The sequence below is a fragment of the Cryptomeria japonica genome, chromosome 6 (assembly GCF_030272615.1).
Source record: "Cryptomeria japonica chromosome 6, Sugi_1.0, whole genome shotgun sequence".
NCBI lineage: Eukaryota > Viridiplantae > Streptophyta > Pinopsida > Cupressales > Cupressaceae > Cryptomeria > Cryptomeria japonica.
In genome coordinates, this window is record NC_081410.1 from 569,139,375 (window position 1) to 569,716,090 (window position 576,716).

The window sequence follows — 576,716 nt, forward strand, 5'->3', positions numbered from 1 at the left end:
TGTTTAGTTGTGCTACACTCAACAAATTGTATTTCAAACCTTCAACCCAATAAACATCATTGCATCTTGCATTATCAAGAAGTGTTATAGATCCTTTACCTCTTACTGGACATGGTGCATCATTACCAAATCTAACATAGCCTCCATCATAATCTTCTAACATAACAAACTTGTGTTTATCTCCTGTCATATGATGTGAGCATCCACTATCTATAATCCAAGAATCATTAGTGTTTATGTGAGATATTAGGGCTTTTTCTTCATACCTTTCTTCATCTGAGCCATCCTTGATAGCCACATAAACTACTTCCTCTATATCAGTCTCATCTGATTTATCATCGTTAGATTCATCATCGGCTATTAAGCATGTCTTTCTATCTCTTCTTCTAAAGTCTCGGTGTCCTCTGTAATGGTTATCATTCTGTCTGTCATCTCGCTAATCTCTCTTTTCAGTAAAATATTTGTTAGGATAGTTAGAAGCCATATGTCCTATCTTATCACAATTGAAACATTTCAAAGGTAGTTTTCCTTTATACTTACCTTTGCCTCTCGGTAACCTTTTGGCTAATAGTGCTTCAAACTCTTCTTGCTTTCTGATTTCTTCATATAGTTTGTGTACTTCTTCCATGTTCTTCCAAAATCTTTCACTTGCTCCACTGTGATCTCCTTCAAAGTACTTATACTTTCTTTCACTGTAATCATTAGATTCATCAAGATGAAAAGAACTAAATGCAGATTCAACTTTATTTACTGAAGATCCACTGTTATCAAAATTACTTAACTCAAATGCATGTAGCTTACCAATAGTAGCATCCAAAGAAACTGGCATATTAGGTACAGACCTCAATTCATCGATTGCAGAGACTCAAATTGCATAAGCTGGTAGAAGGGATCTTAACAACTTACTTGTTATATCCTTTTCTTCAATAGTTCCACCTGCTCCTTTGATTTGATTGACAATCTCCTTTAGTCTTGTACTATACTGAGTTATGTTCTCACCTTCATTCATCCTCATAAATTCAAGTTGTCCTCTCAGACTGTCTACTTTTTCTCTTTGAACATGTTCATCTCCTCCATATACTGATATGAGCTTATCCCACATTGCCTTTGCATCATTGCAGCCTTCTAGATCATTAAACTCTGAATCGGTCAATGCAGATGTTATTTAAATCATTGCTTGAATATGTTCTTGCTTCACCTTTATCTCTTCCATAGTTAATGGATAGGTGCTCGATGTAACAAAATCATTCTCCAGATAGTATACAACATATTCTCCAACTCTTGATAGATGTAACTTCATCCTTTTCTGCCATGTAGAGAAACTTGACTTGTTCAGCTTCGGTGCATCCTTCTTATACATCTTTGGATCTTTAACTCAAGTGCCTTTAAACTTTCCTTTTGGAGTCCAAAGCTCTGATACCAATTAATAGTTTTGATACTTAATATAAGTATAGATCCAATAGCCAACAAGATGAGAGGGGTGGGCGAATCATACAAACTTAATCATCCATAAAAACATCAGATTCAACCTCAGTAACATATATATCAGTAATATAACCAAAATTGTTAAACATGCAAACTCAAAAGCATATGAACAATATAAACCTCATAACACCAGATTTAATGTGGAAACCCAAATAGGGAAAAACCACTGTGGGATTTCGGACCCACTAAGAAATATACTCTTCTACAGTATGCTCGGTTAAAAGCAAATCCTATTAAAGATTACAAACACATTGCTAGATGTGACCCGGTTAAGGGATTTCCCTCAGATCTGTTAGGATCTTCACTTTGTTAGAAGTGACCTTGTTAAAGGATTTCAAACACTCAATCAGAATGTCACCTTGCTAGAGGGTTTACATATAAGACTGTTAAGTCCACTTGGTTAAGAGATTTTCTGTCACTTTCACAAAATAACAGTAATAAAAATCTATCTGCAACTTCACATATAAAATGCTAAAGCAGATTCCTATTTGTTCAATACAATCTAGACATTAAACTAATCTTGTCTATCTGCTGGGCTTCTATACTCTATTATTCTAACAGGTCTTCAAGCTTCTATGCTCGGTAATCACTATGTAGCATCCCTGTGCATACACTTGCCCACATACATTGTTTATCAACAGTTTCCTATTTATAAACAATTAGGTAACCGCTTAATCTCCTTGATCACATTTCCCATGGTCAATGATAGCCATTAGATCTTCAATCTTGTCCAGGTTCAATGCATCTTTCGATCTGAAAATGTTTTACCCCACCTTGGAACTTGCATAATAGTCTTGGAACTTGTGCCAGGGTATTGTGGTTCAATTTGAGTTGTAGATCTTCATGCTGACTTTCCATTGCCTTAGATTTGTTAACAAACTTCTTCCACGGCTCACCAATTATTTAATCTGCTCCAGCTCATCAGCTTCCTTCATTAAATACTGTATGTAAACATTTAATGCATTATGTTATAGCTTGGTTACAACTTGGTAACAACTCAGTGAATACTAAACTCCACTCGGTAGACATTCCGCCTTCATTAACCGATAGCAATAACCTTAGGGTTTACTGACTAGGTTCCTTAGGGTTTACCGACTAGGTTCTTTGCTTGATAACATAGTATAGTATTAACCTTTACAATTTACAACATATGTATGATGTTAAAACAATCTAAAATATCATGATCTCATCATTGTCTGACTTGGTAGTAGTTTCCCATTGAATACCTTAATCATCATATTCTTTCCTGTGTCTTTTACCGACATCTTTATAATCTTCATATCATACTTCTCAAGATATGGCAACATCATACTGAATTAGAAAATCAATTTCTTGACATCAATGACAAAATAATAATATCAATATAGTAAAACATCTTTAATTAGTTATATCCATAATCATCAACAACCTTCTCAATATCCTTAAGAAATGCCAACAATCTTTCATTGTCTGTTATAATGCAATATTGCCAACACAAAGTTTATTGTTGAGGCCAGGGTAGTTATAGATGCCAGATGGACAGATTCAGTTGCAAAGTTAGAATAGGTAAAGGCATTTAGTTGGCCAACAGACAAAGAGGTGGACAGGTGGCAAGCCATGCTAAAGAAAAAGAAAAAATGTCAGGTTGCTACCCAAGATTCCTCAGAGTAATTCTAAGCTTGTTGAATCCTCATCTTATAAAAGGATTCCAAGATTAATTTGAGAGGGATGGCCACTTTTTCTTTTTGATCAGTAGAGAGGGATGGCCGGTTGGCCACTTTTATTGATGTTGAAAAATCTGATATAGTTATAATAGTTCAATTGTTTAATAATTTGATAAGTGCATAGTTGAATCGCATTTTGAATTTACTTTTTGATATCATTATGAATATAATATCAATATCATTTGCAGTTTGAGATCTTCACATAATTGTCTTTGTGTTGAATTTATGTTTTCACTGTGAATTGAATGGTCAAGGGTTTTTTAGTTTACGTATGAATCTGGGTTGTGTATGTAATGGCATATTCATTCCTATTTATCTATAAATAAATCTTATTGAAGTTTATTATCAGGTTGTCTTTGAATTGTATGTAATTCTATGCCCTAGGATAAGGCACTGGTCTTTTGTCTTGATATTGACTTGGTGAAGTGACCTTCCAATTATAATAGTTGATTCATTGTGGGTGAATATGTTTTCTTGTTTGCCTTTGATTATAAAATTGTGATTTTCATATAACATCTATCATGGTATTGGATCCTCAAAATATATTCCCTTTAATTGAGTTGCATGAATGTTTTACTAATTATGTTGTATTCCTATCTATTGTGGTGTTTGATACTTTCATTCTTAATACTCTTATGATTTTATATGCTATGGATGTTTATGTAATATATATGGAGGTGTTCTATGACTATCATGTACATGTTTTCCTCCTCCATAAAGTTGGCATTTACTCATACCTATAATCTGCCCACCAATTACAATGAGGTGAATCCTTAATATGATTCCAGACTAACAAAAATTTTGCATTCTTGGGCATAATAGGAAGCATTAAATGAAAAGTTACATACACCATAACAATGCAACAAATGAAAAAGTTAAAACTCATGATTCTAATCATTTGAAAGAGATAGAATTATACACCGGAGACAAATAGATCAGAATTTAATTTCTATTGAATAAAATTACTACTTCTATTGATCATCACAAAATAAATTTATATATAACTCCTTCAAGAACCTGCACAAATCTTGACACTAAATGCTTTTCATTTTCTCTATAGATGACTATACAACTTTCTCCCTTCACCTAGAGTCTAGAATCACTACTGGAACTAGAAAAGGAATCCCAATGACTATACAACTTGAAAACCTACTTGAGCCATGCCATTCTCACCCTGATGCCTTCGAATGGAATGTGAGATGTTACATTCTGTCTAACAGATCATTTCCAAATAGAGGAGAGTCTTCCATTTCATCACAAAGATGATTGGCTGCCACTCCCCACCCAAACAAATCCTTCTTTCATTCCTTTGCAGGCTCCTTCTTCAAACTCCCTACCATCCTGTGGCAGAGTAGAAGCAAAGGATGTGCCATGCTTGGCCTTTCTTGATAAGAAAAGGCTTTCACACCCCCTCTAGTAATCGTTCTCACTTTCACAACCCCTCTGACAATAAATAAACTCACATAGGAGAAAACAAAAAAACACCCATCTGGTATCACAAAGCACACAACAACTCCATGCACGACCCTGCTCAAACTTCATCTTCCTTTCTTAGGAAAAAACCACTCTCCGAAAATGAAAAAAGGTTTCTTTTTTCTTCTACCAATTAAGTCACCACTTCATTGTATTTATAACCTTTTAACACTTCATTTGGTGATGCTAATTCATGTGAAAAATCATCATTTTGGTATTTTTCAACATGATTGTAGACTATAGAAGTCATGCCTATCAAATCCACTGCATCCTACTAAGGCTCATCTATTGTGAATGATTTTGTTTTGATTTTATTTCTCCTTGATTGGACAAATTCTGCTTCAGAATCCCTGACAACAAGCAACCTAAGCTCTGATTTTGCAAAGAAGTCTGTGATATCCCATCTCTAACTCAGAAGCTATCCAATCCTTTTATGCCTCTGAAACCGTCGTCCTCGCTTGTCTAATCAACCTTGACTCGGGAGAAACCTTCAAAATAGTCCCTCAGGAATGAGTCGGCATCCAAGCCTTAAAAATTCCTCGTACATATTATCTTGCCACCACAGTTGTCGCTAGCTCTCATGTTTGTTTAATGTTAGCATTTTTTAGGTTGTGAGCTAGCGACCAAATAGTTTGTGATTAATTTTTATGGTTATTGCTAGCTCATGAGGTAAAATGTCTAAAGACGTGATCAAGCCACGAGCTGGTGACAAGTTGGTTTGGTTTTACATCACAAGGTCTGTAGATTTTTGGGTGTTAGCATTTTATGTTATCAAGTTGGGTATTGTTAATGAAAATGCTTTGGTTGCGAGGTCTCGAGGTGGTCTGATGTCAAACATTATAGCCGCGAGAGTTAGTGAGTAACTCATTTCATACAGTTGTCACTACATCTCAAGTTTGTTTAATGTTATCATTTTTAGGTCGTGAGCTAGTGACTAGACAATTTGTTGTTAAGTTTTATGGTTATCGCTAGCTCATGAAGTTAAATGTTTCAAGACCTGATCAAGTCGTGAGCTTGCGAGTGAAGTGCTAGCAGTTAAGAGATAAATAGTTTTATGTTGGCGAGTACACGACAAGGGTTAAAGTTACCACTATCTCCAAGTCCATGTGGTGACGAGGACTTAACATTTTGTGGTCGAGAATTGGCGAGTGACAGTTCAATTTCCCTCAGTCGCTAGATCTCAAGGTTATGAAGGAATAGCATTTTCAGCTTGCAAGTTGGAGATAGAGTCATAAGGGCTTGTCGCTAGGTCGCAAGGTTTTTTAATGGGTTGTCTTTCAGGTAGAGAGTTGATGACTGTGTGCCATGTATTTTAATGACTTAATATCTTGAAATCGCCAATATATTTTTTTTATGGTTTGAAAATAGCTTGAAATTGCCAATATTTTATTTTTATGGTTTGAAAAATAGGTTGAAATCACCAATATTATTTTTTAATGGTTTGAAAATAGGTTGAAATCGCCAATGCAAATATTTTTCTGGTTTTGAAAACATTACAATTCGCCCATACAAATATTTTTTTGGTTTTAAAAACATTACAATTTGCTAAGATTTTTCACAAACTTTGAGCGATCACGGCTAATTCACTAATGGAGATTATTATTTTTTCTCCGTAAACTGCAAAAATTCGCCAGTAAAATTAAAATTTTCCTTGGGAATTATACAACTTTCGCTAAGTTTTTACACCTTGTCCAAGGAGGGGGTTTCTTAAAGTTTTCCCTGCTTCTAAGACTTTGGCTAAGTGAATAAGGAAAAAGGCAGATGGGATAAAACTTACAAAGGAAGCTAACGCAACATTAACTCCACTACTTCCCATGTTCATGCCCTTCCTGCCCTGAATGTTTCTATTTAGACCTCCTCTGAGGATGCCACTAGTGTTGGAGAGTCGAGTGGTGAGGAATCTGACTCGGATTTTGAAACCAAGTCAAGTCCCCCTCTTAAAAAAGCAAGGACTGAAAAGACCCCAATGACCAAGTCTCCTATGGGAAAAGTTGTGATTTATTCTTCCTCTACTTCAACAGCTAAGGATACCCCTATTTCTAGTGGCCATAAAGGTAACCTTGAGGTTTTTTTGGGTGAGGAGAGTAGTATGGGTTGAAACCCCTAGTATCCCCCTCCGCCACCCCTAGGTACTACTACCGCTAATATTGGTGTTATAGTTCATGAGGATCTTCATCCTAAATGTGTTGAGCTCAATGATAAGAAGGAGGAATGTAAGGATGTGCTAGGGATGGCAAGGGAACATGCCATTGATACCTTTAGTATGTTTAAGTGGTTGATTCATGAGTTGAAATTGTAGACACCTAAAATTGTCCAGTCTAATTAAATAAATATTTTTATTTATTTAATTATTTTAGCCTAGTTCATCTATTAATTAAATAAATCTTTATTTATTTAATTCATTCATTTATCCTCTTCTAGCCTTATTTCTCATTTAAATAAATACATTTATTTATTTAAATTATCCTTTTCCTAAATTAAATAAATATCTTATTTATTTAATTGATCCCACTTCTTCTATTAATTAAATAAATCTTAATTTATTTAATTAATTCATTAGCCTTTTCTACCCATGACACATGTCATTCATCTCTTAATTCCTACACTACCTACCCTCTTATTATTTTATTATTTCTTTTACCTACCCTCTAATCATAGCCGACCATTTATCTTTTACACCTCTTAATCTTATCCGTCCATTTCTTATAGTGTCTACTATATAAGGAGATGCTTCCTTCATTATCAACCCTAATTAATCTATGCATCCTAATCAATTGATTACCCTAACTATGCATTCAGCCCCGACTATTCTTTCGCACTTGCATATGTAATCAAGCCTACTTGCAACCACATTTCTGTTTTTTGTTGAGCTCTTGTGCACATAAAATCTGAGAGCAAATATATCAAGCAAGATCAATGGAGATAGGAAGAATGGAGATACAAACCCTATTGGACATGTGATGGTATAATCTTTGTGATTTCATTTGATTTGCATTGTCTTAGGTAATCTTCATATGTTATGGTGGATCTTTGTTGTTGTTAGGCTAGGGTTTTGTGGTTGAATTCATTTAGTCTTTTCAACTATTGTTTTATCCACTTTTCACCATATACATTTTGGCACGCCCCGTGGGACATGGATTTTTGTTAAATCTTTTTTTTTTTGTAGATTTTTCTAACCCTATATTGCTGTTTTGTAAAACAATTTGGAGAATAACCTTGTGCAGCTAGAGTTTTGGACACAAAATCAAGATCTTGGAGAGATTTGATCATATCTCAGAAATGGCTTGGAAATTTTGCACCAAATTTGTTTTGAAGGTTGAAGAAAGTATCAGGAGCTCTCAATCCAAAATTCAGATTTTTTGGAGCACATTTTCATTTTCTACGAATTTTTTATGATTTTTCATAAAAAAAATAATTTTGAGAGCAAATGAGAGAATTTTTCGGATTTTCTTACATTTTTGGAAATCTCTCATAATTATACATAGGATCTATTATTTGTGATTTTAATTTTGATGCAAAATGTTTCCCTAAAAATTGGATCTTTAAAAATTAGGGTTTTTACTTATTTTGATCAGATCTCACAAACGGCTTCGAATTTTGGCATCAAATTTTTTGTGCAGGTCACGAAATGTATCGGAAGGATTTAGTAAAAATTTTAGATTTTTTGGATCAAATGTTCATTTTATATGAATTTTTTATGATTTTTCATAAAAAATTAATTTTGAGAGCAAATTAGTGAATTTTTCTAATTTTCTTACATTTTTGGAAATCTCTCAAAATTATACATAGGATCTGTTCTTTGTGATTTTAAATTTGATGCAAAATCATTCCTCAAAATCAGATGTTTGAAAATTAAAGTTTTGCATTATTTTACTCATATCTCACAAACTACTTGGATTTGTTGCAGGAATTGTTTTATGCAGGTTTGGAAGACCATTAGGACTCTCCAGTAAAAATTTTAGATTTTGTGGATCGTATTTTCATTTTATATGAATTTTTTAGATTTTTCATAAAAAATTAAATTTTGGAGCAAATTAGCAAATTTTTTGGATTTTCTTACATTTTTGGAAATCTCTTAAAATTTTACAGGAGGTCTTTTTTTTATGATGAATCAAATCTTTTAATTGGTCAATAAAATGCATTATTGAAGACCCCTATTTCACAAAGTCTTTTGGATCTAAAATTTACCTAACTTGTGTGCTTGCAGGAAGAGGTGATCATTTGAAACAATCCAAACAACTAATAAATCTTTGTTGCAGGACCTTGGTAGGGGTTTTTTATCTTTATTGTGTGCCTTGTTCTCATAGATTATCAAACACTTCAATTGGTGCACTAAAATTGAACCATTGTCTTTTGTGTCTTGGGCAATAGGCTCTTTTTGTTTCATCTTTAGAGGGTCTGTCTCCCCGTGTGGTCATTAGGACTACTAGTGAGGAGAGAATGACCCAAGTGGTAGCAAGGAAAACCCACCTCTTTCGAACCACTATAAACAACTGTATTCATGGTGAAAACTATGGATAATGTGTGTTGATTAGTTCATACCGACACTATGTCTCCCCATAAACCCGTTTGATCAAATTTATTTGATCAGTTGTAGGGCGTAACCCCTACTAGCTGGGAACCTTCTATATTTATAGAGCTGAAAGTGCTGCATGTATGGCCACATAAGTGGATGCCCTTACTAGCACCTTTTTGTTTTAGAAGCCAAAATCCTTCTAGTTGTTGGGGCAGGAGGTCAGACCTCTTGTAGCAGCCCACACACATACGATTCTTAGTAGAGACACAAAGTTTGCCATGAGGAGTTTCTCATGGGGACTGATGCTTGGCTACCTTGAGAAGTGAGTGTCGAGGGTGGAGCTAGTGGGGTCAAGCATCTAAGTATCTACTCTGAATAACGTAGCCTCAGGGGAAACTCCATGTGGGATCAACAACTATTGTCTTGGCCAGCCATAAGAATTGTGCATGTCTTATTTTGAACAATCAAACATTCAAGACCAAACATCAAAACATTGTGTCTTTTGTGTCTTCAAGTGTATGCAAAACAATTTTACATCAAACAAAACACTTATCTTGGAGTCATTTTGAGTCTAAACACTTGCAAACATTGAGTCCTCATCAACATTGTGTCCTCTTGTCATGAAAAACAGTCAAAAATTCAGATTTGGTCACAACAACTTCACAAATTGGAAAAATTTACAGTCCAACAAACAAGAGCAATAAATTTCAGAATTCTTGAGCTTCCTAAGCTATCTCTTTAGGTTTTCATCTAGCATTCAACCTATCTTTGGGTCTCACAAAGTCCATCATTACTTTACACCTTACATTACATTCACATTTGTCTAAACTTGAGTCAAAAGGTCACTTGCTTGTCCTCATCATACTTTGTCAACACACTACATACAACAACATTTTGCTAAGTGGTCCCTCATCAAGGTCTATCACCTTTTGGTCTAATTTGGTTTTACTTAGAGCCAAGGTCAACTTACCTCATCAAGAGAAACTATCATCTCTTTGGAAGTCACACCTACTCTACTACATACATACTTGGTCTTACACTTTGGATATTGCAAGTACACCTCAGATTCATTTACATTCCATCCAACTCTTAGTCTTCCATACTCTTTCCATTTTCATCTAGTCTCACACATCTTGGTCAAGACCTAGTTCATGGTTGAAACCCGTTCCCAAAAATCTAGGAGAGAAACTAAAGAGGCTCAAGAGTCCGCAAACATGAGTGTCTATGAGTATGACAATGATGTCTTTTTCAATTATGATCATATCACATTACCTGACATGGATGCCTATAGAAACATTCCAAATGTTGAGAACATGGACACTATAAACAATAATGATACACACAATGACAATATGGACAACATTTCAATACATTCAGCAGAAGTGGAAGACACCATTATGGATCCCCATTTCAATCGATTGGTTGAGGAAATAATGAGAAGAGATAGACAATATTTCTTACAAGTGATGGCACAAAGTGGAGCTAAGATACCTCATGATTTTGACATGTCTCAAATAACGGAAAATCAACCTTTGCAACAAACTCACTCCAAAATGGATCAAAGGAGGCCTAATAGTGGAGGCAATAGAGGACCACATCTTGTGCCTGAATCACCATCATCTTTGTTTCAAAAACCAGAGGTCCCATACACACATGGTCAATCATATGATACTCATCTTCGCAGACCATTATGGAAGTCTTATGCAGAAAAATATACTCAATCACATGCTAATGCTAAAGACCTACCACCAAAGCAATTGGATATCCAAAGGCATGCTCAAAATTTGGACACAAGGAAACCCCATGTCAAATTTGGGGGCAACACACTAGAACAAACTCATGGCATGCCTGTAGAGTATGGTATACATGGACAAAATAGATATTCTATTCCTCATCATGACTCTATACCAAGTGGTCCATATACGCAACACCATTATAGACCTCCTTCATATGAACATGTGTATGATCAATATCATCCATATATGCAACATGCTCCTCCTCCACCCGGTGCTTTAGGCATGGGGTATGGTCCAAGAAGTCGATCTCCACCTAAGAACAATTTGGAACAGCAAATCAAGGACTTACAAAAGAAAATGGAGGACATAAATACACCGAAGTCAACTTACACAATGAGAGACATATGTCCCTATCCATTTGACAAGAGAATTTCAATGCCTCCATTTCCTACACACTTTGTGACACCTAAGTTTGAAAAGTATAAAGGAAAAGGGGATCCTAAGGCACATATAAGACAGTTTTTCATAGCTTGCATTGAGGTAGCAGCAGAAGAGACATATTTGATGAGATTATTCCCACAAAGCTTAGGTGATCAAGCTATGGAATGGTTCTCCCAACTTCCACCTAGTATTAAGTCATGGGGTGACTTAGCTGAGACATTTATCCAACATTTCTCCTACAACATAGAGACAGACATATCAGTCACTACTTTGTGCAACACCAAACAAAGGGATGGAGAATCTTTTTCATCATTTTTACAAAGATGGAGGAATCTAGCCAGCAGATGCTCTTGTGAAATTCCACAAAAACAAATGGTAGAAATGTTCACCCAAAATGTTAACAAAGACATTGGCTATGATCTAAGGAAAGCTTGTTTGTCCACCTTCAAGGACGTCATTGAAAAAGGCTTAGCAACAGAGAAGGTCCTAATTGAACAAGGAGTCATTAAGATATTCAAGGAAAACAAAGTTGACTTTAAAGGAAAAGATAAGCCAAGATTTTGGAATAAAAACAAGAACACAGTCAATGATGGTGTTGTTGATGCCAATACAATGCGACCCAAAATCATTTTTTCTAGATCAAGCTCTGCAAACAATCAAGTGAATACTCAAACAACTTCAAAGTCACAAAGGAAGTACACCCCATTGGGAGAACCACTTGAGTCATTTTTCAAGAAGCTAGTGGCAAACAAAGTAATCACAGTTCTAGATTTTCCTCCATATGAACCAAAGGTCAAACCAAATTGGTGGAATGATGATGAGTACTATGAATTTCATAAGAGCAAAGGTCATAAGACGAGAAATTGTCATCGACTGAAGAACATCATACAAGATCTCATTGATAGAGGTGACATTAAGATTGAAGGACACTCATCCAATCAAGAACATGAGATGTTTAAGGAACCATTCCCAAAGCATGACAAGGGAAAACCTGTAGCCACAGATGACCAAACCAACTATACCAGAGCATCTTATAACTATGATTCAACTATCAATCACATTTCGATGGACAATTATGTCTCTAACATTATCATCAAGGATAAAATGCCTGAAAATTCTACCCAAAGACCCAAGATTTTCCTAAAAAAGGCATTGGATCTTCTTCTGAACCTGCCTCTGAATGTAATGTTATAACTCATCGAGGTAAATTCACTTTGCAAGGTGCTCCAACTAAAAACACCACTTCCGTATCAACCAAACCTGAGTATGACCTTGTAGAACAATTAGGGAAGACACCCGCACTCATCTCCATCCTTGAGTTCTTACGCATATCCCCCGCACATAAAGCCATTCTTGACAAAATCTTGAGAGACACTGCTGTCCCCACTGATCTGAACGTGGACCAATTTCAAGCCATGGTGGGATAACTTTCTGTTCCACACTCCCTTACATTCACAGAAGCCAATGGCGCCTCCGTAAGTCAGCCACATAATGCACCTTTACACATTGAAGCCTTCATACAGAAACATCGAATAAAACGAGTCCTGATAGATGGAAGAGCAGGTCTGAATATATGTACTTTGAACACAATAATACAATTGGGATATTCTGACAAAGTTGTAAATTCTACAAACAAAATTACCATAAAAGCATATGATGATGAAGAGCGTTCATCCAAAGGCACAGTCACCTTACCTCTCAGAGTTGGGCTAGTTACCAATGATGTGGTTTGTCAAGTCCTAGACCTGGATCTCACATACAATATATTGCTAGGATGTCCATGGATTCATGAGATGAACACAATACCATCTACTATCATCGATGGATCAAGTTTCCACACAATGGAGTTGAAGTGACTATCAAAGCTAACCCAAATCCATTCATATATTGCAACAATCTATGACCTAGATCATAAATAACAATTCCAATCAATAGAGAAGTAATTCCATCATCAGCATATGTGGATCCAGAATCCTTGAAAGCTTCTACATCAAAGCAAGCAGAGCTCAAAGAAAAGTTCAATTTTAAAGACCTGGGATGTGGTGAGTATATTTTTCATGTTGATCAACTCCCACTATCTCCTAAGGTATTTAGTCTATAGGAACATTTATTGTGCCAAAGTACAAGGAGGTTTTGTGGTACTCACTGGCTCTCCTACATCTGCTGGCCTATGAAATCAGCGAATGCGATCAAATCTGTGAACCAATGCCATTGCTGTTGATTGCTGCTACTCTATTCTCTCTCTGCACTCTGATCTCTTGGATTTGTTGATGACAATGAGGATGTATTCCCCTTGTGGTCTATCTTATAGACTGCCCTAGCCCTAGACCTAGCCCTAGCCCTCGTCTGCCGAGTCAGTCTTCTTTATCTTCTTTATCTCGTGACTCTGTTACTCTACCCAGTCAATCCTTTCTAGCCTTTCTTTCTTATTGAGAGATTGTCTGTGATCTTTTCACACATTTTCATCCAATCTCTCAAGGGGGAATATCATTCCCATCTTGGGGCAACATTGTATTAGTTCATCTTATCTTCTTTGAAACAACGCGACAAGCTGCATTGTCTCAAAGAGGGGCAAAATGTAGACACCTAAAATTGTTCAGTCTAATTAAATAAATATTTTTATTTATTTAATTATTTTAGCCTAATTCATCTATTAATTAAATAAATCTTTATTTATTTAATTCATTCATTTATCCTCTTCTAGCCTTATTTCTCATTTAAATAAATACATTTATTTATTTAAATTATCCTTTTCCTAAATTAAATAAATATCTTATTTATTTAATTGATCCCACTTCCTCTATTAACTAAATAAATCTTAATTTATTTAATTAATTCATTAGCCTTTTCTACCCATGACACATGTCATCCATCTCTTAATTCCTACACTACCTACCCTCTTATTATTTTATTATTTCTTTTACCTACCCTCTAATCATAGCTGACCATTTATGTTTTACACCTCTTAATCTTATCCGTCCATTTCTTATAGTGTCTTCTATATAAGGAGATGCTTCCTTCATTATCAACCCTAATCAATCTATGCATCCTAATCAATTGATTACCCTAACTATGCATTTAGCCCCAACTACGCTTTCGAACTTGCATATGCAATCAATCCTACTTGCAACCACATTTTCGTTCTTTATTGAGCTCTTGTGCACATAAAATCTGAGAGCAAATATATTAAGCAAGATCAATGGAGATAGGAAGAATGGAGATCCAAACCCTATTGGACATGTGATGGTATAATCTTTGTGATTTCATTTGATTTGCATTGTCTTAGGTAATCTTCATATGTTATGGTGGATCTTTGTTGTTGTTAGGCTAGGGTTTTGTGGTTGAATTCATTTAGTCTTTTCAATTATTGTTGTATCCATTTTCACCATATACAGAAATAAGTCAAACTTAATCGGAGGGCACTGAGAAGCAAAATGGAGGTAATTCCTATGGGTAATATTCAAGGAAATAAGAAAGAGGCTGGGTAGTAGTCAAAGGAGGAGAAAAATCGGTGTTGGAGTGCATTCAAAGGGCTAGAGAAGGAATTGACCAAATGAAAAAAGGGTTTGAGGACAAAATCTCCAAGATGGAAGTTGGATATGAGAAAATCCAGGCTACCCTTAACACTATTATGTCTAGCACCCATAAGAGTGTCAAGCAAACTGCTAATGCCATGAATGTAATGGTAAACAACTTTGATAAAATGCAATAGGATGGAACTATTGTTACCATTAGAGATGATATTGATGTGATCCAGGATGATGAAGGACCCAATAAGAGGACGTGAGGCAATATGAAGAAGAAAGCAACCACTCAAAATGAGGACTACAAAGAAATTAAGGCTGTAGCTAAAAAGATGAGTACCCTAGAGGCGGAGGTGGCTGAAACCCTCAAGAGCCTCATGTAGTTGGTTTGGTGGTTATATTTGTTTGTGTGTTTGGTCTTTCTGTTGGCTTTTTCCTTCCCATCTAGGCTTTTTCTATCTTTTTGGCTGCTATTTGTAATGTTCTATACTTCGCAGCTTATCTTGTTTTGGATACTTTTTTTTCTTTGATTCTAAATCTTTTAGAATCCATTTTGTAAAAGGTTTTAGGCCCCCTTCAAAATCTTTTTTTTCATAATCCAAAACATTAACTCCACTGCTCATTTATACCAGTTACCACCTAATTCATGTCATTGATAACACCAGAACACCAAAAGATCCACCCACTTGACTTTAATTCGAATACCCTAGCTCAGAAAAGCTTTCCTCTGCTAAAAAATAGCAAGAATTTAGGCAAAAGAAAGACAACTTTGCTAAACCCACACCAAAATTGATAAGACTTAATCCCAAAGAAAATTCTGTTAGGGTTCCCACAGATACTGAGAGGGGGGGTGAATTAGTATCTGACCGGTAATGAAATTTTCTTAAAATTGAATATGCAGAATATACAGTAACAGTATACCGGTATGCAAGAATTAATGCAAATAACACAATCAAAAGCATCCACATGAAAAGAACACCATAACACAAGATGTTTAACGAGGAAACCTGGTGTCGGAAAAACCTCAGTGGGATTTGTGACCCACAATATTCACTTACTGGCCAATAAGAGAATATTACTTACAATAGGGGCCTGCACATGCAGGAAGGCCAACTGCCTAGAGCTCACTACTCAGTAAGAAGTCACACTGACTTACAATGAGGATTTACACAAATCCAATATTCTATACTGCTTTACAATAGCATCTTTAATGCCAGATTCAGTACCGGTTCTTGCTTTGTTCTTTACATATACCCTTGACCTACAATTCGCACATTAGGTCTACCTTATAATTTATTTATTGCATTCTATCCATATCCTACAAATGCCTACAATGATCTCTTTTATATACAAGAGTCAGTTTACAATTTGTCAAGTCGGCTTACAATGATAAACAAAATATTACATATCAAAAGTCCTGTCAGCTTTTGTGCCAGTATACATATTTCCTTCTGTGTCGGTGTACATCTTTTGTGCCGGTGCCGGTGCAGATTGATTTTGTTGATGTCGGTGCATTGTTTTGTTTGAGTAATGCTTTGCCGGTATAATGTCTTGTCGGTGCCATAGGATTGCAAGGTTGCCTATGTAATGCTTTGCTGGTATAATGTCTTGTCGGTGCCATAGGATTGCAAGGTTGCCATCAATGACAAAACCTTCAATCACACACAATGTCTCATTGGAGTGTCCATATGCCAACAAATTCTTGGAGGAAAACTCGATCTCTGACATTCCATGCTTAGTAATTTCTCATCATTGATACAGCTTAAAAAATCCTTGGGAGTCCCACTACCTAAGGAAAACAACATAGATATCATGAATGAAAAGAATGATGTCCTTCACCTTGCTCACAACTCTCACCGATCCTCTTATATGCATTTAATGAGATTATACTAATCTCTTTTACCTTTTCAATGCCAAAAGTGGGTTTCGAAGTAAAGGTTATTCAATTTTAGTTTTTCTTTATTTAAAAATGAAGGTAGCTGATATGAATCCCCATGTAAAATGATCATCTATTATCCACTTTCTTAGGAGAATCTCCTCCAAAATATCGCCTATTATAATGATCTAACAGAGTTAGAATTTTTACCCTTTTTTTCCTTTTAGCCTATGATAAAATTCTGAACAATACCAAGAAATTATGACATAATTTAATAATGACATAATTTAATAAAGATAATTTAAATCCCTACCTAAGAATAAACACAAACCTCCCATTTGGAGTTTCTCCATTTCTGATAGCATTAATGATAACTGTTGAATCCCCAAGTTCAATTTCCACCTTTATTAATCCTAATTCTCTACAAATAACCAACTCTTCAATAGCTACTTTAATTTTTTTCTATGTTGTTAGTATCTGGTTCTAAATATTTGGATTGGTTTGCTATTGCCACACCACCCCAAGAATGAATAATACAACATGCTCCTGAGACACTAGAGTTTCCACAAGAGGCCCCATCAAAATTCATTTTACATCGTCCAAATTCAAGAGGAATCCAAACACTTTAGCTTATAGCTTTCTTAGAAGATTCTCCCCCTTGCCCAACAAATGAAGGAGTCATCAATGTAAACCAATTATCCTTCATCTTTTTATCCCAACTAGTGAACTAGGATTTATTGGACCCCATTGTGGAAATTTTACTAATTACTACTTTCACAATTGCAACTTCAATCTTATTCAAAAGAGCTTCCCAAAACATTTTTTCCCCTTGAAAATCCTTCTAGTTATTTCCTTCCAAAGTTCTCATATAATTATAGCAGCAAAAATCCATATTGAGCCAAATAAGCTTGGGGAGAATAGAGTAGGCCAACTTATAAGCATACTCACAATATTATTTGGGAGAGAAGAAATTCAGCCCAATCTAGCACATAACCATTTCCAACATCTATTAGCATATGGGTAAGACAATTAAATATGGTCTATAAATTCTTCATTATGCTCGCATAAGAAACAAATAGAAGCACCTGCAAAGCCTAACTTCTTGAACCACTCAGCTCTTAGGATTCTACTTTAAAGGGCTATCTAAGCAAAAAAAACCTACTTTGGGAAGACACATTTTGTCCCAACACAATTTAATTGGAATCTTTGTTTTCTAAATATTCTATTTCTCAATTATTGATCTATATCCATCTTTTGAATTGTAGTTTCCTGAATTTCCTCCTATCCAAATCACTAAATCTAATCCATCACTGAATGAAATAGATCATTTTTGTAGGATCTCCATTAACATCATTAATTCTTCTCTTCTAAAAAGGAGATCCTCAAATTGTTTTCCAATTCCAGCCCAAAGAAGGATCCCCACCTAAAAATTTAATTATTATTTTTAGTATTTTATATTTTTTTATCTATTTTTTTATCAAAGTATAATAAATACTACATATTAATATGCAACTTATTATTTTATTTATAAAATAAATAAAAAATTAGTTTATACTATGTCTTAAACTATATTTAAATTTTTAGATACTATTTCCTTTCTACTTAAATATAACATTTTATTTAATATATAATTTTAAAATTTTGAAATATAAAATAAAAAATAAATTATTCACTACATATTTAACTATATAATTACTTTTAGAATATTATTATTGTTAGATATCTATTATTTTATTAAATAATAGGTGGCATTTTCAATCACTATTTTTGCCATTTCCAAGGTGCTTTAAATTATTCCTATTAGGGTGTTTGAAATAGAATTTGAGGAATACAAAAATGGCACACTAATCAACATATTTTTCATGAGGGAAAATGGCACATTTAAACAACACCAAACAATATTTTCTCACATTGAATCTCATCACATTAAATTTAAATTTACAAGCTTCAAAGTTTTAAAGAAGAAAATGTGAAACAATACTTCCAATTGAGAATTGACCATCATGTTGATCATATTATATGAAATAACTTTGCAGAAGAGCATCACTAAGAAGTTGTTCATGAATGTATTTTCTATAGAGCACCCAAAGAAGATGGAAATACTGAAGTATTCCAATAGCATTTGAAAGGAATCTTGAGCCCACTTCTATTTGCAAGGAGTGCTAAGATTTACTAAGAATCTCATCTTTGGTGACAACATAGATAACATTTTTTACTTAAAACACAATCAAACTTAAATGATTTTTAAATTTATCTAGAACAAAAGGATATAGAATAGGGGGATCATTTAGATGCCTAAATACAAACATATAGATTGAGCATGGTAGAGAAAGAGGAATGAGAGAAGGCATGGGAAAGGAAGGAACCCAAAAAAGTTGAACAAATGGAAAGAGACAAGAGAGAAATGAAAAGAAAGGGACATAGGAAGTAATAAAACCATAGGATGAGCTAGCCATGTTATTAAGGAGCCAAGGGGGTAGGTCATTAAGTGATAATTTCAAATCATACACCAGAACAAATATGGAAGGCTCAGAAAAGGATAGATAAGATAGAGATGAGAAAAGGATTTATGTAGCATACACTTGAAAGAAAATACATCAAAATCTTACAAAACACATTTTAGAAATATCAGCATTTTGTTGGCAAATAGATTTTCAACTTGAAAAGATAAACAAACTATGACTTATCTAATGAAAAAATGGTAACAAAAACATAAACAATAGTTCAAAAGATCACTAATGGAATGTGATATTCCTCAGTATTTGAGGAGGGCAGCTCCCTCATATGATATAATTTTATTTTTTGGGGTATGTTTTTTACCCAAAAGTAGGAAAGGCAACAAAGATAGAAATCCCTAATGGAAACAATACAAAACCACTTAAGATACTTAAAAGAAAACTAAGAATAAGAAGCAGAAAAACAAATGATGCATACATTATTATTCCATTCCTATAAATGACAATTATGAGATTGAGCAACAATCCTTTCTAAATATATATTCATAACTCATAGGTCCTATAATAAATTTAACCACAACCACATATGATTAAAAAAAGCATCAAAGAACAATTACAAATTCACATGGGAAAGATTACAATCAAAAGAAAGAAAAATAAACACAAAGATCAAAATATCTCCTTATCGCCTCCTCTTTGCCTTTCTAGAGAAAAAACAACCTCCTAAGGGACTTTTCAGTTTTGTAACTCCTTGAAAATCTATCTAGTGTAGTGTGTAGGTGTGGATGAGTGTATGTGCACTGAATGTATACATCTTTTGAAGGTCAAGAAGAAGTGTGAAGAAGAAAGTTGTTTTGTTCTTCAATAAAACTGAACCAAGCATTAAGGAGATGTTATTTCCCAAGTCACAATTTCCAGATGTGATCTAAGATTGATTGTACAAGCAGTGAGTCTTCCCTTGGTAGGGAGCCCCTTTTATTTTGAGTAGTGAGCTCTAGGAAGTGTGCCTGAATGCATGTGCATTACCCATTGTAATAATTCTAACAAAGTATACCTATTTTGTGGATTCATCCCCATTGTGGTTTTTCCCTTAACTGAGTTTTCACGTCAAAAATTTTGGTGTTGTGTGTTTATGATGTGCTGCTAATTTTTGCGTTCATGTTTAATTACCAGATCTGAAAATAAGTCTAAGTTGCTTGAGTTTTTGTGACAACTAATTCACCCCCTCCTCTCAATTGTCTTCCTTATTTCATCAATTTGTATCAAAGCAGGTTCCTTCGAAGAAACTTAATTGCTTGAGGTGATCTGGGATGGTAACTTACAAGAAGGACAGTCCAAGATTTCATGGTACCAACTACTATTTGGAAGAGTCGTATGGAGTATCATTTGAGACAAATTAGTGAACCTTACTAGGATATTACTAAAAGCAAGTATACCTTTCCTGTAAATGGCCCTTCAACTCCAAATGAGATCAAAAGTGTTGAATACAATATTAGGGCTAAGGAAGAATTGTTGAGTGCTTTGGTTGACCCTAAGATGACAAATGTTATGAAATTACAGACTGCTTGTGAGATCTAGAAGAGGTTGGAAACCTTGTATGTAGTTGATAGTTATGTGAAGATTGCCAAGATGCAGAGCCTAAAGAAAAAATATGAGATGTTGAGGATGAGTGCAGATGAGAACATTACTTCTTACATGCAGAAGGTGAATGAACTTATGTGCAATATCAGATGTGCCAATGGAAAGTGGAAGAATCAGATATTTTTGCTAAAGTGCTTATATCTTTACCTACATCCTACAAAAAATAAGTTTCTTCTATTAAGGAGATCAGAACTGTGACAAATGTAACTAGGGACATGTTGATTGGTAAGCTTTTAGCCTTTGAGATGAGTGAGTTTGGTGATTCTCTTCCTAAAGTAGAATATGAACTCAAGCCTACTATCTCTAGAAAGGATAAGTAGGGATATGATCCAGGACAAAATTATTCAAGAGGGATCTCCAGATATGAGGAGAGGAAGGAAATTTAAGAATAAGAGTGAGAGCTTGAGGAGCTTGAAGCCCTTATTGCAAAGAGATTACTCAAAGGAGCCAATAAGTATGAAGGAAAATTGCCTCTTAAATGTTTTTCTTGCAATAAGATAGGTCATTTTGCCTCAAGGTGTCTAGAAAGAGTTCCTAAGCCAAGACCTAACAAACCTATATTTCAGAAGAGATGTTATTATGCTACTGATTTAAGTGTGATAGATGATTAATCTGATAAAGGAAGTATAAGTGATAATGAATGGGTATTTATTGCTATCAAGGAAGATGATCCAATACTTACTGATTTTGCTAGCTGCATGAATGTGGAAAGAGTTTTGGCTACACAAGTTGAAGCGAAAGATGAATTGGTGATTGACAGTGGATGCTCTCACCATATGACTATTGGACATTTTTGCTCCTAGGATATGTTGTCATTGATCTCAACATATTCCTAGTCCGATGATTGTAGATTGGTTCATTGGGATTATGGTTTGGTTTATGGAGTATCTCTAGTATCATTATATTCTTTTGTATTGATTTTGGTGATCTGAGAATCTTAATTCATCATATCATATGATCCAATTTTGCAATTTTTTATTTTTATCAGTGCTTTGTAGAGTTCAATATTTCCTCCATTATATTCCAATGTGATGAGATCTTGAGCTGATATTTTGGGAGATTGTTTGGGATGCTCTTTTGTAGCTTATTTTCAGATGGTTCATGATTTGGTGCTCCGCAAGTTATCTTTCTTCGTAACAATTGTTGTTGTTTGAGTGTTCTTGAGGTTCAATTGTTGATCGATGAAGATTTGATAAGTGGTGTTGGTGCAACTCTTTCTAATTATTCTAATGTGCTTGATGGTGTTTCCTAATTGTGTCCTATTTTTTTTATGACCTGCATTGATCGTTGTGTGAGTTCTTGGTAATTTTTTTGAATCGGAGATGTTCTTCATGTTATGTGGTTTTCTTGGTGGTGTAGCATGTTGCAGTTGATCTTGGCATGGTTTACAGTAGTGTTGCATTTTTGGTGATTTGAATTAGGACCATGCTATGTCATGTATATCATTATATTGGTCTAGTGGTCGATCTTTGTATTGTGTGATGTAATTTTGTAATTATGAGTTGAGGGTTTAGCCGACCTTGTTGTCAATGTTGATGAATTGTGTAAATAAGTGGTATTGTCATTTAATTTAGGTACCAAGGTTATGTCTACCTTATCAGAGAGGAGTGCATATGTGAACAAGAATTCATCTTTTTGTTGGCAATATGATGGATTTGGTCAAGTGTTGTCATTGATGTCAACATTGTATTACAATAGGATATGGTTCTACTATCACGATTGGACCTATCCTGGTTGGACTTGGTGTTTATCTTGTTTTTGGCTATGATTCTAATTCGGTATGATCAAATCCCTGGTTTCAGGTTTGGATGGTTATTAAGGATGGTTATATGCTTGTCATATTTAGTTGGTTCATGATTTGGTTCTCTGGAAGTTGTCGCTTATGTTCCTGGTTGGTATTTCCTGGTACTAGTTAGCTCTGTAGGTTAGTGATATTTGATGATATGGTTTAGTGATTTTGGTCTAGCTTATGGAAATGGTTTCTAACATGCTAAAGGTGTTTCTTGATCGTGTCCAATTGTTTGGTGGCTTTACATTGGATAGCATGGTGATATGGTGGTCCTATTTGGACCCGGTTAGATATTTTGTGCTAATGGACTGAGGGTTTCTACCAATTGGTATTGGTCCCAACCGATGCTAAGAGGGGAAGGCTGAATCAACACTATACCGATTTTTTACAGATTTAACCTTAATCAAAACTTCTATTCAAACTTAACACTTATCAGAATAAGCACCATTGATAAGAAACATTCACACAAAAATGAAACACACATGACTACCAAGATTTATCACGTGGAAACCCAAATGGGAGAAAACCATGGTGTGAGTAGAAACTCACAAAATCTGTACTCTTCTGGAGTATGCCCAGTGAGGAGCCATCCCTATTAGGAGATTACAAAGACATTGTTAGGTGCCACTTGGTTAAGAAGTTTTATTTAAAGCCTGTTAGAACCTTTACCCTGTTAGAGTTAGCCTTGTTAAAGGACTTAGGATCATCATTTAAGATGTCACCCAGTTAAGGGATTTTACAAAGGGACATATTAAGTCCTCTCGGTTAAGGGATTTTACTGTCATAGTTATTAGAAAACAACAAAGAGAATGATTTGTTGTAATATCTACTCTTAGCTTAATTAGATCCAGATGAAGCTCTTTGGTTTGACCATTGGTTACACTTGCTCTGCACTCTACCAGTGCTCTGCATCACACTTGCTCTACATTCTACCGGTGCTCAACAATCTTTCTCTCCTCTTCATGCTATCCAAGCTCTGGACACTCTCTTCACCACTCTGCTATTCACTTAGTAGTTCTGCCCTCTTCTCACCTTGTTGGATCACTTCTCCTCAGACTTGCACTTTGCAATTTTTACGATCAATCATTTTGGTTTTTGCCAAAAAACCTTTATACAAGACTTAGTAGATTTGAAATTTAAAACTTTCCAAATCTTCCTGCACTCTCTCTGTGCACTCTCCATCAATCTCACCAATGACTCATCCTTAACTACCTCTACAACTCATAATTTCACCAACCTCTGGGTCATGTTCTGTCTTTTTAATGCAAACCAAAAAATCCACACAGTTCTCACCTTAACTAGTTGTTAAATACTGTAGACTTCACTATCTATTTTTTTGATGATATCTCACCATGACTGACTCACATCTAATCATTGCAACCAGCTTACTGATCACTTCTCTGAGATTCCTGGTGGATATTATCCTTCAACCTGTATCATCAATTCACCGTTGTAACTCTTCACCTTTTACCACTAGTCACTGATCATCAATCAGACTGATCACCTATCTGTCCAGAGTGTTCCAGTCATGCATAAGACTACTAAACTGCAATCTGAGTCACCTCTTGTGATTGCATCCTCATTTTAACTATTAGTTTAAGAAACTAATCTCAACATCTATCGGATGCTTGACTGACTGGTCAGCTGCTTTGATTATCCTTCAACCGATTAGTCTTCTACCACTCATATTGCTTAGGTGTGTCAATATTGCATATTTGGGAAGCACTGAATCCTCCATACTATTTGTAGCCATGAGTAAACAATTGAGGTTTACGACACCTCCTTTTCTAAGAGATTGGTCTTATTCATCGATAAGTGTTAGGCATCAATGACAATACTAATCAAATGAATCGGTTGTGCCAACACCATTAATTATGTCAACAGTTGGTGAAACGTGTTGGAGATTGGTCTTAGTATGATTTTTGATGGATATAATTGTTTAGGAATTTGATTTAGGTCCATGCTATGTAATGTAAAACATAATATTGGTCTCGTGATATCGTGTGATGTACGTTTTATAATTATGTGTTTAGGGTTTAGTCGACCTTATCATAAGGTGGATGATCTATATTTATAGGTGAATTATTCATGCAATTTTGAGATCGATGGCATGGGATGGTATCAATGGTTATGTCTACATTATGAAAGGAAGGTTTATTTGTGAACAAGTGATATATAATTTGGCAAAAGGTTTTTGGTGTTGCAGAGAAGACATATATGCTTAACCGAAACTGTATCAAGCATTAGGAGATGCTATTTTCATAATTCATTCTTTCCGTATTGTAGTCTGATGCTTTTGTAAGTCAGTGAGACTTCTCTTTTGTGATGAGTAGTGAGCTCTAGACAGTTGGCCTAATTTCAAGTGTAAACCCCATTGTAATTAATTCACATATTGTTGTAGAAGTATTATCTTATTGTGGGTGGGGTTTACCACCATGGTTTTTCCCTTTACCAGGTTTTCCACATCAAATTTTTTGGTGTTGTGTGTGCTGTGTTTTCAAGTTTTATCTTTTGTTGTGTTCGTTTCCTTGTGCTCCGATATAAAGGTTATAATCTACAATAGTTCTGATTGTTGATAGAAAACCGATTCACCCCCCTCTCAGTTTTCTCCCGGTATTAGACCAGTCTAACTATTCGTATCAGAGGAAGGTCCTCTCTGTAGAATCTTAACTGCTTGATGAGATCTAATGGTATCAGCATCTAGTTCTAAATTTAATCCCTACCAGAAGGAGAGTCCTAGATTTCATGGTACAAATTATAAAATATGGAAGACGCGAATGAAGATTCATATGAGATGTCTTGGAGCTGAAGTTTGGGAGATAGTGGAGAAAGTGTATATACCTCATGATCCTAATTCTGGAACATCAACACCTACTGATGAATAGAAGAGAGCTGAAAATGATGTTAGAGAGAAAGAAGTATTGTTAAGTGCCCTATCTGATGAAAAGTTATTGAATGTCGTAGAGTTGGAGAATGCAAAGCAGATCTGGACAAAGCTCAAAACTCTTTATTAAGGCAACCAAGTAGTTAAGATTGCAAAACTTGAAGGTTTTCGGGTTAGATATGAAACTTTGAAGATGGAAGAAGATGAGAAGATAAGTTCTTTCATGGATAGAGTGAATGAGATTCTCATGGGAATCAAATGTTGTGGCAGATCAATTAGTGAGGATGAGGTAGTGTCAAAGATTCTGAGAGTTCTACCTTTGGCTTACAAAATGAAGGCTACTACAATTAATGAACTTCGGACAATGTCAAGTAACCCTATTGCTAGGGATACATTACTTGGGAAATTGAGTGATTTTGAGCTTGAGGAACTTGGAGATCAAAGTGCTACTAAAACAAAGACTACATTTAAAGCATCTACCTTTGGTAAGCAGAAGATAGATTGGAAGGAGTTATATGCTAAAGATTTAGAATACATTGAGAGAGAAGATAGAGAACGTGAAGAGTTGGAAGCCCTAATTGCTAGAAGAATCCCTAAAGGACTGGCTAGAAGTAAGTATGAAGGAAAAGTACATTTTAAATGTTTTTCATGCAATAAGATTGGTCATTTTGCTTCTAGATATCCTGAGAGAGCTTCTAGGAGTCAAGAAAGATTTATGAGGAATTATAAGCCTAATCTGGAATATTAGAACATACCTAGATGATGATGATGATGATGATGATGATGATGATGATGATGATGACGATGACGATGAACTTATAAGTGGATCCGGTAATAGAAGCTCTAGTAAAGATTGGGTCTTTATTGCTATCAAGGATGATTCTTCAGAACCTATCATTAAAGCAACTCGTACTGAGGAGAAGGCTTTGGCTGCTAAAATTGAAGAAAAGGATGAATGGTTTATAAACACTAGATGCTCACATCACATGACCGGTGCAAAGAGGAAGTTCTTAACTCTACAAGAATTTGATGGCAGACTAGTCAGATTTGGAGACAACAAGGCATGTAGGATCAAAGGAAAAGGAACAATATCCTTGGATGGTAAGAATAATACTGATAATGTTTATTATGTTGAAGGATTGGAGCATAATCTTTTGAGTGTAGGTCAGATGGTAGATAAAGGATTTCATTTGCAATTTAAGGATGGAAAATGCAAGATTATCAATAGATCTGGATTGGAGATTGCATCCAGAACTCAAACCAAAGGAAACATCTTTCATCTAAACTTTGGTGAGAAGTCTTTCCTGATTCCTCAGATTGATGAAAGTTGGTTATGGCATAAGAGGATATGTTATGTAAACTTTGATTGCATAGTCAAGATCAGTTAAATGCAGTTGTTAGAGATTTGCCCAAGATTGTTCAACCTCGCAATCCAATATGTAGAGAATGTCAAATGGGTAAGAAAATTAGAACTTATTTCAGAAGCATACATCATAGATCTAATGAAATTCTTGATCTTATTCATACTGATTTGTGTGGACCAGAAAGGTCTAAAAGTTTTCAAGGTGATAGATATTTTATGTTGCTTATTGATGACTATTCTAGAATGATGTGGGTTGCATTTTTGAAAGAAAAATCTGAATCTCTTGAGATATTCAACATTTTCAAAGCTATGGATGAGACACAAACATGATTGAAGATAAAATGTTTAAGATCAGATCAACGCGGTGAGTTTACATTCGGTAAGTTCAACATTTGTTGTGAGAAACATGGAATCAAAAGGCAAGTTTCTACACCTTCAACCCCACAGTAGAATGGAATAGTGGAAAGGAAGGACCAAACTATCTTAGATGCTGCAAGGACAATGATGATGAAGCTAAATTGCCTAATCTCTATTGGAGAGAAGTTGTCAATACCATTGTATATAATTTCAATAGAGTACACATAAAAGGTGATACCGGTAAGACTCCTTATGAATTATGGTCTGGTCATACTCCTATTGTCATATATTTTAGAATTTTTTAAGTAAATGCTATATTAGAAGAGGTGAAGGAATATTTTTGGGTTGTTCCACTAAAAGAAAAGCATATAGATGTTATTAAAAAATATTGAATAGGATAATGGAGAGCATAAATGTCATGGTGGGTGAGCAGGATAACAATTAGATCAGATTAGATCATATGACTATGGACCGGAAGATGAATTTGTCAAATCAAAACTACCAGTGCAATAATTACTTCAAAACATAGATCCAATTGCTCTGGTAACATCAGACAATTATGTTGGCATAACTGATGAAGATAATGATGGGGAGATTGTTGGCATATAGAGTTGTTAATAAGATGAACATGACCAGTAAAGTTGATGGAGATTATTGGCTATATAATGATGATATAGTTGTAAGTTGTTTGATAACTTTATTTGTGTTTTCATTGATGGCAACCATGTTTTCTTAGTCATCCAAGTCATCTAGCCTAACTAGTAGTGGAATTGGTTGATAGAAAGGTAAACAAGAATAGAGCGATGATCAAGAGAACGACATGGATGATTGGTGAAGAGTTAGACATTACAGTTTTGCAGGAGTGTTAAAGACAGGAACATGTACCTATGTTCCAAACTGCATCAATAGATTCAGTGTATTGAGTGAGTAATGATTCTGTCATGAACTCTATGAAGAAGAATGTATACCGGTAACAAATCTTTAACCAATAATGATTTAAGGTATGGTTGTGGATCTTATCATGTTCATAACTTAGTGATCATGTTCATAACTTAGTGATTACATGTCAAAATCCATGTGTAATAATAAGATGGTGTTTGAGTGCATACAAGGATCGAATTTCTTGGCAAACAACAAAGCGCGTAGTAGAATGTGACAAGGGTTTGACTTCTTATCAAAATGATGTGCGGTGATCATTCAATGGTGGAAATTGTCTAGAAATTTGTTGGAATAATCTGTAATGATCTGTAATATAAATTCATTGTATTTTGAATGTAGTTAGGGTTATGTAGCTGACCTAACTGAAAAGTGTATTTAGGGTTAGTTGGACAAGATATTTTGTGTCGGTGATTTAAGAGAAGGTGTTTCCAAACCAAATTGAAGTGTCTACGTGTGTAGAAGAGGTATTGAAAAGGATTTGTACTAGCAAGCAAGGAAGTGTTGTAATCAGATCATTTTCCTTGTTGTTCCCTAACAGTTACAACAATTTGAAATCCTTAACCGGGTAGATCCTAACATGTCTTACATTGTAAATCCCTTCACCAGGTGGCTCATTAACTTGAGTTTGAAATCCTCTAACAAGGTTACTCCTAACAGGGCTGAGGCAAATCCCTTAGGCAAGTGACCGCTAACAGGGTCTACTCTTAACCAAGCATATTGTAAGCTCTTAACTGGGCTAAGCATTTAACCAAGCACATTCCAAAAGAGTGCAAATATTTTGTGGGTGCTAATTCCCACCATGGTTTTTCCCAATTGGGTTTCCATGTGAAAAAAATTGTGTTCATATAGTGGTTTCATTATTGATTTGTGCATTTGATATCTTTTCTTTGTTTTCATAATGATAAACACTTGAGTGAATGGTTTGGTAAATCTATTTATGAAGATTGTTTGAGTAGTTACTAGTACAGTTTTTTTAAGTATTGCAAAATTGTTTAACTATTGATTCACCCCCCCCTCTCATTAGTAACTAGATCCTCATAATAACAATTAATGTCAGAGCCTAATTCCCTTAAAATCTTAATGCTTGGGAAGGATCTCTAAGGCTAACATGGGGGAAGGTTTAATGAGTTACAAAGAGGTTTCACACAAGCTTGCAGAATCTAAAGAAGCCCTTGGTGAACTGAAGGTCAAATACAAAGCTTCTTTGTCTAAGAGAAGAGAGTTGGCTGAGAAGTTGTTGGAACTTACTGAAAATAGTTCATCAAAGGAAGCAAACACTGATGCCTTGGTTAATGAGGTGGAAAAGTTGAATGATGATAAGACAAATCTGAGGAGAGAGTTGGAAGCCCTTACCATCAGGATGAGCCAAGAGTTGGAAGCCAGCAGGATAGCTTTAGACACAATAAGAGATAAGGAGCGTGAGATCATTAAGATGAACTGGGAGATTGGTACATTGCATGCACATATTCGTGAGGAAAAAGAGGAAATACAAGTTGATATAGACATCGCTATGCCTTTTAGAGAAAGTCTCACAAAGAAGAATGAGGAACTTACCAAGGAGTTGGCTAATGTAAATGAGTTACTAGCTAAATTCAACAAGAGCACTATTATGCTTGATGAGCAGATTCAGACACAAAGGCAGAATGAAGATACACATGGCTTGGGATACACAAACTTTGAACAAGGAGATCAACCCAGTACCAAGGACACCTCGCATGAAGCCAAATCTACACCAAAGACCAAGAAGAACAGTGGTAAGAGAACCTACAAGCTAGTATGTTTTAACTCTCATAAGGTAGGTCATACTGCAAATGTTTGTAGAAGTAGATCCAATACTTTTGATGGATATAGACCTAATGCATATGAAGGATATAAGCCTAGCACTTTTCATGGATATTGCTTCAATTGCAACAAGTATGGGCATAGAGTTGTTGAGTGTACATCAAGAGTGAACAATCAGATATCTTACATGGATCAGAGGTCTAATGGTGAATGGAAAAAATCTTACAACGACTGGAGTGTTGGGACTGATTAAAATTGAATCAAGTTTGTAGGCCTATTTCAAATTTTTGCTCTGTATGTCAGAAAGGCACCCAAATAAGTCAGTTTGAATGGCCTAGTTGGCAAGGGGGTAAAATGGAGCCGGTTGATTTTCAGAGGGTAAGGCTCAGGTTTCATGTCCCACACCTTTCATTTGGCCTATTTAGTGTGTTGCAACTTTCAGAATTCAGTTTGGAGAAGTTTATCAAGTACCCGTTTTGAGGGGTGAGCTGAAAGTGCATTCTAGGCACAAGTGCAAATTTTATTAAGTAGCCTACTTTGGGTGTTTATATCTTTTTCCATGTTTATTATCATGAAAAATTTCAAAATGGATTGAATTTTATGCATAAATGTGAGTCAACATGCAAAATTTCAAGTCCTTATGAATCCGTTTGCTCAATTTTCAAAGCTCAATCCATTTGTAGTTTGTGATGTTTGCACAAGTGTAAAAATGTCCCGGTGAGCGTCATGTAAAAATGTTTGTTCCGGGCTAATGTTGGTATAAATGGTGAGATACATTTCAAATTTCAAGCTTTTCTCAATCCGTTTGATCGGTTTTCAAAAGGACTCATTTTGCCATCAAATTCAGTTATCCACACTTCCAGTGTTAGATCAGTTAATGTAGCCATTTTGGTGAGTGCACCATTTGCATCCTATCAGTCTGGTGATCGAACTAAGAATTCAAAGATTTAATATGTATTTAAAGGTACCTATGTTCCGAATTTGAGGACCCATGGAGGTCGTTTGATATTTTTGAGAAAGGCATCATGTGTTGCCAGGACATTGACTTTATCAGGTCCGCAGTGTGAACAAAGCCAGTTGGGCATTTTCGGAAATTAATATCTCTTTTCTTGGGACTCGTCTTGAGAAATCATTTGGTAGAAGTCATCCTTGTATATCAGAGTACACACCTATCAGATAGTGAGCTCCAGAAAGGTGTTTTGACCACATTGAAAATTACGTCTTCGCGATTAAATGCGAAAATTATGGCGTAATTGCCTGAAGGTTGTAAAATGTGGATTAATGATCCGAAAACGATGCCGATCATTTCCAGAGGTATGTTTGAGGTCTGTGAATCATTTCAAAGGCCAGTTTCTTGAAATCGAAAATGTTTTTAGTCGGACCCACTTTGGGGCCCGACCTGGCTCATGGTTGTGCATTAATTTTATGGTGAAATAGTTCTAATGAAAAAGTATGTATCTTCCAAAACCAAGTTGGGTATAGATGTAGTGCATATTTTTGCTTCCTTTTGGAGAGAATATAATAGGTTTTATCATATCAATGTAACAAATCTTATACTTTATGCAATCAGTAGTAGCATGGGCGAATGTGATTATAAACTGCAGAAGTGTAAAACCCCCTCTTTCAGCATGGATGAGAAAAACATAAGTGAAAACATCATTGTAAATGATAGATTGAGGTAAAGAAGAGTTTTCATTATTTTGACAAGAGTACAAAAGGATTGTCCATCATGACAACCTCTGCCATTAAGCATTGTGCAAGATCAAATGATCAAGACAATGAGAAATCAATTCTTGAAGAGTATTGATCAAGAATGTAGGGATAAGTGTGTCAATACTTCAAGAGCAACCAAGAGAGGAGCAACATCTTTGGCATCACAAACATTGATCTGTTTTTAGAAACCAAATGATATTGCCAGCAACTCCTTGCCTGTGGCACATGATGGCTGGAGAAGGGCAGCTAAAAACTTAATAATGCAAAGCAAATACTAGCACTCCCCCTCCTTTGCATAGAACATGGAAATGATGGAAATTGGCAAGCCTGAAGCAGTAAAGTTCTCCCTCTTGCATGGCTTTATCAGAGTTTTTCAGACTTCAATGATCCCCACGTGACTGGTGAAAGGGGGAGTTTTGAAATCAAATGCAAATTGCAAGTGCAGCGTGGGTTTATGTCTCCAGCAAGTGCAAAGCATTGAAGTTGCAGCAAAAACAATTTAATAGAGCTTCCCTCCTCCCTCACGTGGCATTCTAAAAGCATGGGAACTTTTAAGCAACTGCAATCAACAACTAAAGCTTCTCCCACGCAGCAAGTAAGAGACAAGTCCTTCAGCAAAATGCATATTGGCAGGTTGAGTGCCCATCTCCAATGGCACGTGATAGCTTTGAATGGGCATGGAGTGGTTTAAAACAAATGCCAACAGCAAATACAAATTTCTTAGCAAATACAATAATGCAAAAATGTAATAGCATTCCCCCTTGCGTTAGTCTTTAGCATTCTTCCAAGCAAAATCTGGAAATCACCATGAAAACCCAGGAGAAAAGCTTTAAAAATGCAGTCCCAGGCAAATAGCAATATCCCACATTGGCTGGGAATTGGACTTTTTTGATGTTTATAAACAAAAACGCACTATAGTAATATGTCTAAGCCATAAAGGCTTTTGACAGATGGTGCCTATGGGTGCCCAAGGCGGGCCCACGCGTGAGCACGCTTCTCGAGGCAATGGAGGAGGTGATTGAGTGGCGACCAAGTGGACCCCATGCATGCACGCTTATCGAGGCAGATAGGTGAAATTTTGCAGAGGAAGGTCGGCTTAACAAGTGAGAAAGTTCGAGATGGATCGATGGTGCACGCTATTTCGCGAAGGGAAGATGCACGTGAGTTACACCCTGCGAAATAGCAAAAGTGAACGAGAGTCATCCATGTGGCATAGTTGGCGCATAGGTGGCGATCCAGTGGCGATGACATGGTGATGAAGTGGCGGATGAGCAAACGAACATGTGGCGGTGATGAGGTGTCGTCCTAGGTGGCACCCAATGGACCCCATCAGCCAATCAGAGGCTGCCATGTGGCAAGGCGTCAGAGCACAAATGGAGGCAAAAATCAAAATTAAAATGAATAAATGATATAGTTCTGACTATAATAAAATTCGAAATATTTAAATGACTGAGCACAAATGGGAATTAATTCGCCCAGGGTCTAAATTTTGGCCAAAATATAAAGTATTATATATCGTCGGAAAGCTCTCGGAGTGAGGAATCTGATTATGAGATTAATTTTGACAAATGTGGGATATTTTGGAGGCAATTTCCACGGGAACAAAATTCAGTTAGAGAGGAGACACTTGGCAATTCAGTTGCAGATTTGATTTGGTTCCCTCTCCCTTTTATTCCCAATTCTTCTCAGTTGTAAGGGTTCCAAAAATTTGGAAAATGCTCCAGATTTGATGGCTTCCATTTTCTGAAGATCTTGACCCAAGTTTGTAAATGCTTCTATTTGGTTTCAGGGTATAGAGATTGTAGTGCAGTGTTGTAAATATGGTTTTAATTGCAGGTCTTATTGGTGTCAGGCATGAGTAATTTCTCACAAGATTGTCTCTGTGATATTTTTTTTATTATTATGAATTCAATCCTCAAGGAGGATGAAATTTGTCATCTCAAGGAGATTGTATGATTGTTTGTAGGCATTCTTCAATGAAGAGTTTAAATTCTATAGTCAGTCATAAATAATGAAATATGTATCCAGATCTGATGAATTTGTGAATGAATCAAATAGTGCATTAGTATAAGGTATTGATGCATGAATATCTTGTTTAAGGAAAACAAACTTGCATCTATGATTCATATTTGTAGTTCTGTGAGTGACTCTGCTGCCCAATGAACAAGGCACTAGTCTTTGACAGATTTGGGAATGGTCTCAGATATACATTCTAAAAGATAAATCTATTTCCCTTTATGTTTAGGGGTTAATATTCTATCCTTCCAAAGCTCTATTTCACCTATTATTTGTATAAGATCCAGCCCATCTGTACCTGTTACCTAATTTGGTGAGCTTGTGGAATGGTTTGTCTGCTCATTGTTGATGCAGTCTTATGTTTGTGATTATTGTATTCAATGCATCAAAAGGGTGTCCCCCCGTAGGTCTAGCAGAACCCAAAGTGCAGGAGGATCATTAGGATCCTATGTTATGTTGTCCAAGCCCTGAGGTGTTTCATTGATTAAGATTGGCTATCTCATAGATAGATTTATAGGTGTCCTGGGTTATCACTTTTGGTGAACAACACGGAGGAACCCTACTTGGCAGAGATCTTACAATGACTGGAGGAACCCTACTTGGTAGAGACCTTATGTGAATCAATCTAGTCCATATGAAATGGAGAATAGATGGAACATGACATGTTCAATCTGTCACAACTATGGTCATTTTACTATGAATTGTCAGAGAAGAACTAGTAGAGGCAATGTTGGACCCTAGAGAGCATTTGGAATGGCATGTTTCCACTATCACAAACTAGGACACATTGCAAGATTTCGTAGAGCTAGAATGAAGCAACCAGTTAATCGATCTGTTGACCAAAAATGGAAGAAGAAGGTAGATGTGGAAGAAACCAGAAGTGAAATGAATAAGATATAAAAGAAGAAAAGTTAGGAGATTCCATTGGAGGACTCCAATTCTTCACCTAGTGTGGAGAATCCCTCACCAGAAAACTAAGCTATGTATGAAGCTTAGGGGGAGCATATTGTCAAATCCATTTCCGGACCCCCTAAATGGTATGTAGCAAGTCAAATCTATATATTTTGATGCAATATGATGTTACGAAGTGATTTTGAACTGGTTACATTTCAAATCGATAAATTGGATGTGATATGTGAACTGGTAGCAATTTCTATGGTTGAAGGATGATTAGGGTATGTTCAATTAGTTTAGAAAAAGGAAAATAAAAAAGTGTTTGATAGTCTCATGTTTCACTTAGCATTTTTGAGAGCACATATAGAGAGAAACAAAAACATTGAAGAGCTTTTGATTTCTACTTTGGAAAAGTTGATAGCGGACCAAGAAGATTGTGGAAAGTGTTAATGTGAAAGTTGATGAGTATTCTGACAAATCTGATGATACCAGCAAGTCTCATGTAGTAGATGAATAGAAGATAGTGACTATTGTACCAAGAGTTCAAAAGGATGCTAAGAAGAACACTATGGAGGATACTACCCAATAAGAAGATGAAGATGAAGAACAAGAACAAGAAGAAACTTCTATACCAGAATTGGTTATGCCTAGATATATAAAGTTGAATCACTCAGTAGATCAAATAATTGGAGACAGGACTGCTGGAGTACAAACAAGAAGAAAGATCAGAGAAAGTGCTTGTTTGATTTTCATAATTAAACCTAAGATAGTGAGGGAAGCTCTCAAGGATGATGATTGGTTAAAGGCTATGAATGAAGAACTTGATCAAATAGAGAAAAACAACACTTGGTCACTTGTCCCCAAACCATCTGATAAAAATTTGATTGGTACTGAGTGGGTGCTTAGGAACAAATTGAATGAAGATGGTGAAGTGGTTAAGAAAAAGGCTAGACTAGTTTGCAAAGGATATGAACAAGAAGAAGGTGAAGAATATGGAGAAACCTTTGCACTGATTGCTAGACTTCATGGAGTAAGAATGCTACTTGTATACACCTAAACATGGTTTGAAGATAATTAATTAAATAAGCAATTATTTAATTAATCCCCCTTCCTAGTTTAATTGAATTCACTAAGCAATTTGATTAAATTCCCCCTTTCATCTACTTACTAATAAATTTAAGGATTTATTTAATAAGTTCATTTCATAATCCCCTTTAATTAATTAATTCCCCCATCAAATTCATTTCTTCTAAATCCCATAATTAATTAAAATAAATCAATTTATGAGTTGTTGAGAATTAATGTCTTTTCCTATTATTTGAATTTTTAAATTCAAATTCTCCTAACTTCTAACCACTTAACCTAACCCCTTCTAAACCTAACTCATTCCATCTAACCCTGGATTTTAATTAACCAGCCTAGCTTGCACATCCTAACCACCATGTCCCCTTTCCTTAGACACTTGCCCTCTCATGAGCAAAGCTTTGTGACACTTGTCACTAAGTGTTCCCTTTAATCCAACCCCTTTGCCAACCTCCTCCAATTTAACCATTGATATCTTCAGACTTAATCTTGACCATTGATTCTTGCCACCTCACCCCTAGCCATGGAAATCTTATAAATAGACCCCATTTTGGAGAAATAATCATCCCATCTCATTTGAATTCAAGAATTGTTACTATAAGCATATAGCTCTTAGAAAATCACTCTTAGCATTGTTATCATGTTCAATTTTAGCTTAATTGCATCTTCATTTTAGCTTATTTTGTAGAATAATCATGAAATAATGTAGCTTAATCATGCCATCATAGCTAGATTATGCATCTTCATCATTTAAATCCTCCATTTAAGTGTAGTCGAGTCACTAGAATTTGCATAACCAGATCTGAGAGAAAAACTCATACTCGCATTTACTAGGAGGTGATAAATCGCTTAGCTATGGTTTGTCTTTCTTTGCTTTATTTGTTAACCATGCTTATAATGATCTATTGAGTGTTTTGTGTTGCAGGAACATGTATACACTTCACAAGCACGACATTTTGACACCCACCGTGGGGCCAAAATTATCATTTTTGGCCTCCCACGATTCATCAACATTCATCTCTACCAGGTCTAAATTAGAATGTCATACAAACTCATTTCTGGCCTAGTACGACATGGTTTGTGAGCTGGAACGACAAGAGATCCTAACTCGTACGAGCATGTAGGAAAATTTTAATGTCATACTATCTCTCGTCCTGACTCGTATGAGCTCTCATATTGACTCGTATGGTCTCAGAAAGATACTCACATGAGTGGGTAAGGTGTGTCGTATGACACTCTGCTTCTGTGGTTTTTTTTAAATTGACTGCATGTTAAGGGTTTGATGCTTTAATTGATTACCACTAATGCTAACTCTGTTTTATTTATGAGATTTTTGGTAGCCTAGCTCTTTTCTGTAGGACAATTGTCAAAGATACGCTAGTCAAAGACCAAATTCAAAACACATCAATCACTACTAACGGATTTATTTTGCAGGTTGCCTAAAAGAATTCAACAAATCTTTGTGTATTCCTTAAAGTTTTTTAAGGCACATTTATCCTTTGCTAAAGGAATGATCAATCATGTATTTTGTGTCTTTGATGATAGGCGAGTATGCTCTCACCTTTCTTAGGTGATCAGAAAGTTAGATTCATCTTCTGCTTTCATTAGTGCATTTCTTTAGCAGACTTGCCCTCCTGAGGAGTTAATAACTCTTAAAGCCATTACAACCAGTGTGACGGGAATGACCTAAGTGGGAATGGCTAAGGCCAAGTAATCCAACCCACTATAAAATAAATGTGATTTGATGAAAATCAAGTCAACAGCAATGCTTGGGAATAGCTCTCCTTCGTACCTTCAATTATATCAAACCTTGGTTTTCAAGGCTGGGAGACCTCTTAATTGAGTATTATACCCCAACACACAGAACGAATCCCTTACTAGTTCTGGTTAAATTAGTAGCTACCTGATTCACCTCCGAAAGGGTGATAATCTTTGTGAAAGAGAGATAGTAACTCTCCCAAGATACTTTCCATATCATGCCCCCATTACCGTTTGGAGTCGGATAATACGATGTTGAGAATCCATTGTGTGAGACTCAGCGGTCGTATTCTAATTAGCTATTGGGTGTGTACCTAAGCTTGCAAGCAAAGGTTTTCTCTCCTCAGCCATCTTTCTTAGGGTTTAGCATGATTGGAGTCACTTATCACATCATGTGTTTGTTGTGTGTTCATCCCTAAACTAAAAAATCAGACATCTAAAACTAGAAAACATAAGCAAAACATCAAAATTCACTAATCCAAATTCGGAAAAACAAACATTTTTTATCTCTGTCTTGTTCCCTGTCGTACGAGTCAGGTGATCTGTCATATGAGATATGTGTTTTGTCGTATGGTTCATAAATTTTTGTTGTATGAGTCTCTTCTCTTTCAAAGGAAATTTCTGATTTGTCATCTGGTCTTGTATCTTTTGTTGTATGGTTCATGAAGTATTATCATACGAGTCTCTCTTTTTATCTGTTCAGAGCTACCACTTTGTATGAATTTTTTAGGTTTGTCATTTTTCTTGATCAGTTTGCAGTAATCATAAACATATGTTATCTATTGCTTTTTGCTTGGATTGTCTCCTTTGTTTTCTTGGTCAAGTTATCATCCATCAAAATCAGACTTTAGAACATAAACACCTCAAGATTTTCAAGTGCTCACCCTCAACAATTTCAAGATCTAAACATCTCAAAGTGCATTATCACCCTATTTGGTAAACCGATCACTCAAACATAGTTCTCATCAGGATCTATCATCCTTTATCACAAAACTGAAACGTTTGGTTAGGATAATCTTGTCCCACATCGTAGAATATATCGTTCCTATTGGACTTCATTTTTACTAAATCATCATCATTGCACTTAAACTGAAGATCGAAAAACTTGCAAACTTTTAAACACTTGAATCATCTTTTCATGTCATATCACGCTATCACATTTACATTGATAGTTGATCACTTATCAAAACAAATTTTGGACAATCGAATCCCTAAAACAGAAATAGAAACATTTGAAATAGCTAAAAATCATATCACCATGACATACCAAAGAAAAATACAAGTGACAAACCAACATATCAGAGCAATCAAACAAGTTCAAAATCAAAATCCAACTATGTTAAAACCTCACAAGGATTCAAATACATCTCAAAATAAAGGTAGTTCTTTTATGCAACTCTTAAAGATATCCCTAAAGGATTTGGCTGAGAAAGATCAAAATCGTGCACCTATATCTAGCAATGGCTCATCCCCCCATAAGAAAATTGACTCTCCAAAGGCATCTATTCTTACACCCCTTAAAAGCTTGCAAAAACCTTCCATAGCATCCTCACCAAACAATACACCCAAAGCTGAAGTTCCCCAAGGGATGTCCATAATTGCCATCAAACCTATTTTAGAGGATCCTATTCAAAGATCATCTCCTTCATATCCAAGCATTAATTCATTATAGCATCCCCATAACGCACTCTTGCAAAATTGAAGTCCTCATTCATAGAATGCTTGTTAAATGAGTCCTAATAGATGGGGGACCTTGCTTGAACATTTTCTCTTTGAGTCTTGTCCATGCTCTAGGATATTTAGAAGATGCAGTTGATCCCAGGAAAAAGATAAAATCAAAGCCTATGGTGAAGAAGAGCATTCCTCTAAAGGAATTGTGGTATTATCCCTCAAAGTGGGATCTTTGCAGAAAGACACAACATGCCAAGTTCTAGATGTGGACCTACCATACAACATACTCTTGGGGAGACCATGGATACATGACATACAAGCTATTGCATCAACATATCATCAATGCTTAAAATTTCCATACAATGGACATGAAATCACAATATTAGCAGACTCAAATCCATTGCAATGTTGTAATAATATGAAATCAGCTCAAGAGGTCATTGTTTCACATAACAAAGAGGCAACATATTCAAGCACACAATCCAAGGAATAATCATTTGCATCAATTCTATCAAACATGAAGAAAAAAATGTAGCTAAGAGATCAAGGGACCGAAGAATATTTTCTATCATGGATAAACAAACAAGAGCAACTTGAAAGGGAAAGAGAAAAAACATATATAGATGTCAATGTAGTTCATGCGTATGCAAGACAAACATTAGGAACTAGCTTACTTGAATCAGAATCACAATTAGTTGACATGGACTTAATTGAGGACAATCAGGAGTTTCTTATGCGAGGTCATTCTGATGAGAGTATCATTCTAGACATGGAAATACATATTGAAAGCTCTGATATCTCTATCATGACCCCAAATATCTTTGACATAATTCAACATGAAGACACTTTATCCTTAATTCATCCTAAACCTATGGACTGGGAAAATGAAGGACATACTGTTATTGATACCTTTCCTAATGACCAGGCCATATCCTTATATCTTAATGAAATCAAACCCACAACAACTCTCACCAAGAATTTCAGCAACGTATCTTCAAGTCAAATGGGTGTCAAATCTCCTAGTCACAAAAGTGAACATAAAGAAAACAATACCAAGTCTAATGTTGAAAACCATTTACTGCCAACATTAGATCTAGAAAAAGTAAAAAGAAAGTAAGCATCTAAAGGTGACAACCTCCTTGAGGCACCAGAAGATGGGAGATTTGACACCTTACCTGAATTCTATCAAAAGAGGTCATTTATCCTAATGGAAACAATAGAGGTAGTTATCATGGGCACACCTGATCTATATCCAACAACTTCTCTATCAAAACATGAAGTACAAAAATATTGGGAACTCTTCAAAAGAAGGCAAATCAATTTTACCTAGTCATATACAGACATTCCAGGGTTTGATCCATATATTACAATGCATCACCCAAATATCAATCCAGGAGCAAGAATCAATAATAGACCACAACACAGATCAAGAGTAGGTATTCTATTCATCACACCACAAGGTCATACAATCCCAAAAGCATACAAAATAAGCTTTCCATGTACCAATAACATAGTAGAGTATGAAGCTTTGGTTATAGGTATCAAAATGGCTATAGAATGGAACATTACACAACTTCAAGTCTTTGGAGACTCTCATCTCGTCATTAATCAAATTAATGATGACTATCAAACAAAGGATGAAAACTTAATGCCTTATAAAAATATGGTTGATGATATCAAGAAATAATTTATAGAAATAAATTTCCAACAGATTCCAAGGAACGACAAAAAAGAAGCAGATGCCATGGCTACACTTGCTTCTCTACTTCAGACATAGGAAAATCAACATCTTTATGAATTCCTAGTTGAAAAGTTGTTTTATCCTGCCCATAATTGTCCTAATTCCCAAACCATCTGTCAACTTATTGGACATGATTCCTCTCGCTATGGTTAAAATTACACATACCTGAAAGATAACATCTTACCTCCCGACTTATTGAAGAACCAAAAGAGAAACTTTATTCACCAATCCTCCCATTTTACTCTTGTCGCGGATACCCTATTTAAACAAGGTCTAGACCATACTATTTTAAGATGTCTCGAACAAGAAGAATCTGAGAAGGCCTTACATGAAGTCCATAATGACATTTGTGGCACTCATTCAAGTGGTCTTACCCTTTCAAAAAAGCTCATATGCTTGGGCTATTATTGGCCGACCATGGAATGAGATTCTTTTTAGATAGCTAGAACATGCAAACAATGTTAGGTCCATGGGAATTTGATTCATGCACCAGCACAAGAACTTCATGCTTTGGCAACATCTTGGCCTTTCTGCCAATGGGGTCTTGATCTAGTAGGAAAAATAAATCCTTCTTCATCTAATGGTTACAAATTCATCCTTGTAGCTACAGAATATTTTACAAAATGGATTGAGGTAGTACCTCTCATAAATATCACAAGAAAACAAATTGCTGCATTTATCTTGAATTACATCATCTATTGCTATGGAATACCAATGAACACTATCACTAATAATGGGTGATCATTCAAGAATCAAGACGTACAAGAGTTATGTGAGAAGTTCAAGATCCAACATAGATTCTCCACACCCTACTATCCACAAGGGAATGGGCAAGCAGAAGCATCAAACAAAACTATTTTGAAAATTCTCAAAAAGATAGTGAATGATGCTGGAGGAGATTGGCATATTCAATTAAACCTCTCTCTATGGGCCTACCATACTAGTATCCGCACACCAATAGGTGCCACACCTTTCTCTCTTGTTTATGGATCAGAAGTAATACTACCAATAGAAGTAGAGATACCTTCTCTATGAGTATCATTAAAAGGTCTCATCCCAGATGAAGAACAACGAGTATCTAGACTGCAAGAGTTAGAATTGATCCATGAACAAAGACAAAATGCCTTTGATCATTTAAAGGTATATTAGAAAAGAATGTGTCAGAGCTATAATCACAGGGTCAAACCATGAATCTTTCAAGTAGGAGAACTAGTAATAAAGGAAAATCCACGCAACCAGGCAGATCGAGACAAGAATGGAAAGTTTGAACCAAACTAGCTAGGTCCATTTGTGATCACAACAGTATTTGGATCAAGAGCATATCAACTATCAACATAGGATGGAGATCAGCTCAAGGAACGTATCAATAGCATGCATCTGAAGAAGTTTTATGTCTGAAAAAAACAAAATAACCAAAAGTAGTGGAAAAAGCAAAAAAATCAAAAACAGTGAAAAAGCAGAAAATCCAAAAAAAAAATCAAATATGAGAAAAAGTGCAATAAAAATAGATGGTGAAAACCTGGCAAACATGTGCTATCTATCGGCTAGCTCTTCCATCTATTAGTTCATGCATCTTTCCTCTTGCTTGCATTCATTTTCCATCAGCATTGTTCATATCCATAATAAGGCTTTTGTACATACACAGGCATCGTAGCTGCTCTCTCACCATTGTTTGGATCATTGAGTATATCATAACGAATTTGTTTCTAGGCTTGGGCAGAACCCTGCACTTAGCTAGGGGAAAACTTTTGATCATTTTGAGCTTAATCAAACAGGTAGAACAAATAGTTAGACAACTCTTATCAAGCGAAAACTGAGACATGTCCAACATTGAACACGAGATCAAATTATCAACCATCACACTATCACAAAGTTAGTCTAAACGCATGGATGATATCTTTTGGATAATGATTTTAACATGATTGTTCAACTTTTATTTGCTGTATTGATTTTTGCTATCATGATTTCTGAGTAACTCCAAGATATCTTTGACTAGAGGAACAATGAAGGAACATGATATTTTTCTAGTCTGCTATATGAAAATTGATCATTAATATGTGCAAATTTGTCTCAGGACATGATCATTGGAGTATCATCGAAGATATTTCCAATTTTTGTATTGAAATGATTAATACTACCTATTTCATGCAAGGAACACTCAGGTTATCTCGCTTCAATTATACCTCGATGCTTGTGCTAACTTTCCATATCAAAATTCAGGAAAATAGTGCTCAGGTTATCATGGTTTAATTATACCATCAATGTTTGCACTCACTTCCCACATTTTAAAAAGCTCAATAATGACAAAAATGCAACAATCCAGTGACTGGTCCGATCATAGCATTGCTCCTTTTATCCAAGGTTAAATCTATCATAGGAATCATCACAAGTGTATACGCAATCAGAATGATGATCATATCTCTCCAAATATTGTCAACCAAGCAAAAATCTTATGCTACCCTCTCATCAGATCCAACATCAACATATCTAAATCTTACTAGAAATTGATATCAACAAACTGATAGTTCTTTATCGAATCAATCTTATCAATTCTATCAATCAATCACATCTAAATAAATTTTCTCATGTCTTATACAGGATGTATCTTTCCTGAAACTAGATGTTTTGATCATGTCTTATACAGGATATATTGTTCCTGAAACCAGATGCTTTGATCATCTTTGTCTTATACAAGAGGTGTCATTCCTTAAACCAAACTGAATCTCAATCTTATCAATCAAATCAAGCTTTATCAATAATGAAGAACCACATTACTGTAATTGTAGAACTCGCATTTTCATCAACCATAGTTGTAGACATCAAATCATTTCTCATCAGGACATCAATTTTGCAATCATCCAACCAAACTCCAAAAATCAATTATCTCAATTGATCTCCCAAGGGGGCATCATCATATCACAATTTATCAATCAAGAGCTGGGGCATCCTATTGAATCAATATCATCATCAAAACAAGATTATGCTTTTAATCAAAGTGTCATCACACCTCACTTCAAAGAGGGGAATAATGCATACACCAAGATAATCAATCAAATAAGCAATTATTTAATTAATCCCCCTTTCTAATTTAATTGAATTCACTAAGCAATTTGATTAAATTCCCCCTTTCATCTACTTATTAATAAATCTAAGGATTTATTTAATAAGTTCGTTTCATAATTCCCTTTAATTAATTAATTCAAATTAATTAGTTCTGCCCATTAAATTCATTTCTTCTAAATCAGTGGGCCAAATGGGGAGATTGTTGGCAATATGTTGGATTTGGTCAAGTGTTATCATTTATGTCAACACTCTATCTTAGGTGGACTTGGTGTTTATCTTGGTTTTGGCTATGATTCTAATCTGGTATGATCAGATCCTTGGTTTTGGTTTTGGATGGTTATATGCTTGTCATATTCAGTTGGTTCATGATTTGGTGCTATAGAAGCTATTGCTTATGTTCCTGGTTGGTATTTCTTGGTACCAGTTAGCTCTACCGGTTAGCGATATTTGATGATATGGTTTAGTGATTTTGGTCCAACTTATGGAAATGGTTTCTAACGTGTTGAAGTTGTATCTTGATTGTGTCCCAATTTTTTGGTGGCTTTGCATTGGTTGACGTACTGAAATGGTGGTCCTATTTGGACCCAGTTAGATATTTTGTGTTATTAGACTGAGGGTTTCTACCGGTTGGTGAAACGTGTTGGAGATTGGTCTTAGCGTGATTTCCGGTGGATATAATTGTTTGGGAATTTGATTTAGGTCCATGCTATGTAATGTAAAACATTATATTGGTCCAGTGATATCATGTGATGTAAGTTTTGTAATTATGGGTTTAGAGTTTAGCCGACCTTATCATAAGGTTGATGATTTGTATTTATAGGTGAATTATTCATGTAATTTTGAGATCAATGGTATGGGATGTTATCAATGGTTATGTTTGCATTATTAGAGGAAGGTTTATTTGGGAAAAAGTGATATATCATTCGGCATAAGGTTTTTGGTGTTGCAGGGAAAACATCTGTGCTTAATCGGAACTGTATCAAGCATTCAGAGATGTTATTTTCTTAGTTCATTCTTTCTAGATTGTAGTCCAATGCTTTTGTAAGTTAGTGAGACTTCTCTTTTGTAATGATAAGTGAGCTCTAGGCAGTTGGCCTGATTTCAAGTGCAATCCCCATTGTAATTAATTCACATACTACTGCAGAAGTATTATCTGATTGTGGGTAGGGTTTCCCACCATGGTTTTTCCCTTTATTAGGTTTTCCATGTCAAAATTTTTGGTGTTGTGTGTGTTGTGCTTTCATGTTTTATCTTTCATTATGTTGGTTTCCTTGTGCTCTGGTATAAAGGTTATAATTTGCAATAGTTCTGATTGTTGATAGAAAACGGATTCATCCCCCCTCTCAGTTTTCTCCTGGTATCAAATCTATCTAACAATTTTGGCATTGTGATTGAGCAGAGAATTGCGTTTAACCGAAACTATCATCAGGCACTTGGAGATGCTATTCTTTCAATTCATTCCTTTTGGATTGTAGTCTGAATCTTATTGTAAGTCAGTGAGACTTCCCTGAGGTTTGTATCCTTCTGGGTCATTATCTTTTGAGCAGTGAGCTCTAGGAAGTGTGCCTGAATGCATGTGCATTCCCCATTGTAACATTTTCACATACTACTGTAGAGTATCTTACTGTGGGTAGATTCCCACCATGGTTTTTCCCTTAACCAGTTTTTCCACATTAAAATCTTGGTGTTATGTGTTGTGCTATCAAAACTAATTCACCCCCCTCTCTCAGTTTTCCTTCATTGTTGTTGCCAACAATTGGTATTAGAGCCAAATCCTTTGGAAAAAGCTTAACCACTTGGGGAGATCCGGGATGGTAATTAGAACTGGAAGTGTTATTTTTAAGAAGGAGAGTCTGAGATTTGATGGAAGTAATTATGCTATATGGAAGAACCGAATGGAAGTTCACTTGAGATGTCTTGGAAAATATTACTAGAAGATTACAAAGAATGCCTATTCTGCTCATCCGAAGTGATTTGTTACTGCTAATGAGATCAAGGAAACTAAACATAACATTACAGCGAAGGAAGCATTGTTGAGTGCCTTGATTGATTCATAGATGACAAATGTAATGGGATTTTAGACCGCACATGAGATATGGGAGAAGCTTGAGGCCCTGTATGAAGGAGATAAACAAGTCAATGTTGCTAAGTTGCAGAGTTTGAAAGGGAAATATGAGATGCTGAATATGGGCGAAGATGAGAACATAAATACCTTTATGGCTAAAGTGAATGATCTTGTCCTAGGTATCAGATGTGTCAGTGGAACCCTTGAAGAAGATGAAATTGTTGCTAAGGTGCCGATATCATCATCTCCTTCTTACAAACATAAGGTAGCATCTATGGATGATATCTGGAGTGTGACTACAGTAACAAAAGATATGAAATAATTTTGCATTTGAGCTAAGAGAATTTGGTGAATCACATGGAAAGTCTAAGACAACATTTAGAGCATCTCTATCCAGAAAGTAGAAGTATGATCTTGAAGAATGCAAAATATCTAGCTATGAAAGAGAGAAGAGAGATGGAAGATAAATAAAGAGAACTAGATGAGATTGAAGCATTGATTGCCTAGAGATTGCCTAAGGGAGTCATTAAGTATGATGGAAAATTGCCCTTGAAATGTTTCTCTTGCAATAAGGTAGAACATTTTGCTTCTAGGTGCCTGGAGAGAATGGATAAGTATGATAGGCATGATAAATTTGACAAGCATGACATAAATGATAGATGTGAGAAGCATGTGAACTATGATAAGCCATACAAGTCTAACTAGAAGTATAGGAATCAGATTAACTGCTATTATGTTGTTGATGAAGGTATTACAGATGAAGAATTAGAAAGAGATGAAGTTGTGTTTCTTTCCATTAAAGAAGATGGATCGGTGCCTGTTGATTCAACTAGTTGCACTATTAAGGAGAAAGATTTGGTTGCTAAAGTTGAGGAAAAAGATGAATGGGTGATTGACAGTGATTGTTCACATCATATGACTGGTGATAAAAGCAAATTTGTGAGTATGGAAAGGTATGATGGTGGAATTTGGTGAGATTTGGAGATGACAAAGTCTATGTGATCTATGGTACAGGTTCTATTTCCTTTGATGGTAAGCGTAATATTGATGATGTTCTGTATGTTGAAGGTTTGAAGCATAATCTTTTAAGAGTTGGATAGCTGGTTGACAAAGGTTATGATTTACAATTCTAGAATGGTAAATGCAAGATCCTAAATGCCTCTAGTATAAAGATTACATCTAGAACTAAGACTGAATATAATATTTCTCATTTGAATGCTCGTGAGAAAAGTTACTTGATTGCTCAGATTGATGAAAGTTGGTTGTGGTATAGTAGAATGTGTCATGTTAATTTTGATTCAATGATTAAGATCAGTTCTACTCAAGCTGATAGAGATCTACCTAAGATTGTTAAGCCTTCTCATCTGGTATGTAAGGAATGTTAATTAGGTAAGCAAACAAGAATTTCTTTCAAGAGAAAACAATATACATCTGATGGATTGCTAGATCTTGTGCATACTGACCTATGTAGACCTACAAATATTAGAAGTGTGTAGGGAGACAAATATTTTATGTTGCTAATCAATGATTATTCTAGGATGATGTGGTTTGTCTTTTTGAAGGAGAAATATAAAGCATTAGACAAATTCAATATATTCAAAGCAAATAATGAGACTGACTCTGGATTAAGGGTGAAATGTTTGAAATTTGACAAGGGAGGAGAATTTTTGTTTTGGTGAGTTTGATTCATTATGTGAGAAGTATGGGATTAGAAGACAATTATCTACTCCCGGAACCCCTCAGCAGAATGGAGTTATTGAAAGTAAGAAGAGGATTGTTTTTATGGTGCAAGGACTATGTTGATTGAAGGAAATGTTCTGAAGATCTATTGGAGAGAAGCTACTAGGACTGTTGTTTACACATTTAACTGAGTTCATATTAAAGGTGATACCTGTAATACTCTTTATGAGCTATGGTTTGGTCATGTTCCTATTATGAAATATTTCAAAATATTTGGTAGTAAATGTTATATCAAGAGAGATGACGACATGGGAAAGTTTGACACAAGAAGTGATGAAGGAATTTTCTTGGGATATTCAACAAAGAGTAAAGCCTAGCGGTCCTACAATAAGAGATTGAGAAAGATAGTGGAAAGTGCAAATGTGAAGGTGGATGAGAACCTTGGAAAAGAAATCGGAGCTTACAGATATGATGATGATCAACATGTTGTTCTTGTTGGCATTTTGATGTTGTTTAGTTGTGATTGTCATTGATGGACACACACTTATTTTTTATATGAGTTATTCTCAACCCATACTATGTGATGTATTGTTGAAACCGATATTGTATGCCATTGTATGCATAGTCTTTGTTCATTAAAGACTATCGGTGTTTGGAGAAGGAGCTTACCGGTCAAAGCAGTATGAGGACTTCAAGCGGTACAAGGACCCCAAGCGGCACCCAATATTTTTAAGATCGAAATACTATGTTCCAATTTACCAGTCTTTGTTTGCAAACCGGTAATCCGTATACTATGTTTTATTAACCGAGAAACTTATAAAGTGTGATGAGTTATCATCCACCAACACCATTGTGTTGATTTTGTGTTGTGTTACACATTGTGTCTAGATGTACTATACCTAGGAAATTGTAGTCTAATCTCATTGGACTCACATGAAATCATATCCCTATATGAGGACATCATGTCTAGGGTTTTATGTGTGTGTGAAGGGTTGGGTAAGGAGATTAGGTTTTCAGAAAAAGGTATCTTGCAACAGAGATTGATAAAAAGATTGATGTAATGTTGCAATATGTTAACAGAGAGAAATCAAGGATCTAACTAAGTATTTTGTGCTACTTTCTAGATTACTTACTTGTTGATTACTAATCTCTTCAACAAGTCAGAAACCCTTAACTAGGTAGGCTTAGTTAGGCTTTTTCTAAATCCTCTAGCAAGGTGGTTCACAGTTGTGGATGTAAAATCCTTTAACAGGGTAGTCTTTAACAGGACTTATCTCCTAACATAGATCAGGATTCCTTGTTAGGATTAATTACAGTCCCAAAGATAGTGAGGGGGGGGGGGGGGGTGAATCAGTATCTAATCGGTTAACAAAATATTTAACCTTATTAAGTATTTTGCATTCCAAAATAGTGTATCGGTAAACAAGAACTAATGCAGTAAATAGGAACAATAAAGACAGCATAGAAAACACACCATAACACAAGATGTTTAACAAGAAAACTCAGTGTGGGAAAAACCTCGGTGGGATTTGTGACCCACAATATTCACTCACTGGCCAATGAATGGATATTACTTACAAGAGGGGCCTACACATGCAGGAAGGCCAACTACCTAGAGCTCACTACTCAATCTCTGAAAAGGAAGTCTCACGGACTTACAAAATGGATTATGAAAATCCAATATAATGTACTGCTATAATTCAGCATCCGCTATGCCATGTTCAGTACTGGTTTAATCTCATACTATAATCATAAACCTTATACAAAATCTTCCTTAATATTCACTCATCACTTCGACCATCATATGTCCATCCATCATCTATCATGTTAAAATGATTTACAAGAACTCATACATATATGATTCTATTACAATATGCCATGTCAGCTTTACAAAAGATATTTACAATTAAATACAATAAACAAAAGTTTATTCCTGTTGGCTGGAGTGTCAATATACATTGTTGTCGCTGTCGGTGAAGTGTCTGTCGGTGTCGATGCCTGCTAGTGTCAGTTCCTGAAGGTATCCACAAGGTTGTCGGTTAGTTGCCATCAATGACAACACCATCATTTCTCATTAGAGTCTAGAATGCCAACAATCTCCCCCTTTGGCATTGATGGCAACACTCATGAGAAAAATCCAAAAATCTGTTTCCAAACATGAAGTCCAAAAAGTTACCAAAAATGTGTGCTCCCCCTGAGCAGATGATCTCTTCTGGATAGTCATTTTTCTCTATCTACTACTCCCCCTTTGACATCAATGACAAAGGTTGTCAAAAATTGTCAAATAAGTGCAAAATTTTACCTTGAAGTTTGTAACTAGTTGGTTACAATCTGAAATAGGTCAGCCAAAACCAAGTTTAAACTTTGTATGAATCTGTTGATGTCCTTTCTTGGTTGCCTCAACTCTTTGGATTGTACCATTGAGATGATTCATATGCTCCTCCAGTGACTTTTTCCTTTGAATTAATGCCTCAGAGATCTCTTTCCTCAAAGAGATAAGGTTGTCTAGTTTAGGACTGAGTTTTTGCTTAAGCTCTCTGGCATTTGCCTAGATCCTTTCTTTCTCTTTCTCTAATTTATCCATCTTCTCCTCAAATCCTTCTATCTATTGCTCAATAACTGATATAGGTTTAGATGAACCAATGATATTATCAGCTATATCATCTATCTCCTTTTGTACTATGCTTATTTTCTTTTCAATATCTTGTGTTAACAGATCTGGCTTGCATGTGTCCCTATATAGTTCCTTGTATTCCAAAGTTGTTTTATTCAGTGCCTGTAAAAGTGTGTTAATGTGTTCCATGCACTTCTTTATTGTTTCCTCAAAGAATTTTTCTTTTTCCTTTTCCATTTTCTCTTTGAATGTTTCCTAAAATATTTCTAGAAATGAATTTAGACAATGTGTCTAACTGTCTTAAAGAATCCTTTATTTGATCTAAATTGCATTTTGGTGCAATGATCTTAAGAATAGGAATAGTGTCATCAATTGCCTTATAGGACAATGCATTACAATCCGTTATCTTCTTTATTGAGTCCAGAATTACTTCAGTCACATTTATAGTTCGCTCAGTGAACTACCAGATGTCTAACCAACTGCTTTTACTATCTGAGTGCTTGCAGTACTAGTAGCCAATTTGCTTGAATCAACCTCCGGTGGATCAGTCTAAGTTTGGATTTCAACTAGCAATGGTTTAGGCTTCTCAGTGATTACCATTTGTACTCTCTCAATGTGTACCCATGTATCTAACAATTTCTCTGATGGTTTCTTTGTATTATCTACTCTTGGTATCTCGGTGTTATCCACTGTCGGTATCTTTGTCTCTGTTAGTTTTATTGTGCCAACATCTATATTACCAGTAATTGTTCTGTTGTCCAAAGGTTTCTCTATATGTATTGTTTCCTCTGTTTTCTCTACTTGTATCCAACCTCAATATTTTTTGTCGATTTCTCAATGTTTTTAGTGTTAGCAATATTGTTTTTTACCTTAGTGCTATCCTTGTCCACTACTATGTTCACTTCCTGAGTATCAATTTTCATGGTGAACAAAATTTCTAACTCGAGGTTAGTATCCTCATGTGTTGTGTTAGCATTTTCAGTAGTCGGTATGTTATCAGTCTGTACCGGTGAAGTAACCAAAGGTGGTGGTAGGTTGTCAGTTACTTTTATATTTGGTAATCCACCAACTTTACCTTTTCCTTTGTCTCTGTCCTTTTGATAAACCTTGAAAGTTTTCTTAGGTATGTTCAACTCTTCCTATTTTTCCTTCTTTACAAAAAAGATATCCCACTTGTCTGTTGTTTCCTCTGCAATTTCATTGACTCTACTAGCCATTAGGCTCACATGTCGGTGTCCACTTGCAAAAACTGATCTTTTAGCTTGACTAATTAGTTCATCAATTTCCTCTACAGAGTTAACCGAATGTACAACTAGTAGTTTTTCAATTTTAAGTTTCTTATCTAGCTCCATAACTGCAATCCTCTTAGCATCTAACCTTTTTTACAATTCATTAGGTAAATTATCTACAACTTCTATTAACACTTTCTTGTAAATGTCAAGATGTAGAATAATGTTGTTCTCAATAATTTCCTTTTCTGGATTAGTGAATGTATTATACAGTTTGCTAACATTTGATAGATTCTCGTCATCAGTGATTTCACTCAATACGTTATCAAGAGGTGGTATAACCTATTGTTGTTTCTTCTTAGGTGTCAACTTCTTTGTTGGTGATCTCACTGCCTATTGCTTCTACCTTGGTGTCCTTGTTTTCTTGGGTGGAGGAGAGGGTACTAGTGAAGTTTTTCTCTTCCTATCAACTCCCTTAAACTCTATAGGTATCTCACTATCAGATGATGTACCTACCAGTGAGATATGTGCCTCTGGTTGTATCCTTCTAGATCACTTTCCTTTATTCCAATTATGTTCATGATGTTTTCTTTTATTTCCTTTACTTGTTTAGATGCACTCCTTATGTACTTTTCTCTTCTCTTTCTTTGTTTCAATGCTTGTACACCACTTTCTATTATTTCTGCACTACCAAACAACCTTTTCTTCTGGTTCTCTAGGTGCCTCTAATAGGTTTTTAGCATAAGTTTCAATAATGTTTGCATTTGCCTCATACCCCATTTCAATTACCCATACAATTCTAGGAAGAACTGCCTGCATCCAAATTTCATCCCTTTTAATCACAAAACATATTTCCTCATTGTACTTATCCACTACACTCTGTTGGCATTTTTTATGTTTATGTTGTGATTGTCATTGATGGACACACACTTGCATTGAGATCCCCTTTATATGTATGAGTTAGAGCACAACCGATATTTGTTCCAACCGAAATTTTGTATTATAGTCTTTAGACTATTGGTGTTTTGCAGAATGTGTTTCCCGGTCTGAAATGGCATGTTGACCCCAAACGGTTCGTGGATCCCAAGCAGTACGAGGAATTAAAGTGACATAACACATTTTTACCAGTCTTCACTTTTAACAAATTGGCAACTGGTATATTGTATGAACCAGTAATACTTTGTGATGAGTTACCAACCGACATTTTGTGATGAGTTACCATCCACCGATTGTTTGATGGTGCCGACACTTTAACGGTGCTTTTTGTGTCATGTTACCAAGTATGTCCAGGTTCATTGAACCTAGGAAATTGTAATGTAATCCTATTGGACTGACATGAAACCAGATTCCTTTATAAGGACATCATGTCTAGGGTTTTAGGTTGTTGTTGTGGCTATATCAAAAGTTTATATTGTTGCTAGGGTTTAAGGTGGTTGAGGAGTTGGAGAGAATATGAATGTGTAGAAGACTAAAGTAATGCTGGAATGCATTAGTAACGAGCTATCAAGGATCTAACCGAGTAGTCTGTGCTGTTAGCTAGATCAAAGACTTGTTGATTACTCACATCTTTGACAAGTCTGTAGCCCTTAACCAGGTAGGCCCAAAAGCCTTTTGTAAATCCTCTAACAAGTTGGTTCACATCTGTGGATCTAAAATCCTCTAGCAAGGTAGTCTTTAATCGGACTTATCTCCTAACAGAGATTGAGATTCCTAACAAGATCTATTCTGGTAAAGAACATTGTAGGACCTTAACTGGTCTGACCTTAACCAGTCTGGTTCCTATTCTACAGATAGTTATTTATGAGTTCCATCTCACCGTGGTTTTTCCCATTTGGGTTTCCACATCAAAATCTCTTGTGTTATGGTGTTTTTGCTTCTATGGGTGAATGCATTATTAGCTATTTGGTTTGCATGTGTGTTAATCGGTTTGTCTGCTAAACTATTTTATTCGTTTACTGTTAGTCTTGCAAAGTGTTTAAGTGCAGATATTTTTGGCATACTAATTCACCCCCCCCTCTTAGTATTCATCAATTGTTATTAGAGCCTACCTTTCTATAAGTTTAACCACTTGGAAAGAGATATGGCGGAATACTCTATAAGGGAACTTACTCATCGGATCACTCAGTCTGAGCAAGCCTTTGATGATCTTATGGTCAAATACAAGGCATCTCAAGCAAGAAGGAGAGAACATGCAGAAAAGATGATGGAGCTATCTGAAAATAGTTCTTTAGATGAAGCAGACATGGAAGCCCTAATTGTAGAAGTAAATAAGTTGAATGAATCAAACTCCAACATGAGAAAGGAGTTGGAAGGATTGGCTATCCGGATGTGTCAAGAGCTTGAGAACCGGAGGAAAGCTGAAGATCTGGTGAAGGAAAGAGATCATGAGATCTCCAAGCTGAAACAAGAGATCAATGCCCTAACTGCTCAACTCCATGCAAGCAAAATGGAAAAGGAAGACATACAAGGTGAACTAAATTGTGCAATCTCTAAGAATGAAAACCTGATGGAAACAAATGCTTCTATTTCCAAAGAACTCTCTGAGTTAAAGGAAATACTTGCTAAGTTAAACAAGAGCACTGTCAAGCTAGAGCAAAAGCTTGAATCTGCCAAACCAGTCAAGAATACTGATGGACTTGGCTATTTCAGTCATGAGGAAGGTGAGACCTCTGGTACAAATGCTGGAGCATCAAAGAAACAACCAGCATCAAAGGGTAAAGGTAAGTAAAAGTTTAAACTTGTTTGCTTTAACTGTCTTAAAGAAGGACATACTGCCAATGTGTGTAGGAGTAAGGCTTACAATAATTTTCCTTATTTTCTAAATGATAAGCCTAGATCCTATAGATTCAATGGTAACTGTTATGCATGCAACAAGTATGGGCATAGAGCATCTAAATGTAGGTCTATTACAACACTGGAAGATATCCTTAGAGGACCCAAGGAGTTGGTCCTAAACCTTTTGTGAACTGGAATCACAACTGGTTTAATGCCTTCAATCATCAGCCAAGAAATGGTGACTATCAAGTGGCAACTAGATGGAGAGAAAACTATATGGTCTGTCATGGTCATGGTCACACTACTGCAACATGCAGAAGGAAGAATGGAAACATGAACAATGGACCTTGGGGAGCACCTGGATTGGTCTACTATCACTTCAACAAACCGGGTCACGTTGCCAGATTCTGTAGATCAAGAAAGAACATATTTTATGATATACCGGTCACTCTGAAAGGAAACATTGATGTTGACACTATTCAAGTAGATATGAACAAAATCTAGAAGAAGAAACCAGTAGTGTTACTAGAGGAACCAGTTTCTGCACCTAGTGTGGAAATTACGGAACCGACAAACTAAGCTTCAGAAAAGCTTAGGGGGAGCAAACGACGAAATGTTTTGAACCCCTGGTTGACACCGGTAGAAGACCTTAACTAGTATGCGATACTTGTCATTTGGTGGAAGACTGGAAACGGTAAAAGGCAAATTAGGGTTTATGCCCTAATAGTGGATCATTTATTGTAGTAGGTGAGGAATATGTTTAAAACAATTTTTCAAATCATTTCTCACTATCAATTTTCAAACGAAGAAATTTTTTCAAAAGAGCAGAGCGAAGAAAAGGTGATTTGTGCTGAGATTTTGAGAAATTGAGAAACCATGAAGGAGATTCAAATTCAAATTGCAAACGGTCAAGTGAAGAACATAAAGCAGTGATTCTGCAACCGACGGAGTGTGAAGTGAAGGAGAATCTGAAAGCCCTAAATTCATGTGTTTCAAAAGGTATTTCTTGAGTTTTTAAGTTTCTATCATGGCTTCCACATCTCAGACCAATTATAGTGCATCTATCGAGTTTGCAAGTTTTATTCAATGCAAGTCTAAGTATAATGCCCTACCACAAGTTCCGGCTGGTGTTATAGTAGAAGAAGGGATTTCTGATTACATAGATTGCAAGATTAAAGACCTAGGGTCTCTAGTTATCCACTCCTAGCTAAGTTTGTTCTGTGGACAAGATAAAAAGATCAAACCGGAGTATAGTATCTTTGAGAAGAAGAAGCTCCACAATGTTGTTTATTTCCTGGAGGATTTCACAGATGATCGCATTAAGATCATTTTGAGCAGAGTTCATGGTGACAAGATGTACCTGGAAAGAATGTATGATATAACACCACAAGCAATTCATGCCATCACTAGTTTCTGCAATATAGGGGATGTGCCAGCCCTAAGGACAGTAAGCAAAACTGAAATGTCCAAACTCACCGGTTTAGTGAGTGACTCACGAGGTATGACCATCAATTCTATTAAGGATGATCTGGTGAAGTATGCATGTATGGTGATTGGATGCTGGACATTCTCAGCTAGCAGAATTAACTCTGTATCTATTGCAGCGGTAAATGCCACTTACCAGATGATCAAGGAGGATGCATCATTTGACCTATACACCGGTATACAAAGTTCAACATCCGCATTGAGGTTCAAGTTTGGACAACTATTGGTTGGACTGTTCTTTTACTTTCAAGGATACTTCCCAAGAGTGGGAGACATTCAGTGGTTGGCGGACCAACCGGTTACCAAATAAATAAAGGAAAGTTTGCAAGTAGTGGGAATCGGTTACCCTAAAGTTCTGAATAAGTATTTTGATGAGTTCAGATAGAAAATGAGCCAAAGAATGAGAATATCAGGTGACATCATCAAGAAATATGAAGACGATATCTGTTTCACCATCAAGGTGGATCAATGCATAATGGAGGCGGTTGAGCCTAGAGTGGAAGAATTGGAGCCAATGGGCTATGAGGTGATGTATGATATGTTGGAAGGGTATGCCTCTTCCCTTATTGCCTCACCGCTTGATCCTAAGGCAAAGAGAACTGACACCTACCTAGAGAGGATAACACCAGTTGAGGAACCACCAGCAAAGAAAGGAAAAGAGCCTTCAGTGAAGAAGGGAAAAGAAGTACCATCTGCATCTGCACTAGTTATAACAACAAGTCCAAAAGTGACAAAACGGTCACCGGCCAAGAAGAAACTGGAAGCGGCATCAGCTAAAGTCTTCGAGAGGAAAAGGAAGATAAAAAGAAATACACCAGACTCAGAGGAAACTGTGTTTGAGGAGCAGCCCAAGAAGGGGAGATAGACAAGAAAGAAGACAAAGAATGAACTGACATCATCTGCACCGGTAAATATAGATATCTCTTCCTATAAACCTTTGACACATTGTCAAAGAACAATAAAGAATATTAGGAGAAAATTGCTACATGATTTAATTGAGTATTTTGATGACTTTAATGATGATGAAAAGGAAGTGATTGAAAAGGAAATAATTCAGTATTTATGTGTTAATGACTAGTCGCCTTCAGAAATTAGATCTAAAACACCGGATTCTTTGTATAAGTCCTTAGATAATAAATGGCACAGTGCCATAGAGAAGGAATAGGAAATGAGAGAAAAAAATTTTGCTGAACATTTTCCTGATGTATCAAATTCAGAACTATTTGATGTAATGAACAAATACAAAGGTCTTTTCTTCATGAGAAGAAGAAGACTCCTATTACTAGAAGGGAAGGGTAAAGAAGTACTCAAGGATACACACACCCGTGCTCTAGAAGCTCTAAAGATGCATCGAGTGGCTAAAGCCAACCGACAAGCTGAGAAAGAACCTATTATATCCAAACCAGATGAAGTACTTGATGATGAAGGAAATTAGGTTGATGAACCGATCGACACTATTGATGTCGATGCCCTGGACATAGAAGATGTTACTTAGGAAACACCATCTGAGGCAACAAGATAGGAGCAACCAGTTGAATAGGTTGATAAGCAAGCTAAGGACAGACAACAAGCGACAAAGGAACAGGTAGAGTAGAGGAAAAAGGATGAAGAAGAGAAGAAGAAGAAGGATGAAGAAGAGAAGAAGAAAAAGGATGAAGAAGAGAAGAAGAAGAAAGATGAAGAGGAGAAGAAGAAGAAGGATGAAGAAGAGAAAAAGAAACAAGAAGATGAAAGTAAGAAGAAAGAGGAAGAGGATGAGAAGAAGAGAAAGGAAGAGGAGAAGCGAAAGGAAGCGGAAAAGAAAAAGGCAGATGAAGATAAGGCAGATGAGAAGAGGAAGGAAGCTGAGAAAAACAAGAAGGAAGAGGAAGACAAGGAATAGGAAAAGAAGAAGGGAGCATAGAAAAAGAAGAAGGGAGAAGAAGAAAAGGAAGAGGAGAAGAGGAGAGAAGCGGAGAAGAAAAAGGCTGAGGAGGACAAAGAAGAGGAGAAGAAAAGAGAAGCAAAGAAGAAAAAAGTAGAAGAGGATAAGGAAAGAGAAGCGACAAAGAGTGCCCAGATGGAGACTCCAAAGGCAACTAGTAGTCAAGCCAAACCGACTGACCTCACTAGTCTTATTGACTTCCAGTCTGCAAGTGAAACGGAGCAAATGCAAAGCATCAAAGTTGCCCAAGAACGGCTTGAAAAAATTCAGAGGAAGAAGGAGAAGGATGTAATTCAAGTGGCTATGGACACTCTTACCAGTTTGATACTCGGTACTAACCTTCCATGCACTGAATCATCATTGGCCAAACTAAAGCTCCTATGCATAGTAGTGGATGATCAAGTGCAGAGCTTAGAAGAGGCAGTAGAGGCAAATGTCAAGAAGGAGCATCAAAAAGCTCTTAATATAGCTCTGGTGAAGAAGTTGAATGAGCTCTGGTCTAAACTGAAAAAAGAACAAAAGGATATAAGGGATGCTCTGGATGAAGAGAATCTGCTACTCAGTAAGATCTACCAACCCCATCTGTTCTATGACGATGTGCTAGCTCAGAAGCAAAAGCTTCAAATGGACTTACAGTCTTACATGAGCACATTCAAGCCACCTTATGATTCCTTTACAACTTATGGGCAAACCGTTCACCGGTTTCACATCCAGTCAGCAAAAATGGAGCAAGAGATCAACACTTGGTCTAGAGATTTGCAGGAGCTACAACTAGTTCTACTCCCACATCTGCAAATTCTTCAGAAGTGCTATCTGAATCTGGATGCCTTAACAGTGACACAGGAGATGAACACAATTGATGCCATGGAAGAATAGGTCTCCCAAATGTAGACAGAGAAAGAAGTAGCCACCTCCCTACTTGAGTCCTAGTCTTTATCGATGAAACAATTCTTGCAGGACTTTAAATCTGTTTTTGACAAGTATTATTCCTTATTGTCATAAACTTTTATTATTTTAATATAAAATGAAAATAGGGTTGTTCAGCTATACTTTGTCATTGTTGGCAAAAGGGGGAGAAGAATTCTATTTGAGAGAAGTATTTGGTAATCAAAATTTTGATATATGCTCTGAATATCTCAATGTTTATGCTCTATATGCAAAATTATTATACATTATATTGTCAAAGGGATAGTGTATATGCTTAGGGGGAGCAATTTTGCTAATGGCATGATTTTGTTGTAAAACACTTAGATGTCAAATTTTCATTTTCCTAAGTGTTGCCATCAATGCCAAAGGGGGAGATTGTTGGCATTTTTTTATGTTTTTGTTGTGATTGTCATTGATGGACACACACTTGCATTGAGATCCCCTTTATATGTATGAGTTAGAGCACAACTGGTATTTGTTCCAACCGGAATGTTGTATTATAGTCTTTAGACTATTGGTGTTTTGCAGAATGTGTTTCCCGGTCTGAAGCGGCATGTTGACCCCAAGCGATATGAGGAATTAAAGTGGCATAACACATTTTTACCAGTCTTCATTTTTGACAAACCGACAACCGGTATATTGTATGAACTAGTAATACTCTGTGATGAGTTACCAACCAACATTTTGTGATGAGTTACCATCCACCGATTGTTTGATGGTGCCGACACTTTAACGGTACTTTTTGTGTCATGTTACCAAGTATGTCCAGGTTCATTGAACCTAGGAAATTGTAATGTAATCCTATTGGACCGACATGAAACCAGATTCCTTTATAAGGACATCATGTATAGGATTTTAGGTTGTTGTTGTGGCTGTATCAAAAGTTTATATTGTTGCTAGGGTTTAAGGTGGTTGAGGAGTTGGAGAGAATATGAATGTGTAGAAGACTGAAGTAATACTGGAATGCATTAGTAACAAGCTATCAAGGATCTAACCGAGCAGTCTGTGCTATTAGCTAGATCAAACACTTGTTGATTACTCACATCTTTGACAAGTCTATAGCCCTTAACCAGGTAGGCCCAAAAGCCTTTTGTAAGTCCTCTAACAAGTTGGTTCACATCTGTGGATCTAAAATCCTCTAGCAAGGTAGTCTTTAATCAAACTTATCTCCTAACAGAGATTGAGATTCCTAACAGGATCTATTCTAGTAAAGAACATTGTAAGACCTTAACCGGTTTGGTTCCTATTCTGCAAATAGTTACTTGTGAGTTCCATCTCACCGTGGTTTTTCCCATTTGGGTTTCCACATCAAAATCTCTTGTGTTATGGTGTTTTTGCTTCTGTGGGTGAATGCATTATTAGCTATTTGGTTTGCATGTGTGTTAACCGGTTTGTCTGCTAAATTATTTTACTGGTTTACTATTAGTCTTGCAAAGTGTTTAAGTGCAGAGATTTTTGGCATACTAATTCACCCCCCACTCTTAGTATTCATCACACTCTATGGTAGTCTCACTTTGGTTTTCATTTTTGCTTTGAAGGTTTTGAAGTACTCTTTTATATTGTTTTCCTTGTCAGTGCCCATATCGGTGAAGATTTCTAGCAATTGTTTTCCTACCGGTATATCATATCCAAAATATTTCTTTACAATACTGGGAACTTCTTTTGTGAAATATAACATAAGACATACCAAAAGAGTGCCAAACCAAAATGTTCCTTTCTTATCTCCTTTTATCTTTTTTAGGTTGTCTATCAGTTCATCCTTTAGCCACTCACATACATCTATTTTTGCATCATTATTGACCATATCATAAGCACTTTTAATTCAAACACTAGATACTAAGTTAAGTCGGTTTGCATGTGTGGTCTTGTAGCCTAAGATCATGCTTATGAATCTAACATTTTCATCTTTGATATCATTTACTCTCAAGGATCTGCTATCATATGTTGCTCCCATTAATGTCATGACAATGTTATTAGGAACCTTCTTAGTCTTATTTGACCTGCTACCGGTGGAGGGTAAACCTGTTACTGCCCTAATTGCTTCTTTGGTGATTTTGCAAACTGAATCTAGCCAAAGAAATTCTCCATGAACTCTGCTAAGGACAATTCTCACTACCTCCTTAGGAAAATTAGGGATGTCCAAGATTTCCACAAAACCTAAAGTTTCAATTACCTTGTGCTTGGGTTTTACATTTCCATTTTCATCATAGATAATAGATTTAAACATTTTCAATATTTCCTCAGAACCTAATTCCTCAACATTGCAATGAATATAGATTCTAGGGTCTTCAGCATAAGAAACACCTTTTGGAATTTTAGAAAAAGCACCTATGGAATCATCTTGTTTCATTATCTTGGGAATGATCTTAAAAATGGGCCTAGGGCGTTTCACAACTTCCACAATAGTAGGGTTTGCAATAAATTCTGGAGCAGAGGAGGAAGCCATTGAAAAAATACCTTAAGCCGCCTAATAATGGTTGAGTGCTTGAGAGAAATTGCTTCACTTCTTCGCCTTGGATACCTTTTCTCGGATTTTGTGCTCTTTGAAATTTTGAATGCTTGGTGAATTGAAAAAGAGGGATAACAGATTCTTTATAATGTCTTTTCTTCCAACAACCGCATTAAATGCTCATCGGTTAAGTGAAACTTAACACATCTACTCGTAAACAATAAATCTATCTTCTCACCATCTACTGAGGGTAATTTGCATGATATTCAACTTGCTACAATACCCCCAAAGGGTTAGTTCTCAATTGGATGAAGAATCTCCTACTAGTGGAGAAATACTCTATTCTATCGGTGAAGGAATAGTCTCATCAACATTTTGATCTGTCTTTCTAATCCATTGTCTTGAAAATTCTTGCTTTACCTCATCAACCTTCTCTTTGCCTTTCAAACTGGGTCCTTTATTGTTTGTCGGTGAACTCTTGCTTCTACAAAATTTTGCAATCTGTCTAATCTTGTTACAAGCATAACAAGTCACATTATTCTTCTAAATAACCTTTCCATATCCTATGCCAGTTTGTGTTCTGCATTGATTAGATAAGTGCCCAAATCTTCCACAAACATAACATCTTACATTCATTCTATAGTTTTCTAAATTGTGACCAATTTTGTTGCATTTGGAACATTGACTGGTGGGTGCATTAATGTTCTGATTGTTTCTTGATCTACATTGATTTTCTTTGTGACCAAACTTGTTACAGTTAAAGCATTTCCCATTAAATTTGTAAGAATTAGGTTGTCTTACAGGTTTACTATGATCATGATTATTTGCAGTACTGGAACTTTCTCCAACTTCAAATCCAAGTCCATTAGTATCTCCATTACGTTCCTGACTTTTTAGCATATCATCAAGTTCTTTTGAATTTTTCTTGAATTTCTCTTTATGTTGATTTGCAGTAGCCAACTCATTTTCTAGAATTCCCTTTTGTCTCATAAGTCTAGTTTTATCATGTTCCATATGAATCAAATCTATCTTCAACATATCATTTTCATGACTAAGTCTTAGATTTTCATTTCCAGCATCATTGAGTCTCCTAGTCAAGTCATCTTCATTCTTCTTTATTTCTTCAATGTCTTTACAAAATCTCATAGTCATGTCTTAAATTTCATTCCTCATGGTCATTTTTTCTTGTCTCATCTTGTTTACAAGCTCATTAAGAGTTTCCTTTTCATCATCATCACTTTGCATCTTCTCATGAAGTTCTTTTCTCTTATTTCTAGCAATAGTAAGATTCTCCCAAAGTCCTTGAATGAATTCTTGTGCAGTCCTCAGATCATCTTCAAGTTTGATAATCTTCAACTTCTTTGAATAATATTCCACAAGAGGTCCTTCTAATTTCTATCTTAACTTCTCCATCTGTACCAGTGTCTGAATCTTCCTCAAGCTGTTAGACTTTTAAAATAGAGGACCAGGCTCTGATACCAATTGTTAGGATTAATGATAGTCCCAAAGATACCGAGAGGGGGGGTGAGTCAGTATCTAACCGGTTAACAAAATATTTAACCTTATTAAGTATTTTGCATTCCAAAACAATGTACTGGTAAACAAGAATTAATGCAGTAAATAGGAACAATAAAGACAACATAGAAAGCACACCATAACACAAGATGTTTAACAAGAAAACCCGGTGTGAGAAAAATCTCAGTGGGATTTGTGACCCACAATATTCACTCACTAGCCAATGAATGGATATTACTTACAAGAGGGGCCCGCACATGCAAAAAGGCCAACTACCTAGAGCTCACTGCTCAATCTACAAAAAGGAAGTCTCATTGAATTACAAAATAGATTATGAAAATCCAATATAATGTACTGCTATAATTTAGCATCTACTATGCCAGGTTCAATACTGGTTTAAGGTCATACTATGACCATAAACCTTATACAAAATCTAGCTTAATATTTGCTCATCACTTCTACCATCATATATCAATCCATCATCTATCATGTTAAAATTATTTAGAAGATCTCATACATATATGAGTCTATTACAATATGCCATGTTGGCTTTACAAAATATATTTACAATTAAATATAATAAACAAAATTTTATTCCTGTCGGCTGGAGTGTCGGTATACATTGTTGTCACTATCGGTGAATTGTCTATCAATGCCAATGCCTGAAGGTATCCACAAGGTTGTTGAGAAGTTGCCATCAATGAAAACACCATCATTTCTCACTAGAGTGTATAATGTCAATATGCCTAACATGGTCTGTTCTGGTGGAGAACATTGTATGGCCTTAACCGGTCTAGTTGCTATTCTGCAGATAGTAGACTTGTGAGTTTTACTCACCGTGGTTTTTCTCATTTGGGTTTCCATGTCAAAATATCTTATTTTTTGGTGATTGTATTATTGTGGGTGAATGCTTTATTTTCTATTTGGCTTTTTTGTGTATTAATCAGTTTATTGTTTAAAGGGCTATATCGTTTTGCAGTAAAATTGCTTAAGTGTTTGGTAATGTTTTTGGGTATACTAATTCATCCCCCCTCTTAGTATTCATCAATTCTGAATCCTATTCAAACTAAAGAATTTAAGCAAAATTGTCTGGCAGAAACAATTAATCTGGATGTTGCTACTACCTATGGAGAAGTGTAGGAACCAAAAAATCAAAATAATGAGAAGACTCTAATTTATGTTAGATTGAATCATTCGGAAAATTAGATTATTGGTGATAAAAATAAAGGTGTGATGGCTAGAACAAGGCAATATAATGAAGTGGTATGCTTGATTTCTAAATTTGAACCTAAATATGTTGTTGAGGCTTGCAAAGATGAAAATTGAATGAGAGCTATGGAGGAATAATTAGATTAGATTGAAAACAATAATACATGGGAGCTTGTGCCTAGACCTAAAGATAAGAATGTGATTATTACTAAATGGGTATTCAAGAATAAATTGAATGAAGTCAGTGAAGTTGTCAGAAATAAAGCGAGATTGGTATGCAAAAGATATTCAAAGTAAGAAGGAATTGACTATGAGGATACTTTTGCTTTGGTGGCCAGACTTGAAGCTATTAGACTATTGCTTGCATATGCTTCTTATAAAGATTTCAAGGTATATCAAATGGATGTCAAATCTGCCTTTTTGAATGGTGATATTGAGGAAGAAGTCTACATTGAGCAACCTGATGGATTTCTATTATCAGATGATAGAGACATGGTATGCAAACTGAAGAAAGCTGTTTATGGATTGAAACAAGGGACTGAAATTAGGATTTCATAAAGGGACTAATGATTAGATAAGTATTTACTGAAATTAGGAATTAATAAAGGCACTATGGATAGTAATCTATATTTTAAGATTGAGAATGATAACATTTTGATTGTTGAAGTGTTTGTTGATGATATTATCTTTGGAGGAGATGATGACTTGAGCATGAAGTCTATCAATGATATGCAAAACTAATTTGAGATGGCTATGATAAGAGAGATGAATTTTTTCTTAGGTTTGTAGATTTCACATACTGGAAAAGGTATTTTTATATCTCAAACTAAATATGTGAAGGAATTGCTAAAGACGTTTGGGTTAGATGACTACAAACCGGTTGGAAATCCTATGGTGATTGGCTACCAATTGTCTAAGAGTGATGAATATTCAAAAGATCATCCGAGTTATACAAATATATGATTGGTGGATTGCTATATGTTACTCACACTAAGTCAGACATTATGCATGCTGTGTGCATGGTTGCTAGATATCAAGCTGATCCGAAAGAGAGTCATGTCACTGTTGTAAAGAGGATATTCAGATACTTGAAAGGGACTCTGGATTATGGTTTGTGGTATTTGAGGAATGATGATTTCATGGTATGTGCTTACACTAATGCTGATTGGGCTGGTGATGTTGATGACTGGAAGAGCACCTCTAGTGGTGCTTTCTTTTTAGGTAAGAAATTGGTTTCATGGGCTAGTAAGAAGTAAGATTTAGTATCCTTATCTATTGTTGAAGTTGAGTACATTGTTGTTGCTAGTAATTGCACTCATGTGGTTTAGATGAAGCAAATGTTGAAGGATATCAGAGTTATCTATGACGAGCCTACTTGTTGGCAATTGACACTCAATTGGTTGGTTTCACTATGTTGTCATTGATGGCAACATGGTAATTTATTTTGGCTTCATATTTTTTGGTTAATTGTGTACCAGCAGGCACTTAATATAAACTTCACCAGCACCGACATTGGCACTGGTAGGTTGAAATGAATTCTTTGGTTACCAACAATGCAGGTCAACATGGTTTACAATCATGTTATAGGTATTAGAGGCCGACATCTTTTTGGATCCGATATCGACAATGGTTTTGATATTCATGTATTTATGTTATCTAGCTGACATGTATATTGACATTATAAATATCTTTGTAAGTCAACATAAGGCATGATAAATTGTGAAGGGTATATAGGTCAGTTGGTTAGATCATTTTCATATATGATAGGGATGTGAATATGGATTCATAGAAGAATAGGATGATGTTATGTAATGCAAAACATATGAGAGAGATCATGTATGTGAGGATATTTATGTAAGTGGTATTTTGGTAAAGGCTTTAGGGTTTCAAACCAAAACAAACAAAGCTTAACCGGAACTGTATTCAGGCATAGAGGATGATATCTTTGTAGTTCAATCATTTCTCAATCATAAAAGGAGCCTGCTCCTTTTATGATTGAGAAATGTGCTCTAGGCTGTAAGCCTTCCTGCAAGTGTAGGCCCCTATATTTTATAATATCTTTTCATATGGATAGTGAATTGATATTGTGGGTCACAAATCCCACTGTGGTTTTTCCTCTTTGAGGTTTTCCATGTATAATTTTGTGTGTTATGGTATTCATTTATGTGATTGGCTTATTGGTTTCTTTACTTCTTTCAATTATATATGTATCGGTATACCAGTTCATGTATGCATGTTTTAATAAGGTTAAAATTGATCTTTCTCATAGAACACTAATTCACGCCCCCCCCCCCCCCTCTCAGTGTTCTTGGATTCCAACAATTGGTATCAAAGCCTTGTACCTCGAAGGAATATTAACAGCTTGAGGAAGATCCTGAATTCAGAATCGATGGATATGAGTTTGGAGAAGCAACTTGAGGTAGCACTTGAGGATTATGATGTTGAAAGGATGAAGAACTTAAATATACAAGATGAATTTAATTCTACTAAGGAATTCATTCTTGTCCTACAGGAGAGGCTATCATCTATTCAAGCTAGGAGGAAGGAACTTTTGCAAAATTGGGATGATGAAGAGAAAGGTGCACTTAATGAACAGTGTCAGAAGCTGAGTTAGGAGAACATGGTCATGAGAAATGAAATGCAAGCTATAACTATGAGAATGACTAAGGAGATTGAAGACCAGAAGAAAAAGGAAGAAAAACTTATTGTATCTCTGAAGAATAAATTTGAAGAATGTGGTAGGTTGGTTCATGAGAATGATATGTTGAGAACTGATTTAGTACAATATCGGAGTAGTGAACAAGATCTTAAGAGACAAATGATAATTCTAAGAGATGATCTAACTATTGCAAGTGACTTTAAAGAAAAAATCAAGATTAGTTCAGCACAACTAGATGTGTTATTGAAGAGACAAAGGCAGAATGGTGATTCCAGTGGACTTGGATTTGAACAAGGATAGAGTTTCAGTACTGCAAATCAAGATCAACACCATAAGGCACCAGTAAGGTATTTTAATACTTATAAATTTAATGGTAGATGTTTTGTTTATAATAAATTTGGTCACATGGCTAAGCAATGTAGAAATAGAGCAAATCAGAACCCTGATTCTGCTCCCAGTCAATGTTCTAAATGTAATAAGTGTGGACATAAGACATAAGATTGTAGAATGAATGTTAAGTGTTATGCATGTGGAAATTTTAGACATATGGCTAATTAGTGCAAGTCAAGCAATTACACCGGTTTTAGTAGATAAATCCAAAAGAACAATGTTACATGTTATGCATGTAATGAGGTTGGACATATTGCTAAATTATGTAGAAGTAGAAATCCACTGGTTGGTAACAGAGGATCAAATGAGAAAGGGAAATAAAAGGTTAATTAAATCCAGCCAGATCATATCCAGAGATGGTTCAGGAAGTTTGAAGATCAATCTATAAAATGGTAATGCACTGGTTATCCAGCAGAGGAGGTTGCTCCTGTACAAGCAGGAAGCTCAACTGGTAACTAAGGAAGATGCCTTAGGGGTAGGCAAAATTCATGAAGATGCTACATATACCCCGAGAAGAGGTTTTGGAAGATGTTCCAGACATTGGAGATGCCTATCCGGCATGGAAATGTTTGTTCAAGATCTGGTATCTTTCATCGGAAGTCATTGATGTCAATGAAAGATTAGGGTTTTTTTGGAGGATAAAAGGTTGAATCTACTTCATTTTTCATCACCTTGCATTCAGAGCGATTAAGAGTGATTCAAAGCGATTAAGGGTGATTCAGTGCGATCAAATATCTTCTTGCGCGATTTCACCAACGATTCAAAGAGGTCTTTGGGGTTTTTCACTAGCGATGATTCACAAGTATTTATCTTCAATCATGGAAGTAAGATCATCATTTGTACCTATCTTTGTTGCAAATCCAATTGTAGTTAAGGTCAAGGACCTTCCCAAACCTATTTTCAAATGATATCCACGTGTGGCTACCCTGGACGATTTTGTTGGTGCATTTTCTTGTATCTCGAAAGGAGTTGTGTATGTTGAAGATGTAAGAGCTTACATCCACTATCATATTGATGATTTGGAAATGGCTGATATCAAGAGCATGTACATGAATGAGCTAGTGGGAGATTTTAGAAAGATTAAACCTGAATACCAGCATATTGTTGTTCTAGTGTTTACCAACATTTTGGATATTCCAAAATTCAAAGATGAAATTGTTAGGTATGTTTTGAGCAGAGTACATGGAGAGTTTATCTAGTTAGATAGATCATATAAGATTACAAAGGAGGCAATTAGGGCAATCACCGCTTTACCACAGGTTGGACAACATCCGGAGAAATTTTTTTCAAATGATGAGGTTAGCAAGATTATTGGGGCAACGTCAAATTGGCAGTCAATGAGAATCAGTACTATCACCAACACAGACATCAGATTCGGTAGCATGGTCATTGGTTACAATGTAACACAATCAAACTGACTCAATTTTCTTTCTAGCTCCTGCATTTATGCAACTTATAAAATGATGAGAGAGAATGAGAAGATATATCTATGTGGTTGGATGTTAGATGAACTATTAATTAACCTAGGAACAATTAAAGGAGAAAAGAAGGGGACTTTTCAGTATGGTAACCTAATTGTCTCAATGCTATTTTTCATCAATGAGACTCCCGGTTTTGGGAAGAGACAATGGGCATTTGATATCCCGGTAGGGAGGCAACTAAAACAGTCTATTGCTACATTGTGTAGTCAAAGAGATGACAAAGTATGGGGATATTTTAAAGCATTTCAAAAAGGGTATGAATTTTAGGATGAGGGTTCCTAAGCAAATTATTGAGAAATAATCAATTGACATATGCTTCATGGTTAAGAAAGATTAAACACTCATGGAAGTGGTCAAACACCAGAATATATGGATTGAGGAGACGAGTTATGAAGTTGATGCTTAGACTCTTGATGCTTATGCACAAATGTTAATTGATGCATCGGTAGATGAAACTGTAAAAACCTTTGGCACTACTAAGAAGAAGACACAAGAGGTTGAAACTGATTTAAACCAGAAGAAGAGAAAGAAGCAGGAAGGAAAGGCAAGTAAGTTTGTTGAAAAGGTTTCTTGGGACATAAAATCATTGATTGAAGCTATCCTGAAGAAAGGCGGGAAGAGAAAAGAACCAAAAGTATTCATTGAGCCTATTGTAGTAGAATCTGCATCTGAAGATGACACACCCCTAGCATTCAAAAGGGTAATAAGGAAGAAAATTGAAGAAACTAAAGTAGAGGCTAAGAAGCAACCAGTTAGGAAAGTTACTAATAGGGTACCGACATAGAAGAAAGCACCAAAAGAAACATCTTCAGCCCCATCCGGTACTAGAAGGAGAAAGAAGAAGGATGACATTGATCTGAAAATTGAATTTGGTAATGTAACTATCATTCCACCAGAGAACTGTGTAGAGTTAGTTGATGAGATTAATAAAGATGGTATGTTTAAGAATGTACAGTTTTATTATGAACATTTAGAAAATGACTAAAAAAGAGTAGTAGAGGAAGCAGTTTAGTTATATTTGGATATTTATAAGAAAACCTTGATAGAAATTGAAAACCAAATACCGAAAGAGTTGTATGATATGTTAGATGCTAGAATACTATCAGCAATGCAAGAGGACAAGCATATAAAGATACATGAGTTGTTATCTATTTGTGTTTCTATTTCTCTAGAGGAGATGGATAAGACACTTGAAGTTGCAGATAGGAAAATCTTTAACAACAAACATAGAATAATTAGTCTTACGTTAGGAAGAGTAAATGAGATAATCAAGGAGACCCATAAGGCATGGGTTAAGTTCTTTGAAGAGAATCGTGGTTGTTATAATTCACCAGAAACTAAGACAGATACTGCAAACATCCTAGTTGAAGGGAAATGAAAGGGTATTATGGGTACTTCACCCTCAATTTTGATAAACATTAAGATAGTGGAAATAAAACCCCCGGTAGATACAAATGTACAGACAAATGTTGAGATACCGGAAAATAAAGAGAGTGTAAAGGTTGATAATGTACACGATACTAATGTTGAGGACAACAGTCCTCCAGATACATATGTATAGGATGAGGTTATAGTTCCTAGGGAGGAACCGATAGTTACTAAGACTGCACGAAGTGGTAAAGCCACCGATGCAAGTGAGGAAATTATAAAGGTTAAATCATCAGAGGAGAAGAAAGAGGAATCTGACAGTGAGTCCATCATTATTGTCAATTGATACCTCACAGGTTGAAAAGAAAAGCATAACCGAGATGAGTTATGCTGAACTCATGATGATGGTTGCATAGAAAATGATGGAGGTATTTATGGATAAAGGTGTTATTGATCAATCTATCATTTTTTTGCATGGACTAGTCCTAGAATACAAGTTTGGCAATGAAGCAAGCCCATCCGGAAAGCTTAAGATAATCATTGAACATATTGCAAAGGATTTTCAGTCCTTGTAGCAGATTTCAAACCGGTAAGTACTAGAGAGGTTCAGACAGGGAAAGAGAGCTACATTTGATCAAATGATTGAGTCTAAAAGAAAGGAAATTAATGATAAGTTGAAATTGATAGATAATTATTTAAAGAAGTATACAAATATTTATAGAGTATGTTGTAACATAGATTTTCTTACAATTAATTTGCATAAGAAGATTAAGGAATTTTAGGAGAAAATTTCAGGTATAGCCAATTATTTTGATGATTGATTTCATTGACTACATCCATTGATGGCCAGATTTTGGTTTTGGAAGCCCAAGTTTCTTCTCTTGAGAAATAAAAAGATAAAATCATAAGAAGAGCCAGAAGTCTTAGACGTTTGGTGAGTCCCAGTTGGATTCACTTAGTGTACATAAGGAGTGTATAGATATGGTTGGTAAGCCCATACCAATAGAGTTAAGTGAGAAAGAGTCATTTGCCCATATGCTAAATGGACTTGTATCTATTTCTAACAGTTTTAAATCTGGTTGAGATACTTATCTAGAGATTTTGGAGAAGACATATCCAGAAATTTTCAAATATATTAAGCTTCGATAAGGTATTTTTGGGATATTCATTGTATAGTATCTTTCATTCTTCGTCCTGATTTTGGATTTTTGGTATTCTTTTTGGAAATTTTGATGGCATTGATGTCGAAAGGGGAGTGATATAGACGTGAAAAAAGAAAAAAAAGAAAAAAAGGAGTTGTATATATTAAGGGGACATATGGAGATATGGAGTATTTTTTATGATCATAGATGAATATTCAGCTCAGGGGGAGCAAGTTCAGGATGAAACCGACAAATGAAACCATGATCATTTTTCACATGAGTGTTGGCAGCAATGCCAAAGGGGGAGATTGTTGGCAATTGACACTCAATCGGTTGGTTTCACTATGTTGTCATTGATGGCAACATGGTAATTTATTCAGGCTTCATATTTCGGGTTAATTGTGTATCGACAGGCACTTCACAGACACTTCACCACCGGCATTGACACTGACACAAGAAGGGTGAAAGGAATTCTTTGGTTGTCGGCAATGCAGGCTAACATGGTTTAGAATTAGGTTATCAGTATTGGAGGTCAACATCTTTTTGGATTTGGCATCGACAATGGTTTTGATATTCAGGTATTTATGTTATCTAGCCGACATGTATATTGACATTGTAAATATCTTTGTAAGCCAATATAAGGCATGATAAATTGTGAAGGGTATATAGGTCAGTTGGTTAGATCATTTTGATATATGATAGGGATGCGAATATGGATTGATAGGAGAATTGGATGATGTTATGTAATGTGAAACATATGAGAGAGATCTTGTATGTGAGGATATTTATGTAAGGGGTATTCTGGTAAAGGGTTTAGGGTTTTAGACCGGAACAGATAGAGCTTAACTAGAATTGTATTCAAGCATAGAAGATGCTATCTTTATAGTTCAATCATTTCTCTGGATTGTAGTATGGATTTGTATGTAGTCAGTGAGACTCCTTTTGTGATTGAGCAGTGCTCTAGGCTATAAGCCTTCCTACAAGTACAGGCCCCTATATTTTGTAATATCTCTTCATATGGATAGTGAATTGATATTGTGGGTCACAAATCCTACCATGTTTTTTCCTTTTTGAGGTTTTCCACTTATAATTCTTTGTGTTATGGTATTCATTTATTTGATTGACTTATTGGTTTCTTTACTTCTTTCAATTCTATATCAACACCCTTTATCAACACCCTTTTGGTCCTGGTAGGTTGAGTGGTTTTTGGTTAACTTGGATCCGACATGATCCAATAGAATCAAGTATAATATGGTGATGGAATTAGCTTGTTCATGATACTCTTACTCATATTTGGTCAGTTGGTTTCGGTCTAGTGATTGGATGCTATCCTACTTACTTAGAAGCGTGGAATTTGGTTCCGGCGAGGGTTTCACCAACAGAGCTTTTGGTGGAGATCTTTGATGAATTGCATAATTGGTGTTGGTGTGTCTTGTGATGGAGTTTTAGGATGCTATTGGTGATCATGTTCAAGACTTGGCATTTCAAGATCATTGCTAAAGCGTGTGGACCTATACTTGGTCCCAGTGGATTTAGGTTATGGATCGACATTAATGAAATGTATGGATACAACCTATTGTTGTATTTCTAGGATGTCTTATGTGTGGATATTATTTGTTTGGTCTAAGGCCTACATGGTTTGTAATTATGTAATTGGTTTATTGTTTGGTGGCCGACCTGATTTTTTATGGTCAAGGGTTTGTATAAATAGTTGTAAGATCTCATTGTAGATCACCATGGTTATTGTAAGAGGTCATCGTCAAGGAATGTAATATGTGAATAATGTAATATCATTCAGGTAGAGGAGTTGGTCGATCATTGGAGATCTAATTGGATTTTTATAAGAGGATTTAGTCCTCTGGTATTGAGCTTAACCAGAATTGTACTCAGGCATATGAGATGCTATCTCTTGTAATTCAACACTTTTTTGGATTGTAGTTTGGATTTAAATGTAGTCAGTGAGGCTCCTTTTGTGATGAGAAGTGTGCTATAGGTTTTTGGCCTTCCTGCAAGTGCAAGCCCCTTCATTGTAATTCATATACTTACTACAGAAGTATTATCTAACTATGGGTAGGCTTCCCACCATGATTTTTCCCTTTACTAGGTTTTCCACGTACAAATATTGGTGTCATGTGGATGGTATTTATTCTATGATTATTGTTTATGATTAATTGGAATAACTGATATTTCGGTATTAAAGTTGAAATTTCTAATGCTTCCAATAATTTGTGACAATTGATTCACCCCCCCTCTCAGTTATCTTCTGGTTATCTGAACTATCTAACATTGATAAGTGGTGTTGGTGCAACTATTTCTGATGATTCTAATGTTCTTCCTGGTGTTTCCTAATTGTGTCCTATTTTCTTTGATGATCCGCATTGATCATTGTGCAAGTTCTTGGTGATTTTGTTGAATTAGTGATGTTCTGAATGTTATGTGGTTTTCTTGGTGGTGTAGTGTGTTGTGGTTGATCTTGACATGATTTACGGTGGTATTGTGTATTTGGTTATTTGAATTAGGACCATGTTATGTCATGTATATCATTATATTGGTCCGATGGTCGATCTTTGTATTGTGTGATGTAATTTTGTAATAGTGAGTTGACGGTTTAGCCAACCTTGTTGTCAAGGTTGATGAATTGTATAAATAGGTGGTATTGTTGTGTAATTTAGGTACCAAGGTTGTGTCTTCCTTATTAGAGAGTAGTGTATGTGAGAACAAGGATTCATCTTTTGGAATTGTGATTGAGTAGAGATTGGTGTTGTAGAGAAGACAATTGTGCTTAACCAGAACTATCATCAGGAATTTGGACATGTTATTCTTTCAGTTTATTCCTTCCAGATTCTAGTCTGAAACTTATTGTAAGTTAGTTAGACTTTCCTAAGGGTTGTAGCCTTCTGGGTCATTATCTTTTGAGCAGTGACCTCTAGGTGGTGTGCTTGAATGCATGTGCAATCCCCATTGTAACATTTTCACATACTACTGTAGAGTATCATCTTATTGTGGGTAGGTTACCACTATGGTTTTTGTTGGCAAAATGGATGAATTGATTATGTGTTGTATTGATGTTTTGTCATTGATGTCAACACTAGCTATTATGGTTGGTTATCGATAGACGGGTTTTGGTTACCTGCAAAATGGAATATCTATTGGACACTTCTAACATGTTTGGATCTATGGAGTATGTTTGGTTTTATGTGTTACATGCTTCTAGAGCATGCTTTGATCATTTGGTATTGACTTGGTGATTGATGCTATCATACACTCTTGTAAACCCTTATTAGTATGGGTTTAAGGTTTAATCGATAGAGCTTTCACTAAGAATCTTTGACAGAATGCATAAGTGGTGTTGGTGTGTCTTCTAGATGGATTTCAGGATGCTAAAGATGTTCTTTGATCATTCCTCAACTAATTGAAGGCATCTCTTTGGCGTGGTGGACCCAGATTAGGTCTGATTCCTATCTAGGTTATGGATCGGTATCATGTTAACATGTTCTCTACATGTTATTGGGATGATTTATGGATTGGTTATTGTTATTTTGGTCTTAAGACAACATGGCATATCATTGTAATATGGATGTATGTAATTATCTTATTGTAATATCTTTTAGGTGGCCAACCTAATTGGTTTAGGTTTTAGGATTTGTATAAATGGATGTAAGATCTCATTGTAGATCATGGTATGGGATTGTATGGCAATAGAAATGTAATATCACATGCAAATGAGATTTGGTCAATCATAGGTGATATAATTGGGTTTAAAGAAGAGGTCAAAGGCCTCCAGTATTGAGCTTAACCAGAAATGTAATCAGGCATAGTAGATTTTATCTCTAGCAGTTCATTATTTTGGATTGTTGTCCATTTATCTTGAGGTGGTTATAACCTCTTTGTAGTCAATGAGACTCTTTTCTAATGAGAAATATGCTCTAGGTAGTGTGCCTTCCTGCATATGCAGGCCCCTTATTGTATCACATAGTTTTTGTAGAAGTATCATCAGACTGTGGGTAGGCTTCCCACTGTGGTTTTTCCTTTTTCATGTTTTCCACATACAAATCATGGTGTTATATGGTATGGTTGCATTGTGCTACTTCTTTGTTTCATTCTTAAGTTTTATTTCTTACCGATATCCATTTCTTCTATTCTGGTACTTAATGTTTATATGCTCCATTTAAAAGTTATTAAGTGGTTTGCTTGATATAATTTGTTAACAACTGATTCACCCCCCCCCCCCCCTCTCATTTGTTCACCGGTTATCCTAACAATTGGTAATAGAGCCTTGATCCTCTTTTGTAGAAGCTTAACCACTTGAGGTAGATCCTATGGCAGCTAATACTTCTAACCCTCCAGCAACTATTTTCAGAAGAGAAATCCCTAAGCTTGATCGAACAAATTATGGGATATGGAAAATCAGAATGGAGACTCATCTTAGATGTCTTGGCAAGGATATTTGGGAGATCACTGAGAATGGATTTACACCTTATGATCTGGCATCTGGCAATCCTGCTCCTGCAGATCTGGACAATAATATTGAAAATGATTATAGAGCTAGAGAAGCCCTCCTGTGTGCACTTACTGATTAGCAAATCATGGGAATGACTGATAAATCATCGAAAAAGGTTATGTGGGATAAATTGAAAACTTTGAATGAAGGTGATCCTACTGTCAAAATTGCTAAACTTGATGGTTATTGGGTAAGGTGTGAAAACTTGAAGATGAAAGATAATGAAATAATTGTTGTATTTATGAAAAGAGTATATGAGATTATTATGGGAATTCAATGTTGTGGAGGATCTCTGAGTGAAGATGAAATAGTTTCCAAAGTCTTGAGAGCCCTTCCATGGGCTTATAAGATGAAGGCAAGTACAATTAATGAACTAAGAACAATGGTAAACACTTCAGTGACCAAAGACATTCTAATTGGGGAATTATCTTCTTTTGAGCTTGAAGAATTTGGACCTTCTGGAGCTGCAAAGTCTGAACCTACTTTTCATGCATCATCATCATCTAATGGAAAAAGTGATTGGAAAGCCTTATATGCAAAAGAATTGGAAGATATGAGGAAAGAGGATAAATAATTTGAGCAACTTGAAGCCTTATTTGCTAGAAAATTACCTAAAGGACTGACGGGAAGTAAGTATGAAGGAAAAGAACCTTTTAAATGTTTTGCATGTAATAAGATTGGTCATTTTGAATCTAGATGTTTTGAAAGGAATGCAAGATTTGAAGAGAGTTAAGAAATCATTTAAGCCTAACCAGAACATATATAGATTCAAGAAAAGTAAACAATGCTATATAGCGGATGAGAAAGGAGTAAGTGATGACTCTGAGGATGAACCAACAACAGACTCTACTACTAGATCCAAAAATGGAAAAGAATGGGTGTTCTATGCTTTAAAGGAAGATGAACTGGAACTGGCTATCATGAATGAAGAAAAGACCTTGGCAGAAAAAGTTGAAGACAATGATGAATGGGTAATTGATAGTGGATGATTGCATCATATGACTGGAGATAAAAGAAAATTTCTATCCCTACAAGAATACAGTGGTGGTCAAGTCAGATTTGGAGATGACAAAGCATGTATGATCAAAGATAGAGGTACTATTTCTCTAGATGGTAAGAATAATACTAATAATTTCTATTATGTAAAAGGTTTAAAGCATAATCTTTTGAGTATTGGTCAATTGGTGGACAAGGGTTTCCAACTTCAGTTTAAAGATACAAAATGCAAAATCATGAACAAAATTGGTTTGGAGATTGCAACCGGTATTCAGACTAGAGGTAATATCTTTCACTTGAACACTGGTAATAAGACATGTTTGATTTCTCATGTTAATGAGAGTTGGCTATGGCATAAGAGGTTGTGTCATGTTAATTTTGATTGTATTGTTAAGATCGGTTCAACTAAGGTAGTTAGAGATATACCTAAGATTATGAAGCCTCATAACCCAGTATGTAAGGAATGTCAACTGGGAAAGCAAGTTAGAACTTCTTTTAAGAGAATACATAATAAATCTAATGATGTGCTTGATTTGATTCACACTAACCTACGTGGTATAGCAATGACCAGAATATTTCAAGGTGATAGGTATTTCATGCTGATAATTGATGATTATTCTAGGATGATGTGGGTGACTTTTCTAAGGGAGAAGTCTAAAGCCTTTCAGAAATTCAAGATCTTTAAAGAAAAGATAGAAATAAAAACTAGATTGAAAATCAAATGTCTGAGATCAGATCAAGGTGATGAGTTCACTTCTCATGAATTTAATAGTTATTATGAGACAAATGGAATTAAGAGACAGTTATCTGCACCTCAGACTCCTCAGCAGAATGGAGTAGTGGAAAGGAAGAACAAAACTATTTTGGATGCAGCAAGATCTATGATGATGGAAGCCAAATTGCCTCACATCTACTTGAGAGAATCAGTGAGTACAATAGTCTACACATTCAATAGAGTTCACATCAAAGGTGAAATCGGTAAGACCCCTTATGAAATATGGTTTTGACGTACACCTAATGTTAAATATTTCAAAATTTTTGAAAGTAAATGTTATATCAAAAGGGATGACTTAATTGGAAAGTTTGATCCTAGATGTGATGAAGGGATATTTCTTAGATATTCAATTCAAAGCAAAGCATATAGTGGTTATAACAAAAGATTGCAGAAAATAATGGAGAACGTAAATGTGAAAGTGGATGAGCAATAAAAAAATCAATTTATATCATATGATAGGGAATCAATAGTGGAAATGATCATAACTGAACTGGCAATGCCTCAACTGGTACAAGAAACTGAGACAGTTACATTGGCACAATTAGAAAATTCAACTGTGACTGATGATTAGAGAAGTGAACCTAAAGTTTAGAAGACACCAAGGTATGTAAGGTTAAATCATTCTAAAGATCAAATCATTGGAGATAGGAACAAGGGAGTTATGACAAGAAGAAGACTGTAAAATGAAGAGGTGACTTATTTTTCAAATTGAATCAACATATGTTATTGAAGCTTGTAAATATAAACAATGGTTAAAGGCTATGGAAGATGAATTAGATCAGATAGAGAAGAATGAGACTTGTACTTTAGTTCCTTGACCTAAAAATAAGAATTTTATTGGAACTAAATGGGTTTTTAGGAATAAACTGAATGAGGATGGTCAAGTTGTAAGAAACAAGGCTATATTGGTTTGTAAAGGATATTCTCAAATGGAAGGAATTGATTATTGTGAGACATTTGCACCTGTAGCTAGAATTGAAGTTGTTAGACTATTTCTTGCCTGTGCAAATTATAAGAACTATGAGGTCTATCAAATGGATGTTAAATGTGCATTTTTGAATGGTGAACTTGAGGAAGAGGTATACATTGAACAACTTGATGGATTTTAACTAACAAATGATAAAGATATGGTTTACAGATTGAGGAAAGCTTTATATGGATTGAAACAAGCTCCTAGAGCTTGGTATGCAAGGTTGGATAAATATCTTTTGAAGCTTGGTTTTACTAAAGGCGGTGCTGATAGTAATTTATATTATAAGATCACTAATGATGATATTCTGATTATTGAAGTATTTGTTGATGATATCATTTTTGGAGGAGAAGATAAAATGTGCATGGAATTCTCTAATAATATGAAGAATAAATTTGAAATGTCCATGATTGGTGAGATGAGATTTTTCTTAGGTTTGTAGATTACTCAAACTGACAAAGGCATTTTCATCTATCAAACTAAGTATCTAAGGGAGTTGTTGAAGAATTTTAGTATGGATAATTCCAAACTAGTAAGTACTCCTATGGTGACAAGTGAGAAATTATCTATCAAGGATACATGTACACTGTTAAATCTGACAAGGTATAAATCTATGATTGGTGGTTTGTTATATCTAACTTAGACTAGACCAAATATTATGAATGCAATAAGTATTGTTTCAAGATATCAAAGTAATCCTAAAGAAAATCATGAATGTGCAGTAAAGAGGATATTCCAATATTTGCAAGGAACAACAGAATATGGGTCATGGTATTCTAGAGATGATAACTTTACTTTATGTGCATATACAGATTCAGATTGGGTAGTAGATACTGATGAAAGGATGAGCACTTTTGGTGGAGCTTTCTTTCTTGGAAAGAAATTGGTTTCATGGATCAGCAAAAAATAGTCATGCATTTCTTTATCTAGTGCAGAAGCTAAGTATGTTGCAGCAACAACTAATTGCACTCATTTCTTGTGGATGAAGAAAATGTTGAAGGATATCAAGGTAAATTGTAGTGAACCGGTAGTTACCTATTGTATTGTGATAACTCTGGAGCTATTGACATGTCTAATAATCTGGTATTTCACTCTAAGACTAAGTACATATCAAATTTTTGAAGGACAAGGTAAAAGAAAAAGAAGTCAAAATGGTTTATGTGAACACTAAAGAACATATTGCAGATATATTCACTAAACTGATGTCTAAGGAATCATTTGAATATTTGAGAGATAGGCTAGGGGTTTCTGCCCCTCCGGCAGAGACTTGGTTGATGCAGTTTGTCATCAATCTGGCATGCATTATCAGATATACTATTCATTCCGGTACTGATGAGTGGTGCTACTACTCAGGGGGAGTAGTTAGCTTTTAGATTCAAAGGTTTATATTCTTTCTTTGATATTTTTGTTAGATTTTTGGCATTGAAGTCAAAGGGGGAGAGATAGTGATGTGAAAAATAAATTCAAAAATTTATAGAGATATTATTCACAGGGGGAGAGTTATTGATATTCAAAAGATTGTTGGTTGTCTTCCATACGGGGATACTTGTTTGGCATTTCTTGGTACTTAGATGTTTTTCACCTCCAGTGTTGCCATAAATGCCAAAGGGGGAGATTGTTAGCAAAATGGATGAATTGATTATGTGTTGCATTGATGTTTTAGAATTGATGTCAACACTAGCAATTATGGTTGGTTACCAACAGATAGGTTTTGGTTACCGGTAGAAGATCTAGTGTTACCGACAGAAGGAACTATCAGTTGGACACTTCCGACATGTTTGGATCTATGGAGTATGTTTGGTTTTATGTGTTACATTCTTTTGGAGCATGTTTTGATCAGTTGGTATTGACTTCATGATCAATGCTATCATACACTTTGGTAAATGTTGGCATATGTCCAGAGTATGATGACATGATGATATTGTATGTTGTCATTGATGTCAATATGCTGAAGAGTGAACCGATATATTAAATTTTGCAACAGGCAAGAGAATCGGTATGATACCGAGAACCGGTATATGTGAGAACTAGTATAACGTTGTGAACCGGTATATGTGAAAAGGTGAAGCGGTATGTTTATTTGAGGTAAACCAGTATCTTGGTATGAGAACTGGTATATCACAGTTTTGCATGACTACTAGTTGGTAGTCTCAACTTCAAGGTTTCTGGTTGAAGTGTTCAAAGTGTTGAACAATATATTTGAAATAAAAAATCTTCCCAAAGGCGTGAGAGCTAAAGGATAATCGGCCAAAATATCATGTCGATTATCTCAGAAAGAGTTTCACCGACAGAATAGTTTCATCAAAATAAAGCATAAAGTGTAAAACAATAAGTTAAGATGACTTTGGCAAAATATCTCTTTCGGTAAATGAATGTGACAACTCATCAATATTTTAGTTTCATCGAAAAAGTGAAAGGCAAACAAAAAAGGTGAAGTCAAGGAAATACAATTGCCGAAGAGACTTAAAAAACATTCATCGAAAAGCAAATCTTATCAATAACATTATATTGATAAAAACAGAGGGGTTTCATCAATAAAAGAAGGACATCGAAGAAAAAAGGTTTTCGGAGGGCTTGCATGAACTTTCACTGAAGAACAGAACTCATCGAAATATGATTTCGATGAAACTCGTGAATGACTCATCGAAAGAAATTTCATCGAAGAAAGGATGATTTCGAGGAGACTAGAAGATGGTTTTTCGACAAGGGCTATTCATCGATAAGGTGATATCGAGGAAAATGAACTTTCGATGAAAGATCAAAGTATTCAGCCGAAGACAAGGGTTTCATCGAAAACTCGATTCACGATCATTTCAGTTGAACAGTACTTCCCGCGAAGGAATTAAAAGCTCGAGTGGAGGATGTCACATCTGCAGTTAAGTTTAAACATTTGAATAACTATTATAAACACAGAGACATTAACTATTGCACAAGTTGCCCATACAATTATAGCTGAATTGATTGAATTTTCATAAGAACTAGATTGTTGCCAAAAGATAGAAAGTTGCAAGGAGTTTGCTGAAGTTCGTAAACTACAGTCAGAAGAGATCGACAATTCTCCAAGTAAGTGTGATTTCTCACATTGATTGAAATTATGGAACCTTCTTCTTCTTCTAAAAAGAGTAGAAAAGGAAAGGAATTGAACCCTCAAGAGAAGCCCAAATGATAGAAAAAGGAGGGTAGAGCTTTAACTCAGGATTTGCTAGACCAGTGCCCGACATCCAGTGTGAGGTCCAAAACAATCAAGAGTGAAGAGGAAGGGTTGGAAGATAGATTTGAACATCTAGGAGACATATGGACTGAAATCAGAGGACATGGGTTGTTCTTATTTGGTTACAAGAGAAGGGATGCTCCTGAGCCCGTAAGTAACCTGTGGAAGAAAAATTTAGGGAAATTGGTAGTTCTGAATGTATTTGTGGATGTCAAATTAATGAAAGCTCTAGTAGATTGTTATGATCCAAAAACCAAAACCATATGTGACTACCGAGGGAATCCTATGGTGGTGATTAACAAATAGACTATTGATATGGTGTTTGATCTAGACTAGGAAGTAGAACAGAAAATTGATATACAGAAACTGTCGCGAGAATTCTTTAACTTGGAGGACATCTATAGGAAATGGAGACTACCCATTCACCAGCCAAAAGTAGGAAAGTCCTTTGTTCCATTCAGTAAAGATGACAAGGTGCCATTTGATGTCAACAAATTCCATCCGTATTTTAAGTATACATACTATGTTGTAGCCCAAGTATTAGGCTTAGAGGCTCATCCTCTCATGGATATTGGGGTTATGGTTCTATGTGCTGATCTACAATCAAAAGACCCTAGGTCGTTTGACTATGCCACTTATGTTGCAGAAGCCCTAAATCATGGGTTGGAAAAGTTAAAAGGAGACCTTGTAGATGTTCATTTCTCATTGTATTCCTTATTAATGCACATCATTCTTTATTGTGGACAAGAAATCAATTTCTGGTCAGATGATTTTAGCATCAGAGCTTATGATAAAAATGGTTTGAAGAAACTAGTCCAGTTGTGGGTTTCTGCATGGGATCAAAGATTTATAAACAACCAATATTGGCACTTTTAGGAATATTTTGTGAAACCTCTTAGTGTAGCCTTTGGACAACATAGAGATTATACTTTGTCTCCTGAAATTAAAAGATTCCTCAGGCCAAAAGACTTCTCTCTAGAGTCTCAGATTGATCATAACTGGGGTGACTGGTATTGCCACCTTAATCATACAGAAATCAGGGTATTTGGGTATGAAGGAAAGCCATACATGCTTCCAATTACAGTGCCAAACAGGGTGGCTAGCCTAGAGATTGTAAGACAATTATCTGTTGTCAATGCCAAACATCTTACAGATTTTGGTAAACAATCCATTGTGCCAAGGTTATTGGTGTTTTCTGATTTTATTGTTAAAAGTTCCAAAAGTTATCATTTACTTCAAACTAAATTAGATTATTATGGCATGACTCTGGGTGATCCTAGAGAGAACTTTGATCCTGAGGGATATATAAGAGCTAGAAGGGCATCACAGAAACTAAAAGCCGGAATACATGTGGCTCAAATGCTAGATGATTTAATCAAGAACCTTGAAAGGGAAGAGGCCGAGGTTTTGAGAGAAAGAAGCGAGATGACTTGGCAAGCCTTCAAGTGGAAAAGAGAAAGGGGGATGGTGGATGGAGACCTACTTGGAAACCTCCAAGATCCTTCGGAGATAGCCAAAAAACTACTTCAGCATGAGGTAGAGACTATGCATAGAGTACCCCCACAGTTCCTCCATTTTTTCAACACTGAAAAAGATAGTAAACCATTGGCTCACATGTCACCGAAATCAACTACTAGTAGCATCCCTGCTAACTCCCCTAGAGAAGATTATCCCCCTGGTTTTGAAGAAAAGGTAGATGTGGACATTGGTGAGTTTAATATTAGAGATGTAGTTGATATAAGGATGACAAAACATGAAGACTTTATTGCGGATGATGGATTTGCTTCTTCTAGAGAATTCCTTTCATTCCTATACCAGTACAAAGGGGCTCATGTGAAACAAAGTATGGCTGGAAGATCAGAAGAAGAAGAGATGAGAAGGCTACAAGATGAGATAGATGCCCTCATGAAAGACATGACCCCTGAGAAAGGGAGGAAAATATTAAAGGAGGCTGGTGTTATCATATTTTCAGGTTGGGATATAAATTCAGCACTTCTGTTTGATGGATTCTTGAAAAAGCAAGACCTGAATCAACAGGTATTGCCTCAAGAGAGAGATAAATTGTTCATGGGCTCAGGATATGATACCAATCAAAAGGCTCTCTTACAATGGGCACTATATCCGAGAGGAAAAAGACCAATTATTGTGGATGTTGAAGAAACTTTTGGACACCTTATGATCCATCAGGTAGGAAAGACTGACCCTAGGGTCACTGCAAAATTAAACTTGGATGTAGCCAAATTAAATTTGGATCAGATAGAGTTTTCGGTCAGGGAAAACATTACCTATAAGGGTTTATATGAAAGATCTAAAGAGGAGAATCAAAAGCTACAAGCAAAGATATTACAACTTGAGACAGGAACTCCTTTAAGTGAATATGCTTCATATCGCACAGGACAGAGCTTGGATGATGTCTCTGATGTTCTGTATTAGAAGTATCAGGCAGATAAGGCTACCAAATAGGTAAATAATATTCAAAAAAAGATGGATAAATTGGTTAATGATATCATTGAACACCGATTCAACACCATGCTTATACATGTTGAACATTATTGGAGGGTGTACACTGGAACCATAAAGGCATTAAGAGAGCATGAAATGTTAAAAGCACGATTGAATGAAGTAATAAGCAATGTAGATGTAATGACAATAGAGGAGAAAATAGAAGGAACTTCGTATATGGAAAATCATGTTAAATACGAGGGTGCGCTAAAAAGAGATCTTCAAGAATTGGATGATGGGAGCCCTATTGGAATGCCCTCGATTTATAAAGAAGGAGACGTAATATCTATGGACGATTGACAGAATGAACTTATAAGGGTCAAGGATCGGGCTCTGTCAAAATTGGATCGAAGAAAAGACATGGCCCCTACCGTCAACTAGATGATATTCGGATACCTTTTGCAGGGAGAAGAATTAAAGAAACAGAGCATCAAGATCAAGACTTTTAAAGAACATGATTATATTCATCATTTAGGGATTCTTAATCTCTTTTTACTTAAGTTTGTTAGAAATGTTCAAATTGACAATTAGTATTTTGAAAAGACACGTCTTTTCATAAATAACATTTTCTCTCATATATATATGAGAGAGGTTTCTTGTAATATTTTTTAAGAGATATCCTAGGAACAAGACAGTAATGTATGATAGCCTGTAAGCTTTCTGTTATACAAATTTTGATGGAATACATAATATGATCAGTCATTTTTTCTTTGCATATGTGTTGTGGATTATTTCATTTTGTTATTGGCAGTCCCTTGTGATATTATCTAAAGGAGATAAGGTTATTCATATTCTTTGAGTGAGATTTATGTTGTATGTCATAAGGTTGAAATAAAAGTTCTACTTGCGAATTGCAATTTTTCTTTGCAGTGCTTACCTGGATGGTCCCTTAAAGGTAGGGTTAAATTCATTCAAGCAACTTATGATATAGGCATTCAATTGATCTCATAAGAAATAGTAACTGACAGATCCATAAAGGGGTGGGTTTAAAAACTGTCTCACAAGTTCACATAGTAAGTCCTAAGAGAATATAAAGACTCTATAGCCTAGATAGCAAAGAAGGCACTGGCCATTTATAAATTACACTTATCACCATATTCATCATATGTTATTTTAAAGCAATTGGAGTAATTGAGTAGGAAATATAGAATAAGTTGGTAGTAGTGTATTCAAAGATCGAATAGCTTCTACAATAACAATCTTGGACTCATCTGCTATATCTCCATCTTAGGAACTTATGCCATTCTGAGATAGGAGGAAACCAGATCAAGATACTTAATCTACTATAAAAGGCACTGGTCATTGAAAACAACTAGTGAATAGGTATACCCGCCTAGGTCCTGCAGAGCCTAAAGTGAGAGAGTTAGTAACCAAATAGGTTCACTCTATAAGTTGGCGAAGTCAATTGGAGGGTTTGATCATAGGAGTTGGCATTTCCTTAGAACCTATCCAATCTATTGATTTGAGACCCAACAGATTGGTGACTCTGCTGGGGAGGAATTATTAAGACTCTGCTATGGGAGAGAACTCAGAAGAAAGAAAAAATTTTCCTCTTAAGAAGAGAGGTGGCGACTCTGAATTAAAAAAAAGTGAGAGGAATATCTATGCACGGAACGAGATCAGTCACAAAAGGATGACCTTTATCCCAGTTAGATTTCTCTCAATGAAAGTACAAAAACAAAGAAGAATCCATGAATGAATTCGTGAGAGAAAGGTACAATCAGTATAAGCATGAAAACAACCAACATTCACCTTTAAGAGAACAGGATAAAGCAACTACTTCAAGCCCGGTAAACGAGGATTTGGTTGCAACATATAAAGCCCAAAAGGGCTGATATCAAATTCCCCCTGGTTTTGAATATCACGAAGCACGATCCAGACAAAACACATCACCTTCATCGGGATCAGGTATGTCAGATCCTGCAGATAGATTTATAGATTTAACTAGACAAATGATGGAGGCAGCTGCTGAAATGAGAGATTCAGGAAGGACTCAGGAATGTTTGGAGCTATGTACTAAATTAGGCATAAATGTTGGTGAGGATGACTTTAATCAAGATGTAAACAATTACATAAAAAAATGTGCTCAGGGAGTGAGTAAAACAAAGAGTAATGATTTTAAGGCTTATGAGAACCCCTTGTTTGGTAACAAAAGGGATGATCATGTGCAATTGAGTGCACCACCAGTCCAGCCAAATTTACATAAAAACTTTGCTGCTCATAACCAGTTTCTGCCTCCAGGTCAATTTTATAACCAACGTCCACCCCCTGATCAATTTCAATATCAATACCAGAATCAATACCCTTTTCCTTATCAAAATCACATGCCCTTATATGATAACATGAACCAAAACTTTAGGAATCCTCATGGGGGACATGGGCTAATGAATATGGAACAAATGAGGCAGTTTAATTTCTCAAGAATGATGGTATACCCATATCCTATCCCGAATGAAATCAGGACTGCAATACCAAGATTCACTGGAAGTAATGCAATTACAGGGGAAGCTCATTGTAAGGCCTTTGATGCAGTAATAGAGGATTTTGGTTTACCACATGAAGATGTTAAGATCAGGTTATTTATGCAGTCATTAACAGAAGATGCAAGAGATTGGTTTAGGGCATTGCCTGATGCATCCATTAGAAGTCTTGCAGAATTCAAAAGCTTATTCCTTGAATAGTATGGAGACCATAACAGCCCTAAATTTGCTTTGCATGAGATCATTAGCATAAAAAAGAAGCAAAATGAATCAGTGGTAGATTTTAACAAAAGATTTAATAGGGTTCTAAACAAAATTCCCAATAGGATGAAACCAGTACCTAAGGTAAGCATTCTATATTACATCAATTCTTATGATAGTAAAACAAACTATGAGCTGAGAACCAGAAATCCTAGAGACCTTCGGGATGTTATAAAAGATGCCATTGTTATAGAAAATAACAGGAAGGCCGCTGGTAAAGTGGGAAAAAGAGAAGATGCAAGGTTGTAAAATCCTAAAGCACCCAAAGCTAATAAAGATGAGGATAAGCTCGACAAAGTTTTGAATGCTCTAAAAGATTTATCTGTGAGGGTAAACAAAATAGAGAAGCAGCAATATTATTGTCCTGAGAGGCCCAGATTGCATGACATGCCCTATAACACTACATGGAAAGATGGAAAACCAGTAGACAGGAGCCACAAAGATAACCAGCAAATTCCAGATCCCTTGAAAAGAAAAGTGAACTACGCTCAAGATGATGACATGTGGTGTTATGCTTGCAATATGCCACATGCTCCCTCTTTGTGCACTGTAGTAAAAGGATTGTAGGAGGAAGAGAATGGCTATGAAGAGAAAATAGGCGACCCGAATATTAATATGATATCCTTTACAGAGGAAGGAGGATCAAATTCCATTGATCAGTGCTCTGTGTTGCCTGTAATCACCAACATAGGTAAAGGTGTTAAGCTCAGAATCCCCATTGAAGAAGAAAAAAGATGAATTACAGCTTCTACCGTTGCACAAGCAAAAAGGACTTATGATTTGAGGAATAGAGTTGTGAATCTAGAGCAAGGTAAACTTGCTAGTCTTTTTATAAAAGAAATTGATGAGACACCCAAGCAAACAAATAAAGCAGCTAAGACTAAGGAAGTTGTACCAAAGAATAATATGAGGGGTCTTGATGTTCAAAAGGAAGAAATAGCAAAATTTCCTTTAGCACAACACTCCACTTCATTTGATATTTCAAATGCATTAACATAATTAAAAGTTTATGTTCCATTGATGGAAATAATGAAGTTTCCTGAATACAGAGAAAAGACTCTGGAGATGATTTTTGGTGTCCAAAAAGAAAAGGTAAATGAATAGAAACAAGAGGTTCCAAAAAGTGACAATAATGAACAAATGGCCCCAGTTATATATTTAGGGTCCACCATAACCAAAAACCCGACACAGGTAGACCCATTTTATCTCACTTTGGTGGTGAACAATAAGAAAGTAAAGAATTGTATGATCGACTTAGGAGCAGCCATAAATGTTATGTCTATTGGAGTGATGAAAGAGCTTGGATTGGCAGTTGATACTACCTCTGGAAAATGTTATGCCATGGACAACAGGTCAGTCCCAGTGGTTGGCATCATGAAGGATGTAGAATTCAAATTGGCAGCTTGTCCAGAAGAATTGTACAAAATAGATATTACAGTGGTGGATGTCCCTCCAAACTATGGGATGTTGCTATCTAGGAAATGGTTGAACATGATTGGTGGGTATGTGCAGTTAGATTTGTCATATGCTACGATTCCAATCAATGGACAGGAGGTAAAAATTGATAGGGAACCCCAGTCCACATATATCATAGAAGACATGGAAGAATCAACAAATCAGATATGCTTTTTGCAAACTGATATAGACAATTTCTGAGTGCAGTTGACAAAACCTAAGGTTGACGAGTGGATCCCCATTGAATCAGGTCTAGCTAGAAAGGATGATCAAGTGTGGAAAATGTTCTTTGATGGGTCTTGTAGCAAGGAAGGGAGTGGGGCTGGAATCCTATCTATTTCACCCACAGGGGAAACCTACAAATATTCTTTCAAATTGTTATTTGAGTGCACAAATAACATTGCAGAGTATGAAGCCTTACTCATTGGTATTAATATAGCAGTTAAACATGGAATTAGATTACTCAGTGTGTTTGGTGACTCAGAGTTAATAGTCTCACAAGTAAAGGAGAAGTATACTTCAAAGCATTTAAGATTGAAACAGTATAGAAATGCTGTCTGTGATACTATAGAACTTTTTGATGCTTTTCAAATAAACTGGATAGACAGATCAAAGAACATTATGGCAGACTTTTTGGCCAGTATTGCATTGAAGGATAATGATATAACACTAACTGGGATATCTGAAGTAGAGATGAAAGTAAGACCATCTGTTCCTGACAACCTATATAATTGGCAAGTGTTTCAAGATGATGCGGACCTGCTGAAATTCTTACAGTGTGTTGATCACTATCAGACTCAGGCGATAAATTTCAATGACTTTGTGGAAAAAATTGAAGGTAAAGAAACTTTATTTGGACATGAAATCATACAACTGAAGTCAAAAAAATTACCAAAAGGCCTAGTAGCATTGGAAAGGGCTTTCAATACTCAGGATGTGATTGAGACTAAAGGATCAACTGTTAAAGAAAATGATGTGGAACAAGTCAATTTAGGAAGTGAAGATACTCCTAGAAATGTTTTCATTGGGAAAAGGCTAACTCCTGCCATGAGGCAACAACTGATAACATTGCTAAGGAGATATATACATGTGTTCGCATGGTCTTATGAAGATCTCAAAGCTTATAGGGAAGATCTTTTTTAGCATGAGATACCACTTAAGCCAGAAGCTAAACCATTCAGACAAAAGCAGAGACCTATTAATCCAACACTGTTACCAAAAATGAGGGAAGAGATCATAAAAATGAAAGACGCAGGAATTATTGAACCCTGCAGATATTCCACATGGGTCTCTAATTTGGTGCCAGTCAGAAAGAAGAATGGGGATATTAGATTGTGTGTGGACTTTAGAAACTTAAACATATCATCTCTAAAGGACAATTATCCATTGCCAAATATGGATAACATGCTGCAGAAGGTGAGAGGGTGTGAGTTATTGTTTATGATGGATGGGTTTTCAGGTTATAATCAGGTGAAAGTTAAAGAAACTAAAAAATATAAGACAGCCTTTACAACTCCATGGGGCACTTATGTCTATGCACGAATGCCATTCGGATTGACTAATGCTGGTGCTACATTTCAGAGGGCAATGGATGTGGCTTTTGCAGAATTGATTGATGTAATCATGGTAGTATACCAAGATGACTTAACTGCATACTCAAAGAAAGCTGATGATCATTGTGAGCACCTTGAAAAGATATTCAAGAAAGCCTTAGAGTATGGGATTTCCTTGAATCCTAAAAAATGCCACTTTGGTGTTGAAGAAGGAAAGTTACTTGGACACATAGTATCCAAGGAAGGAGTAAGAATTGACCCTGAAAGGGTGGCAGTTATCAATGAGATTCCCATTCCCTGAACCATCAAGGCCATCCAATCATTCTTGGGACAAATAAATTTTGTAAGAAGGTTTATTTTAAATTTTGCAGACATAATAAAACCTATAGTAAGGATGTTAAAGAAAGGAGCCCAAATAGATTGGACTGAGGAAGCAATCGACTCCTTTATAGAAATCAAAAGAGCAATTTCTGAAGCACCAGTACTAATCTCTCCAGATTTTAGCAAGCCTTTTAGAATATTCTCATTCACCTCCTATCACACAATAGCGGCAGTATTGTTGTAGAAGAATCCAGAAGGGTATGAGCAGCCCATTGCATATTTTAGCAAGTCTTTAAGCCCTTCAGAAATAAAATATGAGTTGAATGAAAAGCAAGCTTATGCCTTGGTCAAATCAGTGAAACAGTTTAGACCATACTTAGTAGGGGCTGAAGTTATAGCATATGTTCCCAATGCAGCAGTGAAAGATATCTTCAGACAAACTGAGGTACGGGTAGAAGATGTAAATGGATCAACCAAATACAAGAATTCAACATTGAACTCAAAATTTCACAAGTTATCAAAGGACAAGGATTGGCCAAACTCATGACAGGAACTGAGATTGAGGAGTCTTGTGTAAATCAAGTAGGGTTGGAAGAAGCCAACTTCAGCATTGAGAATACAACATGGTACACTGATATCATGTATTACCTTAAGCACTTAAAATGTCCGGATGGTATGACTGATAATCAGAAAAGAACTTTAAAGTTGAAATCTGCAAAATATGTGATTGTCAATGGGGACTTGTATTGGAAAAACAGAGATGGGATATTATTATTATGTCTAGATAACTACCAAGCAGAGAAAGTTCTTCAAGAGATGCATGATGGGTTTTGTGGTGGCTATTTTTCGGCTAAGACTACTGCACATAAGATATTGAGAGTTGGATACTTTTGGCCATGTGTTTTCAATGACTCTTATAGATATGTTAGAAAGTGTGAAGCTTGTCAAAAATTTTCAGGCAAAATGATATATCAAGGGTCACTCCCATTAAGACCAATGCTTGCTGAGGAACCATTTCAGCAATGGGGAATAGATTTCATAGGAGAGATATCAGAAAAATCCAGCGGAGGACACAGATGGATATTGGTCACTACAGACTATTTTACCAAGTGGGTAGAGGCAATACCCACTAGACAAGCTACTAGTAAAGTGGTAATAAAATTCATAATGGAAAACATTATCACTAGATTCGGTGTTCCTGCAAAGATCATCTCAAACAATGGTATGTCCTTTAGGTCTGAGGAATTCAATACTTTTTGTGAAGAATATGGCATCAAAATATCTCATTCTTCTCCTTACTACCCTCAAGGAAATGGGCATGTTGAATCAAGCAACAAGAACATCCTAAAGATCATTAAAAAGATGCTAGGACACAACAAGAAGGCATGGGATTCAAAGTTGAGTTTTGCATTATGGGCAGATAGAATAACAGTGAAGAAATCTATGGGAAAGTCTCCATTTGAGTTGGTTTATGGCAAAAGAGCCAGATTGCCTTTGGACAATCTTTTGCCTGTACATAAATTCATGACTCAAGAAGGGATAGATGTTGAAGATCCCTCACAAGAGAGGATGATGCAGTTAGTAGAGCTTGATGAAGTTAGAGTAGAGGCTCAGAAGAAGAATGTCAAAATTCAAAATCAGATGAAGAGGTCGTATGACAAGAGGACAACAGATAGGAAATTTTATGTGGGTGATTGGGTTTTAATGTGGAATTCCAGGAGTCAAGACAAAGGCAAGCATGGCAAATTTGAGGCTTTATGGATCGGACCATATGTGATTATGGATAAAAAAGGAGAAGATTCCTACCTGCTCCAAAATACAACAGGGGAAGTCCAAGAATTGCCAGTACATGGACAATTCTTGAAAAACTTCTTTTCTTGATATATTCTATTATATGTACAATAGATTAGGATCCACTTCCATTGTAAATACCATGACTTGTCAAAATGTATCCTCACTAACCAGAGATTCTGAATTCTTGAACACATACACAATATGCCTCCATCCTCAGTTAGAGCCACTATTGAACAATATATTTGAAATCAAAAATCTTCCCAAAGGCGTGAGAGCTAAAGGATCATCGGCCAAAATATCATATCGATTATCTTAGAAAGAGTTTCACCGACAGAATAGTTTCATCAAAATAAAGCATAAAGTGTAAAACAATAAGTTAAGATGACTTTGGCAAAATATCTCTTTCGGTAAATGAATGAGACCACTCATCGATATTTCAGTTTCATCAAAAAATCGAAAGGCAAACAAAAAAGGTGAAGTCGAGGAAATACAATTGCCGAAGAGACTTAAAAAACATTCATCGAAAAGAAAATCTTATCTATAACATTATATCGATAAAAATAGAGGGGTTTCATCGATAAAAGAAGGACATCAAAGAAAAAAGGTTTTCGGAGGGCTTGCATGAACTTTCACCGAAGAACAGAACTCATCGAAATATGATTTCGATGAAACTCGCGAATGACTCATCGAAAGAAATTTCATTGAAGAAAGGATGATTTCGAGGAGACTAGAAGATGGTTTTTCGACAAGGGCTATTCATCGATAAGGTGATATCGAGGAAAATGAAGTTTCAATGAAAGATCAAAGTATTCAGCCGAAGACAAGGTTTTCATCGAAAACTCGATTCATGATCATTTCAGTTGAACAGTACTTCCCGCGAAGGAATTAAAAGCTCGAGTGGAGGATGTCACATCTGTAGTTAAGTTTAAACATTTGAATAACCATTATAAACACAGAGACATTAACTATTGCACAAGTTGCCCATACAATTATAGCTGAATTGATTGAATTTTCATAAGAACCAAATTGTTGCCAAAAGACAGAAAGTTGCAAGGAGTTTGATGAAGTTCATAAATGACAGTCAGAAGAGCTCGACAATTCTCCAAGTAAGTGTGATTTCTCACATTGATTGAAATTATGGAACCTTCTTGTTCTTCTAAAAAGAGTAGAAAAGGAAAGGAATTGAACCCTGAAGAGAAGCCCAAATGACAAAAAAAGGAGGGTAGAGCTTTAACTCAGGATTTGCTAGACGAGTGCCCGACATCCAATGTGAGGTCCAAAAAAAATCAAGAGTGAAGACGAAGGGTTGAAAGATAGATTTGAACATTTAGGAGACATATGGACTGAAATCAGAGGACATGAGTTGTTCTTATTTGGTTACAAAAGAAGGGATGCTCCTGAGCCCGTAAGTAACCTGTGGAAGAAAAATATAGGGAAATTGGTAGTTTCGAATGTATTTGTGGATGTCAAATTAATGAAAGCTCTAGTAGATTGTTATGATCCAAAAATGAAAACCATATGTGACTACCGAGGGAATCCTATGGTGGTGATTAACAAACAGACTATTGATATGGTGTTTGATCTAGACTGGGAAGTAGAAGAGAAAATTGATATACAAAAACTGTCGCGAGAATTCTTTAACTTGGAGGACATCTATAGGACATGGAGACTACCCATTCACCAGCCAAAAGTAGGAAAGTCCTTTGTTCCATTCAGTAAAGATGACAAGGTGCCATTTGATGTCAACCAATTCCATCCATATTTTAAGTATGCATACTATGCTGCAACCAAAGTATTAGGCTTAGAGGCTCATCCTCTCATGGATATTGGGGTTATGGTTCTATGTGCTGATCTACAATCAAAAGACCCTAGGTCATTTGACTATGCCACTTATGTTGCAGAAGCCCTAAATCATGGGTTGGAAAAGTTAAAAGGAGACCTTGTAAATGTTCATTTCTCATTGTATTCCCTATTAATGCACATCATTCTTTATTGTGGACAAGAAATCAATTTCTAGTCAGATGATTTTAGCATCAGAGCTTATGATAAAAATGGTTTGAAGAAACCAGTCCAGTTGTGGGTTTCTGCATGGGATCAAAGATTTATAAAGAACCAATATTGGCACTTTCAGAAATATTTTGTGAAACCTCTTAGTGCAGCCTTTGGACAACATAGAGATTATACTTTGTCTCCTGAAATTAAGAGATTCCTTAGGCCAAAAGACTTCTCTCCAGAGTCTCAGATTGATCATAACTAGGGTGACTAGTATTGCCACCTTAATCATACAGAAATCAGGGTATTTGGGTATGAAGGAAAGCCATACATGCTTCCAATTACAGTGCCAAACAGGGTGGCTAGCCTAGAGATTGTAAGACAATTATATGGTGTCAATGCCAAACATCTTACAGATTTTCATAAACAATCCATTGTGCCAGGGTTATTAGTGTTTTTTGATTTTATTGTTAAAAGTTCCAAAAGTTATCATTTACTTCAAAATAAATTAGATTATTATGGCATGACTTTGGGTGATCCGAGAGAGAACTTTGATCCTGAGGGATATATAAGAGCTGGAAGGTCATCACAGAAACCAAAAGCCAGAATACATGTGGCTCAAATGCCAGATGATCTAATCAAGAACCTTGAAAGGGAAGAGGCCAAGGTTTTGAGAGAAAGAAGCGAGATGACTTGGGAAGCCTTCAAGTGGAAAAGAGCAAGGGGGATGGTGGATGGAGACCTACTTGGAAACCTGCAAGATCCTTTGGAGATAGCCAAAAAACTACTTCAGCATGAGGTAGAGATTATGCATAGAGTACCCCCACAGTTCCTCCATTTTGTCAACATTGAAAAAGATAGTAAACCATTAGCTCACATGTCACCGAAATCAACTGCTAGTAGCATCCTTGTTGACTCCCCTAGAGAAGATTATCCCCCTGGTTTTGAAGCAGAGGTAGATGTGGACACTAGTGAGTTTAATATTAGAGATGTAGCTGATATAAGGATGACAGAACATGAAGACTTTGTTGCGGATGATGGATTTGCTTCTTCTAGAGAATTCCTTTCATTCCTATACCAGTACAAAGGGGCTATTTTGAAATGAAGTATGGCTAGAAGATCAGAAGAAGAACAAATGAGAAGGCTACAAGATGAGATAGATGCCCTCATGAAAGACATGACCCCTGAGAAAGGGAGGAAAATATTAAAGGAGGCTGGTGTTATCATATTTTCAGGTTGGGATATAAATTCAGCACTTCTGTTTGATGGATTCTTGAAAAAGCAAAACCTGAATCAACAGGTATTGCCTCAAGAGAGAGATAAATTGTTCATGGGCTTAGGATATGATCCCAATCAAAATGCTCTCTTACAATGGGCACTATATCCGAGAGGAAAAAGACCAATTATTGTGGATGTTGAAGAAACTTTTGGACACCTTATGATCCATCAGGTAGGAAAGACTGACCCTAGGGTCACTGCAAAATTAAACTTGGATGTAGCCAAATTAAATTTGGATCAGATAGAGTTTTTGGTCAGGGAAAACATTACCTATAAGGGTTTATATGAAAGATCTAAAGAGGAGAATCAGAAGCTACAAGCAAAGATATTACAACTTGAGAAAGGAACTCCTTTAAGTGAATATGCTTCATATCCCACAGGACAGAGCTTGGATGATGTCTCTGATGTTCTGTATTGGAAGTATCAAGTGGATAAGGCTACCAAATAGGTAAATAATATTCAGCAAAAGATGGATAAATTGGTTAATGATATCATTGAACACAGATTCAACACCATGCTTATACATGTTGAACATTATTGGAGGGTGTACATTGGAACCATAAAGGCATTAAGAGAGAATGAAAGGTTAAAAGCACGATTGAATGAAGTAATAAGAAATGTTGATGTAATGACAATAGAGGAGAAAATAGAAGGAACTTCGTATATGGAAAATCATGTTAAATACGAGGGTGTGCTAAAAAGAGATCTTCAAGAATTGGATGATGGGAGCCCTATTGGAATGCCCTCGATTTATAAAGAAGGAGAAGTAATATCTATGGAAGATTGGCGGAATGAACTTATAAGTGTCAAGGATCGGGCTCTATCAAAATTGGATCGAAGCAAAGACATGGCCCCTACTGTCAACCAGATGATATTCGGATACCTTTTGCAGGGAGAAGAATTAAAGAAACAGAGCATCAAGATCAAGACTTTTAAAGAAGATGATTATATTCATGATTTAGGTATTCTTAATCTCTTTTTACTTAAGTTTGTTAGAAATGTTCAAATTGACAATTAGTATTTCGAAAAGACACGTCTTTTCATAAATAACATTTGCTCTCATATATATATGAGAGAGGTTTCTTGTAATAATTTTTAAGAGATATCGTAGGAACAAGATAGTAATGTATGACAGCCTGTAAGCTTTCTGTTATACAAATTTTGATGGAATACATAATATGATCAGTCATTTTTTCTTTGCATATGTGCTGTGGATTATTTCATTTTGTTATTGGCAGTCACTTGTCATATTATCTAAAGGAGATAAGGTTATTCATATTCTTTGAGTGAGATTTATGTTGTATGTCATAAGGTTGAAATAAAAGTTCTGCTTGCGAATGTTAATTGTTCTTTGCAGTGCTTACCTAGATGGTCCCTTAAAGGTAGGGTTAAATTCATTCAAGCAACTTATGATATAGGCATTCAGTTGATCTCATAAGAAATAGTAACTGACAGATCCATAAAGGGGTGGGTTTAAAAACTGTCTCACAAGTTCACATAGTAAGTCCTAAGAGAATATAAAGACTCTATAGCCTAGACAGCAAAGAAGGCACTAGCCATTTATAAATTACACTTATCACCATATTTATCATATGTTGTTTTAAAGCAATTGGAGTAATTGAGTAGGAAATATAGAATAAGTTGGTAGTAGTGTATTCAAAGATCGAATAGCTTCTACAATAACAATCTTGAACTCATCTACTATATCTCCATCCTAGGAACTTATGCCATTCTGAGATAGGAGGATACCAGATCAAGATACTTAATCTGCTATAAAAGGCACTGGTCATGGAAAACAACTAGTGAATAGGTATACCCGCCTAGGTCCAGCAGAGCCTAAAGTGAGAGAGTTAGTAACCAAATAGGTTCACTCTATAAGTTGGCGAAGTCAATTGGAGGGTTTGATCATAGGAGTTGGCATTTCTTTAGAACCTATCCAATCTGTTGATTTGAGACCCAACACAAAGCTTGTGTGATGAGTTAGCATTGTAATGAAGATCAGATCATGTTGCCACCTCAGCTTGAGCATGTGAAGGATCTTGCATGAAGGAGATTGATCCTATCCACCTCGGGAATGTGAGAAGTCTCTGTAAATGGTGGAGAGGGCGTGATGGGTTATCAACTTCCCAAAGCAGCGAAGAATGAACAATGAAGAATGTCTTGAGATATGTTCAAGACCATTGTATTCAATGAAATGTGATTAATGGTCAAGATTGAACCGACTATATTGGTAAACCCAAATGTTTAGGGTTTAGGGTTTATGTTGTTGACCTATCTATTTTCTATAAGGTCAATGTTGTGTTTCATGTTTAGGTTATTGGCAAATGTTGTGTGTGTATCTAAGTGCAGAGATACATGATTCTTGCTAGACCAGATAAGAGGATTGATGTTTGCATAGTGTGTGTGCAGAAGGAAGGAACTAAAATAGATCTGCATTGGCATTGAGTGCTGTTACCAGATCATTGTAGTACCTATTGATCTCTAACCACTTCAACAGTTGGAAAATCCCTTAACCGGGTAGCTTTAACCAGCTTGTTGTAAATCCTTTAACAGGGTGACTCAAAGCCATTGAGTTCATAAAATCCTCTAACAAGGTAACCTCTAATAGGTTTTAACCCTTAACCAAGTATTCTAGCCATCCCTTAACTGGGTGATCCCTAACAAGATCGGTTCCTAACAAAACCTATTGTAATAGTCTTTAACTAGACTAGGCTCCTAATAGAGCAGACTTCTAAAGAGTTCAAAAACAGCTTGTGGGTATTCATCCCCACCATGGTTTTTCCTAGTTGGGTTTCCACATGGTAAATATGTCTGTCATGTGTGATGCTTTTCATGTGATTATTTAGTGTCTTGTGTCAAGTGGTAAATCATGTTGATCTAGCTGTTTATATATTTCTGATGATAGATTAGTTGTTCATGTATTAGGGTGAAATGGAAATGAGGTATTAGATTGTCTGAAAAGATAAGTGTCAACCGGTTTATGCTTGTCTCAGTTATTCTTGGTTTTACCGATTGTACTTTGTTTAAGACCAATGTTACTGCTTGTTTTCCAAAGCACAGTGTCTACAGACAAACTAGTTCAGAGAAAGTTTTATTGCTTGTACTAATTCACCCTCCCCTCTTAGTACTAGTTTGGTACTCACCGTTCATCATTGAGTTATCTATTGGTATCAGAGCACCCTCTAGGTCCTCTATGTTGTAAGCTTAACTAGTTGAGGGAAAGATCCTATTGGAATGATGAAGAGGGAAGGTCCAAAGCTCAACAGAGATAATTTCAAAATATGGAAGGATAAAATGAAGATATACATCAGAAGAATGGGTGCTCAACATTGGAGCTATGTTGAGAATGCTTATGTTATTCCTACCTGTACTCTCACCGATGATCAAAAGAGAGAGATCCAGGAGAATGGGAAAGTCATGGAAGCCCTAATCAGCAGCTTATCTGACATTAATTTTATTGATGTTCAGGATAAAGATAGTCACAAAGAAGTATGGGATACTCTTGAGAATATCTATGGTGGTGATGAGCATGTAAAACAAGCTAAGGAAGAAATCCTTAGAGGAAAGTTTTAAGACATGTGGATGGTTGAAGGTGAGACCATTCAAAAATATGGAATAAGAATCAAAACTATTGTTGGAGATATCAAGAGTGTAGGTGGTCAAATGGAAGATTCCACTGTTGTTAGCAAAGTTTTGAGATCCTTATTATCGGTCTATGCAATAAGGGTTGCTACTATTCAGGAGTTGAGATCAATAGACAAGACTAAGGTATCCCTAGACTCCATCATTGCAAAATTAACAACCTATGAGCTAAATAGTTTTGATGGCAGTATTCAGAAGACTGAATCATCTTTTAGAGCATCTACTACACCATCCAGAAAAGGAAAAGAAGCAAGCACCAGTGGTGAACCAAGAGAGACCAGAGAAAAGGATGACGAGGAGATTCTGATGGAATTTGAAGCTCTTCTTGCCAAGAGACTTCCTAAGGGAGCCGGCAAATACAGAGGTAAGCTTCCTTTGAAATGCTTTTCTTGTAACCGGATTGGACATATTGCTATAAATTGTCCTAATGGTGACAACAAGGACAAACCGGAAAAGTTCAAGAAGTTTAAAGGAGGAAACCGAAGAAACTGTTTTGTAGCAGTTGATGAAGGTGTCACAGATGAGGAATCAGAAGATGAAGAAAATGAAGATATTGTGTTTGTTGCAGTAAAGGAAAATGTGTCAGACAAGAAGGCTCTTGTCTCCCACTTTGATAATTAAAATGAGTGGATTATTGACAGTGGTTGTTCTCACCATATGACTGGTGACCGGAGTAAGTTCATATCTTTAGAAGAGTATGATGGTGGTGTGGTTCATTTTGGTAATGATGCACCATGTATGGTAAAAGGTAGAGGGTCCATCTCTCTAAATGGAAAGAGAAGTGCTGACAATGTGTATTGGGTGGAAGGTCTCAAACACAACTTATTGAGTGTTGCCCAGTTGAATGATAGTGGACTCACTCTGGAATTCAGAAATAGAGTGTGCAAAATCAAAGGAAAGAATGGTGATTTGATGGCCACCGGTATGCAGACCAAAGGTAACTTATTTCAGCTAAATGAAAATGTAAGTACATGTCTTATGGATAAGTTTGATGATAGTTGGATATGGCATAGGAGACTCTGCCATGTAAACTTTGATAACATTGTGAAGGCCTCTAAGACCAAGACAATTAGAGGATTGCCTGTGCTAAGAAAACCAGAAAATCCTTTGTGCAGAGAGTGTTAATTGGGGAAAATGTCTTCCTCAACCTTCAAAGGTAAATCTTTCACTGCAGACAATTTACTTGATCTTGTGCATACTGATTTGTGTGGTCTTATGAAAATTAGGATTGTGCAGGGAGATAGGTATTTCATGATTCTGACTGATGATTGCTCAAGAATGATGTGGGTCACATTCTTGAAAGATAAGTCTGAAGCTTTCGAAAAGTTCAAAGCTTTCAGAGCATTGGTAGAAAAGGAAAGTGGTAGAAGAATCAAATACCTTAGAACTGATCAAGGAGGGGAATTCACTTCCGATGAATTCAATAAGTACTGTGAAAATGGCATCAAGAGGCAACTATCTAGCCCTCAGACTCCACAATAGAATGGCCTAGCAGAGAGGAACAATCGGAATATGGTTGAAGTAGCTAGAACTATGTTGATTCAAGGAAAGGTTGCTCACACCTTTTGGAGAGAAGCGGTGAGCACTGTAGTCTACATAATGAACTAGCTACTCATTAAAAAGGGTAAGGATAAGACTCCTTATGAGTATTGGACCGGTAAGAAACCTATGGTAAGCTACTATAGAGTGTTTGGTAGAAAATGTTACATCAAGAGGAGTGAACATCTGAACAATTTTGATGCTAAATGTGATGAGGGAACATTCCTAAGATATTCCACCAAGAGAAAATCTCTCAAATGTTTCAACAATAGGACTCAAAGAATTGTTGAAAGCATCAATGTTAGAGTTGATGAAACCTCTAAGAAGCCTGAGGAAACCAGCAGTGAGGAAGCGGTAAATGAACCAGTTGTAACCTTCTGGGAACTGGTTGCTAATCAGCCAAGTACCGATAACAGTGTTCCTACACCAGTAAATGCTGATGTTGATGAAGATGAGGATGAAGAAGAAAAGCAAGATGAATCAGTCAAGAGCATTCCTCAATATGTAAAACTAAATCATGATCCAAAGCAGATCATAGGAGATAAGGATGCAGGAATCCTTACAAGAAGAAAGGTTAGAGAGAATTCTTGTATGATCTTTGAATTTGAGCCTAAATCATTTAAAGAGGCACATAAAGATGAAGACTGGATCAAGGAAATGGAAGAAGAACTTGACCAGATAGGGAAGAATGGTACATGGTCTTTGGTACCCAGACCGGAGCATAAAAATGTCATTGGAACCAAATGGGTTTTCAGAAACAAGCTGAATGAGGATGGCACAGTGGTAAGTAACAAAGCCAAACTAGTATGTAAAGGATATGCCCAAGAAGAAGGAGAGGACTATGGAGAAACCTTTTCTCCAGTAGCAAGATTGGAAGGAGTACATATGCTTCTTGCATATGCAGCTTTTAAAGGATTCAAGGTATACCAAATGGATGTAAAATCTGCATTCCTAAATGGAATACTTGAAGAGGAGGTGTATTTAGAGCAACCAGATGGGTTTTCCCTATCTGGAGATAGTGACATGGTGTGTAGGCTACATAAAGCCTTGTATGGACTGAAGCAGGCACCTAGAGCATGGTATGAACACTTGCACTCCCATCTTGTGAAGATTGGATTTGAAAGATCAATTGAAGATAGCAATATCTACTAGAAATTAGAAGGAGACCATATTCTGATCTGTGAAGTATTTGTTGATGACATCATCTTTGGAGGAGATGACAAGATGAGTCATGATTTTGCAGATGAGATGAAGAAGGAATTTGAGATGTCACTCATAGGGGAGATTAAGTTCTTCATTGGATTGCAGATTCAACAAATGAAAGATGGAATCTTTGTTACTCAGTCCAAGTATGCCAAAGAGGTGTTGAAGACCTTTGGCATGGAAGATAATAAATCGGTTGGTACACCAATGGTGACCGGTTGTAAGCTATCAAAAGAGGATGGCTCGACATTGGTAAATGAGAAGGAATACCGATCAATTATTGTTTAGTTGCATTATGTAGTGCATAGTAGACCAAACATTGCACATGTAGTAGGTATTACCGCTCGGTTTCAGCAAAGCCCAAGAGAATCCCACTTGGTAGCAGTCAAGCGGATTCTTAGATATCTAAAGGGAACTATTGACTATGGATTATGGTATCCATATAGTGATGAGTTAAACCTAAAAGTGTTCACAGATGTTGATTGGGCTGGTAATGTAGATGGTCGAAAGAGCACAATCTGTGGTGCATTCTTTCTCGGTGGTAGAATGGTCCCATGGATGAGTAAAAAATAGAGTCGTATCTCTCACTCTACAATAGAAGTGGAGTATGTTGTAGCTTTTATGTACTGCACCCAAACTATTTGGATGATGCATGTATTGAATGGCTTCAAAGTTCCTATATCTGAACCAGTAAGCATATTTTGTGACAATACAAGTGCAATTAACATTTCCAAGAATCCGGTTTTACATGCTAGAACCAAGCACTTTGAACTCAAGTATCATTTCTTGAGGGAAAAGTTTCAGAACAAAGAGGTTATATTGGAACATGTCTCTAGTAAGGAGCAGTTAGCAGACATATTCACCAAGCCTCTACCAAAGGCTACATTTACCTATTTGAGAGGTGAATTAGGCATGCTACCCCTTCAAGAAATGAACTAAATTTATGTGCTCCACATCAGTCAAGTATTGCATTGTCAAATATTTTCAAGATTGATGTGTTGAAGGATGCTACTCCTCAGGGGGAGCAACATAGTGGAACATGGTAAAATTGTGCCTCCACTTTGGCATTGTTGTCAAAAGGGGAGAAGATGTGAAGCAGAGAAGATATCTGCAAATTTGGGGGAGAAGATGTGAAGCAAAGAGATATCTTTGTATATTGCCATCAATGCCAAAGGGGGAGATTATTGGCATATGTGCAGAGTATGATGACATGATGATATTGTATTTTGTCATTGATGTCAATATGCTAAAGAGTGAACCAGTATATTGAAGTTTGCAACAGGCAAGAGAACCAATATATGTGAGAACCGGTATAACATTGTGAACCGGTATATGTGAAAAGGTGAAGTGGTATGTTTGTTTGAGGTAACCCAGTATGTTGGTATGAGAACTGGTATATGAAGGTTTTGCATGACTACCGATTGGTAGTCTCAACTTCAGGGTTTTCAGTTGAAGTGTTCAAAGCTTGTGTGATGAGTTATCATTGTAATGAAGATCAGATCATGCTGCCATGTAAGCTTGAGTGCGTGAAGGATCTTGCATGAAGGAGATCAATCCTATCCACCTCGGGAATGTGCGAAGTCTCTGTAAAAGGTGGAGAGCGTGTGATGGGTCATCAGCTTCTTGAAGCAGAAAAGAATGAATGATGGAGAATGTCTTGAGATATGTTCAAGACCATTATATTCAATGAAATGTGATTAATGGTCAGGATTGAACCGACTGTATTGGTAAGCCCAAATGTTTAGGGTTTAGGATTTATGTTGCCGACCTATTTGTTTTCTATAAGGTCAATTTTGTGTTTCATGTTTAGGTTGTTGGCAAATGTTGTGTGTGTATATAAGTGCAGAGATACGTAATTCTTACCAGATCAAATAAGAGAATTGATGCCTGCATAGTGTGTGTGCAGAAGGAAGGAACTCAAGCAGATCTACATTAGCATTGAGTGTTGTTACCAAATCATTATAGTACCTATTGGTCTCTAACCACTTCAACAATTGGAAAATCCCTTAACCGGGTAGCTTTAACCAGCTTGCTATAAATCCTTTAATAAGGTGACTCAAAGCCATTGAGTTCATAAAATCCTCTAACAAGGTAACCTCCAACAAGGTTTAACCCTTAACCAGGCATTCTAGCCATCCCTTAACCGGGTGATCCCTAACAGGATTAGTTCCTAACACAACCTATTGTAACAGTCTTTAACCAGACTAGGCTCCTAATAGAGCGGACTTCTAAAGAATTCAAAAATAGCTTGTGGGTATTCTTCCCCACCATGGTTTTTCGCAGTTGGGTTTCCACATGAAAAATCTGTGTGTCATATGTGATGCTTTTCATGTGATTATTTAGTGTCTTGTGTCAAGTAGTAAATCATGTTGATCTAGTTGTTTATATACTTCTGATGATAGATTACATGTCCATGTATGAGGGTGAAATCGAAATGAGGTATTAGATTGTATGAAAAGATAAGTGTCAACCGGTTTATGCTTGTCTCATTTATTCTTAGTTTTACTAGTTGTACTCTATTTAAAACTGGTGTTACTGTTTGTTTGCCAAAGCGCAGTGTTTGTAGACAAACCAGTTCAGAGAAAGTTTTATTGCCTATACTGATTCACCCCCCCTCCCAGTACCAGTTTGGTACTCACCATTCATCATTGAGTTATTAGTAAACCCTTACCGACATGGGTTTAAGGTTTAACGGGTAGAGCTTTCACTGAGAATCTTTGACAGAATGTATAAGTGGTGTTGATGCAGCTTCTAGATTGATTTCAAGATGCTGAAGATGTTCTTTGATTATGCCTCAACTGATTGAAGACATTGCTTTGGCATGGTGGACCCAGATTAGGTCTGGTGCCAATATAGGTTATGGACTGGTATCATGTTAATGTGTTCTCTACATGTTAATGGGATGATTTATGCATTGGTTATTGTTATTTTGGTCTTAATACGACATGGCATATCATTGTAATATGGATGTGTGTAATGATCTTATTGTAATATCTTTTTGGTGGCCAACCTATTTGGTTTAGGTTTTAGGGTTTGTATAAATTGATGTAAGATCTCATTGTAGATCATGGTATGGGATTGAATGGGAATGAAAATGTAATATCATATGTGAAGGAGATTTGGTCGATCATAGGTGATCGAATTGGGTTTAAAGAAGAGGTCAAAGGCCTTTGGTATTGAGCTTAACCAAAACTATAATTAGGCATGGTAGATGCTTTCTCTGACAGTTCATTATTCTGGATTGTTGTCCATTTATCTTGATATGGTTATAACCTCTCTATATTCAGTGAGACTCTTTTGTAATGAGAAGTACACTCTAGACAGTGTGCCTACCTACATGTGCAGGCCCCTTATTGTATCACATACTTTCTACAGAAGTATCATCTGACTGTGAGTAGGCTTCCCATGGTGGTTTTTCCCTTTCTGGGTTTTCCACGTACAAATCATGGTGTTATGTGGTATGGCTGCATTGTGTTAATTCTTTGTTTCATTCTTACATTTTATTGCTTACCGGTATCTATTTCTGCTATTCCAGTACTTAATGTTTATATGCTCGAGTTAAAGGTTATTAAGTGGTTTTATTGATATAATTTGTTAACAATTGATTCACCCCCCCCTCTCAGTTGTTCATTGGTTATCCTAACATTTTTTCTGTTAATCGGGTTTTCCAAGTGAAAATGTTGGTGCTGTGTGTTGTGCTATCAATTTTCTTATCTTTGTTATTGTTGTAGTTTATCAAATCTGTGTTTGTGCTTAAGTTTGTAGATCTGGTGAAAATTGATTCAGCCCCCCCTCTTAGTTTTGTTGGCATTGTGTTGTCATTGATGTCAACCGGTATAGCATGGCAACCTATATGGGAGTTTGATGAGAAGTGTTGTCATTGATGTCGACTAGCATAGAAGGTCACCAGTAAGGAAGAGTGTGTCATCCTGCATTATGTTCAATGGAGTCATCGGTATATAAGTTAGTACTAGCTTGTGTTGAAGACATAATGAATAGAGATGGGTATGATATAGAAACCAATAAATGTTTACCTCTGTAAGAGAGAAAGATGTTGGGATGTTGATTGTGATGAAAAAGCGGGATGTTACAAAATCACATCAACACTGTAGGTGAAGTATGTGCAAGCCACCAATATGTTGTTCGATGTCAATCTACACGACTCCCATTAGATGAAGAGAATAAGCATAGTGAGTATGCCCAAATAGAACACAAGTGCTTATTTGAAGATATGCTTGCTCAAACAAGGAAGCCACATTGGTGCATAATCAGATGCAGATGATAAGGATCCACTCCCACTTGTAAGTGGAGCTTATCTCCTATTATGCATGGAATGTTGTTGGCATATGTGTAGAGTATGATGACATGATGATATTGTATGTTGAAATTGATGTCAATATGCTGAAGAGTGAACCGGTATATTGGAGTAAGAAACTGGAAAGAGAACCGGTATGATGTTGTGAATCAGTATATGTAAAAAAGTGAAGCGGTATGCTTGTCCATGTGAACCAATATATGGAATGTTTTGTATCAAGGTTTCATATGGTATGACTACTGGTTGGTAGTCTCAGCTTCAGGATTTCTAGTTGAAGTGTTCCATGCTTGTGTGATTCAATCGATGACATCATGTGATGAGTTAGCATTGTAATGAAGAACATATTGTGTTGCCATGTTAGCCTTGTGCACGTGAAGGATCTTGCATGAAGGAGATTGATCCTATCTATCTCAAAAATGTGAGAAGTCTCTGTAAACGGTGGAGAACACATGATGGGTTATCAGCCTCCAAGAAGCGGTGAAGAACGAACATTGGAGAACATCTTGAGATCTATTCAAGACTATTGTAATCAATGCAATATGTTCATTGGTTAGGATTGAACTGACTGAATTGCTTAACCTAAATGTTTAGGGTTTAGGGTTTATGCTACCGACCTATCTGTTTCCTATAAGGTCGATGTTGTTTTTCATGTTGAGGTTGTTGGCAAATGTTGTCTGTGTATCTAAGTGCAGAGATACGTGATTCTTGCCAAACCAGATAAAAGAATAGATACCTACAGAGTGTGATTACAAAAGGAAGGAACTAAAGCGGATCTACATTGGCATTGAGTGTTGTTACCAGATCATTGTAATACCTATTGACCTCTAACCATTTCAATAGTTGGAAAATCCCTTAACAGGATAGCTTTAACCGGCTTGTTGTAAATCCTTTAACAGGGTGACTCAAAATCATTGAGTTCTTAAAATCCTCTAACAAGGTAACCTTTAATAGGGTTTAACCCTTAACCAACTATTTTAGCCGTCCCTTAACCGGGTGATCCATAGCAGGATCGGTTCCTAACAGAACCTATTGTAATAGTCTTTAACCAGACTAGGCTCCTAACAAAGTGGACTTCAAAAGGGTTCAAAGAACAACTTGTGGGTATTCATCCCCACTGTGGTTTTTCCCAGTTGGGTTTCGAAGTGAAAAATATGCGTGTCATATGTGATGCCTTTTCATGTGATGCTTTGTTATTTTCTGTCAAGTGGTAAATCATGTTGAACTAGGAAGCTATTATATTTCTGATGGTAGAGTACTTATTTATGTGTAAGGGTGAAGTGGAAATAAGATGTTAGATTGTGCTGAAAGCTAAGAGCTACCGGTTTATGTCTTTCACATTATTATTGTGTTTAATTGGTAGTAATCAGGTTTAGACTGGTGATATTGCTTGCCAGTAAAGTGCAGTGTTTTCAGTCAAACCAGTTTAAGGAAAAGTGTTTTTGTCTGCACTGATTCACCTAGCCCACTATCACTACTGGTTTGGTACTAACTATGCATCATTGATTCATCAATTGGTATCAAAGCGTCCTCCAAGTCCTCTATGTTGTAAGCTTAACCGCTTGAGGGAAAGATCCTATTCTAATGATAAAGAGGGAAGGTCCAAAGTTCAATAGAGATAACTTTAAAATATGTAAGGACAGAATGAAGATATACATCAGAAGCATGGGTGCTCAACACTAGAGGTATGTTGAGAATGCTTATGTTGTCCCTACCAGAACTCTCACCAATGATCAAAAGAGACAAATTCAGGAGAATGGGAAAGTCATGGAAGCCCTAATCAACAGTTTATCTGACATTGAGTTTATTAATGTTTAGGATAAAGAGAATCCCAAAGAAGTATGGGATGCGCTTGAGAATATCTATGGTGGTGATGAGCATATAAAACAAGCTAAGGAATAAAGCCTTAAAGGAAAGTTTGAAGACATGAGGATGGTTGAAGGAGAGACCATTCAATTATATGGAATAAGAATCAAAACTATTGTTGGAGATATCAAGAGTGCAGGTGGTAAAATAGAAGATTCCACTATTGTTAGCAAAGTTTTGAGATCCTTATTACTAGTCTATGCAATAAGGGTTGATGCTATTCAGGAGTTGAGGTCTGCAGACAAGACAAAGGTATCCCTACACTCCATCATTGCTAAGTTGATAGCTTATGAGCTAAATAATTATGATAGCAGTATTTAGAAAACTGAATCAACCTTTAGAGCATCTGCAGCACCATCTAGAAAGGGCAAAGAAGCTAGTTCCATTGGTGAACCAAGACAAAGTAGAGAAATGGATGATGAGGAGGTCCTGATAGAATTTGAAGCTCTTCTTGCCAAGAGAATTCCTAAGGGAACCAGTAAATACAAAGGTAAGCTCCCTTTGAAATCCTTTTCTTGCAATAGGATAGGACACATTTTTGTAAACTATCCTAATGGTGATAATAAGGACAAACCGGAAAAGTTCAAGAAGTTCAAAGGAGGAAACCAGAGACACTGTTTTGTAGCAGTTGATGAAGGTTTGAGTGATGAGGAATTAGAAGATGAAGAAAGTGAAGACATTGTGTTTGTAGCAGTTAAGGAAGATGTGTCAGACAAGAAGGCTTTTGTCTCCCACTATGATAATTCCAATAAGTGGATTATTGATAGTGGTTGTTCTCACCATATGACTGGTGACCAGAGTAAGTTTCTATCTCTGGAAGAATATGATGGTGGTGTGGTTCATTTTAGTAATGATGCACCATGAATGGTAAAAGGCAAAGGGTCCATCTCTCTGAATGGAAAAAGTAGTGCTGATAATGTGTATTGGGTAGAATGTCTCAGACACAACCTTTTGAGTGTTTCTCAGGTGAATGATAATGGACTCACTCTGAAATTCAAAAAGGGAGTGTCCAAAATCAAAGGAAAGAATGGTGAACTGATGGCCACCTGTAAGTAGACCAAATGTAACCTATTTTAGCTGAATGCAAATATCGGTACATGTCTTATGGCTAAGTTTGATGTTAGCTGGATATGGCATAGGAGACTCTGCCATGTAAATTTTGACAACATTGTGTAAGCCAGTAAGATCAAGGCAGTTAGATAATTGCCTATGCTGAGAAAACAAGAAAATCCTTAATGGAGAGAGTGTCAATTGGGGAAAATGCCTTCCTCAACCTTCAAAGGTAAATCTTTCACTGCAGACAATTTACTTTATCTTGTACATACTGATTTGTGTGGTCCTATGAAAACTAGGAGTGTTCTGGGAGATAGGTATTTTATGATTCTTACTGATGATTACTTAAGAATGATGTGGGTCACATTCTTGAAGTATAAGTCTAAAGCCTTTGGAAAGTTCAAAGCCTTCAGAGCACTGGTAGAAAGAGAAAGTGGTAAGAGAATCAAATGCCTTAGAACTGATCAAGGAGGAGAATTCACGTCCGGTGAATTCAACAAATACTGTGAAGAGAATGGCATCAAGAGGCAACTGTCTACCCTTCGGACTCCACAACAGAGTGCCCTAGTAGAGAGGAACAACTGGACTGTGGTTGAAGCAGCTAGAACTATGTTGATCTAAGGAAAAGTTTCTCACACCTTTTGGAGAGAAGTGGTGAGCGCTGCAGTCTACATAATGAATCGGGTACACATCAAAAAGGGTAAGGATAAAACACCTTATGAGTATTGGACCGGTAAGACACCAGTGGTAAGCTACTTTATAGTGTTTGGTAGCAAATGTTATATCAAGTGGAGTGAACATCAGAGCAAGTTTTATGCTAAATGTGATGAGGGAATATTCCTAGGGTATTCCACTAAGAGTAAAGCTCTCAAATGTTTCAATAATAGGACTCTGAGAATTGTTGAAAGCATTAATGTTAGAGTTGATGAAACCTCTAAGAAACCTGAGGAAATTGGTAGTGAGAAAGTAGGAGATGAACTGGTAGTAACCTTCTAGGAACCGGTTGCAAAACAACCCAATACCAGTAATTGTGCTCCTATACTAGTAGATGTTGATGAAGATGAGGATGAAGAAGAAAAGAAAGAGTAATCTATTAAGATCATCCCTAGGTATGTTAAGTTGAATCATGATCCAAAGTAGATCATAGAAGATAAGAATGCATAAATTCTTACAAGAAGAAAGGTCAGAGAAAACTCTTGTATGATCTCTGAATTTGAGCCTAAATAGTTTAAAGAGGCACATAAAGATGAAGACTAGATCAAGGCAATGGAAGAGGAACTTGACTATATAGAAAAGAATGGTACATGGCCTTTGGTACCCAGACCGGAGAATAAAAATATCATTGGCACCAAATGGGTTTTCAAAAATAAGATGAATGAAGATGGCTCAGTGGCTAGAAAAAAAGTGAGATTGGTGTATAAAGGATATGCCCAAGAAGAAGGAGAAGACTATGGAGAAACCTTTGCTCCTATAGCCAGATTGGAAAGAGTTCGTATGCTTCTTGCATATGCAGATATTAAGGGATTCAAAGTATATCAAATGGATGTAAAATCTGCATTCCTGAATGAAATACTTGAAGAAGAGGTGTATATAGAGCAACTAGATGGGTTTTCCCTATCAAACGAGAGTAACATGGTGTGTAGGCTACATAAAGCCTTGTATGGACTAAAGAAGGCACCTAGAGCATGGTATGAATGCCTACAATCCCATCTTGTGAAAATTGTATTTGAAAGAACAAGTGAAGATAGCAATATCTACTTGAAATTAGATGGAGATCAGATTCTGATCTGTGAAGTATTTGTTCATGACATAATCTTTGGTGGAGATGACAAGATGAGTCATGACTTTGCAGATGAGATGAAGAAGGAATTTGAGATATCACATATAGGGGAGATTAAGTTTTTCATTAGACTACGGATTCAACAAATGAAAGATGGCATCTTTATCACTCAGTCCAAGTATGTCAAAGAGGTGTTGAAGACCTTTGGCATGGAAGACAACAAATCAGTTAGTACACCAATGGTGACAGGTTGTAAATTATCAAAAGAGGATGACTCGACATTGGTAAACGAGAAGGAATACTGATCAATGAATGGTAAGTTGCACTATGTAGTACATAGCAGACTGAACATTACACATGCAGTGGGCATTGTTGCACAGTTCTAGAAAAGACCAAGAGAATCCCACTTGGTAGAAGTCAAGTAGATTCTTAGATATTTGAAGGCAACTATTGACTATGGATTGTGGTATCCATATAGTAATGATTTCAACTTGAAAGTGTTTATAGATGCTGATTGGGCTGGTAATGTGGATGACCAGAAGAGCACAACCGATGGTGCATTCTTTCTTGGTGGTAGACTAGTCTCATGGATGAGTAAAAAGCAAATTTATATCTCTCAGTCTATAGCAGAAGTAGTGTATGTTGCAGCTTTTATGAATTGCACTCAGATAATTTGGATGAAGCATGTATTAAATGGCTTCAAAGTTCATGTATTTGAACTGGTAAGTATATTTTGTCACGATACAAATGCAATTAACATCTCCAAGAATCCAGTTTTACATTCTAGAACCAAGCACTTTGAGCTCAAATATCATTTCTTGAGAGAAAAGGTTCAGAACAAAGAGGTTGTTTTGGAACATGTTTCTAGTAAGGAGCAGTTAGCAAACATATTCACCAAGCCTCTACCAAACGCTACATTTATCTATCTAAGAGGTGAATTAGGGGTGCTGCCTCTACAAGAGGTGAACTAAAGGTGTGTGCTCCACATCAGTCAGGACTTACATTGATATATCTTTTTTAGGATTGGTGTGTTGAAGGATGCTACTCCTTAGAGGGAGCAGCATAGTGGAACATAGATGTCTATGCCTCCACTTTGGCAATGTTGTCAAAGGGGGAGAAGATGTGAAGCAGAGAAGATATCTACAGTATTGGGGGAGAAGATGTGAAGTGGAGAGATATTTTTGTATATTGCCATCAATACCAAAGGGGGAGATTGTTGGCATATGTGTAGAGTATGATGACATGATGATATTGTATGTTGTCATTGATGTCAATATGTTGAAGAGTGAACCAGTATATTGAAGTAAGCAACTGGCAAGGGTATGATGTTGTGAACCAGTATATGTGAAAATGTCAAGCAGTATGCTTGTCCATGTGAACCGATATATGGAATGTTTTGTATCAAGGTTTCATATGGTATGACTACTGGTTGGTAGTCTCAGCTTTAGGGTTTCCAGTTAAGTGTTCCATGCCTGTTTCATTCAATTGATGACATCATGTGATGAGCTAGCATAGTAATGAAGAACATATTGTGTTGCCACATGAACCTTGTGCGCGTGAAGGATCTTGCATGAAGTAGATTGATCCTATCTACCTCAGGAATGTGCGAAGTCTTTGTAAATGGTGGAGAATGTGTGATGGGTTATCAACTTCCAAGAAGCAGTGAAGAATGAACGTTGGAGAATGTCTTGAGATCTATTCAAGACTGTTGTAATCAATGTAATATGTTCATCGGTTAGGATTGAACCAAGTAAATTTCTTAACCTAAATGTTTAGGGTTAAGGGTTTATGCTACTGACCTATCTATTTCCTATAAGGTCAATGTTGTTTTTCATGTTGAGGTTGTTGGAAAATGTTGCCTATGTATCTAAGTGCAGAGATACGTGATTCTTGCCAGACCAGATAAAAGAATAGATACCTGCAGAGTGTGATTGCAAAAGGAAGGAACTAAAGCGTATCTACATTGGCATTGAGTGTTGTTACCAGATTATTGTAATACCTATTGACCTCTAACCACTTCAACAGTCAAAAAATCCCTTAGCAGGGTAGCTTTAACTGGCTTGTTGTAAATCCTTTAACATGGTGACTCAAAATCATTGAGTTCTTAAAATCCTCTAACAAGGTAACCTTTAACAAGGTTTAACTCTTAACTGGGTATTTTAGCCATCCCTTAACCAGGTGATCCCTAGTAGGATCGGTTCCTAACAGAACCTATTGTAATAGTCTTTAACCGGACTAGGCTGCTAATAGAGTAGACTTAAAAAGGGTTGAAAGAACAACTTGTGGGTATTCATCCCCAGCGTGGTATTTTCTATCAAGTGTTAAATCATGTTGAACTAGCAAGCTATTATATTTCTCATGGTAGAGTACTTGTTTATGTGTAAGGATGAAGTGGAAATAAGATGTTAGATTGTGTGGAAAGCTAAGAGCTACCGGTTTATGTCTTTCACATTTTTACTATGTTTAACATGTAGTAATCTAGTTTAGACTGGTGTTATTGCTTGTCGGTAAAGTGCAGTGTTTTCAGTCAAACTGGCTCAAGGAAAAGTGTTTTTGTCTACACTGATTCCACCCCCCCCCTCTCAGTACCAGTTTGGTACTAACTGTTCATCGTTGATTCATCAATTGGTATTAGAGAATCCTCCAGGTCCTCAGTGTTGTAAGCTTAACCACTTGAGGGAAAGCTCCTATTCTAATAATGAAGAGGGAAGTTCAAAAGTTCAACATAGATAAATTTAAAATATGGAAGGATAAAATGAAGATATACATTAGAATCATGGGTGGTCAACACTAGAGATATGTTGAGAATGCTTATGTTATCCCTACCGGTACTCTCACTGATGATCAAAAGAAGAGAGATTCAGGAGAATGGAAAGTCATGGAAGCCCTAATCAGTAGTTTATCTGGCATTGAGTTTATTGATGTTCAGGATAAAGAGAATCCCAAAGAAGTATGGGATGCGCTTGAGAATATCTATTGGCAGTGATGAGCATGTAAAAAAAGCTAAGAAAGAAAGCCTTAGGGGAAAGTTTGAAGACATATGGATGGTTGAAGGAGAGACCATTCAACAATATGGAATAAGAATCAAAACTATTATTGGAGATATCAAGAGTGCAGGTGGTAAAATAGAAGATTCCACTATTGTTAGCAAATTTTTGAGATCCTTATTACTGGTCTATGCAATAAGGGTTGCTTCTATTCAGGAGTTGAGGTCTGTGAATAAGACAAAGGTATCCCTAGACTCCATCATTGATAAGTTGGTAGCTTATGAGCTAAATAATTATGATGGAAGCATTTAGAAAACTAAATCAGCCTCTAGAGCATTTGCTGCACCATCTAGAAAGGGCAAAGAAGCTAGTTCCAGTGGTGAACCAAGACAAAGTAGAGAAATGGATGATGAGGAGATCCTGATGGAATTTGAAGCTCTTCTTGCCAAGAGACTTCCTAAGGGAACCAGTTAATACAAAGGTAAGCTCCCTTTGAAATGATTTTCTTGCAATAGGATAGGACACATTGTTGTAAACTATCCTAATGGTGATAATAAGGACAAATTGGAAAAGTTCAAAAAGTTCAAAGGAGGAAACCGGAGAAACTATTTTGTAGTAGTTGATGAAGGTGTCACTGATGAGGAATCATAAGATGAAGAAAGTGAAGACATTGTGTTTGTAGCAGTTAAGGAAGATGTGTCAGATAAGAAGGCTCTTGTCTCCCACTTTGATAATTCCAATAAGTAGATTATTGACAGTGGTTGTTCTCACCATATGATTGGTGACTAGAGTAAGTTTCTATCTTTGGAAGAATATGATGGTGGTGTGTTTTGTTTTGGTAATGATGCACCATATATGGTAAAAGGTAGAGGGTGCATCTCTCTGAATGGAAAAAGCGGTGCTAATAATGTGTATTGGGTAGAAGGTCCTAGATATAACCTTTTGAGTGTTGTTCAACTGAATCATAATGGACTCACTCTGAAATTCAAAATGGAGTGTGAAAAATCAAAGGAAAGAAAGGTGAATTGATGGAAACTGATATGTAGACCAAAGGTAACCAATTTTAGCTGAATGTAAATATCAGTACATGTCTTATGGCTAAGTTTGATGTTAGCTGGATATGGCATAGGAGACTCTGCCATGTAAATTTTGACAACATTGTGAAAGCCAGTAAGATCAAGGCAGTTAGAGGATTGCCTATGCTAAGAAAACTGGAAAATCCTTTGTGCAGAGAGTGTCAATTAGGGAAAATGTCTTCCTCGACCTTCGAAGGTAAATCTTTCACCCCAAACAATTTACATGATCTTGTGCATACTGATTTCTGCGGTCCTATGTAAACTAGGAGTGTGCAGGGACATAGGTATTTTATGATTCTTACTATTGATTTCTCAAGAATGATGTGGGTCACATTCTTTAAGGATAAGTCTGAAGCCTTTGGAGAGTTCAAAGCCTCTAGAGAACTGGTAGAAAGAGAAAGCAGTAAGAGAATCAAATGCCTTCTAGAACTAATCAAGGAGGAGAATTCACGTCCGGTGAATTCAACAAATACTGTGAAGAAAATGGCATCAAGAGGCAACTATCTACCACCCAGACTCCACAATAGAATGGCCTAGCAGAGAGGAAGAACCGAACAATGGTTGAAGCAGCTAGAACTACATTGATCCAAGGAAAAGTTGCTCACAACTTTTGGAGGGAAGCTGTGAGCAATACAGTCTTCACACTGTAACAGGTACTCATCAAAAATGGTAAGGATAAAACACATTATAAGCATTGGATCAGTAAGACACCAATGGTAAGCTGCTTTAGAGTGTTTAGTAGCAAATTTTATATCAAGAGGAGTGAACATCAGACCAAGTTTGATGCTAAATGTGATGAGGGAATATTCCTAGGGTATTCCACCAAGAGTAAAGCTCTCAAATTTTTCAATAATAGGACTCGAAGAATTGTTGAAAGCATCAATGTTAAAGTTGATGAAACCTCTGAGAAACTTGAGGAAACCGGTAGTTAGAAAGTAGGAGATGAACCGGTAGTAACCTTCTTTGAATTGGTTGTAAAATAGCCCAGTACTAGTAATTGTGCTCCAATACCAGAAGATGTTGATGAAGATGAGGATGAAGAAGAAAAGCAAGAGGAATCTATTAAGATCATCCCTAGGTATGTTAAGTTGAATCATGATCCAAAGTAGATCATAGGAGATAAGGATGTAGGAATTCTTATAAGAAGAAAGCTCAAAGAAAAATCTTGTATGATCTCTGAATTTGAGCCTAAATAGTTTAAAGAGGCACATAAAGATGAAGACTGGATCAATGCAATGGAAGAGGAACTTGACTAGATAGAAAAGAATGGTACATGGTCTTTGGTACCTAGACCGGAGCATAAAAATGTCATTGGCACCAAATGGGTTTTCAAAAATAAGATGAATGAAGATGGCTTAGTGGTTAGAAAAAAAGCGAGATTGGTGTGTAAAGGATATGCCCAAGAAGAAGGAGAAGACTATGGATAAACCTTTGCTCCTATAGCCAGATTGGAAGGAGTTTGTATGCTTCTTGCATATGCAACTTTTAAGTGATTCAAAGTATATCAAATGGATACAAAATCTGTATTCATGAATGGAATACTTGAAGAAGAGGTGTATATAGAGCAACTAGATGGGTTTGCCCTATTAGAGGATAGTAACATGGTGTGTAGGCTACATAAAGCGTTGTATGGACTAAAGCAGGCACCTAGAGCATGGTATGAATGCCTGCACTCCCATCTTGAAAAAATTAGATTTGAAAGAACAAGTGAAGATAGCAATATCTTCTTGAAATCAGAAGGGGATCAGATTCTGATCTATGAAGTATTTGTTGATGACATACTCTTTGGTGGACATGACAAGATGAGTCATGACTTTGCAGATGAGATGAAGAAGGAATTTGAGATGTCACTCATAGGGAAGATTAAGTTCTTCATTGGACTACAGATTCAACAAATGAAACATGGAATCTTTATCACTCAGTCCAAGTATGTCAAAGAGGTGTTGAAGACCTTTGGCATGGAAGACAATAAACTAGTTAGTACACCAATGGTGACCGGTTGTAAATTATCAAAAGAGGATGACTCAACTTTGGTAAATGAGAAGGAATACCGATCAATAATTGGTAAGTTGCACTATGTAGTACATAGCAGACCGGACATTGCACATGCAGTGGTCATTACTGCACGGTTCTAGAAAATCCCAAGAGAATCCAACTTGGTAGCCATCAAGCGGATTCTTAGATATTTGAAGGGAACTATTGACTATGGATTGTGGTATCCATATAGTAATGATTTCAACTTAAAAGTGTTTACAGATGTTGATTGGGCTGGTAATGTGGACGACTGGAAGAGGACAACCAATGGTGCATTCTTTCTTGGTGGTAGACTAGTCTCGTGGATGAGTAAAAAGTAGAGTTGTATCTGTCAGTCTATAGAAGAAGCAGAGTATGTTGTAGCTTTTATGAATTGCACTCTAACAATTTGGATGAAGCATGTATTAAATAGCTTCAAAGTTCCTGTATCTAAACTAGTAAGTATATTTTGTGACAATACAAGTGTGATTAACATTTCCAAGTATCCGGTTTTACATTCTAGAACCAAGCACTTTGAGCTCAAATATCATTTCTTGAGAGAAAAGATTCAGACCAAAGAGGTTGTATTGGAACATGTTTCCAGTAAGGAGCAGTTAGCAGACATATTCACCAAGCCTCTACCGAAGGCTACATTTAGCTATCTAAGAGGTGAATTAGGGGTGCTTCCCCTTCAAGAGGTGAACTAAAGGTGTGTGCTCCACATCAGTCAAGACTTACATTGATATATATTTTTAAGGATTGGTGTGTTGAAGGATGCTACTCCTTAGGGGGAGTAGCATAGTGGAACATAGATGTCCATGCCTCCACTTTGGCATTGTTGTCAAAGGGGAAGAAGATTTGAAGCAGAGAAGATATCTGCAGTATTGGGGGAGAAGATGTGAAGCAGAGAGATATCTTTGTATATTGTCATCTATGCCAAAGGGGGAGATTGTTGGCATATATGTAGAGTATGATGAGATGATGATATTGTATGTTATCATTGATGTCAATATGCTGAAGAGTGAACCGATATATTGAAGTAAGAAACTGACAAGTGAACCAATATGATGTTGTGAACCGGTATATGTGAAAAAGTGAAGCGGTATACTTGTCCATGTGAACCAGTATATGGAATGTTTTGTATCAAGGTTTCATATGGTATGACTACCAGTTGGTAGTCTCGACTTCAGGGTTTTCGGTTGAAGTGTTCCATGCCTGTGTGATTCAACTGATGACATCATGTGATGAGTTAGCATAGTAATGAAGAATAGATTGTGTTGCCATGTTAGCCTTATGCGCGTGAAGGATATTGCATGAAGGAGATTGATCCTATCTACCTTGAGAATGTGTGAAGTCTCTGTAAATGGTGGAGAACGCGTGATGGGTTATCAGCCTCCAAGAAGCAGTGAAGAATGAACATTAGAGAACATCTTGAGATCTATTCAAGACTATTGTAATCAATGCAATATGTTCAATGGTTAGGATTGAACTGACTGAATTGCTTAACCTAAATGTTTAGGGTTTATGCTACTGACCTATCTGTTTCCTATAAGGTCGATGTTGTTTTTCATGTTGAGGTTGTTGGCAAATGTTTTGTGTGTATCTAAGTGTAGAGATACATGATTCTTGCCAGAGCAGATAAAAGAAAAGATGCCTGTCAAATGTGATTGCAGAAGGAAGGAACTAAAGTAGATCTACATTGGCATTGAGTGTTGTTACCAAATCATTGTAATACCTGTTGACCTCTAACCACTTCAACAATTGGAAAATCCCTTAACAGGGTAGCTTTAACCAGCTTGCTATAAATCCTTTAACAGGGTGACTCAAAATACTCTAACAAGGTAACCTTTAACAAGGTTTAACTATTAACCGGGTATTTTAGCCATCCATTAACCTGGTGATCCCTAGCAGGATCGGTTCCTAACAAAACCTATTGTAATAGTCTTTAACCGGACTAGGCTCCTAACAGAGGGGACTTCAAAAGGGTTCAAAGAAGAGCTTGTGGGTATTCATCCCCACCGTGGTTTTTCTGAGTTGGGTTTCCATGTGAAAAATATGTGTGTCATGTGTGATGCCTTTTCATATGATGTTTTGTTATTTTCTATCAAGTGGTAAATCATGTTGAACTAGCAAGCTATCATATTTCTGATGGTAGAGTACTTGTTTATGTGTAAGGGTGAAGTGGAAATAAGATGTTAGATTATGTGGAAAGCTAAGAGCTACCAGTTTATGTCTTTCGCATTCTTACTATGTTTAATCGGTAGTAATCTAGTTTAGACTGATGTTATTGCTTGCCAGTAAAGTGCAATGTTTTCAATCAATCTGTTTCAAGGAAAAGTGTTTTCATCTACACTGATTCACCCCCCTCCTCTCAGTACCAGTTTGGTACTAACTGTTCATCATTGATTCATCAAATGCATCATAGTCTTCTGAGATAAGACAAAAGAATAGAAGGTAGGTGATTGAAGGCTCACACCAGATCAACCAGTGAAACACTAAGTTGTCTGAGGTGCATGTGATTAGTGATATACACCGAATCGGTCGGGTAGACATGATGAGTTACCGGTACAGAGATTGAAGGATATGTTTGTTACTTTGATAAACCAATTGATAGGTGAATCGGTCTATTAATGAAGAAGACAAGTTGGAACAGCTACAAAAAAAGAATGTTGTCAAAATGAAGATGAAGTTTGGTGCCACCGATATGCATGGTATCTTACTAGTATACATGTAGAAGATACTACTGATACAAATGTCAATCGATAAGCTGACAAAGTGCAGATGCAGAAGGCTCCCATCTATTGATATATATGAGTGTTGACCAATTTAGGTGTTCCATCAGAAGAGAAGCAAAGTGTCAAGGAGAAGGCAAACTAATTAGGTTATAACCAGCAAGGTGTGTGAACTGGTAGATGAACCAAGTTGTATGCTACTAGTCAGTGACCAAGTCAGACCGACATAGTGAGCCAAGGTGGATGTCGATAAAGGTGCCACATGAAGGTGAAGTGACATGCATGCACAAGTCAGTGTGGTGTGTCAGTAAGGTTGTTGGAAGTTGGTCCAACATTAGATGGTGACTATGAAGCTCGAGGTAGGATGATAGAGGATTATGGCTCAAGATCAAGAAAACAATAGAGATCCATGATAGATTGATCTTTATATCAAAGTGGGTAAAGAAGACTACATCATGCATGTGATTGACCAGACACAGGATTAAAAATCATGCTACAGAAAGGTAAAGATAGAAGACGTGAATTGTAAGGTGAACATTATGGTGATTCTCATTGATGGAGTGTTGGTATTTGATCAAGGACATAAGATCTGATTTGATATGATGTGCCATGATGATCAGAAATCAAATGGGATGCAAATTCAGTGCATGGAAAAAGCCCTAGCATGCCAATATTCAAACTCATGTTTAGGTGGGAAAATCTAGATATAAGAGTGAAAGTCAAAGAAGTAGGTGTTGATGCTGCATAAGAGAGTGAGGTTAGTGAAGAGAGCCAATCAATCAAGTTCTTAATGTCAATCAGAGAAGAGATTGAGTGTGTGAGAGAGAACTGATTAGAAGAGTTCAACCAGCAAGAGTGAGGCAACTCATAGCATGCCATTAAGTTTGATAGAGGAGTCTACCAGTGATGACTGAACTGGCAGAAAAGAGCCACAAAAGATTGTAGAGAAGAACCAGTAAGCTGAGAACTAGCAACATTCAGATAGAAGACAACTAACCAAGCGAGGAAGATCGGTGGTGGCTATCAGTAGTGTGACAAAGAGAAAGAGAGAACTGATAGAGAGTAGAACCAACAAAGAAGAAGAAAAGGTTGGACCGGTAAGGTTGCAGCAGTGAGAAGGTGAGTAGAGAACCGATAGATAAATGGAGAGAGGAGAACCAGTGAAGAGATTTGCATAAGTGTTACAAATTTATTTTGTAACAAGGATATTACTTTTGTAATTGATTATGATCTAGTAATCACTGAGTTAGAGCTCGGTGTAGGGGTTGGTTCTCCTTGGGTTGGTGCCCAAAATAAGGGTTTGGTGACCTAAAGTAGGAGTGGTACTCCTTGGGTTGGTGCCCTAAATGTTGTAACCAAGGTTTTGATTCTAAGGCTGGATTGGAGCAGTAGTCTCCAACAACATTTCTCACTGAGGTTTTTCCCATCTTGGGTTTTCCTTATACATCTGGTGTTATCAGATGTCCCTTTTATGTGTTATTGCATTTGTGTTATATTCTCATCTAACTGGTATGTCTACTTTATTTTAGATCAATTAACCGGTTCATACACATTGGATAGAAAAGGGAAAAGATTTGGAAACCACTGATTCACCCCCCCCCCCCCCCCTCTCAGTCACATCTTGTGTTCAACAATTGGTATCAGAGAAATTCTTAAGAACAAGTTTTCCTTCATTGTTGTTGCCAAAAATGACAGGTGATAAGAGTAAGTTTGTGAGTTTGGAAAATAATGAAGATGGTGTTGTGAAGTTTGGTGATGATAAAGCTGGTATAATCTACAGTAGAGGATCCATTTCTCTTGATGGTAAGAAAAATACTGATGATGTCTTATATGTAGAAGGTATAAAGCATAATCTCTTGAGTGTTCAACAGATGGTTGACAAGGGATATTATCTTCAATTAAATAATGGAAAGTGTAGAATCTTGGGTAGTTGTAGAATTGAGATTGCATCAGGTACAAAGACTAAAGGTAATATCTATCATTTAAATAGTGTTGGTATAATATGTTTTATTACTCAGGTTGATGAAAGTTGGTTGTGGCATAGAAGAATGTGTCATGTGAATTTTAATTACATTTTAAGATAAGTTCAATTTAGGCCATGAGAGATCTTCCTAGGTTGATGAAACGTGCTAACACTATGTGCACATAATGTCAGTTAGGGAAACAAACCACAGTTACTTTCAGGAGTAAGAAGCATTGTTCAAGTCGATTATTTGATCTTGTGCATACTAATTTGTATGGTCCTTATATAGTCAATTTTTTGCAAGGAGACAAATATTTTATGTTGCTAATTGATGATTATTCTAGGATGATGTGGGTTACTTTCTTGAGAGAGAAGTCTGAAGCTCTAGATAAGTTCAAGATTTTCAAGGCTATGGTTGAGACAAAGACAAGTTTGAAGCTAAAGTGTCTGAGATCCGAGAGAGGTGGTGAATTCACTTCTAGTGATTTCAATGCATTATGTGAAGAACAAGGGATAAGAAGATAGTTGTCTTCTCTAATAACCCATCAACAAAATGGAGTTGTGGCACGGAAGAACATAACCATTCAAGAAACTGCCAGGACAATTATGTTGGAGTGAAATTTTATACATGTCTATTGGAGATAAGTTGTGCGTATTGTTGTTTAAACTCTTAATTGGGTGCATACTAGAGGTGATACCAGTAAGGCTCCTTATGAATTATGGCTTGGTCATGCTCCTACTGTTAAATTTTTTATAATTTTTGAAAGTAAATATTATATGAAGAAAGATGAAGATATAGGAAAGTTTGATGCTAGATGTGATGAAGGAATATTTCTTGGTTATTCTACCAAAAGAAAGGCCTACCGATGTTATAATAAGATACTAAGGAAGATGGTTGAAACTAAAAAATGTCAGAGTTGATGATGTTGGGATCCAAGAACACTATGAGGGGGGGGGGGGGTGAATCAGTGTTCTGTCAGAATGAATAGTTTTTAACTTTCTAGGCCATGCATATATAAACTAGTAAATAAATAAACATATAACAAGAAGCAAATAAACCATCCACATAAGTGAACACCATAATACACAGAGTTTATATGTGGAAAACCTTGATGAGGAAAAACCATGGTGGGATTTGTGACCCACAATATCAGTTCACTGGCCATATGAAAATATATTACATATAATAGGAGCCTGCACTTGCAGGAAGGCACACTACCTAGAGAATACTACTCGTCACTAAAGAGCCTCACTGACTATAGGCTTTCTGCCAAAGTAAATTACTAAAAATGAACTCAAGAATGCATCTACTATGCCAAATACAATTCCAATTTTGGTTCTACTTTGTACTGATTCATAAACCCTGAACTACTACCGGTATCACTTCTCCTCCAAGAATGCTTTCCAAGCTATCAACAGATCATTGCATGATATAAAATTCACATAAAAAATGATCTTCATACATATATTTTGCATCACATAGTTTTGCTATATTCTTGTTCATCCACACATTTCATATGTCTTTCTATCTTACTAAAATAACCTAGCAGAATGGCCTATATACCTATTACAAATAATATGCATTATGTTGGCTTACAATAGTAATTAAAAAATGATTTAAGTAAATCCTCCTTGATGTCATCTTCCAAAGAAGTATTGATGCCATTTCCGGTGTAGCCCTAAATGCTCCAAAGTTGGTATATGCCAGTATATGCCTCCAAGTATCAGTTTATGACTTCCATCATATCTTGTTGCCATAAACGACAACAAAATAAATCCAATGAGTGTTAATTGCCAACAATCTCCCCCTTTGGCATTGATGGCAACACTCATGTGAAAAATGGATTCCCTACCAGTGTGCTCCCCCTAAGCAATACACTCCATCTTATATGCTTGATATTTTTCACATATGTACATACTCCCCCTTTGACATTAATTCCCAAGACCAGTGAAAGAATTAAAAGAATAAAAAAATAATGTTAGATTCATTGGAGCTTATTCATCTTCAAGATTTTCGAGTATGCCTCTTGGAATAACTGGAGATATGTATCCCAGTCAGATTTAAAAGTATCAGAAATAGATGCAAGTCCACTTAGTAAGTGGGAAAGTGTTTCCTTCTCTTGGATATCTACTAGTGTGGGTTTAGCTAACATATACATGCACTCTCTTTTGTGAACACCTAATGAATCTAGTCTAGGACTTACCAATCCTCTTAGATTTCTTGCTCTTCTCATGATTTTATCTCTCTCCTTCTCAAAAGAAAATATTTGGTTCTCCAAGGAAAAAATTTGTCCATCAACAGATGTGGTTAGTGCAGTTAATCCATCAAAAGTGTTAGAAATTTTAGCCATCTTATCATATAACTCCTTCAATCTTTTATCTACATTAGCTGTACGACTTTCTATGTTACAACACACTCTATAGATATTAGTACATTGTTTTAAACAAACCTAAATAGGAATAAGTTTGTCCTCAATTTTCTTCTTCCCTATTTGTATAAGCTGATCAAAAGCTATTCTTTTTGCTATTGTGAAATTGTCCAAAGCCTGTCAATTTGCTATCTAGCTCAGAGATTGAAAATTGTTGGATATGTGCTCTGTTAGAGTTTTGAGCTTACCAGAAGGGCTTGCTCCATCTTCAATCTAATAGTCAAGTATTGGTCTATGAAATACAAAGATTGATTGATCAATTAATCCTTTATATGTAGTACCTTCCTTCAGTAATTTTTGAGTAGCCATCATCATCAATTCAATTGGACTCAACTCAGAGACTGATTTCTTCTCAACCTAAGAAGTGTCAATTGCCAAAAATTTTGTCAGGGAATTTGTTTTACCTACTGGTATGGACTCAGTTGCTTTTTACTTGTCCATCTCAACCTCTTTTGCACTGGTGGCTTTGCCACTTGGTGCAGTGTCGGTTACAGCTAGTGGAGTATTATCCACAAAATTTCCACTGTCGTGTACATTGCCTTGCTCAAAAATGGTCTGTGCGGGGTGAACCTTCATCTATGGTGAACATAATTATCCAGATCTCTTTTGAGATCTCCTTAGATCTCTTCTGGGGTAATATGCAAAATTTAGCAATGGCTTTGCCAACCCCTAAGGCTTATGCCTCAGTTACCGATGGAATATCCTTCCAGTGGAGGAATACCATGTTCTACCGATGGAGTTTCCAGTATAGATCCATCTCCACTTGGTTCTTCATATTTTCTAACCCATCTCTTGGTTTGATCTTGTTATATTTCATCTACCTTCTACTTTCCTTTGTCATTATTAACCAGTTCAGTCTCGCTTCTACAATATTTAGTAATATGACCTATTTTGTTGCATGCATAACATGTAACATTGTTCTTCTAAATTTATTTGACATATTCGGTATTATGTCTTGACCTACAATGATTAGTAAAGTCTTCAAACTTTCCACATGCATGAAATCTAACATTTATTCTGCAATCTTTTGATCTATGACCATATTTCTTGTAGTTTGTCCATTGACCGGGAACTGAATTGAAGTTTTGATTTGCCTTATTTCTACATTGTTTATCCATATGCCCAAATTTATTGCAAACATAACATCTACCATTGAATTTATAAGAATTAGATTTCCTTACTAGTTTCCTCTATTCTAATGGGTTATGCATACCAGTTGTTTGATCTTCATTTGCAGTACCAGAGCTTTCACCTTGTACAAATCCAAGTCCTCTAGAATTATCAATTTGTCTTTCTCTTTTCAATAAGTCATCCAACTATGCAGTACTGATCCTAAAATTTTCTTTATACTCACTTGCAGTAGTCAGATCATCTCTTAGAGTAGTTACTTTTCTTTCAAGTTCTTGTTCATTGTTTTGGGAGTGTGCCAAAACAGTTTTCAATAGATTATTCTCATGAGTCAATCTACCACATTCATCAATTTTTTTCTTCAGAGATATAACAAGATTATCTTCCTTCTTCTTTCTATCCTCAATATCTTTTGATAACCTCATAGTCACATCTTGCATTTTATTCTTCATGAGCATGTTTTCTTGACTTAGTTTCTAATATTATTCCTTAAGAGCATTATTCTCCTCATAATCCAGTTGTTGCAAAAGTTCTTTTCTCTTGGCTTGAGCAGATGATAACCTTTCTTGTAGGATAAGAATGAATTCATTTGCAGAATTCAATTCTTCTTGCAATTTCAAGTTCTTGATCCTTTCAATATCATAATCCTCAAGAGCCACCTCAAGTTGCTTCTCCATAGCCATGTTCAAATATTCCAATTTCAGGATCTTCCTCAAGCTGTTAAACTTTTCCTAAGGTACCAGACTCTGATACGAGTTGTTGGGATCCAAGAACATTGAGAGGGGGAGTGAATCAGTGTTCTGCCAAAATGAACAATTTTTAATTTTCTAGAACATGCATATATAAACCTGTAAACAAATAAACATATAACAAGAAGCAAATAAACCATCCACATAAATGAACACCATAATACATAGAGTTTATACGTGGAAAAACTCAATGATGAAAAACCACAGTGGGGTTTGTGACCCACAATATCATTTCACTAGCCATACGAAAAGATATTGTTGACATTTTTGATGATTATGTTGTGATTGCCATTGATGGACACACACTTGCATTGAGATCACTTTTATATGTATGAGTCATGCTCAACCAACAATTGTTCCCAACTGGTATCATGGATTATAGTTCTTAGACTATTAGTGTTTTGCAGAAAGTGTTTACCGATCTGAAGCGATATGTTGACCCCAAGCAGTTCGAGGATCTCAAGGTGTACAAAGGATCAAAGCGACAAAACACATATTTCCCAGTCTTCATTCTATCAAACCAGCAACCGGTATTTTTCTTAAACGAGTATTTTGTATGAACCGGTAATACTTTGTGATGAGTTACCAACCAACATTTTGTGATGAGTTACCATCCACTGATTGTTTGACGATGGTGACACTTTAACGGTGCTTTTTGTGTCATGTTATAGAATATGTCTAGATGCATTGAACCTAGTAAATTGTATTGTAATCCTATTGGACCAACATGAAATTAGATTCCTGTATAAGGACATCATGTCTAGGGTTTTAGGTTGTTGCTAGAGTTTAAGGTGGTTGATGAGTTAGACAGAGTGTGAATGTGTAGAAGACTGAAGTAATGCTGGAATGCATTAGGAAATAGCTATGAAGGATCTAACCAAGCAATCTGTGCTATTAGCTAGATCACTCACTTGTTGATTACTCACATCTTCAACAAGTCTGAAGCCCTTAACTGGGTAGGCCCAAAAGCCTTTTGTAAATCCTCTAACAAGGTGGTTCATATCTATGGATCTAAAATCCTCTAGCAAGGTAGTCTTTAATCAAACTTATCTCCTAATAGAGATTGAGATTCCTAATAGGATATGTTCTGGTAAAGAACATTGTATGACCTTAACCGGTCTAGTTCCCATTCTGTAGATAGTTACTTGTCAGTTCCATCTCACCGTGGTTTTTCCCATTTGGGTTTCCACATCAAAATCTCTTGTGTTATGGTGTTTGTGCTTCTATGGGTGAATGCATTATTTTCTATTTGGTTTGCATGTGTGCTAACCGGTTTATCTGCTAAACTATTTTACCGGTTTACTATTAGTCTAGAAAAGTGTTTAAGTACATTGATTTTTGGCATACTTATTCACCCCCACTCTTAGTATTCATCAATTGGTATCAGAGCCAACATTTCTATAAGTTTAACCACTTGGAAAGAGATATGAGGGAATACACATTTAGGGAGCGTACTCATCGGCTCACTCAGTCTGAGCAAGCCTATGATGATCTTATGGTCAAATATAAGGCATCTCAAGCAAAAGGGAGAGAACATGCTGAAAAGCTGATGGAACTATTTGAAAATAGTTCTTCTGATGAAGTGAACATGGAAGCCCTGATCCAAGCAGTAGAAAAGCTGAATGAATCCAATTCCAACCTGAGAAAAGAATTGGAAGGACTGACTATTTGAATGTGCCAAGAGCTTGAGAACCGGAGGAAAGATGTAGATATGGTCAAAGACAAAGATCATGAAAACTCCAAACTGAAGCAAGAGATCAGTGCCCTAACTGCTCAACTTCATGCGAGCAAACTGGAAAAGGAAGACATGCGAGGAGAACTGAGCATTGCCATCTCTGAAAATGAAAACCTAATGGAAACAAATGTTGCTATTTCCAAATAACTCTCTGAGTCAAAGGAAATACTTGCTAAGTTCAACAAGAGTACTGTCAAGCTAGAGAAAACGCTTGAATCGTCCAAACCTGTCAAGAATACAAATGGGCTTGGTTATTCCGGTCATGAGGAAGGTGATAACTTTAGTACAAATGTTGGAGCATCGAAGAAAGAACTAGCATCAAAGGATAAAGGTAAGAAAAAGTTTAAACCTGTTTGCTTTAACTGTCTCATAGAAGGACACATTGTCAATGTGTGTAGGAGTAAGCCTTACAATAATTTTCCTTATTTTCTAAATGATAAGCCTAGATCCTATAGATTCAATGGTAACTGTTATGCATGCAACAAGTTTGGGGATAGAGCATCTGAATGCAAGTTTTTTATGAACAACGTTGGAAGATATCCTCAGAGGACTCAAGGAGTTGGTCCGGAACCTTTTGTGAACCGAAATCACAATCGGTTTAATACCTTTAATCATCAGTTAGGAAGCAGTGGCTATCAAGTGACAACTGAATGGAGAGAAAACTATTTGATCTGTCATGGTCATGGTCACACTGTTGCAACATGCAGAAGGAAGAACTCTAACATGAATAATGGACCTTGGAGAGCACCTGGAATGGTTTGCTATCCTTGCAACAAACCAGGTCACATTGCAAGATTTTGCAAAAGTAGAAAGAGTATATCAGATGTTATATCGGTCACTCCAGAGGAAAGATTGATATTGACACTATTCAAGTGGATATGAACAATTCCTGGAAGAAGAAACCAGCAGTGTTGCAAGAAGAACTGGTTTCTACACCAAGTGTGGAAATAACGGAACCGACAAACTAAGCATCAGAAAAGCTTAGGGGGAGCAAATGGTGAAACACTACAAACCCCAAGTTTACACCAGTAAAAGACCTTAACCGATATGTGATACCTATTATTTGGCAGAAGACCGGAAATGGTAATAGGCAAATTAGGGTTTATGCCCTAATAGTGGAGCATTTATTATGGTAGGTGAGGAATATGTTTAAAAGGAATTTTCAAATCATTTCTCACTATCATTTTTTGAGCGAAGAATTTTTCAAGTACAGAGCGAAGAAAAAGTGATTTGTGTTGCGATTCAAAGAAATCTCCAAACCCTGAAGAAGATTCAGAAGCAAATATCAAATGGTTAAGAGAAGAACTCAAAGCAGTGATTCAGCAACCGACGAAGTGGAAGGCAAAGTGGAATTTGCAAGCCCCAAATTCTCAATTTCTGAAAGGTATTTCTTGAGTTTTTTGTTTTATCATGGCTTTTGCATCTCATGATAGTTCTAGTGCAACTGTCGATTCTATGGATTTCATACAATGGAAGTCGAAATATAATGCCTTGTCTCAAGTACCAACTGGTGTGATAGTGGAAGAAGGCATTTTTGATTATATAGACTGCAAGATCGAAGACCTAGGGTCTCTTGTGATCCATTCTCAGCTAGGTCTATTCCTTGGGAAGGATAAAAAGATCAAACCAAAGTATAGCATTTTGGATAAGAAGAAACTTCACAATGCGGTTTACTTCCTAGAGGATTTCACAGATGACCACATTAGGATCATTCTAAGCAGAGTTCATGGTGATAAGATGTACCTAGAGCGGACGCATGATATCACACCATAATCTATTCATGTCGTCACCAGTTTCTGCAATATAGGGGAAGTGCCATCCCTAAGGAAGGTCAACAAGACGAAAATGTCCAAGCTCACCGGTTTAGTGAGTGACTCACATGGCATGATCGTCAACTCAATCAAGGATGATCTGGTCAAGTATGTATGCATGGTGATAGGCTACCAAATGTTCTCTACCAGCAGAATTAATTTTGTCTTTGTTGCAGCAGTAAATGCCACTTATTGGATGATCAAAGAAGATGCATTATTTGATCTATGCACCTACATGCAAAGACAACTTATGTTGAATCTTAAGTCAATAAAAAGGGATAATGCACTAAGATTCAAGTTTGGACAACTACTGGTAGGGTTATTCTTCTACTTCCAAGGTTATTTCCCAGGAGTTGGAGATATTCAGTGGTCTTCTGACCAACCAGTTACCAAGTAGATCAAAGAGAGCCTGCATGTAGTTGGAACCGGTTACCCTGAAGTTCTGAACAAGTACTTTGATGAGTTTAGGCACAAGATGAGCCAAAGGATAAGGATATTCAGTGACATTGTCAAGAAATATGAAGATGATATCTTCTTTATCATCAATGTGGATGAATGCATAATGGAGGCCGTTGAGCCCAGACAGGAAGAAGTAGAGCCTATGGGCTATGAGGTGATGTATGATATGTTGGATGGGTATGCTTCTACCCTAATTGCCTCACCTCTTGATCCTAAGGAAAAGAGAATCGACACCTATCTGGAAAGGGTTGCACCGATTGTAGAACCTCCTGAAAAGAAAGGAAAGGCAGTGCCTTCGGCATCGACACCTATTACTACAGCCAGTCTTAAAGTGACCAAGCGGTCACCTACAAAGAAGAAACCAAGCAGAACCTGCCAAAGTCTTCGAGAGGAAGAGGAAGACAAGGAATAACTCACTAGACTCAGAAAAAACTTTGTCTAAGGAAAAAACCAAGAAGACAAGACAAGCAAAGAAAAAGACAAAGAATGAACCGACATCATCGGCACCGATAAATATTGAAATTTCTTCCTACAAACCTTTGACACATTGTCAAAGAACTATAAAAAATATTAGGAGAAAAGTGTTGAATGATTTGATTGATTGTTTTGATGATTTCAATGATGATGAAAGGGAAGCAGTTGAACATGAAATCATTAAGTATTTATGTGCTAATGACCGATTGCCTTTAGAAATTAGATCTAAGATGTCAGATTATTTGTATAATTCTTTAGACAATAAATGGCACATTGCCATAGAAAAGGAATAGGAAATAAGAGAGAAATTTTTTGCTCAACATTTTCTTGATGTATCAAGTTCAGAAATTTTTGAAGTTATGAATAAATACAAAGGCCTCTTCTTCATGAGAAGAAGAAGACTCTTGTTAGTAGAAGGAAAGGGTCAAGAAGTGATCAAGAATACACACACTCTTGCTCAAGAAGCTCTTAAGATGCATCAAGTGGCTGAAGCCAATAGGAAGGCTGAGCAAGAACCGACAATAACAAAATCGGATGAAGTGTTTGATAATGAAGGAAACTCGGTTACTGAACCTACAGACACTATTGATGTCAATGCTCTATATGTAGAGGATGTTGCTCAGGATACACCATTAGAAGCAACAAGACAGGAGAAGCAGGCAGAATAGGTAAATAAGGAGAAGAAAGGGGAGGAGGACAAAGAAGAGGAGAAGAGAAAGGAAGCGGAGAAGGAAAAGAAGAAGGATGAAGAGGAGAAAAGAAAGAAGGAAGAGGAAAAGAAGGATGAAGAGGAGAAAAGAAAGAAGGAAGAGGAATAGAAGGAAGATGAAGAGGAGAAAAGAAAGAAGGAAGAGGAAAAGAAGAAGGATGAAGAGGAGGAAAGAAAGAAGGAAGAAGAAAAGAATAAGGATGAAGAGGAGAAAAGAAAAAAGGAAGAGGAATAGAAGAAGAATGAAGAGGAGAAAAGAAAGAAGGAAGAGAAAAAGAAGAAGAATGAAGAGGAGAAAAGAAAGAAGGAAGAGGAAAAGAAGAAGGATGAAGAGAAGAAGAGGAAGAAGGAAGAGGAGAAGAAGAAGAATGAAGAAGAAAAGAAGCGAAAAGATGAAGAAAAGAAAAGGGAAGAGGAGAAGAAGAAGCAGGAAGAGGAGCAGAATAAAAAGGATGAAGAAGAAGAGAAGTAGAGGAAAGAAGAGAAAAGGAAAATAGAAGAAGAGGGAAAGAAAAATACAGAAGAGGAAAAGTTAAGAGCTACAGAGAAAGAAGAAGCGGAAAAAAGCACTCAAATGGAGACTCCAAAGGCAACTGGTAGTCAAGCCAAACTGGCTGACCTCACCAGTCCAATTGACCTCCAGTCTACAAATGAAATGGAGCTGCTACAGAGAATTAAGGTTTCTCAAGAATGCCTTGAAATGTTAAGGAGGAAGAAGGAGCAAGATGTGATCCAATCTACGATGGACACTCTTATCAATTTGTTACCTGGCACAAACCTCCCTAGTACTGATTCATGATTGGCACAATTGAAGCTCCTATGCACCATAGTGGATGATCAGGTGCAGAGCCTAGAAGAGGTAGCAGAGTCAAATGCCAAGAAAGAGCATCAAAAGGCTCTCAACATTGCCCTGGTAAAGAAGCTAAATGAGCTCCGATCCGATCTGCAAAAAGCACAAAAAGACATAAGGAATGCTCTAGATGAGGGGAATCTAATACTGAGTAAGATTTGCCAACCCCATCTCTTTTGTGATGATGTGCTTGTATAGAAGCAAAAGCTACAAACTAACTTGCAGTTATATATGAGCACCTTCAAGCTGTCGTATGACTCTTTTACAACTTATGGGCAAACCGTTCATCGGTTTCATATCCATTCTTCCAAAACAGAGTTGGAAATCAACAAACGGACTTGAGATTGATGAATACTAAGAGGGGGGGTGAATTAGTATGCCAAAAACTACTTCACTAAAACACTTACACAGTCTAAAGATAAACTGGTAAAGCAGTCTGATAGTCAAACTGGTTACCACACATGCAAACCAAAATGCGAATAAAGCATTCACCCACAAAAGCAATACAACCATAACACAGGATATTTGACGTGGAAACCCAACTGGGAAAAACTACGGTGAGATGGAACTCACAAGTCACTATCTGCAGAATAGAAACTAGACCAGTTAAGGTCAGACCGGTTAAGGTCTTACAATGTTCTTCACCAGAATAGATCCTGTTAGGAATCTCAATCTTTGTTAGGAGATAAGTCCGATTAAAGACTACCTTGTTTGAGGATTTTAGATTCACATGTGTGAACCACCTTGTTAGAGGATTTTACAAAGGCTTTGAGGCCTACCCGGTTAAGGGCTACAAACTTGTCAAAGATGTGAGTAATCAACAAGTGTTTGATCTATCTAATAGCACAAACTACTTGGTTAGATCTAGTATTGCTCACAGCTAATGCATTCCAGCATTACTTTAGTCTTCTCTCTCTCTCATAGTTACAACTTGATCTTCTCTAATAAGATCATTCCTGACTTCCACCTCAAACCCTAGCTCAACATTAACCTTTTTCAGCAACAACTTGAAAACCCTAGACATGATGTCCTTTTAAAGGAATCTAATTTCATGTTGGTCCAATAGGATTACATTACAATTTCCTAGGTTCAATGAATCTAGACATACTCAGTAACACGACACAAGAATCACCATCAATGTGTCGACACTGTCAAACAATCGGTGGATTGGTAACTCATCACAAAATGCCAGTTGGTAACTCATCACAGAGTATTACTGGTTCATACAAAATACCGGTTCTCGGTTTGTCACAAATGAAGACTGGTAAGAATGTGTTGTGCCACTTTTCTCCCTCATACCACTTGTGATCTACAAACCACTTGGGGTTGACATGCCGCTTCAGACCGGGAAACACATTTTGCAAAATCACTAGTCTAGAGACTAGTATGCAATATACTAATTGCAACAAATACCGGTTGAGCATGAGCTCATACATATAAAGGGGATCTCAATACAAGTGTGTGTCCATCAATGACAATAACAACATAAACATAAAAAATGCCAACAATCTCCCCCTTTGGCATTGATGGCAACACTTAGGAAAATAAAATTTTGACATCTAAGAGTTTTACAACCAAAAACTTGCCATTAACAAAATTGCTCCCCCTAAGCATATACACTATCCCAAATTAATAGAGTGTATAGAAATTTTGCATTCAAAGCATAATCATCAAAGCATATAACATATATCACAGCATATATCAAAATTTCAAAACAAAATCTTCTCCCCCTGATATACTTCTCCCCTGATATATCAAAATTTCAAAATTGTGAAAACAAAAACCAGATATACTTGTCCCCCTTTGCCAACAATGACAAAGTACCGCTGAAAAACCTATTTCCATATATAAAAGAGTTTATGACAATAATGAATAATACTTGTCAAAAAATGCTTTATAGTCCTGCAAAAATTATTTCATGGAGAGGGACCAGGACTCAAGTAAGGAGGTTGCCACTTCATTCTTTGTCTGCATCTATGATACCTGTTCCTCCATGGCATCTATTATGCTCAGTTCCTGTGTGACTGTCAGGGCCTCTAGGTTTAGATAACACTTCTGAAGAATTTGCAGTCGTGGGAGTAATACCAGTTGAAGCTCCTTCAAATCCCTAGACCATGTGCTGATCTCTTGCTCTAGCTTGGTTGACTGGATCTGGAACCGGTGAACGGTTTGCCCATATGCTGCAAAGGAGTCATAAGGAGTCTTGAATGTGCCCAAGTAGGACTATAAGTCTGTTTGAAGCTGTTGCTTCTTGGCTAGCACATCATCACATAACAGATGAGGTTGATAGATTTTGGTGAGTAGCAAGTTTCCCTCATCCAAGGCATTCCTTATGTCCTTTTGATCCTTTAGTAGTTCAGTCCTAAGCTCATTCAACTTCTTCACTAGAGTAACATTAAGAGCCTTTTGGTGCTCTTTCTTTACATTGGCCTCTACTACTTCTTCTAGACTCTACACCTGATCATCCACTACAGTACATAGAAGTTTGAGTTGTGCTAGTGATGAATTAGTGTCAGGAAGATTAGTACCAGGGATTAAACCGGTAAGTGTGTCTATAGCTGCCTAAATAATATCTTGTTCTCTTTTCCTTCGAATGCATTCAAGGCGCTCTTGGGCAACCTTGATGCTCTGCATAAGCTCAGACTCACTTGCAGATTGGAGATCAATGGGGCTCAAGATAGCAGCTGGTTTGGCTTGGCTACCGGCTGCCTTAGGACTATCCATCTATGTGGTCTTCATTGCTTCAATGGTCTTGTCTGCTTCTTCCTTCTTTTTCTTCTCCTTCTCTTCCTTTTCTTTCTCTCTCTTTTTCTTCTCTTCCTCTTCCATCTTCTTCTTGTCTTCTTCTTCTTTCTGCTTCTGCTCAGCTTCTACTTTCTTCTTTGCTTCTTCTTCCTTCTTCTTCTATGCTTCCTCTTCCTTCTTCTTCTTCTCTTCTGCTTCCTTCTTCTTCTATTCTTCCTCTTCCTTCTTCTTCTTCTCCTCCACTTCCTTCTTCTTCTTTTCTTCCTCTTCCTTCTTTTTCTTCTCCTCTTCTTCCTTCTTTCTCTTTTCTTCCTTATCCTCTTCTTCTTTCTTTTTCCTTTAATCCTCTTGCTTCTTCTTTTCTTCATCTTTCCATTTCTCCTCTTCCTCTTTCTTCTGTTTCTCATCTTCATCCTTCTTCTTTTTCTCTTCCTAGTCTTTTGCCACTTGTTGTGTGTCCACAACTTCTTCACCACCCTGATTGGCATGTTGCCCCTGTTCAGTGCCCTCAAAAGGTATGTCCTGAGTGACATCATCTACATCTAGGGCATCGACATTGATGGTGTCGAGTGGTTCTTCCCCCAGGTTTCCTTCCTCATCAAAGACCTCATCTGGTTTGGAAGTAACCGGTTCCTTTTCCACTTGGAGGTTGGCCATTCGTGCTTTGTGAGAGCTAATAGCATGGGCCATGTGCTGATGTGTATCTTTTTCTACATCATCAACTCTCCCCTCCAGCAACTAGAGTCTTCTTCTCCTTGTGAAGAAGAGACCTTTATTTTGATCCAAGGCATCAAACAATTCTGAATTTGAGAGTTCAGGGAAGTACTGTGCAAAAACTTTCTCCCTAATCTCCTATTCCTTTTCAATGGCAATGCGCCATTTGTTATCCAATGCTTTAAATAATGAATCCAGTTTCTGAGATTTAATCTCTGATGGTGACTGGTCATTTTTACATAAATAAGAATGATTTCCTGTAGTACTTCATCTTTTTCCTCACTATTGAATTCATCATAATAATCTATTAAATCATGAAGTAACATTCTCCTAATATTCTTTACTATTCTTTGACAATGTGTCAAATGTTTGTAAGAGGACATATCTATATTTACCAGTGCAGATGCTGCCAGTTCATTCTTCTTCATCTTCTTGGTCTATCTAGCCTTCTTTGGCTGTTCATCAGACTCAGTTTCTTTGGAGTTCAATTCATTTTCCTTAGTCTTCCTCTTTCTTTCAAAGACTTTTGCCTGTGTTACCTCCAGTTTCTTCTTTGCCGGTGACCTCTTGGTCACTCTTGGAGGCGCAGTGGTAGCCAGTGCCGATGCTGCAGGTACTGCCTTAGCTTTCTTAGTTGCCGATTCTTTTCCCTTCTTCACCAATGGTTTTTCAACCGGTGCAATCCTCTCCAAGTAGGTTCCAATTCTCTTAGCCTTTGGATCAAGAGGCAAGGCAATAAGGGTTGAAGCATACCCTTCTAGCATGTCAAACATGACCTCATAGCCCATAGGCTCCACTTCCTCCATTCTAGGCTCAACAGCCTCCATTAGACATTTGTCCACCTAAATAGTGAAACAGATATCATCTTCGTATTTATTCACTATGTCACTTGAGATTCTTACCCTCTGACTCATCTTTCTTCTGAACTCATCAAAGTATTTGTTCAGTACCTCTGGGTAGCTGGTTCCAATGGCTTGCATGCTTTCCTTTATCTGCTTGGTTACTGGTTGGTTAGGTGACCACTGGACATCTCCTACACCTGGAAAGTAGCCTTGGAAATAAAAGAACAACCCTACCAGTAGTTGTCCAAACTTAAACCTTAGTGAGTTGTCCTGCTTGATTGACTTAAGATTTAGCAGGAGTTGCCTCTGCATGCCAGTGCATAAATCAAAAGATGCATCCTCTTTTATCATTCGATAAGCAGTATTTACCACTGTAGTAGATACAGAATTAATCCTACTAGCTGAGAATGTTCTGTATCTAATCACCATGCATGCATATTTCACAAGATCATCCTTGATAGGATTGACTATCATGCCCCATGAATCACTTGTTGAACCGGTGAGCTTGGTCATTTCCATTTTGCCCACTTTTCTTAGAGCTGGCACTTCCCCTGTGTTGCAGAAACTGGTGACTGCATGAATTTCCTAAGGCCTGATATCATGCATCCTCTCCAGGTACATCTTGTCACCATGGACTCAGCTCAAGATGATCCTAATGTGATCCTCTGTGAAGTCTTCTAGGAAATATACTGCGTTGTGGAATTTCTTCTTCTCTATGACACTAAATTTTGGTTTGATCCTTTTGTCCTTTCCGCAAAATAGACCTAACTAAGTATGAATGGCTAAAGACCCTAGGTCTTCTATTTTGCAATCAATATAATCAAAAATTCCTTCTTCAACTATGACTCCAATTGGAACTTGTGACAAAGCATTATACTTGGATTTCCTCTGAATGAAACTTTCTGACTCAATGGATGTACTTGAACTAGTATGAGATGCGGAAGCCATTGAAGAGTATTTCAAGAACATGAAAAATACCTTTTAAACGCGAATTTAGGGCTTCCTGATTCTGCTTGACTTCACTCTCCGTCGGATGCCAAATCACCGCTTTGTGTTCTCCACTACCGCTTGCAAACTAGATTTGAATCTCTTTCAAGGTTATCCAATTTCTTGAAATCTAAGCTCAAATCGCCTTTTCTTCGCTCTACACTTGAAAACTTTTCTTCGCTCGAAAACCGATAGTGAGAAATGATTTGAAAAATGCATTTATACATGTCTCTCACCTACCGTCACTACTACTCCTCTATTAGTGCGTAAACCCTAATTTGCCTTTTTACCATTTCCGGTCTTTTGCCAAACGATAGGTATAACATACCGGTTAAGGTCTTTTACCAGTGTCAACTAGGGGTTCGAAAGCATTTCGTCGTTTGCTCCCCCTAAGCCTTTGAGGCTTAGTTTGCCAGTTCCGATATTTCCACACTAGGTGCAGAAATCGGTTCCTCTTCCGACAATATTGGTTTCTTCTTCCATGTTTTCTTCATGTCTCCTTGAACTTTTTCAACATCTATTACTCCTTCCGGAGTGACCAGTATATCATTAGATATACTTTTCTTGCTTCTGCAGAATCTTGCAATGTGGCCTGGTTTGTTGTAGTGATAGCAAACAAGTCTAGGTGCTCTCCAAGGTCCATTGTACATGTTTCCATTCTTCCTTTTGTATGTTGCAGCAGTGTGACCATGACCATGATAGATCATACAACTTCCTCTCCATCCGGTTGCCGCTTGATGACCACCACTTCTTGACTGATGATTGAAGACATTAAACTGGTTGTGGTTCCAGTTCATAAAAGGTTCAGGACCAGTTCCTTGGGTCCTCTAAGGATATCTTCTAGTGTTATCCATTACAGACCTGCATTCAAATGCTCTATGCCCAAACTTGTTGCATGCATAACAATGACCATTGAACTTATTGGATCTAGGTACATTGTTGATAAAATAAGGAAAATTATTGTAGGCTTTTCTCCTACATACATTGGCAGTGTGTCCTTCTTTAAGACAGTTAAAGCAAACAGGTTTGAATTTTTGCTTACCTTTTCCTTTGAGTGTCGGTTGCTTCTTTGATGCTTCAACATTTGTTCCTAAGGATTCTCCTTCCTCATGTCCAGAAAAACCAAGACCATTGGTATTCTTTGCTGGTCTAGATGACTCAAGCTTTTTCTCTAGCTTGACTATACTTTTGCCAAACTTAGCAAGTATTTCCTTTGACTCAAAGAGTTCTTTAGAAATAGCAGTGTTTGTCTCCATAAGACTTGTATTTTTAGAGATGGCAATGTTCAGTTCTCCTTGCATGTCTTCTTTTTCCATTGTGCTCTCATGAAGGTGAGCAGTTAGTGCACTAATCTCATGTTTCAACTTGGAGATCTCATGATCTCTATCCTTTACCAGATCTTCCACTTTTCTCTAGTTCTCAAGCTCTTGACTAAACTGAATAGTCAGTCCTTCCAACTCCTTTCTCAGATTGAAGTTTGAATCATTCAGCTTATTCACTTCAGCAATCATGGCTTCCATGTTAGCTTCATCTTCAGAACTACTTTCAGATAGTTCCATCAGCCTCTCTGCATGTTCTCTTCTTTTTGCTTGAGATGCCTTGTATTTGACCATAAGATCATCATAGGCTTGCTCAGACTTAGTGAGCCATTGAGTAAGTTCCCTCAAGGTGTATTCCCCCATATCTCTTTCCAAGTGGTTAAACTTATAGAAAGGTAGGCTTTGATACCAATTGATGAATACTAAGAGGGGGGGTGAATTAGTATACCAAAAACTACTGCGCTAAAACACTTACACAGTCTAAAGATAAACCGATAAAGCAGTCTGATAGTCAAACCGGTTACCACACATGCAAACCAAAATGCAAATAAAACATTCACCCACAAAAGCAATACAACCATAACACATGATATTTGATGTGGAAACCCAACTAGAAAAAACCATGATGAGATGGAACTCACAAGTCACTTTCTGCAGAATAGAAACCAGGCTAGTTAAGGTCAGACCGGTTAAGGTCTTACAATGTTCTTCACCAGAACAGATCCTATTAGGAATCTCAATCTCTATTAGGAGATAAGTCCGATTAAAGACTACCTTGTTAGAGGATTTTAGATTCACATGTGTGAACCACCTTTTTAGAGGATTTTACAAAGGCTTTGAGGCCTACCCGGTTAAGGGCTACAAACTTGTCAAAGATGTGAGTAATCAACAAGTGTTTGATCTATCTAATAGCACAAACTGCTTGGTTAGATCCAGTATTGCTCACAGCTAATGCATTGCAGCATTACTTCAGTCTACTCTCTCTCTCTCTCAGTTACAACTTGATCTTCTCTAATAAGATTGTTCTTGACTTCCACCTCAAACCCTAGCTCAACATTAACCTTTTTCAATAACAACTTGAAAACCCTAGACATGATGTCCTTTTAAAGGAATCTAATTTCATGTCGGTCCAATAGGATTACATTACAGTTTCCTAGGTTCAATGAATTTAGACATACTCAGTAACACGACACAAGAATCACTGTCAATGTGTTGGCACCATCAAACAATCGGTGGATTGGTAACTCATCACAAAATGCCGGTTGGTAACTCACCATAGAGTATTACCGGTTCATACAAAATACCGGTTGCCAGTTTGTCACAAATGAAGACTGGTAAGAATGTGTTGTTCCACTTTTCTCCCTTGTACTGCTTGTGATCTGTGAACCGCTTGGGGTTGACATGCCGCTTCAGACCGGGAAACACACTTTACAAAATCACTAGTCTAGAGACTAGTATGCAATATACCGGTTGCAACAAATAGTGGTTGAGCATGAGCTCATACATATAAAGGGGATCTCAATACAAGTGTCTGTCCATCAATGACAATCACAACATAAACATCAAAAATGCCAATAGAGATTTGCAGGAACTCCAACTGGTTCTACTCCCATGCCTATAGATACTTTAGAAATGTTATCTCAATCTGGATGCCTTAATGATGACTCAAGAGATAAGCACAATTGACGCTATGGAAGAGCAGGTCTCCCAGATGTAGACAGAGAAAGAAGTGGCTACCTCCCTACTTGAGTCCTAGTCCTTATCTATGAAACAATTTTTGCAGGACTTCAAATCAGTTTTTGACAAGTTTTATTCCTTATTGTCATTAACTCTTATTGTTGTCATTGTTGGCAAAGGGGGAGAAGTATAAATTTTGAATGTTTTGATGTATACTTTCATGTTATTTCTGTTAAGAAGTAGTATACATTGTATTTTCTACAAAAGAGATAGTGTATATTCTTAGGGGGAGTAATTTTGATTATGGCATATTTTTGTTGTAAAACACTTAGATGTCAAAATTTCCAAAGTGTTGCCATCAATGCCAAAGGAGGAGATTGTTGGCATTTTTGATGATTATGTTGTGATTGCCATTCATGGACACACACTTGCATTGATATCACTTTTATATGTATGAGTCATTCTCAACTGGCAATTGTTCCCAACCAGTATGATGCATTATAGTTCTTAGACTATTGGTGTTTTGCAGAAAGTGTTTACTGATCTGAAGCGGTATGTTGACCCCAAGTAGTTTGAGGATGCCAAATGATACAAAGGATCAAAGTGGTAGAACACATATTTCCCAGTCTTCATTTTGTCAAACTAGCAACTGGTATTTTGCTTAAACTGGTATTTTATATGAATTAGTAATACTCTGTGATGAGTTACCAACCGACATTTTGTGATGAGTTACCATACATTGATTGTTTGATGGTTCTGACACTTTAACGGTGCTTTTTGGGCCATGTTATAGAATATGTCTAGATGCATTGAACCTAGGCAATTGTATTGTAATTCAATTGGACCGACATGAAATCAGATTCCCTTATAAGGACATCATGTCTAGGGTTTTAGGTTGTTGCTAGGGTTTAAGGTGGTTGATGAGTTAGAGAGAGTGTGAATGTGCAGAAGACTAAAGTAATTCTAGAATACATTAGGAATGAGCTATCAAGGATCTAACCAAGCAATCTATGCTATCAGCTAGATCACTCACTTGTTGATTACTCACATCTTCGACAAGTCTGAAGCCCTTAACCGGGTAGGCCCAAAAGCCTTTTGTAAATCCTCTAACAAGGTGGTTCATATCTGTTGATCTAAAATCCTCTAGCAAGGTAGTCTTTAATCAGACTTATCTCCTAACAGAGATTGAGATTCCTAACAGGATCTATTCTGATAAAGAGCATTGTATGACCTTAACCAGTCTAGTTCCTATTCTGCAGGTAGTTACTTATGAGTTCTATCTCACTATGTTTTTTACCATTTGGGTTTCCACATCAAAATCTCTTTTGTTATGGTGTTTGTGCTTCTGTGGGTGAATGCATTATTTTCTATTTGGTTTGCATGTGTGCTAACCGGTTTGTTTGCTAAACTGTTTTACCAGTTTATTGTTAGTCTAGCAAAGCATTTAAGTACATTGTTTTTTGGCATACTAATTCACCCCCCCCTCTTAATATTCATCAGATATTATTGTCGTGCTCTGTGAAGTGTACCTGTATGTGCAAATACAATGCACTCAATAAATCATTACAAGCATGGTTAGTGAATTAAAACAATGAAATATAAAACCATAGCTAATCGACTTATTGCCTCCTAGTAAATGCGAGTATGAAAATGCTCTCAGATCTGATTATGCATATTCTAGTGACTTCACTACACTTAGATGGAGGATTTGAATGATGAAAATGCATGATCTAGCAAGAATGGCATGATTAAGCTATATGATTTCATGATTGATCTAGAAAATGAACTAAGATTAAGATGCAATTAAGCTAAAATTGAGCATGATAACATTGCTAAGGATGATAAACTAGAAGCTAGATGCCTATAGTAACAATGTATAAGATGAAAATGAGATGGGATCAATCAGTATGCAAAAAATGATATGAAATTGGGACCCATATTGCTCCAAAATGAGGTCTATTTATAGGATTTCCAAGGCTAGGGGTGAGGTGGCAAGAATAAACGGTAAAGATTGATCTGAAGATATCAATGGTTAAATTGGAGGAGGATGGCAAAGGGGTTGGATTAAAGGGAACAACTGTCATCTCTATGGTGACAAGTGTCAAAAGGCTTCTAGAAGGGGTTGGATGAAAGGGAACACTTAGTGATAAGTGTCACAAAGTTTCTAGAAGATGTTGGATGACAGGGGACATGGTGGTAGGTAGAATGGGTTAGGTATAGGAATGGTTAGGTTTAGGAGTGGTAGAAGTTAGGAGAATTTTAATTTAAAAATTCAAATAATAGGAAAAGGCTAATTAAATTCAACAACTCATAGATTTGATTTGCTTTAATTAATTAGGATTTAGAAGAAATGATTTTGCTGGAGGGAATTAATTAATCAAACGGGTGAAATGAACCTATTAAATAAATCCTGAGATTTATTAATAAGTAGATGAAAGGGAGGATTTAATCAAATTGTGTAGTGAATTGAATTAAATTAGGAATGAGGATTAATTAGATAATTGTTTATTCAATTAATTATCTTTAGACCATTTTTAGGTGTATACATTTTGCCCCTCTTTGAAGCGAGGTATGATGACGCATTGATTCAAAGAATAATCTCATTTTGATGGTGATATTGGTTCGATAGGATGCCCCAGCTCTTGATTGCTAAATTTTGGTATGATGATGCCCCCTTGGGAGATCAATTGAGATAATTGATCTTTGGAGTTTTTTGCGAAATTGATATGCCGATAGATTTGATTTGAATTTTGCAACTGTAGTTTTATGAAAATGCGAGTTCTTTGATTATCTTGATTGATTAGATTGATAAGATTGAAAAATCTTGATTGATTAGATTCAATCTGGTTTTAGGAAGGATTCATCCTATATAAGACAATGATGATCAAAGCATCTGGTTTTAGGAAGGATTCATCCTGTATAAGACATGATCAAAATGTCCGGTTTAAGGAAGGATACATCCTGTATAAGACATGATAGGAAGCCAATTAGGTTTGATTGATTGATTTGATTTGATAAGGTTGATTAGATAAAGAACTAAAATTTTGTTGATATTAAGTTGCAGAAATTTTTGGATATGTTGATTGTTGATTCTGTTGAGAGAGATAGCATAAGATTTGGGCTAGGTTGATAATATCATGAGAGAGATTAGTTCATCATTCTGATTGCGTATACACTTGTGATGATGCTTTGATTATTCTTGTGATAGATTTAACCTTGGATAAAAGGAGCTTTTATGATCCCATGCAAGAGTAAAATGCAAGCTAAAATGCAAATGAAATGCAAAGCTATGACCGAATGAGTCATTGGATTATTTTGCGTTTTTGTCTTCATTGAGATTTTTGAAATGTGAGAAGTGAGTGCAAACATCGATGGTATAATTAAACTATGATGACCTGAGCACTACTTTCCTGGATTTTGATATAACAAGTTAGCACAAGCATTGAGTTATAATTGAACCGAGATGACCTGAGTGTTGCTTGCGTAAAATAGGCATTATTAATCATTTCAATATGCAAATCGGAAATGTCTTCAATGATATTCTGATGATCATGTCCCGAGAAAAATTTGCACATATTAATGATTAATTTTCAGACAACAGACAAGAAAAATATCATGTTCCTTCCTTGTTCCTCTAGTCAATGACATCTTAGAGTCACTCAGAAATCATGATAGCGATAAAGCAATATAGAAAGTTTGAACAATCATGTTAAATCATTATCCAAAAATATATTATCCATTGAAAAGTGTGTGATGTGCTTAGATTGATTTTGTGATAGCTTGATAGTTGATAGTTTGATCTCATGTTCAATGTTGGATGTGTCTTAGTTTTCGCTTAATAAGAGTTGTCTAACTGTTGTTCTACTTGTTTGGTTTAGCTCAAAATGATCAAGAGTTTGCCCCCAGCTAAGTGTAGGATTTTGCCCCAAGGCTAGAAACAAAATCGTTATGATATATCCAATGATCCAAACCATGGTGAGAGAGTAGCTGCAATGCCTGTGTATGTACAAAGGCTTCATGATGGTTAGCACTGATGGAAAATGAATGCAAGCATAAAAATGCATGAACTAGTAAACAAAAGAGCTAGTGGACAAATAGCGCCTGTTTGCCAGGTTTTCACCATCTGTTTTTATTGCACTTTTTCTGATGTTTGATTGTTTTTTAAATTTTTTTTCTTTTTTACTGTTTGTGATTTTTTTGATTTTTCATTGTTTTTGGTTTTTTCTAATTTTTCACTATTTTTTATTTTTCTGATTTTTCACTATTTTTGATTTTTCTGTTTTTTTCAAACATAGAATTTCTTCAGGTGCATGCTATTGATAGGTTCCTCGAGTTGATCTCCATCCTGTGTTGATAGCTAATATGCTCTTGACCCAAATACTGTTGTGACAACAAATGGACCTAACCAGTTTGGTTCAAACTTTCCTTTCTTTTCTCGATCTGCCTGGTTGCGTGGATTTTATTTTAGCACTAGTTCTCCCACTTGAAAGATTCATGGTTTAACCTTATGATTATAGCTCCGACACATTATTTGCTGATATACATTTAGATGATCAAAGGCATTTTTTCTTCGTTCATGGATCAGTTCTAACTCTTGTAGTCTAGATACTCTTTGTTCTTCATCTGGGATGAGACCTTTTAGTGATACACATAGAGAGGGTATCTCTACTTTGATTGGCAATATGGCTTCTGATCCATATACAAGAGGGAAACGTGTGGCACTTGTCAGTGTGCAGATACTGGTACAGTAGGCCTAGAGAGCAGGGTTTAGTTGAATATGCCAATCTTTCCCAACATCATTCACTATCTTTTTGAGGATTTTCAAAATAGTTTTGTTAGATGCTTCTGCCTGCCCATTTCCCTGTGGATAATATGGTGTGGAGAATCTGTGCTAGATTTTGAACTTCTCACATAGCTCTTGTACATCCTGGTTCTTGAATGGTCACCCATTATCAATGATAGTGGTCACTGGTATTCCATAGAGACAAATGATATAGTTCAAGATAAATGCAACAATTTGTTTTTCGGTGATATTTATGAGAGGTACTGCTTCAATCCATTGTGTAAAATATTCTGTAGCTACCAAGATGAATTTGTGACCATTAGATGAGGAAGGATTTATCTTTCCTACTAGATCAAGACCCCATTGAAAAAAAGGCCAAGATGTTGCTAAGGCATGAAGTTCTTGTGTTGGTGCATGGATCAAGTTCCCATGGATCTGACATTGTTTTCATGTTCTTGCTATTTTAAAAGAATTTCGTTCCATGGTTGGCCAATAATAGCCCAAGCATATGAGTTTTTTCAGAAGGGTAAGACCACTTGAATGAGTACCACAAATGTCATTATGGACTTCATGTAAGGCCTTCTCAGATTCTTCTTGTTCAAGACATCGTAAGAGAGTATCGTCTAGACCTCGTTTAAATAGGGTATCTGCGACAAGAGTAAAATGAGAGGATTGGTGAATAAAGCTTCTCTTTTGGTTCTTCAATAAATCAGGAGGTAGGATATTGTCTTTTAGGTATGTGTAAGTTTGGCCATAGCGGGAGGAATTGTGTCCAATAAGTTGACAGATGATTTGGGAATCAGGACAATTATAGGCGGGATGAAACAACTCTTCTACCAGGAATTCATAATGCTATTGATTTTCCTGTGTCTGCAATAGAGAAGCAAGTGTAGCCATGGTATTTGTTTCTTTATTATCATTTCTTGGAATCTGTTCAAAAATTATTTCTACAAAGTACTTTTTGAAATCATACACCATCTTTTTGTAAGGCATGGGTTTGTCATCTTTTATTTGATAGTCATCATTGATTTGATTAATGACGAGCTGAGAGTCTCCAAAGACCTGAAGTTGTTTAATGTTCCATTCTATAGTTATTTTGATACCTATTACTAAAGCTTCATATTCTGCTATATTGCTTGTGTATGAGAAGCTTAATTTTTATGCTTTTAGGATTGTATGCCCTTGTGGTGTGATGAAAAGAATTCCTACTCGTGATCTGTGTTGTGTATATGAACCATCAAAGTATAGTTGCCATGCTTTTGTTGTGACTATTAGGATATCAGCATCAGGATATTTAATCTGTAGAGGATGATCATCTTAAAGTGGTGTTTCTGCTAGTTGATCTGTGATGACTTGTCCTTTGATAAATTTGCTATCAACATATTTGATATCAAATTCGCTTAGAATCATGATCCATTTTGCTAATCGTCCTGTCAATGTGGCTTTGCTGAGAAAATACTTCAGAGGATCGATTTTAGCTATTAACTTGATGGACTAAGATAGTAGATAGTGTCATAGTTTTTGAGAATCAAAAACTACTCCCAAGCATGCTTTTTTTGTTGATGAATAGTTAACCTCGTATCCCACTAGTGTTCTGCTAATGTAGTAGATGGCTCATTTTTTCCTTTCTTATCCTCTTGTGCAAGAAAAGCTCCCAATGATGCTTTGGTAGTTGATACATAGAGTAATAATGGCTTTCCTAGAATTGGTGACATTAGAATAGGTGGTTGCATGAGATATGCCTTGATCTTGTTGAATGCTTCTTCACATTGATGGTCCCATTTGAAATTAACATGTTTGTGCAATAGGTGAGTAAATGATTGACATTTATCTGCTAATTGAGCAACAAATCTTCTGATTGACTGGAGTCTTCCTTGTAGTGATCTTAGTTGACTGATCTTCTTAGGAGATGCCATTTCCATGATTGCTTTTACCTTAGCTAGATCTACTTCTATACCTCTTGTTGAAACAATGTATCCCAATAGCTTTCCTAAAGTAACACCAAAGGCACATTTCTTAGGGTTTAGCCTTAGTTTGTATTGTTCTAACTTGTCAAAGATCTTTTTTAGTATCTCTATATATTCTTCTCTATTGTATTATTTAGCCAAGATGTCATCTACATAGTCTTCCATGAATGTATGCATCATGTCATGAAATATAGTTGTCATAGCTCTTTGATATGTAGCACCTACGTTCTTTAATCCAAAAGGAATGACATTCCAGCAAAAAGTACCCCATGGACATGTGAAAGCTGTCTTTTCTTGATATTCGAGTGCTATTTTGATCTGATTGTATCCAGAGAAACTATCCATTAGAGAAAACATGGAGTGTCCAGTAGTTAAATCTACAATGATGTCGATGTTAGGCAAAGGAAAGTCATCCTTTGGACATACGTTATTAAGATCTCTGAAGTCTATATATATTCTGATGCTTTTATCTAGTTTTGAAATAGGAACAATGTTGGATACCCATTGAGGATATGCTACAGGTCTGATGAATCGGACATCTAGTAATTTCTTTAGTTCTGTCTTGACTAGGAGAGCGATATGAGGATGCATTTTCCTTAACTTCTGTTTGATTGGTTTGGCTCCTGGACTAACATTCAAGTGATGCATAATAAGCTCTGGATCTAACCCTGGCATGTTTGCATATGACTAGGTGAAATTGATTTACCGTCATTTGAAGAATTCCATATACTATTGCATTTCTACCTCTGATAAAGATGTTGCTAGATGAAGAATCTTTGGTTTCTCTATTGTACCAATGTTAACTGCCTATGTTGGTTCAATCAAAATGGATGATCTTTCTTGATATTTCTTGGGTAAAGTGTCAAATCTCCCATCTTCTGGCACCTCAAGTAGGTTTTCACCATTAGATGTGTCCTTTGTTTTTACTTTTTCCTAGTCTAATGTTGCCAATAAATGGTTTTCAGCATTAGACTTGATATTCTTTTCTTTATTTTCACTTTTGCGACTAGGAGATTTGGCACCCACTTGGCTGGAAGATGTGTTGTTGACATTCCTAGTGAGAGTTGTTACAGGTTTGATTGTGTTAAGATATATAGATATGACATGGTCATTTGGAAAGGTATCAATAGTAGTATGTCCTTCATTTTCCCAATCAATAAGCTCAGGGTGGATTAGAGGTAGGGGATCTTCAGGTTGGGATGTTTCAAGGGTTTGAAGGGTCATGATGGATGTATCAAAGTTTTCAATATGTGTATCGATGTCTAGAATTCTACTCTCATTAAAATGATCTCGCATAAGAAGTTCCTAATCATCCTCGATTAAGTCCAAGTTAGCCAAATGTGATTCTAATTCAAGTGAACTAGTTCCTGACGTTTGTCTTGCATACGTGTGAACTATATCGACTTCTATATCTCCTTCAAAGCATTTTTGTTTAGCCAATTCTTTAGAGTGATATGAATCCCATTCCCATTCATTAGAACCTATATCACTTGTAGCTTGTAGTCTATATATTTGGTCATATAACATTTCTTCCGCTTTTCTGGCTATACTTTTCCTTCTTTCATATTCAACCTCTTCTGGACTGAGATTGAGATCTGTCAACTTTTCTATGAGTTCTCCTGGACTTATATTAGCTTCTTCTTGTTTTGATTGAGATTTAATGTTGCTTGAGAGATTCTTTTAGTCTATTTCTCTTGTTGATTTGAAGCTTGCATCTTTTGCGATTTTGTGTTTGCTTTTTCTTGTTGCTTAGCTGATTTTTCTTCCCTTTTAATTGCCAGTTGTTCTTGTCTGTTTTCATATTCCTCTTGTTGTTGACTAAAAGATGTATCTTTTGATACAGTAACTTGTCCATATCCTAAGCCTATTTTGTCATTGGTGTGCTGAGTTTTAGGCTAAATAGGTTCTAAGATACCTTATTTTCTTTTTCCTATAGGGCCTGTTCCGGTATATCCCATTCTTATGAGAATGTTAAGTCCTTTTCCATATTTTTCTGTAGGTATTCTGATATTGTTGACCTTTTGTTGAACTTCTTCATCTTTGTATAGCCACTGTAGCACATCTTTGTCTTCTATCTCCTCTAATAAGGTTCCAACACTAATAAATGCTCCATCAAATATCGAAAGATGTTTCACAATTGGTTGTTGTTTAGAGCTTGATGGTTTTCTCAAGGATTTAGGAGAAAGTGGTAATTCTGATATTGAGTATTCTTTGTTTCCTCAATCTGTTAGCTACATTTTTTTCCATACTTGATAAAATAGATGCAAATGATTGTTCCTTGGATTGTGTGTTCAAAGATGTTGCTTCCCTATTATGAGGAACAATTACTTTTTGAGCCATTTTTAGATTGCTACAATATTGAAATGGATTTGCATCTACAGATATTGTGATTTCTTGTCCTTCGTAGGGAAATTTGACACATTGATGATAGGTTGATGGGACAACTTGCAAGTCATGTATCCATGGTCTCCCTAGGAGCACATTATATGATATGTCCAAGTCTAGAACTTGGCATGTTGTGTCTTTTTGTAGAGGTCCCACTCTGATTGGTAGTATCACAATTCCCTTGGAGGAACATTCTTCTTCATCATAGGCTTTTATAGTGATCCTTTTTCAGACATCAATTGCATCTTCTGAATATCCTAAGGCATGAACAAGACTCAATGAAGAAATATTTAAGCCAGCTCCACCATCTATTAGAACACACTTGACTTGCATTTTGTGAATAAGGACTTCAATATGCAAAGGAGCGTTGTGAGGATGTTGCAAGGAAATGTCATCTTCGTCAGTGAATGATAAGTAATGAGAGGTTGTGAGGTGTCCCACCATGGTTTGGAATTGATCGATAACAAGATCTTTGGATACGGTTGTATCTACTAATGCTCATTCAAGAATTTATTTATGTGTGGGCAAAAGCTTTAAAAGTTCCAAGATGGATATTTGTGCAGGTGTTTTCTGCAATTGTTCTACTAGATTGTATTGTTTTGTTGTAGTGGATGATGTGTTTGTTGTAGGACCCAGCAAAATAACTTTGGCTTTGATTCTTGTGATAGCTTGAGCATGTTCTTGATTTTGTTTTTCTTTAACTACAATCACATTCACCACATTGTCATATGTATGGGCATAGTTTACCTTTGCTTTACCCTTACCATTGTTTGTTGTTGATGAATCACCTTTCTCATAGTTTGGAAGTGGAGTTTTAAAGGCGGTATTAGATTCATTTGTTGTATGTCCATCCATAGTTATTACTCCATTATCAATTAAGTATTGTATGACATGTTTCAACTTTTGACAATTATCTATGAGATGTCCCTTGTTTCGATGGAAATTGCAATACTGATTATCATTCCACCAAGGTGGTTTGATTTGAGGTTCATTGTTCCTTTCTTCTGGTAAAGTGATCAATTTGTTTGAGAGAAGTGTTTTTAATGATGATCCAAGGGGTTCACCAATGTTTGTGAATTGTATTCGAAATAAAGTTTTGATAGTTGCTCTTTGGTGATTGTTGTTTTGTTGTGCCGCTATCGAGTGAGTAGATAAATTGAAAACCAGTTGCTTTGGTTTCACATATTTGTTATCTACTATTCCATCGTTGATGACATTTCGATTTCTATTTCAAAACTTTGGCTTATCATTGTGATTGTTGTTATTATTGTTGTTAGGAGGATGGACTCCTTCTTTGTATATTTTTAACTCACCCTTCTTTATCATGGCTTCTTCCATTCTGATTCCATTATCAACCATTTTTCCAAAGCTTTGATTTCCTTTCATTTTTAAATAATAACTCATTTGATCATTTAAGTTATCTATGAATATGTCCATTTTTTGTACTCTGGCAATGTACGAGGATATTGTGATGCTAGGCATCTCCATCGTTGTAAGAATGTCATGAAGGGTTGTCCACTTTTTTGTTTAGTGTTACATAAGTCTAGTATTGTTACTTCATGTTGTATGTTGTAGGAGTATTGTGAAACAAACTTATCCACCAACTCTGAAAATGATCTGATTCCAGGTGTAAGTTTGGAGAACCATTCCATAGCTCTAGTCTAGTTAAGCTTTTCGGAAATAGTCTCATTAAGTAGGTATCCTCATGTGCAAACTCCATACTCATTGTACAAAATTGTCATATATGATCTTGAGGGTCAGTGCTTCTATCATATTTTTTCGTATCTCAAAGTTTCAAAACCTATAGGAAATGGTATCATGTTTAGATTTTTTGTCAAAAGCATAAGGACAATTTTTTTGAAGTGAGTATTGTCTAACATTTCCTCTTTGCATATCTTGGATTTGTGTTTGCATTGCTTGCAGTTGTTGTGTGAGAGTCATGATAAGATTATCAACATGATTTGTTCTTGCATGACCATGATTTTGCATTCTAGGAGGATTGGGATCTATTCTTGTTTTATCTCTAGCTCTTCTTGTATCCTCATTGAATTGAATGTTATTTAGGATTTCTACTTCATCTCTTCTAGGTATGTCGGTTTCTTCATTGGTTATGGTGTTATTGGGAATTGGTGTGTCATTCATGTGGAGACCAAAGATGTCTTCATATTGTTGTTTTCATTATAATAGACAAAGGGAGATTGTTGGCATTCCAATTACAATAAGAGATTGTTGGCATTTCAATAAGGATATTGAGAAGGTTGTTGATGATTATGGATATAATTGATTAAGGATGTTTACTATCTTAATATTATTATTTTGTCATTGATGTCAAGAAATTGATTTTCTAATTTAGTATGGTGTTGCCATATCTTAAGAAGTATGATTTGGTGAGTATAAAGATGTCGATAAAAGACACAGAAAGAATGTGATGAATAAGGGGAGGAATAAGTTATTCAGTGGGCAACTATTACCGAGTTAGACAATGATGAGATCATTATGTTTAGATTATTTTGATATCCTACATATGTTGTTGATTGTAAGGTTAATACTATACTATGTTACCGAGCAAAGAACCTAGTCGATAAACCCTAAGGTTATCGCTATCGGTTAATGAAGGCAAAATGTCTACCGAGTGAAGTTTAGTATTTACCGAGTTACAACCGAGTAATAGCAAAATGCATTGAATGAATAAAAGCATTATTTAATGAAGGAAGTTGATGAGTTGCTTATGATTAAATGATTGTTACAATGTGTATAAAGGTTTTTAAGGATCTATGGCAAAGGAAAATCAGCAGGAAGATCTACAGCTCAAATTGAACCACAATACCCTAGCACAAGTTCCAAGGTGGGGTAAAACATTTTCAGATCGAAGGATACATTGAACCTAGTCAAGTTTGAAGATCTGATGGCTATGATTGATCATGGGATATGTGATCAAGGAGATTAAGTGGTTGGCAAATTGTTTATAAATAAGGAACTGTTGATAAACAATGTATGTGGGCAAATGTAAGCACAGGGATGCTACATAGTGATTACCAAGCACAAAAGCTTGAAGACTTGTTTTGAATAACAGAGTATAGAGCCCAACAGATGGACAAGATAAGTCCTATGACTAGATTGTGTTGAGAAAATAAGAATCTGCTTTAGCATTTTTAGATGTGAAGTTGCAGATAGATTTTTATTACTGTTATTTTATAAAGTGACAGAAAATGTCTTAATCAAGTGGACTTAACAGTCTTATTTGTAAAACCCTCTAGCAAGGTGGCATTCTGATTGAGTGTTTGAAATCCTTTAACAAGGTCACTTCTAACAAGGTGAAGATCCTAACAGATCTGAGGGAAATCCCTTAATTGGGTCACATCTAGTAATGTGTTTGTAATCTTTAACAAGTTTTGCTTTTAACTGAGCATACTCTAGAAGAGTATATTTCTTAGTGGGTCCGAAATCTCACAGTGGTTTTTCCCTATTTGGGTTTCCACGTTAAATCTAGTGTTATGAGTGTTATGATGTTTATATGCTTATGAGTTTGCATGTTTATCAATTTTGGTTATATTATTGAACTATATGCTACCGAGGTTGAATCTGTTGTTTTTATGGAAGATTAAGTTTGTATGATTCACCCCCCCTCTCATCTTGTTAGCTTGGCATCTGTACTTAACATTAAGTATCAGAACTATCAATTGGTATCAGAAAAACTAATAAGTTGGCTTGGCTTTCTTTTTAGGAGAAAGACTAGTAAGTTGGCTTAACAAGAAAAAAGGATGTGTTTCATAGTCAACAACAAAAGCTGAATACGTTGTTGCAACATTGAATTATACCAATATAGCATGGATCAAACAACTATTGGATGGTATAAATGAGAAAGTTACCAAGCTAGTAACTATATTCTGTGACAATACTAGTGCCATTAACATTTCAAAGAATCCTATTATGCACTCTAAGACAAAGCACATCTCTATCAAATATCATTATCTTAGAGAAGAAGTTCAAGAGAAGAAAGTGGTGTTGGAGTATGTTAGCACAAAGGAACAAATAGTAGATATCTTCACCAAGCCACTACCAAGGGACACTTTTGAGTATCTCAAAAGTCAATTAGAGGTCCTACCCCTATCTTCCATTCACTGATCGAGTTCGGTGAAAGCATCAATTCGATGACTTTAAAGAATATCTTTTAGGAGTTGATGCTGATTTACACACTTTAGGATGTTTTCTAAAGGTGTGCAGGAAACAATAACAGGGAACAGGTATTGAAGTCAAAATGCTCTGACCGAGACTAAGTTGACACATAACAACAGGAAATCACTTCATATAGGAAGAAATTATGTTTTAGTTCTTTACTTTTTGGCATTGTTGTCAAAGGCGGAGAAGACTGAAGAAAAGGGGAGAAGACTAATGTATGGGGGAGAAGACTGATGGCAGGGGGAGAGCATTTCAAAATCTCACAGCAATCCAAATCAATTAGGTCATATCAATTGGTTTTGCCATCAATGCCAAAGGGGGATATTGTTGGCATTATAACAGACAAAGGGAGATTGTTGGCATTCCAATTACAATAAGAGATTGTTGGCATTCCAATTACAATAAGAGATTGTTGGCATTTCAATAAGGATATTGAGAAGGTTGTTGATGATTATGGATATAATTGATTAAGGATGTTTACTATCTTAATATTATTATTTTGTTATTGATGTCAAGAAATTGATTTTCTAATTCAGTATGATGTTGCCATATCTTAAGAAGTATGATTTGGTGAGTATAAAGATGTCGGTAAAAGACATAGAAAGAATGTGATGAATAAGGGGAGGAATAAGTTATTCACTGGACAATTATTACCGAGTTAGAAAATGATGAGATCATGATGTTTAGATTATTTTGATATCCTACATATGTTGTTGATTGTAAGGTTAATACTATACTATGTTACTGAGCAAAGAACCTAGTCGGTAAACCTTAAGGTTATCACTATCGGTTAATGAAAGAAGAATGTCTACCAAGTGAAGTTTAGTATTTACCGAGTTGCAACCGAGTAATAACAGAATGCATTGAATGAATAAAAGCATTATTTAATGAAGGAAGCTGATGAGCTAGTTATGATTAAATGATTGTTACAATTTGTATAAAGGTTGTTAAGGATCTATGACAAAGGAAAATTGGCAGAAAGATCTACAACTTAGATTGAACCACAATCTAGCACAAGTTCCAAGAAATGCATGCAAGTTCCAAGGTGGGTAAAACATTTTCAGATCGAAGGATACATTGAACCTGGTCAAGTTTGAAGATCTGATGGCTATGATTGATCATGGGATATGTGATCAAGGAGATTAAGTAGTTGGCAAACTGTTTATAAATAAGGAACTGTTGATAAACAATGTATACAGGCAAGTGTAAGCACAAGGATGCTACATAGTGATTACCAAGCATAGAAGCTTGAAGACCTATTTTGAATAATAGAGTATAGAGCCCAGCAGATGCACAAGATAAGTCCTATGACTAGATTGTATTGAGCAAATAAGAATTTTCTTTAGCATTTTTAGATGTGAAGTTGCAGATAGATTTTTATTACTATTATTTTGTAAAGTGACAGAAAATCTCTTAACCGAGTGTACTTAATAGTCTTATTTGTAAAACCCTCTAGCAAGGTGACATTCTTATTGAGTGTTTGAAATCTTTTAACAAGGTCACTTCTAACAAGGTGAAGATCCTAACAGATCTGTGTTAGGAATCCCACAGATACTGAGAGAGGGGGGTGAATCAGTATCTGACCGGTGAGCAGAATTTCTTGAATTAAAACATGCAGAACATAATATAACAGTGTACCAGTATGCAATAAATAATGCAATAAACAGAATTAAGAACATCCACATGAAAAGCACACCATAACACAAGGTTTTAATGAGGAAACCCGGTGTGGGAAAAACCTTGGTGGGATTTGTAACCCACAATATTCACTCACTGGCCAATAAGAGAATATTACTTACAATAGGGGTCTGCACATGCAGGAAGGCCAACTGCCTAGAGCTCACTGCTCAATGAGAAGTCTCACTGACTTACAATGAGGATTATACAAATCCAATATCTTGTACTACTTTACAATAGCATCTATAATGCCTAATCCAGTATCGGTCGCTGTTCTGCTTCTTACATAAACTCTTAGCCTATATTTCGCATAATAGGTCTGCCTAATATTTTTCCTTAAATGGTTCCTTACTCATTACCAAATGTCTACAATGATCTCTTTTATATATAAGAGTCATTTTACAATTTGCCAAGTTGGCTTACAAAGTTTTTACAATAATAAACAAAATATAATATAACAAAATCCTGTCGGCCTCTATACCGGTATACTTCTTTTCTTTGTGTCAGTGTCGGTGTCCTGAGTGCCAGTGTAGAGTGTGATCTGCTGATGTCGGTATAATACCTTTACTGGTGCCATAGGATTGCAAGGTTGCCATCAATGACAAAACCTTCAATCACATACAATGTCTCATTGGAGTGTGCATATTCCAACAATCTCCCCCTTTGGCATTGATGGCAACACTCATGAGAAATTTCAAGAAATGTATCAAAAAATGTGAAGTCCAAAAATGTTACCAAAAATGTGTGTGCTCCCCCTGAGCATATGATTCCTGTGATATTGAATTTTCTCATCCTACTACTCCCCCTTGGGCATCAATGACAAAGGTTGTCAAGATGTTAGTAGAGTTTGTAGTTTCAACCTTATAACTGGGTGGTTACAATTTGAAAAACATCTCCCAAAATCAAGTTTATACTATCCATAAACTTCTTGCTATCCTTTATTGTTGTCTCTGTTCTCTTCACTGTACCGGTGAGATGCTACAAATGCTCTGCTAGTGTTTTCTATCCCTGTATTAGTGCTTCAAATACTTCCTTCCATAGTGATGCTAGATAGTCCAATCTTGGATTTAGTTTTGATCTCAAATGTTTTGCCTTATTCACTATTCTTTCTCTCTCTCTTTCCAATTTAAGTAAATCTTCTTCAAATTTGTTATCTTCTCCTCAAAAACTGATAGTGTATCAGGTGAGTTAAAATTATCTGCAAGTTTATTGATCTCATCCTGTACAGAGTTTTGTACTCTTTCAATAAATTACACAATTCTGATAGAAGTGTGTCAAAATCTCTGTTACACTTCTTTATTTGCTCATCAAAGAATTTATGTTTTTCAATTTCTACTTTATCCTTCAATGACTCTTCCTTTATTTTCTCAATGTTTTCTGTGATATATTTACACAGTGTATCAAGTTGTCCTAAAGAATCTTTATTGTCTATATTATAGTTAGAAGCAATTACCTTCAAAATTGGTATGGTATCATCAATTGCTTTGTAATCTTGTGAGCTGCAGTCTGTTATCTTTTTGATTGAATCTAATAGTACCTCAGTCACATTGGTTGATTTGAAGCCTGATGATGAACCAACAATCTGAGTACTGGTGGAAATAACCAAGCTTGTATTGACCTCTAGTAGGTCTATTTGTGTCTGCATTTCTTTAAGAAATGGTTTTTCTATTTCTCCAGTTGCCGGTGGCACTGTTTCCTTATGTTCCTATTCATATTACTGTTGTTCCTATTCCAGAGCCTTTTGCTCTATTTGTTGCATTGTCTCAGTCTGATTTTCTACCTTTTTCTCTTTGTCTTCTACCGGTTTCTCTTGTGTGTTTTTAGTTTGCTCAGCTACCGAAGGCTCAATAGCCATGTTAATCTTATCAGTTGTATCTTTGTCTACCACTATGTTGATCTTTTGAGTATCAACATCCACAGTATATAAGACTTCATGATTAGTATTACCATCCTCTACATCCATATTCTCAGCTATCGATTGATCTTCTATAGCTGTTGTTTTTACCGGTGGAGTAATCAAAGGAGGTGGGGGTAAGTTGTCTCTAACCTTGATACTGGGTGGTCCACCAACTTTACCTTTACCCTTGTCTCTATCTTTCTGATAAACTTTTATGGGTCTGGGGTTCCTGTATTCTTCTTGTTTTTCTTTTTCAACTAAGAATATATCCCGTCCATTTCCTATTTCCTTAGTCACCTCATTAATTCTTCCAATCATTAAAGCAATGTGCTGGTGTGCAGTAGAAAATACTAACTGGTTGGCTTGAGCAATTAGGTCATCAATTTCTTTGGGTGAGTTTACCGGATAAACAACAAGTAGCTTTTCAATCTTTAATTTCTTGTCTAGTTCTATTACTACTTGTCTTCTTGCTTCCAGTCTCTTAAATAGTTCATCTGGAATTTCATTTACTACTTCCATCAAAAACTTCTTATACATATCCATATGCAATATAACACTATTTTCAACTTGTTCTTTTTCATCAGCTGTTAAAGTGTCATATATTTTCTCTATATTTTTCAATTTACCTTCCTCTGTAATTTCATTCAGCAGTATATCAAGAGGAGCCAAGTCTTTGTTTGTCCTCTTCTTCTTTTTGGGTGTCAGTTTCTTCTTCTTTGGTGTAGCCTTTCTTACCAAAGATCTCACTGCTTGTTGTTTTTGTCTTGTCCTCCTGGGTGAGGGTGTGGTTGCCGGTGAGGGATCTCTTTTCCTTGCAAATCTTTTGAAAGTTGTAGGCATGTCACTCCCTGAAGAAGTACCTACCGGTGATAGGTGAGTTTCAGGTTGTGGAGCTGCTAACTCATCCTCTGTTATACCGGTTTTCTTCAACACATCTTCTTTGATGGCCTTTGCTTGTCTGGAACCTTTCCTTACAACTGCCACAACCTTTTTCACTCTTTTCTTTGATTGTATTTGGCTTTCAATAGTTTCTGCACTACCAAATATTTCTTCCTTAGGTTCTCTGGGGGCTTCTAGAAATGCTTTAGCATATGTTTCAATTATAATGTCATTTGTTTCATAGCCCATCTCGGTTACCCAAACTGTCCTAGAGATGACTGCTTCCATCCAGATTTCATCCTTCTTGATTACAAAGCATATTTCATCTTTGTATTTGTAAACAATCTTTTGTGATAACCTAGTTCTTTTCTTCATTTTAGCCTTTAATGCTTGAAAGAAGTCATGAATATTGGTTTCCTTGTTTTCTCCCATGTTATTGAATAGTTCTGTTAACTATTTACCTACCAGTATATCATAACCAAGTTCTTTGTAGCCTATATCGAGAACATGTTTTGTTATATGTAGCATCAGACATACTAATAGATTTCCAAACCTGAAAGTTCCTTTCTTGTCCTTCTTAATCTTTCCAAGGTTGTCAATTAATTCATCCTTTAACCACTCACATATATCAATCTTTGCATTATCTGTGACCATATCATAAGCACTCTTAATGCATAAACTTGAAACTGGATTAAGTCTATTTGCATGAGTAGCTTTATACCCTAATATCATGCTGATAAATCTCACATTAATGTCTATTACATCATTAACTCTTAGGGACCTTTTGTCGAAAGTTGCACCAGTTAGGTTTGTAACTAGGTCATTGGATACCTTCTTGGCTTTATCTGGCCTTTTACTAGTGGTCAGTAACCCTATGATAGCTTTCACAACTTCCTTAGTGATTTTGTCGACTGCATCTAACCAGAAATATTCACCATGTACCCTGCTTCAGAGTATCCTAATCACATCCTTGGGGAATTCAAGAATGCTAAGGATCTCTGTAAATCCTAGGGTTTCAATGATCTTTTGTTCATCTTTTATATTGCCGATTTTATCATATATCACAGTTTTAAACATGGTTTTAATCTCTTCATCTCCTAGTTCCTCAATGTTGCAGTGGATGTAAATTCTAGGGTCTTCAGCATAAACAACTCCCTTGGGAATTTGAGAAAAAGCACCTAAGGTATCATCTTTCTTTGCTACCTCGGAAACTAACTGAAATATGAGCCTAGGTCTTTTTATCACTTTGATAATAGTAGGGTTTGCTATATATTCAATTGTAGAGGTGGATGCCATGATTAAATACCTTTTACTGCCTTTAGGATTGATGAATTCTTGGAATGTTCTTGCCTCTTGCTCGAAATGCCTTAGCTCGGAATCTTTGTGCTCTTCGTAGGTTTGAAATCTCGGTGAAATGGAATGGAGCCAAAACCTCAATTTTATAGTGTCTTTTTGCCATCTACCACATTAAATGCATGTCGGTTAAGTATTCTCTTAACATTGTCTATCGGTAATAAGTAATTTTCAACTTCTTATCTCTAACCGAGGGAATAATAGCACATGTGTCATTAGATTTCCAAACCCTCAAGGAAACTTTCTTCAATTAGATGAAGAGCTTCTGCTGGTGGAGCAATGCTTTGTCCTACTAGTGAAGCATCACTCTGTCCTTCTGGTGAAGCATTGGTTTTTTCTACCGGTGGAGGAGTATCCCCAATATTTAGATTAGCTTTTCTAATCCATTATTTTGAGAATTCTTGCTTAACCTCTCCAACTTTTTCTTTACCTTTCAAGCTAGAACTTTTGTTGTCTACCGGTGTTCCTTTACTTCTATAGAATTTTGCAATATGCCCAATCTTGTTATATGCATAACAAGTTACATTATTCTTCTGAATAGCTTTCCCATAACCTATGCCAGTTTGTGTTCTGCATTGGTTAGATAAATATCCAAATCTTCCACAAACATAACATCTCACATTCATTCTGCAATTTTCAGAGTTGTGTACAACTTTGTTGCATTTAGAACATTGACCGATGGGTGTGTTGATATTCTGATAATTTCTAGATCTACATTCATTTTCTCTATGACCATACTTATTACAGTTAAAGCATTTTCCATTGAATTTATAAGCATTAGGTTGTCTTACCGGTTTGCTGTGATCCTGAGTATTTGTAGTACCAGAGCTTTCACCAACTTCAAAGCCAATTCCAGAAGTGTCACCTTTAGGTTTTTGATTCTTCAGCAAGGTGCCAAGTTCCTTTGAGCTTTTCTTGAATTTTTCTTTATGTTGATTTGTAGTTTCTAGTTCTCTTTCTAAGACTTCTTTTTGTCTCATCAGTTCATTTGAGTCATTCTGAGTATGTATGAGATCTATCTTCAACATGTCATTTTCATAGCTAAGTCTATTGTTCTCATTTGCTGCATCACTTAGCCTTCTGGTCAATTATTCTTCATTCTTCTTTCTATCCTCAATCTCTTTGCAAAATCTCATAGTCATATCCTGCATTTCACTTTTTGTTGTCATGATCTGTTGTTTCAACTTGCTTATCATATCATTAAGTGATTCCTTTTCATCATTCTCATTTTGTAATTTTTCACAAAGTTCTCTTCTCTTATTTCTTGCAACAGGAAAATTTTCTTGAAGTGCCTGAATGATATCTTGAGCTGCCCTTAAATCATCTTCTAGTTTGATATTTTTCAATTTCTCTGCATCATAGTCTATAAGAGCTCCTTCAAGTTGCTTCATCAGATTCTCCATCTTTACCAGTGTCAAGATCTTCCTCAAGCTGTTAGGCTTCTGAAAATAGAGGACCAAGCTCTGATACCAATTGTTAGGAATCCCACAGATACTGAGGGGGGGGTGAATTAGTATCTGACCAGTGAGAAGAATTTCTTGAATTAAAATATGCAGAACACAATATAACAGTGTACCAGTATGCAAGAAATAATGCAATAAACAAAATTAAGAACATCCACATGAAAAGCACACCATAACACAAGGTTTTAATGAGGAAACCCGGTGTGGGAAAAACCTTGGTGGGATTTGTGACCCACAATATTCACTCACTAGCCAATAAGAGAATATTACTTACAATAGGGGCCTGCACATACAGGAAGGCTAACTACCTAGAGCTCACTGCTCAATGGGAAGTCTCACTGACTTACAATGAGGATTATACAAATCCAATATCGTGTACTGCTTTACAATAGCATCTATAATGCTTGATCCAGTAGTGGTTGCTGCTCTACTTCTTACATAAACCCTTAGCCTATATTTCACATAATAGGTCTGCCTAATATTTTTCCTTAAATGGTTCCTTACTCATTACCAAATGTCTACAATGATATAAAAGAGTCATTTTACAATTTGCCAAGTCGGCTTACAAAGTTTTTACAATAATAAACAAAATATAATATAACAAAATCCTGTCGGCCTCTATGCCAGTATACTTCTTTTCTTTGTGTCGGTGCCAGTGTCCTGAGTGCCAGTGTAGAGTGTGATCTGTTGATGCCAGTATAATACCTTTGCTGGTGCCATAGGATTGCAAGGTTGTCATCAATGACAAAACCTTCAATCACATACAATGTCTCATTGGAGTGTGCATATGCCAACAATCCGAGGGAAATCCCTTAACCGGGTCACATCTAGCAATGTGTTTGTAATCTTTAAGAGGATTTGCTTTTAACCGAGCATACTCTAGAAGAGTATATTTCTTAGTGGGTCCGAAATCCCACAGTGTTTTTTCCCTATTTGGGTTTCCACGTTAAATCTGGTGTTATGAGTGTTATGATGTTTATATGCTTATGAGTTTGCATGTTTAGCATTTTTGGTTATATTACTGAAGTATATGTTACCGAGGTTGAATCTATTGTTTTTATGGAAGATTAAGTTTGTATGATTCACCCCCCCCCCCCTCTCATCTTGTTAGCTTGGCATCTGTACTTAACATTAAGTATCAGAACTATCAATTGTTTGTTATTAGGGGGAGGGCCACTTTTCTTTTGTGTCAATTTATTCACATCAAAATCTTGGGGGAGTGTAGCACTAGATTTGGCTAACATTAGGAAGTATTTTTCTTTTTTGATCTTCAGTTTAGGAGTCCAATGATGGTGATTTCATAAGAACCAAGTCTAGTAGGAATGATATATCCTGCGATGTGGGACAAGGTTATCCTAATGAAACATTTTAGTTTCATGATAAAGGATGATTGATCGTGATGAGAAACTATGTTTGAGTGATCAGTTTACCAAAGGGAGTGATAATGCACTTTGAGAAATGCAGAGTTTCGTACGACATATTAGAAAGCTTGAAATAACAAGATATATACTACAGAATGACAGACTAGTGATTTCATGTGGAAAATAGTGTTTCATACGACATAGAATCTTAACTCGTATGATAGAAGATCAAGAAATGTGACAGAAACTCTTGACTCGTATGACAGGTATTTGAACAATGATAAAAATTGTTTGCTTGTTTGAGTTTTTGATCACTCAATTTTGATATTTTACTTTGGTTTTCCAGTTTTAAGTGTCCGATTTTTCAATTTAAGGATGAATACATAGCAAACACATGATGTGATATGTGACTCTCAATCAAGATAAACCCTAAGGAAGCTGGCTGAGAATGAAAACCTTTGGTTGCTGACTTAGGTACACACCCAATAGCTAATCAGAATACAATCGTTGAGTATCATGCAATAGATTCTCAACACTGTACTATCCAACTCCAAACGATAATGGGGGCATGATATGACCCATGTCTTGGGAGAGTTACTATCTCTCTTGCACAAAGATTATCACCCTTTCAGAGGTGAATCGGGTAGCTTCTATTTTAACTGACACTAGTAAGGGATCCATTCAGTGCATTGGGGTATAAACTCAATTAAGAGGTCTCCCATCCTTGAAAACCAAGGTTTGATATACCTGAAGGTACGAAGGAGAGCTATTCCCAAGTACTGTCGTTTCTTTGATTTTCATCAAAAACACACTTATTTTATAGCAGGTTGGATTACTTGGCATTAGTCATTCCCACTTAGGTCATTCCTCTCTCATCAGCCTTAATGGCTAAGAGTTATTACTCCTCAGGAGGGCATACCTACTAAAGAAATGCACTAATAAAAGCAAAAGATGATTCTAGCTTTCTGATCACCTAAGAAAGGTGAGAGCATACTCGCCTATTATCAAAGACATGAAATACATGATTGTTCATTCCTTTAGCAAAATTGAAGTGTGCCTAGAAAACTTTAATGAATACAAAAAGTTAGTCGGATTCATATGCAACCTAAAAAAAAGATCCATTAGCAGTCATTTGTGTTTTGAATTATTTCTTTGACAAGCATTTCTTTGACAAGCATTCTGTAGGAAAGAGTTAGGCTGCCAAAATCTCACAAACCAATCAAGGCTAGCATTAGTGAAGTTCGGATTAAAATTAGAAAACCCTAATTTGCACTTTATCAAAAATCACAAATGTAGAAACTCGTATGACATGATTTATCAGATTGTACGACAAATATTTAGATCTCTAACACAAGCCAAAACCAGCTCGAACAACACAAAATTATGCTTAGTACGAGTAAAAAATTTGCAAGAAATAGACTCATATGATACATCTTTAGACCTAGTATGAATAAAGAATTTGCAACATAAACTTCGTACGAGACAAAGTTATACCTAGTACAAGTCAGGATGAGGTGTTGTCCTAGGCTGAAAGGAAGTTCGTACTAGCTAAAAAAGAAACTCATATGAATTTCTGAACTAGAGCCGAACAGAGATGAAGTTTGTTGAAGATTAAGAGGCCAAAACTAATGATTTTGGCCCCATGGTGGGTGCCAAAATGTTATGCTCTATGAAGTGTACCTGTACCTGCAAACACAATGCACTCAGTAAATCATTACAAGCATTATTAGTGAATTAAAACAATGAAATGTAAAACCATAGCTAATCGACTTATTGCCTCCTAGTAAATACGAGTATGAAAAATGCTCTCAGATCTGATTATGCATATTCCAGTGACTTGACTACACTTAGATGGAGGATTTGAATGATGAAAATGCATGATCTAGCAAGAATAGCATGATTAAGCTATATGATTTCATGATTGATCTAGAAAATGAACTAAGATTAAGATGCAATTAAGCTAAAATTGAGCATGATAACATTGCTAAGGATGATAAACTAGAAGCTAGATGTCTATAGTAACAATGCATAAGATGAAAATGAGACGGGATCAATAAATATGCAAAAAATGATATGGAATTGGGATCCATATTGCTCCAAAATTAGGTCTATTAATAGGATTTCCAAGGTTAGGGGTGAGGTGGCAAGAATCAATGGTCAAGATTGATCTGAAGATATCAATGGTTAAATTGGAGGAGGATGGAAAAGGGGTTGGATTAAAGGGAACAACTGTCATCTCTATGGTGACAAGTGTCAAAAGGCTTCTAGAAGGGGTTGGATGAAAGGGAACACTTAGTGACAAGTGTCACAAAGTTTCTAGAAGATGTTGGATGAAAGGGGACATGGTGGTAGGTAGAATGGGTTAGGTTTAGGAATGGTTAGGTTTAGGAGTGATAGAAGTTAGGAGAATTTTAATTTAAAAATTCAAATAATAGAAAAAGGCTAATTGATCTCAACAACTCATAAATTTGATTTGTTTTAATTAATTAGGATTTAGAAGAAATGATTTTGGTGGATTGAATTAATTAATTTGAATTAATTAATCGAAGGGGTGAAATGAACCTATAAAATAAATCCTTAGATTTATTAATAAGTAGATGAAAGGGAGGATTTAATCAAATTGCTTAGTGAATTGAATTAAATTGGGAAGGAGGATTAATTAAATAATTGGTTATTCAATTAATTATCTTCAGACCATTTTTAGGTGTATACACTTACATATAACAGGGGCCTGCTGTTGGCATTTTGATGATGTTTTGATTGTCATTGATGGAAACACGCTTTCTTGATGATGGACACACACTTTCTTGATGTGTGAGCTATGACTCAACTGGTAATTGTTCCAACAGGTATTGTGTATTATTGAAAGTATAGTCTATAGAATATCGGTATTTTGCAGAAGATGTTTACCGGTGATAGATTGATTGAAGAGCTCAAGCGGTATGGAGACCCCAAGCGGTTCGAAGATCACAAGCAGTATGAAGGACCCAAGCGGTAGTTAACCTTTGATTGGAATACTATGATCTACCCATCTTCATTTTTGTCAAACTGGTAATCGGTATATTGTATTAACCGATATTACTCTGTGATGAGTTACCAACCAGTATTTCTATAATGTGTGATGAGTTATCATCCACCAACACTTTTGTGGTGATTTTGTGTCGTGTTACCAAATGTGTCTAGATGCACTGAACCTAGGAACTTGTAGTCTAATTCTATTGGACCGACATGAAATCAGTTTCGTTTATAAGGACATTATGTCTAGGGTTTGTAAGATAGATATATTGAGAGATGTGTGATTGAAAAGGTTATGTGTGATCATTGTAGAGCAGATTAGGTCTGTGTGAAGAGTTAGAGTGTGGAGATATTGAAGACTGAAGTAATGCTGAAATGCATTAACAATGAGATGTCAAGGATCTAATTAAGAAGACCATGTTATTAGCTAGATCACTCACTTATTGATTACTCACATCTTCGACAAGTCTGAAACCCTTAACCAGGTAGGCCCAGCAAAGCCTTTGTAAATCCTCTAACAAGGCAGTTCACAACTATGGATCTAAAATCCTCTAACAAGGTAGACCTTAATAGGACTTATCTCCTAACAAAGATCTAGATTCCTAATAGGATCTATTCTGGTGAAGAACATTGTATGACCTTAACCGGTTTGGTTTCTATTCTACAGATAGTTACTTGTGAGTTTCTGCTCACCATGGTTTTTCCCATTTGGGTTTCCACATCAAAAATCTTGTGTTATGGTGATTGTGCTCTTGTGGGTGAATGATTTGTTTGCTATTTGGTTTGCATTTATCTTAACTAGTTTATTAGTGAATCTGTTGTACCGGTTATCTGCTAAAATGTTTAAAAGTTTGCTTATAGAATTTTTTGGTATACTAATTCACCCCCCTCTTAGTATTCATCAATTGGTATTAGAGCCAACCTTTTTATAAGTTTAACCACTTGGAATGAGATATGGGGGAATAGAGTGTGAGGGAACTTACTCATCATCTCACTTAGACTGAGAGAGCTTATGATGAACTCAAAGTCAAGTATAAAGCCTCTTTGGCCAAAAGAAGAGAGCATGCTGAGAAACTGATGGAACTTACTGAAAATAGCTCTTCTGATGAAGAAGACATGGATGCCCTAGTTGAAGAAGTTGAAAAAATGAATGAATTTAATCCTAACCTGAGAAGGGAGTTGGAAGGACTGACTATCAGAATGTGTCAAGAGCTTGAGAACAGAAGGAAAGCTGAAGATCTGGTAAAAGACAAATATCATGAGATCTCCAAGCTGAAGCAAGAAATCAGTACCCTTACCACTCATCTCCAAGAGAGTATAGTGGAAAAATAAGAAATGCAAGGTGAACTAAACATGGCTATTTCTGAGAATGCAACCTTGATGGAATCCAATGCTGCTATTTCCAAGGAACTTACTAAGTCAAAAGAGATACTTGCCAAATTCAATCAGAGTATTGCTAAGCTAGAGAATAAGTTGGAATCGGCAAAACCAGTAAAGAATACCACTGGACTTGGTTTCTCTAGATATGAGGAAGGTGAGACCTCTAGAACAAAAGCAGAAGCATCAAAGAAGCAACCGATATCCAAGGATAAAGGTAAGAAAAAATTAAACTTGTTTGATTTAATTGTCTCAAAGAAGGACATACTGCTAATGTGTGTAGAAGCAAGGCCTACAACAATTTTCCATATTTTCAAAATAATATGCCTAGATCCAATAGATTCAATGGAAACTGTTATGCATGCAACAAGTTTGGGCATAGAGCATTTGAATGCAAGTCAGTTTTGCACAATACTGAGAGATATCCTCCAAGGACTCAAGGAGTTATCCCAGAACCCTCTGTGAACTGGAATCCCAACCGATACAATACCTATGACCATCGGTCAGGTGGTTATCAAGTGGTTACTAGTTGGATAACAACTTGTTTGATCTGTAGTGGTAGCGGTCACACTGTTGCAACATGTAGAAGGAAGAATGGTAGTATGAATAATGGACCATGGAGAACACTTAGAAGGCTATGCTATCATTGCAACAAACTTGGACACACTACCAAAACTTGCAGACTGAGAAAGAACCTATCAGACGATATACTGATCACTCCAGAAGGGAAGATTGATGTTGAAACCGTTCAAGAGGGAATGAATAAAACTTGGAAAAAAAATCAGAAGAAGCGTCACAGAATGAACCGATTTCTGCACCTAGTGTGGAAGTCTCTGAACTGACAAACTGAGCTTCTGAAAAGCTTAGGGGGAACATATCGGTGAAATATTTTGAAGCCCCGGTTTATATCGGTAAAAACCTTAACCGGTATATATTACCTATTAGTCGGCAGAAGACTTGAAGCTGTTGGTGTAAATAATTATTCATCATGGATATTATTACACCTTACTTAAGTTTACTTAGGAAATGTATTTCATAGTAGTTTGGGTATGAGACACTTGGGTGTTTGTGCCACATTGGGATAGTGTGTGTAGGAGAATTTCCACCTTTTATGGTGTTGATCTTGCTGTTACACTCCACATTCAGTGGGTGATCCATCTGATGTGGACTATTATATTGTTTCTCCTACCTACCCACACCTATTTCCTACCTACCCTTGTTTCTTATTGAGCCACATGTCATGTTTGTGTGATCGCATATCCATATAGCCTTGCCTACATAAGGAGGCTCATATTCATTGTATGTAATTTGAATGATTGATGATCCAGTTGATCAGTATTTTCATCTTGATAGAATACAGTTTATTTCTATCATATATTTTATCTCTCTTATTTGTGCTTTCCATTGCCTCTTGATCTTGGCAAAATCTCACATGGTATTAGAGCCATTAGAGTGTCATTGGTTTGCTAATTGAGAGAAATTTGATGTTATTTAGGGTTGTGTATTTTGGAGTTTTCTATTGCAGGTCATTATTGAAGCTTGATGGGTCAAATATGAGGTTACCATTGGATTGAGGAGGACCAAGAAAGTTATTTTTGCCTTTTGTTTTATCCAAATCGAACTTCGGAGGCCAAATCTAGAGGCATTTGAAGTTTGACGCTGCGGCGGAAATTTTCCAGAAATTATAATTTTGTAGGCATTTTTCAAATAGCGATATCTCACTCATCCGAACTCGTTTTTTTGAGAAATTTTTTTTGGGGGGGGGGTAGAATTTCATGATCTGTACAATGGTGCAGGAGTTTTCTGATTTTTGGATACAAGTTTTTTGGAAATCATGAAATCCTAATTTTTACACCTTTAGAGGCTTCATTTGGGATCATATATACTCCTTTTCAGGTGCCATTTTTTTTGAAAGTGCATATGTTTTCATCTACTTTCATAATCTGCCATCTTTTTGCAGTGAGTTTAAGTAGAAATTGTACTTTCAGTATTTGGCCATTTTTGGCATATTTGGTACTTGCATTTTGCTTGGATCTTAGTTTAGATCACTAGCAGTATTTGTTGAAGTCTCTTAGATATCATTTTGAGAAGTTGTAAATTGAAATCAGAAGTCCACTTTGCCTTGTTTTGCAAGTGGCTCATTGTATACACACTAAGTATAAAGTGCCAAAATCATCATTTTGGGGGGATTTATTGATTGAGTATTTTGGGGGGGGGTGTCTTATGTGATTGTGCCTCTCTCTATCTTGTATTTTTTCATTTTGGTGTTGTGGGTTCTCCTAAATTTCAACTTTTAACTCCTCATAATTATGCATCATGGAAAATTAAGGCATGGAGTAAACTAATGGAAAAAGGACTCATTCATTATGTAAATGAAACTATAATAGCAACACCTAATCCTAAGGCTGATTGTGAGGCCCTACCCCGACTCAGTTTGACATTTTCAGTTATTTGCATAATGAGACTATTATGGATGCTTTATTTTATGCTTTATGGATTTAGAAACTATATGATTTCCATGATTTGGATCACATTGACATATGTTGATGCTCTATTTTATGCATGATGATTATGAAACTTTATATGTTGCTAGAATAGAATTACTTTGAAATAGTGAATGTCATTATTGGAATTTCAGGACTTCATTTTGATGATAGAAAAATGATGCTTATTTTATGAATGGTTCAATTTTGAGAATTATGTTAATTGCTTATGTGGAATCGAATTTGAATGAATGAGATATTGAATTATTGTTGCCAAATGTATGAGTGTTTGATGTGGAATGAAATCCATGTATTTAATTATGTATAATTGTGATTATTTGGAATTACTAATGTGTTAATTGAGATGCACAGGAAAATTATCCATGTGACTATGGAATTTATATGGAGAACCAAACCTAGACCAATGTACGATTGTTAAGCCAGGGGTTGTCTATTTGGAGAGACAACACCCCGTTTGTAATGTATTTTATTTGTGAAAGTAATGATGCATGTGTGTTGATTTGATTTTATGTAATTGTGTAAACCTACAAGAGACAAATTCCATGTGTGATTTTTTATATTGTATTTTATTGTGTCACTTGACACATGTGATGATTAGTGTCATTGATTTTGACTTGTCTCTTGGAGGGAGTTTGTTTCTACCAAAGCTATTCAGACACATGAGTGTGGTCCCAAATTTGCCTTGGGTAGAGAGTCTTGGGAGTGGCCAACTCAGGTTTGACCCGTAGGTTAACTTCAGTTGGGTTTCTCAGGGGTCAAATGGACTCCTAGGGTCAGTTTTAGGGATTTTCCAAAGGTCCAAAGGGTATACCTATGGGTTAGGGGTATTTTGAAACATGTGACTACTCCCATGTGACTATTTAGTCACCTCAAAAAGTGGTTTTTCCAAGGTGAGCGAAAATTCAACTTAGAAGGTTCCTCCTAGGATAGACAACCTTCCCTTTTGATGTCAAACTCTCTTCCCTATCCTCTCTCACCTTTTCCCTTTCTAGTTTTAGTAATGTGTAAGAAGTTGGGAAGAGCAACCAATGGGAACTCTCACCTCACCTAAGGGGTTGGGAAGTGTGTGAGAGGCCTTCTTAGGCAAGGATTAGGGACTTAGTGAGTAATCACCCACTCTCCATTGTTGGAGATTATGCATTTGTTTTGAAAATTGGTAGTAGAATAGAATTTTTTGGTGAAGGGTTGGTGGAAAAAGTTTGTGTGGATTTGGGCAGCTCATCCCCAACTAAATCTAACATACCTATTGGCAGATTAAGGTTGGTTTTACTTTCTTTTGTTTATGTTGTTTATGTTGTTTTTGTAAGAAAGAAATGTTTGCATTAAAATAGATGTGTATATGTAATTTGTTGTAGGAGAAAAATGTAAGTTTTCATTTCCATGTTCTTTGTTTATGTGTTCTTGTTTTGGGAGTGTCCAAGGCCTCCTACTCTTGGGATAGTAGGATGGTCTTGGGGTGGAAGGAGTATGACAGCCTTGGGTGAGAGGCTCTCCTTATGGAGAGTGATCTCAAGGGTGTCCTTTGTGACCCTTGCTGCATAGCCTTGTGTATGCATTTGGGGGTCATAAGGGGAGGAAATATGGCTTTTATGCCTTTGGGGGGCATAAGGTGTGGAGGTGAAAATTGTTGTATTTTGTTTTTCCATGAGGTGGCTTGATTTGTATTATGCTTGCAATCTCCCCAATGGTACTTGGTCCACTTCCACCCATGGAAAGATCATCACAAGATGTGGTGAAAGTGTAGCTTGGGATGAGAAAATGCATGTTGAGTGTTTGCCTTATTTGTTGTGTTGTTTGCTTGTTTGTAACTTGTCTAGTGCTTGGTTCTCCAAGCTCGGTGGTGGCTTCTAGTAAGCCTAGGCTGGGAGGTGAGCTCTCCATGGTCAAGTTGTATTTTTATTGCAGGTTGCTTGGGATGGAAAAGAAAGAGTAAAGAGCTTTGTTGCTGTTTTGTGTTGCAGAAAAGTTTAAAAGAAAAATGTATTCAATATTGTAGCTTGTATAAAAAAAAAAGAGCTATTGCTATATTTAATTTCCAAAAGAAAAGAAATGTATTATTTTATTCATATTCCTATGGAAGGGAAATATTTTTTGGGTTTCAAACCCATTTGTATTCTTATTTACTTTGTATTTACATTTCCTAAAGAAATATATTTTTCCTACCTTGGTTAGTTTTGCAAAAAGAAAGATGAAATGTATTAGCTTGTATTTAAATCTTCATGTTTGAAAAAAAGAAATGATGTTGTTGCATTTATGTTTATTTTGCAAATAAATTAATTTTGTTTCTACATATTCATTTATGTTTATTTATGTTGCTGCAATAAAAATAAATCTGTCATTTATATTTGTCCATTTAATGCAAAAAATAAATCGTATTGTAGTAGCTTATTTTATCAAAAAAAATTAGCATTTAGTTTTAGTTTTATTTTGTTTACCAAAAAGGGATTATATTTTAAGATTGTTGTTAGAATGCATTTTTAGTTGCAGAATGCTTAAAGCAAAGAAACAATAAAGTCATCCGCTTTCCTCTAAACTAGGTCTAATATGCTAAAGGAATAAGTAGTTTGAGTTTCGTAAATAAAAATAAAAAAATATGGGCAAAATTTAAAATCTATTTATTGACTATCCAACAAAGTATATTAACTCCATTTTATGCTGCAAACCATTTATTAGTTTTCTGCATGTTATAAAATATATATATATATATATACACATTAAAAAGCATTAACCTGGAAACTTAAATACCTCCTAAGCAAAATGATATAAATATATATCTACATATATATTTATATATACATATATATTTATATATATATATACATATATAGATATATATATATATATGTATATATATAAATGAGAAAACATATTATAAAAAAAAATACACAAAAAAATAATATAAAAAAAATAACATCACCATGTTCAGTGAAGGCCGAACCCCTGTAAGCACAGGGGACAACGCGACCGTGCCCTCACTGTGATTACTCACAGTGGACGGCTCGACGCCGCCACTGTGGGTAACCACAGTGGACAGCACTAGGTCCCCCACTGTGGGTAACCACAGTGGTGATGACTCCTTGTCCGCCACTATGTCTATCCACAGCGGACAGCGCTCGGCGGCACTGTGGATAAGCACAGTGGCACCCGGGGGAAACCCCCGCTCACTGCCGTTCACCACTTCGCCGCCGTTTTCCCATTTCGCCGCCGTTTTCCCATTTCACCGCCCTTTTTTCCTCTTCGCTGTCATCTCTCTTTCGGTTGCTGCCCTTCGGGGACTCCATGGCCACCACCTCTCATCCTGCACACACACACACAACTCTTCAACACACACACACAAAAAAAAAAAGCCCTAACCCAATTTTTGGGTTAGGGCAAACACTTATGGATTTTAAAAAAGAAATGTGTAAGGAATATGAATATATTTTTTAAAAAAAAAGAGAGTCAGGGCTATCATGGGGACTTTTATGATTTTTTTCTTTCAATAGGGTGAAGTAAATAAAAAAAGGGGCCATCACTTCAACCCTAGAATTATACATTTAAACATATATGTATTTATATATATAATTGTATTTACATATATATATATATATATATATATATATAAGTATATATATACGTGTATAGATGGACATTTTTACTTTTCCCCATGTCCCTTTATATAAATAAATATATACTTATATATACATGATTTTAGATATATAGTATCTACATATATATAAATATGTATGTAGAATTATATATATATCTATTCGGAACCAAATGTTTAATTGCAAATCATTTTTAACCATTTTCAAATGTTATAGGAGTGAAGAAGTATTTTAATAAGAAATTTTAATCTGAAAGTCTTGGTAGGATTAACCTAGGAGGATTAAAATGACCCATGTGTGTCAAGTTGGCCCCCTTTATTTTGAAATTTATTAGTCACCTTTTATTAATGGATATTTTATTTAATAGGTTAATTTAATCAAAAAGTTAGGGTAAATTAATTTTAGACCCTAAGTAATTAAAGAACTATAGGAGATCATTAATAGTCCCTATTAATTTAGTTGTGATTATTGCTAAGTGAGTTTAATTATTTATTAATGGAAGATTAGTGATAACTCTTGTGGAGAAATATTAGCTCGCTTATAACTTAGAAAACTTTATCACCCAATTAATTTAATTGTTTGATTCATTCAAAACATAGTTAAGACCAAACTAGAATGCAATATTTTAATTAGGTTAGTCGTACTAAGTTAAGTATTTTAAAAAATAAAAAATAAAAATTTTATTCCGTTTGTGCCCAAAAGTTTGGGCATGACATTTTGGTATCAGAGCAAGGTTACCAACACTAGGAACCTTACTCCATTACGTTTCGCTATAATTATTTAATTAATTAAATTGTATTTATTTTTATTATATTTATGTTTAAAGTGGCTAAAATATTTCTCCTAAAATATTTATTTATTTCATTTTATTTTATTTTCTTAAAAAGAATGCCTCCAACTACGCGACAAACTCGCAAACGTGGTAGAGGCCCTAGGCGTGAACGCATGGCATGCGAAGAGGTCATTAGGGAGGAATCGGTTCCAGAAGTGAACCCAGAAGTCCCTCCCGAACGATCAGTTGACCCGAATCGAGACATCTTGGTAGCTCTACAGAACCTGATTGGCATAGTTCAGGATAGGCTTCCGGCAGTAGATCAGAATGTTGAGAACTAGAACTCAGGAAGCCGTAGAATAGTAGAACGGGAACGGAGTAGGAGTCCACCTCCTAATCTCGTAGAGAGTCAGGCTGGGCATGAGCCCGAGTCTGTTCACCTACCAGCACCACCTCCAGTCGTAGCACCAGTGTATATTGAGAGGGCATGTCGAGATCCAGGGGATCTAATCAGAGAGGTTATGCGTCTTCAGCCACCATCTTTTGGGGGATCTACCGACGGGGTAGAAGTAGAGGCATGGCTTTTGAGCCTAGATAGGTGCTTTGCATTGCGCTCTTATGAGAGCAATCTAAAAGCACCTGCAGCAGTTCACCTATTGCGAGGAACAACCTCCACATGGTGGAGACAAGAAGAATATAAGTGTGGCTTAGAGATAGAAACCCTCACTTGGGAGATTTTCACAGAAAGGTTCAAGGAGAGGTACTTATCAGAGCATTTCAGACAGCATAGGGTGGATGAGTTTCATGACCTCCAACAGAAGGGTCTTTCAGTGACCCAGTACGAGAACAAGTTCTTTGAACTCTTACCATACGTAGACTACCTAAAAGATGAGAAGCTTCTCATCAACCATTTTATCAGAGGATTGAACTCTGGCATAGTAAGACCAGTGAGAATGGCCGCTCCAGGGAGCCTTTGGGTTGTCGTGGAAAAGGCTTTGATAGCCGAGGAGATTCAGGTCAAGCCCTAGGACTCGAGGGATCGGTTCCAAAACCATAACCCTACACCATAGACTTACGGGTTTCAGAAACCCCATTGGAAGGGTAACAACAGACACACTTCGGGGTTCTCCAAACCCCCTCCTCCACAACAGTCACAACAAAACTAGAGGCAAAGGCCTCCGCAGAGTCAGCAGGGCGCGAAGCCCAAGTAGTGGTAGTCACAAGGTCAGAGACGAGATCAGAGATCTCAAGCTCCTTACACATCTCTGGTGAGGACTCAGCAGTCCTCTAGAGGTGGGCATAGTGGTTCTAGCAGGACAGGGGGACAGTTTTTCTCCAGACCACAGGGAGTGCAGTTTCAGGCACGTGGCGCTTGCTTCACATGTGGAGCCATGGGACACATGGTGAGAGAGTGTCCTCAGGGTCAGATGGCAGGCAATCAGAGGATGGTAGCATCAGAGCTGACAGTTGGGGATATGGGCAAGTCCCATAGGGTCTTTGCAATGGTTGACAACCGGTAGGCAGAGCATCAGGCCACAGTTATTGAGGTAGCAGGTATGATCAGAGGTAGCAGTGTATCTATATTAATTGATTCAGGAGCTACTGACTCTTTTATATCTCCATTGGTTGTGGAGCATTGCGGGCTAGTGGCAATTAGACAAGAGGTCAGTTGGGAAGAGGAATTAGCTTCAGGGGCTAGAGTGTCAGTGGAATCAGAGGTTAGGGGATGTCAGCTTCAGATTGGTAATACCACCACCTTAGTAGACCTTAGAGTTACACCACTCGGATCATACGGCATCGTACTTGGCATGGATTGCCTTTATGCCCACAGAGCCAAGATGGATTGTCGCCTGAAAAGGATCGAGTGTGAGGATGATCATGGTTCTCCCATAGTGATCACTGGAATTCAGAGACCCGTGTCTCTTCGTATGATCTCCGCCATGTAGCTTAAGCGGAGCATGCGAAAGGGATGTCAGTTATTTGCCATCACCATTAGTGATAGAGAAGAAGAAGAGGAAAAGGAACCATCTATTGATGACCATCCTATCCTTAAGGGATTTTCAGATGTATTTCCTTGAGAGTTACCCGGTATGCCGCCTCGTAGAGAGATTGACTTTCATATAGACCTTGTTCCAGGAGCCGAACTAGTTTCAAGAGCACCATATAGAATGACCACAAATGAGCTTAATGAGCTCAAGATGCAGCTTGAGGAACTCCTAGAGAAGGGCCACATTCGCCCTAGTGTATCCTCTTGGGGTGCACCAGTCATTTTCATGAAGAAGAAGGATGGATCTCTCCGATTATGCATGGATTATCGTCAGTTGAACAAAGTAACCATCAAGAACAGATATCCGTTGCCCAGGATCGACGATTTATTTGACCAACTTCAGGGTGCCAAAGTATTTTCCAAGATTGATCTAAAGTCAGGGTACCATCAGTTGAGGATAGTGGATAGCGATATCCACAAGACCACATTTCGCACTAGATATGGCCACTATGAGTTCACCGTGGTCTCATTCGGTTTTACAAATGCCCCAGTAGTTTTCATGAGTCTCTTGAATGGAGTATTCTGCACATTCCTTGATCGTTTTGTGATTGTATTTCTCGACGACATATTGATATATTCACAGAATGAGGAGGAGCATGAGGAGCACTTGAGACAGGTTTTGCAGTGTTTGAGGGATAATCAGTTGTATGGCAGTTTGTCGAAGTGTGCTTTCTTTAGAATAGAGGTCAGGTACCTTGGTCATGTTATATCCGGTGATGGGATCTCAGTAGACCCATCGAAGATCAGAGCCATTATGGATTGGCCAGCGCCTACCTATGTGACAGAGGTTAGGAGCTTCATGGGCTTAGCAGGTTATTATCGACATTTTGTTGAGGGATTCTCTAGAGTCGCTCATCCTATTACTTCTCTTTAGCACAAAGGGAAGAAGTTTGAGTGGACAAAAAAGTGCAAGAAGGCCTTTCAGGAACTTAAAAAGGCACTTACTACCGCACCTATCCTTGTAGTACCGGATCCTTTAGCCGATTTCATGGTTTGCACAGATGCTTCACTAGAGGGTTTAGGAGCAGTCCTTATGCAGGGTGGCAGAGCTATAGCTTTTGAGTCTAGGAAACTCAAGACTCATGAGCTTAATTACCCTACTCATGACCTTGAGCTTGCAGCAGTAGTGCATGCACTTGTGAGGTGGAGACATTTCCTTTTGGGTCATCATTTTGAGTTGCACTCAGACCATCAGAGCCTTCAGTACATATTCACTCAGCCGAACCTTAATGCACGTTAGAGGAGATGGATGGAATTCTTGTGGGAGTATGATTTTGACGTTCACTACATCAAAGGGAAAGAAAACATAGTTGTGGATGCTTTGAGTAGGAGACGTCATGAGGTATACACCGTATCTATGAGCACAGATTTGAGAGATCAGATCATGCAACAGTTGTCAGAGGACGGATGGTATTTAGAGGTTTGCCAGGCTATTCGATCTCAGGAAACCTTAGAAGGGAAATATGTGGATTATTCCTTGGAGTCCGATGGTTTATTACACCATAGAGGGCACATCTATGTACCTTCTTCTGGGGGATTGTGGGAGTTCATTATCACAGAGGCTCATAGAGCTCCTTATGTAGCACATCCCGGGGTCAAGAAGATGCATGTAGATTTGAAGGAATTATATCATTGGTCGGGAATGCAATAGCTTATTGCTGAGTTGGTAGCCCGATACCTTGAGTGTCAGAGAGTCAAGGCAGAGCACCACCATCCAAGTGGGTTGCTCCAATCTCATGCTATACCAAAGTGGAAGTGGGATACTATATCCATGGATTTCATCATTGGTCTCCCCATGTCATCTCATCGCCATGATACCATCTTGGTGATGGTTGACAAGTTGACCAAAGTGGCCCACTTTTCACCAGTTCGTACCACCTTCACAGCACCAACAGTAGCATAGGTGTTTTTGCGAGACATTGTCAGACTTCATGGTGTTCCACGCAAGATCATTTTCGATAGGGATTCCCTCTTCACTTCTTCCTTTTGGAAGGCATTACAGGCAGCTATGGGTACCAAGCTCAACTTCAGTACAGCCTATCATACGGAAACGGATGGCTAGGCAGAGAGAGTTAATCAGGTGTTAGAGGATATGGTTCGCATGTACGTCATGGATCATGAGACTAGATGGGAAGAGTACCTTCCCTTAGTGGAGTTTGCCTATAACAATGGGCATCACACGTCCTTGGGGATGCCACCCTATTAGGCATTATATGGCAGACCTTGTAGGACACCATTGAGTTGGGACCGCATAGAGGACAGAGTTGCTATTGGTCCTGAGATAGTTCGAGATATGGAGCAGTAGGTGGATTTGATTAGGCAGTGTCTTAGAGAGGCACAGGATAGACAGAAGAAATATGCAGATGCAAATAGGATAGATCTTAGCTACTTGGTTGGAGACAGAGTCTTCTTGAGAGTGCGACCGCATAAGAGTCCAATCCGTTATGGAAAGGGTTCTAAGCTCGCACCTCAACTTGTAGGGCCATTTGAGATCCTTGAGAGGATAGGACCAATTGCCTACCGTTTAGCATTGCCACCTAGCCTATCGCACATCCACGATGTGTTTCATGTTTCAGTTTTGAGGAAGTATATCTATGATGAGTCTCATATTCTAGATTGGGATGCCTTGCAGGTGGAGTCGAACAAGCAGCTAGCTTTGGAGCCCATTCACATTTTGGCACGCCGGACGCTGGGCCTTCGAGGTCGAGAGCTGGACCAGGTTAGGGTCCAGTGGGATTGCTATGATGAGGTCACAGCCTCATGGGAGGATGCAACACGTATGAGATCACAGTAACCCCACCTTTTTTATGAACTCCAGGAGGAAGTTCATGCCTAGAGGGGGAGGGTGTGAGGCCCTACCCCGACTCAGTTTGACATTTTCAGTTATTTGCATAATGAGACTATTATGGATGCTTTATTTTATGCTTTATGGATTTAGAAACTATATGGTTTCCATGATTTGGATCACATTGACATATGTTGATGCTTTATTTTATGCATGATGATTATGAAACTTTATATGTTGCTAGAATAGAATTACTTTGAAATGGTGAATGTCATTATTGGAATTTCAGGACTTCATTTTGATGATAGAAAAATGATGCTTATTTTATGAATGGTTCAATTTTGAGAATTATGTTAATTGCTTATGTGGAATCGAATTTGAATGAATGAGATATTGAATTATTGTTGCCAAATGTATGAGTGTTTGATGTGGAATGAAATCCATGTATTTAATTATGTATAATTGTGATTATTTGGAATTACTAATGTGTTAATTGAGATGCACAAGAAAATTATCCATGTGACCATGGAATTTATATGGAGAACCAAACCTAGACCAATGTACAATTGTTAAGCCAAGGGTTGTCTATTTGGAGAGACAACACCCTGTTTGTAATGTATTCTATTTGTGAAAGTAAATGATGCATGTGTGTTGATTTGATTTTATGTAATTGTGTAAACCTACAAGAGACAAATTCCATGTGTGATTTTTTATATTGTATTTTATTGTGTCACTTGACACATGTGATGATTAGTGTCATTGATTTTGACTTGTCTCTTGGAGGGAGTTTGTTTCTACCAAAGCCATTCAAACACATGAGTGTGGTCCCAAATTTGCCTTGGGTAGAGAGTCTTGGGAGTGGCCAACTCAGGTTTGACCCGTAGGTTAACTTTAGTTGGGTTTCTAAGGGGTCAAATGGACTTCTAGGGTCAGTTTTAGGGCTTTTCCAAAGGTCCAAAGGGTATACCTATGGGTTAGGGGTATTTTGAAACATGTGACTACTCCCATGTGACTATTTAGTCACCTCAAAAAGTGGTTTTTCCAAGGTGAGCGAAAATTCAACTTAGAAGGTTCCTCTTAGGATAGACAACCTTCCCTTTTGATGTCAAACTCTCTTCCCTATCCTCTCTCACCTTTTCCCTTTCCAGTTTTAGTAATGTGTAAGAAGTTGGGAAGAGCAACCAATGGGAACTCTCACCTCACCCAGGGGGTTGGGAAGTGTGTGAGAGGCCTTCTTAGGCAAGGATTAGGGACTTAGTGAGTAATCACCCACTCTCCATTGTTGGAGATTATGCATTTGTTTTGAAAATTGGTAGTAGAATAGAATTTTTTGTTGAAGGGTTGGTGGAAAAAGTTTGTGTGGATTTGGGTAGCTCATCCCCAACTAAATCTAACATACCTATTGGCAGATTAAGGTTGGTTTTACTTTCTTTTGTTTATGTTGTTTTTGTAAGAAAGAAATGCTTGCATGAAAAGAGATGTGTATATGTAATTTGTTGTAGGAGAAAAATGTAAGTTTTCATTTCCATGTTCTTTGTTTATGTGTTCTTGTTTTGGGAGTGTCCAAGGCCTCCTACTCTTGGGAGAGTAGGATGGTCTTGGGGTGGAAGCAGTATGACAGCCCTGGGGAAGAGGCTCTCCTTATGGAGAGTGATCTCAAGGGTGTCCTTTGTGACCCTTGCTGCATAGCCTTGTGTATGCATTTGGGGGTCATAAGGGGAGGAAATATGGCTTTTATGCCTTTGGGGGGCATAAGGTGTGGAGGTGAAAATTGTTGTATTTTGTTTTGCCATGAGGTGGCTTGATTTGTATTATGCTTGCAATCTCCCCAATGGTACTTGGTCCACTTCCACCCATGGAAAGATCATCACAAGTTGTGGTGAAAGTGTAGCTTGGGATGGGAAAATGCATGTTGAGTGTTTGCCTTATTTGTTGTGTTGTTTGCTTGTGTGTAACCCGTCTAGTGCTTGGTTCTCCAAGCTCGGGGGTGGCTTCTAGTAAGCCTAGTCTGGGAGGTGAGCTCTCCATGGTCAAGTTGTATTTTTATTGCAGGTTGCTTGGGATGGAAAAGAAAGAGTAAAGAGCTTTGTTGCTGTTTTGTGTTGCAGAAAAGTTTAAAAGAAAAATGTATTCAATATTGTAGCTTGTATAAAAAAAAAGAGAGCTATTGCTGTATTTAATTTCCAAAAGAAAAGAAATGTATTATTTTATTCATATTCCTATGGAAGGGAAATATTTGTTGGGTTTCAAACCCATTTGCATTCTTATTTACTTTATATTTACATTTGCTAAAGAAATATATTTTTCCTACTTTGGTTAGTTTTGCAAAAGGAAAGATGAAATGTATTAGCTTGTATTTAAATCTTCATGTTTAAAAAAAAGAAATGATGTTGTTGCATTTATGTTTATTTTGTAAATAAATTAATTTTGTTTCTACATATTCATTTATGTTTATTTATGCTGCTGCAATAAAAATAAATCTGTCATTTATATTTTTCCATTTAATGCAGAAAATAAATCGTATTGTAGTAGCTTATTTTATCAAAAAAAATTAGCATTTAGTTTTAGTTTTATTTTGTTTACCAAAAAGGGATTATATTTTAAGATTGCTATTAGAATGCATTTTTAGTTGCAGAATGCTTAAAGCAAAGAAACAATATAGTCATCTGCTTTCCTCTAAACTAGGTCTAATATGCTAAAAGAATAAGTAGTTTGAGTTTCGTAAATAAAAAAAAAAAAATATGGGCAAAATTTAAAATCTATTTATTGACTATCCAAAAATGTATATTAACTCCATTTTATGCTACAAACCATTTATTAGTTTTCTGCATGTTATAAATATATATATATATATATATATATATATATATATACATATATATATACATATATATATACATATAAATATATATATATATATATATACATATAAATATATATATATATACATTTACACATTAAAAAGCATTAACCTAGAAACTTAAATACCTCCTAACCAAAATGATATAAATATATATCTACATATATATTTATATATACATATATATATTTATATATATATATATATACATATATATATATATATATTTATATATATATATATATAAATATATATATGTATATATAAAAATGAGAAAACATATTATAAAAAAAAATACACAAAAAAATAATATAAAAAAAAATAACATCACCATGTTCGGTGAAGGCAGAACCCCTCTAAGCACAGGGGATGGCACGGTCGTGCCCTCATTGTGATTACTCACAGTGGACGGCTCGGCGCCACCACTGTGGGTAACCACAGTGGACGGCACCGGGTCCCCCACTGTGGGTAACCACAGTGGTGGTGGCTCCCGGTCTGCCACTATGTCTATCCATAGTGGACGGCGCTCGGCCGCACTGTGGGTAAGCCCAGTGGCACCCGGGGGAAACCCCCGGCCACTGTAGTTCACCACTTCGCTGCCATTTTCCCATTTCGCCGGCGTTTTCCCATTTCACCACCTTTTTTTCCTCTTCGCTGTCATCTCTCTTTTGGTTGCCACCCTTCGGGGACTCCATGGTCGCCGCCTCTCATCCTGCACACACACACACAACTCTTCAACACACACAAAAAAAAAAAAGTCCTAACCCAATTTTCGGGTTAGGGCAAACACTTATGGATTTTAAAAAAGAAATGTGTAAGGAAAATGAATATATTTTAAAAAAAAAAAGAGAGTTAGGGCTATCATGGGGACTTTTATGATTTTTTTCTTTTAATAGGGTGAAGTAAATTAAAAAAAAGGGGCCATCACTTCAACCCTGGAATTATACATTTAAACATATATGTATTTATATATATAATTGTATTTATATATATATATATATATATATGTATATATATACGTCTATAGATGGACATTTTTACTTTTCCCCATGCCCCTTTGTATAAATAAATATATACTTATATATACATGATTTTAGATATATAGTATCTACATATATATAAATATGTATGTAGAATTATATATATATCTATTCGGAACCAAATGTTTAATTGCAAATCATTTTTAACTATTTTCAAATGTTATAGGAGTGAAGAAGTATTTTAATAAGAAATTTTAATCTTAAAGTCTTGGTAGGATTAACCTAGGAGGATTAAAATGACCCATGTGTGTCAAGTTGGCCCCCTTTATTTTGAAATTTATTAGTCGCCTTTTATTAATGAATATTTTATTTAATAGGTTAATTTAATCAAAAAGTTAGGGTAAATTAATTTTAGACCCTAAGTAATTAAAGAACTATAGGAGATCATTAATAGTCCCTATTAATTTAGTTGTGATTATTGCTAAGTGAGTTTAATTATTTATTAATGGAAGATTAGTGATAACTCTTGTGGAGAAATATTAGCTCGCTTATAACTTAGAAAACTTTATCGCCCAATTAATTTAATTGTTTGATTCATTCAAAACATAGTTAAGACCAAACTAGAATGCAATATTTTAATTAGGTTAGTCGTACTAAGTTAAGTATTTTACAAAATAAAAAATAAAAAATTTATTCCGTTTGTGCCCAAAAGTTTGGGCATGACACTGATTCTAATGCTCAAATTGAATGGCTAATGATGAATGCTATGGCACTTGGAACTCTTAGAAAGTATGTATCAGATGACCTCATTTTTCACATTGATAAGTATACAACAATTAAAGAGGCTTGGGATATTTTTAAGAAATTGTATGGTCAAGTTGATGAGATTAAGGGCTACAAGCTTGATAGTGAACTCACAACTTTGGATCCCAAGGATTTTGATACAATCCAAGATTATGTCACAAAAGCAACTGAGCTAAGAGAAAAGCTAAAGGATTGTGGAATTGACAAAAAGGATGCTCAATTAGTTTATAACTTTTTGGACAAACTTCCTTCAGAGTATGCAGCCTTTGTATCTAGCTTTCACACCCATAGGTTAGCTCAAGGTTCCTCATACACTTCTCCCTCACTTGATTCATTCACGGAGATTTTGATACTTGAGCAATCTAAGTTGACCACGATGGGGATTCTCAAATCTTCAAAATCACAAGCTTTGGTGGCTAACAAAGGGAATCAAAGTAATCAAGGAAAAGGAAAGAATCAAAAGAAACCTAATTTTAAATCACAACAAGATGGAGCACAATCTTCCTCTCTACAACAAGGTGATTCACCATTCTCACCTAAGAGGAAATCATATAAGGACAATCTTTTTTGTGGATATTGCAAGAAGTCGGGACATGATGAACATCATTGTTATAAGAAGGATATTGATGAGTTAAAGAATCTTCTTGATAAGAATAGAATCAACCTACCTTCTAGAATGTCTACATCGGCTTCTTCTTCCAAGGATAAAGGAAAGGGGCAATCTCTTTGTGCTACTACAAGTCATGATTCAGGGAGATGGCTTCTAGATTCAGGGGCTTCTCATCATATAGCATCTTCATAGTCTATGTTTTCTACATTTGAGCCTTGCCACATGCCGTTGATTTTGATGGGCAATCATACATACATGGATGTTATTGGGAAAGGATCTATTGCCATTGGGGATAACTCCTTCAATGATGTGTTGTGTGTACCCCACTTGACAAAGAATTTTCTTTCCATCTATCAAATCATACATGGGGCAACTAGGAAAACTGTGGAGTTCACACCTGGTTCAGTTATCATTAGAGACTTGGAGAGTGGAGCTATCATTGCGACTGGGGTGATTGATCATGCATCTTGGTTGTACTCTTTTTCAGATTTTGGTCCTATTGATGAGGTTGATTCTTCCTATGTTGATGGTTTAAATTTTGAGGAGAACTTTGGGCATTTGAACTTGGGGATTCTCACATGTGACCCCGTTCTTGAGCCTTGCATTTCATCTCCTTCTATTGATATCACGCCACCTATTGCCCCTGATGATGCAGCTAGTGCAACAGTTTTTCTTTCTTATGATTCAGTGCAGTAGGATATTTCATGTCTTCCAGCTTCAGTTGATTGGGATGCCTACTTGATAGACATTGCAGGTTTGTTTGTGGACTCCTACATTGCAGATTTGGGAGAAACCATTCATGACATTCATCTTCTCTTTGATGAAGATGATCCTTCTTTGATTGTTGCGAGGGATAACTCTGACGCTCTTGTGCATTCTCTACATGATCAATCTTTAGAGGTTGACATGATTATGGATACTTTTGTACAACACTTGGAGGAGGTCTCTTTATCTTTTGAGGAGACATATGAGTCTTTGGATATTGTTCTACATTCATCTCCACTAGATCTTGGAGTGCCTTTTTCAGCAGTGTGGAATAGTTTACCACCTTTGGAGGGGGTACCTTTCAGCATGGACATGGGGACACTTGAGAAGTTTTCAGAGATTCCTTTCATCATGAGTATTTTTTCTCCATCTTCCTTTCATGGTTGGGGAGGCTTTTTGGAGTCACCTTTTGGTTTTGTTTCTTCCTAAGGGGAGGAATGTTGTTTGACGTTCATGGAGTAGTTTCTTCATTCATCTTTGAGCTTCTATCATTGGTGTAGATTCTAGATTGAGGGGGGGCTTCCTAGTCTCTCTTCTTCTTCTTCTCTCATATGGGGGGGGACTTTTTCCTCACATGGGGTTTTGTCCTTCACATACTTTAATGAGAGTTCTTTGTATGTATTTTTCATCTCTCTTTTGGGGGAGGGTTTTTTCCCATTGGGTTTTTCTCTCTTTCCCTGCTTTGTAAGAGATTTCCTTGCATTGGTTTTCATGCATTTACATTTGTACATGGGTACCTAACATGGCCTCGTTGTCGGGACCCATCTTGCATTGCTTAGTTGCATTGTAGACGTAAGTACATTTCCCTAAGTTGCACTTAAGGGGGGATGTTGGTGTAAATAATTATTCATCATGGATATTATTACACCTTACTTAAGTTTACTTAGGAAATGCATTTCATAGTAGTTTGGGTATGAGACACTTGGGTGTTTGTGCCACATTGGGATAGTGTGTGTAGGAGAATTTCCACCTTTTATGGTGTTGATCTTGTTGTTACACTCCACATTCAGTGGGTGATCCACCTCATGTGGACTATTATATTGTTTCTCCTACCTACCTACCCTTGTTTCTTATTGAGCCACATGTCATGTTTGTGTGCTCACATATCCATATAGCCTTGCCTACATAAGGAGGCTCATATTCATTGTATGTAATTTGAACAATTGATGATCCAGTTGATCAGTATTTTCATCTTGATAGAATACAATTTATTTCTATCATATATTTAATCTCTCTTATTTGTGCTTTCCATTACCTCTTGATCTTGGCAAAATCTCACAGAAGCGGTAAAAGGCAAAATTGGGGTTTGAACCCTAGCAGTGATGCATTTATTGCAATCGGTAAGAGTTGTTTAAAAGGGATTTTCATCATCATTTTCTCTTATCTATATTATAGAGAAGAATTTTCAAGAGCAGAGCGACAAAGAGCAATTCATCTAGTGATTCAAAGTGAATTCAAAAATCTTGCAGATGAATCCAGAGATCTTTTTTAATCTATCAATGAAGAACACTAAGTGGTAATTGAGCAACCGAAGTGGTGTATTGTGGGCGACATTGGCAAACCCTAAATTTTGGATTGTAAAGTTATTTCTCAAATTTCTTTCTTATCATGGCTTCTGCATCACACTCTAGTTATAGTGCACTTGTAGATTCAACTGAATTCCTTCAAAAGAAAATGAAATATAATGCCCTATCCAAAATACCCACCAGAGTTATTATTGAGGGAGATATTTTAGGGTATATTGACTATAAATTTGAAGACCTAGGATCCCTAGTGATTCATTCCCATCTAAGTTTGTTATGTGGGAATGATAAGAAGATCAAATGTGAGTACAGTGTCCTTGAGAAGATGAAACTCCACAATGTGGTATATTTTTTGGAAGAGTTCATAGAAGAACATATCTGCATCATCCTCAATAGAGTACATGGTGATAAGATGTATCTCGAGCGGACACATGATATCACACTAGAGGCAATTCACGCCATCACTAGTTTTTGCAATATTGGAGAGGCACTTGGTCTAAGGAAGGTCACCAAAACTGAAATGACAAAGCTCATCAGTTTTGTGAGTGACCAACAGGCGATGACCGACAACACCATCAAAGATGATCTGGTGAAATATGCGAAATATGCTTGCATGGTGATTTGTTACCGGATATTCTATGCCAACAAAATGAATTATGTCTCTACTGCTGCAATGAATGTCGCTTACAAAATGATCAAGGAAGACACTACATTTGACCGATGTACCTATCTACATAAGCACTTGCTACTGAACCTAAATTCCATCAAATAGGACAATTATCTAAGGTTCGGGTTTGGACAACTTGTGGTCAGTTTATTCTTCTACTTTCAAGGTTATTTCCCTAGAGTAGGTGATGTGTAATGGTCTGCTGACCTATCGGTCTCTAGACAAATTAAGGAAAGTCTACAAGTAGTGGGAATCGGATATCCTGAGGTTATAAACAAGTATTTTAATGAATTCAAGCAGAAAATGAACCAAAGAATGAGGATATTTGATGATATTGTGAAGGAATATAAATATGACATCTACTTCACAATAAAGGTAGATGACTACATAATGGAAGTGGTGGAACCAAGAAAGGAAGCAGTTGAACCTATGGGTTATGAAGTGGTGAATGACCTATTGATCGGGTATGCCTCTACCCTACTTGCCTCACCACTAGATGCAAAGAAAAAGAGAACCGATACCTACTTGGAGAGGGTCTCACCGGTTGAAGAACCAAAAAAAAAAAGGACAAAGCAATACCATCAGTATCTACACCGGTTACCTCTACCAGTCCGAAAGTGACTAAGCGGTCACCAACTAAGAAGAAACCTGAGGTTATTCCTGCAAAGGTATTTCAGAGGAAGCGGAAAACCAAAATCAACTCACCGGAGTCAGAGGACATTGAACTAGAATTTCAACCAACGAAGACAAGGAAATCAAGCAAGAAGGTGAAATCTACTAGTAATGTTCCTACAACTTCAACACCGGTAAATATAGATATTTCTTCTTATAAGCCAATGACACATTGCTAGAGGACTCTAAAGAATATTAAGAGGAAAGTGCTTGATGATTTAAAGGAATATTTTGATAATTTTACTAATAGTGAGAAAGAAGAAGTAAAACATGAAGTCATCAAATATTTATGTGTTAATGATCGGTCACTATCTGAGATTAGATCGGTTACAATAGATTCTTTGTATAATTATTTAGATAATAAATGGCGCATTGCCATTGAAAGAGAACAGGAGATTAGGGAGAAAATTTTGCACAATACTTTCTTGATGCTTCTAATTCAGAATTATTTGAGATAATGGATAAGAACAATGACATCTTCTTCATGAGAAGGAGAAGACTCAGGCTACTAGAAGGAAAATATTCTGAAGTGGAAAAGGACACACATATACATGTCAAAGATGTTGTCAGATTACACCAAGTATCTAAAGCCAATAAGAAGGTTGAACAAGAACCTAACCTATCATCAGGTAAACTGGATGAAGTATTTGACAGTGAAGGTGAAAGAGAGACAAAGCAAATTGACACTATTGATGTTGACGCCTTAGATAATGAAGATGTCACTCCTAATAAGGACCAAGATGAGAAAGAGAAATAGGACAAAGAACAAATATAGGAAGAAAAAGCAAGGTAGGAAGAAAAAGCAAGGCAGGAAGAAAACAAGAGGAAAGAAGAAGAGAAGAGGAAAGAAGAGGAGAAGAGGAAAGAAGAGGAGAAGAGGAAAGATGAAGAGAAGAAGAAATAAGAAGACAAGAGAATGGAAGAAGAAAGGAAGAAGGAGGAAGAGAAGAAAAAGAAGGAAGAGGAAAAGAAGAAAGAAGAAATGGAGAAGAAGAAAGAGGAGAAAAAGAAGAAAGAAGAGGATAAGAAAAAAGCAGAAGAGGAGAAGGAAGCAGAGAAGAACAAACAAGTAGAGACTCCCAAGGCAACCAGTGATCAAACCAAATAGGTTGATGCCACCAGTCTCATTGATCTTCAATTAGTAGATGAGTCTAAGCTACTTCAAAGCATCAAACTTGCACAGGAGAGATTGGAAGCATTGCGGAGGAAGAAAGAACAGGATGTCATACAAACTACGGTTGACACCCTTACTAGTCTGATTCCTGGTACCAACCTCCCTAGTACCGATTCCTCTCTATCCAAGCTTAAACTTTTGTGTATCGTAGTGGAGGACCAGGTACAATGCTTGGAAGATGTTGTTGAAGCCACTGCAAAGAAGAATCATGAAAAGGTACTCAATATAGGAGTTGAGAAAATACAACACCACAGGAGCCTGAAGATCTTCTGCAAGCCGAATAACCTGTTACAAGGAGAAGCAATGAAGCAAAATCTGAAGAACATACAAAACACAGAGAATATGCTCAAAAAGAGAGAGCTCAATATTCACAAAAATATGTAATGTGATTCTTACAATGAAAAGAAAGAACTCAACCTTTAATAGGTCAAGAAACCCTAAAAAGGGAAAACCTAGGTTTGCACATAATAATTAATTAAAATAATTAATTATATGCACCTAAAGTTAGCTTAAGTGTAATAGAGATAAAGGGAACTTAAATAATTAAACAAAGAATGTTTAATTAATCAAGTAAATACCCGAATACTCTAACACCCCCCCTTAAGCTAGACTTAGGGAGAAGCTAAAACCTAGAACAACTACTGAAAGCATGAAAGATGGGTCCCGACAACAAGGCCTGATCAGGTACCCAAATACAATGAAATCTCTATGAACTGGAGAAATAGAGAAAACCACATGGGAACAAAACTCTACTCCAAAAAGAGATGGAAAAAATATCACTGAAGCATGAAGACCCTGCAAACTCTGTCGAAGAATAACTGCTGATCTGAAGAACATCCACTGAACTAGAACATGACCAGGTAGAGAAGACTGTAATCTGTATGAGTGCCCTCAAATGACACTACTCGAATCAGGAGGCAAACAAGGCAAAACAACTGAAATCGAAGATACAGATGGCATGAGAAACCAAAGCCTGAAGAGCTGATCAATCGAACCACGGAAGCATTAGAACCAACAGGATAAACCTCCCCATAATGCGGAAGTGGGAGAGGGACAGGAACACTGAAAAAGACAGCCAAAAACAACTGCATGACGAAGAACCAAGAACATCAAAGGTGCTGAGACACATCATCATGAGGCGAATGTCATGGAAGGAACACTCACTTGACAAAGGAAGATGGCAAACAAAGGCAAACATCAACCCCCTCATGGCACTTGATCAACAATGCATGTAGAACAAGACACAAGATATGCAAGATTCCAAGTAAACAATGCATGATGGCACTTTATCTCAGTGCGTTTGCATATATACAATGCTACAATGATAAGAATACTGGAAAAATAGAAACGAGAATCAAAACAAAGACACCCTACTCAGAAAAGAGATCCCAGGACCTGAAACAACCATGATATCCACCAGAGTGCTGAAAAGCAAAAAACTGAATAAAATATGCATGGAGCAGAATCTGGAAAAAAAACCATATTTCTGGAAAGTACACAGAACACGCTTTCTGAAAATATAAAGTTTTCGAAAAACGGAGGTCGGATGCTCATTCTACGTCTCCCGGAGTGCAAAAAAGAGACCTCACTTTGACTGTAAAAAAACATAGTCAAACAGAAAAATTGGAATAAATTACCAACACCATGAGGTCGGCTTCGGAACCAGCTTTCCGACGCCTATCTGTTCACCAAAATTCGACTCCGTATGTCCAAGATAGGGCCAAAAAACCAAACACCCCCTAAAAGGCCCAAAAAAGGGGTCTGGTGGCCTATTGGTGGTCCGGTGGCCAGGGAGCAGAGATCCGGTGGCGCATCGGTGGCGGCCGGAAAAAAACTGCGGCCGGGGAGCGGACGGAGCCGGGCTGCCGGCAGTGCTGGTAGGCGGCGGCCGGAAGGTGAGCGGCGCCCGGGTTGTGACTGGCCAGCGGCGGCAGCGCAGGGAGGCGGAGACGGCGGACCTGGCTGGCGGGGAGCCGGAGCGGCGATATGTGGTGGCCGGCGGGGGCAGTTCGCTGGCGGCGGGAGACTCGCCGGCGGAGGAAGATCGTGGGCGGCGGGAGCCAGAGGAACAGCGGCGGCGTCCGGAAAAGGACGGAGGGGCCGCCGGTGGGGGTCGCAGGGGCTGGACTGACAGGTCTGACAAGCCTGTCAGTCCGGTACCCTGCGGTACCCACAAACCCCAAAAAAACTTTTCCAAAAAATTTTTTTTTCTTAAAAAGAAACAAATCTCCCCTTTTTTTTTTTTCACCTTTTTTTTTTTTCAAAAGAAAATTTCGGCCTGCATGCCGTAAAAAGGCAAATTTTTATTTTTTTTAAAAAATTTCTCGATCTGCGTGCCAGGGCCGTACGGCCTAGATCTGAGAAAAAAATTGCTCCCAGAGGCTCAGGAACCAAAATAGGTCAAATTTTATATGATCATAGGGGTTTTCGGGCCTTCTGAGCACGATGGTAAGGTCCGTTTAGGCCCAAAGTGCTCAGAAAAAAAGCTCAAACCCTAGGTATACAAAAAAAATTCCTGAAACCCCAGATCTGCTTCCAAAGCCAAAAATCTCAAAACAAGAACAGGTAGCTGCAGATCTACGCTCTGATACCATATAGGAGTTGAGAAAATACAACACCACAGGAGCCTGAAGATCTTCTGCAAGCCGAATAACCTGTTACAAGGAGAAGCAATGAAGCAAAATCTGAAGAACATACAAAACACAGAGAATATGCTCAAAAAGAGAGAGCTCAATATTCACAAAAATATGTAATGTGATTCTTACAATGAAAAGAAAGAACTCAACCTTTAATAGGTCAAGAAACCCTAAAAAGGGAAAACCTAGGTTTGCACATAATAATTAATTAAAATAATTAATTATATGCACCTAAAGTTAGCTTAAGTGTAATAGAGATAAAGGGAACTTAAATAATTAAACAAAGAATGTTTAATTAATCAAGTAAATACCCGAATACTCTAACACTCAACACATCCTTACTCAAGAAAATGAATGAGTTCCGGACACAACTACTGAAATAGCAGAAGGATATCAGTGTTGCTATGGATGAGGGCAAATTACTGTTGAGTAAAATCTGCCAACCCATCTATTTTGTGATGATGTGCTTAAATAGAAAGATAAACTCCAATCAGACTTCCAAGCATATATCAACACCTTCAAAATGCCCTATGATCTCTTCACTATAGATGGGCAAACAGTTCATCACTTTCAGCTTTAGACAACCAAGATGGACTAAGAGATTAGCAACCGGACTAGAGATTTGCGGGAGCTTCAACTTCTCTTATTGCCAAGACTACATATTCTTCAAAAAAAAATTCTCAACCTGGAAGCTATCATGGTAACTCAAGAGATCAGTACCATTGATGCAATGGAAGAACTGGCATTCAAGATGAAGACTGAAAGTGAGGTTGCTACCTCATTACTCGAGTCATGGACATTGGCTATGAAAACTTTTATACAAGATTTTAAATCTGTTTTTGATAAATTTCATTCTTTATTGTCATGAACATTTACTCTTTTTTTGTATAAGGAAACATGGGTTATTTTGCATTACTTTGTCATTTTTGGCAAAGGGGGAGTAGTGTACTTAAAATTTTGGTGAATGTTACCATTTCATGCATGCACTTGTAATTTTTGCAAAAGAAGTAGTGTATATGCTTAGGGGGAGTAATTTTGATTGTAGCATCATTTTGTTATTTTTGTAAAAACACTTAGATGTCAAAACTTTCCTAAGTGTTTCCATCAATGCCAAAGGGGGAGATTGTTGGCATTTTGATGATGTTTTGATTGTCATAGATGGACACACACTTTCTTGATGCATGAGTTATGACTCAACCAGTAATTGTTCCAACTAGTATTGTGTATTATTGAAAGTATAGTCTTTAGACTATCGGTATTTTGCAAAAGATGTTTACCGGTCACAGATTGACTAAAGAGCTCAAGCGATATGGAGACCCCAACCGGTTCTAGGATCACAAGAGGTACAAAGGACCCAAGTGGTAGTTAACTTTCGATTGGAACACTATGATCTACCAATCTTCATTTGTGTCAAACCGATAATCGGTATATTGTATTAATCGGTATTACTCTATGATGAGTCACCAACCGGTATTTCTGTAATGTGTGATGAGTTATCATCCACCAAAACTTTGGCGGTGATTTCATGCCATGTTACTAAATGTGTCTAGATGCACTAAAACTAGGAACTTCTAGTCTAATTCTATTGGACCGACATGAAATCAATTTCCTTTATAAGGACATCATGTCTAGGGTTTGTAAGATAGAGATATGTGAGAGATGTGTGATTGAAAAGGCTATGTGCGATCATTGTAGAGAAGATTAGGTTTGTGTGAAGAGTTAGAGTGTGGAGATATTGAAGACTTAAGTAATGCTGAAATGCATTAACAATGAATTGTCAAGGATCTAATTAAGCAGACTGTGCTATTAGCTAGATCACTCACTTGTTGATCACTCACATCTTTGACAAGTCTGAAACCCTTAACCAGGCAGGCCCAACAAAGCCTTTTTAAATCCTATAACAAGGTGGTTCACAACTGTGGATCTAAAGTTCTCTAACAAGGTAGTCTTTAACAGGACTTATCTCCTAACACAGATCTAGATTCCTAACAGGATCTGTTCTGGTGAAGAACATTGTATGACCTTAACTAGTCTGACCTTAACCGGTCTGACCTTAACCGGTCTGGTTTCTATTTTGCAGATAGTTACTTGTGAGTTTCTTCTCACCGTGGTTTTTCCCATTTGGGTTTCCATGTCAAACATCTTGTCTTATGGTGATTGTGCTCTTGTGGGTGAATGCTTTGTTTTCTATTTGGTTTGTATTCATCTTAACGGGTTTATTAGTGAATTTGTTGTACCGGTTATTTTCTAAACTGTTTAAAAGTTTGCTTACAGTATTTTTTGGTATACTAATTCATCCCCCCTCTTAGTATTCATCACCTGCAATTATAGGAAGGCACATTGCCTAGAGCATACTACTCATCACTAAAGAGCCTCACTGACTACAGGCTTTTTGCCAAAGTAAATTACTGAAAATGAACTCAAGAATGCATTCGCTATGCCAAATAGAGTTCTGGTTCTGGTTCTACTCTGTACTAGTTCATAAACCCTTAACTACTACCAGTATCACTTCTCCTGCAAGAATGATTTCCAAGATATCTATAGATTATTGCATGATATAACATTCACATACAAAATGATCTTCTTACATATATTTTGGATCAGATAGTTTTGCTATATTCTCCTACATCCAAACATTTCATATGTCTTTCTATCTTACTAAAATAACCTGGCAGACTTACCTATATACCTAATACAAATGATATGCCTTATGTCAGCTTACAATAGTAATTACAAAATAATTTAAGTAAATCCTCCTTGATGTCTTCTTTCAAAGAAGTATTGATGTCATTGCTGGTGTCGGTGCCGGTGTAGCCCTGAATGCTCCAAAGTTGGTATCTACCGGTATATGCCTCCAAGTGTGAGTTTATGACTTCCATTATATTTTGTTGCAATCAATGACAACAAAATGAATCCAATGAGTGTCAATTTCAAACATATGAAAGCAATGGGATATAATCCAGACCTTGCAGATATGATTCAGATGATCAAAATGATAGTGCAAACAATGGGAAGCAACCTCAAACCTAGAATCAAGTTCAAATAATTCGGATGAATCGAGTACCTCCAGGAGAATAAACTAGTACAAATGCTAAAGGAACAACACAAGTGAAATTAAAGAAAACCCTAAGAAATAAAGGTGTTCAAAAAAGAAGAAGAATTATTGAAGATCAAGTTGAGTATTGTTTGATTTCAAATATTGAACCTAAGGATGTAAATGAAGCATGTAAAGATGAACATTGGATAAAAGAAATGGAAGAAGAATTGATGCAAATTGAAAAGAATAATACATGGGATATTGTTCCCAGACCTAAGGACAAAAAAATAATCGGAACTAAATGGGTCTTCTAGAACAAATTAAATGAGCAAGGTGAAGTTTCTAGAAACAAAGAAAGACTTGTTTGTAAAGGATATTCCCAACTGGAAGGAATTGATTTTGAAGAAACTTTTTCTCTTGTGGTAAGAATTAAAGTTGTAAGATTGTTTCTTGCTTTTGTTGCTTACAAAGATTTCAAATTCTATCAAATGGATGTCAATTCAACATTCTTTAATGGTGAATTAGAAAAAGAGGTGTACATTGAGCAATCGGATGGATTTTAATTGACTAATCAAGGGCATGTGGTTTTTCGATTGAAGAAAGATTCATATGGACTAAAGCAAGCCCCAAGAGCATGGTATGCTCGATTGGGATAACCATTTGTTGAAGCTTGGATTTAACAAAGGTACTACTGATAGTAATCTATACTTGAAGATTGATCATGATAACATTCTGATTGTTGGAATTTTTTTTTATGACATTATCTTTGGAGGGAATGATAATTTTTGAAAAAAAAATTCTAATGAAATACAAAATGATTTTGAAATGTCTATGATTAGAGAGATGAAATTCTTTTTGGGATTGAAAATCACATAGTCACAAAAATGGATCTTTATATCTTAGTCCAAGTATGTAAAAGAGTTTTTGAAGATGTTTGGTTTGGAAGATTCAAAGTTGGTTGGTACTCCTATGGTGATTGGATGTAAGTTGACTAAAGATGATGATTCCCCTAAAGTAAATTAGATTAGATACAGATCTATGATTGGTAGATTGCTCTATTTGACTCAGATTGGACCTGATATCATGAATGCAGTTTATCGTGTTTCTAGATTTCAAGCTAACTAAGGAATCTCATGTCATAGCTGTCAAAAGAATTTTCAAATATTTAAAAGGAACAAATTGATTTTGTTCTATGGTATTATAAAGATGATGATTTTACTTTGAGTGATTTAACTAATGTTGATTGGGTAAGAGATGTGGATGACTAGATGATTACTGGTGGTGGTACATTTTCCTTGGGAAAAAGATTGGTTTCATGGTTGAGAAAAAAATATTATTCTATTTCTATCTACTACAAAGGTAGAATATATTGTTGCTACAAACAATTGTACTCATATGGTATGGTTGAAGTAGATGTTGAAAGATATCAAAGTAGTGTATGATGAGCCTATTTCTATCTACTATGACAATTCAAGTGCAACTAACATTTCTAAGAATCTGGTGTTGCATTCAAAGACTAAACATATATCCATGAACTTTTACTTTTTGAGAGATAAGGTAAATGAGAAGGAAGTCAGATTGGAGTATGTGCCTACTAAGGAATAGATTGCAAAAAACTTCACGAAGCCTTTTCCTAAGGATACTTTTGAGTATCTCAAAGGAAAGTTAGGGGTCATTTCCCCTCCTAATCAAAATTGAAATGCATTAGTATGCATCAGTCTTGTGCATTTCATAGTCACATCTTGTAATCTGGATTGATGATTGGTGGCTACTACTCAGGGGGAGTAGTCGGTTTTGTGAGTCGGATGTTCATATTTGGGTTGAGAGAGTTAGTTTTGTGGTTCGATTGCAAATATGTTCCTTTGTCATTGATGTCAAAGGAGAAGAGAGTCATGTGAAAAACTATGCGAAGATGTAGTGTGTAAGGTCTAAGGAGGAGTTGTTGATATTTTTCTTTGTTATTGATTGTGTCATCTTTTCACATCATATGTTGCCATAAATACCAAAGGATGAGATTGTTGGAAGAATGTTGCAAATATGTGCTTGAGAGATATTTGAGAGATGTGTTGTCATTGTTGTCAACATATTTCTCTGTCTGAGATAGTGTTGCAGTGAAGTTCAATAAGTTAGTTTGTTAATTAAATGGTTTGTAGAGGGTTGTATTTAGTTGATTTAGTATAATTTTCAGGGGTTTGCATGGATATTTGATTGAGGTATGGGTATCTATGTTGTGGCTGATTTTTTTAGTTGTTCAGTGGTGACAAAGTGACAATATTTTGATTTGCATTGCTCCGCATTGTAATATATTATTTTGCAGATTTGGAGATATGTTTGGGATGTTGGTGTGTGTCCTTAATTCAATTGGTTTGTGGTCTGTAGGTTCGCAAGTGATTTTTCAAGGTTGAAAGTCATTATAGTTAGTGTTCCTAAGGTTCGGTATGGAGATGTTGATGATTCTAGTAATTTGTGTTTGTGTGGATGTTGCTACGGTAATTCATTATGCTTGTGAATGTTTCTAGATCATTTGACTTTTGTGCTCATGGTCTGCATTGATCATTGAGCTCGTAATTGATTTTTGTCTTTGGTACATTGGTGTTCTTCATGTTCTTAGCCCACGAGATGCTTGTATCATGTTGTGGATGTTCGAGGCATAATTCTCATAGGTGTAATGTGTTTGTGGTGAAATATTTGGGTTCAAGTTATGTCTTGACTGACATTGCATGGTCCACATATAATATTGTATTGAGTGTGGTTGTATTTTTGTAATTAGGTGGTATGTGTTGAGCCGACCTTGATGATTTCTCCAAGGTTGATGTCATGTATAAATAAATATAATAATTTTGAATTCAAGAATGGTTTGAGGTGTGGATGAGTGTATGTGTACTGAATGTATACATCTTTTAAAGATAGGGAAGAAGTATGAAAAATAAATAAATTGTGCTTTAAAGGAACTGAACCATGCATTAATGAGATTTTATTTCTCAGTTCACAATCTATGAATGTGATCTGAGATTGATTGTATAGGCAGTGAGCCTTCCCTGGGTAGTGAGACCTGAAGAAAGAGAAAACCAATTCAAGATTAGATGGTTATTTTAAACCCAAATCAACATAAAATGATAATTAAAGTATAAACCAAGCTTCTTATACCTTACAAGAGAGATTTCTCTCTTGTTTCTCCCATTGAGCTATTGGTGAAGCCAAGGATGTGCCCCTCCTTAACCTGTTTGAATTAGCTCCTTGATTGGGATATGGATTACTCTCCACACACAACAAGATTGGTTGGATTTGGATTGGATTTGAATGATGATAGATGTGGATTAGATGAGAGAAGATTTGGGCATTATGATAGCATTATGGATGATTTTGGATTTTGAATTAAAAACATAAGATTAGATGAGAAGTGGAGTATTTGTGAGGAAAGGAGACTCCAATTTATAGATTGGAAGAGGCCAAAATAGAGGGCCAACATTTATTTTGGGATGAAGGGTTGAGATCGATTTGAGAGGGAGCACATGGATTCAGAGGACAAGGTGTGGGATTCAAGAGGTATGTCATAAAGACATTTATTGTCTCCACACCTCTTAAGGTTCATTGGGAAGATCTCCCAAGTACATTGAGAAGAGAAAAAAGAATATAAAATTCCTTGGGGGGAGGGAGGAATTAAAAATTCCAAAAAAGAGGATGTGTGGGAAGACTAAATGGATAAAAGAATTAAAAATTATTTCGAAAGAGGATGCATGGGGAGATTCAAAGAATTTGAATTTCTTTGAAAGGATCAAGGTGATTAGGGATGTGCAAATGATTAAGGGGATTGATTAGGTGGCTTAATGAATAACTAGAGAACAAGTGGGAAAGTTAGGAGGATGTGATATGAGGAGAGATAATGAGTGGAGAAATATGAAATTGGAGAATAATGATAAGTATGATTAAGGAAGAATTAATAGGCAATCACTTTAGTTAGGTTAATTAATTAAAATTAACTAACTAAGTGGGTTTTAGAAGAAATAATGGTTGAGGTGACTTTAGAAGAATGGCGAAATAATTAATTTGTTAATAAGTTAATTATTGGAATATATTTGATTTAATTAACCTTAAGAAGAAGGAAATTAACACAATTAAACTGGTTAATTATATTGACAGGATTAAATTAATTAAATATTAATTTAATTAATTTTAGGTGTCTACATTTTGCCCCTCTTTGATATAGCGTCATGGAGTGATATTATATAAAAGAAGAATAAAACATAGTGGATGGAAAGAATAAGGACTACTAGCATGATGCCCCAGTCATAGGTGAAATGAGGAAGGATGACGAGGAGGTAGCAGTATGCCCCCTCAAGAGGACATGCGGGTTCTAAGAACATGGGTGTGCTCTTGAAATGGATAAGAGGACTAGATAATGAAAAGATGAAGATGATGAAGGGGAGTAAATGAATAAATTGCAGTCTCCAAGATAAATGGATGAAATGGGATGAATGAATGAAATGGAGTGGATGAGATTTATTTTTGTGTAGATGTGGAGAGAAAAATTAGTTTTGATATTGCAACAGATTATCCACACCATTGATTATAGGAATCAGGATGTTTTGAATATCTGAGGTTTGGACTAGACTCTCAAACAATAGGTATCTCTATATACATAGGTTTAGAAACATTGATGATGATGTAAATGTGAGACTGTAGGATCATACAAGAGAAAACATTAAGCATGCAAGACCACAAAAATAATGCCCCATTATACACAAACCAAGACTTGTCGAGATATAGGATGATCAGGGCAACCCTAAACAAGTATAGTCCTAGGACACAAGATGAAAACATCAGAGCAAAAAGTTCAATAATGACATCTCTTGCTAGCAGTAGGACATGGATTTAGTTAGGCTGTTGGAAATGGGAAGGATACATCCCAATGGGAAGGAAGACAAATTTGGATGAACTGTCAGATAAGGGAAGGATGCATCCCAATGGGTAGGGTATAGATAGATTGATACAAGCAAGACACAAGATGATGTGTGGGATATCTAGGTGAGAGGATTTCCACTTGGATTTGATTAATGCATCATGGATGGGTGTTTTCATTACGTGTGTCTCAATATAAGCTTTTGTTGATGGTCAAAGCTATGTATGATGGGGGTCATAAATAGATTGGATAATATGGGAGGGGGATAAATGATTGAATAGGATTTGATGGGATGGGGAATATGATATGATATGAAGGGATTGTTTTGTGGATATAGGATAAATGGAGGGGACCAATGACAAGTGAGAACCAAGGCTTGGTAAGAGGATGGATGTAAGGGAAAATTACTTGGATAGGGGGTGAAGGGATTAAGGAGATGGATGGTGATAGGATATGGAGGATGAAAGGATGGAGGATAGGTGGAATGGGGAACCAAGAACTATATTGCAAAGGAGGAAAATTCCCCACTAAATGTAGTGAAATTAAGGATAGATGGATGGTGGATAAAGATGTGTGAGATTGAAGGATAATGTGTGGCAGATATGAAAGGAGGAGGAACTAATGATTGCATTTTCCAAAAGCATTTGTGGATATTAGTTTTCACTTAGCATGGTCAAGATGAAAGATAGGAATGGATGATGCATTTGGATAAGATGAGTGATATGAGATGGACGATATGGATAGGATAGTCAAGATCAATGATAGGGAAGGAAGATGGACTTAGATAGGATGAGGATAGAGGATAATTGATATAGATAATGCATATGGTAGGATAACATGGATGAAGCTTGCCCCCAAGTGTAGAGTACAAGAAGATGGAGGAACTACACATGCCACTTGTTTCAGGCATCTAGTTCTGTGGATAGTATATATGTTATAATAGAATGAGAAGGATAAGAGATGTGAGATGAATTGGGATTGACTTGGTAAATGGGCTAGGATGGGAGACATTGATAGGTCAAAGTTGGATAATTATGAGGCATGTATGAGCTAGATGTGGATGGTTGATAGGGTGATCCATGAACTTCAATGAACATTTTCCCATACCAAGATTTGAAGTTTGGATGTGGATTTTGGGTAGCCATGTAACCTCAAAATGCTTAGAATGGGGGGATAAGTTGGGGATTGGATAGACTTGATCGAAAAAAAGTAATGAGATGATGTTAGATGAATATGAGGACTAGGACTTAGAAACTTTAGATTGGATTGATTTGATCTGATTTGATTTGATTGGATCAGGTTGAATTTGATTAGATTGGATTGATCCTTGGGTTAGGACAAGGTTGATTTGGATTAAAATGAAACCTTAGCCCTTGGATTAGAACTTAAGTGAGGCATGAAAGGATCCAAATGATTAAAACTTCTTCTACTTAGGGTGGACTTATGTGCCTAAGAAAAATAGGGCAAAAGAATTTAAATGGTTAAGCCTTCTTCTACTTAGGGTGGACTTACATTCCTAACCAAAATATGGAAAAAGGATCCAAATGATTAAGCCTTCTTCTACTTCGGGTGGACTTGTGTGCCTAAGGAAAATAGTGCAAAAGGATCCAAATGATTAAGCCTTCTTCTACTTAGGGTGGACTTGTGTGCTTAAGAAAAATAGGGCAAAAGGGTCTAAATGATTAAGCCTTCTTCTACTTAGGGTGGGCTTGCATGCCTAAGCAAAATAGGGAAAATGATCCAAATGATTAAACCTTCTTCTACTTAGGATGGACTTGCATGCCTAAGCAAAATAGGGTAAAATAATTATTGTTTTGATCAGCCCAAAATGATTAAAAAAAGGTACTTGGGGGAGATTCTTTCCCAAGCACAAAAAGTCAATTAATGATTGATTAAAGATAATGGTCTAAATCAAACTTTCACAAAGTGCTAACTTTGAATTAGGATTGATGATTGATGATGGATTAAAGGAATATTGATTGAGATTTTTGGAGATTTGATTAGGTTGATGTGCTAAGTCCTCAAAAGTGAGAAGAAAATGATTATGGATTGATGGAAGGAAGAAGAAGAGGAATCCTACCTAGGAATGGATTCATGATGGGATAAAGATATTAGTTGGGGATTGATGATTGTTTGGATGGATGAAAAATGATTGGGAGGTTTAGCTCAAATGGAGATGAAATAGAGGTTTGATAGTAGGGTTAGGTCAAATGTTTGGCCAAATTTGGGAATGTTTTGGATGTTATCTACTATTGGAAAGAGAAATCAAACAATGACGAGCACATTTGCCAAAGAAATGCTTTATGACAAGCGTGAAAGTGAAGGGAGCCTAGATTAGCCCAACAAAAATTTCATTGGTTTTGTATAAGATGAAGACATGCATTAGACATACAACTTAGGTTCGAAGATGGAAACCACTCAATAGGCCTCTCACACAAGTGTTACCTTAAACAAGCAGATAGATAGAGATTTTGGTAGCACTAGCTCCCCCTTACAATGCACTCACTTCTCAGGCATACCAGATTTTCTTACTCCAAAGATCCAAGGATCTATTATATGGGCAATTCCTATCTCATCTTAAGTGCTACATAAGAGGTAACTTCAGGGTACAATTTGCATCCCCTACACTATGCATGTGGTATTTTGGGCTACTAAAAAAGGTTCTTAGTGAAATTTCCAAGGGATAACCAATCCAACAAAAGATTCTAAAAGAAAACACTTAAGGCTCTAATTGAGCTTATCGGTACAGGGAAGGCCCCCACATACGTCGAATTCATTCAGCACCTCATCTATCTAACCAACATATTTATATAGTTGCTCAGAAAACCCGCTCGAGACCCCATCGGGAGAGTTGATATCCCCGACGTCTCCCAATTCGAGATACCCTTGTGAGGTGATCAAATCACCATCAAGAATACCCCTCACTACTAAAAGAAAAGGTGGGTGTTGTTGATCACCTTTCTCTCACACCCAAGATCCATGAAGGTGAGGGGAGAGGATACTTGGTGCAATGGTGGGTCCACCCTACATACATGCAAGTGCACAAGACACAAAAAACACTTGTTCTTTTTAACCCCAAAAATATGTTTGCTAAACTAAGGCATGAAAAAGAAATCTACTTTAGTGGAAAAACATGATTTTCTTCAATAAAACGTCTTGCAACAATGATTAGTAGCTTATGATAATTGATCTTGGGCATTCAAAAAAGAAGAAGCTACAAACATAAAATGATTATCCCAAAAATATATTGTAAAAGCAGTTTCCTTATGATTTTCTAGGTAATTTCAAAAATGAGTTTGATAAAAAATGAGTTTTACAAATAAAGATTGACTTTGAATGTGTTAAACTATTTTTTTAAAATGATATTAAAAATCTAATGACAACCCATTTTATATCTTTGAGTCCTTTTTCCAATGCATTTTGAATTTTTAAAATTTGACACTCGAGATAAAAGTTATGCCCATTTTACCAAAACTATTCTCACTAAGCACATGTGTTGATTTGTGTGCTCAAGCATTGATTCACAATTTTTAATGAAAAAATAAGAAAATAAAAAATCTAGGCAGGAGGATTTTTTTCATTAAGCGCACACGTTTTGACTCCTGTGCAGGCATTGATTCACTTGTGCACACACTTATTTATAGGTTTTAAATGAATAAATATCAAAAGGAAAGAGTTAGGCAGGAACATTTTTCAAATGGAGACATCAAAACAATGAAGTGGAGGCACTGATTCGCAGGAGGACATGCTGATTGACCAAAAACCTACAAAATGGTGATCAAAAAATTTAACTTTCAAATCTCTCGCACTTTTTGATGATAGACGTGCTGAACCAGTGAGGCGGACGCATTGATGTGTAGACCAAAGCGTTGAAGTAAAAAACTGTGAGTTAAAAACACTAAAAACTCACACATATGTTAGAAATAGGGATGTAGGTCCCACTGGGCATGCCAAAATGAAGTAAGGGAAAACCCATGCAAGGTTAGATGGTTAGTTTAAACCCAAATAAACATAAAAACCCAAATAAAGTATAAACCAAGCATCTTATACCTTTCAAGAGAGAGTTCTCTTGTGTTCCTCTAATTGAGCTATTGGTGAAGACAATTATGTGCCGCTCCTTAACTTGTTTGGATTAACTCCTTGATTGGGATGTGGATTTCTCTCTACATACAGCAAGATTGGTTGGATTTAGATTGGATTTGAATGATGATGGATATGGATTAGATGGGAGAAGATTTGGGCATTATGATGGCGTGATGGATGATTTTGGATTTCAAATTAACAACATAATATTAGATAAGAAGTGGATGATTTTTGAGGAAAGGAGACTCCAATTTATAGATTGGAGGAGGTCAAAATGGAGGGCCAAGATTTATTTGGGATGAAGGCTTGAGATAATTTTGAGAGGGAGCACATGGATTGAGAGGAAAAGGTGTGGGATTCAAGAGATATTCCATAAAGGTAAATTTTGTCTCCACACCTCTCAAGGTTCATGGGAAAACCTCCCAAGTAAATTGGGAAGAGAAAAAGGAATATTAAATTCCTTGGGGGGAGGGAAGAGGAATTAAAAATTCCAAAATAAGAGGATGTGTGGGAAGATTAAATGGATAAAGGAATTCAAAATTCCTTGGGAAGAGGATGCATGGGGAGATTCAAAGAATTTGAATTTATTTGAAAGGCCCAAGGTGATTAGGGATGTGCAAATTATTAAGGAGATTGATTAGGTGGCTTAATGAGTGATTATAGAGAAAGTGGGAAAGTTAGGAGGATGTGACATGAGAGATAACGAGTGGAGAAATATGAAATTAGAGAATAATGATAAGTATGATTAAAGAAAATTAATTAGGCTAAGTGGAGACTAGGGAAAGTGATTTGTAGGTATCACTTTAGTTGTGTTAATTAATTAAAATTAATTAACTAAGTGGGTTTTAAAAGAAATAATGGTTGAGGTGCCTTTAGAAGAATGGGAAAATAATTAATCTCTTGATAAATTAATTATTGGACTATATTTGATTTAATTAACCTTAAGAATAAGGGAATTAACACAATTAAACTGGTTAATTATGTTGACAGGCTTAAATTAATTAAATATTAATTTAATTAATTTTAGGTGTCTACATTTCTCCCCTCTTTGATATAGCTTTATGAAGTGATGAAATATCAAAGAAGAATAAAACATAGTGGATGGAAAGAATAAGGACTAGTAGCATGATGCCCCAGTCATAGGTTAAATGAGGAAGGATGATGAGGAGGTAGTGGTATGCTCCCTTGAGAGGACATGTGGGTTCTAAGAACACAGGTGTGCTCTCAAAATGGATAAGAGGACTAGATAATGAAAATATGAAGATGATGAAGGGGGAGTGAATGAATAAATTGGAGTCTCCAAGATAAATGGGTGAAATGGGATGAATGAATGAAATGGAGTGGATGAGATTTCTTTCTGTAAAGATGTGGAGATCAAACCTAGTTTTGATACTGCCAGAAATTATCCACACCACTGATTATAGGAATTAGGATGTTTTGAAAATCTGCGGCATGGACTAGACTCTCAAACAATAGATATTGCTATGTATACAAGTTTGCAAACATCAATGATGATGTAAATTAGAGAATGTAGGATCGTACAAAAGAAACCATTAAACATGCCATACCAAAACAACAAAGCCCCATTATATACCAACCAATACTTGCCAAGATACAAGATGGTTAGGGCAGCTCTGAACAGGTACAATCCTAGGACACAAGATAAAAATGTTAGAGCAAAAAGCTCAATCATGACATCTCTTGCCAAGAGTAGGACATGGATTTGGTTAGGGTGCCAAGCATGGCAAGGATACATCCCAATGGGTAGGAAGATGGATTTGGGTGTATTGCTAGACATTGGAAGGATGCATCTTGATGGGCAGGGTACAGATAGATTGAAATATGCAAGAGACAAGATGTTGTGCGGGATATCTAGGTGAGAATATTTCAGCTTGGATTTGATTAAAACATCATGGATGGGTGTTTAGATTACATGTGAGTCATTATAAGATCAGGTTGATGGGAAAATCTCAATGTGATGGGTGTCATAAATAGATGGATAATGTGGGAGGGGGATAAATGATTGAATAGGATTGGATGGGATGGGGAATATTGATATGATATGATGGGATTGGTTTGTGGATATATGATAAATGGAGGGGACCAATGACAAGGGAGATCCAAGGCTTGGTAAGAGGATGAATGGATGGGTATATTTCTTGGATAGGAGGTGAAGGGATTAAGGAGATGGATGGTGATAAGATATGGAGGACTAAAGGATGGAGAATAGGTGGAATGGGAATCAAAGAACTATGTTGCAAAGGAGGAAAATTCCCCACTAAAGGTAGTGCAATTAAGGATAGATGGATGGTGGATAAATGTTGAACACAAGATGCCACTGAGAGGGGGAGTGAATCAGTGGTTCTAGATCTTGACCTCTTCATACTAGGAGAGATTAGCAGTTACCAATCCCAATGCCAAGTTAACCTATCGGTAAGAGAAGGAAATATATCATAAATCAAGAACACACAAATACACATCACATGACATGGGTATTTACGAGGAAAACCCAAGATGGGAAAAACCTTGGTGAGAAATGTTGTTGGAATCTACTACTCCAATCCAGCCCCACAATGAAAACCTTGGTTACAATATTTAGGGCACCAAACAAAGGAGCACCAACTCCTGCACCAAGTTCCAACTCAGTGATCTATAATGAACATAATCAATTAAAAGAGTGATAATCTAATTGCAAGTGAATCTTGTAACCACTGCATACACTTTAACCTATTGGTTTGTCACCTCCTCTTCCTTACTAGTAGACTCCTACTCTTCCTTCTATCTCTCTCTCTCTCTCTATCTCTCTACTCACCTTCACCTATTGTTGCAGACACACCGGCTCTACTTCTTCCTATTGGATGAATAGTCAGATCATATACCTGCTACTGGTTACTCTACTCATTGGTTTATCTTTTCTCTGCACTCTACCTGTCAAAAATTTTCTCCCATACACACATGTAGTTGCTTCTCTCTGCAATTCCTTCTAGTTGGCTTGAACACCACCGGTTCCCACCTCTCCAACTCACTTTGCAGTTTACCAATTACATTGATCTTTTTGGTTAAGCCACTTCTAAACCCTCTCACCGGTTTCACCTTCCTTGTTGGATCTTTGCTTCAGATGTTGAGTTCCTTGACTCTACTCAGTGTTATATGTTCTCTACTTTGCTCAGGATCACTTTTCTCTACCAATTAGAATCGCACCTTCAATATTTGATCAATATAAATACATTAGAGCTTTCCCACCAACACATGAGTTTGAACTTTGGTGCACTAGGGTTTGCTCACTAAACAATTTGGCATACCAAATCTAATCAAATCTCTTCTTTGAAATTGTGGACTTGCAACAAATCATCCATAGCTGCTAGTCTTGTAACTTCCAATAAATATTTGGTATGTTTATCAAATACAGTAGACAAATCATCGACCTGCTTCAATCCATTAAATTAAATGATCTCATAGTTAGCTTTTCTAGGTTGATAAGTTGATCAGATCTCTTTCTTTGATCAACTTGTGAGGGGTCATCCTTTGATTTTCCTTGAGACGCACACTTTTGTAGTTTCCTCATGATTGTCACAATCAACATTTAATGTTGACCAATTCCAAAAACCTCACCAACACGACACTCCACCGACCTCTGCATGCTTTCCACTTCAACTCCACATGGCACCCCTATCAATATCCATCTCAACTTAGACCTCTATGTCATTTCAGAGAAGATCATCGACCAAACAATTAATTGGTGCACGCCTACTAGTCATCTAACCCTTCTGGTACACCTCACCTTATCAGTTGACCTTTTTGCCATCACCATATATGTCTTGCCAGTGTATCACATTTACCCCATCATCAACCATGTCGATCCTCAACAAAAATATAGGATGACTCACTATGTGCATCTTCATCAGATTGAGAGCACTTCACATTTGTCTCTTAGTTCACTTAGTTGCATCCCGGTAACCTTGTTTACCAGTTGGGACACTAGATGACTTCGTGTTTTCAACCTCTAACCATCTCCATATGTGGAAACAACAATCTCCACCCGAGTGTGTGTAACTCCAAGTGTGTAATTGCAAAGATTCATCTTTATTTGACCTATTATCCTCTTAACCGGTTTGCTAAAATTGCAAACCCATCATCTCAACTCTTCCTTTTTTGTCCCTGCAACACATCTTGACTTCACATGCTAATCCAATGTACATCTAAAATCTCAACCACTAGAGGCATTCCCATGTTTTTCTTTCGTCATCCGGTCTATGCATCCCATCACTTGCCTTTGCTTACTTTTACTATCTTATCCTAGAGAGTCATGATGCATTCCATGTATGTTGTGGGATTAGCAAGGTATTATCACTTACCAGTGGGAAGAGTAGACAACTAAACTTCAACTACAAAACAATGGGGGAGGAAGATCTATGTCACCTACCGGTAATGATGTAACTTCACTAAGGAGAGGATACATCTCCAACTTGACATATGTCCTAGTACCTTTTCCATATGTCATCTTTGCTCACTAAAGAAGCACTCTTTCTGTCAACCTTGTCTTCATTTGGTGGGATTCCTAATAGATGGAATCACACTATCATACCGGTTGCACTACTAACCCTTCATTAGTTCATACTACAACAAGCTCTACCAGTCACACGCTTTATGGTTCTCATCACTCACCAGTCACTTTTCTATAATGCTTGTTCACCAACAACATGCATACTCACTAACTAGTTCCTTCCTCCCAATACTAACATGTAAACTGGTTACTCCAACATGTTTACTTATTGGCTTGACTATCCACACAATCGGTTGATAGCATTGGCACCATATAAACTATTCTCCCATTCTAGTTGTCCTGCTTTACTGGTAACATGCTATACCGGTTGACATCAATGACAACACAATGCCAACAATATCCCCCTTTGGCATTGATGTCAACACATGTAGTATTTGGTATACTACATATTCTTTCTCCCCCTTTGACAACAATGGCAAAGGGCACTAACATCTGGTAAAGTACAAGCATTATGTCTCCCTCTTCCTATTGATTGCTTCTCTATTTTTTACCACTATTCTTTGCATCATCTCAAACAACAACACTTGAGATGGAGGGTTTAGACGCCAACTAACTACAATCTTATATACCAGTCTAATACCAATTTGCAAAAGCACCCAATTGTTGAAAGATGTGTCAATGAATACTACTTACCTATTGGTCAAACTGCATCTTCTCCATCTGATATCAATTGTTGATGCAGGCATTGATACAAATTGGTGCTAATCCAATGCCAATGGTACACTCTTAATTTGTGGGGGTTGCACTAACACAAATTTATTGGTATCAATTAGGTACCAATCTGATAAATTCTCCCTATGTGTAGGTAACTCTCCCTCTTTGTGCTCACAACCGGCTAAGTGAGATCTTTTCTTCTCCTTTGCAGACTGTTCTTCTTGTAAACCAAATGCCACTTCTTATCACCTAGTGGCTCATTGATAGATGAGAAAATCCTTTTCTTGTTCTACTCTACTTCCAGGCAAGCTAATTGTGACTTTAATAGATAGACAAATTGAATATGCATCTTCCCAAAGTCACTAACATACTGGTATGGTCAACCAACTACCTAATCTGCCACTATGTTCAGTATGCCTGATACCAATTAGAGGATATAGCAGTGAACTCCCCTTGAATTATAAATCTCTCATCTTGTTAGCGTGTCAGGTCCTAGTCAAGTGTGTCAATTTGCCCCTTGTGCCGATAGAGGTGAGAATATATGAATTGCAGATGATCTATCACATCCATGATGTCCATAATAATCTTGTGACATCCTCTTTCATGATCACAATACTAGCCTATATCAACATCATGTCACTTATCCAACCGGTTGACTCATTAGGATGTATGCACTTGAGATTAATTATTGGTTCAACACATTGCTGGACAATGCTTCTCTAATATTGTCCAAGGGAAATTTCTTCTTTCCAAGCCACCGAGGCCATTGTAATGTTACCGAAATGCATTGCAACACATATTCTTCAATACCAGTAATTGTCCCTATCGACAACATACTGCACATGCCAGTTTACTGTACCTCCAATATCTCTACCAGTATACTTTGTCCATTGGCTCTCCTTCTAGTGCCACATCCCACTTTGATAGTTGCAACAATGATCCATCTTTCCCATGTGAATGTGTAGCCAAGATATTAATTACACACACTCTTTCATCTCAACTTCTCCCTCATGCTGATAGTCACCCATCCTTAATATTTGTCCATGTCAACATTTAGGGGTGAATGATTTGATCAACATGTATCTCCCCCTAAGGATCTACATCTCATTTAAACATTAGGAGATTTCACTTGTGCATTGAATGCACAGTGTTGGTCCATGGTCATGTTTTCACCCTTCTTCCTCCATACCTACTTGGACTCCCCCCTCTTCTCATTTGTATACATTAGAGAAGGTCTCATCTTCTTCTGCTAATAGGTCTTTTCTTTACCAGGTTCTGTAGTATGACTGGATACATTTTCATAGAAGCATATTGCATTTATCCCAACTAGATGATTGGAAGACCTTCTATCAAACTGATTTGATCTTCTTCTCAAGGTCATGCCATTGTAGCCCACTACCAGTTTCAACTAACTTCTTGATTTTGCAGGTGCGGTTCTCCTTTGGGAATAGTTGTTATGCTAGTTTCCATGTGCATGAATCATCTTCTTCATACACTCATTACTTCTATGGCTAGATCCATTACAGTTATAACATATATAATTTATATTTCTTGAAGCATCAAATGGACTCTGGTTAGCATAACTAGGGGTGAGCTTATGCATGTTTCTACATTCTGATGTTCTATAATTGAATGCATTACATCTTTTAAAAACTGAATTTCTATTCCTAGGATAAATACCTTTTCTATTCCTAGACATTATTTTTCATTCCTCTGCCCTATGGCCATATCCCTTACAAGCAAAAGAGTAACTAGAGAATGATGGCTTATTACTTAAAAATTCATTCTACCAGACATTAGGTGATCTTACTGATTTGGCTTCTCCACTTCTACTTCTCCAGGGTGCAACATCTCTTTTTCCTCCACCTGTAGGAGATCTTTTAGGCTACCTTCTTGGTTCTTGTTTCCAATGAACCTATCTTCTCTCATCTCTCTTTTTTCTTTAGGATCTACATTATTTCTTCTGGTTGCATCGGTCTTCATTTTAGCCTCATGTCCTCATCAGTTGTAGTTAGGTGAACCTTCTTTCTTGGTGCACTTCAGAACCTGTAGGTTTGAACCTTGTTATCTCCATTAGAGGAGACAAACTGAATGTCTTTGTGGGAGACAACCATGCTTGTGGAGCATTCACCAACATCATATCCTAATCCTTCAGTGTCCTTGGAATGTTTTTGTTTACTCAACATTTTGTCCAAGACCCTAGTGCTACCATCATACCGGATCCTTACCTTGAGCTCATATTGACACTTGTCAATGTCTTTCCTCATGTTCTCCATTTCACCTTTTAGGTCCTCTCATTCTTTGTCCGTTGTCTCCACTTCTAACTCTAGCTCCTCACATCTTCTCTTGTTAGCATCAAAGACATATTTTTATTCACCCGTCCTTCCTTTTTCCTCCTCTACCTGAGATGTCAATATGCAGATATTATTATTTGATTCTTCAAGGCATGTTATCAATCGACTACATTCTTCATGAACAAAAATTGTGTACCTCTTAAATTAATTTCTAAAATTTTGGAGCTCTTCTAGTGCACTTACCAGTTTACATTTAAGATCAACTTGTTGGGACTCATAAAAATCATGCTAAATTTGGTGACCCAATGAAGCCTTGTTTTATAGATTTCTTTTCACGACTTTGTTTTATGGCAAGGCAAGTGCTTTTTTGTAATTCACTTTGAACTTGAACCTTTATGGTTGAAGGTTCAAGGTTCAATCGCTTCTCCTGCTTGTGTTGTGGCTTTGTAATGTTTTTTAATAAGCAAGTGAGAATGTGTTATGTCTGTTTTGAACCATTTGCTAATCGGTTCAAGTTTCAAGGTTCAATATATCCCTTTCTTTTTATCCAAGGTCTTTGCCCGTTACTTTTTTCACTTAAGTGGAAGGGTCTATGCATCATCAAGAGGGGCCCCCTTTGAGAGTCTATCCCTGGGCAGATTCTGATAAGATTTTAATTTTTCCTAAGTCCTATTTCTTTTCTTATGTATCTGTCGAGTTTCCTAAAGATCGAGCAAGTTTTTTTAGATCTTGCGGCTGTCGCTATACCGCAACCCAAAAGTGCTCGATGGTTATTTGTTGCGACATGGCAACAAAGTGGTGGGACCCATGAGAAAGGTGGGGAGCGAATAAAGTTGTTATCGGGCATTGGAAGTCAGGTTTTCAGATTATCTCAATAACCCGATGGAAAGGGCTAAGGAGAACATTTTATCCCACATTGGCCACATAGAGGAAATTTGTTGTATTTAAATACTTGGCCGCACACATCCTTAGTGTCAAATCTTATGGGATTTTGGCAAGTGGCCGATCAAGATAGGTGGTGGGCCCCTCGTATGTGCATGTGTCTCAAAGCAGCCTAATTTTGTAGAAAAGGGGAAATTAAATAGCGGGCAATTTACAAAAGATCGAACGGCGGTTGCTATACCATAGGATGAAAGTGATTGACTGTTAACAGCCGTGACTTGGCGACTGATGAGCTGGCAGGCCAAGTGGCACCGAGGTATGCATTGAGCAGTTGATGAGGTGCAGACAAGTGGTGGACACGTGGTGACATCGTGGCATAGGATGTAGCTGCTAAGAGGAGCTAAGGGTCGAGCAGATCAAGAAAGATCAATGGTGATCAAGATGAATCCAAAGGTTGTCGCTATGTCACAACGTAAAAATGCTCACCACATATTGCCTGTGACTTGGTGACAAACCACTAGCATTGAACCATGGTTGATAGTTAATGCAAGCAGATAAGGCATGCGATTCATTCTGGTGGTTAGTGGAGGCCCTACTAAGGTGTCAGAGTGGAGGGCCCATAATGAATACCCTCATGACAGGTGGCACCCAGTTGTGAACTCCAAAGCCAATCAAAGGGTGCCATGTGGCATATCATCAAGGTGTATATCAAGCAGACCATGACTTCGATGGATTATTGAATGGACTCACCGAAGGCATCAATTTCATCAACATGAAAGGTTTTGATAAAACTAGGGTTTTGATAAGATGTGAAAATGGCTAGCCAAAGAGGAAGTTTGGCTGAAAGGCTGATGCCGAACAAACCGAAGGAGGTGGTGGGTATGAAGGAGATGACTTGGCAGTCTGGGTGTGTTAGGTGGTGAACCAAAGGTTGACAAGTGGCAAGCCTGAATGAATAGGTGGAGTCTAGGAAGATCTTAGAGAAAATCTAGAGAGGCCAAGTTGTGACACCATTGGCATAGTTAAGAGCCATTCAAAGAAGCTAAAGGCCGAGCAGGTTTAGGAAGTAAAGAAAAAGCAAGTTCAAAGAAGATCTACGGTTGTTGCCATACTGCAAGATGGAAGTGCTCAAATTTTAATGGTTGTGACTTGGTGACTGATGAAGTGGCAGGATATGGGCCCCGGAATGAACCAGATGGTGCCATGTGGTGGAGATGCATGGCAGATGTCTACATGACAAGATTCAAAGATTTAAAATATAATTTATGACTTTGGTGAATAGGAAGAAAATTAAATGACCAACCTATAGAAAGATTGGTGGCTAAGGGATTTATTTTTTCTTGATATATGTACTATATATCGATGCATGGCTCTTCATCTGAGGAATCTAATTTTGCAGTCAAGGGCAACCCACGATAAGTATTTTTGGGACAGTGACCTTGGGATTTCAAGGTTTATTCTTCAATCAAAAAGATTGGATTTTCTACAGGCCAAGTGCAGTAGCGATTAAGTTTTTAAATAGCCAGAGACCAAAGTGGTGGGGCCCATTTCTAAGTGGATTACTCAAGGAAGTTAAAAGGTGTGTTAGTTTCCCATGATCGGATGGTTGTTGCTATACTGCGATGGAAACTCATCTAAACTTTAAAGGCCACGACTTGGTGACCAAAAGAAAAGTGCTCGGAGAGAAGGCATCCTGATCCGTTGGTGCCAAAGAATTTTAAATATTCAAAATAAATATTGGTAGAGATATGCAAGTTGGATATGACATTGCTCCAAGATGAAAATGGGTTGGTTAGAGGTACCCAAGAGATCTACAAGGAGATATATGAAGAACATAATGGTGCATCGCTCTGTGATAAGAAATTATCAATGCTCTGGCATAGGACAATCCACCAATATTATGAAGCTGTCAGTTGCTGCAACCAATTTTGGGTAATAGGAGCCTACCCTTTCAGCCATCTCACAAATGAATGCTCAGTGAATTAATGAAGCATGCATCCCAGAAGAAATGTTAGAGTTCTCCCTCAACTGCAATGGCACAGATATAACTTTTGCATTAAAATACTGTTAGGGTAAAATTATTCTTCTAGGTGGTCTGAAGCTTGTTGCATCCTGATTTCTATAAAAGGATACCAAGGCTACCTAGAAAACGGACACAATTTTTGTAGCTAAACTCTAGCAAAATTAATACAGGTCTTTGTCTTAGCAATTTTTGAGTCAAATATGAAGTACTTGTAACCTTCTGATAGAGGAATAAAATATATAGTCCAGAGAATTTAAACATAGACTTGTATTGTCTCTATGTCATTGTGTTGGTGTTTATTTCATTTAAGTAATCAAGGATTGCTTATTTGAATGATTTGTTAGGCATCTAATGAAGTTGTTTTGATTCTTTTTCTTAAGGAGAAAAATATAAAATACTTTGAACAAAGTCATTGATATCAGTACTTTTGATGTGGATTTGATGATGAAGTGTGATGCAGATTAGCACTCTGTATATGTCAAGCATATTCAAAGTTAATAGATCAGGAATTTGTGATTTGTGTACTAGTTTCTCTTGTCAAGTTGCAGTCTGTTGTAGATGACTTTTTTGCCCAGATAAAGCACTGGTTTATCTGTTGGTTTTTGTTGCATTTTGTGATCCTCTTTTAAAAAGTCAAATCATTTTTCCATTTAGGTTAGTTGTACTAGTCAATAAGGAAATTTTGCAGGAATTTACATTGCTTTTGGCAAACTATTTACTATTTTGTTGAGAAAATAGTCTTTAAAAGGGTTCACCTGCCCAAGATTTTATAAGCTTAAAGTGTAGGAGGTTTCCTAATTCTAGAACCTCATATTGTTGTCTTTATTTCAAACTTTTGTTGTTCTCTTCCATTGCAGCACAAAGGTAATAATTTTCACTTTTAAAGAGAAGAAACAAAAGGTGTCAAAATGGAGAACAACAAAAATAGCGACTCTCTTGGGGAGTAATCTAAAGATCTCTGGTTTAGATTGCTAAATCAGATTGGAAGTGAGTCTGGCCAAAGTCATTTGGGGAAGAGTCTTAGAAGTTTAGAAATCTGAAACTTATTTTTGAGATTTGAAAAGGTATACCCTAGAAGGTCTTGTTGCTATGAAATTTGAAAATATTATGTGACTCTGTTGTGTGTGTTAAATACCCAAAAATTTGAAGTTGTTTCAGAGTGAAGATCAGTGGTTAAATTTGATTCCTCTTCAAGGAGGTGGCGACTTTGTAAGAATGAAACTGAGATTTGGAGGACTTCTACGAATTTTCAGTGAGAAGTGAAGTGAATAGCAACAGCAAATATACCTAGGTATTTCCCATTCATGAGATAACTTTTGTTCCTTAGAAGGTGAAGCAAGTCACGAGGAAAAGGAGTATTGGTTCTAAGGTTACATACTTCTTGTTTTGAAAAGTTTCATTCAGAAATATGGTGAGAAGTATGTATGGTTATGAAGTTAATGATTGCATATGTTTTGAAAAGAGAGTAAAATAGTAAGATGCATTGTCATTGTAATGGTTCAATAGATGTTTCAAATTTGATGGATCTAGATGTGGTTCCTAGATCTGAAATTTCTTTGTCAAATTTGAAAGGCATTGATAGGGAGATTGAAGTATCTCTTCAAAAGATCCAAGATAGATGCATATTGTTTTTTAGAAGGAAAGTAGGGAAGAGAAAGGTTGAATCATCATATGTTTTTTATGAAAGATTTATTGTTGCATTAAATGAGCTTCCAGTTAATGTTAGACCCCATGAGTCAGTTTGGATTGAATTATTTTTAGAGCTTGATGAGCCTGACTTAGTTAGTTGGTTTTCAACTTTGAGGGAAGAAAGTGTTTTGGCATTTGACATTATAACAGACAATGGGAGATTGTTAGCATTTCAATAAGGATATTGAGAAGGTTGTTGATGATTATGCATATAACTAATTAAGGATGTTTACTGTCTTGATATTATTCTTTTTTCATTGATGTCAAGAAATTGATTTTCTAATTCAGTATGATGTTGCCATATCTTGAGAAGTATGATTTGAAGAGTATAAAGATGTCGGTAAAAGACACAGAAAGAATATGATGAATAAGGTATTCAATGGGCAACTATTACCGAGTCAGACAATGATGAGATCATGATGTTTAGATTGTTTTAACATCATACATATGTTGTAAATTGTAAGGTTAATACTATACTATGTTACCGAGCAAAGAACCTAATCGGTAAACCCTAAGGTTATCGCTATCAGTTAATGAATGCAGAATGTCTACCGAGTGAAGTTTAGTATTTACCGAGTTATTACTGAGTTGTAACCGAGATGTAACAGAATACATTAAATAGTTACATGCGTTATTTAATGAAGGAAGCTGATGAGCTAGAACTAATTAAATGATTGGTATGTTGTGCATGAAGTTTATTAATGAATATATGGCAAAGGAAAATTGGCATGAAGATCTACAGCTCAGATTGAACCGCAATACCCTAGCACAAGTTCCAAGAAATGTATGCAAGTTCTAAGGCAGGGTAAAATGTTTTCAGATCGAAGGATACATCAAACCTGGTCAAAGTTTGAAGATCTAATGGCTATGATTGATCATGGGAAATGTGATCAAGGAGATTAAGCAGTTAGCGAATTGTTTATAAATAGGGAACTATTGATAAACAATATATGCGGGCAAATGTATGCACATGGATTCTACATAGTGATTACCAAGCACAGAAGCTTGAAGACTTGTTTGAATAACAGAGTATAGAAGCCCAGCAGATGGACAAGATTAGTTCTATGTCTAGATTGTATTGAGAAAATAAGAATCTATTTTAGCATTTTAGATGTGAAGTTGTAGATAGATTTTTATTACTGTTATTTTGTGAAAGTGGTAGAAAATCTCTTAACCGAGTGGACTTAACAGTCTTATTTGTAAAACCCTCTAGCAATGTGACATTCTGATTGAGTGTTTGAAATCCTTTAACAAGGTCACTTCTAACAAGGCGAAGATCCTAACAGATCTGAGGGAAATCCCTTAACTGGGTCACATCTAGCAATGTGTTTGTAATCTTTAACATGATTTGCTTTTAACCGAGCATACTCTAGAAGAGTATATTTCTTAGTGGGTCCGAAATCCCATAGTGGTATTTTCCCTATTTGGGTTTCCACGTTAAATCTAGTGTTATGAGGTTTATGATGTTTACATGCTTTTGAGTTTGCATGTTTAGCAGTTTTGGTTATATTACTGAAGTATATGTTACCGAGGTTGAATCTGATGTTTTTATGGAAGATTAAGTTTGTGTGATTCACCCCCCCCCTCTCATTTTGTTAGCTATTAGATCTGTACTTACATTAAGTATCAGAACAATCAATTGGTATCAGAGCTTTGGACTCTAGAAGAAAAGTTTAAAGGTACTTGAGGCAAAGATCCAAAGATGTATAAGAGGGATGCACCGAAGCTAAACAAGTCAAGTCTCTCTACATGGTAGAAAAGGATGAAGCTGCACCTATCAGGAGTTGGAGAATATGTTCTATATTATCTAGAGAATGATTTTATCACACCGAGCACCTATCCATTGACAATGGAAGAGATAAAGGAAAAGCAAAAACATATCCAAGCAATGATTGCGATAACATATGCATTGACCGACTCAAAGTTTAATGATCTAGAAGGCTGTAATGATGCAAAGGCTATGTGGGATAAGCTCATATTAGTATATGGAGGAGATGAACATGTTCAAAAAGAAAAAGTAGAGAGTCTAAGAGGGAAACTTGAATCTATGAGGATGAATGAAGGTGAGAACATAACTTAGTATAGTACAAGACTAAAGGAGATTGTCAATCAAATCAAAGGAGCAGGTGGAACTATTGAAGAAAAGGATATAACAAGTAAGTTGTTAAGAACCCTTCTACCGGCTTATGCAATCAAAGTCTCTGCAATCAATGAATTAAGGTCTGTACCTAATATGCTAGTTTCTTTAGATGGTACTATTGGTAAGCTACATGCATTTGAGTTAAGTAACTTTGATAACAGTGGATCTTCGGTAAATAAAGTTGAATCTGCATTTAGTTCTTTTCATCTTGATGATCTAATGATTACAATGAAAGAAAGTATAAGTACTCTGAAGGAGATCATAGTGGAGCAAGTGAAAGATTTTGTAAGAACATGGAAGAAGTACACAAACTGTATGAGGAAATTAGAAAGCTGGAAGAGTTTGAAGCACTATTAGCCAGAAGGTTACCGAGAGGCAAAGGTAAGTATAAAAGAAAACTACCTTTGACATGTTTCAATTGTGATAAGATAGGACATATGGCTTCTAACTATCTTGACAAAGATTCTACTGAAAAGAGAGATTACTGAGATGACAAACAGAAAGACAATCATTACAGAGGACACTGAGACTTCAGAAGAAGAGATAGAAAGACATGCTTAATAGCTGATGAGGAATCCAATGATGATAAATCAGATGAAAGTGATACAGAGGAAGTAGTTTATGTGGCTATCAAAGATGGATCAGATGAAGAAAGGTATGAAGAAAAAGCCCTAATATCTCATGTAAATACTAATGATTCTTGGATCATAGATAGTGGATGCTCACATCATATGATAAGAGATAAACGCAAGTTTGTTATGTTAGAAGATTATGATGGAGGCTATGTAAGATTTGGTAATGATGCACCATGTCCGATGAAAGGTAAAGGATCTATAACACTTCTTGACAATGCAAGATGCAATGATGTTTATTGGGTTGAAGGTTTGAAATACAATTTGTTGAGTGTAGCACAGCTAAACAATACAGGTTACCGAATAGAATTTCAGAAGGGAATTGTCAAAGTTCATGACAAGAATGGAAAGTTAGCTGCTATCGAGACACAAACAAAAGGCAACACATTTCACCTTGACTCAACTCAGAACAAGTGTCTGTATGCAAAGATAGATGATATCTAGTTATGGCATAAAAGGTTTTGTCATGTAAATTTTGATAATCTGATCAAAATAAGTAAGAAGCACCAAGTAAGAGGTCTACCGAGTCTTGAAAAACCTAAGAATGCTATGTGCCGAGGATCCCAGATGGGTAAGATGACAAGATCAAGCTTTACAAGTAAGTCTTACAATTCTAAGGGAATTTTAGATCTTGCGCACACTGATCTTTGTGGTCCTATGAAAGTTCAAAGTTATTATGGTGATAAATATTTCATATTGTTTGTGGATGACTATTCAAGGATGATGTCAGTAATGTTTTTAAAAGAAAAATCGGAAGTTTTTCAAATGTTTAAATGGTACAAGGCAAGAGTTGAAAATGAAACAGGAAGATAACTGAAATGTCTTAGATCAGATAGAGGAGGAGAGTTCACATCTGATGAGTTCAACTTATTCTGCAATGATCATGGTATTAAAAGACAAGTCTATGCACTGAGAACTCCACAACATAATGGAATAGCTGAGAGAAGAAACACATCTATTGTGGATTGTGCTAGAACACTGATGATTGAAAAGAAAGTGCCACAAATATTTTGGAGAGAAGAAATAAGCACTACAGTTTACACCCTGAACCAAGTACAACTGAAGAAAGGTACTTTGAAGACACCATATGAAATCTAGTATGACAAGAAACCTAATTAAGTTATTTTAAAATATTTGGAAGTAGATGCTATGTACATAAAGATGATAGAAATGGCAAGTTTGATCAGAAAAGTGAAGAAGGAACATTTCTAGGTTATTCTTCTAGAAGCAAAGCATTTAAATGTCTAATCAAATCATCTAACAAAATAGTAGAAAGTGCAAATGTGAAAATTGATGAATTTGCAAAAAGAAATGTTGAAGGAAATTCCAAAGAACCAGAAGATTATGATGAATTTGTCTATGTTCAATCAACAAGTCCTACTGAGATAACTGTTGAAGAAAATATCCAGTTACTGAGTGATGAAGAAGATCATACAGAGCCTACCGAGCCTATATTAGCCAAGTATGTCAGAAGACATCATGCACCAAGTCATATTATAGGAGATAAGGATGATCCAGTGATGACAAGGAACAAACTGAGATAGAACACATGTCCGATATCTGAATTTGAACCGAGAATAGTGCAAGAGGCATTTAACAATGAAGATTGGATAAATGCTATGATAGAAGAGATTGATCAAATCAAGAAGAATGACACATGGACACTAATCCCAAGACCAAAGGACAAAAATGTTCTCAGTACAAAGTGGATTTTCAGAAACAAGCTAAATGAAAAAAGAGAGGTCATTCGAAATAAAGCAAGAATAGTTTGCAAAGGTTATGCTCAAGAAGAAAGAATTGATTATGGTGAAACTTTTGCACCTGTGGCTAGACTTGAAGGAGTAAGAACATTGTTGGCATATGCTGCTTTCAAAAACTTCCAGGTATAGCAAATGGATGTCAAATTTGCATTTCTGAATGGAATATTAGAAGAAGAAGTTTTTATTGAACAACCTGAAGGATTTGTTGAAGACAATAATAAAGATCAGGTATGTAAATTGAACAAAGCATTACATGGTCTGAAACAAGCACCTAGAGCATGGTATGAAAGATTGCACTCTTATTTGATTAAGATTGGTTTTATAAGGACAAGTGAGAATAGCAATATGTACATGGAGAATGATGGAAATGGAATACTGATCTCAGCCATATTTGTTGATGATATTATATTTTGTGGAAATGACTCTCTATGTAAGAACTTTGGAAATGAAATGCGCAAAGAATTTGAGATGTCATTAATCAGTGAGATAAAGTATTTTATAGGTTTATAGATACTGCAAATGAAAAATGAGATTTTCATTACTCAATCCAAGTACATAAAGGAAATCTTGAAGAAATTTGGAATGGAGGATTCAAAACTAGTAAGTACTCCTATGACTACCAACTGTAAACTATCAAAGAATGATGAATCTGCATCTGTTGATGAGATACTTTACCGATCCATGGTTGGAAAACTACAATATGTTGTTCACAGCAGACTAGACATAGCACATGCAGTATGTATAGTTGCAAAATTCTCTGCAGATCCTAAGGAAACACACATGACATCAATCCAAAGAATTTTTAGATACTTGAATGGCACAGAGGATTATGGCTTAGTATATTAGAAAGGAAATGATTTTGATTTAAAAGTTTATACTGATGTTGATTGGGCAGGCAACATTGATGACAGGAAAAGCACAAGTGGAGGAGCTTTCTTTTTAGGAGAAAGACTAGTGAGTTGGCTTAGCAAGAAACAAGGATGTGTTTCACAGTCAATAGCAGAAGCTGAATACGTTGCTGCAATATTGAATTGTACCAACATAGCATGGATCAAACAACTGTTGGAAGGTATAAATGAGAAAGTTACCAAGCCAGTAACTATATTCTATGATAATACTAGTGCCATTAACATTTCGAAGAATCCTGTTATGCACTCTAAGACAAAGCACATCTCTATCAAATATCATTATCTTAGGGAAGAAGCTCAAGAGAAGAAAGTGGTGTTGGAGTATGTTAGCACAAAGGAAAAAATAGAAGATATCTTCACCAAGCCACTACCAAGCAACACTTTTGAATATCTCATAAGTAAGTTAGGGGTCCTACCCCTATCTTCTACTCACTGACCGAGTTCATTGAAAGCATCAATTCAATGACTATCGAATATATTTTTAGAGTTGATGCTGATTTATACACTTTAGGATGTTTTCTAAAGGTGTGAAGGAAATAATACAGGAAATAATGTAAGATACAATACAGGGAACAAGAATTGAAGATAAAATGCTCTGATCGAGACTAAGTTGACACATTACATCAGGAAATCACTTCATACAGGAAGAAATTATGTTTTAGTTCTTTACTTTTTGGCATTGTTGTCAAAGGGGGAGAAGACTGATTGAAAAGACTGAAACTGAAGATTGATAAAAGAGGGAGAAGACTGGAGAAAAGAGGAGAAGTCTACTGTATGGGGGAGAATTCTGATAACAGGAAGAGAGCATTTCAGCATTTCAGAATCATAGCAATCTGAATCTTTTTAAGGTCAAATCAATTGGTTTTGCCATCAATGCCAAAGGGGGAGATTATTGCCATTTGGCATTATAACAGACAATGGGAGATTGTTGGCATTTCAATAAGGATATTGAGAAGGTTGTTGATGATTATGGATATAACTGATTAAGGATGTTTACTGTCTTGATATTATTATTTTGTCATTGATGTCAAGAAATTGATTTTCTAATTCAGTATGATGTTGCCATATCTTGAGAAGTATGATTTGAAGAGTATAAAGATGTCAATAAAAGACACAGAAAGAATATGATGAATAAGGTATTCAATGGGCAACTATTACCGAGTCAGACAATGATGAGATCATGATGTTTAGATTTTTTTAACATCATACATATGTTGTAAATTATAAGGTTAATACTATACTATGTTATTGAGCAAAGAACCTAGTTGGTAAACCCTAAAGTTATCGCTATCGGTTAATGATGGCAGAATGTCTACCAAGTAAAGTTTAGTATTTACCAAGTTGTAACCGAGCTGTAAAAGAATACATTAAATGGTTACATGTGCTATTTAATGAAGGAAGCTGATGAGCTGGAACTGATTAAATGATTGGTATGCCGTGCATGAAGTTTGTTAATGAATCTATGGCAAAGGAAAATCGGCATGAAGATCTATAGCTCAGATTGAACCGCAATACCCTAGCACAAGTTCCAAGAAATGTATGCAAGTTCCAAGGTAGGGTAAAACATTTTTAAATCAAAGGATACATTGAACCTGGTCAAAGTTTGAAGATCTGATGGCTATTATTGATCATGGGAAATGTGATCAAGAAGATTAAGCAGTTGGTGAGTTGTTTATAAATAGGGAAATATTGATAAACAATGTATGCGGGCAAATGTATGCACAGGGATGCTACATAGTGATTACCGAGCACAGAATCTTGAAGACCTGTTTGAATAACAGAGTATAGAAGCCCAGCAGATGGATAAGATTAGTTCTATGTCTAGATTGTATTGAGCAAATAAGAATCTGCTTTAGCATTTTAAATGTGAAGTTGCAGATAGATTTTTATTACTGTTATTTTGTGAAAGTGACAGAAAATCTCTTAATCGAGTGGACTTAACAGTCTTATTTGTAAAACCCTCTAGCAAGGTGACATTCTGATTGAGTGTTTGAAATCCTTTAACAAGGTCACTTCTAACAAGGTGAAGATCCTAATAGATGTGAGGGAAATCCCTTAACCGGGTCACATCTAGCAGTGTGTTTGTAATCTTTAATAGGATTTGCTTTTAACTAAGCATACTCTAGAAGAGTATATTTCTTAGTGGGTCTGAAATCCTACAGTGGTTTTTTCCCTATTTGGGTTTCCACGTTAAATCTGGTGTTATGAGGTTTATGATGTTTATATGCTTTTGAGTTTGCATGTTTAGTAGTTTTGGTTATATTATTGAAGTATATGTTACCGAGGTTGAATTTGATGTTTTTATGGAAGATTAAGTTTGTATGATTCACCCCCCCCTCTCATCTTGTTGGCTATTGGATCTATACTTCCATTAAGTATCAGAACTATCAAAGTGTTGCCAGTATTAAAGAATGGATAGATGAGATTGAAATGACCAAATCTAAAAATGCACAAATTTTTCAGCATAGTGATGAAGATGAATCCGTGAGTGGATATATTTCTTATGATGCTGAAGGTGACTCTTATTCTCAGCATGACAGTGTAGATGTGTATTCAGAGCAAAAAGAGAATTGTGAGAACATAAGTTGTTGTTCAAATAGTCTTGATCTTCTTAAGATTTCAGATTTGAATGATATAGATTACCTTGCTATCAATATCAATCCACAAAGTGTTTGCAATCAAGGTTATGAAACTATGTTGCAACATATAGAAACACTTTATGATCATCATGATAAAGGTCATGATGTAGATGCAAGTTGTTTTAATGACAAAACAAATGTTCATGAAGACATGAACACTATAGATTAAATGCATACATCTAATTAGGACAATGCTTACAACACAAAAGATGAAGCCAAGGAAAATTAAAATGAAGGAGAAGGTTTACTAAGTAACGAACAAATCTTAGAACTCTTTGATGTTGATCTTAAGAGGTATACATCCAAAAATGTCCCCAATATCTCATACCCAATTAGTATATGTTTTGATACTGATGATATTCTTGAAGGTGTGAGGTATGATACATATGATATTTCTTTCCCTACATTTGATTTGAATAATGGACAAGATGAAAATGCATATAAGGTTGATAAATGTGATAATGTGGATTCATATGTTGATATGAACTCAGAATTTGATATGCATTGTGTGGATCTTGGTGTTAAAGAGAAAGAGAAATCTGAAGTGATATTCCTAGATTTGCAATTGGTAAATGAACCATTGATAGGGGATCATGCATTTTCATGTTTACAAAAGGATGATATAAGGTGTAATCAACATGCTAAGTTGCATTCATTTTATGAGGAAGTGTTCCTCTCTAGTTTGCAAGCCTGTATTATAGATGAGTATTTTCTATTTTTGCAAACTAGCAATCAACATGTACCTAATGTTCCCAGTGATCAGATGGAGCAAGAATATTTTTGTTTTCAACTGGGAAATAATTATAAATAATATGATAGTTATGTGTCATTTGATGGTCATCATTTTGAAGTGGGATATGTTTTTCAAAGATTGAATGATTACCAACATGTTGATTATGTTTTATGTGATGAGCTGATGAGAAGTTGTAGATTTTGTGATCAAGCAAATGTAAATGAAACTTTTAGCTTACCCCCGATTCATGGAAATGAGAATCATGTGTTTGATAGAGGTAAGCATAGATTCCAATTTTGATGGCCTGGAGCCATATGTAAATAAGTTCTATTGTATAGTCGCTTTGCTTTGAGTTGTGTGGTTTTCAATAAGCAGCCTTGTTGTTGGGTGGAATGAGGAACCCCTATTTTGGAGAGTAAGGATCATTGAAGATTCTAAAATAGGAAGAAGTGTCATGTTTTTTGGATGGTCTTCTCTGCCAAAGATTTTGAATTCTTGTGTTGATCTCGCAATCAACCATCCCCAGTCAGCGCCACTATTGGGACCTATAAAAAATTTGAGATTTTGAGTGGCCCATTTAAAAATTATGCTCTGCACTTTCTAATGGAACTTGATGAGTCTATTATCACTGTTTCAAATATGTTGAAAATCTTACCTTTTAGCTGTTGGCATCTGTCGAAATTCAGAATTTGACCTTTGCCTGCGAGTTTATGGTTCTGAGGGTTTAGGGTTTTTTCTTTTTCATGAAAACATTTAGAAAATTAAACATTTGTAGCACATTGTTGTAATTCATATTGAACTTGAACCTTTTTGGTTCAAGGTTCAAGATTCAACCGTTTCTCTTGCGTGAGTCATGGCTTTAAAATACTTTTTAGTAAGAAAGTGAGAATGCGTTATGTCTGTTTTGAACAATTTGCAAATCAGTTCAAGGTTCATGGTTCAAAATGTCCCTTTATTTTTATCCAAAGTCTTTTCTTGTCATTTTTCAACTTAAGTGGAAGTGTTTGTGCATCATCAAGAGGGGGGCCCTTTTAAGTCTAGGCTTGGGTGGGTTCTGATAAATTTTAATTTTGCCTAAGTCTTATGTCTTTTCCTATGTATCTATCAAGCTTCCTAAGGATCGAGCAGGTTCTTGTTGATCTCATGGCTGTCGCTATACCGTAACCCAAAAGTGCTCGAAGGTTATTCACCATGACATGGCGACTAAGTGGTGGGACCCATGAGAAAGGTGTGAATCGCAGAAAGTCCAAGAAGGTCTCAAGTCAGGTTTTCAAACTATCTCGTTGACCCGATGGAAAGTGCTAAGGTGAACCTTTTATCCCACATTGGCCGCGGGGAGGAGCACTTCAGTATTTATGTGCAAGGGCGCATATATCTTAAGTGTCAAAGCTTATGGGCTTTTGGCAAGTGGCAGCTCAAAAGTGGTGGCCCCCCCTTGCACATCTCAAAGAGCCCAAAATTTTGCAGTTGTAGACACATAAAAATTTTCATTAATTTGTCCAAATTTAATTTCAAATTTTCTGAACATCAAGCGAGTCCTTATTATTACATTATTATTTCTCCATAATTCAGTATTCACAATTTCCATCTTTTATTGTATTATTATTAATATCTCACCATTTATCCATTAAATTTATTAAATAAAACATTTATCATATTCATTTATATGCCTTCATGCATTCACCTTATATACATTTCTCTATTTATTTAATAAAACCCCTTAAATATCCCCTCCTACCACTTACCATTTCCCACTTACCATTTCCCATTTACCACTCATCTTGTATTATCCCATATTCATCCCACAACATGAACTCGCCCAAACAAAATCTATTTAAACAAAGCCCCCTCTCTTATTTGAGGATCTCATCTTTATGCGTCGAACTTATGTCAATTTGAATTCTTCACCATCTTTGCATTTTGAGTACTCATCACAACTTTTGCATTCAAAATTCATTGCTTGCATCTCCTGAGATTTTTCATGCATTCTTGCATTTCATATTTTTTGATCAATCACACATATTTATTTTAAAATTATCTCCATTCAACATAGCCTCTTATACACAATGCTCTAAGAGCTAAATCTTAAAAGTACAAGATCTTGGTTGAGAGGAGAGCAATGGAGGCAAATTCCTGTTAATGCATGTGTATTTCTTTGTTTAGTTTGGCTTTGCATGTGTGTGTTTTGCAGGTACTTCATTGTTGGATGTTGGAAGAAGCCAAATCCATGATTTAGTTTCCTATTTCCTCCATCTACAATTGGCACGTGCGGTGGGACATACATTCTTGTCCTTTCATAGATTTACTACTCGCTTGATAGAAAACACTTGATTTGCATTGTCATTTTGTTTTTAACTATTTGACTTGCAGGTTGACTAGAAGAACTGATTGCTTTGTTTGCAGGTTGTTGAAGATAACTCTTCATTGTTAATCCTCATTGAGTTTGGTTGCCACATTTTGCCATTATCCAAATCTTCAACTTTTGCATTTCCTGTAATCACAGTAGTCACATATTTTCCTGTGATCTCTTTTAGATAGCATTCTTGCCCCAAATCTTCATCCTTTGCACAATATATTTATCGAAACATTTTTTCAAAAAAAAAAATAGAACCTGGAGATGCATGCATTTTAAATTATTTTTACTAAAAAAAAAAAGAGAGTTTTCTGTAAGCATTTTGGCAGACGTTTTTCTTCCATTTGTTTCCGGGCGACATCTTTTTTTTGGGCGTTTTAATTCTTTTTCAAAGGCAGCCTGGAAGACACCCCATACAGCCTGCAAAGCAGCTCGACGTGAGGCTGCCAAGGTTGCCACGTGAGGGGCTATCCTTTACCTCTTGAGGCCTACATTTTAAAAAGAAAACATAAGTTTTCAGCTTTTTATTAAAAAACTTAACTTTTTTTACTTTTTTAAGTTAGTTTTTTTTTTTTTTAATTTAGTGTTTTAATTAGTTTTTTAGATTTTTCTAATTAGTTTTTTTATTAGATTTTAGATTTTGTTTTGTTTTTTAATTAGAATTAGAATTTTGTTTTGTTTTTTTAGTTAGATTTTAAATTTTGTTTGTTTAGATTTTTTTGTTTGTTAATTAGTTTTTTTAAGTAGATTAGAATTAGATTTTTAATTTGTTAGTTAAATTAGATTTTAATTTGTTTATTATAATTAGTTTTAATTTGTTAGTTAGATTAGATTTTTAATTTGTTAATTAGAATTAGATTTTTAAATTGTTAGTTAGTTTAGATTTTTATTTTGTTAAATAGATTAAATTTTAAATTTTTGTTAATTAGACTAATGTTTATTTTTGTGTCAGTGTGTTTTGATCTCTTTTTGTGAACTAATCTTTGTTGCTTTGTGTGATTGTGCAGGTTCTCTCTTGTGACATCCAATCTCGTGTGTCAAAAGCAATATCTTGAAACTATTAACATTGTTTGATGCAGGACACATGTCGAAGAAATGGTAATTTGAAACAGATTGTCTGATTTTTTAGATTAGATCACATTTCAAATTGGTGCTTTAAAATTGAACAAGTGTCTTTTGTGTTTTGAGCATTAGGCTCTTTTGTGTTTACCTTTTAGAGGGCCTACCTCTCCAGAAGCCCTTAAGGCTCGGTTAGAGGGAACGACCCAAGTGGTAATGGGCTAAAGCCAAGCTCTTCCGAACCACTATAAATAAATGTGTTTGTGACGAAAGTTGCAAGCAACGAGTGCTGATTAGTTCATACCGATGACATGTCTCCCCATAAACCCTATAGAGCACAACCTATATAGGCTGGGAGCCTTCCTTAACAGAGTGTATGCTACTGCATGTATGGCCACTCGAGCAGATGCCCTTACTAGAAACCATTTGTGTTAGAAGCCAAAACTCTTCTAGTTGTTAACGCAGGAGGTCAGACCTCTGAAGCGGCTCACATTCTTACTATTCTTAGTAGAGATAAAAAGTTCACCACAGGGAGTTTTCATGGGAATTGATGCTTGGCTACCTCAGAGAAGTGAGTGTCGAGGGTGGAGCCAGTGGGGTCAAGCATCTAAGTATCCGTTCTGAATTGCGTAGCTCGGGGTAACCCCCCAAGTGAGATTCAACAACTATTGTCCTGGCCAGCCTTAGGATTGTGCTTGAATGTGTTTTTATTGCAAAATCAAACAAGCATTTTGTTTGCCATGTTTTCAGAGTGTGTTCACAAACAAACAAGAACATTTCACAATCAACACCACACTTGAAATTGAAACACTTTACAAAAACCTTGGTCTAAGCTTTGAAGTATCCATCCACATTGTAAAACAACATTGTCCTTGAAATGTTGAACTTGTGTTCTCAAAACAATCATTTCAAATCTCTTGAGACATCACTTTTGGAGTTTTGATCTTTTAGGTCCTCATATAGTCACATCATTCTAGTTTCCCATACCCTTTTAGGTCCTTGCATAGTCTTCACCTAGTTGCACCTTTCATCCTTGCACATCTTATTTAATCATACCTAGTCTTTGCATATCCCCCCTAGATCAAACCCATGCATAATCCCCTTGGATCCATACCCATAATCTTTGCATAGCCTTTCATCATTACTTTAGGACATAACCTTAAACCCTGCACAAGTTCCTTAGGTCATTTCATCATTGGTCCTAGCATTTCATTATTATTTGCATACCAAAATCCAAAAAAAAACCAAAAACATTGCTTGCACTTAGGATTTCTCATCTTAGGACTGACATCAACTTTTGATCATCAATCCCCCTTATCACTTGAGGCACATCTTCCTTGAGTTAGGAAATCTATCAGTTTCCTTGAGTTGTTATTCCGCTTAGAGTTCATCATCTCCTATTATAGCATGCCCTCTCTTTGATAGCTTATCCTTGTGTTTATCCATCATAGCAAAAGTCAAACCCCACATTGGAAATATTTTGCATCAACTCTTTAGCACATTCCCTTCTCAATAATGTCACATAGATTGCATTTTTGTATTGATCCTTACCACTTCCTAATCTCACTTATATCATATAGTTCCCCCTTTGCACTTTAGTGCTTTCATCATACCTAGAGTCTCATACATTGTCCTAGGTCAAAGATCAGAACTATCGTAAATCTCCATGGCTACCTTGGCCCAACAAATTCAAGAGCTCAAGATAGAAATATCTGACATTCAAGTTCAACAAAATGAATCAATGACCCCTTTTGAGAAACAAATTCATGATATCAACAGTGACAAACTTCAAGGAATGCTAAATTGACTATATAAGGTGGAACAATAAATAATTGAAATTCAAAAGCCAAATCTTAAGAAAGATCACATGAATTCTTCACTAAGACAACAAGACATTTGTTCTAAGTATCCCCTAGATAGATAGTTTACACCATTGGGGCAATCTATTGAGTCAGCTTTGAAAGAGCTTCTTGAGCACAATCTTATCATACTGCCTAACAAAACTACATGGGGATGTGAATTTTTGAGCAATTATTGTGAATATCATAGACATAACAAACATAAGATTCAAGACCTCCTTGATAATGGTATCATTGAAATTTAAGATCCTAATGACTCATCTATAGAGAAACAAGGCAGTACTCTTAAGAATGATCAAAATAGTACACCTATGTCTAGCAAGGATCTATATGTGGCCTCTATCTCTTCCATGATGCCTTCATCTCCTAAAACTTCTCAACAAAAATCCATACCATCTCCTTCAAACAATGAACATAATGGTGAAACTTCTCATGTTGAACCTCCAAGGATATCAACAGTACAAATCCAAGCTAACCCATTATTTTATATAAATCCTTTATATGATTAAGATATCTTAGATCCTATGCCATCATGCACTCCAATTCCAATCATACCCACTCTATAAGGCCCCATCCAAAATGCTTTACCATTATGCAAAAACATGAACACCTTCCAAGGATCCCCCATGCATATTGCAAACACTACCCCTTCCTTAGAAGTGGCTCCATGTCAAGAGGATAATCTGAAAAATGAAGAAATGAGTTCTATCATAAATCAAGATCAAGACACCAAAACTCTCCAATCCCATCTGATGGTTGAAAAAGATCCTACCTCCCTAGAATCCCATGATGATCCCCTTGTACCTTTCTATTTCTTCCAAGATGATCCCCTTCCATCTCAAGAGAGAAGCATCCTTCCAAATCCTATTCCTAATCCACTTCCTAAGCAAGATCATGATGCCTCTTCCACCTTTTCAAATGGTCCTACTCAAAATTAAGTGTCAAACACCCTTCCTACTCTATCCAATGGTCCTCTTCCATGTCAATATCAAAGTATCCCTTTATTCCCTTGTCATAATTCTCCATGTTTGCCTCAATATTCCATCATTCCCATAAAGCCTTCCCATTATCCTATCATTCCTTGCAAGACACCTCCACCTCAAAGTGGACTTGCCTCTAGCATCAAAAGTAAGAAAAAACCCTTTGTTAAAAAGATCTTCCAAAGCATCCATTATCAAAGAAAAGGGTTAGACACTCATGAACAAGGTATATTAGAACCCCCTGATATAAAGAAAATCTTGATTATAATGGCTACATTGCTCACTCTCAAGATGTTGGTATCCCTCATAAATTCTACATTTATCCAGTTAAATCCAAATACATGCCTTCCCCTTCACCCCTTCCATCTATTTTAGGTCCCTATATCCCTCCATCCCTTATGTGGGATCGACAAAGGCACACATCTTCGAGCACCTTCCATCCATCCACAATACCTTCATATCATTCCTATCCATCTACACATTTTTTTCCTTCTCCAAGCAATTTGGATGCCAAGCATACAAGTCATGAGTCAAACAATCCACATGCATTTAAGGATCAACATGTCCCATCTAATCGACATGTAAAAACAAATAAAAATGTGATCCAAAAAGAAAAAGAGATATACAAAAGGCCACAAAGGCCCGTTCTGGAAAAGAAAGAAATTTCAAAAACCATATGGGTTCCTAAGGTGCTTATAGAAGCAATGCATTCCAAGACAGTACAAAAGAAAGAAATTTCCAAAAGGCCACAAAGGCCCACAAAGAAAGAAGAAAATTCAAAATGTGTCTGGCCTCCCAAGTCTTACACCGAGGAAATGCATTCTAAAGTATTACAAAAGAATGAAAAATTAAGAACCATGTGGATTCCCAAGTCACTCGTATAGGAATTGCACACTAAAGAAAAATCAAAATTGGCATTCAAGTTTTCTACCCTAGCTTCTCCCACATCCACTATCCTAAAACCTATTTCACCTCCTACATCCATTTTGGCTCCTTGTGTCCTAAAATCCACCTCAATCTTTCCATCAAAATCACAAACTCTGAAATCCACTATTCCTCCACTAGCCCACCACCCCTCAAGGTGCATGCCAATGTTGATCTTGCCAGCATTTCCATCTAGCCATGCACAATTCTTCCAACATCCCATCCATTATCCAACACCTATGTTATATCCTTCCATCCCTCTTATCCAATCCTTTGCATAAATCCATATAACCTTTCCATCTTATCATCCATTTCATCTCCCTTTACCATCATCCTATCGACATCTTTGAGCATACCTTCAATAGCCATGGATCGTTATAGAACATCTTTCAAGGGTATTATCCAAAGAACAACTTGATTCCTGAGTCATATCTCCTATCATGTATCCATTACCTTTCAAAAGTTCAAAAAAGTCAACAAAAAAAAAACATGAAAGAAAGAAGTCAAAATGAAAGAAAAAATGAAAAAGATGAAAAAAAAAGAGAAAAAGAAGAAAAAAAAAGAAAAGAAAAAAAAGTGAAAAATCAGAAAAAGTAAAGAGAAAAAAATTCATCCACTGGTGAAAACCTGGCAAACAAGCACCTTGGGTAAGTACCATGATGAAAACCTAGCAAACAGGCATCATGTGTAATCCATTATCTTCTTGCACTATTCACTGGGGGCAAGTTACATCTGTGTGCATCCATCTATTATCCCTTATTCACTCTATATCCATCCATATCCCTTTTTCCACCTTTGATCTTGACAAGGTTAAGGACCTTTGTAGGCTTTGTGTGTCATATTTATTGTACTTGATCCACACCCTTTAGCTCCTATCCTTCATTATCACCCTTCAAATTGTGTATCCTATCTACGTCCTAGCCAAATCTATCCCTTGATCTTGATCCGAACTAAGGACATAAAATGTAACAAACCTCTTGACATGGTCATTTCTCTGGACCATATGACATTAGTTACACCATACCCTTGCTTTATATTGCTATATCCGGTCCTTGAGCTTGGATTAACATGCTACCCTATTCTAAGATAGTCCTTGACAATCACATAAGCTTTCTCCATCATTCGCTTATCCATTCATGTCCTATTCATTCATTCATGCACTCAAAATCCCTTTTACCTTGCTAGACACAAGGGGCAAACATGAAAAAATCATAAAATATCCTGAAAAAATCTTAAAAATCATAAAATGTCCTGAAAAAATCTTAAAAATCATAAAATGTCCTAAAAAAATCTTAAAAATCATAAAATGTCCTGAAAAAATCTTAAAAATCACAAAATGTCTTGAAAAAATCTTTAAAATCATAAAATGTCCTGAAAAAATCTTAAAAATCATAAAATGTCCTAAAAATATCTTAAAAATCATAAAATGTCCTGAAAATATCTTAAAAATCATAAAATGTCCTGAAAATATCTTAAAAATCATAAAATGTCCTGAAAATATCTTAAATGACCTGAAAAAAACATTCATAAAACCCCTAAATATTATAAAACTCCAAAAACATGCAATAAACATTGCAATGACACAAACACTTCGGACAAACATGCAACTTTGGAACTTCAATGGACTCATGATAGGATGAGACTTAAATTGAGCAAACAGAACAACATCTGATCAACTTATACACCCGAACCCATCAACTGTGAACAAAAAAATCATTCAACATGAAACATATTGTTTGCTTATTTTGTCTTTATTGTTTTTTATTTTCCTTTTTAGTGACGTGTCTTTTATCTTTTTCGGGATGTCTTTGACTAGAGATTTTATCTCCAGGATGTCTTTGACTAGAAAGGCAAGGATGGGGCATGTTCACTTGTTTGCTGCTTGCGCTTAAGATCATCGAGGACATATTGGTCTGATACACACTGAGGCATTCCTTTACTATCTGATATATTTTCTTTCTCTTAATTGACTATTTCATTTGGGTCTAATTGATATCCAAATGATTTTTTTTTTCCTTTTGCTATAATAAGCTCGATGATGATACAAGCACTTAAAAAGCACAAGAATTCTCATCGCTTTCATATCCTCTTTCTCATCATTCTTCATAATCATCACTTTTCTCTTCTCATCCTCCTCATCTATCTTTTTCATCATTTCTTTCATCATCTTCTTCCTTCTTCTTATTGCAGCAAGATCAATTAAACACTTTATCCAACTGATGCATGTCTTTGAATCTTTAATCTCTTTATTAACCACCTTGCTTCTTGCAATCCCAATGCCCTGGATCGGTCAATCAATCATTGGATCACCTTATCTTGCGCTAGCATCAATCCCTATCAGCTTAATCAGCTTATCAATTCGGCTATACTGGTCATTTCCATCAATGGTTCAATTACGCCTCATCAACTGTGCATTTCTATCAAATGTACATCTCAACCTAATCACTTGCGCAATATCAATCATCCAATCTTCTCTCTCGTGATCTATCGAGAGATCAATCCCCATCATTCTGTTTGATCAATCTCTTGAGGGGGCATAACCAATCAATCATCATTCTTACCAAGACACCTCTGGGGCATATATCAGTTGATCATTTTCTTTGAAGCAACGCGACATGATGCATTGTCTCAAATAGGGGCAAAATGTAGACACATAAAAATTTCCATTAATTTGTCCTCATTTAATTTCAAATTTCTCTGAACATCGGGCGAGTCCTTATTATTACATTATTATTTCTCCATAATTCAGTATTCACAATTTCCATCTTTTATTATATTATTATTAATATCTCACCATTTATCCATTAAATTTATTAAAAAAAATATTTATCATATTCATTTATACGCCTTCATGCATTCACCTTATATACATTTCTCTATTTATTTAATAAAACCCCTTAAATATCCCCTCGTACCACTTACCATTTCCCACTTACCATTTCCCATTTACCACTCATCTTGTATTATCCCATATTCATCCCACAACATGAACTCGCCCAAACAAAATCTATTTAAACAAAGCCCCCTCTCTTATTTGAGGATCTCATCTTTATGCATCAAACTTATGTCAATTTGAATTCTTCACCATCTTTGCATTTTGAGCACTCATCCACAACTTTTGCATTCAAAATTCATTGCTTGCATCTCTTGAGATTTTTCATGCATTCTTGCATTTCATATTTTTTGATCAATCACACATCTTTATTTTATAATTATCTCCATTCACCATAGCCTCTTCTACACAATGCTCTAAGAGCTAAATCTTAAAAGTACAAGACCTTGGTTGATAGGAGAGCAATGGAGGCAAATTCCTGTTAATGCATGTGTATTTCTTTGTTTAGTTTGGCTTTGCATGTGTGTGTTTTGAAGGTACTTCATTGTTGGATGTTGGAAGAAGCCAAATCCATGATTTAGTTTCCTATTTCCTCCATCTACAACAGTAAAAGGGCAAGTTAAACAATGAGCAAGTTGAATGCAGATCCATGACCATCGCTATACCACCATGTGAAGGTGATCAACTATTAATAGCTGTGACTTGGCAACTGATGAGGTTGGACACAAGTGGCGGACACATGGTGACACTGTGGCATAGGATGTAACCGCTTAGAGGAGCTAAGGGTCAAGTAGATCAACAAAGATCAATGGTGATCAAGATGGATCCAATGGTTGTCACTATGTCGCAACGTAAAAATGCTCACCAGATATCGCCTATGACTTGGTGAAAAACCACTAGCGATGAAACGTGACCGATAGTTAATGCAAGTGGTTGAGCCAGGCAGTTCATTCTAGTGGTTAGTGGAGGTCGTGCTAAGGTGTTAGAGTGGAGAGCCTGGAATGAATACCCTTGCAATAGGTGGCACCCAGTTGTGAACTTGGAGCCAATCAAAGGGTGCCATGTGGTAGATAGGTGGCATATCATCAAGGTGTATATTGAGCATACCATGGCTTCGATGGACCTCTAAATGGACTCACCAAAGCATCAGTTTCATCAACATGAAAGGTGTCGATGAAACTAGGGTTTTGATAAGACATGAAAATGGATAGTTGAAGAGGAAGTTTGGCCGAAAGAATGATGCTGAACAAACCAAAGGAAGTGGTGGGTCCGGTGGCACCAACGTGGTGGATGAGGCCCCACTCAGATGGATTAGGTGGCAAACTAGAGGTTGATGCATGACAGACCCGACAAACATGTGGTGCCTAGGTAGATCTCATAAGGGAATCAAGGAGTGCCATGTGGTGACACACGACAAAAGGAAGCAGATCTGCCAAGGTTAATGGTCGGGCAGATCAAGGAAGATCGGACGGTAATGCAAAAGATCCGATGATGGTCACTATATCGTGATGAAAAGATGCCCATCGAGTTATCATCGTGACTTGGAAAAAAAGCATGTGCGGAAAAGGAAAGAGGCCACGCATTAAGAATTGAGTAGGTTGAGGAAAGATCTACGACCATCGCTATACCGCCATGTGAAGAATCGTGATTGTTATCCCATGCGACATGACAACTAGCCAGGTGGCGGTTGAGGTGGCCTTTCAAGTGGGCTTAGTGCGAATCAAGTTGTGCCACGTATTAGGGAGTAGAAGAAGAATCAAGGCAGGATCAAGTCTAGTGGCAAGACCAAGTGGCCATCTAGATGGATCCAAAGGCAAATCAGGATGTGCCATGTGTTTGGCCTGTCAGAAGAGAAAGTGATAGAGGGAGTGGCTCAGGCGAGATAAGGGTTAGGAAAGTCAAGGTAGATGAACGGTAATCTGAGGGAGATCAATGGCTGTCCCCAAGTCACAACAAAAAGTTGCTCAATGGCTAATAGCCGTGACTTGGTGACCAAGAGGTGGGGCCCGATAGAAAAGAAGAGCAATCCAGAGGAAATAAAGAACAAGAAAGTATGAGGGAGATCGACAATGGTCACTGATCTGCAGTCCAAAGATGCATGATGAATATCCATTGCAGATCAACAACAAGGAAGAAAAAAAGAGCTTCATTCTAGCGGTGAGTCAAGGCAGTGTTGAGGTGGTAGGATAAGGACCTCAGAAATAATCCAGAGGTGCCACATGGTGAAGATTCATGGTAGAGATCTACATGGGAATTGAAAAGATTTAAAATATAATTTCTGACTCTGGTGAAAAGGCAGAAAATTAAATGACCGACCTGCAGAGGGATTAATGTGCCTAAGGGATTACTTTTTGCCTCATATATAATTGTTATATATCATTAGAAAGCTCTTGATCCAAGGAATTTTATTCTGAAATCAAGTGTAACCCACGACAAGTTTTTTTGGGGTAGTTTTCTCAGGATCTCAGATTAGATTTTTCAGTCAGAAAGATTGGATGTTCTGCAGGCCAAGTTGTGCAAGACAATTAATGCTAAAATATAGGGTAGTTTTCATTGTCAAATAATGAAATATGATTTTGTCCTCCCTTCTTATTCAAGAGTCTTCTCATTTTGTAGGGGTTCCATATTTTTGTGAGCAAGGCTCCATAATCTTGGTTTCCAATTCTGAGCTTTTTGCCAAATTTGTAATACAATGTCCCTTTTCAAGTAATAGAATATCTTCTTGTTGTACATGTTTTCTGTTGCAGGTCACATATATGTAAGGCATATATACAATTTATTGGATTGTCTCTAGGCCTTCTCTTATTCTCAATGAATCCAGTCTTCAAGGGAGTTTGGGTTTGTCCTCTCAAAGTGGGAGTATAATGAGTGTTCTCAGGTACTCTTCAAGGAAGAGTTTAAATTCTATGAATAATCATTTTGGATGTAGGATAATGTCTGGATATGTATGATCCTCTGTTTGAGTTTAGAATGTATTAATTTTAGGCATTAATATAGGGATATCTTTCTTAATAAATTGGATTTGCAATAGAAGTTTTCATTTGCAGATTGATGTATGACTCCATGCCCTTAGATAAGGCACTGGTCTTGCAGATTCTAGGGATTCTCAGAGATTTTAAATATCAAGTATCCATTTGCTTTCATGTTTGTAGTTTTAGTTTGTTCCATCTATCTCATGCTCCAATCTTGTTGAGATGTCAATGTAGATCTAGCCCATCTACAATAACCTCCTTGTTGTTGAGCCCTATGAGATTTATCTACTTCTATTGATGCCATATGTTTGTAACTAGTTGTATTTTATGCATCAAAAGAGTGTCCCCCCCTAGGTCTTGCAGAACCTGAAGTGTAGGAGGATCATTAGCATCCTATGTTATGTTGTCCAAGCCTTGAAGCTTTTCATTTATTGAGATTGGCTTTCTCATAGATAGTTTGTAGGTGAACTTGGGTGCCTTTTTGAGACCAACAAAATGGTGACTCTACTGGGGAGAGTCAAATAAGATAAGTCTTATACTACAGATTCATGTCTTTATTGCATAAAAGTGTTGAGTTTATTTTTCTAAAGAAAATCCTTGATCTATCTCATAGCATCTTAGAATACCATTCAGGTGTTTTGTAAAGATCAATAGTTTCATTCTTAAGTGTCCTGTAAGTGATTCACTGTGTTAAACTATTTATTTTATTCCCAAGATATTGGGTGGTGACTCTGAAGTAAAAAAAATAGTGTTCTTTTAGAAAAAAAAAATCACAGTCACTTCACAAGATTAGCAAGATGAATAGGAGAAGGAATACTAGGTCTTATATGAAGAAAAACCCTCAAGAGAAGTTCCATGAAGGGTTACCTGAACTAGTGAAGAAGGGCTAGAGAGGAGCTGTTATTCCTGAGCAGTCAGGTGAGTCATGGAAACAAAAGAGTAATCAAACGGGTAAGTCTTTTGAGTGTCCTGTATATGCAAGGTCCAATGCCTCTTCTCATGACTCTGACCATGATATTATGGGTTTTCATGTTGGCCTATTTGGAAATAATGATGATATCCAAACCATTCACCAAAGATTGTCTAATGTCACTATTTCTAGGATAGATAGGCATAGTACAAGTAATAGAGCTAGTTCCATTCCCAAAACTATGGAAGGAAATATCATCCTGATTGATATGGACCAGTTAAATGTGTCTGATTCAGAGGAAACTTTTCCGAACCAAGATGAAGTGTCTTAGGAGATTGAGGTTCTAAATCAGAGAGTACATCAATTGATTGCCATAAGAAAAAAGAAATAAATGGAAAAGGAGAATGAAACCAAATCCAAACTCATTGAAAGAGATAGGTTATTAAGATAGATTACAGAGCTTGAGTTGTTTTCTCAGGAAGAACCTAGAGGTAAACAGCAAGGCCCTATTATTAGGGAAATCCTTGATCCAATAATTTTTTCTGCACCTAAGGTTGTAGTACAACCTAGCAAAGAGGTTCACAGTGATCCCCAACCTGCCAGACCTGTTGTTGACAAAGGAAAGCAAAAAGTAGTGGGGAATAGATATGCGGGTCTAGTGTCAGGAAGTGTAGAAGGACCCCAAGGAATAATGTCACATGAGATTGAGGTAGAAAGGATAAGGAAAGAAAATGAAGAACTACAAGGGAATTTAGAGAAGGCTGAAATAGAAGCACTTAATGTCAAGTTCAGGAGAAAGATATGATGCTTGAAATATCCTCCTATAACTTTCCCACCTATAGATCATAGTAATCCTATGTCCCAACATACTTCTTCCTCTCTATTAAATACTCAACCAAGTATGAAAACAAATGCTATCCCACCTGTTAACTAATCTAATAATGCTGCCCCAAATAATTATGCTATTCCTCCAGGTACAATTCTAGAAAATCAAACCAGTCACAGATTACCCCATAATCAAAGCCATCAAAATCCTAGAGTTGGTGGATCAAACCCAAGGGTGAATACTGGAAACAACTTTATTGGAAATCAATTTCAAAGGAGAACGATAAATGTTGAACTATATAGGTCGTTGTATTTTGATGGAATTCCCAGATATCCAAACCATGTCCCTATTGAAATGAGGGATAAACTTTAGAAGTTTGCTAGGAATAATGTTGTCAGTGCTTAAGAGCATTTGAAATATTTTGGTGACATGATTAATGACTATTAAATTTCACATGAAGATGTCATCATGAAGTTGTTTGTCCAATCCTTGATTGAGGATGCCAGAAATTGGTATAGAGGGTTACCTGTGGATAGTATAGGTTCTTGGGAAGAATCCATAAATTTCTTTCAAGAGAAATATGGAGATAAGAAAAATGTGAGCTTCATGTGTTAGGATTCCCACAGATACTAAGAGGGGGGGGTGAATCAGTATCTAACTAGTAATGAGTATTTCTTAATTTGAAACATGCAGAACATAAAATAGCAGTATACCGGTATGCAAGAATTAATGCAATAAACAGAATCAGAAACATCCACATGAAAAGAACACCATAACACAATATGTTTAACGAGGAAACCCGGTGTGGGAAAAACCTTGGTGGGAATTGTGACCCACAATATTCACTCACTGGCCAATAAGAGAATATTACTTACAATAGGGGCCTGCACATGCAGGAAGGCCAACTGCCTAGAGCTCACTACTCAATGAAAAGTCACACTGACTTACAATGAGGATTATACTAATCCAATGACTTGTACTACTTTACAATAGCATCTCCAATGCCAGATTCAGTACCAGTTCTAACTTTGTTCTTTACATATACCCTTAAACTATAATTCACACATTAAGTTTGCCTAATAATTTTCTTTATGCTCGCTACATTACCTCTCTAAATGTCTACAATGATCTCCTTTATATACAAGAGTCATTTTACAATTTGCCAAGTCGGCTTACAATAATAAACAAAATATTACATATCAAAAATCCTGTTGGCCTCTATGCCGGTATACATCTTTTCTTTTGTGTCGGTGCCGGTGTAGAGTGTTCTTGTTGATGCTAGTGCACTGTCTTTCCTATGTAATGCTTTGTCGATATGATGTCTTGCTGGTGCCATAGGATTGCAAGGTTGCCATCAATGACAAAACCTTCAATCACATACAATGTCTCATTGGAGTGTCCATATGCCAACAATCTCCCCCTTTGGCATTGATGGCAACACTCATGAGAAATTTCAAAAAGTGTCCAAAATGTGTAGTCCAAAAAAAATTACCAAAAAGAATGTTTACCAAAAATATGAAGGGCTCCTCCTGAGCATATGATTCCTGTCTTTGAACTTTCTCATCCTACTACTCCCCCTTTGGCATCAATGACAAAGGTTGTCAAGATGTTAGTAGAGTTTGTAGTTACATCTGTCCATATCCTCAACCCTGTAGTTGGGTAGTTATTATCTGAAAAAGATCGCCCAAAATTAAGTTTATACTATCCATAAACTTTTTGCTATCTTTTATTGTTGTTTCAGTCCTCTTCACAATAATGGTGAGATGTTGCAATTGCTTTGCCGGTGTTTTACTTCCCTATGCTAATGCCTCTGAGATTTCCTTCCGCAGAGATGCTAGATAGTCCAATCTTGGACTCAGTTTAGATCTCAAGTGTTTTGCCTTGTTTATTATTCTCTCTTTCTCTCTTTCTTGTTTAAGCAATTCTTCCTCAAAATTTGCTAACTTATCTTCAAAAACAGATAGTGAATCCGGTGAGTTGACAAAATTGTCTACAAGCTTATTTATCTCATCCTGTGTCTTGCTTATTTTCTTGTCAATATCTACAGTCAAGAAGTTTGTTTTGCATGTGTCTTTATACAAATTTTTATACTCTTTCAACAAACTACATAGTTCCAGTAGAAGTGTGTCAAAGTCTCTATTACACTTCTGTATTTCTTCATCAAAGAATTTTTGTTTCTCCTTTTCTACCATGTCCTTTACTGATTCTTCCTTTATTTTCTCAATATTTCCAGAAATGTATTTACATAATGTATCCAATTGTCCTAAAGAATCTTTATTATCTATATTACAATCAGGAGCAATTATTTTCAAAATTGGTATTGAATCATCTATTGCTTTATAAGCGTGTGAACTGCAGTTAGTTATTTTCTTAATGGATTCAAGTTATACCTCAGTCACATTAGTTGACTTGAATGTTGATGATGATCCAAGAGTCTGAGTGCCAGTGGAAATAATCATACTTGTATTGACCTCTGGCAGGTCAGTTTGTGTTTGTATTTCTTTTAGCACCGGTTTTCCTACTTCATTGCTTACCGGTGGCATTGTTTCCTTGTGAGCCTATTCCGGAGCCTTTAGCTCTGTTGGTTTCTCTGTTTGTGCCTTAGATTCCATCTTTTTCCCTATATCCTCTATCGGTTTCTTTGTATCTCCTGTTACTGGAGGCTCTTTAGCCATATCTGACTTTTCAGTTGTATCTTTATCAACTGTTATGTTGATCTTTTGGGTATCAACATTTATAGTGTATAGGACTTCAGGAATTGGATTGTTATCCTCTACATCAATGCTTTCTGTTGCCGGTTGGTCTTCAATAGTTGTAATTTTCATAGGTGGAGGTAGGTTGTCTTTAACCTTTATGCTTGGAGGTCCACCAACTTTGCCTTTCCCTTTGTCCTTATCCTTCTGATATACCTTAATAGGCTTGGGATTCTTGTATTCTTCTTGTTTTTCCTTTTCAACCAGGAATATGTCCCAACCATCTTCTGTTTCCTCTATAACTTCTATAACTCTTCCTGCCATCAGTGAAATATGCCAGTGTGTAGTGGAGAAAACTGTCTAGTTTGCCTGAGCAATCAGATCATCAATTTCCTTTGGAGAGTTTACCGGATATACAACAAGTAGTTTTTCTATTTTTATTTTCTTGTCTAATTCAATCACTCCTTGTCTTCTGGCCTCAAGTCTTTTGTACAAATCATTAGGAATTTCATTGATTACTTCCATCAAAAACATTTTGTACATGTCCATATGCAATATTACACTTTCCTCAACTTGCCCTTTCTCATCAGTAGATAGAGTGTCATAAATTTTCCCTATGTTTTTCAGTTTTCCTTCCTCTGTGATCTCATTTAGCAATATGTCTAGAGGTGCCAAGTCAATTTTTGTCTTTTTCTTTTTCTTAGGAGTTAGCTTCTTTTTAGGTGTGACCTTTCTGACCAGAGATCTCACAGCTTGTTGCTTCTGCCTTGTCCTTCTAGGTGAAGGTGTGGTTGTCAGTGAGGGATCTCTTTTCCTAACAACTCTTTTAAAGGTTGCTGGAATGTCACCTTCCGAAGAAGTACCTACCAGTGATAGATGAGCTTCAGGTTGTGGGGCTTTCAACTCATCTTCTGTTATGCCGGTTTTCTTTAATACATCTTCCTTAATGGCCTTTGCTTGTCTAGATCCTTTCCTCACAAATTCCTCTACCTTCTTCACTCTTTTCTTGGACTGTATTTAGCTTTCTATGGTTTTAGCACTACCAAATACTTATTCCTTAGGTTCCTTGGGGGCTTCCAGAAGTGCTTTGGCATAAGTTTCAACGATGTGGTCATTTGTCTCATAGCCCATTTCGGTTACCCAGATTGTCCTTGGGATGACTGCTTCTATCCATATTTCATCCTTTTTAATAACAAAGCATATATCATCTTTGTATTTATCTACAATTTTATGAGATAACCTTATCCTTTTCTTCATTTTTGTCTTCAGTGTTTGGAAAAAGTCATGAATGTTGTTTTCCTTGTTCTCACCCATGGAATTAAATAGTTCTGTTAATTGCTTTCCTACTAGTATGTCATATCCTAGTTCTTTATATCCTATACTGGGAACCTGTTTTGTTATATGAAGCATTAGGCATACTTACAGATTTCCAAATCTGAAAGTTCATTTCTTATCCTTCTTTATCTTTCCAAGGTCGTCTATCAGTTCATCCTTTAACCATTCACAAATTTCAATTTTTGTATTATCTGTTATCATATCATAAGCACTCTTAATGCATAAACTTGAAACTGAGTTAAGTCTATTAGCATGAGTGGCTTTGTAACCTAATATCATGCTTATGAATCTCACATTTGTATCCTTTACATCGTTAACCCCTAGAGATCTCTTATCAAATGTTGCACCTGTTAGGTCTATGACTAAATCATTTGAAACCTTCTTGTTTTTGTCTAGTCTTTTACCGGTGGCCGGTAACCCTGTGACAGCCTTTACGGCTTCCTTGGTGATCTTATGAATTGCATCTAACTAGAAAAATTCTCCATGAACTCTGCTTAACACTATCCTAATCACATCCTTAGGAAATTCAGGGATGCTAAGGATTTCTGTGAATCCTAGGGTTTCAATAATCTTGTGTTCAGCTTTAATATTGCCGGTATCATCACATATCTCGGTTTTATACATGGTTTTGATTTCCTCATCTCCTAACTCTTCAATGTTGTAGTGGATGTACATTCTAGGGTCTTCAGCATATACAAAACCTTTAGGGATTTGAGAAAATGCACCTAAGGTATCATCCTTCTTTGCTATTTCGGGGACTAACTGAAATACGGGCTTAGGTCTTTTAATTACTTCCACAACAGTAGGGTTTGCTATGTATTCAATTGCAGAGGTGGATGCCATGATTAAATACCTTTTTTTTTCTATCTTGGATGGATGATTGCTTGGAGTGTTCTTGCTACTTGCTCGAAATGCCTTAGCTCGGAATCTTTGCACTCTCTAAAAGTTTGAAATCACAGTGAAGTGAAATGGAGCCAAAACCTTATTTTTATAATGTCTTTTCGCCATCTACCACATTAATTGCATGTCGGTTAAGTATTCACTTAACATTGTTTGCCAGTAATGAGTAATTTTCAACTTCTTATCTCTAACTGAGGGAATAATAGCATATGTATCATTAGATTGCCAAACCCTCAAGGAAATTTCCTTCAATTAGATGAAGAACTTCCTACTAGTGGAGAACTGCTCTTTCCTACCAGTGAAGCATCACTTTGTCCTGCCGGTGAAGCATTTGTTGGTTCTACCGGTGGAGGAGTATTCCCAATATTTAGATCAGCTTTTCTAATCCATTGCTTTGAGAATTCTTGCTTAACCTTTTCAACTTTTTCTTTTCCTTTCAAGCTAGCACTTTTGTTGTCTACCGGTGTACCTTTACTTCTACAAAATTTAGCAATATGCCCAATCTTGTTACATGCATAACAAGTTACATTATTTTTCTGAATAGCTTTCCCATAACCTATGCCGGTTTGTGTTCTGCATTGATTAGATAAATGTCCAAATCTTCCACAAACATAACATCTCACATTCATTCTGCAGTTTTCAGAGTTATGACCAACTTTGTTGCATTTGGAACATTGACCGATGGGTGTATTGATATTCTGATAATTCCTAGATTTACATTCATTTTCCCTATGACCATACTTATTATAGTTAAAGCATTTTCCATTGAATTTATACGCACTAGGTGGTCTTACTAGTTTGTTGTGATCCTGAGTATTTGCAGTACCAGAGCTTTCACCAACTTCAAAGCCAATTCCAGAAGTGTCACCTTTAGGTTTTTGATTCTTCAATAAGGTACCAAGTTCTTCTGAGCTTTTCTTGAATTTTTCTTTATGTTGATTTGCAGTTTCCAATTCCCTTTCCAAGATTTCTTTTTGTTTCATTAGTTCATTTGAGTCATTTTGAGTATGCATCAGATCTGTCTTCAAAATGTCATTTTCATAGCTAAGTCTAGTGTTCTCATTTGCTACATCACTTAGCCTTCTAGTCAATTCTTCTTCATTCTTCTTTCTATCCTCAATCTCTTTGCAAAATCTCATAGTCATATCCTGCATTTCATTTTTTGTTGTCATGATCTCTTGTTTCAGCTTGCTTATCATATCATTAAGAGATTCCTTTTCATCATTCTCATTTTGCAATTTTTCACAAAGTTCTCTTCTCTTATTTCTTGCAACAATTAGATTTTCTTGAAGTGCCTGAATGATATCTTGAGTTGCTCTTAAATCATCTTCTAATTTGATATTTTTCAACTTCTCTGCATCATAGTCAGTAAGAGCTCCTTCAAGTTGCTTCATCAGATTTTCCATCTTTACTGGTGTCAAGATCTTTCTCAAGCTGTCAGGCTTCTGAAAATAGAGGACCAGGCTCTGATACCAATTGTTAGGATTCCCACAGATACTGAGAGGGGGGGGTGAATCAGTATCTAACCATTAATGAGTATTTCTTAATTTGAAACATGCAGAACATAAAATAGCAGTATACCGGTGTGCAAGAATTAATGCAATAAACAAAACCAGAAACATCCACATGAAAAGAACACCATAACATAAGATGTTTAACAAGGAAACCTGGTGTGGGAAAAACCTCAGTGGGATTTGTGACCCACAATATTCACTCACTGGCCAATAAGAGAATATTACTTACAATAGGGGCCTACACATGCAGGAAGGCCAACTGCCTAGTGCTCACTGCTCAATGAGAAGTCACACTGACTTACAATGAGGATTATACTAATCCAATGACTTGTACTACTTTACAATAGCATCTCCTATGCTAGATTCAATATTGGTTCTAACTCTGTTCTTTACATATACCCTTGACCTATAATTCGCACATTAGGTCTACCTAATAATTTTCTTTATGCTCGCTACATTACCTCACTAAATGTCTACAATGATCTCCTTTATATACAAGAGTCATTTTACAATTTGCCAAGTTGGCTTACAATAATAAACAAAATATTACATATCAAAAATCATGTCAGCCTCTATGCCGGTATACATCTTTTCTTCTGTGCCGGTGCCAGTGTAGAGTGATCTTGTTGATGCCGGTGCACTGTCTTGCCTGTGTAATGCTTTGCCAATATGATGTCTTGTTGGTGCCATAGGATTGCAAGGTTTCCATCAATGACAAAACCTTCAATCACATACAATGTCTCATTTGAGTGTCCATATGCCAACATCATGCTCAATGAATTTAACAACATCAAGAAATCTGATAATGAAGCCATCATAGATTTTAATGCAAGGTTTCAAAAGGCAATGCGTAGGCTTTTTCAAGTAATGAGGCTAGATGAAAATGTGTGTCTAACTACCTACTATAATGCATTTGATCCCAAAATGGTTTACATTCTCAGAGATAAGAACCCACATAGCTTGAGGGATGCTTTCAGAGTTGCAATCAATGTAGAGAGTAATAGAAAAGCATCAGGTAAAGTGGGAAGAAGGACTGATGGAATATTGTGGTAGGAACAAAAACCACAACAAAATAAATCCTCCAAAGAAAAGGATAAGATAGAAAAATTAATGACCATGGTCAAGGATCTTATTTCTAAAATAAACCTGAGAGGCCTCATTACAACTGGCAAGATAGACCTACTAGATTTCATGATATGTCATATAACACTCCATGGAAAGATGGCAAACATGTGCAAGATAGATCAAAAGGCACACAAAATCAAAATACCCCTAATCCTTTGAAGAGAGGAAATGTACATAATGTGGAGAATACCCCGTGGTGTATGGCATGTGATGGACCACAATCCCCCTATCAGTGTGTTGTGGCCCAAGCTCTAAATGAATCCATGAGAAGTGAGGATGATCTTGCAGTTAATATGTTTGAGTACACAGTGGAAACTGACTATGAGTCTTCAAAAGATGAAGCAAGTGAATATGATTTCTCAAGAAGCAATGCAAATTTCCAGGAGCAATTGACAATTGATTGGCATCCCACTTTGAATGTAGTCACGATAGAAGATCAAGATATTCACCTTAGAAGGCCTAGTGAGGAGGAAGTCAAGAATCTCACTAAGGTTGCAATAGCTAAAGGCAAGCACAACTATAATCTGAGAAGCAGCAAAGATGATGGAAGTCAAGGTATGTCTGGTTCTCTATTTTTTAAAGAAACTTCTTCTAAGAGGTCCATTGAGAATAAAACTTTTGTCAAAGATAATCAGGCTAAAGGTGATCAATCAAGTAGTTTAGCTAAACCTGGTATTGCTGATACAACTAGATGTAAGGCAGAAACCATTGGTGACAAGAGAACAAGTCACCAGAAGGCAGAAAAGGTTAAAACTCATGTTGAGTCTAATTTTAACATTGTTTTTGATATGACTCAAGCTTTAACATATATGAAGGTTTCAATACCTTTGATAGAGCTGCTGAAAATAAAAGAACATAGAGAGGCTTCTTTTTCTTTGATTTCAAGTATATCAGATGGAGATGATTCTTCTTAAAAGGGAATTGTAAAGGATGAGAAGGATCAAGATCAAGGGGTCCCAGAAGTTTATGTAGGCACCACTATTAATTAGGAACCATCTTAGATAGATCCCTTTTATGTCACACTGTTAGTAAATAACAGACTGATAAAAAAATGCATGATAGATTCTAGTGTTGCTGCTAACGTGATGCCTTATGGGGTTATGAAAGAGCTAGTTTTATTAGTACACACTTCATATGGGAGGTGCTATGCCATGGATAATAGAGAATTTCATGTTGTGGGTACTATGAGAGATGTAGAAGTAAAAATAGTAGATTTCCCTGAAGCTACCTATAAAATGGATGTAATTATTACAGACACCAAGCCACATTATGGCATGCTTATGTCTAGATAGTGGGTTGCTGCTGTTGGAGGAAATCTTCAGCTGGATTTGTCATATGCAACTATCCCAGTAAATGTGAATTCTATAAAAGTGTACAAAGAACCACGTGCCCTAGTGGTTATTGAAAAAATAGACCCAAACATGCTTAATTGCATGATTGATGTGGATCTTGATAACTTCACGATTGAACCCATTTAGCCTCAGTTGAAGAATACTGATCCTATTGTTGATGAGCTTGAAATCACAACAAGAAGGCCTATGGAAGATGTACTTTGATGGAGCTTTATCTAAGGAAGGTTCTGGAGTGGGAGTGCTATTTGTTTATCCATCAGGTATTACCTTCAAATATTCTTTTCTGTTAGCATTCCAATATACAAATAATACAACTGAGTATGAAGCTCCATTATTGGGTTTAGAGATTGCTAAAATACATGGGATCAAGTTGTTAAGATTTATGGATACTCTGAACTTGTAGTGTCTCAGATAAGGTCAAGATATGCATCTAAAAATGACAAGTTAGAAAGGTACAAGCATGTTGTTTGGGATGTCATTGAACACTTTGATGCATTTTCCATTGATTGGATTGAAAGGTCTAAGAACATCATGGCAGATTTTTTAGCTAATGTTGCATTAAAAAATGATGATGTAACATTGACTGGAGTTTCAATAATTGAGACAAAATCCAGACCAGCCATCCCAGATAATGTGTACAATTGGCAAGTTTTTGGAGGATGATGAAGACATCCTTAGATTTGTACAATGCGTAGATGACTATGAAGGTCAAAAGATTGATTGTAATGCATTAGTGGAGGTATTAGATGGACAAGAAACAGTTTTTGGAAGTGACATAGTGCAATTAGAGACAAATTAAATACCTAGGGGACTAGTTGAACTAGAGGGTATGTTCAATTACAGTGATGGTCACTTACATCAAGCATCATCTACAAAGTTGGAGGAATTGGATGAGGTGAACTTAGGCACAGAAGCAACCCTTAAGTTGGTGTATATTGGGAAGAACTTGTCTCCCCATATTAGGACCAACCTCATTAACTTATTAAAAGGGTATAAACATGTTTTTGCTTGATCCTATGAGGACCTAAAGGCAAATAGACAAGACTTATTTCAACGTGAAATTCCTTTGCATCTTGATGCTAAGCCTTTTTTGATAGAAGCAAAGACCTATTAACCCCCTTTTGGAGACCAAAATGCAAGAAGAATTAACCAAGTTAAGGGAAGGGGGAATTATAAAGCCTATAAGACATTCTTCATGGGTATCCAACTTGGTCCCTGTCAGAAAGAAGAATAGGGATATAGGGATTTGTGTGGACTTTATAAATTTGAATGTTGCTTCTCTTAAAGACAATTATTCTTCCCCAAATATGGAGGCCATGTTACGAAGGGTAAGTGGTTGTGATTTATTATCAATGATGAATGGGTTCTCAGGTTATAATCAGGTATTAGTAAAGGAGTTTGAGCAATTTAAGACTGCATGTACTACCCCTTGGGGGACTTATGTATATGTGAGAATGCCATTTGGTCTAAATAATGTTGGAGCTACTTTTTAGAGAGCTATGGATGTAGCTTTCAAGGACTTTATTAATATCATAATGGTTGTTTACCAAGATGATTTGACATGTTTCTCAAAGAAGGCAAATGATCACTACAGTCACTTGGAAAAGGTTTTTTGCAAGGCTCTAGAGTTTGGTGTATCCTAGAACCCAAAATAATGTCATTTTGCAGTGACAGAAGGAAAATTATTAGGGCATATTGTCTCCAAGGAAGGGGTTAGGATAGACCCTAAAAGGATTGAAGCTATAAATAATTTACCTCGACCAAAGAATGTTAAAGGGATCCAATCTTTCTTGGGCAAGGTGAATTTTGTTTGAAGATTTATAGCCAACTTTGCTGAGATTGTCAAGCCCATTATGAAGCTTTTGAAGAAAGATGCAAAGTTTTCTTGGGATGAAGAAGCTGCACAAGCTTTTGACAAAATTAAGAAGGCTATTTAGGAAGCACCAAGGCTAAAATCACTTGAATATAGTAAGACTTTCTCATTATTTTATTTTGCTTCTTACCACACAGTAGCCACAGTTCTACTATAGAAGGATGATGAAGGATATGAACATCCAATTGCTTTCTATAGAAAATATTTATAGGCTACTGAGTTAAAGTATGAAATCATGGAAAAACAAGTGTATGCTCTAGTCAAGGTTGTTAAAGTATTTCATCCTTATTTGGTAAATGCCCAACTTGTAGCCTATGTACCACATGCAACGGTCAGGATATCCTGTCCCAATCTGAAGTAACTAGAAAAAGATGCAGATGGATAAGAAGAATACAAGAGTTTGATCTTGAGATCAAAATCACAAAGATGGTAAGAGGTCTAGGCTTAGCCAAGTTAATGACTGAGACAAATTTTAAGGATATTGATATAAATAATGTTGAGATTGAACAAGATTTTGTAGCCAACATTGAGAGGTAGCCATGGTATTTAGATATGGTATACTTCCTGAAGAATGTCTCATGTCCAGAAGGTATGACACACAACAAGAAGATAACATTAAAGTTAAAATCATAGAAATATGTTCTTATTCAAGGAGACCTATATTGGAGGAATATTGATGGGATGCTATTGGTTTGCCTAGACATATTCCAAGCTGAGAAGGTTCTGAAAGAGATGCACAATGGGGTATGTGGAGGCCACTATTTAGCTAAGACTACTGCTCATAGGATAATCCAAGCAGGGTATTATTGGCCAACTTTATTCAAGGATGCTCATAAATATGTTCAAAAATGTGATCCTTGTCAAAGGTTTTCTTCTAAACTAAGGTATGTTGGTGCTTTTCCTTTGAATTCTGCTACAATTGAAGCCCCTTTTGTTCAATCAGGCCTTGACTTTATTGGAGAGATAATAGAAAAATCAAGCAAAAGTCACAGATGGATTCTGGTGGCTACAGACTATTTCACCAAGTGGGTTGAAGCCATACCTACCAAACAGGCTACTAGTAAGGTAGTCATTAGTTTTTTGATGGATAATATAGTGACAAAGTTTGGTTTGCCAACTAAATTAGTCATGGATAATGCTATGTGCTTCAGATTTGAAGAGTTTGTAGTGCTAATTATGGGATTATCATGTCATACTCTTCACCCTAACACCCATAGGGAAACGTCAAGGCTGAATCGAGTAATAAAAGTCTCCTCAATATCATCAAGAAGATCCTAGAGGAAAATAAAAGGTCTGGGGATCAAAAGCTCAGATTAGATTTATGGGTTGACAGGGTGACTATAAAAATGTCCATTGGTACATCCCCTTTTGAGATAGTTTATGGAGTGAAAGCCAGATTGCCCGTGAATAATTTGCTTCTAGTTTACCAATTTCTCTAGAATGAAGAACTAGAAATGAAGAAAGAATGATTCAGTTGGTAGAGCTGGAGGAAATGAGGACTGCGGCCCATAAAAGGAATATGAAACTTCAATTACAGTCGAAGTACCTTTTTGATAAAAGGACTAGTGCAAGAAAGTTCCAGGTTGATGACATGGTGTTGTAGTGGAATGCAAAAGATCAAGACAAAGGCAAGCATGAGAAATTTGAATCACTATGGATAGGCCCTTTAATTGTTTGTGATATCAATGGAAAGGATTCATACTTCTTGTAAATAATGAATGGCGAAGTACAGGAATTTCCAGTGCATGGACAAATCCTGAAATTTTACTTGTCTTGATCTGTTTCAGTCCATGCATAGTAGTTGTAGGCTATATATATTTTCTTTTAGTTGTGTGTTTTTTCAATAAGGAGCCCCTATTTTGAATCAAAGAGAAGTCATTTGTTCCTAAGTGGTCTATGTTCCAGAGTTTTCTAAATTCTTGTGTTGGTCTTGCGTCCAACCATCCCCAATCAGAGCCATTGTTAGGACTCATAAAAATCATCCTAAATTTGGTGACCCAATGAACCCTTGTTTTATAGATTTCTTTTTGCGGCTTTTCTTTATGGTAAGGAAAGTGCTTTTTTTTTTAATTTGCTTTGAACTTGAACCCTTGAGGTTCAAGGTTCAAGGTTCAATTGCTTCTCCTACTTGTGTCGTGGCTTTGTAATGTTTTTTAATAAGCAAGTGAGAATGCATTATGTCTATTTTGAACCATTTGCTAATCAGTTCAAGGTTCAAGGTTCAATATGTCCCTTTCTTTTTATCCAAGGTCTTTGCCTGTTACTTTTTCCACTTAAGTGGAAGGGTCTATGCATCATCAAGTGGGTCCCACTTTTAGAGTCCAGACCTGGGCAGATTCTGATATGATTTTAATTTTTCCTAAGTCCTATGTCTTTTCTTATGTATCTATCGGGTTTCCTAAAGATCGAGCAAGTTTTTTAAGATCTTGCAGCTGTCGCTATACCACAACCAAAAAGTGCTTGATGGTTATTCATTGCGACATGGTGACAAAGTGGTGGGACCCGTGAGAAAGGTGCAGAGCGCAGAAAGTCACTATCGACCATTGGAAGTCAAGTTTTTCAGATTATCCCGATGACCTGATGGAAAGGGCTAAGGCAAACTTTTTATCCCACATTGGCCGCACAGAGGAAATTTGTTGTATTTAAATACTTGGCTACACACATCCTTAGTGTCAAAGCTTACGGGCTTTTAGGAAGTGGCCGATCAAGCAGGTGGTGGCCCCCCCGCGTGTGCATGCATCTCTGAGTAGCCTAATTTTATAGAAAAGGGGAAATTAAACAATGGGTAGGTTGGAGAAGATCGGACGATGAGCCCTATACCACGGGATGAAAGTGATCGACTATTAACAACCACAACTTGGTGACTGATGAGCTGGTAGGATAGGTAGCGTCGAGGTATGCACTGAGAAATTGATGAAGTGTCAGACAACTGGTGGAAATGTTGTGACATAGTGGCATAGGATGTAACCACTCAGAGGGGATAAGGGTCGAGAAGATCAAGAAAATTAAATGGTGATCAAGATGGATCCAAGGGTTGTCACTATGTAGTGACGTAAAAATGCTCGCCAGATATCGCCTGTGACTTGGTGACAAACCACTAGTGGTGAACCATGTCCAACTATTAATGCAAGCGGATAAGGAATGTGGTTCATTCCTGCGGTTAGTGGAGGTCGTGCTAAGGTGTCAGAGTGGAGGGGTTGGAATTAATACCCTCACAACATGTGGTGCCCAGTTGTGAACTTCGAAGCCAATCAAGGGTGCCATGTGGCAGATAAGTGGCATATCATCAAGGTGTATATCGAGTAGACCATGGCTTCAATGGATTATTGAATGGACTCACCAAAGGTATCAATTTCATCGACATGAAAAGTGTCGATGAAACTAGGGTTTCGATAAGACATGAAAATGGCTAGCCGAAGAGGAAGTTTGGCTGAAAGGCTGATGTCAAACAAACTGAAGGAGGTGGTGGGTCTGGTGGAGATGACTTGGCAGTCCAAGTGTGTCAGGTGGTGAACTAGAGGTTGACAAGTGGTAGGCCTGACTAGATAGGTGGAGTCTAGGAATATCTTAGAGAAAATCCAGAGAGGCCAAGTGGTGACACCGTGGCATAGGCGAGAGCCATTCAAAGAAGCTAAAGGTCGAGCGAGTTTAGGAAGTAAAGAACAAGCAAGCTCAAAGAATATCTATGGTTGTCACCATACTGCAAGATGGAGGTGCTCAAATATTAATGGCCACAACTTGGCAACTGATGAAGTGGTAGAATATGGGCCCCGGATTGAACCAGATGGTGCCATGTGGTGGAAATGCATGGCAGATGTTTGTGTGGCAAAATTCAAAGATTTAAAATATAATTTCTAAATGTGGTACACAGGCAAAAAATTAAATGATAGAAATATTGGTGGCTGAGGGATTTTATTTTTGCCTGATATATAAGTGTTATATATCGGTGGATGGCTCTCCATCCAAGGAATTTGATTTTGCTGTCAAGTGCAACCCATGACAAGTATTTTTGGGACAGTTACCTTGGGATTTTAGGGTTTATTCTTCAATTAGAAAGATTGTATTTTCTATAGGCCAAGTGCAGTAGCGATTAAGTTTTTAAATAGCCAGAGACCAAAGTGGTGGGGCCTATTTCTAAGAGGATTACTCAGGGAAGTTAAAAGGCATGTTAGTTTCCCATGATCAGATGGTTGTCGCTATATCGTGATGGAAACTCGTTCAACTTTTAAAGGTTGCGACTTGGCAACTAAAAGAAAAGTGCTCAGAGAGAAGGCCTCCTGATCTATTGGCGCCAAAGAATTTTAAATATTCAAAAGAAATATTGGTAGAGCTATGAAAGTTTCATATGACATTGCTTCAAGATGAAAATGGGTTGGTAAGAGGTACCCAAGAGATCTACAAGGAGATATGCAAAGAACATAATGGTGTGTTGCTCTGTGATAAGAACTTGTCAATGCTCTGGCACAAGACAATCCACCAGCATTATGAAGTTGTCGGTTGTTGCAACCAATTTTGGGTAATAGGAGGTTGCCCTTTCGGCCATCTTCCAAATGAATGCCTAGTGAATTAATGAAGCATGCATCCTTGAAGGAATGTTATATTTCTCCCTCAACTATAATGGCATAGATATAACGTTTGCATTAAAAGACTGTTAGGGTAAAATTATTCTTCTGTGTGGTCTAAAGCTTGTTGCATCTTGATTTCTATAAAAGGATACCAAGTCTACCTAGAAAAGGGACACAAGTTTTGTAGCTAAACTCTGTCAAAATTAATGCAGGCCTTTGTCTTAGCAATTTATGAGTCAAATATGAAGTACTTGTAACCTTCTAATAGAGGAATGAAATATAAAGTCCAGAGAATTTAAACTCAGACTTGTATTGTCTCTATGTCACTGTGCCGGTGTTTATTTCATTTAAGTAATCAAGGATTACTTATTTGAATGATTTGTTAGGTGTCTAATGAAGTTGTTTTGAGTCTTTTTCTTAAGGAGAAAAATATAAAATAATTTGAACAAAGTCATTGATATCAATACTTTTGGTGTGGATTTGATGATGAAGTCTGATGCAGATTTGGACTCTGTATATGTCAGGCATATTCAGAGTTAATAGATTAGGAATTTGTGATTTGTGTACTAGTTTCTCTTGTCAGCTTGCAGTCTATTGTAGATGACTTTGTTGCCTGGATAAGGCACTATTTTATCTGTTGGTTTTTGTTGCATTTTGTGATCTTCTTTTAAAAAGTCAAATCATTTTTCAATTTAGGTTAGTTGTACTGGTCAGTAAGGAAAGTTTGCAGGAATTTACACTGGTTTTCTACAAACCATTTACTATTCTTGTGAGAAAATAGTCTTTAAAAGCATTCACCTACTCGAGCTTTTATAAGCTTAAAGTGTAGGAGGTTTCCTAATTCTGGAACCTCATATTGTTGTCTTTATTTCAAACATTTGTTGTTCTCTTCCATTGCAACACAAAGACAATAATTTTCACTTTTAAAGAGAAGAAACATAAAGTGTCAAAATGGAGATTAACAAAAATGGTGACTCTGCTAGGGAGTAATCTAAAGATCTCTGGTTTAGATTGTTGAATCAGATTGTAAGTGAGTCTGGCCAAAGTCATTTGGGGAAGAGTCTTAGAAGTTTAGAAATCTGAATTGTATTTTTCAGATTTGAAAGTGTATACCCTGGAAGGTCTTGTTGCTATGAAATTTGAAAATATTGTGTGACTTTGTTGTGTGTGTTAAGTACCTTGAAATATGAAGATGTTTTAGAATGAAGATCAGTGGTTAAATTTTATTCCTCTTCAGGGAGGTGGCGACTATGTAAGAATGAACATGAGATTTGGAGAATTTCAAATTTTTCAGTCAGAAGTGAAGTGAACAGAAACAACAAATATACCAAGGTATTTCCCATTGATGAGATAAATTTTGTTCCTTAGAAGGTGAAGCAAGTCACCAGGAAAAGGAGTATTGGTTCTAAGGTTACATACTTCTTGTTTTGAAAAGTTTCATTTAGAAATATGGTGAGAAGTATGTCTGGTTATGAAGTTAATGACTGCATATGTTTTGAAAAGAGAGTAAAATAGTAAGATACATTGTTAGTATAATGGTTCAATAGATGTTTCAAATTTGATGGATCTAGATGTGGTTCCAAGATCTGAAATTTCTTTGTCAATTTTGAAAAACATTGATAGGGAGATTGTAGTTTATCTTGAAAAGATCCAAGATAGATGCATCTTGTTTTTAAGAAGGAATGTAGGGAAGAGAAAGGTTGAATCATCATATGTTTTTTATGAAAGATTTATTGCTGCATTAAATTAACTTCTAGTTGATGTTAGACCCCATGAGAAAGTTTGGATTGAATTATTTTTAGAGCTTGATGAGCTTGACTCAGTTAGTTGGTTTTCAACTTTGAGGGAAGAAAATGTTTCCAGTATTAAAGAATGGATAGATGAGATTGAAATGACCAAATCTAAAAATGCACAAAGTTTTGAGTACAATGATGAAGATGAATCTATGAGTGGATATATTTTTTATGATGTTGAAGGTGACTCTTATTCTCAGCATGACAGTGTAGATGTGTATTCAGAGCACAAAGAAAATTGTGAGAACATAAGTTGTTGTTCAAATAGTCTTGAGCCTATTGAGGTTTCAGATTTGAATGATATAGATCACCTTGCTGTCAATATCAATCCACAAAGTGTTTGCAACCAAGGTTATGAGACTATGTTGCAACATATAGAAACACTTTATGATCAACATGATAAAGGTCATGATGTAGATGCAAGTTGTTTTAGAGACAAAAGAAATATGCACGAAGACATGAGCACTGTGGATTTAATGCATGCATCAAATTGGGACAATGTTTACAGCACAGAAGATGAAGCCAAGGAAAATGAAAATGAAGGAGAAGGTTCACTAAGTAATGAACAAATCTCAGAACTCTTAGCTGTTGATCTTAAGAGGTATACATCCAGAAATGTCCCTAATCTCTCATACCCAATCAGTATATATTTTGATACTGATGATATTGTTGAAGGTGTGAGGTATGATACATATGATATTTCTTTCCCTACATTTGATTTGAATAATGGACAAGATGAAAATACATATAAGGTTGATAAATGAGATAATGTGGATTCATATGTTGATATGAACTTAGAATTTGATATGCATTGTGTGGATCTTAGTGTTAAAGAGAAAGGCAAATCTGAATTGATTTTCCCAGATTTGCAATTCGTAAATGAACCATTGACAGGTGATCATGCATTTTCATGTTTGCAAAAGGATGATATAAGGTGTAGTCAGCATGCTAAGTTGCATTCATTCAATGAGGAAATGTTCCTCTCTATTTTGCAAGCCTATATTATAGATGAGTGTTTTTCATTTTTGCAAACTAGCAATCAACATGTGCCTTATGTTCCCAATGATCAGATGGAGCGAGGTTATTTTTCATTTTAGTTGGGAAATAATTATAAACAATATGAAAGTTATGTGTCATTTGATGATCAGGATTTTGATGTGGGATCTATTTTTCAAAGATTAAATGATTACCAGCATGCTAATAATCTTTTATGTGATGAGCTGATGAGAAGTTGTAGAGTTTGTGATCGGGAAAATGTAAATGAAACTTTTAGCTTACCCTTGATTCATGGAAATGAGAATCATGTGTTTGACAGAGGTAAGCATCAATTCCAATTTTGATGGTCTGGGGCCATATGTAAATAATTTCTATTGTACAGTCGCTTTGCTTTCAGTTGTGTGGTATTCAATAAGGAGCCCTATTGTTGGGTGGAATGAGGAACCCCTATTTTGGAGAGGAAGGATCATTGAAGATTCTAAAAGATGAAGAAGTGTCATTTTTTTGGGGTGGTCTTCTTTGCCAAAGATTTTGAATTCTTGTGTTAATCTTGCAATCAACCATCCCCAATTAATGCCACTATTGGGACCTATACAAATTTTAAGATTTTGAGTGGCCCATTTAAAAATCATGCTCTGCACTTTCTAATGGCACTTGATGAGTCTATTATCACTATTTCAAATATGTTGAAAATCTTACCTTTTAGCTATTGGAGTCTGTCGAAATTCAGAATTTGACCTTTGCAAGTGAGTTTGTGGTTTTGAGGGTTTAGGGTTTTTGCTTTTTCACAAAAACATTTAGAAAATTAAACATTTGTAGCGCATTGTTGTAATTCATATTGAACTTGAACCCTTGAACCTTTTTGGTTCAAGATTCAACCGTTTCTCTTGCAGGAGTCATGGCTTTAAAATATTTTTTAGTAAGCAAGTGAGAATGTGTTATGTCTGTTTTGAACAATTTACAAATCGGTTCAAGGTTCATGGTTCATAATGTCCCTTTCTTTTTATCCAAAGTCTTTTCTCTTCATTTTTCCACTTAAGTGGAAGTGTCTGTGCATTGTCAAGAGGGGGCCCCTTTTAAGTCTAGACCTGGGAAGGTTCTGATAAATTTTACTTTTGCCTAAGTCTTATGTCTTTTCCTATGTATCTATCAGGCTTCCTAAAGATCGAGTAGGTTGCTATTGATCTCGTGGTTGTCGCTATACCACAATCCAAAAGTGCTCAATTGTTATTTGTCGTGACATGGTGACTAAGTGGTGGGACCCGTGAGAAAGGTGTGAATCGTAGAAATTCCAAGAAGATCACAAGTCAGGTTTTCAAACTATCCCGATGACTCGATGGAAAGGGCTAAGGTGAACCTTTTATCCCACATTGGCCGCAGGGAGGAGCATTTCAGTATTTATGTGCAAGGCCGCATATATCCTAAGTGTCAAAGCTTACAGGCTTTTGGCAAGTGGCAGCTCAAAAGTGGTGGCCCCATGCATGCATCTCAAAGAGCCCAAAATTTTGTAGTAAAAGGGCAAGTTAAACAGCGAGCAGGTTGAATGTAGATCCATGACCATCGCTATATCGCCATGTGCAGGTGATCGACTAATAATAGCCGCGACTTGGTGACTGGTGAGGTGGCAGACAAGTGGCGGACACGTGGTGACATCATGGCATAGGATGTAGCGGCTTAGAGGGGCTAAGGATTGAGAAGATCAACAAAGATCACTGATTATCTAGATGGATCCAAGGGTTGTCGCGATGTAAAAATTCTCACCACATATCACCTACGACTTGATGACAAACCACTAGCAGTGAAATGTGACCGATAGTTAATGTAAGCGGTTGAGGTAGGCGGTTCATTCTGGTAGTTAGTGGAGGCCGTGCTAAGGTGTCAGAGTGGAGAGCTCGGAATGAATACCCTTACGACAGGTGGCACCCATTTGTGAACTCTGGACCTCTAAATTGACTCATTAGTTTCATTGACATGAAAGTTGTCGATGAAACTAGGGTTTTGATAAGACATGAAAACGGATAACCGAAGAGGAAGTTTGGCTGAAAGAATGATACCGAACAAACTAAAGGAAGTGGTGGGTCCACTGGCACCGACGTGGTAGATGAGGCCACACTTAGATGGATTAGGTGGTGAACCAGAGGTTGACGCATGGTAGACCCGAGAGACAGGATGTGCCTAGGCAAGTCTCATAAGTGAATTAAGGAGTGCCACGTGGTAACATGTGGTAGAAGGAAGAGGATCTACCAAGGTTAATGGTTGGGCAGATCAAGGAAGATTAGATAGTAATGCAAAAGATCCAACTATGGTCGCTATACCATGATGAAAAGATGCCCATCGAGTTATCATCATGACTTGGCGACAAAGCATGTGCAAAAAAGGAAAGCGGCCATGAGTTAAGAATCGAGTAGGTTGAGGAAAGTTCTATGGCCATCACTATATTGCCATGTAAAGAAGCTCAATTGTTATCCCATGTGACAAGGTGACTAGACAGGTGGCAGTTGAGGTGGCCGTCTAGGTGGGCTCAGTGCAAATCAGGTTGTGCCATGTATTAGGGAGTAGAAGAAGAATCAAGGCAGGCTCAAGTCTAATGGCAAGACTAGGTGGCCATCTAGATGGATCCAAAGGAAAATCACGATGTGCCATGTGTTGGGCCCATCAGAAGAGAAAGTGATAGAGGGAGTCTCTCAGGCCAGATAAGGGTTGAGAAAGTCAAGGCAGATCAACCATGATCCAAGGGAGATCAACGGTTGTCGCCAAGTCGCAACAAAAAGTTGCTCGATGGCTAATAGTCACGACTTATTGACCAAGTGGTGGGGAACAATAGAAAAGAAGAGCAATCCCAAGGAAATAAAGAACAAGCAAGTCCGAGGGAGATTGACAGTGGTCACTGATCTGCAGTCCGAAGATGCACAATCAATATCCATCACAGATCAGCAACAAGGAAGAAACAAAGAGCTTCATTTTGGCAGTGAGTCCAGATGGTGCTGAGGTGGTAGGATAAGGACCTCGGAAACAACCCAGAGGTGCCATGTGGTAGAGATTTGTGCAGTAATCTCAAAGATTTAAAATATAATTTCTGACTGTGTTGAAAAGGCAGAAAATTAAATGATCGACCTGCAGAGGGATTAATGTGCCTAAGGGATTACTTTTTGCCTGATATATAAGAGCTATATATAGTTGGAAAGCTCTCAATCCAAGGAATATGATTTTGCAGTCAAGTGTAACCCATGGCAAGTATTTTTGCTTTAGTTGCCTTAGGATCTTAGATTGGATTTTTCAGTCAAAAAGATTGGATTTTCTGCAGGCCAAGTTGTGCAAAACAGTTAATGCTAAAAGGTAGGGTAGTTGTCATTGTCAGAGAATAAAATCGTATTTTTTCCTCCCTTCCTTCTTATTCGAGAGTATTCTCATTTTGCAGGGGTTCCATATTTTTGTTAGCAAGGCTCCACAATCTTGGTTTCCAATTCTGAGCTTTTTCCCAGATTTGTAATACAATGTCCCTTTTCAAGTAATAGAGTATCTCCTTGCTGTACATGTTTTCTATTGTAGGTCACATATATGTAAGGCATATATACAATTTATTGGATTGTCTCTAGGCCTTCTCTTATTTTCAATGAATCTAGTCTTCAATGGAGTTTGGGTTTTTCCTCTCAAAGTGGGAGTGTAATGAGTGTTCTTAGGTAGTCTTCAAGGAAGAGTTTAAATTCTATTAATAATCATTTTGGATCCAGGATAATGTATGGATATGTATGATCCTCTATTTGAGTTTAGAATGTATTAATGTCGGGCATTAATATATGGATATATTTCTTAATAAATTAGATTTGTAATAGAAGTTTTCATTTTTAGATTGATGTATGACTCCATGCCCTTGGATAAGGTAGTGGTCTTGCAGATTATGAGGATTCTCAAAGATTTTAAATATCAAGTATCCATTTGCTTTCATGTTTGTAGTTTTAGTTTGTTCCATCTATCTCATGCTCAAATCTTGTTAAGATGTCAATGTAGATCTAGCCCATCTGTAGTAACCTCTTTGTTGTTGAGCCCTGTGAGATTTATCTACTTTTATTGATGCCATATGTTTGTAACTAGTTGTATTTTATGCATCAAAAGGGTGTGCTCCCCTAGGTCTTGCTAAACTTGTAGTGGAGGAGGATCATTAGGATCCTATGTTATGTTGTCCAAGCCCTAAAGCTTTTCATTGATTGAGGTTGGCTTTCTCATAGATAGTTTGCAGGTGAACTTGGGTGTCTTTTTTGAGACCAACACAACTTCAGCTTCATCTTCAGTGTCACTACCAAACATATCTTTCTAGTAGGAATGATTTGCATGATCACTCTCTGGTGGGTGCCTCTCATCTTCTGATTCTTGAGCCATGAAGAGGTGGGTTCTTACTTCATCATTTCTACTGCTACTCACTGATCTATCTTCATCTACAGACTCATGTGTTACATTTTCCTCTTTGTTTCCACAAACCATTTCTATAGTTCTAGGCTCATTTCCATAGAGCTTATTTAATATGTCCCATAAGCTCTTTGCTGATTTGCATCTGTCCACCTATTTGGAAACATCATTTGATAACCCATGAAGTATAACCTTCATTTCTATATCATTACACTGATATCTTCTTTCTTCTTCTGAATCAGTGGGAGGACTCACTTTACTAGGGCAGACATTTACTACTGACATCCATACATCAAACTCAAGGGAGAACAAGTAGACTTCCATCCTACAACTCTAAATAGAATAGTTTGAACCATCAAATATAGGAGTAGGGATTGACACAAAACAAACCATTGTGTTCTAATACTAGAATCTACCCAAGCTAGAGAAATCTTATTAACCAGGAACCTAGGCTCTGATACCAATTGTTGAACTCAATATGCCACTAAGAGGGGGGTGAATCACTGGTTTCCAAATTTTGACCTCTTAATACTAAGAGAGATTACCGGTTACCAATCCTAATGCCAATTTAACCTACCGATAATAGAATGAAAGATATCATAAAGAAAGCACACACAAATGCACATCACATGACATTGGTATATACAAGGGAAACCTAAGATGGGAAAAATCTCGATGAGAAATGTTGTTGGAGTCTACTACTCCAATCCAGCCCAATAGTGAAAACCCTGATTACAATATTTAGGGCACCAACCTAAGGAGCACCAACCCCTGCACCAAGCTCCAACTCAGTGATCTATAATGAACATAATCAATTACAAAAGTGATAATTTGATTATAAGTGAATCTTGTAACCACTGCATACACTTTACCCTACCAGTTTCTCACCTCCTCTGCCTTACTAGTTGACTCCTACTCTTCCTTCTATCTCTCTCTCTCTCTCTCTCTATCTCTTTGCTCATCTTCACCTACTACTGCTGACACACCAGTTCTACCTCTGCCTGTTGGATGAACAGTCGGATCATATACCTATTGCCGGTTACTCTACTCACTATTTTATCCTTTCGCTACTCTTTGCCTATCAGATCTTTTCTCCCATATACACATACAACTTCTTCTCTTTGTAATGCCTTCTAACTGACTTGAACACTACTAGTTCCCACCTCTGCAACTCACTTTGCAGTTTACTAGTTAGACTAATCTTGTTGGTTAAGCCCTTGCTAAACCCTCTCACTTGTTTCATCTTCCTTGTTGGCTCTTTGCTTTAGATGCTAGTTTCCTTGACTCTTCTCAATCTTATATGTTCTCTACTTTTATCAAGATCACTCTTCTTCGGCAACCAGCATCGCACCTTCAATCTTTGACCAGCATAAATATGTCATATCTTTCCAGCAAGTACATGGCATGCTAGGGTTTTCTCACTGACTAATTTGGTGTACTAGATCTAATGAAACTCTTCTCTAATATTGTGGACCTGCAACAAATCATCCATAGTTGCCAATCTTGAGACTTTCAATACATATTTGCTATGTTTAGCAAATGTGGTAGATAGATCACCGATCCGCTTCAATCCATCACATTAAATGATTTCACAGTTATCTTTTCCAAGTTGATAATTTGATCAGATCTCCTGATTCGATCAACTCACCAAGGGGCATCCTTTTATTTGCCTTGAGCCACACACTTCTACAATTTCCCCATGATTGTCATAGTCAACATTTAATGTTGACCAATGCCAACAATCTCACTAAGATGAAAATTCACTAACCTCTACATGATTTCCACTTCAACTCCATGTGGCATCCCTGTCGATATCCATCTCATCTTAGACCTCTATGTCACTTTAGACAGAATCACCGACCAAACACTTAACTGGTGCACACCTACCAATCATCTAACCCTTTCAATACACCTCACCATACTGGTTGACCTTCCTTCCATCACCATCTCTGTCTTGTTGGTGTGTCACATTTACTCATCATCAACCATGTTAGTCCTCAGTAGAAATCTACGATGACTCACTATGTGCATCTTCATCAGATTAAGAGCACTTCACATTTGTCTCTCGGTTCACTTACTTGAATGCCAGTAACCTTGTTTACCAGTTGGAAAACTAGATGACTTCATGTTGTCAACCTCTAACCATCTCCATCAGCAAAAAAAACAATCTCCACCTGAGCCTTGGTAACTCCAAGTTTATAATTGTAGAGATTCATCTTCATTTGACCTATTCTCCTCTCAACCGGTTTTCCAAAATGGAAAAGATGTCATCTCAACTCTTCCTTCTCTTTCCCTAGAGCACATCTTGACTTCACATGCTAATCTAGTGTACATCTCATATCTCAATCATTGGAGGCATCCTCATCTTCCACTTTGGTCATTCGGTCTATGCATCCCATCACCTACCTTTGCTTACTTTGACTATCTTATCCCAGAGAGTCATGATGCATGCCATGTATGTTGTGGGATAAGCAAGGTATTATCACTTACCAATGGGAAGAGTAGACAACTGTACTTCAACTACAAAACACCTGTGGAGGAAGATATATGTCACCTACTAGTAATGATTTGTCTTCACTAAGGAGACGATACATGTCCAACTCGACATATGTCCCAGTACCTTTTCCATATGTCATCTTTTCTCACTAAAGAAACACACTTTCTATCAACCTTCTCTTCATCTAGTGGAAGTCCTCCTACATGGCATCACACTATCATACCGGTTGCATAGCTAACCCTTCATTAGTTCATACTATAACAAGCCCTATTAGTCACACACTTTACAGTTCTCATCACTCACTAGTCACTTCTCTATAATGCTTGTTTAACATCATCATGCATACTGACTAACCAGTTCCTTCTATTGGCAATTGACACTCATTGGATTCATATACTGTCATTGATGGTAAAAAGATTCAACATGGCATCTTGGTTACTTGGCAACAAGATTCATAAGGAAGCTTACACTGGCATACACTAGCACTAGGAAGCATTCACCAGTAGACACTGGCATTGGAGTATCTAGGGTTACACTAGCATCGACATCTAGCACTTCAGTGAAGCCGACATTAGGCTTGGACCTAAAGGAATTTTTATTTGTAAAATTGTTTTGTAATTATTGTATAAGTCCGACATTGTATATCTTTTGTAATGCATTGTAAGCTGACATAAGGCATATTGTTTGTGAAGGGTATATAGGTCAATCTGCTAGGTCATTTTGAATGGAAGTGACATAGGAGAATAATAGCAGAACTATATGATGTGAAGTATATGTATGTAGATCATTTGCATGTGAATGTTATATTATGCAATGATCTATAGATAGTTTGGAAAGAATTTTTGGAGGAGAAGAGATATTGGTAGGGTTTATGAAATGATATAGAGAAGAACTATAACCCGAACTCTTTTTGGCATAGCAGATGCATTCTGTGAGTTCACCAACATTATTTTATTTCAGCAAAAGCTTGTAGGAAGTGAGACTCTTTTTGTGGTGAGCAGTGTGCCTTCCTACATGTGCATGCACCCATTTTATGTAATACCCTTTCATATGGCCAGTGAACTAATATTGTGGGTCACAAATCCCACCATGGTTTTTCCTCTTTGAGGTTTTCCATGTATAAATTATGTGTGTTATGGTGTTCATTTATGTGGATGGTTTATTTGCTTCAAGTTATATATTTCTTCATTTACCGGTTTATATGTGTATGTTATTAAAGGGTAAAATCATATCTTACTGGCAGAACACTGATTCACCCTCGCCCCTCTTAGTGTTCTTGGATCCCAACAATTGGTATCAGAGCTTGGTACCTCAGAAGAAGTTTAACAGCTTTAAGAATATCCTAAAACCAGAATCATTGAACATGGCTATGGAGAAGCAACTTGAGATGGCTCTTGAGGATTATGATGTTGAAAGAATGAAGAACATGAAACTGCAAGATGAATTGAATTATGCTAATGAATTCATTGTTATTCTACAAGAAAGGTTATCATTAGTTCAATCTAAGAGAAAGGAACTTTTGCAAAACCCAGATGATGAGGAGAAAAATACACTTAAAGAACAATGTTAGAAACCAAGTCAAGCAAACATGCTCATAAAGAATGAAATGCAAGACCTGACTATGAGGCTATCAAAAGATATTGAGGACAAAAAGAAGGAATATAATCTTGTTACATCTCTAAAGAACAAATTTGAAGAATGTGGCAGATTGACTCGCGAAAATAATCTATTGATAACTGATTTGGCACACTCCTAAAACAATGAACAAGAAATTGAAAGACAAACAACTACTCTGAGAGATGATCTGACTACTCCAAGTGAGTATAAAGAAAAATTTAGGATTAGTGTTGCATAATTGGATAACTTAATAAAAAGACAAAGGAAGAATAATGACTCTAGAGGACTTGGATTTGTACAAGGTGAAAGCTCCGGTATTGCAAATAAAGATTAGACAACCAGTATGCAGAACTCATCAGAACAGGGGAAACCGATAAGGAAATATAATTCTTATAAATTCAATGGTAGATGTTTTATGTGTAATAAATTTGGGCATATGGCTAGACAATATAGAAATAGAGAAAATCAAAATTACAATTATGTTCTCGGTCAATGCACAAACTACAAGAAATATGGTCATAGATCAAAAGATTGTAGAATGAATGTTAAATTTCATGCATGTGGAAAGTTTGGTCATTTGGATAATCAATGTAGGTCAAGGAATGACACAAGATATGTTAAAGAAATTCAAAAGAACAATGCTACATGTTATGCATGCAACAAAATATGTCATATTGCTAAGTATTGCAGAAGCAAGACTGAACCGGTTAGCAATGATAAAGAAAACGAGAAAGAAAAGTAGAAGGTAGATGAAATACAACAAGATCACACCAAGAGATGGCTTAGAAATTCTAAAGAACCAAGTGGAGATGGATCTACACAAATAACTCCACCGGTAGAATAGAGCATTCCTACACTGGTAGGAAATTCCATCGGTAATTGAGGCATACGCCTTAGGGGTTGGAAAATCTATTTAAAATCTTGCATATTCTTCAGAGGAGATCTGAAAGAGATTTGGAGAGTTGTCTTAATCATTGATGAAGGTTTACCTGGCATAAGACTGTGAAACTGGCATCCTGTAGGGTACATCATGAAGCATTTATGACAGTGAAGGATTAGGGTTTACTTGTTGATAAAAGGAGAAAGTAAATTCATTTTCACTCACCCAACATTCAAGCAATCTAGAGTGAAGAAAAGGCAAATTTCAGACGATTAAGAGTGACCAAAGGAATTCTAAAAGGATTTCCAGCAATCATCAGAGAAGCAATTAAATCTTCACACCGACGATCATTTTTCAGGTATTTCTTCAAAATGGAATCTAGATCATCTGCTCCTACTTTCATTGCAAATCCCACCATTGTTGAAATTAAGGATAGGTTGAGACCCATTTTCAAGGAAGTTCCCCAGATAGATAAGAAGGAAGACTCTATGGGCGCATTCTCTAGGGTTCCTGATGATGTGATGTATGTTGAAAATGTGAGGGCATATATTTGTAGACATATAAAAATGACCATATTCCTAAATGAATATTTTATGTTCATTTCTCTATTTAATTAAATCCAATTTAATTAAATTATCCACATTCCTCTATTTAATTAAGTAAATTACTCAATTTATTTAAATTAAATTCACTATACCCATTTAATGAATAAATCATTTTATTCAATTAAATACCCCCTATCCACTTTTAATTAAGTTCAAAGTTAATTAAATAGTTATCCTAAAAATGAATAAATCTAAATTATTCAATTTTCCCAAATTGCAACCAAATTGAATGAAAATCATTTAATTCAATTAAATCCTATTATCCCTCCATCCACTTGCAAAATCCCAAACCCCTCCTAATCCCTTCTAGAATCTTCTAATCACTTCTAATTAACCTAAACTTTGTCACATCCCTAAGCAAAGGGAAGTCACTTCTCAAAACCTCAAAGTCTTTGATAACCATTAAAGGTTTTCAACCTTCAACCACTAAATGGCTCAAAGTCTTTGAAAACCATTGAAGGCTTCCAACCTTCAACCACTTAATCCCCAAAGTCTCCAATAACCATTAATGGTTAACTCAAACCCTCCTACATGGTTAAAACATTTTTTTTGACTCAACCTCTACCCAACCCAAAGGTCTCATCAGGCCATTAATGCTTTGACCATGATTATCTCTTAATCATTTGCACAAAGGTTTATCCTTGGATTAACTCTTAATCGAGTGGGTAATCTTAATCTGGACTTGACCTTTAGCCTTTAGATAACCATGAGGTCTTCTCAGGCCTTTAATGCCTCCAACCCCTTCTCTCAACCCAACCCTATGTTGACACTTGTCACCATTTCATTGGTGCAAATTGTGCACATGGATCCCCAACTTTCGAACTCAACCCTTGATTGAACCATTCAATCTTGACCATCCATTGCCCTGGATATGCTATAAATAGAGCTCTCATTCCTCCATTTTCAACAATCATCTGTCAAATTTGAAGCATTACACTTATGCTCAAATTCTTTCAAGCTTTCTCATTTCATATATGCTCCTCATTTAGCCTCTTTTAGATCAGGAGTTAGACTAATATGCATGTTTAGAATAATTTCTTTATCATTTTAGCTCAATCATAGATTAAATATAGTATGCTAGGATAGTATTCATACTAATCTTGTCATCTTATCATTTAGTTTATTGCATTTCTAAGATCATACATAGCTTAACACATCTCATCCTAAAAACTATCAGTGCATCCCTCGTTCTTACATTTACCATCCCTAAACCATTTTGCTCAGTGATTTGAGAGAAAAAACATTGGTTTGAGGGACATTGTGAGATAGAGAACCATGGGACCCTCCTTGGGAAGCTGAGTAATACGTTATTACTCCATAGCTTGCACCAAGAAGTCATGTGTGTGTGTGTGGACTAGTATATAACATAGTTTCACATATTGAATTCTACCAGCCCACTTTTCCCGCATACATTTCTGGCGCCCACCGTGGGGCCCGACCCCAAATAACAAATTGGTTTTTCAAATTAATCACTTTTGCAGGTCCGCGGGAAACAGGAATCAACGCGTGGGATACATTCCCTAGCACATCTAATTAACAGTCTAGTGCATCCCGCTTACTGTTTAGCGCGTGCGGTCTACACTCTAGCGCGTGGAAACCTTTTCGTAGCGCATGACTCCCTCTAACATTTTCCTATAGGTCTCGACATGGGTGAAACACAGAGTAGCGCATTCAATAACCAGAATAGTGCATACGATCCATAGTTCAGCACTTATAGACCATCATCCAGTGCGTGTATTTCAAACGTTAGCGCATCATATTTCAAATTTCCTGTAGGACTCAGGGCGGGAAAGAGAAAAAGACAGAACAGCACTTCCAACACACAGAGTAGCGCATTCAGAAGACAAAGTAGCACATTGGTCATTAATTTTAGCACATCAAACATATATTGTAGAGCGTACAGTCTGTTCTGTAGCGCATCACAAACAGAAAAAAAAATTAAAAAAAATTAAAAATAAAAAAATTTTGTAACCGAACTGAAATTTTAGACTTGTGGAAGTCCCCCAAATTCACTAACATTTTCCTTTTCTGGTTTGCTTGCAGGACTCTAACAAATTTCTTGCAGGTGGAGCAGACGCCTTTCCTTTTTAAACCGATTTCTTTTGTTGACTGCAAAATCGAACATTTGCTTTGTTGACCATTTCCTTTTCATAGATCAGAAAATCATTCTTTTAAGGTAAAATGAACACCATGTTTTTGTGGAGCAACATCTCCACATAGATTTTAGCACATCACTGATTTGAGAGGATAAAATAAACCCAATTGATTTCTTTGTCTTAAAAGTGGAAGGAATATGCTCTCCCCTTAACTGGGTGATCAAAAATCCAGCCCACTCTTATAGCTTTCTTTAAATTCAAGCATTAAAACCTTTAGCAGGTCTGCCTTCCCGAGGAGTTGCAATCAACTCTTAAAGTCGTTTATGGCTAGTGTGAAGGGAACGACCTAAGTGGGGAATGACTTTGATGCCAAGAATTCCAACCCACTCTAATCAAATGTGGAAAGTGACGAAAGTCCTTTTCAACGGTTGCGCGCAGTGATTAGCCTTCCCCCAGTATCCTTAAGATACGTAAAGCCTTTGTTCTAAAGGTTGGGAAGCCTCATGAGGGAGTTTATCACTGACGGCCGAACGGGAAGCCTGATTACGAACCATAGAAATAGAAACTTTGAGCCGAGTCAGTAACCAGACATTTATAACATCATAGTGCAAGGGTGGGGAAGAATCCACCCCCAAGATAACTACTCAACTGTTTGAGCTGACGGAGTATCGAGACTAGTGGGCTATGATGTTATTTATGACCCTTGACTAGAGAGTCTTTCTGAAGTATATTACTTGTATCCAAACCTGTTAAAACATTGGAGATTTGAACACATCCTCGCAAGAACATACACTTTTTGTTAGATTAGGCAAAATGGTTGTACTTTTTGTGCCGTACTTGCATTTATTACTTTAGAAAATCATCCATCACACTTGAAAATTTCACAACAAAATTCAAAATCCACAAGAAATCAACCAAAAGGAAAAATAAGTGTAGTTTAGCGCATAAGAGAAATCTCTTAGAACGTGGAATACTTCTGTTAGCGCATTCAAACCTAAAATTAGCATGTTAGCCAAAAATAGTAGCGTTTTCATCTTAAGGCAAAATAGTGCAAAATCCTTTAGTGCATCCCAACAACAGTCTAGCGTGTGGAAGCAACATCTCAACGCGTAGAAACCACGAATTAGCACATAAAGTCTAAAAGTTAGCGCGTAACAAGCCCAGGGTGGCGCTTAACTTTTCCAATTGTTAGACAACAATTTTCAAACAATCCGAACTGTAGCACGTGGAAGAAACAGCTTAGCGTGTGGAAACCAAATTTTAGCACATAAAGTCAAACAATCAGCGCGTTGAAGACCCAGGATAGCGCATAACTTTTACATCAGTTAAACAACAATTTTCAATGAATCCAAACTTTAGCGCGTGTCTAGGGGTAGCTTAGCGCGTGTGCTTATTCTTTTAGCACATCGAGTAAATTAAGTAGTGCATGTAGGCTCTGGTCTAGCGTGTGATCCAAGGCTGAAAAAGAGAGAGCAAAACCGAGAAATTTTTTGAAATTTTCAAAAACCTTTTAGAAACCTTTTTCATCAGACATCAGTTTTCATCAAAACAGAGTGACAAAAACAAACCATTAAAACTTTTCTCAAGCTAAATCTGTGTCAAACAAAGTTGTCAGAATCCTAAACGAATCACGCAATAGAGGATGTCTCTCCTATCATAATCCGGAAAAATTTCATCATTAGTATCAACCGAATCCTTTACCATCTTACGGATTTTTATCTCAAACACACTTGTTTAAAATTTTCAAATTGTCAAATCCAGTTTCCAGATCGGGAAGCTTTTATCCATATCATTTGACATGCTTTGTCATGAAGGGACATCTAAACCTTCACTCTGATAAAGTAAGATTTGAAATTTTCAAAAACAAGAATCAACTGAATCCAAACAAATCAAAGGAAACCATTGATCACTCATGCATGACTAATCCCCTTATTCTGAGAAGAAACAACAACCTAGTTTTTTTAAATTCATCAAGAGAAATAAATTTTTATATATCAATCGTCAACTCTTCAAATCTCATCGGGTATTCCTTCATCACGTCAAAAAGTATATCCAAAACAAATCTAGCGAATTTGACAAAGAACCCTTGAAGACAAGAGCATACTGTCAAAAGTCTGCTTTTAATCAAACCATAAACCGCGACGGAAAGATCAGTCCAGCATTCTTACCCGACGCGTGCATCACATATAACACATCTCGACCAGAACCACCAACACCTGAGCAACACATCGAAGAAGATTTGATTCCTTTCATCACTGAAAGTTTCTACTAAAATGCCTGTCACTCGCTCTCAACGAGACAAACAAAGCAAGACACACGCAGAATCAAGTATGAATCGAAGATTATCAAATCCTTTTGAAGTTCCGCCCGTCGAAGAGATTGAAATTACTGAAGCACTTCTTCGGGAATGTCAGGAAAACCCTTCCTTACAAAAACTTGTAGAAAAGCTCATGGAAAATGACAAAGAAAAGTATCTGCTCATGCTTACAAGTAAAGGCGTTAAACTTCCTGAAGATTTCGATGCAAACATTTTTCAAACTGGGTCTCGACAATATACATATCAAGAATAACAAAGAGAAGAAGAAACTCACATACCTGAACAACACATTCTAGAACAACGCATACCAGAAATGCGTATACCTGAGCTCGAAACTCCAGAACAAAACATACCGTTTACCACACCTTTTCAGCTAAGAACAAATACGAGGGAAGAACTCTTCCCTCGGCAAGATAATGCGCCTTTGATTGCTCTTACCCAACAAATGCAAATGTTGCAAAGACAAATACAAGATATGCAACAAGGGACAACAGTACGGTATTCTTTAAACGAAATTTGTCCTTATCCATTTGATAGAAGATTGAACATGGTGCGTTTTCCTCCAAACTCGGACATTCCCAAATTTGATAAATACGATGGGAAAAGTGATCCCCGGGATCATGTTCGAGAATTTTGCACACTGAGCCTTGAATTCACTCATGATGACACCTATTTGATGAGGTTATTCCCCAGAAGCTTGGGAGGGCAAACCATGGAATGGTTATCCAAAATTTTGCCACCTGTTAGATCATTTGATGAATTGGTTAACAAATTCATCACCCACTATTCCTACAACATCCAACATGCCATAACCATGCTAGATGTTTGCAACACCAAACAAAAGAACAATGAAACATTCATGGCGTTCCTTCAACACTGGTGATGCATGGTATCTAGATATCCTCGAGATATTCCTGAAAAGGAGAAAATGGAAATCTTCATTGATAATTTGAATGGCGAAATGAGTTACAGACTAAAACTTCAATGCATACCATCTTTCACTAAATTGATTGAAAATGGCATTCAAGTAGAGGAAGCATGTGTCAAAAAGGGAACACTCAAATTCTACAAGGAAGGAACAAACTCATCAAATTACAATAATCAGAACAACACCAACCTTGACAAATCTCGATTTTGGACTCAAAACAAAAAAAAAGGCAACAATGAATCATATGATCCCAAATCTAAGCAACTCGTGCTTGCATTATCCGGAAATCCTCAAAATCTGAAAAATCCTAAAAATGCTACCCCCAGTGCTAACACATATGCACCAAACAATGATCAAGGACAACTCAACACGAACAACACCAACGATTCTCAAAGCAAAAACATGAATCCAGGACCTAACAACAATTCACACAACAACACGAACAGTTTCCAAAAGCGTATCTTCACACCACTGGGACAATCATTAGAATCCGCATTCAGAGAACTTTTGGCAAACAAGATTCTTTCTTTGCCTCCAATTAACAATTATGAACCCCTAATCAAACCACCTTGGTGGAATGATTCCCACTATTGTGATTTCCATCGCAACAAGGGTCATAGAACAAATGAATGCATGAGATTGAAACATATAATACAGGACATGATTGATCGAGGTGACTTAATGGTGGATGGTCTTAAAACAAATGGTGATCACGGAGCCTTTAAAAATCCTCTCCCAAATTACAACAAAGATGGAGCATCAACTTCTGATGATACACAAGGAGCTCGTATTAATCACATCTACAACAACACCATCAACTACATATCAGCTGAAGATCATCAAGTCAATGTCATCACCATTCGAGATCAGCATGATCATGAATCTGTCAATGTAACAACCCGAACTCAGAAATATGTCTTGAAGGGACATACTGCACCTACAACTGCCACACCAAAAATCCAATATGACTTGGTTAGCCAAGTACGCAAAACTCCAGCTCAGATATCTATCCTGGAATTATTGAAACTATCACCAAAGCACAAAGACATATTGGAGCAAGCGCTATTGGAAACAAATGTACCTCAAAATCTAGATACAGACAAATTTCAAGCCATGGTCACCCATATGACAGGACCTCATAACCTCACCTTCTCAGAGCATGATAATACTTCCTTGAGTCATCCGCATAATACTCCTCTCCATATTGAAGTCATTGTTTGCAAACACCGAGTAAAAAGAGTCTTAATAAATGGAGGAGCCGGACTTAATATATGTACTTTAAAGCTTATCCGTGCATTAGGCTTCTCAGAAGAATCTATTGATCCTTGCAAGAAAATTACCATAAAGGCATATGATGATGAGGAAAGATCCTCTAAAGGCATAGTGATATTACCTATTCAAGTAGGACCAGTACAAAAGGATACTATATGTCAGGTCTTAGATATTGATCTCACTTACAATATCTTGTTAGGATGACCCTGGATACATGAAATGCAAGCAGTACCTTCTACATATCACCAGTGTGTCAAGTTTTCTTATGATGGACAAGAAATCTCCATATCAGGTAATCACAATCCATTTCAACATTGCAACGCAATGGGGGCAGCCCAAGATAGTTTAGTTCCTCATAATAGAGAAAAGCAGTGATCCTTGACATCAGATCTACAAATAGCAAAGCCCAACTCCTTATGGGAAGACTTCAAGCAGAAAATGCAAATCAAAGACCAAGGCATGGAAGAATACTCTCTGGAGCCTTTATGTTTGGCAAAATTTCCAACCTCACCTAGATCGCATGGTTTACCTACTACATCAACACTGGCTACTCAGCCCATCACTAAATTTAATGGTACCTTCATCCAATTGGGTACTCTAGCACATAAATCAGAAGACAAAGACGTTCTTAGCTGGTTATACAAAGATGAAGAAGAAAATCATAGAGTAGCCGCTCTGGACATTGTTCTACCAACGCACCTGTATGGAAAAGGCTACTTAATCATGAAGCAAATGGGATATGGCGGTAAAGGACCTATTGGGAAATGCAAAGAAGGAGTCACTGAACCCATAGATCTTCCTTCACAACCTAGTAGAAACAAAGCAGGATTGGGTTATAAAATCACATTCCTATTGAAATGACCGCCACACACAACTACAAAACCTCAATGGAAGGAAAAGAAGAAGTACAAAGAAGAATCCTGGCAGGAAGCACTTTTTGACTCAGCAGAAACAATCCGCAAGGCACGGGAACGTCAAGATCAGAAGTTACATTAGGAAAAGCTTCTAAGTCACAAGAAGGCCCTATCTGCAGCAGTAGCTCATATTCAAACACCAATATCTCAAGAACAAATCATGTCATCTCTAGATATCGTTATTCCTCCCTGAGGAAGCACAGTCTATGAACAAATCCAGCAAGTAGAAGACAGATCTGATACAGAATCTACAAAAACCATCAAAATGGTATCCATCATCAAAGATTTGTTTTCACCATACAACACACCTGTTTATAGCACAAATAGAACCTGGGATGATGGCTATAAAACAGATTCCAATGAATATGAATGGGGTACTTGCTCCAATGCTACTACTGATATCCTGGATGATATTGATTCTATATCCCTTTCTCAGGAAGAACATAATGTAGAAGATAGACCTCTTGAATTTGGACCACAAAATATCTATGACGCCCAGGAAAGTGAATAGAAACATTATGAACAAGTCTATGTGGAAGATGATACCATCGAGGACCTTGATGAAATCCTAAATTTCTTTAAACCCAAGACGCATCACGATGAAAACTCTATCCTAACACTTACAGTAGCAGAGCTTGATCCGCCCAACGATTCCTTACCGCTTGTCTTTCCTGACCTCATCAACTGGGACGAACCTGAAACACATGATATACCAATTTTCTCAGATGATGCATCTATTATCCATTACTTATGTACTGTAAATCCCGAAACAGGCTCTACCAGTGAACAAAATAACGATATCTATCAATCAGGGAGTGCCAAGTCTCTCAGTCGTAAAAATGAACCAAATAAAGAATCTAATACTGAAAACCAGTCAATGGCAGCTCTAGATCACAAAAAAGTAAAAATAAAGGACGCATCTGAGGGTGAAAACCTTTTTAAGGCACCTAACGATGGGAGACTTGACACTCTTCCTAAGCACTTTCATGAGCGATCACCCATTTTGATTGAGCCCACTCAATCAATCAACATTGGTACCACAGAAGCAGCCAGGAACATACACCTTGCAGAATCTCTGACAGAGGAAGAAAGATCGACATTCATCATCTTCTTTAAAGGATAGCAAATCAACTTTGTTTGGTCATATCTTGATATGCCCGGAGTGGATCCACACTTAATCATGCATCACTTGTCCATTTCTACAGGAGTTAAGCCAGTCAAGCAGAAGCTACGAAAGATGAATCCACAGGTGGCACTCATGGTCAAAACTGAACTGAAGAAACTATTAGATGTCGGATTCATTCGACCCATTGACTATGCAGAATGGATTTCCAACATCGTTCCAGTATCAAAACCAGATGGTAGTATCAGAATATGCACTGACTTCAGAGACGTCAACAAGGCTTGCCCAAAGGATGACTTTCTTTTGCCCAGTATAGACATAATTGTAGATCTCACAGCAAGCCATGCAATGCTCTCACTAATGGACGGTTTCTTAGGCTATAATCAAATCAAGATAGCTCCTGAAGATCAAGATAAAACAGCGTTCACCTGTCCTTGGGGAACGTACTGTTGGAATGTTATGTCTTTTGGCTTAAATAATGCAGGGGCGACTTATCAAAGAGCAATGACCACAATATTCCATGACATGATGCACACATTTATGGAAGACTATGTGGATGATTTATTAGCTAAATCCTTCACTAGAGCTGAACATCTTGGCATCCTAACAAAGATTTTTGATCGATTGGAGAAATTCCAAGTCAGGCTTAACCCTAAGAAATGTGTCTTTGGGGTTACATCAGGCAAGTTACTAGGCTACATAGTCTCAGCTAAAGGTATTGAAGTAGATCCAGCAAAGGTACAAGCCATTATGGACATGCCACCACCATAGAATATCAGTCAACTCAGATCTCTACAGGGATGACTTCAATCAATCAGGCGATTCATCGCTCAGCTAGCAGATAAAAGTCTCCCATTTAACCATTTACTACACAAAAATGTACCATTCAAATGGGAGGCTAAGTGTGCAGAATCTTTTTATCAAATCAAATAGTACCTGATGAATCCACCAGTTCTAGTACCACCAATCGCCAGAAAGCCACTTATTCTATATATCTCAACAACAAATATTTCACTGGGGGCACTATTGGCACAAGAAGATCAACAAGGAAAGGAACGCGCTATATATTACATCAGTAGAACATTGAATGGCTATGAACTCAACTATACATTCATTGAAAAGGCTTGCCTAACAGTGGTTTTTGCATCTCAGAAGTTCCGACATTACATGCTAGCACACACCATCAAGCTAGTAGCAAAAATTGATCCTCTCAAATATCTACTCAGCAAGGCCGCTCTTATAGGCCGATTGGCTAAATGGGTCATGATTCTTAGTGAATTCGACATCCAATACATAGAAAGACGAGCCATCAAGGGACAAGCAATTGCAGATCAGTTGGCTGAAGCACCACTCCCAGGCAAACACACCATGGAGATCGAATTTCCAGACAGGGATGTTCTTGCTCTTTCTACCAAACATTGGACCCTATACTTTGACGGATCCTATACACAACAGGGTTCAGGGGCCGGCATTCTATTCATCACTCCTGAAGGACACACTATGCCAAGATCATATAGACTTATGTTTCCATGCACAAATAATGTGGCTGAATATGAGGCATTGGTCATAGGCATCAAAATGGTCGTCGAATGGAAAATCACAGAGCTAAAAGTCTATGGAGACTCGCAACTGGTCATCAATCAAATCAACAACAACTATCAGACAAAGGACGACAAGCTACTACCCTACAAATGAATGGTGGATGACTTCAAACAGTATTTTGTACACATCACCTTCGAGCAAATACCTAGGTTGAACAACAAAGCAGCCGATGCAATGGCTACAATCGCTTCACTACTACAAATTCCAGCGCAACAGAGTCATTACGAGTTCCTGGTAGAGCAACTATTCTCCCCCGCCTATGACCACTCTGAGTCCCATGTTATCTATGCCTTGATTGGTTCAGATTCTCCGTTATATGGACCAATATACGACTACCTCAAGCATAATATCTTACCCATTGACCAATCCCGTAACCAAAAATGTAACTTTATCCGACAAGCTGCCCATTATACCCTTACCGCTGATACTTTGTATCGTCGAGGTCTCGATGGTACTCTTCTTCGTTGCCTTGATCGTAATGATTCCAATTTGGCTTTACACAAGCTTCATGAAGGTATTTGTGGCACACATTCAAGTGGCACTACTCTTGCTAAAAAGCTTCTTAGGATGGGATACTACTGGCCTACAATGGAGAAAGACTCATATCACTTCGCCAAGAAATGTCCTAAATGCCAGATCCATGGCAATCTGATACATGCACCAGCATAAGAACTGCAGTCATTTACAACATCCTGGCCCTTTTGTCAGTGGAGACTGGACCTAGTTGGCAAAATTCACCCTTCATCATCAAATGGACACAAGTTCATTATAACAGCAATAGAGTACTTTACCAAATGGATAGAAGTAGTTCCCATGACCACAGTGACCGGGAAACAAATTGCCTCTTTTATCCTAAATTATCTGATCTGCAGATATGGTATTCCAAGTTCAATCATCACAGATAATGGACGGCCCTTCAAGAATCAAGACGTCCAAGAACTATGTGAGAAATTCAAAATCCAACATAGATTCTCTACACCATACTACCCACAGGGAAATGGTCAAGCGGAAGCATCTAATAAGACAATATTGAAAATCCTCAAGAAAATAGTGAATGATGCAGGCAAAGATTGGCATGTACAACTCAATCTAGCACTTTGGGCATACCGAACCAGCATCCACACACCTACAAGAGCAACACCATACTCATTGGTATATGGATCAAAGGCTATTTTACCCTTGGAGGTAGAGATCCCATCTCTCAGAGTCTCTTTGAAAGGCTTAATCCCAGATGAAGAGTATCGAGTTAATCGATTGCAAGAACTTGAACTATTAGATGAAAGACACCAACATGCTTATACCCATCTCAAAGCATATCAGCAACGCATGTGCAGAAGCTACAATCACAAGGTCATTCCCTGCAACTTCAAGGTTGGTGATCTAGTCCTCAAAGAAAATCCAAGAAACCAGCAAGATCGAGAAAAGAAAGGGAAATTTGAACCTAACTGGTTGGGTCCCTATGTTATCATATCAGTTTATGGATCAAGTGCTTATCAACTAACAACTTATGAAGAAGATGTGTTCGATGACCCAACTAACAGCATTCATCTAAAGAAGTACTATACTTAAAGTAGCCTAGTGCACGGAAAAAGCCAAAAACAAACAAAAAAATCAAAAATCTAGAAAAAGCAAAAATACAAAATACAATAAAAACAAATGGTGAAAACCTAGTAAACAAGCACCCTTGTGAAAGAACGGCTCCTCCATCTATCTCCATGCCATTTTATCCATCAAAACACTATCGGCCATTGCCCGCCACTTAGCATATATTCATTCTGGATATACTTAACGTAGTCACTATCCTAGGTTATCCATCTGTATCTATCCTCTTACCACATCCCACCATGGCTTGGTAATCACTGTACATGCTCATATCAAGAGGCACACTCAGCTAGGGGCATTCATTGGTTCAAAAACTTGCAAACATTCCAAACATCACAAAATATCACCAAAATCAGAGGCATGACATCCAACAAACAACACTACACTTCATCGCAAAAACCAAAACATAACAATTCACACAAATACCAAGGATGGATGATTTTCTGAAGTACTAGATGTTGCATTCTTGCATAAAGTCTTGACTAGTTTTGCATTTTGAACTTTTTGAATTATTGGATTCTCTTCCTTGTCTCACTAAAGGCTTCATAGCTAGAGGTCAAGAGGAATTTCTAATATTTTCTTAGTCTTTTGTCTGGGAGGCGATCACTTGTACTGTGTGAATACATGCCTCGAGACGTGATACGTCGAATATCACTGAAGGCCTAATTCTACTTCACACAGATAAATGATCTAATCTTGTCTGTTTACGCAATACGCACTCAGGTTGTCCTGGTTCAATTATACCTTGACGCTTGTGCTATCTTGCAACATCAAAAATCATGTAAATTTTACTCAGGTCATTATGGTTCAATTATACCATTATGCTTGTAGAAATTTTCAACATATTCAAAAAATCAATAAATGCTCAATGATGATATCTACAAAGAAAGCAAACAAATGGTTATATCGGATGGCAAATACAGAATGAGGGATGCTCCAAAAACAATTAGTTGCATATCATTTTACAATTAAGTTGCAGATCATTTTACCAGTAGTTGCATATCATTTAACATCATTGCATATCATTTAAACATGTTTGCATATTATTTTAACATCATTACATATCATATTACATTAAGTGGCATATCAAATCATACATCTCATTTTCAAGATACATCTCACAGCATATAAAAGCATACATCTTGCATCATACATTACATCATATATTTCAGCATTGCATCAATAAATAGCCCACATAACATGCATCCATATAAACACATCACATGATCAAAAATGGTGCCATATATATATATATATATATATCTCAAAACTGATCAAAATGTACAAAATGTGTCCACACACTGTGTCCAGTACAACGAATAACAAATGCTCAAAAATACAACAGAGACCATGTCTCTCAAGTATGACTATCCCCTGATGGAGATGGTCTCGCTCCAGATGCACCTGCCCTTGGATCTCCAGGAGGGTCCTGTCTCGCTGGCCCCGTCACACCTCGGCTCTCAGATCATGACCCAGTGGCTCGAGATTGGCTGGATCTCGACTGAGCAAAACTCTCAACTCGCCGATCCCTGGGTACTACAGCCTCATAATGCCGCCTGTAATACTCTACCTCCTGCACTCTCAGTGCTAACTCTCTCAGGGTGTCTCTCATGGGACCACCCGCTGCTGCTCTCTGCATGCTCGCCACCACCTCCTCCGCTCGTCCTCGCCGCTCTATCTCGGTATCTCGCTCAGTGGTCAACTGAGCAATCTGCCGCTGATAAGTCAAAATCTATGCCTGCAGCTACTGCATAGTAATCTGTAAGGTCCAGATCTGAGCATCCTCCATATGTCCTGGGACCCGAACCCCTAGTGGTACCTGTGCTGGAGGAACCCCTCCCACTCAGCCTGTCCTTGGTGCTGGAGGTGGGAGCACATCTATCCTCCTCCTCTGAGCTGGTTGCATGGCCTCCTCTGCACCACCCACTGTAGCTATCACCTCCCCCACTCTCCCCTCTCCACTAGCTCCGATAGCCAATCCACCTCTCCCCCTGTCTATCCTCCCCTGTCTGACTGCTCTATCCACTCCTCTCCTCCCTCTGGCTCCTCTAACTCCTCCTCCTTCATCATCCCCGTCATCTCCATCATCTCCCCCATCTCCCTCCTCCTCATCTGAGTCAAATGCTGGCCTCATCTCCTTCGGATCTGAGATCTTAGCCACCGCCCACGCAGCAAACAATCGAGCGAACTCGTTTGTCATCCCCGCATCCTGGATCTCTGGGGCATAGTCCTAGATCTGCTCGGCCAACCCCACAAACTCCTCCACTGCCATGGCACTATCAATAGTCGGCCCCCAATCGGCCACATCTTGTTGCCGCCGTGCATAAAGGCACGCTCCTTGTGGAATACCCTGTTGGTCCCCGAACTGCCTCAAAACTCGGGTCACCACAAACCGCTCAATGACGAATGGGGTCCTCCCAATCAGATACCTCGTCATAAAAATAGAGGGCATCTCTAGTCCATCCTCTGCCCACACCTCACAACCTGTATACGGTCTCCAGGTGACCGTATCTATGTCATCAAAAACCCTCCTCCAATGCTCTAGTTTGCCCGGCTTACGCTAGACAACTAGACCTCTGTATCCGTAGGCATATGCAGCACCTACGGGCCTATCCCTGTCTGCTAATGGCCTCGCAACTAGAATGTGCTCCCAGCACCATACTTGTAACAAAGTCACGCCAGCTGACAAACTACCGTAACCGAGGTATACTACCTCATGTAAACTCCTGTATAAATGAGCCAGCATCGCTGACCCCCATGCAAATCTCTGGCCCTGTGTGACCATCTCCTCCAAAACTAACCCCCATCCCACCGAGAATCCCTTTAACCTGCGATCAGGACAAAGGAATCCCCCAATGAATCCTGCCAGTACAGATGGCAGCGGTGCATAATCCAAATCTAGAAACTCCTGCCATGGAATCTCGTAGCCGCAGACTGTATCATCATGGAAAATTCGACGCAGTGCCTCTGTGCCACCCTCCTCCGACTACTCGTATGGTAGTAGTGCACCTACCATAGGAATGCGCAAAATCCGGTAAGAGTCCTCAGGTGTGACTGTCATCTCTCCCGTAGCAAAATGGAAGGTGTTGGTGTCACTATGCCACCTCTCTGCCAAAGCTATCAAAAGCCCCCGGTTCACAGTGAACCGAGGCATATCCAGAAAAGACGTCAATTCACATCTCTCAATAATGTCCAAATCAGCCTGTGACAACCGCGGTATCAATGTCCACGGTCTAGGGAATCTCTCCCTCGACTGTACCACGCCCAATCGCTCCTGTCAACAAACAAAACATATCCAATATCAGTTCCCACATCACAACAAAGATATCAAAATAAAACTCACATCAACAAACATGAAACAATTTGCTCATCTCTATCAAAGTTCAAAATCCTATCATTTCATATCAACTTGTAAAACAACTCAAGTTATCAAAAACCATATCAAAACTTGTAAAACAACTCAAGTCTCCACAATCACATAAAATTGTAAAACAACTCAAGTTTCCCACCCATATCAGCTTGTAATACAACTCAAGTTTCCAACCCATATCAGCTTGTAACACAACTCAGGCTTCACACACACTGAACTTGACACAAAACACGCAAATAAATCATATTCTGATCAATACAACAGATTGATATCTATACATAACTTGGAAAATCACAAATCAAAACAAGTTATACAAACACTCATGTTGGATAAATTCATCAAAACATGACAGGCAACCAAAACAAATTTTCAAATCGGCAAATTCTGCAAAATTTTTCAGATGCGCTAAAACAGATATTCAATGCGCTAAAACACCCCCACACGCTAGGCTATCTCTTATACGCACTATTCTATCTACCCTATGCGCTAGGTCCACTCTACGCGCTAATCTTTCCTCCCCATGCGCCACCTAACCTACCCTATGCGCTAGACTCTGTCTACGCGCTAATCTATCACTCCTAGGCGCTACCCGTTTAGCCCTATGCGCTAGGTTAATCCTACACGCTAAACCCCCTTCCCTATACGGACCCCTATGACTCCTATGCACTAGGTCACCCCTATGCGCTAACCTGTTTACTCGATGCGCTACCCGACCATTGCAATGTGCTATTCTATATGCATGCGCTAACCTATTAGTTTTATGCGCTACCCTACCTTTTTCGGACGCGACCCCTAAATTTGAACTCGATGCGCTACTTCACACTTCGTATGCGCTACTGTGGACCCTAGACGCGCTAAAACGTCAAACCCGAACTTTGAAATTCGAAAAATGCCTAAAAATGACAAAATAAAAAATCAATAGAAGGTCAACAACGTTGACTTACTGGTGGTCCACGCGCTACAAGTCTCCGGTACCTCCAAACGCGCTCGAATCGGTGTCTATGATAAGGAATAGACATTTTCTCTCCAGAGCAAATTCTCTTTCTTCAAAGTCCACCTAGCACAAATGACTTTAAATCAAGCCCTTTTCCCCTTTTATAGGAGGAAAATGAAATTAGGGTTAGCCGTATGGACCTGTAATATGGTCGCGGTCTCCCCTATACCAAAACAGTTGTAACTTATCGGGAGATGAATCAATTTGCACACTTTTCACATGCACGAAATCATACACATCATCCGCAACTCATCAAATTAAATCAAAATTTTTAAAAAATTCATTCATCTCCCGAGGGGGCATCACCATCAAATATCGAATCTGGGACATCACACATCAAATCAAATCTGGGGCATGACTAGAAAATCAAAAGAGTGACACAAAAATTGCATTTAATCATAAATCATGATAAAGCATCATTTTCTTTGAAATAACATGTGCACACACGTCACTTCAAAGAGGGGCAAAATGTAGACGTATAAAAATGACCATATTCCTAAATGAATATTTTATGTTCATTTCTCTATTTAATTAAATCCAATTTAATTAAATTATCCACATTCCTCTATTTAATTAAGTAAATTACTCAATTTATTTAAATTAAATTCACTATACCCATTTAATGAATAAATCATTTTATTCAATTAAATCCCCCCTATCCACTTTTAATTAAGTTCAAATTTAATTAAATAGTTATCCTAAAAATGAATAAATCTAATTTATTCAATTTTCCCAAATTGCAACCAAATTGAATGAAAATCATTTAATTCAATTAAATCCTATTATCCCTCCATCCACTTGCAAAATCTCAAACCCCTTCTAATCCCTTCTAGAATCTTCTAATCGCTTCTAATTAACCTAAACTTTGTCACATCCCTAAGCAAAGGGAAGTCACTTCTCAAAACCTCAAAGTCTTTGATAACCATTAAAGGTTTTCAACCTTCAACCACTAAATGGCTCAAAGTCTTTGAAAACCATTGAAGGCTTCCAACCTTCAATCACTTAATCCCCAAAGTCTCCAATAACCATTAATGGTTAACTCAAACCCTCCTACATGGTTAAAATATTTGTTTTGACTCAACCTCTACCCAACCCAAAGGTCTCATCAGGCCATTAATGCTTTGACCATGATTATCTCTTAATCATTTGCACAAAGGTTTATCCTTGGATTAACTCTTAATCCAGTGGGTAATCTTAATTTGGACTTGACCCTTAGCCTTTAGATAATCATGAGGTCTTCTCAGGCCTTTAATGCCTCCAACCCCTTCTCTCAACCCAACCCTATGTTGACACTTGTCACCATTTCATTGGTGCAAATTGTGCACATGGATCCCCAACTTTCGAACTCAACCCTTGATTGAACCATTCAATCTTGACCATCCATTGCCCTGTTTATGCTATAAATAGAGCTCTCATTCCTCCATTTTCAACAATCATCTTTCAAATTTGAAGCATTACACTTATGCTCAAATTCTTTCAAGCTTTCTCATTTCATATATGCTCCTCATTTAGCCTCTTTTAGATCAGGAATTAGACTAATATGCATGTTTAGAATAATTTCTTTATCATTTTAGCTCAATCATAGATTAAATATAGTATGCTAGGATAGTATTCATACTAATCTTGTCATCTTATCATTTAGTTTATTGCATTTCTAAGATCATACATAGCTTAACACATCTCATCCTAAAAACTATCAGTGCATCCCTCGTTCTTACATTTGCCATCCCTAAACCATTTTGCTCAGTGATTTGAGAGCAAAAACATTGGTTTGAGGGACATTGTGAGATAGAGAACCATGGGACCCTCCTTGGGAAGCTGAGTAATACGTTATTACTCCATAGCTTGCACCAAGAAGTCCTGTGTGTGTGTGTGGACTAGTATATAACATATTTTCACATATTGAATTCTACCAGCCCACTTTTCCCGCATACAATATTCACTACACCTTGGAGGATCTAGGTACATAAGAGATTAAGGGCATGTATCAATCTAAGATACTAGGAGACTCTGGAACAATCAAGTCGGAATATAAGATCATCGAGGATCTAGGGTTAACCAGTATTTTGTACATATCAAAAATCAAAGATGAGGTAATCAGATATTCCCTAAGAAGGGTTCACAATGAGCTCATCTAGCTGGATAGGCCCTACATGATCACAAAGGAAACGATTCAAGTAGTCACTGACTTATCCAATGTCAGACAAGAACCTAGAAAGAAGATTTCCACCACTGCGGTTGAAAAGCTCACTAGTGCAACCCATGATGGAAGATCTATGAGGATCAGCACAATCAAGGACATTGATGTAAAATTAAAAGCATGATTATCGGCTATAAGGTAACTCAATCTAGTCAATTGAACTCTGTTGGTAGTTCCTGCATCCATGTTGCTTATCAGATGTTAAAGAAAAATGAGAAGAATGACTTATGTGAATGGCTGAGAAGTAAGTTAATGATAAATCTTGTAAATATTAAGGGTGTTAAGAAAGGAAATTTTAGGTTTGGAAATCTCATTGTTTGTTTAATGCTTTACTTCATGAATGAGATAACCAGTCTAGGGAAGTGTAATATCCCTACTAGTTAGAGATCACTATCCTGCAAAACAAATTGTTTGAATACAACAAATATATATATATATATATATATATATAACTAATCTAACTTGAAATTTAAAATACTTAATTAACATTATCACAATTCTCATCTAATAAAAAAGGATACGAATTCCTTACGGAGATATATCCTTAGGCGGCCGTTGTTGGGACTGATTAAAATTGAGTCAAGTTTAGAGGCCCAATCCAAATTTTTGCTCTGTATGTCAAAAAGGCACCCAAATAAGTCAGTTTGAATGGCCTAGTTAGCAAGGGGGTAAAATGGAGCCAGTTGATTTTCAGAGGGTAAGGCTCGGGATTCATGTACTATACCTTTCATTTGGCCTATTTAGTGTGTTGCAACTTTCAGAATTCAATTTGGAGAAGTTTATCAAGTACCTGTTTTGAGGGGTGAGCTGAAAGTGCATTCTAGGCACAAGTGCAAATTTTATTAAGTAGCCTACTTTGAGCGATTACATCTTTTGCCCTTTTGATCATCATGAAAAAATTTAAAATGGATTCAATTGTATGCATTAATGTGAGTCACCCTGCAAAATTTCAAGTCTTGACGAATCCATTTGCTCAGTTTTCAAAACCGAATCCGTTTGCAGTTTGTGTGTTTTGGCAAGTCCCTGTTTCGACAGCTAGTCGGAGCCCTGTTTTGCACAATTGTAAAACTTTTCTCAGTAAGAATCATGCCAAAGTGTTTCTTCCAGGTTGATGTCAGTATAAATGGTGAGCTACATTTCAAATTTCAAGTCCTTATGAATCCGTTTGCTCAGTTTTCAAAGCTCAATCCGTTTGTAGTTTGTGATGTTTGTACAAGTGTAAAAATGTCCCGGTGAGCGTCATGTCAGAATGTTTGTTCCAGGCTAATGTTGGTATAAATGGTGAGCTACATTTCAAATTTCAAGCTTTTATCAATCCATTTGATCGGTTTTCAAAAAGACTCATTTTGCCATCAAATTCAGTTATCCGCACTTCCAGTGTTAGATCAATTGATGTAGCCGTTTTGGTGAGCGCGCCGTTTGCATCCTTTCAGTCGGGTGATCGAACTGAGAATTCAAAGATTTAATATGTACTTAAAGGTACCTATGTTCCGAATTTGAGAGCCTACGGAGGTCGTTTGATATTTTTGAGAAAGGCATCATGTGTTGCCAGAACATTGACTTCATCAGGTCCGCAGTGTCGACAAAGCCAGTTGGCCATTTTCGGAAATTAATATCTCTTCGCTCGGGACTCGTCTTGAGAAACCGTTTGGTAGATGTCATCCTTGTATATCAAAGTACATGCCTGTCAGATGGCAAGCTCCAGAAAGGTGTTTTGACAGGTTTGAAAATTATGTCTTCCCGATTAAATGCGAAAATTGTGGCGTAATTTCCTGAAGGTTGTAAAATGCGGATTAATGATCCGAAAACGATGCCGATCATTTCCAGAGGTGTGTTTGAGGTCCGTGAAGCATTCCAGGGGTCAGTTGCATGAAAACGATTTTTTTTTTAGTCAGACCCACTTTGGGGCCCGACCTGGCTCATGCATGTGCATTGTTATTTTATTGGCGACTTGGCCTTATGAGCATTCCCAAAATAATGTTGACATCCACAGTTGGAGTTGAATACTTATATGTTTCTCACCAAAGGATAGTGTAAAATGAAGATGCCTCTTGTGGTCAAAACAAACCAAGGCAATAAATCTTTTAAACTCTCCAGGCAATTTCAAATTGGCGAGTTTAATGCCGAATCTTCCTTCAGCAACAGAGAAGGGAAATTTAGAAAGAAATGCAAATGTACCTAGCAGATGATGTTGAATGGAGAAGTGATTGATCATTTAGCAAATATAATTGGCATGTGAAGTGCCAGCCATATTCCCTCCCCCTCCGTGAAGTGTGGTGTAGCAGATCGAAGGCCAGTGAAAATTCCAAATTAATGCAATGTCCTCCCTGTGTGGTATGAGTCTGAGGGGAATTAAAATTCAAATAAATTGCAATTGGCAGGCCCAGAGCTACCATCTCCCTCGCTGCACATGAATTGTTTTTTTTGAAATACATATTGTAAATGAAATGTATGGCTGGGAAAGGTTTGATAAACCTTAAACTCAATGCAATTAGCATGTACAGCCAGCAATCCTCCCTGCATGGAGTAAAATGGTGAAAAGGCTTTAGAAACTTTTAAGCAAATGCATAATGGCAAGTTTAAACCAAATGTTTCTCCTTCCTTCCACGTGAATGTTGGAGAGGCAGCAATAAACTTTAAAGAAATGCCATTTTAACTTCCAAGCAATGCAATTGGCTGGTGCATATCCTGTGTGGCAGTCTAGAGGGGTAACATTGAAAACAGCAAAAAGAAAATGCAATTAGCTCTCCCCTGTGTGGAAATGGTGGGTGTTTAGAGAGCAGCATGGAAATAAGCAGCAAAGGCATCATGGCAAATTTGAAACCAAGTGATTTCCCTGCTGTGCATAGTGGTTCTTCCCTCCCCTGCGTTGGAAACAAAGGGAAAAGTTCAGCAGTTAAAAGCACTTCCAAGTAATTGCAATGTAGAAGGTGCATGAGCCAAACTCCAATGATTTTGCCAACATCTCCTCCTGCTGCTTGGTGTTTGGGCGACAATGCTAAAACATTCGAAGTTCTTAAAAAAAAAAAGAACAAAATCAATTTGGCAGCCAAAGCCAATTTCCTTCCTTCACAGGCAACCTGGTGTTTGAACAATCTTTTGAAGTAACAAAGCAAATGCCATTTGCTGGTGTAAAGTAATGTTTTCCTTGACACAGGATGTGATGAAGAGACACAAAAGTTTCAAATAAATTTCAATCTGCAGGTGTAATGTCTTGCCTGTGTGGTGTTTGACAGAGGATTAAGAAACTCTCCAGCAATGCCATTGGCAAGCATAATGCCAAGAACTCCTCCTGAGTGGCGTGAGTGTTTTTGGGGAAGCTTTGATAATTTCAAAACAATGCAAATTCTTCAAACAAATACCGTTGGCAGCCATGAAAACCCAGGAGAAAAGCTTAAAAAACGCAGTCCCAAGCAAATAGCAATATCCCACATTGGCTGGGAAGTGGACTTTTTTGATGTTTATAAGTAAAAATGCACTATACTATAATGTCTAAGCCATAAAGGCTTTTGACACAAGGTGCCCATGGGCGCCCAAGGCGGGCCCACGTGTGAGCACGCTTCCCGAGGCAATGGAGGAGTTGACTGGATGAAGACCAAGTGGACCCCACGTAGGCACGCTTCCCGAGGCAAATGTGCGAAATTTTGCAGATGAAGGCCGGGTTAACGAGCGAGCAAGTTCGAGAGAGATCAACGGCTCGCGCTATTTCGCGAAGGAAGATGCACGTAGTTTAAACCCCGCGAAATAGCGAGAGTGAACGACAGCCGTCCATGTGGCACACAGGTGGCGGGTACAGTCAGCGGTCTAGCAGGCAGGTCCCGGTGAGGTGGCATACAAGCAAGCACCCAGTGGCGATGACGTGGCCGACAAGTGGCAAAAGATGAGGTGTCATCCTAGGTGGCGTCCGGTCAACCCCATCGACCAATCAGATCCAGCCACGTGGCAAGGCGTCAGATGCACATATGGAAGCAAAAATCAAATTTTAAATGAATAAATGATATAGTTTAGACTATATTAAAATTTGAAATATTTAAATGACTGAGCACAAATGAGAATTAATTCGCCTAGGGTCTAAATTTTGGCCAAAATATAAAGTATTATATATCGCCGGAAAGCTCTCGGAGTGAGGAATCTGATTATGAGGTTAATTTTGAAAAATGTGGGATATTTTGGATGCAGTTTTCACGGGAACGAAATTCAGTTAGAGAAGGGACACTTGGCAATTCAGTTGCAGATTTGTTTTTCTTCCCTCATCTTTTTATTCCCCATTCTTCTCAGTGGTAGAGGTTCCAGAATTCTGTGAGAATGGCTCCAGTTTTCATGGCTTCCAATTTTGAGCGTTCTTGAAGATTGTACAGGGCAGGGCTTTTCCTTCAGTAATGGAGTTCAATTCTTGCTATAGGTGTTTTTAGTTGCAGGGTCTTGTGTATGTAAGGCATACATAAATTCACACAGGATTGTCTCTAGATTTGTATTTCCATTTTATCAAATCAGATCCTCAAGGAGGATGAAATTTGTTATCTCAAGGAGATAGTTATGATTGTTTGCAGGGATTCTTCAAGGAAGGATTTAAATTCTACAATAAATCATAAAAAATGGAATATAGTTTCAAGATCTGATGATTTTGTGAATGATCTTAGTAATGCATTTATGCAAGGCATTAATGCATGAATATTTAATAATGAAGATGGATTTGCAATCGAAGCTTTCATTTATAGTTTGATTTATGACTCTGTTTCCCTTGGATAAGGCACTGATCTTGCAATTAAAGGGATTCTCAAACCAATTTAAAATCCAATTAGAATACCTTTAGTTTGTGTTATGTTTTGAAATGTTTCATCTATCTCATGCTCAAGTATAGTTGAGTTCTATGTGTAGATCTAGCCCATCTGCAATAAACTACTTGTTTTGGAGCCTTAGTGAGATCTATCTGTTTATGTTGATGCTGTCATAGGTGTGTAATAGGTTTAATTCTAAGCATCAAAGGTATACCCGCCTAGGTTTTGCAGAGCCTGAAGAGTAGAAGGATTCAGATCCTTGTCATGTTGTCCAAGCCCTGAAGTTCTTCATAGATTGAATTGGCTACTTCATAGATCAATTGCAGGTGTTCTTGGGTTATCACTTTTGGTGAACAACAGCCGTGAAGCTCGCCTTCTTGGAACCCATCTTGGTTCCAAGCCATCGAGGAAACCAAAGGTGAATTTGATTCATATCTTGGATGTAATTTCTTACATCCAAGCCATCCAGGAAATCAAAGGTTAATTTGATTCCTGTCTTGGGTGTAATTTCTTACACCCAAGCCATCCAGGAAATTGAAGGTTAATTTGATTCCTATCTTGGGTGTAATTTATTACACCCAAGCCATCCAGGAGATCGAAGGTTAATTTGATTCCTTTCTTGGGTGTAATTTCTTAAACCCAAGCCATCCAAGGAAGACCCTATGTCAATTCCTTGCCTTGGATGATGCATCTCAGAAGAGACCAACCATATCCGTCTCTTCTTGGATGAACTTAGTCAACCAAGCCATAAAAATGTATATAGATATTCAGTATATATACTGCCTTAGGGATTATCATAATCCCTCCCTTAGACTAAGGGAGTTTCCTCTGTATAGCCTTCAACATGTAATCACATTTATAATACATTTTTGCATTTTATTACTATTTTCCATTCCATAATCCACATTTACATATTCCTGATTTAACATGTATTCCCTAACATATATTCATAAAAATGTTCATTAACCAATATTCACATTTATTTCTTAACATATATTCCTACTATTCATTGATATGTATTTATTACTTATGTTCATACATATTCATTAACACCTAAGAACCTTTCATTAACATATGTATTCAGCTTGTTCATTACTATATTCCTTAACATATGTATTAGATCGTTCATTACTATATTCATTAATATACGTATTAAGGTATTCATTATTTATATTACTCAACATATGTAATATCATGTTCATCATTCATATTCATTAGTATATATAATATCAAATTGTTCATTACTATGTTCACTAACATATGTATTAAACTTGTTCATTACGATATTCACCAACATATGTATTGAGTATTTAATTTATATTCATTCACATACGTAATAACATGTTTTATCATTCATATTTATTAACATATCTAATACCATATTCCCTCCATACTTACCTACTGCCGTAGCTTCCAAAACTTCTCTCCAACCACGTAGCAATCCTTCTTCCTTTTTCCCCATGTTTTCTCCCTCTACTGCGTGCTGTTGCTTTCCCCTTTATACCTCGTGAAGGGATGTACCCCTCCATGGGTTCCCTTCCACATGAAGGGGTACTGTCGCATCTCTTTGTGCGGGGGTATTCGGGGGGGGGTTTTATTATATATTGAATATTTGATGTTTTAAATATACTAACTATTACATTGACATATATTAAATATTGACATTGTAAATATATTTAATATTAAATAATACTTTCTTTATTATTATATATTAAATTTATTTCCTTTATTATTTTTTATATTAAATACATTGACATTTAATAATATATTTAATAATATTTTTCTTTATTATTTTATATATTAGATACATTAATATTTTAATCATTTATTTATATTAACCTTATTTAATTAACAATTTTTAATGATTTATTTCCTCTTTAGGATATTAACATTATTTAATAATTTGCATCAAGTGATATCATGGGGGTTATCACCGGAAGAAACATTGGGCTCATGACATACCGGTAGGTATGCAAATAAAGGAAGCAATCACCAGTAAGATTTGGGGATATTTCAAAACATTTCAGGAAAACATGAGATAGAAGGAAAGAATATCAAAGCACATTGTGGAGAAGTACTCCACTGATATATGTTTTATGGTAAAAACTGATGAAATTCTTATGGAAGCAGTAGAACCTAGGATCATATGGATCACTGAGCTTGGATATGAAGTGGATGATAGCATTTTTTAACTCTATGCAAAATGTTGCTCAGAGCTCCATTGGATGATAAAACAAAACACTTTGGTACTGCTGAGGAAAAGGCTCTTGAAGTCAAGATTAGCTTCGACAAGAAAATAAGAGAGAAGAAAATAGATAAGATGTTTGCATATATACAAAATGTAATTCATAAGATAGACACTCAACTGGGTTCTAGATCCAAACTGGCAAAGGAACCGACAATGGTTACTGTTCTTGAAGTAAAGAGCCCTGAAACTTTCATTTCTTTTGTCACTTCTGACTCTGATCTAGAGGATAATGAACCTCTACCATTCAAAAGGGTACAAAGAAAGAAAGTTGACCAGCCTCCGGTAGAGGAGAAGAAGGTGGAGCCAAGGAGGAAGCTTGTGAGAAAAGTGACAAAACTGACTACACCCCCACCTCCAGCAAGGAAACCTATTCAGACGAGGAAACTAGTCACATCCTCTCCAACAACCCCTAGAAAAAAAGAACAAGAATGATGATGATATTGAATCTGGTAAGGCTACAATGACCTATGCTGAATTGATTGATGAAATAACAAAGGATGGAATTTTGAAAAATGTATCCGTTAATTATCAAGATTTAGAGGATAATGAGAATAATTAAATTTAAGAGGCAATTTTTTTACATATAGATATATATAAGAAAGCCTTAGTAGAAATTTTGAAGGAAATTCCTCTATCAATGCAGAATAAATTAGATGTTGGAAGACTTCATGCAGTTAAGAGGGATAGAGAAATTAAGGAAGTAGAACTTTTGGAAATGTGTGGTTCAATAAACAATGAGGAAAAGAAACGATGCATAGATGTTGCTAACATAACAGTATTTAGTAGAAAAAACCGACAAATAAGCCTAATGATGGGCATAGTTAATAAGGTAGTAAATGAGACCAAAGATGGTTGGACCAAATTCTTCCAAAAGAATCCTAATTTTCTCACCTCCCAAGAAGAATTTGTAAAAGCAACAACTTCCATCATCTCGGAAAGATCTAAAGGGAAAGGTATTTTGGATAGCTCAACTCCAATTTTGAATAAACCGACATAAACTATAACTATACAGATACCATCGATAGTAAAGGAGAGTGTACAATCAATACCGACAGAAACAACTTTTGAGCAAGGCAATGTATAGGGTACCGACAACATTATGGATAATACTCCACCAACAGTTATAGATACTGCACCAAGTGGTGAAGCCACTAGTGCTAAGGAGGATAAGGCAAAGGGAACTGAGACTATACTGGCAATTAATATTGATTCCCTGGCAAAGGTTTTGGAAATTGACACTTCTCAAGTTGAGAAGAAATCAATCACTGGGATGAGTCCAACTAAGTTAGCGATGATGGCTACTCAAAAACTAATAAAGGAGGGATCAGAAGACAATGGAATAATAGATCACTCAATCATAGTTTTGCACAGATTAATTCCTGATTGTAAGATTGAAAATGAAGCAAGCCCTTCTAGCAAGCTTAAGGCATTAACTGAGCACATATCTAACAACTTTCAACCCTTGCAACAAATTTCAGACAGGCAGGCACTTGAGAGATTTACTGTGGCTAAGAGATTCGCCTTTGACCAAATAATTGAAATAGAGGAAGAAAATTGAAGGAAATTTGATTCTTATTGAGAATTATTTGAAACAGTGTACAAATTTCTATAGGGTCTATTGTAACATAGAAATTCTTACAGCTAATGTAGATAGCGGATTAAAGGAATTACATGATAAGATAGCTAACATTGCAAATTATTTTGATGGATTGACCTCACTAATAACATCTATTGATGGTCGAATTTTGTCCTTGGAGAACCAAATTTTTTCTTTCGAAAAGGAAAGAGAAAATATCATTTAGAGAGCAAGGAGTCTTAGAGGATTGGTGAGTCCTAGATTGGATTCACTCAGTGTGCAAAATAAAGAATGTATGTATATGATTTTTAAGCCCACACCGACAGAAGTCAAGGAGAAGGAAACATTTTCATACTTACTGAGTGGACTTGTATCTATATCTAAAACCTTCAGAATCGGTTGGGATACATTTTTAAAGTTTCTAGACAAGGTTTACCTGGACATTTTGAAATTGGTTAAGCTCCGGTAAAATTATTTTGCATAGATTCTTTCAATTCTTTCACCATTCTTTGACATTGATGCCAAAGGGGGAGTGTATATAATGTGAAAAATATCAGACAAAAATATATCTGAAGGAGTGTATTGCTCAGGGGGACCATACTTCAGGTTGAACCAGTAAGGAATCCATTTTTCACATGAGTGTTGCCCTCAATGCCAAAGGGGGAGATTGTTGGAAATTGACACTCATTGGATTCATAAGTTGTCATTGATGGCAACAAGATTCAACATGGAATCTTGGTTACTCAGCATCAAGATTCATATAGAATCTTACATAGGCATACATCGGCACTAGGAGGAATTCACCAGCATTGGAGTATCCAGGGTTACACAGGCATCGGCGCCGACACTAGCATCTAGCACTTTGGTGAAGCTGGCGTTAGGCTTGGACCCAAAGGAAGTTTTATTTGTAAAATCATTTTGTAATTATTGTATAAGGCCAACATTGTATATCTTTTGTAATGTATTGTAAGCCGAAATAAGGCATATTGTTTGTGAAGGATATATAGGCCAGTCTCCTAGGTCATTTTGAATGAAAGTGACATAGGAGGATAATAGAAGAACTATATAATGCAAATTATATGTATGCAGATCATTTGTATGTGAATGTTATATTATGCAATGATTTGTAGATAGTTTGGAAGGCATTCTCGGAGGAGAAGAGATACCAGTAGGGTTTATGAACGAGTATAAAGTAGAACTATAACCGAAACTCTTTTTGGCATAGCAGATGCATTTTGTGAGTTCACCAATATTGTTTTATTTCAGCAGAAGCTTGTAGTCAGTGAGACTCTTTTGTGGTGAGCAGTGTGCTTTCCTACATGTGCAGGCCCCCATTTTATGTAATATCCTTTCATATGGCTAGTGAACTGATATTGTGGGTCACAAATCCCACCGTGGTTTTTCCTCTTTGAGGTTTTCCACATATAAATTATGTGTGTTATGGTGTTCATTTATGTGGGTGGTTTATTTTCTTCAAGTTATATAATTATTCATTTACCGATTTATATGTGTATGTTTTTTATTAAGGAAAATCAAGTTTTAAGGGACCTGAAATCTACTTACAAAATGAAGGATGAGCATGAAAGAAACTAGAGAAGACAAAACCTAGACTAGAAAAGATGCCAAAAAACCAGTAGAAAAACCAGCAGCTACAAAGAAAGGACAACATAGAGCCAGTAAGAAACTGGCATCCAAAAACCTACATTAAATATCAAATAAAAACTTTAATGGACTCCTCTACATTCTTAACCAACAACATCATGGCCTTAGTGGCTTCTCTCAGATCTTTTTTCTCCTACTTCAGCTGGATATCTTTCATCTTTGTCTCCAAATCACTGGTTGTCTACCTGGTCCTTTGCCTAGAGATTTGTGGAGTAGAGCTAGAGGTCGGAAAATCATCAATGATAACCATATCCTTATTCTAATTTTTCCTCTCCAAGTGATCCACCAAGGCATTCATATTTTGAGATGAGATCCTCAAGACCTCAAGACTATGGTTCTTAAAAATTTTCAATGCCTTCTTAGTTTTAGCAAACCGATTGATGATAATTTTATTATCAGCCTTGGTTTTATCTTTGACAATTCTAATCACATCTTCTAGGTGTTTCAAGTCACCTTTTATAAGATCCTTCTCTAACAAGTCCTGCATTTTAATTTCATCCTCTACTTCATTGGTTTCCCCCTCCGCACTCTTTTTCCCCGAATTAGTATCCTTGATCAAACTATGAATCTTATACTCTAGGTCTCTCTGTATGTTGGTAATATTCCGAATAACCCACTTCTAAAAATTAAAAAACTCTAGTGTGCAATTTTGAGTAGCATTCAAGATGGTGTTCACCATGTCCCTTCCCTACTCAGAGCTCATAGAATTAGGGTTATCTTCCTCCATGGAATTCTGGGCAACATTCCTGCTATTTGAAGCCATAGGGTTAGAATCAGGGTTTTCAGTATAAACATCTCTTTTCCCTTCCTCCTCTTATCCAACATCCTCTTTCTTCTCACTTTCTAGATCAATATCTGCCTCCTTCCCCTGTTCCTCCTCCATACCATCAACCACATCCGTGTCCACTTTGTAAATGTCAGCCCTTCCTTTTTTATGGATAGTTACATTAGACAAATCATCTTCAGACTTAGAGTCATCACGACTCTCTGAAATATGAGCATTTGTCACTAGATTGTCATCTTTGCTAACCCTAGCTTTTTCCTTCAAGTGTTCGTAAATGAGGAGAATAATCCCTTGATGGGATATGGGGTAAGATTTGGGCTTTTTGGCATGGTCAGCCAAGCTCTCATTCAAGGAGGATGCTAAATAAAAGGGCAGAGAAATCTTGACCCCATGGCGGAAATGATTAAGGGTAAAATCCTATCTTACCGACATAACACTGATTCATCCCCCCCCCACTCTCAGTGTTCTTGGATCCCAACACCTTGCTCCCAATACTAAAATGTAAACTCGTTACTCCAAAATGATTACCTGTTGTGTATGGTGAAAATGGATAACAATAATAACAATATTGAAAGGCTAAATGAATTCAACCACAAAACCCTAGCCTAACAATCAACAAAGATCCACCATAACATATGAAGATTACCTAAGACAATGCAAATCACATGAAATCACAAAGATTATACCATCACATGTCCAATAGGGTTTTGATCTCCATTCTTCCTATCTCCATTGATCTTGCTTGATATATTTGCTCTCAGATTTTATATGCACAAGAGCTCAACAAAGAACGGAATGTGGTTGCAAGTAGGATCGTAGTGTAGTCAAAATGATCATTAGAATGCTTCATTAGGGTCAGTGATTAGGGTTTGATAGTGAAGAAGACATCTCCTTAAATAGAAGACACAATATGAAATGGAGGGATAAGATTGAGAGGTGTAAAAGGAGGTCGGCTAGGATTAGAGGGTAGGTATAAGAAATAGTAAAATAATGAAAGGGGTAGGTAGTGTATGAGTTAAGAGATGAATGACATGTGTCATGTGTAGAAAAGGTTAATGAATTAATTAAATAAATAAAGATTTATTTAATTAATAGTAGAAGTGGGATAATTAAATAAATTAAATATTTATTTAATTTAGGAAGAGGACAATTTAAATAAATAAATGTATTTATTTAAATGAGAAATAAGGCTAGAAGAGGATAAATGAATTAATTAAATAAATAAGGATTTATTTAATTAATAGAAGAATTAAGCTTAGATAATTAAATAAATAAAATATTTATTTAATTAGACTGGACAATTTTAGGTGTCTACATTTTGCCCCTCTTTGAGACAATGCGGCTTGTCGCGTTGTTTCAAAGAAGATAAGATGAACTGATACAGAGTTGCCCCAGAATGGGAATGATATGCCCCCTCGAGAGATTGGATGAAAAAGTCTAGAAAGATTGCAAACAATCTCTCGATAAGAAAGAAAGGCTAGAATGGAATGGGCGAATAAAGTGACAAAGTCATGGGATAATGAAGACTGACTCGAGAAATGAAGGCGAGGGCTAGGGTAGGCTATAAGATAGACCGCGGGCAAAAGACATCCTCATTGTCATCTACACCTTCACGAGATCACAGTGCAGAGCGAGAAAAGGAGCAGCAACAGTCAGCAGCGATAGCCTTCGTACACAGATTCGACCGCGTTCGCCGATTTCAGAGACCAGCAGAGGCAGGAGAGCCGGTAAGTACCACCAAACCTCTTCGTACTTTGACGCATTCAATTTTGTCATTAATGCATGCTAGGTAATATAATAAATGTGCATTTATGTCATGTAAGCGCGTTTGTGTCAGTCAAGTGTGTTTGTGTTGAAAAATGCAAGTTTGGTCTTCGAGGTCAAATTGGCAGTTCTGTGATGAACATACGCTGTCGATTGGATAAGCTGCTAAGAGGATACACTCAAGCAGGTCCTCTAGGAAGACTAGGATAGATCAAGGCACTTTGTGATGAACAGGGAGTACCCCAAAGTATGAGCAGCACTTTGTGATGAACAGGGAGTGCAAAATGTGAGTAACACTTTGTGATGAACAGGGAATGTCACACACGTAGTACTTTGTGATGAACAGGGAGCACTACTAGGATAAATAGCAACACTTTGTGATGAACAGTGAGTGTCACTAGAATAGATAAAAATATGCATTTAGATAGCGAGTAGCATTTTGTGATGAACAGGGAATGCCACCATGACTGACATGATTGATTTGTTTGACTGCAAGAGTATTTGCCTATGCTAGAGTCACGGGAGAGATTCCCGTCCACACAGAGGTTGCGACCTGAGTTGTCTTTTTAGGATAGAGCTGCCATCGAGGAGATGGGTTTGAGACACGTATTGTATGTGCCTGAGTTTCGGGCAAACATGGGTTTGCTGACTGCGCTGGCTGAGAGATGGCATTCAGAGACATGCACATTTCATTTGCCGATGGGTGAGATGACAGTCACCCTCGAGGATGTCTACCGAATTCTGCGGATACCGATTGATGGAGAGCTGATTCCATATGATCGTGATGGAGACAGGGAGGCACTGAGATGGGTATTCCAGGATCCCGGACTAGAGATGAGAGCAGGGCATGTGGCATGGGATACCATGACTGCGACAGGGTTAGCTTTGCTAGCTGTGATTGGAGGAGCCATCAGTGGTTTCCTGTGTCCGGACAGGGCGACACGGGGGTTGGCAGTGGGCTGGGGAGGAGCACTGGAGACATTGGTTACACATCACACCAGATATGCATGGGGTCCATGTGTGTTGGCACACCTGTATTATGAGCTTCACCAGTTTGTCTACCATGGATCAGTGGGACTGGGTTGTGGAGTGACACTTCTGCAGGTTTGGGCATATGAGCATCTGCCTGTCACACGACCGATACACTTCAGAGGCAGGGGTCATGGACGGAGTTTTGTTCATCTGTATGACATGATCACGTCACAGCCTCGGATTGGCAGGTTAGAGTATTGGCGGCGAGTGATAGATGACATTGATGTCATCATCTGGAGGCCGTATCTGGGGTGCGAGGAGTGGGAGGATGATGCAGTGGAGCTGCCTTACACCTTCAGGAGCAGATATTTGATTGGGCAGACACCCTATATATTAGAGAGACAGCTGGTGGACAGGGTTGGCCGACAGTTTGGCCGGATCCAGCGGATGCCACGAGGCTTGAGTATGTATGCCCGTACAGTCAGGGATCAGGCGCAGTTTGGACCGCTGTTGTCATATGATTAGGTAGTTACACAGCTGGCAGAGATGGTGCCCCTACCTTGGGATATGTGGCCAGAGATTGAAGATGCAGGTATGGATGCAGAGTACTCGGCATACTAGGCAGAGCATCCGTTCCCACGGTTGACAGATCCAGGAGAGCTACTGGAGGGAGAGGTAGGAGGAGATGATGATGATGATGGCAGAGGCAATGGGGGTAGAGGCCGACAGAGGTGGAGGGGAGTAGTTGGGGAGAGGAGGGTGGCACCTCAGAGGGAGGGTGGACAGGAGGGATAGGCTCAGGTGGTGAGGGGTCGCGGTGGAGTGCCCCTGTAGGTACTAGCAGCACAGGATCCTAGGGCACAGGGACAGAGACAGGGACAGGTACAGGGACAGGTGCAGGTGCCTAGGCATGCACAGAGACAGGTACAGGGACCTAGACATGTACTGAGATAGGTATAGGGATAGGTACAAGAGTTGGCACCTACAGAGGGAGAGCCACAAGCAGAGGCAGAGGGTGGGGATCCAGAGGAGGATGAGTTGATTGAGCTCAGGGAGATCTGTCAGGGCCAGGCAGACGAGATCCAGGAGTTGGAGAGGGAGAGGGACCGACTCAGGACCCGGCTCAGGGATACTGAGCGGGAGATGGATCAGGCAATTCAGCGCTACATTGAGGCTGAGACAGCACTGAGGGCAGGGAGGCAGGCGGTGGAGGACACAGGAGCAGGCTACGCATATGTCCTACGAGCCGGAGAGGAGATTGCCTACTGGAGGGACCTGTATTATGGTGTCGTGCCAGCAGATCAGTGGGCGAGGAGCTTCCATAGACCATCGCGGACAGCGACAGCTACGGGAGGGAGCCGGAGGAGACAGGCATCGAGTGGTGGGGTCATGGGTCCTCCTCCACCACCAGACAGGCAGGGTGATCCTAGAGCGGGTCCGTCTAGAGCTCAGATTCCATCGAGGCCAGGCGGCTCCGAGGGAGGGAGTTCATCATAGCCATAGAGGGCTCCCTTGTATCAGTATTTGTACCATTTTTTTGTATTGTAGACACCTGCAGGTGATTTTGTAGCCATATGATTCTTTTGACATCATTGTATCATGACACATTTGATTATATATGAGCGATGATTCATTTTTTTGCGGCAGCTATATGCATGTGTACCTATGTGATGATATGTTCTTAGAATGTATGCTTATGATATGGATGCAAATATGTATATGACACAATGCAATATTTTTGTTCTTTTATGTCTTATATGCGTATGCATGATGCAAATGTGAATGTATGTAATGTAGATGAATATGATAATGCAAATGTAAATTATGCTAACGGGTGTTGTGTGCAGGATGTGATGCAATTGTGATATCTATATGTATGTATGAGATGCTTATATGTGGTAATGCAGGTGCAACTATATGAAATGCAAATGTTTTTGGTGTGTCATTATACTCAGTCATGTGATAGCAGGCTATGCGGACTCAAGAAGGATGATGGAAGTCAATCAAGAAAGGGGGATGGAAGACAGAAGATATGAACGTGAAAGAGCTTCTTGTGCGTTATCATCATTGAGCTTTATTATGGCAAGTAGGTTATGACAATCGAGGCATATGTTCGATCCAGAAAGTCATTGTACCTGTTTGCATGGAGATAAGACAGTCACAAACAAGGAATGCCCCAGTTCATACTAGACTCACAGTGTCCTCATATCCTTGGACAAGTCATAGCATTACTAAGAGACAATCCACAGACAGCAAATACAAATAGGTGACGATACCCCATCCTTGCCTTTCTAGTCAAAGACATCCTGGAGATAGAATCTCTAGTCAAAGACATCCTGGAAAAGCTAAAAGACATGTCACCAAAAAAGATGAAATCAAAAGAAAACCAAGACTTGACACCAACATCCACTGTAGTCCTCAAGTTTAGTGTCTCTTGTCACTTGTATAAGTCATGTTTGATTGTGGTCACAATGTTTACTTTCACAGAAAGGATAGATAGCACTGAACCATAATGTTGTCTGAGTCTGTCGAAAGATTTGATTTGTTGAAGCCCATTATTGCTGTTGTGTCTCGTCTGAAACTGACTGAATCCATGAAACTGATACTTTATTGCGGAGAAGACGAAACTTTATTGCGGATCTGTGATGCCAATGTTGCTTTATTGCGGATTGTGCGCGGATAGACTTGAAGGAAGCTGGAAGAAACTGTACTCCTCAAAACATGTGATGTTCTCAGTTCCTCACCCATCAATAGACGCAGGATTTGCCTTAGCCACAGATAGGATCTGATTTATTATGAATGGAAAGGGAGGCGAAAAGGGAGGTTTATTATGAATGGCTAACCAATCTTGGGTAGATCAATAACAAGCCATGATGGGAATGGGTAAGTTTATTGTGAGTGAATAGGTTGTGAGTGTGTGCAAAGTGAAATGATGAAAGAGAATCCTGAAGGAGGGAGGAGCAAAGTCTCTACACATGGCGCTGGTGACCCAGTTTTCACCATGGTACTTGCCCAGGGCGCAACCGAAGTGGTTTTCACCGTTGGACGAAATTATTTCTCTTTACTTTTTTCGATTTTTCAATGTTTTTAGTGTCACAAGGCGCCTGTTTGCCAGGTTTTCACCAAGTAACGATTTTTTTTGTTTTTATAATTTTTTTGTATTTTTGAATTTTTTAAATTTTTTTTGTATTTTGAATTTTTTAAAATTTTTTTGTATTTTTGAATTAGGATATTCCAACGAGCTATATGTAGAACCTGCGAAGGTGCATGCTATTGATAGGATCCTCCAAAGGTTCACCTTCTATAGTAGAGAGCTGATATGCCCCAGATCCATAGACTGCTGTAACGATGTAAGGACCAAGCCAGTTTGGTTCAAACTTGCCTTTCTTCTCTCTGTCTTGCTGATTCTTGGGGTTTTCTCTGAGAACCAAGTCACCTACCTCAAATGTGCGAGGCTTGACCTTGTGATTGTAGCTGCGACTCATTCATTGTTGGTAAGCCTTGAGATGATTAAAAGCAATTTGTCTCCGTTCATCCAACAGTTCTAGTTCTTGTAAGCAAGAGACCCTGTAGTCTTCATCAGTGATGATGTTTTGCAAAGAGACCCGTAAAGAGGGTAACTCGACCTCAATAGGCAAGATGGCTTCAGTTCCGTAGACAAGTGAATATGGTGTAGCTCCTGTAGGTGTGCGAACACTTGTGCGGTAGGCCCAAAGTGCAGGATTGAGTTGGATATGCCAATTACGGCCAGTGTCGTCGACTATCTTTTTGAGGATTTTAAGAATTGTTTTGTTAGACGCCTCAGCTTGGCCATTACCTTGGGGATAATATGGTGTGGAGAAATGATGGGAAATATGGAAGCGGTCACAGAGTTCACGAACATCCTGATTTTTGAAGGGACGCCCATTATCAGTAATAATGGACTTAGTAATACCATATCGGCAAATGATATAGTTAAGGATGAAAGTAGCAATTTGTTTTCTAGTGACTTGTGTGAGAGGCACGGCTTCAATCCATTTTGTGAAATACTCTGTGGCAGTGATAATAAATTTATGACCATTGGAAGAAGGAGGGTGAATCTTGCCTATGAGATTGAGTCCCCATTGACAAAAGGGCCAAGGAGACGCAAGTGGTTGTAGTTCTTGTGCCGACGCATGTATGAGGTCTCCATGAATTTGACATTGCTTACATTTCTTGACAAACTGATATGAGTCTTTTTCCATATTGGGCCAATAATATCCAGTCCTGATGAGTTTCTTGGCCAAGGTAGGACCACTAGCATGTGGACCACATATCCCTTCATGCACTTCACGTAACGCAATCTGAGCTTCGTCGCTTTCTAGACATCTAAGAAGAGTGCCATCTAGACCTCGTCGGTATAGGATATCAGCTAAAATGACATATCGAGAGGATTGGTGAATAAAAGTGCAGCGTTGGTTGTTTGATAGATCAGGAGGTAAGATATTGTCGCGAAGATATGTGAATATGGAACCATATAACTGGGATTCGAGACCGACAACGCATATCATTTCAGTAGGAGTGATCTCATTTGAAGGAACCAATACGTTGTCTACCAAGAACTCATAGCAGGTCTCATTTTGAGGCAGGTCAATTAGTGAAGCAATTGTAGCCATGGCATCTGCGGCGCAATTCTGCTCTCTTGGTATCTGCTCAAAGTTTATCTTTGTAAAGTGTTGTTTCAGATTATCCACCATTTGTTTATAAGGCAGTAATTTTTCATCTTTTGTTTGGTAATCATCAGTTGCTTGACGGATAACAAGTTGGGAGTCTCCAAAAACATGAAGTTCTTGGATCTTCCATTGAACTGCAATTCGTAATCCTGTTGTTAATGCCTCATATTCCGCTATATTGTTGGTGCAAGGAAATGATAAGCGGTATGATTTTGGTATAGAATCGCCTTGAGGAGTTATAAAGAGAATACCAGCTCCTGCCCCATGCTGTGTGTATGAGCCATCGAAGTACAGTTGCCATGGCTTTGCACGTGACACTGTTAAAATGGATTCATCTAGAAATTCTGAATTTAAAGGAACATCATCTATCATGGGAGAATTTGCTAATTGATCTGTGATGGCTTGTCCTTTTATTGCTTTTCTGTCCACATACTCGATGTTGAATTCACTCAATATCATTACCCATTTGGCCAGCCGCCCAGTAAGTGTAGCTTTGTTGAGAAGGTACTTTAATGGATCAATACTTGCAATCAACTTAGTCTTGTGAGTGAGCATATAATGTCATAATTTCTGTGAAGCAAAGACCACAGCGAGACATGCATGCTCGATTGGTGTGTAGTTTAGCTCATATCCCACCAATGTTCGACTGATATAGTATACTGATTTTTCCTTGCCGTCAGCAATTTGTTGCGCTAAGAGTGCCCCCAGTGCTGTTGGAGTAGCTGAAATGTATAATAACAGTGGTTGATCTGGAACTGGTGGCATCAGAACTGGTGGATTTAGGAGATAGTCTTTAAGTGTCTGGAAAGCTTGTTGATAGTTGTCATCCCATTTGAATTTGATGTTTTTATGTAGCAAGTGTTGAAAAGGATTGCACTTATCCGCCAGTTGTGCTATGAATCTTCGTATGGACTGGAGTCTGCCTTGTAAGGATCGAAGTTGACTGATATTTTTTGGTGGTTGCATTTCCAAGATAGCTTTGACTTTTGCTGGATCCGCTTCAATTCCTCTTTTGGACACGATGAATCCTAGGAGTTTCTTGGAGGTTACTCCAAAGACACATTTCTTAGGGTTTAATCTTACTTTGTATTTTTCCAACCGATCAAAGATGACTGAAAGTATGTCCAAGTGTGTATTTCTGTCTATTGATTTGACCAAGAGGTTGTCAACATAATCTTCCACAGTTACATGCATGAGATCATGAAAGATAGTAGTCATAGCTCTTTGATATGTAACACCTGCATTTTTCAGCCCAAAGGGCATGACATTCCAATAGAAAGTTCCCCACGGACAAGAGAATGATGTTTTATGTTGATCCTCGGGTGCAATTCTTATCTGATTATAGCCAAAGAATCCATCCATTAATGATAGCATTTCATGACCTGCTGTGAGATCAACAATCAAGTCAATGTTTGGTAATGGAAAGTCATCCTTTGGACAAGCTTTGTTGATGTCTCTGAAATCTGTACATATTCTAATGCTGCGGTCTGGTTTACTGACAGGTACTAAATTGGAGATCCATTCGGGATAATCAATTGGGCGTATGAATCCGACATCCAATAATTTCTCCAGCTCCGCTTTGACTAGTAATGCCACTTGTGGATGCATTTTCCTTAATTTCTGTTTCACTGGCTTTGCCCCCGGTTTGACTGTCAAATGATGCATTACCAAATCCAGATCCAGTCCAGGCATATCAGCGTATGACCATGCAAAGTTGATTTGTCGTTCTTTGAAGAAGCTTATGAATTTTGATCTTTCGGACTCTGTTAATGATTGAGCCAGGAATATGTTGTGTGGAACCTCTTCTGTACCAATGTTTGTTTTGATAGTCTCCTCTACCAACATGGATGATTTTTCCTCATATGATGCTGGGAGAAAGTCGAGCCTTCCATCTTCGGGTGCCTCAGAGAGGTTTTCGCCCTCAGATACGTCCTTTCTTTTTACTTTTTTGGGGTCAGATAGCGCCACAGTGTGGTTTTCGCCATAAGACCCTTGATTTGTTCTTATTTTCACATTTTTACGACTGGAAGGTCCGACACCCTCACCAAAATATGCCATGTTGTTGAGTTCTATGATGTATCCTGCTTTGTGGTCCCCAGGGGGAAGATCATCGTGTATGCCAAGATAGTCAATAATAGCTTCGTCATTCTGAAATGTGTCAAATTGTGCTGGTCCTTCATAATCCCAGTCAATGAGTTGGTGGTGAACAAGGGGAAGGCCTTTAATGTTTTCGGAGTTTGTAGGGCTAAGAGTGAAGATGTGGTTATATTCAAGTATATCGAGGCAATCATCGAGGTCATCGATGGCACTCTCCTCATCAGTCTCGATCACGAGCGAGTCCAAATTATCATTACTAGTAGCGCATTCCGGAACAGGTGTCCTCATCCTATGTGATTTCGACCTAGAACCTTGAGATGGAGACTGTGCGGAATTCTTATGGGTTGCTTCTTGACCAACTTTGAACTTTTTATAAAATTCTTCTTCTTCTGTGGGTTCATCTGGCTCTCTGAATGTCTCGGTGAGCTCGTAGTCACTGGAGGATTTGTCTGAACCCCATTCCCATTCGTTGGAATCTATGGAATAGCAATCTTCTTGTTGAACTTTGGCAACTTTGATTTGTGATGCCTCTTCTGTCCCTTTTGTGTGGATCTTGGAAGTCAGAAAACCAAGTCCCTTTGAGCGTTCTCTTCTTATAGTCAATTCAGGTTGTAGGGGTTCCATGACGCCTTCTTTGCATAACCCAAGAGGGCTTTTTCCATCATACCCGAATTTTTGTAGAATCTTGAAGCCTTTGCCATATTTCTCACAAGGTATATTGATCTGATCATGTGTGTCATCTTCAATGTCTTTATAGAGCATTTTGTATAAATCTTCCTCTTCCAGTTCGCCCCATCTTTGAAAGGTAGTAGGATCCCATTTGAGCGTCATGATGAATGTTTGCTTGTTAGGATGTGGCCTTCCAAATTCTTTGGAGAGCTCATGACTTCTCGTAAATACATGGTCTGATTTAAAGTGTATTCTCCCATGCCTTTGTCCTGAAATCTACCTTTAAGTTCACCTTGTTTTGATGTCGAAGGTTTTAATGACTCAGGGTCAATGTATGCCGAAGAAGGAACAGCCTCACGATTACTGGGAATGATGGTCTCCGTATGTGATCTCAGGTTATTGCAATATATGAATGGATTAGGATCACCGTTAACTGTTACCTCGACTCCATTATGAGGAAACTTAATGCATTGATGATATGTTGATGGGACTGCCCTCATCTCATGAATCCAAGGACGTCCTAGCAATATATTATAAGTGAGATCTAAATCCAGGACCTGACAAACCACATCCTTTTTAACTGGCCCAATTCTTAGAGGTAAGGTGACCGTGCCCTTGGATGAGCGCTCTTCATCGTCATATGCCTTGATGGTGATTTGATTTGTAGAATTCACAGCTTTATCACAATATCCCCATTGTTTAATGGTGCTCAATGTACAAATGTTTAGACCAGCTCCTCCATCTATCAGGACTCACTTTATTCGATGCTTGTGTATGAAGGCTTCAATATGTAATGGTGCATTATGTGGCTGACTTATGGAGGCGTCATCAGCTTCTATGAATGTAAGGGAATGTGGAATGGATAGGTATCCCACCATGGCTTGAAACTGGTCCATGTTCAGATCAGTAGGAACGGCGGTGTCTCTCAAGATTTTGTCAAGAATAGCTTTATGAGCGGGGGATATGCGTAAGAGCTCAAGGATGGAGATGAGCGCGGGTGTCCTCCCTAACTGTTCTACAAGGTCATACTCAGGTTTGGTTGATGAAGAAGTGGTGTTTTTAGTGGAGGCACCTGGCAACGTAATCTTACCTCGACGAGTTGTAACATGACATTCAGAGGTAGGTTCGGAAGAAGATCCAACACCTCTTCGAACAATCTTGGGTCTCTGAGGAGGATTCTCAAGATTTTTGTTCTTGATGGTAATAGTAGAGATATGATTATCCATTGAGATGTGATTGATAGTTGAGTCATAGTTGTAAGGTGCTCCAGTATAGTTGGCCTGATCATCTGTGACTTGGGCTTTTCCTTTGTCATGCTTTGGGAATGATTCCTTAAACATCTCATGTTCTTGATTAGACGAATGTCCCTCAATCTCAATGTCACCTCTATCAATGAGATCTTGCACGATATTCTTCAGTCGATGGCAATTTCCTATCTTATGACCCTTGCTCTTATGAAACTCACAAGACTGATTCAAGTGGTTCTCCCAATGGGGTGTACTTCCTTCATGGTCTAGAAGTTGTTTGAGTATTCACTTGATTGTTTGTAGAACTTGATCCCGAAAAGATGAATTTGGGTCTCACTGTATTGGCATCAACAACGCCATCGTTGACTGTGTTCTTGTTTTTATTCCAAAATCTTGGCTTGTCTTTTCCTTTAAAGTCATCTTTGTTTTCCTTGAATAGCTTGATGACTCCTTGTTCAATTAGGACCTTTTCTGTTGCTAAGCCCTTTTCAATAACATCCTTGAAGGTGGACAAACAAGCTTTCCTTAGATCATAGCCAATATCCTTGTTAACGTTTTGTGTGAACATTTCTACCATTTGTTTTTGGGGAATTTCACAAGAGCATCTGCTGGCTAGATTTCTCCATCTTTGTAAAAATGACGCAAAAGATTCTCCCTCCTTTTGCTTGGTGTTGCACAAAGTAGTGACTGATATGTCTGTCTCTATGTTGTAGGAGAAATGTTGAATAAATGCCTCTGCTAAGTCACCCCATGACTTAATCTCAGGAGGTAATTGAGAGAACCATTCCATAGCTTGATCGCCTAAGCTTTGTGGGAACAACCTCATCAAGTATGTTTCTTCTGCCGCTACCTCTATGCAAGCTGTGAAAAATTGTCGAATGTGTGCCTTGGGGTCTCCTTTTCCTCTATACTTGTCAAATTTTGGCATCACAAAGTGTGTCAGAAATGGAGGCATTGGAATGCTCTTATCAAATGGATAAGGACATATGTCTCTCATAGTGTATGTTGGTTTTGGTGTACTCATGTCCTCCATTTTCTTTTGTAAATCTCTGATTTGTTGCTCCAAATTATTCTTAGGTGGCGATCGATTTCTTGTAGCATACCCCATGTTTGAGACACCAATATGAGGAGGAGCTTGTTGCATGTATGGATGATACTGATCATAGACATGTTCATATGGAGGAGGCTTATATTGATGCGGCATATAGGGAGCACTTGGTATAGCTTCATGTTGAGGAACCCCATATCTATTTTGTGCATATATACCATATTCTATAGGCACGTCATGTTCTATTGTGTTGCCCCCAAATTTGACATGAGGTTTCCTTGTGTCCAAATTTTGAGCATGCCTTTGAATGTCCACTTGTTTTGATTGATCCATAGCTTGAGCATGTGATTGAGCATATCTATCTGCATAAGGCTTCCATAATGGTCTTCGAAGGTAAGTATCATATGTTTGACCATGTGTATGTGGGACCTCTGGTTTTTGAAGCAAGGCTAATGGTGATTCAGGTACCATGTGTGGTCCTCTATTTCCTCCACTATTGGGTCTCCTTTGATCCATGTTGGAGTGAGTTTGTTGCGAGGGTCGGTTTTCCATAAGTTGAGACATGTCAAAGTCATGAGGTATTTTAGCTCCACTTTGTGCCATCATGTGTAAGAAGTATTGTCTATCCCTCTTCATTATCTCTTCAACCAATCTATTGAAATGAGGATTCATTATGGATTCTTCTATATTTGCTGATTGTATTGAAAATTTTTCCACATTGTCATTGTGTGTAGCCTTGTTGTTTGTAGTGTCTACGTTTTCCACATTTGGAATGTGTCTATAAACATCCATGTCAGGCAATGTAGTGTGCTTAGGATTGAAAAATAAATCATTGTCATACTCATAAGAACTCATGTTGGCGGACTCTTGAGCTTCTTTAGCTTTTCTCCTAGATTTTTGAAGACGGGTTTCAACCATGAACTAGGTGTTTGACCAAGATGTGAGAGACTAGATGAAAAATGGAAAGAGTATGGAAGACCAAGAGTTGTATGGAGCGTAAATGAATCTGAAGTGTACTTGCAATGTCCAAAGTGTAAGACCAAGTATGTAAGTAGTAGAGTAGGTGTGACTTCCAAAGAGAGGATAGTTTCTCTTGATGAGGTAAGTTGACCTTGACTCTAAGTAAGACCAAATGAGACCCAAAGGTAAGAAACCTTGATGAGGGGCCACTTAGCAAAGTGTTGTTGTATGTAGTGTGTTGACAAAGTATGATGAGGACAAGCAAGTGACCTTTTGACTCAAGTTTAGACAAGTATGAATGTAAAATGAGATGTGAAGCAATGATAGACTGTATGAGACCCAGAGACAGGTTGAATGCTAGATGAAACCTGAAGAAACAACCTAGGAAACTCAAGTATTCCGAAACTGATTTCTCTTGTTTGTTGGACTCTGAAATTTTTTTCTTGCAATTTTGAACATAGACACGCCTGTATACTTCACAGACGCGGTTTCTGGACACAGACGCTACTCTGTTTAACCCAGACGCGCTTCTGCGATTTTCTTGTTTATGTTTGCTGGACTGTAAAGGTTTTTGCAATTCTGTACACAGACGTGACTGTATACTTCACAGACGCGATTCCCAGACACAGACGTGTTTCTGTTCGACACAGACGCTTCTATACACACAGATGCTATTATGCCCTTCACAAACGCGCTTAGATTACTCAGACGCAGTTAAAACAAACACAGACGCGTTTCTGTAAACTTCGTGCAATTTTTCCAATCTGTGAAATTGTTTTGTTGTGACCAAATCTGACTGTTTGACTGTTTTTCGTGACAAGAGGACACAATGTTGATGAGGACTCAATGTTTGCTAGTGTTTAGACTCCAAAATGACTCCAAGAAAAATGTGTTGTTTGATGTAAAATTGTTTTGCATACACTTGAAGACACAAAAGACACAATGTTTTATTGTTTGGTCTTGATTGTTTTGAATGTTTAACATAAGTCAAGCACAATTCTTATGGCTGGCCAAGACAATAGTTGTTGATCTCACATAGGGTTTTACCCCTGAGGCTATGCTATTTAGAGCGGATACTTAGATGCTTGACCTCACTGGCTCCACCCTCGGCACTCACTTCTTGGGTCAGCCAAGCATCAGTCCCCATGAAAACTCCCCATGGCAAACTTTGTATCTCTACTAAGAACCGTATGTGTGTGGGCCGCTACCAGAGGTCCGACCTCCTGCCCCAACAACTAGAAGGATTTGGGCCTCTAAAACAAAATGGTACTAGTAAGGGCATCCGCTCGTATGGCCATACATGCGGCACTTTCAGCTCTGTAAATACAGAAGGCTCCCAGCCGGTAGGGGTTACGCCCTACAAATGATCAAATAAATTTGATCAAACGGGTTTATGGGGAGACATAGTGTCGGTATGAACTAATCAACACACGTTATCCATAGTTTTCACCATGAATACATTTGATTATAGTGGTTCGGATGAGGTGGGTTTTCCTCGCTACCACTTGGGTCGTCCTCTTCTCACTAGTAGTCCTAATGACCACATGGGAAGACAGGCCCTCTAAAGATTAAACAAAAAGAGCCTATTGCTCAAGACACAAAAGACAATGATTCAATTTTAGTGCACCAATGGAAGTGTTTGCTAATCTATGAAAACAAGGCACACAAAAAAATTTCAAAACCCTAGCCAAGGACCTGCAACAAAATTTGTTAGTAGTTTGGGTTGTTTCAAATGATCACCCCTTCCTGCAAGCACACAAGTTAGGTAAATTTTAGAAACCCAAAAGACTTTATGAAAGAGGGGCCTTCAACCAAAATGTTTTAGCTTCCAAGGCGAGCTGCACCAATTTTGTTAGCTAGATCTGAAAATGTTAGTCCAAAGATAAACCAGATCTGAAACATTAAATGCAAGACAAAATGGCGAAAAATGAAAACCTAAAAATTTTTTTTTTATTTTTATTTTATTTTTTTATTTTTATTTTTTTTTTTTTTTTTTTTTTACATAGACGCGATTTTACCTTACATAGACGCGATTCTGCCCTACACAGACGTGATTCCACAACACAGACGTGATTTAACACCTCACAGACGCGTTTCTGCAAAAAAATGTAAAACACAAAATCCTGCAAAGCACAGACGCGATTAAAATGATCACAGACACGACTTCGTGACACAGACGCGGTTCTGTGAGATACAGACGCGAATAAAAACCACAGACGTGAATAAAAACCATAGACGTACTTCACAAACACAAACGTGGTTAAAAATGACACAGACGCGTTTTCGTAACACAGACGCGCCTTTCAGAAACCTGCAAAATGAAATATTGCCAAAACACAGACGCAGATCCAGTTGTCGTAGATGCGCCAGAAAAACAAAAATGCGATCCGAAAGTGCGCAGACGCGGGAATGTCAAAAATGTTGTCGAAAATGCCAGATCTGCAACTTCAAACATAAAATCTGCAACAAAGATGTTAATGTAAAAGGGACAAGAGTCCCACCGGGCGTGCCAAAATGTGTATGGTGAAAATGGATAACAATAATAACAATATTGAAAGGGTAAATGAATTCAACCACAAAACCCTAGCCTAACAATCAACAAAGATCCACCATAACATATGAAGATTACCTAAGACAATGCAAATCACATGAAATCACAAAGATTATACCATCACATGTCCAATAGGGTTTTGATCTCCATTCTTCCTATCTCCATTGATCTTGCTTCATATATTTGCTCTCATATTTTATATGCACAAGAGCTCAACAAAGAACGGAATGTGGTTGCAAGTAGGATCGTAGTGTAGTCAAAATGATCATTAGAATGCTTCATTAGGGTTAGTGATTAGGGTTTGATAGTGAAGAAGACATCTCCTTAAATAGAAGACACAATATGAAATGGAGGGATAAGATTGAGAGGTGTAAAAGGAGGTCGGCTAGGATTAGAGGGTAGGTATAAGAAATAGTAAAATAATGAAAGGGGTAGGTAGTGTATGAGTTAAGAGATGAATGACATGTGTCATGTGTAGAAAAGGTTAATGAATTAATTAAATAAATAAAGATTTATTTAATTAATAGTAGAAGTGGGATAATTAAATAAATTAAATATTTATTTAATTTAGGAAGAGGATAATTTAAATAAATAAATGTATTTATTTAAATGAGAAATAAGGCTAGAAGAGGATAAATGAATTAATTAAATAAATAAGGATTTATTTAATTAATAGAAGAATTAAGCTTAGATAATTAAATAAATAAAATATTTATTTAATTAGACTAGACAATTTTAGGTGTCTACACCTGTTATCTTCATTATCCACACAACCAGTTGATACCACTGTCAGCATATCATCTATTCTCCCATATAGGTTGTCTTTCTTTACTGGTTAACATCAATGACAACACAATGCTAACAATAAAGATGTGTGAGATTAAAGGATAATGTGTGGTGGATATGAATGGAGGAGGAACTAATGCTTGCATTTTCCCAAAGCATGCATTGATATTATTTTTCTTTTAGCATGGTTAAGATCAAAGATAGGAATGGAGGATGCATTTGGATAAGATTAGGGATATGAGATGGAGGATATGGATAGGCTAGTCAAGATCAAGGATAGGGAAGGAGGATGGACTTAGATAGGATGAGGACAGATGATTATGGATATGGATAATTCAAATTGTAGGATAACATGGATGAAGCTTATCCCCAAGTGTAGAGTGAAAGAAGATGGGGGAACTACACATGACGCTTGTTTCAAGCATCTAGTTTCGTGGATAGTATATATGCTATAATAGACTGAGAAGACTAAGAGATGCAAGATGAATTGGGATCGACTTGGTAAATGGATTGGGATGGGAGACATGGATAAGTGGAAGTTGGATAATTTTGAGGCATGCATGAGCTATATGTGGATGGTTGAAAGGGTGATCCATGAACTTCCATGAGAATTTTCTCATACCAAGCTTTAAATTTTGGATGTAGATTTTGGGTAGCCATGTAACCTCAAAATGATGAAAATGGGGGGATAAGTTGGGATTGGATAGACTTGATCGAAAAAAAGTAATGAGATGATGTTAGATGAAGATGACGAATAGAACTTAGCAAATTTAGATTGGATTGATTTGATTTGATTTGATTTTCTTGGATCGGGTTTAATTTGGTTAGATTCGATTGATTTGGATTAAAATGAAACCTTGGCCCTTGGATTAGGAATTAGGTGAGGCATGAAATGATCCAAATGATTAAACCTTCTTCTACTTAGGGTGGACTTACATGCCTAAGAAAAATAAGGCTAAAGAATCCAAATGGTTAAGCCTTCTTCTACTTAGGGTGGACTTACGTGCCTAAGCAAAATATGAAAAAAGGATCCAAATGATTAATCCTTCTTCTACTTAGGGTGGACTTGCGTGCCTAAGAAAAATATGGAAAATGGATCCAAATGATTAAGCCTTCTTCTACTTAGGGTGGACTTGGGTGCCTAAGCAAAATATGGCAAAAGGATCCAAATGATTAAGCCTTCTTCTACTTAGGGTGGACTGTTAGGGGTCCCACTGATACTGAGAGGGGGGGGTGAATCAGTATCTAACCGGTAATAAGAATTTCTTAAGTTAAAACTTGCAGAACATAATATAATAGTGTACCAGTATGCAAGAAATAATGCAGTAAACAGAATCAAGAACATCCACATGAAAAGTACACCATAACACAAGATGTTTAATGAGGAAACCCGGTGTGGGAAAAACCTCGATGAGATTTGTGACCCACAATATTCACTCACTGGCCAATAAGAGAATATTACTTACAATAGGGGCCTGCACATGCAGGAAGGCCAACTGCCTAGAGCTCACTACTCAATGGGAAGTCACACTGACTTACAATAAGGATTATACTAATCCAATGACTTGTACTGCTTTACAATAGCATCTTCAATGCTAGATTTAGTACTAGTTCCTGCTTTGTTCTTTACATATACCCTTGACCTATATTTCGCACATTTGGTCTGCCTAATAATTTTCTTTATACTTCTACATTACTTCCAGAAATGTCTACAATGGTCTCCTTTATATATAAGAGTCATTTTACAATTTGCCAAGTCGACTTACAATAATAAACAAAATATTACATAACAAAAATCCCGTTGGCCTCTGTGCTGGTATACTTGTTTTCTTCTGTGTCGGTGCCGGTGTCCTGAGTGATCTGTTGATGCCGGTGCACTATCTTGTCGGTGTCATGCTTTGTCGGTATAATGTCTTGCCGGTGCCATAGGATTGCAAGGTTGCCTGTGTAATGCTTTGCCAGTATAATGTCTTGCCGGTGTCATAGGATTGCAAGGTTGCCATCAATGACAAAACCTTCAATCACATACAATGTCTCATTGGAGTGTGCATATGCCAACATGCACTTGCATGCCTAAGAAAAATATGGCAAAAGGATCCGAATGATTAAGCCTTCTTCTACTTAGGGTGGACTTGCGTGCCTAAGAAAAATAGGAAAATGATCCAAATGATTAAACCTTCTTCTACTTAGCGGGGACTTGCATGCCTAAGCAAAATAGGGCAAAAGGATTAAGGTTTTGATCAGCCCAAAATGATTAAGCAAAGTTACATGGGGGAGATTCTTTCCAAAGCACAAAAAGCCAATTGATGATTGATTAAATATAATGGTCTAAATCAAACTTTCACAAAGTGTTGACTTTGGATTAGGATTGATGATTGATGATTATATTAAAGGAATATTGATTGATTGATTGGGATTTTTGAAGATCTAATTAGGTTGATGTGCTAAGTCCTCGAAGGTGAGAAGAAAATGATTACGGATTGGAAGGAAGAAAAAGGAGAATGCTACCCAGGAATGAATTGATGATGGGATAAAGATATTAGTTGGGGATTGATGACCATTTGGATGGATGGATGAAAATGGATTGGGAGGTTTAGCTCAAATGGAGATGAAATAGAGGTTTGACAATAGGTTTTGGTCAAATTTGGGAATGTATTGGATGTTATCTACTATTGGCAAGAGAAATCAAGAAATGACGAGCACATTGGCTAAAGAAACGCTTTATGACAAGCATGAAAGTGAAGGGGGCCTAGATTCACCCAACCAAAATTTCATTGGTTTTGTACAAGATTAAGACACGCATTAGAAATACAACTTAGGCTGGAAGATGGAAACCATTCAATAGGCCTCTCACACAAATGATGCCTCAAACAAGTGGATAGATAGAGATTTTGGTAGCACTGGCTCCCCTTTATAGCGCACTCACTTCTCAGGCATACCATATTCTCTTATCCAAAAGATCCGAGGATATATAATATGTGGAATTCATGTCTCATCTTCAGTGGGTACATCAGAGGAAACTTCGGGGTATGCTCTGCTTCCCCTGCATTATGCATGTGGTATTTTGAGCTATTAAACAAGGTTCTTAGTGAAATTTCTAAGGGATCACCAATCAAAGAACAGATTCTCAAAGCAAGCCACTTAAGGCTCCAATTGAGCTTATCGAAGCAGGAAAGGCCCCCATATACATCAAATTCACTCAACACCTCAGTTATCTAACCAACATATTTATATACAACTTGGAAAAATAGCTCGAGATCACGTTGGGAGAGTCGATATCCTCAACGTGTCCCAATTAGAGATAACCTTGTGAGGTGATCAAAACCCCATCAAAAATACCTCTCACTACTAAAAGAAAAGGTGGGTGTTGTTGATCACCTTTCTCTTACACCCAAGATCCCTGAAGGCGAGGGGAGAGAATACTTGGTGCAATGGTGGGTCCACCATACATGCATGCAAGTGTGCAAGACACAAAAAAATGCTTTTTCTTTTTAACCCCAAAAATATGTTTTCTAAACTAAGGCATGAAAAAGAAATCTACTTTAGTGCAAAAACATGATTTTCTTCAACAAAGCTTCCTGCAACAATATTTAGTAGTTTATGATAATTGATCTTGGAAATTCAAAAAAAAAAGATGCTGCAAACATAATATGATTAGCCCCAAAAATATTGCAAAATCAGTTTCCTTATAATTTTCTAAGTAATTTCAAAAAAAAGTTCGATAAAAAAATGATTTCATATGCTAAAATTATGTGCATTTAAAGTTCAAAAATAAAACTTGACTTTGAACATGTTAAAATAATTTTTGAAAAATGATATAAAAATACCTAATTACAACCCATTTTATATCTCTGAGTCCTTATTCCAACGCATTTTGAATTTTGAAAATTTGAATTATGAGCTGAAATTTATGCTCATTTTACGAAAACTATTTTCACTAAGCGCACGCATCGATTTACAGGTGCACATGTCGATTCGCATGCACAGGCTCTGATTCACAATTTTTAATGAAATATTCAAAAAAACAAATTAGGCGAAAGGATTTTTTTCATTAAGCGCACACGTTTTGATGCCTGCACAAGCACTGATTTGCTTGTGCACGTAATGATTTATAATTTTTTAATGAAAAAAAATAGAAATAAATTTAGGCATAAATATTTTTCAAACGGAGAGATCAAAATAGTGAAGTGGAGGCACTGATTCATAGGCAAACATGCTGATTGACCAAAAATATGCAAAATGGCAATTAGAAAAATTAAATTTCAAATCTTTCACATTGTTTGATGGCAGACACGTTGAATCAGTGAGGCGAACACATTGAACCAATGAGGTGGACGCGCTGATGTGGACACCGACGGGCTGAAGCTGAAAACTATGAGCTAAAAATACTAAAAAACTCACACAAATGTTAGAAATAGGGATGTGGGTCCCACTAGCCATGCCAATATGAAACAAGGGAAAACCTATGCAAGGTTAGATGGTTAGTTTAAACTCAACTAAACTTAAAAAACCAAATAAATTATAAACCAAGCTTCTTATACCTTGCTAGAGAGAGTTATCTCTTGTTCCTTTGATTGAGCCATTGGTGAAGCCAAGGATGCGCCCCTCCTTAACTTATTTGGATTAGCTCCTTGATTGGGATGTAGATTGCTCTCCACACAAAACAAAATTGGTTGGATTTGGATTGGATTTGAATAATGATGGATATGGATTAAATGGGAGAAGATTTGGGCATTATGATGGTGTGATGGATGATTTTGGATTTCAAATTAACAACATAAGATTAGATGAGAAGTGGATGATTTGTAAGGAAACGAGACTCCAATTTATAGATAGAGGGTGGCCAAAATAGAGGGCCAAGATTTATTTTCATATGAAAGGTTGAGATCGATTTGAGAGGGAGCACATGGATTGAGAGGACAAGGTGTGGGATTCAAGAGATATTTCTTGTCTCTACACCTCCCAAGGTTCATGGGGAAGAGCTCCCAAGTGCATTGGGAAGAAAAAAATAAATATTCAATTCTTTGGGTAGAGGGAAGAGGAATTAAAAATTCCAAAATAAGAGGATGTGTGGGAAGACTAAATGGATAAAGGAAATAAAAATTCCTTGGGAAGAATATGCATGAGGAGATTAAAAAAAAATTAATTTCTTTGAAAATATCAAAGTGATTAGGGATGTCTAAAATATTAAGGGGACTGATTAGCTGGCTTGATGAGTGATTAGAGAGAAAGTGGGAAAGTTAGGAGGATGTGACATGAGGAGAGATAATGAGTGGAGAAATATAAAATTGGAGAATAATGATAAGTATGATTAAGGAAGAATTAATTGGGCTAAGTGCAGATTAGGGAAAGTGATTTGTAGGAATCACTTTAGTTGTGTTAATTAATCAAAATTAATTAACTAAGTGGGTTTTAGAAAAAATAATAGTCGAGGTGACTTTAGAAGAATGGGGAAATAATTGATTTATTGATAGATTAATTATTGGACCATATTTGATTTAATTAACCTTAACAAGAAGCGAATTAACACAATTAAACTAGTTATTTATGTTGACAGGCTTAAATTTATTTTAGGTGTCTACATTTTGCCCCTCTTTGATATAGCATCATGAAGTGATTTTATATCAAAGAAGAATAAAACATAGTGGATTGAAAGAATAAGGACTAGTAGCATGATGCCCCAGTCATAGGTGAAATGAGGAAGGATGATGAGGAGGTAGCGGTATGCCCCCTCGAAAGGACATACGGGTTCCAATAACATAGGTGTGCTTTCGAAATGGATAAGAGGACTAGATAATGAAAAGATGGAGATGATGAAGGGGGAGTGAATTAAAAAATTGGAGTCTCCAAGATAAATGGGTGAAATAGGATGAACAAATGAAATGGATTGGATGAGATTTCTTGTTGTGGAGATGTGGAGAGATAACCTAGTTTTGATATTGCCACAAATTATCCACACCACTGATTATAGAAATTAGGATGTTTTGAGTATCTAAGCATGGACTAAACTCTCAAACAATGGGTATCTCTATGTACACAAGTTTGTGAACATTGATGATGATGTAAATGTGATACTATAGGATCATACAAGAGAAACCATCAAACATGCCATACCACAAAAACAATGCCCCATTATACACTAACCAAGACCTATAGAGATATAGGATGATTAGGGAAGCCCTAAATAGGTACATGCTTGGGACACAAGATAAAAACGTCAAAGCGAAAATCTCAATCATGACATATCTTGCGAAGAGTGGGACATGGATTTGGTTAGGCTGCCAGACATGGGAAGGATACATCTCGATGGGCATGAAGATGGATTTGGATGAACTGTCAGACATAGGAGGATGCATCTCGATGGGTAGGGTATGGATATATTGATAGATGCAAGAGACAAGATGGTGTGTAGGATATCTAGGTGAGAGGATTTCCACTTGGATTCTATTAACACATCATGGATGGGTTTTTGGATTACGTGTGAGTCAATATAAGCTTAGGTTGATGGGAAAATCTCAGTCTGATGGGGGTCATGAATGGATAGGATAATATGGAAGGGGGATAAATGATTGAATAGTATTGGATGGCATGAGGAATATGATATGATATGATATGATGAGATTGGTTTGTGGATATAGGATAAATGGAGGGGACCAATGACAAGGGAGAACCAAGGCTTGGTAAGAGGATGGATGGATGGTTAGATTACTTGGATAGGAGGTGAGGGATTAAGGAGATGGATGGTGACAGGATATGGAGAAATAAAGGATGGAGGATAGGTGGAATAGGGATCTAAGAACTATGTTGCAAAGGAGTAAAATTCCCCACTAAAGGTAGTGCAATTAAGAATAAATGGATGGTGGATAAAGATGTGTGAGATTGAAGGATAATGTGTGGGATATATGAATAGAGGAGGAACTAATGCTTTCATTTTACCAAAGCATGCATGGATATTATTTTTCCTTTATCATGGTCAAAATGAAAGATAGGGATGGAGGATGCATTTGGATAAGATGAGGGATATGAGACAGAGGATATGGATAGGATAGTAAAGATCAAGGATAGGGAAGGAGGATGGACTTAGATAGGATGAGGATAGAGGATAATGGATATGGTTAATGTAGATTCTAGGATAACATGGATGAAGCTTTCCCCCAAGTGTAGAGTGCAAGAAGATGGGGGAACTATACATGACGCTTGTTTTAGGCATCTAGTTTCGTGGATTGTATATATGCTATAATAGACGAAGAAGGATAAGAGATGTGAGATGAATTGAAATTGACCTGGTAAATGGGCTGGGATGGGAGACATGGATAGGTGGAAGTTAGATATTTTTGAGGCATGTATGAGCTAGATGTGGATGGTTAATAGGGTGATCCATGAACTTCCATGAGAATTTTCTCATACCAAGATTTGAAGTTTGGATGTGGATTTTGGGTAGCCATGTAACCTCAAAATGCTGAGAATGGAGGGATAAGTTGGGATTGGATAGACTTGATCAAAAAAAAGTAATGAGATGATGTCAGATGAAGATGAGGAGTAGGAATTAGTAACTTTAGATTGGATTGATTTGATTTAATTTGATTTTCTTGAATCGGGTTGAATCTATTTAGATTGGATTGATTCTTTGGTTAAGACAAGATTTATATGGATTAAAATGAAACTTTAGCCCTTGGATTTGGACTTAAGTGAGGCGTGAAAGGATCTAAATGATCAAACCTTCTTCTAATTAGGGTGGACTTATGTGCCTAAGCAAAATAAGGAAAAAGAATCCAGATAGTTAAGCCTTCTTCTACTTAGGGTGGACTTACGTGCCTAAGAAAAATATGGAAAAAGGATCCAAATGATTAATCCTTCTTCTACTTAGGGTGGACTTGCATTCCTAATATGAATATGGAAAAAGGACCCAAATGATTAAGCCTTCTTCTACTTAGGGTGGACTTGTGTGCCTACGAAAAATATGGCAAAAGTTTCCAAATGATTAAGCATTCTTCTACTTAGGGTGGAATTGCGCGCCTAAGAAAAATATGGCAAAAGGATCCAAATGATTAAGCCTTCTTCTACTTAGGGTGGACTTACGTTCCTAAGCCAAATATGGCAAAAGGATCCAAATGATTAAGCCTTCTACTTAGGGTGGACTTGTGTGCATAAGTAAAATAGGGAAAATGGATCCAAATGATTAAGCCTTCTTCTACTTAGGGTGGATTTGCATTCCTAAGAAAAATAGGGAAAAAGGACCCAAATGATTAAGTCTTCTTCTACTTACAGTAGACTTGCATGCCTAAACAAAATAGGGAAAATGAAACAAATGATTAAGCCTTCTTCTACTTAGGGTGGACTTTCTTGCCTAAGCAAAATAGGGAAAAAGGATTAAGGTTTTGATCAACCCAAATTGATTAAGAGAAGGCATTTGGGGGATATTTTCCCAAAGCACAAAAAGCCAATTGATGATCGATTAAACAAAATGGTCTAAATCAAACTTTCACAAAGTATTGACTTTGGATTAGGATTGATGTTGGATGATTGGATTAAAGGAATATTGATTGATTGTGGATTGATGGAAGGAAGAAGAAAGGGAATGCTACCTAGGAATGGATTAATTATGGGATAAAGATATTAGTTGGGGATTGATGATTGTTTGGATGGATGAAAACTGATTAGGAGGTTTAGCTCAAATGGAGATGAAATAGAGATTTGATAGTAGGGTTTTGTAAAAGAAATTGTCAAATTTGGGAATGTTTTCGATGTTATCTACTCTTGGAAAGAGAAATCAAACAATGATGAGCACATTGGCCAAATAAATGCTTTATGACAAGCATGAAAGTGAAGGAGTCTTAGATTAGCCCACAAAAAAATTCACTAGTTTTGTACAAGATGAATACATGCATTAGACATAAAACTTAGGCTGGAAGATGGAAACCATTCAATATCCCTCTCACAGAAGTGATACCTCAAACAAGCACATGGATAGAGATTTTGGTAGTGCTAGATCTCCCTTACAGCGCACTCACTTCTTGGGCATACCAAATTTTCTTATCTCAAAGATCCAAGGATCTATTATATGGGAAATTTCTGTCTCATCTTAATTGGGTACATGAGAGGTAACTTCGGGGTATAATTTGCATCCCCTACACTATGCATGTGGGATCTTGAGCTACTAAACAAGGTTCTTAGTGAAATTTCTAAGGGATCACCAATCCAACAATAGATTATTGAAGCAAGCCATTTAAGGCTCTAACTAATCTTATCGATATAGGGAAGGCCCCCACATACGTCGAATTCACTCAGCATCTCAACCATCTGACTAGCATATTTATATAGTGGCACAAAAAACATGCCCGAGATCATGCTGAGAGAGTTGATATCCCCAACGTGTCCCAATTCGAGATACTCTTGTGAGGTGATCAAATCCCCATCAAGAATACCCCTCAATACTAAAAGAAAAGGTAGGTGTTGTTGATCACCTTTCTCTTACACCCAAGATCCACAAAGGCAAGGGGAGAGGATACTTTGTGCAATGGTGGGTTTACCCTACACACATGCAAGTGCACAAGACAGAAAACATACTTGTTCTTTTTAACCCCCAAAATATGTTTGCTAAACTAAGGCATGAAAAAGAAATCTACTTTAATGGAAAAACATGATTTTCTTAGATAAAAGATCCTGCAACAATGATTAGTAGTTTATGATAATTGATCTTGGGTATTCGAAAAAAAGAAGAAGCTACAAACATAATATGATTATCCCAAAAAAAATTGCAAAATTAGTTTCCTTATGATTTTCTAGGTAATTTAAAAAAAAAGTTGGATTATGTGCATTTAAAGTTCACAAATAAAGCTTGACTTTAAACGTGTTAAAATAATTTTTGAAAAATGATATTCAAAATATAATGACAACCCATTTTATATCTCTGGGTCCTTTTTCTAATACATTTTGAATTTCTAAAATCTGACACTCGAGCTAAAAGTTATACTCATTTTATGAAAACTAGTTTTTCACTAAGCGTGCACATTGATTCATAGACGCACATGCTGATTTATGTGCTCAGGCGCTTATTCACAATTTTAAATGAAAAAAAAAATTTAGGAGGGAGGATTTTTACATTAAGCGCACATGTTTTGATGCCTGCATAGGTGCCGATTCGCTTGTGCACGCATTTTGACACCTTTGCAGGTGCTAATTCACTTGTGCACGCGTTGATTTATTATTTTTTGATGAAAAAATTTGAAAAGAAAGTTAGGAAGGAACATTTTTCAAATAGAGACATCAAAAGAATGAACTGGAGGTGCTGAATCATAGGCGAACACGCTGATTGACCAAAAACCTACAAAATAGTGATCAGAAAATTTAAATTTAGAATCTCTTACATCGTTTGATGGCAGACGTGCGGAACCAGTGAGGCGTATGTTCTGATGTGCAGGCCAACATGCTGAAGTGGAAAACTGTGATCTAAAAACACTAAAAAATCACACATATGTTAGAAATAGGGACATGGGTCCCATCAAGCATGCCAAAATGAAGCAATACAAAACCAATGCAAGGTTAGATGGTTAGTATAAACTCAAATAAACATAAAAAACCAAATAAAGTATAAAGCAAGCAACTTATACCTTGCAAGAGAGAGTTATCTCTTACTCCTTTGATTGAGCTATTAGAGAAGCCAACGATATGCCCCTCCTTAACTTTTTTGGATTAGCTCCTTGATTGGGATATGGATTTCTCTCCACACACAACATGATTGGTTGGATTTAGATTGGATTTGAATGATGATGGATATATATTAGATTGGAGAATATTTGGGCATTATGATGGAGTGATGGATGATTTTGGATTTTAATTTAACGGTATAATATTAAATGAGAATTGGGTGATTTGTCAGGAAATAAGACTCCAAATTATAGATTGGAGGAGGCCAAAATGGAGGACCAAGATTGATTTTGGGATGAAGTGTTGAGATCGATTTTTGAGGGAGCACATGGATTTAGAGGAAAAGGTGTGCGATTCAAGAGATATGCCATAAAGGAATTGTTGGACACAAGATGCCACTGAGAGGGGGGGGAATCAGTGGTTTCCAATGTTTTCCCTTTTCTATCCTAAGTGTGTATAATGGTTAACAGATCTAACATAAAGTAGACATACCACCACACAAAAAAAAGGGACATCACATAACACCAGATGTACGAGGAAAACCCAAGATGGAAAAAACCTTGGTGAGAAGTGTTGCTAGAGTCTACTGCTCCAATCTAGCCTCATAATGAGTACCTCAATTACAAAAATTAGGGCACCAACCCAAGGACTACCACTCCTACATTAGGGCACCAACCCTTGATTTGAGGGCACCAACCCAAGGAGCACCAACCCCTGCATGAGCTCCAACTCATTGATCTACAATAAACATATATCAGAAACAAAGGAAATATCTTTGTTACAAAATAACTTTGTAACTCTTATGCAAAACTCTCCACCAGTTATCCTCTCTTCAATCCTTTGTTGGTTCTCTACTCACCTTCTCACTGTAGCAACCTTATCTCCTACTGCAAACCATTCTTTTCTCCAGCTTGCTCTATGTTGTACCCTTGCCGGTTCAACCTCTTCTTCTTCTCTACCAGTTCTCCAACTTTCTTGTCATACAACTACTGGTCACCATTGGTCTTCTTCACTCAATCAGTTGTATGTTGTCTAATTGCTACTGATTCTCTACTTACCTTCTCTACAGTCTTCTTTACCTCTTCTCTGCTAGTTTATTCACTACCAATGCACTCATTTGTCGAACTTATTGGCAAACTACCGATTGCTTCACTCTTGCTGGTTTAACTCTTTAACATGATTCTATCTCACACATTTAGTTTCTTCTCTGATTGTCATTGAGCACTTGACTAAGTTTCTCTCTCATGCAACAACACCAACTACATCTTTGTCTTGCACTCTTATAGCCAGATTTTCCTGCCAAAATGTGAGTTTGAACATTGGCACGCTAGAGTTTTTTCCATGCACTGAATCTACATTTGATCTGATCTCTGATCATCATGACATATCATATCCTTGATCGATGTTTAGCACTCAATCAGTGAACATCACCCAATGGTTTTCCTTGTGAATCATGTCCTCTCTCTTTATCCATCTGTAGCATGATTTTTGGTCTCTTGTCTGATCAATCACATGTGTGATGTGGTTTCCATCACCCTCTTTGATCTACAAGATCAGTATGTACTTTATCTTTGTTGTTTCCTTGATCTTGAGCCGCAATCCTCTACCTTCATTCCTCGATCTTCACAGTCGCCATAAATGTTGGACCAGTCACCAACAACTTCACCGACATAGCAGAATGACCTATGCATGCATGCCACTTCACCTCCATGTGGCCCCTTTGTTGGCATCCACCTTTGATAGGTCTTCTATATTGGTCCAGATCAGATCACCGACCAACCACACAACAAGTTCATCTACCGATTCATAGACCCTATGAGTTATAGCCTAACCGGTCTGTCTTCAACCTTGCACTCTCCTTCTCTTCTAGTGGAACACTCAAACCAATTGACACATTTGCCAACTTACCTCATGCACATCATCAAGAGATGGGAGCCTTATGCATCTAAACTTTGTCAGCTTACCAGTAGTATCTTTTGCATATATACTAGTAAGATACCATGCACACCGATGGCACCAAACTTCATCTAAATTCTGACAACATCCTCTGTTTGCAACTGCTCAACCTTGCCTTCTTCATTCAATAGACCAGTTCACCTATCAATTGGTTTATCAAAGTGACAAACATATCCTTCAATCTCTGTACCGGCAACTCATCATGTTTACCTAGTTGATCCATTGCCTATCTTTGATCTCATGCACCTAAGGAACCTTAGTGTTTCACCAATTCATCCAATGGGAGCCTTCAATCACCTACCTTCTACTCTTTTGTCTTATCTTGGAGGACTATGATGCAGTCCATGCATAATAGGAGACAAGCTCCACTTACCAATGGGAGTGGATCCTTGTCATTTGTATCCTACATTGCACCAATGTGGCTTCCCTGTTTGAGCATGCATATCTTCAAATAGGAACAAGTGATCCGGTGTGGCACATTCAGTGTCAGTCATCTCTTCATATGGTGACTGCATCTTTATCTAGTGGTAGTCCCATTGTTTCACATCCACCTAGCATATTGGTGGCCTGCACATACTTTACCTCTAGTGTTTATGTAATTATTGTAACATTCCCCCTTCATCACAATCAACAACCCAACATCTTGCCCTCTTACAGATGTCATTATTTACCAGTTGTTATAACATATCGGTCTCCTATCCATATCTTCAGCACATGTCAAACAACAACATGTGTATCATTGACCTGCTAGGCCAAGTGACATCAAAGACATCACATCCTATATGTATCAATGACAGTACTGCACATACATCTCCCATACCGGTTGACATCAATGACAACACAATTCCAACAATCTCCCCCTTTGGCATTGATATCAACACATGTAGTATTCGACATACTATAAAATATTTCTCTCCCCCTTTGTGTGTTCCTTGGATTCTCACACATGTAGTATGTGACATACTACAAAATTCTCTCCCCCTTTGAAAACAATGGCAAAGGACATTGAGAAGATGTCTCTCCTCCTTGTGTCTACCAAGCACTGACACTTTTCTATCCGTCGTTTTCTATACCAGACGCTTCTCCTTATTTGACCATCATAGAATGCATCCTCTCAATTCATATCACTTGAGATGGAGGGCTCAACCACCAACTAACACCAATTTGCACAACAACCAAGTGTATATGCAAATTGGAAACACATGCATATACAAGTCTAAAACCAATTGAAGGCACATGTACAAGTGAATACAACATACCTATCGGTTAGATTGCATCATCTCCCTTTGATATGCAGAAGCCATTCTGACCCCAAATTACTGATACCAAGTGTTGAAGATAACATTGATACCAATTGTATCTTCTCCGATACCAAGTGTATGTTCTCCTGTGCAAGTAACTCTCCCTCTTTGCAAGCAATACTCCCAATGGTCCAATTGTGAATTTGGTTTAATAGGCATTGAAATATCTCACAATGCCAGACACTTCCAAAAACACAATCATACTAGTATAACCATATACACTTGCACAACCTCTGTGTCCAGCAAGTTTGATACTACTCAAAAAGCATGGTTGTCAACTCCCCCTGAGTCATAGACCTCAGGTCCTCATTACCTGTCATGTTCAAAGTTGGAGCTCTAATCTACACCACATATATCAGTTGAGCTGTGCATATGTGATCAATCAGATGATCTATCAACTCCATTATATTTCACCACATCATATGGCATGATCCTAGGTGTACACAATGCCATACAATATCACTATCATACCATAAATCAAACCGGTTAGCCCAAAAATATGCATGCCTATATGATCAACAACCGGTCCAACATATGTCATTCAGGTCTTCATCAGCACCACCTAAGACACAAACTTCTCATTCCATGCTACCAGAGTTAATGCATATCGGTTTCTTGCACTGGTCCATCATCTCTACTAGAGAACCTTCCTCTAACTCCTATCTTTTTGTGTCAATTTGTTCTGATCCCAATTATAAAGTAGCCATCCATTGACACATGCAGTAGTGATCCATCTTTCATCTATAGGTGTGTAACCAAGACATAAATTATACACACACATATCTCACCTTTTTCTTCTTACCAACAACAACTTATTCTTCTATTTGTCCTCTTCCACTGACGGGGTGAATAATTTTTGGCCATTTGGAGGAATTGATTATGTGTTGCATTGATGTTTTGTCATTGATGTCAACACTAGCTGTTTTGGATGCTTTACCAGCACCTTCTGGTCTTGGTAAGTTGTGTGGTTTCTGGTTGGTTTGGATCCTATATGATCCAATATACTCTGATATGTTTGGGTTATGGAATTGGCTTACTCATGTTCATATTCAGTTAGTTTGTTTTTGTTTTGGTGATCAGATGCTATCATATTTGCTTGGAAGCTTGGTTTGTGGTTCTGGTGAGGGTTTCACCAATAGAGCTTTAATTAAGATCTTTGATGATAGGCATAAGTGGTGTTGGTGTGGTTTTTGGTGGAGTTTTAGGATGCTGATGGTGATCATCTTTGATACTTGGCAGATTAGGATCATTGCTTTAGCGTGTGGACCTATATTGGGTCTTGGTTGATCTAGGTTATGGACCAGCTTAATGTAACATGTGGATTGGACCTTTCAATGTGTTTTTGGGATGTCTTATGAGTTGGATATTATTTTTTTGGTCTAAGGCCGACATGTTTTTTAATTATGTAATTGTTTTATTGTTTGGTGGCCGACCTGATTGTTTATGGTCGAGGGTTTGTATATATATGGCATAAGATCTCATTGTATATGATATCAGGATATAGGAATGAGATATGGATATGTAATGAGCAAATAATGTAATAATCATTCAGGTGGAGGATTTGATCGATCATTGGTGATCGAGTTGGCTTTATGTAAGAGGATTTAGTCCTCTGATATTGAGCTTAATTGGAACTATATTCAAGCATAGGAAATGATATCTTTGGAGTTCATTCATTCTTTCGGATTGTAGTCTGTATTTCTATGTAGTCAATGAGACTCCTTTTGTGATGAGCAGTGTGCTCTAAGTTGTTGGCCTTCCTGCGAGTGCAGGCCCCTCAATTGCAATTCACATACTTACTGCAAAAGTATTATCTGACTATGTGTAGGCTTCCCATCGTGGTTTTTCCCTTTACTAGGTTTGCCATGGATAAATCTTGGTGCCATGTGGATGGTATTTATTCTTTGAGTATTGTTTATGCTTAATTGTTTTATCTATTATTTTGGTATTTGGTTTAAGCATTTTGATATTAATTTTTTGGGTTATGGTATTAAAGTTTTAATTGATAATGGTTCTAGTAATCTGTGACAACTAGTTCACCCCCCCTCTCAGTTGTCTTATGGTTATTTGAACTATCTAACAATAATATGGTCAATGTACTACTCCCCCTAAGGTCCTGTCTCTCCTTTAAGCCTTAGGAGATATCACTTGTACATTGAATGCATAGTGTTGGTTCATGGTTTCATCTTCTTGCTTCTTCCTCCATACCTACTTGTTCTCAGTATTCGTCCCATTTTTAGTCTTGGGAGTAGGTGTTACCTTCTTTTTCTAATTGGTCCCTGCTTTGTTGGATTCTGCCACATGACCAAAGACTCTATTGTAGAAGCAAACAACGTTAATGCCAAATGCATGTTTGGAGGACCTTCTATCAAATTGGTTAGACCATCTTCTTCTAGTCATGCCATTGTAACCTTCTAATGGAACCGGTACACCACTTGATCTTATAGGAACAAAACCTCTTCTAATTTTGTTCGATGCAACATTTTGTCTCTTATATGCTCTCTATCCATTTCCATGTCTAGCATAATGTCATACCCAAACTTTTGGGCAAAAACACACACAACAAATTTTGTTTGAAACACTTAATTATATGCAACCTATGCTTAATTAGATGTGACAACTTAACAGGTTGTTCCAAGCAGAATCTTAAATTATAATAAAATGTTCTTCTAACGTGAGTAATGAATAGAACAAATTTATCTAGAAGCCTTAGGTTTCTATAAAACTCCTAGGCGACAAAGTTAGGATATTCCTAACATAACAAATTACGATAACTCTTGTAATCAAACGGAACAATACAACTTAATAAGGGCAATAATAAATTCACATCGAATGTCCCTTTTATTACAGTTGCAAATTATAATTCTTAATTAGATCGACTTCTACTAAATAGGCATTAATATAACTACTTGATTCAATAATAATTATTTATCTCCTAACAAGTTTCCTCCATCCGTGATAATACGTCCTTCCTTTATAACTTGATTAAATCTTGCGTCTATAAATTAATTATTAATATGATTTTAACGTAATAATATTAATAAATCGAGCAATTGAGAATTGAAGTGTCAAAAGTTAAAATGTTAATTTCTTTATTTAGTATAAGATTCCATCTAGGCTAAATGAGTTCGCAAGACCAAGGTCTTGGACTTATTTTTGAATATATATATAATTCCACCACGATATCCTCTTCCAAAGAAATTATTATTATCCCACCACTTAATAAATAATTAAATTCATTTACGCAAAAATCTCTAAATTAATTGCCAAAGATATTATTAATCTCCCATATCCATTAATTGCCTTTAGGAACTAAATAAATTAGTCCTACCACTTAGATTATTAGTGCCTATATTTTATTTTAACAAGAATTAAAATGAAGTTAAACTAATTCAACTAAAGGGTCAATTAAATTCCATAATGTAATTTGCCCTATAAAGTTTAGTCTGGAATAGCCTAAATTTAGGTGGGCTAAAATTAATACCCTATGGCCAAAATCTTACAAAGTCATTATAATTTCCTAAAAAATTAAACCCCAAAATAATTTAAGATTTAAAACATCACATTTAAATGTTTCAAACAATATAAATGATTAAATAAAATAATTAAACTAAGTTAGATGTATACATTCATATTCTTAACTATATATATATTTTCTTTAAACAACCATTATTATAAAGATACCCATGAACCCTAATAAAAATATTATAAAATGCCCCTTTTAAACCCCATTTCTTTTCCTGTCACAACTTTCATGCTACCCTAACCCAAATCGGGTTAGGGTTTTATTTTTTTCTTATTGTTCAGGGCCGAGGAGGAAAGAGGCGGCGGCCATGGAGGAGGAGTGATGGAGGGTTTACTTTGCAGGAGCAGCGTGGTGACTGTGGGGGCTCCCTGCAAGTATGGCCACAGCTGTGCCTGCGGGTTGCGGCCCACAGTGAGTCGCGGCCCGCAGCCTGGCTGCGCTGTCGCTGTGGGGCATCGCCCATAGGGGGACCGAAGCCTCCCCAACTGTGGGTTGCGGCCCACAGTGGCGATTGCGACTACCGCTGGGGGTTGCCACCCACAATGCAGGGGGGCCAAGGCTCCCCCATTTACTTATTATATATTTTTATAAAAAAAAAAAAAACAAAAAAAAAAAACTATATATATGCATAGGATATCTTTACTATGCAAATATACATTATTATTTTTTTGAACTTTTAAACAAATTAATCAAAAATTTCAGAGTTAAAACAATGTATTTCATTTTTTTTTTAAATACCATGTAGCTAAAATTAGAGATAGACTATTAACTTTAGATTTATTTTCTGCAATTAAGTAACATGACAGAATTAAATAAATTTAAGCAGCAACTATATTCGACTAGAAATCATTGAAATAAACCTTAGAGATATGCATGTTAAATTTATTAACCCATGATATGTATTTAGAAATAAATGATTAGAACTAAATGCAACATTTTCTTTTACTAACATGGAAGCCTTTTACTTTACTCATTTCCCATTATTTCAATATGCATAAGGAGATAAAATGAACCTTTATTTTCAAAACTAACATGCATTCTATAAAAATTATTTCATTAACTATAAGGAACTTAATCCAAGATAACGTTTCATTTTTGTAACAAAATAATACTTAATAAAAATAACGCTTTTCTTTAAAGTGTATTTAAAATACAATATAGCCAACACTACAAATGGGTGAGATACCCAACTAGTCTATCATTTCTATTAAATGAGGACTTTAAATAAAATAGATACATTTTCTCTTTTTTTTTAAGTAAATACAACATGCAGCTTTTTATTTCCATTTCTGCAACATGAAAATATAGCATCCCTTTTCTTAATCTTTTTTATCTGCAAACCAAGTAAAAACAACAACTCCTAGCTTGACATTTTCTTTCCTCTCCAAGCAACCTGCAAATGAATCATAAGGCTTGACCATGGAGTGCTCACCTCCCAGCCTAGGCTTACTAGAAGCCACCCCTGAGCTTGGAGAACCAAGCCCTAGATAGGTTACAGACATGCAAACATAACAAGCAAGGGAAAAACATATAGCAAACACTTTCCCAACTAAGGCTACACTTCATCACAAAATGTGATGTTTTTACATGGGTGGTAGTGGACCAAATACCCTGAGGAGACTGCAAGAATAGTAGATCACAAAACCACCTCATGGCAACAAAGAAATATCATAAGTTCATTAACCCCATATCCTTATGCCCCCCAAGGCATTTCATGCCATACTTTCTCCCCTTATGACCCCCAAATGCATAAACCAGGCCATGCAGCAAGGGTCACATATACACCCCTTGAGTTCACTCTCATAATGAGAGTCTCTCACTTGAGGGCTGTCAAACTCCTACCACCCGCAAGACCATCCTACTCTCCCAAGAGTAGAAGGCCTTGGTTACTCCCAAATCACAGGAAATGCATAAATGAAGTAACAGATAGAGCACATAATAATTTTCACAAAGGAAAATACAAGAAACAACTTTTACATACAAGCAATCTTTCCAACATCAACATGCAACATAAAAAGAAACAAAAGGGAGAAGATAATCCAACCTTCAATCTGCCCAAAGGTTTACTAGAACTAGTTTGAGGATGAGTAGCCCAAATCCCCAAATCTTCCTTCTACACTTAGCCAAAATTCTATCCTGAAAACTCTCTTTTTCAAAATTGCATGATCTCAAAAAATGGAGAGTGGGTGATTACCCTCAAAGTCTCTCATTCTTGCCTAAAAGGACCTCAGTCAGAGTTCTCACAGGTTTCTAAAATTGAAAAGGGAAAAAAATAAGAAAAAGTGGAAAAGGATCTCACATCAAAAAGGAAGGTTATCTAACCTAGATGGCACCTTCTAATTTGAATTTTCGCTCACCTTAGGAAACTCACTTTTTGAGGTGACTAAATAGTCACATGGGAGTAGACACATGCCTAAAAATACTCCTAACCGATAGGTATACCTTATGGACTTTAGGAAACACCTTTAAACTACCCCTAGGAGTCCATTTGACCCCTTATAAACCCATCTGAAGTTAAATTTCGGGTCAAACCTGTGTTGACCACTCCAAAGACTCTCTACCCAAGGAAAATTTGGAACCACACTCGAATGTTTGAAAAAGCTATGGTTGAAACAACTCCCTTCAAGAGACAAGTCAAAATTCAAGACATAAATCAACACGTGTCAAGTGACACAATAAATACAATACAAAATTACACATGGAAATTGTCTATTGTTGGATTTAAATAAATCAATAAATAAAATTTAACACACATGCATCATTTACTATTACAAATAAAATATGATACATACGGGGTGTTGTCTCTCCAAATAGACAACCCCTGGCTTTACGAACGTACATAGGTCTAGGTTTGGTTTTCCATAGTATTTCCATGGTCACATGGATAATTTTCCTGCGCATCTCAATTACACATTAGTAATTCCAAATAATCTCCTATAAAATTAAACACATGAATAAGAATACACATCAAACACTCTGCATATAATTGACATTAAATAAAATCAATATATCTTATATCAAAATAAATCCATATAAGTAATTATCACAATCCTCATAATTTTGATCCACACATAAGACATGCCTCTTATTTCTATCATCATAATACAGTCCTGCAAATCCAATAATGACATGCATTATCTCAAATTTATCCTATTCTAGAATCATATAAAGTTATGTATCCATAACACATCAAAATGTACACCCCAAGGTGAAATGATTTCGTAACCCGGTTCAATTACTTTTCTCACCAATCTATCCGTCTAACATAGCCCATCCTATTGAATTATAGCATTTATTAGTAAGGTCAACCATGGTCAACTGAGTTAACCAGAGCTTGATCGGGGAGGGGCTCTACACATAGCTGCTACACTGGTTGTCATATGACAGAACTTCCATGTTCCTACATTCATGACTTCTATGCCCAACTCCATTGCAATTATAACATACATAATTTTCATTTCTTGAGGCAGAAAATGGACTCTTCTTATTATGCATAGGAGTAGATCTGTGTATATTTCTACAACTTGACATACTATGGCCATAAGCATTACATCTTGGATAGACTACATTCTTATTTCTAGACCTTTTTATGCTTTCATCTGCCTTATGACCATAATATTTGCAAGAGAAGTAGCTGATAAATGATGGCATATGACTTACAAGTTTATTTTTCCATGCATGAGATCTTACCAGTTTAGTATTTCCATTACTGCTTCTCTGGGGATGGATCTTGGATTATCCATGCTCTACAACTCTTCCATCTAATCTCTTCTTTTCCCACACTTGCCTTATCTTGTGGGTGGTAGCATCTCCTTGTTTTATACTAGTAGGGGGTCTTCTATGTTGTCTCCTTCTTTTCTTTCTTTTGGTAAAGCTTCCTTCTCCCATTGTCCTTTTTCCTTTGGGATCTATATTGTTTCTCTTTCTTGCAACACTGGTCTTCATCCTTATCTTCACACCTTCACCGGTTGTGGTTAGATCAACCTTCTTCTGGGGAGCATCTCTAACTATGAAGGTCTGACCCTTTTTATTTCCATTTGACGATACAAATAGAATGTCATTGTGGGGAACATTCTTGTTGGTGGAGCATTCACTAACACCACTTCCTAATCCTCTGGTGTCCTTGGAGTGCTTTTTCTTTTTCAACATCTTCTCTAAGGCATCATTGTTGCCGTGAAACTGGATTATTACCTTGAGCTCATCATAACATTTATCAAGGTCATTTAGGAGACTCTCCATTTCTCCTACTAGTTGTTGATATTATTTATCTTTTGCCTCTATCTCAAATGCTAGATCTTTACACCGACACTCCTTGGTGTCTTCTTGTTGAGTCTTTAACTCTGAGATACATCTGTTAGATTCTTCAAGGCATTTGATTAACCGGTTTTTTTCCACAACTACAACATTCTTGAATAATTTGTATTCATTCCTCACTCTACTAAGTTCTTCGAGTGCACTTACAAGTTTGCCTTCAAGATCAATTTCTGCTTCTTCTTCTTCTTCTTCTTCACCTTCACTATAACTGCCAAACACATCTCACTAGTAGGAGTGATCTGCATGATCATTCTTAGATGTGTGTCTCTCATCCTCTGATTCTAGAGACATGAAGAGGTGGGTTCCTTCTTCATCATTTCTACTACTACAAATAGATCTTCCTTCATCATCTATAGACACATGATTTGCATTTATCATCTTGTCTTCACAAACCAGTTCTATAGTGGTAGGCTCATTTCCATATAGCTTCTTCAATTAGTCCCATAGTCTTTTTGTCAATTTGCATCTGTCCATTTGTGATGAGACATCATGGTATAGGGGCACCTCATGACTAAGATAATCAAGACCAAGAGAACGAAGGCCTAAAGGCCACACATGCATAATAATGTGACCTTTATATATGTATAATAGGATAGTTTAGTTTGTTTGATTTTTGTAATAAACCCCACTTTGTTACCCAATGACCTGGATTTGGAAAGTTGATAAGCCACCATGGGCATATGGGCCTAGGGATATTTAGTTGAATATTTTCTAGGTTTTTTGTGTATTGGAGATGTCCTAGGAAGGTTTAGGACATGTTGGAACAACTCTAAGTCACTGAGCTCAACATGTGTCTAAATTGCTAAACCATGACAACTTTTGGTTACAAAGAGAAACTTATTCCCAACGATCACCAAAGTTAAAAAGGTGGTTGATAACCATTGAGAAAGATATAAACTATTGTGTCCAACCATCATTGGATGATGAGTTTTGTAACATTTGGCATCATTGAAGCCATAAAATTCTGAGAATTTCCTGCAATTTTGTTATTCATAACGGTGTTCCATATTGTACGAAAATTTTGGAATTAGAAAAAAAGTGGGATGTGGTATAGTGGTCAATCAAATTTCATATGCATCAAGTCTGAGGTCTTAATTCTCCTGGACAAGGGAGAAACCGTCTATTTTCTAGAAGTGGTCTAGATTTGACAGTTTTACCTAGGGTTTCACAAAGAAATGGCCTGATCTTGTTGATCCTTCATTGGTGGTCCACGGCCCTGAATGAGATGCAAGTATGGACAATATATTTTAAGATTATGGTAGGCTTTTGCAGGTTAGGACTAGTTGGAGGCAAGGGTTTGACTAATTAAGGTGCAACTCCATGTGGCCATTGTGCAAGTTCAAGCAAATAGGTCCACATCAGGTGGTAGGGGTTTGATCACTATCTAAAAGTTAGGAATTGATGGTTTTACCATGTCCTAAGATTTTTCCTTGTGTTTTTTTGACAAGATAGCACTTTTTCCTATCCTCTCCTTTGTAAAATAGGCCTAATTGGGGCTATTAGGTTTCCTAACCAAGATAGGGTTTGGACTCTTGTATTCCCGAACTGTTGGAACCCTTTGGATATGTTTTGTAAATAATTAAAGGCTATCTAAATCTGGAATTATTTGTTTGAGTCCTTTGGAGAAATAAGGAGTTAACTGAGGAAAACCGGTCTGGTAGGGCTAGTAAGACTAGTAGGCCTTCCTACAGTAACTATCACAAACCATTAAAGAAAACCTAAATTGGTGATTGAAAAGAGTCTTCCTGACCTAGGGGACTTCAAACCAAACCACAGATAGGACTTGGTGAATTGGAGAGTTGACCAAACCTAGTTGGACTATAGGGTCCTAAAGAATCACTAGAAGTCCTTGTGAAGCATTCAAGGGAAGTGACCTTGTGAGGAAGCATATAGGGTGGAGATGATGTGAGACTTATCAAATCAATCTTTCTTAACCCCTTAAAGTATTTTTTGATTTCTACAATCCTTGGTTTATTCTTGGACTAAGCGAACCTACTCTATACCTATACCAGGGCTCTGCATCAAATTGGTATCAAAGCATAGGAGGAATCCTTTTGGGAAGGAGAATAGTACATGTCAGCAGAAGAATTAGAGGGTGAGGCTAGGAACATGCCTCGAAAGGTGACAAATGTGGAAGTTGCCAAGATGGTACAAGAAAACAAAGAAGAGAATGATCATCTTAGAAAGTTGATAGAAAACTTGGAAGTCAGACTAGAAAGAGGAGGACCTAATGGCTCAGAGGAAGTGAGAGAAGAAGAGGAGAACCCACAAGGTCAAGAAGAAGAGGAAGTTCCTCTAGAGCCTAGGTACCTAGTCAATGCCTTGAAGTCTATGGAGAGGAGAACCATGGACCAAAAGTTAAATCTTCCTATTTTTAGTGGGAATATGGATGCCGATACAGTGATGGACTAGATAGAGTCCTTGAACAACTTCTTTGAATGTGAAGACATTGCTGATAAACAAAAAGTGAATATTTCTAAGTCAAAAATGTAGGGAGAAGCCCTGACATGGTGGAATTTTGTGCAAGGGGAAAGAGTAAAAGAGTCAAGAGGAATGATCACCTCTTGGAAGAAAATGATTGTAGAGATCAAGGGAGTATATGTACCTAAGGACTATGAAGTCCAATTGCATAAGAGAAGGCAGAATCTCAGACAAAAAGAGGTGGATGTGTGTGCCTACACTGAATAATTTCAGAAATTGAGTATAAATTCCAACAAGGTTGAAGATGAAAGTGAAAGAGGTGCAAGGTATCTAAACAGCCTAAGGTGGAACATACAAGAAGAGTTGAACCTCTTGTGCCCTAACACTATTCATAAATGTTATCAACTAGAATTAAAGGTAGAGGAGAAACTTAAAAGAAGACAAGATCAGAGTAGTAGAGGAAGTGGTAAGTAACCAAGAGGAAGGGGCAACTTCAAAGGAAGGGGATCAAATTTTGAATTCCAAGGAGAGAGAAGTCAAGACTCCTCAAGGAATGAGATTAACAATAAAGGAAAATTCAAAGGGAGAAGACTTAATTTCAGAGGTAGATCATCATGAAGAGGAGTAGGATCAATAAAATGTTTTAACTGCAACCAAGAGGGACACATTGGTAGTAGATGTCCAGAGAAGATGGGGTCTAGTTCCCAAGGAGAAAGGAGAACCAACTTAACCCAAGAATCAGATTACCAAGGTAGGAGTAAACCTAATTCATATGGTTATCCAGAGACATAAGAAGCATTAATATTGAGAAGAACCCTCTTGAAGGTACCAACCCCTATGGAGCCACCTCAAAGGAAGTCTATCTTCCACGCCACTTACCAATCAGGAGGAAAGGTATGTAAAGTTTTCATACACTCAGGGTATACTGAGAATTTTGTGTCAATAGAAATGGTAAAGAAGTTGAAATTGAGGAGGATACCCAATCCATACCCCTATAAGGTGTCTTGGCTCACAAAGGGGCAACAAACACTTGTAGAGGAGCAGTCATGGGTGGAATTGCAAATAGATGCATATAAGGATAAGATTTTGTTTGATGTTGTTGACATGGATGCTTGTCACCTCTTGTTTGGAAGGCCATGGTAGTATGACCTCAAAGCACACCATGATGGTTTTAGGAATATCTACTCAATCACAAAGAATGACAAGGTCATAGAGATACTACCCCTGATAGAAAACAATGAAGAACAGAAAGAAACTGAGTCCAAGGTAATGGTGATGGAAGGGAAACAATTTCTCAAGGAGATAAAGATGGAAGAAGGGATATGTTTTTATTTGCTTCCAATACCAAACTCAAATGAGAAGCCTGCTGCAGATGACAAGGCTGAAGGGAAGGAAAAAGATCTCAATCTGGAAGTAAAGGAGATCATTGATAAATATAAAGGAATAGTTGTAGATGGAGTGCCAAGGAGTTTGTCACCAATGAGAGAGATCAGTCACTGTATTGAATTGATCATAGGGGCTACATTGCCTAACAAACCTATACAAACTCACACCACAGCAAAATGAGGAGATGACAAGGCAAATTCAAGAGTTGTTAGATTTTTATCTGATTGGAAAGAGCCTTAGCCCATGTGTAGTCCCTAATGTTTTGGCACCCAAGAAAGATGGAATATGGAGGCTTTGTACTGATTCAAGAGCTCTCAACAAGATAACCATAAGGTATAGATTTCCAATGCCTAGGATAAAGGATTTTCTTGATTGTTTGGTGGGTGCAAAGTATTTCTCTAACATTGATTTTTAGAGTGGATACAACCAAATTAGGATTAGGCCTGGTGATGAGTGGAAAACAACCTTCAAAAAAAATGAAGGCTTGTATGAGTGGAAGGTTATGCCATTTGGGTTGTCTAATTCCCCAAGTACATTCATGAGATTCATGAATGAAGTTTTGAAAGAGTTCACAGGGAAGTTTGTAATAGTATATTTGGATGACATACTAATATTTAGCAAGACAAAAGAAGAGCAAGTGAGGCATCTAGACATGGTTTTCATAAAATTGAGTGAAGAGAAATTGATGATCAATATGGAAAAGTGTTTATTCATGTAGGACTCACCTACCTTGGGGTTTGTGATCTCTAAAGGTCACTTGAAGATGTATCAGGATAAGGTAAATGCAATTCTCTCCTAGCCTACTCCTAGGACTATTGGTGGAGTTAGAAGTTTCCATGAATTAACCACATTTTATAGAAAGTTAATAAGAGGTTTTAGTCATATATGTGCTCCAATGGACACCATAAAAGGTGGTCAAAAGTATAGGTTCTCTTGGACAAAGGAAGTGGATGAGGCATTTGAAACTCTCAAGAAAAGGTAGCTCAAAAACCAGTACTTGCCTTGCCTGATTTTAATAAAGTGTTTTAGATTGAATGTGATGCTAGTCATGTGGCCATAGGAGCAGTCATACGCCAAGAAGGCAGACCTATAGCATTCTTTTGTGAAAATCTTAATGAGGCAAAGAGAAAATACTCTTCTTATGACCTAGAAATATATGCATTAGTTCAATCTTTGAAAAAATGGAGGCACTATCTGCTACCAAAGGAATTTGTGCTCTATACTAATAACCAAGCCTTGAGTTTCTTTAATAGTCATGAAAAGTTAAGCCATAGGCATATGAAATGGGTAGAATCCCTCCAAGCCTACACATTCTCCATCAAACACAAGAAAGGAGTAGCCAAAAAATTGGCTGATGCACTAAGTAGAAGGATGCTAACCATATCTGAAATCTAATTAGAGAGCATTGGGATTAATGCTTTAAAAGATATTTATGCTGCGGATGAGGACTTCAAGGAGATTTACAAGGTATGTACTGAGTTTGATGAAAGATATCATGTGGAATTTTCTTATTTTCTGATCCAAGATGGACTTCTCTTCAAAGGTGGGCAATTGTGCATACCAAGGTGCCTAATGAGGAATAACATCATCAAGGAAAATCATAGTGGGGCTATGGTAGGTCATTTTGGCTTGGACAAGACACTTGAATTCGTAAGGAGGCACTACTTTTGGCCCAAACTGCAGGTTATGTAAGAAAGTTTGTAGATGCATGCACTATTTGCTAGAAGGCAAGAGGAAGAAGCACTAATGCAAGTCTCTATCAGCCCTTACCCATTCCTTCAAGACCTTGGGAGAGTGTGTCAATGGATTTTGTAATGGGTTTACCTAGGACACAAAAGGGGTTTGATGGTGTATTTGTAGTAGTGGATAGGGTTAGTAAAATGACACATTTATTGCCATGCAAGTCCACTAGTGATGCATCTTACATGGCAGATTTGTTTTTCAGAGAAGTAGCAAGGATCCATGGATTCCTGTTGAATATAGTGTCTAATAGGGATGCCAAATTTGTTGGTTATTTTTGGATAACTCTATGGAGGAAACTTGGCACCAATCTGTCCTTTTCATTAGCCTATCATCCACAAATGGATGGGCAAACAGAAGTGGTAAATAGATCATTGGGGAATTTGGTGAGATGCCTTACAAGATAGCATGATGAAAAATGGGATTCAATCTTATCCTAGGCTAAGTTTTCCTGCAATGAAATTGTAAACAAAAGCACAGGGAAGTCACCATTTCATATTGTGTATGGGTTACATCCAAGAGGGGTATTGGAGTTGAGAATCCCCATATGGACCCCATACGTGCAGATGGAGAGAGGTTTGTTGAAGCCATAAAGGAAGTACATGAAAAGGTCAAGATGCAACTACAAAAGTCATCAGACAAGTACAAAGAACATGCAGATAAGAAAAGGAGAGAATTACAATTTTAGGTCAGAGACTTGGTTTGGAAAAATTTGAAGAAGGAAAGGTTTCCCAAGGGAAAGCACACTAAGATCATGCAAAGGAAAGTAGGACCATGCCAAATCTTGAAGAAGTTTGGAAACAATGCCTATGAGATTCAATTACCACCTGATCTTGGCATATCTCCTATTTTTAATGTTTGTGATCTAACTCCTTTTAAAGGTGATTCTAATGCAGGTAACTCATAGCAGGTCATAGAAGATGCAGTAGATGTAGATCTTCCCAAACATGAGCCACCTAAAATTGAGAAAGTGTTGGACAATGAGGTTGTAAAGAAGGCTAGGAGAAATTAGTACAAACAATACTTGGTCAAATGGAAAGGAAAACTAGACTCTGAAGCCATTTGGTTGGATGAAGATCAGATCAAGAAGCATGGCACTACATTACATGACCTCATCTCAAGTGGACTTGAGATTCATTCACCCCAAGAGTATGGTGCAGGGGCACCTCATGACTAAGATAATTAGGACCAAGATGATGAAGGCCTAAAGGCCACACATGCATAAGAACATGACCTTTCTATATGTGTATTATGATAGTTTAGTTTGTTTGATTTTTATAATAAACCCCACTTTGTTACCCAATAACATGGATTTGGCAAGTTGATAAGCCACCATGGGAATATGGGCCTAGGGGTATTTAGTTGAATATTTTCTAGGTGTTTTGTGTTTTGTAGATGTCCTAGGAAGGTTTAGGAGATGTTGGAACAACCCTAAGTCTGCGAGCTTAACATGTGTCTAAGTTGCTAAACCATGACAACTTTTCATGACAACTTTTGGTTACAAAGAGCAACTTCTTCCCAACGGTCACCAAATTTAAAAAGGTGGTTGATAACCATTGAGAAATATATAAAAAAAATTTCCAACCATCATTGGATGGTGTTGATGAGTTTTGTAACATTTGGCATCATTGAAGTAATAAAATTCTGAGAATTTCCTACAATTTTGTTATCCTGAATGGTGTACCATACTATATTGACATTTTGGAATTAGAAAAACAATGGGATGTGGTAGAGTGGCCAATCACCTTTCATTTGCATCAAGTCTGAGGTTTTAATTCGCCTGGACAAGGGAGAAATCGGCTATTTTCTAGAAGTGGTCTAGATTTGACAGCTTTACCTAGGGTTTCACAAAGAAATGGCCTGATCTTGTTGATCCTTCATTGGTGGTCCACAGCCCTAAAGGAGATGCAAGTATGGCCAATTTATTATAATATTTTGGTAGTCTTTTTTAGGTTAGGACCTGTTGGAGGCAAAGGTTTGATGCATTAAGTTGGGCAACTCCATGTGGCCACCGTGCAAGTTCAAACAAATAGGTTCCACATCAGGTGTTAGGGGTTTTATCACTAGCTAAAACTTAAAAATTGATGGTTTTACCATGTCCTAAGAGTGTTCCTTGTGTTGGTTTGACAAGATAGGGCTTGTTCCTACCCTCTCCTTTGTAAAATAGGCTTAATTGGGGCTATTAGGTCTCCTAACCAAGATAGGGTTTGAACTCTTCTATTCTTGAACTATTGGAACCCTTTGGATATGTTTTGTAAATAATTAAAGGGTATCCAAATATGGAGTTATTTGTTTGAGTCCTTTGGAGAAATAAGGAGTTAACTAAGGAAAATCGGTCTAGTAGGGCTACTAGGACTAGTAGGCTTTCCTACAATAACTATCACAAACCATTAACAGGAACCTAAATTGGTGATTGAAAAGAGTCTTCTTGATCTAGGGGACTTCAAACCAAACCCTAGATAGTCCTTGGTGAATTGGAGAGTGGACCAAATGTAGTTGGACTATAGGGTCCTTAAGAATCACTAGAAGTCCTTATGAAGCATTCAAGGGAAGTGACCTTGTGAGGAAGCATATAGGGTGGAGATGATGTGGGACTTATCAAATTGATCTTTTTTAACCCCTTAAAGTGTTTTTTAATTTTGAGAGTGCTTGGTTTGTTCTTGGACTAGGGGAACCTACTCTATACCTATATACAGGGCTCTACATTGCATCATCAGATAGCCCATTGAGTATAGCATTCATGGATTTGACATTGCATGCATTTCTTATTTCTCCTTCAGGACCGGTGGGAGGACTGACTGTTAGCATTTCACAAAGGGAGATTGTTGGTATTCTAGTAAGTTTGTTGGTATGAGGATATTGAGAAGGTTGTTGAAGATTATGGATATAACTGAGAAAGGATGATTACTGTCTTAACAATATTATTTTGTCATTGATGTCAAGCAATTGATTTTCTGATTTAGTATGATGTTGCCATATCTTAATGAGTATATTTTGATAAGTATAAAGATGTCAGTAAGTGACACAGAAAGATTGAAAATGAAGGGGAGTAATAAGTTATTAAAGGGGAAACTATTACCGAGTAAGACAATGATGAGATTTTGTTGTTTTGATTATTTTGATATCCTATATAATAAGTATTCAAAGATTGAGCATGAAGGAGAAAAGATTTTATTCAATAGATGAATATAGGTTTGATATTGTTCTATGTTACCAAGAAAAGAAGCTTTTCAGTAAACCCTAAGGTTATCGATATCAGTTAAAGAAGGCAGAATATCTACCGAGTAAAGGTTCAGTATTTACTGAGTAACAACCGAGCAATAATAGAATGCATTGGATGAATAAAAGCATTATTAAATGAAGGATTCCAATGAGCTGGAGATGTATAGATGATTGGTATGTCATGAAAGAAGTTTGTTGAAGATGTACGACAACGAAAAAATAGAGGAGTTAGATCTACAACGCAGATCGATCGGCCATAACCTAGCACAAGTTCCAAGGCAAGATAAAACATTTTCAGATTGAAGGATACAATGAACCTGGTCAAGTTTGAAGCTCTGATGGCTAAGATTGATCATGGGAAATGTGATCAAGGAGATTAAGCGGTTTGGAATTGTTTATAAATAAGAAATTGTTGATGAACAATAGATGCGGGCAAATAGAAGAACACTGATACTACAACAGTGATCACCGAGCACAGAAGATTGAATATCTGATTAAAGAATAGATTGAGAAGCCTAGCAAGGAGCAAGATAAGTCTTTTGACAAGATTATTTTGAGCACATAGAGTCTGCTTTAGCATTTCATATGTAAAGTTGCAGATACATCTTATATTGTTATTTATTTTGTAAGTGACTAAAAATCTCTTAACCGAGTGGACCTAACAGTCTTATTTGTAAATCCTCTAGCAAGGTAACATTCTGAATAAGTGTTTGAAATCCTTTGACAAGGTCACTTCTAACAAAGTGCAAGATTCTAACAAATCTGAGGGAAATCCCCTAACTAGGTCACATCTAGCAATGTGTTTATGTAATCTGTAACAGGATTGGCTTTTAACCGAGCATACTCTAGAAGGGTATATTTCTTAGTGGGTCCAAAATCCCACAGTGGTTTTTCCCTATTTGGGTTTCCACGTTAAATCTGGTGTTAAATGTGTTATGATGTTTTAAGTGTATCTGTTTATGATTTTGAATGATTTATAGTCATAGTTGCATATCAGTAAAGGCTACCGAGGTTGAATCTGATGTATACAATGATTATTGAGTTTTTATGATTCACCCCCCCTCATCTTACTAACAATTGGTATCAAAGCCTTGGACTCCGGAAGAAACATTTAAAGGTACTTGAGGCAAGATCCGAAGATGTATAAAAGGGATACACCAAAGCTGAACAAGTCTAGTTTCTCCACATGGCAGAAAAGGATGAAGCTGCACTTATCAAGAATTGGAGAATATGCAACATACTATCTGAAGAATGATTACAGTGCACCTAGCACCTACCCGATGACAATGGAAGAGATAAAGGCAAAGCAAGAACATATTCAAGCAGTGATTGAAATAACATCAACATTAACTGACTCAGAGTTCAATGATCTAGAAGGCTGCATTGATGCCATAGCAATGTGGAACAAGCTTATATCTATGTATGGTGGTGATGAACATGTTTAGAGAGAAAAAGTAGACAGTCTAAGAGGTCAACTTGAATCCATGAGAATGAGTGAAGGTGAGAACATAACCCAATATAGTACAAGGTTAAAGGAAATTGTCAATCAAATCAAAGGAGTAGGAGGAACTATTGAAGAAAAGGATGTAACAAGTAAGTTGCTTAGAACACTTCTACCTGCTTATGCCATTCGAGTCTCTGCAATCAATGAATTAAGGTCTGTACCAAACATGCCAGTCTCTTTGGATGCTACTATCGGTAAGATACATGCATTTGAGTTAAGTAATTTTGATAATAGTGGGTCTTTGGTAAATAAAGTTGAATCTACATTCAGTTCTTTTCATCTTCATGAATCTGATGATTACAATGGTAGAATGTATAATTATACTGAAGGAAACCACAGTGGATCAAGTGAGAGATTTCGCAAAAACATGGAAGAGGTACACAAACTATATGAGGAAATCAGAAAGCAAGAAGAGTTTGAAGCATTATTAGTCAGAAGGTTACCAAGAGGCAAAGGTAAGTATAAAGGAAAGTTACCTTTAAAATGTTTTAACTATGATAAAATAGGACATATGGCTTCTAACTGTCCTGACAAAGAATATAGTGAAAAGAGAGAATACCGAGATGACAGACAAAAAGACAACCAATATAGAGGACACTGAGACTTCAGAAGGAGAGATAGAAAGACATGCCTAGTAGCTGATGAGGAATCCAATGATGGAAAATCTGATGGGATTGAGACAGAGGAAGCTGTATATGTGGCTATCAAAGATGGATCAGATGAAGAAAGGTATGAGGAAAAAGCCTTGATATCTCACATAAATAAAAATTATTCTTAGATCATAGATAGTGGATGCTCACATCACATGATAGGTGATAAACACAAGTTTGTTAAATTAGAAGACTATGATGGAGATTATGTAAGATTTGGTAATGATGCACCATGTTTGGTGAAAGGCAAAGGTTCTATCACACTTCTTGACAATGCTAAATGTGATGATGTATATTGGGTTGAAGGTTTGAAATACAATTTGTTGAGTGTAGCACAACTAAACAATACAGGATACCGAATAGAATTTCATAAAGGAAGTGTCAAAGTTCATGACAAACATGGAAAGCTGGCTGCTACCGTGACACAAACAAAAGGTAATACATTTCATCTTGACTCAACTCAGAACAATTGTTTGTATGCTAAAATAGAAGATACCTGGTTATGGCACAAATGATTTTGTCATGTAAATTTTGATAACCTGATCAAAATAAGTAAGAAGCACCGATTAAGAGGTCTATTGAGCTTAGAAAAACCTGAGAATGCAATATGTCGAGGATGCCAAATGGGTAAGATGACAAAGTCAAGCTTTACAAGTAAGTCCTTCACTTCTAAAGGAATTTTAGATCTCGTGCACACTGATCTCTATGGTCCTATGAAAGTTCAAAGTTATTTTGGTGATAAATACTTTATATTATTTGTGGATGATTACTCAAGGATGATGTCAGTTTTGTTTTTAAAAGATAAATCAGAAGTCTTTCAAATGTTCAAATGGTACAAGGCTAGAGCTGAAAAAGAAACAGGAAGACATTTGAAATGTCTAAGATCTGACAGAGGAGGAGAATTCATTTCTGATGAATTTAACCTATTTTGCAATGATCGTGGTATAAAGAGACAAGTGTCTACACTATGAACACCTCAAAAAATAGGATAGCTGAAAGAAGAAATAGATAAATCGTAGATTGTGTCAGAACCTTGATGATAGAAAAGAGGGTACATCAAACATTTTGGAGAGAAGCGATCAGCACTGTAGTTTACACCCTGAACTGAGTACAACTAAAGAAAGGAACTTTGAAGACACCGTATGAAATCTGGTATGACAAGAAACCTAATGTAAGTTACTTTAAAATATTTGGAAGCAGATGTTATGTTCACAAAGATGACATAAATGGAAAGTTTGATCAGAAAAGTGAGGAAGGAACATTTCTTGGTTATTCTTCTAGAATTAAAGCATTTAAATGTCTGATCAAATCATCTAACAAAATAGTGGAAAGTGCAAATGTGAAAATTGATGAATTTGCAGAAAGAAATGATGAAGGAAATTCCAAAGAACCAGAAGATTATGAAGAGTTTGTTTATGTTCAACCAAGAAGTCCTACCGAGAAAGTTGATGAAGAAAATGAAGAAAATATCTAGTTACCGAGTGATGAAGAAGATCATATAGATCCTACCGAGCCTATATTAGCCAAGTATGTCAAAAGAAATCATGCATCAAGTCAAATTATAGGAGATAAGGATGATCTAGTGATGACAAGGAACAAACTGAGACAAAACACATGTCTGATATCTGAATTTGAACTGATAATAGTAAAAGAGGCATTTAGTAATGAAGATTGGGTAAATTCTATGACAAAAGAGATTGAACAAATTAAGAAGAATGAAACATGGACACTGGTCCCAAGACCAAAGGAGAAAAATGTGATCAATACAAAGTGGATTTTCAGAAACAAGCTAAATGAAAAAGGAGAGGTCATTCAGAATAAATCAAGACTAGTTTGCAAAGGTTATACTCAAGAAGAAGGAATAGATTATGGTGAGACTTTTGCACTTGTGGAAAGACTTGAAGGAGTGAGAACATTGTTGGCATATCCTACTTACAAAAATTTCAAGGTATATCAAATGGATGTTAAATCTACATTTTTAAGTGGTATACTAGAAGAAGAAGTTTATATTGAACAGCCTGAAGGATTTATTGAATACAAGAATAAAGATCAGGTATGTAAATTGAACAAAGCATTATATGGTCTAAAGCAAGCACCTAGAGCATGGTATGAAAGAATACACTCTTACTTAATCAAGATTGGATTTATAAGGACAAGTGAAAACAACAACATGTATATTAAGAATGATGAAGACAATGGATTACTGCTTTCAGCCATATTTGTTGATGATATTATTTTTTGTGGAAATGACTCTTTATGCAAAAACTTTGGAAATGAAATGTGCAAAGAATTTGAATGTCATTAATCAGTGAAATAAAGTATTTTATAGGTTTACAGATACTGCAAATGAAAAATGAGATTTTCATTACTCAATCCAAGTATATAAAGGAAATATTGAAAAAAATTGGAATGGAGGATTCTAAACCTGTAAGTACTCCTATGACTACCAATTGTAAACTATCAAAGAGTGATGAATCTACATCTATTGATGAGACACTTTATCAATCTATAATTGGAAAGTTGCAATATGTGGTTCATAGCAGGCCAGATATAGCACATGCAGTAGGTATAGTTGCAAGATTTTTTGCAGATCCGAAAGAAACCCATATGACAACAATCAAGAGAATTTTCAAATACTTAAGAGGCACTAAAAATTATGGTTTATTGTATAAAAAGAGGAATGATTTTGACTTAAAATTCTACACTGATGCTGATTGGGCAGGGAACATTGAAGATAGGAAAAACACAAGCGGTGGAGCTTTCTTTCTGGGAGACAGACTAGTAAGTTGGCTTAGCAAGAAACAAGGATGCATTTCACAGTGAATAGCTGAAGCTGAATATGTCACTACAGCATTGAATTGTACCAATATTGCATGGATCAAACAACTATTGGAAGGAATGAATGAGAATGTTACCGAGCCAGTAACTATATTCTATGATAATACTAGTACCATTAACATTTCAAAGAATCTAGTAATGCATTCTAAGACAAAGCACATCTCTGTAAAGTATCATTATCTCAGAGAAGAAGTTAAAGAGAAGAAAGTTGCGCTGAAATATATTAGTTCAAAGGAACAAATAGCAGACATTTTCACAAAGCCACTGCCAAAGGACACTTTTGAGTATCTCAGAAGTAAGTTAGGGGTCCTACCCCTATCTAGCACTCACTACAGAGTTCGGTGAAAGCATCAATTCTATGAATTTATAGATTAACTATTTATTAGTTGATGCTGATTTACACACTTTAGGAGGTTACCTAATGTTGTGCAGGCAATAATGATTGAAGACAAGTTGCTCTGACCAAGACTGAGATGATACATTTGTATTTTTAGCAAGCAAATTATTTCACAACGGAAGAAATCATGAATTAGTTTTACTTTTTGGCATTGTTGTCAAAGGGGTAGAAGACTAATTAGTGAAGATTAATAGGTGAAGCTAGGAGAAGACTAATGATTGGGGGAGAATTCAAGGATAACAGGAGAAGATTATCAGCAATCCGAATCTGAATCAATTGAAATAAAATCAAGTTGGTATTGCAAATAAAAGTTGGTTTTGCCATCAATGCCAAAGGGGGAGATTGTTAGCATTTCACAAAGGGAGATTGTTGGCATTCCAGTAAGTTTGTTGGTATGAGGATATTGAGAAGGTTGTTGAAGATTATGGTTATAACTGAGAAAGGATGATTACTGTCTTAATAATATTATTTTGTCATTGATGTCAAGCAATTAATTTTCTGATTCAGTATGATGTTGCCATATCTTAATGAGTATATTTTGATAAGTATAAAGATGTCGGTAAGTGACATAGAAAGAATGAAAATGAAGGGGAGTAATAAGTTATTCAATGGGAAACTATTATCGAGTAAGACAATGATGAGATTTTGTTGTTTTGATTATTTTGATATCCTATATAATGAGTATTCGAAGATTGAACATGAAGGAGAAAATATTTCATTCAATAGATGAATATAGGTTTGATATTGTTCTATGTTACTGAGCAAAGAAGCTAGTCGGTAAACCCTAAGGTTATCGATATCAGTTAAAGAAGGCAGAATATCTACCAAGTAAAGGTTTAGTATTTACCGAGTAACAACCGAGCAATAACAAAATGCATTGGATGGATAAAAGCATTATTAAATTAAGGATTCCAATGAGCTGGAGATGTATAGATGATTGGTATGTCATGCAAGAAGTTTGTTGAAGATCTACGACAACAAAAATACAGGAGTTAGATCTACAACATAGATTGATCGGTCATAACCTAGCACAAGTTCCAAGGAAGGAATACAAATTGCAAGGCAAGATAAAACATTTTTCAGTTTGAAGGATACAATGAACCTAGTCAAGTTTGAAGATCTAATGGCTAAGATTGATCATGGGAAATGTGATCAAGGAGATTAAGCAATTAGGAATTGTTTATAAATAAGAAATTGTTGATGAATAATAGATGCGGGCAAATAGAAGAACAGTGATACTACAACAGTGATCACCGAGCACAAAAGATTGAATATTTGATTAAAGAACAGATTGAGAAGCCTGACAAGAAGCAAGATAAGTCTTATGACAAGATTATTTTGAGCACATAGAGTCTGCTTTAGCATTTCAGATGTGAAGTCGTAGATATATATTATACTATTATTTATTTTGTAAGTGAGAGGAAATCTATTAACCGAGTGAACCTAACAGTATTATTTGTAAATCCTCTAGCAAGGTAACATTCTGAATGAGTGTTTGAAATCCTTTGATAAGGTCACTTCTAATAAAGTGCAAGATTCTAACAAATCTAAGGGAAATCCCTTAACCAGGTCACATCTAGCAATGTGTTTATGTAATGTGTAATAGGATTGGCTTTTAACCGAGCATACTCTAGAAGGGTATATTTCTTAGTGGGTCCGAAATCCCACAATGGTTTTTCCCTATTTGGGTTTCCACGTTAAATTTGGTGTTAAATGTGATATGATGTTTTAAGTGTATCTGTTTATGAGTTTGAATGATTTACAGTCATAGTTGCATATCAGTAAAGCCTACCGAGGTTGAATCTGATGTATACAATGATTATTGAGGTTTTATGATTCACCCCCCCCCCTCTCATTCTACTAACATTGACTTTACTAGGGTGGCCATTAACAACCAACATCCACATATCAAACCCTAACGAGGAGAGGTAGACTTCCATCCTATGACTCTAAATAGAAAAGTTTGAACCATCAAACACTGAAGTAGGGGTTGACACTAAACAAACCATTGTGCTCAAATACCAGAATCAACCCAGGATAGAGAAAGCTTATCAACTGGGAACCTAGGCTCTAATAACAATTGTTGAACACAACATGCCACTGAGAGGGGGGGTGAATCAGTGGTTTCCAAACTTTTCCCTTTTCTATCCTAAGTGTGTATATCGTTTAATAGATCTAATATAAATCAGACATAGCAGTTAGATAGGAGGATAACACAAATGCCACCACACATAAAAGGGACATCACATAAGACCAGATGTATGAGGAAAACCCAAGATGGGAAAAACCTGGGTGAGAATTGTTGTTGGAGTCTACTGCTCCAATCCAGCCTCACAATGAAACCTTCAATTACAACATTTAGGGCACCAACCCAAGGATTACCACTCCTTTAGGGCACCAACTCAAGGAGAACCAACCCATGATTTTAGGGCACCAACCCAAGGAGCACTGACCCCTACATTGAGCTCCAACTCAGTGATCAACAATAAACATATATCAAATACAAAAGTAATATCTTTGTTACAAAAGAACTTTGTATCTATTATGCAAATCTCTCAACTGTTTCTCCTCTCTTCAATCCTCAGTCATTTCTCTGCTCACCTTCTCACTACAACAACCTTATCTCCTTCTACAACCCACTCTCTACTGCACCTTTCTCTCTATTGCACCCTTTCCAGTTCAACCTCTTCTTCTTCTCTGTTGGTTCTGCTCTGTATTGGTTCTCCAACCTTTTTGTCACATAGTTGCTGGTCACCACCATTAGACAATTCAGATTACCAGAAGACAACTAAGAGAGGGGGTGAATCAGTTGTCACAGATTACTAGAAGCATTAGTATTTAAAACAACAATACAAAAATAGCAGTTAATCCAATTAAGCATAAACAATAATCACAAAATAAAAAGCCATCCACACAACACCAAGGTTTGTACATGGAAAACCCGATAAAGGGAAAAACCATGGTGGGAAGCATACCCACAATCAGATAATACTTTTATAGTAAGTATGTGAATTTACACTTAAGGGGCATGGACTTGTAGGAATACCAACAACCTAGAGTACACTGCTCACTACAAAATGAGTCTCACTGACTACATAAAAATCCAGACTATAATCTGAAGAAGTGTTGAACTGCAAAAGATAGCATCTCCTATGCCTGACTACAATTCTAGTTAAGCTCAATACCAAAGGACTAAATCCTCTTACAAACCCAATTTGATCTCCAATGATCAACCAACTCACCTACCTAAGTGAAATTACATTATTTGCACATTACATTCCTTGACCATAACCTCTTACATTAACCATGATGATCTACAATGATATCTTACATGTTATTTATACAAACCCTCGGCCATAAACAATCAGGTTGGCTACCAAACAATAAACCAATTACATAATTACAAACCATGTCAGCCTTAGACAAAAACAGATAATATCCAGCACATAAGACATCCTAGAAATACAACAATAGGTCCTATCCACACGTTACATCAATGCCAGTCCATAACCTAGATCAACCAGGACCAAGTATAGGTCTACATACTTCAACAATGATCTCCAAATGCCAATTCTCAAACATGATCACCAACAACATCCTAAAACTCCATCTGAAGCTGCACCAAGACCAATAATGCATTAAAGATCTCCACCAAAATCTCTATCAATGAAACCCTCACTGGAACCAAAAACCAATCTTCTAAGTAAGTAGGATAGCATCCAATCAACAAACCAAAACCAACTGACCAAATATGAGTATAGCATTATGAAAAAGTCAATTCCATCACCAGATTATATCGGAGTCAACTAGATCATGCCAAATCCAAGTTAACCAAAAACTACTCAACCTACCGAGACCGAAAGGGTATCGGTAAAGCATCCAAACAACTAGTTTTGACATTAATGACAAAACATCAATGCAACACATAATCAATTCCACCAAATGGCCAACATGGTCTCCATCACTCAATCATTTGTATGTTGTCTGATTGTTATCGATTCTCAGCTTACCTTCTCTGTTGTCTTCTTTGCCTCTTCTCTGTCAGTTCAGTCACCACTAGTGCACTCCTTTGTCAGACTTATTGGCAAATTACCAGTTGCCTTACTTTTTCCAGTTGAACTCTTCAACCCAATTCTATCCCAAAAATTCAATTTCTTCTCTGATTATCATTGAGCACTTGACTGATTTTCTCTCCCATGCAGTAGCACCAACTACATCTTTGGCTCGCACTCTTATAGCTAGATTTTCTTGCCAAAAGGGGAGTTTGAACATTGGAATGCTAGGGTCTCTACCATGTATTGAATCTGTATCCGATCTGATCTTTGATCATCGTGACATATCATATCCAATCTGATATCACATCCTTGATCAATGTTCAACACTCAATCAATGAGCATTGCCCAACTGTTTTCCTTGCGAATCACATCTTCTCTTTAGCCATTTGTAAGATGATTTTTGGTCTTTTGTCTGATCAATCACATGCATGATACAGTTTCCTTCTCCCTCTTTGATTTGGAAGATCAATCTGTACTACATATTTGTTGTTTCCTTGATCTCGAGCCCCAATCCTCTGCCTTCATTTCTTGAGCTCCACAGTTGCCATAAATGTTGGACCAATTGCCCACAAATTCACCAACATGCCACACTAACTTGTGCATGCATTCCACTTCACCTCCATGTGGCCCCTTTGTCAACATCCACCTTTTCTATCTTTGCAATCAAACAGTTGCTAACTTTAGGATTAAGATGAAATAGATTACCTCTGGTTTGTTTTCCGGTTGCAATCAAGTCATCTTTGTTGTCAAAGATTTTGTACATACCATTCCTAAACTCCAGTGGGTATCCTTTGTCATTAAGTTATGCCACACTCAGAAGATTGTGCTTTAGACCTTCAACCCAATAGATATCGTCAGCACTTCTCTTCCCATTAAGAGAAATAACTCCCTTACCTTTAACCATATAGGGTGAGTCATTGCCAAATCTGACAACACTGCCATCAAATTCCTTCAAGGAAAGAAATTTACTCTGATCACCAGTCATATGATGTGAACAACCACTATCAATGATCTAATCATCAGAGTTATCCATTTCCTGGACACTAATTCCTTCTGATCTGATGTCTCTTCCTTAATTTCTAGAAACATAATATCTTCACTAGCATCATCATCAGATTCTTCATCAGTGATACCACTGTCAACCGCTATAAGATAATATCTCTTTCCTTTACCCTTATACTTCTTGAATTTATTTTTCTTGTGTTCATTTTCACCATTAGGACAATTAGCCAGTGATAGCTTTAAGAAACCCCCCCTCAGAAAATTGTATAAAATCTTGGTGAATATTTAATTTTTTCTAAAAATAATAATAATGTTTATTGGCGAATCTTTCCTTTTTATAAAAGAAAATAAATTTATTGACAATTTGTTTATATCAAAATTTTTTTGTAGAAAATATTGGTGAATCTTAGAAAATAATCATTGTATGCATTAATTACTATTGCATTTCCTTTCATTTAAAAATAATCTTTTATAAAAAAGTAAAGGCATGAAGGTTGAAATCATTTATGAGTTTAAGGGTTAGATTATACTTTATTTGGTTTCTACCATTAACTTAAAATAATCTGATATCCCTCTTTTTATTTGGTAAGATAAAATTTACAATCAATTTGTAATACTTATGGGGCCAAAAATTGCTTTTAGACCATTGATTTTCATTGAAGTCAACAATTCAAAAGCAATTTCAAACCCCACAAGCATTACAACTTATAGGTATATTTTACCTCATGAAATACAATGAAGGTCATTAGATTATATTTTAAATCAATGGTGGAAAACAAAGATTGTTGATATAACCCTAAAGTAACTAATAATTATGATATATTATTGGTGAATTAATTTGGATTTCTACAATAAATTATAAAATTTTGGCGAATCTGATCCAATCATGTATCAAATATTGTGGTGAATCTTTAAGTTAAAAAAATTAATAAAATAAATTCTCTGGCGATTTAAATAACATTAAAATAGAAATTTATAAAAATGTGGCAATTGGGGTCACCTTAAAAGTTGAAATTATTAGCCAAATTTGATTCTCAAATTTCAAAAAATAGACAATTGGCGAATATTAGCCACTAAATTTTTCACTGCAATTAGCTGCTATATGACCAATCTTGTTGCAAGCAAAACATTTTAAAGGTAGTTTACCTCTGTATTTCCCAGTGCCTCTAGGTAGTCATTTTGCCAACAATGCTTCAAGCTCCACTAAACTGTCTTCATCATCAGCATCTCTATTGGATCTAGATTCATAGTCATGGCACATATCTCTACTTTTTTTAACGGATGGGTTAGAGACAGAAGCTCTGAATGCAAATTCTGATTTCTTCACACTACCATCATAACCGTTTAATTCAAAAACAGTAAGTTTGCCAATGATAGAGTAAAGAGTTTCCTTAGTTTTGTCAATGGACTTCAGCTCTTGAATAGCTGCAATTCAAATAGCATAGACCGGTAGTAGGGTTCTCAGTACCTTACTGATTACTATGGCATCTTCCACTTTCCCTCTTGCACTCTTTATTTCACCAACTATCTCTTTTATCCTTTGACCATATTGCTAGATATTCTCACCTTCGAACATTCTCATGTCATCAAACTTTCCTCTTAGACTCTCTTCTTTAGCAATATTAACATGTTCATCATTGCTATAAATATCTTCAAGTTTTTTCCATACTTCATATGTAGTTTCAAGACCATGAACATCTACATATTCAGCATCACTAAGGGAACTGATAATAGCCTCCAGTACTTGATGATTTTCTTGTTGTTCTTTCTTTTGATCATCGGTTAGAGTTCTAGTAGGTGCAACTTAATGAGTTTCTACATGATCCCAATACTGACTTCGCAGACTCTTGATTTAAATCTTCATTTTGTCAGTCCATATCCTATAGTTATCTTTTTTGAACTTCGGACCTTCCTTCTTCATCATGATCTACAAGATATTTTCCTCAAGTTAGGCCTTTAGATTTAAGAGGACCTGAGATGCTCTGATACTAATTGATGATATGATGAAAGAATGAGTATCTGGTAGATTACTGAGAGGGGGGGTGAATTAGTAAACTAAGAAACTGATAGAAACTTCCCAAACTCAAACTTAAACTCATAAAGTAAGCTTATCAACAAAGTAAACTCACAAAGTAAGCCCTTCAAGATAAAATTCTAACAATTGAGAATATCAGAAAAAGAGGTATGAGCATGCCTAGTGTTTATATTCTATGTAAGCGGAATGAGGAGACCATTAATCATATGCTCTTTCATTGCCCTTTTTCTACTGATGTTTGGGGAAGATGTATGGACCACTTCAAAATCAGTTAGGGCTTCCCAGAGTCGATTCATGAGGTGTTTAATTCTTGGTACCATCCTGCAAGGAATAAGTCTACTACTTTATTGTGTAAACTTGCCTTACCTCATATGTGTTGGGGTATATGGAAAGAGAGAAATGACAAAGTTTTCAGAGAGAATATTTCTAAGGATAAAATTGTGTTTGAAATATAAAAAAGAATATAGTGGAAAATATGAATATCATAGGAGGCATTGTTAAACCTCAAGATAAGGATGATTAATTTATCTACAATAAGTGGAGATTAAAGCATCGTAAGCACATTCAGATCAATCCTAGAGAGGGTGTGATATGGGTCAGCCCACCCAATGGGTGGACAAAAATTAATTTTGACGGTACTTCAAAGGGTAATCTGGGTGTTACAGGATGTGGAGTGGTCCTTAGGGACGAATGGGGAACATGCCAAATCATAAAAAGCATCCCCATAGGAAACTAGACAAACCATCTAGCTGAAGCTATGGTGACTTACCATGTGTTGATCATTTCTAAGGAAGCCAAATGCACTAGAGTCTAGTTTGAAGGAGATTCATTGAACATAATCAATTGTTTAAATATGAAGTTCTCACCTTCTTGGTCAATTAGCAATGTTGTTAAAGTGACTAAGAAAATTAGTGAGGAATTTGAAATGTGTGTTTTTACACATGTATAGGGAGGCCAATTCTTGTGCTGATTGGGCTACCAACCTGGCTTGCCAATCGGAAGACATCATTACTAGATATGGCGAAAGTGAGATTGCTAGTGAAATGAAATTCCTACTTAATCTGGACCGCAGCCAGGCTAGGCAACGTGGTAATTTTTAATCATTGTTTCTAATGCCTCTTCCACTTTTCTCGATGTAGGGTTATTTTAGAGGTAATGAGCATTTATATAGCTATCTTATCATTATCATTTGGCACGGATTATGGGCATTTTTAGAGGGCTTCCATATAAACCAAATAAGAGGTTTTGAAGCTGAGAGAAGGTGTTTCAAGGAAAGTACTAAAAAATGGGAGGTAATAAGAAAAGATTTGAACCCACCTCCTGCTCAGACTAGAGAAAGAAAAACAAAGTGTGGGATATCCTTCAGCAGGGGGGTCTAAATGTGTTCATGGAAAGGTTATGTGGGAAAGATCCCACAATTACCAACTATTTCATCAAGAACTAGAAAAATGGCAAAATACTGGTCGGGTCTTGGATGATAAATGTTGATTGAAAGGTCATTGCTGAGGCTAAGGGGATGATTACTGAGGGCATTAAATTTAATAGGGACTACAACATATCTGATAAAGCAGCGAACAAGTTCCCAGTCACAGATGATGAGGGGAGAAAGATGGTGAAAATCGACAATTCCTACCATGCCCCAAAGAGGATTTGCAGGCCATGGAGGTTTGTTTTATTTGCTTCTATTTCCTACATTACTTTAGATGGTAGGTTTACTAGAGCCTATGGTCATCACTTTGTCATGCTCAACCATTTCCAACATGGGGAAAATGTGAGCTTGCCTTATTACTTAGCCCGTTCTATGGACCACACTATCAAGGAGGTTCAAAAAGACCCCAAAGGTGACCATGCCCTCCACCAGGGGCTTATGGTTCTATTTTATAAAATGCTTAAGGGGAAATGCATTGAAAAACCTATCAAAGGAAAAAATGCAAGAGATGAGAATATAGAGAGTGAAGCCAGTGGATTCAACTTTGATTCAGAGACTGAGGGAGATTCAGAAGTGACTAGTAAAAAAGGGAGGAATAAGGCTAAGAGGAAAAGGATTGTGGTGGATTTAGACATTTCAGAGTCTGAAACTAAATCCTTTGAGAAAAAAATTATTAAAAACAAGAAAGGGAAAGCAACTGGAAAGCAGATTTAGAGGAAGAACACTAAAAAGGGAAACAATAAAGATATCAGCTATGTTCTAATTGATTCTGAGGAGGAATTTGAGGCAAACAAGAAGGATGAGGGTCAAGATAAAGAGGGGGAGGCAAACCCAGTGATGGGGAACATTGAGGGTTTCAACACTATAATTTTGCAAAAGGAGGATCAAGGGGATAAAAATGGTATTGGTGATATTATAAAAGCTTTCTATGACACCATTAGAACCATGGTAAAGGATATTAACAGTTTGAAGATGGATATGAAGGCTATTACAAGAGTCACTATTGGTGATAAACCCCTGGCAGAACATGTTAAGGAGTTGGTTGCTGTACTTCACAATGCAGAAGATATTGAATGTATGGTGGGTAAAATCATAGCAATGGAAAAAAAGGTCAATGAGATGGAAGATAACAAGGAGATTAAAGAAGTGGAAAATAAAATGAACAATCTGGGTAGTAGGATCGATAGACTGGAACTCAATGTTAAGAAGATAGCAGATCAAAATTTTTAGATCCTCAAAGTTTCGGTGGATAACATGAACATCTTGATAAATAGGTTTGAGAATAATGCAAAGAAGGATGGTGATAAAGATCAGCCAGACAAGAAGGGTCATGAAAAGAGGACCAGAGCTAATACCAGGACCAAGGGAGACATCAAAGGTTGTGAGTTGGAGGAATTAAAGACCTTGGTGAACAACATGAAACAAATAGTTTTCCATGCTGAGGATATCATGAAAAGTATTTAGGTCTTTGTCTGTATCTGCAAGGGTTCTAGGTTCTATCTTTTTGTTGTCGTTGTGTTGTCATTTCGTTGTCTATTTCTAGTTTTTTATGTTTTGTAAGCTGATCCCTTTTTGTTCAGATGGGATCTTTTTGTTTCTTGAAGTGATCAGGCACGTTTCTTTCATTCCCTTCTAATCTCCTGGCTTGTACAAGGTTCGGGTACCTTTCAAATACCTTCTTTTACTTAATCAAAACAAAATCACTATCAAGATCAATACTCATAAGAATAATCAACATCAACTGGTTAACTGTTATACCAACTTAACAGTAAACATAATTCAACTTGTAAACATCAACATACTTCATCTCTCAATGATTCTAATTATCATGCCTTATCAAAATAGTTAAGGAGTTAATCAAATCAACAAATAAGATTATATCCACAAAAACATTCACAACATGACACAAATGTTTATACGTGGAAAACCCAAATAGGTAAAAACCACGGTGAGATGAGACTCACAAGATAGCTATCTGAACTCTTCTAAAGTTCGCCTTGTTAGGATCCAATCTTGTTAAAGCTTTTACAATAATTCCTATTAAGAACTGATTCTATTAGGAACACCTAGTTAAGGGATTTTACAAATGCCTTGATAAAAAGAAAATACCCTGTTAGGAGTAACCTCGATAGAGGGTTTGAGAATCCAAGCTAATGGACCACCTTGTTAGAGGATTTAAGAAGTAACGAAGCTTGTTATAGCTTACCCGGTTAGGGGATTTCAATTCTATTGTAATTGTTAGAAGACAACGGGTTTTTCTTGATCAGTCTGAATAGCACTACATTTGCTTAATCATATCCTTTTAAGCTTCAATCTGCCTTTACTCAAACTGCAAATTCATTCTCCAGTTAGGCAACCACATACTCAATTGATTTCAGCCAACACCTTTTACAAAAAAAATTCATCGACCTTAAATACAAATCAATTAGGTCGGTAACACAATGAAAACCTAATTCTCTCATAGAGATTACAAACAAGACGGTACAAGTGTGACCATTGGATTTATATAACAATCTATACACATTCTTCAAGAAAATTTGAACTGCTCCATGAACATTGCTTCAGTGGACTTGTAACTCATCACGTGCTTTGCACTAGATGCAATCCACTTTGCTTATTCCCTAGACAATCAAACAAATGTGCTAAAACAATCTGAACTTATCTTCATACAATGACCACACGTGTCACCATCATTACCTCTCAATCATTGATAAACCAACATAACCATTTCAGAAAACTTAATCGGTTAGGGTTTAACAAAACGACTGGTAGGGTTTACCGATGACATTGCATAGAAAGGGTTTAACCTTATACACCGGTTTACCGGTTCAACTCACATACTTACATATCGGTGTACAACATCTTCCTCAAATCTCTTCCTGTCGGTTACAAAACAATATCAATAACAACAATATTAGCAATATTATAAATACCATTACCGGTTCAATTGACATCAATGACAACATAATATATCATTAATGCAATCTCCATGCAAATGCCAACAACCACACAACCGGGTTCATCTACTGGTTCATAGACCCTGTCGATTATACCCTAACTGGTCTGTCTTCAACCTTGCACTTTGCTTCTCTTCAGGTGGAACACTCAACCCAGTCGACACATTTTCCAACTTACCTCATGCACATCATCAATAGATGGGAGCCTTCAACATCTGCACTTTTTCAGCTTACCGGTCTACATCTATACTGGTAGTATCTTATGCATGTATATTGGTAAGGTACCATGCACATCGGTGGCACCAAAATTCATCTACATTGCAACAACATCCTTTGTCTGCAACTGCTCAACCTTGCCTTCTTCATTCAATAGACCAGTTCACCTATCAATTGGTTTGTAAAAGTGACAAACATATCCTTCAATCTCATTACTGGCAACTCATCATGTCTACCCGACTGATCTAGTACATATCTCTGATCTCATGCACCTAAGACAACTTAGTGTTTCACCAGTTCATCAGGTGGGATCCTTCAATCACCTGCCTTCTACTATTTTGTCTTATCTTAGAGGACTATTATGCATTCCATGCATAATAGGAGATAAGATCCACTTACCGATGGGAGTGGATCCTTGTCATTTGTATCCTGCATTGCACCAATGTGGCTTCCCTATTTGAGCATGCATATCTTCAAACAGGTACAAGTGATCGAATGGGACAAATTTACTGTTAGTCATCTCTTCATATGGTGACTGCATCTTTATCTAGTGGGAGTCCTACTATTTCATATCCACCTAGCATATGGATGGCCTGCACATACTTCACCTCCGATGTTGATGTGATTTTTGTAACATTCTCCCTCTTCATCACAATCAACATCCCAACATCTTGCACTCTTATAGATGTCATCATTAACTGGTTGTTATATCATACCAGTCTCTTGTCCATATCTTCAACACAATTCAAACAACATGTGTACTGATGACCTACTAGGCTAGGTGACATCAAAGACATCACATCCTATATGTATCAATGATAGTACTGCACATACATCTCCCATACGGGTTGCCATCCTATACCGGTTGACATCAATGACAACACAATGCCAACAGGCATTTCTTGTCTCTGCACCTATCAAGTTTCAAGGGGAAGAGCTCCCAAGTGCATTGGGAAGAGAAAAAGGAATATAAAATTTTTGGGGGGAGGGAGGAGGAATTAAAAATTCCAAAATAAGAGGATGTTTGGGAAGACTAAATGGATAAAAGAATTAAAAATTCCTTAGGAAGAGGATGCATGGGGAGATTCAAATAATTTACATTTATTTGAAAGGATCAAGGTGATTAGGGATGTGCAAATGATTAAGGGGATTGATTAGGTGGCTTAATGAGTGATTAGAGAGCAAGTGGGAAAGTTAGGAGGATGTGACATGAGGAGAGATAATGAGTGGATAAATATAAAATTAGAGAATAATGATAAGTATGATTAAGGAAGAATTAATTAGGCTAAGTGAAGATTAGGGAAATTTATTTGTAGTTAGGTTAATTAATTAAAATTAATTAACTAAGTGGGTTTTAGAAGAAATAATGGGTGACATGACTTTAGAAGACTGGGGAAATAATTAATTTATTGATAAATTAATTATTGGACTATATTTGTTTTAATTAACCTTAAGAAGATGGGAATTAACACAATTAAACTGGTTAATTATGTTGACAGGCTTAAATTAATTCAATATTAATTTAATTAATTTTACGTGTCTACAAGCCCTTTTTATTTTGAGTAGTGAGCTCTATAAATTGTGCCTATAAGCATGTGCATTCCTCATTGTAATACTTGTAATGGAGTATACCTATTTTGTGGGTTCATCCCCATCATGGTTTTTTTCCCCCTTAATCGGGTTTCCATGTCAAAAATCTTTGTGTTACGTATGTTTATGATGTGTCATTGATTTATGATTTCATGTTTAATTATCAGATCTGAGAATAAGTCTAAGTTGCTTGATTTTTTGTGACAACTGATTCACCTCCCCCCACCTCTCAATTGTTTGACCTATTTCATCACTATGATGATAGTTTGTTTGTAGTATTTAATTTTATTTAATTATTAAATAATGTGTTCTATGATTAGATTTATATTCACAACAAATAAGTATTAAGGGGAATAATTTATTATGGCCATAGTTATATATAATAAATCTATTCATAACAACTAAGTATTAAGGGAAATAATTTATTATGGTCAAAGTTGTATTTAATAAATGTCTAGTATTATTATGATAACTATTAATGGAATAAACATAATTTTAATTTTATTTAAGGGTGTAAAGTTGTTTACGATTTTACATGTTGAATGTTATAATTCAAAATGCTTACTCATGTAGCAATATTTGGTTGTTAGTTTATTCCTCTTGTCTAGCCATTGTTATTGTGAAATGAATTGGCTTATGGCTTGGTCATCCATGTATACCTTAGAAAGTGTTTTCTCTGAGATAGGGTTGTATGTGGTCAATTGTGATTTTGTAAATGTGGATTGACTTGTAATTTGTCATCTATGTGGGCCCTCCCTTTGAAGGGGATGTGTGTAGCCAAGATGTAATGGCTGGATATGTTTGGAACACTTTTGTTACATTATTGGATGATGTTTCATCTTATGTGTTGGAGTGAATTTTGAGATGTCTTAGTGTCATGACGGGGAGTGGCTCTCCATGGGGGTTGAGATCCTAAAGTGATCCCCAGGATAACCCATTGAGAAAGTTGCTTAATAAGTGATAAGCTTAATAATAAATTAGGGGGTTGGCTAGATAAACATATTAATCAAGATAATGTATGCCCCACTCATGGCTTTAGTGCTCATTTAGGCTCAAGATGGGATGGGAAGGCCTGGAATGGCATGATCAACTACCTTGTCCTCCTGAAAGGTGTGTTGGTTCCGCATGAGAATTGGTTGGGGGCTGGGGGTCGAGAGAGGTTTCTAGGATAACCGAAGATGGGGGTCAGGGCCTATAGATATCGACGAGGATAACCCATATCAAGCTATGTAATGAAACTCTCCCCTTGTGAGAACTATTGTCATGCTCTCTGATATAACTTCTAGAGTATCCTTTTTATGTGATCTATATATGTGTCTTGATTGGGGCTTTACCTGGTGGAGGTGAGTTTAGAACATGTATTTCTACTCCTTTGTTTGTGTTCTTAAGGGCCCTATTGTCATCTCCTATCTTAGGGGTGGGCCTTTTAGTTCCACATGGTTGTGTGGTTGATTCCTTCTACCATTGGGATGTCTTCATGTTGAGTTGTTCATGGTTCTTCGTGGTTTCCTAATCAATTTTGAGTCGGTCTATTCTTGTTGCGGATTATGTATCTTCATGGTTTTCATGTATTGAGATCCTATATGTCTTAGCAGCAACCAAGAAGGAAACCTGAGAGGGAGGGGAGGGGTGAATCAATTTTCACTAGATTTAACAATTAAATCACAATCTTAGATCTAAATAGCAGTACCAAGAATAAAGATAAGAACAATGAAACAAAAACACATAACACCAAGATTTTGACGTGGAAAACTCAGTTAAGGGAAAAAAATAGAGGGAACATACCCACAATAAAATGATACTCTATAGTAGTGTGTGAAAATATTACAATGGAGAATGCACATTCATTTAGGACACTGCCTATGTTGGCATATGTGCAGAGTTTGATGACATGATGATATTGTATGATTGTCATTGATGCCAATATGCTAAAGAGTGAACCGGTATGATGTAGTAAACCAAAATATGTGAAACAGTGAAAAGAACCGGTATGATGTAGTCAACTGGTATATGAGAAAAAGTGAAGTGGTATGTCTATCCAAGTGAACCAGTATGTTGGAATGTGAACCGGTATATATAATGTTTGGTATTGAGTTTTCATATGGTATGACTACCGGTTGGTAGTCTTAGCTTCAAGGTTTCCGGTTGAAGTGTTCCAAGCTTGTCTGATGAGTTAGCAATTTAATGAAGAACAGATTGCGTTGCCATGTCAGCCTTGTGCGCGTGAAAGATCTTGCATGAAGGAGATTGATCCTATCTACCTTGGGAATTTGTGAAGTCTCTGTAAATGGTCGAGAATGTGTGATGGGTTATCAGCCTCCAAGAAGCAGTGAAAAACCAACGATGGAGAACATCTTGAGATATGTTCAAGACTGTTGTATTCAATGCAAAGTCCTTGGTACCTAGACCGGAATATAAAAATGTCATTGGCACCAAATGGGTTTTCAGAAATAAGCTGAATGAAGATGGCACAGTGGTAAGAAATAAAGCCAAACTGGTGTGTAAAGGATATGCCCAAGAAGAAGGAGAAGACTATGGAGAAAATTTTTCTCCTGTAGCCAGATTGGAAGGAGTTCATATGCATCTTGCATATGTAACATTTAAGGGATTCAAAGTATATCATATGGATGTAAAATCTACATTCCTAAATGGAGTACTTGAAGAGGAGGTATATATAGAGAAACCTGATGGGTTTGCCGTATCAGAAGACAATGACATGGTGTGTAGGCTACATAAAGCCTTGTATGAACTAAAGCAGGCACCTAGAGCATGGTATGAATGCTTGCACGCCCATCTTGTGAAGATTGGATTTGAAAGAAGAAGAGAAGATAGCAATATGTACTTGAGATCAGAAGCAGATCAGATTCTAATATGTGAAGTATTTGTTGATTACATAATATTTGGTGGAGATGACAAGATGAGTCATGACTTTGCAGATGAAATGAAGAAGGAATTTGAGATGTCACTTATAGGGGAGATCAAGTTCTTTATTGGACTACAAATTCAACAAATGAAAGATGGAATCTTTATCACTCAGTCCAAGTATGTCAAAGAGGTATTGAAGACCTTTGGCATGGAAGACAGCAAACCAATTAGTATACCAATGGTGACCAGTTGTAAATTATCAAAAGAGGATAACTTAGTGTTGGTAACTGAGAAGGAATACCGATCAATGATTGGTAAGTTGCATTATGTAGTACATAGCAGACCGAACATTGCACATGCAATGGGCATTACTTCATGGTTCCTAAAAATCCCAAGAGAATCCCACTTGGTTGCAGTCAAGCGGATTCTTAGATATCTGAAGGGAACTATTGATTATGGATTATGGTATCCATACATTAATGATTTCAACCTGAGAGTGTTTACAGATGTTGATTGGGCTGATAATGTGGACGATCAGAAGAGCACAACTGATGGTGCATTCTTTCTTGGTGGTAGACTAGTCTCATGGATGAGTAAGAAGTAGAGTTCTATCTCTCAGTCTACAACAGAAGAAAAGTATGTTGCAGCTTTTATGAACTACACCCAGACTATCTGGATGAAGCATGTATTGAATGGCTTCAAAGTTCCTGTATCTGAACTGGTAAGTATATTTTGTGACAATACAATTGCAATCAACATCTCCAAGAATCTGGTTTTACATGCTAGAACCAAGCACTTTGAGCTCAAGTATCATTTCTTCAGGGAAAAGGTTTAGAACAAGGAGGTTGCATTGGAACATCTTTCCAGTCAGGAGCAGTTAGAAAACATATTCACCAAGCCTCTACCGAAGGCTACTTTTACCTATTTCAGAGGTGAATTAGGGGTGCTGCCCCTTCAAGAGGTCAACTAAAGGTGTGTGCTCCACATCAGTCCGGTCTTACATTGATATATCTTCTTTTTAGGATTTGTGTGCTGAAGGATGCTACTCCTCAGGGGGAGCAACATAGTAGAACCTAGACGTATGTGCCTTCATTTTGGCATTATTTTCAAAGGGGGAGAAGATGTGAAGTGGAGAGAAGATATCTACAGTATTGGGAAAGAAGATGTGAAGCGGAGAGATATCTTTGTATATTTTCATCAATGCCAAAGGGGGAGATTGTTGGCATATGTGCAGAGTTTGATGACATGATGATATTGTATGATTGTCATTGATGTCAATATGCTAAAGAGTGAACCGGTATGATGTAGTAAACCAAAATATGTGAAAAAGTGAAAAGAACCGGTATGATGTAGTGAACCGGTATATGAGGAAAAGTGAAGCGGTATGTCTATCCAAGTGAACTGGTACACTAGAATGTGAACCGGTATATGGAATGTTTGGTATTGAGGTTTCATAAGGTATGACTACCGATTGGTAGTCTTAGCTTTAGGGTTTCCGGTTGAAGTGTTCCAAGCCTATGTGATTTAATTGATGACGTCATGTGATGAGTTAGCATTGTAATGAAAAACAGATTGTGCTGCCATGTCAGCCTTGTATGAGTGAAAAATCTTGCATGGAGGAGATTGATCCTATCTACCTCGGGGGAATGTGCAAAGTATTTGTAAACAGTAGAGAACGCTTGATGGGTTATCACCCTCCAAGAAGCGGTGAAAAATCAATGATGGAGAATGTCTTGAGATTTGTTCAAGATTGTTCTATTCAATGCAAAGTGTTCAATGGTCAGGATTGAATTGACTAACTTTCTTAACCTAAATGTTTAGGGTTTTGGGTTTATGCTACCGACCTATCTATTTCCTATAAGGTTGGAGTTGTGTTTCATGTTGAAGTTGTTGGAAAATGTTATGTGTGTATCTAAGAGTAGAGATACGTGATTCTTGCCAGATCAGATAAGTGAATAGATACTTGCAGAGTGTGATTGCAGAAGGAAGGAACTGAAGTGGATTTGCATTGGCATTGAGTGTTGTTACCAGATCATTGTAATACCTTTTGATTTCTAACCACTTCAAAAGTTGGAAAAACCCTTAACAAGGTAGCTTTAACTAGCTTGTTTTAAATCCTTTAACAAGGTGACCCAAAATCATTGAGTTCTTGAAGTCCTCTAACAAGGTATCCTTCTACAAGGTTTAACCCTTAACCGGGTATTTATCCATCCCTTAACTGAGTGATCTCTAGTAGGAATGATTCCTAACAAAACCTATTGTAACAGTATTTAACCGGACCAGACTCCTAATAGAGCGGACTTCAAAAGAGTTCAAAGAACAACTTGTGGGTATTCATCCCCATCATGGTTTTTCCTAGTTGGGTTTCCACATGAAAAATATGTGTGTCATGTGTGATGCCTTTTCATGTGATGCTTTGTTATTTTCTGTCAAGTGGTAAATCATGTTCAACTAGCAGGTTATTATATTTCTGATTGTAGAATACTAGTGTATGCGTATGGGTGAAGTGAAAATAAGATAGATTTTGTGGAAAGCTAAGTGTTACCAGTTTAGGTCCTTTACTTTCTCACTGTATTTAACCGGTAGTAATCTAGTTTAGATTGGTGTTAGTGATTGTTAGTCAAGTGCACTATCTATAGTCAAACCGGTTCAGGAAGAGTGATTTTTGTTTGTATTGATTCACCCCCCCTCTCAGTACTAGTTTGTTACTAAATGTTCATCATTTATTCATCAGTCTAGAGCTCATTTCTCAAAATTAGAAGGCCGAGAAAGATACAACCCTCAAGGAAGGCTCACTACCAAAGAAGCAAGTACCAGTTGTGAACCAACAAAAAGGAGAGAAATGGATGATGAGGAGATCCTGATGGAATTTGAAGCTCTTCTTGCTAAGAGAATTCCTAAGGGAACCGGTAAATATAGAGGTAAGCTTCCTTTGAAATGCTTTTCTTGTGACCAGATAGGGCACATTGCTGTAAACTACCCTAATGGTGAAAACAAGAAAAAACCAGAGAGGTTCAAGAAGTTCAAAGGAGGAAACTGAAGAAACTATTTTGTAGTAGTATGTGAAGGTGTCATTAATGAAGAATCTGAAGATGAAGAAAGTGAAGATATTGTGTTTGTGGTAGTCAAGGAAGATGTGTCAGACAAGAAGGCTCTTGTCTCCCACTTTGATAATTCCAATGAGTGGATCATTGATAGTGGGTGTTCTCACCATATGACTATTGACCGGAGTAAGTTTCTATCTCTGGAAGAGTATGATGGTGGTGTGGTTCATTTTGGCAATGATGCACCATGTATGGTAAAAGGAAGAGGGTCTATCTCTCTAAATGGAAAAAGAAATGCTGATAATGTGTATTGGGTAGAGGGTCTCAGACACAACCTTTTGAGTTTTGCTCACCTGAATGACAATGGACTCACTCTAGAATTCAAAAAGGGAGTGTGCAAAATCAATGGAAAGAATGGTGAACTGATGGCCACCAGTATAAAGACCAAAGGAAACCTATTTCAGCTGAATGCAAATATCAGTACATGTCTTATGGCTAGGTTTGATGATAGCTGGATATGGCATAGGAGACTCTGCCATGTAAATTTTGATAACATAGTGAAGGCTAGTAAGATCAGGGCAGTTAGAGGATTGCCTGTGCTGAGCAAACTAGAAAACCCTTTATGCAGAGTGTCAATTGGGGAAAATGTCTTCCTCAACCTTCAAAGGTAAATCTTTCATTGCAGACAATTTACTTGATCTTGTGCATACTTATTTGTGTGGTCTTATGAAAACTAAGAGTGTGTAGGGAGATAGGTATTTTATGATTCTTACTGATGATTGCTCAAGAATGATGTGGGTCACATTCTTGAAGGACAAGTCTGAAGCCTTTGGAAAGTTCAAAGCCTTCAGAGCACTAGTAGAAAGAGAAAGTGGTAAGAGAATCAAATGCATTATAATTGATCAAGGTGGAGAATTCACTTCTGATGAATTCAACAAATACTGTGAAGAGAATGGCATCAAGAGGCAACTGTCTACCCCCTGGACTCCATAGCAGAATGGCCTAGCAAAGAGGAACAATCAAACTATGGTTGAAGCAGCTAGAAATATGTTGATCCAAAGGAAGGTTACTCACACCTTTTGGAGAGAAGCGGTGAGCACTGCAGTCTACACAATGAACCGGGTACTCATTAAAAAGGGTAAGGATAAAACAACTTAAGAGTATTGGACTGGTAAGACACCAGTGGTAAGCTACTTTAGAGTGTTTGGTAGAAAATGTTATAACAAGAGGAGTGAACATCAGAGCAAGTTTGATGCTAAATGTGATGAGGGAATATTCCTAGGGTATTCCACAAGGAGTAAAGCCCTCAAGTGTTTCAACAGTAGGAGTCAGAGAATTGTTGAAAGCATTAATGTTAGAGTTGATGAAACCTCTGAGAAACCTGAGGAAACTTGCAGTGACCAACTAGGAGATGAACCGGTAGTAACATTCTAGGAACCGGTTGCAAAACAACCCAGTACCGGTAATTGTGTTCCTACACGAGTAGATGCTGATGCTGATGAAGATGAGGATGATGAAGAAAAGAAAGAGGAATCTGTCAAGATCATCACTAGGTATGTCAAGCGAAATCATGATCCAAGGTAGATCATAGGAGATAAGGATGCAGGAATTCTTACAAGAAGAAAGCTCAGATAAAATTCTTGTATGATCTCTGAATTTGAGCCGAAATCATTTAAAGAGGCACATAAAGATGAAGACTAGATCAAGGTAATGGAAGAGGAACTTGACTAGATAGAAAAGAATGGTACATGGTCCTTGGTACCCAGACTAGAATATAAAAATGTCATTGGCACCAAATGGGTTTTAAGAAATAAGCTGAATGAAGATGGCATAGTGGTAAGAAATAAAGCTAGACTCATGTGTAAAGGATATGCCCAAGAGGAAGGAGAAGACTATGGATAAACCTTTGCTCCTATAGCCAGATTGGAAGGAGTTTGTATGCTTCTTGCATATGTAGAATTTAAGGGATTCAAAGTATATCATATGGATGTAAAATCTGCATTCCTAAATGGAGTACTTGAGGAGGATGTATATATAGAGCAACCATATGGGTTTTCCCTATCAAAAGACAGTCACATGGTGTGTAGGCTACATAAAGCCTTGTATGGACTAAAGCAAGCACCTAGAGCATGGTATGAATTCTTGCACGCCCATCTTATGAAGATTGGATTTGAAAGAACAAGTGAAGATAGCAATATGTACTTGAAATCAGAAGGAGATCAAATTATGATATGTGAAGTATTTGTTGATGACATAATCTTTGGTGGAGATGACAAAATGAGTCATGACTTTGTAGATGAAATGAAGAAGTTATTTGAGATGTCACTCATAGGGGAGATCAAGTTCTTCATTGGACTACAGATTCAACAAATGAAAGATGGAATCTTCATCACTCAGTCCAAGTATGTCAAAGAGGTATTGAAGACCTTTGGCATGGAAGACAACAAACCGGTTAGTACACCAATGGTGTACAGTTGTAAATTATCAAAAGAGGATAAATTATTTTTGGTAAAGTAGAAGGAATACGGATCAATGATTGGTAAGTTGCATTATGTAGTACATAGTAGACCGGACATTGCACATGCAGTGGGCATTACTGCATGGTTCCTGAAAGTCCCAAGAGAATCCCACTTGGTTGCAGTCAAGCGGATTCTTAGATATTTGAAGGGAACTATTGATTATGGATTATGCTATCCATACAGTAATGATTTCAACCTGAGAGTGTTTACAGATGTTGATTGGGCTAGTAATGTGGATGATCAGAAGAGCACAACTGATGGTGCATTCTTTCTTAGTGGTAGACTAGTCTCATGGATGAATGAAAAGAAGAGTTGTATCTCTCAGTTTATAGCAGAAGAAAAGTATGTTGCAACTTTTATGAACTCCACCCAAACTATTTGGATGAAGCGTGTATTGAATGGCTTCAAAGTTACTATATCTGATCCGGTAAGTATATTTTGTGACAATACAAGTGCAATCAACATGTCCAAGAATCCGGTTTTACATGCTAGAACCAAGCACTTCGAGCTCAAGTATCATTTATTGAGGGAAAAGGTTCAGAACAAGGAGTTTGCATTGGAACATGTTTCCAGTCAAGAACACTTAGCAGATATATTCACCAAGCCTCTACTGAAGGCTACTTTTACCTATTTGAGAGGGGAATTAGGGGTGCTGCCCCTTCAAGAGGTCAACTAAAGGTGTGTGCTCTACATCAGTCGGGTCTTACATTGGTATATCTTTTTTTCAGGATTGGTGTGTTGAAGGATGCTATTCCTCGGGGGGAGGATCATAGTACAACATAGATGTATATGCCTCCTCTTTGGCATTTTTGTTGAAGGGGGATAAGATGTGAAGTGGAGAGGAGATATCTACAGTATTGGGAAAGAAGATGTGAAGCGGAGAGATATCTTTGTATATTGCCATCAATGCCTAAGGGGGAGATTGTTGACATATGTGCAGAGTTTGATGACATGATGATATTGTATGATTGTCATTGATGTCAATGTGCTGAAGAGTGAACCGGTATGATGTAGTAAACCGAAACATGTGAAAAAGTGAAAAGAACCAGTATGATGTTGTGAACCAGTATATGGAATGTTTAGTATTGAGGTTTCATATCGTATGACTACCGGTTGGTAGTCTTATCTTCAGGGTTTCTGGTTGAAGTGTTCCAAGCCTGTGTGATTCAACCGATGATGTCGTGTGATGAGTTAGCATTTTAATGAAGAACAAATTGTGTTTCCATGTCAGCCTTGTGCGCATGAAAGATCTTGCATGAACAAGATTGATCCTATCTATCTCGGGAATGTGTGAAGTCTCTGTAAATGGTGGAGAATGCGTGATGGGTTATTAGCCTCCAAGAAGTGGTGAAAAACTAATTATGGAGAACATCTTTAGATCTTTTCAAGACTGTTGTATTCAATGCAAAGTATTCAATGGTCAGGATCGAACTGACTGAATTGCTTAACCTAAATGTTTAGGGTTTAGGGTTTATGCTACCCACCTATCTATTTCCTATAAGGTCGATGTTGTGTTTCATGTTGAAGTTGTTGGAAAATGTTGTGTGTGTATCTAAGAGCAGAGATACGTGATTCTTGCCAGACCAGACAAGTGAATAGATACCTGCAGAGTGTGTTTATAGAAGGAAGGAACTGAAGCGAATCTGCATTGGCATTGAGTGTTATTTCCAGATCATTGTAATACCTTTTTATCTCTAACCACTTCAACAGTTGGAAAATCCCTTAACAGGGTAGCTTTAACCAGCTTGTTTTAAATCCTTTAACAAAGTGACTCAAAATCATTGAGTTCTTGAAATCCTCTAACAAGGTAACCTTTGATAGGGTTTAACCCTTAACCGAGTATTTAGCCATCCCTTAACTGGGTGATCCCTAGCAGGATCTATTCCTAAAAGAACCTATTGTAACAGTATTTAACCAGACCAAGCTCCAAACAGAGCAAACTTCATAAGAGTTCAAAGAACAACTTGTGGGTATTCATCCCCACTGTGGTTTTTCCTAGTTGGGTTTCCACATGAAAAATATGTGTGTCATGTGTGATGCCTTTTCATGTGATGCTTTGTTATTTTCTGTCAAGTGGTAAATCATGTTGAACTAGTAGGTTATTATATTTCTGATTGTAGAATACCAGTGTATGCATATGGGTGAAGTGAAAATAAGATGTTAGGTTGTGTGGAAAGCTAAGTGTTACTAGTTTAGGTCCTTCACAGTCTCACTGTATTTAACCGGTAGTAATCTAGTTTAGACCAGTGTCAGTGATTTCCAGTCAAGTGCACTGTCTGTAGTCAAACCAAATCAGGAAGAGTGATTTTTGTTTGTATTGATTCACCCCCCCTCTCAGTACTGGTTTGTTACTAACTATTCATCATTTATTCATCAGCCTAGAGCTCATTTCTCAAAATAAGAAGGCCCAGAAAGATACAACCCTCAGGGAAGGCTCACTACCAAAGAAGCAAGTACCATTTGTGAACTAAGAAAAAGCAGAGAAATGGATGATAAGGAGATCCTGATGGAATTTAAAGCTCTTCTTGCCAAGAGACTTCCTAAGGGAGCTGGTAAATATAGAGGCAAACTTCCTTTGAAACACTTTTCTTGTAACTGGATAGAACACATTGCAATAAACTGCCCTAATGATGAAAACAAGGACAAACCAAAGAGGTTCAAGAAGTTAAAAGGAGGAATCTGGAGAAACTATTTTGTAGCAGTTGATGAAGGTGTCACTGATGAAGAATCAGAAGATGAAGAAAGTGAAGATATTGTGTTTGTGGCAGTCAAGGAAGATGTGTCAGACAAGAAGGCTCTTGTCTCCCACTTTGATAATTCTAATGAGTGGATCATTGACAGTGGGTGTTCTCACCATGTGACTATTGACAAAAGTAAGTTTCTATCTCTAGAAGAGTATGATGGTGGTGTGGTTCATTTTGGCAATGATGCACTATGTATGGTAAAAGGAAGCAGGTCTATCTCTCTAAAAGGAAAAAGCAGTGCTGATAATGTGTATTGGGTAGAGGGTCTCAAACACAACCTTTTGAGTGTTGCTTAGCTGAATGACAATGGACTCTACAAAATTCAAAAAGGGATTGTGAAAAATCAAAGGATAGAATGGTGAACTAATGGCCACTAGTATGCAGACCAAAGGAGACCTATTTCAGCTGAATGCAAATATCAGTACATGTCTTATGGCTAAGTTTGAGGATAGCTGGATATGGCATAGGAGACTCTGCCATGTAAATTTTGATAACATAGTGAAGGCTAGTAAGATCACACAAGCTAGAGGATTGCCTATGCTGAGCAAACCGGAAAACCCTTTATGTAGAGTTTCAACTGGGGAAAATGTCTTCCTCAACCTTCAAAGGTAAATCTTTCACTACAGACAATTTACTTGATCTTGTGCATACTAATTTGTGTGGTCCTATGAAAACTAGGAGTGTCTAGGGAGATAGGTATTTTATGATTCTTACTGATGATTGTTCAAGAATGACGTGGGTCACATTCTTGAAGGACAAGTGTAAAGCATTTGGAAAGTTCAAAGCCTTCAAAGCACTAGTAGAAAGAGAAAGTGGTAAGAGAATCAAATGCCTTAAACTAATCTAGGTGGAGCATTCACTTCCAATGTATTCAACAAATACTGTGAAGAGAATGGCATCAAGAGGAAACTGTCTACCCCCTGGACTCCATAGAAGAATGGCCTAGCAGAGAGGAACAACCAAACTGTGGTTGAAGCAGCTAGAACTATGTTGATCCAAGGGAAGGTTGCTCACACTTTTTGGAGAGAAGCAGTGAGCACTGCACTCTACACAATGAACCAGGTACTCATCAAAAAGGGTAAGGATAAAACACCTTATCAGTATTGGACTGGTAAGACACCAGTGGTAAGCTACTTTAGAGTGTTTGGTAGAAAATGTTATATCAAGAGGAGTGAACATCAGAGCAAGTTTGATGCTAAATGTGATGAGGGAATATTCCTAGGGTATTCGACCAAGAGTAAAGCTCTCAAGTGTTTCAATAGTAGGACTCAGATAATTATTGAAAGCATCAATGTTATAGTTGATGAAACCTCTGAGAAACCTGAGGAAACTGGCAGTGACCAAGTAGGAGATGAACTGGTAGTAACATTCTGGGAACTAGTTGCAAAACAACCCAGTACTAGTAAATGTGTTCCTACACCAGTAGATGCTGATGCTGATGAAGATGAGGATGATGAAGAAAAGAAAGAGGAATCTATCAAGATCTTCCCTAGGTATGTCAAGCTGAATCATGATGCAAGGCAGATCATAGGAGATAAGGATGCAGGAATTCTAACAAGAAGAAAGGTCAAATGAAATTCTTGTATGATCTCTAAATTTGAACCGAAATCATTTAAAGGGGAACATAAAGATGAAGACTAGATCAAGGTAATGGAAGAGGAACTTGACTAGATAGAAAAGAATGGTACATGGTCCTTGGTACCCAGACCAGAATATAAAAATGTCATTGGGACCAAATGGGTTTTCAGAAATAAGCTGAATGAAGATGGCACAGTGGTGAGAAATAAAGCTAGACTGGTGTGCAAAGGATATGCCCAAGAAGAAGGAGAAGACTATGGAGAAACCTTTGCTCTTGTAGCTAGATTGGAAGGAGATTGTATGCTTCTTGCATATGCAGCATTTAAGGGATTTAAAGTATATCATATGGATGTAAAATCTGCATTCCTAAATGGAGTACTTGAAGATGAGGTATATATAGAGGAACCAGATGGGTTTGCCCTATCAGAAGATAGTGACACGGTGTGTAGGCTACATAAAGCCTTGTATGGACTAAAGCAAGCACCTAGAGCATGGTATGAATGCTTGCATGCCCATCTGGTGAATATTGGATTTGAAAGAACAAGTGAAGATAGCAATATGTACTTGAAATTAGAAGGAGATTAGATTCTGATATGTGAAGTATTTGTTGATGACATAATGTTTGGTGGAGATGAGAAGATGAGTCATGACTTTGCACATGAAATGAAGAAGGAATTTGAGATGTCACTCATAGGGGAGATCAAGTTCTTCATTGGACTACAGATTCAACAAATGAAAGATGGAATCTTTATCATTCAGTCCAAGTATGTCAAAGAGGTATTGAAGACCTTTGGCATGGAAGATAGCAAACCGGTTAGTACACCAATGTTGTATAGTTGTAAATTATCAAAAGAGGATAACTTAGTGTCGGTAAATGAGAAGGAATATCGATCAATGATTGGTAAGTTGCATTATGTAGTACATAGCAGACCAAACATTTCACATGTAGTGGGTATTACTGCATGGTTCCTGAAAATCCCAAGAGTATCCCACTTGGTTGCAATCAAGCAGATTCTTACATATCTGAAGTGAACTATTGATTATGGATTATGGTATCCATACAGTAATGATTTCAACCTGAGAGTGTTTATAGATGTTGATTGGGCTGGTAATGTGGATGATTGAAAGAGCACAACCGATGGTGCATTCTTTCTTTGTGGTAGACTAGTCTCATGGATGAGTGAAAAGAAGAGTTTGTTAGGCCCAATATGGAAAGTTAATGTACTAAGAGGGGAGGGTTGAATTAGTACTTCAAAACCTTTTATCAACAATAACTTTACTGTTATGCATAAATTAAAAACTGCTACAACATAACATAAAGCTAAAATAATTAAATAACAATCATACATGATTCACTCCATAACACATATATTTTGGTTACGTAGAAACTATTGGTTAGAGATAAAAACTGTGGTGGGGATGGCACTGAAAACTTCACTACTTTAATAATAGAGAGTGCTTGGTTAGAGCTACATGTTCAGCTATTTATGATAGCTTACCCTATTAGGAGTATTAAGATCTGTTAGATCTACCTTGCTAAAGGATTTTACAACACTTAAACTAAATGTTGCACCTGGTTAGAGGCTTTACAATTTATAGACTTGGTTAGAGTCTTTTACCCTGTTAAAGGTTTCTCTTACAACTTCAAAATATTTCAATAAAATCTTTACAAATATCTGCAACTTTACATCTGGAATGTTATAGCAGATTCTATGTGCTCAAAATAAGATTACCTTGCTTATAGCATACCTCGGTAACCCATAAAGTAACTCGATAAACCCTTCTGTTTACTCTGTTCTTTGATTGTTCTCTAAAATCCTTCTCGGTGACCTCTGTGTCTTTGTAACAGTCATAACACTTAGTGCTTTCTTATGTATCATACATGTCTTGCTTCATAAACCTCTGTATATCTCTGTCTATCACCCTTTTATCCTTAATCCATGCTGTATAAATAGATCTCTTATGTCGGTGATCTAATTCATTGCTTCGATCTTACAAACATGATTTATCAAATGAATAACTATATAAAATATTTCATTGGTTAGATGACCTCAAAATCATACACAATCTTTAAGTGCAATTTCCAATGTGATAACGGTTCTATGTTCCTTGATCTTGTAGAACGTTTTCCCATGTGTGTCTAGATTGAATGAATCTAGCAACACATTTCACTCGGTGTATATCAACTCGGTGTATCATTATTTCTACTTGGTAGTCATGGAATGATACTCGGTAGACAACTTGGTGTATACTAGGTTCTGTGACTACCTTCTTCTATAACCGACTGTTTTGTGCATACCGACTAAATACTTCGGTAGTAGTAACCAACTAGAGTATGTAGAATGACTTTGGATGTAAAACTAATGGTAACTTGATAAGTAGTAACAATCTCCCCTTTTGACATTAGTTGAGATGTTTGACAAAACTACTTTCAAAGTCATAACTCAAAAAATCTATATACTTACAAATTTTGACTAAAGAAACAGTCTATAGATTAGTCAATGAAATAGTATATTCAGATATACTACCCTTATCAATATACTGTACAAAACTCTGATTTTGCATGCTCGGTGATCAATGTTCTATGATAATTGCTCGGTTCACTGCTCTGTTTTCTGTTCCCTGTCAAAATTGACTCTGCATTTGAATGAATACTCTGTTTTGCTCAATATATACTCCCCCTATATACTACATTCCCCTGTATACTTTGATATGATACTCACTCCCCCTTTTTGACAAACATCAAAAACTTAGTTACCATTTGGTGGTGGCAAGTTGTCAAAAATGGATTTATACTTTGTCCTTGCATTGGTGAGAGTGGTAGAGAGGGCATCATTAACATTGTCCATGAGTGAATTCTGTGCTTCAATGTTAGCTAACAGTGAAATGAGTCCATCTAAGGTACTTTCCTCTTGTTGAGTGGATAGGGAGGTAGCTTTGTTGATCTGTTCTTGGATGGAGGAAAGATGAGGAAGGAATAATGTTTGAAGTGTCATTATGTCCATCCTTATCTTGTGTTCTTCATTCCTGAGTTCCAATTGTTGAACCATGAGCTGTTGTAGCTTGGTATAAAAATTTTGAATGGAATTAGGCTCAATGGTCAACTTATTTGAGAGATCGATGATCTCTTTCTCAATTGATCCTATTTTATTTTGATATCTTTAATGAATAAAGAAAATGTACAGAGTTTCTGAAATAAATAAAGAATGTGCTTGAGTTGAGGGGTCAACTCAGCAATAAATTTGACAAGTTTAACTTTGCCAATGGCAATAGCTTTCTGTACCTCTTCAATTATTTTTGCAGTGAGCTCCTTGTCTTTTAGCTTGCTCAAATATTTGGATGCAGCTACTCCAGATGTCTCTATCTTGGTTAGGAGTTCATCCAGTTGAATGTGGATGGCTGCATCTTTGGTTACTGTAGCTTCAGGTAGCATATTGGTTAAGAGTTCTTTTACCTTCTAAAGTACTTTATTTTTCTTTTGAATAGCCATTTGCTTCTCCTGTTTAGCTTTGGCTTTGCATAGTTCACCGAATTCAATTACTTCTCCTGTTTAGCTTTGGCTTTGCATAGTTCACTGAATTCAATGAGTGCTTGCCCCTTTAATTTGGATAGATCAACATTGGGCAACACTATTGGTTTTGACAAATCCAATTTGAAACTATGCTTTTTCATCTTCTTTTCTTTACCTTTCATCGATTGGACTAAAACAATGGCTTGTGAGGCTTGTTGACCCTCGGTAGGTTGCTCAGTAGAGGAAACACTTTGGTCGGTTTCTTTAGCCTCTATAGTGTCCTTTGGTGTCTCTGAGCTTGGTGTCTTTTTTGCAACATTTTCAATGTTGGAAGGAGATTGAGAGGTCTATTCTTGAGAAGTATCTTCTCCTGCTGTTGACTTGTGACCTTCTGTGCTTTTCTTTGTATCCTTGGGGGCCTCGGTTGAAATAGGCTGATTGACCGGAGGATAGGGCTGAACTTGCTCCAAACTATTTCACTCGATACAAGTTGGGCATAAGAATTACCTTCTATCATTTCTTGTTGCAGTGCCTCTATATCCATGATATCTTCATCTACTTGTATGGTGTCAGTAGGGTCCTACTCGATGATATCAGGATCTTGCTCGGTGACATCAACTATTTCAAGTTCAGCTTGCTCACCAACATTCTTGATTCTAAAGATTTTTTGCCATTTTTCCTTGGTCTCATTCTCTACATCCAAGTAAAGGCCATTCATCAATTTCAAATCTCTTTGCTTGACTAGGAATTTTGTGTGGTAGTTTGTCAGATGTTCGGTGATCTCATCTACCGACATGTTTGGGAAAAGATGTACCAGATTTCTTTCTCTAATCTGCTTATCTAAGTCCATTGCATACTTCCACCTATTGTCAATATGCAAATATAATTCATTTGGAAGAGATTTACATACTTCCAATGGGACCAATCGGAATTTCAATAGTGTGCAGATGACCGCTTCTTTTATTTGTCTCTTTTCATCATCAGATCTAGATTCATATTTTACATATCTGAATGATCCAAATCCACCATATTTCTTCAGATTAGCACATAAATTTTCAACACTATGTATATTTACCTTCTTGCTCTTGACAATCTGAAATTTACTTGCATCTTCAGATTCGGTGTCACTAGACTCTTTTGCCAAAATGAGTCTCTGAGTAGATTTCTTGTAAGTTTTTGTTACCTTTGGTGCGACAACACTCTTTTTTTTCTTACTCGGTGAAGCTGCAGATGCTCTTGTGTTAGGTCACTTTGCTGGAGGAGTCAGTGAGACCTTTGATGTATCCTATTTCTTTCTTTTCAACACTTTTCCCTTAGGCAATTCGGTGCTCAGTGTTATAGCTGCCTCTTGGGCTTCAGATTCCTCTTCGGTAATGGCTATAGTGCCTTTGATAGGTGTGGAGGAAGAATCTTCTCCAAATTTCTCTGTTAATGCCTTTATCATCTTTGTTGCCTTCCTTGTAGCTTTGGGTACTACAATGCTCATTTTTACTTTTTCCTTCACTTCTTCATATGTTCCATACCTCAGCTCGGTAGCATGCCTTGGTAATGTAAGAAATGCATCTATTTGTTGTTGTGTGATGTCAAAATCAATCTCATAACCCATAGGTGGCAAAGATTGAGTTCTTGGTTCCACAACATTCACATAATAGTAATCAGTGTCCACTTCAAAAAATATGTCATCTTTGTATTTCTCCACTAGCTTGGGTGGAATCTAGTACCTGTTATGCATCCTTTCTTGAAACTTGCTGAAATAATCATCCATAATATCATTAAAATTATCACCTAGCTTCTTGATGAAGGCATTGATCTGATGGGTGATTGGTCGGTGTAGTTTCCAAACAACTTTATCGACTGATGGAAAGAATTTTTCAAAATAGAAAAACATGCATATTAATAATGATCCAAACTTTAGTGTATTGGCCGAATTGTTCTTCTTTGGCTTCCTTATGGTGTTTAGATTCTCAAACAGGTTTTTCAGCAACACCTCACATAAATCAATTTTCATGCCTTTCTTCACAATTTTATATGCTAAGTCTACTGTTGCATAGGGTACACTATTTTCCCTTACCGATTGGAAGAAACAGTAACCTATTACTCTAATGGCAAACTTTAGTTCTGCATCAATGAGATTGTTCAATTTTAGTCCTCTACAATCTGATTCTACTCCAGTTAAACTGATCAATTCCTTCTATGATATCATTTTCTGAGCTCGGGCATGATCATAAATAGGGTAACCAGTGATCAAATGAATGATTTCCTTGGTGATCTTAAATGGTTGCTCTTATAGCCACATGAAGTCATCAAGAACTCTGCTCAAAACAAACTTGACCCACTGGGGTTTGAATACATGGGGATAGGTTAGGGCTTCAGTCAATCCCTTGATCTTAATGTGCTCATACTTGCTATCCATTTTACCATCGGTGCACAATTCATCATATGTGTCTTTGATTTCAATGTGACCTAGTTCTTCAACTCAACATTTGGTGAAGAATCTCACATCCTCGACTAATAAAACTCTATCCACGATGAGTGAAAATGCGGTTTTGTCATCCAGTTCAGATGCAATTTTGGGAATTAAAGAGTATTTCAGTGAGGGCTTTTAATGTTCTCAACAACAACGAGATTCTGGATCTTAGGTGCCATTGCAGATTTCAGATAAGAATTAACAAAAGATCCTTAGGGTTTGAAGATTTTCAAATGGTAGATGGTTCACACTTAGCAGATAATAACAACTTGATATGTTCAGTAAACTAGCTTAACAATGCATTGAGATTGATGTAAATACCTTGAATTTTCTTTGGAGGAGGTTTGATCACCTTTGATTCGCTTTGCTCTGCTCTCTTGAAAACTTGGTGAGTGAAAAATGACCACGTAAATTCTTTAAGTACACAATATACCTTATCGGGCTCCATGCAGGTTAGGTCAAAAACATTAAATGCACTCGGTTCCACTAAAATTTCTTTCCTTTTTGCACTTTAACCGAGTAACCAAACTTTCTTCATTTACCGACTTGACAGGCTTCCTGTATTCACCGGCTTGACAGTCTTCCTGTTTAGTGCTCCAAAAGACTTTGATAGAATTTCAAACTTACTAATACATATTAGTTATGCAGATTTTGAATTAAGTACATAATAAAATAGGAACTGTTAAGATTTGACCTTTGAGAGAATGCAGTCCCTTCATACCTCTACCGATTAATTTGGAATAGGTGCACCTAACTCAGTAGGTAAGGTGTTTTTTTCATTTGACACAATTTCCTTCTTTTTCCAAATCATCTGTAATTTTTCTTTTATTTCCTCAGTGTCTCCTCTAGGTTGATCCCTGCAATCTCTAGCCAAGTGTCCAACTTTGTGACAATGAAAACATGCCATACCAGGATTTCTCCATGATCTTCGGTTGTTCATTCCAAACCTTATAAAGCAGTTGGCACTTATATGTCCATATCTTCCACAACATTCACACCATATCCTTGTATTATAATCCTATGGTACTGCAGAATATTGTCGGTAAGGATCTGTGTGAGTTTGGTAACCTCTAGTATTTGCTCGGTGTGCAGACCACATATAGTTTTTCTGCTTAAGCCAACACTCCTCCGTACTATGTCCATATCTATTGCAGTTTTTACAAAACCCTTTTAATTTTTCCTTCTGATAATTGTTAATAGACTTTGTCCTACATTGGTTAAATGTGTGACCATATTTATTGCAATTATAACAATAACCATTAGACTTAGTGACATTTGGTTGCTTACCTTTTCTGATTTGGCACTTGTTAGCAGTATGACCTTGATTTCCACAGTAGTTGCAAATAGGCTTCTTTCTTTTGATGTGCTTCTTGTTTCCAACTTGCTTTGATGATTCTCCTCTCTTGGTTGTATGAATTCCCTTCTCGCTAGAGTCTTTTCCTTTGTAACCGAGTCCTGCTTCTTTGTTGGGTCTTCTTGTATTCAGCTGCTCATCCAACATCTTTGATGCTTCATAGCTCTTCTTCAGTGTTTCCTTGGATTTCTTTTTTGTTTCAAGTTCATTGGTCAACCTTAATATTTCAAGTTTCAATGCTTGATTCTCATCATCTTTCATATTTTCTTCATGATGTGCATAACCTAATTAGAATCGACATATTTTGTTGAATCCCAATCAACCTTATTATTTCATCATTATTTTCAAATACTAATGCTTCAATCTGTTGTTTTTCGCTTTCTAGATCTCTTACTTTATCCTCAGCTATCCTCAATGCATCAAGATTCTCAGTCATCTGTATGCTGAAATGTTCATGTCCTCTTTTCATTGCTTTTAGCTGATCAGCCAGTGCTTTGTTCTTTTCTTTCAATACTCCAATCATTTCTTCAATCTCTTCAGATATACTGTTCTTAGATGATGTTTCAATTTGTTCCACTAACTCTTGAGAGTCCTACGAATCATCAGATAATCTTCTTCTCACTTTTAATGATTTTTGCATTTGTCTTTGCATGTCTGCAATCACTTCATTAGCATGATCCAACTCTTCTTGCAGATACACAATTCTTCAAGATTTTTTATAGCCTTCCATTGATAAGATCTTTCTCTTTAGGTTGTTAAACCTTTTTCCAAGATTCAAGCTCTGATACCAATTGTTAGGCCCAATATGGAAACCTTTATCAACAATAACTTTACTGTTATGCATAAACTAAAAACTGCTACAACATAACATAAAGATAACACAAATAAATAACAATCAAACATGAATCACTCCATAACACATATATTTTGGTTACGCAGAAACTCTTGGTTAGAGAGAAAAACTGTAGTCGGGATGGCACCCACAACTTCACTACTGCAATAATAAAGAGTGCTCGATTAGAGCTACATGTTCAGCTATTTCTGATAGCTTACCCTATTAGGAGTATTAAGATCTATTAGATCTACCTTGCTAAAGGATTTTACAACACTTAAACTAAATGCTGCACCTGGTTAGAGGCTTTACAATTTATAGACTTGGTTAGAGTCTTTTACCGTGTTAAAGGTTTCTCTTACAACTTCGAAATATTTCAATAAAATCTTTACAAATATCTACAACTTTACATCTAGAATGTTATAGCAGATTCTATATGCTCAAAATAAGATTACCTTGCTTATAGAATACCTTGGTAACCCATAAAGTAACTTAGTAAACCCTTCTATTACTCTGTTCTTTGACTGTTCTCTGAAATCCTTCTCGGTGACCTCTGTGTCTCTGCAAGAGTCATAACACTTAGTGCTTTCTTATGTATCACACATGTCTTGCTTCATACACCTCTGTATATCTCTGTCTATCACCCTTTTATCCTTAATCCATGCTCTATAAATAGATCTCTTATGTCGAAGATCTGATTCATTGCTTTGATCTTACAAACATGATTTATCAAATGAATAACTATATAAAATATTTCATTGGTTAGATGACCTCAAAATCATACACAATCTTTAAGTGCAATTTCCAATGTGATAACGGTTCTATGTTCCTCGATCTTGTAACCCATTTTCCCATGTGTGTCTAGATTCAATGAATCTGGTAACACATTTCACTCGGTGTATATCAACTCAATGTATCATTATTTATGCTCGGTAGACATGGAATGATACTCGTTAGTTAGCTCGGTGTATACTGGGTTCTGTGACTACTTTCTTCTATAACCGACTGAATACTTCGGTAGTAGTAACCGACTAGAGTATATAGAATGACTTTGGATGTAAAACTAATGGCAACTTGATAAGTAGTAACAGAGTTGTACCTCTCAATCTACAATAGAAGAAAATTATGTTGCAACTTTTATGAACTACACCCAGACTATTTGGATGAAGCATGTATTGAATGGCTTCAAAGTTCCTGTATCTGAACCGGTAAGTATATTTTGTGACAATACAAGTGCAATCAACATCTCCAAGAATCTGGTTTTACATGATAGAACCAAGCACTTTGAGCTCAAGTATCATTTATTGAGGGAAAAGGTTCAGAACAAGAAGGTTGCATTGCAACATGTTTCCAGTCAGGAGCAGTTAGCAGACATATTCGCCAAGCCTCTACCGAAGGCTACTTTTACCTATTTGAGAGGTGAATTAGGGGTGCTGCCCCTTCAAGAGGTCAACTAAAGGTGTGTGCTCCACATCAGTCAGGTCTTACATTGATATATCTTTTTTTTCAGGATTGGTGTGTTGAAGGATGCTAATCCTCAGGGGGAGCATCATAGTAGAACATAGATGTATATGCCTCCACTTTGGCATTATTGTCAAAGGGGGAGAAGATGTGAAGTGGAGAGAAGATATCTACAGTATTGGGAAAGAAGATGTGAAGTAGACAGATATCTTTGTATATTGCCATCAATGCCAAAGGGGGAGATTGTTAGCATATGTGCAAAGTTTGATGACATGATGATATTGTATGATTGTCATTGATGTCAATATGCTGAAGAGTGAACCGGTATGATGTAGTAAACCGAAATATGTGAAAAAGTGAAAAGAACCGGTATGATGTAGTGAACCGGTATATGGAATGTTTGGTATTGAGGTTTCATATGGTATGACTACCGGTTCGTAGTCTTAGCTTCAGGGTTTCCGGTTGAAGTGTTCCAAGCCTATGTGATTCAACCGATGATGTCGTGTGATGAGTTAGCATTGTAATCAAGAACAGATTCTGTTGACATGTCATCCTTGTGCGTGTGAAAGATCTTGCATGAATGAGATTGATCCTATCTACCTCAGGAATGTGTGAAGTCTCTGTAAATGGTGGAGAACACGTCATGGGTTATCAACCTCCAAGAAGCAGTGAAAACCCAACGATGGAGATCTATTCAAGACTATTGTATTCAATGCAAAGTGTTCAATGCTCAGGATTGAACCGACTGAATTGCTTAACCTAAATGTTTAGGGTTTAGGGTTTATGCTACCGACCTATCCTTTTCCTATAAGGTCGATGTTGTGTTTCATGTTGAAGTTGGTAAATGTTGTTTGTGTATCTAAGAGAAGAGATACATGATTCTTGCCATACCAGATAAGTGAATAGATACCTGCAGAGTGTGGTTGCAGAAGGAAGGAACTGAAGCCAATCTGCATTGGCATTGAGTGTTGTTACCAGATCATTGTAATACCTTTTGATCTCTAACTACTTCAACAGTTGGAAAATCCCATAACAGGGTAGCTTTAACCAGCTTGTTTTAAATCCTTTAACAAGGTGACTCAAAATCATTGAGTTCTTGAAATCCTCTAACAAGGTAACCTTTGACAGGGTTTAACCCTTAACTAGGTATTTAGCCATCCCTTAACTGGGTGATCCCTAGCAGGATCGATTCCTAACAGAACCTATTGTAATAGTCTTTAACTGGACCAGGCTCCTAACATAGCGGACTTCAAAAGAGTTCAAAGAACAACTTGTGGGTATTCATCCCCACCATGGTTTTTCCCAGTTGGGTTTCCATGTGAAAAATATGTGTCATGTGTGATGCCTTTTCATGTGATGCTTTCTTATTTTCTGTCAAGTGGTGAATCATGTTGAACTAGCAGGTTATTATATTTCTGATTGTAGAATACCAGTGTATGCGTAAGGGTGAAGTGAAAATAAGATGTTAGATTGTGTGGAAAGCCAAGTGTTACCAGTTTAGGTCCTTCATCATCTCACTATGTTTAGCTAGTAGTAATTTGGTTTAGACCGGTGTTAGTGATTTCCAGTCAAGTGCACTGTCTGCAGTCAAACCGGTTCAGGAAGAGTGATTTTTGTTTGTATTGATTCACACCCCCCCCCTCTCAGTACCAGTTTGTTACTAACTATTCATCATTTATTCATCAACCTAGAGCTCATTTCTCAAAATAAGAAGGCCCAAAAAGATACAACCCTCAGGGAAGGCTCACTATTAAAGAAGCAAGTACTAGTTGTGAACCAAGACAAAGCAGAGAAATGGATGATGAGGAGATCCTGATGGAATTTGAAGGTCTTCTTGCCGAGAGAATTTTTAAGGGAACTAGTAAATATAGAGGTAAGCTTCCTTTGAAATTCTTTTCTTGTAACTGGATAGGACACATTGCTATAAACTGTCCTAATGGTGAAAACAAGGACAAATCAGAGAGGTTCAAGAAGTTCAAAGGAGGAAACTAGAGAAACTATTTTGTAGTAGTTGATGAAGGTGTCACTAATGAAGAATAAAAAGATGAAGAAAGTGAAGATATTGTGTTTGTGGAAGTCAAGGAAGATGTGTTAGACAAGAAGGCTCTTGTCTCCCACTTTGATAATTCCAATGAGTGGATCATTTACAATGGGTGTTCTCACCATATGACTGTTGACCGAAGTAAGTTTCTATCTCTCGAAGAGTATGATGGTGGTGTGGTCCATTTTGGCAATTTTGCACAATGTATGGTAAAAGGAAGAGGGTCTATCTCTCTGAATGGAAAAAGTAGTGCTAATAATGTGTATTAGGTAGACGGTCTCAGACACAACCTTTTGAGTGTTGCTCAGTTGAATGACAATGTACTCACTCTAGAATTCAAAAAGGGGGTGTCTAAAATCAAAGGAAAGAATGGTGAACTAATGGCCACTGGTATGCAGACCAAAGGAAACCTATTTCAGCTGAATGCAAATATCAATACATGTCTTATGTCTAAGTTTGATGATAGCTGGATATGGCATAGGAGACTTTGCCATGTAAATTTTGATAACATAGTGAAGGCCAGTAAGATCAGGGTAGTTAGAGGATTGCCTATGCTGAGGAAACTAGAAAACCCTTTCTGCAGAGTGTCAACTGGGGAAAATGTCTTCCTCAACCTTCAAAGGTAAATCTTTCACTGTAGACAATTTACTAGATCTTGTGCATACTTATTTTGTGGTCCTGTGAAAACTAGGAGTGTGTAGGGAGATAGGTATTTTATGATTCTTACTGATGATTGCTCAAGAATGATGTGGGTCACATTCTTGAAGGACAATTCTAAAGCCTTTGGAAAGTTCAAAGCCTTCAGAGCACTGGTAGAAAGAGAAAGTGGTAACAGAATCAAATGCCTTAGAACTAATCAAGGTGGAGAATTCACTTCCGGTGAATTCAACAAATACTATGAAGAGAATGGCATCAAGAGGTAATTATCTGCCCCCCGGACTCCATAGCAGAATGGCCTAGCAGAGAGGAACAACTAGACTATGGTTGAAGCAGCTAGAACTATGTTGATCCAAGGGAAGGTTGCTCACACATTTTGGAGAGAAATGGTGAGCACTGCAGTCTACACAATGAACCAAGTACTCATGAAAAAGGGTAAGGATAAAACACCTTATGAGTATTGGACCGGTAAGACACCAGTGGTAAGCTACTTTAGAGTGTTTGGTAGCAAATGTTATATCAAGAGGAGTGAGCATTAGAGCAATTTTGATGCTGAATGTGATGAGGGAATATTCCTAGGGTATTCCACCAAGAGTAAAGCTCTGAAGTGTTTCAATAGTAGGACTTAGAGAATTGTTGAAAGCATCAATGTTAGAGTTGATGAAACCTCTGAGAAACCTGAGGAAATTGGAAGTGACCAAGTAGGAGATGAACTGGTAGTAACATTCTGGGAACCAGTTGCAAAACAACCCAATACCAGTAAATGTGTTCCTACACCAATAGATGTTGATGCTGATGAAGATGAGGATGATGAAGAAAAGCAAGAGGAATCTATCAAGATCATCCCTAGGTATGTCAAGTTGAATCCTGATCCGACGAAGATCATAGGAGATAGGGATGCAGGAATTCTAATAAGGAGAAAGGTCAGATAAAATTCTTGTATGATCTCTGAATTTGAGCTGAAATCATTTAAAGAGGCACATAAAGATGAGGACTAGATCAAGGTAATGGAAGAGGAACTTGACCAGATAGAAAAGAATGGTACATGGTCCTTGGTACCTAGAACGGAATATAAAAATGTCATTGGCACCAAATGGGTTTTCAGAAATAAGCTGAATGAAGATGGCACAGTGGTAAGAAATAAAACTAGACTGGTGTGTAAAGGATATGCCCAAGAAGAAGGAGAAGGCTATGGATAAACCTTTGCTCCTGTAGCCAGGTTGGAAGGAGTTTGTATGCTTCTTGCATATGCAGCATTTAAGGGATTCAAAGTATATCATATGGATGTAAAATCTGCATTCCTAAATGGAGTACTTGAAGAGGAGGTATATATAGAGCAACCAGATGGGTTTTCCCTATCAGAAGACAGTGACATGGTGTGTAGGCTACATAAAGCCTTGTATAGACTAAAGAAGGCACCTAGAGGATGGTATGAATGCTTGCATGCCCATCTTGTGAAGATTGGATTTGAAAGAACAAGTGAAAATAGAAATATGTATTTGAAATCAAAAGGAGATTAGATGCTGATATGTGAAGTATTTGTTGATGACATAATCTTTGGTGGAGATGACAAGATGAGTCATGACTTTGTAGATGAATGAAGAAGGAATTTGAGATGTCACTCATAGGGGAGATCAAGTTCTTCATTGGACTATAGATTCAACAAATGAAAGATGGAATCTTTATCACTCAGTCCAAGTATGTCACAGAGGTATTGAAGACCTTTGGCATGGAAGATAGCAAACTAGTTAGTACACCAATGGTGACCATTTGTAAATTATCAAAAGAGGATAACTTAGTGTTGGTAAATGAGAAGGAATACCGATCAATAATTGGTAAGTTGCATTATGTATTTCATAGCAGACTAGACATTGCAAATATAGTGGGCATTATTGCACGGTTCCTAAAAATCCCAAGAGAATCCCACTTGGATGCAGTCAAGTGGATTCTTAGATATTTGAAGGGAACTATTGATTATGGATTATGGTATCCATATAGTAATGATTTCAACCTGAGAGTGTTTACAAATGTTGATTGGGCTAGTAATGTGGATGACCAGAAGAGCACAGCCGATGGTGCATTCTTTCTTGGTGGTAGAGTACTCTCATGGATGAGAAAAAGCAGAGTTGTATCTCTCAGTCTACAGCAGAAGAAAATTATGTTGCATCTGTTATGAACTACACCCAGACTATTTGGATGAAGCTTGTATTGAATGGCTTGAAAGTTACTGTATCTGAACCGGTAAGTATTTTTTGTGACAATACAAGTGCAATCAACATCTCCAAGAATCCGGTTTTACATGCTAGAACCAAGCACTTTGAGCTCAAGTATCATTTCTTGAGGAAAGAGGTTTAGAACAAGGAGGTTGCATTGGAACATGTTTCCAGTCAGGAGTAGTTAGTAGACATATTCACCAAGCCTCTACCGAAGGCTACTTTTACCTATTTGAGAGGTGAATTAGGGGTGCTACCCCTTCAAGAGGTCAACTAAAGGTATGTACTCCACATCAGTCAGGTCTTACATTGAGATATCTTTTTTTCAGGATTGGTGTGTTGAAGGATGCTACTCCTTAGGGGAGGAACATAGTAGAACATAGATGTATATGCCTCCACTTTGGCATTGTTGTCAAAGGGGGAGAAGATGTGAAGTGGAGAGAAGATATTTGCAGTATTGGGAAAGAAGATGTGAAGCGGAGAGATATCTTTGTATATTGCCATCAATGTCAAAGGCGGAGATTGCTGGCATATGTGCAAAGTTTGATGACATGATGATAATGTATGATTTTCATTGATGTCAATATACTGAAGAGTGAACCAGTATGATGTAGTAAACCTGAATATGTGAAAAATTTAAAATAACTAGTATGATGTAGTGAACCGGTATATGAGGAAAAGTGAAGCAGTATGTCTATCCAAGTGAACTGTTATATTGGAATGTTTGGTATCAAGGTTTCATATGGTATGACTACTGGCTGGTAGTCTTAACTTCATGGTTTCTGGTTGAAGTGTTCCAAGCCTATGTGATTCAAACTATTACATCGTGTGATGAGTTAGTATTGTAATGAAGAAAAGATTGTGTTGCCATGTCAGCCTTCTGCGTGTGAAGGATCTTGCATGAAGGAGATTGATCCTATCTACCTCAGGAATGTGTGAAGTCTCTATAAAAGGTGGAGAACACGTTATGGGTTATCAGCCTTGAAGAAGTGGTGAAAAACCAATGATGGAGAATGTCTTGAGATTTGTTCAAGACTATTGTATTCAATGCAAAGTGTTCAATGGTTAGGATTGAACCAACTGAATTGCTTAACCTAAATGTTTAGGGTTTAGGGTTTATGCTACTGACCTATCTGTTTCCTATAAGGTCGATGTTGTTTTTCATGTTTAAGTTATTGGTAAATGTTGTGTGTGTATCTAAGAGCAACGATACGTGATTCTTGGCAAACCAGATAAGTGAATAGATACCTGGAGAGTGTGATTGCAAAAGGAAGGAACTGAAGTGGATCTACATTGGCATTGAGTGTTGTTACCAGATCATTGTAATAGCTGTTGATCTCTAACCACTTCAACAGTTGGAAAATCCCTTAACGGGGTAGCTTTAACCAGCTTGCTGTAAATCCTTTAACAGGGTGACTCAAAATCATTGAGTTCTTGAAATTATCTAACAAGGTAACATTTGACAGGGTTTAACCCTTAACCGGGTATTTAGCCATCCCTTAACCAGGTGATCCCTAGCAGGATTGGTTCCTAACATAACCTATTGTAACAGTCTTTAACCGGACAAGGCTCCTAACAAAGTGGAATTCAAAAGAGTTCAAAGAACAACTTGTGGGTATTCATCCCCACCATGGTTTTTCCCAGTTGGGTTTCCACGTGAAAAATATTTGTGTCATGTGTGATCCCTTTTCATGTGATGCTTTTTAATTTTCTGTCAAGTGGTAAATAATGTTGAACTAGCAGGTTATTATATTTTTGATTGTAGAATACGAGTGTATGTGTATGGGTGAAGTAATAATAAGATCTTAGATTGTGTGGAAAGCTAAGTGTTACCAGTTTAGGTCCTTCATCGTCTCACTGTGTTTAACCAATAGTAATCTAGTTTAGAGCAATGTTATTGATTGTCAGTCAAGTGCACTATCTGTAGTCAAACCAGTTCAGGAAGAGTGTTTTTTGTTTGTATTGATTCACCCCCCCTCTCAGTATCAGTTTGGTACTAACTGTTTATCATTTATTCATCAGCCTATAGCTCATTTCTCAAAATAAGAAGGCCCAAAAGGATACAACCCTCAAGGAAGGCTCACTACCTTACAATAAGATTCAGAATACAATCTTAATTACATGAATTGTAAATATAGCATCTCCTTATGCCTAATAACAGTTTCAGTTAGGCTCATTTGTCTTTCCTGTAACAATCTCTGATCAATACACCTCACCGAAGGATAAATTTTCTTAAGCACCACATACACCACTCTCTAATAATTCATAACTAACACCGATACCCAAATTACATAACTATACCACCTATTTATACAAATCATCAACCTTGACTACAAGGTCCACCAAACCCTCAACTCACAATTACAAAATTACATCTCACGATACATAAATAAACCATAGGAACAATATAATGACATATATGACATAGCATGGACCTAAATAAAATCTCCAAACATGCATCACCATCAGAAATAATGCCAAGATCAACCGCAACACGCTACACCACCAAGAATAGTGCATAACACGAAGAATATCACCAGATCAGTAAAATCACCAAGATTGTGCACAAGAATCAATGTAGACCACAAGGACAAATAGGACATGATCAAGAAACACCAACAAACACATTAGAACCATATGTAATAGTTGTACCAACACCACTTATTCAAATCTTCATTGATCAACACACTAACTCACGAGAATAGTCAACAAAAGCAATTCAGACTAGAAAGATAGCTTGTGAAGCACCAAATCATGAACCATATGAACTAAAGATATACGTAGACATCCAAAAAATTATCCCAAAACCACAACCAAATATATGATCATACCAAATCTCACTGGAGCAAACACCAAACTCTATCAACCACTACACAGAAAGACTGAACTACAAACTAGACCAAATAATATGATCGATAAAACTTTCAGATCACTAAAACAAATAAGGAATAAAGTGTTCGAGAATCCAAAAATAATAAGCCATCCATATCATCTCAATGCAATCATCGGAACACCAAACAATTCTCAGCAACACCAGAATATGTTGACATCAATGACAACAACATATCCTAGTAGCAGCAATATCGACAATATGATCTTTGCATTATGAAATGTATTTGTTGGCAACAAGAATGAAAGAAAACTAAGAGGGGGGTTGAATCAATTTTTATGGATTAACAAACTTAACCACAAACACAAATCTAATATATTGCAGAAACAACAAAAATAAGAAAATTGATAGCACACCACACAACACAAAGATTTAAGGAAAAATCGATTAAGAAAAAAATCACGGTGGGAACCTACCCACAATAAGATGATACTCTGTAGTAGTATGTGGAAATAATTACAATGGGGAATGCACCAGCATTTAGGGACACTTCCTAGAGCTCACTTGCTCAAGATACAATGACTCGAGAGGCACCAACCCTCAAGGAAGTCTCATTGAATTACAACAAGATTCAAATGATAATTTGGAAGGAATAAACTGCAATAATAGCATCTACGCATGCCTGATAACAGTTTCGATTAAGTACATATGTCTACTCTGCAACACCTCAACTCAATACACCATATCGAAGGATAAATTTGCTTAACCACCACATATACCACTCTCTGATAATGTAGACACGACCTTGATACATAAGTTACATGACTATACCACATATTAATATAATTCATCAACCTTGGCAACAAGGTCGACTAAACCCTCAACTCACAATTACAAAATCACATCACACGATACAAAGATCAATCACGGGACCAATATAATGATATAAATGATATAATTTTTAGAATCAGGGATCACTGAGAGGGGGGTGAATCAGTGATCTACTGAAAGTCAAATCCTCAAACTTACTCTTTATCCACTAATAAGCAATGCATAATAGAAAAGAACATAAACATGCAACAAAGAATCCACAAATCCACAATAGTAGAATTTTTACGTGGAAACCCATAAAGGGAAAAACCACAATGGGGTTGAAACCCACAATATTCATATACTATGGCCAGGAGTACATAAATATTACATAGATGGGGAATTCACTTGTATTTAGGCTCACTACCTAGAGATCACTGCTCAAATATAGTTTCTTGGAAGGCTACAACCTTCAATGAAGTCTCACTAACTAAAATTTGAATACAATGACATGAACTCTCAAGTAGTATCTAACTATGCAAGAATGGGTTTTAGTTAAGCACTGAATCTCTGACTATCTTCGCTCTGCTAAATACTTTGCTACTATCTCATTCAGCTATCGGATTGACTGTGAATCAAATGCACACATAAAACTATGCTCAATCGCACCAAAACTGATCACCACACCACTAATACACCAGAAATCAATCACCAATTCAATCTTATATATCTTGTCTTAACATAAAAGTAATCTCCTTCAAGTCGGCTTCAAGAAGTGTAACATGTAGCTTCAAGATGGCTTCAATCTTGAACATAAACATAGCACTAGACCAAAAGATTATAATCACATGCTTCTTAAGGATCTTCCCATTCATCAAGAACACAAAATCAACCACCAAAATTACCGCAATCATAGGAAATCATTTTGAACCAAAACATTACCAAAATACCCTATTTTACCGGTTAACTCCAACTTCTGGATAAGATGAATAATGACCGCTGGATCAAGTTTCCAAGGAGATTTGCCATCAATGAAAACCCTATACCATAAATCAAGCATCGAAGATCACCGAATGAGTGTCAATTTCCAACAATCTCCCCCTTTAGCATTGATGGCAACACCTATGAAAAATGTCGAAGTGTTGAAATCTATACACTGGATAAAAGAATAAAATAATTCTAAGGCTCCCCCTTAGATCAACAATCCAAAAATATGCATCACTGAACTATACACTCTATACACAATTAGTCTGTACATTTTTCACCTTCTCTGCCCCTTTGACAACAATTCCAAAGATAGGGTGTGCATAAAAATTCCCTGTACATATATACACATTCACTTGATGACCAAATATATACATGTTTCAGTATATCTATATATGTCATCTTAAGGAACCCAAGATATGTGTTCCATGCTACTCCCAACTTCTCTAAAATTGAAAGAAAACCATTCAAAAAATAAGCATGAAATTCTATAGCCGCAATCTTCGTAGGAGTCTCCTGAGACATTTTTGAATGTAGTCCATCTTATGATACACTAAGGTGTCTAACCAGGGACTAATTGGGTTTTGGAGTTCACCCGTCTACGTGATCATCCTCTCCTTCTCCTTCTCAAAACTCCTAATCTTCTTTATGATATTCAAAATTTGTCCTACAATACTGCCAGTTAGGTTAGCTGTAGGATTATAGGCCCGAGAAATATGAACTAGTTTTCCTCTACAACTATCTATCTACTTGTCTATCTCAGTAATAAAATTGGTCAAAATTAGACAAAACATAAATTTTATTGCCTTCTGCTAAGGCCTAATCAATTAGTTTTAACTCCTTATCTAGTTGGGCCTTATCATTACTAATCATTTGAAAAAATATTTGAACTTTAGTATCCTTAAATTTATCCATAGCTTGTCGGGCTGATGCCTTGGTCAAAGAATCAAACTGGGTGGACATATGATCTATTAAGTTTTGAATCTTACTAGATGAACTGGTGTTTGCATCAAGTTGTAGTTCTAGTACCACCTGTTCCAAAACTTTAACCAATTTTTCAATGAGTCTCTTCTCTTTAGATTTTGTCTGTGCTAACTCCTAACTGGCTTGTTCTTGGAGAGCAATAGCAATAATCATCCTCTCTATCGAAGACATCTAATTGAATGGTTTATCAAAACTGATATTGAACTATGGAAAACTCCCTTGGCTTTGAATTTTAGTTGTTTCAACTACCACAAGGATCTAAGTATCCATTGCCTTTCCCTTTCTTTTATCCGGTTCTTCTTGTTTCTCCTCTTCCTTCTTCTCAGCTTTGACCTATCCAGATTTACCTTGATTAGGTGCCTCCTATGCACCGGTGTCACCACTTGGTGCACCATCCTCTGCCTCTACTGATTTATCATTCTCTTTAGCATGCTCAACCTCAATAGAATCCAAAATTTGTTGCTCTGCAACATCTTGAGTATCCTCTTCCTTATTTACATCATTAACCGAAGGATTTTTCTAACTGAGTGGCTTCATCTTGCGAGACAGTTTCTACAAGAAGGTTCTCAGTAAGAAACTTCTTCCAGATTTCATTGGTTTCTCTCCTTATTTCTCCAACTTGTCCAACCATTAGAAGATTTACTTTGCTTTTGCTCCTGAATTCCTTTCTATTATCCAACAAAATCAATATGTCAATTTCCTCTATAGTGATATTGGTGCACTGATTGACTAGTTCACTCTCCTTTATTTCTCTATCCATTTAGCTAGCAGATTTTCTCCTAGAATTAATTAAAATGTACAAATATTTGGGAAGATATATTTATAATTCAATCAATGCTTTGCTAAATACATCCATGTAAAAAATTACAGCTTCCTCAATTTGTCTTTGATCCTTAACATCCATATTCTCATAATATACAGAGATGCTCTTCAAATTTCCATCTTTAATAATTTCATCAAGTAATTATTGAATAGGCAAAGGAGGAACAATATGATACTCTATTTTAGAAGTCTTCATCTTACCAGATTCTATAGCTTCAACCAAGTCTGATATTGTCTTCTTTCCTCACTTGGGCCGGTACAAGATAAGATCTTTCCTTCTTCTCCTTCTGCACTTTCTTCTCACTACCGGATTGGGATTTCCGGATCACTCTAGCAAACTCTTCTTTCTTTGGTGCCTTGGGAATTTCTTTATTAGATTTAGTCTTAGATTGCACTAAAGAAAATGTTACATATTCCCTTTGAGGTTTCTGCTTCTTCCTCAGAACACCTTTACCCTTTGCAGATGAACCAGAGGGTTCTACTACAACAAGAGGTTTCTTCACCAGAGTGGGACAAGGTCTTGTCACCTTTACCTTAACTAGAGAAAGTACAGTCTTTTATTTCTTCACTTTTTCAACTGCATCCCTCGCACCTCTAGCAGCTCTAACTCTCTCCCAGAGATGTCCTTCTTCAATAAGAATGTCCTCCACAATCTTTGCAACTTTTCTCTTTCTTGTCGGTTCGGTGAAATTAACTCCATTGATTTCTCCTTCCAGGTTTGGAACCTTTCTTCTTTGGTGTCTACTGGAGCTTTTAAAAAATGTTGTGCATAGGCATCCAAAGTGGCTTCATCAACCTCATATCCCATAGGCATTATCCATATCATTTGGGGTTGAACCACTTCCATAAGACATTCATCTTTATTCACCATAAAGCAGATTGTCCCCTCACATTTCTTTACAATTTCTTTTGGGATTCTGACTCTCTGTTTCATTTTGTCCTAAAAGGTTTTGAAGAAATCCCACAAAGAAGCATTCTTATTATCCTTGTTGCCAATTCTATCAAGCCCCTGCTTTAACTGTTGAGCCACCGGTTTGTCAAAATCCCATTATACTCTACCAGTTTTGAGGATCTGATTCATGAAGTACAATGCCAGATAGATAACCAAAGAACCAAATTTGAATACATGCTTATCTTGTTTGATTTTCTTCAGATTTATCGACAACTCCTCCAATAGCACACTACACAGATCATAATGAGCATCTTTTTTGACCATTTTTTAGGCTGCATGAATAGCAGTGCCAGATACAAAATTCAATCTATTAGACTAGTATACCTTGTAGCCAATTACCATTGCAGCAAATTTGACATCATCCTCCTTGATTGTGCTAATTTTCATTGATCACCCATCAAATTCTAGATCGGTTAATTTGTTCACTGTAGGGTTTGTGACCTTGCGTAACCCTGGCTTGTCACCGGTTTGATTCAAATATGTTACCACCTTAATTGTATCAGCAGTGATCTTGTATGGTTGGTCTAGCCATATAAATTCAGTATGGATCTTGCTTAGCACATACCTCACCCATTCCTTCTCATCGAATGTTAGAAAGTTTACAAATTGTGTGAAACTCTTTCTCTACAATTGCACAAATTATGGCTTAGGGTCGCCAATCTCATCCATGATGTTGTTAGTACAAATATCCAAAATATCCTTTGAGCTGGTTTCTTGAATTTCACAGTGAATGTAGGCTTTAAAATCATCGATGTGAAAAACTTCATGCAGAATGAAAGAGAAAGCTCCAATTGGGTCAACTTTCATGGATCTGTAGGGGTGTTTCTTGAACACGGGATGGGTCCTATCCTTGACTTCAATAACCAGAGGGTGGCAATGGAAGATGCAGATGCCATTTCAAATTCTCAAAAAATCAAACTCAGAAATGCTCTTCGAAAAATATGTCAACCGACTGATGGATGCCCTAGATTGCTTGCTAGATGGCTTTTTCTCTCTGATCACCTAAAAAACTTGATCGCCATGTTCTTAAGCTCAAAAATACTATTCACAAAGTAAAGAATGATTCTCATGTTTTCCCTTTTTAACTTTGCAAACCCTAATTTCACTTTGAAATAAATGCACCTCAAATATCCAACCGGATGCCCTGTTCAACTATCGGATGCCAGAATTAGCCATCTGAATCCCAAATATCAACTATCAGCCCTAGTTACTAGATGAAGATTCTACACTGGATTTAGTTACAGATTCATTATCAACCTTAGATTCATCCTTCTTTACGCACATCTTCTTATGTTGATCTCTGATCTCATCTACTTTCGCTTTTCTTCTCTCACCTGATTTGTTCTTGACTACCAGAGCATTGTTCTTTCTTCTGCAGTACTTTGCAATGTGATAGGTTTTGTTGCATGCTCGGCAAACAACATTATTCTATATAGGTCTGAAGTTCATCTAATTTGGTCTTGTCTAGCACTGATTAGATATGTGTCCAGACATTCCACAAGCATAGCATTTCTTGATTTGAAATTAATTCACTACTACTCTACACACATTTGACTTGTGTCCAAAATTATTGGATGTGAAACACTGACTGGTAAAGGTAAGAACATTATTCATGTTGTTTATTCCATTATTCACCCTACTTCTACACTAACTCTCCATATGACCAAATTTATTGCAAGTAAAACATCTACCATTGAATTTATGAGCATTAGGTTGTTTTACCGGAGGATTCTTTCTCTTCTTCTGATTAGGTTTTGCATTTCCTTGTCCAGATCCAGAGGATTAACCTTTCTCAAATCCTAGACCTTGCATGTCATTTCCATGTCTTTGACTTTCCAGCATCTCATCAAGCCTTGCTAGACTAGCTTTGAATTTGTCTTTGTTTTCATTGGCAGTACAAAGTTCATCCCTCAAGGTAGCAATCTGTCTTTCAAGTTCTTGACCATTATTCCTTGATTGTGTCAACTCAAGCTTCAACTAATCATTCTCATAGGTAAGCCTGGAGCATTCATCAACTCTTTCCTTCAATGATTATGCCAGAATCTCTTCATTCTTCTTTCAGTCCTCAATCTCCTTAGTTAGCCTCATCATAATGGACTGCATCTCATTCTTCAAAGCAACATTCTCTCTATCAAGCTTGCTAAATTCATCAACTTTCTACTAGAATTCCATGATCTAATCTTCTTTCTCCTTCAACTTGTCCATTAATTCCTTCCTCTTCTCTCTATAGAAACTTGCTTGATCCTTCAACTCACTAATGAATTCATCAATAGTATTCAGGTTCTTCTTCAAGGTACAGATCTCACTTCTAGCTACATCAAGATCTTCATGTGCCACATTGAGTTGTCTCTAAAAACTGGAATCCATATAATCAATCTCCCAAATCTTGCTTAGGCAGTTAAGCTTCCTTAGAGGAACTAGGCTTTGATACCAATTGTTAGAATCAGGGATCACTAAGAGGGGGTGTGAATCAGTGATCTACCAAAATTAAAATCCACAAACTTATTCTTTATCCATCAGTAAGTAATGCATAACAGAAAAGAAACGAACATAAACATGTAACAAAGAATCCACAACACCAAAACTTTTACGTGGAAACTTGGAAAGGGAAAAACCATAGTGGGGCTGAATCCCACAATATTCATATACTATGGCCAGGAGTACATAAATATTACATAGATTGGGAATTCACGTGCATTCAAGCTCCCGGCCTAGAGCTCACTACTCAAATATAGTTTCCCAAAAGGCTACAACATTCAGGAAATTCTCACTAACTTACAATTTGATTACAATGAGAAAATACAATAAAATGAACTCTCAAGTAGCAACTGACTATGCAAGAATGAGTTACAGTTAAGCACTAAATCTCTGACTGTCTTCACTCTACTAAATACTTTGCTAATATCTCAATCAACTACTAGATTGATTGTGAATCAAATGCGCATGTGAAACTGCACTCAATCACACCAATACTGATCCCCACACTACTAATATGATGAATACTAAGAGGGGGGTGAATTAGTATGCCAAAAATTACTGTAAGCAAACTCTTAAACAATTTAGCAGATCACCAATGAAGCAGATTCACTAATAAACCGGTTAAGATAAATGCAAACCAAATAGAAAACAAAGCATTCACCCACAAAATCAAAATCACCATAATATAAGATATTTGACATGGAAACCCAAATGGTAAAAACCATAGTGAGCAGAAACTCAATAGTAACTATCTGTAGAATAGTAACCAGATCGGTTAAGGTCAGACGGGTTAAGGTCATACAATGTTCTTCACTAGAACAGATCCTATTAGGAATCTAGATCTCTGTTAGTAGATAAGTCCTGTTAAAGACTACCCGTTAGAGGATTTAAGATCCACAGTTGTGAACCACCTTGTTAGAGGATTTACAAAGGCTTTGCTGAGCCTACCTGGTTAAGGGCTTCAGACTTTTCAAAGTCAGGAGTAATCAACAAGTGAATGATCTAGATAATAGCACAGTATTCTTAATTAGATCCTTGACAACTCCTTGTTAATGCATTTCAGCATTACTTTAGTCTTCTATATCTACACACTCTATCTCTTCACATAAACCTAACCTTCTCTTCAATGATCGCACACAATAACCTTTACTTCTCTCTTTCATATACAAAACCTAGACATGATGTCCTTATAAAGGAATCTGATTTCATGTCAGTCCAATAAGATTAGACTACAAGTTCCTAGGTATAGTGCATCTAGACACATTTGGTAACATGGCACAAAAACACCACCAAAATGTCAGTGGATGATAACTTATCACACATTACAATAATAGCAGTTGGTAACTCATCATAGTTATATATCGGTTAATACAATATATTGATTACCAATTGTCAAAAATGAAGACTGGAATATCGTAGTGTTGTGATAAAAAATTGACTACCGCTTGGGTCCTTCATTCTGCTTGAGATCCTCGTATCGCTTGGGGTCTTCAGTCAATCTGTGACTGGTAAACCATCTTTTGTAAAATACCGATAGTAGTGTTGGTGGATGATAACTCATTACACATTACAATAATACCAGTTGGTAACTCATCACAGTTATATATCGGTTAATACAATATACCAATTACCGATTGTCAAAAATGAAGACTAGAATATCATAGTGTTCTGATAAAAAATTAACTATCACTTGGGTCCTTCATTTCACTTGAGATCGTCATACCACTTGGGGTATTCATACAATCTGTGATGGGTAAGCCATCTTCTGCAAAATACCGATAGTCTAAAGACTACACATTCAATGACATACAATATCGGTTGGAACAACTACCGGTTGAGCATAACTCATACATCAAGTAAGTGTGTGTCCATCAATGACAATCAAAACATCATCAAAATACCAACAATCTCCCCCTTTGGCATTGATTGCAACACTTAGGAAAATTTTGACATCTAAGTGTTTTACAAAAAAAATGATGCCAAAATCAAAATTACTCCCCCTAAGCATATATACTCCTTCCTTTGCAAAAATTACAAGTAAGTGCATAAAATGGTAACATTCACCAAAATTTTAATGTACACTACTCCCCCTTTGCCAACAATGACAAAGTTATGCAAAGTATCCCTTTTATAAAATAAAACAAAGTTCATGACAATAAGGAATGAAATTTCTCAAAACAGATCTAAAGGTCTACACAAAAGTCTTCATGTTTGATGTCCATGACTCAAGTAGCGTGGTAGAAATCTCACTTTTAGTCTTCATCTGAAATGCCAGTTCTTCCATTGCATCGATGGTACTCATCTCTTGAGTTACCATGATAGCTTCCAAGTTGAGAAAAATATCTTTGAAGAATCTATAGTGTTGGAAATAGGAGCAATTAAAGCTCTTGTAGATCTTGAGTCCGGTTGCTGATTTCCAAGTCCATCTTGGTAGTTTGATGCTGAAAATGATGAACAGTTTATCCACAGACAATGAATAAATCATAGGGCATCTTGAAGTTGCAAATGTATTCCTGTAACTCCGATTGGAGTTGAGCTTTCTATTTGAGCACATTTTCACAAAACAGATGGGGTTGGCATATTTTATTCAAATGTAATTTACCCTCACCCATAGAAACACTGATATCATCCTTCTGCTTCAGTAGTCGTGTCCTAATTTCATTCATTTTCTTGACTAAGGCAATATTGAGTGCCTTTTCATGGTTCTTTCTTGCATTTGCTTGAGCAACATCCTCCGAGAATTGTACTTGGTCTTCCACTACAATACAAAGAATTTTGAGCTTGGATAGAGAGGAGTCGGTACTGGGGAGGTTAGTACCAGGAATTTGACTGGTAAGGATGTCAAGAAAAATTTGTATGACATCCTATTCTTTCTTCTTCCGCAATTCTTCTAGTCTCTTCTGTGCAAGTTTAATGCTTCAGAGCAACTCAAACTCATCTGCTGATTGAGTCAGACATGCAAGAGTTAGATCAATAGGATTGGTGGAATGAACCTACTTGATTTGATCACCGGTTTCCTTAGGAGTCTGCCCTCCTTCTTTGGCCTTGATCTCCACTTTTTTTCTATTCTCTACTTCTTTCTCTTCTTCCACTCTTTTCTTTTCTTCTTCTTTCTTCTTCTCTTACTCTTTCTTTTTCTCCTCTTCTAGTTTCTTCTCCACTTTTTTCTTCTTCTTATCCTCTTCCTTCTTTTTCTTCTCTTCCTCCTTCTTTCTTTCTTCTTCCTTCCTCTTTTCTTCTTCTTGTCCCTTGTTTTCTTCTTTCCTCTTTTCTTCTTCTTTCCTTTCTTTTTCTTCTTGTACTTTCTCCACTTTCTCTTTGTCCTGTTTCTCTTTCTTAGCTTTTTCTTTGTCTAGTTTCTCTTTCTTGGCTTTTTCTTTATCTATAGTGACATCCTCATTATCTAATGCATCAATATCAATAGGGTCATTTTTTTCTATCATTCTTTCACCTTGACTGTCAAATACCTCATCCAGTTTGACTGAGGATGGGTCAGGTTCTTGATCAGCCAGCTTAGTGGCTTCAGAGACTTGGTGCATTTCGGCATCAGCTTTAACCTATATATGTGTATCTTTTTCTACTTCAGAGGTTTTACCTTCTAGTAACCTGAGTCACCTTCTTCTCATAAGAAAATGTCTTTGTACTTATCAACAATTTCAAATATCTCAAAATTTGAAGCATCAGGAAATTACTGTGCAAAATTTTTCTCCCTGATCTCTTGTTCTCTTTCAATGGCAATGTGCCATTTTTTATCCAAAGAATCATACAAAGAATTTGGAGTTACAGTTTTAATCTCATAAGGTGACTGATCATTAATACATAAATATTTAATGACCTCCTATTCTACATCCTCTTTCTCACTATCATTAGAGTCGTGAAAATATTCCTTTAAGTCATCAAGCACTTTCCTCCTAATATTCTTTATTGTCCTCTAACAATGTGTCATTGGTTTATAAGAAGTAATATCTATATTTACTAGTGCAGAAGTTGCTGGTATATTACTAGTAGACTTCATCTTTTTGCTTGATTTCCTTGTCTTCTTATTTCAATCTTCGGTTCAATGTCTTCTGACTCTAGTGAGTGAGTCCTAGATTTCTGCTTCCTCTCGAATACTTTTGCCAAAATAATCTCAGGTTTCTTTTTGGCTGGTGACCGCTTGGTCACTCTTGGACTCGCAGATGTAACCGGTGCTAATACCAATGACACTTCTTTGTTCTTTTTCTACTTCGGTTCCTCAATTAGTGTGACCCTCTCCAAGTAGGTACCAGTTCTTTTCTTCTTTGCATCTAGTGGTGAGGCAAGTAGGGCAGAGGCATGCCCGATCAATATGTCATTCACCACTTCATACCCCATAGGTTCAACTACTTCCTTTCTAGGTTCCATCACTTCCATTATGCAATGATCTGTCCTTATTGTGAAGTAGATGTCATCTTCATACTTCTTCACTAAATTATCAGATATCCTTATTCTCTGGTTCATCTTTAGTCTGAATTCATCAAAATACTTATTTAGAACATTATGATATGCAGTTCCCAATGATTGTAGACTCTCCTTAATTTTTCTAGAAACCGGTAGGTCAGTAGACCATTTAACATCACCTAATCTAAGGAAATAACCTTGAAAATAGAAGAATAGACCGACCAGAAGTTGCCCAAACTTGAACCTCAGTGATTTGTCCTGTTTAATGGATTTCAGACTCTCCAACAATTGCTTCCGTAAACAGGTACATAGGTCATATTCAGTATCTTCCTTAATCATCCTGTAAGGAGCATTTTCCATAGTATTAGGGACAAAATTCACTCTGCTGGCGTAAAATATCATGTAACCAATCACCATGCAAGCATATTTTACCAGATCATCTTTAATGGTGTTGACGGTCATTGTCCATTGGTCACTCACAGAACTAGTGAGCTCTGTCATTTTAGTTTTGGTGACCTTCCATAGAACTGGTACTTCTCCAACATTGTAGAATCTGGTGACAACATGAATCACTTCCGGTGTGATGCCATGGGTCCGCTCGAGGTACATCTTGTCACCATGCACTCTGTTGAGGATAATGCAAATATGTTCTTCTGAGAATTCTTCCAGAAAGTATACTGCATTGTGTAGTTTCATTTTCTCAAGAATTCTATACTCTATTTTAATCTTCTTGTCATCTCTACAGAATAAACTGAGATGGGAGTGAATTACTAGGAATGCTAGGTCTTCCAACTTATAGTCTATATACCCTGAAATATCTTCCTCGACAATAACTCCGGTGGGAATTTGAGATAGGGCATTGTATCTCATTTTCTTTTGAAGAAACTTAGGTGTATCTATGAGTTCACTAGAACAAGAGTGCGATGCAAAGGCCATAACCAAATGATAAGAATGAAATTCAAAAAATACCTTCACAATTTGAAATTTAGGTTTTGCCAATATAACACACAATACACCACTTCTATCGCTAGATCACCGCTTAGTGTTCTTCACTGACTGCTTGAAAGTGATTGCAAGATTTCACACAAGATTTCTTCAAATGCTAAACAAATCGCTCTGGTTACTCTGCTCTTGAAAATTCTTCTTCTGAAAAATAGATAAGTGAAAATGATGATGAAAATCCCTTTTAAACAAACTCTCACCTACCACAATAAATGCATCACCGCTAGGGTACAAACCCTAATTTTTCCTTTTATCGCTTCAAATCTTCTATTGATTGATAGGTAACATATATCGATAAAGGTCTTTACCAATATAAACCGGGGGTTCAAAATATTTCACCCATATGTTCCCCCTAAGCTTTTCTAAAGCTCACTTTGCTGGTAAAGAGACTTCCACACTAGGTGCAAAAATAGGTTCATCCTATGACTCTTCTTCTGATTTCTTTTTCCAAGTTTTATTCATTTCCATTTGAATGGTTTCAACATCAATCTCCCATTCTAGAGTGATTGGTATATCACTTGATAGGTTCTTTCTCGGTCTGTAAGTTTTGGCAGTGTGTCCTAGTTTGTTGCAATGATAGCATACCATTCCATGTGTTCTCCATGGTCTGTAATTCATACTCCCATTCTTCCTTCTGCATGTTGCAATAGTATGACCGTTACCACGATAGATCAAACAAGTTTCTCTCCAACTAGTTTCCGCTTGATAACCAACTAACCGATGGTCATAGGTATTGTACCGATTGGGATTCTGGTTCAAAAAAAGTTCTGGGATAACTCCTTGAGTCCTTGGAGGATATCTCCCAGTGTTGTGCAAAACTAACCTGCACTCAAATGTTGTATGCCCAAAATTTTTGCATGCATAACAATTTTCATTGAATCTATTGGATCTAGGCACATTGTTTTGAAAATAAGGAAAATTGTTGTAGGCTTTGCTTCTACACACATTGGCAGTATGTCCCTCTTTGAGACAATTAAAGCAAATAGGTTTAAATTTTTTCTTACCTTTTCCCTTGGATGTCGGTTGCTTCTTTGATGCATCGTTTGTTCCAGAGGTCTCACCTTCCTCATACCTAGAGAAACCAAGTCTAGAGGTATCCTTTGCTGGCTTTGCCGATTCTAGCTTTTGCTCTAGCTTAGCAATACTCTGATTAAATTTGGCAAGTATCTCCTTTGACTTAGTAAGTTCCTTAGAAATAGCAGCATTGGATTCCATCAAGGTTGCATTCTCAAAAGTAGCCTTGTTTATTTCACCTTGTATTTCTTCTTTTTCCACTTTACTCTCCTGGAGATGAGCGGTAAGGGTACTGATTTCTTGCTTCAGCTTGGAGATCTCATGATCTTTGTCTTTTACCAGATCTTCAACTTTCCTTCTATTCTCAAGCTCCTGACACATTTTGATAGTCAATCCTTCCAACTCCCTTCTTAGGTTGGCTTTAGATTCATTTAGTTTTTCAACTTCTTCAACAAGGGCAGCCATGTCTACTTCATCAGAAGAGCTATTTTTAGTAAGTTCCATTAGTTTCTCAACATGCTCTCTTCTCTTGGCCAAAGAGGCTTTATACTTGACTTTTAGTTCATCATAGGCTCTCTCAGTCTGAGTGAGATGATGAGTAAGTTCCCTCACACTATATTCCCCCATATCTCCTTCCAAGTGATTAAACTTATAGAAAGGTTGGCTCTAATACCAATTTATGAATACTAAGAGGGGGGGGTAAATTAGTATGCCAAAAATTATTGTAAGCAAACTCTTAAACAATTTAGCAGATAACGGGTGAAGTAGATTCACTAATAAATCGGTTAAGATAAATGCAAACCAAATAGCAAACAAAGCATTCACCCACAAAATCACAATCACCATAACATAAGATATTTGATGTGGAAACCCAAATGAGAAGAACCACGGTGAGCAAAAACTCACAAGTAACTATCTACAAAATAGTAACCAGGCCGGTTAAGGTCATACAATGTTCTTCACTAGAATAGATCCTGTTAGGAATCTAGATCTCTGTTAGTAGATAAGTCCTGTTAAAGACTACCCATTAGAGGATTTAAGATCCACAGTTGTGAACCACCTTGTTAGAGGATTTATAAAGGCTTTGCTGAGCCTACCTGGTTAAGGGCTTCAGACTTTTCAAAGTCAGGAGTAATCAACAAGTGAATGATCTAGATAATAGCACAGTATTCTTAATTAGATCCTTGACAACTCCTTGTTAATGCATTTCAGCATTACTTTAGTCTTCTATATCTACACACTCTATCTCTTCACATAAACCTAACCTTCTCTTCAATGATCGCACACAATAACCTTTACTTCTCTCTTTCATATACAAAACCTAGACATGATGTCCTTAGAAAGGAATCTAATTTCGTGTCGGTCCAATAAGATTAGACTACAAGTTCTTAGGTACAGTGCATCTAGACACATTTGGTAACATGACACAAAAACACCGCCAAAGTGTCATTGGATGATAACTCATCATACATTACAATAATACTAGTTGGTAACTCATCTCAAATATATATCGGTTAATACAATATACCGATTACCGGTTGTCAAAAATGAAGACTGGAATATCATAGTGTTTTGATCAAAAAATGACTACTGCTCAGGTCCTTCGTTCCACTTGAGATCCTCATACCACTTGGGATCTTCAGTTAATCTATGACTGGTAAACCATCTTCTACAAAATACCGATAGCCTAAAGACTACACATTCAATGACATACAATACCAGTTGGAACAACTACCGGTTGAGCATAACTCATACATAAAGTAAGTGTGTGTCCATCAATGACAATCAAAACATCATCAAAATACCAACATAATACACTAAAAATCAATCACTAATTTGATCTTATATATCTAGTCTTAACATAAAAGAAATCTCCTTCAAGTCAGCTTCAAGAAGTGTAATGTGTAGCTTCAAGTCGGCTTCAATCTTGAACATAAACATAGCACCAGACCAAAAGATTATAATCACACACTTCCTAAGTATCTTCCCATTCATCAAGAACATGAAATCACCCACCAAAATTACCACAATCATTGAAAATCATTCTAGACCAAAATATTATCGAAATACCTAGTTTTATCGGTTAACTGCCTACCGATTAACTCTAGCTTCTAGATAAGATGAATCATGACCGCTAGATCAAGTCTCCAATAAGAGTTGCCATCAATGACAACCCTATACCATAAATCAAGCATCAAAGATCACTGGATGAGTTTCAATTGTCAACAATATTATGGACCTAAACCAAATACTCAAACACGCAACACCACTGAAAATTATGCCAAGATCAACTGCAACATGCTGCACCACCAAGAATACTGCATAACATAAAGAACATCACTGGAACAAAAAAATCACCAAAAAATTGCACAATGATCAATGTAGATCATCAAAACAAATAGGACACAATTAGGAAACACTAGCAAGCACATTAGAATCATCAGCAATAGCTGCACCAACACCACTTGTCAAATTTTCATCAATCAGCATTTGAACCTCAAGAACACTCAAACAACAGCAACTGTCACGAAGAAAGATAACTTCCAGAGCACCAAATCATGAACCATTTGAAATGAAGATACACAAGACCATCCAAGACAAACTCCCAAAACCAAAACTCAAGATTTGATCACACCAGAATATATTGAAGAAAATACCAAACTCTGCAAAGCACTGATAAAAAAATCAAACTGCAAACCAGATCATATTATATGATCAATTAATCTTTCTAGATCACTAAAACCAATATATAAAGATATAATGATACAAGAAATACTCCATACAACAAACCATGATCCCAATAAACCAATCTGTTATCACTAGAGCAATATATCACAGGAATATATTGACATCAATGACAACAACATATCCTAGTAGCATTAATGTCCAACAATCTCCCCCTTTGTCATTTATGATAACATATGGATGTGAAAAAAAATTAATGTAAAGAAAGAAAACATCTCCAATTGACTTCCACTAAGATCAAGTAGATAAAACAGTTTTTCACATGATTCTCTCTCCCTTTTTTTGGCATTCTAAACTCTAGTGAGAAATTATGGTGTTGTCATTGATGGCAACCTACCGACAACCTACTGGCAACTGCCTGACATTCATCTGCTAAACCATTGGCATGCACCGTCACTAGTAGACACTTCACCAGCAGCGACAACAATGCATACCAGAACCCAAGCCAATATGAATAAACTTTTGTTTATTGTATTTAATTGTAAATATCTTTTTGTAAAGCCAACATGGCATATTGTAATAGACATATATGTATGAGATCTTGTAAATCATTTTGATAGAGGAGAGAAGATAGAAGATGAGATAGGAATGAGCGAATAAAAAGGAAGATTTTGTATAAGATTTATGGTTATAGTATGAGCTTAAACCGGTACTAAACCTTGCATAGTTGATGCTAATTTGAAGCCATACATTGTATTGGATTTTCATAATCCATTTTGTAAGTCAGTGAGACTTCTATTTTGTAGATTGAGTAGTGACCTCTAGGTAGTTGGCCTTCTTGCATGTGCAAGCCCCTCATTGTAAGTAATATTTATTCATTGGCCAGTGAGTGAATATTGTGGGTCACAAATCCCACCGAGGTTTTTCCCACACCCAGTTTCCTTGTTAAACATCTTGTGTTATGGTGTGTTTTCTATGCTATCTTTATTTTTCATGTTTATTGCATTAATTCTTATTTGTTGGTACACTGTTTTGGAATGCAAAATACTTAATAAGGTTAAATATTCTATTAACTAGTTAGATACTGATTCATCCCCCCCCTCTCAGTATCTTTGGGACTATCATTAATCCTAATAATTGGTATCAGAGCTTTGTCCCCTATTTTCAAAAGTCAAACAGCTTGGGGAAGATTCTAACACTGGTACAAATGGAGAACTTAAGAAAGCAATTGGAAGGAGCTCTTGTAGACTATGATTCAGGGAAGTTGAAGAATATCAAACTTGAAGATGATCTGAGGACTGCATAAGAATTCAGTCAAGGACTTTAGGAGAATCTCACTATTGATAGAAATAAGAGAAAATAACTTCATGAAAATATACAGAATGATAATGATGAAAAGGAAACTCTTAATGAACTTGTGAACAAGATGATTTAAGAAAACATGACTATGAGGAATGAAATGCAAGATATGACTATGAGATTTTGTAAAGAGATTGAAGACAGAAAGAAGAATGAAGATGACTTGACTAGGAGACTCAATGATGCTGGTAATGAAAATCTAAGACTCAGTCATGAAAATGATATGCTAAAAATAGATCTGATTCACATGCAACATGATAAAACTGAACTTATAAGGCAAATGGGAATTCTGGAAAATGAGTTGGCTACTGCAAATCGACACAAAGAGAAATTCAAGAAAAGTTTAGAAGAACTTGATGATATGCTGAAAAGTCAAAAACTTAATGGAGATACTAATGGACTTGGATTTGAAGTTGGTGAAAGTTCCAGCACTGCAAACAATTATGATCACAGTAAACTGGTAAGACAACCTAGTTCTTACAAATTTAATGGGAAATGCTTTAACTGTAAAAAGTTTGGTCATAGAGAAAATTAGTGTAGGTCTAGAAACAATTAGAACATTAATGCACCCACCGGTCAATGTTCAAAATGCAACAAAGTTGGTCATTATTCAAAAAAATGCAGAATGAATGTAAGATGTTATGTTTGTGGAATATTTTGGCACTTATCTAATCAGTGCAGAACACAAACCGGCATAAGATATGGAAAGGCTATTCAGAAGAATAATGTGACTTGTTATGCTTGTAACAAAATTGGACATATTGCAAAATTTGGTAGAAGAAAGACTTCACCGACAAACAATAAAGGACCCAGTTTGAAAGGCAAAGAAAAGGTTGATGAGGTAAAGAAAGAATTTTCAAGACAATGGATTAGAAAGACAGATAAAAATGTTGATGAGACTATTTCTTCATCGATAGAATAGAGTATTACTCCACCGGTAGGAAATTATTCATCCAATTGATAAGTAACCCTTTTGGGGGTATTGCAGTAAGTTGAATATCATGTAGATTACCCTCAGTAGATGATGAGAAGATAGATTTCTTATTTACCGGTAGATGTGTTAAGTTTTCACATAACCGGCGAGCATTATTGCGGTTGTTGAATGGAATTCCATTATAAATCATCAGTTTTCCCTCTTTTTCGATTCACTGAGCATTCAAACTAGCAGAGAGCACGAAATCCGAGTGAAGGCATTCAAGGCAAAGAAGTGAAGCGATTTCTTTCAATCACTCAAACATTATCAGGTAGCTTAAGGTCTTTTTCAAATGGCTTCCTCTTCTACTCCCAGATTTATTGCAAACCCTACTGTTGTGGAAATTGTAAAATGCCCTAGGCCCGTTTTCAAAATTATTCCCAAGATAGCTAAGCAAGATGATTCCTTAGGTGCATTCTCAAAAATTCCTAAAGGTGTAGCTTATGCTAAAGACCCTAGAATTTCTTTGGTTAGATTCAGTCTGCAAATTCACCCGGCAAGCAATTAGGGAAGTGACATGATTACCCTCAACCGGCAAAAAACTAGACAAGACAAAGAAGGTACCCAACAACATAGTCATGACCTTAACAAGAGAAACATCTGATAGTAGATCTCTGAGTAAATGACATCAAGGATATCAATGTGAGATTCATAAGTATAATTTTAGGCTATAAGACCACACATGCAAACATACTTAACTCAGTTTCTAGTCTTTGCATTTAAAGTGCTTATGATATGGTAAACAATGATGCAAAAATAGATGTATGTGAATGGATGAAGGATGAACTAGTTGATAATTTGAAAAAGATAAAAGGAGACAAGAAAGGGACATTTCATTTTGGTAATCTTTTGGTATGCCTTATGTTGTATTTCTCAAAACAAATTCCTAGTATTGGACACAAAGATTTTGGATATGACATACTGGTAGGAAAACAATTGCAAGAAGCCTTCATTGGCATGAGTACTGCTAGGGAAAACAATATAAGTAAATATTTCAAATATTTCCAAGACAAAATGAAAACCAGAGAGAGACTACCACAAAGTATAGTAGATAAATATGATAAGGAAATCTATTTTGTGATTAAGAAGGATGAAATATGGATGGAAGCAGTTCTTCCTAGAACTATATGGGTAACTAAATGGGGTATGAGGCTGATGTGAAATTATTGAGACTTATGCTAAAGCCCTATTAGAAGCACCTAGAGAACCAATGGAATAAGTTTGTGGCAGTGCAGAAACAATTGAGAGTGGTGTACAAACATTGAAACAAAGGAAGAGAAGACAAAGTATATAAGAGATGCATCAAAACAAGTAAAGGAAATAAAAGAAAATGTTATGAACCTTACTTGAATAAAGGAAAGTGAACTGGAAGGATTGCAACTAGGGGCACATATCTCACTAGTTGGCACATCATCTGATAGTGAAATACCTGTTGAATTAAAGAGAGTTGATAGGAAGAGAAAACCTTCACCGGTACCCTCTCCTCCACCCAAGAAAACAAGAACTCTGAGAAAGAAGCAACAAGTAGTAAGACAACCAACAAAGAAGTTAGCACCCAAGAAGAAACAGAAACAAGTGATACCACCTTTGGATAACTTACTGAATGAAATCATTGATGATGGTAACTTGGAAAATGTGAGCAAGTTGTATAACACATTCACTGATTCTGAAAAGGAAAGTGTTGAAAACAACATTATTCTACATCTGGAAATTTACAAGAAAGTGTTAATTGAAGTTGTAGATGACTTGCCAAATGATCTATATAGGAGGTTAGATACAAAAAGGATTGCAGTAATGGATTCAGACAAGAAACTTAAGGTTGAAAAACTTCTAGCTGCACATCCAGTTAACTCGAAAGAGGAGATTGATGAATTAATTTGTGAAGCTAACAGATCAGTTTTTGCTAGTGGTCACCGACAAGTGAGCTTAATGGCTGGTAGATTAAATGAAATTGCAAAGGAAACAACTGACAAATGGGATATCTTTTTTGTAGAAAAAGAAAAATAGGAAGAATTAAATCAACCCAAGAAAACATTCAAAGTCTATCAAAATTACAAGGACAAAGGGAAAGGTAAAGTTGGTGGAATACCAAACATCAAAATAACTGACAACTTACCACCACCCTTGGATAATACATCGATACATACTGATGATACACCAGCTACTGAAAATGTGGACATAACACATGATGACACTAACCCTAAATCAGAAATTCTATTTACCATGAATGTTGATACTCAGGAAGTGAACATTATTGTGGACAAGGATAACATAAAGATACCAACAGCTGATAACAAAGAGAAACCGATAGAAGCATAGGTACATGTTGAGATATTAAAACCGGTAATCACTGAGAAACCCAAACCGCTACAGGCTAAAACACAACCTCAGGCTAGTCCACCAGAGGTTGATACAAACAAGCTGGTTACTAACACTAGAAGGACATCCAAATTCAGACCTACTAATGTGACAGAGGTACTTCTGGACTCAATTAATAAGATATCTGACTGTAATGCATTGGCCTACAAGGCAATTGATGATACCATACCTATTCTTAAGATGATTACACCAAAATGCAATGTAGATCATGTAAAGGATTCTTTAGGACAGTTAGACATATTGTCTAAATTTATTGTTGGAAATGTAATAATAGTGGATAAGGTAAATAAGGATACATTCAAAGAGAAAATGGAAAAAGAAAAAGGAAAAAGAAAAAGAAAAATTATTTGAAGAGACAATAAAGAAGTGCACTGAACATATTAACACACGTTTACCAGCACTGAATACAACAGTTTTGGAGTATAAGGAACTGTACAGAGAAACATGGAAGCCACATCTATTGACCCAGGACATTGAAAAGGAAATAAGAAGAGTACAAAAGGAGATAGATGATATAGCTGATAACATCATTGGTACATCCGAACCTATATCATTTATTGAGCAAGAAATGGTAGGATTTGAGGAAAAGTTGGAGAAATTTGAGAAGGAAAAAGAAAGGATCAAGGCAAGTGCCAGAGAGATGAAGTATAAACTTAGTCCTAAACTGGATAACCTTATCTCTATGAGAAATGCGATCTCTAAGGCATTAATTCAAGGAGAAAGATCACCAGAGGAGCATATGCATCATCTCACTGGCACAATCCAACGAACTGAGGAAACCATGAATGACAACAACAAATTCATGCAGAGTTTAAATTTGGTTTTGGTTGATATATTTTAGATTGTAACCAACCAGTTACAAACCTTAAGGTGAAATTTTGCACTCGTTTGACAATTTTTGACAACCTTTGTCATTGATGTCAAAGGGGGAGTAGTGGATAGAGAAAAATAGCTATTCAGAGGAGATCGTCTGCTCAGGGGGAGCACATCATTTTGGTAAATTTTTGGACTTCACTTTTTGGAAACAGTTTTTGGATTTTTTCTCATGAGTGTTGCCATCAATGTCAAAGGGGGAGATTGTGTTGTCATGTCTAGTGAGAAATGATGGTGTTTTCATTGATGGAAACCTATCAGTAACCTACTAGAAACCTTCTAGCAACCACCTAGCATTCATCTGGTAAACCACCAGCAGGCATTGGCACCAGCACCGGCAAACACTTCACAGTGACAACAATGCATACTAGCACCCAAGCCGACAAGAATAAACTTTTATTTATTGTATTTAATTATAAGTATCTTTTGTAAAGCTATCACGACATATTGTAATAGACATATATATGTATGAGATATTTTAAATCATTTTGATAGAGGAGAGAAGATAGGAGATGAGATAGGAATGAGCGAATAACAAGGAAGATTTTGTATAGGGTTTATGGTTATAGTATGAGCTTAAATCAGTACCGAACCTGGCATAGTTGATGCTAATTTGAAGCAGTACATTGTATTGGATTTTCATAATCCATTTTGTAAGTCAGTGTGACTTCTATTTTGTAGATTGAGCAGTGAGCTCTAGGCAGTTGGCCTTCCTGCATGTGCAAGCTCCTCATTGTAAGTAATATTAATTCATTGGCCAGTGAGTGAATATTGTGGGTTACAAATCCCATCGAGGTTTTTCCCACACTGGGTTTCCTTGTTAAACATCTTGTGTTATGGTGTGTTTTCTATGTTGTCTTTATTGTTCCTGTTTACTGCATTAATTCTTATTTACCGGTACACTGTTTTGGAATGCAAAATACTTAATAAGGTTAAATATTTTGTTAACTAGTTAGATACTGATTCACCCCCCCCTCTCAGTATCTTTGGGACTATCATTAATTCTAACACCTTTGACAGGAATGCCAAAGATTCTGAAAAATAGAAAACCAAACTTACTCTTCCCCTTAGATAATCAAATCATGATTCTCTCCCTCTTAAACACACTAACTACTCCAGCGGAGTAGCAATACCAACTCATCAATCCAAATAAAGAGATAAGACTATGAAGTCCACTGGATTGATACAACTCAATGCATCTAGTTCTCATCAAGAGGGGTGGATACCCCTAACTTGTCTCTCAAATAGACAAATGTATCTATAGGCAAAGGATTAGTGAAAATATCAGCAATTTGTTCCTTTGTAGACACATACTCTAGATTCACTTCCTCTTCACTGACTTTTTCTCTCAAGAAATGAGACTTGATTGATACATGTTTAGTATTCGAATGTTGCACTGGATTATTTGACATATTAATAGCACTAGAATTGTCACAATATATGACACTAGGCTCATCATAGATAACTTTGATATCCTTCAACATTTGCTTCATCCTAACTACCTGAGTGCAGTTACTAGCAGCAACAATACACTCAACTTTAGCCATAGATAGGAACACTGAATCTTGTTTCTTAAAGTCCCATGAAACCAATTTCTTACCCAAAAAAGAGTGTACCACCAAAGGTACTCTTTCGGTCATCAACATCACTAGCCCAATCAACATTAGTATAAGCACATAACATGAGATCATCATTCCTTGGATATCATAAACCATAATCCATAGTTCCTTTCAAGTATCTGAATATCCTCTTTATAACGGTGACATGACTCTCTTTTGGATGAACTTGATATCTAACAACCATGCAAACAACATGCATAATGTCAGGTCTAGTATGAGTCAAGTATAGTAGTCCACTAACCATAGATCTGTACAAGGTCTGATTAGCTTTTGAAGATTCTTCATTTTTAGATAATTTGCAACCAGTCACCATAGGAGTTCCAACAGGTTTAGAGTCTTCTAACCCAAATTTATTTAGTAATTCCTTCACATATTTAGTTTGAGATATTAAAATACCTTTTCTAGTTTGTGAAATCTGCAAACCTAATAAAAATTTCATCTCTCCTATCATAGACATCTCAAGTTCTTTTTTCATATCACCAACAAACTTCATACTCAAGTTATCATCTCCTACAAAGATAATGTCATCAACATAGATTTAAACAATCAAGATGTTATCATTCTCAATCTTAAAATACAGATTACTATCAGCAGTACCTTTATTAAAACCCAATTTTAGCAAGTACTTATCCAATCTAGCATAACAAGCTCCAGGGGCTTGTTTCAATCCATAAAGAGATTTCTTTAGTTTGCATACCATGTCTCCATCATCTGATAATGAAAATCCATTAGGTTTCTCAATATGGACTTCTTCCTCAAGATCACCATTCAGAAAGGCTGACTTGACATCCCTCTTATATACCTTAAAATATTTATAAGTAGCATATTCAAGCAATAGTCTAATAGCTTAAAGTCTATCTACCGGAGAAAAAGTCTCCTCATAATCAATTCCTTCTTTTTTGTGAATATCCTTTGCATACCAATCTCGCTCTATTTCTAACAACTTCATTGGCTTCATTCAATTTGTTCCTAAATACCCATTTAGTACCAATCACATTCTTATCATTAGGTATAGGCACAAGTTCCCATGTGTTATTATTTTCAATCTGATTCAATTCATCTTCCATAGCCCTTAGCCAATTTTCAACTTTGCAAGCCTCAACAACATCTTTAGGTTCAATTTTAGAAATCAAACACACTTCTTCAGTAGTTAGCCTTCTCCTAGTCATCACACCTTTATTTTAATCTCCAGTAATCTGATTTTCAAAGTGATTCAATCTTACATACCTCAAAGTCTTCTGATTTTTTTTTTTTTCTTATGGTTCTTGCACCTCTCTATCGGCAACAACAATATCTGGGTTAACAGTCTCTGCTGGATCATTCTGCTTCAATTCTTCAATCTGAATAGGAGTTAGAATAATATGTTAACCATCATCATATTTGCATGCTCTGACTTCTTTTCCATAGTTCTCATCAACCTTCACATTTTCACTTTCCACTATCTTTCTCAATCTCTTATTGTAGCACCGATAGGCTTTTCTCTTTGATGAATATCCCAAGAAAATTCTTTCATCACTTCTTACATCAAACTTTCCTATATCGTCATCTCTTGATATAACACTTACTTCCAAAAATTCTGAAATATCTCATTGTAGGAACATGACCAAACCATAGCTCCTAAGGATTCTCACCGGTATCACCTTTTATATGTACTCAGTTGAATGTGTAAATAGAAGAGTTAACATCTTCTCTCTAAGAGATCTTTGAAACATTCCCTTCAATCAGCATAGTCCTTGTAGCATCCAGGATAGTCATGTTCTTCCTTTCAACAACTCCATTCTATTATGGGGCTCTAGGAGTAGACAATTGTCTTCTAATCACATTCTTTTGACATAATGAATTAAACTCACCGAAATTAAATTATCCTCCTCTGTCAGATCTCTAACATTTCACCTTTAGAACTATCTCAGTCTTAGCCCTTTCTTTGAATATATTGAATTTGTCCAATGCTTCTGATTTTTCCTTAAAAAAGACAACCCACATCACCCTAGAATAATCATCAATCAACAACATAAAATATCTATCACCCTGCACACTTCTAATGTTTGTAGGTCCACATAGGTCAATATGTACAAGAACTAGAAATCCATTAGATGTATACTACTTCCTCTTGAAAGATATTATTGTTTTCTTTCCCATTTGACATTCTTTACATACTGGATTAGCAGGCTTAACAATTTTAGGTAGATCTCTAATAGCTTGAATAGAACTAATCTTAATCATTGAGTCAAAATTAACATGACATATTCTCCTATGCCACAACCAACTTTCATCAATCTGAGAAATCAAGAAAATTTTCTCACTAGCATTCTAATAACTCAATGATGAATAGATAGTACCAAATTGGTACTGAGAGGGGGGGGTGAATCAATACAGACAAAAACACAATATTAAACTGGTTTGCCAGTAGACACTATGGTTTGGCAGACAAATAGTAACACCGGTCTTAAATAGAGTACAACTAGCAAAACCCAGAGTAACTGAGACAAGCATAAACCGGATGACACTTATCTTCTCATACAATCTAATACTTCATTTCCATTTCACCCTAGTGCATGAAAATGTAATCTATTATCAAAAGATATATAACCAGCTAGATCAACATGATTTACCTTCAGACACAAATTACTCAAACCATCACAAGAATATCACCACACATGACACACAGATTTTTCACGTGGAAATCCAACTAGGAAAAACCATGGTAGGGATGAATACCCACAAGCTATTTTTGAACTCTTTAGAAGTCTGTTATGTTAGGAGCCTTGTCCAGTTAAAGACTGATACAATAGGTTCTATTAGGAACCGATCCTGTTAGGGATCACTCAGTTAAGGGATGGCTAGAATACCCGGTTAAGGGTTAAACCCTATTAGAGGTTACCTTGTTAGAGGATTTCAAGAGCTCAATGGTTTTGTGTCACCCTGTTAAAGGATTTATAGTAAGCCGATTAAAGCTACCCTGTTAAGGGATTTTCAACCTGTTGAAGTGGTTAGAGATCAACAAGTATTACAATGATCTGGTAACAACACTCAATGCCAATGCAGATCCGATTTAGCTCCTCTTCACCTTCTGTACTTACACTCTGTAGGTATCACTTCTCTCTTTTGGTCTAGCAAGAATCACGTATCTCTTCTCTTGGATACTCACACACAACTTTTGCCAACAACCTCAGAAAGAAACACAACATCGACCTTATAGGAAATAGATAGGTTGGTAGCATAAACCCTAAACCCTAAACCTATTAGGTTAAGCAATTCAAACGGTTCAATCCTAACCGTTGAGCATATTGCATTAGATGCAACAGTCTCGGACAAATCTCAAGACATTCTCCATCATTCATTTTCTATCGATTTCATGGTGGTTGATAACCCATCACACGTTATCACTGTTTACAAACTTCGCACATTCCCGAGGTAGATAGGAAGAATCTCCTTCATGCAAGATCCTTGACGCGCACAAGGCTGACATGGCAACACAATCTATTCTTCATTACAATACTAACTCATCACCGATTGAGTCACATAGGCTTGAGGCACTTCAACTAGAAACCCTGAAGTTGAGACTACTAATCAGTAGTTATACAAAGCTTCCATGTGCTGTTCCCATAACCACATGCTGATTCACCTTAAACAAACACATCGCTTCACTTTGGCACAAATGTCAGTTCACAGTGTTATACCGGTTCTTGGTAACATACTGGTCCTCACATATACCTGTTCACTCCTCTTCAGCATATTGACATCAATGAAAACATACAATGTCATTATGTCCTCATACTGGTTCACATAATGCCAACAATCTCCCCCTTTGGCATTAATGGCAATATACAAAGATATCTCTCTGCTTCACATCTTCTCCCCCAATTTCTGTAGATATCTTCTCCACTTCTCTTCTTCTCCCCCTTTGAAAATAATGCCAAAGTTGAGGCACAAGCTTCCCTATTCCATTATGTTGCTCCCCTTGAGGAGTAGCATCCTTCAACACATCAATCCAAACTAAATTTGACTATGCAATACCTGACTGATGTGGAGCATATACCTTTAGTTTACCTCCTGAAGGGGCAACACCCCTAATTCACCTCTTAAGTACATAAATGTAGCCTTTGGAAGAGGCTTGGTGAATATGTTTGCAAACTTCTCCTTACTAGAAACATGTTCTAGTGCAATCTCTTTGTTCAAAACCTTTTCCCTCAATAAATGATACTTAAGCTCAAAGAGCTTGGTTCTAGAATGTAAAACCGGATTCTTGGAGATGTTAATGTCACTAGTATTGTCACAAAATATACTTACCAATTCAGATATAGGAACTTTGAAGCCATTCAATACATGCTTCATCCAATTTGTCTGAGTGTAGTTCATGAAAGCTGCAACATACTCTACTTCTACTGTAGACTAAGAGATACAACTCTACTTCTTACTCATCCATGAGACCAGTCTACCACTGAGAAAGAATGCACCACCGGTTATGCTCTTCTGGTCATCCACATTACCTACCCAATCAACATCTGTGAATACTTTCAAGTTGAAATCCTTGCTATATGGATACCACAATCGATAATCAATTGTTCCCTTCAGATACCTAAGAATTCGCTTGATTTCAACCAAGTGGGATTCTCTTGGGCTTTTCTGGAACCTTGTAGTAATGTCAACTACATGTGCAATATCTGGTCTGCTATGCACTACATGATACAACTTACCAATCATTGATCGGTAATCCTTCTCATCAAACAATGCTGAATCATCCTCTTTGGATAGTTTACAACTGGTCACCATCGGTGTACCAACTAGTTTGCTATCTTCCATGCCAAAGGTCTTCAACACCTCTTTGAGATACTTGGACTGAGTGATAAAGATTCCATCTTTCATTTGTTGAATTTACAGTCCAATGAAGAACTTAATCTCCCCTATGAGTGACATCTCAAACTCTTTCTTCATCTCATCTACAAACTCATGACTCATCTTGTCATCTCCACCAAAGATAATATCATCAACAAATACCTCATAGATCAGTATCTAATCTCCTTTAGACTTCAAGTAGATATTGCTATCTTCTCTTGTTCTCTCAAATCCAATCTTCACAAGATGGGAATGCAGGCATTCATACCATGCTCTAGATGCCTGCTTTAGACCATATAAGGCTTTATGTAGCCTACGTACCATGTCATTGTCCTTAGATAGGGCAAACCCATCTGGTTGCTCTATATATACCTCCTCTTCAAGTACACCATTTAGGAATGCAGATTTTATATCCATTTGATATACTTTGAATCCTTTAAAAGTTGCATATGTAAGAAGCATACGAACTCCTTCCAATCTGGCTACAGGAGCAAAGGTTTCTCCATAGTCTTCTCCTTCTTCTTGGGCATATCCTTTGCACACTAGTCTAGCTTTGTTTCTAATCACTGTGCCATCCTCATTCAACTTATTTCTGAAAACCCATTTGGTGCCAATGACATTTTTATGCTTTAGTCTGGGTACCAAAGACCATTTACCATTTCTCTCTATCTGATCAAGTTCCTCTTCCATTTCCTTGAGCCATTCATCATGTTTATGTGCCTCTTTGAATGATTTAGGCTCAAATTCAGAGATCATACATGAATTTTCTTTGACTTTTCTTCTTGTAAGAATTCCTGCATCCTTATCTCCTATGATTTGCTTAGGATCATGATTCAGCTTGACATACCAAGGAATGGTCTTGATAGATTCCTCTTGCTTTTCTTCTTCATCCTTATCTCCATCAGTATTAGCATCTACATCTACTGGTGTAGCAACACTGTTACTGGTACTTGGTTGACTGACAACCGATTCCCAGAAGGTTACAACCGGTTCATTTACCGCTTGCTCACGATCGGTTCCCTCATTTTTCTCAGCGGTTTCATCAACTCTTACATTGATGTTTTCCATAATTATCTGAGTCCTATTATTGAAACACTTGAGAACTTTTCTCTTGGTGGAATACCCTAAGAATATTCCCTCATCACATTTCGCATCAAATTTCCCCTGGTGTTCGCTCCTCTTGATGTAACATTTGCTACCAAACACTCTAAAGTAGCTAACCACAGGTGTCTTACCAGTCCAATACTCATAAGGATTTTTAGCCTTACCTTTCTTAATGAGTCTCGGTTCATTGTGTAGACTACAGTGCTCACCGCTTCTCTCCAAAAGGTCTGAGCTACCTTTCCTTGAATCAACATAGTTCTAGCTGCTTCAACCATAGTTTGGTTATTCCTCTTTGCTAGGCGATTTTGCTATGGAGTCCGAGGGGCAGGCAGTTGCCTCTTGATGCAATGTTCTTCACAGTACTTGTTGAATTCAGCGGAAGTGAATTCCCCTCCTTGATCAATTCTTAGGAACTTGATCCTTTTACTGCTTTCCTTCTCCACTAATGCTCTAAAAGCTTTGAACTTTACAAAGGCTTCAAACTTATCTTTCAAGAATGTGACCCACATCATTCTTGAGTAGTCATCAGTGAGAATCATGAAGTACCTATCACCCTTCACACTCCTAGTTTTCATAGGACCACACAAATCAGTATGCACAAGATCAAGCAAATTGTCAGCAGTGAAAGGTTTACCTTTAAAGGTTGAGGAAGACATTTTCCCCAGTTGACACTCTCTGCACAAGGTATTTTCCATTTTGCATAGCACCAGCAACCCTCTAACTGCCTTGATCTTACTAGCCTTCACAATGTTATCAAAGTTTACATGGCATAGTCTCCTATGCCATATCTAGCTATCATCAAATTTAGCCATAAGACATGTACTTATATTTGCATTTAGCTGAAATAGGTTACTTTTGGTCTGCATGCCGGTGGCCACCAACTCACCATTCTTTCCTTTGATTCTGCACACTCCATTCTTGAATTCCAGAGTGAGACCACTGTCATTCAACTAGGAAACACTCAGAAGGTTGTGTCTTAGACCATCAACCCAATACACATTGTCAGCACTACTCTTTCCATTCAAAGACATGGACCCTCTACCTTTGACCATACATGGTGCATCATTACCAAAGCGAACCACACCACCATCATACTCTTCCAAGGATAGAAACTTGCTCCAATCACCAATCATATGGTGAGAACAACCACTGTCAATAATCCACTCATTAGAATTATCAAAGCGGGAGACAAGAGCCTTCTTGTTTGACACATCTTCCTTGACAACAACAAACACAATAACTTCATTTTCTTCATCTTCTGATTCCTCTGGTTTTCTCCTTTGAATTTCTTGAACCTTTCCAGATTGTCCTTGTTGTAACCACTAGGACAATTTACAATAATATGTCATATCCGGTTACAAGAAAAGCATTTCAAAGGGAGCTTACCTCTGTATTTGCCGGTTCCTTTAGAAAGTTTCCTGGCAAGAAGAGCTTCAAGTGCCATCAAAATCTCCTCATCATCCATTTCTCTGCTCTGTCTTGGTTCACCACTAGTGCTAGCTTCTTTTCCTTTTCTGGATGGTACAACAGAAGCTTTAAAAGTTGATTCAGTCTTTTGAACACTGCCATCAAAACTATTTAGCTCATAGGCTGTCAACTTTGCAATGATGGACTCTAGGGATACCTTAGTCTTGTCTATTGATCTCAACTCCTGAATAGCAGCAACCCTTATTGCATAGACTAGTAATAAGGATCTCAAGACTTTGCTTACCACAGTGGAATCTTCCATTTTACCACATGCACTCTAGATATCTCCAACAACAATTTTGATTCTTATTCCATACTGTTGAATGGTCTCACCTTCAACCATCCGCATGTCTTCAAACTTCCCTCTAAGATGTTCTTCCTTAGCTTGTTTTACATGGTCATCACCGCCATAGATATTTTCAAGAGTATCCCATACCTCTTTGGGATTTACCTTATCTTGGACATCAATAAATTCAATGTCAGATAAACTACTAATTAGGGCTTCCATGACTTGCCCATTCTTCTGCATCTCTCTCTTTTGGTCATCGGTGAGAGTACCAGTAGGGGCAACATAGGCATTCTCAACATAGCTCCAGTGTTGATCACCTATGCTTTTGATGTATATCTTCATTCTATCTTTCCATATAGTGAAATTTTCTCTATTGAACTTTGGACCTTCCCTCTTCATCATTAGATTGGGATCTTTACCTCAAGCGGTTAAACTTATAACACAGAGGACCTAGAGGATGCTCTGATACCAATTGATAACTCAATGATGAATGGATAGTACCAAATTGGTACTGAGAGGGGGGGGGGTGAATCAGTATAGACAAAAACACAATATTAAACCGGTTTGCTAGCAGACATTGTGCTTTGGCTGACAAATAGTAACACTAGACTTAAACAAAGTACAACTGACAAAACCCAAAGTAAATGAGACAAGCATAAAACGGTTGACACTTATCTTCTCATACAATCTAATACTTCATTTCCATTTCACCCTAGTGCATGAATAGGTAATCTATTATCAAAATATATATAACTAGCTAGATCAACATGATTTACCTTCGGACATAAATTACTCAAACCATCACAAGAATATCACCACACATGACACACAGATTTTTCACATGGAAACCCAACTGGGAAAAACCACAGTGGGGATGAATACCCACAAGCTGTTTTTGAACTCTTTAGAAGTCTGCTCTATTAGGAGCCTTGTCTGGTTAAAGACTAATACAATAGGTTCTGTTAGGAACCGATCCTATTAGGGATCACCCGGTGAATGGATGGCTAGAAAACCCGGTTAAGGGTTAAACCCTGTTAGAGGTTACCTTGTTAGAGGATTTCAAGAACTCAATGGTTTTGAGTCACCCTATTAAAGGATTTACAGTATGCCAGTTAAAGCTACCCTGTTAAGGGATTTTCCAATTGTTCAAGTGGTTAGAGATCAACAGGTATTACAATGATCTGGTAACAGCACTCAATGCCAATGCAGATCCGCTTTAGATCCTCTTCACCTTCTGTACTTACACTCGGCAGGTATCACTTCTCTCTTTTGGTCTGGCATGAATCACATATCTCTTCTCTTGGATACTCACACACAACTTTTGCCAACAACCTCAGAAAGAAACACAACATTGACCTTATAGGAAATAGATAGGTCAATAGCATAAACCCTAAACCCTAAACCTATTAGGTTAAGCAATTCAAACAGTTCAATCCTGACCGTTGAGCACATTGCATTAGATGCAACAGTCTTGAACCAATCTCAAGACATTCTCCATCATTCATTTTCCACCAATTTCATGGCAACTGATAACCCATCACACGTTATCACTGTTTACAAACTTTGCACATTCTCGAGGTAGATAGGAATAATCTCCTTCATGTAAGATCCTTCATGTGCACAAGGCTGATGTGGCAACATAATCTCATCTTTGTTACAATGCTAACTCATCACACAAAGTCACCAATTGAGACACACAAGCTTGAGGCACTTCAAATAGAAACCCTGAAGTTGAGACTACCAACCAGTAGTCATATAAAGCTTCCATGTGCCGGTTCCCATAACGACATGCCGGTTCACCTTAAACAAAAACACCGCTTCACTTTGGCACAAATGTTTGTTCTCAGTGTTATACCAGTTCTTGGTAACATACTGGTTCTCACATATATCAATTCACTCCTCTTCAGCATATTGACATCAATGACAACATACAATGTTATTATGTCCTCATACCGGTTCGCATAATGCCAACACATTCAAATGAAATATATTACCTTTAGTCTTAGATCTAGATGCAATCTTTATATTGGAGGCATTTAGAATCTTGCATTTTCCATTCTTGAATTGTAAAACATAACCTTTGTCAACCATCTGCCCAAAACTCAAAATATTATGCTTCAAACCTTCAACATACAAGACATCATCAGTATTATGCTTACCATGCATCAAAGGAAATATAACCTCTGCCACTGATCACACAAACTTTGTTATCTCTGAATCTTACTATTCCACCACCATACCTCTCCATACTCACAAATTTGCTCTTATCACCAGTCATATGACGTGAATAACCATTTTCAATCATCCATTCATCTTTATGTTCAACTTTAGAAGCTAAATATTTCTCCTCAGTAGTGCATCTTGTGGAATCAATAGGTACCAGTCCATCTTCTTTGATAGCTATAAACACAACTTCATCTATTTCTATTTCTACATCTGTAACACCTTCATTAGTAGCATAGTAACAATGTTTTTGATGTTTATACTTCTAGTTATACTTGTAATTCTTATCATACTTCTCATGCTTCTCATATCTATCATACCTATCATGCTTATCAATTTTACCATGCCTATCATATTTAGCCATTCTCTCTAGGCACCTAGTAGAAAATGTCCTATCTTATTGCAAGAGAAACATTTTAGAGGCAATTTTCCATCATATTTACCAGCTCCCTTAGGTAATCTTTGAGCAACAAATGCTTCAATCTCATCCAATTATCTTTCTTTCTCTTCCATCTCTCTTCTTTCTCTTTCATATCTGGATATTTTGCATTCATCGGGGCCATACTTTTGCTTTCTGGATATAGATGCTTTAAATGTTGTCTCAGACTTTCCATGTGATTCACCAAATTCACTCAGTTCAAATGCATCAATCTTTCCAACCAACATATCTCTTATCACAATAGTCACACTTTGGATCTCATCAATAGCAGCTACCTTATGTTTATAAGCAGGAGGCAATGATCTAAGCAACTTAGCAACAATTTCATCTTCTTCAAGGGTTCCACTAGCACATCTGATACCTAGGAAAAGTTCATTCACCTTAGCCATAAAATATTTTATGTTCTCATCTTCTCCCATATTTATCATCTCATATTTCCCCTTCAAAATCTACAACTTAGCAACTTTGACTTGTTTATCTCCTTCATATAGGGTCTCAAGATTTTCCAAGATCTCATGTGCAGTCTGAAGTCCTGTTACATAAGTCATCTCTAAATCAGACTAGGCACTCAACAATGCTTCCTTAGCTCTAATGTTTTGTTCGGCTTCGTTGATCTCATCAGTAGTAAGCAGTCCATTCTGAGGAACATAGTAGGCATTCATTGTAATCTTCTAGTAATCTTCTCCAAGACATCACAAGTGCACCTCCATCTGGTTCTTCCATATAGCATAGTTACTTCCATCAAATATCAGACTATCCTTCTTAAATATAGCACCTCCAGTTGCCATCTTGTATCACCTCTTAATCTTCTTTCAAAGGATCTAGCTCTGATACCAACTTTTGGCAACAATAATGAAGAAAAACTGAGAGGGCAGGGTGAATCAGTTTTCACCAGATTAACAAACTTAGCCACAAATACAAATCTGATAAACTACAGCAACAATAAAGATAAGCAAATTGATAGCACACCACACAACACCAATATTTTGACATGGAAAACCTGATTAAGGGAAAAACCATGGTGGGAACCTACCCATAATAAGATGATACTCTATAGTAGTATGCAAAAATAATTATAATGGGGAAAGCACCGGCATTCGGGCACACTGTCTAGAGAACACTTGCTCAAGATACAATAACCTAGAAGGCAAAAACCCTCAGGAAAGTCTCACTGACTTACAACAAGATTCATACTACAATCCAAAAGGAATGAACTACAATAATAGCATTTTCTCATACCTGATGACAGTTTTGGTTAAGCATATATGTCTTCTTTGCAATACCTCAACTTAATACACCACACCAAAGGATAAATTCTCTTAAGCACCACATATACCACTCTTTGATAATGTAGACACAACCTTGATACCTAAATTACATGACTATACCACCTATTTATACAATTCATCAACCTTTAAAACAAGGTCAGCTAAACCATCAACTCACAATTACAAAATTATATCACATGATAAAAAAGATCGATCACTGGACCAATATAATGATATACATGATATAACATGGACCTAAACCCAATTCTCTGACATGCAACACCACCGGAAATTATGCCAAGATCAACTGCAACACACTACACCAACAAGAATACCTCATAACATGAAGAACATCACCAAACCAGAATAATCACCAAAAAATTACACAATGATCAATGTGGATCATCAAAACAAATAGGACACAATTAGGAAACACCAGAAAGCATGTTAGAATCATCAGCAGTAGCTCCACCAACACCACTTGTCAAATTTTCATTGATCAACATCTGAACCTCAAGAACACTCAAACAATAGAAAATGTCACGAAGAAAGATAACTTGCAGAGAACCAAATCTAAATGAAGATACACAAGACCATACCAAACAAAATCCCAAAACCACAACTCAAGATCTGATCACACCAGAATATACCAAAGGAAATACCAAACTCTATAAAGCACTGATCATAAAAACCAAACTGCAAACCAGATTATATGATATGATCAATTAAGCTTTCCAGATCACTCAAACCAATATAGAAAGATATAATGATACACAAAATATTTAATACAACAAACTATGATCCCAATAAACCAATCTGCAATCACCAGAGAAATAAATCATATGAATATGTTGACATCAATGACAACAATATATCCTAGCAGTAGCAATGTCCAACAATATTCATATCCTATGTGAAGGATACCATGATCTATTATGATGACAATTGCATCATGTAATCTATATCTTATGTAATGTTGTGACATGTTGTACTGTACAATGAATTTTGCATTATAGTATAACAACCCAATAAGGAAGTGATTTATGAACTGTATTTGTGTGTGGGGAAATGTGATGATGAAAATGAATAACTCAAATCCAAGATACCCAAACCCAAATGAGACTCTTGGTGCAAGTATATGAACTGATTCAATCAATTCAACTTCCAAAGGGGTGTTCCATTATTCTCTATCTCATAGGATCCCTAAAGTCAATATTTTCCTCTCAAATCACTGAGTAAAGTGGCTTAGGAATGAAAACTTCAAGAATGAGTGATGTTTGATTTATATGCATGAATACATTCTAAGATTTATGATATTCAAATTATGATGATTAAGCTAGCATAAAGATGATGATATGATCAAAGATTAGCAAATTATCCTAGCAAATGATATACTATCCTAGCATGAATATTCTATGATATATTTAAATGCTTCTAAATGCTATTATGATGATTTAACAAAGAGAGATTAAATGTTTAGTAATTTAGGCTATAATGTAGATGCATGAAAAATTGGAGATTATGAAAAATGAGGAATGAGAGCTCTATTTATAGGGAGAATAGGGCATTTGATGGTCAAGATTGGATATTCTTAACAAGGGCCAGGATTGAAAGTTAATCAATCCATGTTTACAATTCTCACCAATGAAATGGTGATACTTATCAATAGAAGGTTGCTTGAGAGGAGATTTAAGAAGCATTAAATGCTTGAGAAGACATGAAGATTACCTTAGGAGGTAAGGGTTAAGGTTAGGTTAGGGTTATCCATTAGATAAAGCTTTTACCCAAGGGGTAAACTCTTGTGCAAGGGTTAAAGGGATAAACAAGGTTAAATCCATGAATGCTTGATGATGCCCTTGGGTTAGATGAGGGTTAAGTTAGAGGAAAGTCTCTAACCATGCAAGAAGGTTGAGTTAACCATTAATGGTTAGGAAGACTTTGAGGGTTAACTTGTTGAGGAAATAAAGCCTTTAATGCATTTCAAAGCCTTGGGAGGCTTTGCGAAGTTACTTATTTTTGCTTAGAAATGTGACAATAATTAGGAGATGAATTAGGCTAAATTGGAAGGGATTAGAAGAATCCAAAATGGGTTTAGGAGGCAAGTGGGAGATGTAGGAAAATGCAAGTGGATGGAGGAGGATTTTAATTAAAATAAAATTACTTTATTTCAACAAAATAGATGCAACTTCCATAAATACAAGTGGGGGGATTTAATAAATAAATTAGATTTATTTATTTGCAAGGATCAATTTAATTAAAAAGGGAGAAAGGGGAATTAATTAAATAAAGTGATTTATTTAATTAAAGGCTAGAAAAGGTTTAGGTGAACTTAATTAAATAAATTGAGTAATTTATTTAATCAAATAGATGAATATGAAGAAATTAATTAAATAGAATTTAATTAATAGGGGGAATGGGGTTAAAATAAATATTAAATATTCATTTATGAAAGTGGTCAGATTTATATGTGTACATTTTACCCCTCTTTGAAGTGACATGTGTGCACATGTTGATTCAAAGAAGATTTGCCGGATATGCTGTCAAAGTTTGATTGATATGATATTGTGTGTTGAAAGGTCAATATGATGCCCTAGATGTGAAGAATTGATAAATGATATTGATGATGCCCCCTCAGGAGATGAATCAAGGATTTAGTGAAAAATTGTCAAGTTGATGAGCATTTTTTAATTAATTGCAATATGAGAATATTGACTACGTTGAGTGCACATTATTGATTCATCTCTCGAAAAAGATGTTGATAAGGTTAAAAATGAAAAAGTGGGAGGAAAATGCATGCCCCACTTATTAACCTTTTTTTATTTTACCCTATTAAAAGGTAAGAAGTGATTTGAAAAATCATTTGCACACTTGTCTCTTTGTGATTGTGACATTTGGAGCTCTGACGATGATGTCGATTCCATACTCCTTGCACCAATTTGAGTGCATTAGGCAACACCAGAGACCTACGGCCTATGGACCACCAGTAAGTGGCCAAAATCTCTTTGGTTTTTTATTAATTTTATTTATTTTGGTCATGTTTTTCAAATTTGGGTCAGATTTTGTCGGTTTAGCGCGTCAGGTAAGTTGTCTAGCCCATATGATAGGAGTGTTAGTGCGTAGAAAAACCCTAGGAGTTTTAGCATCTGGGGACCATATTGTAGCATGATCGGGGGGTAGGTTAGTGCATAGGATGATTTAGCGCATGGGGTTTGCATACAAGTGCAATGGGTAGGTTGGGTAGCGCATAGGATAACCTAGCGCATTAGGTAAATAGGGTAGCGCAATTGGAGTTCTAGTTAGTGCATGGGATAGGTTTAGCACATAGCGTTTATTTCTAGTAGATTAATGGAAAATAATAGTGCATAGGTGGTAGCCTAGTGCTTAGGAGCCCTAGTTTAGCACGTAGGGTCCAAAGTTGGTAAAAAAGTGATTGTGAAGAATGCATCATGAGTCAAATAGATTAGATAGATGGCGTAGATGTTGATATGTGTCTGTTGATTGCTCTGATATGGTTCCTGATCCAATGTGAGTCTTGCTTTGTGATGATGTCAGATTCTGATATGTTGTTGCAGGATGATTTAAGTCTTGTTGTTATCAATATGAATTGCTTTCAATATGGAGTGTTGAGTTGATTGATTTTCAATATGGATCTTGATTTTGATTTCGATATGGAACTTGATGTTGCTTTTGATATGAGTCCTGATTGATATGGGTCTTTGATTTTCGATATGGATCTTGATGTTTCTTGCGATATGGGTCCGGATTGATTTTGATATAAGTCCTTGAGATGCTTTCGATATGGATCTTGATTTCTAATTTCGATATGAGTCCTTGATTTCTGATATGGATCTTGGTTTTGATTTTGATATGGATCTTGATGTTGCTTTGGATATGAGTCTGATTTTCAATGTGGATCATCGATATGGATCTTCATTTCTGATTTTGATATGAGTCCTTGATTTTCGATATGGATCATTGATATGGATCTTGATTTCTAATTTTGATAGGGATATTTGATTTATTCGCGGATTGATGTGAATATGTTTATGATGTGTTCTTGAGATGCTTCATTGTTTCAAGTTGATTGTACTTTGATTTGATATATTGGATGGATTTGGGAACTAATGATGTATACTTGTTGATTTGCAGGTAGATCTGTTGGCAAATGCACACTCCAATGAGACATTGTAGGTGATTGAAGGTTTTGTCATTGATGGCAACCTTACAATCCTATGACACCGACAAGGCAATCCACTGGCACCAGAAAAGTTAGATTCTACATCGGCACATATACCACCGGCACCGACAGTAAAAGGAAGCATACTGGCACAGAAGCCGACAAGAATTTTGTTGTTAATATATTTTGTTTATTATTGTAAAATCATTGTAAGCCAACTTGGCAAGTTGTAAAATGACTCTTATATAAGAGAGATCATTATAGAACAATTATGTAAGGATAGAGGAATGTAATTAGGTGAAATAAGGTAGACCTATTATGTGAAATATAGGTTAAGGGTTTATGTAAGAAGCAGAGCAAAAACCGGTACTGGATCTGGCATTATAGATGCTATTTTGAAGCAGTACAAGACACTGGATCTATATAATCCATTTTGTAAGTCAGTGAGACTTCCTATTTTGTATTTGAGTAGTGAGCTCTAGGCACTTGGCCTTCCTTCTTGTGCAGGCCCCTCTTGTAGCAGTAATATTCTCTTATTGGCTAGTAAGAGAATATTGTGGGTCACAGATCCCACCGAGGTTTTTCCCACATTGGGTTTCCTCATTAAAATATTGTGTTATGGTGTGTTTTTCATGTGGTTGCTTTTGTCTCTGTTTATTGCATCACTTTCTGTTTATTGGTACACAGTATTAATATGCTCTACATGTTTTAAGTTAAGAAAATCTTACAACTAGTTAGATACTGATTCACTCCCCCCTCTCAGTATCTATGGGAATCCTAACAATTGGTATCAGAGCTTGGTCCTCTATTTTCAAAATCCTAACAACTTGAGGAAGATCTTGACACTGGTAGAGATGGAAAAATTGATGAAGCAACTTGAAGCAACTCTCTTAGACTATGATGGAGAAAAATTGAAAAATATCAAACTTGAAGATGACCTTAAAGCAGCTCAAGATATTATTAAAGCACTTCAAGAAAATCTTACTATTTCAAGAAATAGGAGAAGAGAACTTTGTGAAAAGATGCAAAATGAGAATGATGAAAAAGAAACTCTTAATGATATGATAAACAAGCTGAAGCAGGAGAACATGACAACAAAGAATGAGATGCAGGATATGACTATGAGATTCTATAAAAAAATTGAAGATATAAAGAAGAATGAAGAAGATTTGACTAGAAGACTAAGTGATGCTGCAAATGAAAACACAAGACTCAGTTATGAAAATGTTTTGTTGAAGATAGATCTGATGCACACTCAGAATGACTCAAATGAACTGATGAGGCAGAAAGAAGTCTTAGAAAGAGAACTAGATACTGCAAATCAACATAAAGAGAAATTCAAGAAAAGCTCAGAAGAACTTGGTAACTTGCTGAAGAATCAAATACCTAAAGGTGACACTTGTGGAATTGGCTTTGAAGTTGGTGAAAGCTCCGATACTACAAACACACGGGATCATAGCAAAACCGATAAGACAACCTACTACTTATAAATTCAATGGTAAATGATTTAACTATAACAAGTATGGTCATAGAGGAAATCAATGTAGATCTAGAAATGATCAGAATACCAATGCACCCACCGATCAATTTTCAAAATGCAACAAAGTTGGTCATAATTCTGAGAATTGCAGAATGAATGTGAGATGTTATGTTTGTGTAAGATTTTGACACTTATCTAATCAATGCAGAACACAAATCGGCATAGGTTATGGGAAGGCTATTAAGAAAAATAATGTGACTTGTTATGCTTGTAACAAGATTGGACATATTGTAAAATTCTGCAGAAGTAAGGCACCACCGACAGACAACAAAGGTTCTAGTTTGAAAGGAAAAGAAAAGGTTGAAGAAGTTGAGCAAGAATTCTCAAAACAATGGATTAGAAAGTCAAACCTAAATGGTGTTGGGAATACTCCTCCACCGGTAGAACCAAGCAACACTCCACCGACAGAATAGAGTAGCACTCCACCTGTAGGAGTCTCTTCATCTAATTGAAGAAAATTCTTTTGAGGGTTTAGAAATCAAATGAGAAATATGCTATTACTCCCTCGGTTGATGGTAAGAAGTTGAAACTACTTCTATACCAGTAGATATGTTAAGTGATTACTTAACTAGCAAGCATTAAATGTGGTAGTTGGTAGATTGACATTATAAATTTGTATTTTTGGCTCCATTTCACTTCACCGAGCATTCAAACATTCGAAGAGCGTGAAATTTCCAGAGCTAAGGCATTTCGAGCAAAGAGGCAAACATTTCAGAAATCAATCTTTCCAAAGGCAAAAAAAAGGTATTTATAATCATGGCATCCTCTTCTGTACCTGAATTCATAGAAAACCCTACTATAGTCGAGGTAATCAAATTCCCTAGGCCCATATTTTAGCTAGGTCCTGAGATAGCTAAAAAGGATGATAATATTGGTGCATTTTCCCATATCCCCAAAGGAGTTGTTTTTGCAGAAGACCCTAGAATGTACATCCATTGCCACATAGAAGAATTAGGTGGTGAGGAAATCAAGAACATGTACAAAACTGTCATATGTGATGACTCTGGAAATGTGAAGCCTAAACACAAAATTATTGAAACCCTAGGATTCACTAAAATCCTCAGCATTCCGGATTTCCCTAAGGAAGTTATTAGGATAGTATTGAGCAGGGTACATGGTGCATTCTTTTGGCTAGATTCAGTTCATTAAATTACAAAGGAAGTTGTGAAAGTTGTAACAGGGTTACCTTCCACCGGTAACAGACCAGACAAGACAAAGAAGGTCCCAAATAACTTGGTAATGAATCTAACAGGTGCAACATCTGACAAAAGGTCCTTAAGGGTAAATGATGTAATTGACATAAATGTGAGATTCATTAGCATGATTCTAGGTTACAAAGCAACTCATGCAAACAGACTTAACTCAGTTTCCAGCTTATGCATAAAAAGTGCACATGATATGGTTAAAGATAATGTGAAAATTGATGTATGTGAATGGTTAAAGGATGAACTTATTGACAATCTGGGAAAGATCAAGAAGGACAAGAAAAGGACATTCAAATTTGGTAACTTACTTGTTTGCTTAATGCTATGTATAACCAAATAAGTGCTTGGTATAGGTAATAAGAACCTTGGATTTGATATACCAGTAGGCAAACAGTTATCTGACCTATTGAACAACATGGGTGAAAATAGAGAAAAGAATATTAATGAATACTTTCAAGCATTAAAGGCCAGCATGAACATTGGAGTAAGATTATCAAAAGAAATTGTAGATAAATATAAGGATGACATATGCTTTGTGATTAAGAAGGATGAGATTTGGATGGAAGCAGTTATCCCAAGAACAATTTGGGTTACTGAAATGGGTTATGAGACAGATGATCACATCATTGAAACATATGCTAAAGCCCTTCTAGAAGCACCCAATGAACCTAAGGAAGAGGTATTTGGCAGTGCTGAAACCATTGAAAATAAAATTCAATCCAAGAAGGGAGTGAAGAAAGTAGAAGCAATAGTGAGGAGAGGTTCAAGGCAAGCTAAGGCTATCAAAGAAGATGTACTAAAACAAACCGGTATCACTGAAGATGAGTTACAGGCACAACAACCAGAAACTCACCTTTCACCGGTAGCAACTTCTTCAGAGAGTGACATGCCAACAACATTTAAAAGAATTGTGAGGAAAAGGGAACCTTCACCGATATCCACACCTTCACCTTTTAGAACCAGGCAAAAACAATAGGGAGTGAGGCCCCCAGTCAAGAAGTCTACTCCTAAGAAGAAAAAGTTGACACCAAAGAAAAGGACTCAACAAAATATTGCTCCAATTGATAAATTGCTAGATGAAATAACAAAGGAAGGACAACTTAAAAACATCAACAAACTATATGACTCACTATCAGTTGATGATAAAGAAAAGGTTGAAAACAGTGTTATCTTAAACTTGGATATCTACAAGAAGTTCTTGATGCAAGTTGTAGATGAACTACCAGATGAACTATTCAAGAGACTAGAAGCAAGAAGACAAGCTGTTGTAGAGCTTGACAAGTAAATAAAAGTTGAAAATTTACTTGCTATCTACCCAGTTAACTCTCCAAAAGGGATAGATGATATGATTTCAGAGGCTAACCAGTCAGTATTCTCTACTGCACACCGACATATTGCATTAATGGTTGGAAGAGTAAAAGAGGTTGCAGAGGAAACTGAAAATGCATGGGATATATTCCTTGTTGAGAAAGAAAAATAGGAAGAATATAGAAACTCTAAACCAATCAAGGTATATCAGAAAAACAAGGATAAGGGAAAAGGAAACATTGGTGGACCTCCAAGCATCAAAATAAGAGATAATTTATCCCCACCACCTCTGGTTACTCCACCGGTAACAACAACTAAAGATCAACCAGCTAATGAGAGTATGGATGTATCACAAGAGGATACAAATCCTAATTTTGAGGTACTTTACATAGTTGATGTTGATAATTAGAAAGTCAACATTATGATAGACAAGGACACAACTGATAAGATAGATATGGCTAGTGAGCCACTGGTAACTGATAACACAGATAACATTGAAGGTAAACCGACAGATGGTAAAATAGAACAACAAGTAGAGCAACAAACAGAGCAACAAGCAAAGCAACAGGCTCCAACATAGGAGCAGGTTAATATAGAATCAGTGCTAGTGGCAACTACTGAGCAAAACAAACCATTGCTTAAGGAAATGGAAACACAAACTGACCTACCAGAGGTCACTACAAGCAAGGATATTGCTCCTACTGGCAGAATTCAGAGTGTTGGCTCTTCAACTACAGGATTCAAGACAACAAATGTAACTGAAGTTCTTTTAGATTCTATAAAGAAAATAATAGATTGTAGCTCATAGGCATATAAAGCTATAGATGACACAATTCCAATTTTGAAGATGATAGCTCCAAAATGCAATGTAGATAATAAGGATTCTTTGAGTCAACTTGACACTTTGTCTAAGTATATTATTGACAACACAATGACAGTTGAACAAATAAAGGAGGAAGCATTCAAAGAGAGGTTAGAAAAGGACAAAAATTCTTTGAGGAACAAATAAAGAAGTATACAAGGCAGTTTGACCCACTTCTATCGGAACTGTGCAACACACTTGTAAGACAAACTTTTTGACAGTTGACATAGACAAGAAAATGAGCAAGATACAGGAGGAAATTAATAAGCTAACAAACAATTTAATTAATTCATCTGATTCATTATCAAGTTTTGAGCAAAAGATAACAGGTTTTGAGGAAGAATTACTAAAGCTAGAAAGAGAAAAGGAGAAAATAAAATGTAAGGCTAAGGATCTGAAATGGAGCTTATGTCCAAAGTTGGACTACCTCACATGTTTAAGGAAAGAAATATCTGATGCATTAGTACAAGGACAGAAAACACTGGCAGAGCAAATGCAACACCTCACCGGTACAGTTCAGAGGACAAAGGCCGCAATCAAAGATGGTAAAAAGTTCATTGAGAACTTGAATTTGGTTCTGGTAGAACTTTTTCAAATTGTAACCAACCGGTTACAAGGTTGAGACAACAAACTACACTCTATTGACACTTTGACAACCTTTGTCATTGATGCCAAAGGGGGAGTAGTGGTATGAGAAAAATCCAGTAACTTAGGGATCATCTGCTCAAGGGGAGCACACATTTTTGGTAACAATTTTTGGACTTCAATTTTTGGATACACTTCTGAATTTTTCTCATGAGTGTTGCCATCAATGCGAAAGGGGGAGATTGTTGGCAAATGCACACTCCAATGAGACATTGTAGATGATTGAAGGTTTTGTCATTGATGGAAACCTTACAATCCTATGACACCGGCAAGGCAATCCACTAACACCAACAAAGTTAGATTCTACACCGGCACATAGACCACTGACACCGGCAGTAAAAGGAAGCATACCGACACAGAAGCCGATAGGAATTTTGTTGTTAATATATTTTGTTTATTATTGTAAAATCATTGTAAGACGACTTGGCAAGTTGTAAAATGACTCTTATATAAGAGAGATCATTATAGAACAATTATGTAAAGATAGAGGAATGTAATTAGGCAGAATAAGGTAGACCTATTATGCAAAATATAGGTTAAGGGTTTATGTAAGAAGTAGAGCAGAAACCGGTACTGGATCTGGCATTATAGATGCTATTTTGAAGCAGTACAAGATACTAGATTTATATAATCCATTTTGTAAGTCAGTGAGACTTCCTATTTTGTATTTGAGTAGTGAGCTCTAGGCACTTGGCCTTCCTACATGTGCAGGCCCCTCTTGTAGCAGTAATATTCTCTTATTGGCCAGTAAGTGAATATTGTGGGTAACAAATCCCACCGAGGTTTTTCCCACACCGGGTTTCCTCATTAAAATATTGTGTTATGGTGTGTTTTTCATGTGGTTGCTTTGTCTCTGTTTATTGCATTACTTTCTATTTACTGGTACACAGTATTAATATGCTCTACATGTTTTAAGTTAAGAAAATCTTACAACCGGTTAGATACTGATTCACCCCCCCTCTCAGTATCCGTGGGAATCCTAACAAGATCTTGGCATTCTCTAGTCTCGAGAGTGCTTTTCGAGGCCATGGACACTAATTCCACATTTATCACAGGATGCCAAAGATATTATTGAGAGATGAGGGTTGTCCTTTTTATTAGACATGCCTTGGTATATCATTAACTAAGGTTTATTGACAGCGTTGGCAGAGAGGTGGCACAGTGATATGAACACCTTTCATTTGATGACTGGTGAGATGACAGTCACACCAAAGAACTATTGTCAGATTCTACGGATTCCTGTGGTTGGGGCTCTGTTACATTATGAGAAGACTGAGGAGGGTGGCATAGAGGCTCTCCACCACATCTTCCAGGATGATGAGATTAGTGGGTATGAGATCTCATGGTAGGAATTTTTGGATTTAGGTTATGCTCTACTACCATCAGTATTAGCAAGTTTCATTGGTGAGTTTTTGTGTCTCAAACATAGGTTGAAGGGACTAGTCATTAGATGTGGATTGGTGCTGGAGGACATGGTGACACAAGGATGCACATTTGCATGGGGGTCCTATATGTTGGCCCATCTATATAGAGAGCTTCACCTAGTGGTATATATGGGATATACTAGTTTATTAGCTGGGGTGACATTGTTACAGGTGTGGGCCTGGGAGGATATTCCTATGTCAAGACTGCTTGTAGATAGGGATAGGTCAGTTGGTTGGGATTATGCTTATAGATATAAGTACTGATAGATAGAGGGTCCATTCTCTCACAAATAGCACATGTTGCTAGGTTTTCACTACTTGTTTTTATTGCACTTTTTGGTTTGTTTTTTATTTTTTTATTTTTTTGTATTTTTTGATATTTTTTTGCTTTTTTGTTTTTCGCGTGCATTGGATGACTCAAGTGTAGAATTTCTTTAGATGGATATTGTTTGTTGGCTTGTCAAACATGTCCCCTTCTAAAGTTTACAGATGATATGGTCTTGATCCATAGGCTGGTATGATGACAAAGGGACCCAACCAGTTAGGTTCAAGCTTCCCCTTCTTTTCTCGATCTTGCTGTTTTCTAGGATTTTCCTTTAGTATGAGATCACCGATTTTGAAAGCCCTTGGGATGAATTTGTGATTATAGATTTTGCACATTGACTACTGATATGCTTTGAGATGGTCATAGGTGTGTTGTCATTTTTCATCAAGAAGCTCTAGTTCATGCAACCTGTTTACTCGATATTCCTCATCTGGTATGAGGCCCTTCAAAGATACTCAAAGAAATGGGATTTATACCTCAAGAAGTAGAATTGCTTTTGAACCATACACCAATGAATATGGTGTAGCCCCTATAGGTGTTTGGATACTAGTCCTATATGCCCAAAGTGTCGGATTGAGTTGTACATGCCAATCCTTGCCCGCATCATTTACTGTTTTCTTGAGGATTTTCAAGATTGTTTTATTTGATGCCTCCACTTGACCATTCCCTTGTGGGTAGTATGGTGTGGAGAAGTGATGTTGGATTTTGAATCATTAACATAGCTCTTGCACATCTTGATTCTTGAAAGGGCATTCATTATCTATGATTATGGAGATGGGAATGCCATATTTGCAAATGAGATAGTTGAGGATGAATGATGAGATCTATTTTCCAATTATAGTGGTCATTGGGACTACTTCGATCCACTTGGTGAAATATTCCATGGTGGTGATGATGAACTTATTCCCATTTGAGGAGGAAGGATGAATTTTCCCTACCAAATCAAGTCCCCATTGACAGAAAGGCCAAGATGTGGTGAACGGCTGCAGCTCCTGTGCTAGTGCATGGATAAGATTGTTGTAAATTTGGCATTTAGGACATTTCTTAGCAAATTTATAGGACTCTCTTTCCATTGTCGGCCAGTAATATCCCATTCTCAGAAGTTTCTTGGTGAGAGTAGGACCACTTGAATGCATACCACAGATACCTTTGTGAAGCTCATGTAAGGTAGACTCAGATTCATTACAATCGAGGCATCAAAGAAGAGTAACATCTAGACCTTGATGGTAAAGTGTGTCAGTGGTTAAAGTATAGCAGGCGGCTTGCCAGATGAATCTGCATTTTTAGTTGCAAGATAGGTCGTGTGGCTATTACATTGGTAGCTCTGTTGTCCAATCTTGGTATTTTCTCAAAGGTGATGTGTACAAAGCACTATTTGAAATCATCCACCATTCTCTTGTAAGGAATTATCTTATCATCCTTTTCCTGATAGTCATCATTGATCTACTTGATAATTAATTGAGAATCTCCATACACTCTCAATCTTGTGATTCTCTATTCTACAACCATTTTGATTCCTGTTACCAGAGCTTCATATTCAGTGATGTTGTTGGTGTATGGAAACATCAGTCTATAAGATCTTGGAATTGTGTGCCCTTCTGGTGTGATGAACAAGATGCCGACACTCGATTGATGTTGTGCATAGGATCCATCAAAGTACATGGTCCATTTGTTAGCACCTGAAGGCAATTGAGAGGGGGAGGGGAGTGAATCAGTTGTCTATTAATTTCAACCCAAATATATTTTAACCAAACTTAGTGCATAATACCAATAAACTAAACCTTAATGCCAATAGACAGTTTAGCAGTTAATAATAGTACCGACCAAACTTAGTGCATAATACCAGTAAACTAAACCTTAATGCCAGTAGATAGTTTAGCAGTTAATAATAGTACCGACAAAGTTTATTGCATGAAACAGAAAGACAAATAACATACACAACACATAACACAGTTATTTGTACGTGGAAACCCTGTAAGGGGAAAAACCACGGTAGGAAACCTTACCCACAATCAGATGATACTGCTATAGATAGTATGTGTGTACAAATAGGGTTTGCACATGCAAAAAGGCCAACTTCCTAGAGCTCACTGCTCAATCACAAAATGGGAGTCACACTGACTACAATTGGATGGTTAAATCCAATGATAATGTACTACTCAAAATAGCATCATCATATGCTGGATTCAGTATTGGTTAAGCTCTGCTTGTCTTCCTCATACCTTTCTTTAATATTCAAATGATGTCTGCATGTATATCTCTTCTTATGTTTGCATATACCTTATTACAATCCTTTTCCATGTTAGGATTCCCAAAGATACTGAGAGGGGGGGTGAATAAGTATCTAATCAGTTAAGTGATTTTCTTAACTTATTAAATGAAAAGCATTCCAAAATTGTGTACCGCTAAACCAAAATTAATGCAGTTAATAAGAATAACAACCACAATGTGAAAGACACACCATAACACAATATTTTTAATGAGGAAACCCGGTGTGGGAAAAACCTTGGTGGGATTTATGACCCACAATATTCGCTTACTGGCTAATAAGAGAATATTACTGTTACAATAGGGGCTTGCACATGCAGGAAGGCCAACTTCCTAAAGCTCACTGCTTACATACAAAAGAGAAGTCTCACTGACTTACAAAAGTGGATTATGAAAATCCAATGTCATCTATTGCTACAAAAGGGCATCTTCTATGCCAGATCCAATACCAGTTTAAGCTTTGCAACTTCCAAAAACCTTATACCAAACTCTTCCTTAGTATTCACACATAATATCCATCATATATCCTACATACAAATCTTCTCTAAGAACTCATACTTATATATGAGTCTTATTACAATATGCCTTGTCAGCTTTCAAAAAGATATTACAATTAATTACATTTTACAATAAATAAAATCCTGTCAGCCAGGGTACCGGTAATCAATCTTTTTGGTGTCGGTGAATGTATGTTGGTGTAGAGTCTTTTACTGTCAGTTCCTGTCGGTATCATATGATTGTAAGGTTGTCATCAATGACAATACCTTCAATCACCTACAATTTCTCATTGGAGTGTGTATTTGCCAACAATCTCCCCCTTTTGGCATTGATGGCAACACTCATGAGAAAAATCCAAAAAGTGTCCAAAAAAGTTTGTCCAAAAGAATCTGCCAAAATTGTCAAAACTGTGTTACCAAAAAGTGTTCTCCCCCTAAGTTGATGATGTCTTCTGTTGATCATTTTTCTCATCTCCGCTACTCCCCCTTTGGCATCAATGACAAAGGTTGTCATTCAATGTCAATTGAGTGTGGTTCCTGCCTAGATCCTTGTAATCTGTTTATTACAATCTGATAAATTTCTATTAAGGCAACATTCATACTGTTGTAAAATCTCTCACTGTCTTTCAGTGCTGCTTTAGTTCTCTAAATTCTACTGGTGAGAGAGTGCATTTTCTCTTTCGGTGTCTTAAGTCCTAGAACAAGAGCCTCAAAAATATCTTTTCTCAAAGAGATGAGGATATCCAGTTTAGGACTTAGTCTACATTTAAGTTCTTTTTCCTTAAACTTTATTCTTTCCTTGTCTTTCTCAAGCTTTTCTATTTGCTCTTCAAAAACTGCAATTTCTTGTTCAATTACTAATATTGAGTCTAGTGAACCTATCAAGTTGTCAGCAATATCATTTATTTCCTTCTGGGCTATGCTAATATCTTTATCTATGTCTTTTGTCAAAATGTTTGTTTTACATGCGTCTCTATACAATTTCTTGAAGTCCAAAATTGCTTTACCTAATACCAATAATAAGGTTTCCATATGTTCCTTATTATTCTTTACTGTCTCCTCAAAGAATTTTTCCTTCTTCTTATTCATTTTCTCTCGGAAGGTGTCTACATTTATCTGATCTAGTGTTATTAGGTTGTCGGTTATATACTTAGACAATGTGTCTAATTGGCTCAAGGAATCTTTATTTTCTATGTTACACTTTGGAGCTATCATCTTCAAAATTGGTAAAGTATCATCTATAGCCTTATACGCCTATGCATTACACTCTATTATTTTCTTTATTGAATCTAAGAGTACCTCAGTTACATTGCTTGGCCTGAATTTAGTCATAGATGTACCGGATGATTGTCGAACTATTTTCACAATCTACAAACCGTCGGTGGTTGTGATAGCTTTTCTTTCCTCTTTCTCTAGAGGATCTGTTTGTGTTTGCATTTGCACTACCATAGGCTTAGGCTTGTCAGATGTAGTCAGTGGTACTGTCTGAGTATGTACCTGTGAATATTGTTGCTCTACCTATTTTTCAATATTTTCCTTAGCAAGAGCCTATTGCTCTAATGGTTTCTCTTTGTTCTCTCCTGATGGTGTCTCTATTTGTGCATCAGATGATTTCACTATGTCATCCACTGCTAGTTTTTCCTTGTTTACCTTAGTACTTGTCTACTTTCAGTGACTCAGTAGATACATTAATGTGTGTACCTGTGGTATCTGCCCTTCCTATATCCAGGGGATCATTTGGTGCTTCAGTTTGTTGTTCTGCCCCAATTCCAATGTTTTCAATTGTAATAGTTTCTGTCGGTGGCTCTATTGTCACATCCTTCTTGTCAGTTGTTTCTTTATCTACCACAATATTGAATTCATGTTTGTCAATGTTCATTGTGTATAACACATCAGAGTTAGAATTTGTATCCTCATGTGGTGTATCCATACTCTCTGTTGTTGCTTGTGTGTCAGGAGTTTGTACTGGTGGAGTATTAGAGGTTGGTGGCGGTAAATTACCTGTTATCTATAGGCTTGGAGGTCCACCTACATTACCTTTCTTGTTATCCTTTTGGTAGACTTTGATAGTCTTTGGTCTCTTAAGTTCTGCTTGTTTTTCCTTCTCAACAAAAAATATGTCCCACTTATCTGCAGTCTCTTCTGATATTTCATTTACTCTTCCTACCATTAATGCTACATGTCAGTGTCCAGTTGAGAATACTATTCGATTAGCTTCATTGATTAGCTCATCAATCTCTTGAGTGGAGTTCACTCGGTGAACTGCAAGTAGTTTTTCTATTTTGATTTTCTTATCTAGTTCAACAATAGCTACCCTTATAGCTTCTAATCTTCTGTACAAGTCATTTGGTATGTCATCTATAATCTCCATAAAAGATTTCATATAAATGTCTAAGTGTAAGATTACACTATTTTCTATGCTCTCCTTTTCATCATTGGATAGTGTATTATATAGTTTGCTGATGTTTGTCAGTTTTCCATCATCAGTGATCTCTTCCAAAAGTTTGTCAAAGGGAGGAATAACCTATTTTTGTTTCCTCTTCTTTAGTGTCAATTTCTTAGCCAGAGGCCCAACTGTCTGTTGTTTTTGTCTTATCTTTTTGGGTGTGGGTGAGGGTGCCAATGAGGGTTTTCTCTTTCTTTCTATTCTTTTGAATTCAGTTGGTATCTCACTATCAAAAGAAGTAGCAACCAGTGAGATATGTGTCTCTGGTTGTAGTCCTTCCAATTCACTCTCCTTAATACTAGTTTTATTAAAAATATCTTCCTTTATTGCTTTAGCCTTCCTTGAACCTCTCCTAACTATCTGCTCAATTTTCTTAATTCTTTTTTGAGATGGAATGCCAGTTTCAATTATTTTAGCATTGCCAAATACTTTTTCTGTTGGTTCCTTAGAGGCTTCTAAGAGGGCTTTTGCATAAGTTTAAACTATGTTGTCATCTGCCTCATATCCCATCTCTGTAACCCAAACAGTTTTAGGGATAACTGCCTCCATCTAGATTTCATCTTTCTTGATCACAAAGCATATCTCCTTTTGATACTTATCAACAATTGCTTGAGATAGCCTTATTCTTGTCTTCATTCTTGCTTTCAAGGTCTGAATATATTCATTTATATTTTTCTCTCTGTCATCTCCCATATTGTTCAGTATATCTAACAGTTGTTTTCTTATCGGTAAATCAAAACCAAAGTCTTTCCTACCAATACCGGGTACTTCCTTAGTAATGTACAACATTAAGGACACAAGCAGGTTGCCAAATCTAAAAGTTCATTTCTTATCACCTTTGATTTTCTTCAAGTTGTCTATCAGTTCATCTTTAAGCCACTCACATACATCAATTCTTGCATTGTCATTCACCATGTCATATGCACTTTTAATACATAAGCTAGAGACTGAGTTTAGTCTGTTTGTATGCGTAGCCTTATAACCAAGAAACATGCTAACAAATCTAACATTTATATCTTTCACATCGTTTAGTCTTAGGGATCTTTTATCAAATGTTGCAACGGTTAGGGTCATCATAGTGTCATTTGAAACTTTCTTTGTTATGTCAGGCCTGCTATCGGTGGAAGGTAATCCTATCACTGCCCTAACTACCTCTTTAGTAATCTTATGGATGGAATCCAACCAAAATAAGTCACCATGTACTCTGCTCAAGACTATCCTTATCACATATTTAGGAAAATCAGGGATACTAAGAATGTCCACAAAACCTAGGGTTTCCACAATCTTGTGTTCCAGTTTAACATTACCATGTTAATCACAAATTGTAGTCCTATACATGTTCATTATTTCTTCAACTCCTAGTTCCTCAATATGACAATGTATATACATTCTAAGATCTTCTACATAAACTACTCCCTTAGGTATTTTTGAGAATGCTCCTAGGGTATCATCTTTCTTCGCAATTTCGAGAATAATTTTGAACACGGGTCTAGGGCACCTGATAACCTCAATAACAGTAGGGTTTGTAATAAATTCAGGTGCAGATGAAGAAGCCATAGTTATAAATATCTTAATCTGTCTTTAGGATGATTGCTTGGATGAATTGCTTCACTTTTCGCTAAGGATTCCTTCGCTCGAAATTTTCACGTTCTTTGGAGATTTGAATGCTCGATGAAATGGAAAAAAGACAAAACACTTGCTTTATAATATTATTTCTTTCAACTGCCACATTTAATGCCTATTGGTTAAGTCAAAACTTAACTCATCAAACCGATAAAGAAGTAATCTAACTTGTCACCATCAACCAAGGGTAAACTAGCATGTTTTTCAATTTGTTTCCATACCCCCAAAGGATTATTTCTCAATTCGATGAAGGATCTCCTACCGGTGGAGTGATACTCTGTTCTACCAGTGAAGGAATAGCTTCACTAACATTCATGTCAGACTTTCTAATCCATTGTTTTGAAAATTCTTACTTTACCTCTTCAACCTTTTCTTTACCTTTCAAGCTGGGTCCTTTGTTATTTGTCGGTGATGTCTTACTTCAACAAAATTTTGTAATATGTCCAATCTTGTTACAAGCATAACAAGTCACATTGTTTTTTTCTGAATAGCTTTCCCATATCCTATGTCGTTATGTGTTCTGCATTGGTTAGATAAGTGTCCAAATCTTCCATAAATATAACATCTAATGTTGGCATTTTTTATGATGATGTTGTGATTGTCATTGATGGACATACACTTACTTTGAGATCACTTTTTGTATGTATGAGTTATGCTCAAATGGTAATTGTTCCAACTGGTATTATGTATTATAGTCTTTAGACTATCGGTGTTTTGTAGAAAGTGTTTATCGATCTCAAGCGATATGAAGACCCAAAGTGGTATGAATACCTCAAGAGGTTCGAGGATCCCAAAGCAGTACAAAGGAACAAAGTGGTTGTTATCACTTTTCCCAGTCTTTATTTTGACAACCGGTAATCGGTTAAATTGTAATGAACTGGTATTACTCTGTGATGAGTTACCAATTGATATTTTTGTGATGAGTTATCATCCACCGACACTTTGGCGGTGATTCTATGTCATGTTACCAAATGTGTCTAGATGCACTAAACCTAGGAACTTGCAATGTAATCCTATTGAACCGACATGAAATCAGATTCCTTTATAAGGACATCATGTCTAGGGTTTTAGTAGTCATGAGGGTTTTTAGAAGTGTATGAGCTTTTTGTATGTGCGATTACAGAAGAGAAGATTAGGTCTGTGTGAAGAAATACAGTGTGGAGATACTAAAGACTAAAGTAATGCTAAATGTGCATTAACAATGAGCTATCAAGGATCTAATCAAGCATACTATGCTAGTATCTAGATCACTCACTTGTTGATTACTCACATCTTCGACAAGTTTGAAACCCTTAAGCGGGTAGGCCTGGAAAAGCCTTTGTAAATCCTCTCACAAGGTAGTCTTTAATCGGACTTATCTCCTAATAGAGATGGAGATTCCTAACAGGATCTATTTTGGTGAAGAACATTGTATGACTTTAAACGGTCTGACTTTAACTGGTCTGGTTTCTATTCTGCAGATAGTTACTTGTGAGTTTCAGCTCACCATAGTTTTTCCCATTTGGGTTTCCATGTCAAAACCTCTTGTGTTATGGTGATTGTGCTCTTGTGGGTGAATGCTTTATTTGTTGTTTGGTTTGCATTTGTCTTAACCAGTTTGTTAGTAAATCTATTATACCGGTTGACTGCTAAACTAATTAAGTGTTTAAGTTTAGTATTTTTTGGTATACTAATTCACCCCCCCTCTTAGTATTCATCACTTACATTCATTCTGCAATTTTCTGAGTTATGACCAAATTTATTGCATTTAGAGCATTGACCAGTGGGTGCATTATTATTTTGATAGTTTCTAGATCTACATTTATTTTCTCTATGATCGTACTTGTTACAGTTAAAGCATTTTTCATTGAATTTATTAGCATTAGGTTGTCTTACCGGTTTACTATGATCATGTTTGTTTGCGGTGCCAGAGCTTTCACCAACTTCAAAGCCAAGGCCATTAGTGTCACCATTAAGTTTCTGATTCTTCAGCATGTCATCAAGTTCTTTTGAACTTTTCTTGAATTTCTCCTTGTGTTCATTTATAGTAGCCAACTCATTTTCCAAGAAATCTTTCTCTCATGAGTTCAGTTTTATCATGTTCTAAGTGAATTAGATATGTCTTTAGCATATCATTCTCATGATTGAGTCTTATATTCTCATTTGTAGCATCATTGATTCTTTTAGCCAAATCATCTTCAATCTTCTTTCTATCTTCAATGTCCTTACAAAATCTCATAGACATATCTTGCATTGCATTCTTCATTGTACTATTTTCTTGTCTCATTTTGTTCACCAGATCATTAAGAGTTTCTTTCTCATCATCATCACTCTACATCTTCTCAAAAAGTTCTCTTCTTTTGTTCCTAGCAATAGTGATATTTTTCTGAAGTCCTTGAATGATTTCTTGTGCAGCCTTCAAATCATCTTCAAGTTTGATATTCTTCACTTTTTCTGCATCATAATTTGTAAGAGATGTTTCTAGTTGCTTCTTCAAGTTTTCCATCTCTACCGGTATCAGAATCTTCCTCAAGCTATTAGGATTTTGAAAAGAGAGGACCAAGATTTGATACCAATTGTTAGGATTCCCAAAGATACTAAGAGGGGGAGTGAATCAGTATCTAACTGGTTAAGTGATTTTGTTAACTTATTACATGAAAAGCATTCCAAAACTGTGTACCAGTAAACCAAAATTAATGTAGTAAATAAGAATAACAACCACAACATGAAAGACACACCATAACACAGTATTTTTAATGAGGAAACCCAGTGTGGGAAAAACCTTGGTGGGATTTTTGACCCACAATATTCACTTACTGGCCAATAAGAGAATATTACTGTTACAATAGGGGCCTGCACATGCAGGATGGCCAACTGCCTAAAGCTCACTTCTTACATACAAAAGAGAAGTCTCACTGACTTACAAAAGTAGATTATGAAAATCCAATGTCATGTACTGCTACAAAAGGGCATCTTCTATGCTAGATCCAGTACTGGTTTAAGCTCTGCAACTTCCAAAAACCTTATACCAAACTCTGCCTTAGTATTTGCACATAATATCCATCATATATCCTACATATAAATGTTATCTAAGATCTCATACTTATATATGATCCCTATTACAATATGCCTTTTTGGCTTTCAAAAAGATATTACAATTAATTACATTTTGCAATAAATAAAATCATGTCGTCCAGAGTGTCAGTAATCAATCTTTTCGATGCCGATGAATGTATGCTAGTGTAGAGTTTGTCAGTGCCAATTCCTGTCGGTATCATATGATTGTAAGGTTTCCATCAATGACAATACCTTCAATCACCTACAATTTTTCATTGGAGTGTGCATTTTCCAACATTTCACTCCTCTACTACTTCATAATCTCATAAATGAGATCTTACATATATACCAAAACCTAAGACCAATTGTGTAGGTCGGCTCACTAAGAATATTACAATTAAATCAATTACAAATGAATCAATATGCGATGCATGATGTTGGCTCAATGCATTTATAATTATAACAAATCAATAAAACATCTCCATAATGTGTTGTGCTGATCCTGAATAGATAATACTTGTCGGTCCATAACCTAGACCTATTTTTCGGTAACAACAAATATGCAAACTCGATTGTACCAATAATAAAATCACCAAAACCAAGTGTCCAAACAATGTCTTTGACATAACCAAGTAATCTATAGATGATAACAGATCATCCTCAGTGCCAGTGAACAATATAACCTGTCGGTGAACTAGATATCGGTAACTATGCATAAGTCACTGAACATGCCAGTGAACATAAACAAGAATCTCCAAGTGTTCTCAAGTGTCGACAAGTGTTGACATCAATAAAAAAACCAATGCAAAACATCCATAATACCAACAATCTCCCCCTTTGGTATTGATGGCAACACGAGATGGAAAAACCATCTAAGTGCCAAAGTAGAAATGCCAATAACCAAAAACCAACAATCTCTCAAAGAGATCATCAAAATATAGATATAGAGAGTAACAATCTCTCCCCCAATGAATAATCTCTCCCCAAAAGATAATGTGTTTTTCTCTAGATATCTCTCCCCCTTTGACATCAAATGCCAAAGAAATACAAAACCAAATACAATCAGTTCATAGAACTTATTACAAATACCAATTGTTATAACCAAATTTATTCAATCTACTCCCCCTGAGAAGTAGCCTTCCTTTATCAAAGCTGGAAAATGATTTTTCTGTTAATTCTGCTGGTCTAATGCCAAACTCCAACTGTCTAAGTTTCTACCAGTGAGGGTATAACTCCAAGCTGCTCTCTTAGATATTCAAAAGTTTCCTTAGGCAAAGTCTTAGTAAAGATATCTACAATCTACTCTTTAGTATTCACATAAACTAATTTCACTTCTTTTTCTTCAACATTCTCTTTCAGAAAATTGAATTTGATAGAAACATGTTTAGTTTTAGAGTAAAATACCAGATTCTTTGATATATCAATTGCTGCCATATTATCACAGTAAATGATTATAGGTTCTTTTCATTTTACCTTTATGTCCTTCAACATTTTCTTAATCCATAATACCTGTTTATAATTAGTTGCTGCTGCAACATATTTTGATTCTACTCTTGATAGTGATGTACAACTTTGTTTCTTGCTCAACCATGAAATTAGTCTACTGCCAAGAAAAAATGATCTGTCGGTGGTGTTTTTTCTATCATCTACATCTCCTGCCCAATTTGCATCTATGTATGCACATAAATCAAAATTTTCATCTTTAGGATACCATAAGCCAAGATTTGTTGTGCCTTGTAGGTACCAAAAAATCCTTTTTCTGATTCATTATTTTCCTTAGGATTACTCTGAAATCTTGAAACAATACATATTGCATTCATAATATCAAGTCTTGTTTGTGTCAAATACAGTAAACCTCCTATCATAGACTTGTATCTTGTCGGATTAACAGGTGTTGATTCTTCCTTCAATGATAGTTTATCAGTTGTAGTCATAGGTGTACTTACCGGTTTAGAGTTTTCCATGCCAAATTTCTTAACTAATTCCTTTAAGTACTTTAATAGATCTATGAATATACCTTTATTAGTCTGTGAAATATGCAATCCTAAAAAGAATTTTGTCTCTCCAATCATAGACATTTCAAATTCTTCTTGCATCTTATTAGAAAAGTCTTTACACAATCCATCTTCTCCTCCAAAAATAATATCATCAACAAAAAAATCAATAATCAAGATGTCATCATTAGTCACTTTGTAATATAAGTTGTTGTCAGCATTACCTTTGGTGTAACCAAGCTTCAAAAGATATTTGTTCAATCTAGCATACCAAGCTCTTGGAGCTTGCTTCAATCCATATAAATCTTTCCTTAACTTGCAAACCATATCTTTGTCATCTGTCAAAGAAAATCCACCAGGTTGTTCAATGTGAACTCCTCTTGAAGATCACCATTTAGAAATGCACATTTAACATCCATTTGATATACTTTATAGTTCTTGTGTGCTACAAAAGCTAAGAATAATCTAACTACCTCAATTCTAGCTACCGATGCAAAGGTTTCATTGTAATAAATTCCTTCTTTCTATAAATATCCCTTACACACTAATCTTTCTTTGTTTCTGATTACCTTACCATCTTCATTAAGTTTATTTTTGAATACCCATTTAGTTCTAATTACATTTTTGTTTTTAGGTCGGGGAACCAATGTCCATGTGTTATTCTTTTCAATTTGTTCCAATTTGTCTTCCATAGCTTTAATCCAATGTTTATCTTCACATGCCTCATTAATAGTTGTTGGTTCAAATTGAGAAATTAGACATACCTCTTCATTTGCCAGTCTTCCTCTAGTCATAACTCTTTGATACTTATTCCCAATTATCTGACTTTCAGAGTGATTCAATCTTACATACCTGGGTCTATTCACTTGTTATTGTTCTTCAGTCATTGTGTAATTCTCAGGTGATGCCGGTGTGACTGGATCAACATTCTCTATCGGTGTACTTATTGTAGGTTCATTTTTTATTATCTCAACTGTCGGTTTAGAATCTATAGACCTTCTAAATTGTTCATCAATCCTCACATTTTTACTTTCAATTATTTTTTGTAATCTCTTATTAAAACATCTATATGCCTTGCTCTTAGATGAATAACCAAAAATTATTCCTTCATCACTTCTAGGATCAAATTTTCCAATATAATCATCTCTCCTAATATAAAATTTGCTTCCAAATATTCTGAAATATTTAAGAGTAGGATTATTACCAAACCATAGTTCATGAGGGTTCTTGTCGGTTTCACCTTTGATGTGAACTCTATTGAATGTATAAAAAATTGTATTGACTGCTTCTCTCCAATACACATGAGGTAGGTTTGCTTTAGATATCATGCTTCTAGCTGCATCCAAAATAGTTATGTTCTTCCTTTCCACAACTCCATTTTGCTGGGGTGTGCGAGGTGTTGATAATTATCTTCTGATTCCATTCACTTCATAGAATGTATTAAATTCCTTAGATGTGAATTCACCTCCTTGATCTGATCTCAAACATTTGATTTTCTTACCGGTTTAATTGTCTACCATCACTTTGAATAGTTTGAATTTCCCAAAATCTTCTGATTTCTCCCTGAGAAAAGTAACCTAGCACATTCTAGAATAATCATCAATGATTAGCATAAAATATCTATCTCCTTGTAAACTTCTAGTTCTTGTTGGACCATATAAATCAGTATGAATTAAGTCAAGAACATTATTGGACTTTTCTGGAATACTCTTAAAAGTTTCTCTAATTTGCTTTCCAAATTGACATTCCTTACATACTAGATTAAGAGGTTTAACAATCTTAGGTAAATCCCTTACTGCCTTAGTTGTACTAATTTTCACAATGCAATCAAAATTTACATGACACAGTCTCTTATGTCATAACCAACTTTCAGCAATATGTGTAATTAAGCATGTCTTCTCATTGTTATTGAAATGAAAGATATTACCTCTAGTTTGATTACCGGTTGTTATTTCTGTAGCGTCCTAAAATTGTGACACTTGCAATTTCGACTGCATTTGGGTCTTCATGATGGCGACGCAACACTGAACCTGAATGGAGACGCCGAAACTTGCTCACGACACCAAAAACTGCATTTTTCCAGCACCCTGGCCTGATCCTCCTTGCACCCCATTGTCCCGAGAGGTGGGACCAGAGCACCCAGCGCCCTGGTCCCTGGCCCTATTTTGGGCCCGGTCTCCTATGGGACTTCGGGCCTTTTTGTTTGCAAATTGGAAAATAACATTTCCTGGTCGACCTAAGGTCGGGAAAATCAGTCTTTTAACCCTAATTAGCAAGTATAAAAACTACTTTTCCTCTCCCATTTTGGAGGTTGGAAAGGAGGAAGGACATATGTGTACAAGACGTGGAAACGACATTCAAGCATTCAAGCATTCAAGCATTCCTTCAAGCAATTGATCATTCTAAGTCTCCATTCAAGGCTAAGTGTTGCATTCAAGACAAGGATTCAACCATTGAAGAGGAGATCACATACTACAACATACAAACATACAACATACAACAACATCTATACCTTCGCATATAAGGATACAAACATCCTTACAACAAGGTATTAGTACTTGTTTTACATTACATTTACAACATTTGCTCATTTCTTGGTTAATTCCAAAACCGGGGTTTGACCTAAGGGCAAACCCCTAATCCCTAACCCCCCAATTGTCTTCTCTTTTCTGTGTGTAGGTTGCAGGTACGCAGCTGAAATTGAAGATCTGGAATCCTTGTGCAGAGACGAACAGATCCACCTTCGTTTCGCGGATTTTTCGGAGGACCGTGTGCACGCCGGGCGCCATCGTCCCGTCAACTTTTGCTCAAATTTGTAGGACAGCGTCGTCTCGACATTTTACTGCTAATTCCAGGTCCGCAGCTTCATATCATATTCCTATCTCTGTTTATAAGTGAATCTTTCCTACTTTGCATGCATTCCTAGTTCAATCTTTCTATCTACATTCTTTACAAAAGAGGGTATCCTTGCTATCACAACCCTTGAAACTCATTTAGAATCCAATCTTGCATTGCGTGGGATTGGATCTTGTGGGTTTCAACCCCTCTTTTGAATGTAAAGTCTCCCCTAAGTGAAAACCATCAACCCTAGTGACTCTCCCTTCTCTCTCCTCGGAGTTGGGGAGGGGAGAACGACTAGGGTTCGATTTTTCCACTTTACATTTTGGTGAACCCGACGTGAACATCCTTTCTGATTATTCATAGTTAGATCTGAAAATTGGATTCCTTGATTACATTTCCATGTTTGATCTTTTGCAAAATTTTAGAGGTTAATTGCATAAAAACCCTAAATTTTCTTTTTAAGTAATTAAACTTGTGAAATGTTTAATTGTTGATGCTTGTTTTAGATCTGCCCTTCTATTACAAATTATCAATTCATATTTGTGCTTTAATTTTGAAAATTAAGTGGTTAAGTGTCAAAACCCTAATTTTTGAAACCCTCTTGATTCAACCTTTGTCCGACAATTTCACTGATCAAAACATCTCCAAATCAGCTGTAACTTTGGATTCCGCAATAAAATCATAATATCTTTCATCCCTGAAAATTTGGAAAAAAGTTGCGAGGACCGTGTGCACCCCGAGCGACATCGTCCCCGACATTTTTTTCAAAATTTCAGGAGCTAGATCTTACTGTATTTTTCTGCTAAAATCCAGAATTTTGGCTGATTTTATCAATTTTAACACCTTCAAAATTACAGTCAAAGTTGGTCTAGCGATTGCTTGGATTGAGGCTTCTAATCATTCAAAAATTGTTGAAATTGAAATTTGTGTCAAAATTGTGTTTCTTACAGTCCTAAATCTGAAAAGTGTGTTATCATTCATTCGAAATTTCAGTGATTCATTCAAATTTTTGCAATTTGTGACTTTTGAAATTAAGTGCTTAATTACAACAACTTTGATTTCCACTTTCAAAATTGAATTTTGCGTGAAATTGAGTCAACTTTCAAATTTCAAAACTTGCATTGCTGTTGGTATTCCCTCTAAAATCATAAAATTCAAAATTTCAATTTCCCTCTCTTTTTCAAAATTCAAATTTTGCATTTTTCGACAATCTTGGTAGGGTTTAATTTTGAGATTGCAACTTTAATTTGGCCTATCTACAGATCGTAAAATCACTCAATTTTTTCAGGTTAGCTGTAAAATCATCATAACTTTCATCCCTGCAAATTTTGAAAAAAGTTGCGAGGACCGTGTGCACCCCGAGCGCCACGGTCCCGGACATTTTTTTCGAAATTTTGGGAGATTGTCCTAATTGCATTTAACAGCTTAAATCTAGAAGATTGGCTGGTTTTACTGAAATTTGCTACCTCTAAAATTAAAAATCTTCTCTCTTTCTTTAGTGCATGAGTTTTACAACAATAAGCTCTACCTACACTATTCCTGTTAGACAAAGCCTTAGAACTAAGTCTTTCCAAGGTTTAATTACTGAGGAGATGGAACCTAATTTGAATGGTCTTTTTAACGAGGACATGGGTAATTCCTCTAATTCTCTTAATGATGAAGAAGCTCTCCATGAGGTTTCTATAGAACAACTTTCAAAATTGGATAACCAATTTGACGATTTTCGACAATGGATGTCTCAAGAATACCCTGATAGTCAAGCTCTTCCTTTAATTGAGGGTCTAAAATGTATGCTTCAAAGTGATAAGAATGGAATTGATATTTTGCATGGTATTGCACACATTGTGGATTCAAATGTGATGCCTATGAAAAGTTGTGCCGAAACCTTAGGTTATACACAACCTCCTACTCAAGACAATCGTTCTATTCCTTTGACGACTCCTATTGCTAGTATACCTACTTTTACATCAAACATAATGACTACGTCAATACAAGACATTCCGCCTATGATCACCAGTCATGGGGGCAATCCCTCTTCTTCAATCAACCCTCTTCCTTCATTTAATCCAATTTCTTCATTCATTCCTTCAATGAGTGTGCCTATTATATCACCACAAATGAACATGACGCAAGGGGGCAATTCATTTAACCATTCCATTCCTCCTTGTAGTGTTCATCTTGTCCAATCATCTCCTATGACTAACTATCATAGTGTCCCACCACCTTACTCTCTACCTTCTTTCAATAACATAACACCTCCATCACAATCCAACACGTCTAATATGAACTCTTCGACTGAAGCGACCATTAACAATCTTGCACAAACTGTCTCTTCTTTACAGCAACAAATTGCCTCTATGAATCAATCTAAGTTTAGTGTGCCCACATTTGATGTTGCGAGTCCACTTTCTCTTGACATTGTTCGAGCTATCCCCCCTAAACATGTTGAAATTCCGCATTTGGAGCTTTATAATGGTAAGGGTGATCCTCTAACACATGTTAAGACCTTTCAAACAATATGTACTGATTTTGCTTATGACCAAAGGTTGCTTGCAAAACTGTTTACTAGAACATTAAGAGACAAAGCCCTACAATGGTATTGCTCATTGCCTTCCTATTCTATTACTTCTTTCGAACAACTTGCAAATGCTTTCATTCAACAATTTCAAAACAATATAAGTCCTAAAGTTACTTTGATTGATTTAATGCATTGTAAACAAGGTTTTAAAGAAAAAGTGACTGATTTCATTGGTAGATATAAGCATTTGTATGCTCAAATTTCTTTTCCAGTGCCTGACAATGATATTCAAAGAATCTTTATTTCTAATTTACAAAAAGACATTAGAGAAAAACTCCTGTTTTCTGAGTTTACTTCTTTCCAACAGTTGTGTGCAACTCTTCACAATTATCAACTGACTGTGAGTCAAATGGAACAATCACATCCTATGGCTCCGAGTGATAAGGGTGATAGTAGTCAACAACCATTTGGGAAGTTTAAACCGAACAGAGAGTCCATTAAATTCAATGAAAACATCATCAACAACAATGTGAATACAGCATCAGGTGTGTCTCCTATTTCTAAGTTTTTCAAGACAGAAAGAAAGTTTACTCCTTTGAATGAATCATTGCATAGTATTATGAATAAGTTATTGGAACAAAGTGTGCTTACTCTTCCTCCTATAAGGCAAATTGATCCTGCAAAGATTAATTCACCCTATTTTGATAACAAATCTTTTTGTCAATTTCATCGTCAACCTGGGCATGATACTGAAAAATGTTTTGCTTTAAAGGGGAAAATTCAAGATTTGATTGATAATAATACTATCTCTGTTTCTGGTGTGAATGATAAAGGCAACAAATTTGTAGCTCTTCCTAACCAAAATCTTCAGATTTTTACTGATCCATTACCTTCTCATACCTCTAATGCGATTGATACTACTGATTCCTCTGTCTCACCTGATGATCTTGTATCTATGACTCCTAATGTGATTAATTTTGTGGAGCAACAGAAAATTCCTAAAGAACCTTCCATCACATTTGATTCTAGTGAAACTATCAGGGCACCTGACGGTCCTTTATATATAGTTGCAAAAGTCAAAAATACACCTTGCCATGGAGTGCTTATTGATCCTTCTTGCATGGTTAATGTCATTACTGAAGAATTTCTTTTTACTTTGCAATTGAATCAAGTGATCTATGATGAAACAGATGTGGTTGTGAAACTATTTGATACATTTTCTTCTCCTGCAATTGGTTCTATTACATTACGTATTGAGGTCCATAACAAATCCCTTGATGTGGACTTTGCTATTATTCCATCATCTGAACAATTTCGTGTGAAGCTAGGCTATCCTTGGCTATCTTCCATGAAAGCTATCACTTCTCCTATTCATAAGTGTTTGAAATTTCCCCATAATGGTGAAGTTGTTACTGTCAATCATAGTCTCTTTAAACCAGTTGCAAGAACTTCTAGCGTTCCTATTGATTACTTTTGGCCTAAACAATTCCAATCTCTTCCTCCGCGAAGTGATCATCTTTTCAAATCTTATCAAAGGTGGAAAAAAGATATGATCCTATCTCTAAGTGAACCTAGAACACCCAAACTTGACATTCCTATCGTTCTTGAGAAGGAAGTTCTTCCTTTGAAAGATAAAACCAATGTCTTTCCTCAAGAAGATTCCCAACCCATTCCTATGGATGTGACTATGCCTATATCTAATAAACTTCCTAAGAGTAGACCTATACCTCCTCGTCATGATGGACTTGGTCTCCTTCCTAAACCAAATATTCCTCCCTTATATGGAGCAATTCCTCCTCCTTCCTCTTATGGAGAGAAGAGACCTTCCTCTTCTCCTATTATTCAACCTAAGAGACCACAACCTAAACACCCAAGTGATAAGGATGAGAACATTCCTCCTCCTCAATCTTCTCAACTTCCTACTAAGACTAGACGAAATCGTTTTGCATGTGAACGCCGACGAAAGCGTCGTCTTAGAGCTCAGGCAGCTGCTTCTCAAACTTTGCAATCCCCAAAAACACCTTCAACAAGCATTATTCCATTTTCTCCTCAGCCGACGATTGAGCCGAAATCTCCTAAACATAAGATGCATGATGGTTTTGATCCTGTTCAAGTTAAAGATCCTATTTTTATAAATCTTGATGATGATATAGATGAAAATGTTATTCATGATGCAAATGTTACTCCTGTTCATTCTGATAGTGAATATGAACTTGTTGATGTTGATAACCATTTATCTAACGAATTTTCTAAAGCACTTATCCTAGCTCCTAGACAAGAACACCGCGGCTTGGGATATGAACATAGCCCTTGTTTGGATCTTGTGATAGCTCCATCTACTGTGTTGGATGTTCCTCCTCTAGCGTGTTCCCTACCTTCCCGAAACATTGATCAGCAAGATCGGGGGGTAGATGACGTGCTAGACTAGTTTCATTAGCATAGCAGATTCTCTCCCCCTCTCTTTTGTTACTTCTTCTATATGTTATTCTCATTCTTCTATTTGTTGTCCTTAGTGTTGTCTACTTGAGGACGATGCAAAGCATTGAGATCTCTTGATCTCTCTCATGTTGACTCAAAAGACACATGTGTTCCCTTCTTCTAGGTGACCTTCCTTGATTGGGGAATGAAGAACAATTATGCATACATACATATGATATACATGAATTATCATACAGCATACTGACCCCGAGGAAAGCGAAGTCACCTTGTGCTTTGTGTTTTGTGTCTATTATCCTTGGGCTTATCTCACACTTGGGGGCTAAATCCTTGTGATAACGTGCTCCTTTCCCTTCTCATTCCTTATATGTATCACTACCTTAAAGCAATCACCCCCGGTGAGGCGTGTGCGATCGCTTTAACGTAGGGGGGCATACATCCCGTTCATATCTTTTCAAGATACTTGAAAATTTCTTGGCAAATTTAGCCTTGCCTTGAAAATTTTTGATATCTTTCTTGCATGACTCATAGTGAGGGAACCATACTACTGACAGTCATGGTTCTCCCTCGTGATCCTCCCTTTTACTTTGTCAATCGAAGTCGTAAGATCCTTAGTCCACTGGGGGCTTGGTGTATCTTGCCTCCTTGACGTGGTGAAAGTTTTTCAATATTGTTTCCTTGTACTTTACCGGAAGTATGAGCGTACGCTTATACTCCCACTAAAGTGGGGGCTAAATGTAGCGTCCTAAAATTGCGACACTTGCAATTTTGACTGCATTTGGGTCTTCATGATGGCGACGCAACACTGAACCTGAATGGAGACCCCAAAACTTGCTCACGACACCAAAAACTGCATTTTTCTAGCACCCTGGCATGATCCTCCTTGCACCCCGTTGTCCCGGGAGGTGGGACCAGAGCGCCCAGCGCCCTGGTCCTTCAGGACCAGGGCGCCCAGTGCCCTAGTCCCTGGCCCTATTTTGGGCCCGGTCTCCTATGGGACTTCGGGCCTTTTTGTTTGCAAATTGGAAAATAACATTTCCTTGTCGGTCTAAGGTCGGGAAAATTAGTCTTTTAACCCTAATTAGCAAGTATAAAAACTACTTTTCCTCTCCCATTTTGGAGGTCGGAAAGGAGGAAGGACATATGTGTACAAGACGTGGAAATGACATTCAAACATTCAAGCATTCAAGCATTCCTTCAAGCAATTGATCATTCTAAGTCTCCATTCAAGGCTAAGTGTTGCATTCAAGACAAGGATTCAACCATTGAAGAGGAGATCACATACTACAACATACAAACATACAACATACAACAACATCTATACCTTCGCATATAAGGATACAAACATCCTTACAACAAGGTATTAGTACTTGTTTTACATTACATTTACAGCATTTGCTCATTTCTTGGTTAATTCCAAAACCGGGGTTTGACCTAAGGGCAAACACCTAATCCCTAACCCCCCAATCGTCTTCGCTTTTTTGTGTGTAGGTTGCAGGTACGCAGCTGAAATTGAAGATCTAGAATCCTTGTGCAGAGACGAACAGATCCCCCTTCGTTTCGCGGATTTTTCGGAGGACTGTGTGCAGGCCGGGCACCATCGTCCCGTCAACTTTTGCTCAAATTTGCAGGACAACGCCGTCTCGACATTTTACTGCTAATTCCAGGTCCGCAGCTTCATATCATATTCCTATCTCTATTTATAAGTGAATCTTTCCTACTTTGCATGCATTCCTAGTTCAATCTTTCTATCTACATTCTTTACAAAAGAGGGTATCCTTGCTATCACAACCCTTGAAACTCATTTAGAATCCAATCTTGCATTGCGTGGGATTGGATCTTGTGGGTTTCAACCCCTCTTTTGAATGTAAAGTCTCCCCTAAGTGAAAACCATCAACCCTAGTGACTCTCCCTTCTCTCTCCTCGGAGTTGGGGAGGGGAGAACGACTAGGGTTCGATTTTTCCGCTTTACAATTTCCAAAATAGTTTGATTACCGGTTGTTATTTCCAAGATATTACCTCTAGTTTGATTACCGATTGTTATTTCCAAAATAGTTTGATTACTGGTTGTTATTTCCAAGATATTACCTCTAGTAAACATTATCAGTATTGTGCTTACCATTAAAAGATATAGTTCCTTTTCCTCTGATCAAACAAGCTTTGTAATCTCCAAATCTTACTAGACCTCCATTGTATTCCTGAAAGGTTAAGAATTTACTCTTATCACCAGTCATATGTTGTGAACATCTGGAATCAATGATCCATTCATCCTTTTCTTCAATTTTAGCTATCAGGGCTTTCTCTACCGGTTGAACAGTAGGTGTCAGTTGATCTTCTATTATTGCAACAAAATCCCATCCATTGTCTTTCGATTCCTCGTAAGAATCATCAGTATCTCCTTCATCAGCATAGTAACATGATTTGTCTGTATTCTTCTTAAATCTGTATCTTTGATATTCAGGGTTAGGCTTATATGTTCTTTTAGCTTCTTCTTTCAATCTTGCATGTCTATTAGGACACCTAGATGCCATATGACCAATTTTATTGTAGTTAAAACATTTAAATAGTGTTTTACCTTCATACTTACTTCCAACTGAACCTTTAGGTATTTTCCTTGCAAATAGTGCTTCAAGCTCTTCAAGTTCTCCATTCCCTCTTCTGATTTCTTCAAGTTCTCTAGCATAGAGTGCTTTCCAATCAGATTTTTCAGATGATGATGATGATGCTGCAAATGATGAGGCTTTGAAAGCCGAATCTATCTTAATTGTAGCAATAAGACCAAATTACTCAAGTTCAAAATCTGAAAGTTTTCCTACCAAAAGTATATGTTGGTATTTTGGATATGTTGATATGGTTTTGTCATTTATGTCAACACTTGTCAACACTTATCAGAACTTGGAGACTTTGGTTATGTTCACCGGCAAGACAGAGACTTATGCAAGTCACTGGTATTTGGTTCACTAACAGATTAAATTGTTCACCGACACTTGGAATGACTTGGGAACTACTTGCTTATGTCAAAGACATTATTCGATCACTTGGTTTTGGTGATTTGATTAACTGTTTATTCAGGTTTGCATATTTGTTGTTACCAGCAAATAGGTCCAGGATAAGCACCGACAGTCATATCTATTCTAGATCAGCATGGCCTGTTATGGAGATGATTTATTATTATTGTAAATGCATTGAGCCGACATCATGCATCAGATATTGATTTGTTTATAATTCATTTTATTTTAATATCTTTTAGTAAGCTGACCTATTCAATTGGTCTCATGGTATGATATATATGTAAGATCTTATGTGTAAGATCAAATATAGATAGGATTGTGAATGTGAAAAGGATTGTAATAAAGTTTATGCGAAGATAAGCAGAGCTATACATGCAAACATCATTTGAAGGTTAAAGGAAGGATTTTGTAAAGGCAATCAGAACTATACCGGTACTAAATCCAGCATATGAAGATTCTATTTTATGCAGTACATTATCATTGGATTTAACCATCCAATTGTAGTCAGTGTGACTCTCATTTTGTGATTGAGCAGTGAGCTCTAGGCAGCTAGCCTTTCTACATGTGCAAAATCCATATTGTAAACACATACTATCTGCAGTAGTATCATTTGATTGTGGGTAAGGCTTCCCACCATGGTTTTTCCCCTTATATGGTTTCCACATACAAACATTTGTGTTATGTGTTGTGGATGTTATTATCTTTTTGTTTCATGCATTAATCTTTACCGTTATTGCAATTAACTATTAAGATTGTCTACCAGCATAAAGTTTGGTTTACCGGTATTAAGCATTAAGTTTTGGTTAAGTTAATTTTGGTTGAATTTATTGGACAACTGATTCACCCCCCCTCCCCTCTTAGTTGTCTCTGGGACCTAACAATTGGTATCAAAGCCTAGTCCTCTTTTTGCAGAAGTTTAACAGCTTGAGGAGATCCAACATCTTCTAACTATTTCAGGAAGGACAGTCTTAAACTTGATGGAACTAACTATGGCATATGAAAGATCAGGATGGAGACACACATGAATTGCTTTGGAAAGGATATATGGGAGGTTACAAAGAATGGTTATACTGCTCCTACTCTTGGTCAACCTAATCCACCAACCTTGGGAAAATATGAGGAAAATGATTGCAAAGCAAGAGAAGCACTTTTGAGCGCATTGTTAGATCAACAAGTCATGGGATTGTCAGATAAATCTACTTCTAAAGCTATTTGGGACAAACTAGAAACATTGAATGAAGGAGATTCCATAGTCAAAATTGCAAAACTTGAATGCTTCCAGGTCAAGTATGAAAGCCTAAAAATGGAAGAAGATGAAAGAATTTTTTCTTTTATGGAAAGAGTAAATGAAATTGTTCTAGGTATACAATGTTGTGGAGGAACCCTAAGTGAAGATGAGATTGTTTCTAAAGTTTTAAGAGCTTTGCCACTGGCATATAAAATGAAAGTTACTACTATAAATGAATTAAGAACAATGCCTAATGCATCAATATCTAAAGACACTTTAGTTGGAAAACTTTCAGCTTTTGAGCTTGAGGAATTTGGTCCTGTTACTACTATCAAGACAGATCTAGCTTTTAAGGCATCATCATCAACTACAACATCATCATCATCACATGATAAATCTGATTGGAAAGCCTTCTATGCAAGAGAACTTGAAGAAAGCGGGAGAGAAAATGAAGAACTTGAAGCACTAGAAGCACTATTTGCAAGGAAAATGCCTAAAGGTCCAATTGGAAGTAAGTATGAAGGTAAAGCACCCTTTAAATGTTTTAATTGTAATAAGATTGGTCATATGGTATCTAGATGTCCTGATAGACATGCAAGATTAAGAGAAGAAGCTAAAAGAACATATAAGCCTAACCTTGACTATCAAAAATACAAATTTAAGAAGAATAGAGACAAATCTTGTTATTATGTTGATGGAGGAGTTACTGATGATTTTGATTAGGATCCGACAGACAATGGATGGGCTTTTGTTGCTATAAAAGAAGATCAACCAGCACCTACTATTCAACCGGTAGAGCAGGCCCTGGCAGCTAAAGTTGAAGATAAGGATGAATGAATTATTGATTCAGGATGTTCACATCATATGACTAGTGATAAGAGTAAATTCTTAACCTTTCAGGATTACAATAGAGGTCTAGTAAGATTTGGAGATGGTAAAGCTTGTTTGATCAAAGGAAAAGGCACTATATCTTTTGATGGTAAGCACAATACTAATAATTTTTACTATGTTGAAGGTTTGATGCTAATCTTTTGACTGTTGGCCAATTAGTTGAGAAAGGATTTCAGTTACAATTCAAGAATGGTAAATGCAAAATCTTAAACAGAACTGGTTTGGAAATTGCAACCAGTAATCAGACTAGAGGTAATACCTTTCATTTGAACAACAATGAGAAAACATGTTTGATTTCACATATTGATGAAAGTTGGTTATGGCATAAAAGACTTTGTCATGTAAATTTTGATTGCATTGTGAAAATCAGTACTACCAATGCAGTTAGAGATTTACCTAAGATTGTTAAACCTCACAATCCGGTATTTAAGGAATGTCAATTTGAAAAGCAAGTTAGAGCATCTTTCAAGAGAATTCTAGAGAAGTCTAACAATGTTCTTGATTTAACTCATACTGATTTATGTGGTCCAACAAGAACTAGAAGTATACAAGGAGAGATATTTTATGCTAGTCATTGATGACTATTCTAGAATAAGTTGGGTTACTTCTCAAAGAAAAATCTGAAGCATTTGGGAAATTCAAACTATTCAAGGTGATGGTAGAAAATGAAACTGGCAAGAAAATCAAATATTTGAGATCAGATCAAGGAGGTGAGTTCACATCTAAGGAATTTAATGCATTATGTGAAGTAAATAGGATTAGAAGATAGTTGTCAGCACCCCGAACAACCCAGCAGAATGGAGTTGTGGAAAGGAAAAATAGAACTATCTTGGATGCAGTCAGAAGTATGATATCAAAAGCAAATCTACCTCATATATACTGGAGAGAAGCAGTCAGTACAATTTTTTATACATTCAACAGAGTTCACATCAGAGGAGAAACCGGTAAGACCCCACATGAACTATGGTTTGGTAATACTCCTACTCTTAAATATTTCAAAATATTTGGAAGTAAATGTTATATTAGAAGAGATGAGTATATTGGCAAATTTGATCCTAGAAGTGATGGAGGAATATTTCTTGGTTATTCATCTAAGAGCAAGGCATATAGATGTTTTAACAAGAGATTGCAAAAAATTGTTGAGAGTGCGAATGTGAAAATTGGTGAACAATTTAGAGGAAATTCAAGGTACATAGACTTTGAACTAGCAATAGAGATAATCACAAATGAACCTATTGTGAATACACCGGTACAAAATGGTGATCTAGTGACATCGGTATTATCTAGAGATTCAATAGTCACTGAATAACAACAAGTAAAAACACCCCGATATGCAAGATTGAATCATTCTGAAGATCAGATAATTGGAAACAAATTTCAAGGAGTTATGACTAGAGGAAGATTGGTAAATGAGGAGTTATGTCTTATTTCTCAAATTGAACTTACATCAATTAATGAGGCATGTGAAGATAAATATTGGATTAAAGCAATGGAAGATGGATTGGAATAAATTGAAAGGAATAACACTTGGTCATTAGTTCCCCGGCCTAAAGACAAAAATGTAATTGGAACTAAATGGGTTTTTAGAAATAAACTTAATGAAGATGGCATGGTAATTAGAAACAAAGCAAGATTGGTGTGTAAGGGATATTCACAGAAAGAAGGAATTGATTACAATGAAACCTTTGCATTGGTAGCTAGAATTGAGGCAGTAAGACTTTTATTGGCTTTTGCAACACACAAGAACTATAAAGTATATCAAATGGATGTTAAATCTGCATTTCTAAATGGAGATCTTGAAGAATAAGTTTACATTGAGCAACCTGATGGATTTTCTTTGATAGATAACAAAGACATGGTTTGCAAGTTAAGGAAAGCTTTATATGGATTGAAACAAGCTCCTAGAGCCTGGTATGCAAGATTGGACAAATATCTTTTGAAGCTTGGTTACACAAAAGGTAATGTTGACAACAATCTATACTAAAAAGTGACTAATGATGACATCTTGGTTATTGAAGTTTTTGTTGATGATATAATCTTTGGAGGAGAAGATGGTTTGTGTAAAGACTTTTCTAACAAAATTCAGCAAGAATTTGAAATGTCTATGATTGGAGAGATAAAATTCTTTTTAGGATTGCAGATTTCACAAACTGATAAAGATATATTCCTATGTCAATCTAAGTACTTGAAGGAATTACTAAAGAAATTTGGCATGGAAAATTGTAAACTGGTACACACACCTATGACTACAAATGATAAATTATCTTTGAAGGATGAATCTACACTTGTTAATCCGACTAGATACAAATCTATGATAGGAGGTTTACTGTATTTGATACAAACAAGACCTGATATTATGAATGCAGTATGTATTGTTTCAAGATTTCAGAGTAATCCTAAAGAAAATCATGAATCAACAGTGAAAAGGATTTTCTGGTACCTACAAGGCACTACAAATCTTGGTTTATGGTATCCTAGAGATGAAAATTTTGACTTATGTGCATACACAAATGCTAATTGGGTAGGAAATGTGGATGACAGAAAAAGAACCACTAGCGAAGCATTTTTTCTTAGCAGTAGACTAATTTCATGGTTGAGCAAGAAACGGAGTTGTACATGTCTATCAACAAGAGAATCAGAATATGTTGCAGCAGCAACTAACTGTACATAGGTATTATGGATCAAGAAAATGTTGAAGGACATAAAGGTAAATTGCAAAGGACCTATAACTATTTACTGTGAAAATACAACAACAATTGATATATCAAAGAACCCAGTACTTCACTCTAAAACTAAACATGTTTCTATCAAACCAAACTTTCTAAAGGAGAATGTTGAAGCAAAAGAAGTGAAAATGGTTTATGTGAATACTAAAGAGTAGATTACAGATATTTTTACAAAGCCTTTGCCTAAGGAAACATTTGAGTATCTTAGAGAGCAACTTGGAGTCCTACCCCCACTGGTAGAGACTTAGACAGTTGATGTTTATCATCAACCGATAGAATTAAGAGAGAAATCTTTTATTCTGGCTTTGATGAGGAGAGCTACTTCTCAAGGGGAGTAGTTGGTATATTGAATGAGTTGGTATTTTGTGGTAAGTTCTTTGAACTAATTGTATTTGGTTTTGTATTCCTTTGGCATTTGATGTCAAAGGGGGAGAGATTGATATGGAAAAACACATGGATAACACATATTATTCTTAGGAGGGGGAGACTTTATCCTTTGGGGAGAGATTATTACTTTGGGGAGAGATATTATGTATTTTTTATTTTTGGATTAATGATCCCTTTGGGAGATTGTTGGTTTTTGGTTTTTTGGCACTTTGATGGTTTTTCCATCTTGTGTTGTCATCAATGCCAAAGGGGGAGATTGTTGGTATTTTGGATATGTTGATATGGTCTTGTCATTGATGTCAACACTTGTCAACACTTATCAGCACTTGGAGACTTTGGTTATGTTCACTGGCAAGACAAAGACTTATGCAAGTCACTGGTATTTGGTTCACCGACAGATTATATTGTTCTCCAGCACTTGGAATGACTTGGAAACTACTTGGTTATGTTGAAGACATTATTCGATCACTTGGTTTTGGCAATTTGATTAACCATTTATTCGGGTTTGCATATTTATTATTACCAGCAAATAGGTCTAGGATAAGCACTGAAAGTCATATCTATTCCAAATTAGCATGACATGTTATGGAGATGATTTATTATTATTGTAAATGCATTGAGTCGACATCATGCATCAGATATTGATTTGTTTGTAATTGATTTTATTGTAATATCTTTTTGTAAGCCAACCTATTCAATTAGTCTTAGGGTATGGTATATATGTAAGATCTTATTTGTAAGATCAAATATAGATGGGATTGTGAATGCGAAAAGGATTGCAATAAGGTTTATGCAAAGATAAGCAAAGCTATACATGCAGACATCATTTGAAGGTTAAAGGAAGGATTTTGTGAAGGCAATCAGAACTACACCAGTACTGAATCCAACATATGAAGATGCTATTTAATGTAGTACATTATCAGTGGATTTAACCATCCAATTTTAGTCAGTGTGACTCTCATTTTGTGATAGAGTAGTGAGGTCTAGGCAGTTGGCCTTTCTGCATGTGTAGAATCCATAATCTAAACACATACTATCTACAGTAGTATCATTTGATTGTGGGTAAGGCTTCCCACCATGGCTTTTCCCCTTATAGGGTTTCCATGTACAAACATTTGTGTTATGTGTTGTGGATGTTATTATCTTTCTGTTTCATGTATTAATCTTTACCAGTATTGCAATTAACTGTTAAGACTGTCTACCGGCATAAAGTTTGGTTTACCGGTATTAAGCATTAAGTTTTAGTTAAGTTAATTTTGGTTGAATTTATTGGACAGCTGATTCACCCCCCCCCCCCCTCTCAGTTGTCTTTGGGACCTAACAGTATCTCTAGATACTGATGTATTAGGCATTGTTCTCAATTCATTAATAACAGTTGCTTTCAGCTTGTATGTCGGTGGAAAAGCTCTTAAAACTTTTGAAACAGTTTCATCTTCACTTAAGGATCCTCCACAAAAATTTATACCCAGAACAATTTCATTAACTCTTTCCATAAATGCAGAAATCCTTTCATCTTCTTCCATTTTTAGATTTTCATATCTGACCCGGAAGCATTCCAATTTTACAATTTTGATAGTGTTATCACCTTCATTCAATGTCTCCAATTTATCCCAAATAGCTTTAGCAGTAGATTGGTCTGATAATCCCATGATTTACTAATTTGACAATGCGCTCAAAAGTGCTTCTCTTGCTTTGCAATCATTCTCCTAATCTTTAGCCAAGGTTGGTGGATTATGATGACTTTGTGTAGGACCAACATAGCCATTCTTTGTAACATCCCATATGTCTTTTCCAATGCAATTCAGATGAGTCTCCATTCTGATCTTCCATATACCATAGTTAGTTCCATCAAGCTTCGGACTATCCTTCCTAAAATAGTTAGTTGTCATAGAATCTCCTCAAGCTGTTAAAATTCTGCAAAAAGAGGACTTAGCTCTGATATCAATTGTTAGGAACTAGAGGCAACTGAGAGGGAGGGGGGGTGAATCAGTTGTCTATTAATTTCAACCAAAATTAGTGCATAATACCAGTAAACCAAAATTTAATGTCGGTAGACAGTTTAGTAGTTAATAACAGTACCGGTAAAGTTTAATGCATGAAACAAAAAGACAAATAACATACACAACACATAACATGGTTATTTGTACGTGGAAACCCTGTAAGGGGAAAAAACATGGTGGCAAACCTTATCCACAATCAAATAATACTACTACAGATAGTATGTGTGTACAAATGGGGTCTGCACATGTAGAAAGGGCAACTGCCTAGAGCTCACTACTCAATCACAAAATGGGAGTCACACTGACTATGATTGGATGGTTAAATCCAATGATAATGTACTGCTCAAAATAGCATTTTCATATGCTGGGTTTAGTGCCGGTTAAACTCTGCTTGTCTTCCTCATACCTTCCTTTAATCTTCAAATGTTGTCTGCGTGTATAGCTCTACTTATGTTCGCATATACCTTATTACAATCCATTTCCACTCCTCTACTACTTCATAATCTCATAAATGAGATCTTACATATATACCAAAACCTAAGACCAATTGTGTAGGTTAGCTCATTAAGAATATTGCAATTAAATTAATTACAAATGAATCAATATGTGATGCATGATATCAGCTCAATGCATTTACAATAATAACAAACAAATAAAACATCTCCATAACATGTCGTGCTGATTTGGAATAGATAATACTTATCAGTCCATAACCTAGACCTATTTGACGGTAACAACAAATATGAAAACTTGATTGTACCAATAATAAAATCACCAAAACCAAGTGTCCAAACAATGTCTTCGACATAACCAAGTAATCTCCAAATGATAACACATCATCCTCAGTGCCAGTGAACAATATTTATACCTGTTGGTGAACCAGATATGGGTGACTATGCATAAGTCCCTGAACATGTTGGTGAACATAAACAAGAATCTCCAAGTGTTCTTAAGTGTTGACAAGTGTTGACATCAATGACAAAACCAATGCAACACATCCATAATACCAACACCATTGCTTGGGTGTGACAGTGAGGACATCTATGTCTATAAATTCCACTTACATTGGTTGTTGGTCTGGTAGTGGTGCTTCTTCCAGTTGATTTGCAAGTACCTGTCCTTTGATAGCTTGATGTTTTGTGTACAAGATATCAAACTCGCTGAGAATAATGACCCACTTAGTCAATTGTCCTTTAAAAGCTACCATGCCAAGTAAATACTTGAGAGTATCAATTTTTTCTGCCAGCTTGATTGTATGGGCTAGCATATAGTGGCAGAACTTTTGATAAGATAACACCACTGCTAAGAAATCCTTCTCAATGAATGTATAATTTAGGTCATATCCATTCAAAGTTCTGTTGATGTAATAAATAACTTGTTCTTTTCCTTCTGGATCTTCTTGTGCTAGTAGTTCCCATAATGATACTTTAATTGTTGATATAGAGAATGAGTGACTTGCTTGCTATTGGTGGTACCAAAACTGGCGGATTCATCAAATATTGTTTGAGTTGGTGAAATGATTCTGCATACTTGTCTTCCCATCTAAAAGGTATATTCTTATGAAGCAGATGATTGAATAGGATATATTTATCTGCTAGTTGAGCTATAAATTGCCTGATGGATTGCAATCATCCCTACAAAGATCGGAGGTGGCTAATGTTCTTGGTAGGTGGCATTTCCATGATATCTTGTACCTTTGTTGGATCTACTTCAATGCCCTTTTATGACATAATGTAGCCTAATAGTTTGCCTGATGTGACCTTGAAGACACACTTCTTATGGTTTAGTCTAACCTTGAATTGCTCCAATCTTTGAAATATTTTATCTAATATGCCTAGATGTTTTGCTCGGGTGAATGATTTAGCCAACAAATCATCCACATAGTCCTCCATGAAGGTATGCATCATATCATGGAGGATTGTTGTCATGGCTCTTTGATAAGTTGCACCAGCATTTTTCAAGCCAGAAGGCATGACGTTCCAACAATATGTTCCCCATGGATAGGTGAACACAGTTTTATCTTGATCCTCTAAGGCTATCATGATTTGACTATAGCCAGAGAAGTCATGCTTTAATGATAAAATTGTTTCCTTCTGTTAGATCCAAAATTATGTCAATGCTTGGTAAAGGAGAGTCATCTTTTGGAAATGCTTTGTTGACATCTCTAAAATCTATGCATATTTTGATCCTTCCATTAGGTTTTCAAACTGGTACAATGTTTGAGATCCATTCAGCATAGTCTATAGGTCGGATGAATCCATCTAATAATTTATTTAGTTCTTCTTTGACCAATAATACCACATGCCGATTCATCTTTCTTAATTTCAGCTTGACTAGCTTAGCTCCTGGAGTGATGGATAATTGATGCATGATCAGGTTCAAATCTATTCTAGGCATGTTAGCATAAGACCAAGAAAAATTGACTTTCTTTTCCTTGAATAATTTGATAAAATCTAGTTGTTCCTCTTCTGTGAGTGATTCTGCTAGATGTATGGTTTTGACTATTGCTTCAGTATCGATGTTTACTGATTAAGTTAGCTCAGTCAATATTGGTGACCTTTCTCAATAATGTTTAGGAAGAGTGTCAAGTCTCCCATCTTTAGGTGCCTCAAAAAGGTTTTCACCCACAGATGCATCCTTTATTTTCACTTTTTTGTGATCTAATACTCCCATTGACTAGTTTTCACTATTAGATCCTTTGTTTATTTTATTTTTGCAAATGAGAGACTTGGCACTCCCTTTGATTGCAGATATCATTATTTTGTTCACTAGTAGAGCAGATTTCTAGGTTGACTGAACATAGGTATTGGACAATAGATTCATTGTGTGGGAATATTGGAATATCATGGTGTTCAGGTTCTTCCCAATCTATAAGATCGAGATATATGAGTGGTAAGGAGTCATTTGGTGGTTTAAGATCAGTCGTGGTAAGTGTCATGATAGATTCATCGTTATGGTTGTTTGGGATACTAGTTAGGTATATGATATTGTCAAGGTCTTTGATTATATTATGTTCGATGTTGCCTTGTTCGTATTGTCGTTGCTCATTCTCACTAGCCTCGTAGATATGTCATGGTCCAAATTCAAGTGGTCAAGATTATGATCCTTGTCCCTCCTGAGAAAGGGATGTGTATGAGTGGATGGTATCTACCTCAATGTCTTCAGTAACATTTGAACATCTACCCCTCATATTCATTAGAATTAGTTTTAGAATTATTGTCTTAGATTATCTTTCTTCTTCTAATAGGTATGTTGTATGGTGAGAAAAGATCTGTGACAATTGACACTAGTTTTGTAGCTTTTTCTGATTTGGAATCGGAGCCTTATTATACTCTTTTCATTTGTTCATACATTGTTTCTCTTCAATCAGTAGTAATTTCTTCAGGTGGTGACTCCACCTCGGTTTGATCAGGTTCTTGCACATGATGCACTTTCTTATAAGAGGCTTCTTCCCTTTGAATGGCTAGTTCTTCTTGTCATTTCTTGTTTTCTTGATGTTCTTTCTCTTTCCTTGTCATTTCTGATGCTTGGTGTAGTGTGTCTTGCCATGATTTTTTATTATATTTTTTCTTTGCTCTCCACTGAGTTTTTTGATGGTTATTTTGTTTCTGCATAGGTGGCACATTTTGCCCATACCCAAGTCTTGTTTTGTCTCTTGAAAATTATGAAGGAGGTTGTAAGGATTCAATAATACCTTCTTAGTGCTTGCCAATAGGTCCTTTGTCATTGTATCCCATCCATTGCATGATTTGGAACCCATTTCCATATTGTTTTGTTGGTATGACCACTTTCATGGTAGTAGCTCTGACTTCTTCTTCATCCTTGTATAGCCAACTAAGGATGTCTTTCTCCTTGGATTCATTGGCTAATGTGCCCAACTGGATAAATTTACCATCAAACTTGGTGATGTGTTGTGTTGCCTGATGTGTTGATGTGGAAGGTTGTCCATAAGATTTTGGTGACATTAGCAATTTTGATAGACATAGGGGTTCAAAAGAGTATTCCCTCATGCCTTGGTCCTTTATTTTCATTTTTTTCTTAAAGCCTATGGATAGAGACTTGATTTCTTCTTGATGATGATTGGATACTGAGGAATCTTGGGCCTCCCTGTTGTGTGGAACCAGGCTGTCTTGAGTTGCCCCCATAGTATTAAAATTCTGAAAAGGGTTATTATCTACAGATATGGAAATTTCATGTCCATTGTATGGGAACTTGATACATTGATGGTATGTGGAAGGCACTGCTTGCATTTCATGGATCCAAGGATGACCCAATAGTATATTGTATGTCAAGTCTATGTCCAAGACTTGGCACATGGTGTCTTTTTGTACTAGAACTACCTAAATAGGCAGTATTACCATTCCTTTAGATGACCTTTCATCATCAGCATAGGCTTTGATGGTGATCCTCTTTTTCGGATCAATAGACTGCTCAAAGAAGCCCAATGCATAGATAAGTTTTAAAGTACATATATTGAGACTAGCTAGACTCCATCTATTAACACTCTTTTTACTCGATATTTATAGGTTGACTTTGATATGGAGCAGGGTGTTATGCAGATGATTCAAGGAGACATCGTCATGTTCAGAAAAGGATATGATAGGCGGCCCTGTCACATGAGCCACCATGGCTTGGAATTGATCAATGTCCAAATCATTTGGAACGTTTGTTTTGATAAGTGCTTGTTCCAAGATATCTTTGTGTTTTGGCAAGAGTTTGAGTAACTCAAGTATGGATATCTGAGTAGGAGTTCTCCATAGTTGATCAACTAAATTATATTGAGTCTATGGGAGAGTTATGGATGTTTATGTGTTTCCTTTCAAGACGTATTTTTGCGCTCTGTTTGTCACATTTATCGATGCATGTTCTTGCTTGTACTTGAATTTTATTACATTTACTTGATTGCCATATGCTGATGTGTTATTGATGGTGTTCTCGTATAGGTGATTAATACAAGCTCCTTTGGTATTGTTTGATGTTGAATCTCCTTCTTTGTCATAATTGAAAGAGGATTTTTTAAGGCTTCATGGTCACCATTCATTTTGTGACCATCAACTGTTAAATTGCCCCTATCGAAAATGTCTTGAACTATGTTCTTTAGCCTCATGCAATCATTTGTGTTATGTCTTTTGTTTCAATGAAAATCGCAATAATGTGAGTCATTCCACCAAGGTGGATTGACCTAGGATTCAAAGTTGTTTGTGGCTGGTAATGTGATGATCTTATTCACCAAGAGTTCTCAAAATGTTGATTCTAAGGTTTGTCCAGATGGCGTGTAGATGCATTGATATGGGAAAGTATGTTACTACTTATTATGGTTGCCATTAGTTTTATATCCAAAGTCATTCTATATACTCTAGTTGGTTACTACTATCGAAACATTCAGTTGGTATGCACAGAACAGTCGGTTATAGAAGAAAGTAGTCACAGAGCCCAGTATTCACCGAGCTGTCTACCGAGTAACATTCCATGTCTACCGAGAATAAATAATGATACACCGAGTTGATATACACCAAGTGAAATGGTTTACCAGATTCATTGAATCTAGACACACATGGGAAAACATGTTACAAGATCGAGGAACATAGAACCGTTATCACATTGGAAATTTTACTTAAAGATTGTGTATGATTTTGAGGTCATCTAACCAATGAAATATTTTTTATAGTTATTCATTAGATAAATCATGTTTGTAAGATCGAAGCAATGAAACTGATCACCAACATAAGAGATCTATTTATACATAATGGATTGAGATCAGATATGGAGACATAGAGGTGTATGAAGCAAGACATGTGTGATACATAAGAAAGCACTAAGTGTTATGACTGTTACAGAGACACAGAGGTCACCGAGAAGGATTTCAGAGAACAATCAAAGAACAGAGTAAACAGAAGGGTTTATCGAGTTATTCTATGGGTTACCGAGGTTTGCTATAAGCAAGGTAATCTCATTTTTGAGCACATAGAATCTGCTATAACATTCTAGATGTAAAGTTGCAGATATTTGTAAAGATTTTATTGTAATATTTTGAAGTTGTAAGAGAAACCTTTAACAGGGTAAAAGACTCTAACAAAGTCTATAAATTGTAAAGCCTTTAACCAGGTGCAGCATTTAGTTTAAGTGTTGTGAAATCCTTTAGCAGGGTAGATCTAATGAAGTTGATACTCATAATAGAGTAAGCTATCAAAAATAGTTGAACATGTAGCTCTAACCGAGCAACCTTTATTATTGCAATAGTGAAGTTGTGGGTGTGATCCCCACCGTAGTTTTTCTCTCTAACCAAGAGTTTGTGCGTAACCAAAATATATGTGTTATGGAGTGAATCATGTATGACTGTTATTTATTTGTTTTAGCTTTATGTTATGTTACAACAATTTGTGGTTTATGCATAACAGTAAAGATATTGCTGATAAAAGGATTTGAAGTACTGATTCACCCCTCCCCTCTCAGTACATTAGCTTTCCATATTGGGCCTAACAATTGGTATCAGAGCTTGAATCTTGAAAAAAGGTTTAACAACCTAAAGAGAAAGATCTTATCAATGGAAGGCTATAAACAATCTCAGAGAATTGTGTATCTGCAAGAAGAGTTGGATCATTCTAATCAAGTGATTGCAAACATGCAAAGACAAATGCAAAAATCATTGAAAGTTAGAAGGAGATTATCTGATGATTTGCAGGACTCTCAAGAGCTAGTGGAACAAATTGTAACATCATCTAAGAATAGTATATCTGAAGAGACTGAAGAGATGATTGAAGAACTAAAGGAAAAGAACACAACACTGTCTGATTAGCTAAAAGCAATGAAAAGAGGACATGAACATTTCAGCACACAGATGACTGAGAATCTTGATACACTAAGGACAACTAAGGATAAAGTAAGAGATCTAGAAAGAGAAAAACAACAACTTGAAGCATTAGTATCTGAAAAGAATGATGAAATCACAAGGTTGACTGGGATTCAATAAAATCTGTCAGATCGATTGGGCTATGCACATCATGAAGCAAATATGAAAGATGACGAGAATCAAGCATTGAAAATTGAAGTATCAAGGTTGACCAATGAACTTGAAATAGAAAAGAAATCTAAGGAAACACTAAAAAAGAGTTATGAAGCATCAAAGATGTTGGATGAACAACTGAATACAAGAAGACCCAACAAAGAAGCAGGACTCGGTTACAAAGGAAAAGACTCTACCAAGAAGGGAAGTAATACAACCGAGAGAGGAGAATCATCAAAGCAAGCTGGAAATAAGAAGAATATCAAAGGAAAGAAGCCTATTTGCAACTACTATGGAAATCAAGGTCATACTGATAACTTGTGCCAAATTAGAAAAGGTAAGCAACCGAATGTCACTAGGTCTAATGGTTATTGTCACAATTGCAACAAATATGGTCACACATCTAACCAATGTAGGAGAAAGTTGACTAGCAACTATAAGAAGGCAAAATTTAAAGGGTTTTGTAAAAATTGCAATAGATATGGACATAGTACCGAGGAGTGTTGGTTTAAGCAGAAAAACTATATGTGGTCTACACACCGAGCAAATAGTAGAGACTACCAAACTCACACAGATCCTTACCGACAATATTTTGTAGTACCATGGGATTACAATATAAGGATATGGTGTGAATGTTGTGGAAGATATGGATATATAAGTACCAACTGCTTTATAAGGTTTAGAATGAACAATCGAAGATCATGGAAAAATACTGGTATGACATGTTTTCATTGTCACAAAGTTGGACACTTGGCTAGAGATTGCAGAGATCAACCTAGAGGAGACACTGAAGAAATAAAAGGCAAATTACAGATGATTTGGAAAAAGAAGGAAATTGTGTCAAATGAAGAGAGCACCTTACCTACCGAGTTAGGTGCACCTATTCCAAATTAATCTCAAAGATCAATCTTAACAGTTCCTATTTCATTTTGTACTTAATTCAAAATCTGCATAATTAAAGATGCATTAGAAAATTTGAAATTTTATCAAAGTCGTTTAGAAGCATATCAAGTCGGTAAATGTAGGAAGTCTGGCTACTTGGTAAAAGCATTAAAAAAAGAAAGTAGTGGTACCGAGTGCATTCAATATTTTCTGACCAAACTGCATGAAGCCCGATAAGGTATAATGAATACTTAAAGCTATTGCACGATCATTTTTCACTCTTCAAGTTTTCAAGAAAATAGAGAAAAGCGAACAAAGGCGATCAAACCTCCTCCGAAGCAAATTCAAAGGTATTAACATCAATCAGAACGCATTATCAAGATAGTTTACCGATCATATCAAGTTGTTATTATCTGCTAAGTAGAAAGCATCTGTCGTTTGAAAGTCTTCAAACCCTAAGGATCTTTTGTTAGTATTTATCCGAAATCTGTAATGGCACCTACGATCTAGAATCCTGTTGTTGTTGAGACCATTGAAAATCCCTCACTGAAATACTCTTTAAGTCCCAAAATTGCATTTGAACCGGATGACAAAATTGTATTTTCACTCATTCCTGATAGAGTTTTACTAGTCGAGGATGTGAGATTCTTTACTAAATGTCGAGTTGAAGAACTAGGTCATGTTGAGATCAAAGACACATATGATGAATTGTGTACCGATGGTAAAATGGATAGCAAATATGAACACATCAAAATCAAGGGATTGACCGAAGCCCTAACCTATCCCCATGTCTTCAAACCCCAATGGGTCAAGTTTGTTCTAAGCAGAGTTCATGATGACTTCATGTGACTAGAAGAGAAACTATTTAAGATCACCAAGGAAATCATTCATTTGATCACCGGTTGCCCTATTTATGATCATGCTCGAGCTCAGAAAATGATATCACAGAAGGAATTGATCAGTTTAACCGGAGTAGAATCTGATTGTAGGGGACTGAAATTGAACAATGTCACTGATGCAGAGCTAAAGTTTTCCATTAGAGTAATAGGTTATTGTTTCTTCCAATCAGCAAGGGAAAACAGTGTACCCTGTGCAGCAGTTGACTTAGCATATAAAATTGTGAAGAAAGGCATGAAATTGATCTTTGTGAAGTATTGTTGAAAAATCTATTTGAGAATCTCAATACCATAAGGAAGCCAAAGAAGAACAATTCAGCTAATACACTAAAATTTGGATCACTTCTGGTATGCATGTTTTTCTATTTTGAAAAATTCTTTCCATCAGTCGGTAAAGTTGTTTGGCAACTACACCAACCAATCACCCATCAAAACAATGACTTCATCAAGAAGCTAGGTGATAATTTTAATGATATTATGGATGATTTTTTGAGTAAGTTTCAAGAGAAGATGCATAATAGATATAGAATTCCACCCAAGTTAGTGGAGAAATACAAGGATGACATATGTTTTGAAGTTGACACTGGTTACTGCTATGTTAATGCTGTGGAACCATGAACTCAATCTTTGCCACCAATGGGTTACAAGATTGATTTTGACATCACACAACAATAGATAGATGCTTTTCTTACATTACCAAGGCATGCTACCAAGCTGAGGTATGGAACACATGAAGAAGTGAAGGAAAAAGTAAAAATGAGCATTGTAGTACCCAAAGCTACAAGGAAGGCAACAAAAATGATCAAGGCATTAACGAAGAAATTTGGAGAAGGTTCTTCCTCCACACCTATCAAGGGCACTATAGCCATTACTGAAGAGGAATCTGAAGCCCAAGAGGTAGCTATAACACTAAGCACCGAATTGCCGAAAGGGAAAGTTTTGAAAAGAAAGAAACAGGATACATCCAAAGTGTCATAGACTCCTCCAGCAAAGCGACCTAACACAAGAGTATCTGCAACATCACCGAGTAAGAAACCAAAGAATGTTGCCACACCCAAGGTAACAAAAACTTACAAGAAATCTACTCGGAGACTCATTTTGACTACAGAGTCTAGTGATACTGAATCCGAAGACAAAAACAAATTTCAGATTGTCAAGAGTACAAAGGTAAATGTGCATAGTGTTGAAAATTTATGTGCTAATCTGAAGCAATATGGTGGATTTGGATCATTCAGATATGTAAAATATGAATCCAGATCTAATGATGAAAAGAGACAAATAGAAGAAGCTGTCATCTACACACTATTGAAATTCTGATTGGTCCCATTGGAAGTTTGTAAATCTCTTCCAAATGAATTATATTTGCATATTGACAATAGGTGGAAGTATGCAATGGACTTAGAGAAACAGATGAGAGAAAGAAGTTTGGTACATCTTTTCCCAGACATGTCGGTAGATGAGATCACTGAACATCTGAAAAAATGCCACACAAAATTCCTAGTGAAGCAAAGAGCCTTGAAATTGATGAATGGCCTTTACTTGGATGTAGAGAATGAGACCAAAGAAAAATGACAGGAAATATTTCAAATCAAAAATGCTGGTGAGCAAGCTAAAGTTGATATAGTTGATGTCATTGAGCAAGATCTTGATATCACCAAGCAAGATCTTGCTGACACCATATAAGTAGATGAAGATATCATGGATATAGAGGCACCTAAATAGGGAATGATAGAAGGGAATTCTTATGCCCAACTTGTATCCAGTGAATCAGTTTTCGAACAAGTCTAGCCCTATCCTTAGGTCAATCAGCCTATCTGAACCGAGGTCCCTCAAGATATGAAACAAGGTAGAGAAGGTCACAAGTCTACAGTAGGAGAAGGTACTTCTCAAGAATAGATCTCTCAAGCTCCCTCTAGCATTGAAAATGTTACAACCGAGACACCAAGCTCAGAGACACCAAAGGACACTACAGAGGCTAAAGAAACTGACCAAAGTGTTGCCTCTACCGAGCAACCTACCGAGGGTCAACAAGCCTCACAAGACATTGTTTTAGTCCAACCGATGAAAGGTAAAGAAAAGAAAATGAAAAAGCATAGTTTCAAATTAGATTTGTCAAAACCAATAGTGTTGCCTAATATCGATATATCCAAATTAAAGGGGCAAGCACTCATTGAATTCGGTGAACTATGCAAAGCCAAAGCTGAACAAGAGAAGCAAATGGCTATTCAAAAGAAAAATAAAGTACTTTAGAAGGTGAAAGCACTCTTAACTGATATGCTACCTGAAGCAACCGTGACAAAAGATGCCGCCATCTACATTCAACTAGATGAACTCCTAACCAAGATAGACACATCTGGAGTAGATGCATCTGAATATTTGAGCAAGTTAAAGGACAAGGAGCTCACTACTAAAATGATTGAAGAGGTACCAAAAACTATTGCTATTGGCCAAGTTAAACTTGTCAAATTTATTGCTGAGTTGACCCCTCAACTCAAGCACATTTTTTGTTTATTTTAGAAACTCTATACATTTTCTTTATTCATTTAAGATATCAAGAATAAAACTGAAGTGATTGAGAAAGAGATCACCGATTTGTCAAATAAGTTGACCACTAAGCCAAATTCCATTCAGAATTTTTATACAAAGTTACAAAAGCTCATGGCTCAACAATTAGAACTTGGGAATGAAGAGCACAAGATAAGGATGGACATAATGACACTTCAAACATTATTCATTCCTCATCTTTCCTCCATCCAAGAATAGATCAACAAAGCTACATCCCTATCCACTCAACAAGAGGGAAGCACCTTAGATGGAATCATTTCATTGTTAGCTGACATTATAGCTCAGAATTCACTCATGGACAGTGTTAAGGATGCCCTCTTTGCCGCTCTCACCAATGCTCGAACAAAATATGAATCCATTTTTGACCAGTTGCCACCACAGAATGGTAACTAAGTTTTGATGTTTGTCAAAAAGGGGGAGTGAGTATCATATCAAAGTATACAGGGGGAGTATACCGAGTAGAATAGAGCATATGCATAGTTAATTTTGACCAGAAGAGCAGTGAACTGACCAGTACATCGAGCAGTGATCATCAAACAAAACCAAGTATAGAATATTGATCACCGAGCATGCAAAATTAGAATTTTGTACAGTATATTGATAAGGGGAGTATATCTGAATATACTATTTCATTGACAAAAGTATATGTTGTCAGTTTTGTCAAAATTTTGTAAGTATATAGATTTTTGAGTCTTGACTTTGAACGTAGTTCTGTCAAACATGTCAACTGATGTCAAAAGGGGAGATTGTTACTACTTATTATAGTTGCCATTAGTTTTATATCCAAAGTCATTCTATATACTCTAGTTGGTTACTACTACTGAAACATTCAGTCGGTATGCACAGAACAGTCAGTTATAGAAGAAAGAAGTCACAGAGCCTAGTATTCACCGAGCTGTCTATCGAGTAACATTCCATGTCTACCAAGCATAAATAATGATACACCGAGTTGATATACATCGAGTGAAATGTGTTACCAGATTCATTGAATCTAGACACACATGGGAAAATGTGTTACAAGATCAAGGAACACAGAACTGTTATCACATTGGAAATTGCACTTAAAGATTGTGTATGATTTTGAGGTCATCTAACCAATGAAATATTTTGTATAGTTGTTCATTCAATAAATCATGTTTGTAAGATCAAAGCAATGAACCTGGTCACCGACATAAGAGATCTATTTATACAACATGGATTGAGATCAGATATAGAGACATAGAGGTGTATGAAGCAAGACATGTGTGATACATAAGAAAGCACTAAGTGTTATGACCGTTACAAAGACACAGAGGTCACCGAGAAGGATTTTAGAGAACAGTCAAAGAACAGAGTAAATAGAAGGGTTTACCGAGTTATTCTATGGGTTACCGAGGTATGCTATAAGCAAGGTAAACTCATTTTTGAGCACATAGAATCTGCTATAACATTCCAGATGTAAAGTTGTAGATATTTGTAAAGATTTTATTGTAATATTTTGAAGTTGTAAGAGAAACCTTTAACGAGGTAAAAGACTCTAACAAAGTCTATAAATTGTAAAGCCTTTAACCAGGTGCAGCATTTAGTTTAAGTGTTGTGAAATCCTTTAGCAAGGTAGATCTAATGATCTTGATACTCCTAACAGGGTAAGCTATCAGAAATAGTTAAACATGTAGCTCTAACCGAGCAACCTTTATTATTGCAATAGTGAAGTTGTGGGTGCCATATCCACTGCAGTTTTTCTCTCTAACCAAGAGTTTTTGCATAGCCAAAATATGTGATATGGAGTGAATCATGTATGATTGTTATTTATTTGTTTTAGCTTTATGTTATGTTACAACAGTTTGTGGTTTATGCATAATAGTAAAGATATTGTTGATAAAAGGACTTGAAGTATTGATTCACTCCTCCCCTCTCAGTACATTAGCTTTCTATATTGGGCCTAACAAAGTATTGGTGTTGTCTCTCTGGTTTGTGTTGTTTCCTTGGTTAGTGGTGTTGCCTTGATGATTTTTATTGGTGTTTGATGTTGAAGTTCCGTGATTGGTATTTCATGGATAAGTGATAGTGCCTTGATTAACACTTTTTTTTATCTTTATTGGATGGTGGGTTACCTGATAAAGCCAACACTATTTGTTTAGACTTCACATTGTTGTCATGAACTACGCCATCATTAACAATGTTTTTGTTCCTTGTCCAAAATCTGGATTTGTCTAAAGTGTTGTTATTGTTTTGATTGTTAAAGATTATAGTGCTTGACGAATTAACACCTTCCTTAAAGAACTTCAATGTTCCTCTCTTGATGCACACTTCCTCTACTTGGATTTTGTTTTCTATTAATTTGGCAAAAGATGGTTTGCATTAGAGTTTGAGGTGATAAGTAATCTCACTATTTAGATTATCGTTGAAGATTTCCATCTTTTCCTTTTCAGGCATGTCACGAGGAAATCTTGAAATTATACATCTCCACCATTGAACAATTACCATGAATGTTTCATTGCTCTTTTGTTTTGTGTTACACACATCCAGAATGGTGATTGCATTTTGAATGTTATAGGAGTATTGTGTTATGAATTTTTTTACCAACTCATCAAATGATCTGATGGGAGGTGTAAGTTTAGACAACCACTCCATTGTTTTCCCTCCAAAAATTCTTGGGAATAATCTCATGAAGTAAGAAAACTCTAGGTTCATGGTACAAAATTCCCAAACATGATCATGGGGATCACTTTTACCATTTTATTTGTCATACTTTGGTATATCTGAATTTGGGGGAAAAGGTACCATGCTCAATCTCCTATCAAAAGGATAAGGACAAATTCATCCAAGGAGTATCATACTGTAGTTCCTTGTTGCATGTCCTACATTTGTCTTTGCAGTGTTTGGAGTTGTGGTGCAAAAGAAACCATTGGCGTATTTTTCCTCCGAGGGAGAGCTTCCCCTTGTTCATTAAGATTGTCCTGATTGTAGGCATGGTCCTGCTCATGGGTGTTGTCTTGTTTGTGGGTGCGATCTTGGTTGTGTATGTTTTCTAGATCATGTGTCTCTTCTTCTCTTTGTTGTTCTTGATAGGCATAATTTGTTGACCTTGTTCTTGAAATTCTATCATTTATATTCCATAAGATTTCTATATCAAAATCTTCAGGAATGTTGACTCCTTTTCTAGTTAGCATGAGTAGATATTTTTCCTTGTCTTCTTTTATAAGTCTTTCCATGAGATTTTGGAAAGCATCATTTTCTTGACATTCTTGGAGAATTTCTTCGGTGATCTTTGTTTCTCCCATATTTGCATACTCATCAAAAGGATTGGACAATCTATGACCCATACTCGATTATGGTTGTGATTCCTTTTGTTTATTTCTCTGAGATCAAGTGACAATGGGAATTGATATATTTCTATCTTGATGAATTTTTCTTCTTCTATTGGAGTTCTTGGTGGTGTTGGTGGCTTAGGTAGAGTTTAAGGGACTTTGGGAACAAAGCGGGGTTAATCCTTCCTCCAAGATCTAGGCATTGGTTGAATGCCACTTTTTGAATGTAAGCCCTACTTCTCAAAGGATCCTTGTCAAACTCATTTGTTTTTCCTTTGATATACAATCGCATATGATGCAAGAATGCACGATGTGATGCAAAGAGTTGACAATTGATATAGATCAATTTATTCCTTTTAACAAGTGTCTTAGAACTAGGTTGTCTCTTCTTCAACTTAGTTTTTTAATGAAGACTTGTTCTTCTAAAAATATGAGGAGTGGTCATACACGAATGATCAAAGGTTGATGTTGGATACACAATTTGAAAACTTAAGTTTTACTTTATCAAGTAGAGGTTTAGTTTGATTCACCTCCATGACAAAGTGTGTCAAATGATATGGATAGTCTCCCATTATGGAAACTTGATTTGACAACTTAAGGACCAAACTAGGTATTTGTTTTGATAAGATCCACTAGATGGTGAAACTTTGATCACTATTTTGATACTCCTTAATTCTATTGGATGAAGTTTGATCTCAAGATAATTTAATGATTTGAAAAACTCATTCTAAGAGTGCCTTGTTGGATTTGGAAATTTTCTCACTGATGATTGGATTTGAAGTTTTGTTGTTGGATTTGCTAAAGGACCTGAAAGGGTATTTGAAACTGTTGAAATTTTTTTCCTAAAGTGACTGATTTTCTCTTTGTTTTTTCCTAATATTGATCATGTGCTAAAACAGAGACCCTATGTGCTAAAGATAGTTCCCAAAATGCTATAGAATGTTCACAATGCGCTATGTTGTCTTCCCTATGTTGGCATATGCACACTCCAATGAGACATTGTATGTGATTGAAGGTTTTGTCATTGATGGCAATCTTGCAATCCTATGGCACCAACAAAGGCATTATACCGGCATCAGCAGATCACACTCTACACCGGCACTTAGGACACCAGCACCGGCATAGAAGAAAGGAAGTATACCGGCACAGAGGCCGACAAGATTTTGTTATATTATATTTTGTTTATTATTGTAAAACTTTGTAAGCCGACTTGGCAAATTGTAAAATGACTCTTATATATAAAAAAGATCATTGTAGACATTTCATATAGGAGATGTAAGTAAGAAGGAAAAATATTAGGCAGACCTATTAGGTGAAATATAGGTTAAGGGGTTTATGTAAGCAGCAGAGTAGCAACCGGTACTGGATCAGGCATTGAAGATGCTATTGTAGAGCAATACAAGATATTGGATTTGTATAATCCTCATTGTAAGTCAGTGAGACTTCCCATTGAGTAGTGAGCTCTAGGCAGTTGGCCTTCCTACATGTGCAGGCCCCTATTGTCAGTAATATTCTCTTATTGGCCAATGAGTGAATATTGTGGGTCACAAATCCCACCGAGGTTTTTCCCATATCGGGTTTCCTCGTTAAAACCTTGTGCTATGGTGTTCTTTTCATGTGGATGTTCTTAATTCTGCTTATTGCATTATTTCTTGCATACCGGTACACTGTTATATTATGTTCTACATGTTTTGAGTTAAGAAATTCTATATACTGGTCAGATACTGATTCACCCCCCCCTCTCAATATCTGTGGGATTCCTAACAATTGTTATCAGAGCTCGGTCCTCTATTTTCAGAAGCCTAATAGCTTGAGGGAGATCTTGACACCAGTAAAGATGGAAAATCTGATGAAACAACTGGAAGGAGTTCTTTCAAACTATGATATAGAGAAATTGAAAAATATCAAACTAGAAGATGATTTAAGGGCAACTCAGGATATCATTCAGGAACTTCAAGAAAATTTTACTGTTGCAAGAAATAAGAGAAGAGAACTTTGTGAAAAACTGCAAAATGAGAATGATGAAAAGGAATCACTTAATGATATGATAAGCAAGTTGAAACAAGAGAACATGACAATAAAGAATGAGATGCAGTATATGACTATGAGATTTTGCAATGAGATTGAGGATAGGAAGAAGAACGAAGAAGAATTGACCAGAAGACTAAGTGATACAACAAATGAGAACACAAGACTTAGCTATGAAAATGCCATGTTGAAGATAGATCTGATGCATACTTAGAATGATTCAAATGAGTTGATGAGACAAAAAGAAGTCCTAGAAAGAGAACTAGAAACTGCAAATCAACATAAAGAAAAATTCAAGAAAAGCTCAATGGAACTTGGCACCTTGCTGAAGAATCAAAAACCTAAAGGTGACACTTCTAGAATTGGCTTTGAAGTTGGTGAAAGCTCCGGTACTACAAATACTCAGGATCACAACAAACTGGTAAGACAACCTAATGCTTATAAATTCAATGGAAAATGCTTTAACTGTAATAAGTATGGTCATAGAGCAAATGAATGTAGATCTAGAAATTATCATAATATCAACACATCCACCGGTCAATGTTCAAAAAGCAACAAAATAGGTCACAACTCTGAAAACTACAGAATGAATGTGAGATGTTATGTTTGTGGAAGATTTGGACATTTATCTAATCAATGCAGAACACAAACAGGCATAGGTTATGGGAAAGCTATTCAGAAGAATAATGTAACTTGTTATGCATGTAACAAGATTGGGCATATTGCTAAATTTTGTAGAAGTAAAGGAACACTGGTAGACAACAAAAGTTCTAGCTTGAAAGGTAAAGAAAAAGCTGAAGAGGTTAAGCAAGAATTGTCAAAACAATGGATTAGAAAAGCTGATCTAAATATTGGGAATACTCCTCCACCAGTAGAACAAACCAATTCTTCACTGGCAGAATAGAGTAATGCTTCACCAGAAGGACAAAGCAGTGCTCCACCGGTAGGAAGTTCTTCATCTAATTGAAGAAAGTTTCCTTGAGGGTTTGGCAATCTAATGACACATATGCTATTATTCCCTCAGTTAGAGACAAGACGTTGAAAATTACTTATTACCGGCAAATAATGTTAAGTGAATACTTAACTGGCATACAATTAATGTGGTAGATGGTGAAAAGACACTATAAAATCAAGGTTTTGGCTCCATTTCATTTCACCGAGATTTCAAACCTATGAAGAGCGCGAAGATTCTGAGCTAAGGCATTTCGAGCAAGAAGCAAAAACACTCCAAGCAATCATCCATCCTAAAGGTAGTAAAAGGTATTTAATCATGGCATCCACCTCTACAATTGAATATATAGCAAACCCTACTATTATTGAAGTGATAAAAAGACCTAGGCCCATATTTCAGTTAGTTCCCGAGGTAGCAAAGAAAGATGATACCTTAGGTGCTTTTTCTCAAATTCCTAAGGGAGTTGTTTATGCTGAAGACCCCAGAATGTACTTCCACTGTAACATTGAGGAGCTAGGAGATGAAGAAATTAAGACTATGTTTAAAACTGTGATATGTGATAAAACAAGCAATGTAAAAGATGAGAACAAGATCATTGAGACCCTAGGATTTATAGAGATCCTTAGCATTCCTGAATTCCCCAAGGATGTGATTACGATAGTCTTAATCAGGGTACATGGTGAATTTTTCTGGTTAGATGCAGTCCACAAAATCACCAAGGAAGCTGTGAAAGCTATCACAGGGTTATCGATCACTGGTAAAAGGCTAGATAAAACCAAGAAAGTATCCAATGACCTAGTTACAGACCTAACTGGTGCAACATTTGACAAAAGGTCCCTAAGAGTTAATGATGTAACAGACATTAATGTGAGATTTATCAACATGATATTAGGGTATAAAGCTACTCATGCAAATAGACTCAATTCAGTTTCAAGTTTATGCACTAAGAGTACTTATGATACGGTCACGGATAATGCAAAGATTGATATATGTGAGTGGTTAAAAGACGAATTAATTGACAACCTTGGAAAGATTAAAAAGGACAAGAAAGGAACACTTAGGTTTGGAAATCTGTTAGTATGTCTGATGCTACACATAACCAAACAGGTTCCTGGTATAGGCTATAAAGAACTTGGATATGATATACCGGTAGGCAAACAGTTAACAAAACTATTCAATAACTTGGGAGAAAACAAGGAAACCAATATTCATGACTTTTTTCAAGCATTAAAGTCCAAAATGAAGAAAAGAATCAGGCTATCACAAAAGATTGTCGACAAATACAAAGATGAAATATGCTTTGTAATCAAGAAAGATGAAATCTAGATGGAAGCAGTCATCCCTAAGACAGTTTGGGTAACCGAAATGGGCTATGAAACAGATGATCACATAGTTGAAACATATGCTAAAGCACTTCTAGAAGCCCTCAGAGAACCTAAGGAAGAAGTATTTGGTAGTGCAAAAACCATTGAAAGCCAAATACAATCAAAGAAAAGAGTGAAAAAGGTTGAGGCAGTTATAAGGAAAGGTTCCAAACAAGCAAAAGCCATCAAAGAAGATGTGTTGAAGAAAACCGGTATAACAGAGGATGAGTTAGCAGCTTCACAACCTAAAACTCACCTATCACCAATAGGTACTTCTTTGGAGGGTGACATGCCTACAACTTTCAAAAGAGTTGTAAGGAAAAGAGATCCCTCACTGGCAACCACACCCTCACCCAGGAGGACAAGACACAAGCAACAAGTAGTGAGATTTCTGGTAAGAAAGGCTACACAAAAGAAGAAACTAACACCCAAGAAGAAGAAGAGGACAAACAAAGACTTGGCCCCTCTTGATATACTGCTGAATGAAATCACAGAGGAAGGTAAATTGAAAAATATAGAGAAAATATATGACACCTTAACAGCTGATGAAAAAGAACAAGTAGAAAACAATGTTATATTACATATGGATATGTATAAGAAATTTTTGATGGAAGTAGTCAATGAAATTCCAGATGAGCTATTCAAAAGACTAGAAGCAAGAAGACAAGTAGTAATAGAACTAGATAAGAAAATAAAGATTGAAAAGTTACTTGTTGTTTATCCAGTAAACTCACCCAAAGAAATTGATGACCTAATTGTTCAAGCCAACCGGTCAGTATTTTCTACTGCACACCAGCACATTGCTTTAATGGTTGGAAGAATTAATGAGGTGATTGAGGAGACAGAAAATGGATGGGACAAAACCCATAAAAGTTTATCAGAAAGATAGAGACAAGGGTAAAGGAAAAGTTGGTGGACCACCTAGTATCAAGGTCAGAGACAACTTACCCCCACCTCCTTTAATTACTCCACCGGTGAAAATAACAACCATAGAAGATCAACCGGTAGCTGAGAGTATGGATGTAGAGGATGATAATCCTAATCCTGAAGTCTTATATACTATGGATGTTGATACTCAAAAGATCAACATAGTGGTAGACAAAGATACAACTGATAAGACTGATATGGCTAGTGAGCCTTTGGTAGTTGAGGAAACTGATAACACATAGGAGAAACCAACAGAAGACAAAGAGCAAAAGGCTCCAAAACAAGATCAACAGCAATAGGAACAGGTACATAAGGAAATAGTACCACCGGCAACTAGTGAAGTAGAAAAACCATTGCTTAAAGAAATACAGACACAAACAAACCTACCAGAGGTCAATACAAGCTTGGTTACTTCCACCGGTACTCAGATTGTTGATTCATCATTAGGATACAAATCAACTAATGTGATTAAGGTACTATTGGACTCAATCAAGAAAATAACTGATTGCAGCTCACAAGCTTACAAAGCAATTGATGATACCATACCAATTTTGAAGGTAATTGCTCCCAACTATAATATAGACAATAAAGATTCTTTAGGACAACTTGATACATTGAGAAAATAAAAGAAGAGTCATTAAAGGATAAAGTAGAAGTTGAAAAACAGAAATTCTTTGATGAGCAAATAAAGAAGTGTAACAGCGATTTTGACACACTTCTACCGAAATTATGTAATTTATTGAAAGAGTACCAAAATCTATACAAAGATACCTGTAAAACAAGCTTTTTGACTATAGATATATAGAAGAAGATGAGCAAGGTATAGGATGAGATCAATAAACTTGCAGATAGTTTTGTCAACTCACCTGATACACTATCAGTTTTTGAGGAAAAGATAACAAATTTTGAAGAATAATTACTTAAATTGGAAGGAGAGAAAGAAAGAATAGTGAATAAGGCAAAGCATTTGAGATCAAAACTAAGTCCAAGATTGGACTATCTAGCATCACTACGAAAGGAAATATCTGAGGCACTAATACAGGGAAAGAAAATACCGGCAGAGCATTTGCAGCATCTCACCGGTACAGTGAGCAAGAAGTTTATGGATAGTATAAACTTGATTTTGGGAGATCTTTTTCAAATTGTAACCACCCAGTTACAAGGTTGAAACTACAAAATCTACTGACATCTTGACAACCTTTGTCATTGATGCCAAAGGGGGAGTAGTGGGATGAGAAAATTCAATATCACAGGAATCATATGCTCAAGGGGAGCACAGACATTTTTGGTAACATTTTTGGAATTCACATTTTTGGATCATTTTTGAAATTTCTCATGAGTGTTGCCATCAATGCCAAAGGGGGAGATTGTTGGCATATGCACACTCCAATGAAGTTTTGTCATTGATGGCAACCTTGCAATCCTATGGCATTGACAAAAGCATTATACCGGCATCAGCAGATCACACTCTACACCGGCACTCAGGACATCAGCATCGGCATAGAAGAAAGGAAGTATAACGACATAGAGGTCGACAGGATTTTGTTATATTATATTTTGTTTATTATTGTAAAACTTTGTAAGCCGACTTGGCAAATTGTAAAATGACTCTTATATATAAAAGAGATCATTGTAGACATTTCATATAGGAGATGTAAGTAATAAGGAAAAATATTAGGCAGACCTATTATGCGAAATATAGGTTAAGGGGTTTATGTAAGCAACAGAGTAGCAACCAATACTAGATCAGGCATTGAAGATGCTATTGTAAAGCAGTACAAGATATTGGATTTGTATAATCCTCATTGTAAGTCAGTGAGACTTCCCACTAAGCAATGAGCTCGAGGCAGCTGGCCTTCCTGCATGTGCAGGCCCCTATTGTAAGTAATATTCTCTTATTGACCAGTGAGTGAATATTGTAGGTCACAAATCCCACCGAGGTTTTTCCCACACCGGGTTTCCTCGTTAAAACCTTGTGTTATGGTGTGCTTTTCATGTGGATGTTCTTAATTCTACTTATTGCATTATTTCTTGCATACCGATACACTGTTATATTATGTTCTGCATGTTTTAAGTTAAGAAATTCTATATACTAGTCAAATACTAATTCACCCCCCCCTCTCAGTATCTGTGGGATTCCTAACACCCTACGTGCTACTTCAAACTATTTGATAATGACTTGGCTGGATAGGTTATGTGCTAATATGTCCTGATTACATGCCAATGTTTGATATGAAAGCGCTATAATATACCTTGAATGTGCTAGGTTGATGTTTGAATGCACTATAATGATGTTGATAAGCGCTACCTAAAATTTTATCATTATGATACTGATTATGTGCTAGGTTGAGTGATGAAAGTGCTAAGTTTTTGGTGTAAATGTGCTATTGAATGTTTGCGATGCAATATGATATTGCTCCTATGCACTAACTGTCATAATTTTTTTATTGTTTGATTCTTTTTCTATGATGTTGAAAAAGTAACACTTGTGATTTTGATGGATGATTTTCTGATAAATGAATTGAAAACATGACACATAGAAGAGATAACAATTTTGTCTATGCTAAACAAGTAGAGTATGTTCTTTTGAGGATGTTTCCAAATCCACCATGTTTTTATAGGTTTGGACTACAAAAAGATAGATCAAGCAGACTCTTTATTCAAGTATCATCAACAATATCATAGCCCACTAGTCTCGATAGTCTTTCAGCTCAAACAACTTTGTCACCCCCTAGGGGGCACCCTTTTTTTTGCCTTTTGCCAAAAATTAACCCAAAGTCAATTGCTTCATAGTTGAGTAGTTATCTTGTGAGATATATGGTGAGTGATCTTGGGGGTGGATTCTTCCCCACCCTTGCAGTATGATATTGCCAATATTTGGTGAATGACTTGGTTCAAAGTTTCTAATGCTAAGGTTCTTAATCAGGCTTTCATTCGGTCTTCGGTAATAAAATCCCTTGGGAGGCTTCCCAACCTTTAGAACAAAGGCTTTATGTATCTTGAAGATACTGGGGGAAGACTAATCACTGAGAAAAACTGTTGAAGGGAACTTTCATCAGCCTCCACTTTTGATTATAGTGGGTTGGAAGACTTGGCAATAAAGTCATTTCCCACTTAGGTCATTCCCCTCTCACTGGCCATTAATTACACCCTAAGGGAAACTCGGGAGGGCAGCCCTTCTAAAAGATTTAAATACTTGAAGTAAAAATAAAGCATAAGAATGGTTTCTATTTTTTGTCACACAATTAAGGGGAGAGCATATACCTTCCACTTTCGAGACAAGGCAAACACTTTTCTTTTTAACTTCAAGGCAATGATTTGCTAAGATCTATTTTGAGAGGTTTTGTAATGCCCCTACCCTAGTTGGACTTGTAAAACCCGTTTGACCTTGGTTGACTTCCTATGTGGCATTCTTGAATGGTAGGTTAACCGCGATGCAATGTGTAGTTTAGATAATATAAATAAATTGTGCATACTTATTATTGTGCTTTTGCATCGATTCTTGTGTAAATGTAATTGTTTCCTAACCCTTGTGATAAATCTGGAGCTAACACGCTCATTGAATATGTATATGTATATGTATGCTTGCATGAATTCATGGGTGTAGGAGATTGCAGGTACAACACCGCCTAAGGCGAGGTTCATCTTCTTTGGGAATTTGCAGGGTTGAGTATACCTCCTTCATCCTTAGAATTCAGAATTGGTGGCCATATAACTCTCATCTTGCCTTAGCCATGGTCAGGTGAGCGTCGTGCATGGTTCGTAAGGCTTTCTTTTCATTGGGATGTGTGTCGAGAGATTTGGAGGACTTCCTTGATTTGTGTCCCTTGCGTGGGGTAAGTGGAGTTTGTTATCCTGAGTATTAAATTCAATTTAATGAGTAGACGTACACATTAGTAATATAGAAATTTAAATAGGTAGTTTCTTTTATACGATTAATCATTAATTTAAAGAGATTGCTTTAATTATTATTGTAGCAAGCTTAAGGTATTTATCTTGGATTAATGTGCTCATTTACGCATATGTAGTTGAGAAAATTAGAATAAATAAGACTCTTGCATTAGATTAGTCATTTATTTAAAAAGGTCGCTTTATTATGTTATAGCGAGTTAATTTAATAGCTAATTTTAAAATAATGAATTTAATGAGTTATGCGTTTTAGAAGGAAAGATTTAAAGTCATTTGGGAAATAGAAATAAATTCATCATTTTCGCATTTTGGAATAGAAAGGATAAATTTTATTATTTAAAAGAAAATTATTATTCTTTTTACTTGCAAAATTGATATAGTATAAAGGATTGATTTTTGAAGTTTAAATTAATTTAAATATCTCACCCTTGCTAACAGTTCAAAATATAAATGTAGGCCTGAATTGATATTGAGAGATTAAAATTAGAATTAAATAAGAAATAGAGGCATTTTAATTTTAATTAGAATAAAACAAGTTAGATTTATTGAGCAGTGGAAAATAATGGTTTCCATTTTCATGTTTCTTTTATTTTAAAAATAAAAATGCCTAAATTCGAAATTGAAAATTAGGGCAAAAATAGGGTTTCTCATTTAACCTAGTTTTGAAATGTTTTTGGGGGTTCTTTTTTGGAGAGCTGGTTTTTGGGGGAAAAAAAAAGATGGGGGGGAATTTGCTTGGAGTTGCAGGTGGAGCTCTTCTTCAAATTCATGCCCGGAATGCTAATGGGAGGTAGGTCTCTTGTTTATCTTTTATTTCATTTTAAACCAAAAGGAATGGGTTTGATTCTCTCTAAAAAAAATCTGAGTTCTAGTTTGAAATAATGGTGGACATTGGATCAAGATTTTGTTTTTTTACTGCCTTATGAGTTAGTAAATCTTACCTATCTAAGAGTTTTTTTGTATTTTTTTGTGTTTGGGGGAAAACCATGAGCTGTTATTTCGAAATCTTTCCCCATTCTGATATTTTGGTTAGTCTAGAAAAAAAAGGAAAATAAAAAGGGGAAAAGATGGCTGTGACTGTGTATGCTCTTTTCTTTCAATATTCTCATTCAGAGACGTTTTAGTTTGAAACTGTGAAAGTATACAAAAAAACAAGAATTGATTGAACAATAAAAAAGAGATTAAAAAAAAAAAAAATTTAAATTAGGGTTTTCGGGGGGGGGGAGCCGAAGCTCAACCTGCCCCTCCCCCGCGGCACTGTTGTGGCTCACAGTCTACCTGCAACCACAATGAGGGCCGCAGGGAACCCCGCGTCCACAACGTGGGCCGCAGGGAACCTGCGTCCACAGTGTGGCTTCGCAGGAACCTGCGTCCACGCTGTGGGCCGCAGGGACATGCGTGCGGGTTCCACCCACTCCCGAGATGGGAGGTGGGGCCCGTAGGTTAGGGTTTCCCCAATAAAATAAAGCTTGTTTTATTTTTTTTTTATATATTTTTAAATATATATATATATATATATATAATATTGATAAATATAAAATGGAAGAAAATGTCATGGGGGATGAAATAAAGAAGTTGTAATAAGTTCGTAGAAAAATCTATTTTTTTTATAAATTTAGATTTTAGTGCCAAATATATATATATATATATATCAAATAATGGAGATTGCATATTCTGTTTTTATTTGTAGATTAATTAAAATTTATTAATCTTGGATTTATTAAATTGGTATTAACAAACGTTTAAATTCGGAACTTCTTTTAATAGGAAGGGTAATCCTTGGAGAAGAGATCAAATATTGTCTGTAATTGAAGACCTTTGAAATAAAACACCAGTGCTAATGTTATGAAATATATTTTAATAAGACGTCGTTTTTTTTAAATAAGCATGGTCTTTCGATTTGAATGATTAAGATCTCCCGAGAATTTTAGAAATGAAAACTAGAGTATAGGAGAGTATGAAATTAGAATCTAAATTATCTTCGTATATTTTCTTATTACTTCATCGATATGCTAGTAAAATGAATGGAAGTTGGACAATGTATCGAGTTGGAAAGTTATAAGTTTAAGATTTGTATTTTCTTGTTAAAGTGATGGCAAAACCTTGATGTAATTGTTTGGACCCTGTCATGTTGTCATTGGGACACCTGTTAAGTCTTAGGTCTCTAAATAGGGTACTGTTGGGCAATGGACCTTGTACTTCCTTGTAGCATGCACTATTGATTTTGCCTCTACGTGGAAGTCAATTAGGACTTGGGGATCAAAGTGGTCATTTGTAAATTGGTTGTATCCGCCTAAGTGGCAAAGATGTAAAAGACATGTAATTTATGTATTCCTAACAATATTAATGCCAAAGGGGTCTTGTAGTTGAGCAGACCCGGAGATGTAGCCCTTTAGGGGTGAACTCTGAGATCATATATGTGTTATGCGATGTTTTTAGCTTCCTTGTTTCATGCTTTAAGTTATCATGTATGGTTGTTATCTTGCAAAGTGTACGATGGAAATTAACGAATTTAAATCTAAGTGCGTAAAATTATTCATCTTGGCAAACGTAGTAATCAGGTTCATGGAAGTTTGTAATTAAGATTATGGAAAAAAGTATTTTGATAATGTGAATTAAAAGTAGTAATAGTGGAAAGAATCTTGCTAGGTTACATCATTGGATTAACTTGTTATTAAGCATGTAAATCGAACAAATGAGAATGGAAACCCAAGTTAGAATTAATGTTTTAATTCCTAGATTGAAATCTAAAGGACGTACATCATATCAGTATTTACCCTCTTACCTTATTAAATGAGTAACGCCATGTTAGTTATGTTACACTACATTGGATGAATTGGTTTAGTTATTTCACATTTTAATCTTAACAAATAATCCTTACCAAAATTAACTTGATAATTGGGTGAACTCAACTAGTATCCATATTTGTAACCTTAATAAAAGAATCCCTTATGATTGCTAAAATGGAACTAAAATGGGAAGAATTGGTATAGTTGTTTAAATCTTAATCTTAATAAACGTACCTCTTCATATTAACTTCATTTAACTAAAAAGAGTGATATGCAATAAGATAGTTACATTCTAATTCTAATGGAAGAACGTCACTATGAACTTATATTTTAATCCTGTAATGATGAATATCATCTTGCTAACTATATCTTAATTTAAAGGATGAACTCATGTGGTCCTCATACATTTTCACCTTAATGAATTTAGCCATCTATTAGCATTATTAAATCTTCAATGAATTCTATGGCTACTCACATTCTATCTTCCATAAGAGAATTACAACTCATTAGATGGTTATGTTGTATTTAAATGAAGGGTCCTCACTCTATTAATGGAAGTTTAATCTTTAATGAACGAATTCTTCTTATTAACCATACTTTAAATATTTAAGAAAGATATCAACTGTGGGTGGTTATCTTAAAACCAAATGAATGAACTTCATTATATTAAACGCTTGGAACCTTTTTGGAGGCCTCTAAATGAAATTATGAATTTAAGTGCATTCAATAAATAACCTCACAATGGCCCCCTAACCACCCAAGGTAAATGCATGCTTCCTAAAATTCTAAGATGTCATATCATTGAACATATATATAATCATGTCTTATGCATTATCCCACATTTAGGATATCCAGATTAATGGATCATTTGACGCAAGTTGAGTTAGGTGCTAGGTTATGTAATCGCGTAGGGAAACTCCTTAGGATCGTTTAGCCGTCCGCTGTGCTATCTATGTTTCAGATAACTCCAAATTATCTTAATGTTGTAACTAGTCATTAATGCTCTTAATCATTATTTAAAAAAAAAAAATATTTACACTCTAATTGAGTGTTTTTAACTTAAACCCTTAGGGGTTTCCTGGCGGGGCATTACACTTGGTATCAGAGCCCATGTTGCAACACTGGGATCTCTAGTTTTGCTTGTGCCCTTAGTTAGTGTGTGTATGTCTACCCTATGTTGTATTCTTGTCCACCTTGATGTGAGGGTGTGATTTAACAAACCCTACTTGTGTGTAACGCATGTGTTCACACTTTGTTTTCACCTCATTGATGTGAGTGTTTCGGGAATAATTATAGGTGTTTTGTCTGCTTATTGGGGTCTTGGTCTACGATTTCTCTTACTCTGAAAGGGAGTCATATGTACCTTCATTCTTGAATTGATTTACTCTTTTGACTAATCCATCTGGGTGAGTTGTTAATATCTTGAATCTAAAAGTATGAAATGTGCTTGTTTATGGTTTTGATCTATTTTAATTATTGTCCACTTGAAAGACTAATATGGCAAATGTTAATGCTTATTATGTAGTACATTGAGTGATATGACTCTTCTTCTTCTCTCTCTCTAGTAAATTGAAAGGATTTGATATGGGTAATTATCTCTTATTTAAGTTTTCTTATTGCAAGAGAAAGGATGATATTTCTTGAGCCTTGTGTGAGCCTTATAATGTTTTTGTGTTTTAGATTGTGAAAGGGATTTGGTTTGGGAGTTAATTTTTGGTTAATGATAGAAAATTGTATGTTTTCTTTAAGGGTTCTCCATGTGCTTGTTAGGAGTAATATAATTAAATTCCATCTTAAGTAAGGTGCAATAAAATGCGCATAGTTGATTTGGTGAAAATTGCTTGATGTGAACGGGATACCAAAAGAGGACATGTTGTAGTAGCTTTAGGAGTGTATTATTGTGCTCCTCGAAATATTGTTTTAGGTGCTTATTCAACTAGTGTGATTTAGGACCTATTAAGTGACGCACCATTTAACTTGCTTTGGATATGGGTGATTGTATTATTACATCTCGAAAAGAGGAAATGAAAGACTTGTTAATTTGTATGCATTAAATGTGTAATATCTAGTAGATAGCTCTTCATTTGCCTCCTTGTCGTATTACAAAATTTCAATGTTAAATTTGATGTGTTATTGTATTGTATTGTATTACAAATAGTGATTATTCTCAAGAAGACTTGTATTACAAAAGAAAATTTGATTGTCTTGAATTCTTGTGCGGAAAACTAGAACATTGTAGTGCAACAATAATGATCAGAAATGTCATGTTAGTATGCTTTGGCACCTTCCTAAAAGATAGCGAAATGAAAACCGTGCAACTAAATTGATAAACTTATATCCGAGCATATGGTGTGACCTTGAAATTCTTGTGTATTCGTAGGAAATAGTTGATTTTCCAACTCTCTTCCTCCTCGTGTCTAAAATATAGGAATTGTTTTTTTTTTTTTTGAAATACTATTTAGAATGCAGTGATTTAAAGAAATTCTTATAATGCATATGAAATTGTATGTTGCTTTGGGCTTCTAATTGAAAGGGAAATTGCATAGTTAGTAATGTGAATGAAAAGGCTTAAGGGAAATTGAGAAAGATATCAGAATGATGTTATTTCTTTGTGTAAATTTGAATTGTTGAGAATTTCAGAATCTGTATCTAGAGAAAACTTTGTTTGGTGATTCATGTGTAAAGAATGATTAAAACTTCCCTTAAGTATATGTTAGCATAATGTAAAGTACTCCCCGTAAATGTGACTAAACCAGTAGTGGTGCTATTCTGTGTGTGTTGTGAGAAAACCCGTATTTGTTTTGTGTGCCCATCGGATGGTGAAGTAATCAACCATGGGGGATATGTTTGCTTATGAGTATGGGAAACCATACCTATCTATGTGATGTTTCTTATTTGTTCCTTATTGAGTGCCAACGCACGGGTTGTTGATAAGTCAGTATGTGAAGGGCTAGTAGTAGAAGTCATCATTCCTTGAATAGTACGAAAAGCGTACGAGTAATGTCGACGCGAAGGGACTTTAGCTTCCCTATTTTGAGGAAAAATATAGTTTTGTAATGAAACTGTAACATAGGTTTACTCAATACTTCCCCTTGTGATGAACCGATTTACGAGGTTCATGTGTGCCAGCCTAATTCCTATCCTTTATTTTGAGCATATAGATGATAGTTTTTGAGCATATTGATGGATTCTATTGGAGCATCTGTTGCCTTGTCTTCATGGGAGGTGTGTTATTTTCTTACATAAGTTGCCAACTGACTAGTGTTGGTAGACTTGTGGGTAGGCCTTAGCCATGTATACCTTTGGCTTACGGCGAGTATCCTGAGAGGAACATCACTATGCAGAGTGTGACCGGCGTGTGCCTTATCCGTGGGGTACACTGCCATGCGGGATACGTCCATTGTGTGCTTTGTCCGCTTGGAGTATTGCCATGCCGTGCTGAGACACGATGCGGGATGTAGTAGACATTTCCATGCGGCTTACCGCTAGGTGTAGGGTAGAGCCATGCCACATGACGACGTGATGCGGGGTGATGCCGAGGTGCACACTACCATGCCATGCGGATGTGTGACTTGGCCACACCACATGATGAGCTACTAGGATAGCTAGACGATTGTTCCTTCCTTCCTCGTTGGTGGCTAGCTACTAGTCACGTAGTGATGTAATGTGCAGTTATGATTTTCTTTTAAATATTTATTTATTTCTTTGTGGGCCAGCAATTTATTTTACTTTGACCTTGACAGTTTAGCCACGATCTTGCAATCTTGATCTTACTTGATTTGATGTTGCAAATCCGGAAATTATTTTCTTGTCTTATTGTTGGAATTGACAATTATTATCTTTACTCTTTTTAACTTTGGTGGCTAAACCGGTTTATCCTTGTTGTTTTCATATGCTCGTCTTGTGTTGCAATGTGAATTCCTCTCCAAGAAAGTAGGAGATGGTCTTGGATGAGTGTATACGAGGAAGTAGACGCAGTGAACCTTGAGGATGGAGGTATGTGAGGCTGTGGAAACAGCTAGGATCCACTACCTACCTATGAGTGGTGACTATCTCTTGGAGGCTAAACACCTTACACAACAAGGGATATTCACGAGGGACTTGTATGGAAGGTAGCACCGCTATGGTGTACCCTAGCACCATCAAGCCCTCGAGTGAGATGTTGGACATTTGTTGATCATGTATTTATTCTGAGAGAAGGCATAGAGATGTGGATCATATATGTTACCTTTGACCGAGCATTAGACATGCTCACATGTGGCCTATTGTGTTGTGCAAACCAGTCTTGTGGATGGATATTATGTGCAATCATGGATTAAATGGTGTTAACTTGTCACTATGTTATGGGGCATAATCATTGGAAAGGTTCTTATATGTCTGAAAAGTGTAAACAATTGAGTTCTTACGTTGCTCTTATTTGTCGAAAGTTAACTTGGGTGTAGAAATTGATATTTGAAGCTAGTTCCATGCAATAAAGTTACGCGAAAGAGATGAATTGGTGGAAGAAATTGACCTTGAGAGCATATTTTCTTGTCATGTTTGATAAATGAGTATGATAACTATGCCTATATATTTTAAATTGCTTAAATTTGGTGTAATAAAAAGGGAAAAAGTCTCGTTTCTCTACTATGGTTGTGTGTAAATTCTAGAATATTTGAAGATGTGAATGATATTAGATGCATTTTTTGTTAATGGATGATGACACTTGTAGAGGATTTATAAATAATGTTCTAAAATGATGACAAAATAGTTGGTTGTGCAAATTGATAATTGTTAATTGAGTTTAAGGGCTAATAAGTGTTGCAGGACTTCCGTTTAGCTTTGCGACTTCTAGGAGTAAGTCAGAGCCTAGGGGGGGAGAATGTAATGCCCCTACCCTAGTTGGACTTGTAAAACCCATTTGACCTTGGTTGACTTCCTATGTGGCATTCTTGAATGGTAGGTTAACCGCGATGCAATGTGTAGTTTAGATAATATAAATAAATTGTGCATACTTATTATTGTGCTTTTGCATCGATTCTTGTGTAAATGTAATTGTTTCCTAACCCTTGTGATAAATCTGGAGCTAACGCCCTCATTGAATATGTATATGTATATGTATGCTTCCATGAATTCATGGGTGCAGGAGATTGCCGGTACAACACCGCCTAAGGCGAGGTTCATCTTCTTTGGGAGTTTGCAGGGTTGAGTATACCTCCTTCATCCTTAGAATTCGGAATTGGTGGCCATATAACTCTCATCTTGCCTTAGCCATGGTCAGGTGAGCGTCGTGCATGGTTCGTGGGGCTTTCTTTTCATTGGGATGCGTGTCAAGAGATTTGGAGGACTTCCTCGATTTGCGTGCCTTGCGCGGGGTAAGTGGAGTTTGTTATCCTGATTATTAAAATCAATTTAATGAGTAGACGTACACATTAGTGATATAGAAATTTAAATAGGTAGTTTTTTTATACGATTAATCGTTAATTTAAATAGATTGCTTTAATTATTATTGTAGGAAGCTTAAGGTATTTATCTTGGATTAATGTGCTCATTTACGCGTATGTAGTTGAGAAAATTAGAATAAATAAGACTCTTGCATTAGATTAGTCATTTATTTAAAAAGGTCACTTTATTATGTTATAGCGAGTTAATTTAATAGCTAATTTTAAAATAACGAATTTAATGAGTTATGCGTTTTAGAAAGGAAAGATTTAAAGTCATTTGGGAAATAGAAATAAATTCATCATTTTCGCATTTTGGAATAGAAAGGATAAATTTTATTATTTAAAAGAAAATTATTATTCTTTTTACTTGCAAAATTGATATAGTATAAAGGATTGATTTTTGAAGTTTAAATTAATTTAAATATCTCACCCTTGCTAACAGTTCAAAATATAAATGTAGGCCTGAATTGACATTGGGAGATTAAAATTAGAATTAAATAAGAAATAGAGGCATTTTAATTTTATTTAGAATAAAACAAGTTAGATTTATTGAGCAGTGGAAAATAATGGTTTCTATTTTCATGTTTCTTTTATTTTAAAAATAAAAATGCCTAAATTCGAAATTGAAAATTAGGGCAAAAATAGGGTTTCTCATTTAACCTAGTTTTGAAATGTTTTTGGGGGTTCTTTTTTGGAGAGCTGGTTTTTGGGGGAAAAAAAAAAGATGGGGGGGAATTTGCTTGGAGTTGCAGGTGGAGCTCTTCTTCAAATTCATGCCTGGAATGCTAATGGGAGGTAGGTCTCTTGTTTATCTTTTATTTCATTTTAAACCAAAAGGAATGGGTTTGATTCTCTCTAAAAAAATCTGAGTTCTAGTTTGAAATAATGGTGGACATTGGATCAAGATTTTGTTTTTTTACTGCCTTATGAGTTAGTAAATCTTACCTATCTAAGAGTTTTTTTGTATTTTTTTTGTGTTTGGGGGAAAACCATGAGCTGTTATTTGGAAATCTTTCCCCATTCTGATATTTTGGTTAGTTTAGAAAAAAAAGGAAAATAAAAAGGGGAAAAGATGGCTGTGACTGTGTATGCTCTTTTCTTTCAATATTCTCATTCAGAGATGTTTTAGTTTGAAACTGTGAAAGTATACAAAAAAAAAGAATTGATTGAACAAAAAAAAAGAGATTAAAAAAAAAAAAATTTAAATTAGGGTTTTTGGGGGGGGGAGCCGAAGCTCAACCCGCCCCTCCCCCGCGGCGCCGTTGTGGCTCACAGTCTACCTACGACCACAATGTGGGCCGCAGGGAACCCCGCGTCCACAACGTGGGCTGCAGGGAACCTGCGTCCACAGTGTGGCTTCGTAGGAACCTGCATCCACGCTGTGGGCCGCAGGGACCTGCGTGCGGGTTCCACCCACTCCCAAGATGGGAGGTGGAGCCCGTAGGTTAGGGTTTCCCCAATAAAATAAAGCTTGTTTTATTTTTTTTTTATATATTTTAAAATATAAATATATATATATATATAATATTGATAAATATAAAATGGAAGAAAATGTCATGGGGGATGAAATAAAGAAGTTGTAATAAGTTCATAGAAAAATCTATTTTTTTTATAAATTTAGATTTTAGTGCCAAATATATATATATATATATATATATCAAATAATGGAGATTGCATATTCTATTTTTATTTGTAGATTAATTAAAATTTATTAATCTTGGATTTATTAAATTGGTATTAACAAACGTTTAAATTCGGAACTTCTTTTAATAGGAAGGGTAATCCTTGGAGAAGAGATCAAATATTGTCTGTAATTGAAGACCTTTGAAATAAAACACCAGTGCTAATGTTATGAAATATATTTAAATAAGACGTCATTTTTTTTAACTAAGCATGGTCTTTCGATTTGAATGATTAAGATCTCCCGAGAATTTTAGAAATGAAAACTAGAGTATACGAGAGTATGAAATTTGAATCTAAATTATCTTCGTATATTTTTGTTATTACTTCATCGATATGCTAGTAAAATGAATGGAAGTTGGACAATGTATCGAGTTGGAAAGTTATAAGTTTAAGATTTGTATTTTCTTGTTAAAGTGATGGCAAAACCTTGATGTAATTGGGACACCTGTTAAGTCTTAGGTCTCTAAATAGGGTACTGTTGGGCAATGGACCTTGTACTTCCTTGTAGCATGCACTATTGATTTTGCCTCTTCGTGGAAGTCAATTAGGACTTGGGGATCAAAGTGGTCATTTGTAAATTGGTTGTATCCGCCTAAGTGGCAAAGATGTAAAAGACATGTAATTTATGTATTCCTAAGAATATTAATGCCAAAGGGGTCTTGCAGTTGAGCAGACCCGGAGATGTAGCCCTTTAGGGGTGAACTCCGAGATCATATCTGTGTTATGCGATGTTTTTAGCTTCCTTGTTTCATGCTTTAAGTTATCATGTATGGTTGTTATCTTGCAAAGTGTACGATGGAAATTAACGAATTTAAATCTAAGTGCATAAAATTATTCATCTTGGCAAACGTAGTAATCAGGTTCATGGAAGTTTGTAATTAAGATTATGGAAAAAAGTATTTTGATAATGTGAATTAAAAGTAGTAATAGTGGAAAGAATCTTGCTAGGTTACATCATTGGATTAACTTGTTATTAAGCATGTAAATCAAACAAATGAGAATGGAAACCCAAGTTAGAATTAATGTTTTAATTCCTAGATTGAAATCTAAAGGACGTACATCATATCGGTATTTACCCTCTTACCTTATTAAATGAGTAACGCCATGTTAGTTATGTTACACTACATTGGATGAATTGGTTTAGTTATTTCACGTTTTAATCTTAACAAATAATCCTTACCAAAATTAACTTGATAATTGGGTGAACTCAACTAGTATCCATATTTGTAACCTTAATAAAAGAATCCCTTATGATTGCTAAAATGGAACTAAAATGGGAAGAATTGGTATAGTTGTTTAAATCTTAATCTTAATAAATGTACCTCTTCATATTAACTTCATTTAACTAAAAAGAGTGATATTCAATAAGATAGTTACATTCTAATCCTAATGGAAGAACGTCACTATGAACTTATATTTTAATCCTGTAATGATGAATATCATCTTGCTAACTATATCTTAATTTAAAGGATGAACTCATGTGGTCCTCATACATTTTCACCTTAATGAATTTAGCCATCTATTAGCATTATTAAATCCTCAATGAATTCTATGGCTACTCACATTCTATCTTCCATAAGAGAATTACGACTCATTAGATGGTTATGTTGTATTTAAATGAAGGGTCCTCACTCTATTAATGGAAGTTTAATCTTTAATGATTGAATTCTTCTTATTAACCATACTTTTAATATTTAAAAAAGATATCAACTGTGGGTGGTTATCTTAAAACCAAATGAATGAACTTCATTATATTAAACGCTTGGACCCTTTTTGGAGGCCTCTAAATGAAATTATGAATTTAAGTGCATTGAATAAATAACCTCACAATGGCCCCCTAACCACCCAAAGTAAATGCACGCTTCCTAAAATTCTAAGATGTCATATCATTGAACATATATATAATCATGTCTTATGCATTATCCCACATTTAGGATATCCAGATTAATGGATGATTTGACGCAAGTTGAGTTAGGTGCTAGGTTATGTAATCGCGTAGGGAAACTCCTTAGGATCATTTAATCGTTCGCTGTGCTATCTATGTTTCAGATAACTCCAAACTATCTTTATGTTGTAACTAGTCATTAATGCTCTTAATCATTATTTTAAAAAAAAAAATATTTACACTCTAATTGAGTGTTTTTTACTTAAACCCTTAGGGGTTTCCTGGCGGGGCATTACACTTGGTATCAGAGCCCATGTTGCAACACTGGGATCTCTGGTTTTGCTTGTGCCCTTAGTTAGTGTGTGTATGTCTACCCTATGTTGTATTCTTGTCCACCTTGATGTGAGGGTTTGATTTAACAAACCCTACTTGTGTGTAACGCATGTGTTCACACTTTGTTTTCACCTCATTGATGTGAGTGTTTCGGGAATAATTATAGGTGTTTTGTGTGCTTATTGAGGTCTTGGTCTACGATTTCTCTTACTCTGAAAGAGAGTCGTATGTACCTTCATTCTTGAATTGATTTACTCTTTTGACTAATCCATCTGGGTGAGTTGTTAATATCTTGAATCTAAAAGTATGAAATGTGCTTGTTTATGGTTTTGATCTATTTTAATTATTGTCCACTTGAAAGACTAATATGGCAAATGTTAATGCTTATTATGTAGTACATTGAGTGATATGACTATTCTTCTTCTCTCTCTAGTAAATTGAAAGGATTTGATATGGGTAATTATCTCTTATTTAAGTTTTCTTATTGCAAGAGAAAGGATGATATTTCTTGAGCCTTGTGTGAGCCTTATAATGTTTTTGTGTTTTAGATTGTGAAAGGGATTTGGTTTGGGAGTTAATTTTTGGTTAATGATAGAAAATTGTATGTTTTCTTTAAGGGTTCTCCATGTGCTTGTTAGGAGTAATATATTTAAATTCCATCTTAAGTAAGGTGCAATAAAATGCGCATAGTTGATTTGGTGAAAATTGCTTGATGTGAACGGGTACCAAAACAGGACATGTTGTAGTAGCTTTAGGACTGTATTATTGTGCTCCTCGAAAGATTGTTTTAGGTGCTTATTCAACTAGTGTGATTTAGGACGTATTAAGTGACGCACCATTTAACTTTCTTTGGATATGGGTGATTGTATTATTAAATCTCGAAAAGAGGAAATGAAAAACTTGTTAATTTGTATGCATTAAATGTGTAATATCTAGTAGATAGCTCTTCATTTACCTCCTTGTCGTATTACGAAATTTCAATGTTAAATTTGATGTGTTATTGTATTGTATTGTATTACGAATAGTGATTATTCTCAAGAAGACTTGTATTACAAAAGAAAATTTGATTGTCTTGAATTCTTGTTCGGAAAACTAGAACATTGTAGTGCAACAATAATGATCAGAAATGTCATGTTAGGATGCTTTGGCACCTTCCTAAAAGATAGCGAAATGAAAACCGTGCAACTAAATTGATAAACTTATATCCGAGCATATGGTGTGATCTTGAAATTCTTGTGTATTCGTAGGAAATAGTTGATTTTCCAACTCTCTTCCTCCTCTTGTCTAAAATATAGGAATTGTTTTTTTTTTTTTGAAATACTATTTAGAATGCAGTGATTTAAAGAAATTCTTATAATGCATATGATATTGTATGTTGCTTTGGGCTTCTAATTGAAAGGGAAATTGCATAGTTAGTAATGTGAATGAAAAGGCTTAAGGGAAATTGAGAAAGATATCAGAATGATGTTATTTCTTTGTGTAAATTTGAATTGTTGAGAATTTCAGAATGTGTATCTAGAGAAAACTTTGTTTGGTGATTCATGTGTAAAGAATGATTAAAACATCCCTTAAGTATATGTTAGCATAATGTAAAGTACTCCCCGTAAATGTGACTAAACCAGTAGTGGTGCTATTCTATGTGTGTTGTGAGAAAACCCGTACTTGTTTTGTGTGCCCATGGGATGGTGAAGTAATCAACCATGGGGTATATGTTCGCTTATGAGTATGGGAAACCATACCTATCTATGTGATGTTTCTTATTTGTTCCTTATTGAGTGCCAACCCATGGGTTCGTGATAAGTCACTATGTGAAGGGGTAGTGGTAGAAGTCACCATTCCTTGAATACTATGAAAAGCGTACGAGTAATGTCGACGCGAAGCGACTTTAGCTTCCCTATTTTGAGGAAAAATATAGTTTTGTAATGAAACTGTAACATAGGTGTACTCAATACTTCCCCTTCTGATGAACCGATTTACGAGGTTCATGTGTGCTAGCCTAATTCCTATCCTTTATTTTGAGCATATAGATGACAGTTTTTGAGCATATTGATGGATTCTATTGGAGCATCTGTTGCCTTGTCTTCATGAGAGTCATGTTATTTTCTTACATAAGTTGCCAACTGACTAGTGTTGGTAGACTTGTGGATAGACCTTAGCCATGTATACCTCTGGCTTACGGCGAGTATCCTGAGAGGAACATCACTATGCGGAGTGTGACCGGCGCGTGCCTTATCCATGGGGTACGCTGCCATGCGGGATACGTCCATTGCGTGCTTTGTCCGCTTGGAGTATTGCCATGCCGTGCTGAGACACGATGCGGGATGTAGTAGACATTACCATGCGGCTTACCGCTAGGTGTAGGGTAGAGCCATGCCACATGACGACGTGATGCGGGGTGATGCCGAGGTGCACACTGCCATGCCATGCGGATGTGTGACTTGGCCACACCACATGATGAGCTACTAGGATAGCTAGACGATTGTTCCTTCCTTCCTCGTTGGTGGCTAGCTACTAGTCACGTAGTGATGTAATGTGCAGTTATGATTTTCTTTTAATTATTTATTTATTTCTTTGTGGGCCAGCAATTTATTTTACTTTGACCTTGACAGTTTAGCCACGATCTTGCAATCTTGATCTTACTTGATTTGATGTTGCAAATCCGGAAATTATTTTCTTGTCTTATTGTCGGAATTGACAATTATTATCTTTACTCTTTTGTACTTTGGTGGCTAAACCGGTTTATCCTTGTTGTTTTCATATGCTCGTCTTGTGTTGCAATGTGAATTCCTCTCCAAGAACGTAGGAGACGGTCTTGGATGAGTGTATACGAGGAAGTAGACGCAGGGAACCTTGAGGATGGAGGTATGTGAGGCTGTGGAAATAGCTAGGATCCACTACCTACCTATGAGTGGTGACTATCTCTTGGAGGCTAAACACCTTACACAACAAGGGATATTCACGAGGGACTTGTATGGAAGGTAGCACCGCTATGGTGTACCCTAGCACCATCAAGCCCTCGAGTGAGATGTTGGACATTTGTTGATCATGTATTTATTCTGAGAGAAGGCATAGAGATGTGGATCATATATGTTACCTTTGACCGAGCATTAGACATGCTCACATGTGGCCTATTGTGTTGTGCAAACCAGTCTTGTGGATGGATATTATGTACAATCATGGATTAAATGGTGTTAACTTGTCACTATGTTATGGGGCATAGTCATTGGAAAGGTTCTTATATGTCTGAAAAGTGTAAACAATTGAGTTCTTACGTTGCTCTTATTTGTCGAAAGTTAACTTGGGTGTAGAAATTGATATTTGAAGCTAGTTCCATGCAATAAAGTTACGCGAAAGAGATGAATTGGTGTAAGAAATTGACCTTGAGAGGATATTTTCTTGTCATGTTTGATAAATGAGTATGATAACTGTGCCTATATATTTTAAATTGCTTAAATTTGGTATAATAAAAAGGGAAAAAGTCTCGTTTCTCTACTATGGTTGTGTGTAAATTCTAGAATATTTGAAGATGTGAATGATATTAGATGCATTTTTTGTTATTGCCCTCATTGAATATGTATATGTATATGTATGCTTGCATGAATTCATGGGTGCAGGAGATTGCAGGTACAACACCGCCTAAGGCGAGGTTCATCTTCTTTTGGAATTTGCAGGGTTGAGTATACCTCCTTCATCCTTAGAATTCGAAATTGGTTGCCATATAACTCTCATCTTGCCTTAGCCATGGTCAGGTGAGTGTCGTGCATGGTTCGTGGGGCTTTCTTTTCATTGGGATGCGTTACGAGAGATTTGGAGGACTTCCTTGATTTGCGTACCTTGCGCAGGGTAAGTGGAGTTTGTTATCCTAAGTATTAAATTCAATTTAATGAGTAGACGTACACATTAGTGATATAGAAATTTAAATAGGTAGTTTCTTTTATACGATTAATCGTTAATTTAAATAGATTGCTTTAATTATTATTGTAGCAAGCTTAAGGTATTTATCTTGGATTAATGTGCTCATTTACACATATGTAGTTGAGAAAATTAGAATAAATAAGACTCTTGCATTAGATTAGTCATTTATTTAAAAAGGTCGCTTTATTATGTTATAGCGAGTTAATTTAATAGCTAATTTTAAAATAACGAATTTAATGAGTTATGCGTTTTAGAAAGGAAAGATTTAAAGTCATTTGGGAAATAGAAATAAATTCATCGTTTTCGCATTTTGGAATAGAAAGGATAAATTTTATTATTTAAAAGAAAATTATTATTCTTTTTACTTGCAAAATTGATATAGTATAAAGGATTGATTTTTGAAGTTTAAATTAATTTAAATATCTCACCCTTGCTAACAGTTCAAAATATAAATGTAGGCCTGAATTGACATTGGGAGATTAAAATTAGAATTAAATAAGTAATAGAGGCATTTTAATTTTAATTAGAATAAAACAAGTTAGATTTATTGAGCAGTGGAAAATAATGGTTTCCATTTTCATGTTTCTTTTATTTTAAAAATAAAAATGCCTAAATTCGAAATTGAAAATTAGGGCAAAAATAGGGTTTCTCATTTAACCTAGTTTTGAAATGTTTTTGGGGGTTCTTTTTTGGAGAGCTGGTTTTTGGGGGAAGAAAAAAAGATGGGGGGGAATTTGCTTGGAGTTGCAGGTGGAGCTCTTCCTCAAATTCATGCCCGGAATGCTAATGGGAGGTAGGTCTCTTGTTTATCTTTTATTTCATTTTAAACCAAAAGGAATGGGTTTGATTCTCTCTAAAAAAATCTGAGTTCTAGTTTGAAATAATGGTGGACATTGGATCAAGATTTTGTTTTTTTACTGCCTTATGAGTTAGTAAATCTTACCTATCTAAGAGTTTTTTTGTATTTTTTTTGTGTTTGGGGGAAAACCATGAGTTGTTATTTGGAAATCTTTCCCCATTCTGATATTTTGGTTAGTCTGGAAAAAAAAGGAAAATAAAAAGGGGAAAAGATGGCTGTGACTGTGTATGCTCTTTTCTTTCAATATTCTCATTCAGAGACGTTTTAGTTTGAAACTGTGAAAGTATACAAAAAAAAAAGAATTGATTGAACAAAAAAAAAGAGATTAAAAAAAAAAAAAATTTAAATTAGGGTTTTCGGGGGGGGGAGCCGAAGCTCAACCTGCCCCTCAACTGCGGCGCCGTTGTGGCTCGCAGTCTACCTGCGACCACAATGTGGGCCGCAGGGAACCCCGCGTCCACAATGTGGGCCGCAGGGAACCTGCGTCCACAGTGTGGCTTCGCAGGAACCTCCGTCCACGCTGTGGGCCGCAGGGACCTGCGTGCGGGTTCCACCCACTCCCGAGATGGGAGGTGGGGCCCGTAGGTTAGGGTTTCCCCAATAAAATAAACCTTGTTTTATTTATTTTTTATATATTTTAAAATATATATATATATAATATTGATAAATATAAAATGGAAGAAAATGTCATGGGGGATAAAATAAAGAAGTTGTAATAAGTTCGTAGAAAAATCTATTTTTTTTATAAATTTAGATTTTAGTGCCAAATATATATATATATATATCAAATAATGGAGATTGCATATTCTGTTTTTATTTGTAGATTAATTAAAATTTATTAATCTTGGATTTATTAAATTGGTATTAACAAACGTTTAAATTCGGAACTTCTTTTAATAGGAAGGGTAATCCTTGGACAAGAGATCAAATATTGTCTGTAATTGAAGACCTTTGAAATAAAACACCAATGCTAATGTTATGAAATATATTTTAATAAGACGTCTTTTTTTTTAAATAAGCATGGTCTTTCGATTTGAATGATTAAGATCTCCCGAGAATTTTAGAAATGAAAACTAGAGTATACGAGAGTATGAAATTTGAATCTAAATTATCTTCGTATATTTTGTTATTACTTCATCGATATGCTAGTAAAATGAATGGAAGTTGCACAATGTATCGAGTTGGAAAGTTATAAGTTTAAGATTTGTATTTTCTTGTTAAAGTGATGGCAAAACCTTGATGTAATTGGGACACCTGTTAAGTCTTAGGTCTCTAAATAGGGTACTGTTGGGCAATGGACCTTGTACTTCCTTGTAGCATGCACTATTGATTTTGCCTCTACGTGGAAGTCAATTAGGACTTGGGGATCAAAGTGGTCATTTGTAAATTGGTTGTATCCGCCTAAGTGGCAAAGATGTAAAAGACATGTAATTTATGTATTCCTAACAATATTAATGCCAAAGGGGTCTTGCAGTTAAGCAGACCTGGAGATGTAGCCCTTTAGGGGTGAACTCGGAGATCATATCTGTCTTATGCGATGTTTTTAGCTTCCTTGTTTCATGCTTTAAGTTATCATGTATGGTTGTTATCTTGCAAAGTGTACGATGGAAATTAACGAATTTAAATCTAAGTGCATAAAATTATTCATCTAGGCAAACGTAGTAATTAGGTTCATGGAAGTTTGTAATTAAGATTATGGAAAAAAGTATTTCGATAATGTGAATTAAAAGTAGTAATAGTGGAAAGAATCTTGCTAGGTTACATCATTGGATTAACTTGTTATTAAGCATGTAAATCGAACAAATGAGAATGGAAACCCAAGTTAGAATTAATGTTTAATTCCTAGATTGAAATCTAAAGGACGTACATCATATCGGTATTTACCCTCTTACCTTATTAAATGAGTAACGCCATGTTAGTTATGTTACACTACATTGGATGAATTGGTTTAGTTATTTCACGTTTTAATCTTAACAAATAATCCTTACCAAAATTAACTTGAGAATTGGGTGAACTCAACTAGTATCCATATTTGCAACCTTAATAAAAGAATCCCTTATGATTGCTAAAATGGAACTAAAATGGGAAGAATTGGTATAGTTGTTTAAATCTTAATCTTAATAAACGTACCTCTTCATATTAACTTCATTTAACTAAAAAGAGTGATATGCAATAAGATAGTTACATTCTAATCCTAATGGAAGAACGTCACTATGAACTTATATTTTAATCCTGTAATGATGAATATCATCTTGCTAACTATATCTTAATTTAAAGGATGAACTCATGTGGTCCTCATACATTTTCACCTTAATGAATTTAGCCATCTATTAGCATTATTAAATCTTCAATGAATTCTATGGCTACTCACATTCTATCTTCCATAAGAGAATTACGACTCATTAGATGGTTATGTTGTATTTAAATGAAGGGTCCTCACTCTATTAATGGAAGTTTAATCTTTAATGAACGAATTCTTCTTATTAACCATACTTTTAATATTTAAGAAAGATATCAACTGTGGGTGGTTATCTTAAAACCAAATGAATGAACTTCATTATATTAAACGCTTGGAACCTTTTTGGAGGCCTCTAAATGAAATTATGAATTTAAGTGCATTGAATAAATAACCTCACAATGGCCCCCTAACCACCCAAAGTAAATGCACGCTTTCTAAAATTCTAAGATGTCATATCATTGAACATATATATAATCATGTCTTATGCATTATCCCACATTTAGGATATCCAGATTAATGGATCATTTGACGCAAGTTGAGTTAGGTGCTAGGTTATGTAATCACGTAGGGAAACTCCTTAGGATTGTTTAGCCGTCGGCTGTGCTATCTATGTTTCAGATAACTCCAAATTATCTTAATGTTGTAACTAGTCATTAATGCTCTTAATCATTATTTAAAAAAAAAAATATTTACACTCTAATTGAGTGTTTTTAACTTAAACCCTTAGGGGTTTCCTGGTGGGGCATTACACTTGGTATCAGAGCCCATGTTGCAACACTGGGATCTCTGGTGTTGCTTGTGCCCTTAGTTAGTGTGTGTATGTCTACCCTATGTTGTATTCTTGTCCACCTTGATGTGAGGGTGTGATTTAACAAACCCTACTTGTGTGTAACGCATGTGTTCACACTTTGTTTTCACCCCTTTGATGTGAGTGTTTCGGGAATAATTATAGGTGTTTTGTTTGCTTATTGAGTTCTTGGTCTATGATTTCTCTTACTCTGAAAGGGAGTCGTATGTACCTACATTCTTGAATTGATTTACTCTTTTGACTAATCCATCTAGGTGAGTTGTTACTATCTTGAATCTAAAAATATGAAATGTGCTTGTTTATGGTTTTGATCTATTTTAATTATTGTCCACTTGAAAGACTAATATGGCAAATGTTAATGCTTATTATGTAGTACATTGAGTGATATGACTCTTCTTCTTCTCTCTCTCTAGTAAATTGAAAGGATTTGATATGGGTAATTATCTCTTATTTAAGTTTTCTTATTGCAAGAGAAAGGATGATATTTCTTGAGCCTTGTGTGAGCCTTATAATGTTTTTGTGTTTTAGATTGTGAAAGGGATTTGGTTTGGGAGTTAATTTTTGGTTAATGATAGAAAATTGTATGTTTTCTTTAAGGGTTCTCCATGTGCTTGTTAGGAGTAATATAATTAAATTCCATCTTAAGTAAGGTGCAATAAAATGCGCATAGTTGATTTGGTGAAAATTGTTTGATGTGAATAGGATACCAATAGAGGACATGTTGTAGTAGCTTTAGGAGTGTATTATTGTGCTCCTCAAAAGATTGTTTTAGGTGCTTATTCAACTAGTGTGATTTAGGACCTATTAAGTGATGCACCATTTAACTTGCTCTGGATATGGGTGATTGTATTATTACATCTCGAAAAGAGGAAATGAAAGACTTGTTAATTTGTATGCATTAAATGTGTAATATCTAGTAGATAGCTCTTCATTTACCTCCTTGTCGTATTACGAAATTTCAATGTTAAATTTGATGTGTTATTGTATTGTATTGTATTACGAATAGTGATTATTCTCAAGAAGACTTGTATTACAAAAGAAAATTTGATTGTCTTGAATTCTTGTTTGGAAAACTAGAAAATTGTAGTGCAACAATAATGATCAGAAATGTCATGTTAGGATGCTTTGGCACCTTCCTAAAAGATAGCGAAATGAAAACCGTGCAACTAAATTGATAAAATTATATCCGAGCATATGGTGTGCTCTTGAAATTCTTGTGTATTCGTAGGAAATAGTTGATTTTCCAACTCTCTTCCTCCTCTTGTCTAAAATATAGGAATTGTTGTTTTTTTTTTTGAAATACTATTTAGAATGCAGTGATTTAAGGAAATTCTTATAATGCATATGAAATTGTATGTTGCTTTGGGATTCTAATTGAAAGGGAAATTGCATAGTTAGTAATGTGAATGAAAAGGCTTAAGGGAAATTGAGAAAGATATCAGAATGATGTTATTTCTTTGTGTAAATTTGAATTGTTGAGAATTTCAGAATGTGTATCTAGAGAAAAATTTGTTTGGTGATTCATGTGTAAAGAATGATTAAAACTTCCCTTAAGTATATGTTAGCATAATGTAAAGTACTCCCCATAAATGTGACTAAACCAGTAGTGGTGCTGTTCTGTGTGTGTTGTGAGAAAACCCGTACTTGTTTTGTGTGCCCATGGGATGGTGAAGTAATCAACCATGGGGGATATGTTTGCTTATGAGTATGGGAAACCATACCTATCTATGTGATGTTTCTTATTTGTTCCTTACTGAGTGCCAACCCACGGGTTGTTGATAAGTCAGTATGTGAAGGGGTAGTAGTAGAAGTCACCATTCCTTGAATAGTATGAAAAGCGTACGACTAATGTCGACGTGAAGCGACTTTAGCTTCCCTATTTTGAGGAAAAATATAGTTTTGTAATGAAACTGTAAGATAGGTGTACTCAATACTTCCCCTTGTGATGAACCGATTTACGAGGTTCATGTGTGCCAGCCTAATTCCTATCCTTTATTTTGAGCATATAGATGACAGTTTTTGAGCATATTGATGGATTCTATTGGAGCATCTGTTGCCTTGTCTTCATGAGAGGCGTGTTATTTTCTTACATAAGTTGCCAACTGACTAGTGTTGGTAGACTTGTGGGTAGACCTTAGCCATGTATACCTCTGGCTTACGGCGAGTATCCTGAGAGGAACATCGCTATGCAGAGTGTGACCGGCGCGTGCCTTATCCACGGGGTACACAACCATGCAGGATACGTCCATTGCGTCCTTTCTCCGCTTGGAGTATTGCCATGCCGTGCTGAGACACGATGCGGGATGTAGTAGACATTTCCATGCGGCTTACCGCTAGGTGTAGGGTAGAGCCATGCCACATGACGACGTGATGTGGGGTGATGCCGAGGTGCACACTGCCATACCATGCGGATGTGTGACTTGGCCACACCACATGATGAGCTACTAGGATAGCTAGACGATTGTTCTTTCCTTCCTCGTTGGTGGCTAGCTACTAGTCACGTAGTGATGTAATGTGCAGTTATGATTTTCTTTTAATTATTTATTTATTTCTTTGTGGGCCAGCTATTTATTTTACTTTGACCTTGACAGTTTAGCCACGATCTTGCAATCTTGATCTTACTTGATTTGATGTTGCAAATCCGGAAATTATTTTCTTGTCTTATTGTTGGAATTGACAATTATTATCTTTACTCTTTTGTACTTTGGTGGCTAAACCGGTTTATCCTTGTTGTTTTCATATGCTGGTCTTGTGTTGCAATGTGAATTCCTCTCCAAGAACGTGGGAGATGGTCTTGGATGAATGTATATGAGGAAGTAGACGCAGGGAACCTTGAGGATGGAGGTATGTGAGGTTGTGGAAACAGCTAGGACCCACTACCTACCTATGAGTGGTGACTATCTCTTGGAGGCTAAACACCTTACACAACAAGGGATATTCACGAGGGACTTGTATGGAAGGTAGCACCGCTATGGTGTACCCTAGCACCATCAAGCCCTCGAGTGAGATGTTGGACATTTGTTGATCATGTATTTATTCTGAGAGAAGGCATAGAGATGTGGATCATATATGTTACCTTTGACCGAGCATTAGACATGCTCACATGTGGCCTATTGTGTTGTGCAAACCAGTCTTGTGGATGGATATTATGTGCAATCATGGATTAAATGGTGTTAACTTGTCACTATGTTATGGGGCATAGTCATTGGAAAGGTTCTTATATGTCTGAAAAGTGTGAACAATTGAGTTCTTACATTGCTCTTATTTGTCGAAAGTTAACTTGGGTGTAGAAATTGATTTTTGAAGCTAGTTCCATGCTATAAAGTTATGCGAAAGAGATGAATTGGTGTAAGAAATTGACCTTAAGAGCATATTTTCTTGTCATGTTTGATAAATGAGTATGATAACTGTGCCTATATATTTTAAATTGCTTAAATTTGGTGTAATAAAAAGGGAAAAAGTCTCGTTTCTCTACTATGGCTGTGTGTAAATTCTAGAATATTTGAAGATGTGAATGATGTTAGATGCATTTTTTGTTAATGGATGATGACACTTGTAGAGGATTTATAAATAATGTTCTAAAATGATGACAAAATAGTTGGTTGTGCAAATTGATAATTGTTAATTGAGTTTAAGGGCTAATAAGTGTTGCAGGACTTCCATTTAGCTTTGCGACTTCCAGGAGTAAGTCGGAGCCTAGGGGGGGAGAATGTAATGCCCCTACCCTAGCTGGACTTGTAAAACCTGTTTGACCTTGGTTGACTTCCTATGTGGCATTCTTGAATGGTAGGTTAACCGCGATGCAATGTGTAGTTTAGATAATATAAATAAATTGTGCATACTTATTATTGTGCTTTTGCATCGATTCTTGTGTAAATGTAATTGTTTCCTAACCCTTATGATAAATTAGGAGCTAACGTGCTCATTGAATATGTATATGTATATGTATGCTTGCATGAATTCATGGGTGCAGGAGATTGCAGGTACAACACTGCCTAAGGCGAGGTTCATCTTCTTTGGGAATTTGCAGGGTTGAGTATACCTCCTTCATCCTTAGAATTCGGAATTGGTGGCCATATAACTCTCATCTTGCCTTACCCATGGTCAGGTGAGTGTCATGCATGGTTCGTGGGGCTTTCTTTTCATTGGGATGCGTGTTGAGAGTTTTGGAGGACTTCCTCGATTTGCGTGCCTTGCGCGGGGTAAGTGGAGTTTGTTATCCTGAGTATTAAATTCAATTTAATGAGTAGACGTACACATTAGTGATATAGAAATTTAAATAGGTAGTTTCTTTTATACGATTAATCGTTAATTTAAAGAGATTGCTTTAATTATTATTGTAGCAAGCTTAAGGTATTTATCTTGGATTAGTGTGCTCATTTACGCATATGTAGGTGAGAAAATTAGAATAAATAAGACTCTTGCATTAGATTAGTCATTTATTTAAAAAGGTCGCTTTATTATGTTATAGCGAGTTAATTTAATAGCTAATTTTAAAATAATGAATTTAATGAGTTATGCGTTTTAGAAAGGAAAGATTTAAAGTCATTTGGGAAATAGAAATAAATTCATCATTTTCGCATTTTGGAATAGAAAGGATAAATTTAATTATTTAAAAGAAAATTATTATTCTTTTTACTTGCAAAATTGATATAGTATAAAGGATTGATTTTTTAAGTTTAAATTAATTTAAATATCTCACCCTTGCTAACAGTTCAAAATATAAATGTAGGCCTGAATTGACATTGAGAGATTAAAATTAGAATTAAATAAGAAATAGAGGCATTTTAATTTTAATTAGAATAAAACAAGTTAGATTTATTGAGCAGTGGAAAATAATGGTTTCCATTTTCATGTTCCTTTTATTTTAAAAATAAAAATGCCTAAATTCGAAATTGAAAATTAGGGCAAAAATAGGGTTTCTCATTTAACCTAGTTTTTGAAATGTTTTTGGGGGAAAAAAAAAAGATGGGGGGGAATTTGCTTGGAGTTGCAGGTGGAGCTCTTCTTCAAATTCATGCCCGGAATGCTAATGGGAGGTAGGTCTCTTGTTTATCTTTTATTTCATTTTAAACCAAAAGGAATGGGTTTGATTCTCTCTAAAAAAATCCGAGTTCTAGTTTGAAATAATGGTGGACATTGGATCAAGATTTTGTTTTTTTACTGCCTTATGAGTTAGTAAATCTTACCTATCTAAGAGTTTTTTTGTATTTTTTTTGTGTTTGGGGGAAAACCATGAGCTGTTATTTGGAAATCTTTCCCCATTCTAATATTTTGGTTAGTCTAGAAAAAGGGGAAAAGATGGCTGTGACTGTGTATGCTCTTTTCTTTCAATATTCTCATTCAGAGACGTTTTAGTTTGAAACTGTGAAGGTATACAAAAAAAAAGAATTGATTGAACAAAAAAAAAGAGATTAAAAAAAAAAAAAATTTAAATTAGGGTTTTCGGGGGGGGGAGCCGAAGCTCAACCCGCCCCTCCCCGGCGGCGCCGTTGTGGCTCACAATCTACCTGCGACCACAATGTGGGCCGCAGGGAACCCCGCGTCCACAACGTGGGTCGTAGGGAACCTGCGTCCACAGTGTGACTTCGCAGGAACCTGCGTCCACGCTGTGGGCCGCAGGGACCTGCGTGCGGGTTCCACCCACTCCCGAGATGGGAGGTGGGGCCCGTAGGTTAGGGTTTCCCCAATAAAATAAAGCTTGTTTTATTTTTTTTTAATATATTTTAAAATATATATATATATATATATATAATATTGATAAATATAAAATGGAAGAAAATGTCATGGGGGATGAAATAAAGAAGTTGTAATAAGTTCGTAGAAAAATCTATTTTTTTTATAAATTTAGATTTTAGTGCCAAATATATATATATATATCAAATAATGGAGATTCCATATTCTGTTTTTATTTGTAGATTAATTAAAATTTATTAATCTTGGATTTATTAAATTGGTATTAACAAATGTTTAAATTCAGAACTTCTTTTAATAGGAAGGGTAATCCTTGGAGAAGAGATCAAATATTGTCTGTAATTGAAGACCTTTGAAATAAAACACCAATGCTAATGTTATGAAATATATTTTAATAAGACGTTGTTTTTTTTAAATAAGCATGGTCTTTCGATTTGAATGATTAAGATCTCCCGAGAATTTTAGAAATGAAAACTAGAGTATAGGAGAGTATGAAATTTGAATCTAAATTATCTTCGTATATTTTGCTATTACTTCATCGATATGCTAGTAAAATGAATGGAAGTGGGACAATGTATCGAGTTGGAAAGTTATAAGTTTAAGATTTGTACTTTCTTGTTAAAGTGATGGCAAAACCTTGATGTAATTGTTTGGACCCTGTCGTGTTGTCATTCGGACACCTGTTAAGTCTTAGGTCTCTAAATAGGGTACTATTGGGCAATGGACCTTGTACTTCCTTATAGCATGCACTATTGATTTGGCCTCTATGTGGAAGTCAATTAGGACTTGGGGATCAAAGTGGTCATTTGTAAATTGGTTGTATCCGCCTAAGTGGCAAAGATGTAAAAGACATGTAATTTATGTATTCCTAACAATATTAATGCCAAAGGGGTCTTGCAGTTGAGCAGACCCGGAGATGTAGCCCTTTAGGGGTGAACTCCGAGATCATATCTGTGTTATGCGATGTTTTTAGCTTCCTTGTTTCATGCTTTAAGTTATCATGTATGGTTGTTATCTTGCAAAGTGTACAATGGAAATTAACGAATTTAAATCTAAGTGCATAAAATTATTCATCTTGGCAAACGTAGTAATCAGGTTCATGGAAGTTTTTAATTAAGATTATGGAAAAAAGTATTTTGATAATGTGAATTAAAAGTAGTAATAGTGGAAAGAATCTTGCTAGGTTACATCATTGGATTAACTTGTTATTAAGCATGTAAATCGAACAAATGAGAATGGAAACCCAAGTTAGAATTAATGTTTTAATTCCTAGATTGAAATCTAAAGGACGTACATCATATCGGTATTTACCCTCTTACCTTATTAAATAAGTAACGCCATGTTAGTTATGTTACACTACATTGGATGAATTGGTTTAGTTATTTCACGTTTTAATCTTAACAAATAATCCTTACCAAAATTAACTTGATAATTGGGTGAACTCAACTAGTATCCATATTTGTAACCTTAATAAAAGAATCCCTTATGATTGCTAAAATGGAACTAAAATGGGAATAATTGGTATAGTTTTTTAAATCTTAATCTTAATAAACGTACCTCTTCATATTAACTTCATTTAACTAAAAAGAGTGATATGCAATAAGATAGTTACATTCTAATCCTAATGGAAGAACGTCACTATGAACTTATATTTTAATCCTGTAATGATGAATATCATCTTGCTAACTATATCTTAATTTAAAGGATGAACTCATGTGGTCCTCATACATTTTCACCTTAATGAATTTAGCCATCTATTAGCATTATTAAATCTTCAATGAATTCTATGGCTACTCACATTCTATCTTCCATAAGAGAATTATGACTCATTAGATGGTTATGTTGTATTTAAATGAAGGGTCCTCACTCTATTAATGGAAGTTTAATCTTTAATGAACGAATTCTTCTTATTAACCATACTTTTAATATTTAAGAAAGATATCAACTGTGGGTGGTTATCTTAAAACCAAATGAATGAACTTCATTATATTAAACGCTTGGAAGCTTTTTGGAGGCCTCTAAATGAAATTATGAATTTAAGTGCATTGAATAAATAGCCTCACAATGGCCCCCTAACCACCCAAAGTAAATGCACGCTTCCTAAAATTCTAAGATGTCATATCATTGAACATATATATAATCATGTCTTATGCATTATCCCACATTTATAATATCCAGATTAATGGATCATTTGACGCAAGTTGAGTTAGGTGCTAGGTTATGTAATCGCGTAGGGAAACTCCTTAGGATCGTTTAGCCGTTCGCTGTGCTATCTATGTTTCAGATAACTCCAAATTATCTTAATGTTGTAACTAGTCATTAATGCTCTTAATCTTTATTTTTAAAAAAAAAATATTTACACTCTAATTGAGTGTTTTTAACTTAAACCCTTAGGGGTTTCCTGGCGGGGCATTACACTTGGTATCAGAGCCCATGTTGCAACACTGGGATCTCTGGTTTTGCTTGTGCCCTTAGTTAGTGTGTGTATGTCTACCCTGTGTTGTATTCTTGTCCACCTTGATGTGAGGGTGTGATTTAACAAACCCTACTTGTGTGTAACGCATGTGTTCACACTTTGTTTTCACCTCATTGATGTGAGTGTTTCGGGAATAATTATAGGTGTTTTGTCTTCTTATTAAGGTCTTGGTCTACGATTTCTTTTACTCTGAAAGGGAGTCGTATGTACCTTCGTTCTTGAATTGACTTACTCTTTTGACTAATCCATCTAGGTGAGTTGTTAATATCTTGAATCTAAAAATATGAAATGTGCTTGTTTATGGTTTTGATCTATTTTAATTATTGTCCACTTGAAAGACTAATATGGCAAATGTTAATGCTTATTATGTAGTACATTGAGGGATACGACTCTTCTTCTTCTCTCTCTCTAGTAAATTGAAAGGATTTGATATGGGTAATTATCTCTTATTTAAGTTTTCTTATTGCAAGAGAAAGGATGATATTTCTTGAGCCTTGTGTGAGCCTTATAATGTTTTTGTGTTTTAGATTGTGAAAGGGATTTGGTTTGGGAGTTAATTTTTGGTTAATGATAGAAAATTGTATGTTTTCTTTAAGGGTTCTCCATGTGCTTGTTAGGAGTAATATATTTAAATTCCATCTTAAGTAAGGTGCAATAAAATGCGCATAGTTGATTTGGTGAAAATTGCTTGATGTGAACGGGATACCAAAAGAGGACATGTTGTAGTAGCTTTAGGAGTGTATTATTGTGCTCCTCGAAAGATTGTTTTAGGTGCTTATTCAACTAGTGTGATTTAGGACCTATTAAGTGACGCACCATTTAACTTGCTTTGGATATGGGTGATTGTATTATTACATCTCGAAAAGAGGAAATGAAAGACTTGTTAATTTGTATGCATTAAATGTGTAATATCCAGTAGATAGCTCTTCATTTACCTCCTTGTCATATTACGGAATTTCAATGGTAAATTTGATGTGTTATTGTATTGTATTGTATTACGAATAGTGATTATTCTCAAGAAGACTTGTATTACAAAAGAAAATTTGATTGTCTTGAATTCTTGTTCGGAAAACTAGAACATTGTAGTGCAATAATAATGATCAGAAATGTCATGTTAGGATGCTTTGGCACCTTCCTAAAAGATAGCGAAATGAAAACCGTGCAACTAAATTGATAAACTTATATCCGAGCATATGGTGTGATCTTGAAATTCTTGTGCATTCGTAGGAAATAGTTGATTTTCCAACTCTCTTCCTCCTCTTGTCTAAAATATTGGAATTGTTGTTGTTTTTTTTGAAATACTATTTAGAATGCAGTGATTTAAAGAAATTCTTATAATGCATATGAAATTGTATGTTGCTTTGGGCTTCTAATTGAAAGGGAAATTGCATAGTTAGTAATGTGAATGAAAAGGCTTAAGGGAAATTGAGAAAGATATCAGGATGATGCTATTTCTTTGTGTAAATTTCAATTGTTGAGAATTTCAGAATGTGTATCTAGAGAAAACTTTGTTTGGTGATTCATGTGTAAAGAATGATTAAAACTTCCCTTAAGTGTATGTTAGCATAATGTAAAGTACTCCCCGTAAATGTGACTAAACCAGTAGTGGTGCTGTTCTGTGTGTGTTGTCAGAAAACCTGTACTTGTTTTGTGTGCCCATGGGATGGTGAAGTGATCAACCATGGGGGATATGTTTGCTTATGAGTATGGGAAACCATACCTATCTATGTGATGTTTCTTATTTGTTCCTTACTGAGTGCCAACCCATGGGTTGTTGATAAGTCAGTATGTGAAGGGGTAGTAGTAGAAGTCACCATTCCTTGAATAGTATGAAAAGCGTACGAGTAATGTCGACGTGAAGCGACTTTAGCTTCCCTATTTTGAGGAAAAATATAGTTTTCTAATGAAACTGTAACATAGGTGTACTCAATACTTCCCCTTGTTATGAACCGATTTACGAGGTTCATGTGTGCCAGCCTAATTCCTATCCTTTATTTTGAGCATATAGATGACAGTTTTTGAGCATATTGATGGATTCTATTGGAGCATCTGTTGCCTTGTCTTCATGAGAGGCGTGTTATTTTCTTACATAAGTTGCCAACTGACTAGTGTTGGTAGACTTGTGGGTAGACCTTAGCCATGTATACCTCTGGCTTACGGCGATTATCCTGAGAGGAACATCGCTATGCGGAGTGTGACTAGCGCATGCCTTATCTGCGGGGTACACTAGCATGCGGGAATCGTCCATTGCGTGCTTTGTCCGCTTGGAGTATTGCCATGTTGTGCTGAGACATGATGCGGGATGTAGTAGACATTTCCATGCGGCTTACCACTAGGTGTAGGGTAGAGCCATGCCACATGACGACGTGATGTGGGGTGATGCCGAGGTGCACACTGCCATGCCATGCGGATGTGTGACTTGGCCACACCACATGATGAGCTACTAGGATAGCTAGACGATTGTTCCTTCCTTCCTCGTTGGTGGCTAGCTACTAGTCACCTAGTGATGTAATGTGCAGTTATGATTTTCTTTTAATTATTTATTTATTTCTTTGTGGGCCAGCAATTTATTTTACTTTGACCTTGACAGTTTAGCCACGATCTTGCAATCTTGATCTTACTTGATTTGATGTTGCAAATCCGGAAATTATTTTCTTGTCTTATTGTTGGAATTGACAATTATTATCTTTACTCTTTTGTACTTTGGTGGCTAAACCGGTTTATCCTTGTTGTTTTCATATGCTGGTCTTGTGTTGCAATGTGAATTGCTCTCCAAGAACGTAGGAGACGGTCTTGGATGAGTGTATACGAGGAAGTAGACGAAGGGAACCTTGAGGATGGAGGTATGTGAGGCTGTGGAAACAGCTAGGATCCACTACCTACCTATGAGTGGTGACTATCTCTTGGAGGCTAAACACCTTACACAACAAGGGATATTCACGAGGGACTTGTATGGAAGGTAGCACCGCTATGGTGTACCCTAGCACCATCAAGCCCTCGAGTGAGATGTTGGACATTTGTTGATCATGTATTTATTCTGAGAGCAGGCATAGAGATGTGGATCATATATGTTACCTTTGACCGAGCATTAGACATGCTCACATGTGGCCTATTGTGTTGTGCAAACCAGTCTTGTGGATGGATATTATCGGCAATCATGGATTAAATGGTGTTAACTTGTCACTATGTTATGGGGCATAGTCATTGGAAAGGTTCTTATATGTCTGAAAAGTGTAAACAATTGAGTTCTTACGTTGCTCTTATTTGTCGAAAGTTAACTTGGGTGTAGAAATTGATATTTGAAGCTAGTTCCATGCAATAAAGTTACGCGAAAGAGATGAATTGGTGTAAGAAATTGACCTTGAGAGCATATTTTCTTGTCATGTTTGATAAATGAGTATGATAACTGTGCCTATATATTTTAAATTGCTTAAATTTGGTGTAATAAAAAGGGAAAAAGTCTCGTTTCTCTACTATGGTTGTGTGTAAATTCTAGAATATTTGAAGATGTGAATGATGTTAGATGCACTTTTTGTTAATGGATGATGACACTTGTAGAGGATTTATAAATAATGTTCTAAAATGATGACAAAATAGTTGGTTGTGCAAATTGATAATTGTTAATTGAGTTTAAGGGCTAATAAGTGTTGCAGGACTTCTGTTTAGCTTTGCAACTTCCAGGAGTAAGTCGGAGCCTAGGGGGGGAGAATGTAATGCCCCTACCCTAGTTGGACTTGTAAAACCCGTTTGACCTTGGTTGACTTCCTATGTGGCATTCTTGAATGGTAGGTTAACCGCGATGCAATGTGTAGTTTAGATAATATAAATAAATTGTGCATACTTATTATTGTGCTTTTGCATCGATTCTTGTGTAAATGTAATTGTTTCCTAACCCTTGTGATAAATCTGGAGCTAACGCCCTCATTGAATATGTATATGTATATGTATGCTTGCATGAATTCATGGGTGCAGAAGATTGCACGTACAACACCGCCTAAGGCGAGGTTCATCTTCTTTGGGAATTTGCAGGGTTGAGTATACCTCCTTCATCCTTAGAATTCGGAATTGGTGGCCATATAACTCTCATCTTGCCTTAGCCATGGTCAGGTGAGCATCGTGCATGGTTCATGGGGCTTTCTTTTCATTGGGATGCATGTCGAGAGATTTGGAGGACTTCCTCAATTTGCGTGCCTTGTGCGGGGTAAGTGGAGTTTGTTATCCTGAGTATTAAATTCAATTTAGTGAGTAGACGTACACATTAGTGATATAGAAATTTAAATAGGTAGTTTCTTTTATAGGATTAATCGTTAATTTAAATAGATTGCTTTAATTATTATTGTAGCAAGCTTAAGGTATTTATCTTGGATTAATGTGCTCATTTACGCAAATGTAGTTGAGAAAATTAGAATAAATAAGACTCTTGCATTAGATTAGTCATTTATTTAAAAAGGTCGCTTTATTATGTTATAGCGAGTTAATTTAATAGCTAATTTTAAAATAACGAATTTAATGAGTTATGCGTTTTAGAAAGGAAAGATTTAAAGTCATTTGGGAAATAGAAATAAATTCATCATTTTCGCATTTTGGAATAGAAAGGATAAATTTTATTATTTAAAAGAAAATTATTATTCTTTTTACTTGCAAAATAGATATAGTATAAAGGATTGATTTTTGAAGTTTAAATTAATTTAAATATCTCACCCTTGCTAACAGTTCAAAATATAAATGTAGGCCTGAATTGACATTGGGAGATTAAAATTAGAATTAAATAAGAAATAGAGGCATTTTAATTTTAATTAGAATAAAACAAGTTAGATTTATTGAGCAGTGGAAAATAATGGTTTCCATTTTCATGTTTCTTTTATTTTAAAAATAAAAATGCCTAAATTCGAAATTGAAAATTAGGGCAAAAATAGGGTTTCTCATTTAACCTAGTTTTGAAATGTTTTTGGGGGTTCTTTTTTGGAGAGCTGGTTTTTGGGGGAAAAAAAAAAGTTGGGGGGGAATTTGCTCGGAGTTGCAGGTGGAGCTCTTCTTCAAATTCATGCCCGGAATGCTAATGGGAGGTAGGTCTCTTGTTTATCTTTTATTTCATTTTAAACCAAAAGGAATGGGTTTGATTCTCTCTAAAAAAATCTGAGTTCTAGTTTGAAATAATGGTGGACATTGGATCAAGATTTTGTTTTTTTACTGCCTTATGAGTTAGTAAATCTTACCTATCTAAGAGTTTTTTTGTATTTTTTTTGTGTTTGGGGGAAAACCATGAGCTGTTATTTGGAAATCTTTCCCCATTCTGATATTTTGGTTAGTCTAGAAAAAAAAGGAAAATAAAAAGGGCAAAAGATGGCTGTGACTGTGTATGCTCTTTTCTTTCAATATTCTCATTCAGAGACGTTTTAGTTTGAAACTGTGAAAGTATACAAAAAAAAAGAATTGATTGAACAAAAAAAAAGAGATTAAAAAAAAAAAAATTAAATTAGGGTTTTCGGTGGGGGGAGCCGAAGCTCAACCCACCCCTCCCCCGCGGCGCCGTTGTGGCTCACAGTCTACCTGCGACCACAATGTGGGCCGCAGGGAACCCCGCGTCCACAACGTGGGCCGCAGGGAACCTGCGTCCACAGTGTGGCTTCGCAGGAACCTGCGTCCGTGCTGTGGGCCGCAGGGACCTGCGTGCGGGTTCCACCCACTCCCGAGATGGGAGGTGGGGCCTGTAGGTTAGGGTTTCCCCAATAAAATAAAGCTTGTTTTATTTTTTTTTAATATATTTTAAAATATATATATATATATATATATATAATATTGATAAATATAAAATGGAAGAAAATGTCATGGGGGATGAAATAATGAAGTTGTAATAAGTTCGTAGAAAAATCTGTTTTTTTTATAAATTTAGATTTTAGTCCCAAATATATATATATATATATATATCAAATAATGGAGATTGCATATTCTGTTTTTATTTGTAGATTAATTAAAATTTATTAATCTTGGATTTATTAAATTGGTATTAACAAACGTTTAAATTCAGAACTTCTTTTAATAGGAAGGGTAATCCTTGGAGAAGAGATCAAATATTGTCTGTAATTGAAGACCTTTGAAATAAAACACCAGTGCTAATGTTATGAAATATATTTTAATAAGACGTTGTTTTTTTTAAATAAGCATGGTCTTTCGATTTGAATGATTAAGATCTCCCGAGAATTTTAGAAATGAAAACTAGAGTATAGGAGAGTATGAAATTTGAATCTAAATTATCTTCATATATTTTGTTATTACTTCATCGATATGCTAGCAAAATGAATGGAAGTGGGACAATGTATCGAGTTGGAAAGTTATAAGTTTAAGATTTGTACTTTCTTGTTAAAGTGATGGCAAAACCTTGATGTAATTGTTTGGACCCTGTCGTGTTGTCATTGGGACACCTGTTAAGTCTTAGGTCTCTAAATAGGGTACTGTTGGGCAATGCACCTTGTACTTCCTTATAGCATGCACTATTGATTTTGCCTCTACGTGGAAGTCAATTAGGACTTGGGGATCAAAGTGGTCATTTGTAAATTCGTTGTATCCGCCTAAGTGGCAAAGATGTAAAAGACATGTAATTTATGTATTCCTAACAATATTAATGCCAAAGGGGTCTTGCAGTTGAGCAGACCCGGAGATGTAGCCCTTGAGGGGTGAACTCCGAGATCATATCTATGTTATGCGATGTTTTTAGCTTCCTTGTTTCATGCTTTAAGTTATCATGTATGGTTGTTATCTTGCAAAGTGTACGATGGAAATTAATGAATTTAAATCTAAGTGCATAAAATTATTCATCTTGGCAAACGTAGTAATTAGGTTCATGGAAGTTTGTAATTAAAATTATGGAAAAAAGTATTTTGATAATGTGAATTAAAAGTAGTAATAGTGGAAAGAATCTTGCTAGGTTACATCATTGGATTAACTTGTTATTAAGCATGTAAATCGAACAAATGAGAATGGAAACCCAAGTTAGAATTAATTTTTTAATTCCTAGATTGAAATCTAAAGGACGTACATCATATCGGTATTTACCCTCTTACCTTATTAAATGAGTAACGCCATGTTAGTTATGTTACACTACATTGGATGAATTGGTTTAGTTATTTCACGTTTTAATCTTAACAAATAATCCTTACCAAAATTAACTTGATAATTGGGTGAACTCAACTAGTATCCATATTTGTAACCTTAATAAAAGAATCCCTTATGATTGCTAAAATGGAACTAAAATGGGAAGAATTGGTATAGTTGTTTAAATCTTAATCTTAATAAACGTACCTCTTCATATTAACTTCATTTAACTAAAAAGAGTGATATGCAATAAGATAGTTACATTCTAATCCTAATGGAAGAACGTCACTATGAACTTATATTTTAATCCTGTAATGATGAATATCATCTTGCTAACTATATCTTAATTTAAAGGATGAACTCATGTGGTCCTCATACATTTTCACCTTAATGAATTTAGCCATCTATTAGCATTATTAAATCTTCAATGAATTCTATGGCTACTCACATTCTATCTTCCATAAGAGAATTACGACTCATTAGATGGTTATGTTGTATTTAAATGAAGGGTCCTCACTCTATTAATGGAAGTTTAATCTTTAATGAACGAATTCTTCTTATTAACCATACTTTTAATATTTAAGAAAGATATCAATTGTGGGTGGTTATCTTAAAACCAAATGAATGAACTTCATTATATTAAATGCTTGGAACCTTTTTTGGAGGCCTCTAAATGAAATTATGAATTTAAGTGCATTGAATAAATAACCTCACAATGGCCCCCTAACCACCCAAAGTAAATGCATGCTTCCTAAAATTCTAAGATGTCATATCATTGAACATATATATAATCATGTCTTATGCATTATCCCACATTTAGGATATCCAGATTAATGGATCATTTGATGCAAGTTGAGTTAGGTGCTAGGTTATGTAATCATGTAGGGAAACTCCTTAGGATCGTTTAGCCGTCTGTTGTGCTATCTATGTTTCAGATAACTCCAAATTATCTTAATGTTGTAACTAGTCATTAACGCTCTTAATCATTATTTAAAAAAAAAAAATATTTACACTCTAATTGAGTGTTTTTAACTTAAACCCTTAGGGGTTTCCTGGCGGGGCATTACAGGTTTCTCCAACAAACATGGTGTTGTTTTTAGCCTTTCATAGAAAAATGTGTGGTTCAAAAACTTTGAAAAATAAACCTGGTCAACAAAATGAAAATCGTACAACCAATTCTCAATGAATTTATTTTTAATTTGTACCAAAATGAAAGTGAGATCCTTTTTAACTTTGCAAAATAAAGGTTTGTTTGTAGTTCCTTTTAGCCTTTTGCAAAATATAAGTGAGGACTTATTTTAATCACCAAATAAGTGATGAGGTTCTTTTTAAGCAACAGGAAATGAATTTTCTTAAACAAACTTGACAAAGCTGGGAGTAAAAACAATCAAATGCCTAAATCTAACTCCTCTTATCTGCAAGAAATGATTAGTAACCTGCAACAAATGAAATTTAATAAAAAAATTAAGGCCTTAGATGAGCTTATACAAGCCTAATTTTCTAACTCTATTACAAATTATCCCTTCTTCCTACTAGATTCATGCGCTGAACTTCTGCACAGATGCACTACAAAAAGGTACAAAAGTGCTAAAGTATGACTCCTATGCGCTACACTAATTTCCTAATGCGCTATGTTGATACTTTGATTCACAAGAAAGAAATAGAAATTGTTATATGCTAAAAGTAAGCTCTAAAGTGCTACAAGAAGGTTCCTATGCACTAAAAAGTGCGATGAAGGCGCTACTGTTTCCCACAGATGCTCTAAAGTATACTCTGGACATGCTAAAAGGGTATTTCAGTGTGCTTGTAATCCTTGTCCTTCATAAAAAATGATGTTATTTATGGGGATGAGCCCCACGGTAGGGGCCATAAATGTGTGCGGGGAAATGTAGTGATGAAAATAAATAACTCAAATCTAGGATACCCACACACCAATGAGACTCTTGGTGCAAGTATATGAATTGATTCAATCAATTCAACTTCCCAAGGGGTGTCCCATTGTTCTCTATCTCATAAGATCCCTAAAGTCAATGTTTTTCTCTCAAATCACTAAGAAAAGTGACTTAGGAATGACAACTCCAAGAATGAGTGATGTTTTATTTATATGCAAGAATTCATTCTAAGATGTATGATATTGAAACTATGATGATTAAGCTATCATTAAGATGATGATATGATAAAAGATTAGCAAATTATCCTAGCACATGAATATTCTATGATATATTTAAATGCTTCTAAATTCTATTATGATGATTTAACAAAGAGACACTAAATGTTTAGTAATTTAGGCTATAATGTAGATGCATGAAAATATAGAGATTATGAAAATGAGGAATGAGAGCTCTATTTATAGGGAAAATAGGGCAATGGATGGTCAAAATTGGATAATCTTAACAAGGGCCAGGATTGAAAGTTAATCAATCCATGTTTACAATTCTCACCAATGAAATGGTGACAATTGTCAACAAAAGGTTGCTTGAGAGGAGATGTAAGAAGCATAAAATGCTTGAGAAGACATGAAGGTTACCTTAGGAGGTAAGGGTTAATGTTAGGTTAGGGTTATTCATTAGATAAAGATTTTACCCAAGGGGTAAACTCTTGTGCAAGGGTTAAAGGGATAACCAAGGTTAAAGCCATGAATTCTTGATGAGACCCTTGGGTTAGATGAGGGTTAAGTTAGACAAAAGTCTCTAAACATGCAAGAAGGTTGAGTTAACCATTAATGGCTAGGAAGACTTTGAGGGTTAACTTGTTGAGGACATAAAGCCTTTAATGCATTTCAAAGACTTTGGAGGGTTTGAGAAGTGACTTCTTTTGCTTAGGAATGTGACAATAGTTAGGAGATGAATTAGGCTAAATTGGAAGGGATTAGAAGAATCTACAAGGGGTTTAGGAGGCAAGTGGGAGATGTAGGAAAATGCAAGTGCATGGAGGAGGATTTTAATTAAAATAAAATTACTTTATTTCAACAAAATAGATGCAACTTGCATAAATACAAGTCGGGGGATTTAATAAATAAATTAGATTTATTTATTTGCAACGATCGATTTAATTAAATGTAAATTTAATTAAAAAGGGAGAAAGGGGGATTAATTAAATAAAGTGATTTATTTAATTAAAGGCTAGAAAAGGTTTAGGTGAACTTAATTAAATAAATTGAGTAATTTATTTAATCAAATAGATGAATATGAAGAAATTAATTAAATAGAATTTAATTAATAGGGGAAATGGGGTTAAAATAAATATTAAATATTAAGTTAGGAAAATGGTCAAATTTATACCTCTACAATATTGATTGGAATTAAGATAGGAATCTGATTTAGATCATATGAAGTTGTTATTATAGGAATTAAAAGAAATGGGATTAAATAAAAATAGTATATTGCTCTATAATATGTTTTTTTTATGATGAAGTTGTGTGGTATCATATCTTAGGTGAATAGATTTTAAATGATGAGTATTAGCTAGTGAATAAATGGTTTTATCTTAGAGTACAGCCTGGTATGCATGGTACTTCATAACTCAATCTCATGTTAGGGAATGAGGATTAATGACTAGCCGAATATCTTGGAGTTGGGAAACCTATAAATGAATGTATGTGACAATTTAAGGAGTTACTACCTAGGTGTCCAATATGCATTGGTAGAGATTAGCATCCTTTGCTTTCGTATTATTATATGTGATGGATATCATGATGTATTATTATATGACTGTGGTATGTATTTTGGTGTTAACATAGACATAATTTATTATCATGTATTTAATAAAATTAAATTGAGGGAATTTATTATAAGAAATAAATGTGTTGATCTATATACTTGTGAAATAAATTATGCATAGGAAATGTTCCTTTACATTTAATGAATAATAATTGATAGTTCTCAATGTATGCTAATATTTTTAAATATTAGGTAAATGAATGAACCTAGTAATTGTGGAAATGAACGCGGTTGATTATGGATAAAGTTAATCATAAATTGATTAGACTCCTTTTATTAGAAATGACACATAGGATAGTGGTTGTATTTGAATTCAATAATGATATCATCTTATCTTAGTTGCATTCAATGTTAAGTTATTAATGACATTTAGTTGCCCTAGAGTATAAGGTTTGTTAGATTTAAATGTTTTAAATATAAATGGTTTATCATGTGTGATTATATGAATGTACTTTCTTTAAGTGATAAATTAAGAAGAAAAAATATCTCTACCAATTTTGTAGATAGAATCTAGTTTATTTGTCTAGGGTTTCTAGGTGGCCACTACAATATCTATCTTCTTTTGGGTGGTAGTATTGTATTCTTTGGTCTATATTTTCTCTATTTTCTTCTTTCTCCCCTCTATGAGTTGTATTGAGGTAGGTCTCACTAGGTCTACCCTTTAGAGTCAGCTGGAAGTGGGTTTTCATAGTGTAGATCGAGAAAATTGGGTTAATCATGAAAACCAAAGCACAATCAAACCAAATCACAAACTACTTAACTACTATGATAAATTATCTTAATCTTACCAATAGAGACATTGAAATGAAATAAAAATAACATGAAAACTAAATAAAAGATATCAGCATTCTTTCAACATGGCTCCATTGTTCTTCCTTTTCCCTCTAATTTGATGTCACTTTCATTGTGTAGGTGCAAATATGAAGGAAAGCAAGGATGATATCAATGATACTAAAAAATGCAATTCTAAGATTAAATGAGTTTTACAAAACAAAAATATTAAAATTAGATGGTGGCTAAACAATTTGATAGAGTCACAATGCATGAAAGTTAGATCCTTCGAATGAAGAACGAGGTCCCAATTTATAAAAACCTAGAAACTTGATGGATGGTTGAGATTGAAAATATTTTTGGTTAATCAAACAAACCTGATTGGGTGCACGATAAAGCTACCATTCGAGGAAGGATGAAGATGATGAAGATAAAGTGAAAGAGATGGAAGAAAGTTGATTTTCGAATAATCATCTCATTTTTCAATTACAATTAAAATAAATGAGATATTCCCAAAAAGATTGATTTTTTTTAAATTAGGAAAGATATAACTTTCCCAAATTCTAAAATTAGGAGGATATTATGAAGAATAAAAAACTAAGAAAAAGTTGATATTATCCTCAAATGAGAGGATAAATAGAGATAATTAATAAATAAAATTTATTAATTATCTTTGTTTTTGAAGAATATATATACAATAAATTAATAAATATAATTTATTAATTTATTATTCGTGTATACAGTAAAATTGGGAATTTAGAATATTGTAAAACCAAATAAAGATCCAACCACGTAAACCCTAGTTCTACAATGAAATCCACCATACACCACTAAAGAACCTAAAAGCATGCAAAACATAAAATATGAAAGATTATACCATTCACATGTTCATTAGTGTTTGATCTACATTGTTTCCTATCTCCATTGATCTTGCTTGATACGAGTGCTCTTAGGTTTTATGTGTACACAAGAGCTCAAGAAAGAACAAATTATGGTTGTGTAGTTGCTTGACTGCTATGAATATTCACATGAGCTTAGGATATTAGGATTGATTAGGTTGATGAGGATGGAAGGATCCTCTTATATAGAGAGTACCTTAGAAAATAAACATATAGGATTAAGAGGTGGAGGGATAAATGGTCGGCTAGGATTAGAGGGTAGTATGGAAAATATGAAAATATTAGAGAGGTGGTTAAAGGTAAATTAAGAGATGAGTGACAAGTGTCATTGAGGGAAAAGGTAACAAATTAATTAAATAAATAAAGATTTTTTTAATTAATTAAACAAGTGGGACCAATTAAATAAATAAAATATTTTTTTAACTAGGCTAGGACAAATTTCCATGTCTACAATTTGCATTTATGATTAAATGAATTAAATAACATGAATTTATTTAATTAATGGATGAAGGGGACAAATGAATAAATTATTAAATTTATTTATTTTTTAGAATAATTGTTAGTAAGAAGGGAGGTTTAATTAATTGACTAATTAATTAAACCTAAAAGGAAAAATGAGTCAAAATAACATCCAGAGACCTAAGTTTGCTCAAATAATGTCAAGTTGGATGAAATCAGGAACAAATGGGAAGAATTGGGAAGGTTCAAATAGAAAATGGGAAGAACTAAATCAAAAAGCAAAAATTATGTCAAACTAGGTAAAAGAGGGTAAATTAGGTCAAAGTAGGTTAAAATATTGAAATGGGACTGATGTGACATCGTGGGGCAGGAGAAGAGGCAAATGATGTCATAAACTCAAAATTGGGAGAAAATGATGCTATCTAAACCAAAAATGGGAAAGAGGAAATGACAGGATCAAAACAAGAGCAAAATGGCCTAATCAAGATAGATTTTGGGATGAATTGACATTATAGGATCAAAATGGGCATGAACTGACATTGATGGGGTGTATTTTAAGTCAAAATAATATCCTAGACTCAAAATAGGGAGAAAATTATGTAAACGAGATGGAAAATGGGAAAGGAAAAGTGTGAGAGGATCACATGAATTAAATAGACTATACACACGTGATTAGGTTAAAAATAAAAATTCCAAATGTTTACCAATTTTTAGCATCTACTTTTTTCCCCTCTTGTTTTTCTTTCATACACAAACGATCTCTTGAGGGGGCATCCTATCTCCATCTCTTGGTTTACTTGGGCATGCTTTTTCAATTTTCTTTGAAACAATATTGTAAATAACAATGTCTCATACAAGTATAATAATGATGATGTTTTATATGTTGAAGGTTTGAAGCATAATCTTTTGAGTGTTGGGCAAATGGTTGATAATGGATATGATTTATAATTCAAGAATGGGAAATGTAAGATCTTAAATAGCTTCGGTATAGAAATTGCATCAGGAACTAAAACTAAAGGTAATATCTTTCATCTAAATGCTAGTGAGAAAAGTTGTTTAATTTCTCAGATTGATGAGAGTTGGTTGTGGTATAGAAGGATGTGTCATGTTAACTTTGACAGCATGATTAAGATAAGTTCCACCCAAGTTGTTAGAGATCTACCTAAGATAGTGAAGCCTACTAATCCGGTGTGTAAAGAATGTCAATTGGGAAAGAAAACAAGAATTTCATTAAAGAGAAAACTATATACATCTAATTGGTTATTAGATCTTGTGCATACTGATTTATGTGGACCTTCTATGGTGAGAATCTTGTAGGGTGATAGATACTTTATGTTGTTGATTGATGACTATTCCATAATGATATGGGTCACTTTTCTAAGGGAGAAATCTGAAGCACTGGAGAAATTAAAAATATTAAAAGCTAGATTGGAGGCAGAGACAAGATTGAAGATGAAGTGTCTAAGATCTGAGAAAGGAGGAGAATTAACTTCCGGTGAGTTTAACTCCTTTTGAGAAGATCATGGAATCCAAAGATAGTTTTATGGTCCATGAACCCCTCAACAGAATGCAGTTGTTGAAAGGAAGAATAGAACTGTTTTGGATGATGCTAGAACTATGATGATTGAAGGAAATGTTTTGCATATCTATTGGAGAGAAGCTATTAGCATTGTTATGTACACATTCAATTGGGTGCATATTGTTGGCATATGTGCAGAGTATGTTGACATGATGATATTATGTTGTCATTGATGTCAATATGCTGAAGAGTGAACCGGTAATATGCTGAAGAGTGAACCAATAATATGTTGAAGAGTGAACCGATTTATTGAAGTTAAGCAACTGGCAAAGTGAACCGGTATATGTGCAAAAGGTGAAGTGGTACGCTTGTTCAAGTGAACTGGTATATTGAATGGTGAACCAGTATATGGAATGTTTTCTATCAAGGTTTAATATGGTATGACTACCAGTTGGTAGTCCTAGCCTCAGGGTTTCTAGTTGAAGTGTTTCGAGCCTATGTAATTCAACCGATGACATTATGTGATGAGTCAGTAGTATAACGAAGATCAGATCATGCTGCCACATCAGCCTTGTGCACGTGAAGGATCTTGCATGAAGGAGATTGATCCTATCTACCTTAGGAATGTGTGAATTTCCTACAAACGGTGGAGAATGTGTGATGGGTTATAGTCCCCAAGAAGCGGTGAAGAACAAATGATGGAGAATGTCTTGAGATCTATTCAAGACTGTTGTATTCAAATGCAAAGTGTTCAATGGTCGGGATTGAACTGACTGAATTGCTCAACCTAAATGTTTAGGGTTTAGGGTTTATGCTACCGACCTATCTATTTCCTATAAGGTCAATGTTGTTGGTAAATGTTGTGTATGTATCTAAGTGCAGAGATACGTGATTCTTTCCAAACCAAATAAGAGAATTGATACCTGTAGAGTGTGTGTGTAGAAGGAAGAAAGTAAAGTGGATCTGCATTGGCATTGAGTGCTATTACTAGATCATTGAAATACCTATTGATCTCTAACCATTTCAATAGTTGCAAAATCCCTTAATAGGGTAGCTTTAACCAACTTGCTATAAATCCTTTAACAGGGTGACTCAAAGCCATTGAGTTCTTAAAATCCTCTAACAAGGTAACCTTTAACAGGGTTTAATATTTAACTAGGTATTCTAGCCATTCGTTAATTGGGTGATGATAACTCAATGATGAACGGATAGTACCAAACCGGATTGAGAGGGGAGGGTGAATCAGTACAGACAAAAACACAATCCTAAAACCGGTTTGTCAGTAGACATTGTGCATAGGTAGACAGACAGTAACTCCGGTCTTAAATAGAGTACAATTGGCAAAGTCCAAAATATATGAGACAAGCATAAAACGGTTGACACTTATCTTCTCATACAATCTAATACTTCATTTCCATTTCACCCTAGTGCATGAATAGGTAATCTATCATCAAAAGATATATAAACAGCTAGATCAACATGATTTACCTTCAAACACAAATTACTCAAACCATCACTTGAATAACACCACACATGACACATAATTTTTTTCACGTGGAAACCCAACTAGGAAAAACCACGGTGGGGATGAATACCCACAAGCTATTTTTGAACTCTTTAGAAGTCTGCTATGTTAGGAGCCTTGTCTGCTTAAAGACTAATACAACAGGTTCTGTTAGGAACCGATCCTATTAGGGATCACCTGGTTAAGGGATGGCTAGAATACCCTGCTAAGGGTTAAACCCTATTAAAGGTTACCTTGTTAGAGGATTTCAAGAACTCAATGGTTTTGAGTCACCCTGTTAAAGGATTTTTAATAAGCCAGTTAAGGCTACCCTGTTAAGGGATTTCCCAACTATTGAAGTGGTTAGAGATCAACAGGTATTACAATGATTTGGTAACAACACTCAATGCCAATGCAGATCCACTTTAGCTCCTCTTCACCTTCTTCACTTAAACTCTGTAGGTATCACTTCTCTCTTCTGGTCTGGCAAGAATCATGTATCTCTTCTCTTGGATACATACACACAACTTTTACCAACAACCGCAGAAAGAAACACAACATCGACCTTATAGGAAACAGATAGGTCAGTCGCATAAACCCTAAACCCTAAACCTATTAGGTTAAGCAATTCAAATGGTTCAATCCTAACCATTGAGCACATTTCATTAAATGCAACAGTCTTGAGCCAATCTCAAGATGTTCTCCATCGTTCATTTTCTACCGATTTCATGGCAGTTGATAACCCATCACATGTTATCACCATTTACAGACTTTGCACATTCCCAAGGTAGATAGGAACAATCTCCTTCATGCAAGATCCTTCATGCGCACAAGGCTGACGTGGCAACATGATCTGTTCTTCGTTACAATGCTAACTCATCACACAAAGTCACCGATTGAGTCACATAGGCTTGAGGCACTTCAACTTGAAACCCTAAAGTTGAGACTACCAAACAGTAGTCATACAAAGCTTCCATATGCTGGTTCCCATAACCACATACTGGTTCACCTTAAACAAACACACCGCTTCACTTTGGCACACATGTCGGTTCATAGTGTTATATCGGTTCTCACACATACCAGTTCTTGGTAACATACCAGTTCTCACATATACTGGCTCTCTCCTCTTCAGCATAATGATATCAGTGACAACATACAATGTCATCATGTCCTCATACCGGTTCACATAATGCCAACAATCTCCCCCTTTGGCATTGTTGGCAATATACAAAGATATCTCTCCGCTTCACATCTTCTCCCCCAATTTCTACAGATATCTTCTCCGCTTCACTTCTTCTCCCCCTTTGACAACAATGCCAAAGTGGAGGCACAAGATTTCCTATTCCATTATGCTGCTCCCCCTGAGGAGTAGCATCCTTCAACACATCAATCCTGAAGAAAAAATTGACTATGCAATACTTGACTGATGTGGAGCATATACCTTTAGTTTACCTCCTGAAGGGGCAGCACCCCTAATTCTCCTCTTAAGTACATAAATGTAGCCTTTGGGAGAGGCTTGGTGAATATGTCTGCTAACTGCTCCTTATTGGAAACATGTTCCAGTACAATATCTTTGTTCTGAACCTTTTCCCTCAAGAAATGATACTTAAGCTCAAAGTGCTTGGTTCTAGAATGTAAAACCAGATTCTTGGAGATGTTAATTGCACTAGTATTGTCACAAAATATACTTGCCAATTTAGATACAAGAACTTTGAGGCCATTTAATACATGCTTCATCCAAATTGTTTGAGTGCAGTTCATGAAAGCTGCAACATACTCTGCTTCCATTGTATACTAAGAGATACAACTCTGCTTCTTACTCATCCATGAGACCAGTCTACCATCGAGAAAGAATGCACCACCGTTTGTTCTCTTTCGGTCGTCCACATTACCTGCCCAATAAGCATCTGTGAATACTTTCAAGTTGAAATTCTTGCTATATGGATACCACAATCCATAATCAATAGTTCGCTTCAGATACCTAAGAATCTTCTTGACTGCAACCAAGTGGGATTCTCTTGGACTTTTCTGGAACCTTGCAGTAATGCCAAATGCATGTGCAATATCTAGTCTGATATGCACTACATAATGTAACTTACCAATCAGTGATTGGTATTCCTTCTCATCAACCAATTTGAGTCATCCTCTTTGGATAGTTTACAACCGGTCACCATGGGTGTACCAACTAGTTTGCTATCCTCCATGCCAAAGGTCTTCAACAACTCTTTGACATACTTGGACTGAGTGATAAATATTCCATCTTTCATCTGCTGAATCTTCAGTCCAATGAAGAACTTAATCTCCCCTATAAGTGACATCTCAAACTCTTTCTTCATCTCATCTACAAACTCATGACTCATCTTGTCATCTCCACCAAAGATAATGTCATCAACAAATACCTCACAGATCAGTATCTGATCTCCTTCAGACTTCAAGTAGATATTGCTATCTTCACTTGTTCTCTCAAATCCAATCTTCACAAGATGGGAATGTAGGCATTCATACCATGCTCTAGGTGCCTGCTTTAGACCATATAAGGCTTTATGTAGCCTACACACCATATGAGTGTCTTCAAATAGGGAAAACCCATCTGGTTGCTCTATATACACTTCCTCTTCAAGTACACCATTTATGATTGCTGATTTCACATCCATTTGATATACTTTTAATCCTTTAAAAGATGCATATGCAAGAAGCATACAAACTCCTTCCAATCTGGTTACAGGAGAAAAGGCTTCTCCATAGTCTTCTCCTTCTTCTTGGGCATATCCATTGCACACTAGTCTAACTTTGTTTCTAATCATTGTGCCATCCTCATTCAGCGTATTTCTGAAAACCCATTTGGTACCAATGACATTTTTATGCTCTGGTCTGGGTGCCAAAGACAATGTACCATTTCTCTCTATCTGGTCAAGTTCCTCTTCCATTGCCTTGAACTAGTCTTCATCTTTATGTGCCTCTTTAAATAATTTAGGCTCAAATTCTGAGATCATACATGAGTTTTCTCTGACCTTTCTTCTTGTAAGGATTCCTGCATCTTTATCTCCTATGATCTATTTAGGATCATGATTGAACTTGACATATCGAGGAATGGTCTTGATAGATTCCTCTTGCTTTTCTTCTTCATCCTCATCTCCATCAGTATCAGCATCTACATCTACCGGTGTAGGAACACTCTTACTGGTACTTGGTTGACTGACAACCAATTCCCAAAAGGTTACAACTGGTTCATTTACCGCTTGCTCACTGTCGATTTCCTCATTTTTCTCAAATTTTTCATCAACTCTTACATTGATGCTTTTCATAATTCTATAAGTCCTATTATTGAAACACTTGAGAGCTTTTCTCTTGGTGGAATATCCTAGGAATATTCCCTCATCACATTTCGCATCAAATTTTCTCTAGTGTTCGCTCCTCTTGATGTAACATTTGCTACCAAACACTCTAAAGTAGCTAACCCTAGGTGTCTTACCGGTCCAATACTCATAATGAGTTTTATCCTTACCTTTCTTAATGAGTACCCAGTTCATTGTGTAGACTATAGTGCTCACTACTTCTCTCCAAAAGGTGTGAGCTACCTTTCCTTGAATTAACATAGTTCTAGCTACTTCAACCACAGTCCGGTTATTCCTCTCTGCTAGGCCATTCTGTTGTGGAGTCCTGGGGGCAGATAGTTGCCTCTTGATGCCATGTTCTTCACAGTACTTGTTGAATTCACCGGAAGTGAATTCCCCTCCTTGATCAGTTCTGAGGCACTTGATCCTTTTATTGCTTTCCTTCTCCACTAATGCTCTGAAAGCTTTAAACTTTACAAAGGCTTCAAACTTATCTTTCAAGAATGTGACCCACATCATTCTTGAGGAGTCATCAATGAGAATCATGAAGTACCTATCACCCTGCACACTCCTAGTTTTCATAGGACCACACAAATTAGTATGCACAAGATCAAGCAAATTGTCAGCAATGAAAGGTTTACCTTTAAAGGTTGAGGAAGACATTTTCCCTAGTTGACACTCTCTGCACAAGGTATTTTTCGGTTTGCTCAGCACCGACAACCCTCTAACTACCTTGATCTTACTGGCCTTCACAATGTTATCAAAGTTTACATGGTAGAGTCTCCTATGCCATATCCATCTATCATCAAATTTAGCCATAAGACATGTACTTAAACTTGCATTCAGCTGAAATAGGTTACCTTTGGTCTCCATGTTGGTGGCCACCAATTCACCATTCTTTCCTTTGATTCTGCACACTCCATTCTTGAATTCTAGAGTGAGACCACTGTCATTTAGCTGGGCAACAGTTAGAAGGTTGTGTTTGAGACCATCAACCCAATACATATTGTCAGCACTACTCTTTCCATTCAGAGAGATGCACCCGCTGCCTTTGACCATACATGGTGCATCATTGCCAAAGTGAACCACACCACCATCATACTCTTCCAAGGATAGAAACTTGCTCCGGTCACTAGTCATATGGTGAGAAAAACCACTATCAATAATCCACTCATTGGAATTATCAAAGCGGGAGACAAGAGCCTTCTTGTCTAACACATCTTCCTTGACAGCAACAAACACAATATCTTTATTTTATTCATCTTCTGATTCCTCATCTATGACACCTGTTGGCATTTTTGATGTTTATGTTGTGATTTTCATTGATGGACACACACTTGCATTGAGATCCCCTTTATTTGTATGAGTTAGAGCACAACCGGTATTTGTTCCAACCGGTATGTTGTATTATAGTCTTTAGACTATATATGTGTTTTGCAGAATGTGTTTCCTAGTCTAAAGCGACATGTTGACCCCAAGCAGTTCATGGATCCCAAGCGGTACGAGGGATTAAAGCGGCATAACACATTTTTACAAGTCTTTATTTTTGTCAAACCAACAACCGACATTTTATATGAACCGGTAATACTCTATGATGAGTTACCAACTGACATTTTGTGATGAGTTACCATCCACAGGATTGTTTGATGGTGCCGACACCTTAATAGTGCTTTTTGTGTTGTGGTACCAAGTATGTCTAGGTTCATTGAACCTAGGAAATCGTTATGTAATCCTATTGGACTGACATGAAATCAGATTCCTTTATAAGGACATCATGTCTAGGGTTTTAGGTTGTTACTGTGGTTGTAGCAAAATTTTATGTTGTTGCTAGGGTTTAAGGTGGTTGAGGAATTGGAGAGAATATGAATGTGTAGAAGACTGAAGTAATGCTGGAGTGCATTAGGAATGAGCTAACAAGGATCCAACCGAGCAGTCTGTGCTACTAGATAGATCAAACACTTGTTGATTACTCACATCTTTGACAAGTCTGTAGCCCTTAACCGGGTAGGCCCCAAAGCCTTTTGTAAATCCTCTAACAAGGTGGTTCACATCAGTGGATCTAAAATCCTCTAGCAAGGTAGTCTTTAATCAGACTTATCTCCTAACAGAGATTGAGATTCTTAACAGGATATGTTCTAGTAAAGAACATTGTAAGACCTTAACTGGTCTGACCTTAACCGGTCTGGTTCCTATTCTGCAGATAGTTACTTGTGAGTTCCATCTCACCGTGGTTTTTCCCATTTGAGTTTCCATGTCAAAATCTCTTGTGTTATGGTGTTTTTGCTTCTGTGGGTGAATGCATTGTTAGCTATTTGGTTTGTCTACTAAATTGTTTTACCAGTTTACTATTAGTCTTACAAAGTGTTTAAGTGCAGAGATTTTTTGGCATAATAATTCACCCCCCCCTCTTAGTATTCATCAATTGGTATCAAAGCCTACCTTTCTATAAGTTTAACCACTTGGAAAGAGATATGGGGGAATACTCTATAAGGGAACTTACACATCGGCTCACTCAGTCTAAGCAAGCCTATGATGATCTTATGGTCAAATACAAGGCATCTCAAGAAAAAAGGAGAGAACATGCTGAAAAGCTGATGGAACTATTTGAAAATAGTTCTTCAGATGAAGTAGACATGGAAGCCCTAATTGCAAAAGTAAATAAGTTGAATGAATCAAACTCCAACTTGAGAAAGGAGTTGGAAGGACTGACTATCCGGATGTGTCAAGAGCTAGAGAACGAGAGGAAAGCTGAAGATCTAGTGAAAGAAAGAGATCATGAGATCTCCAAGCTAAAACAAGAGATCAGTGCCCTAACTGCTCAACTCCATGCAAGCAAAGTGGAAAAGGAAGACATGCAAGGAGAACTAAACATTGCCATCTCTGAGAATGAAAACCTGTTGGAAACAAATGTTGCTATTTCCAAAGAACTCTCTGAGTCAAAGGAAATACTTGCTAAGTTCAACAAGAGTACTGTCAAGCTAGAGCAAAAGCTTGAATCTGCCAAACCGGTCAAGAATACCAATGGACTTGGTTATTCTAGTCATGAGGAAGGTGAGACCTCTGGTACAAATGCTAGAATGTCAAAGAAAAAACCAACATCAAAGGATAAAGGTAAGCAAAAGTTTAAACCTGTTTGCTTCAACTGTCTTAAAGAAGGACATACTGCAAATGTGTGTAGGATTAAGGCTTACAACAATTTTCCTTATTTCCTAAATGATAAGCCTAGATCATATAGATTCAATGGTAACTATTATGCATGCAACAAGTATGGGCATAGAGCATCTAAATGCAAGTCAGTTATGAACAACATTGATAGATATCCTCAGAGGACCCAAGGAGTTGGTCCTGAACCTTTTGTGAACTGGAATCACAACTGGTTTAATGCCTTCAATCATTAGCAAAGAAGTGGTGGCTATCAAGCGGCAACTGGATGGAGAGAAAATTGTATGGTCTATCATGGTCATGGTCATACTGTTGCAACATGCAGAAGGAAGAATGGAAACATGAACAATGGACCTTGGAGAGCACCTAGATTGGTCTGCTATCACTGCAACAAACCGGGTCACATTGTCAGATTCTGTAGATCAAGAAAGAATATATCTAATGATATATCGATCACTCTAGAAGGAAACATTGATGTTGACACTGTTCAAGCAGACAAGAACAAAACCTAGAAGAAGAAACCAATAGTGTTACAAGAGGAACCAGTTTCTGCACCTAGTGTGGAAATCACAGAACTGGCAAACTAAGCTTCAAAAAAGCTTAGGGGGAGCGAACGGTGAAATGTTTCGAACCCCTAGTTTACACTGGTAAAAGACCTTAACCAGTATGTGATACCTGTCATTTGGCAGAAGCCTGAAAAATGGTAAAAAGGCAAATTAGGGTTTACACCCTAATGGAAGAGCATTAATGATGGTAGGTGAGGAATATGTTTAAAAGCATTTTTCAAATCATTTCTCACTATCAGTTTTTGAGCGAAGAAAAGTTTTTCAAAGAGTAGAGTGACGAAAATGCAATTTGAGCTGAGATTTTGAGAAATTGAGAAACCGCAAAGGAGATTCAAATTCAAACTGCAAATGGTCAAGTGGAGAACATAAAGTGGTAATTCAACAACCGACGGAGTGTGAAGTGAAGGAGAATCTACAAGCCCTAAATTCATGTGTTTCAAAAGGTATTTCTTGAGTTCTTAAAATTTCTATCATGGCTTCCACATCTCATACTAGTTCTAGTGCATCTGTCGAGTCTGTAAGTTTTACTTAACGACAGTCTAAGTATAATGCCCTATCACAAGTTTCGGCTGGTGTGATAGTAGAAGAGGGAATTTCTAACTATATAGATTGTAAGATTGAAGACCTAGGGTCTTTAGCTATCCACTCCCAGTTAGGTTTATTTTGTGGAAAGGATAAGAAGATCAAACCAAAGTATAATATTTTGGAAAAGAAGAAGCTCCACAATGCTATTTACTTCCTGAAGGATTTCATAGAGGATCATATAAGGATCATTCTGGGTAGAGTCCATGGTGACAAGATGTACATGGAGAGAACACATGATATCACACCATAGGCATTTCATATAGTCACCAGATTCTACAGCTCAAGGGAAGTGCCAGCCCTAAGGATGGTAACCAAAACTAAAATGTGCAAGCTCACCGGTTCAGTGAGCGAATCACGAGGCATGACAGTCAATTCTATCAAGGATGATCTGGTTAAGTATTCCTGCATGGTGATAGGCAATCGGACATTCTCTTCCAGTAGAATTAACTCTGTATCTGCTACAGCAGTAAATGCCACTTACCGGATGATAAAGGAGGATGCATCATTTGACCTGTGCACTAGTATCCAGAGACAATTCCTGTTGAATCTGAAGTCAATCAAACAGGATAATGCACAAAGGTTCAAGTTTGGACAACTACTAGTTGGGTTGTTCTTCTATTTCCAAGGCTACTTTCTAGGAGTAGGAGATGTCCAGTGGTCTGCTGACCAATCGGTGACCAAGCAAATCAAGGAAAGCATTCAAGCAATTAGAACCGGTTACCCTGATGTTTTGAACAAGTATTTTGATGAGTTCAGATGGAAAATGATCCAAAGGATGAGGATATCAGGTGACATCATCAAGAAATATGAAGATGATATCTGTTTCACCATCCAAGTGGATAAATGCATTATGGAGGCTATTGAGCCTAGACAGGAAGAAGTGGAGCCAATGGGCTATGAGGTGATGTACGATATGCTGGAAGGGTATGCCTCTACCCTTATTGCCTCACCTCTTGATCCTAAGTCAAAGAGGATCAGAACCTATTTGGAAAGGGTTACACTAGTTGAGGAACCCTCTGCAAAGAAAGGAAAAGAACCTATAGTGAAGAAGGCAAAGGCAGTGCCTACAGCATCAGCACCAGTTACTACTACAACTCCAAAAGTGACCAAGCGGTCACCAGCCAAGAAGAAACCAAAAGAAACACCGGCTAAAGTCTTCAAAAGGAAAAGGAAGACAAAAAGCAATACACCGGACTCAGAGGAAACTGTGTCTGAGGAGTAACCCAAGAAGGGGAGACAAACAAGAAAGAAGACAAAGAATGAACCGACATCATCTGCATCGGTAAATATTGATATCTCCTCCTATAAACCTTTGACACATTGTCAAAGAACAATAAAGAATATTACGAGAAAATCGCTACATGATTTAATTGAGTATTTTGATGACTTTAATGATGATGAAAAGGAAGCGGTTGAAAAGGAAATAATTCAGTATTTATGTGTTAATGACTGGTCACCTTTAGAAATTATATCTAAAACACTAGATTCTTTGTATAAGTCCTTAGACAATAAATAGCGCATTGCCATATAGCAGGAACAGGAAATGATAGAAAAAAAATTTGCTGAACATTTTCCTGATGTATCAAATTCAGAACTGTTCGATGTAATGAACAAATACAAAGGTTTTTTCTTCATGAGAAGAAGAAGACTCCTATTACTAGAAGGGAACGCTAAGGAAGTGCTCAAGGATACACACAATTGTGATCTACAAGCTCTAAAGATGCATCGAGTGGTTGAAGCCAACCGATAAGCTGAGAAAGAACCAGTTATAACAAAACCGGATGAATCATTTGATGATGAAGGAAACTCGGTTGATGAACCGATCGACACTATTGATGTTGATGCCCTGGACATAGAAGATGTTACTCAGGAAACACCATCTGAGGCAACAGGATAGGAGTATTAGGATGAATAGGTTGATAAGCAAGCCGAGGACAGACAGGAAGCAGCAAATGAACAGGCCGAGTAGAGGAAAAAGGATGAAGAAGAGAAGAAGAATAAGGATGAAGAAGAGAAAAAGAAGAAAGAAGAAGAAAAGAAAAAGAAAGAAGAGGAAGACAAGGAGGAGGAGAAGAGGAAGGAAGCAAAGAAGAAGAAGGAAGAGGAAGAAAAAGAAGAGAAGAGGAGAGAAGTAGAGAAAAGGAAGAAGGAAGAGGAGGACAAAGAATAGGAGAAAAGGAAAGAAGCAGAGAAGAAAAAAGCAGAGGAGGATAAGGAAGCAGAGAAGAGGAGATAAGCGGAGAAGAAGAAATCAGAAGAGGATAAGGTAGGAGAAGCGGAAAAGAACACCCAAATGGAGACTTCGAAGGCAACCAGGAGTCAAGCCAAACCAGCTGATCTCACTAGTCCTATCGATCTCTAGTCTGCAAGTGAAACGGAGCTAATGTAGAGCATCAAGATTGCTCAAGAGTGCCTTGAAATTATTCGAAGGAAGAAGAAGCAGGATGTAATTCAAGTGGTTGTGGATACTCTTACTGGCTTGATACCCGGTACAAATCTTCCCAACACCAATTCATCACTAGCCAAACTTAAGCTCCTATGCACAGTAGTGGATGATCAGGTGCAGAGCCTAGAAGAGGCAGTAGAGGAAAATGTCAAGAAGGAGCATCAAAAAGCTCTTAACATAGCTTTGGTGAAGTTGAATGAGCTCTGGTCTGAACTGAAGAAAGAACAAAAGGATATAAGGGATGCTCTAGATGAGGGAAATTTGCTACTTAGCAAGATCTGCCAACCCCATCTATTCTATGATGATATGCTAGCTCATAAGAAAAAGATTCAAACATACTTGCAGTCCTACATGAGCACATTCAATCCCCCTTATGATTCCTTTACAACTTATGGGCAAACCGTTCACCGGTTTCACATCCAGTCAACAAAAATGGAGCAAGAGATCAGCACCCGGTCTAGAGATTTGCAGGAGCTACAACTGGTTCTACTACCATAATTGCAAATTCTTCAGAAGTGCTATCTGAACCTGGATGCCTTAACAGTTACACATGAGATGAGCACAATTGATGCCATGGAAGAACAGGTCTCCCAGATGCAGATAGAAAAAGAAGTAGCCACCTCCCTACTTGAGTCCTGGTCTTTGTCGATGAAACAATTCTTGCAGGACTTTAAATCTGTTTTTGACAAGTATTATTCCTTATTGTCATAAACTTTTATTATTTTAATATCAAATGAAAATAGGGTTGTTCAGCTATACTTTGTCATTGTTGGAAAAGGGAGAGAAGAATTCTATTTGGGAGAAGTATCTGGTAATCAAAATTTTGATATATGCTCTGAATATCTCAATGTTTATGCTCTATATGAAAAAGTGTTATACATTGTATTGTTAAAGGGATAGTGTATATGCTGAGGGGGAGCAATTTTGCTAATGGCATGATTTTGTTGTAAAACACTTAGATGTCAAAATTTTATTTTCCTAAGTGTTGCCATCAATGCCAAAAGGGGAGATTGTTGGCATTTTTTATGTTTATGTTATGATTTTCATGGATGGACACACACTTGCATTGAGATCCCCTTTATTTGTATGAGTTAGAGCACAACCGGTATTTGTTCCAACTGATATGTTGTATTATAGTCTTTAGACTATTGGTGTTTTGCAGAATGTGTTTCCCGGTCTGAAGCGGCATGTTGACCCCAAGCGGTTCGTGGATCCCAAGCGGTATGAGGGATTAAAGTAGCATAACACATTTTTACCAATAATCATTTTTGTCAAACTGGCAACCGGCATTTTATATGAACCGGTAATACTCTGTGATGAGTTACCAACCAACATTTTGTGATGAGTTACCATCCACCGATTGTTTGATGGTGCCGACACCTTAACAGTGCTTTTTGTGTTGTGGTACCAAGTATGTCCAGGTTCATTGAACCTAGGAAATTGTTATGTAATCCTATTGGACCGACATGAAATTAGATTCCTTTATAAGGACATCATGTCTAGGGTTTTAGGTTGTTGATGTGGTTGTAGAAAAAGTTTATGTTGTTGCTAGGGTTTAAGGTGGTTGAGGAATTGGAGAGAATATGAATGTGTAGAAGACTGAAGTAATGCTGGAGTGCATTAGGAATTAGCTATCAAGGATCTAACCGAGCAGTCTATGCTACTAGCTAGATCAAACACTTGTTGATTACTCACATCTTTGACAAGTCTGTACCCCTTAACTAGGTAGGCCCAAAAGCCTTTTGTAAATCCTCTAACAAGGTGGTTCACATCTGTGGATCTAAAATCCTCTAGCAAGGTAGTCTTTAATTGGACTTATCTCCTAACAGAGATTGAGATTCCTAACAGGATCTATTCTAGTAAAGAACATTGTAAGACCTTAACCAGTCTGGTTCCATCTCACCGTGGTTTTTCCCATTTGGGTTTCCACGTCAAAATCTCTTGTGTTATGGTGTTTTTGCTTCTGTGGGTGAATGCATTATTAGCTATCTAGTTTGCATGTGTGTTAACCAGTTTGTCTGCTAAACTGTTTTACCAGTTTACTATTAGTCTTGCAAAGTGTTTAAGTGCAAATATTTTTGGCATAATAATTCACCCCCCCCTCTTAGTATTCATCAACACCTTCATCAACTACCACAAAACAATTTCTCTGGTTTCCTCCTCTGAATTTCTTGAACATTTCCAGTTTGTCCTTATTGTCGCTATTAGGATAGTTTACAGCAATATGTCCTATCCAGTTACAAGAAAAGCATTTCAAAGGGAGCTTGCCTCTATATTTTCTGGTTCATTTAGGAAGTTTCCTAGCAAGAAGAGCTTCAAATGCCATCAAAATCTCCTCATCATCCATTTCTTTGCTCTGTCTTTGTTCACCACTAGTACTAGCTTCTTTTCCTTTTCTAGATGGTACAACAGAAGCTTTAAAAGCTGATTCAGTCTTTTGAATACTGCTATCAAAACTATTTAGCTCATATGCTATCAACTTTGAAATGATGGAGTCTAGGGATACCTTAGTCTTTTCTATGATCTCAACTCCTGAATAGCAGCAACGCTTATTGCATAGACCAGTAATAAGGATCTCAGGACTTTGCTTACCATAGTGGAATGTTCCATTTTACCATCTGCACTCTTGATATCTCCTACAACATTTTTTATTCTTATTCCATACTGTTGAATGGTCTCACCTTCAACCATCTGCATGTCTTCAAACTTCCCTCTAAGGCTTTCTTCCTTATCTTGTTTTACATGCTCATCACTGCCATAAATATTTTTAAGAGTATCCCATACCTCTTCGGGATTTACCTTATCTTGGACATCAATAAACTCAATGTCAGATAAACTACTAATTAGGGCTTCCACGACTTGCCCATTCTCCTACATCTCTCTCTTTTGGTCATCGATGAGAGTACTGGTAGGGGCAACATAGGCATTCTCAACATAGCTCCACTGTTGAGCACCCATGCTTCTGATGTATATCTTCATCATGTCTTTCCATATACTGAAATTTTCTCTGTTGAACTTTGGACCTTCCCTCTTCATCATTAGACTGGGATCTTTACCTCAAGTAGTCACGCTTATAACATAGAGGACCTGGAGGACGCTCTGATACCAATTGATAACTCAATGATGAATGGATAGTACCAAACCGGTACTGAGAGGGGGATGAATCATTATAGACAAAAACACAATCCTAAAACCAGTTTGTCAGTAGACACTGTGCATAGGCAGACAGATAGTAACTCCATTCTTAAACAGAGTACAACTGACAAAGTCCAGAATAACTAAGACAAGCATAAACCAGTTGACACTTATCTTCTCATACAATCTAATACTTCATTTCCATTTCACCCTAGTGCATGAACAGGTATTCTATCATCAAAAGATATATAAATAGCTAGATCAACATGATTTACCTTCAGACACAAATTACTCAAACCATCACATGAATAACATCACACATGACATAGATTTTTTCACATGGAAACCCAACTAGAAAAACCCACGGTGGCGATGAATACCCACAAGCTGTTTTTGAACTCTTTAGAAGTCTTCTCTATTAGGAGCCTTATCCAGTTAAAGACTAATACAACAGGTTCTATTAGGAACCGATCTTGTTAGGGATCACCCAGTTAAGGGATGGGTAGAATACCTGGTTAAGGGTTAAACCCTGTTAAAGGTTACCTTGTTAGAGGATTTCAAGAACTCAATGGTTTTGAGTCACTTTGTTAAAAGATTTTCAGTAAGTCGGTTAAGGCTACCCTATTAAGGGATTTCCCAACTGTTGAAGTGGTTAGAGATCAATAGGTATTACAATGATCTAGTAACAACACTCAATGCCAATGCAGATCTGCTTTAGCTCCTCTTTACCTTCTGCACTTACACTCTGCAGGTATCACTTCTCTCTTCTAGTCTGGCAAGAATCACGTATCTCTTCTCTTGGATACATACACACAACTTTTGTCAACAACCTTAGAAAGAAACACAACATCGACCTTATAGGAAATAGATAGGTCAGTAGCATAAACCCTAAACCCTAAACATGTTAGGTTAAGCAATTCAAACGGTTCAATTCTGACCATTGAGCACATTTCATTAAATGCAACAGTCTTGAGCCAATCTCAAGATGTTCTCCATCGTTCGTTTTCCACTGATTTCATGGCGGTTGATAACCCATCACATGTTATCAGCATTTACAGACTTCGCACATTCCCGAGGTAGATAGGAATGATCTCCTTCATGCAAGATCCTTCACATGCACAAGGCTAATGTGGCAACACTATTTGTTCTTCGTTACAATGCTAACTCATCACACAAAGTCATCGAATGAGTCACACAGGCTTGAGGCACTTCAACCTGAAACCCTGAAGTTGAGACTACCAACTGGTAGTCATACAAAGCTTCCATATGCCGATTCGCATAACCACATGTCGGTTCACCTTAAACAAGCACACCGCTTCACTTTGGCACACATGCCAGTTCACAGTGTTATACTGATTCTCACATATACCAATTCTTGGTAACATACCAGTTCTCACATATACTGGTTCTCTCCTCTTCAATATATTGACATCAATGACAACATACAATGTCATCATGTCCTCATACCAGTTTACATAATGCCAACAGGTGATCCCTAATAGGATCGGTTCCTAACAAAACCTGTTGTAACAGTCTTTAACCGGACTAGGCTCCTAATAGAGCGGACTTCTAAAGAGTTCAAACACAGCTTGTGGGTATTCATCCCCATCGTGGTTTTTCCTAGTTGGGTTTCCACATGAAAAATATGTGTGTCATGGTTGATGTATTTTTCATGTGATGCTTTGTTGTTTTCTGTTAATCCGTGAATCATGTTGATTTAGCAAGTCATTATATTTTTGTTGATAGATTACCTGTTTATGCACAAGGATAATATGGAAATGAGGGTGTAGGTTGTGTGGAAAGATAAGTGTTTCTAGTTTATATCTTTCACAATCTCATTGTTCTTAACCAGTAGTAATTTGGTTTATGATTGGTGTTAGTGATTTCTAGTCAAGTTCACTATTTGCAGTCAAACCGGTTCAAGAAAAGATTTTGTGTCTGTACTGATTCACCCCCCCCTCTTAGTACCAGTTTGGTACTTGTTGATCATCATTGAGTTATCAATTGGTATCAGAGCATCCTCCAGGTCCTCTATGTTGTAAGCTTAACCACTTGAGGGAAAGATCCTATTGTAATGATGAAGAGGGAAGGTCCAAAGTTCAATAGAGATAATTTCAAAATATGGAAGGATAGAATGAAAATATACATTAGAAGCATGGGTTCTCAACACTAGATCTATGTTGAGAATGCTTATGTTATTCTTACTGGTACTCTCATCGATGATCAAAATAGAGAGATCTAGGAGAATGGGAAAGCCATGGAAGTCCTAATCAGCAGTCTATCTCACATTTACTTTATTGATATCCAAGACAAAGAAAATCCCAAAGAAGTATGGATACTCTTGAGAATATCTATGGTGGTGATGAGCATGTAAAGAAAGCTAAGGAAGAAAGCCTTAGAGGAAAGTTTGAAGACATGCAGTTGGTTGAAGGAGAGACCATTCAACAATATGGAATAAGAATCAAAACTGTTGTTGGAGATATCAAAAGTGCGGGTGGTAAAATGGAAGATTCCATTGTTGTTAGCAAAGTTTTGAGATCCTTATTACCAGTTTATGCAATAAGGGTTGCTGCTATTCAGGAGTTGAGGTCAATTAACTAGACTAAGGTATCCCTAGACTCCATCATTGCAAAGTTGATAGCTTATGAGCTAAATAGTTTTGATGGCAGTATTCAGAAAACTGAATAAACTTTTAGAGCATCTGATGCACCATCTAGAAAAGGAAAAGAAGCAAGCACCAGTGGTGAACCAAGACAGTGCAGAGAAATGGATGATGAGGAGATCCTGATGGAATTTGAAGCTCTTCTTGCCAAGAGACTTCTTAAGGGAACTGGTAAATATAGAGGTAAGCTCCCTTTGAAATGATTTTCTTATAATCGGATAGGACACGTTGTTGTAAACTGTCCTAATGGTGATAACAAGGACAAACTGGAAAGGTTCAAGAAATTCAAAGGAGGAAATGTGAGAAACTGTTTTGTAGTAGTTTATGAAGGTATCATAGATAAGCAATCAGAAGATGAAGAAAATGAAGATATTGTGTTTGTTGTAGTCAAGGAAGATGTGTCAGACAAGAAGGCTCTTGTCTCCTACTTTGATAATTCTAATGAGTGGATTATTGACAGTGGTTGTTCTCACCATATGATTGGTGACTGGAGCAAGTTTATATCTCTGGAAGAGTATGATGGTGGTGTGGTTCATTTTGGTAATGATGCACCATGTATGGTCAAAGGAAAAGGGTCCATCTCTCTGAATGGAAAGAGCAGTGCTGACAATGTGTATTGGGTGGAAGGTCTCAGACAAAACCTATTGAGTGTTGCCCAGCTGAATGATAGTGGACGCACTGTAGAATTACAAAATAGAGTGTGCAAAATCAAAGGAAAGAATGGTGAACTGATGGCCACCGGTATGCAGACCAAAGGTAACCTATTTCAGCTGAATGTAAATATAAGTAAATGTCTTATGGCTAAGTTTGATGATAGTTGGATATGGCATAGGAGACTCTGCCATGTAAACTTTGATAATATTGTGAAGGCTAGTAAGATCAAGGCAGTTAGAGGACTACCGGTGCTGAAAAAACCAGAAAATCCTCTGTGCAGAGAGTGCCAACTGGGGAAAATGTCTTTGTCAACCTTCAAATGTAAATCTTTCACTGTAGACAATTTACTTGATCTTGTGCATACTGATTTGTGTGGTCCTATGAAAACTAGGAGTGTGCAGGGAGATAGGTATTTTATGATTCTTACAAATGATTCCTCAAGAATTATGTGGGTCACATTCTTGAAGGACAAGTCTGAAGCCTTTGGAAAGTTCAAAGCTTGCAGAGCACTGGTAGAAAAGGAAAGTAGTAGAAGAATCAAATGCCTAAGAACTGATCAAGGAGGGGAATTCACTTCCAGTGAATTCAACAAATATTGTGAAGAGAATGGCATCGAGAGGCAACTATCTGCCCCCTGAACTCCACATTAGAATGGCTTACCAAAAAGAAACAACTAGACACTGATTGAAGTGGATAGAACTATGTTGATCCAAGGAAAGGTTGCTCACACCTTTTGGAGAGAAGTGGTGAGCACTACAGTCTACACAATGAATCGGTAAGACACCAGTGGTAAGCTACTTTAGAGTATTTGGTAGCAAATTTTATATCAAGAGAAGTGAAAATCAAAGTAAGTTTGATGCAAAATGTGATGAGAGAATATTCTTAAGATATTCCACCAAGAGTAAAGCTCTAAAATGTTTCAATAGTAGGACTCAGAGAATTGTTTAAAGCATCAATGTTAGGATTGATGAAAACTCTAAAAGACCTGAGGAAACCGACAGTGAGCATGTAGGAGATGAACCGGTATTAAACTTCTAGGAACCGGTTGCAAATCTACCCAATACCAGTAACTATGCTCCTACACTGGTAGATGCCGATGTTGATGAAGATGAGGATGAAGAAGAAAAGCAAGAGGAATCTGTTAAGAATATACCTAGGTATGTCAAACTCAACCATGATCCAAAGCAGATCATAGGAGACAAAGATGCAGGAATTATTACAAGAAGAAAGGTCAGAGAAATCTCATGTATGATCTTTGAATTTGACCCTAAATCATTCAAAGAGGCACATAAAGATGAAGACTAGATCAAGGCAATGGAAGAGGAACATGACCAGATAGAGAAGAATGGTACATGGTCTTTGGTACCCAAACCAGAGCATAAAAATGTCATTGGAACCATATGGGTTTTTAGAAATAAGCTAAATGAGGATGATATTGTGGTAAGGAACAAAGCCAGACTAGTATGCAAAGGATATGCCCAAGAAGAAGGGGAAGACTATGGAGAAACCTTTTCTCTAGTACCAAGATTGGAAGGAGTTCGTATGCTTCTTGTATATGCAGCTTTTAAAGGATTCAAGGTATACCAAATGGATGTAAAATCTGCATTCCTGAATGGAATACTTGAAGAGGAGGTCTATATAGAGCAACTAGATGGGTTTACCCTATTAGAAGACAATGACATGGTGTGTAGGATACATAAAGCCTTGTATGGACTGAAGCAGGCACCTAGAGCATGGTATGAACACTTGCACTCCCATCTTGTGAACATTGGATTTGAAATAACAAGTGAAGATAGCAATATCTACTTGAAATCAAAAGGAGATCAGATTTTGATCTGTGAAGTATTTTTTGATGATATAATCTTTGGTGGAGATGAAAAGATGAGTCATGACTTTGCAGATGAGATGAAAAAGGAGTTTGAGATGTCACTCATAGGGGAGATTAAGTTCTTCATTGGACTGCAAATTCAACAAATGAAAGATGGAATCTTTATTACTCAGTCCAATTATGTCAAAGAGGTGTTGAAGACCTTTGGCATGGAGGACAGCAAACCGGATGGTACTCCAATGGTAACTAGTTGTAAACTATCAAAAGAGGATGACTCAGCATTAGTAAATGAGAAGGATTATCGATCAATGATTGGTAAGTTACATTATGTAGTGCATAGCAGACCAAACATTGCACATGCAGTGGGTATTACCACTCAGTTCCAAAAAAGCCCAAGAGAATCCCACTTGGTAGAAGTCAAGCGGATTCTTAGATATCTGAAGGGAACTATTGACTATGGATTATGGTATCTATACAATAATTATTTCAGCTTGAAAGTGTTCACAGATGTTGATTGGGCTGGTAATGTGGATGACAAGAAGAGCACAACTGGTGGTCCATTCTTTCTCGATGGAAGACTGGTCTCATGGATGAGTAAAAACTAGAGTTGTATCTCTTAGTCTACAACAGAAGCAGAGTATGTCGCAGCTTTTATGAACATTTACCTATTTGAGAGGTGAATTAGGGGTACTTACCCTTCAAGAGGTAAACTAAAGTTTTGTGCTCCACATCAGTCAGATCTTACTTTGCTATATATTTTTAGGATTGATGTGTTGAAGGATGCTACTCCTCAAGGGGAGAAGCATAGTGGAATAGGGAAACTCATGCCTCCACTTTGGCATTGTTGTCAAAGGGGGAGAAGATGTGAAGCGAAGAAGATATTTGCAGTATTAAGGAGAAGATGTGATGCAAAAAGAGATGTCTTTGTATATTGCCATCAATGCCAAAGGGGGAGATTGTTGGCATATGTGCAGAGTATATTGACATGATGATATTGTGTTCTCATTGATGTTAATATGCTGAAGAGTGAACTGGTAATATGCTAAAGAGTGAACCGATAATATGTTGAAGAGTGAACCGGTTTATTGAAGTTAAGCAACTGGAAAAATGAACCAGTATATGTGCAAAAGGTGAAGTGATACGCTTGTCCAAGCAAACCGGTATATGGAATGTTTTCTATCAAGGTTTAATATGGTATGACTACCGGTTGGTACTCCCAGCCTCAGGGTTTTCGGTTGAAGTGTTTCAAGCTTGTGTAATTCAACCGATGGCATTATGTGATGAGTCAGCAGTATAATGAAGATCAAATCATGTTGCCATGTCAGCCTCGTGCGTGTGATGGATCTTGCATGAAGGAGATTGATCCTATCTACCTCAGGAATGTGTGAAGCTCCTACAAATGGTGGAGAATGCGTGATGGGTTATAGTCCCCAAGATGAGGTGAAGAATGAATGATGGAGAATGTATTGAGATCTATTCAATACCGTTGTATTCAAATGCAAAGTGTTCAATGGTCAAGATTGAACTGACTGAATTGCTCAACCTAAATGTTTAGGGTTTAGGGTTTATGCTATCGACCTATCTGTTTCCTATAAGGTCAATTTTGTATTTCATGTTGTTATTGTTGGTAAATGTTGTGTGTGTATTTAAGTGTAGATATATGTGATTCTTGTCAGACCAAATACAAGAATTGATACCTGCAGAGTGTGTGTGCAAAAGGAAGGAACTAAAGCAGATCTACATTAGCATTGAGTGCTATTACTAGATCATTGTAATACCTACTAATCTCTAACCACTTCAATAGTTGGAAAATCCCTTAACAAAGTAGCTTTAACCAACTTGCTGTAAATCCTTTAACAAGGTGACTCAAAGCCATTGAGTTCTTAAAATCCTCTAACAAGGTAACCTTTAATAGGGTTTAATCCTTAACCAGGTATTTTAGCCATCCCTTAAGTGGGTGATTCCTAACAGGATCAGTTCCTAATAGAACCTGTTGTAATAGTCTTTAACCGGACTAGGCTCCTAATAGAGCAAACTTCTAAAGAGTTCAAAAGTAGCTTGTGGGTATTCATCCCCACCGTGGTTTTTACCGGTTGGGTTTCCATGTGAAAAATATGTGTGTCATGGGTGATGTCTTTTTCATGTGATGCTTTGTTGTTTTCTGTCAATCGGTGAATCATGTTGATTTAGCAAGTCATTATATTTCTAATGATAGATTACCTGTTTATGCACAAAGAGAATGTGGAAATGAGGGTGTAGGTTGTGTGGAAAGATAAGTGTTTTTAGTTTATATCTTTCACAATCTCATTGTGCTTAACTGGTAGTAATCTAGTTTATGATCAATGTTAGTGATTGCTAGTTAAGTTCATTGTTTGTAGTCAAACTGGTTCAGGAAAAGATTGTGTCTGTACTGATTCACCCCCCCTCTCAGTACCAGTTTGGTACTCGTTGATCATCATTGTGTTATCATATATAAAAGATGATTCTGGTAAGACTCCTTATGAGTTATGGTTTGGTCATGTTCCTACAGTTAGATATTTCATAATCTTTGGAAGTAAATGTTATATAAAAAATATGAGGATATAGGAAAATTTGATGCAAGTTGTGATGAAGGAATACTTTTGGGATATTCTACTAAGAGCAAGGCCTATCGGTATTACAATAAGACTAGGAAAAATAGTGGAAAGTGTGAATGTGAAGGTTGATGAGAGTCATGAGAAGAAAATCAGAGCATGTGGATATGAATCTGATGATTTGGGTGTTACTTCAAAGAAAGTGAAGACTCTAAGCATGAAACAGAGTGATCTAGAAGAGTCAATAAATCCAAATGTTGTTGGTAGTGAACAATTTTAGGAAACTAAAAATCAGAATAATCTGAAGACCCCCAGGTATGTAACATTAAATCATTCAAAGAATCATATTATTGGTGATAAAAATAAAGGTGTCATGAGTAGGAGAAGAATTATTGCTGAAGAGACATGTTTGATTTCCAAAATTGAGCCTAAAAATATTGTTGAATCTTGTAAATATGAAAATTGGGTAAAAGCCATTGAAGAAGAGTTAAATCAAATTGAGAAAAACAATACATGGGAAATTGTTCTGAGAACTAAAGACAAGAATGTAATTGGTACTAAATGAAGATGGAGAAGTTGTTAGAAACAAAGAAAGATTGGTATGTAAGGGATATTCACAAATGGAAGGTATTGATTTATAGAAGACGTTTTCTCTAGCAGCTAGAATTGAAGTTGTTAGATTATTTCTTGCATATGCTGCTCATATTAAATTCAAGGTATATCCGATGGATGTAAAGTCAGCCTTTTTGAATGGTGAATTGTAAGAGGAAGTTTACATTGAGAAACCAGATGGATTTTCATTGACAGATGAAGAAGACATGTTATGTAGATTGAAGAAAGCATTATATGGACTTAAACAAGCCCCTAAAGCTTGGTACACCAGATTGGACATGTATTTGATGAAGTTGGGATTTTGTAAAGGTACTAATAATAGTAACTTATACTTCAAGATTGATAGTGATAATATTTTGATTGTTGAAGTCTTTGTTGATGACATTATTTTTGGAGGAGATGATGATTTGAGTAAGAAGTTTGCTGATGATATGCAAAAAGAGTTTGAGACGTCTATGATAGGAGAGATGAAACTCTTTCTGGGATTGCAAATTACATAGACTGACAAAGGTATTTTCATATATCAATCAAAGTATGTGAAGGAATTACTGAAGAATTTTGGGTTAGATGATTCCAAACCTGTTGGAACTCCTATGGTAACTGGATGAAAGATGACAAAAGATGATGAATCTCCAAAGGCTAACCAAATCCTGTGTGGATCTATGATTGGTGGACTACTATATTTGACTCAAACTAGACCCAACATTATGAATGTTGTATGTCTTGTTGCAAGATTCCAAGGTGATCCTAAGGAAAGACATGTTACTGTTGTGAGGAGGATAATCAAATATTTGAAAGGAACAATTGTTTATGGTTTGTGGTATCTTAAGAATGATGATTTCATTCTGAGTTCTTATAAAGATGTTTATTGGCAGGTGATGTTGATGACTAGAAGAGAACTACCGGTGCAACATTCTTTTTGGGAAAGAATTTTATTTCTTGGAAAGTAAGAAGCAAGATGCTATTTCTTTATCTACTATAGAAGTTGAATACATTGTTGCTGCTATAAATTGTACTTAGGTAATTCGGATGAAGCAGATACTGAAGGATATTAGAGTTGTTTATAATGAGCCTATTGTTATATATTGTAACAACTCAAGTGCTATCAATATTTCTAAGAATATGGCATTACATTATAAGACAAAACATATATAAATTAAATTTCATTTATATTGGACATTGTTGCTACAAAGAAATGTTGTTGTCTTTGATGTCAAAATATTCTTATGTTTTGGTATTTCGATGATTGCAGAGAGTTGATCTGATTGGTTTATATGTTTGATATATTGAATAAACTAGAGATACTTGATTCAGTGTTGATTTCATTATGATATGTAGTGATTTGATCAAGTTATGGATTCTGGTATGAAGATTTGGTTTTTTAGTATTCAGTATTGCAGTATTATGGTATTTGATCCAATATGCTCCAGAATGATTATATCTTGATTTGCGGATTTGGGAGAGTGTTCGGGATATTCATGTGTATATTCAATTTAGATGGTTCATGATTTTCTTCTCTATAAATTATCTTTCTAGTCCTAGTTGCTATTGTTTTAGTGTTCTTGAGTATCAGTGTGTTGATTGATGAAGATTTGATTAAGTGGTGTCGGTGTAGTTATTGTATGTTGGAATCAAAGAACATTGAGAGGGGGGTGAATTAGTATTTTGCAATTTACAAACTTGTTAAGCTGATTCTTAAACCACCAAATGCATAAGAATGAAAGTAAAGTACAAAAACATAAAGCAATCAAGCACACAACTATAACACCAAGATTATGTGGAAACCTAGAAAGGGAAAAACCACAGTGGGATTTAAACCCACAATATTATTATACTATGGCTAGAAGCATGATAATATTACATAAAGGGAATGCACTTTCATTCAAGCACACTACCTAGAGCTCATTGCTTCAATACAAAAGGGCTACAACCCGAGGGAAGGCTCACTTCCTTACAAGAGATTACAATTGATTACAATAATGAATGAACTAAAGTGTAGCATCTACATATGTCAAAAAGAAGTTCTGATTAGGCTCAAATTGACTATTGCAACTGTTATTCTTATCTACTTTGTTTCCTTTCTGTGTCTTACACCGGAGCACCTAAACCTTCAATAACATTCACCAACCTTCACAAATTCTCTCATATAGGCTTCTCAGACACTTCTCATCCATCAAAATGCTCAAATGAATCAACCTTATATATTTGCTTCAACAAAATGAATGATTTCTTATGTCGGCTTCTAAAATCAACATAACACGCAACATGAAACATGTAACCTTAATTCATCTCATTCCATCCACAAATACATATGCAGACCTAAACGAAATGATAAAGATATTCACACAAGTCAGACCAATCACCTTGAACATGAAACTAATCATTGAAATCAACCCTAAGATTCTGTAACACACGTTAGACCAAAATAGCTTTGTTCTAACTGAATTACTGGATAGCAGACCTTTAATATTTCTCATTTATCAACACTAGATATCATAATCATAACATAAGTTTCCTTGAACCTCAAATCATTTTCCTTTATCACCACAGCCAAAATTACACCACCAAAATAAAGATATGAACATTGAACTCATGCTCTACCGATTACTGTATTCCACCTTCTAGACTTATGTCTCATGAATGATATGACTTCCAGTAAATTAAATCTATGTACATTGGATATGATTTCCGATCTAGTTTCCCATCAATTTAAAAACCTAAGCATTAATCATGCACCAATATTCACTAGAATAGTGTCTATTGTCAACAATCTCCCCATTTGGCATTGATGACAACACTATGAAAAATAAGTTTTACACTCAAGACTGCAAAACTTCAAAACTTCAAAAAATTTGCAAGACTCAACAATCTCAACAAGCTCCACTTGAGAATTTTCACCCTTTTTCACTCATCTCTCTCCCCCTTTAATAGCAATGCCAAAGATAGGATTATGCCAAAATCTATATATAGAGATATGTACGTTGCTTACAAAAACTTGAAAATATCTGCAAAAATTGTCCTCAGGGACAACAAATGATTATCCCATGCCTTCTTTAAACTCTCCAAAATACTGATCATCCCACTCAAAAGATAAGTGTGCATCTTAGCTCCTCTTCTATTTTTTGAAACACTCTTATTTAGAGAATCCTTTGCATCTTGCATGCTGCTCATCAGAAAATCTATCTGGGGAGTGATAAGAATCCTTACTTTTCCTACTCTACCCAAAATTTTGTCCTTTTCTACTCAAAACTTGTGGTTCAAAATTACTAGCCAAGACTAACTAAGGTGCATATGGCTAAGATATGCTAGCAAGTTGGCCTTTACATTCTCTTATTTTCTTATCAATGTCTATAATAAACTTAGACAAAATTAAGCATGACTTGTATATTTGGCCACCTTCATGTAATGCATCTTGTATACCCTTCATAGTAGTTATTAAACTTACCCTATCATCCTCAATCATCTTCAAAATTGTTTTCAATCTCATAGCAATAAATTGATTCAAAACTCTAACATTTGTTGCCTTCTCCAAAGACACAAAATGAGATTCTATAGCATTCAACATACTTTTAAGCTTATCGAATGGATTATTAGTTGTACTTGGTTTAAATGACGAAATTTTTTCTCAAATACCTCTTCTACCAAATTTATTAACTCTTTATCTACGATATGGGACTTGAGCAAGTCCTCACTGGCTTTAGCTTGTGCAAAGAGTTGCTAGCTTTAATGCTTGAATTGGAGATAAAGAACTCAGATCAGTAGGCCCTTGAGAAAAATCATCTAAATCAATAACAACCTATTTTCCTTTGTCAGTAATAGTGTCTCTTGCCACTATCACCAGAGCCTAATCATCCTTGTCGTCTCCTTTCTCCTTTCCTGTCATCTCTACACTTACATATTTTCACCCTTTTCACCATCAACTTCTCCCTTTTCTTTACCAACTATCTCCTTAGCTACCTTTTTGAAACAACTTCTATTACCAAAGGATCCTATTCAGCTTCATTGGAGGTATCAACATTAGCATTAACATCATCAGTTGTTGTATGCACCCTGATTTGATCTGTCAGAATGGCCTTCTCATAGGATTGATCTTTTTGTACATCAGGAACGGCTACATGAACTTCCAAAATAGATATTTCCTATGATTTCTCTTCCAGTTGAGTGTCATCATGTACCGGATTCATATCATACCTCTGCTCTATCAAAAAATTATCTCAAAACTGTCTCATTCTCTTTAGTCACTTCATCTATTTTGCCAAGCATAATTTTATTTACCCTCTTCTTTCTTCTGAATCTATTCTTAGTAATCTTTAACAATCTTACAACTTCATCTTTAGAAATGATAGAGGATAAGTTTACTAATGAATACTCCTTTATCCTTTCATCCTCTAAACTTGTTGTATGCCTTCTTGCATCCAAAATGTCATATAGGATCTTAGGTATCATGGATGACAATTCTATTAATTCTTTACTATAAACATCTATATACTATACAATTTCTTCATCTATAGCTCTTTGATATTTATCATCAAAATTCTCATAATATACATGCACATTCTTCAAATTACCATCCTTAAGCACTTCATGAATAATTTCATTCAAGGTCATTGGGGGTACAAAATCATATGTACCTTCAACTTTGCCAAATTTTAGAGCTTCATCTAATTCAGACTTCTATTTCTTACTCACTCTAGCTCTATCGGATGGCTCAACTTTCACTCTTAGTTTCTTGGTTAGCTGAGCACCACCAGATTGAGGCTTCTTCACTGCCTTGGCATAGATAGCTATCTTCTTTACCTTTTTCACCACTTCATCAAATCATGTCTCTATATCCTTAGAAGTGGCTACAACATACTCTCTTTTTGGCTTCTCCTTCTTCCTCTTCTCTACTCCATCGGTTGACTGGGCTTGTGGCTTGGATGGAGGGATGTTCTTTTGAGCACTGAAGGTAGGTGTAGATTGGGATTTCCTTGGCTTTGATTTCTTAGGAGGAGTAGAGACTAATTTTGACCTTTTAGAACTCACCATGTCCTCCTCCTTCAGTATATTTTTCTCCCTTGCCCTTTGCACAGCTTATTTTGATAATCCCATTTGCTTTGCAAGCTCCTCAACCTCTTTTCAGAATTTCCTCTTCCTTGCCAGCTTAGTGAATTTCTTATGCAAATCAGGATCTTTCACTTTGAAGGTACCAAACCTTTCTTCTTTTTCATTTACCAGTTTTATTAACAGATGTTGAGCATATGCATCAAGTCCACCTACCTCATATCCCATATGCATGATCCAAATGGTTCTAGGTTCAACTACCTCCATATGACATTGATGCTTGTCTACCATAAAGAAAATTGTGTTCTCATATTTTTCAAAAATATCTTTTGAAATCCTCTCTCTGCTCTACATCATGGCCTGAAATTATTTGAAGTATCCCCACAAAGAAGATTTTTCAGCTACAGTATCACCCAAACCCTACAAACCTTCCTTGATTTGGACTTCCACCAGTTTATCATAAGCCCATTGAATTTTTCCAATACCGGGGATTTCATTCAAGAAGTAAAGTGCCAAACAAATAATTAAAGAATCAAATTTAAAAATAGGTTTCTTATCTTGCTTTATTTTCTTTAGGTTGCTCATTATCTCACTGAGAAACACTCCATAGAGATCATATCTTATGTCTTCTTTAAGCATCTGATAAGATCCAAATATAGTAGTACTAGATATTGAGTTTTATCAGCTAGATTGGTACACCTTGTATCCCATCACCATTGAGGCAAATCTCACATCATGCTCTATGATGTCACTGATTGTCATCTATCGATTATCATACTGGGATCCACTAACACCTGTCACTATTATGTTTTGAACTTTCCTCAGATTAGGGATCTTGCCAATTGCATTCAAACATGTTACAACTTGAATGACTTACTTCATGATCTTGTGAGGTATGTCCAGCCATATAAAATCATCGTCGATTCGGCTCAAGAAATATCTAACCCATTTGGTTTTATCAAACACCAGAAAAATGAACATACTAGATAAAACCCTTATCTTACAATGATTTGAACTCAGGCTTTAGATTTCCTATTCCATCCATCATATGATTGGTATAAAGTGATAACATGTCTGCATTCCCAAACTCCTTGATATTACAATGAATATATGTCCTAATATCTTCATTATGCAGCATGCCATATGAGACAGAGGAAAAAGAACCTTCTGGATCATCTTCAACATATTTGAATGGATGTCTCTTAAATACTAGCCTTTCTCTCTTAGTAATCTCAACTACCAATGGAGTTGCAACCCCAGATGCAGATTCCATTTCAAAATTAGGGTAGAAAAACAACTCGAACACGAAACCTCTTTAGATTCAACTAGATGCTAGGTGTCACTTTTGGATCACTTCAAGCTTTGTTGTGACTGCTCAATCTCATTCACCTTTCTCTTTTTCTCCTTCTCTTTGTTCACAATATGAAGAATGAATGATAGAAATTTCTTTTTATCCACCAAAAACCTAACTTTAAGCTGTAATAAATGCACAACCCTGAAGGCTTTCCGGATACCTTGCATATTCAAGAATTCATCACCGGATACTCAGATAGGCATGAAATCTTTTGGATATCAACTATATAGCTAATCTCCTTCATCTGCAACCATCCTGGACTGGTTATAGATCTCTGAAAGGAGGTTTTAAGAATCTTCATGAAAAGATTCCCCTTATGGCCAAAATGCCTTAGTTACTAGATGAGGTTCCAGCTCCAGAATCGGGTGTGGAGACATTCTAAACATTTGAATCTTCATTCTTAACCCACATTTTCTTATGCTACTATCTAACTTCTTCAACCTTCACTTTCCCCTTTTCATTTGATTTGTTTTTGTTTACTAGAGAATTCTTGCTTACATTCTTGTTTCAACAAAATTTTGCAATGTGACTGAATTTGTTGCATGCATAACAAACAACATTTTCTTACATAGGCCCGAAGTTCATCTAGTTTGGTCTCATCCTACATTGGTTAGAAATGTGTCCAAACATTCCACAAGCATAGCATCTCTTATTCTAGAAATTATTCATCACTGTTCTACACATGGTTGACTTATGACCAAAGTTGTTGCATATAAAACATTGATCGGTAAAAGTAGGACCATTATTCACATTATTTATCATCCTATTATTCATCTTATTTCTGCATTGATCTGCCATATGACTAAATTTTCCACAAAAAAAACATTTACCATTGAATTTATAGGCATTAGTTTGTCTTACCAGAGGTTTCTTGTTCTTCTGATGATTGCTTTGTCTAGAACCAAAGGATTCTCCTTTCTCATATCCAAGTCCTGTCATGCATTTCCCATGTCTTTGAATTTCTAGCATCTCATCTAGCTTGGCTGAGTTGGCTTTGAATTTCTCTTTATACTCATTGGCAGTAGAAATCTCATCTCTTAGAATTATGATCTACCTTTCAAATTCTTGTCCATCATTCTCATAGTTCAATGTGCAACATTCATAAAATCTATCCTTCAGTGATTGAGTCATATTTTCCTCATTCTTTTTCTTGTCTTTAATTTCCTTTGTCTACTTCATCACATTCTTCAGAACTGCATTCTCTCTAGCAAGCTTTTCACATTCATTTGTCTTGTCTTGTAGGACTTGATTGTAAATGATTTGTTCTTCTTTCTCCTTGAGTTTATCCATTAGTTCCTTTCTCTTATATCTTGATGTACTCACTTGTTATTTCACAGATTTAATGATATTTTGAGCTTCTTCTAAACTTCTCCTCGGGCTACTCTTCTCCTTCATAGTTGCATCAAGATCTTCAAGTGCCATAGTAAGTTGCTTTTACAAACCGGATTCCATTGATTCAATCTTCTGGATCTTCCTCGTGCTATTAGGATTCTTCCAAGAAACTAAGATCTGATACCCATTGTTGGAATCAATGAACACTAGGAGGGAGGTGAATCAATGTTTTGCAATTTTCAAACTTGTTAAGATGATGTAATGCCACTAGGAAACCCCGAAGGAATAAAGCTAAAACAATCAAATGGAGTGCAAATATATATATATATTTTTATAATAAGACACTACATTAAGATACATTGGAGTTATCTAATGCTTAGATAACACAATAGAAGACTAAACGAACCTAAGGAGTTTCCCAACATGATTACATAACTTAACACCTCACTCAACTCGCGACATTTGATCCAATTAAGCAGGATATCTTAATTTCATGTTATTACTTGAAACATGGATATAATTTGTTCAATGAATTAACATTATAGAAATTAGGAAGCGTGCATCTATTATGGTTGAAGATGAGGCTAACATGAGGAAATTTACCCATAGAAGTTAAAACATAGATAACATGTGAATTCATCCATTAAGGCTAAAATGTGGTTAACTTGACGAGTCCATCCATTTTGGTTACAATATAGCTAATATAACGAAGTTCGTTTGTTAAGGTTAAAATGTAAATAACCCATTGAGTTCATCCATTATAGTTAAAATATAGTTAATAAGGTGAAGTTCATTTATTTAGATTGAAATGAAAATAACCAATGAGTTCACCCATTATAGTGAAAGTAATTGCTAAGAAGATGAAGTTCATTTATTAAGGTTAAAATGTAAATAACCAAATGAGTTCATCCATTACAATTGAAATATAGCTAATAAGATGAAGTTCATTTATTAAGGTTAAAATGTAAATAGCCAAATGAGTTCATCCATATATTACGTTCAATCTTGTATTAAACTCATACCATGCATCTTGTTCCAAAACGCTCTATAATATCATCATAACTATGAGGTCTTTCCATGCATACTTATTTTCATTAACATTAACAGAGTACATTCCTTCATGATCCATTTATTGCATTTAAAAGATGACTACATACATTCATTACGATAATTCTCATCTAACCCACTTATACATTCTATCAAATTGAAATCCATGCATGCTAGCACTAACCATGAAACACAATGACAAAAGCATTGCATAACATCAAAATGATCTTAGAGTTCACCCCTAGAGGGATACATCTCTAGGTCTGCTCAACTGCAAGACCCCTCTGATAATTAAACAATTTAAAGGTACATAAGGTTCCCATCATTTACAATTCTGTCATCTAGGCGAACATAACCAATATATAATACGACCACTTTGGTCAATAAAAACATTATTGATCCCTACATAGAAATGGATCAAACTGAACATATTAAAAGAAACTACAAAGGTATCTTGACTAACGGTACTTTAACTATGGGACCTGACCCACTATGGCCAACCACAAACCAACCAGACGACAAGGTCCAAACAAACATATCAAGGCCTTGCCATTATTTTAAACAAAAGCGAATACAAAAATTTAATCTTGCATAGGCAATAACCGGAAATGAACAATTTTCTTTCCTACTGGTTTAAATAGTAAAAGTTGATCAAGTTTTCTAAACGATCTAAGTTTTTCCAAATACATTAAAAGAAAAATCACCATTACAAGGTGAATATAATCCCCCAATTGCAATATTACCATTTGTCTAATTTTCATTACAGAGGAAATGTATATCTAAACCATTTCTTGCACCAATGATAACAACAATATCTTATCAATTTTCAAATCGACACATCATTAAATTTCCAATAATTCTAATAGAATATCATTAAGTCTACAAGATATCCAACGTTAAGTTTTTCTTTTCTAAAATTCCTAGGTCTCCTAAATATTCAAATTCATTAACAATATATCCTTGAATAGCATATTATGTAGAAATTAACAAGATATATTTTATTCCAAGCAATTTACCAATTAAAATATTAACTCCAAGAAATAAAATATAACAATTATAAATTTAATAACACACGATTTCAAATTAAGTATTATTTAATATATATATATATATATATATATATATATATATATATATATATAAATCTCATTTATAAAATATATATATTAATAATTGTTAAATAAATCATAGATTTCAAGTGAATTATTAATTAATACATATTTATTAATCCTTAGTAATAAAATATATACTAATAATAATTATTAATAAATAATAAAAAAAAAAGAACTATTTAAATCATACTTTGCAAAATAAACACGTTTTATTTAATTAAAAAAAAAAGAAAGTTGGGGAGACCTCTGCGGTGGGAGAGATGGGAAGCTCCCCGCTGTTAGGTCCAAGAGACAACTGAGAGGGGGGGGAGGGGGGGGGGGGTGAATCAGTTGTCAAATAAATTCAAACCCAAAACAACTTAACCAACTTAATGCTTAATACCGGTAAACTAGTTAAGTATGTTGGTAGATAGTTTTAACAATTAATTGCTATATCGATAAAGATTAATGCATGAAACATAAACACAAAGTTGACCACAACACATAACACCAATATTTGTACGTGGAAACCCTGTAAGGGGAAAAACCATGGTGGAAAACCTTACCCACAATCAGATGATACTACTGCAGATAGTAAGTGTACATAAATGGGATCTGTACATGCAGAAAGGCCAACAGCCTAGAGCTCATTGCTCAATCACAAAATGGGAGTCACACTGACTACAGTTGGATGGTTGAATCCAATAAGAATGTACTGCACAAAATAGCATCTTCATATGTTGGATTCAGTACTGGTGTAATGCTGATATGCTTTCACAAAAACCTAGCTTTACCTTCAAATGATGTCTTTGTGTATAGCTCTGCTTAATCTTGCATATACCTTCACACACTCCTTTTTTGCATTCCACACTTGATCTTACAAATAAGATCTTACATTTATACCATAACCTAAGACCAATTTTAGTAGGTCAGCTCTACAAGATATTATAATAAAAACATTTTACAAACAATATAATATCCAATGCAATAACCGATTGAACATGTCGGCTTAATGCATTTACAACAATAATTAATTATCTCCATAGCGTGCCATGTTGATCTGGAAAAGATAAACTTGCTGGTGTAACCCTGGATAACCCTGGACCTATTTGCCAGTAAAAGCAAATATGCAAATATGAATATACCAATGATCAAAACTCTAGGACAAGATGTCCAAATGATGTCTTCGACATAACCATGTGTCTGCCATTCCAAGTGTCGGTGATCATTATATCTTGTCAGTGAACCATATACAGTAACTGTGCAATAGTTACTTGTTTGTTGGTGAATGTTGTTGGATCTCCAAAGTTCTAGTGTTTTAGTAGGTGTTGATATCAATGACAAAACCATACCAAAATACCAACAATCTCCCCCTTTGGCATTGATGGCAACACAAGATGGAACAACCATCAAAGTGCCAAAACAGAAATGCCAAGTATCAAAAACTAGCAATCTCCAAAAGGATTATAACCAGAAAGTAATAATCTCTCCTAAGTAACAATCTCTCCCCCTGGGAGCAACATGTGTTTTCCAAATCTTTTCAATACCAATCTCTCCAAAAGATAATGTGTTTTTCCATAGATATCTCTCCCCCTTTGACATCAAATGCCAAATTCATATACAAAATACCAATCAATTCAATATACCAACTACTCCCCTTGAGAAGTAGCTTCCTCATCAAAGACCGGAGTAAAAGATTTCTCTATTAATTCTGTTGGTTGATGACAATCATCAACTGTCTAAGTCTCTACCGGTGGTGGTATGACTCCAAGCTGATCTCTGAGATATTCAAAAGTCTCCTTAGGTAAAGGTTTAGTGAAAATATCTGCAATCTGCTCTTTAGTATTCACATAAACCAGTTTTATCTCCTTTGCTTCAACTTTTTCCCTTAGAAAATTTAGTTTGATAGAAACATGTTTGGTTTTAGAATGTAATACAGGATTGTTAAATATATCAATTGCTGTAGTGTTATTGCAATAGATAGTAATAGGTTCCTTGCATTTTACCTTTATGTCTTTCAACATTTTCTTAAGCCATAGTACCTGTGTACAGTTAGTTGCTGCTGCAACATATTCTGATTCTGTTGTTGATAAAGATGTAAAACTCTGTTTCTTACTCAACCAAGAAACTAGTCTGTTTCCAAGAAAGAATTCTCCACCGGTGGTGCTTTTTCTATCATCCACATCTCCTGCCCAATTTGCATATGTGTATGCACATAATTCAAAGTTTTCATCTCTAGGATACCATAATCCAAGATTTATAGTGCCTTGTAAGTACCGAAAAATCCTTTTTACTATTGATTCATGATTTTCTCTAGGATTACTTTGAAATCTTGAAACAATACATACTGCATTCATAATATCAGGTCTGGTTTGTGTCAAATATAGTAAAACTCCTATCATAGATTTGTATCTAGTTGGATTAACAGGTGTAGATTTATCCCTTTGTGATAATTTGTCATTTGTTGTCATAGGTGTGCTTACCAGTTTAGAGTTCTTCATCCCAAATTTCTTTAGTAACTCTTTTAAGTATTTGGATTGACTCAAGAATATACCTTTATCAGTCTGTGAAATCTGCAATCCTAAAATGAATTTTATTTCTCCAATCATAGACATTTCAAATTCTTGCTGCATTTTAATAAAAAATTATTTACATAAACCATCTTCTCCTCCAAAGATTATATCATCAACAAATACTTATATAATCAAGATGTCATCATTATTTATTTTGTAATATAAATTGTTGTCTGCATTTCCTTTAGTAAAACCAATCTTTAAAAGATACTTATCCAATCTTGCATACCAAGCTCTTGGGGATTGTTTTAGTCCATACAGAGCTTTTCTTAACCTACATACCATATCATTGTCATTTATCAAATAAAATCCATCAGGTTGTTCAATGTATACTTCCTCTTCAAGATCTCCATTCCAAAATGCACATTTAATATCCATTCGATAAACTTTGTAGTTCTTGTGTGCTGCAAAAGCCAAAATAATCTGACTGCCTCAATTCTAGCTACCGGTGCAAAGGTTTCATTGTAATCAACTCCTTCTTTCTAATAATATCCCTTACACACTAGTCTTGCTTTATTTCTGACAACCCTACCATCTTCATTAAGTTTGTTTCTAAATACCCATTTGGTTCCAATTACATTTTTATCTTTAGGCTGGGGAACTAATGTCCAAGTGTTGTTTTTCTCAATTTGTTCTAATTCTTCTTCCATAGCTTTAATTCAAAATTTATCTTCACATGCCTCATTAATAGATGATGGTTCAATTTGAGAAATAAGACATACCTCTTCATTTTCCAATCTTCCTCTTGTCATAACTCCTTTAAACTTGTTTCCAATTATCTGATCTTCTGAATGATTCAGTCTTACATATCGGGGTGTCTTAGTTTCCTATTGTTCCTCAATTATTGTGGAATCCTTAGATGGTACCAGGGTAAGTGGATCTTCATTCTGTACCAGTGGATTTAGAGTAGGTTCATTTGTCAAAATTTATGTTGCCAGTTCAGAGTCTATATACCTCGAAGTTCCTTTGAATTGTTCATCAATCTTTACATTTGTACTCTCAACAATTTTCTGCAATCTCTTGTTAAAACATCTATATGCTTTTCTCTTAGATGAATAACCAAGAAATATTCCTTCATCACTTCTAGGATCAAAGTTGCCAATATACTCATCTCTTCTGATATAACATTTACTTCCAAAAATTTTGAAATACTTAAGAGTAGGAGTATTACCAAACCATAGTTCATGAGGGGTCTTACCGGTTTCACCTTTGATGTGAACTTTGTTAAATGTATAGACCATTGTGCTGACTACTTCTCTCCAATATACATGTGGTAGGTTTTCTTCTGATAACATACTTCTTGTTGCATCCAAGATAGTTCTATTTTTCCTTTCAACAACTCCATTCTGTTGTGGTGTCCGAGGTGCTGATAGCTGTCTTCTGATTCCATTCACTTCACAGAATGTATTAAAATCCCTAGATATAAATTCACCTCCTTGATTTGATCTTAAACATTTGATTTTCTTACCGGTTTCATTTTCTACCATTGCTTTGAATAGTTTGAACTTTCCAAGTGCTTCTGATTTTTCTCTAAGAAAAGTAACCCAACACATTCTAGAATAGTCATCAATAATTAGCATGAAATATCTATCACCTTGTAAGCTTTTAGTTCTAGCTGGACCACATAAATCAGTGTGAATCAAATCAAGAGCATTATTTAATTTTTCTGGAATACTTTTGAAACTAGCTCTAACTTGTTTTCCAAATTGACATTCCTTACATACTGTATTCTGAGGTTTGACAATTTTAGGTAAATCTCTAATTGCCTTAGTAGTACTTATCTTTACCATACAATCAAAGTTTACATTACAGAGTCTCTTATGCCATTACCAACTTTCATATATATGTGCAATTAAGCATGTCTTTTCACTATTATTCAAATGAAAGATATTACCTCTAGTCTGATTACTGGTTGCAATTTCCAAACCAGTTCTATTCATGATTTTGCATTTTCCATTTTTAAATTGTAACTGAAATCCTTTCTCAACTAATTGACCAACACTCAAAATATTGTGCTTTAATCCTTCAACATAGTAGACATTGGCAGTGTTATGCTTACCATTAAGAGATATTGTACCCTTACCTTTGATTGAACAAGATTTGTCATCTCAAAATCTTACTAAACCACCATTGTATTCTTCAAAGTTCAAGAATTTACCTTTGTCTCCTATCATATGATGTGAGCATCCTAAATCAATGATCCATTCATCCTTTACTTCAACTTTAACTGCCAGAGCCTGTACTACCGGTTGAGCAGTAGGTGTCGATTGATCTTCTGTTATAGCAACAAAAACCCGTCCATTATTTGTCAGATCCTCATCATAATCATCAGTCACAACTTCATCAGCAATATAACAAGATTTGTCTTTATTCTTCTTAAATTTGTATCTTTGATATTCAGGATTAGGCTTGTATGTTCTTCTAGCTTCTTCTCTTATTCTAGCATGTCTATCAGGGCATCTCAAAGTCATATGACCAATCTTATTGTAGTTAAAACATTTAAAGGGTGCTTTACCTTCATACTTACTTCCAATTGGACCTTTAGGCATTTTCCTTGCAAATAGTGCTTCAAGTTCTTCATTTTCTTTCCTACTTTCTTCAAGTTCTCTTGCATAAAAGGCTTTCCAATCAGATTTGTCAAATGATGGAGCAGATGATGTTGATGCTTTAAAGGCCAAATCTATCTTTATAGTAGCAACAGAACCAAATTCTTCAATTTCAAAAGCTAAAAGTTTCCCAATCAATGTATCCCTAGTTACTGATGTATTAGGCATTGTTCTTAACTCATTTATAGTAGTAACCTTCATTTTGTATGCCGGTGGCAATCCTCTTAAAACTTTTGAAACAATTTCATTCTCACTTAAGGTTCCTCCACAACATTTAATACCCAAAACAATTTCATTTACTCTTTCCATAAAAGCAGAAATCCTTTCATCTTCTTCCATTTTCAGATGTTCATACCTAACTCAGAAGCTTTCAAGTTTTGCAATTTTGACTGTGGAATCTCCTTCATTCAGTGTTTCCAAATGATCCCAAATAGCTTTAGCAATATACCTATCTAATAGTCCCATGATTTGTTGATCTGATAATGTGCTCAAAAGTGCTTCTTTTGCTTTGCAATCATTTTCCTCATCTTTTGTCAAGTTAGCTGGACTGGGCTGACTAGGTATAGCAGCAGTATAGCCATTCTTTATAACTTCCCAAATGTCTTTTCCAATACAATTCAGATGTGTCTCCATTCTAATCTTCCATATGCCATAGTTAGCTCCATCAAGTTTAGGACTGTCCTTTCTGAAATAGTTAGTAGACATTGGATCTCCTCAAGCTATTAAACTTCTGTAAAAGAGGACTAAGCTCTGATACCAATTGTTAGGTCCTGGAGACAACTAAGAGGGGCAGGGGGGTGAATCAGTTGTCAAATAAATTTAAACCAAAAACAACTTAACCAACTTAATGCTTAATACCGGTAAACTAGTTAAGTATACCGGTAGACAGTTTTAACAATTAATTGTTATAACAGTAAAGATTAATGCATGAAACATAAACACAAAGTTTTCTGCAACACATAACACCTATTTGTATGTGGAAACCCTCTAAGGGGAAAAACCATGGTGGGAAACCTTACCCACAATCGATACTACTACAGATAGTAAGTGTACATAAATGGGGTCTCCACATGCAGAAAGGCCAACAGCCTAGAGCTCACTGCTCAATCACAAAATGGGAGTCACATTGACTACAGTTGGATGGTTAAATCCAATAAGAATGTACTGCACAAAATAGTATCTTCATATGCTGGATTAAGTACCGGTGTAATGCTGATATGCTTTCACAAAAACCTAGCTTTACCTTCAAATGATGTCTTCATGTATAGCTCTACTTAATCTCGCATATACCTTCACACACTCCTTTTTCACATTCCACACTTGATCTTACAAATAAGATCTTACATTTATACCATAACCTAAGACCAATTTTAGTAGGTCGACTCTACAAGATATTACAATAAAAATATTTTACAAACAATATAATATCCGATACAATAACCAATTGAACATGTCGGCTTAATGCATTTACAACAATAATTAATTATCTCCATAGCGTGCCATGTTGATTTGGAAAAGATAAACCTATCGGTGTAACCCTGGATAACCCTGGGCCTATTTGTTGGTAAAAGCAAATATGAAAATATGAATATACCAATGATCAAAACTCCAGGACAAGATGTCCAAACGATGTCTTCAACATAACCATGTGTCTTCCATGCCATTCCAAGTGTCGATGATCATTATATCTTGCTGGTGAACCATATACCAGTAACTGTGCAATAGTTAGTTGTTTGTCGGTGAATGTTGCTGGATCTCCAAAGTGCTATTGTTTTAGTAGGTGTTGACATCAATGACAAAACCATACCAAAATACCAACACCCACAGCCCCCCTCGTGGCCACCCTGCGGCCACTACGAGTGCCACTCACAGTAGCCACCATGGGTGTCGCTCGCAGTGACCATCGTGGGTGTTGCTCGTAGCGACCACCATGGGTGCCGCTCACAGCGACCACCGTGGGTGCCACTCACTGCGGAAATTCCACTGGGAGGAGGGGAAAGGGGAGGCGGTGGCGTGAGTCGAGCCTCTTCTCCTCCGCCCGCCAAACCCTAACCCAAATAAAATTAAAATTCCATTTTTTCATTATAAAATTTGATGTTAAATAAAAATAAAAAAGATGATAACAAGTTAAAACCCCCAATTTTTTGATTCACAATCCCACACAGGGACTGAAATACAATTTTTTCCAGAATGTTCAAAACAACATCATGGGAAATTTTCCCAGCAAGTTCATGATTATCTAAATACACATTAACTTTTCAGATAGGCAAGATTTTCTCAACCACAAAACCATTTAAACAATCTTGATGCAAAAACAACCAAGATTCTCAAAACTAAAAATTAAATTTCAAGAACATTCATGGATTATCCAACTAGAATTTCATGAGGAAGAACCAAACACAATCTTTTTTGATTTAACAACGAAATAAAGAGGTAAGCAAGAACACTACCTCTTTTAGCATTCCTGGAAAGATTTTGAAGAAGAGCCCAACCTACAACTGTAGAAATCCTTCCCTTCCCAAAATCCCCAATCTTCTCCATCAAAAATATTTTTCTTTCCAAAAAATCAACAACCCCCAAAATATTTTCTAACCTAAGTTAAAGAATGAAATTTTTGACCTAATTTCTAATTTCGAATTTAAGCACTTTTTAAATAAAAAAATGAAAATTATCATTCTTTTCAACTATTCAAATAATCTAACTTACTTTTCTAATTAAAATTAAAATGCTTCTCTCTCATTTAATTTTAATTTTCTCAATATTAACTAAGCTAACATTTATATTTCACAATATTGACGAGGATAAAATATTTTAATTAAATTAATTCCCAAAATCAATCTTTCACACTATATCAAATATACATATAAATTAAACTTGCTTTTCTAATACAAATTGATTTTCTTAAGTAAGTAAAATTAACCTTTCTATTCCAAAAAGCAAAAAGGGATTAAATTACTTCTATTTCGAATAACTTAATTCAAAATTTTCAAAATGCATAAATTAAATAAATTCATGATTTTTACATTAACCTTTAAATTGAACTTGCTACAAACATGAATAGAGTGATCATTTTAATTAATGATCAATCACATGAAAGAACCTATTTATTTTAATTCCTCAATTGCTAATGTGCAAATGAACACATTAAATCAAATTAAATACTTAACTTTGCTACGAAACATAAATAGAGCGATCTTTTTAATTAATGATTAATCACATAGAAGAAACCTATTTCTTTTAATTCCTCAATTTATAATGTGTAAATGAACACATTAAATCAAATTTAATACTTAAGATAAAATACTCAAGTTTTGTAACCACATGCAAGGCACGCAAACCAAGAAAATTGATCAGATATAGACCCGCAAACCCAAATGAAAAGGGAAACTGATGGACCATAGGTGACACTCACTTGAGCATGACTAGGGTAAAATGAGGGTTTTATGACCACCTAACCCAAATTCTAAGGGCGAAAGAGGTATACTCAACCTTGTGAATCCAAGTGAAGACGAACCTCACACCACGACAGTACTGTACCTACAATCTCCTGCAACCAAGAGTCTCACAAGCATACATATATAAATATATATATATATATATATACATATTTATTTAATGAAGGTGTTAGCTCGAGATCAAAACAAGAATTAGGGAAACAATTAAACTTACATAAGAATTGATGCAAAAGCACATTAATAGGTATGTACAATAATCATATTATCTAATCTACAACATTACATCACAATAAATCAACCATTCAAGAATGCCACATAGGAAGTCAACCAAGGTCAAACCGGTTTTACAAAGCCAACTAGGGTAGGGGCACTACAGATGATTCTTAAACCACCAGATGCATAACAATGAAAGTAAAGTTCAAAAACATAAAAAAACCAAGCACACAACCATAACACCAAGATTTTTACATGAAAACCCAAAAAGGGACAAACCATGGTGGGATTTGAACCCACAATATTATTATACTATAGCCAAGAGTATGAGAATATTACATATAGGGAATGCACTTGCATTCAAGCACACTAGCTAGAGCTCACTACTCAAATACAAAAGGGCTACAATCCGAAGGA